This window comes from Daphnia carinata, chromosome 7 (assembly GCF_022539665.2).
Source record: "Daphnia carinata strain CSIRO-1 chromosome 7, CSIRO_AGI_Dcar_HiC_V3, whole genome shotgun sequence".
In the NCBI taxonomy this organism is placed as follows: domain Eukaryota; kingdom Metazoa; phylum Arthropoda; class Branchiopoda; order Diplostraca; family Daphniidae; genus Daphnia; species Daphnia carinata.
This window is the reverse complement of record NC_081337.1, coordinates 10,517,533-11,060,572: the sequence shown is the minus strand read 5'-3', so window position 1 is coordinate 11,060,572 and position 543,040 is coordinate 10,517,533. Positions and strand designations below refer to the sequence as shown.

General features: G+C 40.9%; 66 protein-coding genes and 10 long non-coding RNA genes across 105 annotated transcripts in view; 33 read left to right on the top strand and 43 right to left on the bottom strand.

Moving 5' to 3' along the window:
* Positions 1-40,838: 40,838 nt before the first annotated feature.
* LOC130687375 (uncharacterized) lies at positions 40,839-42,843 on the bottom strand. 2 transcript variants are annotated; one of them, XR_009000133.2, is made up of 5 exons: positions 42,717-42,843; positions 42,397-42,612; positions 42,154-42,338; positions 41,883-42,101; positions 40,839-41,026 (listed from the first exon to the last, which is right to left on the bottom strand). It is a non-coding gene; the product is annotated as an uncharacterized LOC130687375 (long non-coding RNA). The 2 variants fall into 2 exon arrangements; XR_009421409.1 differs by having other exon boundaries at positions 40,840-41,026; positions 41,883-42,338.
* A 70-nt stretch (positions 42,844-42,913) lies between these two features.
* Positions 42,914-45,167, top strand: LOC130687366 (uncharacterized). Of its 4 annotated transcripts, none has more exons than XR_009421387.1 (6): positions 42,914-43,156; positions 43,261-43,405; positions 43,464-43,918; positions 43,988-44,190; positions 44,249-44,713; positions 44,783-45,167. It is a non-coding gene; the product is annotated as an uncharacterized LOC130687366 (long non-coding RNA). The 4 variants fall into 4 exon arrangements; XR_009000132.2 differs by having other exon boundaries at positions 42,916-43,405; positions 43,464-43,648; positions 43,706-43,918; positions 44,783-45,166; XR_009000128.2 differs by having other exon boundaries at positions 42,917-43,405; positions 43,464-43,648; positions 43,701-43,918; positions 44,783-45,165.
* A 24,211-nt stretch (positions 45,168-69,378) lies between these two features.
* On the top strand, positions 69,379-72,374 carry LOC130704433 (insulin-like growth factor-binding protein complex acid labile subunit). The gene has a single exon (XM_057525859.2). It carries the CDS (start codon positions 69,999-70,001, stop codon positions 71,775-71,777), a length of 1,779 nt encoding a protein of 592 aa, XP_057381842.1. The 5' UTR covers positions 69,379-69,998; the 3' UTR covers positions 71,778-72,374.
* A 55,944-nt stretch (positions 72,375-128,318) lies between these two features.
* Positions 128,319-132,386, bottom strand: LOC130704422 (insulin-like growth factor-binding protein complex acid labile subunit). The gene is made up of 2 exons (XM_057525848.2): positions 132,024-132,386; positions 128,319-130,451 (listed from the first exon to the last, which is right to left on the bottom strand). The coding sequence occupies exon 2, from the start codon at positions 130,164-130,166 to the stop codon at positions 128,331-128,333; it is 1,836 nt and encodes a 611-aa protein (XP_057381831.1). The 5' UTR covers positions 130,167-130,451; positions 132,024-132,386; the 3' UTR covers positions 128,319-128,330.
* A 14,625-nt stretch (positions 132,387-147,011) lies between these two features.
* LOC130704494 (apolipoprotein D-like) lies at positions 147,012-150,263 on the top strand. Of its 2 annotated transcripts, none has more exons than XM_057525925.2 (5): positions 147,012-147,224; positions 147,299-147,454; positions 147,620-147,750; positions 149,287-149,486; positions 149,587-150,263. In XM_057525925.2, exons 2-5 carry the CDS (start codon positions 147,326-147,328, stop codon positions 149,787-149,789), a joined length of 663 nt encoding a protein of 220 aa, XP_057381908.1. In that variant the 5' UTR covers positions 147,012-147,224; positions 147,299-147,325; the 3' UTR covers positions 149,790-150,263. The 2 variants fall into 2 exon arrangements, with proteins under 2 accessions (XP_057381908.1, XP_057364420.1); XM_057508437.2 differs by having other exon boundaries at positions 147,055-147,145; positions 147,325-147,454.
* Positions 150,177-152,276, bottom strand: LOC130704442 (mannose-6-phosphate isomerase-like). The gene is made up of 6 exons (XM_057525870.2): positions 152,131-152,276; positions 151,706-152,031; positions 151,499-151,643; positions 151,235-151,411; positions 150,992-151,159; positions 150,177-150,798 (listed from the first exon to the last, which is right to left on the bottom strand). The coding sequence occupies exons 1-6, from the start codon at positions 152,180-152,182 to the stop codon at positions 150,380-150,382; spliced, it is 1,287 nt and encodes a 428-aa protein (XP_057381853.1). The 5' UTR covers positions 152,183-152,276; the 3' UTR covers positions 150,177-150,379.
* Positions 152,277-154,999: 2,723 nt separating this feature from the next.
* Positions 155,000-159,077, bottom strand: LOC130704366 (aminopeptidase N-like). Its single transcript, XM_057525821.2, has 17 exons — positions 158,737-159,077; positions 158,319-158,674; positions 158,074-158,241; positions 157,849-157,992; positions 157,697-157,789; positions 157,549-157,639; positions 157,336-157,492; positions 157,169-157,250; positions 156,985-157,105; positions 156,859-156,918; positions 156,611-156,803; positions 156,266-156,540; positions 156,011-156,201; positions 155,759-155,929; positions 155,556-155,699; positions 155,417-155,495; positions 155,000-155,320 (listed from the first exon to the last, which is right to left on the bottom strand). The coding sequence occupies exons 1-17, from the start codon at positions 159,013-159,015 to the stop codon at positions 155,174-155,176; spliced, it is 2,751 nt and encodes a 916-aa protein (XP_057381804.1). The 5' UTR covers positions 159,016-159,077; the 3' UTR covers positions 155,000-155,173.
* A 1,309-nt stretch (positions 159,078-160,386) lies between these two features.
* On the top strand, positions 160,387-161,646 carry LOC130704473 (protein SET-like). 2 transcript variants are annotated; one of them, XM_057525904.1, is made up of 4 exons: positions 160,387-160,480; positions 160,540-160,819; positions 160,937-161,290; positions 161,350-161,646. In XM_057525904.1, the coding sequence occupies exons 2-4, from the start codon at positions 160,556-160,558 to the stop codon at positions 161,518-161,520; spliced, it is 789 nt and encodes a 262-aa protein (XP_057381887.1). In that variant the 5' UTR covers positions 160,387-160,480; positions 160,540-160,555; the 3' UTR covers positions 161,521-161,646. The 2 variants fall into 2 exon arrangements, with proteins under 2 accessions (XP_057381887.1, XP_057381882.1); XM_057525899.1 differs by having other exon boundaries at positions 160,389-160,480; positions 160,537-160,819.
* LOC130685222 (histone deacetylase 3-like) lies at positions 161,646-163,822 on the bottom strand. Its single transcript, XM_057508482.2, has 11 exons — positions 163,634-163,822; positions 163,444-163,567; positions 163,202-163,303; positions 162,948-163,142; positions 162,754-162,887; positions 162,571-162,683; positions 162,397-162,503; positions 162,192-162,340; positions 161,986-162,127; positions 161,830-161,928; positions 161,646-161,771 (listed from the first exon to the last, which is right to left on the bottom strand). Exons 1-11 carry the CDS (start codon positions 163,698-163,700, stop codon positions 161,699-161,701), a joined length of 1,305 nt encoding a protein of 434 aa, XP_057364465.1. The 5' UTR covers positions 163,701-163,822; the 3' UTR covers positions 161,646-161,698.
* A 209-nt stretch (positions 163,823-164,031) lies between these two features.
* LOC130685207 (small ribosomal subunit protein uS8A) lies at positions 164,032-164,932 on the top strand. The gene is made up of 4 exons (XM_057508457.1): positions 164,032-164,129; positions 164,351-164,501; positions 164,562-164,727; positions 164,788-164,932. Exons 2-4 carry the CDS (start codon positions 164,369-164,371, stop codon positions 164,879-164,881), a joined length of 393 nt encoding a protein of 130 aa, XP_057364440.1. The 5' UTR covers positions 164,032-164,129; positions 164,351-164,368; the 3' UTR covers positions 164,882-164,932.
* A 1,738-nt stretch (positions 164,933-166,670) lies between these two features.
* LOC130704413 (gephyrin-like) lies at positions 166,671-168,788 on the top strand. The gene is made up of 2 exons (XM_057525836.2): positions 166,671-166,831; positions 166,897-168,788. The coding sequence occupies exons 1-2, from the start codon at positions 166,789-166,791 to the stop codon at positions 168,738-168,740; spliced, it is 1,887 nt and encodes a 628-aa protein (XP_057381819.1). The 5' UTR covers positions 166,671-166,788; the 3' UTR covers positions 168,741-168,788.
* On the bottom strand, positions 168,756-170,181 carry LOC130704456 (sister chromatid cohesion protein DCC1-like). The gene is made up of 4 exons (XM_057525875.2): positions 169,967-170,181; positions 169,736-169,901; positions 168,974-169,677; positions 168,756-168,911 (listed from the first exon to the last, which is right to left on the bottom strand). The coding sequence occupies exons 1-4, from the start codon at positions 170,140-170,142 to the stop codon at positions 168,812-168,814; spliced, it is 1,146 nt and encodes a 381-aa protein (XP_057381858.1). The 5' UTR covers positions 170,143-170,181; the 3' UTR covers positions 168,756-168,811.
* Positions 170,182-170,402: 221 nt separating this feature from the next.
* On the top strand, positions 170,403-173,937 carry LOC130704391 (carnitine O-acetyltransferase-like). The gene is made up of 15 exons (XM_057525826.2): positions 170,403-170,554; positions 170,650-170,750; positions 170,816-170,928; positions 170,985-171,120; positions 171,190-171,362; positions 171,432-171,486; positions 171,540-171,638; positions 171,700-171,871; positions 171,929-172,107; positions 172,173-172,273; positions 172,356-172,598; positions 172,666-172,861; positions 172,923-173,060; positions 173,116-173,170; positions 173,235-173,937. Exons 2-15 carry the CDS (start codon positions 170,667-170,669, stop codon positions 173,393-173,395), a joined length of 1,905 nt encoding a protein of 634 aa, XP_057381809.1. The 5' UTR covers positions 170,403-170,554; positions 170,650-170,666; the 3' UTR covers positions 173,396-173,937.
* LOC130704375 (heat shock 70 kDa protein cognate 4-like) lies at positions 173,868-176,167 on the bottom strand. Its single transcript, XM_057525825.2, has 3 exons — positions 175,945-176,167; positions 175,540-175,884; positions 173,868-175,474 (listed from the first exon to the last, which is right to left on the bottom strand). Exons 1-3 carry the CDS (start codon positions 176,150-176,152, stop codon positions 174,084-174,086), a joined length of 1,944 nt encoding a protein of 647 aa, XP_057381808.1. The 5' UTR covers positions 176,153-176,167; the 3' UTR covers positions 173,868-174,083.
* A 934-nt stretch (positions 176,168-177,101) lies between these two features.
* LOC130685215 (oxysterol-binding protein-related protein 9-like) lies at positions 177,102-183,343 on the bottom strand. Its single transcript, XM_057508469.2, has 21 exons — positions 182,970-183,343; positions 182,773-182,904; positions 182,523-182,708; positions 182,288-182,468; positions 182,142-182,225; positions 181,838-182,043; positions 181,374-181,713; positions 180,246-180,452; positions 180,092-180,190; positions 179,962-180,039; positions 179,849-179,899; positions 179,392-179,777; positions 179,233-179,306; positions 179,138-179,167; positions 178,908-179,070; positions 178,592-178,848; positions 178,352-178,526; positions 178,072-178,288; positions 177,762-177,883; positions 177,588-177,693; positions 177,102-177,415 (listed from the first exon to the last, which is right to left on the bottom strand). Exons 1-21 carry the CDS (start codon positions 183,191-183,193, stop codon positions 177,335-177,337), a joined length of 3,399 nt encoding a protein of 1,132 aa, XP_057364452.1. The 5' UTR covers positions 183,194-183,343; the 3' UTR covers positions 177,102-177,334.
* A 97-nt stretch (positions 183,344-183,440) lies between these two features.
* On the top strand, positions 183,441-185,133 carry LOC130704462 (solute carrier family 35 member E3-like). The gene is made up of 5 exons (XM_057525887.2): positions 183,441-184,153; positions 184,223-184,333; positions 184,426-184,578; positions 184,641-184,723; positions 184,805-185,133. The coding sequence occupies exons 1-5, from the start codon at positions 183,707-183,709 to the stop codon at positions 184,947-184,949; spliced, it is 939 nt and encodes a 312-aa protein (XP_057381870.1). The 5' UTR covers positions 183,441-183,706; the 3' UTR covers positions 184,950-185,133.
* A 1,329-nt stretch (positions 185,134-186,462) lies between these two features.
* On the bottom strand, positions 186,463-188,843 carry LOC130685231 (uncharacterized). The gene is made up of 4 exons (XR_008999560.2): positions 188,709-188,843; positions 188,377-188,641; positions 188,058-188,203; positions 186,463-187,982 (listed from the first exon to the last, which is right to left on the bottom strand). It is a non-coding gene; the product is annotated as an uncharacterized LOC130685231 (long non-coding RNA).
* LOC130704360 (fibulin-2-like) lies at positions 186,474-196,430 on the top strand. The gene is given in 29 exon segments (XM_059496088.1): positions 186,474-186,593; positions 187,503-187,591; positions 187,673-187,746; positions 188,088-188,175; positions 188,318-188,449; positions 188,515-188,647; positions 188,713-188,866; positions 188,926-189,035; positions 189,104-189,226; positions 189,305-189,388; positions 189,450-189,599; positions 189,664-189,834; positions 190,180-190,398; positions 191,027-191,228; positions 191,297-191,685; positions 191,754-191,897; positions 192,007-192,150; positions 192,485-192,625; positions 193,461-193,697; positions 193,767-193,895; positions 194,033-194,173; positions 194,246-194,292; positions 194,294-194,459; positions 194,646-194,783; positions 194,875-195,032; positions 195,104-195,203; positions 195,276-195,530; positions 195,597-195,723; positions 195,984-196,430. Coding segments are annotated over 29 exon segments (4,542 nt in total). The 5' UTR covers positions 186,474-186,526; the 3' UTR covers positions 196,414-196,430.
* LOC130685244 (uncharacterized) lies at positions 192,086-194,769 on the bottom strand. The gene is made up of 3 exons (XR_008999564.1): positions 194,640-194,769; positions 192,466-192,596; positions 192,086-192,219 (listed from the first exon to the last, which is right to left on the bottom strand). It is a non-coding gene; the product is annotated as an uncharacterized LOC130685244 (long non-coding RNA).
* A 2,724-nt stretch (positions 196,431-199,154) lies between the features above and the next one.
* LOC130689136 (homeobox ARX homolog alr-1-like) lies at positions 199,155-201,812 on the bottom strand. The gene is made up of 3 exons (XM_057512164.2): positions 200,393-201,812; positions 199,828-200,322; positions 199,155-199,765 (listed from the first exon to the last, which is right to left on the bottom strand). Exons 1-3 carry the CDS (start codon positions 200,834-200,836, stop codon positions 199,286-199,288), a joined length of 1,419 nt encoding a protein of 472 aa, XP_057368147.1. The 5' UTR covers positions 200,837-201,812; the 3' UTR covers positions 199,155-199,285.
* Positions 201,813-206,525: 4,713 nt separating this feature from the next.
* Positions 206,526-222,439, bottom strand: LOC130689079 (polypyrimidine tract-binding protein 3-like). Of its 4 annotated transcripts, none has more exons than XM_057512099.2 (17): positions 222,252-222,439; positions 214,756-214,842; positions 214,157-214,306; positions 213,801-213,950; positions 213,556-213,693; positions 213,391-213,442; positions 212,444-212,502; positions 212,197-212,359; positions 211,279-211,395; positions 210,699-210,725; positions 210,445-210,563; positions 209,581-209,614; positions 209,179-209,271; positions 208,842-209,058; positions 208,664-208,741; positions 208,502-208,565; positions 206,526-208,356 (listed from the first exon to the last, which is right to left on the bottom strand). In XM_057512099.2, the coding sequence occupies exons 1-17, from the start codon at positions 222,327-222,329 to the stop codon at positions 208,288-208,290; spliced, it is 1,695 nt and encodes a 564-aa protein (XP_057368082.1). In that variant the 5' UTR covers positions 222,330-222,439; the 3' UTR covers positions 206,526-208,287. The 4 variants fall into 4 exon arrangements, with proteins under 4 accessions (XP_057368082.1, XP_057368085.1, XP_057368093.1 ...); XM_057512102.2 differs by having other exon boundaries at positions 211,279-211,368; positions 222,252-222,428; XM_057512110.2 differs by lacking the exon at positions 222,252-222,439 and adding an exon at positions 218,463-218,857.
* Positions 222,440-229,880: 7,441 nt separating this feature from the next.
* Positions 229,881-231,826, bottom strand: LOC130689189 (holocytochrome c-type synthase-like). Of its 4 annotated transcripts, none has more exons than XM_059496086.1 (9): positions 231,660-231,826; positions 231,364-231,451; positions 231,191-231,301; positions 231,045-231,122; positions 230,882-230,983; positions 230,698-230,820; positions 230,502-230,621; positions 230,322-230,434; positions 229,881-230,254 (listed from the first exon to the last, which is right to left on the bottom strand). In XM_059496086.1, the coding sequence occupies exons 1-9, from the start codon at positions 231,809-231,811 to the stop codon at positions 229,984-229,986; spliced, it is 1,158 nt and encodes a 385-aa protein (XP_059352069.1). In that variant the 5' UTR covers positions 231,812-231,826; the 3' UTR covers positions 229,881-229,983. The 4 variants fall into 4 exon arrangements, with proteins under 4 accessions (XP_059352069.1, XP_059352070.1, XP_057368196.1 ...); XM_059496087.1 differs by having other exon boundaries at positions 231,191-231,298; XM_057512213.2 differs by having other exon boundaries at positions 231,670-231,779.
* Positions 231,827-234,369: 2,543 nt separating this feature from the next.
* LOC130688985 (transcription factor cwo-like) lies at positions 234,370-239,484 on the top strand. The gene is made up of 6 exons (XM_057512011.2): positions 234,370-234,701; positions 236,102-236,370; positions 236,434-236,643; positions 237,221-237,418; positions 237,486-238,100; positions 238,173-239,484. Exons 1-6 carry the CDS (start codon positions 234,628-234,630, stop codon positions 239,054-239,056), a joined length of 2,250 nt encoding a protein of 749 aa, XP_057367994.1. The 5' UTR covers positions 234,370-234,627; the 3' UTR covers positions 239,057-239,484.
* A 68-nt stretch (positions 239,485-239,552) lies between these two features.
* LOC130689129 (mitochondrial-processing peptidase subunit beta-like) lies at positions 239,553-241,594 on the bottom strand. The gene is made up of 6 exons (XM_057512151.2): positions 241,433-241,594; positions 241,066-241,290; positions 240,677-241,005; positions 240,428-240,612; positions 240,081-240,364; positions 239,553-240,014 (listed from the first exon to the last, which is right to left on the bottom strand). The coding sequence occupies exons 1-6, from the start codon at positions 241,499-241,501 to the stop codon at positions 239,670-239,672; spliced, it is 1,437 nt and encodes a 478-aa protein (XP_057368134.1). The 5' UTR covers positions 241,502-241,594; the 3' UTR covers positions 239,553-239,669.
* A 62-nt stretch (positions 241,595-241,656) lies between these two features.
* On the top strand, positions 241,657-243,184 carry LOC130689179 (uncharacterized). The gene is made up of 4 exons (XM_057512203.2): positions 241,657-242,179; positions 242,245-242,447; positions 242,513-242,696; positions 242,762-243,184. Exons 1-4 carry the CDS (start codon positions 241,765-241,767, stop codon positions 243,103-243,105), a joined length of 1,146 nt encoding a protein of 381 aa, XP_057368186.1. The 5' UTR covers positions 241,657-241,764; the 3' UTR covers positions 243,106-243,184.
* A 124-nt stretch (positions 243,185-243,308) lies between these two features.
* Positions 243,309-257,293, bottom strand: LOC130688910 (uncharacterized). Of its 3 annotated transcripts, XM_057511931.2 has the most exons (14): positions 257,039-257,293; positions 254,076-254,157; positions 250,708-250,838; positions 250,031-250,210; positions 248,959-249,250; positions 247,668-247,827; positions 247,153-247,378; positions 246,817-246,947; positions 246,595-246,751; positions 246,453-246,513; positions 246,245-246,343; positions 245,985-246,149; positions 245,494-245,916; positions 243,309-244,923 (listed from the first exon to the last, which is right to left on the bottom strand). In XM_057511931.2, exons 1-14 carry the CDS (start codon positions 257,090-257,092, stop codon positions 243,953-243,955), a joined length of 3,132 nt encoding a protein of 1,043 aa, XP_057367914.1. In that variant the 5' UTR covers positions 257,093-257,293; the 3' UTR covers positions 243,309-243,952. The 3 variants fall into 3 exon arrangements, with proteins under 3 accessions (XP_057367914.1, XP_057367916.1, XP_057367924.1); XM_057511933.2 differs by lacking the exon at positions 250,031-250,210 and having other exon boundaries at positions 257,039-257,292; XM_057511941.2 differs by lacking the exons at positions 254,076-254,157; positions 257,039-257,293 and adding an exon at positions 252,970-253,113.
* A 327-nt stretch (positions 257,294-257,620) lies between these two features.
* LOC130689522 (uncharacterized) lies at positions 257,621-258,368 on the bottom strand. Its single transcript, XR_009000754.2, has 3 exons — positions 258,320-258,368; positions 257,756-257,822; positions 257,621-257,680 (listed from the first exon to the last, which is right to left on the bottom strand). It is a non-coding gene; the product is annotated as an uncharacterized LOC130689522 (long non-coding RNA).
* Positions 258,369-258,457: 89 nt separating this feature from the next.
* LOC130689315 (uncharacterized) lies at positions 258,458-259,876 on the top strand. 2 transcript variants are annotated; one of them, XM_059496381.1, is made up of 4 exons: positions 258,458-258,639; positions 259,038-259,203; positions 259,322-259,497; positions 259,613-259,876. In XM_059496381.1, exons 1-4 carry the CDS (start codon positions 258,476-258,478, stop codon positions 259,716-259,718), a joined length of 612 nt encoding a protein of 203 aa, XP_059352364.1. In that variant the 5' UTR covers positions 258,458-258,475; the 3' UTR covers positions 259,719-259,876. The 2 variants fall into 2 exon arrangements, with proteins under 2 accessions (XP_059352364.1, XP_057368303.2); XM_057512320.2 differs by having other exon boundaries at positions 258,461-258,639; positions 259,316-259,497.
* A 168-nt stretch (positions 259,877-260,044) lies between these two features.
* LOC130688953 (exportin-T-like) lies at positions 260,045-264,829 on the bottom strand. 2 transcript variants are annotated; one of them, XM_057511964.2, is made up of 17 exons: positions 264,662-264,829; positions 264,442-264,567; positions 264,166-264,384; positions 263,732-264,034; positions 263,403-263,672; positions 263,265-263,344; positions 263,049-263,193; positions 262,814-262,959; positions 262,531-262,732; positions 262,213-262,463; positions 261,983-262,151; positions 261,631-261,912; positions 261,382-261,567; positions 261,057-261,317; positions 260,785-260,997; positions 260,578-260,706; positions 260,045-260,511 (listed from the first exon to the last, which is right to left on the bottom strand). In XM_057511964.2, exons 2-17 carry the CDS (start codon positions 264,499-264,501, stop codon positions 260,482-260,484), a joined length of 2,946 nt encoding a protein of 981 aa, XP_057367947.1. In that variant the 5' UTR covers positions 264,502-264,567; positions 264,662-264,829; the 3' UTR covers positions 260,045-260,481. The 2 variants fall into 2 exon arrangements, with proteins under 2 accessions (XP_057367947.1, XP_059352363.1); XM_059496380.1 differs by having other exon boundaries at positions 264,442-264,564.
* Positions 264,830-265,233: 404 nt separating this feature from the next.
* On the top strand, positions 265,234-266,490 carry LOC130689278 (large ribosomal subunit protein eL20-like). The gene is made up of 4 exons (XM_057512290.2): positions 265,234-265,357; positions 265,726-265,905; positions 265,966-266,142; positions 266,250-266,490. The coding sequence occupies exons 1-4, from the start codon at positions 265,340-265,342 to the stop codon at positions 266,403-266,405; spliced, it is 531 nt and encodes a 176-aa protein (XP_057368273.1). The 5' UTR covers positions 265,234-265,339; the 3' UTR covers positions 266,406-266,490.
* A 212-nt stretch (positions 266,491-266,702) lies between these two features.
* On the bottom strand, positions 266,703-269,618 carry LOC130689026 (complex I assembly factor ACAD9, mitochondrial-like). The gene is made up of 12 exons (XM_057512045.2): positions 269,348-269,618; positions 268,886-269,290; positions 268,699-268,824; positions 268,516-268,626; positions 268,316-268,441; positions 268,132-268,252; positions 267,868-268,023; positions 267,750-267,805; positions 267,496-267,664; positions 267,267-267,433; positions 267,005-267,211; positions 266,703-266,945 (listed from the first exon to the last, which is right to left on the bottom strand). The coding sequence occupies exons 1-12, from the start codon at positions 269,462-269,464 to the stop codon at positions 266,775-266,777; spliced, it is 1,932 nt and encodes a 643-aa protein (XP_057368028.1). The 5' UTR covers positions 269,465-269,618; the 3' UTR covers positions 266,703-266,774.
* A 2,011-nt stretch (positions 269,619-271,629) lies between these two features.
* Positions 271,630-273,078, bottom strand: LOC130686637 (dnaJ homolog subfamily C member 3-like). Its single transcript, XM_057509774.1, has one exon. It carries the CDS (start codon positions 273,076-273,078, stop codon positions 271,630-271,632), a length of 1,449 nt encoding a protein of 482 aa, XP_057365757.1.
* A 599-nt stretch (positions 273,079-273,677) lies between these two features.
* LOC130689461 (sorting nexin-17-like) lies at positions 273,678-276,315 on the bottom strand. Its single transcript, XM_059496163.1, has 11 exons — positions 276,294-276,315; positions 276,116-276,228; positions 275,798-275,990; positions 275,549-275,730; positions 275,290-275,380; positions 275,143-275,227; positions 274,890-275,052; positions 274,634-274,831; positions 274,392-274,574; positions 274,241-274,336; positions 273,678-274,189 (listed from the first exon to the last, which is right to left on the bottom strand). The coding sequence occupies exons 2-11, from the start codon at positions 276,173-276,175 to the stop codon at positions 274,058-274,060; spliced, it is 1,383 nt and encodes a 460-aa protein (XP_059352146.1). The 5' UTR covers positions 276,176-276,228; positions 276,294-276,315; the 3' UTR covers positions 273,678-274,057.
* A 401-nt stretch (positions 276,316-276,716) lies between these two features.
* Positions 276,717-278,232, bottom strand: LOC130689239 (ubiquitin-conjugating enzyme E2 J2-like). Its single transcript, XM_057512279.2, has 7 exons — positions 277,824-278,232; positions 277,738-277,765; positions 277,623-277,640; positions 277,358-277,403; positions 277,254-277,298; positions 277,037-277,165; positions 276,717-276,976 (listed from the first exon to the last, which is right to left on the bottom strand). The coding sequence occupies exons 1-7, from the start codon at positions 278,035-278,037 to the stop codon at positions 276,743-276,745; spliced, it is 714 nt and encodes a 237-aa protein (XP_057368262.1). The 5' UTR covers positions 278,038-278,232; the 3' UTR covers positions 276,717-276,742.
* A 1,225-nt stretch (positions 278,233-279,457) lies between these two features.
* On the top strand, positions 279,458-285,424 carry LOC130688964 (serine/threonine-protein kinase ULK2-like). Its single transcript, XM_057511989.2, has 17 exons — positions 279,458-279,902; positions 280,097-280,189; positions 280,318-280,368; positions 281,626-281,695; positions 281,759-281,809; positions 281,897-282,019; positions 282,127-282,200; positions 282,318-282,478; positions 282,782-283,187; positions 283,280-283,468; positions 283,541-283,904; positions 284,015-284,283; positions 284,356-284,509; positions 284,592-284,749; positions 284,853-284,999; positions 285,070-285,205; positions 285,275-285,424. Exons 1-17 carry the CDS (start codon positions 279,813-279,815, stop codon positions 285,346-285,348), a joined length of 2,610 nt encoding a protein of 869 aa, XP_057367972.1. The 5' UTR covers positions 279,458-279,812; the 3' UTR covers positions 285,349-285,424.
* A 1,343-nt stretch (positions 285,425-286,767) lies between these two features.
* Positions 286,768-292,527, top strand: LOC130688868 (proline-rich protein 36-like). Its single transcript, XM_057511886.2, has 9 exons — positions 286,768-287,336; positions 287,467-287,766; positions 287,845-288,168; positions 288,234-288,521; positions 288,590-289,592; positions 289,677-289,816; positions 289,889-290,287; positions 290,361-290,758; positions 290,834-292,527. Exons 1-9 carry the CDS (start codon positions 287,238-287,240, stop codon positions 292,203-292,205), a joined length of 4,323 nt encoding a protein of 1,440 aa, XP_057367869.1. The 5' UTR covers positions 286,768-287,237; the 3' UTR covers positions 292,206-292,527.
* Positions 292,528-293,129: 602 nt separating this feature from the next.
* On the top strand, positions 293,130-295,423 carry LOC130689472 (E3 ubiquitin-protein ligase rnf146-like). The gene is made up of 3 exons (XM_057512424.2): positions 293,130-293,286; positions 293,548-293,998; positions 294,488-295,423. Exons 2-3 carry the CDS (start codon positions 293,554-293,556, stop codon positions 295,162-295,164), a joined length of 1,122 nt encoding a protein of 373 aa, XP_057368407.1. The 5' UTR covers positions 293,130-293,286; positions 293,548-293,553; the 3' UTR covers positions 295,165-295,423.
* Positions 295,424-295,709: 286 nt separating this feature from the next.
* Positions 295,710-298,236, top strand: LOC130689106 (kelch domain-containing protein 4-like). The gene is made up of 11 exons (XM_057512119.2): positions 295,710-295,949; positions 296,024-296,197; positions 296,269-296,504; positions 296,578-296,744; positions 296,807-296,956; positions 297,019-297,120; positions 297,181-297,300; positions 297,359-297,441; positions 297,515-297,646; positions 297,711-297,834; positions 297,893-298,236. Exons 1-11 carry the CDS (start codon positions 295,839-295,841, stop codon positions 298,051-298,053), a joined length of 1,560 nt encoding a protein of 519 aa, XP_057368102.1. The 5' UTR covers positions 295,710-295,838; the 3' UTR covers positions 298,054-298,236.
* Positions 298,237-298,241: 5 nt separating this feature from the next.
* Positions 298,242-300,081, bottom strand: LOC130689147 (small ribosomal subunit protein mS27-like). The gene is made up of 5 exons (XM_057512175.2): positions 299,959-300,081; positions 299,800-299,889; positions 299,671-299,741; positions 299,357-299,609; positions 298,242-299,274 (listed from the first exon to the last, which is right to left on the bottom strand). Exons 1-5 carry the CDS (start codon positions 300,023-300,025, stop codon positions 298,361-298,363), a joined length of 1,395 nt encoding a protein of 464 aa, XP_057368158.1. The 5' UTR covers positions 300,026-300,081; the 3' UTR covers positions 298,242-298,360.
* A 68-nt stretch (positions 300,082-300,149) lies between these two features.
* LOC130689344 (large ribosomal subunit protein mL54-like) lies at positions 300,150-300,783 on the top strand. The gene is made up of 3 exons (XM_057512324.1): positions 300,150-300,284; positions 300,348-300,545; positions 300,611-300,783. Exons 1-3 carry the CDS (start codon positions 300,176-300,178, stop codon positions 300,721-300,723), a joined length of 420 nt encoding a protein of 139 aa, XP_057368307.1. The 5' UTR covers positions 300,150-300,175; the 3' UTR covers positions 300,724-300,783.
* A 1,778-nt stretch (positions 300,784-302,561) lies between these two features.
* LOC130688878 (serine/arginine repetitive matrix protein 1-like) lies at positions 302,562-341,687 on the top strand. The gene is made up of 21 exons (XM_057511896.2): positions 302,562-302,889; positions 303,357-303,527; positions 319,255-319,365; positions 319,640-319,682; positions 320,168-320,246; positions 324,137-324,234; positions 325,486-325,606; positions 325,872-325,959; positions 330,173-330,261; positions 331,605-331,668; positions 333,872-334,205; positions 335,981-336,074; positions 336,168-336,347; positions 336,780-336,953; positions 337,067-337,396; positions 337,573-337,833; positions 338,877-339,104; positions 339,436-339,894; positions 339,973-340,570; positions 340,967-341,094; positions 341,367-341,687. The coding sequence occupies exons 2-21, from the start codon at positions 303,414-303,416 to the stop codon at positions 341,380-341,382; spliced, it is 3,609 nt and encodes a 1,202-aa protein (XP_057367879.1). The 5' UTR covers positions 302,562-302,889; positions 303,357-303,413; the 3' UTR covers positions 341,383-341,687.
* A 10,452-nt stretch (positions 341,688-352,139) lies between these two features.
* On the top strand, positions 352,140-353,909 carry LOC130689167 (cleavage stimulation factor subunit 2-like). Of its 2 annotated transcripts, none has more exons than XM_059495993.1 (7): positions 352,140-352,292; positions 352,361-352,439; positions 352,496-352,676; positions 352,731-353,058; positions 353,185-353,353; positions 353,414-353,633; positions 353,708-353,909. In XM_059495993.1, exons 1-7 carry the CDS (start codon positions 352,241-352,243, stop codon positions 353,822-353,824), a joined length of 1,146 nt encoding a protein of 381 aa, XP_059351976.1. In that variant the 5' UTR covers positions 352,140-352,240; the 3' UTR covers positions 353,825-353,909. The 2 variants fall into 2 exon arrangements, with proteins under 2 accessions (XP_059351976.1, XP_057368181.1); XM_057512198.2 differs by having other exon boundaries at positions 352,731-353,124.
* An 80-nt stretch (positions 353,910-353,989) lies between these two features.
* Positions 353,990-357,231, bottom strand: LOC130689449 (WD and tetratricopeptide repeats protein 1-like). Its single transcript, XM_057512407.2, has 11 exons — positions 357,008-357,231; positions 356,603-356,845; positions 356,310-356,518; positions 356,164-356,254; positions 355,979-356,089; positions 355,804-355,915; positions 355,431-355,729; positions 355,260-355,330; positions 354,766-355,185; positions 354,490-354,682; positions 353,990-354,426 (listed from the first exon to the last, which is right to left on the bottom strand). The coding sequence occupies exons 1-11, from the start codon at positions 357,071-357,073 to the stop codon at positions 354,193-354,195; spliced, it is 2,049 nt and encodes a 682-aa protein (XP_057368390.1). The 5' UTR covers positions 357,074-357,231; the 3' UTR covers positions 353,990-354,192.
* Positions 357,232-357,674: 443 nt separating this feature from the next.
* Positions 357,675-358,976, bottom strand: LOC130689216 (uncharacterized). Of its 2 annotated transcripts, none has more exons than XM_057512254.2 (4): positions 358,575-358,976; positions 358,393-358,507; positions 358,108-358,337; positions 357,675-358,031 (listed from the first exon to the last, which is right to left on the bottom strand). In XM_057512254.2, the coding sequence occupies exons 1-4, from the start codon at positions 358,960-358,962 to the stop codon at positions 357,916-357,918; spliced, it is 849 nt and encodes a 282-aa protein (XP_057368237.1). In that variant the 5' UTR covers positions 358,963-358,976; the 3' UTR covers positions 357,675-357,915. The 2 variants fall into 2 exon arrangements, with proteins under 2 accessions (XP_057368237.1, XP_057368253.1); XM_057512270.2 differs by having other exon boundaries at positions 358,108-358,319.
* On the bottom strand, positions 358,690-363,757 carry LOC130689115 (uncharacterized). Of its 2 annotated transcripts, XM_059496377.1 has the most exons (8): positions 363,647-363,757; positions 363,375-363,574; positions 363,195-363,315; positions 363,021-363,124; positions 362,152-362,962; positions 362,013-362,085; positions 361,704-361,920; positions 358,690-358,817 (listed from the first exon to the last, which is right to left on the bottom strand). In XM_059496377.1, exons 2-7 carry the CDS (start codon positions 363,499-363,501, stop codon positions 361,711-361,713), a joined length of 1,446 nt encoding a protein of 481 aa, XP_059352360.1. In that variant the 5' UTR covers positions 363,502-363,574; positions 363,647-363,757; the 3' UTR covers positions 358,690-358,817; positions 361,704-361,710. The 2 variants fall into 2 exon arrangements, with proteins under 2 accessions (XP_059352360.1, XP_057368113.1); XM_057512130.2 differs by lacking the exon at positions 358,690-358,817 and having other exon boundaries at positions 361,561-361,920; positions 363,647-363,756.
* Positions 363,758-364,980: 1,223 nt separating this feature from the next.
* On the top strand, positions 364,981-366,577 carry LOC130689202 (iodotyrosine deiodinase-like). 2 transcript variants are annotated; one of them, XM_057512243.2, is made up of 4 exons: positions 364,981-365,791; positions 365,850-365,975; positions 366,044-366,234; positions 366,300-366,577. In XM_057512243.2, exons 1-4 carry the CDS (start codon positions 365,392-365,394, stop codon positions 366,483-366,485), a joined length of 903 nt encoding a protein of 300 aa, XP_057368226.1. In that variant the 5' UTR covers positions 364,981-365,391; the 3' UTR covers positions 366,486-366,577. The 2 variants fall into 2 exon arrangements, with proteins under 2 accessions (XP_057368226.1, XP_057368217.1); XM_057512234.2 differs by having other exon boundaries at positions 365,030-365,794.
* Positions 366,578-367,011: 434 nt separating this feature from the next.
* LOC130689292 (protein phosphatase 1 regulatory subunit 14C-like) lies at positions 367,012-368,517 on the bottom strand. The gene is made up of 6 exons (XM_057512296.1): positions 368,356-368,517; positions 367,923-368,139; positions 367,773-367,856; positions 367,572-367,658; positions 367,472-367,513; positions 367,012-367,138 (listed from the first exon to the last, which is right to left on the bottom strand). The coding sequence occupies exons 2-6, from the start codon at positions 368,130-368,132 to the stop codon at positions 367,097-367,099; spliced, it is 465 nt and encodes a 154-aa protein (XP_057368279.1). The 5' UTR covers positions 368,133-368,139; positions 368,356-368,517; the 3' UTR covers positions 367,012-367,096.
* Positions 368,518-369,084: 567 nt separating this feature from the next.
* Positions 369,085-371,870, top strand: LOC130689036 (uncharacterized). 3 transcript variants are annotated; one of them, XM_057512072.1, is made up of 11 exons: positions 369,085-369,145; positions 369,218-369,651; positions 369,739-369,878; positions 369,964-370,058; positions 370,141-370,275; positions 370,354-370,590; positions 370,646-370,757; positions 370,825-371,015; positions 371,077-371,217; positions 371,290-371,532; positions 371,602-371,870. In XM_057512072.1, exons 2-11 carry the CDS (start codon positions 369,241-369,243, stop codon positions 371,730-371,732), a joined length of 1,836 nt encoding a protein of 611 aa, XP_057368055.1. In that variant the 5' UTR covers positions 369,085-369,145; positions 369,218-369,240; the 3' UTR covers positions 371,733-371,870. The 3 variants fall into 3 exon arrangements, with proteins under 3 accessions (XP_057368055.1, XP_057368047.1, XP_057368040.1); XM_057512064.1 differs by having other exon boundaries at positions 369,085-369,651; positions 371,293-371,532; XM_057512057.1 differs by having other exon boundaries at positions 369,085-369,651.
* Positions 371,871-372,056: 186 nt separating this feature from the next.
* Positions 372,057-373,050, bottom strand: LOC130689262 (uncharacterized protein C1orf50 homolog). The gene is made up of 4 exons (XM_057512289.2): positions 372,891-373,050; positions 372,572-372,821; positions 372,428-372,512; positions 372,057-372,367 (listed from the first exon to the last, which is right to left on the bottom strand). Exons 1-4 carry the CDS (start codon positions 372,910-372,912, stop codon positions 372,167-372,169), a joined length of 558 nt encoding a protein of 185 aa, XP_057368272.1. The 5' UTR covers positions 372,913-373,050; the 3' UTR covers positions 372,057-372,166.
* A 177-nt stretch (positions 373,051-373,227) lies between these two features.
* On the top strand, positions 373,228-374,117 carry LOC130689372 (uncharacterized). Of its 2 annotated transcripts, none has more exons than XM_057512336.2 (5): positions 373,228-373,404; positions 373,473-373,555; positions 373,621-373,804; positions 373,860-373,918; positions 373,984-374,117. In XM_057512336.2, the coding sequence occupies exons 1-4, from the start codon at positions 373,365-373,367 to the stop codon at positions 373,913-373,915; spliced, it is 363 nt and encodes a 120-aa protein (XP_057368319.1). In that variant the 5' UTR covers positions 373,228-373,364; the 3' UTR covers positions 373,916-373,918; positions 373,984-374,117. The 2 variants fall into 2 exon arrangements, with proteins under 2 accessions (XP_057368319.1, XP_057368327.1); XM_057512344.2 differs by having other exon boundaries at positions 373,860-373,942; positions 374,003-374,095.
* Positions 374,002-377,991, bottom strand: LOC130688955 (uncharacterized). Its single transcript, XM_057511978.2, has 15 exons — positions 377,624-377,991; positions 377,110-377,563; positions 376,907-377,041; positions 376,640-376,785; positions 376,333-376,570; positions 376,130-376,249; positions 375,873-376,064; positions 375,613-375,799; positions 375,385-375,539; positions 375,156-375,289; positions 374,872-375,054; positions 374,501-374,811; positions 374,311-374,434; positions 374,175-374,251; positions 374,002-374,120 (listed from the first exon to the last, which is right to left on the bottom strand). The coding sequence occupies exons 1-15, from the start codon at positions 377,906-377,908 to the stop codon at positions 374,012-374,014; spliced, it is 2,850 nt and encodes a 949-aa protein (XP_057367961.1). The 5' UTR covers positions 377,909-377,991; the 3' UTR covers positions 374,002-374,011.
* A 239-nt stretch (positions 377,992-378,230) lies between these two features.
* Positions 378,231-381,136, bottom strand: LOC130689068 (ER degradation-enhancing alpha-mannosidase-like protein 1). The gene is made up of 10 exons (XM_057512094.2): positions 380,634-381,136; positions 380,388-380,564; positions 380,156-380,327; positions 379,898-380,081; positions 379,625-379,799; positions 379,454-379,553; positions 379,190-379,381; positions 378,952-379,122; positions 378,653-378,892; positions 378,231-378,558 (listed from the first exon to the last, which is right to left on the bottom strand). The coding sequence occupies exons 1-10, from the start codon at positions 380,915-380,917 to the stop codon at positions 378,469-378,471; spliced, it is 1,785 nt and encodes a 594-aa protein (XP_057368077.1). The 5' UTR covers positions 380,918-381,136; the 3' UTR covers positions 378,231-378,468.
* A 2,096-nt stretch (positions 381,137-383,232) lies between these two features.
* LOC130689157 (deoxyribonuclease-2-alpha-like) lies at positions 383,233-401,546 on the bottom strand. 2 transcript variants are annotated; one of them, XM_057512187.2, is made up of 9 exons: positions 401,412-401,546; positions 392,348-392,829; positions 391,682-391,865; positions 391,291-391,582; positions 389,861-390,067; positions 389,402-389,513; positions 389,071-389,200; positions 387,763-387,972; positions 383,236-384,272 (listed from the first exon to the last, which is right to left on the bottom strand). In XM_057512187.2, exons 2-8 carry the CDS (start codon positions 392,467-392,469, stop codon positions 387,781-387,783), a joined length of 1,239 nt encoding a protein of 412 aa, XP_057368170.1. In that variant the 5' UTR covers positions 392,470-392,829; positions 401,412-401,546; the 3' UTR covers positions 383,236-384,272; positions 387,763-387,780. The 2 variants fall into 2 exon arrangements, with proteins under 2 accessions (XP_059352361.1, XP_057368170.1); XM_059496378.1 differs by lacking the exon at positions 387,763-387,972 and having other exon boundaries at positions 383,233-384,272.
* LOC130689004 (phosrestin-2-like) lies at positions 395,570-401,865 on the top strand. The gene is made up of 8 exons (XM_057512032.2): positions 395,570-396,081; positions 396,453-396,718; positions 397,311-397,446; positions 398,493-398,645; positions 398,762-398,909; positions 399,738-399,988; positions 400,141-400,331; positions 400,773-401,865. The coding sequence occupies exons 1-8, from the start codon at positions 395,644-395,646 to the stop codon at positions 401,224-401,226; spliced, it is 2,037 nt and encodes a 678-aa protein (XP_057368015.1). The 5' UTR covers positions 395,570-395,643; the 3' UTR covers positions 401,227-401,865.
* A 6,353-nt stretch (positions 401,866-408,218) lies between these two features.
* Positions 408,219-409,946, bottom strand: LOC130689530 (uncharacterized). The gene is made up of 2 exons (XR_009000755.1): positions 409,900-409,946; positions 408,219-408,496 (listed from the first exon to the last, which is right to left on the bottom strand). It is a non-coding gene; the product is annotated as an uncharacterized LOC130689530 (long non-coding RNA).
* A 1,362-nt stretch (positions 409,947-411,308) lies between these two features.
* Positions 411,309-426,070, bottom strand: LOC130688898 (uncharacterized). The gene is made up of 7 exons (XM_057511920.2): positions 425,624-426,070; positions 416,438-416,652; positions 413,739-415,968; positions 412,132-412,860; positions 411,990-412,036; positions 411,630-411,756; positions 411,309-411,517 (listed from the first exon to the last, which is right to left on the bottom strand). Exons 2-7 carry the CDS (start codon positions 416,643-416,645, stop codon positions 411,472-411,474), a joined length of 3,387 nt encoding a protein of 1,128 aa, XP_057367903.1. The 5' UTR covers positions 416,646-416,652; positions 425,624-426,070; the 3' UTR covers positions 411,309-411,471.
* Positions 426,071-427,885: 1,815 nt separating this feature from the next.
* LOC130689414 (uncharacterized) lies at positions 427,886-429,694 on the top strand. Its single transcript, XR_009421488.1, has 5 exons — positions 427,886-427,975; positions 428,196-428,383; positions 428,453-428,820; positions 428,922-429,031; positions 429,531-429,694. It is a non-coding gene; the product is annotated as an uncharacterized LOC130689414 (long non-coding RNA).
* Positions 429,695-429,775: 81 nt separating this feature from the next.
* LOC130688889 (uncharacterized) lies at positions 429,776-452,183 on the bottom strand. Of its 3 annotated transcripts, none has more exons than XM_059496374.1 (7): positions 451,885-452,183; positions 436,923-437,430; positions 432,780-434,496; positions 431,854-432,690; positions 431,590-431,636; positions 430,601-430,733; positions 429,776-430,507 (listed from the first exon to the last, which is right to left on the bottom strand). In XM_059496374.1, the coding sequence occupies exons 2-7, from the start codon at positions 437,278-437,280 to the stop codon at positions 430,444-430,446; spliced, it is 3,156 nt and encodes a 1,051-aa protein (XP_059352357.1). In that variant the 5' UTR covers positions 437,281-437,430; positions 451,885-452,183; the 3' UTR covers positions 429,776-430,443. The 3 variants fall into 3 exon arrangements, with proteins under 3 accessions (XP_059352357.1, XP_057367891.1, XP_059352358.1); XM_057511908.2 differs by lacking the exon at positions 451,885-452,183 and adding an exon at positions 447,144-447,379; XM_059496375.1 differs by lacking the exon at positions 451,885-452,183 and adding an exon at positions 445,146-445,293.
* Positions 452,184-455,758: 3,575 nt separating this feature from the next.
* On the bottom strand, positions 455,759-474,631 carry LOC130689429 (unconventional myosin-If-like). Its single transcript, XM_057512386.2, has 27 exons — positions 474,294-474,631; positions 473,816-473,941; positions 473,618-473,707; positions 473,372-473,466; positions 473,092-473,269; positions 472,837-472,999; positions 472,444-472,551; positions 472,169-472,300; positions 471,965-472,083; positions 471,818-471,883; positions 471,593-471,691; positions 471,449-471,517; positions 467,040-467,210; positions 466,305-466,471; positions 465,725-465,865; positions 465,457-465,606; positions 465,002-465,146; positions 464,767-464,887; positions 464,537-464,700; positions 464,296-464,451; positions 464,086-464,225; positions 463,871-464,019; positions 463,323-463,802; positions 458,651-458,801; positions 456,736-456,850; positions 456,423-456,501; positions 455,759-456,299 (listed from the first exon to the last, which is right to left on the bottom strand). The coding sequence occupies exons 1-27, from the start codon at positions 474,588-474,590 to the stop codon at positions 456,223-456,225; spliced, it is 3,948 nt and encodes a 1,315-aa protein (XP_057368369.1). The 5' UTR covers positions 474,591-474,631; the 3' UTR covers positions 455,759-456,222.
* On the top strand, positions 463,921-499,228 carry LOC130689018 (neuronal acetylcholine receptor subunit alpha-10-like). Of its 2 annotated transcripts, none has more exons than XM_059496376.1 (9): positions 463,921-464,053; positions 491,483-491,664; positions 492,306-492,350; positions 493,182-493,291; positions 493,783-493,963; positions 494,047-494,401; positions 495,879-495,996; positions 496,220-496,652; positions 498,413-499,228. In XM_059496376.1, the coding sequence occupies exons 2-9, from the start codon at positions 491,485-491,487 to the stop codon at positions 498,839-498,841; spliced, it is 1,851 nt and encodes a 616-aa protein (XP_059352359.1). In that variant the 5' UTR covers positions 463,921-464,053; positions 491,483-491,484; the 3' UTR covers positions 498,842-499,228. The 2 variants fall into 2 exon arrangements, with proteins under 2 accessions (XP_059352359.1, XP_057368020.1); XM_057512037.2 differs by lacking the exon at positions 463,921-464,053 and adding an exon at positions 485,951-486,353.
* Positions 469,363-472,571, top strand: LOC130689057 (mucin-2-like). Its single transcript, XM_057512083.2, has one exon. The coding sequence runs from the start codon at positions 469,417-469,419 to the stop codon at positions 471,262-471,264; it is 1,848 nt and encodes a 615-aa protein (XP_057368066.1). The 5' UTR covers positions 469,363-469,416; the 3' UTR covers positions 471,265-472,571.
* LOC130688975 (hemocyte protein-glutamine gamma-glutamyltransferase-like) lies at positions 477,045-483,239 on the bottom strand. Its single transcript, XM_057512000.2, has 15 exons — positions 482,893-483,239; positions 482,582-482,809; positions 482,298-482,431; positions 482,051-482,189; positions 481,458-481,708; positions 481,101-481,278; positions 480,188-480,397; positions 480,060-480,110; positions 479,432-479,530; positions 479,268-479,337; positions 479,079-479,176; positions 478,668-478,834; positions 478,446-478,569; positions 477,838-477,998; positions 477,045-477,714 (listed from the first exon to the last, which is right to left on the bottom strand). Exons 1-15 carry the CDS (start codon positions 482,987-482,989, stop codon positions 477,436-477,438), a joined length of 2,286 nt encoding a protein of 761 aa, XP_057367983.1. The 5' UTR covers positions 482,990-483,239; the 3' UTR covers positions 477,045-477,435.
* Positions 499,229-500,127: 899 nt separating the features above from the next.
* On the top strand, positions 500,128-502,247 carry LOC132088147 (uncharacterized). Its single transcript, XR_009421422.1, has 5 exons — positions 500,128-500,260; positions 500,319-500,635; positions 500,700-500,877; positions 500,934-502,090; positions 502,145-502,247. It is a non-coding gene; the product is annotated as an uncharacterized LOC132088147 (long non-coding RNA).
* A 2,068-nt stretch (positions 502,248-504,315) lies between these two features.
* LOC130689500 (uncharacterized) lies at positions 504,316-505,721 on the top strand. 2 transcript variants are annotated; one of them, XR_009000751.2, is made up of 7 exons: positions 504,316-504,448; positions 504,521-504,595; positions 504,656-504,752; positions 504,879-505,027; positions 505,125-505,198; positions 505,257-505,363; positions 505,464-505,721. It is a non-coding gene; the product is annotated as an uncharacterized LOC130689500 (long non-coding RNA). The 2 variants fall into 2 exon arrangements; XR_009000750.2 differs by having other exon boundaries at positions 504,656-505,027.
* Positions 505,722-507,323: 1,602 nt separating this feature from the next.
* Positions 507,324-508,799, bottom strand: LOC130689483 (uncharacterized). 2 transcript variants are annotated; one of them, XR_009000748.1, is made up of 7 exons: positions 508,686-508,799; positions 508,561-508,632; positions 508,398-508,502; positions 508,125-508,308; positions 507,718-508,062; positions 507,462-507,614; positions 507,324-507,405 (listed from the first exon to the last, which is right to left on the bottom strand). It is a non-coding gene; the product is annotated as an uncharacterized LOC130689483 (long non-coding RNA). The 2 variants fall into 2 exon arrangements; XR_009000746.2 differs by having other exon boundaries at positions 507,326-507,614.
* A 743-nt stretch (positions 508,800-509,542) lies between these two features.
* Positions 509,543-510,201, top strand: LOC130689421 (small ribosomal subunit protein eS21-like). Its single transcript, XM_057512375.2, has 5 exons — positions 509,543-509,628; positions 509,697-509,758; positions 509,827-509,962; positions 510,019-510,074; positions 510,136-510,201. The coding sequence occupies exons 2-5, from the start codon at positions 509,709-509,711 to the stop codon at positions 510,143-510,145; spliced, it is 252 nt and encodes an 83-aa protein (XP_057368358.1). The 5' UTR covers positions 509,543-509,628; positions 509,697-509,708; the 3' UTR covers positions 510,146-510,201.
* A 216-nt stretch (positions 510,202-510,417) lies between these two features.
* On the bottom strand, positions 510,418-515,637 carry LOC130688942 (F-box only protein 11-like). The gene is made up of 11 exons (XM_057511952.2): positions 515,321-515,637; positions 514,886-515,239; positions 514,656-514,821; positions 514,386-514,582; positions 513,956-514,318; positions 513,568-513,870; positions 513,082-513,498; positions 512,723-513,018; positions 512,383-512,659; positions 511,942-512,314; positions 510,418-511,867 (listed from the first exon to the last, which is right to left on the bottom strand). The coding sequence occupies exons 1-10, from the start codon at positions 515,424-515,426 to the stop codon at positions 511,977-511,979; spliced, it is 2,817 nt and encodes a 938-aa protein (XP_057367935.2). The 5' UTR covers positions 515,427-515,637; the 3' UTR covers positions 510,418-511,867; positions 511,942-511,976.
* A 1,043-nt stretch (positions 515,638-516,680) lies between these two features.
* Positions 516,681-526,095, bottom strand: LOC130689439 (protein Smaug homolog 1-like). The gene is made up of 11 exons (XM_057512398.2): positions 525,638-526,095; positions 524,040-524,287; positions 520,447-520,570; positions 520,231-520,362; positions 519,772-520,096; positions 519,496-519,691; positions 519,156-519,352; positions 518,551-519,082; positions 517,892-518,449; positions 517,513-517,799; positions 516,681-517,434 (listed from the first exon to the last, which is right to left on the bottom strand). The coding sequence occupies exons 1-11, from the start codon at positions 525,703-525,705 to the stop codon at positions 517,252-517,254; spliced, it is 2,850 nt and encodes a 949-aa protein (XP_057368381.1). The 5' UTR covers positions 525,706-526,095; the 3' UTR covers positions 516,681-517,251.
* A 504-nt stretch (positions 526,096-526,599) lies between these two features.
* On the bottom strand, positions 526,600-530,202 carry LOC130688995 (GRIP and coiled-coil domain-containing protein 1-like). Its single transcript, XM_057512022.2, has 9 exons — positions 530,041-530,202; positions 529,771-529,946; positions 529,549-529,707; positions 529,345-529,490; positions 529,145-529,276; positions 528,897-529,044; positions 528,672-528,836; positions 528,462-528,615; positions 526,600-528,401 (listed from the first exon to the last, which is right to left on the bottom strand). The coding sequence occupies exons 1-9, from the start codon at positions 530,129-530,131 to the stop codon at positions 527,440-527,442; spliced, it is 2,133 nt and encodes a 710-aa protein (XP_057368005.1). The 5' UTR covers positions 530,132-530,202; the 3' UTR covers positions 526,600-527,439.
* A 25-nt stretch (positions 530,203-530,227) lies between these two features.
* Positions 530,228-530,851, top strand: LOC130689403 (signal peptidase complex subunit 1-like). The gene is made up of 3 exons (XM_057512352.1): positions 530,228-530,371; positions 530,433-530,492; positions 530,555-530,851. The coding sequence occupies exons 1-3, from the start codon at positions 530,345-530,347 to the stop codon at positions 530,780-530,782; spliced, it is 315 nt and encodes a 104-aa protein (XP_057368335.1). The 5' UTR covers positions 530,228-530,344; the 3' UTR covers positions 530,783-530,851.
* A 967-nt stretch (positions 530,852-531,818) lies between these two features.
* LOC130689390 (protein YAE1 homolog) lies at positions 531,819-532,339 on the top strand. Its single transcript, XM_057512346.2, has 2 exons — positions 531,819-532,017; positions 532,096-532,339. The coding sequence occupies exons 1-2, from the start codon at positions 531,922-531,924 to the stop codon at positions 532,315-532,317; spliced, it is 318 nt and encodes a 105-aa protein (XP_057368329.1). The 5' UTR covers positions 531,819-531,921; the 3' UTR covers positions 532,318-532,339.
* Positions 532,340-532,594: 255 nt separating this feature from the next.
* LOC130689328 (cofilin/actin-depolymerizing factor homolog) lies at positions 532,595-534,694 on the bottom strand. Its single transcript, XM_057512323.2, has 5 exons — positions 534,449-534,694; positions 533,542-533,665; positions 533,356-533,480; positions 533,174-533,302; positions 532,595-533,112 (listed from the first exon to the last, which is right to left on the bottom strand). Exons 1-5 carry the CDS (start codon positions 534,449-534,451, stop codon positions 533,044-533,046), a joined length of 450 nt encoding a protein of 149 aa, XP_057368306.1. The 5' UTR covers positions 534,452-534,694; the 3' UTR covers positions 532,595-533,043.
* Positions 534,695-536,106: 1,412 nt separating this feature from the next.
* On the top strand, positions 536,107-536,892 carry LOC130689360 (small nuclear ribonucleoprotein Sm D2). Its single transcript, XM_057512325.1, has 3 exons — positions 536,107-536,261; positions 536,412-536,667; positions 536,725-536,892. The coding sequence occupies exons 1-3, from the start codon at positions 536,257-536,259 to the stop codon at positions 536,830-536,832; spliced, it is 369 nt and encodes a 122-aa protein (XP_057368308.1). The 5' UTR covers positions 536,107-536,256; the 3' UTR covers positions 536,833-536,892.
* A 20-nt stretch (positions 536,893-536,912) lies between these two features.
* LOC130689252 (proteasome subunit alpha type-6-like) lies at positions 536,913-538,229 on the bottom strand. Its single transcript, XM_057512285.2, has 7 exons — positions 538,017-538,229; positions 537,835-537,929; positions 537,692-537,773; positions 537,465-537,620; positions 537,335-537,397; positions 537,057-537,267; positions 536,913-537,004 (listed from the first exon to the last, which is right to left on the bottom strand). Exons 1-7 carry the CDS (start codon positions 538,090-538,092, stop codon positions 536,947-536,949), a joined length of 741 nt encoding a protein of 246 aa, XP_057368268.1. The 5' UTR covers positions 538,093-538,229; the 3' UTR covers positions 536,913-536,946.
* Positions 538,230-538,697: 468 nt separating this feature from the next.
* Positions 538,698-540,091, bottom strand: LOC130686448 (centrosomal protein of 41 kDa-like). Its single transcript, XM_057509577.2, has 5 exons — positions 539,916-540,091; positions 539,792-539,837; positions 539,499-539,730; positions 539,281-539,437; positions 538,698-539,222 (listed from the first exon to the last, which is right to left on the bottom strand). The coding sequence occupies exons 1-5, from the start codon at positions 539,982-539,984 to the stop codon at positions 538,980-538,982; spliced, it is 747 nt and encodes a 248-aa protein (XP_057365560.1). The 5' UTR covers positions 539,985-540,091; the 3' UTR covers positions 538,698-538,979.
* Positions 540,092-540,422: 331 nt separating this feature from the next.
* Positions 540,423-543,040, bottom strand: part of LOC130686323 (sulfoquinovosidase-like) — a 2,947-nt gene continuing 329 nt past the window's right edge. The window contains exons 2-11 of the mRNA XM_057509498.2: positions 542,931-543,040; positions 542,674-542,872; positions 542,451-542,595; positions 542,162-542,363; positions 541,945-542,086; positions 541,663-541,881; positions 541,423-541,573; positions 541,201-541,355; positions 540,995-541,144; positions 540,423-540,931 (exon numbers count right to left, since the gene is read on the bottom strand). The exon at positions 542,931-543,040 is cut by the window's right edge and continues 91 nt beyond it. Coding sequence (XP_057365481.1) covers positions 540,492-540,931; positions 540,995-541,144; positions 541,201-541,355; positions 541,423-541,573; positions 541,663-541,881; positions 541,945-542,086; positions 542,162-542,363; positions 542,451-542,595; positions 542,674-542,872; positions 542,931-543,040 — 1,913 coding nt within the window. The 3' untranslated portion in view covers positions 540,423-540,491. The remainder of the gene's footprint in view (positions 540,932-540,994; positions 541,145-541,200; positions 541,356-541,422; positions 541,574-541,662; positions 541,882-541,944; positions 542,087-542,161; positions 542,364-542,450; positions 542,596-542,673; positions 542,873-542,930) is intronic.

Genomic DNA, 543,040 nt, shown 5'->3' with positions numbered 1-543,040 from the left:
GGGACACGTTCACTAGGCGAAGTTAGGTCGACTGAATGCTGTCTGCTAGCATAGTAGGCTAAAAAGTTTCCAGTTTTTTTTGTACTAAACAGTAAGTGACCTGACTTTTGCCCTTTGCCCTAAATTTGAACTTGACTATAGGTGGCGTTGAGCTTAGTGACTTCTCCACCGGTTTGAGTCGCGATTTTCCTACGTTGTTTACATTTGAGTGCTGACATTGTGATTTTACTTGTTACATTTATAGTTTGATTTTTTTGAGGGGAGCTATTAATTATAGCTCCATTACAAGCAGTGTTTACATTTTACAACACTGAGGTTGAACGTTTATGCTGTTGGAGATTCATTTTCTTTCTTCCTTTGCACAAACTTCTTGATTTTCTGCCGTTACCATGATACATAATTTGGTCACAGGACGAATACAGGGTTTTGGGTGGTTACTTTCACTACTCGAACAATATTGTCCGCAGAGCTTGGAATGACTTCGAGCACTTTACCCATCGGCCACTACCCACGCAAGGTATTCGGTTCGATTACAAGCACTAGATCTCCACCGGTGACATTAGGGCTATTTTCTTGCCATTTTCTTCTTTCTGTTAGGTGTGGAACGTATTTACGTAGCCATCTATTCTAAAAATGTTGGAGGATGGCTTAACTTTGCAGGAACTGCTTTTTGGTTACTTTCATATCTTCCACGTCGGCCAACTGTAGGGGCAAGTACGGCCGAGCTCCACCGTATAGAAAGTGATTTGGCGTTAAGGGATCCGGGTCTTCTGGATCCATACTCAGAGGGGTTAACGGCCGGGCGTTTAACAGGGCTGCCACTTCAACAGCGACAGTTCTTAGCACTTGGTCCGTGACTAGGCGATTACCTATGCTGGTTTTTCATTGCCCGTTTGCAGGACTGTACGATCCTTTCCCAAACACCACCGAAGTGGGGTCATGGGGTGGAGAGAAGTGCCACGCTATCTGTTGACAAGCCATTACCGTTTGGAGCTCTTCGTGTTTACTGGTGAGTTCTTCCAAGGCTTGCCGTAACTCCTGCTCGGCGGCGACAAAGTTCGTTCCATTGTCACTGTAGACAACCTTCGGTTTTCCGCGCAGGCCGGCAAAACGAGAAAAGCAGAGTAAAACTCCTCCATACTGAGTCCGTTGGCCACTTCCAGGTGAACTGCTCGTGTCTTCAAGCACGTGAATAGGCTAACCCATCGTTTTTCATGTCTTCTTCCCCTTCCACCAAGTCGTACAGTCAAGGGTCCAAAGTAGTCGATCCCTGTGTACGTGAACGCAGGCAGATGGGGTGTTAAACGATAGACTGGTAGTGAAGCCATCAACGGAAGGCTACGCTTCGCCGACGTGCGCCTGCAAGGCCAGCAGTTGTTGATCACAGATTTTACCACTTTGCGTCCAGAAAGTATCCAAAAGCGTGAACGTAAGTCTGTCAGCAATCTTTCGGTCTTGACGTGCATGTGTCTAACGTGGTGATCCCAAATTATCCTTTTTGTTAAAAGTTGAGATGCTGGTAGGAGGATGGGGTGCTTAGCTGCAGAGTCGATCGGCGCTTGAAGTGTACGTCCGCCAATTCGCATCTCTCCGACTTCATCCAAGAAAGGCTTGAAAGTGCGAAGTTTTGATCTGAGTGGCAATTCCAGATTCTTGCGAAGGGCGTAAAATTTTTCAGCAAAGGCCAATTCCTGCGCGCCTATGATGCATATTGTCAACGATGTTACCATTTCTTCCACCGTTAACTCTCCGACTATGGGTTTTCCTCCACGTAGTTTTGCTCTGGCGTTATTGGCAACTCTTTTACTCCAGGCCAGCATTCGTTGAAATTTCAACAAACTGGAAAAACGTGCGACACATCGATCGATGACATGATTTTCATCTTCCGTTTTGACTGCTAAAACCCGAATCACGTTCACGCCTCGTTCTTCTGGTTCCGTAATTTCTTCCCAAGTGTACCATTCTGCTGGGTCCAAGCTTAGGAACGGAGGTCCCTTATGGAAGTTGATCAACTCGTGGACAGCTTTTAGGTCAATACCCCTACTGCAGAGATCCGCTGGGTTTGAGTCTCCAACAACATGACGCCATGGTCGACGACCCGTGTTCCGGAGTATTTTTCCGATGCAGTTGTTGACGAAGACTTCAAATCGACAGGTTTTGGAATGGATCCTGCATGGAGCTTGCATCCGTGAAGACGTGGAGGTGCTGTTGAGTCGAACGTCCTCGTTTGAAACGGAAGCATCTCGGCACTGACAGAGACTCCAAGTTTTCCAGATGGTCGTACCAGCAGAAGAAACGTTGACTCAATGCTTCCGGTACGACGTCGTCCCAACCAATCCGTTCTTCGCTGGTCGAGATGTCTTGGAGTAGAGACTTCATTACGAAGATACCAGGAGAGACAAGTCCCAGTGGGTCATAGACACTAGAGATGATGCTTAGGAAGGCTCGCTTCGTGAGGGTCTCGTTGGTCGGCGGCTTCCAAATCTTAAACGTTAGCATATCTCGTTCGCTGTCCCACATCACCAGCGTTCTTTCAACTGGGAGTTTCTCCAAGTCCAGATCCAGTGTTGGTGACGCGAGGCCGAATTCTCGTAACGCTGCGATCACCGTTCTCGATGACGACGTCCATTTGGTCAAGTTGAACCCTCCTAGCTGAAGAAGGGACTTCATTTGGCGGGACCGTTTGATGGCCTCGTCTTCGGAGTCGAAGGAGTCGAGATAATTGTCGGCGTAGAAATTTCGTCGAGCACTATCAGCTGCGTCTGGAAACTGGCTGCGGTGGTCATCGGCCGTCCTGTTGAGGGCGAAGATGCAGCTCGTCGGAGAGGATATGGTTCCAAATACGTGAACATTCATCTGGTACGTTAACGGGGCTGAAATACTGCCAGGCGTTCGGTAGAGAAATCGGAAGGCTGCCTGGTCTTCTTCGGGAACTTTCACTTGGTGAAAGATTTTCTAGATGTCTGCTCCGACCGGTATGAGGTTGCGGCGAAAGCGGATGAGCACACCGAGCAAGCTAACGAGTACGTTAGGTCACCGAAGTAAGTTTTGGTTTATCGATGTGCCGCCGAACTCAGCAGATCCATCGAATACAACACGAACGGTGAGTGGAGTGGTCGGTGTGGTCGGTGAGCTGGATGGGCTCACGACCCCGTGGTGTGGTAGATACCACGTCTTGTTCGTCTCCGTCCGGGTTTCTTGAGTCGAGAGGAGTCGGGCATGTTTCAAGCCGATGTACTCCTGGACCACTGCATCGTACCTTTGGGTAAACTCCGCGTCTCGATGGAAACGTCGTTCGAGAGCGTAAAGCCTCTTCAGTGCAGACGTCCGATTGTTTGGGAGATTTACTTCGTCGGCTTTCAACATTAAGCCGACTTGATACTCGTTATTAATACGTTTTACGGAAGATTCGAGGATGCGTTTTCCACGTAGGTCATCCTCAGATAAAAAGGGCGGTTCTATTTCTACTTCGTTGGCCTCAAGTTGCCAAAACTTCTTCACCAGCTCGTTTAGGTCTTCGGGGAGTTCCTCGGTGGCCAGTTGAGCGATGAACGGGCGTCCGTCTTGTGGTGGACCCGTTTGTCCACCCAAACACCAACCAAACGGCGTCTTGAAGGCGATGGGTCCAGTCGTTCCAGCCGGCGGCTTGATGGAAGCTACATGATCATGGGCCTCTGTGACGTCGATTCCTATCAGCACGGTCTCGTCCTCTTTGTGGACGGTCGGGACGGCAATACCACGTAGGTGCGTCCATGACTCCAACTGTCGAGGGTAGATCGGCGAATTCGGCGTCACCTTCAAATTGTCGACGGCGTAAGCGTGATTGATTTCAAACTGGCTTTTACCATCACGAGATGTTAAGGCTAAGTTTACTACGGAAGGCGCAACATTAGACGTGGCTCCGTCAAACGAGACAACGTTGATGCGCTTAGACGGCCCAACGAGTCCCAACTTCTGTGCTAAGTCTAGGAAACCGAAAGTGTCGACCCACGTTTTGCCAGCTCCAACACGAACCGGGACGATCTTGAAACGTACACGTCGTTTTACTGTTTACAAATGGGTCAAGGTCCCAAGGAATGCTGTCGAAGGTGGCGCTGATGAAGCAGTTGGATCCGCCAGCCTCCTCAATGGGATGAATTCAGATCCACGAAGCAAGGTGTGGTGACGGGATCCAGTGCACCCATCAGTAGTACAGCTGACGTCCCTGTGACATTCCTTGCGTTCGTGTTTTCCCGTAAGACATCTTCCGGACTTGAATACTTTCTCAGCTCTTTTCGTGGGCGTGAGAGACATGAAGACGGTGCAGGTTGAGAGATGGTGGATTCTGCTGTTACATACAAAGCATTTCCACCGTTCCGTCTTCTCGGCTTGTATCTTCCCCGATGTTGATCGGTTCCTTGGAGGCATGGTTGCTGAAGATATTGACGCCGCTACTTTCGAGCCTTCCATCGTCGATGCGTGTCCAATGGTTGACGTGTGTGGGATGCTGGGTCTCTTGACGTTCTTCCTCTCGTCGAACTTTGCACCTTTGGACGTCGACATGGGTAAAGACTCGAATACATTTTTTCCATGTTGTTTACTCATGGATTTCAACGTTACCCAGTCGTCTAGGTCTAGAAAATTCAGTTCTACGCCTGTCTTTTTCCGTTTTTCGTTCCACTTTTCCTTGAGGTAAGGCGTTAATTTTGCTTCAAGGGCCATCAAGGTGGTACGGCTGTGTAGCTCATGGGCATACTTCGACTTGGAGAGCGTGGCTACTGCACCATGAAGACGGTTTGCGAAGGTCTTGAGGCTGGCAGGATCTAGGCTCTTCAATAGTGGGACCTGTAGAAGGTTGTCGAGGTATGTCTGGTACATGATTTCAGTGCGACCGTTGACCGCGTCCAAACGTTCCCACACCACAGAGTACATTGTTCCATCGGTCAGAAATTCGCCGATTTCATTTCGTACCTCGTCGGCTAGCAGCTCCTCCACCATAAAAAGAAGTACCGGGGAATCTTCATACTCTTCATACAGGGCCTGGAATTTGCCCTTGAATCGATCGTAGTTCTTCGGGTTACCGTCGAACGGCTGGCTCTTGAAGTTTGGAGGTTGTAGACGACTGCAACAGCTGCTGTGAGGACGATTGGCTTGACTGTGGGTATGTGAACGTTCAGAGCGCTCATCTTCATCATGGTCCGTAGGGTCGCAACTGGGTGTAGTCGTTGCCATCGTCCCTCGCCGCGGGTCTCGTGGAGATGCATCGGCGGCGACCAATCTTCTACGATCTCGAACTGCATCTTCCATCGTACGGAGGGGCGATAGGGTGGAAACGTCTTGACGAGTTGGTAAGACTTGTGATCGCTCGAGAGGTCGTTGATCTTGAATCGGTCGAGGTTGAACTTTATCTCGTCCACTTCCGATCGAAGACCTTCGATTTAGCGTTCAACTCCACCTTGACTGTGTCAATCTTCTGATCTAAGCCGTCCAACGTCCGATGTGCTTCTTTTACTAGTGTGTTGTTGGTCGCGATATCGTTGGACGTGACTCTTGAGCTTTCAATGAGTTTACTTAGTTGTTCACCCATGCTCTTTAACGCCTTATTGAGGGTTTCTGTGACGGAAGTTGTGTTTGCCTCCATCTGAGCCCTTGCCTTTTCCAACTTCAATTCCAACTTCAGCATCTGAGCTTCAGTCTTCAATTCCCCATGACTTGATTGTTGGAGAAGGCTGGTTGGTGTAACGTTGGTATGCCTTTTTTCGGATAACGTGGTACTGCATGTGATATCCGAAGCTGATGTGAGGTCGAGCTGACGGATGGATTCGAGGAAGTGGCGTAGCGACTTGCAAACTTGATAATTTCCCCAAGATTAGTTTCGAAGTCTACTTCCCACTTGTCACATGCTTGACGTTGCTGATCAGTCAGGCCTGATCGAAACCGTTATGGTTTCGATTCGTCTACCTTCGGGTTGTGGCCGTGTCCCCAATGTGGCCAATTTCCATATTTTCGGCTTTGGGTACGGCTTCACTCATGACGCAGAAACGTTATTTTAGGCTAAAAGAGTCACACGTTAACGGATGTCGCTGATTCACGTAGATACACCGATCTTGAAGTCAGATGGCAAACGCGTGGTGGACAGGTGGGTGCCTTCAGGCTGGCGCAGACGTCTGCCAAAGGTTTACAGGGAGAATGCCCGACAATTTACAAATCAAGCGAGGGTTTTACTAAAGAGGACGGGATATGCACGCGTTCGTCAAATCCCAGGTTTCGGCACCATTTGTTACAGACTCTCATGCAGGAGTTTGTAACAGAGAGAGATGAGGATGAGGATCGTGGCCCCTACAGCCCTGCTTGCGAGGGCAGCACCGTAGGTGACATTGGCGGCTGCTGTCGCCACCTATTTGACGGCCGTAGCCGTGATTCTGTGAAGTTTTCACTGTCGGAGACTGCCGACTCAGAAGAGAATTGTTATAGGCCTAGGACCGAGAGGTGCCAGCGTATGTCTTTCGTCAAGGATGGGTATCTTATTCGAAGGGTCCTGATAGAGGGGCCATGATTACGAGAGTACGAGCGTCGAATCGCCGACACACCGGCGACTGACCACTCCGATCTCTGGAAAGGAAAACAGTGAAATAGGAAATACTGAAGTGAATTTACTTACTTGCGAACGAAGATCTGGTGGCCTCAGTGAGGATATGCGGGAAGTTCTGAGATAGGCTGCGATGAGCGGTGGCGGCTCCGGCGGACGGTGGCGAGTAGCAAGGTGAGGGCGGGCGTCGATGGCAGCGGGTTTTCCGGCTCACAAACACAACAACTAAGCTAACTTGAAAATGAAGCAAGACTTTAACAAGATGAGGAGGAACCTTCCAGCTTTCGGTGCAAAAATGGTGTGTGTCTTTCTCAGGCCTAGCCGACCCTTATATACGCATACAAAAAACCCACCGTTGACAAATCAATTAATTTAACTAAACATAATCTTAAATGTTGGCCCAGATGTCACCGCTGATCTTTCTTCTTCTAGTCGCGGATGATCCCTTCCTGCTATATTCCAACCTTTCCTCTTCCGGCGCTGGAAGGGATTTTCCTGTGGCTACCATCCTTCTTCCTCTCGTTGGCTTTTTACATCCAGTTCGGTTTTCAAGCGCTAGAGACCGTTTTATATAAATGTGGAAATCATTGTCATATTACAATATCATTTCCCGGGTTACCTTCCTTTCATTGTTCTGTTCTGCGGTGCAGTCGCTCTTTTCCTCGTCCACGTTTAACCTTATGCCATTATACGGCGTATCTGTCCTACGTCGCTGGACTTGGCTGGGTTTCCCCGCTAAGAGTTTCGGTCTCTTCTCCACAGCCGATAGTCTTGTGCCCACATCGATTTCCAGCCCTTCCAGGCTGTGATTTCTCCGGTAAACGTCGGTAGCGGCAATGCTGTTCTTACTACCGACGATTGAGTCTCGTTCTTCCTGTTTCGCTCACTCAATCCCTTTATTCTTTTTCTCAGCTTGTCCTCTATCTCTGTCTTTTGCTTTATCGGCCGTCGAGGACACTGAGGCCAGCTTCTCATTGATCGCAACTATCGCCGTCCATTTTGCTTCGGCTTTATCCAAATATTTATCCTGTTCTCTGCGTCTGCGTCCACCAAGACTATTCTTTCTTTCAGTTCTCTTTGAATCAACTCCCTATCTTCTAACAACTAGTGTCGCATGCCTATCGAATAATCGGCCCATGACGACGTTCGTAGAGGCTCTGACCGCCTGATCGGGCTATTTTCCAACTGTGGCATATCGTCCACCTTGGCTTCCTCTATGATGGTTTTTACCTGTTCCCTCACGGCGTTGATTATCGACGGAATCTCGTCTTCCCAGGATGCATCCTGTCGGACCTTCTCGATTAGTTCCACCGCTGAGTTCAGCGCTCCATTGCTCCTCTCATCGATTCTTCTTACCATCTCTGATATTGCGACCAGTCTCTCTTCGAGGTCTCCCTGGCTAATAAATCTTCTCTCTAACTCCTTAAGTCTGTCCGCCACATTTGTTATGTGTTCTTCCACTTTATTTTATAATTCGTTAAGACGGTTGGTTAGGCTGCTTAGGCACATCTCGTTTGGTCGAAAGTTTTGATCTACCTTCGCAAATTTTTCATCTATTTCCGCTAAACGGTTTTATAAACCGAATTCACCCGATATATCAAGGCTGGTGATTTCAGGATCTCGTCCTCGTCGATTGACGATACAAGTTCTGTTCTTGCCAGCCGCTTCGACAGCTGTTTACTCAGCCTATCCTATGGCGATATCTTCTTCCACTTGTTAGGCGGGTCCAAAGCTGGTGAGCCCAAAGCTGGTGAGTCCAAAGCTGGAGATATCGGCCAAATGTATGGATTCGGTCTATTCTTCTTCTCCACCAGCGTTGTCGGGCACTGTTCAGGGAAGGGCTCGGGGATGCGCAGCTTCCTCGACACGCCTTTGGGTGTTGTCTTTTCCAACTCCTTCCAGATCTCGTAGGCCCTAGCTTCTGTTTCTACCAGGGATTGGAACCGAGCGAAGACCACCTGCTGTTGTTGGTTCAATATGCTGTCCGACACTGTAAAGATGCACGGATATATTAATTTTTCGTTCGAAGGACCAATTTGGGAAAAGCCTCTTGGTGGCAATTCCAAGTGACAGAGACTGGCGGTTCAGAGTAAAGTAGTGGGCCTAAGACTTGTGTGCCCCGTTATACGTTAACCCGAGCGTATTCTTGGGCTGACGGAAAGATCCTCGTCGATGCGACTAATTTGGAGTGTACGGTCCCTGAATACCTTTATCGGGTTTCAACCGACGTATACTCGTGAGTGTGTTACGGTTATTGCCGCGGACACACTGAGACGCGGGCAACGAACGGACACGAATAATAACACAAAATTACTTGTAACCATGCGATGGTGCCCCCGGAGCGGAACGGCAGCTGAAGCGACTGCGAGTGTGAACAATACTCCTATCAGCGGGCAGGATAGCTCAACAGGGTCCCGTCAAGCCGAGTAGATAAGGCCGACCAAAGAGACGGGCGGTAGCAGCTCAACAGGATGATTCCATCCGAACCGACGGCCAGAAGCGACGGGCAGCAACAGGGCAGACAAGAGATACAAGAGAAATTTGGGATGAGCGAATTACCAGCGAAATGAAGAGCCGACTCCGGGGGCGTCAGTGAAATTTTGTGTGTATTTAAGTCAGCTAAAGCCAACCTGTGTATACCCAATTTTACAAAAAAACCGTTGAATTTATACAAATAGATAAAAATAAATTTAAACGCTGGAACAGATGTCGCCGTTGTTTTTTCTATCTTTCAGCCGCAAGATCCATCTCTCCTTCCAACCTTCATCTCTCCTTGACCGACCCTCTGTCGGTTTCTCCTCCGGCAACATACTCCTTCCTCTGGGCTAAGACTGGCTCCAGTCACGATGGTTTTTATTATTGACTTATGATATTAATCGGCAGAGACCGCTCAACATAAATGTATAACTCCAGAAATAATCAAGAAGTTTCAATATTATAATATCGGTTACCGGCCTTCTAAGCCGAAGATTCGCCGGGCGAGACGTGTCGAGTTCCGCTTCCGTTCTAGTCTATGCCGTCTACCGGTATGCTCCGCTCAATCGCTGGGAACTTCTTGGCTAGTTCTCGCCTTTTTATGGACTTACCCCGGGTACCGATTCCTTGGTCCCGAATGCCCGGGCTTCTATTGCCTCCCTGTCTCTACCTTCACCGTCCCATCAGACTGTTTCGGACCTCGGAATTTCCGACAGCCTAGGTTGCATAGTTATGAAAAAAATCGTAAACAAAGGCTGAAACCTGAAAGTTCCAAAGTATTGTCTGCTATCTCTTTCTGATAATGGCAATCGGTAATAAATAAATAGTTGATCCTTAACAAGCCCCTCCTATTTTCATATTTTTCAAGCTGCTTTGTCCATTTCCCCCCAGTCAATCATTGACGAATTTCGATAAAACTACATTTAGTTTACGGTTCTTAATACACAGGCTACAAAAATAGCTTGATGAAATCCCAACGTCACACTATTTTTTCGAAGCATGTATTTTCAATATCTAAAGTTTTAAAAACCATGGGAAACCGAATGTCCAGTTTCGCTCCCTAATAATTTTCTTTTAATTTTTTCGTTGTTAAAAAATGTATTTACGCCTAAACTACGTTTCATATGATAGGGCACAACATACACTTCGTAGATGTTACGTGAAGCGTTCCACGCGTTGCCAACCGAAAAACACATGAAATTCTTTTGCAACTACGTGACACCCACAAACATTCATCTTGGAATATGCTTCATCAAATGCCTCAAGTAAACCATATTACTCAAAACAATTTAAGCGCTTTTAAGGAATCGAATTCTACCCGAGTCTCAATTGTGAGGGTATCCGAATTTCGGTTCCCGTTTTACTAATCATGCAGTTTAGTTTATTTATAACTTACAGGAAGCCGATGATTTTTCAAGATTTCCAAAGGAAATGCTTTTGAAACGACGAAATCTGCAACAACCTCTAGACGAGCTGGTAAACGAACTGGCCAAGCTGTTTTTTCTCAAGAAACACATAACCACCTTGAGAATTTTGGTAAAAATCCTTGGCGTGGAAGCTAGGATCTTTTCATCAGACATGCTTATTGGAATAAACGTCCCGTACGCTGGAAACGCGAAATTTTTTGGTGGGCTGTACACCAAACAGGAACTGTCAGGTGGGCGTCCTTTAGATCTAGCTTCACCATCCAATCCCCTTTTCTTAACAGAAAACAAGCAAATTCTAGATTTTCCATCTTAAAAGGTTCGTATCGAACAAGTTGCCTTAAGGGCCAGAGTAATGATAGGCCTAAACCCACCCGATTTTTTGGGAATTACGAATAATGAACAGCCCTCATACCCGCTTGTGATTTCTCTGATCGGCCGCTTTCTTACAAGATACTCCATTTCTCTCTCAAACACTGTCTTCATCTATTTTAACATGACAACGTGGATAGGTATTATATCTTGAGTGGGTGAAGTACTGAAATAAAGTTTAACGTTCATGCGCTAGGCTATCCACGATACATTGATCGTACATTACCTCCCTCCAACGATCCGCAAAAGCTAAAAACCTAGTACCCACTTGTTCTTCCGGCAGGGGTTTAAGACAAAGAATAGATCGTCTTTTTCGGATGCAAAACGAAAGGTGCGTCGATGTTGACTAGGATGGTGGATTGACCCACTTCCTCTAGACCTGAAACTCGTTTTGGTCGTTGAGGCTGTAGCCAATTTTGCGTCCTGCAAATGCTTCTTTCAGCATTAAATCTAGGAGCTTTCCCGTAAAAAGGAGCTCTCAAACCTCTTTTCCGGCTGAAAACGCTTCAGGGTAGGCCGTAAGAAAGTCGCAATTGGGCTCCACTAACCCAACCACCAATTGCCTTTTCTGCTGGACAACGTGATGATAAGCTCGAGACCACTGCTGTAATGCAACCTTTACCAAAAGAAAGAGTGCCGTTATAAAAGCTTATAAGTTTTGGGCCTATATCTATGATCTTAAGCTGTTTCATGATCAGCGACTCTTCCGCCGCATTGACTGCTTTTAACTACCTTTTATCTTTCGCCCGTCTATACATATACCCTTCGAGCTTGGGTGGTCTTACCAAAAACTTTTTGTCCACAAAATCCATCGGAGTTGAAATCGCTTTAGATTCGTCTGTTAACACTCGAAAACGTTTTCGTCAACTACCTCGGAAACGCTACGGTAACCTGTTGTGGCACTATCTGTGGTACAGGTTCGTTATTACCACTCGCCCTTTGACTACGGGGCTGTAGAATCTGATCCTTTGATGAACCCGGCCTTAGTGGGCTCAATGGGGCTGGCGACCTGGCCGCAGACTGCCCTGCCAAACTCTCTGATCTTCGATTATTTGGGCGCCATGGCCGATTACAGAACTCCTGCAAACGATCTTGATCGTCGTGGTATTTCTCCTACCTCACCCTCTTCTTGCGTTGGCCCATACTACCCTTACTACTCGCAGGTTCTCTGTTTATTACCTCGATCTAAGCTCTCACGGCATGACTCGTGCTTGCTGTCCTCATCCGTCTACTTCCTATCCTCTATGTGATCTTATTCTTCACGAGAAACTGTTACGACGGTAATTGTAATTTGCTATACCACTTCAAAGGCCTCGACCGGCACCGTGGGCGAAAAAACCGTTCGTCAAAATCGTTACTCGGCCTGGTTCTGCCATAATCTTGTCGGAACGACCGTAGCTTGGGTTGATATAGGGATTCGGAAATTCCGACGTCCGACCCACGTCCAGGGTCTGAAAAAAGAGGGAAAAGACAACACGACAAAGAAACAAGTGGGACCAATAGCGCCAGAGGAACATCGGAAACGGCGGACCACAGAATAGGTGAACCGTCAAAAGGAGATACAGGAGCCCTAGGCGAAAGACTCTAACCAAGCTCGGAGATAGGGTAGACAAGTCATAGAACGACATGAGCTTAAAGGTCAACGGAAAAAAGATGGATTTTAACCGCATTGGCAACAGAAAAAAGGTCGGTAGCCCGGGAGATGCGATTATAATTTATTGATACTTATTTAGGATACAGCCGAAGGGAAAACCCTTCAAGAACCGCAGACGAAATTTGGAGTCATCGGAGAAAGAGGAACACCCTGCGGGTAAGATGCAACGACTACCAGGTCTTAAACAGACTCATTACCATAGAGAATGAGATATGGAAAATTACAGAGGTACTGGTGTCCCATGCCATGACTTCGCGGCCGATAAGCGGAAATCTAGATAAACTAGAAAAAGAAATACGGAAGAAAGCCCTAGAAGAGCATTTAGAAATAGTCGCAGACCGAGTCTCGGATTTAGAGACCAAAATAACAGGCTACAATAACATAGAGCAGAAGCTATCTTCCATGATGGAAATGAAAAAAGAAATCGATGAACGTAGCAACGGCGCCCTAAACTCGGCAGCAGAGCTGATTGAGCAGGCGAGACAGGGTTTATCTTGGAAAGATTACATCCCGACGATAGCAGAGAACGTAAGGGGAGAAATCAAAGCAATTAAAGACAAGGCGAGAGAAGACGCAAGGGAATTACGAGATGACATCATGCCCGGCCTAGAAAGCAGCCCCATAAGGCGACCAGAACCCTTATCACTCGGCTGTTCCAGGGCGGACTTGTTAGAAGATAGAGAGTAGTAGTTGATCCCTAAAGAGTTGCTAGAGAGCATCTACCTGGCAGCCGCCGACGTATGAAGCAAAAAAAAAATACATAGATAAAGCCGACCCAGATAAACGGTAATGATGGCAACAAATGAAAACTAGCGCTGGTGTCAACAGCGGCAGAGAAAGAATAAGACAAGGAAATAGAGGGCGTCTAAAGAGAAAAGATGAAAACGTTATGGGAAAAGAAAAAAAAACGACATACATTGAATGCCAACATTCAACAGGGAGATAACGTCATGGAAATGCTGGAGAACGATGTGGGCAGCCTACGTCCTAGACACAAGTTAACGGAAGTAGAGAAATTCCAATACCTGCATATCAGTCTAAAAGGAAAGGCCGGCGAACTCATCGCACACTTGCACTTTTACGACAATCAATACCAAGCCACCATGGAAAATTTAGAACAACGTTTTGGAGACACAGAAAAACTTAAGGCACATTATATAAACGAGCTTAGCAGCATCGTGGTAGTAGGGTTAAACGACGCAGCAACGAATGAGCAGCTGTAGAAAATATACAAAACTAGCGCTAATAAGCCTCAAAGTAGATATGGGAGGTTACGGGTCGTATTTAGCAGGAGACATTCTAAAAAGCACTACCTAGGCCACTCTCATCGGGATGGTGGAGAGAAAAATGGATCGACGGGTATCAGGCAACACCGGACCAGATTCACAAGGAGTTAAACAAAGAATTCCGGTTCAGGGAAAGGGAAGGCAATGCAACAAGAAGACCTTAGGTGATACAAAACACAAGACAAGAAACGACGAGCAGGCTTGCCCCGTGCTCATGCTGCCAGCAAAATCAAATTAATCACAGATGTACGGCGAATACACCGCAGCTTAGAAGAACGATATATGAGGGAGAGAACCGATGCCTGAAATACCTCGGGAAATCACATCGGACAGAACACTGTATGGCGAGAGTGCCATGCAGGAACTCCGGTAGTTTGGATTACACTCCAGCGCTGTGCCTAGCCCGACAAAGACCGCAGAATGGTACAAACAGAACACAGTCCCCACAAAGGCCCATCAGCAGATCGATAACAATAGACACCAACACGAACCACGCGCAGACATCAAATTGACTACCGACATTCACAACATTTCTTCAAAAAAGAAACAGTGGGAGAAAAGAGTGCTGGGGCTAATTGACTCACAAAGTCAAAGATCCTTCATAGAACAGAGCCTTATTAGAGAATAGAGGCAGAAAATGAGGAGATCGAGGAACTAAGAATAAATACATTTGGGTCAACACAAGCAAGAAAGGAGACAACAAGATTATAAGATATCTGGCTAGTACCAGAAGGAGAGGAGAAAGTAAGATAAGGGCTACGGCAATTACATTCTTAGCAAAAGCTACACCAACGACGCAGTCCGAGTTGGTGAAAACAATGACAGAACAAAAGGAAAAGATCATAGATGACAGACACTACCAACAAGGCGATAAAATGTATGTGACTTGATAATCGGATGCGTAAATTTCTCGCAAATCTTAAAACACCAGACCAGGCAAGGTCTAGGTGAGTACGTCGCTTGCACTAGAAAGTTAGGGTGGATAATTTTGGGGGTGTCCACAGGAAGCGCAAAAGAATCGACACTCACGGCACAGGCAAATAATAGGAGAGCGGTTATAGACTTCAACGAATTTTGGAGCCTAGAACACATGGGAATCACACGCCAGAATTAAAAGTCCCGGGTTCCTAAAGACAAACCAAGAGACAATAAAAAGGGACGCAACGGGAAGATACGTAAGTATTATTTCCGTTCAGAAATAACAGAAGAACAATGGAGACAAATAAAAGTATTGCACTGATACGGTTGTCAGGGCTATTGAAGATGATTGACGTAGAAAGAGTGGCTTATTACGAGGTGTTCCAGCAGTACCTAGACAAAGGGTACATAGAAGAAGCGGATAAGAACTATACGGGGATATATAAATATCTTCCACACCTGCAGTGATAAAAAATGAGGCATCCACCACAAAGATCAGGCCCGTGTTTGACGGGTCGGCCCACCAACAGAACAGGCCCAGCCTGAACGACCTGTTGGAGACAGGGCCAAACCTGAACCCGGAGTTATTAGCAGTGTTGCTGCGATTTCGGCAACCTAAGATAACCTGGATAGCGGATATCACTCAAGCATTCCTTCAGATTGGGATACAAGAAGAACATGCACAAATAGTGAGGTTCATATGGATAAGAAATTCAGACGAAGAACCCGTAAGACTAGTCGAATACAGATGTGCACGAGTTCCATTCGGACTATCGAGTAGTGCATTCATACTCAGGGCTGAAATCTTGAAATGTTTAAAAGACAATGAAAAATATTTCCCGGAGCTCGTCGACTAGCTGAGAACGCAACTATACGTAAAAGACTGGTTGGGGCAGTCAACACATACCCCAGACAGTAAAGCTCATCGAGCAAGCACAACAGCTATTCAGCATAGCAAAAATGGAACTAAGGAAATGGACAACAAACAGTAAAGAGTTACGGGAGAAAATACGAACGATACAGTTAGAACAGAAAAGTGCCCAAATGAATTAATGTGCATTAGCTTTATTGTATTGTTTACCTGAGATGTCTACAGCACAATACTCCTGTCCAATGGGATCCGGCTGCCGCTGTTATTGAACCTCAAGGTTACTACCTGTTTACCATAGAGCCAGCGGTTCTCAGATTCCAACCGAGAGACTCTCCGATATTCATTTTTCATTAACGTTGTGTGTAGCATACGATTTGAATAATTTAGCCCGACACCCGACCAATGGTCTAATTATTTAATTTAGTTAATGTTTCATTGCAGCACTGAAAATATCCAGCACGTCGTGAACAAATACCGCTTTAATTATAGACGTAATTATTAAACTACCTATGATAGTGAATGTCCGCATGGTGAAAAATGTCCGCGAAAAATATTTTCCAACCCAATAATCCATAGAACATATGTAAGGTAATTGTTAAAGGCCACATTAGCAGGTATCAAGGTCTAAATTTGTATGTACCAGTGTTGTCTTTCTGTTGACTGTTTTAGGTGTAAAAATTAATTTATGTAAATTAATTTCATTTTAGTGTTTATTTGAGATGTCCACGGTATAATACTCCTGTAAAATGGAATCCGGCTGCCGCTATTATTTAACCTCATGGTTACTGCCTCATTACCATAGAACCAGCGATTCCCAGATTCCAACCAAGCGACTCCTCGATATTCACCAACATAGGAGTATTCAAGTGAAGGTTTCTTGCGGACCGTACGAATTAATCATGGCAACAGCCCCTCAGCCGATGGCATTAATTCACCAGTGTAACCCAGCAAGAACGTTCAGCAAGCCGGCAGTTGCGGTAGAGGTTTTAAAATCAATCCACTCGAAGAAAATAAAAGAAAGTAAGGCATCGATAAGCATCGATCATCGTGTTCTAGCTTTGCTGCTAATTTTTTGAACAGGAATATTGGGCAAACTGTACTGGGAATGTTACACGAGGTAAACGGCTAAAAAGCCTGTTACCTCGTTGGTAAGCAACATATTCATGATCTCATGTGGAAAGGATACACGGCCACCGAATCCTGTCCCGGGTTAATTATGTGATGTAATTATGGGTTAAGTAAGTTTTAGTGAGAACACATCCAACATGAAGAGACATCCGGAAACGCACCATAATGATATTTATGTCATTGTGCGTTCGAAAATCAATAAGGCTCGTCCCAAAACTGCAGCGAGACCAAAAAGATTGCTTGATACCAAAGCACCGACGAAGATAATTGCTGTAACATTGTCCTGTTACAAACACTAATACTTTAAATATAATTTTGGTAGATGATTCTGGCGTGACAGATAGCATTGCCGATGAAGTTGTTGTGCTGTCTAAGTCTATCTCACACCAAGGTAGTGAAAAAAGCCAATCCGCTTCATCTAGCTAAGCTCCTTCGACATCAACTTCGACTGGTAAGTAATACAGTTTATTATCTCGGTGTGTTTCCAGTTTCATTCATTGTATTTGTAGGAAAGGGTAGAGCATTCCGTATCCCAGAGGGAGTGATACGCTGGCTTACATTGTACACCAGCTATTGCTCTTTATTGTGAGTGGAATGCACTGCCTCTCTATCGTTGATTATGTCCATTTCAACGCTTTTGTTTTGGCCATCGATCCACGAGTGAGAGTACCGTCACGCAGCATCATCACTCACAACTACCTTCCAAAGACGTACAAGGAAGCCGCCGACAAGCTCATCCATGAGTTATCCTTGGTAGTGTAAGTTTCACTCACTACAGATGCATGGACGTGCCGGAATAATGGCCACTACCTCACTGTCACAGCTCATTTCATCAATTCTTCTATGGCAATGGTTTCTCGTGTTTTCGCAACAGAACACATCGAAGAATATTTGCACTTCCCAGAACTTAGCCATCTGATTGAAGAGGATTGCTGTCGATTGGCAAATTATTTGGCAAGGGTAAGCATGGTTCATTTGAAATTCCTTTTGTAGTTTGTGATTCTCTTGTACAGAACGCTTAATATTGTGATTTAACAGCGGTAAAGGTTGCCACTGACAATGCCTACGACATCGTTCGTGTTGTGGAAATAGTCAAAGAGGCTCATCGCGAATGGTGCCACATTTCATGCTTTGCACATTCCTTAAGTCTTGTAATCAAAGGCTCTATTGAAGAAATCAAGAACTTTCTTCAATTTTATCACGGTCAAGAGCCATTGTGACTTTCTTTCATCAAAGTGTTAAAGCCACTTCTAAGTTAGCATCCTTATGCAGAAACCGAACGAGTAAGGGTTTGGCTCAAGACGTGGTCACTAAATGGAATTCGACGCTGACAATGATTAACAGTTTAGTTGAGCTTAAGGAGTATGTTCAAGATTCTCACCACCTGCTATTGATCGTTCAGATCTGGATTTACAGGAATATGAGTCGGAAAATCTTGTCTCAGCCATGGAAATGTTGCACCCTTTTGACGAATTCACCTCTGACCTTTCATCCCAATATTACCCTTCGGATTCGACGATTATTCCTTCGATTCGATTTGTAATGCATTTCTTGAATCGGAGAAAGACAGACATCCACATCACATGTCTTAAACAGCTAAACGAGGTCGTTTCAGTGGGTTAAATACTCGTTTCAGAAATATCGTGAATCAGAATATCGAAATATTCGTGAAATATTCAAACCCAAATCTTATTGCAACTTATTTGGATCCAAGGTAATACTTAAGTGTTTTATAGTAACTAATATCAAAGTGTAAACATTGTAACTTTTCTTTCGATTCAAGAAGCTGACCCTCCACTTCCCCAAAAAAGTTTCGAATGAAGCTGAAGGTGGACGAAGACCCAAATTGATTTAACGTCGAGAAGAAGCATGCCTCCAGTTGAAATACCCGTAGCAGCAAATTCGAAAACAACGAACAACTCGATTTGAAATGATCACGACTACGCCATGACTATTTCAAACGCCAACCGAAAAGGCAAGGGTCAAGTAACGAGGCAAACAAGATCATCGTCATTGCAGATCATCGTATTGCGGAATACAATGACTTGCCTCTACTGCCCCGTTCTGCTGAGCCCTTGGAATTTTGGAATGATAAGAGAAACCGTGGTGAGCTACTTCCTTTTTCCAAAGTTGCAATCAAATTTTAATCAATTCCTGCTACATCTGTCCCATCCAACCAAATTATTTTTGTTCCTTTGTTAATGTGTTGCGTATTGAAGTAAATACAACTGCTGCCATGAACTTCTAAACAATTAATTGTTATTTTGTAGTATCGATACAAATTGCAGACGAAAATCTATCATTGCAAAAATATATGCGAAATATTGCGAAAATATATGTCTCCGTTAATGGTTAAACTCAGTACAATTATATGCTGAATCACATCAGCCATGAGTTTCTTGCAATAAACGTTACCAACAAGGTGGTATTTGTTGTGGGATAATATCGATACAAATTGCTGATGAATATCTAATTTTGTCATTGTCTGCTCAATTTTACGAATCTGCGCAGTGAACTTCTTCATTATTCAGAGGTGTTGCCACCAAATTTATCAGTTCTTTAATTTTCGTACTATATTATTATAAAAAATTAAAAGAAAGGACAAATGCTACCGCTTCTCAAACTCCGTTTTGTAAAAACATTTATGCAATTTTTCTCACACAAACAAAAATTGTGGAAAAATATTGGGCCTGAACATAAACGCTATATGTCAAGAACCTCGCATTATAGTTCTGCGCCATCATACTTGTTAAGTTTTGAATCAGTACCAAAATGCATTGCTGTTGAATAATATCGATACAAATCGACAAGGGAAATCTAATATTTCAGTCGTCAGCTTGCTTCTCGAAGCGAAAAACACATTTTTCTAACACACAAAAATCGAGAAATAATATGCATCCGTATCTAGCTTTGCACGCAGAACTATTTTGCCACAAGCGCTGTCTATAACCACAGCGCTTTGACATATGTTAATGAAGATGATGCTTACCGGCAATTATCCGGTTATTGTTTATAATTATCGATACAAACCCAACAAACTAACCACAATCATTTGTGCAGTGCTATTTTTGCACGGTAGGTGGGTGTTATTAGATATTTTATCGATAATCGTATCGTTATCTAAAAGTGGACGTAGATAATTTGTATCTAGCAGAACTAGATAATCGCCAACATTACATTTTGAGCTTGTAACACTCACCTGCTTGCAGTACAACGTGGTCATATACATCGCAATAGATAAAGCATATAAATCATGCAAAAACATTACGATTTACGAATAGAAATAGAGTTCGATATGGAAATAGTCCCTTCATGATGGAGAAATAGGAACTCCATGCTGGAGAAATCGGACTTGAGGAAAAACGATTTGAAATACGGTTCTATTTCTCTAGGTCATATTCTGAGGTCCTAAAACTCCTGGTCCTATTTCTCCAGGTCCTATTTCTCTGGTAATCCAGGAGGCCAAACATATTTACATGTTGGCCATCTGTCTTTTAGGAATATGTAGCACGATGCAGGTGCCCCTCATGTAAATATAGTTGGGATGCTGTTCTGACGGTATTGTTAAGCCGGCTTTTAATTCCAAGATTTGTCTTTCCGTCAGTTCTGGTGGATTCTCAATTACCAATTTTCGAAGTAGTGTTCTGGTCTTTCATCTTTTTTTCTGGTGGCGACGATGTTCCTGCTGCCGAGTATGTGTTTTTGGCGTTTCTTAATGAATTTATGTAATTTATGCAACAGCATAACTGTGTCACTCAGCGTGTCACTTCTCAGGGCACATTCAAAGAGGGTGAGAAATTTCACAACTTTTTGAAAGTAAGACTCTTTTCCCTGTAATGGAAATTTTCCCTTTTTTGTCAAAAGTAACATGCAACACAAGTTTCCTGTCTTGTCTTGTTGACACAAAACATTTGCATAAAACCATTCCTGATTTTTATCAAATGAAACAGTGATAGAATGTAAAAGACGTTTTTAACGACTAACGAAAACAAGTTTTAGTTTCACCTTTTTGGATAAACTGCATTTCGGCCGTTTTTTCTCAGTTCTGGTGGTTTGGGGTGGTCTGGTCTTCTAGTTTGAATACTCTGGGTAGTCTTATGTTTGGAATTTGCTTCCGTAATTAAATACTTCCGGGAGCGTTGGCACCTGTTGGTTCTCGTTCTTCGCATTTTTCCATGATTTTCAACTCTGCCTTTCTGTATCCATAGCACACTTAATTTTTCCTAGATTGAAATATTGTTGTCGCAAACAGTTTTTCCATTTCCTGTGGTGATTGAAGAATATTTGATATCCTCCATTTTAACGTATGACAGCAAAACTGCCCGCACCACTCTTGTCCTTGCTTCCTTGTTCTTGCTTTTCCTCTTGAACGAAATTATTAGGCTGGTATGAACGTTAATCCCGTAATGATTAGCAATATTTGCGCATGGAAAATTAGTCAGTACCCTATCCTTGGAATTTTTTTCAAGATACATAGTTAATCTCTCGATTACTGTGAGACACAAAAATTAAAACAGCACTAAGCCCAGAGCTGTTGCGAATAGGCCTCAAAACATACCGGGCCATATCGAACAGTATGCAGTGTGCACAAGTATAACCTTTAGTTTCGAGAATTTCAAATAGAGTTTCACATCAAACACTGCTTGATCTTTTTCCTTAAACAGTGCTCTTGTGTTACACTAGCGGGCGCTTGTTGTGTACTGGTTTCACCTTTTGGTGTGGTATCTTCTGTTATGTTTTGTAGATACTCCTTGAAGCCAAAATCGGCTGTTGTTTCATTTTTTGGTTTACCACTTGATTCTCGGATAACAGTGGCCGTTAGAGATACATCACTAAGCTGATTGGTAAGGTTGTCGAAGCCAAAAAGTGTTTTTAAGCGTTCAAACGCCATTTTTGCGATACTAAAATCAGTGTTAAAAAAGAATAAAAAATGCTCATATGGTCGGCTCTACTTAAGCAACAGCACAGAGACTTACTAAAAAGAGCACTTGCTAAAACAAATTTGGTGCTTGGTACCAGTTTATTTGAACTAGAATCATTATTTAAGATATTTTTCATGCGCCTTTGGATTTCATACTATTTTTCGCATGTAACAAACATTGTACTTATACGTAGTTTAACAAATATATTTTTAAATTAATTGATGTTTGTTCATGACGCCCACAATACAAATTGGTCGTATCCGACATTGGATCTAGCAACACCTCTATCGCATCTTATGGTACCAGTAGTGGTGTGTAACTAGACCCTGTTCAGGTGCCTTGACACTACAAGGAAAAGTAAACGGCGAAAAGTCCTATCCTTAGTATTACACGAAATGAAAATAATTATTATCGAGATGAATGAAAGTGAAAAAGGCGTAGTGTTACGGATCTCGAAAGATCAGTATAGGCTTTTAAGACCGACAGTCTTGAAAAACTCTGGTTCCCCTAATTTGTCGAGAGTAAGAAAACTAAAGAAGGTTCGAAGTAATTGTATTGTCCTGAAGGGGTAACACACTTCGTCTGATTCTTAGTCTGACACTTTCTAGAGGGGGGTTTGACAACTATTCTGCGTTGAATTTAGCAGCGTATCTGAGCGTGGATCGACGACCCACTCACAGAAGAAAAAACACACAAAGAAAATAAGCTACTTAGACCCGCCATCGCTTTGGCGACCGATAAGGGAGCCCTCTGGTTTCCAGGTAATTTTACCCTTACCGATCAAATCGGTGACACACAGATTAAGATGAAAATGAAGATGAAATGCTCTTGATGAGAGATATCTATTTTCTAATTTTAAAAATGTGAGCCTTTTCTTAACCAAAAAGATTTTCGAAAACACTTTTTTTTCGTTATGTCTATTACGTCGAGTATCCCACACAACAATTGAAAGCTAAAAGTCATCCTAAGTCCGTCCCACTAGGACAACCAGGACAGACTGATATAGGCGCGAAAATAGATGTACAGTAGCCACGTTTCTTGTCTAGAAAATCACTATATCTGTTCTTGACGTCTTTAGTCCCATATTTGGCCAAATCCTGTGTTGCCAGTTTTGACATACATGTAATTCAAACGTAGAATGTTCAAAGTTTATTCTTTACAACTAAACTGGTAAGTAAATTGATACTGTAAGTTTCACTGAAATGAGGGAGTAAGAAAAACATATCTTATTTTGCATAAAAATATTATCTCAAATAATTCATTTTCTTAAAACATTTACAAATCATACTTAAGTTTCAAAACCTAAAAAAAAAATGCCTAATTTGTTTAATAACTTTTGAAGGATCGATGGTCTAACTTATTTTTGACTTTAATTTTTTGTTTGAAAAATTTTTTTTAGACCTGTTGTCGAAAACAAACTCGAGTATTTTTCTATGTTTCTATTGTATTGTTTGAAAATAATGATGCTTATATGTATAGAATAGTCCAATGGAAAGGGCGTCCGAATATGATGCGGGAGATCCGAGTTCGATACCAGCCACAGCCACATATTTTAAAATTACATTATTAAACGTTACAAAAGTGGTCCAGTTCACCGCCTAAACTGGTTGTGGACGACTGGTTAAAGATGCACACGGGCTCCGTTTCTGCCGGACATCTAGATGTGGAGAAGGCAGCCAAAACACGTCATTTAAGAATTTCGCCACGTCTTATGGACGTCCTAGTGGTCCAGTGAGGACCAAAAATGGTCATCTAAAGGACGTCAGTGTGCTGTTTGGGATATAGGCGGAACGCAAAACTTTTTCTGTATCAGATAACTCTATCGCGCCCACTTTCTTCAATAATAGGCGCTGCTATTTGGTTGCTATTCTCAGCTCCGGCTTTGCTATCTGGGTATACAAGAAAAAACAGAGATGAATGTACGCCTGTCGCGCCTGCACTTTCCGGCGCAATACACGTAAGTAAGCTATGGCCGAGCATAGCAACCAAATAGCAGCGAAAAGTGGGTGTGCCCTAAACTAGAACAAAAACTACACAAAACTTGAGAATGGGGAATCAGAAAGCGTAAATAACTTTGAAACTATAAGTTCCTTTACAAAATTAGTTATTGCGTTATAAAGTGAAAATAATAAGCTTTAAAATAAGACCGAAAAATGATTTGAGGGCAGTTGCTAATGGTTACCGGAATTATTCTAAATTTGTGGTATAAGCCATAAAAGCCGTGTTCTTTCGGCGTAAAAGTTGTTGCTGGCTCAGGGTTTCCTCGTCATTTAAAAATTTGTATGTATAGTAAATAAGCAAAATTTCGAATACATATGCTTCGACAAGTTCTCTATCTGTATTTTTTTAACTTTAAATTAGAAAAAATATGCCTTTTTTGTGCAGTTGAAATTTTTTTATTGCATTGAAAAATATGATTCAATTATTATTTCATCGCAAGGTTTCACACAGTTATTAATCAATGAATCCTTAATAGCAAAAAAAATAATAATTTGTTTGTAGTTATTCTGGGGTTAACCCAAGGTTTTAGCGTAAAATGGTTTATTTAATAAATTACTAATTCATCCGGTTTGAACTGGACGCGACCAACGGAATTTGTCCGAATTGAAGTTTTAATGTTTATGCACTACATTGTTATATAAACGATGCTGTTTGGAAATAGGATATATCGTTTTGATTTTGGGATACACCACTCGACATATTTTTTATAGCCATGATATTGCAATAATCGAGACCCAGTCACGTCTGACGCGACTGGGGGATTAAAGCACACAAATAACACTCAATACTGACGATGGTCAGGTTAGTAACTTAAACTCTAATATTCTGATCACTTGATGGGTGGTGCATAGTTATGGTGGTTATGATCCGGCAGCCAGTCACGTCGGCTGCCCGGATATGAAAAGAACACTAATCAGGAAAGCTAAGAAGAATAAGAGGCGTTGAGGGTACTTACGCGGAAGTCATGGTGGTAGATGTGGAAGGTGGCGTCGGATGGGGCGGTGAGCGGCGTCTCGGCTGAGGACTTGTAGCAGCGACGTGGAAAACACGGGAATTGGCACTTCGTTACTAGTGTATTGGATCTTCGACAGTTCGGAGTTACACAAAGTAAAACAAAGACTTCGCTGCACAACTATGCGGTTGAGGGGCTAAGCTAGAACTGACTCTTAAGCACAGCTCCGGCGAGGGTTTTTATACCACGCTTTAGTTTGATGACGCCAACTCAGCGTGGGAACGCTAAGTTGCGTGGGGGTCATCGAAACGGAACCAGAGTGTTACGTGAGAAGCGAGGTCAGCTGATTTATGCCCTGTCGATGACCCCCATTATGCGTCAAAAGGGTAATTTAAAAACGAAACAAGAGACAAAATAGTCAGTGGGGGAAGGCAGAGGGGGTAGCAGCAACAAAGAGCGATAAATCACATCATCTAACTACTTATTGAACTTAACGTTTATGGGGTCCTTACATTATTGAGCTTAAAGTTTATTGAGAGTCCTTACATGACTCCCCTCCTCGGAAGATTGCGTCTCGCAATCGGATCTGTTCGGTAGTCATCTGGCGCCTAAGGTCGGTTCCACGATTCGCCATCGCTCGTCGGTGTGGATGTTCGCGGTCCCGAGTCCTCCATGCTGTTCCCCGGATCGGTTCTTCAATCCTCACAACTGGTGGTTGCCCAGCCGTTACCGTGCTTTCTTTGGGAGGGGAGCAGGTATTGTCGCTCGACATAACGTGCTGCTGCGAAATCCTCTTCGTCGGAGTCCAGCGAATAATGGCTGCTGATGACGCTAACATCATGTTTCTCGCCACGTATCCTAGCAATACTGTCGTTTAACGCCACAAAGTCCAGACCTCTTTCTTCTACATCGATGGTTGGCGTCAGACTGTACGGCGATTCCTGGCGATTGACGGCTGCACCTTCGGCTAAGTGTAGAATGACGGTCGATGTGCCTGAAGAGAAGGAGTTTTCCGCCCAAAATATATCTTCCGGGGGTAGTGAGGCCTCGTCTGTAGTGTCGGTATCGCACATGATCTCGTCGTCATGAGGATAGTCCGCACAGTAGAGAATTTCCTCTTCGTCTTCGTAGTGAGTCGTGGCGTGCTGCGTGTCGTTGTCGTTGGAAGAATAATCGGCGCAGTAGAGGATGTCTTCGTCGTCTTCGTCAGTGACCCACCAGGCGGCGTGACCGTCCCTGCTGTGGCTTCTTGGGTCCGAGGTTATGGCCGACGGGGTTGGAGTCCTAAGGTAGAGTTAGGTAGGGTTACAGTATGTTGGCGGGGGCTTGGAGACATGGCATCGGGGAAGTATTAAGCCATTCTACAGTATTAAGTCAGGTTTACGATCAACTAGTGCTATTGCCTTAAGGGTCTACGATGCTAACATGATATTGACATTGACATGACATGCTATTCCCTTAAGGGCCTACGATGCTAACATGATATTGACATTGACATGACATTGGCTAGTTTTAGGGGCTGGACAGGAGGGCGGCTGCTTCTCTTCGTTGTGCAAGGCGAAGGGGGTATGCGGTTGGTTGTGCGAAGTATTGTTGATTTGATGTGGGTCTTGGTGCGCCATTCGGTCCCGTCGACGATGTGGGAGGCAGGTTGACGATGGTCACCGGGGCGCTCGGTGGTGGTGCAGAAGCAGCTGGGGGTCCCATCTCAATGTCTCGATGAATGGATTGTGGCGGTGTTAACCAGCTGCAGGGGTTGAAGTACCTACAACATGGGATGTAGAGTCCTAGAAACGAACCCAATCCACAAAACCGGAAGGCTAAGGCAATTGCCATTCCTACTCCTGATAGAATTCCGAAGCTCCGGAGCCAGGATCCGAGTCTTGCCATGAAGGAGATGTCCCCTGCTTGGCTTGGGTGGATGAGTATGGTGTCTGTATGTCGTTCTCCCGACATTTCGGTGACGTATCCGAGCTGGATGTATGCCAAGATGTCGGCCATGATTTTGGAGGTGCTCAATGGGTGCGATGTTATGGTGGGGTGTAACTGCATTATCATGCCTAGGGAATTGTCAATCTCTAGTGGCGTTGCGTCGATTAGGCGTCGGCCGTGCATGGCCAAGCTGGGATTCACGGGTGTCCAAGTGTTATTCCTGAAAGCGTGGGCCTTGCCGTTAAAGTTGACGAAGTTCGCGTACCAGTAGCACTTGGAGTACTTCGTGAGCTCCCATCCTTCTATGCTGATCGTACTGTTACCGGCCCTAGGTTGGGCGCCGCAAGGCGTGAAGACAGTTTCGAAGGTGACGTTTTGCGGGAAGCACTGTAGCACGGACACGGAGGTTCCTATTGTTACCAGTTTGGTGCAGAGTGGGAGATCAAGATGTGTGGCTGCTAGCCAGCTGTCGTATTGGGCTGTTGTTGTGGCGGCATGATAGGCTGCCCTGCGGCTTTCGCATTGCAGGTTACGTATCTCTCGAGCTAGGTGATTGGAGATTTCCATCGCGAAGTCTCTAATATATTGGGTGTGGCTTGCATACTCGATCTCTGCCTGCGCTAATGACGGTACCGCCTCGCTCGATTGGTTGGCTATTATTTCGGTCTTTTCTTCCATCTTGGGGCTCTCTCGTACTGCGATGACGACTTTGTCCATGCCCAGGACAGGGTGAAGCGTAAACAGGGTCTGGTTATCGCAGGCGGAGCGGTTCTCCATTGAGTATATGAAGTCTAGTTGTTTTGCTGGGTCACGTACGCGGAAAATGGTGTCGTTATCCGTTGTGTATTTAACGCCGAGTCCGCGCCCTATCATCTTTAGTTCGCATGGTTTCGCTTCTTTCCATGAGTCTTCCCATACGAGGGTTACCAGGTTGTGCTGGAGGGAGCCGCTGGCTGCTCCAAGAGCATCTCCCGAGTGGGGAACTGATAGTGCAGTTTGGGCACTCCGCTTGTAGGGTTACTTCTTCGAGACGGCAGTTGGTCATTTTTTCTGTAGTGGTCTGTAACCAACTCGTCTCTACGAACGGGTAGCCCTCAAGAGCAAAAGCGTTTGGGCCGACGATGTCCATGGCTTTTCCTTGGCACTGTCGCGAATCTCTCATCCGTCGGCATCTCGCTGCGTCCACTTCGATGGGTTTGCGGCTGTGTGACACTTGGTTCCACTGCAGGAAGTCTTTGTACACCGTTGTGGTCACTTCCCACATGCTGCATGTGTGTCCGGCGAACCGTTTGACTTACGGGAGTGAGGAGTAGATGGCGTACGCCACCGGCGTTGGTGGTGTGGGTGCTGCTTCGTATGCGCACTCGTCCTCTTCCATTTTGAGGAACCCCACATTCACCGCGTTGTCGCAGTTGCATACGGTTACATTGAAAGCAGCCGCGAGGGTAAGGGATGAAAGGGCGAGTAAAGTCATCATAAAAAATCTAAGGGGTACAAGACATGACAGGGTTTTTTTGAGAACAATAATAACGTAAAATTCCTATTCTACACAAAAAAAATGGCAATAAAACAAGGGTACGATTGGCTTTCTGCGCAAAACTAGGGTGCTACGTCTTACTACTCTAATGTTAAAGTAAATTTATTATTCAAAGAGGGGCGGGGGTCTAAGGACGTTTCGGGGTCGGAGACCAGGGTGACGTTCGGGTAAGGGTGGTATGGCGGGGATGAGTGGGGTAGAAGGGTCAAGGTTTGTTGATGGGGGTATAATCTCGTGGACTGGGATTTCTTCTCCGGCTATTTCTATCGGCTGAGACCATCCGTGGAAGTCTATGAGGTCCGTTTCGTCGAGGTCGAGGTGTTCCTCCAGGGTAACTGGGGCTGGAAGTTCCAACTCGCCGGGGAGGTTAGTAGTCCAGGTCTGTCGGCGAGTGTCTGCGTGTTTGACGGTCGGCTCTTCTTTTCAGATCATGGACTCGTACAGCGGCTTGATTCGGTTTTCGTGGACTCGCTGTGTTTGTTTGCCTGGGCACTCTTGGACTTCTACAGTCTGGTTGCTGTGCACCTTGATTACCTGGTATGGTCCCGCAAATCGTGGAATAAGTTTCTTGCTGGTACCGGCCATCGGAGTTCTAACGTCGATGAGGACCTTGTCCCCTACTTTGAAGTCGTATTCCCTAGCACGTTTATCGTACTGGGCTCGCTGCTGTTCCCTGGCTTGGGTTAGATTATCTTTAACTAAAAGGAAGGCTTCATGCAAACGTTGCATGATTTGGCTTTTGTAATCCGAAGGTGTGATTATATTTGTTGTCGGTGCCCGTAGAAATTGGTCGATGGGCATCGTAGGGTCGCGACCATGGTTTAGAAAGTACGGTGTTTCTAAGGTAGAGGAGTGCACCGAATTTCTGTAGGCGAAACCTACTGGTCCCAGCATCTCCTCCCACTTCGGGAACCCTTGGTCCATGTATTTCCGTAGCATTTCCACGACCGTCTTGTTAAACCTTTCCGTGAGTCCGTTGGTCTGGGGATGGTAGGCAGTTGTCTTCAGTTGCTTGATTTGTAGGTTGTTCCACAATGATGAGAAGAGCTCGGATGTGAAATTTGACCCGCGGTCGGTGATTATCGCCCTTGGGGGTCCGTGATATAAAATGACTTTATCCATTAGGGCTTTACACGTTGTCAGGGCAGTTTGGTCTGGGAGCGGAACGACTTCCACCCATTTTGTGAGATAGTCGGTTATGACAAGGATGTGGTTGTTTCCTTGCAGAGAGTGAGGTTGAATGGGTCCTAAGAAGTCCATTCCCAGTACCTCAAATGGTCTTGACGCGAGATCCAACGGGTTCAAAAAGGCTCGTAAATTAGATCGTCGTTGGAGGGCACAGGGTGCACAGGCCAGACAATACTCTTTGACGTCAGAGAGCATCGTCGGCCAGTAATACTTGTCCCGCAGCCGTAGGACGGTCCTTTGATAGGCTAAGTGGCCGGAGATTGGGGAGTCGTGGTACTCTTGTAGCAGGGGTTTTCTTATGTTAAGGGGTACTACTACTTGTTGTTGGGCGAAGGGCCTCCTCTTCTTAGATGTTGGTTCGTTCCGGCGGAACAGCACTCCGTTGGAGATCGAGTATAGGTCGATTTCCTTCACCCAGATCTCCATGTTGTTTTCTTCACTGAGGGTACCATCTTCTAGGTACTTCCTGATATCGTTGAAGAGAGCGTCTTTTCGTTGCTCGTTCAGCATAGTATCGTCGGTTTTCGGGTAGGTCTGAACCGCGTTGACGGGAGTCCGCGATAGGAAGTCGGCATTCTCGTGCACTCTGCCGGGGCGGTACTTAATGGAGTACTTGAGGTTCGCCAGCATGATGGCCCATCGTCCGAGTCGGCCGGTTTCGTCCTTGAACGTTTGCAGCCATTGTAGTGGTCGGTGGTCACTGATAATGACGAATGGCTCATCTTGTAGGTAGTGGCGGAAACGTTTTATCCCAAAAATTACGGCCGCAGCTTCTTTTTCAATTGTCGAGTAGTTCGCTTCGGCTTTGTTCAAGTGTCGACTTGCGTAAGCGATCGGCCGATCCTTTCCTTCATGCATCTGGGACAGGACGGCGCCGAGCCCGTAGTCGCTGGCATCGGTATAGATCATGAATTCTTTCGTAAAGTCTGGGTATGCCAGGATGGGTTCCGATGTCAGACAGTTTTTGAGGAGCTCGAAGGCCTTCTCTTCTTCTGTACCCCACACTATTTTGTCTTGCGGTTTTGCTTTTGTCTGAGATAGCAGTGGGTGGGCTATAGTAGAGAATCCTTTGATGAAACGACGATAATACGAGGCCAGCCCTAAAAATGACTGCAATTCCTTGACGGTCTGTGGTCTGCTGTAAGTGGCTATTGCTTCTACTTTAGCGGGGTCTGGCGCCACTCCGTCTGCTGAAATGACGTGACCCAAGTATTGTACTGACTTCGCCAGGAACTTACACTTCGAAAGTTTTATCCTGAGGTTAGCTTTCTCCAGCAGTGCGAACACCTTGCCCAAGTTCTTCATGTGTTCTTCGTGGGTTTTCGAAAACACGATTATGTCGTCTAGGTAAACGAGGCAGGTCTTTCCGATTTCTTCCTGCAGAACGAAGTTCATTAGCCTTTGGAATGTCCCAGGGGCGTTGGTGAGGCCGAACGCGACGCGGTTCCATTCGTACAGGTTGTTCTCCACGATGAAGGCGGTCTTTTCCTTAGACGCTTCTTCCATCTCGATCTGCCAGTAGCCGGAGGCTAAATCCAGAGTGGAAAAGCATTTCTGGCCGTGTAGAAGGTCTAACACGTCGTCGATTCTTGGCAGGGGAAAGGAATCTTTCTTTGTTACTGCATTCAGTTTTCGGTAGTCTATGCATAGCCGGTCATCCCCTGTTTTCTTCTTCACAAGTACGATTGGGGCGGCCCACGGAGAGAGTGATGGTCGTATGATACCGTTTTCCAGCAATTCCTCGATGATCTTTTTTGAGATTTATTTTTGTCGGGGTGTTGCTCGGTATGGCCTTTGGCGGATGGGCCCTTGTCCTTGTGTGTCGATTACGTGTTTTACTAGCCCTGTATTACCTAGATCGCTAGTTTTGAATGCGAAGATGTGCTGGTTCGCCAAGAGCAGGTTGCGCAGACTGTCCTTGACGTCTTCGGCGACATCTGGTAGGGCGGCTTCTAGTAGAGCAGGCTGGAAGGTAGGGGCTTCGGTGGAACAAGAAGCTATGTAGGTACGTGGTTTAACAGTCACGTGCCCTAAGGTGGTGTAGCGAGGCAGGTTGATGGTGCGGTTGGTCTCGTTGACCAATACGATACGAAACAATCCATTTTTCAGCGGTGTCGAGACGAAAGGATCCAATCGGAGTCCAGGGGGTAGGCGGGAGTTTTAACGAAGAAACAGGCATTGTCGAGAGATAGCTTGAAGTCACTATTCTCGCTCTCCACCACGCATGCGGATGATGGAGGTACTCTAATTCGATGAGCCGCCATCATGGTCGGTTTGTCCTCGGTCTGGAGTTGATCAGACTCCTTCGCACGATAGACGCGCTTCTCACGGCCATCGATCATGAACTCATGTTCATAAAGTGCGTCTAAACCTAGAACGCAATCTTCAATGATTCCGTGAACGATGATGAACTCTTGCCGGAAGGGTTCACGGGGCTTCTCGTCCGCGACGAGAAGGTTTAATACTACTGTTCCCTGGCTTGTCAGGGGCCTGTTGTTTATGTCAAAGAGGTCTACGGCTACCTCCTTTGAATGTTCCAGATTAATTCCTTGCTTGTTGAAAAGTGTGTTGCTGACGAGACTCTTCCCTGCTCCTCTGTCTACTAATGCTCGGAATGAGCAGCCTCCTACGCTTAGATTAAGTCTTGGGGCGGGAGGGGTGTCGGATACAGATTTGACGAATTGTTGGGGCTCAGGGTATCCACCGAGGGGCCCAACAAGCTGGTCGGTGGCGTCTAGTTTCCCGTTTGCGGCCGCAGGGTGCCCGGATGAGCCGAGGGCAATTCTGCCGTGTGTGATGGTGGTGGAGGTGGGGGGTTCTTGATCAGGGGACAAAAGTTGTGGTGATGCCCGATTTCATTGCAGCGATTGCACTTATCGTTCCGTTGTAGATACTTGGCAACGCAATTTTCAGTAGTGTGACCTCCATATGTGTTGTGGAATTCGCACAACACCGCTGTTCTTCTGAGAGCCTCCGGCTGCGACGCGATGGGGTCTCGGGGTTTAGCGGGTTGCTGTTGTTTGGTAAGCTGGCGTTGCAGATCGGCCAACCGGTGTTGTAACTCCAAGTTTTGGTCGGAGGCGTTCTTTTCTATTTTGGAGTTTAGCTTTTCCAAAGCCTCAACTACGCCTGCTAATTCAGCATTTCGGCTGCTGGGGATGTTAGGTGACGTATACGCAGCCTGGATGCGTATCCTCGCCTGGCTTTCTTCGATGGCCATCGCTGCCAACTCGGCTTTGTCGATAAGTGTTTCGAAGGAGTTCCACTCCTTGTATTTCAGCCTAGGTCGAAGTTCGTATTGTAGACCTTCGATGAACCGGTCCATCATCATTTGCTCTCTGGATGCTGCAGTGGCGGCATCTAGGGCACCTTCCATAGGGTAAGCTTTGTAGAATGCCTTCCGTATGCGGTTAGCGTAACGTCGCATATTCTCTTCGGGTTCTCGTCTCATATTGTGAAAATCCACGCTCCTCTGTGATCTCGTCTCGGTCGAGTGGAAGAGCTTGAGGAGCCTTTCTTTAACTCCTGCGTAGTCCTGGGAACGGATCGGGTTGTCTAGTTTGAAGTTATCGAATTCTTCGGCGGCCTCTCCATAGAGTTTGGACCGCATGAGGTGGAGTTTCCTCGCCTCTTCGAAGTTGCCTAAGTCGAGGGTAGCCTCAAGGTGAGCTACCCAATCGTCGAAACGGCCGGACCTTTGCCTATCGCAAAAGATGGCCACCGAGCTGAACGCCTGCATGGCCTGCTCTTGTTGGGCTAACCTGATTTTGTCTTCAATGGTTATGCTGGGAGCGATTGATGACTGGGGGTGGCTCTGGTTCGACGCGTACGTTGGAGGCTCTTGAGCAACTTCCCAAAGCGGGTGGCGTTGCCCGTCTGTCGCCGATTGGGTATTCAGGGGGGTTGACGTTACGATGCCCTGGGTAGTGTACGCTCGTGGGGGTAGTTCTGATGTCATGTGCGATGTCGTGGTTTGGGTTTGTGGAGCACTGTGTTCCATCCGTGGTGTCTGTAGAGTGGTTCCGGACGGTTTTAGATACTCATTCATTGGGGGGGGTGTCCTGGTGCGGTGTAATTACCCTGTGTAAGTCTGGTGCGATACAAAGCGGTGTTGACTGCCGCGTGGATTTCGACACCTGCCTCTAGGAGTCGGGTCAATTCCGTCTCACACGTGTCCACCAAATCTCCCTGAAATTCCGTCGTCTGAGAGTCCATTGTAGGGGTGTATGTGGGAAATATCGGTGTGAACGATACTTTCCGGTTGGACGGCACCTTTGCTGCTACTGGGTCAGACAGGGTGTTAACAGGGGTTGGGTGCATGGCGTGGTGTTGTGGCATTGTGGGGGAGAGGACAGGGATGCTCGTAGACGGGGGATATACGATTTTTTCTTCAACGATACTAGGAGGGATTGGTTTTGTTCTGTGGATCGCTTGTCCACTCGCCAGCGGCTCGAGGTGGTGGTATAACGTACCTGGAGGGTTGGTTCTTGGGAAGTTACCTTCTGAAATATCGACCAATTTGCCTACGGCTACGTTGGGAGGCTGCAGTGGGGTCGTTCTGATGGGTGGCGGAGGGGCGTCGTTTGCGTAGTCCGTGGAGAGGCTGTTGCTGTCGTAAGACCCAGGTACGATGGGGCTGTAGGCCGTCCGCAGGTCTAGGAACTCAAACACTTGGGCGGGTGTGGACAGGTAAGGGTGGAGTTCGAGTAGGGCTATCAATGCAGCTTTTGTCTGCTCGATATCCAGTCGTCTTCGATGGTTGGCTTCCAGATGATGTTGAAGTTCAAAGATGATGTCGGCTTCGGGGATGTCTTCTATTGGAGTGTTCCAATACTGACTGTGAAACGAAGCCCTCGGGGTGTCACTTGGCAATAGAGAAGGGTCTTCCTCTTGGAGGAGGGTGATTGCCTGTTTTAACAGCTCTCTTCGTTCTTCTTCGGTGTCAGATGCGTCCTTTTTTAGGGCTCGGGCGATGTCCAAAAGTCTGTTTTTTCTTAAGATACTTTGGGTTTCTTCTCCGGCGCAGTCTTCGGGGATGCTGAATTGTTGGGGGGCGCGGACGGTTGTGGATGTGGAGTCTTAGGTCGGGCTCCTAGACGCTCCCACTCCGCGTCGTTGGCGTGCTCCTGTAATTCTTGCGGAGTGAAGTGGTCTGCGTCGAATTGTGTGTCCTTGCAACTTGCGACGAATCTCTTTAGTTGGTCTTCGATGTATTGTTGGTCAGCAGCGGGCTGACTCTGTCCGGTTCCCTTCTTAAAGGAAGGGGGGTCTGGCGGAAGGACTTTCCCCAGCGTTTGAAGAGCGGAATCCTTTTTTAGGAATTTGGCCCTCCTTTTGACATATCTTCGGGTGTTTGTAGGGGGTGGTTCGAGCTGCTTGAGGGTCTTCCTTGGTTTTCCTTACGGAAGTCGACGTAAATCCCTTTCCCTTGCGGTTGAAGTCAGCGTGAGTTAGCGTGAATTCTTGGGTCGGCGTGAGTTCCGGGAGTCGGCGTGAATCAGCGGAAGTGTCGGGATCCTGCGTGAGTGAGCGTGAGTCCCGGGAGTCGGTGTGAATCAGCGGAAGTTTCGGGAGCCGGCGTGAGTGAGCGTAATTCCCGGTGTCAGCGTGAGTTTCAGGAGTCGACGTGAGTTGGCGACGTGAATTTTCGGGAGTCGGCGTGAGTGGGCGTGAGTTTCGGAAGTCAGCGTGAGTCCTGGTGTCGGCGTGAGTCCTGGTGTCGGCGTGAGTTTCGGCTGTCAGCGTGAGTGAGCGTGAGTTTCGGAAGTCAGCGTGAGTCCTGGTGTCGGCGTGAGTTTCAGAAGTCAGCGTGAGTTTCGGGAGTCGGCGTGAGTCCCGGGAGTTAACGGAGTTTCGGGAGTCGGTGTGAGGTCCGGGAGTCGCCCGTAGCTTTACGGTCTTACGCAATGCGTCGCAGATGCGTGTTGTTGGATTTCGGCAGTGGGGGCATGGGGAGGGATGGTTATTACAATTTGACGACCTTTCGTTCATTCACGCATAGCTTCTGATACCCACAGCACGTTTCGTCATTTAAGTCACGTGCAATGTGTAACGTTCGCAACACGCTCCAGAAGGACAGCTCGTTGGTAGCGGGCACGTCGGTTCTCGAGCGGCGAGGTCACGGTTGACTTCGCTGCCACCAGATGCAATAATCGAGACCCAGTCACGTCTGACGCGACTGGGGGATTAAGGCACACAAATAACACTCAATACTGACGATGGTCAGGTTAGTAACTTAAACTCTAATATTCTGGTCATTTGATGGGTGGTGCATAGTTATGGTGGTTAGGATCCGGCAGCCAGTCACGTCGGCTGCCCGGATATGAAAAGAACACTAATCAGGAAAGCTAAGAAGAATAAGAGGCGTTGAGGGTACTTACGCGGAAGTCATGGTGCTAGATGTGGAAGGTGGCGTCGGAAGGGGTGGTGAGCGGCTTCTCGGCTGAGGACTTGTAGCAGCGACGTGGAAAACACGGGAATTGGCACTTCGTTACTAGTGTATTGGATCTTCGACAGTTCGGAGTTACACAAAGTACAACAAAGACTTCGCTGCACAACTATGCGGTTGAGGGGCTAAACTAGAACTGACTCTTAAGCACAGCTCCGCGAGGGTTCTTATACCACGCTTTAGCTTGATGACGCCAACTCAGCGTGGGAACGCTAAGTTGCGTGGGGGTCATCGAAACGGAACCAGAGTGTTACGTGAGAAGCGAGGTCAGCTGATTTATGCCCTGTCGATGACCCACCATTATGCGTCAAAAGGGTAATTTAAAAACGAAACAAGAGACAAAATAGTCAGTGGGGGAAGGCAGAGGGGGAAGCAGCAACAAAGAGCGATAAATCACATCATCTAACTACTTACTGAACTTAACGTTTATGGGGGTCCTTACATTATTGAGCTTAAAGTTTACTGAGAGTCCTTACAATATGAACCTTAGAATAATAGCTGACGAGACCTTTTTAGGTTCAAATCCATTATACAACACGTAACCCAAAACATTTTCTTAAAAACAATACCGTATCGGTTACACCAATTCATTGTAACACTTTCTAGGAAAATCAATTCCCCTTTCATTTGATTTATTGTATAATTAATATCTGTAGTGATATACCAGTCAGCAAGCAGAGGTGGCGTGCCAGAAGTTGAAGGTTCAAATCCATTGTGATGCTCTAACGCATAATCGTTTGGTCTTCACAATACATCTCGAATCATTTCACCATCACAATCCAAAAATTTCATATCAGCAACATATATTCATTGTAACACATCTTACTTAAGTAAATGTTTTACCTGTAGTTTTACTTAATAGAAATTCTTATTCAGACGAATCCCTAAAATTATGCACAGCACAGTCTTTGGGTAGCATGAGACGCAGACGGCATACAGTGTTGATGTTTACGTGTGTATGCAGCAACCTTTTTTTCGACCTCACTACTGAACGACGCAATACTGACATAAACGTCACACAATAAACACAAGGCAGGTAGGCCCTTGCCTACCACAGCTTTGCCTGTGAGGGCAGCCACCGTAGGTGACACTATTAGAGATCGTATCAGTGTCACCCAAATGTTTGTGTTAGGATTTATTTCTTTGTATCTTTCCTAGATTGAAAGAATTACTCGTACATACGTTAACAGCTTAAGCTTAGCCAACAAGTCATCTAGCAATCTTCCAGGTGGTGATATCAGGTTCTGGTTTCAACAATACAGGTAATGGAGGCTGAACGATTGTTAGATTTTCTATTGAAATTTTGTAAGACATTTTCGTTTTAGCTAGGGTATAGGTGGTTTAGAATGTTAGCTTGAATATGGGAAGTAAGAGCGGCCTGGCTAGCTATTGGTTGGATGATTCAGTAATAAAACTTTGCTACTTTTCCTCCGGTCCCCCTAATAGTGGAAACCAGCAAGGAGTACGATCGTGTTTAGGTAGTTTCATTTTCGGCCACCAAGTACAAATATTGTTTGTTTCCCTTTATAAGATTTAAGAAAAATCGTTTCAAACCATCTTTAGCTTCAGTCGCGTTCGAACCTCCTTAGACCATAGAAATACCTCTAGGTTAATTTGCGCTGTGTAATGCCTTCTTTGCTGTGAACACAGACATGTTAGATATGGAAGTCCACCATTCGAATCGATGCCACTAAAGCGGCCACGGAATCACTCTTCTTTATTCATCGACATCAACTTTTTTACAGATCAGCATTCATTTCCCTATCCACTCCCTGTCATCATCACTCCAACCGATCAAAAGGCATAAGTGTTAAGAAAAGATAGAGAAACTCTCACCAAAACAGAATCTATTATCCTTATCTTTAAGTGCCCGCCACAAGTAAAGATTCTGATAGCAAATCAATCTTTCGCCACAACGAGCTCAGTCAACGCCCACTACTTTGTAAACAATGTTGGCTTCTACGTCATTCTACTCAACATTGTCAACAGAAATCTTTCTGCAAAAACTGCGCCAAGCCACACGCGACTACCGCGTGCTCAGCCCCACATACATGCGTAATTGTGGTAGCAAATTTCACGATGCAGACGTTAAATACTACCCTGCTTATCGTAAGAAAGCTCGTATCTTAAAATTTGCTCATTCTCAAACTTTGTCGTTTCGCGAAGCTAAAAATAAACTTTCCAGATCTCAAATTGAGACTGAGGTAAAAAAATCCAAATTCCAAGACAACCGCTTTCATATTAAAAACGTTTTCTCGTATCCCACAAGGGAATAATCGTGCATATCTACAAACAAGCCAGGAAAACTACGATGCGATCACCAAAGAACCTCGGAAACATCGTGGATGGCAAACTGTAGCAAAACCGTTGCTAATAGTCGCATGGTGTGCAGGAAATGGTTATCAACACCTACAGCCGCAAACAAACAGAATCTAGACAAGACAAAAACCCATATAAAACACTCTACGTAACGGCAGAAATCAATGATGGGAGAATTAGTGAAAAACAAAAATACGTCGACAAACACGAGAAAATTTGGTGTCTTACAACGTGCAAAGAACAACAACTTCAGGTCGTGGAAGAACATCCCAACCAACCCTCTCCCTCTCAACGACTGGTGCGTTGCCCGAAAAACATAAAGCTCTGACTGACAGGTTCGTAATCCAGTTTACTAACCACGTCTCCAATTCATGGGACCAAAGGGATGCAACATCCGGAGCTCTAATGTAACGAGTCAAACTGGCTATCAACGACTTAAGAAGCACCACATGAAAAAATCACAATAGATGAACTGAGCGCAACCCTCAACATCCCAAAGGGTAATGTAACAGGCTCCGACTTTATCCACAACAAAACGCTCTCCAGCTTAGATGCCTCAAACAGCCACACAAGCGCAAAAAGCCACCTATTACGGCTGTTCAACACTGTTCTTCCCAAAGGTAACTTCCCATAAAAATGAAAAACTTCAAATATAATTCCCGTTTTAAAGAAAGGGAAAGACTGCAAAGATCTGGACTCGTACAGACATTTTTCCACCGCCTGCCTCGGAAAGTGCTTCAAACGAATTATCAAGGACAGACTAGCCTAGTAAACTACAATCTGCTTCCCACAGGTGAAACAGGATTTCATAAGGGTTGTTCCCTCCAGGATAATCTATGGGACCTTAAGAATGTCGTCACATTTAACTTCAGTAAAAAAAGAGACATTGCATATTCCTCGATAGTAAAAAAAGCATACGACTTTGTGTGGGTAGCCGGGTTGGTTTCTAAGATCTGCAAGGTACGGATAACGGGACATATCCTGAAATGACTCAATTTTCTGCTGCAGCGGTAGGTCTTGGTCAAATTAGATGAAACACTACCTACCGACCAAAAAATTTCTGTCGGGGTCCCTCAAGGGGCAGTGATTAAATCTGCCAATACTTATGCATCCACCGTAAAGCTCTGACAAACACACCAGGCTAAAAATACGAACTCTGGTGTTAAAATTCATTTTGAAAACCGCCCTCCACAAACGCTGTTAAACTAACATAAAAAACAATTAACTAAACGCATTTCATCAGTTAAATCACCGGTGATAGTTTTGGTTTCTTTCAATAAACCATTCCCGATACGGCAACGCCATACGAGAGGCACCGAAAACAACTAAATTAATCGGTAAGTCTGACCACAACCTGTTGCCTGAAAGAAACTGCTTACATTAATAACGAAGAACTCTATTTTGCAAATCGAATGTTTTCGATTACTAAAGGTTAGAGTCGTCCTTACAAGCCTAGAGTTCTTGTGATTTTGCACCAAATGCCTGATAGATGGTTGAACTAAATGAACTTTTTGGCGACAATATGCAAGGGGGGTTGGGGAGGTTGAAATAAAAAAGTTGAACTTTTTGCCGTCGAAATTAACTGTGCTCTGTACGATTGGCGGAGAAAAAGGCCCAGACGAAAAAGGCCCAGACGAAAAAGGCCCGCGAAAAAGGCCCATACGAAAAAGGCCCACACGAAAAAGGCCCACCTTTTTCCGAATTGAAAAGTGGGCCTTTTTCTCCATTGGACTGGGCCTTTTTCTCCGTTAAATTTCCAAATTCCTACAATCTTTAACATGTTTCCAAAAAATATTTCCCACCTCCTATTCCGTGGAAGTTGGAATGTACAAAGGTTGCTGAAACCGTGACTTTCAATAAGGTTTGCCGATGAAACAATGTTAGCGTTTGTAAGCTAGGTAATTTATATTTTTTTATTCGGTAGCAATCTGATTTTGAATTATGTTAGTATATATCTATTGCTAATATCCCGTTAAATAAAGTTCATTTTTCACAATTTTTGTTTATTGAACTACTATAGCTGCTTTAAATATAATATAAGAAATACATGTTTTTCGCACTTATCGTGTGAAATTTATATAGTAGTTTTGAAAGTAAAAAAAAAGAATATTATAATTCAATATTGATTCTCATACCATTTATTTCCTTATCACATTTTCAATTCTTCACACAATTACAAAGAGCCAAATTAATGTATTAAAATCATAACCTACTGCTATAACTATGCCAGCTAGGCGGTGACTGCTGACTGGGATTGGAGCGCTTTTCACCCAAGCAATAAATATTTCGAGCAAAACAGGAATATTTGATTTGCCTAGGAACGTCTATGAGTAAAACTTAAATAGTTAATGCATTGCTTTTGTTACAGAGCAACCTTTTGTTAAAGAATAACGTCACCTTTAGTACGAGAGAACCATCTACGTCTCTGGTAAGAACGCGCGCTTTTCCAGCAATTATAAATGTTTTTTTACGTTCTTCGTGTCTTGTTTTCCCTTATGCACATTTTCTAGCATCTATTGGTTACCTTATTACACACACATACTACAGTGAAATATAAGGAAGCTTTGCACTTGACGTTATCAAAGCTACTAACAATTACAAATCCATTGTAATTATTTTATACCATGAAGAACTTTTTTTATGGGAGTCTGTTATTAGTGAAGACACTAAACCTTTTAAAATGAATCTAAGATTTTGTTTCTTTAAATTTTCCACGGTCATGGAAAGCATGCTAGTGTATTGTTATAAAAAACTATCACGACATGGCTTGCACATGAAAGAACACGAGTTTAGCTCGTCCATGAGACAGTATCATTATTTCATACGATAAATTTGCCTGTTTTTCTTTGGTTTATTCACTTAATGTTCTTTCTTTTCAGTTTGATTTTTCTTAATGTTGGTTTGTCTTTTTTTCTGTAGTTATTGTTTTCTCTTTTCCTTTTCTTCGTTTCGTTCAGCGCAATTTATGTTACTTTCTGATTTGATCTCGTTCATTAATTGATTTGGCAAGCAATTCCACATAGTCTTTTACCTATTGCAATACAGAAAGGTTAAAAGTTTTGAAGATCTTACAAATATTTTTGTCAAATTGAAAGTTTACCTGAAAACCTTCAGCTATTTGCAGAGCACCATTTCATGCCTGTTTCTCTTCAATACTTCTTGCATTTGAACTTCAGCTTGGCCTACCAAGATTTTCATTTTTGGTTTAAGTTTTATTTTCTTTCATTTTAATCGTTGCCACTTCTGGATCTGAAGTGGTCTTTTTCAGAATGGGTGAGGAATTAGATAGTTCTCCAAAATCACATTTGCTGGGAACTAGGCAGCCTTCACTGTTAAAAATTGGTGTTGGCAGTGTACTTGCTGGTCTTGGTTTAGGAATTTCTGTTTTAACAAACTCTGAAAGACCAGAGGTTGATGACACAGAAGCTGCCTTGGTGGCTCAAGCATGTTTGGCAATTCAGGACCTCTTCTTCTTACTTTTTCTTTTTAATTTCTTGTTCATTCCCTCTAACTTCCGTTTAAGTTTGACTTTCGTTGTCTTATCAGACAATTCCAGCTTTTTCCCTGAAAATCAATGGAATAAACTGGCTGGTCTTCCTTAAATGTAAATGTTAACACATACCTGTTAAGTGTGAGGTGTTCATTCGGTTTATGTTCTTTCTTTTCAGTTTTCTTTTTCTTAATGTTTGCTTTTCTCGTTTTCTCTTGTTATTCCTTTCTCTTTTCCTATTCTTCGATGCGTTCAGCCAACTTCTTTTTACTATCTGATTTGATTTCATCTTGTTTCATAATAGATTTAGCAAGCAATTCCACATGGTTTTTTACCTATTGCAATACAGAAAGGTTAAAATTATTTAAAATCTTACATTGTCAAATTGAAAGTTTACCTGAAAACCTTCAGCTCTTTGCAGAGCACCTTTTCACGCCTGTTTCTCTTCAATACTTCTCGCATTCAACTTCAGTTTGGCCATCCAAGATTTTCACTTTGGCTTTGAGTTTTTTTTTTTATCGTTGCCACTTTTGAATCTAAAGTGGTCTTGTTCAGAATGGGTGAGGGATAAGATAGTTCTCCTAAATCAAATTAGCTGAATACTAGGCAGCCTTCACTGTTGAAAATTTGTGTTAGCAGTGTACTTGTTGGTCTTGGTTCAGGAATACCTGTTTTGACAAACTCTGTGGGATCAGAGGTTGATGACACTGATGCTGCCTCGGTGGCTTGTGCAAGTTTAGCAATTCAGGACCACTTCTTGTTATTTTTCTTTTTTAATTTCTTCTTCTTCTATTTTTCTAATTTCTTTTAAGTTTGGTTTTCATTGTCCTATTAGACAAATCCAGCCTTTTCCCTGAAAATAGATGGAATAAGCTGGCCAGTCTTCCTTAAACGTAAAGATTAACACATACCTGTTAAGTGTGAGGTGTTAGCTGCTAGACATTCTTCTTGTTCAACACCAACCTTATTGCTATTGAGATCGTCAACTGTAGATACACTTTCAGTTGGAATGTTGATCAATAAGCTAGCAATGAAAAACTCTTCAGGAGAGAGTTGCTTTTTAAGAGCGACGATGTCAATGGACCCTCGCGTTTTATAAGGCTCTTGATTTTTAGGGTCCTCATTTCCTACAAATTTTGTTTAGACGTCACTTTCAAGTTCTTGTTTTCTCTTTTTCTATTTACAAAAACTGCCTCTCATATTATAACCTTTAAACTTTATTATTATTTACCTTGATCTCTCAACATTATCACTGATCACTCCATAGATCAAACTATACGAAACAATAAGTCTATTGTTATTTTCTTTAGGGAACGGCATTTTGAAGCCAAATCTAGCGTCAGGACGCCACAAACAATTGCGGACTGTGGAAAGCTGTTATTAAAACTTTTAGCTAAAGCTTTATTAAATTCAACAAAATTTAGTTCCTTTGTTATTGTTCTATTATTATAATTCATTATTATTGTTATACAAAGGAACTAAATTTTGTTGAATTTGTAATAAAAGAATTAAAAATTTTTAAAATTTTATGTTAAAAACCGTCCGCCATTGTTTGTGGCGTCCTGACGCTAGATTTGACTTGAAAATGCCGTTCCCTGAAGAAAATAACAATAGACTTGTTTCGTATAGTTTGATCTATGGAGTGATCAGTGATAATGTTGAGAAATCAAGGTATATAATAATAAAGTTTAAAGGTTATAATATGAGAGGCAGTTTTTGTAAATGGAAAAAGAGAAAACAAGAACTTGAAAGTGTCGTCTAAACAAAATTTATAGGAAATGAGGACCCAAAAAATCATGATTTCTAGCTTATTGACCAACATTCCAATTGAAAGTGTATCTACAGTTGACGATCTCAATAGCAATAAGGTTGGTGTTGAACAGGAAGAATGTCTAGCAGCTAACACCTCACACTTAACAGGTATGTGTTAATCTTTACGTTTAAGGAAGACTGGCCAGCTTATTCCATCTATTTTCAGGGAAAAGGCTGGATTTGTCTGATAGAACAATGAAAACCAAACTTAAAAGAAGTTAGAAAAATTGAAAAAGAAGAAATTAAAAAAGAAAAATAACAAGAAGTGGTCCTGAATTGCCCAACTTGCACAAGCCACCGAGGCAGCATCAGTGTCATCAACCTCTGATCCCACAGAGTTTGTCAAAACAGGTATTCCTGAACCAAGACCAACAAGTACACCGCTAACACCAATTTTCAACAGCGAAGGCTGCCTAGTATTCAGCAAATTTGATTTAGGAGAACTATCTAATCCCTCACCCATTCTGAACAAGAACACTTTAGATTGAAAAGTAGCAACGATAAAAAAAAACTTAAAGCCAAAGTGAAAATCTTGGATAGCCAAGCTGAAGTTGGAATGTGAGAAGTATTGAAGAGAAACAGGCATGAAAAGGTGCTTTGCAAAGAGCTGAAGGTTTTCAGGTAACCTTTCAATTTGACATACATATTTGTAAGATCTTAAATAATTTTAACCTTTCTGTATTGCAATAGGTAAAAAACAATGTGGAATGGCTTGCTAAATCTATTATGAAACAAGATGAAATCAAATCAGATAGTAAAAAGAAGTTGGCTGAACGCATCGAAGAATAGGAAAAGAGAAAGGAATAACAACAGAAAACGAGAAAAGCCAACATTAAGAAAAAGAAAACTGAGAAGAAAGAACATAAACTGAATGAACGCCTCACACTTAACAGGTATGTGTTAACATTTACATTTAAGGAAGACCGGCCAGTTTATTCCATTGATTTTCAGAGGAAAAGCTGGAATTGTCTGATAAGACAACGAAAATCCAATTTAAACGGAAGTTAGAGGGAATGAAGAAGAAATTAAAAAGAAAAAGTAAGAAGAAGAGGTCCTGAATTGCCAAACATACTCGAGCCACCAAGGCAGTATCTGTGTCATCAACCTCTGGTCTTTCAGAGTTTGTTAAAACAGAAATTCCTGAACCAAGACTAGCAAGTACACTGGCAACACCAATTTTTAACAGTGAAGGCTGCCTAGTTTCCAGCAAATTTGATTTTGGAGAACTATCTAATTCCTCACCCATTCTGAAAAAGACCACTTTATATCCAGAAGTGGCAACGATTAAAATGAAAGAAAATAAAACTTAAACCAAAAATGAATATCTTGGTAGGCCAAGCTGAAGCTGAGAATGCAAGAAGCATTGAAGAGAAACAGGCATGAAATGGTGCTCTGCAAATAGCTGAAGGTTTTCAGGTAAACTTTCAATTTGACAAAAATATTTGTAAGATCTTCAAAACTTTTAACCTTTCTGTATTGCAATAGGTAAAAGACTATGTGGAATTGCTTGCCAAATCAATTAATGAACGAGATCAAATCAGAAAGTAACATAAATTGCGCTGAACGAATCGAAGAAAAGGAAAAGAGAAAGGAATAACAACAGAAAAAGAGAAAAGCCAACATTAAGAAAAATAAAACTGAAAAGAAAGAACATAAAGTGAATAAACTAAAGAAAAAAGGCAAATTTACCGTATGAAAGACTGATACTGACTCATGGATGAGCTAAACTCTTGTTCTTTCATGTGCAGCCATGTCGTGATAGTTTTATAGAAAAATACACTGGCATGCCTTCCATGATCGTGGAAAATTTGAAGAAAAAATATCTTAGATTCATTTAAAAAGGTTTAGTGTCTTCACTAATAACAGACTCTCATTTTAAAAAAAAGTCCGTCATGGTAGAAAATTGATTTGTCATTATTAGTAGCTTTGTTAACGTAAAGTGTAAAGCTTCCTTATATCTCAATGTATTATGTGATGTGTAATTAGGTTATCAATAGCTGCTTGAAAATGTGCAAAAGGTGAAAACAGGACACGAAGAACGAACAGAATCATTTATAGCAGTAGGTTATGATTTTAATATATTTATTGGGCTCTTTGTAATTGTTAAAAGAATTGAAAATGTATAAGGAATAAATGGTATTAGAATCAATATTGAATTACATAATCTTTGTTTTGGTCCTTGCCTCAGACGATAATTTAAGTTTGTAATATTATTCCTATAAACATTATTTATCAAATGTTAATGATAATAAACTAGTCTTCGTGGTAACATATATTTTTGTTCCCAGCAACCACAAAAGCCCCGCGGAACTCATTCAGTTTCCGTATTCCCAACGAATCAGTGGTGTTTACCTATGGCATAAGTATCGACAAAAAGAAGCTATATGGGAGATGGACTGGGGGTTGGGGGAATAATGAAAGAGGGTGGACAGAACAAGGCTAAGTGCGAAAAACATTTATTTTTTGTATTATATTTAAAAAAGCGATGGTAGTTCAATAAACAAAAATTGTGAAAAATGAACTTTATTAAACGGGATATTAGCAATATATCAATACTAATATAATCCGAAATTAGATTGCAACCGAATAAATAATCAAAGATTAACTAGCGTACAAACGCTAACATTGTTTGATCTCTGCAAACCTTAAAGAAAATCACGGTTTCAGCAACCTTTGTACATTCCAAATTCCACGGAATAGGAGGTGGGAAATACAATTTTCGAAACAAACATAAAGTTTGTAAGAACATGGAAATTGAGCGGAGAAAAAGGCCCAGTCCAATGGAGAAAAAGGCCCACTTTTGAATTTGGAAAAAAGTGGGCCTTTTTCGTATGGGCCTTTTTCGTCTGGGCCTTTTTCGCGGGCCTTTTTCGTCTGGGCCTTTTTCGTCTGGGCCTTTTTCTCCGACCTCCCTCTGTACCAAAGTTAACCTGCAGTTCAACTTCAACCTCTGTTTTCCTCCATTATTTTATTGGACTATCATTAAATAACTATTTTATAGTCTACTTTAACTAAAATTTGAAGAAAAAAGGTTAACAAAAGGTTGACTCCCAAATTCACCCTAAGGCCGTTGACGTAGTTAACTGAATAGTTGATCCGACCAAACCATTACAGATCGTTGACTTTTCTTACAGTGTAAGATTTTAAGTATTTTTCAATAATGAGCAAGTGGAAATTTCGGGTGGAATAAACAATACAGAAATGAAGCATAAAAAACTTGTAACACAAATAAGGAGCGGATAATGATTCATAAATGCCTTGGATGGATGGATGGTATCGGAAAGTCCGATGTCCGAACCCGATGACAGATAAGAAGTAGTAAGGGGGACCGGGAAAGACATAGGTGGAAACTGAGTTATTAAGCCAGAGGACCAACAATCGGAAAGCCGAGTTTCTTATAATTCTTTCTTTAATATTTCTTTTGATATTAAAATTAATTTAGTGCTTTTACAACGATTGAAACCGTTAGAATTTTCGTCCTGAATGGATTCTCTTGGATCTTCTTGAATAATCTCAATGGAGTTCAAGCATACAACCTAATTACTCGCAACACTGGCATTCTAGTCACTAGAGAGAGAGACTAAAACTTTGGGCTACAGGTCCATAAACTTTTGGATCGTAGTTCCCGTATTCTTAAAGCGAAGTTGATGCCATGACCAGCGGTCCCCTTGATAAGCCATGATGCGTTCAACCGCTTGCGAATGTAACGGTTTCGGTTTTTCGCAAAATCTTGAAACTTGATTTAGGGCGAATACAATGTCAGGTCTCGTGCATATCATAGCGTACATCAAACATCCGATTGCCTCTCTATACGGTACAGTTTGAAAATCTTCGGTGTCATCATTTGGATTTGCAGTGAGACTTGAGAAAGGATCAGCTAGGGTTGGCGATCGACGATCGACATCACTCATTCCAAAGCCCTTGAGGACTTTTTCAATGTAGTGTTTTTGTGACAAATGGAGGAGCCTTTTCTTTCTCTCTCTAGTTTTCTCAATTCCGATAAAGCACTTGGGTTGACTGTTGGTGATTTCAAAACGTTCGTGTGGTGAAAGACAGGATTTCTCGGATTTTCGCTTCACTCTTTTCAACAAAGTAACCCGTCGTCCACCCATATAGCAGGTATGGCAATGATCTTTCCATCGTTGAGCAAATAGACACAGGTATCGGAAGTGCTTCGAGGGAAGCCAGCACCAACTAAGAGATCGTGGAATTTTTTGTACCCAGCAAATGATGCCTGTTTCAGGCCGTAAAGGCTTCCCCTTAACAGACACACCTTATGTTCTTGACCCCTCTCAACGAAACCTTCTGGTTGCTCCATATAGCTAAATTCTTTGATTTCGCCATGGAGGAACGCCGTCTTGACGTCTAGTTTGCAAAGTAATATTCGGACGCCGATATGGCTCGAACTGACTCATATCTCACCACCGGCCAATAGGTTTCTTCAAAATCCAGGCCTTTGACCTGAGAATATCCCTTCCCCACCAGTCTTGCCTTGTAGCGATAAGTCTTCCCCTTACTATACTTGATCTTGTAGACCCATCGACATTTTATAGTTCTTCGATCGTCAGGTAGTATCCAAGTGAGAATCCAAGTGGAAGTCTTGGTGAGAGAGTCAATCTCCTCTTGCATTGCATCAAGCCGCTTTGCCTTTTCTGGAGAATTAATAGTTTCCGAAAAATTGTTTAGTTCAGACAGTTCTGCTTCCACACAACCAGCAATTTGGGCCCATTGCTCACGTCCTGGGTATCGATCTGGTGAGGACCATATCCTAGCAGAGGTTCTCCTGGCCGGCTGCTCCATATGATGATCCAAGTGTTCGGTCCTCTCTGCATCTTCATCTGCTCCCGATGTAGAATCGCCTGTTTCATTCGCCGTTTCAATGTTGTTGCCTCCCAAGTGGTCAGCTTTAGAAAAAACGTGATAGTTTTGTGTAGCTTGTGTTGAAGTTGGGGCTAGAACATCTGGAACGAGAATACTGCAGCCTTCTATATCGCTGTCGCAATTCTGGTTTGGGAGAACGGAGTTTTCCTGAAACAAGACGTCTCTGTTTATCTTATTCTTCTTTCGGCTGGATGCCAGAGTCTGAAGCCTTTTTGAGTTTCAGCATACCCGACCAATACGGCCTTGATGCTCTTGGCATCTAATTTGGTTCGGACATACTTGGGTACATGCATGTATGCATCGCATCCAAAAACACGCAAGCATCCATACATTGGCTATGCCATGTGTTAAGCATCTTCTTTGTGGGAAGAAGAACTTTACGTTATTAAGACAAATAATAAAAGAATGAACTTGGGAGGCGTTACCACAATGTCGAAAATATTTTATTCTAATAGGCCAAATGAGTAAATAAGAATACACAGTTATAGGGCATAATTGGAAAAGAGAAAAAGAGAAAATAGAGTCATATGAATCATGTGAATATCGGTCTTACCGTCACACGCCATGGCGAAGATAGAATAAAGATGACAAACGTTGTAGGGAAAAACAAAGATAACAGGGCTCGTTGGTCGCACAAGAAGCGATGAGAAAGCACTCACAATAGTTATTTAATTAAGATACAAATTGAACTCACTAGACTTGATGAATTGAACAGCACTGTAGATAAGATAGAACTAGAACCAACTTTGGGGAACAAAAGGGCATTCTTTTATAGGTTTTACATGGTTGAGGGAAACGTAGCGTTTCCGACTGATGAACTCCGGATACAAGTTATTTGAGTGTCGTACGCGTCAAAATTTTAGATTCACGGAAATGTATGGCGCGATGTCCTACGCATGAAACACATCCAATCAGCAACAAGTACGATGTAAAGTACAATATATCAAAATAGAATTCAAGGAAATGTCAATGACACTTGAATTATGATATTTATAATGTATACTTTTAAGATAACGGACAACAAACATTATATATAATTTTAGGATAAGGAAAACAAATAATCAAGGTAAAATATAATTAAAAGGTGTATTTTGATGACTTCGTTACACATGCCTCGTAGAGAGTACCCCCAGGCCCATTCTTGCATTCGACTCTGTTGAGCAACTAGATTGCCGTATTACAAGCTTTAGTACACATCTCCATCGGTAATTTCGAAGATTGCAGCGTACTCCTCGCTAGCTCGAAAATAGTACGATTTTGCCGCTCAGCTACTCCATTCTGTTCTAGTGTTTTCGGTACGGTCGTCTCATGTCGAATTCCTTTGGTACTGAGCCACTCCTTGAACTCATTGCTGGTGAACTCACCTCCGTTGTCGGTTCTCATAGTTTTGATCTTTCTCCCAAGGTGATCTCAACTTCCGGGTCGTAGTTCTTGAAGCAGTCATAGACGTCACACTTTTTCTTAAGGAAGAAGATAGTGCTGAACCCAAGTCGTCCTTGAAGATCAGAAAATAGGATGCTCCACCTGGAGATTGGGTTCTTATAGGGACAGTAACATCGGAATGCACTAGATCACCAGTTCGTCTTGATCTTGGGCTATTTGCAGGGGTGAAGGTCGTGCGGTTTTGCTTTCCAAATACACAACCTTCGCAAAAAGGATTCTTGATTTCATTTGACTTCGGCGTGACTACGGTTGTTAATGACTTTAGCACTTTGTCTACCAGTTCGTAGTTCAGGTGACCGAGACAATGATGCCATGAGGTGCGAGAGGTTGTTGCAGAAAAAACTGTTTCTAGTGATGGATGTTGTCGATTATGGTCTGCTTTTATATTCATTACGTAAAGGTCCTTCTCTACTCTCTTTCCGGTCCCAACGGTTTTACCATTTCTTGTGAGACTGTTTTCTCCACTGAATGTGACTATAGTCCCACGTTTCGTTGCGGTGGGAATTGAGAATAGATAAGCGGCTATCTTCGGAACGTAGATTACACCGTAGAGTGTTCCTTGATGCCATTCTCCATCTACTAGGGTTTGGATGCTTTTATCTCCAACGCCGTTGACATACAATGGGCTGTTGCCAGTTCCAATTCCCCGAACTGGCCATGATCCGTGCGCTACAGGTTTCAGTTTATCGAAGAGTTCTAAGCGGTCTGACATGTGTTGAGTAGCGCCCGAGTTGGCATACCAAGTCTCAGGTTAGCTCTCGATGGGTGCGAAGAGAAAGATGCGAACCCGTAGTCATCATATGCTGAATTTGGTGTCTGGTATGTCTCGGTCAAATTAGCGACGTTTGCTCTTGCATCACGAAGTCCTTCCAGGTAAGCTTGTTTTCACCAACATTTATTTTCCTCGTAGGTGGCACGTAACTTGCGCGCAGAGTAGTACCCGCATGTCCTTTTCTTGAAATCTGTGTTTCAGTTGTAGCACCTTGTTGTTGTTTTTGAGTTTTCCTGCTTTTCCTGGCAAAAAACGCTACATCACTATTGTCGCGAGGGGAAAATCGCGTTGTGGTTGCCATTTCTGGAAAGGGGCGTCAGCCATCGTTTAATTGTTTGCAATACAGCTTCCCTTGAAAAAGACGCTGCGACACGCCGATAATTAGCAAAATGTGGCATTCCCTAGAATTCGTTTAACCCTAGAGATGGGGCGTATATCCTTCACGAGGGTATAAAAGCCCACACATTTTTTACCCTAAGTTAGTTCTTGTCAGTTCTGTAGTTCTTAAGTTCTTCTCAAGTACTCAAGTGAGTTCTCTTCACGTTCTTGTATTTCAGTTAAGTAAAGTGTAGTTATTCTCCCTTTCTGTTATGCATTGTATTTTCCCCTTTTAGTTCAATACAATTCATTAACGAAGTAAAGTCCAGTGTGGCACTATTAATATTCAGCCCTTGCAGTTTGTTCACAGTTTTTTCCTTTAGAAGTCGAGAGGTACAAGAGACATAGTCTTCTTGTTATCATCAAGGTTGTCCCAGGCTGTGGTGACATGACGATAGCTTGGAGTAAGAGTACAAATTACTTAAGTCATTCAAGGTCGTTCACCTGGTTAGCCATTTCTTCAATAACTGTAATGTGTCGCATAACGCTGTGGCCTTCTTGAAACTGGTATTCAAAGAATCTTTGCTGTAGCAGATGCTTGTTTTCAGAGAAGAGTTCTTAGTGTGGAGTAGTAAGTCTTTTCCACATTTCAGTAGAAGAACTGCAGGGGACAAGAGTATGTGCTATGTTCTCTTCGAGAGTGGATACAATTGCAACTCTCGTAGCAGTGTCAAGCTTATTCCATTTTTGACTGCATTTGCTCTTTCTTCGTTATCTGCTTCGGGCTCAGGTCTGGTTGAATCTCCGTTGACAACTTCCCATAAGTCATGCTGCTCAAGAACCATTTTGATTTGAAATTTCCGGAAGGAAAAATTCGAGGCATTAAACTTCGTGACATGTGCTACATCTTTGGATGAAAAGCTTCTAGTAGCCTTCATTGAGTTTTCGGTATTTCCTGGTTAGATCAGATTTTTACTTCAAACTTTTCTGTAAATGAAGCCTCTGGGCCCATACCCTGAAAGATTTACACCTTCAAGTACTCAAATTATTTATTATATGATCACTTGTTGCTCAATGCAAACCTTAGTTGGACAGACAGAGAGAGATTTTATAAGACACAGACACTTTTTAAGTGCCAAGAGGTGAAGCAATCCTGGCACGCAGCATGTAAAGCCCCAACCCACTCCGTTTCACTCAACAATTACGACAGCTGCTTTAAATTTTGTGGTTTTTCAGCAACATGAAAAAATTTTGATGTTACAAACAAATAAAAGAGTCGCTTTTATTTTAATTTTGCCATAACTACACGAAGTTCTTTTATTTCTTTTTATCATTACCCTTCCTAGTTATTGCGGTTATGCAATCTGGTACGTGGTACGTCAGGGACGTCGGTTTGGGTCCCCACTCTAAATTCCCAGCATATGGCGTAGTTGTTCCAGTTCTCTGTGAAGAGGTCGGTTCTTTGATATTTCTGGGTTCTCGATTGCAGTGTGTTTAACGTTCTTTGGTTGACGAAACGACGCAATTACTGTGGATATTCTTCGGGCATGTTTGATCCTCTATTTGGTAGTTAGATCTTACTGCGAAATCTTTCTGATTATGTGATACGGTAGCACATTGTGCATGATTCATTTTTTTCAATTCTGTAGAGATTTCATTTCAGAGTTGATCTCCCGTCGTTTTTCGAAGCTCAGTGGTAACTATTGGAATGGAAAGGAGTTAGACGGTACTTATGCTAGTTTCTTCTCGAGTTAGTTTATCACCGGGGATGGAATTTTTACTGGAATCCAGGACTCCGGGGGGTCCCACTTTTGGACTACTGGTTCCCGACGTTTGGGCACAGCAATGAAATATTGCTGAACCCAACGAACGCTACCCTTTACGACAAGAGGATTCCCGTGCCAGCAACGAGGGGACTCAATTAATTTTCTTCCTAATTATTTTTGAGAAATTTTTATATATAATTTGGTTGTTGTTAATTTTTATGCATTTAATTTTTGACAAAGCTTTAATCAATATAGTGATTTACATTCAAATTCATTTCTGTTTGTTAGTTTGCTGATTCAAATTTAACTTTGAATGCTAAAGACAACCTCACGGGCTATCATTTTTACTAAGTAGATTTTTTTAAAAATTATACAATAATCCATATAAAATAATATTAAATGTATAATAATCAGAGACCATGTTTAAAAATTAATTAATAGTTAATTGCAAGTGACTTTAAATTCACGTAATTATAATTATACTTTTCTTCTACAATAACAATATCTAAGTTTATTACCCGATAAGCCCGAACAAAAATATCTACTACAAATCTACCTATTATCTATCAAATAATCACATTTAATTATTAATACCTATTCATTCAGTAACAACAACAAAAAAAATAGTCCAAACGTCGCTGGCATGGGAGTCCACTTGTCGCGTCGTAAAGGTCTCGCGTGATTCCGCAACAGTTTATTGTTGCGCCCAAACGTCGGGAACCAGTAGTCCAAACGTCGATTGGCAGATGCCCTTTCGTCGTGTACCAGATGTCCCAGTGTCGAGGGGCAAAAGTCCTAGTGTCGGAAAACCTAGAGTCCTTTTGTCAATTAGCCCAAAAGACTCCATCCCTTTCAGGGGTTCGGGGTTCGACGTTTGCTGTCACCTATTTAAGGATGGTAAAAAAATGTTTCGTTTCGCCTTTCTTTCTTTTTAACATTGTACATTGGAGAATAATTATATTATTATAGGAGAATATTTTTTGTCGTGGAGAGTGTTATTGTTGTAGAGTGGTTCCAGTATTTCCAAAGACCGAGTTAACAGTTGACGAAAAGAGCCTCACTGCGGAGAATTAAATGAAAGAAATTAGGGGCAACATTTATACGAAGAAGCAAGGACGTTTATGTTAGGGGTCGCATCACAGTCGCTCCTCGCGACAATAGTAATGTAGCGTTTTTTGCCAGGAAAAGCAGGAAAACTCAAAAACAACAACAAGGTGCTACAACTGAAACACAGATTTCAAGAAAAGGACATGCGGGTACTACTCTGCGCGCAAGTTACGTGCCACCTACGAGGAAAATAAATGTTGGTGAAAACAAGCTTACCTGGAAGGACTTCGTGATGCAAGAGCAAACGTCGCTAATTTGACCGAGACATACCAGACACCAAATTCAGCATATGATGACTACGGGTTCGCATCTTTCTCTTCGCACCCATCGAGAGCTAACCTGAGACTTGGTATGCCAACTCGGGCGCTACTCAACACATGTCAGACCGCTTAGAACTCTTCGATAAACTGAAACCTGTAGCGCACGGATCATGGCCAGTTCGGGGAATTGGAACTGGCAACAGCCCATTGTATGTCAACGGCGTTGGAGATAAAAGCATCCAAACCCTAGTAGATGGAGAATGGCATCAAGGAACACTCTACGGTGCAATCTACGTTCCGAAGATAGCCGCTTATCTATTCTCAATTCCCACCGCAACGAAACGTGGGACTATAGTCACATTCAATGGAGAAAACAGTCTCACAAGAAATGGTAAAACCGTTGGGACCGGAAAGAGAGTAGAGAAGGACCTTTACGTAATGAATATAAAAGCAGACCATAATCGACAACATCCATCACTAGAAACAGTTTTTTCTGCAACAACCTCTCGCACCTCATGGCATCATTGTCTCGGTCACCTGAACTACGAACTGGTAGACAAAGTGCTAAAGTCATTAACAACCGTAGTCACGCCGAAGTCAAATGAAATCAAGAATCCTTTTTGCGAAGGTTGTGTATTTGGAAAGCAAAACCGCACGACCTTCACCCCTGCAAATAGCCCAAGATCAAGACGAACTGGTGATCTAGTGCATTCCGATGTTACTGTCCCTATAAGAACCCAATCTCCAGGTGGAGCATCCTATTTTCTGATCTTCAAGGACGACTTGGGTTCAGCACTATCTTCTTCCTTAAGAAAAAGTGTGACGTCTATGACTGCTTCAAGAACTACGACCCGGAAGTTGAGATCACCTTGGGAGAAAGATCAAAACTATGAGAACCGACAACGGAGGTGAGTTCACCAGCAATGAGTTCAAGGAGTGGCTCAGTACCAAAGGAATTCGACATGAGACGACCGTACCGAAAACACTAGAACAGAATGGAGTAGCTGAGCGGCAAAATCGTACTATTTTCGAGCTAGCGAGGAGTACGCTGCAATCTTCGAAATTACCGATGGAGATGTGTACTAAAGCTTGTAATACGGCAATCTAGTTGCTCAACAGAGTCGAATGCAAGAATGGGCCTGGGGGTACTCTCTACGAGGCATGTGTAACGAAGTCATCAAAATACACCTTTTAATTATATTTTACCTTGATTATTTGTTTTCCTTATCCTAAAATTATATATAATGTTTGTTGTCCGTTATCTTAAAAGTATACATTATAAATATCATAATTCAAGTGTCATTGACATTTCCTTGAATTCTATTTTGATATATTGTACTTTACATCGTACTTGTTGCTGATTGGATGTGTTTCATGCGTAGGACATCGCGCCATACATTTCCGTGAATCTAAAATTTTGACGCGTACGACACTCAAATAACTTGTATCCGGAGTTCATCAGTCGGAAACGCTACGTTTCCCTCAACCATGTAAAACCTATAAAAGAATGCCCTTTTGTTCCCCAAAGTTGGTTCTAGTTCTATCTTATCTACAGTGCTGTTCAATTCATCAAGTCTAGTGAGTTCAATTTGTATCTTAATTAAATAACTATTGTGAGTGCTTTCTCATCGCTTCTTGTGCGACCAACGAGCCCTGTTATCTTTGTTTTTCCCTACAACGTTTGTCATCTTTATTCTATCTTCGCCATGGCGTGTGACGGTAAGACCGATATTCACATGATTCATATGACTCTATTTTCTCTTTTTCTCTTTTCCAATTATGCCCTATAACTGTGTATTCTTATTTACTCATTTGGCCTATTAGAATAAAATATTTTCGACATTGTGGTAACGCCTCCCAAGTTCATTCTTTTATTATTTGTCTTAATAACGTAAAGTTCTTCTTCCCACAAAGAAGATGCTTAACACATGGCATAGCCAATGTATGGATGCTTGCGTGTTTTTGGATGCGATGCATACATGCATGTACCCAAGTATGTCCGAACCAAATTAGATGCCAAGAGCATCAAGGCCGTATTGGTCGGGTATGCTGAAACTCAAAAAGGCTTCAGACTCTGGCATCCAGCCGAAAGAAGAATAAGATAAACAGAGACGTCTTGTTTCAGGAAAACTCCGTTCTCCCAAACCAGAATTGCGACAGCGATATAGAAGGCTGCAGTATTCTCGTTCCAGATGTTCTAGCCCCAACTTCAACACAAGCTACACAAAACTATCACGTTTTTTCTAAAGCTGACCACTTGGGAGGCAACAACATTGAAACGGCGAATGAAACAGGCGATTCTACATCGGGAGCAGATGAAGATGCAGAGAGGACCGAACACTTGGATCATCATATGGAGCAGCCGGCCAGGAGAACCTCTGCTAGGATATGGTCCTCACCAGATCGATACCCAGGACGTGAGCAATGGGCCCAAATTGCTGGTTGTGTGGAAGCAGAACTGTCTGAACTAAACAATTTTTCGGAAACTATTAATTCTCCAGAAAAGGCAAAGCGGCTTGATGCAATGCAAGAGGAGATTGACTCTCTCACCAAGACTTCCACTTGGATTCTCACTTGGATACTACCTGACGATCGAAGAACTATAAAATGTCGATGGGTCTACAAGATCAAGTATAGTAAGGGGAAGACTTATCGCTACAAGGCAAGACTGGTGGGGAAGGGATATTCTCAGGTCAAAGGCCTGGATTTTGAAGAAACCTATTGGCCGGTGGTGAGATATGAGTCAGTTCGAGCCATATCGTCGTCCGAATATTACTTTGCAAACTAGACATCAAGACGGCGTTCCTCCATGGCGAAATCAAAGAATTTAGCTATATGGAGCAACCAGAAGGTTTCGTTGAGAGGGGTCAAGAACATAAGGTGTGTCTGTTAAGGGGAAGCCTTTACGGCCTGAAACAGGCATCATTTGCTGGGTACAAAAAATTCCACGATCTCTTAGTTGGTGCTGGCTTCCCTCGAAGCACTTCCGATACCTGTGTCTATTTGCTCAACGATGGAAAGATCATTGCCATACCTGCTATATGGGTGGACGACGGGTTACTTTGTTGAAAAGAGTGAAGCGAAAATCCGAGAAATCCTGTCTTTCACCATTGAACGTTTTGAAATCACCAACAGTCAACCCAAGTGCTTTATCGGAATTGAGAAAACTAGAGAGAGAAAGAAAAGGCTCCTCCATTTGTCACAAAAACACTACATTGAAAAAGTCCTCAAGGGCTTTGGAATGGGTGATGTCGATCGTCGATCGCCAACCCTAGCTGATCCTTTCTCAAGTCTCACTGCAAATCCAAATGATGACACCGAAGATTTTCAAGCTGTACCGTATAGAGAGGCAATCGGATGTTTGATGTACGCTATGATATGCACGAGACCTGACATTGTATTCGCCCTAAATCAAGTTTCAAGATTTTGCGAAAAACCGAAACCGTTACATTCGCAAGCGGTTGAACGCATCATGGCTTATCAAGGGGACCGCTGGTCATGGCATCAACTTCGCTTTAAGAATACGGGAACTACGATCCAAAAGTTTATGGACCTGTAGCCCAAAGTTTTAGTCTCTCTCTCTAGTGACTAGAATGCCAGTGTTGCGAGTAATTAGGTTGTATGCTTGAACTCCATTGAGATTATTCAAGAAGATCCAAGAGAATCCATTCAGGACGAAAATTCTAACGGTTTCAATCGTTGTAAAAGCACTAAATTAATTTTAATATCAAAAGAAATATTAAAGAAAGAATTATAAGAAACTCGGCTTTCCGATTGTTGGTCCTCTGGCTTAATAACTCAACTCTCACAGATACATTGACATGACGGATAACGAAAACGTTTGAAAAAAGAAAACGTAACATCACGAACAAATTGTCCATGCCTCGAGGACGGGTTTTGTTATATTCGTGTACTCTTTTATGTACTGCTGTTCACTTCGGAAAAAACTGAATTTTAGATTCTTCCAGTAATTTCCTTAAACATTTTGTGTTTTCTGCATTCCCACAAAACAAGCTATTCCAAAATACGAAGAATTCTAGCGGGGGCCTAGTTTCGTTTATTACAACAAACATTTGGCGAAGATGGTGGCGTAATTAAAGTTAGAAAAAAATTCTTTTTATAGTTATTAATAAGTTATTTTATATAGTTATTAATAGACGAGTTCTATTCGAGTGTCTGGAACAACATGGTCTCAACGAGTTAATTCGACCGTTCGGGTTCCCAGCGGCTTACGATTTTTGCATTTTGACTGGCTCTCCAACCAGTACCCACCACCACCGAAGAAGGCAGAAAATCGGCTGTTAATTTGCTATCTGCAACGTGTCGTCTGCAAAGTTTCAAATGTCCACAATTTTTTTGAGCTTAAATTAAGGCTGTTTGAACCAATGAAACACAAAACGTTTGGCCTAATTGTAAGTTTTTGCCATTTTCACATTTTTTTGACGAGCTAATTTGCTTTTTGTAGGTTAAAGGTACCAAAAAAGAAAATGTTATGTGTGTGTTCTAAAAGATGGCAAACACAAACTAACATCACAGCAGAGCCAAAACCGCCTTAAAGACGACATTTTTCGTCGCTGACAAATCTTGGAAGCAAGCTGTAATGCTTCGCTATCTGATTAATAAGAATTTTCGATTTCTGTGAAACTCAAAGCAGGATTTCCATAAACAATCAAATTTTAAAAAACAAATTCATAGTTTTTGCGATACATAGATATATTGGACCCAAATGATAAAACGAAAAAAATTCTTTTGTTCTCAAAATTTTTGTTTATGGCAATCCAGGTTAAAGTTTTAAAGAAATCGAGAAAAGTCGTAAACTTTAGGCCCTTGGTTGGTACATTTTTTTTTGTTTATTTTGTTATAATATTGCAAGTGTAATATTCAAGTTCTTTATAACACCAGGAATGTCATGGTGTGCATAAAGTAGCAAAACTTTTTGATTTAGTTTTTAAATTTCCAAATAATGCAATGACCAATCATAGTCAGGAGAGAAGCCATTCTTTTTACGCGGAATTTTTAATGTTTAATTTTATCTACGTAACTAAAGTTTTAACTATTGATTAAAGTTTTTTTTGCTAGTTTTTGTTATTTGCACATCTATGTTTCGTTTTACAACTGTGAAAGATGGTTCTTACAGATTTTTATATTGGTTTTGAAATCAATCAAGAGATATATTATTATTACAAACAACTCCTAAGGAAGAAGAGAGTTCTTATGCTATTAGTAAACACTAAGAGAAAAGCAACAGTTATTCGGTTATTCAATGTCTAGTTTATTTTGTGAAATTCTTCCCACTGAACAAAGCGTAGGGTATACTCTTTACAAATGAGTAGTCACTGAGTTTCATTTAGAGTTGAAAAGGATCTTGACGAGCTGAAATAAAGATGAACCTTTAAAGGAAATATTATTGAGGGAAAGGATTTATCAGTCGTTTAAGGTCTTACCTTTCTTTGAAGCCCTAGTTTTCAACTCTCAAAAAACCTTTCTCTGTACTCTACAAACATTAATACGTGGCTTAGTGCAACACAGCCATTTGCATTGCAGTAAGTTGTTGTTTCTGTTTTATTAGGAAATGTATCAATACTATAATTTCAGCATTATAGCTTGCTTCCAAGATTTGGCAGGGACGAAAAATGTGTTACTTGTTACAGTTAGAAAAAAGATGTAAGACGCCACTTTGTTTACCTCTATCTGTAGGCAGTTAAAAAATGAGATCCGTTATCTATGGTTGATGCTCTGTTGCAACTGTTGCCCTTGTCTGTTTCAAGTGCTGCCATCTTGTGTTTGACTTCATTACCATGCTTATCTCCCTTACTGTTACCTTTCCCCCCTAGAGGTGAGGTCGAACCTTAGTCGACCTCTGGCCTCTCTTTTATTCAGACTGGGAGTCGGGATTTGGCCCGATATCCGATAGGACACTAAGAGGGGGCTCTGCTGTTTTCTGGCCGCCCTCGCGTGAAGTCCTTAAGAAGGAGCTCTGCGTTACTGGTGGCTTCCCTTCGCGAGTGTATGTAAATAGTATCTGTGTGTATATAGTATTATGTTATGTGTTTTGTATGTCTTTGTAGTACTTGTTGTTTTTTTGTATTGTGCACATTTCAAGATATGCGGTACCAAATTGGAGTTCAAGCTTTACATGCGGTTTGAGTGGGGATGTTGTTTTTTTGTATTGTGTCAAACCGACGTTAATTCTCTCTTCTGATTTAATCCGGCAATGTTGCTCCCTACTCAGTTAAGTCAGTAGTGTAAGCTCAAGTGTGTGCTCAAGTGTGTACTCAAGTGTGTTCTGACTGATTACAATTAAGTAATAAAAGTGAAAACGTTACTCGCTAGTTCGGCTACTTTGTGAAGTTAATTCAACAGTACTGTCCCTGTGCAATTGTTGGTATAAATGGAAGAAACTGTAACAGCTCGAAGCTTACCTTTGATATTAAGCCCACATAAATGTCTTCAATGACAATTGCCCACACGTCACAAGATTGGCTAAGTCTAATTCTTTTGATAACTAAACAAACGTTTTTTCCTATTAATGCTTTATTCATCAAAGCAGCTGGCAGTTTCCCCTAAATAGCTTTTTCGTCGTTACATCCAAGTATCTGTGATTCTGCTTGCATCCGTACACTTATCCAACTCTTCGTACAAAACCTGTCATCAGTGGTTACATCAATACCAGGGAAAACATTGCTGCTCTTTACCATCGATTGATGCCCCATCTTTGAACATGAAATTCTGCAGAGCTCTTCATGGTTTATCTCTTTGGATGGATCACAATCCTCAGAATAATAAGAAAAAACGATGCTTTTCAATTATACTACGCAAAAATGATAAGTCTTATACAGAAACAAAGCTTTGCGTTAGCTCTCATATCATTTTACATAATAAGTGTTTTGGCCTTGTCATATTTGGTTTTATTAACGTTGAAGTTTGGAAATGTACATCTATAATAAGCTACGTTCTTTCTTGGTACATTTCCAAGAAACTCAAAATACTCAGAAGGTAACGCAAGGCTTTTGGGAGCCTGTGTACCACTTTTATGAGGTGTGTTAGAAAAGTTTAAATAAAACAGAATTAAACAGGTTGACAAAAAATGTATTGAAATCTGTATTTTACTTTATAAAATTTAAGGAATCCAAACTATTGCTTTCGCCTTCCGACGTTTCTACAGCAACCATTTCACAAACGTGAACACTTCGAAGACTTGATTGCTGAAAATGCAAAATGAGGTCATGAATATTCATTCAGATTGTCACATATGTGCTTGTTTACTCTTCTAATTAAAACAAGGAACAATACAACAAAAGATGATTTAGCTAAACAATGTCTTTACTAAAACTAAAGGGGATAAAACTTTATCCAGGCTCGGAAAAGATCAGAAGAACTCTAGGGAGCTCATCTAATGGACCTCGATCAACTCCAGGAGCTCGCCCGATGGAGATTCATCTAACGGAGTTTTTACTGTTGCGCGAATTACTCCTCTTCCAGACTGCGTATCTCTGTATCTTTCTTAGGGCGGACTTCTCCTGATAGTTTCTTTACTACTGGCCGCAGCATTGCCAAAGGGTCGGGTGAGTCATCTCTGCGAAGAGATAATCACTCTTCCTTTTTCACCAACGACAATATATATTCATCTTCCGTTCATAGATGGCACTAAATAATCGAAAAATGATTGAAACCGAAAATTATTATTTTTTATTTAATCACCGATTTGATTGTTTTAAAATGATTTAATCGCCGTTTAAAATTTTAATCGAAAGTTCAACCGCGATTACGGCAGGTATGCGTAAGTGCAATTAGTTTTGTGGTAGTGCCAGCCACATGTAAAACTGTCGATCCGTGTTTGAATCTTGGTAGATGGTTTAACGTATAAGAACTTGGGTTCAATGTCAGTGGAAGACAAGATTTTTTCCTTCACTTTCCAACGTTCCAAGGTAACGCAGCCCAGATCAGACCTGCCGTAATCGCGATTGAAAGTTATTTGCGAATGCGATTTCGCTTAAAATTTTAAACGGCGTGAAATTATTTTATATTAACAGAATGGCCGTGTAACCAAAACTTCAATCGCGATTACGGCAGGTTTGACTCAGATATACAGTAAGTTCATGCGTTAATTGTTTCTTCGTAAAGAAACAAATATAAAAACCATTATACATTGTTGTTTCATTCTATGGGTTAATATGAAAATAGATTAAGATTTGTGTTGGAAGTAATGAAGCAAAACAAAATGGCTAGTAACATCAATTAATGCTGCTAAAATGCGCTACTACGAAAGTCGTATGTGAAAAATTTACTTTTCTTATAAATGAGCTGTATGGGTCAATTGAAACCGCACGTATTTATGCAGAAAAAAAACATTCCTCTCCAACGGGTCTCACCCAATTTAGGTGAAAACCCTCAGCCTCAAGGGAAGATCGGGGAAATTAGCGGAGAGTAGGTGGGGTTACCCAGCAAACGCTTATGGCAGGTACCCTAGATTAATAATTTCAAGGTTGGTCTACTATACGAAGACATTATTTACATCCCAATAAAACTAGGTATAGGCAATTCAACTCATTAAGACGTAAATTGCTGTGCTAATTAGAAGTTCCTAGCTGAAAGTCAGATATAGTAGTATACGTATTAAACAACTTCACTTTGCGGTTACCTTCAGAACTAGTCACTAAAAACTAATCAAGCGAATGCTCGCCTAAATCCTGACCGCTGATTCGGCGAAAGCATTTGCTTGAGAAGCTGAGGTCAGGCTGAACGTTAGCCTATCGTGGCAATAGATTCCACCTTCATTTAAAAACCATTTTCTCTTGAATAGTCATCTGGTGAGACTATAAGCAACAAAAGCCCCCCTCCATTCCTCAAACACACAAAGGGAAACCCGTTCACAAACCCTTCGGGTAACTAATAAAACAAACAAAGATTCTTCTAATATTATGCCATCTGGTTTTAGACCTATATATCGAAATTTTTGATATTATCTCTATTGTTATATAGGAGGTAAGTTGATTGCATGTTCTAACGCCAACAAGCGTGACGAGACGCAATTCAGACGTATTCATTGTAATGTCATTGTCGTTGTAGTAAAAAAAATTTTTTAAATCTAAAAATAAGGCATTGACAGAATCGCAGGACAATGGGATAGGGATACCGAGATTCGCGTCTGTTAACATTGTATGAATACGGAATATTTGAATAATACACCACGGCTATATCCCATAACATTCACCTTCCAAAATGACGTCGCGTGTTCGGAGACTATTTACCACTTGTTTGCTGCTTTTGTTTCCTTTTTTCATATCCGAGTGCATTTTTACCATAGGAGGAGACTAGTGCCACACGACCAACAAAAAACTATTACAACAAAGAAATGATCTTTATCACGAGCTAGAGAAGCGCATTAAACATGGAATGGTGCTAGGCGAATTCGTTGGCTACCCAATTATAAAAAAATAACTGATAAGATTTATCGTTTTATTGTTTGTCTCTAACCTGTGTTGTTTGTAAAAGGCGACAATAGCTAAATAGCATGTTTTACTTTGTGAGTCGTTTCTTTTCTACACAGATTCGAATTTAAATTAGCCTTTTGTAAAATTCTGCCTTAATAAGTTCTAATTTTGTTAATTTCTAAGGAAGGCTTGAATCAATTCCTTTTTCATTTATTTTGCTATTTAAATTAGGTCATTCGGTGGATCATAGATGGCGTTAGCATGACAATTCGATCACTTTAATCAATCACAATTCACGTTTCGTTCGTGTTCCATTGTTCTGCCATGCTACTCGAGCCCCCCCCCCATGTGCCCTGTAATTTTGTGGACTGACGAATCGACTTCTGACTTTAACATCGGTAATTTTTTTAAGTAATCGCCTGCAACGCCAATGACGCGTGATGTCTGCCAACCTTGTCGTTCATCAAAACAGTAAGTGGTGCCATTAAACCTTGTCCATTTTTTTTTTCGCATCATGACCAGAGCACGTGCTCGGGCCAATGCTTTCATTGTTCGTATTTTGCTACCGCCCGTTCATTAGGAAGGCTAATCACGTTCCGTTAAAATGAAGACGAAAAGAAATACGAGACTTTAGTTAGGTTTTCTCGGTTACCGCTGCCACAGCAACGTGGAGGAAAAAAGGCGCCTTTGGGCAACACTTTTTTCTTTCTCGTTTGTCGATTCATCATTGAGGGTATGATTAGACAGGCATATAGTTCGACCCCTTCCAAGTTTTGTGATCACAGCACAAGTTGTTTTTTTTTAACCAAAAATTTTGTTGACGATACTGTTTTTGAACCACGTTGTTAACAATTGCACGTCCATAATTTTTCTTTTGCATTTGGGGTAATGTTGCAGCTTTGGTTGTGTCCATTCTGGTTTTAGTTTCATATCTAGAAACGTTTTTTGTTTGAAAGGTTTTTACGTGTTGCCCAATTTTGAAAAGTCTTTTCCATTTTGTTGACTTTCAAATTGAGGGTTTTTTATCCCCGACAATGTTTTTATTTTTCCATTTTCGTTTATTGTTATCGCATCCTGACCTTTACGAATTCTCTTGATGGAACAATAATTATGTGAATCATCGTAGAGGTCGTCGCCTCTACGCGCGCCGCCAGTGATCGACAATGGGGAAACTAATTTTTCATGAAGGTCATTGTCCACGCACTCTGGAGGCCTGCTGGACCAAGAGTTGGCGGGGAGGGCCATCATCGACATATTAGTGAACCGAAAAAAAAGGGAAAACGATTGTCTGTTCAAGTTGTTGGGTTCATTGCTGTTCAATTCCGCTTTTTGATCGTTTTCAATATAAACATAAGAGGGAGTAGAATATTATAGAGATGGCAAAGGAGCGTATGGTTGTCGGCTTGTCACAGAGGGTGGAGGGTTACGTCAGGACCCGTGAGAGTGTGAGACTTTGACACGGAGAAGTCAAGAGACGGGCGAGAGGAATATATTGCCTTTCCAACAGGGGAATTTTCATTCAATTGTTTACTGGACCGCGTGGTGACTCGTTGGGTGGCGTATAGCCCGAACACTCCAGGAACCGTTGGCGCTGTGTCTTGCCCAGCATCTATAAATGATGCCCGCGGACGTCAGGGGGAGGGAGGGAGTAGGAAGTAAGGTCGGACAGTGATTCTTTCTTATTTTTCTTAGTCCTCATAAAGCCGTCCGGAAATCGTGGTAGAAGCGGAATGATTTTTCATGGCTTTTCGCATGATAGGACGGAAATAAAAATGTAGGGGAAAAAAAAAGCCAATAGTCAATGATGGATTTATCAGGCTCTACAACGAAAAGCTTTCTTGCCGGATCTATTGTTCCCAGCTGTCCGTCCGACAGTCATTGTTTCACTTTTTTTTTATTATTATTATTTATTTTTTTTTTTCACTTGTCTTTTGGCGTTTGTTATGAGGAAAATAATCAAGTTGCCTATGGTCTCTCCGTTTTTTTTGTTTGTTTTTTTCCTATTTTTCGTTTATTTTTATTTTCTTCTAAGCTTCAAAACGACCTTTTCTTATTAAGAAAATCCTGGCAGTCATTTTTTTTTCTTTAAATCGGAAACCATTTTCATAGGAGATCCGTTTCTGTGTAATATTGTATTTACTTTAACGACTTGGTAGTTTCAGTGTTTCACGCTCTGGTGGACCCCTCATTTGATTACCTCGCGGGACCAAAAGATCACGTTCTTTCGCCCCGTTTTTTTCCTCTCCTTTATTCCTTTTAATATTTCTTGTTTTTGCCCTTCTGACTCGAAATGAAGGGCGAAAAGTCATTTCAATAATGACCGCAAAGTCCCTGAAATAACATAAAAATAAAGAGCGTATCGGCTCGTCATTCGTAATAGGGTCCACCCCCTTATTCTTTTGTTCTTTTTCTTTTAAAAGAATGATTGTAAGAAAACAGGGAAAAGGACCGCAACGTACTCTCTGCTCCCCTGCTTCCTTTTCCCTTCGTTTGCGTCTGTATAATATTTCACGTCCGGCCAATTTGAAGGACTGTATGTGGTAGCGTGAATAATCGCGTTTTATCCTCGTAACAACAATAAGAGAAACGCACTAAACCGTCGGGAGTCATGAGTCGGGAAGGTGATCGTTATACCAAACAAGAAAAAAGAAAACGTTCGTATTTGTTTGCTATACTGCCGATTTTGGGAAATATAACGAGCTTGTTTGCACGCGTTCGGTCATTTTTTATTTCTGCCGGTTTGCCCCGATGGCTCTTCGTTTTCTCTAACATGTTAACCGAGCAGCAACACATTGAATGCAATTGAACCGACTATTCACGCCGATCGTTCCGGTTACAGAATGTGTGTTTATTTTATATCTTCCTTTCTTCTTATTATCCCGTTTCTTCGTATCTCTTTTGTTGTTACTTGCCCGCCTCTTCTTCTATTTTTCTTCTTATCAGCGTGACTGTAAAAAAAAAAGAGAGGGAAAGCGTGAGTGTAGTCATCCACCCAAGATTGATCAAGTTTCGGTCCAAGTGGGAGGGCTGTTGCTGCTGGAGCGTGCACAGCAGAAGCTACGAACCTTTTGCAGGGGAAAAAAAAATTAGAAACAATAAAGCCAAGAAATAAAACAGGAGAGAGAAAAACAGCTTTTTTTTTTTTCACTGCGTGACTCGTCTTATACATACTCCTTTTTTTTTTATTTGTAAGTTTCCTATACTAGAATCACCTTTTTTTTTTTTTTTGGTGAGAAGGGCGCATGAAAAATATACAAACAAGATTCTTGTGTGTATACAAGAACATCCCGGATGATGAAGGGAGACGTGAGAACGAGGAAGATGAAATAAAAAAAAAAGAGGGGGGAAATAACAGATAGTGTAGATAGAAAGAACGTGGGGGTTTTTTTTTTTCTGTTTTGCTCCACGAGAGTCGTGAATCGTCTTGCGCCACCGGCATGTTGTTTTGTTGTCTTTATTTCCCTTTTCCCCCGTTTTTGAGGGATTTTCCATCCGCCAGCTGCGCGTACATGCGCCCGTCAAAGTTGTCGGAAGCCGCCAGATTTTTTTTTTCTGTTTCTCCCCTCTTTATTTTTGTTTTCGTATCAAAGAGTTTTTTCTTTGTTTCTTGTTTGAGTTAACGTGACGATTTCAGGCGATCCTCAGGTCATGAGATTCACTCACACAAAGACTTCTAGGTTAGACTTGGCGATCAAGGGCTGATAGATGATTTTAGGCCATCCATTGTTTTCGGGTAAGAAATGCATGTAAATGGTTCTCTTTTGGAAATTGTACCCTTACCCAATCGATATGTGCAGGACAAGGCCCCCACCTGAATGGTTTCATGTGTGGGACGGGAGAGAATAAAATGCGAAAGAAAAGGAGAAACAACCCACCGATGATGGATCGATCGATTGGTTGACCTCTCACTGAAAGTCGAATAAATCACACACGTAAAAATCATCTGCTCTTTGCTAGGGTTTTGAACAAGGAGAGGTTAGAAATTTCGAATTTTTCACGCACAAAACTCGTCGTCGCTTTCGCTTGGCATTCCCGAATCTCACAAAGTAAAGTTAAAATAAAATGTTTCCTTTTTCTTTCATATGCCACGGGAATATCCGCCCACACCACTAACAGCCGCCAGCCACATCCATTTTTCCAAATATTTGTTATTATTGGTTTGAAAAAAGAATAGCTCGATGTAACGTCGGTTCATGTCTAAACACGGAAAACTGTGGGTGTGGAGGCGTCGAATTGCATGAAAAGAAACTTTTTTTCTTTTTGTTTGTTGGCGGATTGATGGGAGATTTCCAGAAGAAAATGCAGAAACGAGCCTCTTTTGTGTTGATAGACACTACCAAAAAAGTGTTGGCATCTAAATAGTGACAAGGCTATTTGGATCTCGCGTGAGCTGGGCGGGTTCTGTTTCTTTTCCCAATGTTGCGAAGGAATCCATCGAGGAGACAATGCCTTTTTTTTTCAATTGAAAAAAAAAAAGAAGAACGCATTTTCCAAACAGCTTCTTATCATTCTGCATCATCCAACTTCTTTTTCCTTGTTCACATTCTCTCTTGAAGTTAAATGAATTCTTTTTCCTCAATAGCTTGAAAGGGGGGTGGTCGTGGAATGTCAATCGAAAACGAAAGAAACTTGTTGGGAGGGCGAAAGTCTAGCAGGTGGTGGCAGCAAACAATCGGAAATCGAACTAGAGTGGAGTCCGATGACGCCATCCCAGAAAAAAAAAGAAATGCTTGTGATGGATGGAGCGCTAAGAGAGAGAGAGTAACGCACGCTAAAGTTCTCCACACAGACGTCCGAAAAAAAAAAGAAACGACTTGCAAACACACGAAAGAGTTTAACTTCAGACGTCGATCGCTATATACCTTATCAAAACAACAAAGGGCCCAAGATAAACAAGAGAGGGAGTGACTTCTACTGGGAGAACCGGTTTCACCGATCCCCATCGCTATCGTTGCGTGATGGCGACGGCTCCGTCAAAAATCATGATGGCCGACGTTATGGACCCATACACGTACGCAATAGCGTGTGCCCTTTGCTCTCTCTCGCTCTTCGTGAGCAAGTTTTCTCTCTCCCTTTGACGTGTCTGTTGTGCCCTATTGAAAACTTTACCTCCAGAGGGCAGACAGGCTGCCACACCCACTTCGAGTTAGTGGATGGATGAAGGGAGGGGGGGATACGAAAAAAAAAAATCGACTCGAATAAAATCGAATTTGCGTCGCCTGGTTTTAGTACACACGATCTGCTGCTAGGCTCTTTTGTTTTGTTTTGGTTTTTTCCTCCGATTACGTTGAACTGCCTGTTTGTGCGTGGTTTTGCGGATGAACTACGCACACTAAATCGAAGGGCATCATGTAAAGTTTGGATTGCATCTTTCCCTTTTCCATGGCTGGATCGTTTCCGCTCAACCGACTTTGTTTTATCCGCCCAGCTTCTTGTGCTTACGAATCCCTCCATCGTCTGTATCGTATAGGAAAGATTCTTCAATTGTATATGCCCTCTACTCGCAATCGTACTATAGATACGACGCTGAGAGTAGGGTGAGTGGGTGGGGGTGAAAGCGGATGAAGCGTCGCTGGAGTGGAAATATTATATCACCCTGCTCTCACGACGCCATGCACGCTTTGCTAGCCACGATTGTTTCACATAACTTGGCTGACATTTTCCGTTTTTCCCACAGTAAAGAAAATCGGAAGAGGGGGGGCCGAAAGTAAAAAAAAAAATAAATAAAAACTCTTGACGATGTGTGAGGGCTGTATCGTTGGGTCCTTTATAGTATTCTTGTAACAACAATAGCGTTAGGACGAGAGGGGGGTTAGACATTGAAATATTGATGTGCCAATGAATCCGGCTCGTGTGCGCCCACTCGGGCGAGTTGGCACTCCTGTTGGATGATGTGGGGACACATTAATGGATGCTTGAGCGATTCATTCACACACACACACGATGGATGATTTATACCGTTGGATTATATAAGATTCTCTTCGCTTAGACATTTTTGACTTTTGATAGCGTCCCCCCCCCCCCACTTGGTTTTTTTTTTTTTTTTTGCCTATTGTCGAATTGTTTTTCTATTATTTATAAGGAACGGTACGAATGTACACACATGCGGAAGAGCACTCTACACGGAAAAGGGGGGCTTCGGAAGCGGACTCGAGGAAGGAAATCGTAGCGCGTTTGAATCCGGCGGAAGAGAGCGCTTGCGCGCGCGAAAAAGAAGCTATTGTCAGGGTGTAGTGGGGGGAGAGAGACTTACCACCGTCGACATCCGTCGGCTGGGTGACAGTGCGCACAAGCCGAGAGTTCACGTCGGTCACCAAACGAAACGATCCGCTTCAGTTGATTCCAGTTCACCTTTTTTGAGGCTTTTGACGTCCGTCGTCTGAAGTGTACACATTGTTTTGTGTGTCTTTCTCTTTTCTTGTTCGGTGGCCAAACTTTTTCTTGGTAATTTTCACGTGTGTATGTGTGTGTGTGTGTGTGTGTCTTTGCTCCCGCCCCTCAACCTGTCTCGTTCACTTTGAAGGTCTTTGGTTGTTATGGACAAATGAAAGCCATAAGACATTGGCCGTGATGAAACACGACTGGAATGTTGTGAAGACAGCTGGATCGTTTTATTATTGACACAAGAAAAGACGACAAAGTTTGATCGTTTCCCAGCAGCGGAAACTGTTGAGTTTTGTAAACAACAAAAAATAAAGAAGAAAAAAAAATTAAATAAAAATGGGCTCAGATCAGAGTTGGTTATTTGCCCGTTGGATTTTTGTGGTGGTCATAGTAGCGACTCCAAAGACGGTTGAAACTTTTTGCCCATCCATGTGCCAATGCGACGACAGCCTACTAGAGGCCAGCTGTTCTGGTTCGAGACTCGATTCTGTGCCCATCTTGTTGAACCCTTCGTTGCGCTCGTTACACTTGGCCCACAACCGCATCGCTTCTCTGAGACAATCTGTCAGTTTTTACGGCGAATTGCGCCGTTTGGATCTCAGCCACAATGTTCTCCATTCGTTGGGTTTGCTCCATTTCCAGCCGCTTGGCCAGCTCGAATGTCTCAACGTTTCCAATAATTTGGTCTCCTCCTTGGAAATGGAATCGTTTGCCGGGCTCGCATCGCTCACCGTCCTGGACCTCAGCGCCAATCGGCTGACTCGGCTGACGGACGACCTCTTTGCCGAACTACCCTCGCTTGTCACGCTCATCCTCAGTGGCAATAAAATCCAAACGGTGGCCAGCGGAGCGTTCGAATCGCTCCGCAAACTTCACACACTGCGCCTCGAAGACAATAATTTGGGTCATGTCCCTACGGCCGCTCTAGTCCCACTGGCCGCTGGCTTGCGATCGTTGCATCTCGGCAAAAATTTGATTGAGACGTTGGAAGACGGAGCTTTCCGTCATCTTGCCCGTTTACGGCTGTTGGCCCTTAACGACAACGCCATCGACCGCGTCGATCCTTTGGCCTTTGACTCGCTCGTTTCGCTCGATGCGCTGGATCTCAGTTTCAATCGATTAGATGGACCCATTGAGGCTTTTACGACCGTTTCGCCGTTGACCCATCTGGATTTGTCTGGTAATATGTGGCGCCAATTGCCGGCCAACTTCTTGTCCGGCCTGCCGCGTCTCCAGACGCTCAACATTTCTTATATGGAATACTTGCGGTCGGTTAATCCGGCCGTTTTTCACATGACGCGGCCCGCCATCACCAATGGATCTATCGTTACGATGTCGACCTCACCTAAAGTCTTGCCCATCGTCAATCTGGTCATGACCAATAACGCTCTGTGGAATCATCTACCTACGGGCCTTTTCCACGGGCTGGACGCCCATCTCGTCCGTTTGGATTTGAGTGGCAACGCGTTCGAGGCGCTAGAACTGGGCCAGCAGCACTCTGACTGGCCGCAGCTGAGGTATCTCAACGTGGCCTACAACCCGCTGGAATGCAATTGTTCCCTGCTTTGGTTGTGGAACATGCTCCATCATCGCAATCATTCGCCTACTATCGTGGTAGTTAACGTGACGTGTAGTGGTCCACCTCCTTTCAGTGGACTGCCATTGTCCAGCCTGGAACAATCGGACTTGATGTGTTCCCTAGCGCTGCCCGTTTCCATTATTATCCTGTTGGTGATGTCGTGGATCGTTCTAACGGCCGGCCTGATTGTCCTCGTCATCTACTGGCGGAGACGACAAAATCTGAGAAGAGAAAGTCGATTGATGATTATTAAATCGAACCACCATCATTATCATCATCGCGATCATGCGTTCCAGCACCATAATGGCACCAGTCCCATTTTAGGAGGCGTCGACGGTGTTAAACAGCAACAATATGGGGTGGATAGCAATTGTAGTCCAGCATTGTCGGGCCATCATCACGTCGGGGCGACTATACCGCATTATTACCACCACAATCATCATCTTCAACAAGCCCAATTGGCCGCTACGACTAGAGACGAGTACACGTATCATTGCGCTGGAACGATCAAACGCATTCCCGTGACTGTCGTCTAATTAAATTCGATTTTTTTTTCCTCTTTCCTTTTGTTTTTTATTGAAAAATAAAATACTAGTGACTTTACACTAGACTATCACTTTAAATTGCCGATGCAAATTTGTTTTTTGGGGGTTTTTTTTCCCGGAAGAGAACCACTCCCTCCAATGTAAATGATGTTGTGGATCGGGGTGGGGTCCGATCGATTAGTTTTCTCTCTGGCAATATGTATAGTGGGGTAGGTGACCTTTGCGGAATTGAATAGTTGACAGCGATCTTTTGTTCATGAGTCAAGAGTCGTAATTCGTTCGATTGACGTACTAAAATGCGGCCATTGTAAAACAATAACAATAATAATGTACAGACCGTTTTTTTTTATCCGAGGAATTTTTCAGCGATATTCTTGAAGAGAGGTTAAAGTTTGGGTTTCTTTAGTCGACTTGTATTTGTCTTTGTCAGAAACCAGTACCCAAACAGTGATACCGCGTACAGTTTTTTTATTATTTATTTTTCTTTTCATTTTGAATAATGAATAAGGACCGTGTCTCTTGATTTTGTAATGACCCTTCGTCGATGTCTCTGTAAATAAATATCAAAATAAAATATCGATTACCTTACATGTACGACCGTACCACCTACTGACATTGATCGTTCAATTTCGCCTCTACCCATTTTTTGTTGTTTATAAGAAAATCGTATCGTTTTTGTTTTGTTTTCCTGCCCTACCACCAGTGATGTGATTCGGCTTGCATATAAAAAGAGAAAACATTTTTCTTTATTTATGTACACAGCAGAGAGATGGCTATGTACGATCGACCGCGATGTGGTAGCGAAATCGCTGGGGAACGCGGGCAACGTGTCCAATGTCTAATTAGAAAACCAATCAACAGACACACAGACATCGAAGCCTGCTTTGGGGAGCGCTACCTTTTTTTTTCTTTTCTCTTACATGGATCCTTTCATTTCCCTCGCATAACGCCTCTACATCTTAGTTGTGTATACATGTATATACGTTTTATACTATTAACTGAAACAAGGAAGAAGCGTTGATGGGAAACACGTCCCTTTTTATAATAGCGACAAGCTTTCAATCCGGGGTTTCTCTATTTTCTTTCTTTTTCAAATTCTATCTAACTGTATAGGCTTTCCTGCGGAACCCCGCAAAAAAAAAAAAGAAAGAAAGGAAAACTGGCCAAGTACTTGGTTAACGGACCTGTGTATGCTACCCGAACGCCAAGAGGTCATGTTTAATCCGCGGGAAATCCTATTCTATCTGGTATCTCTCTGAGAGCAGCGACTAGGAAATCTTTTCGGTTTCGTGTTCACAAGGGAGAAAGGAAAAAATGGCAAAAAAAAAAAGTTACATATTGTATTGGGAAAAGGGAGGAAAAAACTGAAATATTTCGTGACTTTTCCGTGTTGAATTTTTTTTTCCCCCTTTTTCTTTGGCGCTCCTGTGTGTGTAATAAAGAGACAGCCATTGACCCAAACTAATCGGATTTCTGTCCGCACATAGACGCGGACGTGTATAATCTCTTTTAGGCTTTTAAATCTTTCTTTTTGCTTATTTTCTTTTTCTTGATCTGTTTGACGATGCCATATCCTCCTGTTCATTTTTTTTTTTTTTTTGGTTTAAATTTCAACTTTTTGTTTCCGTAGCATTCCTCTGCAGCCCGTCTATCCTTTCAAAATTTTATTGATTGCATTTTTGAATGTGTTTCGCCTTTTGCATTCAACATGCCGTCATCTGTTTGTTCTGTTCGCCTATCTTTGTTTTTTCTTGTCCAACTGGCGGTCAATTATCAATGGACAAGGTTTCTTGTTGGGTATCTCGAACCGCGCCCGTAAGCAACTCATACATAGAATATTTGTGTATCCAGTTAAAAGAAGAAGGGAAAAAAAAAGAAAGAAAGAAAAGGGGAGTGAGAGAGAGAGAGACACCGGGAAGGCCATCACGAAATAACGCGCGCGCCTTTTATCGATCCAGCGCACAGGGCCGTCATCCGTCTTCTCACTTTTCTTTCTTTGATCTATGCAAAACTCGCACGCACGCAAGTTCTGTCTACTCGTCTCCTCTCGATCGGCGGGCAAAAAGAACCTCGATCGCGCGGCGTCCCAATTGTGTGTCCGGGAATCCCGGAGATTGCAGCCATAAAACACACCGACTGCCACCACCACCTTTTCCCGTCCTTTCTGCCTCGTTCTTCGGCGCGCACGCTAAAAATAGGAGGAAAAGGAATTTTTCATTCTTTTAGCAAACAATTCCATTTTTTTTTTCATCTTCTCGTTGGCGTAGGCGAGAACTCTAATTTGCATATTCTAGTCATGGTGGGAGTCAATGGGAAATTTAAATGGAGATGTTTTTGTTTTTTTTTCGCTAGGATGCGACGTGTACGTGAAAAATGAAACGGGCGATGTGACTACCGAAAGCTTGACAAGCTCTGTAGAAAAGCATTTGAATGTTTGGTCGTGACATCGACAGTGGCGAATCCAACACCTTCGTATCTCCTATTTTTTTATGTCTAAAAAAAATAGAGACCAAGGCTTATTGATTTACATACAGCTTCTCTTTTCTATCTATACATCTATGATCTTGGCCAGGGATTTTTTTTAATGTAATTTTTTCCACTCTGACAGTTGTGTGCTCGTGCAAGATGCCATAGACATCGTCGATCATCGGCAAGCGAAATGTGTCTTTGGTGAGTGTGTGTATGTGTGTTGAGAGTCGTATAGCACCGCCGATCTGTTGTAGTACCATCTCGACATATACCAGAGAACGAAATGTAATCCGTTTATAGGTTTCCCCATTTTCTTATTCCCACAAAAATTGATGCCCCGCCCCCAGAACTAATCGTTCATCGCTAATTGACGTTTTATATGTTCTCTTAATGTGTGTGTGTGCGTTACTCGTAATGTTTTTAACGCACACGACAATGTAGAACACGGCTATCCGCATGAGTCAGGGATTCTTTTGATCGAGCTTCTTAAACCACTTTTTTTTTTTGGCGGGACGTGTGGACGGATGTTATGGCCGCCATCAGCTACCGGCTACGAATCCCAAGAATTTCTTTTTTCTTTTATTCCCGAAAGACACAGAGATGAAGAAGTCATAAAAAAATACGAATTTTTGTTATTCCCTCTGTCTGCGTGCCGAGACATTTTCCTTTTTTATTTTATTTTATTTTTTTTTTTTGGCCGTAAGGGGTGGAATAAGATGATTTATATGGGCCCCCTGCCTCGCGTTTGTACCTCACTATAGCGGAGCGATTATGAGACAACGGCCGTAATTCAAACGCCGACGCCATCATTCTTCATCTATAGCTATTTTCTTTTTTCCTACTTTCAGAGAGACAACAATTTTCCTATTTTTTGTGTGCGTATATTTAAAAAAAAAAAAAAAAACCAACATATGGGCGGCATCGTTATTCGAAGTCATCCAACAGTAAAAAAATGAAATATCCTAGCACTTTTGGACTTTGGACTTTCAGTTTGCGCTTCTTTGATGTCAAAGATAAGCGAGTCTCTTGTTGAACAAACTCTTGAACTTCATTAAGGAACAGGGACGTGTGTTATCCGTTGAACGACCGATTGTGGACGTGTAATGATGAAGTGACTACAAGACACCGATGGCTGCTGCAGTTCTGCTGTTGACGCTGTCACAAACACAAAATTCTTCATCTTTTTTTTCTTCTCCTTTAGTTGACTACCAAGAACAGCCAAGAATTTTGGAAGAACGTCTTTGTATTCGTGGATGTCGATTTTCATTGTCTTTCCTTCTAAAATCCCTTTCCCATCCCCCTCCCCCCTCCAAAATAAAAATATGGGGGAGAGAAAAAAGACTTTTCGCTTTTGCCGTTGATTGCGTCCTTCATTTGTATCCCAGTCTTCTTTGCCGTCGCTCTACTGACGATGATGAAGAGGACCAGCTCTTGGGAGGCTGTTGGGTGGGGAAAACACAACTTTTGAGTGCGTGTCCCGTTTTCTCCGTGTCCCGTCGGGCGTGTGTATTTAATCCCTCTTAGATATATCCGTGTGTTTCACAGTATAGAGAGCAGATCCCCCCCCCCCCCCCTCCCCTTCCCGTTTGCTATAGAAATGGTCGGGCGAACGCGCAGCTGTTTCGGATGGACGACAGGAGTTGTGTGTGCGTCGTCAGACGAGAAAAACGAAGCAGAGGGAAGGAAGCGGGAGGGGGGGGGGGGTTCTTTTGTGCGTGTCACGACCACTTGAACTGTCTGCTCAGCAGCAAACTGAAGAGAATCCCGCCTCTTCCTCTTCGTCGCCAGCACCTCTGCGTGTGAGGCCAAAACTCTGAGAGTAATTATCTCGGCGTTTGCCGACGTCATCCTCCACCCCCACCCGCCGCTCCCTTTTAAAAGCTGAGATTGGAAGACTTCGCTGATCTTATGGATGGTCTGCAAGTCGATCTGTTTGGGTCTTGAATTCAGCGTATTTGCATTTGTCATCGACCTCTGGGTCGTCAAAAGAAACGATCGTTTTTCATGATGCAATTCCATCTGCACTTTTGCCGAGCACGGTGGATCGATGGCAGAAGGAGCCTCTTTTTTGTTGATGCCCGTTTGTGTCACGTTTTGATGATGTAAAACGTCTCCTTTGGCGAGCGGTAGTCGCCTTGAGCAACAGCGAAGCTTTGCGATGGATGGAAATCCATCTTCATTTCAACGCCTCGTTATTTTCATTAGGTTTTTGCCCTTTAATTCCGGCTGACTTTATTATAAATTTATAGATGGTTGGTTTCGTCGTTGGCCGAACGAGCTAATATTCCTCTAGTCCAGCAAACCGTATCATCTATAAAACACACCGCGAGGGCGGAGTAAAAACCAATTCTCCCCTACGCTCCTGACTTCATTTTCTCGTGTCCCTTTTTTTTTTTTTTTTTTTTTCCGTCTCTCGTTTTACTAATGAAATCCGCGCGTCGTCGTTCGTCCTCCACCCACAGTCTATTGCGTCCGGCCGATTCGCCCTATCCCTCCCAAACCGCCGAGAAGATTGGCCTGAGCTGTTAATTAAAAAAAAAAAAAAAAAAAAAACCTGGAGAGGATAGTGAGAAGGGCGGATTGCGGTTAAAAACTTTTGGGGTGACGGGGCATGAGATAGTTGCCGAATAGCAATGTGATTGGAATGTTTAGGGTAACATCCTTAAAGCCTAAGTGGAGTTGGGGGGGGGGGGGGGGGGAGAAGGTGATTGGAAATCTTCTTTAGCCCAAGAAATGCATTGCCAGCTTGTTCTCAAGTGTCTTATATAGGGACGAACGGGGAACACACACACAAAAAAGTGAGAGGGGAAGCAAACTATGTCGTCGAGTGGGACGTCTTTCTTGTACAGTCGTGGACTTTTGTGTCGTACAATATAGGAGAGAGAAAAAAAAAAATTTAGTTTCGTGTCAATCCCTATGTATAGGCTACTCCCGCAGGGTGGGGAGGGGGGAGCGATGGATGGCACTATAAGGTTTTGTGAAGTATATGTAATAGTAGTGGTATATTACTCCTTTGGATGGAGCCGGACACGTTTGCTTCGTCTATGGAATTCAATTCTCTTTTGCGTCATTGATCCTTCACTTCCTTTTTTTCTGTTGAAGAAGAAGAAGAAAAAAAAATTTCAAGAGTTTTATCGATCGGCATTCTCTTTTCTTTTTTCTAGGGGGGAGAGGGAGGAACGTCTATCTATTTTACATAAAAGTTTCATCTTGACAAAAAAATCTTTCCGGTTTGAGAATGGAAGGAAATTACAGTAGAGTAAATGAGGAAATGGATAAAATAAAGACGATGAGGCTAGGACCAGAAAACTAGTTTAACTGCAAAGGGTGGGTAAGGCGGTGTATGTGCTGTTGGGGGTCATTTAAAATTCAGCTATTAGTGAACTAGTGAGTAGATTGGTTGAAGTGCCTTCCTACATCCAACTTGGATGCTATACCCCTGCAACGATAATGCATCTAGGACAGGCAGAAGAAATGCTTCATTCTTAAATTTTATTGGTCGGCCTCAGTACGGAAATGACTGGAGGACAAGCATACACGAACAAGAAAGAAGTACAACAAAAAAAAAAAAGAAAAGTCGCTTTAGGGAACATTCCCCAGTCAGCCCTCTTTTTTTCACAAACTTTGTGAAATGTTTAATGATCTTTTCTGCCTCTTTGTGTGCATAAGTTGGTACAACAAGCGTTTTTCGCTTTTCTTAATTCATTACCTGAAAGTGAATTCTCACGGGGGAACGTTTTGTTTCTTAAATAATTGGAGATGCCCAACCCCAAATTTGCTAATAGTCGCATTTTGCATATGTTTGCCGGCCGATCGGAACCTACACGCATAATATGATGCGAAAGGATTTTGTTATATAGCCAGTTAAAGTCATAATTCATTTTTTTTTCACGTGGGGGGGTTCGCATATTTTACGAGTGCTCCAACATGTTGACTCGCTTTTTGAGGAACGGCAAGTTTTGAACGTATCACGCACAGCTGACACCTCGCTACATTATTACACGTATACAACAAACATACGCACGCACTCATAGTATACACACACCTTTGAGAAGAAAAAAAAAATATATATATATATATGCGACGCCGGTAGGTTTTCGTTTGATGGGGACCTCTAATGGGATCAAACGATGTGCTTGGTTTAGTGTCGCAGTTCGTCGGGTTTTGTAAACGCGGGAAAGGGGGCGAAGATCAATACTTTTTTTTTTCCAACTCGCGACTCCATCACGATTTGCCAGCTTACCAAGTCCGCCTGTTCTGACCATTTTTTAAAACTGAGAAACGAAAAAAAAAAAAAAAAGAGTAAGCCATCATTTTTGATTGTTTGACAGAGGAACTTGGTTAGAGTAGCAAGTTTATTTGATTGTTATTTGACATCACTTTCACGTTGTCATCATCCCTTTTTTTCTTTCTCTCGTTGATCGGGAGCATCCATTTGTAAAAGTAACAAAAGTTTTTACTCGTCAAGTGTTACCCTTTTTTTCTTGTAGGAAGGGATTTTGACGCGTCAGACACGACTGATCTCGTTTGTCAAAAAAAAAAAAGTTTTAGACGCCTGTTTCTTATTTTTGAGGTGGAAGAGAAAATCCTCCCACCTCATAAAAAGGTCGATCCTTTTTAGGGGCGATGGATTTACGTGTTTCTAATATTTTGAATACAACAACGAACATTCGGTTGTTAGCTCAAGGTGTGTCTATTAATACATCCTTATACAATAAACGTAACATTTCACATATTTTAAGAAATCTTTTTTTTTTGTTGTTGTACAAGTCGCAGTTTTCTGTGCAATTTTGTTGTTCTTTGTTATTCCCTTTTATGATTGGTAGCGTTGAGACCCTTTACCCGCATGATGATGGCACGTGTTGGTTGCCATGACATCAGCGTTATTTCTGCGCGTTAGCTGTTGTTGACTTAAAACGGGGGAAACACATTGAGAAAAAAAAAGACAATTCCTAACCGAACCCTCCCCAACCATAATTTGAGTCGAATGCAGAAGAGTCGTGAAAAAAGAAATAGGGTTTTTTTTTTGTTCCTTTCCTATATTCAGCCTTAAGATAAATGGATGTCGGCGGCAGCCGACGCCTTTTTTTGCCTCTTCTATGTTTGTCATTATTATTCTCTTCTTTCTCAAACGATCGATTTTGTTTTTCACAACAGAGAAAGTCCCCTGATCAAACAGAATCGTTCGTTAAAACAAGATATCCCTTTTTTTATTTTCTATTTTCTTTCTTTCGTTCTTTTTTTTTTTTTCGTTTTATTGGCCTCTTATTTGATACAAATCTGATTAAGTCCCGCTGCTGGCCATTTCACTAGCGACCCGGATATCTATTTACGACCATGTTTTGTTTTGTTTTGTGTTTTTCTTGGTCGTCGTCATTAAAAGAAAACGAAAAAAAGGAGAATAATAGGGCAAACGAATAAATAAAAAAAATAAGAAAAGACGTTCAGCATGACGACGTCCATTTTTCTTACAATATAGCTTAGTACGAACGAGTTATGATGCCAATAAAGATCGACGGGAAAAAAAAAGGGAAAACATAAAAAATGATTGCAAACTACGCGTTATTATTGAGAAGATGGCGAACGAAATTATAAATCCCCTTCTATAATTCCCGCGTGTGACACGGACCAGCTGCTGGTCTGCAAAAGATTGTATGAGAGCTGGCCGAAAGTTTCTTGTTTGTTTTCGGGGCAACAGTTATACAACTTTGGGTGCCATAGGTGTGTTTTCCTCGACCATGTTCCTCTTTTTCGAATTTTTTTTTCTTTTTCTTTTCGTTGTTTTTTGTTTGTGTGTGCGTGTTTAATTTGATTATCTAACGATGTAACAACTTGTGCAAACATGGACCCGCCAATCGCGGTGAAACAAACACGGGCGACTCGTTTGCTTTTGTTTCTTTAGCAAGAGGGGGTGTGTCGTGTTTTAAATTAAACTAGGCAGTCGCGCTACAACAACAACAAAAACGGATTATTATGCAACAAATAAATAAAATGTTGGAGCAAAAAGAAGAAACCACACAACAGGAAGGGATTTTCGTCGAATGGCTTTGGGTCTTAGAGTGCGAATAGGCAATCAGGTAAAGGGCTGAAATGGCACTCACATAAAAATAAATGCAATAAAAAAAACGGCAAAAAAAAAAAATAGAGATACCAAACTAGGCAAATCTTTTACCTTCTTACGGTAATGACGATGTCAGCCACTTGGATCTTGTAACAACTTTATGACTCTTAAAAAAGAGCCCCGCCCGATATAATTCCCCGTGGCTTGGCTTTACTCCTCGCGAATCCCGATGCTATTCTCAATAGATCGTTCTTCTTAATTGCAAGCATTACATTTGTAATTGCAACGTAAGCAGAGGTTCACCATCATTTCTGTTTATTTGGCCTCATCCGTATAAAAAAAAAAGAGACTTTGCATATATCCGATCAGGTTGAACGGCTTCCACAGTTCTTTTTTTTTGCTAGAAAGGAAAAAAAAAAACGTTCGTACGTAACGGTAGAGCCAGCCATTACTCCGATCTTTCCACAGACAGTAGGGAAAGAACTTCCAAGTCCCGATGAATGCCGCACCAGAGGGCCCAAACAGCCATTAGTTTAGTCATCAACTTCTCTCTCAGCTCTTGGTTGGCTGACTTTTCTTTTGTTTTGCGAGATAAACAGAGGCGGACTTTATATTCTTTTTTTCCGTGTGCTTTTCGTGATGTTTTATTGCTCCCAATTGGGTCGTCTTCATCTTTTTGTCGTTTCCTCGGACCCCATGTTTGTACGAGCATCTTTTCTTCTCCGCATTTCATCATGTTGCCACTCGCTAAAAAAAAAGAAAGGGAAATGTTGCATCGCTTATTTACACAAGTTCCATCTCTGTTTTTGGCACGTGTACATTTATTAGCTTGACGACCGTGACTTGACGACCAAATGCTTGCCTGCATGTTGATATTTGATAGTATAAAAAAAATGCCTTTTTCGTTCCCCCTAGTATCTCTTACAGACAAGCTTGGGAGGAGGGAAACGAAAAAAAAAAAGTTTTGCACCACAACCAAGTGATTTGCAATTCCTCACGTTTTCAAACGGAGGCGACACGTTGAGTCAATATAAACAAGACGTTGGCTATATTTGTAGCAAACTCTCTCTCTCTCTCTCTCTCTCTCTCTCTCTAGTTTGAATTCTTTATACGCGCCGTGTTCAGCCACTTTGTAAGACGAGTGTCCGTGGCGATGTGTGTGTGTGTTAACTAGGCCCAGGATCATTTTCTATTTGCGCTTTATCAGAACCAGAGCAGAGATCCTTGCAATAAGTTCCGTTTCTTTCTATGTGTGTGTGTGTGTGGCTTTTTTTTTTTTTTTTTTTATCTTTATTTTTACTGGCTGTCTTTGTATCGATTCAATGTGTCGTCTGCTTCCAGTCATGAACAACTTTTTTCTCTTTTTCCTCTGCGACGAGATAGTGCTGTGTTCCACTTTTTTTTTTCCTCCCTTCTTTTGTTCTGTTTGCTTTTCCAGGGGGTAACGGAAAAAAAGCGAAAGATCACACAAGAGTCAGCACATCCCTCGAATTGTCCCCTCCACCGCGCCCAGTTCTCTTACGTTTACCCTCCAGCTTTTTCGATCTTGTGGATCGATGTTGAGCTCGTATCTCTTTTTTTTTTCTCCTGTTTTTATGGATCGACGCCTCCCTCCTCTCTTTATATAACATACACCAACTGTTCGCTTATCTTTGCCCGTTATCCGTCGTTTCTTGAAGTGGTTAACTGATCACGACGGCTTTTGGCGCGCGCCTATGTCTATTATTCTTTTTTTTTTTTTTTGCTGCTGCTGCTTGTGTTCTATTTCTTTTTTTTTTTTAAAGCCTGGGTGTTTACAGGAAGGATCTTTGTTTTTTTTTTTTTTTTTTTATCGGGTAACAGTGTTGCAACGCACAGCTGTTTCCTACGCGCATGATTGATGACGTTAGATGACTCTTCTTTTCTGACGATTTAGCAAAAAAAAAAAAAAAAAAAAAAAACTTTTTGTCGCATTTTAAAAAACGGCATCGAATTGTGCTGATTTTTGTTTTGTTTTGCGATTAAGGGCTTTTTATGTACGACCGTAGGCGTTTGGACAAATGTTGGGTGTGTGTTATCTTAACTGCTCGTTAAGTTGCTTGGTGATGTTTGAACTGGATTATCCCTTTGCCTCCGGTTTTAACTGCGGCGTCAATCTCTCCGAGTTTTGGAAGTTATGCTTTCACATCTGTTAAGGCTCCTCAAAGTAAAAACAAGGGCCCAACCCCACCATTGAAAATGATGCTAATGATGACTGGGCCTGCTGCTTGACGACTTAAATGGCCCCCACAGCAATTGAGCCTACACCCTAATTGTTGGAAATCTTTTTTTTTTATACATTGGTAACTAGCAAATGAGGATAGGCTTATCGGCGTATTAGTAAACGAGACGTTCATTTGAAAAGATCCAAATCGAAAGATTACCAAATACCTTCTTTCTTTTGCGCGTGGACATTACGTGTGATTGGCCGGATTTTTTTTCTTTTCTCTTGTACGAAGAAGAAGGGAAAAAAGAAGGAAATGAGAGCCGGGGGCAATAATCCTGGAACAGGACAGATAAGAATGAAAAAGAAGTAGCTTCGTATTTCTTTTTCACATGGTGCTGCTGCTATAAGAGAAGAAAGATGACACACATTCTAGCGCTACCCCTCTTGTCTCTTGTGACGAGTTTTGGCCCTCATTTACAAGGAGGTGGGGCTGCAGATGAAAACCTTTTTTTCCGCTATGTGTTGTATATGTGCCATTAATTCGGTTTTAAATCAAAAGCGTGAAGCGCAACGAGCTCTGCTGTTTACATAGCCAGTTTGGTTCTTTGTTTTCCTCTCATTCTGGGAAACTCTCTGCCAAAGTTGCACCGCTAAATCTGTCGATTATAAATGTCAACTATTTCACCGAATCGAATAGGGAAAACTGATCGTTCCAAAAATTGTTTTTTTTTTCTTTTTCGAATAAAATCTGCAGCACTTGCGTGTAATAAATGACCGGAAGTTTTCGTTAGTTTCTCGCAGAGTTTCCCTCACATCTTGATAGCATCCATTCAACAATACATAGCAATTCCACTTTCGTGAATGATGAAAATAGTCGGTTCAATTTTTTTTTTTTTTTTCGTTTACCCCCCCCCCCCCCCCCCATCCTCTATATGGGCGTGGTTTCGATCTCTTTCATCTCAATGATACACAAACAGATACAGCACAGCCGGCGACCTTATAAGAGAGATAAGGACTGGGGGGGGGGGGGGGGGGGGATCAATATCGAAAATAGCGCTGAAATGATTTAAAAGGCTTTATTATTATTATTTTTTTTTACTATTGCCCCCCTTTGACTCTGTCTTACCTTTTGTAAACTTGCTTCCTTACTGACTGCTTATAGCCATGGAGAAAATAAAAATAAATAAAGACCACAGTCAGAGACCTCAGCGGGAATCGTATGTTAACATTTAAAATACCATACGGAACAAATAAACCAAATGCCTTTTTTTTCTTCTTCTTTTAAAGGTATATATTATAAAACGTAGTGCATATCTATGTGGGCTTTTTATTTAAACTTTCCTCTATTCTCGGAGAGACGTGAGCCACGTACAGCTGAGGAATTCCCATCCATCGCGCGAGAAATGAATGCGCACACAGACAGAAAAAGAGGGAAACTGCGGGCGCGGAACTATTCCAACTTTTCCCGTTTAAAAGTTCGAGAAAGAATAAACTTCTCATATTTCAGATTGGCATGACGGGGGAGGCTCTTCGAAGAAAACAAAACTTTGCACGCATGACGGACAAAAGAGAGAGCCCCTCTATTTATACTACTCCATAGTATTTATATTAGATTTTTTTTATTTTTCGGCGGCTTATTTGTATTCAAATGTCTCCGGATTAATTTCTTCCGTTTGATGGGATTCATCTTTGCACCTTGTTTTCGTAAAAGTTCAGTTTTTTTGTTTTTTTTTTGCGGACGGGAAAAAAGGACGACCTTATCTCTTTCTCGACATCTCGTATTGCTATTTGATGATTCCTCTAGCAAAGTCTCTGGCCGTCTCGAGTACCAGCGGCAGTTAAGATGGGACTGATTACTCCTTTCTGGATGGCTTGGCTATTAACCGTTTGACTCTCTCTCGTTTGAAAACCTTTTGAAATTGCCTCGTTCCCTCCTCATGTCCCTACTGTGCGCAATCGAAAATGTTCGTCCCCAGAAGATGCAAATGAGAAGAAGACTTTTTTTTGGCGTTGTATAATATTAGAATGGAATCGTCCTGAGCCAAACGCGAAGGTTCCGTGCGGATGGCGAGGAAGATGACTCGACTTTCAGGCTAGGGGGACACATCACTTGACATTCAAATCCTTTTAATGAGTTTTCCGCCTTCTGCGCCAGGGGTCTAGCCGGCAACTCGGTTTCAGATGTCTTCCGTTCCGTGGATCTAGAAAGAGAGAACCAAGTGAAGGTACATGTTTCTTAACAACAAAAAAAGGGGTGTGTTACTTTTAGAGAGAGAGAGAGAGAGAAAGTGGTGATCGAATCAAATAACAATGGCATCCTTGCTGTTCCGTGACTGGCTTACGCTGGAGGGGGGGGGGGGGGAAACCGTCACATACACGCACGCCGTTGAGTTCAAACGACGTTCTATTTTCGTGAAAGTGGATGTGTACAAGCAGTACAAGAAAAACCCCGCCAAAAAAAAAAAAGAAAAGACATTTTCGGTACGAAAATAAAAGTTTGACTTGAGAGAGGTCGGATAATATTGGGGGCATCTCTTTGGTCTTTGCACGCTTTGATCTCTCGTAGTCGCTTCCATCGCGCGCTGTCGGTTCGATATTTGTCCTTCGCCTGATTGCCACTTGTAGTCGGCCCTGACGCAAGTTTCGCTTTTCGGTCTGTTGGAGTTTCTGAAGGCAAGGCTCTGCATAATCTGATTCACAATCCATTTTCTCGTGTTGCCTCCCGCGTGACACGGCAGACCATCTCCAATCATCTTTTTGTTTGTGTCCTTCACCTTGATCCTAAAGACAAAAGATTTTTCAGCTTCTTATGATTTTTTGTTTCTATCCCGCAAAAGAATTTTTGGGAAAAAAAACACGTGACATCAAAATGAAACGCTTTTGTGTCTCAATCTTGTTTGAAATTGACATCAGATGGCTCTCGGTTGTTATCACCTCATCGGCGCTATTTTATATATCGACCTTTCCTGTTACGCAAACAAAAGGTGATATTTTGTTTATCTGACGAAGAGAAGTGTCTTCTTTTTTTTTTCACGTGTGCGGCAAACGCGTTCGATTTCATCTCTCAAGAGATCAGAGAAGAAAACGATTCCCGCTTCTACCCTAGGGACTCCCGGTGTTCACGCTATAGAATTTCCTTGCCGGTCTCTTCCCTTCAAAAAAAAAAAGAAAAATAAATATAGGAGGGAGCCGACCATAATCGAAATCGACCAATACGTCTAAGATCAAATATGCCACAAGATGGCGCTGTGTGTGAGGCATTTTCCGAATTGCGGTAAGCTTTTGAAAATGGTGACAAACTCCGGCCAGATCCCCCGAGTCTCACGAATTGGATTAAAACGACTTTTTTTCTCCCTTTTTCCTTTACGTTTATTGGCTATTTTTTCTTGAGCTAAGGCAGCCATCACTGACGACACCCTCTACTTAATACACGTCAATAACAAGGCGCACTTTACGTGATTATTGCAGCGTTTATCGACGAGACATTTTCTTCCCTTTTTTCTTTTTTGTTCTGTTATTATAGCAGCGGTTGGCGCTGTTGTCATGACGGCGGGTTTTGGTTCGAGGGTCTTGTTAATATCAATTGGATGTGATACTCTCCCTTGAGATGTACAGTGTGTGTGTACAGTCTGTGCACGAGTTCCGTGCGTATGCTCGATATCTTCAGCTCTCGTCCTAGTGGCTCTTTATCCCCGTTCAACCCCACATTTTCTGTCCAATTCAACCGACCGTGAAGACCATTCCCCCCTTTTTCTTTCTTGTGGGACAAAGCTAAAAAGTTATGTGCGTCTCCAAACAAGGAGGAAGAATTGCAAAACAGGGAGGGAAACTCAAGAAAAATCGAATAGAAACAACTTGACTTGCTTCAGTAGTTTTTGCTCATCAGTCTCGACACCGCCAAAGAACAGCATCTGGCCAACAGACGTGCCAAAAAAGAGAAGAGCGAACAATCTGGTACATTATAACACCATTGCCAAGACTTCTTCTTTTCTCTCTAGTGTTTCAGTTTGTCTGGAGCTCGTTATGAAGTCGCCGACTGATTTGTCATTGATTGAGTCATAAATCTCGCGACAGCATTTCCCATTTTGTTTTTATATTTGGCCCGGTGTGTGTGCGCAATAGGGAAGTAACGAAAAGCGGAACATTTACGGCGGGAGTTATGAAAAAAGATGATGGTAATTAAACTTTGGGAGATGGGGAAAAAAAACGGTAAAAATTGTCGCTACAGTGCCAGTGTGATGTCGGCATGTGCGTCGGATCTGTCCCAGCATCTGGAGAATGTTGATGGAATGCTCAGACGGGCAGAAGGAAACGCTCTATGCTAATATCTCTAAAGCGGCCGCTGGAATGAGATATGTCCCTTAACATTTTGATGGATGATGGAATTGATTCGTTGTCGCTGATTTTGACAAGCAGAACTTTCTTTTTCTGAAAAAAAAAAGAGTTCCTAAAATAGTTCAAATCGAACTGCTAGGAGGACGGAACGAATTGGCTTTTTTAGTTCGTTTCAAATTGGGTATCCTGATGAGTTTGATAAATAGCTAGAATATTATAGCACTAAACTAGACATTGCAGCCCATAAAATTGGTTCAATATTAAATTTTTTTTTCTCTTTTTATCCTAACCCTTTTGCATAGCCATCAGCGCTCTGAAATGAGGGGATGATGTCACATATTCTTAACTTTTAGGCCCACCTAAATTGAAGATGACAATTTAATAATGTGGAACAGTTAAATTTTCTGGTGTCAATTGTCCATTCTTTTCGTTCTTTCTTGGTGCACGTTTTACTTTTTACGGTATTTTTTTTCCATTTGGAAACTTGCCAAATTTTTCGTAGACTTTCGTTCAATGAATTATGTGATGAATTTTAAGGTTACTGAGGATGCTTTAATAATTTTTTGAAGTAGATTGTCTGCTAGGCCTGTCCTCTTTTCTATCAATTTTATAGTTTCCATCCTGGTAAAAATATTGGGAAATGAACGAATTTCCAACATAATTCAATCTCCGACGTAATATTTCATTTTAGCTAAAACGGGCGAGGGAGGACTACCCACGTCACATCATAAATTGTGTTCAGTCAATTAGACGCACTTATAAATTAAGTCTAGCAGATGCATCATTTTTTTTTTTGTTACTTAAAAAAAAAAATGCCTAACTAAACATCGCAAACTACGTGTGTCCGGAATTCTACTTTGCGGTTAAACATTGCCAACTTTGTCATCCGGCAAACTCACGAACCGAAATGTTGGTAAACAAAGTCAGTGTCCAGACTAGATACCTTTGATCCTGGGCTTTAGGGCCAAAATGATCTGCGCCGTATCAACAGTCCCCGCCGTACTTCGGTGCATGGGTACAACAACAACAACAGAGGGCTAACGTCACCCGTTGTTGTGTTATTATATACCGCACCGTCAAATATGTTGCCGTGTTTTGTTATGGACCACTCGCGTTCCGGATCAATATTGAACGCAACCGGGGACATTGGTAGGGGACACACAAAAAAAAAGGGCAGTATCTAAAAGACTTGGACTGCATATATATATATATATATATATAACTCTAAAGATAAGGTAACCATATATTTATAAATGTCGTATCTATAAAGATGTAGACATGGTAAAAAAAAAAAGATCTTTTTTTTTTTATACATCGGCATAGAAGAAGAAAAAAGGGAAATGTGAAAGCTCACCGCCCTCCATCGATGTCCCTCAAATAATAATCATATCGTCATAGAGAGAAGAAGAAGAAGAAAAAAAAAAAAAGAACGACAAAACGGGCTGGAAATAATGGCGTCTCCGATGTCGCCCATCAGTAATGTGTGTGTGCAGAAGGGAAAAGAAATCGTGTTGTTCGTTCCATCTTGGCCAGTTTTCTTCTAGATCCCCTGTCGTTCTTTTTTTTTTCTCTTTTTATCTCATTCCCTCGCATACTACTAGTATCAATAAATAATCATAGATATCTTTTTACAATGCACCATTAAGTATTCAACGATAGATCGGGCACAGCGTGTACGTTTTCAAAAGGGGGAAACACAAAAATCTATTGGCAAGAAAGAAAAGAGAAAAAAACAATTGAATTTCTTTTTGGTTGTAAGAATCTGCAGCTTTCCACTCAGCAGATCTGTAAATCAATGTTTTCTTTTGTTACTATTTCATTCGTTTCGTGAAAATCCGACCGCCGCCGTCGGCCATAAGAAAAAGAGTCCTTTTGTCTTGTACTTTGTTACATAAATCTGCTGAGTGGTCCGCGCTGCCCTCTGTGCACGTTTGGCATCCCCCCCCCCCCTTTTTGAATCAATAAAAATTGAAATAGAAAAATAAAGGAACATCATCACTCATCAACAGCACGAACGAGAGAGAACAATTGGTTTGGCCTCGAGCAGTGAAGCTTAACGTCGGGGAGGTCTGCAACAACTTTGATTATTCATTGAATTTTCATCATGTAGCTGTCGTCTGTATTTGCATGTGATGCGCGTAGGGGGCGGACGATATCGGGTCGGTCGTGCTCTTGGCTTCGACTTCAAGATGCCCCTTCGTTCTTTCAATCTCGCAACTCGTGCGGATCTTTGTTGCTCGGCATTCACATTTTTCTTCTTCCTTTTTTTGCAACAACTTCCCTTGCCCGAATGAAACAACACGACGAGTTGTCAGTCATGCAACGTCGGCGTGCGGCACGCGAATTCCCGCGGGCCAATCTCTCCCAATCATGAGATAGATGGATAAAAAAGAAAAAGGGGGGGAAGAGTCATTTAATCAACCAAGTTCGTTTTACTTTTCCTTTTTTTGTCTGGGGGGGGGGGGGGGCGAATGCGTGCGGGACTGTCAATGTCATCGCCGTGCTCGTTCCATTTGTCACCACGGGTTCGGCACCCAATCGTTGATAGGCTCGTAACGAAGAATATGTTCACCCCTCGCTTTCAATTTCATTAATGGGTTACTAGTGCCATTGCATAAGGTAGGCTATTTCTTTAAAATAATCGAGATTTATTCTTGGAGCGTTTTACCTTCACTTTCGTGTTTGACGTGTCTACCACCCGCCGGAGCTTTTCTTTTCAATCTATAATGACCTGAATCAATTGGCTGACGCTGCCGGCTCTTTTTTTTTTTTTTTAGATTATAAAAAAAAAAAAACTCGTGCCTTTTTTATTCTGAAGGTTCATTTCTCTTTTGTTTGATTTTTTTTTTTTTTTTTTTTTTTTTTTTTTGCGGCGTAGAATCTCATTTTTGTGTTGTGTGTGTGATGGAAAATTGATGTGCATCCCTACAGAGTGTTCTGGCAAATGGTGCGAGAAATTTTTTTTCTCTTTATAGAAGACCTTGTCTGTAGGAACCCCCCTCTGACGACTCATCCTTCATCCTTCTTTCATTTTCACTGCAGGAAAAAACAAAAAAAAATCTTCTTAGTTGTGGGCGTCAGTGAGAGGTCCTTTCACCAACGGGCGCGCATAACGTTCTTTTGTTTTTGGCCATGATTCGTTTTGTCTCTCTTTTTTCTGGGTGCGGCTAACACTTTTCAAAAGGCATGGCTGGCCGACGGCCGATAAGTTGTGTGCATATAGGCACAGCATATATATCTCTTTGCAGCGATGGCTGCTGCTAGAGTTCCCATCATGTTGCGATGCATTTTCTTTTTTGTGGTTTAAGAAAGAAAAAAAAAGAAGAAAGGGGAGAATAGACGTAACGTCAAAAGACGGGGGGAAGAGAACAATTAGCTATTGTTAAGACGAAAACTCGGCACAAGAAAACGCTTTTAAAGTTCACGTACCGCTTTTTCAGAGAGTGTGTACTACTGGGTCCCTTTTTCTTTTTTCCACCACATGTTTGTACAGCACCGCCGCTTATAGACATTCGATAATTGTATGGACAGAAAACATAACTCTGTGTGTGTGTGTGTGTGTGTGTATATATGGTTGATTGGGGATATACCCCGTCTACGATGCGCGGCTATAAGGCTCGTTATTTTGCTGTACAACGTCGATAATAACAGACGCGCAACGTTGGCCTTTAAAAAGGGGGGAGCCGACAAAGGGACTCGATGCGATGGGTTTTCCTTCATTTGGATCATCAGACGACAAGACTTAGAGTTGATGATGAACGATCCAAGTCTAAATGACGATTCTTACTCATTTATTAATCATACGAACAATTGTTAACGGGTACGCGCATCCCACGGCCAACACGGCAACCCCTCCACAAAAGTTCCCAAACCGATTGGGACCCCGTCTTTTGATCTTCTCCCTTTTGTAAAGCTTCGTTTTCGGGACAACGTACGTTCACGTTTTGGCCGCAGAAATTCAAACAAAGCACAACAAGAACAAAAAATTGTGGAAAAACGGCCCGAAAACGGGAAAAGGCGCACATTCTTTCCCGTGCGGTCGGCAATATTGGGCCAATTAGATTTAAAGTCTACGTGAGACCCGAATAGAAGACACAACCGCACGTCTCCCATCTTGAAAAATAATTCCGTGCGAAATCCGTCCGCCTGATGGCACACCTAACAGGGATTCATGTTAAGTTCGACATTCTATAAAAGACAGCGGCTACCAATTAAAAATAGAGACACACCCCGTCAAGGCATAAAGAACGGGTTTTTAATTTTATCATTTTTACTGTTTAACATCATTTCGTGTTTCAGTTTTCTGCTTATTATTCATTTGCTAAAGGGATGGTGCGTAGGTTTTTGTTTTAATTTAGCGTGATTTCATTCATGTTGGCTGTTGGGTCAAGCCGAGCGAAAGACATTGGTCGACATGGTTCTCTCTATAGTTGCTGACGATCAATGTGTGTGTGTATATATCCGTGCGTCTGCTGCTAACGAGAGAACGCGTGACTTGTTCGTCTCCAATTAACAGCCGTCAGTCGGCCAGCAGCAGCCATTGTAAGTGATTTGGTTAATTAGAAGCTTTTCGCTGAGGTCTCTGTTCTTTCTTTTCATGTTCTTTGCCTTCCTTCTTTTCTCTCTTTCTTTTTTTCGGGAGGGGTTTTCTTTCATAAATTCAGACGACTGACTCCGCCCCGGTCGCGTCCATTGACGATCCATCACGATCCGTCGTTCAATCCAATCAACTGGATTTATTGTATTCTCTCGCGAGCTATTCTCTTCAGCTGTTCTCTCCTTTTTTTCTTCTTCTTCTTTAGCACCGTCGTTTTCGACTCGGTGGACTCGATTAATCACCCAACAAGGAAGAGTAAGGGGGAAAAAAGGACAAGATAGAAATAGGCGAGGAATCTTTTTTTTTCCCTCTTATTTCAATGGAGGCTCCCGTCTCTTTTCTCTCGTTTTATTGTTAATTTAGCTCGGGCCTATCCGACAATTGCGTAAGGATGAAACAGCAAAAATAAAAAAACCCCGCAGTGCGTGTGCGCACACAGAGCGATCTAGCGGCTCCCTTTTTTTCATTTTGGTTTGATTTTGGGATCAGACAGTTGGGCGGGCTGATGATTCATTGTTTCGAATTTTTAAATTTACAGTTTGGTAGACTAAATTTTTTTTTTAAATGCCCTTTCTTGTTTTATTTCTGATAAGCGACTGTATGTAGTTCTTCGATGGTATTTTCTAAACTAATTCACTTCCAGTTTTTTTTTCTCTCCTTTTGGCTTGATCTTTCGTTTTTTTTTCCCCCATGTTCGATGGGCAGTTATGATAATTTTGTTCGACTTTCCATAATGAAGTCCTTTTAGGGTAACGCAACAATTTATGTTTTCTCGCTTCGTTTATTTTTTTCTTCTCTTGTTTTTCGACCAGGCAAAGATGGCGACACATTTCGTGAGACCAAGTGAAACCTATAGATTTAAAAAAGCAGGTTTTTTTTCTTCTCTCTCCCCATTCGGGAGCAGAAGAATGACAAGCTTCCCACCGTTTCTATAAGCAGATGACCTTTATTTTTCCCCCCATCGATCTTGTCTCGCTTTCTTATATTGTCCCTTCGATTCTTTTTTTTCTGATGCTATGACGCACTCGCAAATTCGGGAGTTTGACCGTGAAAGGACAAACAGTCCTTTTTTTCGGCCTTGATCCTGACGGGCACCTACTTAGGCACACTACCCGCTAGCGATGTCCTATTGGATTTCACACACACCCCTGAAGCGTGAAAAAAAAAGCGAAACGATCCGTGAAAAGAAGAAAAAAAAAAAACCAACGGGCAAGAGTCCTTCGTTCCTCCCTGGGCGCATCATCAATTCACATTAGGGATGCAATGCCGCCTTCGAGAGAATACACAACGAGTGTCGAAGAAAGAGACAAGTATATGGAGGAAAGAAGAGATCAACTAGCTCATCGGGCACCTCGTATTATATGGATAGTTGCCGACACTGAATGATCGGCTAGCGTGTAAAATTTATTATACTAAACAGGGAGGAAACAAGTAAAAAGGGAAAGAGTTGATGGCCGGACAAAAAAAAAAAAAAATAGGTGGGAAATGCTATTTTTTAGGATGACGTTAGTCAGCCGCGAAAGGCCCCAACACATTTTTATGGGTTTAAAAAAGGCCATTAGTACATCTAGTGGTTTATTTACACACGACTGTCACGAAAAGCATCACCGAACTGCCTCTCTTCAATGTCAAATTAACCTGTAGCAAATGTAAGAATAAAATAAATATACCTGCGATGATGGCGGTACTTTTTTTTTCTTATACAAACGAATATCTAAGGAAAAAAAATAGTTACTACGCTCCCCCTCTTCAAATGTACACATGATAAAAGGCGGCGGGGGAAGAAAAATTAGTTGGGATGATGGACTCTTGTCCTCAAAATTTTTCCTTAGCATCCATCTTGATTTCTTTTTTTTTTTTTTTGGGGGGGGGGGGAGGGGTGGGTGCTCTGCCAGTATAGTGCAGTCGTTATTATGATTTGAGATTGAGGCGGCTTTGTAATCTACCGGCGACCGCCATCATCTTTTTCGGTATAATAATTGAACATTATTGCGCGCGCGGAAGTACTCAATTCATATTTTTCACTCAAAAAAAAAAAAAAAAAAAAAATCAGCTGGAGCAAAATCATTTCATAAAACGCGCTTGTGGAAAACCGACTACGGCTACCGAACTCGTAAAAAAAAAATTGTGTCGAGTAGCTACTGTCTAAATTTAATTTTTTTTTTATTAAAAAAAGTTATGCGGGCTTATTGTGCTCCACCCTGTTGCTACGTGCTGCTGCCACCTATATAAAGTGTATCAATCATCATTTTTCATCAAAACAGAAAAGAGGGGAGTTGTTTTTTTTTCCCCATTGTTTTTAAATTTTTTTTTTTATTGGGTGGGGTAGAAAGCGAACGTGACTTGAAAGAATGGGGAGATGAACGGGCTATTTTCAGGGCGGGATTTGCAGCTACTTATTTATATTACAAAAACGAAAGCTAATATTGATGGTGTTTTGTATTTGTTCTTAATACGAAAACAAATGCTTTGAGAACGTGTGGTTAATAGCGCGCATATTACATACAATATGTATTAAGAACATAGTCTTGTTTAGCTATAATTACCTTGGCATGTTTGTATCGGTAGCGACCAAGAACGTAAGAGGATGAAAGCCATCGACTCACTTTTTTTGGGGGGGGGGAGATATACGGGGAACCTTTTCATCCCTCCATTGGCGGTGTTCTATTAACCAACGACTATCTAATCGTAGATCTGTATTTTTTTTGGAAAAATAAAAGCGGCGTTTGACTTTTCCAGGAAAAGAAAAATGTAATCATATCGAAGCTATATATACAGCATAGAGGGTAGGATAGGTTTTCTTTTATTAGAAAAACATTTTTATTTCTTCCCATTATTTATAATAATATTATCCAAAGAAAAGGAGCGTGACTTTTCAACGGTCAACAACATCCCTTCTGTTTTTCTTATTTTTTTTTTGCGAGTTAAATATGAGGGGAAAAATAAGGATATCTGTGATTGGCTAGAATAACGATGGCATCTCATCGTTATTTTTCTTATTGTGTACAACTCGTTGTTTTTGCTTATTGTTCCATTTTCGATTGCTCGTTGATTCCAAATACAAAGCATCGGATTTCATCCAGAAGTCCGGCTAATAAAAAAACAAAAACAAGTGAAAGCAAAGCATTCGTGATCGTGACTAGAAACATAGACAGAGAAATTGAATCTATTATTAAACAGAGTGGATGACAGTTACTAAGGCTTAGAAATGAATTCATGTTGAATATGACCGCACGTATGTCACGACCGGTTCCCCCTCATTCCACGTCACGCGGTACATATTTCCCTTAGGCCTATCGACATCGTGAAGCTGCGGGAACGACGGCTTCACTGCTGTGACCGTAAATAGGTCATTCTGGGGATAAAGACGCCAATCGATTTGCTTTTCCCAACCGTCTGATTCCAGACGTCTTTTTTTTTTTTTTTTTTTTTATTCAGTCTATCGTAGAGACGACGACTGCGCTGTTATACCATCCGATACGGGATCATTGGTGAAAGGGTTTGATTAAAAAAAAACATCGCAGTTTGTAATCGAACATTCGTTGGATAAGCAAAATAGAAAACCTCGTTTTCTTGAATTTCTGCTTTTTTTCCTATCTCTCGTTGTTGTCAATGGGGAGGCCTGTACAGCAGATACACAAAATTTTGCGGATCAAACGATATCGTCCCTCCTCCAAACTTCCGCTCGCTTTTCATTAAATGGAGAGGCTGATAAGAGAGCGGCTCGTTATGGATCCAAGACGAATCGATACGAGCGGATATATGATTGCCTCTATTACCTACACATGCTGCTGCGTGTCTTATGCTGATATTATGTTGCTTATATTGCTCGCTGCCTTCCAGCAGCACGGACGGTAATTGTATAAATATACGAGCGCTTTTAGCTGTAGCATTAGTGTTGAATTAATGATGTGCCCCTTTTTTTTTGTTTTAGTGCCTGACTAAATTGTTTCAAGACGTGACATCGACAAAAAGTTTGCTTGATTTGCAGCAGTCACAGAAAAGCAAAGTTATTGAAAAATTAATGTTAATTGAATTGTATTGGGATCTTTGAGCTGCCACGTGCTAGTTGTGCGTCTGGACGTAACTTTCGCCGACGTTCAATTTCCGATAGGAAAAAATTTCATTTTGTTGATATGATTTTTCGAAACTAGCTGTTGTGGCTTACGTCAAGGGCGTCGAACTTCAGCCGCAAAATGGAAGACCCTCTTGACCGCACTAGTTCGCCTTTTGCGAAGCCTACACCTTTGAAACATTTCTCACTGGAATCGATAATGATAACTCGAGTGGGTTGTGATCGCGGTATTTCCTATCGACTTCTATAGTCAGAATTTCGGGATGCAAGTTGTTATTACTTCCTTTTTTTTTTCCTCGTCGTTCCAAAGTTGGGTCTTTTCCACGGACCAGCCGTGCGATGATTATCAGAATTTGTGGAAATTGTAGGGTCTTCGTGTAACAAGAGAAAATCCTATCGAAAGTGTAGGAAACCGTCGCTCAATTGCCAATGTCCGGTCGATCCGCCATTATCAGACTTGGCGATAAAGAAGAAAAAAACGACAGAACTTGTATCGACGATAAACCGGCTCTTAGACTTCTTGTTCTCCAGAAATTCTTTAAACTTTCTTTGTTCTAAGCTGACCCGGTTGATATCAGACAAATTTATTAAGGAATGCCCCCATCAATTGTTATCACGTTGTATTTTTTCTTTTCAAACAATATTTTTCCCGGTTTCGTGGGAACAAGGCAACGTCGGGATTTTTCCTTGGATCCTATTGTTTGCAATATTTGTGAAATACAGACGTTTTTTTTTAAATAAACTAAATTGCATAATTATATTTGGTTTTTTTGGTGGCTGATAACAGGAAGTCATCACCTTTTTACGCAATATTTTCCCAACGAATTCCTGACGATCCGTCGGAAGCAATACGCCGTCGGCCACCCAGCACCACATCCGGCGTAGGAATTCTACAGCGCGACGAGCAGAGCGTGTCTCTTGGAAAAGGTATTTTTTTATTTTTTGTGGAATTGACAGACTGCCGTAACCGTCGGCAAAGACTTTATGTAAATGCGAATTGAAATTAAGTCAAAAAAAAAATTACAAACTTGATTTTAAAGTTGAATGATTTGTTGGTTAGTACCAGGTCTTAGAGAAATTATTAAATTACAATTTTTTAAAAATCTTGGTTTAACTTTTCGTCGTCACGAAAATAACCAAATTGAAATTTTAGACAGCAAAATACGAGTGTTTTCAAATTGATTGCTCGGAATTTTAATTTGAAACGTGTGAGATTTGTCTGTCGTAAATATCTCATTTGCTAGGACAAAATGATTTGAAACAATGAGTTATTTTTAAATAACGAAGTTGAAAATGACCTGAAATGTTAGTTTTTCGCATAAATCAAGCACCGGCGTCATGGCGTGCTCGTGACGAAAATCCGGGTGAAGTCATTCAAACAAAGGTCTATTTTAAGTGAAACTGTAACAACTGTGCAAGATTTTAGTATTTTGCCTTTTAAACAGCCTGTGGCCACTAGCATTTTAAAAAACTGATAGATTTGCTGCCATTTCTCAATTGTGTGTGAATTTCTCACATTCGATGGACTGTTTGGCTTCCGTGTCACACAGTGTTTGAATTCTTATTTATATTATCCACTATTTGTAATGTTTAGAATGGTGGGCGAGATAATCATTTAAAAGGTTTGCGCGCCTGGGGACGTCGGTGTATGAAAGTTCCCATTCCAAGTAACGGTGTTTTAGCAGGAATCCATGGATTTTCCTGGTTAAACTGGATAACGTTTTTATTTTACTCGATAAAATGTGAAGAGAACAACTGATAAATCCTTCCGGCAGGAATGTAAATTGCAGCAAACAAACCGTTTTTGCTTCTGGAAGCCGCGTGTAGACTAATCAGCTCTTAATGACGTTTCGCCCATTTTTTCTTTTTTCTTGTTTCCATTGCCAGGCGAACTCGTTAATGATTGAATCGGGGCAGCCAAGATTAATAGTAAAGTTACCGGCTTTTCTCATTGGCCTTCCTTATAGAAATTTCGTAAATTTGCTAAAAAGAAAAACACGTCAACAGATTTAAAACAGTTGGGATTAGAGTTCATTATAATGAGTTATTTAACGCGAAATCGTTGCAGGGCCAGAGACGTTCACCTTGTAGACAAGCCAATCGAATCCGATTCCCCGTTTATTTTTAATGACGTTGTTCTCGTGAAAAATGCAAGACAATCCGGAAGTAATCAATGACCCTATTTGTTTTGGAAAACGCCGCTTCCAAAGCTAAAACCTGTATTTCGCAAACGTTAATTATTTCTATTTTACGAAACGCACGGTTATCATTAAAGGTATGACGTCATTTAGATGTTCAGTGACATTAGTCAGGCGGACGCCGTGTTAGAGAGGCTAAAAAAAATAAAACTCGTCGTCGTGCTTGCAGGATGATGTTTTCAATTATCCATAAATACATCGGGAACGAAAAAAAAATATATACATATTTACTACAAGGACCGATGTTTCACATTTTGCTACGCTTCAAAGGACGCAAATACGATTTCGTTTTGGCTCTGCCCGGTTGACAAGTCAAAGTCGTCCATCGTTTTTCTATTTTTAAGGACATGTTGAATCCAAGGAAAGACGCGCATCACGTTAAACTACAGATATTATGGAGGTAAAAAAAAAACGAAAAAGAGAAATTGATTTATGTGCATACAAGATTTCGGATAGGTCCAGCAAACGTTCCAGAAAGATGTGTGTCTCCTATATGCAGTAGACAAGAGAAAAAGACGCCACAACTCACAAGGAAGAAAGAAAATAATAAAGTAACAAAAGAGATGAGTAGAAGAAGAAAGATATCGTCCGGCAGCATCGATGAAGAATGGTCCGAGATAGAACCCCCCCCCCCCCCCAAAAAAAAAAAAAATCATTTTGCTCTTCGCTATAGATGTAGTTTAAAAAGAGGCTCGAGAGGGCGGTGGATATGGATGATACGGTGTCAAGAATGAGGGGGACTTTTCTTTCACTTTGGGCATTGTTGGTGACGCTCATGCAATTCATGAGGCAAGCGATTCAAGCGCTTCAGTTTCTCTAGGCTGTTGAGAAGCTGCTGGACGTGGCCCAATTTCTTTTTCTTTTTTTTTCACCCCTCTCTACCAGCTCTTTTCAAGCTCTTCTTTTTTGGCCAGTAAGAAAGAAAGAAAAAAAAAAGTCCCTCCTGGGCTCTATGTGCTCATCACGCTCCACTGGAGAGATGGCTTGTGACTGTGGTGGCCTGACACGACAGCAGAAGCTTTTCATGCTCGCACATTCAAACATGTCCAGCAGCAGAAGCTAAAAGAAAAAAAAAAGTCTTTTCTTTTTTTTTTTTTATATTCCTTCACACTGTCGACTTCGTCGTGTGAGAGATGTCTCCGGGTCGTATATATATATATAAAATACCCTTTTTCTTCCGTTGCCTGGACCCCTCATGACCGTCTGTGTGAAACACTTTCGCTCCCTTCTTTTGGCCGGGTCGTTTGTTGACGGCTATAAAAAGGCGGACACGATGGACGATCCTTTTTTCGCCTCATGTTGCTAAAGAAAAAATCCAGTGTCTGACACATTGCTGGAAGGACAAAAAAAAAATAAAATATGAAATGTCCTAACTGCGCATCCGCCGTCTTATGTATTCTGGCCTTAACAACTGTCCATCTCCACATAGGGATACAAAACGTGTAGATATTGGGCCGTCAAGCAAGCGACCGAAAACAACGGGATGAATTCCCGCAGCAACAGTTTTTATATCTTTTGTTTTCTTTTTCTTTTTCCATTTTTATAGACGCACATCATATCTACCTACGCAAACAACAAACTATTCTAGACAGCAAAGGGCTTTATATGTATATTGTATATACATATCTTTGTCGAAAGAGGACGACGGACTTCGAATGTCAAGGGGATGAAGAGGGGCCGGATAAAAGTCCCCTGGAAAAAGTGACATATCACCTCCGTATGGGAGAGAAAGTCAGATACAAGTCACTACAGACACCCCGTCCTCACTGGACCACAAAAGCCTTATAGACATATCAAACTCGATTAACCAAGATGGATTGACCCTGAAGCATCTCTGAAACAAGCCCACTCTTGGGTTAGGGCCTTACATGGATTACGTGGCCTATCTATAAGGCAAGCTGGACATTGCGTTCTCTTCTTTTCCTTCCCCTATCAGTCGCCTTTTTTTTTTTTTTTTTTTTTTTTTTTGATTTCTTGTATTCAATAGCCTGTATATAGCAATTCAATCAAGCCCGCCAATCCCGTCCATCATATCGCTAGCTGACGACTAATCGAAATGTCTTGCCTAATCGCATTGACTGTATACAGTTCTATTATATCTTAGTCCGTTCTTTTTGTAGTGGCCAATAGGGGGGAAGAGCCAAAATGTGATGCGTGCTTTGATGATTCCTATATACGGGCTTAAATAGCTTTGGTCATGTACTAAACGCGCTACAAAGTGACCTCTGAAATGATCCATCAAATATGGCGCAACCATATATGGCAGATAAATTCTCTTTAAAAAAAAAAACTGATACAAGGATTTGTGTTGAGTGACGCGAAAACGATTTTATATATATTATATGTATAGCCATCTGTACGGTTATCTACGTCTTTGATAGCGTGAATGACCGGCGCGACGCTCATCGGAAAAAATCAGAACCATTTCGTTCGGTATTTTTATGTTTTGCTTTTTAAGCGTTAAACCCAAACAAAGTGATTTTGTCATTTGTTTCATTTCACGGCAGATGAACAACACATTAAAAAAAAAAAGAATGTTTATCGTGTGTGTATGTGTGAAAGAGTAATATTTTATCACGTCGTATTTATTGTGGTGTAAAGCTTATTTGTTTTGTTGACACTGTTGTTATTACTTTTTAGCGGTTGGCGTTGAATCCATCGTCCATCAATTTTGTTATTTTTTTTATTTTATTTTAGGGCCTGTCGTGTCCGCCGAGGTGTTGAAAAAAAAAAAAGAAAAAATCCATAACACCAAAAAGTCGACCATTAACGATGAGCCGAATAGGAAAAAAGCAGCGTATATATTTTATGTATAAGGTACTCTGTTACTACAACTATTAAGGGCGGGAAGCAAACCACAGCGATACAGTGAGTGACTCATACGGTTACAATATAAATGATTATAAACTAAGGGGGGTCTGTTGGGCCAGAAAGAAAAAAAAATACGGACGCGTGATGATGTTTTCGTTGATGATGCATCGTTTTCTTCTGCTTTAGCTGCCGATGTCTGGCCAGCGGGTGCACAACAGCAAACATTGGAGCCTGAGAAAGTAAAAAGAATGACCCCTTTTGTCGTTATACACACGCATGTGTGCAGAAGTAAACCATTAGATGGCCGGGCGTCGCTTCAAAGATGATGAAAATTATTTTATTTTTTTCTTTTCTCCCCCCCCCCCCCTTCACATTTTGCTGATACCACCCCATTTTTTTTTGTTAGACCAACCTCGATCGTCTTCAATCTTCTTACGACCTGTTTTGGCACATTGGCCTTTCTTCGCTAGTCTAACCCGACTTGTTTTTTTTTTCTTTCTTTTATAGGCCACCCACTTCCCTTTGCTCTTTTCATGGCTTCCATCATCGTGAATCACACGTCGTCACCTATTCGCTGCAGGCGATGACGAACGCAGCCAAGAATGAAAAAAAAAAAATAAAAAAATATCTCCCCACCTTTTTTATACTTCGATGGCATCAATGGTGGAACTCTGTTCCTCAAGACTTTGTGCTAACTCCCTCTGCCAACGCGTGGAACAAATGCACTGTCACGGCGGAATTGATGGTCTGTGTGTGTGTTCGGGAAGAACGGGGGGAGAAAACAGCTCCTGCTGCTCTATAGCTTCGTCATCGGAGGGCGATCAGCAGTCAGAGGCTATTTGAAAAATATTTATATATTTGAAAAATAAGAATAACTTTTTGTGGGGAGAAAAAAAGAAAACTATTCCAAACTTGTTTCCATGCACACGTTCCAACGTAAAAGGTCGGCTCGAGAAGATTCTTCCATAGGAATCTGTTGCTGGTTCACATTTTGAACGTCTTCCTTCTTACCTCCCGTTATTATGTAGATACACACCACTACTGCATTTGATTTTAATACACACACACATACACACACAGAAAAGTGTGGAGTCAGTTTATTTTTTTTCTTCTCGATTCCCTCGCCTTTCAGATACGGTCGACAGCCACCAGTTCACATCATCAGTCACGACCATAGACTTTTCTATAGCTCTATGATACGCCGTGGTATTTGCCTCCGCGCGTCACGCTTTTCTTTTCTTTTTTTTTAATTCATCTACAAGATCCACACCAAACGATATGTATACATAACAACGTAGCTGCTGTTTATCATTTATTCTGCTGTCCATTCTTACGTAGATGTTGTTTTTCAAGTCACGTTGTTTTCAGATTTTTTTTTCTCTAATTTTTTTTTTTTTTTTTTTTTTTTTTGTTTTGCACTTGTTTTAATTAAACACGAAAAAAGATAAAAGAGATTTACACCTCGTAATCAATCTTTGAATCAAACATTTTTTTTTTGTTCGATTGAGGAATGTTTGATGAAAGCCAGCGCCGGAAAACTATGTCTCGCCGCCATTTGATGGTATTTCCTTTCGTCGGGATCATTCCTTTTTTTTTTTTTTTTTTTTTTTCTTCTTCTTTTCAAATATGGCGCGCCTTTTCAAGCCTTTGAAACTCACGCTGCCACTGGAATTCAATATCGTTGGTTTCGAATATGATTTTTTTTTTTTCGGCCTCATATTTTTTAATTTTGACTGTTCATCATCCAGCAAAAAGCATCGAATAATGGCCTGATTTCTTCTTTCACATCTAAAATTACCGTGAGAGTACTCCAAAATTCTAATAAAATTCAATCATACCCCCTCCCCATCGTTGGATTTCAACTCTATGGCTTTCTGTTTATTTTTTATTATATACAGTATATACGTATATATATTTTTTTCCTAATCTCTTTTTAGTATCTTGTATCAAAAATGCCGTCATGTGGAAACTACTTGACTACACAGCAAAGTTATTGCCATGGAATGTTTCGTAACGCACGATGTAGTACAAAACTTGGGTGTACGTACTGATATTTCATAGACGAAAGATGACGAGCAGATTTCTAGTGTTTCCATGTTTTTACCAGTATCGATGATGAAAGAGATCGATCGAGTCGTTTTCAATACTGTTCCACTTTTCTTCGTTTCGTTTTTTTTTTTTTTTTCGTTTTTCTCTTCTGTAAAGTGAATCTCATTTTCCACTTTGATGGAGTTTACCTCGTCGTCTGTTGCCCCCTTTCAACCCCTATCCCCTTTATTGTACCAAGGCCATCCCATTGCCCTCAGCAAGGGCGCCATGTTTGGCCACAAAAATCAATGGAGTGAATTTTTTTAATTTAGACTGAAACGAGATTAAATGTATTATCTCGAATTTCAATCAAAAAGAAAGAAAGAAAAAAAAAAAAAGGGTGGAAACGAAAATGAATGTGAATTGATTAGCTTCAGAACCAATCTGTGACATCAGCCGAATCAACTGGAAATTTCGCGACGTTGGTAACAACGTGACTCGACTGTCGTTTGTTTCCTAATTCTTTTATGTGAAAAGAAAACCATTTGGCGCCTCATTATTCTGGCGTGTGCTGGACTGACGTGTACTGTCCAATTGAAGATCAGCCGAAGTGATGAGCCATTCAAGCAGAACATAAAACCTCCATCTTGTTTTTCTTTGTCTCCTGAAAATGACGGATAGAAATCTGGAATCTTTCGTCGCGTGTTTGATCCTTTGAAATGTGTTTTTAGTGTAGTGTTGTCATACTGCGAACATTTTTGTTGCATTAAACTGTTGCTGTTGTTGCCACGACCTCGGCCCGACAAGTTGCAGATTGTTGGAAACGCAAAGTAAGTGACATTTTTATGTCTGCTGTAGGTCCGGCAGTCGTGCCGACTTTGTGTGGTAGTGCCCATTTTTTATGAATCTGGTTTTGGTCATCTTTACAATCCCTTTTGGTGGACTTGTCGTGTTGGCGTAACTGGAATTCTGCTATCAAAAACGTTTGGGCGGGACGGGGGACAGTTATGCAAATTCGAGTCTCTCTCTAAGAAAGTACTTTCATTTCTTTGACTAAAAAAGGTTTGCGGCAATTATTATAACGAAATTGTAGCTGAGCTATTGTGAACGCAAACTTGTTTATGCCCTTCTTTTGATTTCTAAGCTCGACTTTGTTGCTAAGATGGCTACTGTTATTGGGTCCGCCATTTTCTACGTGTCCCTTTTTTACGACACCCCAACAATCTTGCGTGGTATTTTTTTTTATTTCAGGATCTCTGTTCAGCAAGCCGCCAATCATGCTAAAGTGAACTAAAAAAAAAAAAGAAGATGCTAGTGTAACGCAATCCTCTTTGTCTTCTTCCTTCTAGCCCATCCGTTTCAAACGAGGAAAAACGATACGGGTTCGGGGCGGTTACATCGCGCGTGTGTTGGGGGGGGGGGGAGCCTTCTCCTCTTTAGAAACACTTTTTAAGTCTGTATTTATTTGTTAACAAGAAGACATGGGAGTTGACGAAAACGACAGGAACGATGTAATTTTCGGCCCTCCCCAATTTTTATTTTTCTTTAAACAAAAAAGAAAAAAAAAAAAAATCGAGCTACCGTGTTGAAAATTAAAAGAAGATGAAAGTAAAAGTTCTTTTATTCAACTGCTGGGAAAAGCACACACACAAAGTAAATTGTAGTGAGAGAAAGAGAGACAGGGCACCTTTAACTAACGGGGACGGGGACGGGGGGACGTTTTCACGCTGGGTGGGCTCTTGTGACGCTATCGTCACAGCAAAGACGCATGGCGCGCCATACGTGTAGGTAAACAGTACAGAGACGAAATGAAACAAAAGCTTTTTCTTTTGTTTTATCTCGTTCTTTTTTTTTTTTTTTCTTCTTTGGTTTCTCTTTTTTTTTTTTTCATTTAGCAAGAGAACACGTCGTGTCTGTCACTACTTTTTTTCCCCCCGTTTCTTCCTGTCTCATTGTGACGGCCAAAGAAGATTCATTTGGCTAATGAACGCGAGACCCCTGGTATTCCCTCGTATCTTTTTTTTTTTTTTTTTTTTTTTTTTTTTTTTTTGGCGTTGCATCACGCACTTGTGTGCAATGCTATTCACGCGTATCGGGGCGGCTTGCGTATCTTTTATTGAAGAAATGATTAAGGCTCTTTTAATATGCGGCTCAGAACTGAATGATTATCGAAGTCTGCCTCCTTTCTTTTTCACGTTCGAGCAAGTTTTTACGAGTTGGTGATTCACTTGCACGCGCACTTGACATCTTTATGTATAACTAATGCGACAACGTCCATTGCTAGACGAGATCAACAACACAAAAGACGTAAATAAATTGTACGTTTGTCCGTGACAAAGGTTACATAGGGTCTTATTTTTTACTGAATCGGTTCGTGATTGAAATCGTTCATCACGCTAGACCCACAGTTCGGATCTCTCCTTTTTTTTTTTTTTGCTTTTCTTTTCAGAAACAGATTTTTTTTCTTTTTTTTTTTTATTCCCATCTCGAGTGTTGGAACGCTGTGCAGATGTCGCCCAAAGAGCCGGTAGAGAAAAGGGGGGAACCAAGTGCCTCGTTTGTCGGCCGTCAATGTTGAGCCAAGAGTCCTGGGCTGCTCATACATAATAGGACTCTTCTTTTTTTTCTTTTTTTTTTTTTTGTTGGGAAATATTTCCGAAAGGAGCCCTAAGAGAAGGAAAAAACAGCTTTTAGTTGTAATGGTAACAGTAGTCGCTGTGTGTGTGGACTAACAAGAGCATAAATCTGTTGCACTTCACTTCGATTGGCTGAACGCGCTAGGATCTTAACCAAGTCCGAAAAAAAGAAAGATGAAGGATAGAAGCAAAAAAATGTGGAGATAACGGGGGGAGGAGGACTTGTCTTTCGTGTTGATAGCTGCCGAGAGAGCTTGTTACACATGGCCGCCAGTTATATTTATATATATACGTATATACTCCATATATCGTATGTTTAATTATGGCTATGCTAAAAGAAGTGTTGGGGCGGCGCTCGACATTTCTTTTTTTTTTTTTCCTCCTGTCGTCTTCTATCGTTGCTCGTGGCCGTTATTCAGTTACAACGTGTCTTGTCTGTTCGCAACTGATACCAGACTTGTCAGGGAATACGGGATACGTGAAAAAAACAAAACAAAAAAAAACGAAGAAATAAGTGAGAGACAGAAAACCCGGGTATTTCTTTTTTTCTTTCTTTCTTGTCTGATATATCAACGACGTCTTTTGTTTCCTTGATGCACGCGCCGTCATCATCGTGACGGCAAAACCGACAGTAGCAATGAGCGAAAAAAAAAAAGAACAGGACAAAAGACACAAGCCAAAAAAAAAAAAAAAAAAAAAAAAAAGGCATATGGGATCGTTAACTTTCTGGGTCTCAGCCCGAAATGCATCGTGACGGCGGATATGTCGGGCTGACGTCGGAGACTATCGGAAGTTGGGGGTGCCATAGCTCCCTTTCTTTTTCTTTTTTTGTCCTTCTCCCGACAGGATCTATGCAACCCCGCTTTTCTCTCCTCCCCCTTAATGCTAGGCCATTACGTGATTACGGATAGAACGGAGATAACGATATATAAAGGGAGAGAGAGAGAGAGAGAGAGAGAGAGAGAGAGAGAAAAAAGAGATGGATTTTTTTTTTGGTTTCGAATTATTTATTTTTCCACCCAATAATTCACGAAGCGCCATATGGTTAGTGGATGTCTATCCGCTTTCCCAGGGATCATTGATAGAAATCGTCTGACAGTTCACCAGGTGAAACTCCAAATGATGTGAAAAATCCTTTTGCTCTTTTCTTTCTTCCTATCTCGATTGCCAGCTGTCAATAATAATCATAATTTTATTCTTTTTTCTTTCTTTCTTTCCTTTTATTCCTTTTTATGTATGTTCGTTTGGGAGGTTAGGTACTGTACACACAGTAGGGAGGGTAGTCATGAAAAACCAGCTGTGTACAATCACATCCATCGTCATCCAAAAAACAAACATACGCAAAGAGATATGGAGCTTTGGTGTGACCTCTTCCTTTTTGGCCTCCTTGCTCCCCATTTCGTGCATGATGATGTACCCTTCAATTTTCTTTTTTTTTTTTTTTTTCCTACTGCGTGTGCGTGCGATCCGCCGTTTGGAAGCCATAAGCCTCACACTTATAACGAATATGTAAATTTTATGTCTAATACGAACGATGACGACAGCTCTTAAAAAAATGAGGACGACCTGGAGGTTAAGCTTCGAACTGCTGTTAGGGCGGGAAAAAAAATGATCCCGTTTGAATTTTTAATAATTTGGTGTACTCTCTTTGTTTGGTGCTGGAACACTTTTTTTTTTCGTATTGTAGTTGCGTCATCACGACAGCAGAGAAAAAAAAAAAGGCCGTGTCCTTCCGTTTTTTTTTTTTTTTTCTTAATCATCTAACGATGACAACGCGGTTATCTTGTCTGTGAAAAATCTGGCCGTTCGACCCAATTGCGGAACTGAAAAAGAAAAAAAAAAATTGTGAATCGTTTTAAATGGGGGAAGGGGGGAGGGAGGAGTAGAATAAAAAAAAAAAATGATTGTTGTATTTTGTGTTGGTAGGACAGCAGTCGTCTATTGTGTGAAGCTGTGTGTATGATAAGCGATGAAAATGACAGAGGTGGGGGAGGGTGTCAAGAGAAATCGTTTGCATTCGAAAAAAAAAAAAATCGAATTTTTTTTTTTTGGACTCCGCTTCATTGTTACCGTTCCAAAAAGGGAAAGATGTAATCTTTTTTTTTTTTTCTTTGTATGTCTCTCCCTTGCGAGCCTTTTTTTTCCCCCCCATGTGTTTGATCCTTTTCGAACGATAAAGAATCCTCATCTGCAAGATAGGCCCTATATAAACTAGTTTTTTTTTTCTTTTTTTTTTTTTTGAATATTTGATGAACTGATTTTCCTTTTCATAGTAAGAGGTGTCGTTGTAGGCATATCTGAAATAATGTTGATAACTATATTGTACATACAAGAAATAGGTATGGGGGGGGGGTTTAGAGGCTCAGCTTATCATTGAGGCCTCGCTGATTGGGTCTGTAAGAGCCTTATGTCTCTCACGGATTATTATTTTATTTTTACTTTCTCTCACTTTTTCTTTCCCCATTTGAAAAAAAAAATAAAAATAAAATAAAATCTGAAACGTTTTCCTTTTCTTTTTGAATGACAATGAGAAGGGCGTGGACGACAATCCGAAATCTTCCTTTTCTTATTTGAAAATAGAAATACTAGAGACGAGAAGGAGGGGGATCTTCGATGGGTGTTGTGCATAATATAGTGGTGCGCGCGCGTTCCACATTGACAAAGATGCGGCTAATCACCAACCGGTGACATTTTCATTTCCATTCCGTGACGCGGCGATAACGACGCCGACATTTCCGATAAAAACAAAACAACAACAAAAAAAAATTAATAAAATAAATCCCATTTAGTGATGCCATTTCCTTTTCTTTTTTTTTTTCCAAATGAAGATTAAAGAATTAAGAAATTATTTTTCTTTCGGGGGAGTGGGGGGGGGGGAGGGAGGGATGGCGTGTCGCTACTCGTTTCATCTACTTTTTTTTAGTTTTAGTTTTTTTTTTTTTTTTTTTTTTTTCTTTGTTGTTTTCTTGCGTGTGTAACGCTGATATCGGATGCCGGCATCTATCATTTGAAAATTAGTTTGCCGTCTTAATTATAGCTGCCATCATTAATGATTATGAACATACACCAGGCAACAAAATAGGGTTGGGGAAAACGGTGTCATAATATAATCTCAACATGCGAAAAACTTGAGACCCCCAGTCACACTTGCGCGTGTGTCTGTGTGCGCTCTCCTAATAATGCGATCTACTTTTTTTTTTTTTTTTTCTTTTTAAATAATAATTATTTTTTATTTTTTATTTAAACGAGTCGGAGTTGATTAGGGGAATGAAGAAGAAAAAAACCACACAGAAAGTTTTTTTTTGTTTTTTTTTGTAAAGGTAGCTCTTTTCATGGGAGAAGAAAGTTCATTGGTGGTACGGTCGGGTTGAAATTAAAATCACCTCCATCACAGATGCGGGACAGGAAGGTAAACAGAGGCAAGCCCAGACATCACAAAACATACACACAAAGAGGATATTTTTTTTTCTTTTTTCTTGCTTTCCAGTTGAGGAAGAGAGAGAGGGAGGGGGGGGGGAGATGTTATGGGCTTTCTCGGTCTCATTTCAACGTCAAATGGAAGGCTCTTTCTCGTTGCGTACGGAGGAGTAGATGGAGGGGCTTTATGGGAGAGTAGTTAAGGATGTAGATTTTTTTTTTTTCAGTGTCACGCAATGCGGTAAAATAAAATTTTAAAACATTTTTTAGATTTTTTTTTTCTTATAGTTTTCTTCAATCTAATTTTCAGTTTTAGTATTGTGGATTTTTTGAGGTCTGTTTCTCTTCGTTGGCCAATGCATTAAAAACAATTTTGGTCGATATCCAATGGATTGAAAAGAAAGGCTGCGTCCAACAATTTTTCATTCGTTTATTTATAATTTTTTTTACGAGCGTTGCTGCGTGTCACGAGTCAATGATGGATGGATTGATTTAATTATTCACAGATTGCTAACGGAATGTGTGTGCGCGTATTGAAGCCTTTGCATATCCACCCTACGGCTGTATTGCACTCGTAACAACCATCAGCTGTTTGATTATATGAAGACGGCCGGCAGTCACGCGTGTAAGAAACGCGTTGCACATGTTAGTACTCCTCTTCTCTCATCCAAGGTCCTTCCTTTTCTTCCTGTTCTTTTTCTTCTCTCCGTCGTGCGGCTGCTTGTCCGAATCCTTGACGATTGATTTATGAGTCGGCCGCACCTCTTTAAAAAAAAAAAAAAAAAAAGCTGGTGGCGCGGGAGGGTCTTTTTATTTTACTTCCCCCCCCCCCACCTGTCTCAATCGTTTTGCGTGACCCTTTCTTGTTTTTTAATGCCCGTGGTTTAAAGAAATGAAAAAAAAAAGAAACAAAAACAGAAATGTGAAGTAAAAAGGGAATAACAGATGACTTGATTATTATTTTTTTTTTTTCTATTTACAAATTTTTGCTGATGTTGGATTCAATGTTTTTGAAAATGATTATTGCGGGATTTGCTTGTTTTTGCATACTCATCGAGGCCGCGATTGTTTTGATCGATATGCAGATAGTCCCTTTGAGACGGCCGTAGCATCCCCGGGTGATCAAAACTAGTCGATAAATCTGAAAACGGTTCCCCTCTTGTGTGTTGCTGCGCATTATTAGAAATATTTTCGACCGCCAAAAGAAAAAGTCTAGTCACTCATCCCTTTTTTAAAAAGCTCTTTAACGCTATTTTTCGTAAACGGGGTTGGATGGGCGTCGATGGTCATTTTTCACTAGGAGGGTAAGAGATACCCCCTGAAAAATCCTAGACCGTCTAATACCCTCCTTACAGAGAGAACAATGATACGTATACGCCGTACGGTCACACTGTGTACACACGTCGATGATGGATGATGAAGGGATGTTAACTCTCTGCATGTCCGCACTAAATTCTCTTTTCGAACGAATCATGTGGATGAACCAGTTGAGAAAAAAAAAAAAAAGGCCATCCATTTTTCGAAGAAAAAAAATGTCATTTTGTTGTATTTATATTTTTCCGAATCTTTTTTTTTTTTTTTTTGAAGGGCCACACAAAAACAGACGAGATTTCTTTATTTGTTTGTGTCTTTTTTTTTTTTTTTGAATAAGAAATTTCAATGGGTAAAAGAAATTTTTTTTTTTTCCCCATCCGGAATGTCTGAGCGCATACACCGGTAGCCTTTTTCTCCGACCGATGTGTACGTGGTCTGCTGTGTAACCATTAATCATCAGCCCCCAAGTTGAGACGTGTCATCAAAGACACGAACTATGCGGCTATCTTAGTAACTAGTGTAAAGGCATTTTTTTTTCTTTCTTTCTTTCTCAGTCACCCCAACGGAGAAAAGAATGTCCGCTTTAACAATATCTCTCTCGAATGATCAAAACGTCAATGTGTCGAAATCAACAAAAGAAAATGGCCGTTGTGTGTGTATGTGTGTGTCATAGAACCAGGATTCTGAATTTTTATTATTAGTATTATTATCATTATTTTTTTTTTTTTTTTTTATTTTTTTTTTGTTTAATTCGCCAAAAATAAGAGAAAAAGAAACGAAGGTGTGGTGGATTTGGAAACTACGCCCTCTGGGAATGTGAACACGAATTTGAGAATGGCCGACAGCCACGTAAACATGATTTTGCGGGCAGGGTTAGACGAAACAAAGCGTAGCAGTTGCAATCGGCTGATTTTGATGTAAATGAAAGTAGCCAGAGAGAGAGAGAGAGAGAGAGAACTCTGAAGAGTTTGATTGCATTCGAGCAATGGCGTGCCTCGGTAAATAATAGTTAAAAAAAAAATAATAAATGTAGCATTTTTTTTTTTTTCTTTTCTTCTTAGTCTATAAAGTTTCAGGGAGTTTGCCTACTGGGTGGTCAGAGTGGCACAGAGGTCGCCCGAAAAGAAAAGCAGCAGCGCACACGTCAGCAGTTCTTCTTCTTGGTGTTTTTTTTTTTTGGTTAACGTCAGCAACAGTACAGAAGAAAAAAGAGAGAAAAATAATTCCTCTATTCTTCGTTTTTTTTTTTTTTTTCTTTCTGTGTGTGGAGCATGGCACACACGAACGCACGCACAATAGCTCATTAAAACGGAACAACTTCTTGTTCCTCCCGACTTGCAGGTGGTCTCGATTCAAGAACTCGCGCAACACACCGACCAAGAAAACACACGCGCTTTATTTTATTTTATCTTATTTTTATATTTGGATTTCACCTTGCATCGAGCATGATTGCGTTATTTTATTCGAATTTCGTATGTTTTGTCGGTCTGTTTTTTTTTTTTCTTTTTTTTTTTTGTTTCGTCCATGACTTTCACTTTTCATTTTTTTTTTTTTCCTCTTGGCAAAGAACAGCTGAGAGAAAAGAGATGGAAGAAGAAGAAGAAGAAGAAGAATGGAAACAAAGAGATGGGAATCGTGCTTAGCGTCGATGGCTCGTTATTGGGGGGGGGGGGGGATGCCCAAATCGCACTGTTGAATAATGACCAATTAAAATCGACGTGTACGCTACGGGTTCCGAACACACACACACACACACACACAATTACATGCGAGTCGAGAAAAAGATTTATTTATTTATCGTTTATATTTTTAAATTGAAGATCGAAACAGCGTTTCTTTTCACCCCGACTTTTTCATGACGGCATCCAACAAGGCTCACGTTGTTTGGTGTGTACATTATTTGAATTTCTGAAGATCGGAAAACGTTATCAGGCACTTTACATAATTCGATGCCATGATTTGATACCTTTAGCCATCCCCCCTCTTTACTCTCGTGTGTTTCTCTCTGGGGTCGTCCTACGTGATCGTTTCTATCATTTTTTTTTTTTTTTTTTTTTTTCCAGTCCCTATTTTGTTTTTTAAAAAGAAAAATTCTTCCCGCCCACCGAGTCTTCAAATGTATTTACATTTGACGACTCCGACCTCTGGTTGACTCGTTGAAAAATGCCTCACAGGGTTACAGATGATATTACACGCACACAAAGAGGGGTCGACAGTCGTCAGGTTCAATTTTTTTTTTGAAATACAATTTTTTTTTTCTGTCTTTTTCTTTTCGTTGCGAGCAGCGCGTGCCTGTTGGACTCGCAGGTGTTGTCCTCGTTCTCTATGCTACCACTTCTTGATTTGCATATAGTCCTAAAATAAGAGGTGCTACGGGGAGAACAAGAGGATGTTTTTCAACAATCATTTCAAAAAGGAAAAAAGAATTGAGCTATCACATGACCGTTGAGAGAGAGACAAGCGGGGGGGCTGACTTTGAAAGGGTCGTTCTGTTTTTGTTTTAAAAAAAAAAGAAATGTGTCAACCACTGCGAAGGGGAAAGAAAAAGGGACAGCCAAAAGTTAAAGGGGGGGGGGGGATCTTCTTATAAATAATAAACCTTTTATTTATTTTTTTTTCTTTCTTGGTGAAGAATAGTAAATGGGCTTACATAAGAGTTCAAGACAAGAGGAAACTGAGAGAGAAAAGGTTCTTGTCTCTTTTCTTTCTCTATCTCACTCTAGCGCCATATTACAGGACCATAAATATGCATTGAAAATGACCGGTTTTTTTTTTTTTTTTTTTTTTTTTTTTCTTTGCCTCTCTGTTGTTTTTTTTTTTTATTTTTACTTCTATTCTTTCTGTGAACTGGCCTCACAACACACCTCTCTGGAAAGAAAAAACGAAGGAAAAAGGATTGTAAATTATACGACCGGTTCTATTGGATTCTAACACCAACACCACCACCACCAGTTGAATTCTTCTTCACACTTTATCTCTATTTATTTTCTCATTTTCTACTATACATATATATAAATATATATTTTTCTTTCCCCTCTTTTCTTTTAAACAGGGCCCCGTAGGATATGACAAGGAAAAGGTTTTTCTTTCCTCTTTCAATGGGGGGGGGGGGGGCTGCTGGACACACGTCAACGGGGCGGCGGCAAATCGTGAGCAACGAAAAAAAAAAAAAAAAAAAAAAAAAAAAGATTTTCGTCTTTTTTATTGAGGATTTTCTTTAGGGGATTCGTCGACAAACATCGACTCGTGCCACGAAGTGACACCGAAAAACACTTTCAAGAGGAACACAAGAACGAAAAAAAAAAAGGTCAGTGTCAAAATGTGTCGTGTACGTTAGAGCCAAGCCCTTGTAATCAAACGAAAAGATATCCTAAATCAAAATGAACATTCCCCCTCACCTTTTGAAATTTCCCTCTTTGATTTTTATCGTCGAGATAAAAAAAAAAAAAAAAAAAAAAAAAAAAAAGGACGTTTCTTTCAGCTTCCCGGAACTTTCCGTGAGTTGCTCGTTTCACGTTTGAAAATGTTGTGGGTGCGCGCTGCGTTTTTTTTTTTTTTTTTTTCGCTGTGTGTATCACAATCTCGTTTTTTTTTTATATATTATTATTATTATTATTGTGAGGCATTGAATTATCATTTTGAGTAGCGCAAGATTTTGTAATCAGGAAGAGGAAAAAAAAAAAAAAAAAAGGGGTATGTGTGATGCTCGGACTGGCGTTAGCTCTCCATAGCACATCTGCTGGCGTTGCGTTTGTGACGTCTGATGCTTTTATAATTGGCTCCTTTTGCCCCTGTGAAAAGCGAGAGAATTTTTCTGGTCGATTCGACCGCTTGTTTTTGTGTGAGAAATGCCACACTGTTGGCCTATTGGATCCCGACGATAATCATCGTGATGCAGCGCCTCGCAAACGAGTTCCCCCCCCCCCCTTCCCTTTGTCGAAATGAAATAGTAGAGTGAGGGGAAAGTCAATATTATTTATGCAAGAGTCAAAGATAATAATAATAACAAAAAAAAAAAAAAGGGGGTTAAGACGCGGGCAAATAAAAAGATGAAGAAAAACGAAAAATCATAAATAATAAAAGAAAAAAAAAAAAAAAAAAAGAAAAAAGTTTTGGTTGATCGATTTTTGTTTGAGAGTTGATGGCGCTTGGGGGAATCTATTCCGTTTGGGTGAATCACGCGAGACTTGTCAAATCAAGTTTGGTTTTCAATTTATTCGTCAATAGGAAGAGACGACGATGCCACCTCTTCCTGGTTGTTATTCCCTCATTTTCTTTTTCTTTTTTTTTATTTTCTACCCTATAAAATTAAAAAAAATATAAAAAGTTTTCACGTTTGCTAAAAAAAAAAAAAAACTTTTTGTGTTCCACATCACACTGACGCTTCCTTTTTTTTTTTTTTTTTTTTGTTCTCCCTTGAGCAACTGATCAGTTTGTGTGGTTTGAAGGGATGAAAATAGGAAATCTCTCCCTCCCGATTCTTACATCCATTTCCGATGAGAAGTCTCGTGTAGTGGGGAGGGGGGGGGGGGGTTGCCATGCCATTCAAAAAAAAAAAAAAAGGGAAGAAGAAAAACGATTTTGTGCCCCAAAATCTAATAACGAAAGTATAACACGACCACCGATATATATATATATAAAATAGTTTCTTTTTTTTTTTTGCCTGTGTTTTGTCGTTCGTTTTGATAGTCGGCAGGGAATACATAACCGACCACCATCGACCTCCCCTTCCCTCCTTCCCCATACTATAACTTTGTCGTCTTGCAACTATCGAAAACGGCGAATAGAGGAGGAGGGTGGCGTCATTTCCTTCCTCTATAATATCCTCATCGTACAAGTCAAAAAAGAGTGGAATAAGAAAACTCGTGTGTTTATATATATATATATAGGTCCTTCTTTTTGTGTGTGTGTGTGTGTGTGTGTTTCCTTTCTCCCTAACTTCTTTTTTATTTGATCATTTCCCCTCTCCGTTCGCCCGCCTAAAGCACCGCCATTTCCATCGAAAATGTCTCACTGGTTTCTTTTTTTTTTTTTCGCCTCTGGTTAGTTAAGTAAAAAAAAAAAAAAAAAAAAAAAAAAGAAAGGGAGGAAAATTATTCCGGTGGTAATCTTCCCCCTTCGCCATTCGCCTCCTTTTGATGTCCCAACAAAACTCCCCGACAATTTACCCCCCGAATGAGGACGATCGGCTATAGATCAGCTGATTGTGACAAGTGAAACAAACCCACTTCTTTTCTTTTTTTTTTTTTTTTTTTTCTAAGTAAACGTTTCTCTATCCTTGGCTATCATCAGGCACTCGAGTCACGACAGTCTAAAAAAAAAAAAAAAAAAAAGAACGAAGAAGATTGCGACTTTATGTGCAGTCAGCACAAAATAATCAAAGAAGATCAACCCCCCCCCCCCCCCCCGACTGGTCATCGAGTTTCAAGATTCTTTCTCTTGTCTCATTGGCCAATAGAAGAGTGTCTCAATCGCTTGTTCTTCGACTTGTTTTTTTTTTTTTCCCATTTCTTCTTGAAATAAAAGCACCGTTTTACATCGTTTTGATGTATATACAACCGGAGCACACACATTTTCTCCTTCTTGGATATGGAGGGTAAGAGGACGAGAAGGAGGGTGAAACGCAGTCGTAACTCAAATGCCAATTTACAAGCGGAAAAAAAAAAAAACGTTCAGTTCAGTTTGTGTGTGCTCCTCTCGGTTTCTATTTTCCATCCATTCTCTCCGCGTATATCACTTGCTAACTGGACGTGTTTATGGTCTCAGCGTCTGCAACAAGAACGTGTTATTTTTCTTATTTTTTTTTTTTTTTTTTTTTTTTTTGCTCTCTCTCTCTTTTGTCTTTAACAATGAAATAAAACAAAATATATATACAATATATATATACCCTCTTCTACGAAAAAAAACAAACAAAAAAACAAAACAAATAGGCGACAGGCTTTGTCTTTCGAACTTGTGTGTGCGCGACCTTTAAAATGCCTTCATTTCGAAACAAACGCTGTTAGACCTATTTAGCGCGCCCACTTTTTACAGACGACAGAAAATAAAATGAGAAACAAAAAAAAAAAACGAAGGCTGGTCATAAAACGATTTTGTTTTTTTCTCCCGTGAAAAATAAAAAAAAGGGACAAGTGCAATCGACTAGCATTACATTCATTTGGTTGTTATGGTCGAAAGGAGAAAGGCTCTCAGTCTCAGGCATTTTGTTTTTTTATTCTTTTATTTCAGGTTCTGGTTGCCTTCACGGTTTGATCATTTTGAGTGCCACACGTTCGCTTGCCTTTTTTTTTTGTTTTTTGTTTTCTCATTCGATTTTCTCCGTTCTCACACTTTTGTTTGTTTTTTTTGTTTTTTTTTTGGTTAGCGGACTATAGCGAAGAAATGAAAATAACGTGATCGTTTTTGAACGTGGACTAGACAAACCGCGACGTCCGCCCTTCCCGAACATGCACACGTTGATGTCTTTTTTTTTGTTTTGTTTTATGTTGTGTGTTTTCCTCTATTTTTAGAGGGAGAAAAAAAAATAAATAAATAAAATGATGACTGGGCAAAGAGTGTTATGGTCCCACCGGTAATAATCGACTGATTGTTTGCTTTCATCACGTGAGTTTTTATTTCTAAAAGAAGAAAAAAACAAATTTATTTTTTTCCCTCGTTTGTTTTGACTTGAGCTCGTGTTTGTTGCTGTTTTGTTTTTTTTTTTCACTCGTTTCGTTCGTTTGAATATTTCTCCCATCTTTTTTTTTTCTATCTGCTCCTTTACTGTTACGGTAGTGCGTATACACTTTCGCTCTCTATGGAGTGAGAGGCGTAGCGGGGCGTGAAGGGAATATTTACCCAGTAGAAACGAGCCGAGTGTATAGTCAACTCTATAACAAACCCGAAGAGCTGATGTGTACGTTATGGACGTGGGCGCCTTCTTCTCTTTTCCCATCCATCCTCTGCCACTTTTTTTTTTTTTTTTTTTTTTTTTTCAAGAGAGTTGGATGTTGTTGCTTTTTAGCTTTTTTTACGGCCTCTTTCGTCTCTCTTCAATTCAAAACTCTTGGGGGTCGTAAAGCAAGCAGCAACGGTAACGGCAGAAGCTTACAGCAGCAGCAACAATAACAGCCAGGCAAAAAAAAAAAAAAAAAAAAAAAAAACGTGGAGGAATAAGAAAAAAAAAACTGGTTTGAAAAAAAAAAAAAAAAGTTGTTTGGACTGTGAACGTACCAGCAATTCTTCCTCCCTTCGTTTTTTTCTTACATTTTTTTTTTTTGCGCCTATTTTAGTGTCTGTGCTTCGTTTTTTTTTTTCTGTCCGTCCTTGTTCTTCGCACGTTACAAGAACTAGTGGGATTTTTATGTCTCTATTGGCCTCGTCTGGAGAGATCCGGTACACACACACACACAGCATCTTCTCCTTCTGAAAAAAAAAAAAAACAGGGTGGGAGGGGAAATGCAGTTGATTGAAAGAGCAACTACAAACGAGGACGAAGTGAACAGGCGAATACACACAGAAAAGAGACGGGGGACGCGAACAAAAAAAGAGAATGGCGTCTTCGTGTGCTGAGTTAGTTAGCTAATATAACAGACTTTATATAGATATATCTACGTGAGCCGCTAGACGTGGAACAGGGACGGTACAAAAAAAAATAAAATAAAATAAAATAAAATACCCCCTTCGTTTTTGTTTTTTTTTATATATCACGGCAGATCTTTACTGACGGAACGTCTTGTTCCGATCTATTTGAGCTGACGCAGCAGCCCGCGTCATGTCCTGTTAGACTTTAGATTTTTTTTTTTTTTTTCCTCCTTTCGTTCTGTTGTAATACGAGCTTTTTTTTTTTTGTTTTTCGTTTTTACTAGTGTTAGAGAACTGCAGTAACAGTTCTTACTGTCGCAACTGATTTCCGGCTTCCGACACTCCCCCCCCTCCTCTTTGTGCTCGCTATTGCATCTGGTTATCTTTTGCAGTCGTTTTTTTTTTTTTTTTTTTTAGATTTGACTCTTTTGATTTTTGACGAACTGTTTCCTCTGCATCCGAAAATTGTTCATCCGGTTGTTTGGGCTTGCAAAGGCGGTTATTCGTGTGTCTTACCGAGAGTCGAATTGAATTGTTTAGTCTATCATTACCGCCATAACAGCTGGATGAGATTATTTATATATATACTGTATATATATATATTTAAAGAAAGGGGGGAGATATTATGACTATAGGATGATTGGGCGGAACAGAAGGCGGAAACTAAGGACATTTTTTTAAACGTGTACAAGAAAATGACTTGCATCCGGACCGGAATTTATTTAAAGAATCAGAAAAAAAAAACCTTGTTTTAAAAAAGATCAAAACAGGTACTATCACCGTGTTTTCCTTTTATTTTCATTCCCCTATTTCCTTTTTTTTTTTAAATTTGTGGGGGTCTGGAACAGTTAAACTCATGTCGAGTTAAGACCTTGTTCAATCTATCTAATAAGATGTGTTTGTCTACCTGCCTCGTTTCTTTTTCAAATGAAATGGTGAAAAGAGAATTTTCAAAGTCAAAGGCGAATGTGCCAACGTGCACAGGAAGAGATGGAAAAAGAGCTGACAAAGAGTGATTAGATTCCCTCCCATACAGTCAAGTTCCAGTCGATGTGTGTGTGTGTCTATGCACATGTTTGGTACTCTTTTTTTTTTTTTACTTTTTAGAAAAATTTTTCAACAGAACGCAGCCACACGCGAGACAGTGAAACGTAACGAATCGTCGTAAGAGGTTCAAAAAAAAGGTAACAAGGACCAAAAACTAATTTGTGGAAAGGACAAGGCGAAGTTTTTTTTTTTCTTTTTTCTAGAAAAGCAAGGAGAGTTGGTATAGCTGTCTAAATTGACAAGTGTAGTCACTAGTCAGTCAGGGTTGACTGGAGTGATTTGTGCAAGCTCAGCTTCACCATAGAGATGCCTCTTTGCATAACTAAACAGTTCATTTTTCTTTCCTTTTTTCTTTTTTTTTTTTTTTTTTTTTTTGTCAGAAATAAAAGGCTGGGAAAGAAACAAAGATGAAACAAGGTTATTTAAAAAAAAAAAAAAAAAAAAAGGTTTGCCTGGATATTTTTCTTTTCGTTTAGGTGATAAGGCCTACAAAACGCTGTCGAGAGAGAGAGAAAGAGAGAGAGAGAAAATCTGAACTATTTCACGGCTGGGGGTTGATTATTCGATTGCGATGATTTGTTTATTCACGTGGAGATAATTATTTCCAATCAAGAGCTGGTAGAGCAACGTCATTAAGATATAGACTCCACCATACCAACGAGTTCCGCCCTTCTCCAACTGCGATTCCTTTTAAACACACACACATATAGACAGACATAACGTTTTGATTGTTTGATCTCTAAGCGCTTTTCATTATTTATTTCTTTCTCATTTTTTTTTTTTTTTCTATGTCGATGAAGAAGTCGTTGTGAAAAAAGAGAAAAAAAAAATCTAAGAAAGGGAAAGAAATCCGGTACACTCTGCACTGCACTAATGAGTCGGCTGGGCAGCACGGACACACCAACCCGCGCCCCCGGTGAGGAAAAAGCCGCCTCGAGCTCATTAAAACCGGACATGATAAATAGCGGACCAAGTGTGTGTGTGTGTTTGTTGTTTGTGTTTGTGCTGGGGCGAGAGAATTTTCTATTTTATTTTTATTTTTTTTTTTTGGGGGGGGGGGGGGGGTAACTGGGAGGATAGTGAGACGGGGGTTAGTTGGAAGACAACAACTATCGCCCTGCATGCAAATGAGTGATGTTGAAATCAAAGGGGGGAAACAGGGAAAAGAGGGGAATGTATGTGCTATTCACATCCATAAGGCAATCCGTATAGCGTAGGAAATTATAATGAGAGAAGGGGAAAAAAAAAAGAAGAAGAGGAAACCCACACAACGGACGTTTTGACCGTGCCAATTTTGGGGATCCGCCCCCAGAATAATCAAAGAGTTAACGAAAAAAAAAAAAAAAAAAAGAGAAAAAAGAATATGAAATAAAATCATGGTCAGGTTCCGGTACACCATTGCCGGGCGCCGGATTAACACGCGTGCGTGTGTGTGCGCGCGTATCTTATCGTGGCTCATTATCGAAATGCCCCCACTTGATCACCGTTGGTCAGTTGCTCTTCACTCGCCTTCTCACGTCACGAAATATCGTTTTTTGTGTGTAAACAAAAAAAAAAAAGAGCGTAGCAGGAAGTCTAAAGCTGCATAACTTGTAGAACTGTGCCCGTCTGGCATTAAAAAAAAAAAAAAAAAAAAAAAAGAACTGGGCGCGCGAAGGAGAAGAAGAAAGAAAGGTAAATACAACAGCCCACTCGAATGGTTGCCTCTTGTTACTGACCCCCCCTCCTCCTGTCAGCACTGCGATAGTGTTGCGACTGGCTTGCTGAAGAGGCTTTGCAACAACCCCACCGTCGATGGCTATCTCCCTTTTATTTTAAATTTTTTTTTTTTTTTTTTTTTTCCCTCTACTTTGAAAAGCGATTTTTGAAGTGAAAAAGAGGGGAGACCTTTCTTCTTCCTGGTTTGAAGGACTATGGCCATCTCTTTTTCACTCTCTACCCTATTTTTTTTTTTTTCCCTGTCTTTAACAGGTCTCTGTCTGTGTGTTTGTGTCCATTAAAAAATAAAATAAAAAAAAAGTAAAGTTTATGATATTCCTAACGTAAAGAGAGTCACAAGGAAATAGATTTATTTTAATTGGGTACACGAAACTGTTTTTCTTTTGCTCTGGTGATTTCCCCAATTTCCCCAATTTTTTTTTTATTCATTTATTAAAAAAAAAAAATTGGGCCTTTTGCTATTGTTTTCCGTTTGCGTTTCGTGTATCGACTTCCGCTGTCCGTCGTGTCCAGGAAATTCACCAAATAGTCTGGCTGATTGCTATGTTGTCTATATTTGTATGTACAAACAGAGATTCGATAAGAGGTATGCAATGATCGGGAAAAAGGCAAAACACAAAATCCCCCGGATGAAAACAAACCAAACAAATGCAGCAAGGAGGAAGGGAGGGAAATGAGAAAATCCAAAACAATCATCGTAATGGCCACGATGCAACGATTGGCTATTTTTTTCGTTTCTTTTTTTTTTTTTAAATCCTACTCCTCCCTAGTTTCCCTGGACACCCCCAACTTATCGGATCACGAAGCCGGTCGGACGGAAAATGTCCGTGTTACGCTTGCGGCAGAGACTGAACAACAACACACACACACACAAAAAAAAAAAGGAATGGTCCAGCTGACCGAAACGAACGATGGGGACGAAGATTGAAACATTTCCTTTTTTTTTTTTTCTCCTATTATATCGTGCAGTCCTTTTTATTTATTTTTTTTTTTTTTTTGTCTTAAAGATTCTTTTTTTTTTTTTCTAACTCAATCCGGTTTTATTCCGCCAGCTGTATTATGTATAAGGCTATTATTATCTTTTCTCGTCCGTTTTTTTTTTTTTTTTTTTTTTTCTTTTTCTTTTCATACAAATTATAAATGGGCGGGTTCGATGAAAATTCAGCGGGAGCAAAAGAGAAAAAGTTTGGGGGCCCCGGTAGAAACGAAGGCGGGGGTGAAGAAGAAGAAGAAGAAGACAAGAATAAAAACATATCAAAAAGATAAACAAAAAAAAAAAACGTACGTATTTTCTAAGCTTGTGTTTAAGTGGGTCTTAAATCTCGTTTTGTTTCCTATGCGTAACTGGCGCTCGCATAAACGCAGTGTGTCTGTCTATTATTGGGCCATACGAAAAAACTAATGACGACATCTTTAGCCTCGAGTGTGTGATGCTCTTGCTCTTTATTTTTATTTTTATTTTTTTTGTGTGTGTGTTTCTTTTTCGTCCACAACAACTAAATATTCAAGGGTGTAATGTACACCGCTATTACCTACCTGTGCGCGCCCCGTTTCGACTGTTGCCTTCACGTCTAATGACATGCGTATAATAACGTCAGGTTGCATCGTAAGAAATTTCTTTTTTTTCTTCTTAGACTTTCCCTTTCTTTTTTTTTTTTTTTTTCTTGCTCGATTGAAGGTGCGCGCACGTGAAACGGGCGGAGTTTTCGACTTGTTGGGGACAGACCGATGACAGCTCAAGCATTTTATTTATTTAACTTGGATTTTTTTTTTTTTTTTTTTTTTTTTTTGTGTTTTGTTTTCCTTTTGGCCGCCGTTGTGTTTGTATCGGCTAATGGATATTCTCACTCTGCTTGGCTTTTTGTTATCTGCGAGTTGTGGCGTGCAACAACACACACACACACACACACAGACAGACATACGTGTACACACAACACGCTGCACGATTGGAGCCACAGAGACGGACAGACAATAAGATGATACCCTCGACGACGCCAGTCAATTTCTCTTCGGACGGAAAACCTCGGCGGCCCAAGTGTTGATAGTTTCTTATCGTCTGTGACTATCACTTCCGCATCTTAACGTCTCTCTTTTTTTGTGTCGCATCTTTTTTGTGTGTATGTGTGTGTGTGTGTTTTGTTCTCAGGGCCAGCTGCCGAGCTCCCTACTGATGTTGCTTTTGCGTCAAATAAATAGAGGCCGGATATACGGCCATTTGTCTGCGCCACAAACACAGAAGCGCTCATTCGTTATTATAAGTCTATAGCACACTACTCACACTCAACCAGTGCGCGTGTATAGCTACTAATTCTCTATTTTTGTGTGTGTGTGTATGTTTTTTGTTTTGTCGGTTGGCTGTGAAATAAAAATAAAAAAGAGAGGGGGGAAATGGATTTCTTGGCTGCATGATGCAGCCGTAACACTCACGCTATTCCTTCTTCCCGCACGCCTGATTATAAAACATCATACAGTCCACCCTTATGATATATATACGTGTATAAATATACTTTTTTTTTTCCCTTCTCTATCTCTCTCTCTCTCTCTTTTGCGCTTGTCGTTGACTTTACAAGCTCTTGTTCGGCAAGATGAAGACGCAACAGCTGCTATGTGTGGTGTTCTTTTTCCCTTTTTTTTTTTATTTCGACAGTACATCCGAGTTTGCGTCTCGCCATTTCGCCTTGAAAGCAAAACGCACCCAAAACTTAGGGTCCCCCCCCCCTTCCCTTCTCCTTGTCTTTGAGAATTGAGAGAAATTTTTTGTTATTTTAGTTTTTTTTTGCTTAAGATATTCGTTCTCAGTAACAGCGAGAGAGATGACGATGACGGATCTTCTTTATATGATACACACATGTACGAATAGAGATGGATATGATTGGAATAGAAAAGATCTATATGAGCGCGCGGACATGTAACGTGTCACCCCCGTCCTTAGCGTCTTATGGGGTACGTGTCTTCTTCTTTTTGCCGTCTATTCACAATGCATCCATCACATTCGTTCTCTTACCGCATTGTCTTTTCCACGCTAAAGCCTCTCATTTTTTTTTTTTTTTTTTTTTTTGTTCGAGTTCGTATTTTTTCTTTCTTTTTTTTTTTTTTTTCGAGCTTTCGGTTGTCATTCGATTTCAAAACGAACGTACGCGTCTGAATTGAACGTCTTCAAGTGTGTCGTTAACCTCCTCTATCTTCCATCACGTTCTGCTTCATGTGAGAAACCTTTTTGATTTCATCCATGGATTTTGTGCTTTGTCTATTGATCGTTATCGACGGCCATTGTCTATGCCACCAACGAAAATTAGTTTTTCTTTTTTTATTTTCTTTTTGCCTTGATTTGTGGTTCACTCTCTGTCGTTGCTTGCATAATGAGGCACCAATTGTCGGAGACTCATTACCCCCCGACAGAAGAATAAATAGAAAAAAGGCCTTTGGTGATGCCAACGAGACCGTGAACGAAATGAGGGGAGGAAGTCATTTTCTGATCCATCAATCCCAGGTGCCCTCCGTGTCTCTCTCTCTCTCTCTCTCTCTCTCTTTCTCTTTCAATTGCCTTCGTATTACTGGGGCACCTCTACATACCCTTTGGTTTTGTTCGTTCCACTCTACAGTAGAGTACGATTTTTTACCCCACATGATTTTTAAGTGGAAACAAAAAGATGGGAAGGAGAACAAAAAAATCTACTTCTTTTGTTTTGTGTCGTTTATTTTTTTTTTTTTTTACCTCCATTACCCTTTGAAAAAAAAAAAAAAAAATCATTTTCTGGGGGGGAAGGGGGGAGAAGAGAGTTGGAAAAAATAAAACGTGGAGGGAGTCATTATAAAGGGAGGACCTACAGACAAGAGTTGCGCTGTTAATAATAAGCAGAGGCAACTTGCACCGTGAACTCGACCTCCTCCGCCCCATTTCAGTGGCACCTCTTTATTCTTCTTTTTTTTTTTTTGCTGCTTCTATGAACAGCTCCTCTATATGCGCGCTGTTATAATGCTTGTGGCGTTGATGAACGACGACCAAACACACGAAGGAAACAAAACACAAAAAAAAATTATTCGGTCGAAAGAAAAAACCCCAACGAGGATGGAACTCTCTTCATTTTGTGCCATGTCTTTTCTATACACACACACACACACACACACACACACACACACAAAGCATCTCACGGCCTGTTGGAGTCACTGAGCAAACAAAGCATTTGAGAAAATGCGAAAAAAAGAAAGAACTTGATGAGCTATCGACCCCTCCTATTGCGCACTGATGGCGTCGCGCTGTTTGTCGTCGAGCGCTTCTGCATCATTTACCGTCCGCATGGCGGGCTAAAGTCGCCACGAAAAAAAATAAAATAAATGAAGAAATTTGTTTGAAACCAGCCAACACATTTGGCCCTGTGTTGTTTGTAAGAGAAGAGACAAATCTCTTATGAGACAGGCTTATTGATCATAATTACCACGAGCAATCCAATAATAATGGGGAGAGGATTTTGTTTTATCTTTATTTTTATTTCTCATGTTTTTCAACCAAAAAAAAAAATATAATAAATACTCGACGAGTTTGAACTGTAATTCTGTGTGGTTTGGAAGGCTCCCTGCTGTGCTCAGAAGATATTCTGAGACGGCCCGTTCTCTCGTTTCTCATCCTTTTCTTTTCTTAAAATCTCCGGATTATTCCCAACTTAAAAAATGTTTTGCTTTTTACAGTAAATAAAAAAAAAAAAAATGTAGGTGAATGGAAACGAATTTAAAGCGAGAGAATAACCAACTTAGTGATCGAATCAAGCAGCTTTTTTCTCGTCCTATTGAATTCGTTTTTATAACATGAGGTACTTGTGTTTATCTATTGTGCAGTTGTTGTACTGCGTAGCGGCCAAAGCTCCCGTCCGTCTGTTTTGCTTTAAAAAAAAAAAAAAAAAAAAAAAAAAAGAAATGCGAGGAAGAAATGAGAGACGGATAGAGTGAGCGGATTACATTTTTTCAACCCGTATTATGGTGGGTGTAGTCGTTTTCAATGGCGGCTCATCTGCTTGTCATCTCCCGCTGTGCGATGCACAAACGAACGTGTCTATTTTTATTTCCTCTTGGACGTTGAACTGGCCTCGTCTTCGCGTTTTCCAACGAAGAAAGTATTTCGTTTCAACTTTGTGCAAAAATTTGTTATTTTTTAACAACTCCTGGAACTGGTTTGTGCGTCGTAGATGCACCACTTCTTTAGTGCTGATTGAGGAAAATTGAGCTGTTTCATACGTTTCCTTGTCTAAAAGAAGAAGAGGAAAAAAAAAAAAGAGATCCTTGTTGAACATTTTTCTAAACTTTTCCCGGAATGTTTTCCCATCCTCTGCCTTTCGGATAGAAGGCACTGAGGTGTGATCAAGTATTTTTTTTTTTTTTCTTTCGAAATGCTACAAGAGCCTGCTACTGAATTCCGAGTTTGAAGGGGACTTGAAACGAGGCTCAAATCAGGCAGAATTCGCGAGGCTGTGATTTTGATAGTCTTTCAAATGGGGAGGAGAAGAGACTGGCCGCCATTTTCTATCTAGTAAAAAAACTGTGCGATAGCAACATTGGAAACTTGAATTTTAGATTGAAAAAAAGGGGGGGGGGAGGGAGGGAGGGAAATTGAATGGTTTGAATATGTAAGAAGGGGACTGATATATACACTGTAGAGGGAGGAGACACTTGAAACTGCATTCAGACTAGCTGAAAAAAATTCTCTCTTTAAATCTAAATCTCTCGTCTTCCAATAGTGGTCGTCTTGTTGAGCATCGCTGATCGTTTTTATTCCAACAAAAGATTCTCCTTTTTTTTCTTCTTCTTCCCCCAACTGAAAAATAAAAAAAGAAAGATGAGGGTGTGCTGGCTCTTCATCTGTTCCTTTCTTTTGCGTCCTTGTCCACTTTAAAAGACATTTCCAAATGTTCCAAACGAGCCCGAAACAGAACAGCAGTCTATCGAACTAGGAAAATGGGGACGCAACAACAAACGAGCGAATCGAACGCGCTCTGTTGTCTTGTTTAAAAGAAAGCTTTGCTTATTGTTATTATTGCGTGCTCTCCTTGAGAGATATTTTCGGCGTTTCTCGTGTCCAGCAAGCCCCAACTGACCCGTCCGAATGAGAAATCGGGGGGCAGTACGCAACGAACTGTCAAAGAGTTGAGAAGAGACTCCACCAATAGCCCGTTGGCTCGGTCGCTTGTAATTGACGTCATTCGTTAATGATGGCTTTAACGCGTTTAGACTGCCCTTAAGTTTCACGCGCGAGAAGAGGAAGAAAAAAAAAAATAATTTGAAATTATTTTTTTTTTTTTGATTGAAAGTCCTGATGAAACGATGTCGAAAACGGTAGAAACGAACAGCGGTTGCTATTGTTATGAAAATGCATGCCATGTAGACGGGTAAAAAAAAAAAAATAAAATAAAAAGATTTAGCTGCGTTGCGGAAGAGGGGACGACGCGACGGGATTGAAAGGTACCGATAATAGATTCCCATTTGGTCAAGGATCGTAAATTGTACCAGCGGGAATAGAATTGGGTGGGCCCGTGAGAGAGAGAGAAAATATACAACAACTTTTGACCTCTTCTCTCTCTTTCTCTCTCTTTTTTTTTTTTTTTTTTTTTTTTATCATCGTCTGCGGTTGACGATAGTTCCATGCAAATAAATTATAGATACGCATTGTGTGTGTGTGTATTCTATTTTTCTCCCCTAACCAATATTCGACAACAAAAGGAAGAAAAAAGACATAAACACTCGTTTTTTTTTTTTTTTACGATACACTCGTCGATGAAGTCCATCGTTTCAACTTCCCACGATGCAATTCGCTATAGGCTTTTCAATAGGCTCTTGGTAACGTATCAATCACGTTGAAGATTGGATTTCATTTTCGAATGCTGTGTCGCATTTTTCTACAAATTCCAATTCGAATTTGTTTATTAAAGAATTTTTCTTTTCAAAATGTTTTTCTCTGAATATATTTGTATAGACGATCTATACAGTTTGATGTAATGCGCATTGTCGTGTGCCGTAGTGGGTAGCGTTTTTTTTTTTTTTTTTTTTTTTTTTTTTTTTTTTTTAGGTTTATGACTTTTTATTTTGAAACGGCCGCGTGCCAAGAAACTTTTCAAACTTGTGACCGTTTGAACAATTTTCTTTTTTGTTGAGGATTTTTTTTGTTGTTGTTATGATCTACCCTCACCCCCTTGGGTGAATGAATAAATCAAAGCTTTAGGGGTCTGTTTGGTGGTCGTGGTGGTATATTAATAGAGCTCAACTCGTCTGCATATGCAGATGATGATAAATCAGAAATCAAGGCATTCAAATAAAAAACGAAGAAAACGACGAAGAAAGAAAAGAAAATCCAGGTCGGAATGTCTCGCAGCTATTGGTAATTCCCTGTTCACAATCGCCTTTTCGTTGTTTTTTTTTGTTTTTTTGTTGCTTTACATTGGGCCGTGTCCTGTCTGCGCACACAACTATCGTGTATAAATACATCGAGATGAGAGTCTAGTTCCTGCTAGATCCACTCATTCACTGCCAGTTGATCTACGCTCTTGTTTTTTTTTTGCTTGAGTTTTAAACCTAAAAAACTCGTAGGTCGTTCAATATCAGATACGTACTATGCAATGTATCGCGTTTCATTTCTCGTTTTTCTCTTTAATTTTTCCATCCTTGGCGAACGACACTTTTTGTTTAAAACCCAAAATAATTTGAAAATTCTGCATTATTTTTTTTCCTAAACGCGTTTTTATTCCTTTGTTTTTTTTTTATTATTTTCATTTTATTACATCGTTTTTTGTTTTTTTGGAGGTGGATAGAATGATAGCAGTTATAATACAAGACAGGATTAAAAGCGGTGGTAGAGAAAAATGGGGCGCAGGGTGGGTTAAGGTGCGGCACCGGGGCTCTATATGTACAGTCTCTACACACACCGACATTTAATGAAAAAGGACGGCTATATATATATATATATTTACTGTATATATATACTTCATATATATGTGCTATACACACATAGAAGAATTAAAACAAAAAAAAACAAAACAAATGAAGTAGGAAGAATGATTTCTTTTGTTGTTGTTGTTGTTGTTGTTGTTGTTACTATTGTTGTTATTTACACTGCGGTGACGGGAATTGGTTTAATATGCCCACCCGGATGGTAGACGTAGTCGTCGTCGTTGAGGAAATAATCGACCGTCTTTGGAAAGGACAACGTCTTGCTCTTCAGCGGAGGGCTGTCCGGCGTCTGGTAGAGATTGTGGTGATGCAGATGCTGTTCCAGGTGATCGAGGTGATTGGCGTGGCCGACGTGATGGTGGTGATGATGGTGGTGATGAAGATGCGGCTGGTGCAGCATGTTGTTTGTCATGTTCTTGACGTGGTGCGGATGCAAGACGGTCGTGGCCGGTAGGTGGTGATGGTGGTGATGGGAGGGGGCCGTCGACGAGCCGGAGGACGACGTCGACGACGACGAGGAAGGCGCGTGCTTCTGGTGAAGGCGTCGATGTCGCCAGCAGCACAGCAGCGCCACGGCCGTCACGACGATGACGACCAGGGCCGAGACGAGAGCGATGACGATGATTTGCGCCGCGTTCCAGCACAACAGATGCGACTCTTCCAGCTGGAAAAAATGGCGGCCGACTAGGGATTCCGGACCTTGGCAGATGATGTCTTTCATCGGCGCCGAAAAGGTGGCCGTCCGGTTCGGCGCTCCCGTCTGCTGTTCCTGCTGCTGGTGCTGCCACAGCCAGTGCATGGAACAGTTGCACTGCAGCGGATTCCCGCTCAGGTCGAAATGCTCCAGAAACGGCGGCCAGTTGTCGATTTTCGCCACCGTTTCCAGTCCGCTGCCGCTGAGGTCGACGTGGCGCAGCCGGCCGAGTTGCGACAGCATTTGCGGATCGAGCGCCTTCCACTGGCGATTGTTGGACAAGACGAGCGTCTGCAGCGTTGCATTGAGGAAGGCCATGGCATCCGGATGGATGGACTGCAAAGTTAAGACGTCGGACATGCGGAGCGTCTCCAATTCGAGGAGCTCGGCGAAGGCACCGGCTCCCACTTGACTCATGTAATTAGCGCTGAGATCGAGGGAGCGCAGACTGGCGCCCAGCGGCGACAGGGCGTCGTTGGGTACATACTCTAGCCGGTTGGCGCTGAGATCGAGCTCGGTGAGCCGGCCGAGCCCGTCAAAGGCAGCGTAGTGGATGTGGTGGAGCGTGTTATTGCTCAAGTTGAGCTGGCGCAGCTCGATCAAGGCACTAAGGCCGCCTTCGCCGCCGTCCAGCTGAGCCAGCAAGTTGTGGCTCAGGTCTAGGGTCAGCAAGGCGGCGCCCAGCGGCGTCCAGCTGGGCGACGGTGCCAACTGTTGCAAACGGTTGGCGCGCAAGTTCAAAGAGCGCAGACGGCCGAGCGAGGCGAAACACTGATCACTGAGCCTCTCGATCCGATTCTCACTCAAATCCAACTCGACCAGCATTTCCAGCTCGGAGAAGGAGCCGTCCTCGATGGCCGTCAGCTCGTTGTGCCGCAAATCCAGCATTTGTAGCTGGCCGAGCCCCTGGAACCCGTGACTGTCGAGGTGTCCGATGGCGTTGTAGCTGAGGTTTAGGGCCCTGAGCACCTTTTGCGAGCCGAGCTGGCGCTGGCCCAGCCCGACGAGGGCGTTGTGCGACAAGTCCAGCAGCTCGAGGTCGGCGTAAAAGTCGAGCGACTGCCGGATGGTGGCGATGCGGTTGTGTGCCAGACGCAGCGAGCGTAGAGCCGGATTGAGCAAGATGGGCACGACGTCGAGCCGCGACCCGGCGCAATCCGCCTCCAAGGCGTGGTCGTTACACTGGCATTGCGACGGGCAAAACGCTTCGGCTCCCATCAGCAGGAGGCCGCAACAGACGAGGCTAACGACAACAAAGGCCATCATCGACTGCCGGCCTTGTCGGTGCAGGACGGACATGTTGGTCGGCCGACGCGCTGCGCCAGACTGGCCAATAACATCATCCGCCGTTCACGTCTAAAGGACAAAACAATGGACTTTCTCACGGTCCAGTTCTTGTTTTTTTTTTTTTTGTTTTCTTTTTTGCTTTGATTGGCTTTCTTGTTTTTTATTTCAGGGGGGAGGGATGTCTGTTTGTGTGTGTGGACTAGTCCAGCAGCAGCAGGTCCATCTCGTTTCTTGTTTGTTGCTGTTGCTGCCGTTGCTCCTGTCGCTGTGTTTTAATGATTTTGAAAAGAGACAAACCTGTTGACGAAAAGGAAGGGAAAAAAAAACAACAAACAAACGAAGAGAGTTAGATTTTTTTTTTTTTTTTTTGGTGAAACATGACATTCCTTAATTGGCAGTATACGAAGAGAATAACGAGATTTCCCAACGGCATCCACCACTGATATCTGCCGTAAGCTATAAAATCTCCCAAATCTTTTTTTTTTTTTTTTTTTATCTCTTTTAATCCACCAAAGAATTTTTGTTTTTGTTTTTATTTATTTTTTTTTTTTTTTTTAGTTTGGATCGGGAAAAAAAAAGTCGATTTGAAAAAACCAAAAGAGGGCCGTCTATAAAAGCAAATGTGTATAAACGCACTGTGTAGGGAAAACTTTGTGTGTGTGTGTGTCGTCAGGTCATCCCATTTCGTTTGAACGCACGTTGACGATATTTTTCCTCCAGCAGAGAAAATGGCTATAACTATCCGTCTCATACGAGAATTTTTTGTGTGTTCTGCTATCACGATCGCCTTTTTCTTTTTTACGTCTATAATACCTCCGCTAGACACGTTGACCCCCTCCTCATCCTTCAGTTCCCTTTTTTTTTTTCTATATAAAAAGAAAAAGCCGTGAATATTCAAATTTCAAACGAAAAAAAAAAAAAAAAATCTTTGGCGTCCGGTTGGACGAAGGCGCCCACCACCCGTCGGGACTTGGACGTCGAAAGAGAAAAAAAAAAAAAAACTATACGGGGGGATTTTTAGTGTGTATACGTGCTCATCTCTTCCTTTCTCCCCCTCTCCTATCTCATTCTCACTCAGTCCAAGCTATTAAAATTTCATCGACACCTCATCTATATTGATAGATTCTTATCTCGATCTCTCGTCGTGTCCTTTTTTTTTTTTCTTCTTCTTCATTTTTTTTTTCTTTCTGGGAAGGCCAACAGCCAAACGGACAGCGTTTTCTAGAAGATGAGATAGGTGGTTAAAGAGCGAAAGAATGGGTTACTCGTGAATTATTCAAATTGTTCGGCCCGATATTTACGCCGGGGCTCCGTTGGAAATCGCGGGGAGGCAAATGTCTACGCGATTTTGGACTGAACGAGCTTTGAAATGGAGAACGGCCGTGATACTTGGGCGCTCCGGCACAGACAGTAGTGAGAGTGATGGGGCTAAACCATGTCGGCGTTAATGATTCATCAAGCCATCAGCCGGCGCAGGTAATGATTGCCAACGAACGAGGGAGAAAGGAGAGTCGGGCACACGCGTTTTCTAGTCACGCGACAGACACGCAAGTCTCCCTTTTTTCTTTTTTTTTTTTTTTACTCGTTGCCCAAAATCGGTGCCATTCAATCAAGTGCACGTCTACACGCGTATGCATACAAAACGATGCGCCCAGTGAAATAGTTAAATGCCATGAGAGGGGCCTTTCGACGAGGCTATAATGTTTAGGCTATAATGTTCGTAACAGAGGAATACAATCAGTTGTGCGCCACGCTCTTTCACCCGTGAATTTGACGACGTCAGAATTTCCTAATCTTTTACGACAAGTCCGTATTCTTCCGTAACTGTTTGTTTTTTGTTTTGTTTTGTTTTGTTTTGTTTTTGTTTACCTCTTTGATTTCAGTCGATGGGAAGGGACGGAGGATGTTTCTCGTCGACCACTTTTTGCGTTTCACAAAATGATTTTGCTTCGGAAAATATCACTCGTTCCAGACGGATCAAAGATTAAAGTCTTAACTTCAAATCCCATCCACGCACACACACGCCAGAAAAATCACAGTGGGTGGAAGAGACACAAATCACGATTTCTACACTGTTCACGAAATAAAAATGTGCGTGTTGTTTTGTTTTGTGTTTTTTTTTTTTTTTTTTTTTTCAAATGAGGCACTCGTGGAAAAAAAAATGTACACACAGAGACGTTGCAAGTGCTGGCATCAGCAGAGGGCACAGTTTTTGTGGTGGTGCGGTGCGCTCGGATCAGAGTCCCAGCCACGAATGACCGATCTGGCTTACTGAGCGCTTGTATTTAGCAGCTGGAGTGTGTGTGTGTGTGTGTGTGTGTGTGTGTGTGTGTGTGTGTGTGTGTGTGTGTGTGTGTGTACTATCCTATCCTTTTTTTTTTTTCTTTTCCCTGCACTAGAGTCTCCTTTCTTTTTTTAAACAAGCTGAGCAAAAGGGGGGGGGGGAGGAGAGCCCCCGGTGTGTGGGTACAACACATTCAGTAAAAGAGGGAGGAATACCAGAACAAGAGAAAAAAAGAAGAAAGAGGAGGAGGAAGGTGGCAAACAGGGAGGAATTGGGAGGGAGTTTTTCAACAAAAAAAAAAAAAAAAAAAAATATGGGCGTCTGGTCTCTGGGCTTTAGAACTTCATAAAAGGTGGTGCTAGTAGTAAGAAGGTAGTGGTGGATGAGGGATATAACGTAACGAAGGCAAAAAAAAAAAAAAAGATGAAAGGGGGAGAGAGAGAAAAACAGTAATAACCAGTGTGTGTGGCTCGAAAAGAATTCTTCCAGGGCTAAAAAGCTATAAGCAACTCGACACTCCTCTCCCTCCTTTTTTTTCTTTCAAAAATTAGTTTTTATTTGATATGGTGGCGAGAGAAAGAAAATTTCTTCACGAAAAATAAAAAAAGGGGGGGGGGATAAAAAAAAAAAAAACCTGAGTGGTGGTTTCAAATATTATATTAACCTATTTGGTGAATTTGATCCCTGCTTGTTGATGTGGGGAGGAAGAAGAAGAAGAAAAAAACGTGTGTTTACTGACACACGCGTAACATGTGGTTTTTGATTGGTGCCAATTAACGTTGACTAGAGAAGAAGAAGAAGAAGAAGAAAAATGAAATAAGGGCGACGACATCCATTACAACACAATCCTACCGGCTTATCATGCATTGCATGTCATCCGGTTGGATGCATTATTCATCCGGATCATATTTTCGATGGCGTGATGTATGTCTTGTCCCTATTCTATTTGCTTCTATCGACTCGTTTCAGATTGAGCGCATTCTCCAGCCATAACGTGAAAGATCAACCCCCCCCCCCAAAAAAAAAAAAAAAAAAAAAGGGAAGAAAGGAATACAAAAAAAAAAAAAAAAAATGTATTTAATCATACCATTGTGATTGACCATCGGCCAATATACCTCCCTTTTTTTTTTTTTTTTTTTTTTTCTTGATCCGCCGGAATGTTGCCGGCGCATTCCAACCCATCACACACATATTACAATTTCTTCTTTTCCCCCCTCTGCAACCAGCTGGACTGACTTGCTCGCCTATATCAGTGCGTGTAAATATACACTCAACTCTATCTATCTCCTTTTTTTTTTCTCTATGGTGTGTGTGTGTGTGTGTGTGTGTATGCATACACTAAAGAGGAATGCTATTGAACGAAACTGAGATCCCAAAACATTTTTCACTCACTTCTACTGGCCAAAAGTCTATTGGCTTGTGTGTCCTGTTGTCTGTAAAACCATTCACATCTATTTTTTTTTTTTTTATTTTGAAAAAAAAAAAAACATGTTATCAGCCATCCTCTCTTCTGAAGCGGCTCTTTGCAATGTCTAGAGTGGAAAGAGAAGAAGAAAAAAATAAAAAAGGATCTCTTTCCTTTGACCTCTCTTTCTCTCTTTTTTTTCTTCTTCTATTCTTTTGATACACGTACTCTTAACGTTATGCCTGTTATTGTTGTCCATTTATAAACACACACTCTGTGGCACTCACTTATGTGTGTGTGTGTGTGTGTGTGTAAAAGCGAGGATATATACACTAGTCTATACGACGGGCCGGCACGAATCGCCACAAGAACCGAAAAGGTGTGTGTTGCCGATGTGCAAACGAGAAGAGAGAGAGAGGGGGGGGGGGGGGGACATGTGGCACATCAAGAGGCCGAAGAGCCCCACAGCCGGCCCGGTCATCTATTTAACGACCGGAGCGGACGGGACGGACAGTTTTCTTTCTAATATACCTGACAATGAACATACCGTGTTGCGCGCCCCTTCTAATATGATACGCATCGAGTGGCGCATTTTTTTTTTTTCTAGCAGAGGGAAAAGAAAAAAAAAATTATTCGAATTTTTTTTTTTCTTTTTCTATAAAAAAAAAATTTAAAGGGGGGGGGGGATCTGTGATGTGTGTGACGGGTGTTTTTTTTTTATCTACCTTTAGAAAGAAAGAAAAAAAAAATGGAAAAGGGAGGAGAGTTTTCCGATTTTCAACGGTTCGTCATCGGATGAGTCGCGCTGGTCGAGTGGTACAAGCGCGGACGTTTGGGAGGGAGTTTTTGCATCCGTTCATGGATGCTCGACTTTATGCCGTTTGATGTTTCAAGTGTGAGAGGGGACCCCACTTTTTTTTTTTTCTTTTATTATTTATTAGAACTGCAGCTCCCCTATTGTGTGCGGAATGGGTTGTGAACACGTGATATGTTTGTGATCGTGTGTGTGTGTGTGTGTGTGTGTGTGTATCTATAAAGATATTGTGCCGTTCTGGTTGTTTCTTTTTTTTTCTTTTTTTTTTTTTCCCTCTTTTGTAACTAACTCTAAACTCTATTTTCGATCGCGTGTTCGTTCAAACACGGAGGCCCTTTTAGCGACTTCCTGCATTTTAGGGGGTCGTCGTTTACAGGCGAAGATTTGATTCCGCTATAACGTCCAATGTTTATTGTTGTTTTCTGTTTGCCGTGCCTTTTTTCTTTGGCCTTTCGATTGTTGACAAACTTGAGACGAAAACAAACAAAAGAGCCAAAGGCATTCTTCTTCGATTTCTCTGAACGTCGGCATGAAAAATTTTCGTCCAATCAAACGAAGGCGCCCGATTTCTTAGATACACACACACAAAAAAAAAATGTTTCGTTTTCTCCTGGTTCAGCTTTTTTTTTTTTTTTTTTTTTTTTTCTTCCTTGAAAACTGCAGCTGGATGTTGTTCTTCTATCGTCGTTATTGGAGCGAACCGAACGTACCCTTACGAGTTTCATATGTCAAATTCAGTTCGCTTGTATAGACGTTCGTCTTCAAAAAGTTCAGATGTCCATCCCTCCTCCGCACATCATCAAATGCGATTTTCTTTTTATTTGCGTTGGGCCTAAACGGACGTGTGGGTTCGTGATGTTAAGAAGATCATCAGAGCTGTGCATTCCTTTTTTTTTTTTTTTTTTTTTTTTTTTTTGCTCCCGAAAGTCCCTCATTTTTAGAAGAAGGAAAGCATTTCGCAGAGCAGTACAACAAAAGGGACACAGGAAACCTTGATGAGAAGCTGGAACATTCAGCGTGTCGTGATGGTCTACATAAAGAAAAAAAAGAAAAAAAAAAAGAAAGAGGAGAGCTACTAAACTCTTGTGATGTTGCTGTTCGCCATTGAAGATTGCATTTGAATAGAGGCGCAATAAGAAGATGAAAATGGATTCAATGGAAGATGACCATACACTCTTGCACCCATTCCTATTTGCTCTTGTGTTGCATACGCATTTCTTATTTTCTTTATGCGTGCACGGCCTCGTCTTTCAAATCTCCTTCTTTTGATGGGGGACATTCGAATAGTTTTTTCATTCATTTCGTAAAGCTCGATCTTTGGTATTTCAGCATTTTCCAAGAGGGTGGGAAATGAAAAAGAGGTTCGTTACACGAACCCAGCATGCAAGTTTCCCTTTTTTTTTATTTTTCTTCCCATTGCTCTGCTACGCGAGCCTGTGGGCGGTGTGGGAGATGCTGGCCCATTTTCTTCTCGCGTCTCTGTGCGTGAACGTTAGAAAATCCCAATCTGATGGCATTTCACGCCCTTGCACTGACTGTTTGACTGGCAAGAGACTACGCCGAATGGCGTCTATCTATGGGACAGTAGAGAGAGACACCGTCCATTTCTGGAAGACGACAAGTCCCCCTTCTCTCGACAAGAAAGAAAAATAAAAAAAAAGAGAGAGAAAGAGTCCAAGTTGATACATAAAGGACGAATGCCAGACATCAGCCGAAGCGTTCCGACTCTTTTCTCTCGTCCCAACTCTCTTAACTCAAGAACACGACAAGGTGTTGATGGAAATCCATTGGCAATAGGACGGAACCGCCGCTGTGGCGCGCATCTAGGAATCACGCGCACGTGTGTGTCCACCCCCTCGGCCTCTATCGCCAAGAACTCCACTCCATCTTGTCTTGTGTCTTCTCAGCTTTTTTTTTTTTTTTTTTTTCTAATTCTTTTCTCTTATTCTTTAAATACCTCTCTTTTACATCTTTTTTTTTTTTTATTATTATTATTATATTATTTCCTTTTATTTGAACTTTTTTTTTCTCCTTCAAAAGAAAAAAAAAAAAAAAAAGGAAATTTTTTTTTTTTAAAGACACACAAGACAAAAACAAAAATGTAAATAACTCTATTGACTAGATGCTTATTTGCTTTTGCCAGACGGGTCGACTCTAAATAAAGCCTCCCTCTGGCACTTGGTACGTTCGTTCCTTATGTCGGCATGGCGGCGGCGGCGGCGTCTTTTCTTTTTTTTTTTTTTTTTTTTTTTTTTTCTCTCTTTTTTTTTTTTTTCTGGGTTCGTCCCAAGACATTTCGACGTCTCATTCTTTTCTCTTCCCCGATTTTTCGAGCATTGCCGGGAAATTATAAGTCACCTCCATTGGTATAAAAACCACCAACGGGATGGTAACACACAGGCGACAATGGGGCAACTATTGCGCATTCGAATGCGCCATTTTTAATCACATATCAACGTCGAAAGCTCCCAAGACTTTTTTTTTACTTTTTCTGGGAACGGCGGTGACCGAGCCGTTTTTTCGAAGGTAATACAGACAGCAAAAAAAAAAAAAGAAAAAAAAAATACGCCCCTTTCTATTGCCGCCGAGTTGCGGAGGAAATTAAAATCAGGCAATTCACGTTACGCGTTCCGCAAAAAAAAAAAAACGAAGGAGACGATGAAGAAATAAATCTACGAAAAAGAAACACGAAAGAAATACGAAAGAACTGGCCAAAGAAATAGAAATTGCTGGCCGTTATTGAGACGGCGCTGTCCGTTTTTTTTTCAACCGTGTGGGAAAATGTAAAAAAAAAAAAAAAAAGAAAAAAAACGAAAACTTATTTCATCTCCTTTGCGCTCCCATCCGCTTGGCCCACCGCTCACACAATTCACCTTCCTCCCCCCCCCCCCCCAATGGTGCGCTTCCTGTTGTCAAATGTCCGGAAAATGCGTGTTTGAGATAGAGAAACTTTGCTCGAGGCAATCATCATCGTAATAGAGCGAGTAATAATCATAACAACATCAACAACAATAACAATAACAGTTATACATATATATATATATATATATATATGTGGAATGAAAAGAAAAGACCAGAAGTCTTGTATGCGCTGTTAGGTTTGCTGGTCGTAAGAGTTTATGTGTATGGGAAACCAGCGCAATCCTGCGCAAGACTTGGATGTATTGTTGCAACCCGTGTTGCTTTCCCTTTCTCTTTCCGGTTTCCGCAGCAACTGTCAACATTATTTTTCTCCGCACACATTTCTTAGTTTTCGAATTGACTTCGGACACAGCACAAAATGTGTACAGCGGCCCAGTGAAACGGCCCTGCGCACGTGTTGTAAAATGAATGAAGTGACAAGACGCCCCTTTTTATTATCCTTTTTTAAAAATATTACCAAGCATCGTATGGGGGGGGGGGGGGGGGGGGGGGGGTTGGAGGAAAGTTGAATTACCCTAAAACGGATGAACGAGGGGGGGCAGGTCGTCGTTACATCAAAGAAAACTCTCGTTTTTTTGTTTTTTTTTTAAATTGGTAAATACAAAATGGAAAGGGGTTTAGAGAAAGGCTTCGTCCTTCCCCCCTTTTTTTTAAGGATTACAAAAGCTTATTATTCTGGTTGCTTTTCGTTTAGGGATGAAAGAAAACAAAAAGTTCTTTTTAATGAACTTTCCCTCTCGCCTAGGAAAATTGAATTGAAAATTCACCGGCCGGCGCTGGCCCTCGCCTTGCCTGAAAAATGAAGTGAAAGAAAAAAAAAAAGGAGAAAACAAAGGGGAATTGGGGGGAGACAAACCAAACAGAGAGCTATAGTTTATGAATAGGGACGAAAATGATTGTTGGATCACGATTTCCTTTTTCTTTTTTTTTTTCTTCTTCTTCTTCTTCTTGACTTTGGCTATTACATATCTGACACTTTAAATCGGGAATCGTTTGGATAGGGTTCGTTACCGCCGACGGCCCGTCGAGAAACGCTGAGCAACAAAGGGGAACTGATGAAGATTATCGCGAATTCACACACACACACACAGGTGCGCGTGTAGATCGATTTAAAACATGAAAAGGCAACTGGTTCTGTATTCCTTTTCAGGGCTTTTTTTTTTTTTTTTTGCGCTCCAATGAGTTGAAATTTGTAATTTTTAAGATGAGAAATCGAAAGGGCGTGTACGCATAACACGTCAGGTGGTTCGTTTTACGTTCGACTAAATCAGTAACTTTTTTTTTTTTGCCCATTTTTGTGTTTTTAATTCTGTTAAAAAAAAAAAAAAAAAAAAAAAAGTGAGTTACCACAACGGGAATTCTTTTGTGTCCGATGTTGAACAAAAAGGGAGCGGCCGGATGCGATTGAACTCGTTAGTTAAGTCCCAATATAACCTATAACGGTCTGCTTTATTTCACATCAATAGGGATACACCTAACTGTGAACGCGTGTTTTGTTACACATCCCACAAGTATCTATTTTTATTTATTTTTTTTTTTTTTGTTGAAATATTAGATACGGTTTTGATTTCTTTCTTTGCCCAGTCATCAGCCGAGATGGGTATCGGCGTTTTTTTTTGTTTTGTTGTGTTTTTTTTTTGTTTTCTTTTCAAACAATTCTCCCCTTTCTATTGTTGCGTTTTTGTCTTTTTTCTTTTCAAAAGCAAAAACCATAGCGAGTCTGTTGTGACGCCATTGTTGGCTCCCACTCGAAGCCAATCGAGTTCTTTATTTTTTTGAACATCATCAATCCGACAATCGAAAGCGAAGGGAAACTCAATGTGAGAGGCTTGGAAAACAAAAGAGAGCTGGAGGGCCAGGTGATTGATATCCAAGTGATCTCCGTCTTTATACCACGTCACACACAACAGCACAAGTTATTCGATTCCAGCTCCTTTTCCCACCTTTCTTCTTCTTCTTCTTCTTCTTCTTCTTCTTTTTTTCTCTTATCCTATGTGAATATCAATCAGCACGCAATGGGATTCTCTTCTATCGGTCAAGTACTTGCGTGCATCTAAACACACCACGGGGCCAGCTGAATGGAAACCCCTCAAAAACATTGCCGTCACGACGTTGGACGACGACACTTTATTTTATTTTATTTTATTTTATTTTGTTTTTTTTTTACTTGGAAAAAAAAAAAATTCTTTTTAAATCGTCACGCATCTGCGAGCAAATCGCCAGTTATTCCATCTTTTTATCAATTGCTGCCTGCGTCTATAGCGAAATATTGTTTTCATGAAATTCGATGTGAAAGCTTTTTTTTTTTTTTTTTTTTTTTCTTTTTTTTTTTTTGTATGGAGACTATTTAAGTGGAAGAACAACCCTCTTTAGTATTGTTAATAATGATGATATATAGGAAACCATCTTTCCTCACAGATGAATGCGTCCATCAAGCCTAATAGGAACAAGCAGATTTAGCTATATTCAAACTTCTAAAAGCAGAAAAGAAAAAGAAGCCTCCCTCCGTGTCTCTTTTTTATTTTTGCTCCTCCTTTAAATATAGTTTTTTTTAACCCTCCGGTTTGTTGTTTACTTACGTGGCCTAAGCTATTTTTTTTTTTTTTTGTCTGTGTGTATGTGTGTGTGTGTGTGAGCGTGCACACTACAAATAGGGGTGAAGACAAGAGGGAGGTGCACACATTTTCTGTACATAGTCCTGAAGGAAATTTCCGTTGAATGACTCGGAACAAAAAAAAAAAAAAAAAAAAAAAATTAAATGAATGCCGCCGTTAACAAACAAGGGCTGTTCTCTCCGGTTCATCTTTTGACTATGTTTCTAATGTTTTATTAGCTCGGTTCTATGTAATTTTTTTTTTTTTTCTTTCGGTTATTTCCTTTGTTGCAGATTGAGAACGGTTGAAATTTTTCGTTAAAGAAAAAAATAACTGGATAATTGATGATCTCTTCCGACTTTTAGCGGCCAATTAAATGTCGGTCTATCGGCCAGTCCCAAGTGGTGGACTGCTACATAGGAAAGAGAAAGAAAAAAAAAAACAAAAAAACCAAATCGACCTTTTTATCTGTTTTTCCTCGTCGATTTTCCCCGGTCAAGGAAACCCCAAACTAAAAGCTTCGCCTACAGGATATCTAATAAACTAAGTTTCTCTTATTTATTTTCATTTTTTTTTTTTTTTTTTTTTTCCTTCTTTCTTTTTCCCTGCACCTGTGGGGGGGTTCTTCCGGCCTTCGTTAAAAGTACTATGAGAATAGGGAGGTTATATACTGTATATATTTTTTTAGCGCGTCCAGATCCCATGGATGCGGTTGTCGGTCTGCTATGAATGCGGATGTATCTAGCTGTGTGCAGCACACAGAAACTTGTACAGCGCCACGGAGATAAATGGCTTATAGCAACCCACACCCCCTCCGTCCGAATTGCGTGCATTTGCGATTCTACTTGTAGCGAAATAAATACGTGTTTACGTTCATATGGGAACTGGCACGCAAACACAAATACCACACCCAGGGCTGACTTGACGGACGGGCCGACGGACGTGGTGGCGAGCGAAGGGAGCAATTTGTTATGCCGCCACGTCAATTACGTAGCGGCGGCGGCGGTAAATCCATTACAGACGGAGGGGGGGGGGGTTAAAGGAAGGTGGGAGGCACACGGTGAAAGAACAGAAGAAAAAAAAAAGGCTAGTAGATATGTGTGTGTGTGTGTGTGTGCCCAGCTATTAAAGTAGGGAGAAAAGACGAGGAAAAATTGACCAATTCGAGGAAATAACAACACACACACGGTCGGAACATGACCAGTGTCCGTTTCGACGCATTTTTGGTTCGTGTGTTTTTTCTTCGTCTCTTTTCACAGTTGGTGAACCGCAAAAAAAAAAAAAATAATAATAATTACAATAGAAAAAATAAAGAACTTTGTGTCGCCGCAAGGTACACACACACACTTGGGGGGTTCATTTTAGAACAAACTTTGGACGGGGTGGCTGAAAGGAAAAGAAGCTTACACATTGGTGTACATATTATCATTATTATGATGATTATTTTTTACCTTTGCCTGTTGAAATGTCCGCAAATGTGTCTCTACCTGCGACTTGTTGTTTTCGTATAGAAAGAGTAGAGGAGGGGGGAGGGGGAGGGAGAAGATGGCCTGTTTTCCTTTTTCCTCGAAACCGCAACAAACATGGAAACGTGTACATTTTTGCGGCTCGCACCTCTCCTCTTCCGCCTTGCGTTGAATGAACTCGTTCGGTTGTACCCCGTAACGTGTAGTTACAGGCAATCGATTAGTACCGCCGCACAGCAATGATTTCCGATTTCTGACTCCCTTGTTCCACCTCTACTTTTTTTTTCTTTTTTTCGATGGTTATTTTCCCGTTCCGGTTTGACCATATTTTTTTTTTTTTTTTTGTTATTCAATAAAAAAAAAAAGGGGGGGGGGGAGAATTTGATAAAAGAAATAGAAAACAGTTCGCCGCAAAGTCCCTTCTCTTTTTGTTTTGTTTGTTGTTTTTGTTGTTGTTTCATTTCCGTTGTTGTAAGGAAGACAATGGCAAGACGCCGTGACGATTGCCTCGCCAGATATACACATTTACCCAAACGTCTAATATTCACGCTGCTGGTCACCGTCGAAAATCCTTCCCTTTTTATCTGATGCCGATCGAAAACTCTTTCACTCTTGCGTAAGGAAATCTTCCTCATCCGACACGAAAACAAAAGCGTATTGTATTCATCAAGATTGTGAGCCTTTCTTTTTTTTTTTTTTTTTTTTTTGTTTCGAGATGACACAAAAAAAAAAAAAAAAAAAAAAAAAAATGGCCATCTGAACAGTCTCATTTCGAAAGTCGATGTCTCCATCGCAAACGCATCCGACATCACTCGTGATACGTTAAGCCAAGAAATACGAATATTTTTTTAAATGCATGCTAAAGCGTAAACAATTCGAGAAGAACGAGAAAATTGTTCCAAACATAATACGCTTTCCATCCACGTTCACCTTCTAAAATGAGGAAATCTGTTGTTTCTCGGAAGGCGACGTTCTATTCATCATTACGTTGTTGTTGTCTTTTTTTTTTTTTTATGACTATTATTTAGTCAGCGAAAAAAAAAAAAAAAAAAAAAAAAGAAAAAAAGAAAATGAATTCAGAGAGTTGACGATAGCCCGACCCGTTATTGCTCGTTGTTGAATTTACAACCAGACGCAGAGAAATAAGGAGAAGCGTGTCCGAATTAGTGGATGAAAATTCTCGCCGTCCGCCGCGCGTTGTGTCCCTTCTGTCGCATACACCGCCTCGGCTGCGGTATTCTTTGACCCTCCAGGTGAGACGGATTAAGAAAAAAAAAAAAAAAAAAAAAAAAAAAAGGAAGAGAAAGGTTTCTTTTTTGATGTAGGGAAAAAAAAAATAAAAATAATAATAATAAAAAAGTTAGGGATACGCGCGCAATTGTGTTCGGACTCTGTGAAAAGAAAAACAAGCGGCCAAGCCGAAACGGAGTTGTCAACAATAGGAAAAACCGCGCAGTCAAAGAAAATAAGAGGGGAGTTTTTTTTTTGAAAAATCATCAGCAAGTGAAGCGGGGGGGGGGAAACCCTCGTCGAAGGTAAAATAACACCAGGGTAAAGATGATGCTTTTTGGCCTCGAGTACTCACTTTTGGCCTTCTTCAGTCCTACTGCTGGGACACACACACTCACACACACAGACACAAAAAAAAAAGAAGAAAATAAAAAGGTGTATTAGAAATACTACACAGGAGGACTCCTAAGTATATTCACTGTGCGTCTGTGTGGCGGTTTTTTCCATCCATTTTTAGTTTAAAGAAAGCAAAAGAGGTCTAGTATATACGCACACATAGTCATTGACTTTTTTTTTTTTTTTTTTTTTTTACCTGTTTCTTTTTCGGCAACGAGAGCGCCAGAGGAGCTTCTTTTGAACCTTCCAAGAACAACATTTACACTAGAACTTAAAACCGCGATGGCCACCATCCTTTTTTTTTTTTTTTTTGCCTTAGCAAGTATTGTTATTTTTTGATTCCCTTCTTTGTGTGTGTGTGTGTGTGTCCTCCGCCTTCTGTCCTTTCTTTCCTTATTGCTAAGGTAAGCGACGCGTATAGACAACACGACACAGGGCGACCCATAACGATAATCTGTTGTCCTTGGCCGCAAAAACAACTCTGCACCATGTGGTTGGCAGAAATTCCTTCTTCCACAGCCAGTCGTTTTCCACTCAGAAATACAATAAACTCCTTTTTTCTTTTCCCTCCCCCATTTTTTTTTTTTTCTTTCTCTCTTTTGGTCGAGCACCATATGTGTGTTTTTCCGGTCTAACTACACCAGACTCTTTCCATTCTCTTGACTGTTCCTGGAAAGAAAATATCCATATTGTTTCTCATTTGTGAAGGGGAGGGAGAGCGACAAACGACGTTAGACGACTCTGTCCAGGAAAAACAGGGATGTCTTGTCTTTGCCGATGATTACTGACAGATGAGGTGACCCCCTTCTTGAAGTCCCTTCTTTCTCCATTTGCCTTGCATCTCTGCGAGCTGAAAATGTGAAACCCGTGTTCGGTTTTTGTTTTGTCAATCTACGGCGAAAGCAAACAAACAAACAGAAACCACAAAATGCGGGGGCTCTGTGATCCTTCGCTTCCTCGTCACACGCTCATTTCAGGCAAACTACAAAGAACAAAAAAAAAAAAAAAAAAAAAAAAGGGAAAACAAAGAAGAAACAGATCTTCATGATCCAGAGCATACGCAAGAGATTTTTTTGTTTTTTAATGCTTTCTAATAAGGGCTCATTTTTCTAGCCTTTTCCAAGAAGAACGACCTCATACTAATTGGATTGTGCATACCGAGAGATACCGTACGCTGGTGTACTACACGAGAGGATGATCCTAATTTTGCCGGCATATAGCCCAACAAAAAAAAAAAAAAAAAGAAAAAGAAAAAGAAAAAAAAAACAACGGTGAGAAAAAACATGACGATGATCCCCGACACCTCAACTCTTTTTTTTTTTTTTTTTTTTTTTTTTACCTCCCAGCCCAATTAGGTAGAAGCTAGACAGAGCATCGAGGTCCCGGTTTTTTGTGGGTGCGTGTAATTACATGGACGGAGGGTATATAGTCTTACGAGTGCAACTATATAGTTATTTGATGCTATTGCTACTACCTTTGCCTGGTGCGGTGCTTGACTCCATCAGCCGTGTTATAAATTCGCCCCGTGGTCATTTCCTCGTTCACGTTGTTTTTTTTTTTGTTTTTTTGTGTGTGTGTTCCAACCAATGGGATGTGCCCCCCTTTGCTTTCCTTTTTTTTTTTTTTTTTTTTTAAATTTAGCCCTTTCTGCTTGTGAACTTGCGGTGATGATCGTGCCCGCGTGTATCTGTGTGAAATCTCTTAGCCCCGGACGAGGGCGACGCAAAGAGGGACTTGCCCTCTTTCTTTTTTTCTTTTTTTTTTATTCTGGTATTATTACCCACCACCCTGATTTTTGTGAAGGCTTTTATCAGGAGATAGTGGGGTTATATATATGTATATATATATACCTACAGTGGGGGTGTACGTGTGTGGGTTGAGAGAACAAGGGACTGATTTTTCTCACGCAAAAGAGTTCCCACACATATACACACAAAACATACAAATAGCTAAGCAAAGAGATACCATACTTTTATTAGGTGTAGCCTAGCCTATATACACGTCATTGCCTCTGTGTGTGTGTGTGTTGTGTGTGCGTATAGGATGTGCATATTCTATCAAAAGAATAGACAAAAGTGGGAAATAAAGAGCCGCCCGGAGTTGTATAAAAATTGGGGTTAGCCCGTCTGAGAAGAAGAAGAAGAAGAAGAAGACTTGATTAATCTAAATGACTTTGTGGTCGATCAACCCCAAAAAAGAAAAGATAAAAATTCCGTGTATGTTCTATTACCGGTATTGTTTTCTTTTGTTTTTTTTTTTTTTTTTTTTTTTTTTTTTTTTTTTTTTTTTTGTATGTCTGTTTTTCCTGCGCGGGGTGTGTGTTTAATATCAGTGAAGAGACTTAATCAGTTGGGCGTGTTTCACGCGGGAGCGATGCCGAAACCGCACCCGCATAAGAAAAAAAAAAAAAAAAAAAAAAAAAAAAAAATCAGTGGAGCCCACGCAAAAAAGAAAAACACACAACAATTGTTTACTGAGCTTCCTCTTTTATTTTCTTACATTTTTTTTTTTTTCCCTCGTCTTATTTTTTTTTTTAAACCATTTTTTTTTTTTTCTATCCTTGTCTTCGAAATTAGGAAGAAGAAAAAAAAAAATACCTATATACCTCCTGACTTTGTGGTGGCTTTGAAAGACGCCCAGTACGGCACACGAAGATGGTGTTGTGAAAGGTTGACTCTTTTTTTTTCGCTTGTATTAGATAACCTCGTTCGCGTTTGCGTGCGTGACAACAACTCAAAAGAAGATGTTGGAGACGGAATTTCTCTTATGGCAATGAAGAAGAATAAAAGACGACGATGGAATGCCTGTTGTCTCTCACGTCGGGTAACAAACACGAAACCAAACAACACAACAACAAGAAAGAAGGAAAAGAAAAAGAAAGAGAGAGAGAAAGAGAGAGAGAGAGAGGCAACATTTTACGGGACATTCGTGAGTCGCATCTACTTTGACGGTAATGTTACGGAAAGCCTCGCAGCACGCTGACGACTCGAATTCACAAAAGAGAACTGAAAAGTTTAAGGGACGAAAAAAAAAAAAAAAAAAAAAAAGAAAAGATGCGTTGCTCCTATAAAAGAATGACTCTTTTCTCTATCCTTTCTCATCTGCTGCTGTTGATGGCGGATACGCATAAAAACTTTTGTTCTTTTTTTTTTTCTTTTCATTTTGATCAAAAAGGAAACCGTGTTATTTACGATATTAATCGCGGCTAGAGAGCGGCGCTGTGGACGGCCTTGGCAAGCGGACGTCGAGACGTTTTTGGCTTGTCGAAGAAGGTGCGCGGTGGACTGGCTGTGAGCAGATAGTTACGACGCGACCATCCGGATTTCCCTCGTAGATACGCGCACACATAGACCATCTCACCGATTGTGAGCTTTTTATATATGCCTGTCCAAAATGAACGGGAAAAACCGTCTCTGACGGACCGAAAAGAAAAGAAAATGTCGGGAGGAGAAATTCTTAGAAATTTCATCATCTTCGTTTTTCTTTTTTTTTCTTTTTTTCATCCACTTTCTTCCTTCCACTTTTCTTTTTTTTTTTCTTCTTTTATTCTTGTTGCACACAGCATATTGTAATGGTTACTGAACCAACCTACAATGCTGTAAAATGTTGTGGACAATCGTTGCATGTTTCGGTTAGCGCTCCGGTTAAGTTTGGGACGTCCGTCCCTCAAGCAAATGAAAAAAAAAAAAAATGTTTGTCTGCTCCGGCGTATAAAACCGAGTGAGACAGGATTCAGTCGGGCACACTTGAAACGAGCTAGAGAAAGAGAGAAAAAAAAAAAAAAAATAGAAGCATCAAGAGTCGGCTAGAGACCAAACACAGAGAGTTTGACGTTGGCCAAACAGGACTGAGAGCTATCACGCTGTGTCGATATCAGTAGGTAACATCACGTTACGTCAATCCAAACGTCCACTTTGCATCTATCGGATCATCATCTTCTGTACACCACCAATATATATGTATGTATTTTCTTTTCCCGTTTTTTTTTTTTTTTATTTTTTATTGTCATGATCTATTGGCATTTCTTTTACAGATTGGCTTAGACCGTATTTTTTAAAGAATGTTATCCGATAGCTTCTACCTCGTCTTCGTAACGGCGATCGTCTTGTCGCGTCGAGTAGAAGCTCAGGTAACGTTCGATGGAGCGTGCCCCAAACTTGACGTCGTTCGCGATTTTGACCTACACAGGGTATGCTCTATAAATAGTCATCTGAATATAAATAACCATCCAGACAGATATTATTTGTCGTACGTGATTTATTTATGTCATTTCTCTAACGTCTGAAATGTAATCAGTTGCAAAAAAACCTCTTTTTTCGTTTCATGTTTTTCTTTTTCTTTTTCATTATTTTAGTATCTTGGCTTGTGGTACGAGATCGAAAGCTATCCAGCCGTCTTCAGCTCGTTCGCTAGTTGCACGACAGCCAACTATTCTTTATTGCCGGACGGCAACGTCCGAGTCATCAACCGCAGTTTCAACACCAGGTAAGGAAAAAAGAATCCAACGCATTCGCATCCTGTTTTATTTTGGGAAATTTGATTTCTCGATTTGAAACTTCCTGGGCACCTCCTTTCCCTAACTTTCAGCTGTTGACGCAAGCATAGATACAAACAGTGTCTTTTTCTCTCCCTGTAGTCCCCCCCCCCTGTAGTTCGTGGTTGTAGAAGTAGCAATATATGTTAAGATATAAACACGTCAGTTGGGCTCCGCGCTTGTAATTATATTCGCGCTCGTCGCTTGGGCGATATCCCAAAAAAAACTTTTTTTTTTTTTCCCCGAAGCCGAAATTCGCCATCAACGCCCAGTAGACGGCGATGTGTATATTGGATCAGGTGTTGACATCATGTATAGTATACATAATGCCCGCTTGTTGGTTGCTCTCTCTCTCTCTCTCTCTCTTTAAAAAATTCTGATTTCATCTTAAACTCCCAATAGCAAATAGAAAAAAGGAAAAGAGCAAATGCTAGCAAAGCGCTCAAGACTTTTATATGCGCGCAGGGCGGGCTCCCATTTCCCAAGCCAAACGAGATGATGGCCGTTTGTCTAGTCCTCTCGCTAGCAAACGACCGGCCCGAATGTTTGTTGATGTTGGCTCTGAGCGACATAGTGTGTGGGTACGTTAAGAAAAGAAGGGAATCTCGGGACACCCAAGTCATCGTTTTTTTTTTTTTTTTACTGGCTTTAAAAAAAAAAAAAAAAAAAAAAAAAAAAGAAAGAAAATGAAGTCCGTGCGCGAGCACTGTTAAAAATAGGTCAGCACACGAGCGGCGTCAGTTGAAAGTTTTTGCCTGTGTATATACTTGCCGGAGTGAAATGTCCTTGCGCACAGCCAACGCGTCCTCCACCTTCGCTCGTTTGGCGCTGGCCCTTTTTTTTTTTTTTTTTTTTTTTTTCCTATTCAATTTTTTTGGCACAAAAGAACAAGCCGCTTTGGTGGTGGGCCACGACCGATATTATGATAATCTTTGACGGGCTATGCAGAGATGTTTCAAGCGATGCGTTCAAGTGATTGAAAAAAGAAGAAGAGAAACGATGTGGTAAGAAGGTGGAAGAAAAAAAAAAAAAAAAAAGATGCCAGCACGTTTGCCTCTTAAAAATCTCCGAGGCGACACGACGAGATTGACGACCATCTCTTTGCGATTCGGCGTGGAGAATTGCGCGTTTCATCGAAAGTCAAACTCTCTCTCTCTTTTCTCGCCCACTTGCCTCACGATGGCCACGAGACGGGCGCATCGTTCGCCTTGATTGAGCCTCGCAGTTTCAGGAGAAGCAAAAAAAAAAAAAAAAGTTTGGGAATTATGATTATCGTGGCGTGGAGAATGCCTCCAAAAAAAACCTATAGGTACGCGACTGATGCGGCGTTGTGGCACGGCGCCATGAAAAAGGGAGAAAAAAAAAAATTCTACCGATTTATTTGAATATTTTTTCTGCCTTTTCTATCACCTTTCTTTCCCCTGCGCACACACATACTCGAACATTTCGACTCGTTTTATATGCCCATTTCTATCCATTCTTGTCAGTTCGAAAGGTTTCGACATGGTCGACGGTACGGCCCGGCTCATCGAACCGCTGAAAAGGGAGGCTAAACTGGGCGTCGTCTTTCCCGGCAATCGGTTCAGCCGGCCCGTACCCGCCGACGGCAACTACTGGGTCCTGTCCACGGATTACGTCAACTATTCAGTCGTCTGGTCATGCGAAACCTTCAACGGGAAAAGCTTTCGTAAATCAACTTTCCATTCGGCAACTTTATTGACACTAATTTCAATCACGCTGATTCTTCTTCTTATTTTTTTTTTTTCCTTGTTTGTTTTTGTTATTAGAATTCCTTTGGCATCTGAATCGTCATAGGCAACCGTCGCAATCCGCATTGGCTTTTGTTGGCCATCGCATCGATTCGTTTGGTTTGGAACGGAAGTTTCTTCAAACAACAGAGCAACGCAACTGCCCCGAATCAAGCGAAACATCCTCAGTCCGACCAGTTCGACAACCGAGTCCCACTCGGTCGAGTTACTACGGGAAATAAAATAAATCTTTCAACTGAAATAGTTTGTTGGGGGAGAGGGAAGAAGGGTGGATTGTGCTCAGCTCTCGTTACTTCCCTGTCTCTCTCTCTCTCTCTCTCTCTCTCGTTTGTCTTCCGCACCTGCCTCTAAAACCAACTTCAAACAAGCGTGTGTTTTCGAAACGGGCACATGCTGCTGATGAGTGACGTGCCGCCTTATCGGATTATCGATTTTCAGGGTGGTTCCCCTTGCTGTTGCTGCCTTGATTCTGCACGTCCGCTTGTGGTTGGCCCACGGTTAGATATCGGTGTTTTGGATCACGCTCTGCCAGACCATTAGTTGACACAGTGCACTCTCTCGGCCTATTGTATTTCCCCGGCCGCCAAACTTTAAGTGATGGATGACTCTTTGTTTTAGCCACACCAACCCATTTTTGTATTCAACCACATCCATGAGAGCTACATAATAAATATCACGAACCGAGTAACAAAAGACGACAGGCGCTCCCAGCTTTCATCACCTTTTCTCTTCATCTTTTTCATTTTTCATTTTCTTTCTTCTGTCTCTCGCGCCATCATTCCGTAATGTCTGTACCCTCTTTTGAGGCGGTTCAAACATTGGCGAAAGCCTGATAAACGATTACATCTTGCTCGCCTTTGACTTGAAGACTCAACTGTTGGCCGGCTTTGAGAAAGAGCACTTGACCAAAGCTCAAGTCTCCTCCAGTCTCGGCGCTGGTGGCCTGGCCCTGCAGGATCAGAAGGATGCTTGCGTTGGATCTGACGGGCAAACTGTATGCTTTGTCGACGGTGGCGCTGGCAGGCAGTCGCAGACGGGCCATGGCAAAGTCCGGTACAGGAGGAGAGCATGTCTGGCAAAACTCATCGACGTTGCTCCACTGCATCCGGAAGCGGTCGACTGGTCCCGGCTGGTAGTCCAGCATCGAGCACAACGTGTCGATATCTTTGAACTTGGGCGTCAGTCCGGCGCGAACCACGTTGTCCGAACATGCCATGCATTCGAGGCAATCTGTCACACACCAAATAGGCTTAATTAAAGCTTAGCTCAGCTGTCATCCGCAGTCGGCTTATATCCTACGCCACGTTTTGCCTACAACCCAACAAACCCCCCCTCCCCCTCTCCCTTTGCTTGCCTTCAGTTCGCATCCATTGCGACCATCAGCGTTCATCACATAAAGGTGCATTATGCATGGTGAACATACCCCCGAAAATGTAAGCGTGAGGAATATTGGGACCGAGGAACATGCTTTCGCCTTCTTGAAGAACCACGTAATTCATGAAATAAACGCTCCAACAGCCGACGTCGCCCGGAAAATCGGTGGCAATCCGCGTGAAAAGGTCACATTGAAGCGCGTCCTTCTTCTCGGCACCTGGATTGTTGGTTTAGTCAGGAAAGTTGAAGCATTGTAATCATTCAAAGGAATAAAATTAGAGCGGAAACGGACTTAGAGAAGGGATGCGCAGTTCAAACTGCTTGAGTGCGGAAGCAATCGATTCCTCACTGCTGTTCATCAAAGCGGAGAAACATCCACGGAGTGCTAGCGCTTCCTCTGACTCCGACTCGGCCTTCACCAGAGCTTCACACGCCGCTTTTCCCACCACGGCGGCCAACTCGTCAATTTCTGAGAGGTCCCTCAGGGCAGAGAAAGGAAGTAAGATAATCGAACACGAGGGTCTCATTCAAAAGAGTCGAATCAATTCTGCCCAACCTTGGAGGAAGAATTTGATATCTGCTGTAGGCCTGAAGCCACACAAGGCTTCAAAAGGCCCCAGCCAAGCAGTCACCATCTCAGGCTTATGGTTGGGATCCTTGTAGAGGTCAGGGCGGGTGGCAAACAACTCTTCTGCATGTTTCTAATTATGAAAATTCCAAACACCTGTCAGCTGTATGGATTGAAGACACATTCAGGCATTACCTTGTTGGGATGTGCTTGGATTGATAGTGCCTTTGCCACTGATAGAGCTTTAAAAAGGAAGGGCAGGTCTGTCCCGAACTTCTTCTTCTCTCCATCTCCCAGTGAGTCAACATTGTTGAGCAGGTGATTCAGCAATGGTTCGTTGGAGGATTTAATCACAGATGGACCAGAAGGGTGTGTCCCCATCCATAGTTCAGCATAGGGATCGTCCTCAACTATGGGAGCAGTTGAATTTCCCTGCGAGAGCTGGGCCACAAGACTAGATTTTCCAGTTTTACCCCAAGCATACTTTTGGACGACGCAGCGAAGTTCCATAATGGCTGTTCCTATTTAAATCCAAACAAAAGAGTCCGATTAAAATGTTTATAAATAGAACGCGAGCTTCCCTTGCCAACAGAGGTGGAGGACAAGGCAAAATTTCTCACTGGGATGACGAGTCTTCTTAGTTTTCACACAAGCCGTGAACAGACAATCCATTTGACAAAGCCAAAAGCGAGATCTTTCTCAAAAGATACGCAACATTGGTCAACCATTCTATTGAGTTTACCTGCTTTCTTTTAGGAGGGGGGCACACGTGTGTTTTGGTCTGGAACGAAGGACACTATCACCTTTTTTCCTTGACAGGTGACAGCTAGCTTCAACGCCACCTGCCGTCTCATGTGTGTAAAGAGTGTTATCGTCCTTAACGAACGAATGAAGAACCCAATAGCAAAATGCGTTTTTTTCCACAAGCTGAAATAAGATCAGACAGGCAGCTGTACAACGTCTTGCTGCATCGTTAGGTTGATCCACCTGTGTGACATATTATGTTATCCACGCGCGAACCTTTTATTCCGGAAACGAACAAGTGCCCACGCGGATGAAATGGCGATGGATTCCGTTATAACTTGGGGCGCGACCCCACGTCTCCTTTTTTTTTCGCTCTCATTCTCTTCTTGTCAAAACGGTTTTTGCTCGATGCTAACCTTCCCCTCTGTGAAAGAAAAAGCTTATTGAATTATGATTTTCAGAAAGGTGGGGCTGTCGGTCTTTCAATCTCACGAGCCACCCCTCGACTTCCGGCCAAAGTGCAAGCTCTCCTCAACCGTAATGACATTTCACAACAACAACAACAGGGTCTGTAGATACTCGTATGAAAAGGATTTGACACACAATAAGGGTGAAAAAAAAAATAGAACGGAAGAAATCCAAGAGTTTTGGGGCTCAAACTGCTTCACCGATCAAAACCAACATCAGCAGGCATTATGGCATTATTATTCATGCGAGCTTACAACACGTCCGATTTTGATGTGTCTGCTCAGAGTTGCTGCAATGCACTGAAGCTCAACAAGGGTTAAGCTGTCTGCCAATACGTTGTCTAATACTCTTCGGGATTTGAGTAGGATTTCGATACACTCTAGGGGATTCTTTAATCTGGTTAATTAAGCCTTATGATAGATAACGAGGGTGACGAGAGTTGATTGTTGTCTTAGTCCTGGACGTTACGAAGGTTTCTACACTAACCCCAAAGTTAAGTGAATATACCTTACTGGTGACCTTGTTATCGTTTTAGAGTTGTTTTTTTCTTTCTTTCTTTCTTTTTCTCCAATTCTGGAGCTGATTGATCTCCGTCTGTCGCACAGACACGTCCAGTCAACACGCAACCGTGATGAGATGACTCTTGTTTACGGTTGCTTCTGAGTTTGTGTGACATTTGCTGCTGAGCAAGATGAAGGACGGTGGATTTTGGCGATATCGTGTATCTCGTTGTGCATTGACCCCCTTCTGACTCCCCTCTCTGTCTTGTATGTCAGTCCAGTCCAGAGTCCAGATAGCAATTACCAAAGCCCGATCGATCATGACCCGACTAAAACACGAGACGAAGGCCGTTATATAGTGTAGTATCATTAGAGCGAATAGAGAGTCTTCTTCGAGAAGAGCCTTGTACATACATGTGCCTTTTAACCGAATCAATATCGCGTCAGACATGTTAGGCAGAATAAGCGAGCGAATAAAGTGTACACATAAACAACCCGAGAAATGCAATAGATTCCGCTGCTTTTATCTGTAATTGACACATCAGCTCGAGTTTGTTTTTTTGTTTGTTTGTGTTTTTTTTTTTTTTTAGTTCTTTTTTTTTTATCTGTTTCGAGATATCATACATCGAATGTGGAGGAGACCGTTCGTCAGCAGAAACGAGAGGGGTGTTTTCGTCGATGTGGAGCACTATAGGAAAGCGAACTCCTATAAACAACGATCCATCAGTCCCGAAGCTCGTTCGTCTTCATCACGCCAACGTTTCCAACTCCCCCCCCCCCATCACTAGCTGGTTCTTCTACTTCTTTTCTTCTGCTGTCTCTGCCACCAGTAGGGAGTGGCGATGAATCAACTTCACTCTCTATAGCTTGCTCTCCTCTCTCTTTCACTCAAACACTATAAGTCTTATCTCGATAATGTTACGAATATCTCTTCCCCCCTTTGAAATATTTCACCCCCCTCTCTGGGTAAGGAGATGAATAGGAACAGACACCGTTGTAGCACGCTTCATCAGCCTATGACAAAAGTTCGGCCTTCGCTGTCTAAAGTTTCGCAAAACTAATCAAACCCCGAAAACGAGAATAACTGGATACTCGATCCACCTCAGTATAATACCACTCGGCCTCCCCTTACCATTCTTTCTGTCTTGTTCTAAGCGTAGATATAAATACTATTCGTTTCAAAACATATCTGTTCTTCTCTTCTTATTTTATTCGACAACTTTTGAAGAGTATTTTTTTTTTTTCATTAGTAAAGAAAAGCTGTAGATGATTAGGGCATTTTTGAAGGACTCTTTCCGCCCTTGCTGCACATGCTCTTCCTGTTTCCTCCAGCCGTTAATTTTCATTTCTTTTGAAATCTGGCGCTTTTCGTCACTCGTTAGGGCACCGCCCCCACCTATGCGATTTTTTTTGTAGCTTATCCTCATTTATAAATGTAATACCCGCGCCATTGCTGAACCATTTTTTAATTGTGCCGCTGATGCCACGACTGTACACAAAACGAGATGGATCGTCTTCCATTATCCCCTTTTTCATTCCGTTAATAGCACACGTGTTCCAGCTCCTGGATCTGCGTTTGTAGTAAGAATGACGTCCACCCCTAACTATTACGTGGCTTTCGTACATATATACAGGACACACACAGACACGGCGGAGGGATATGACATACACAATGCTCGTTGTTATTAGAGCCGACGGCGGCGGCGGTTGCAGCTAGTGCTGTTTACACGAAAAACTAATGAGTAATGACCACCCAGCTCTCTTGTTTGTGTGCGTATCCGTAGACGTGCGCGTTGTACGCGCTTGTATTTCGCCCCTGTACCGTCTCGCTTGATGCACTGTCTCAACTTGTAAACAATAGTACTGATGGATTTACGCATTTTATGTCTTTTCTTCGGTCAACTGTTTATCAATATTGATGGGCTTTTCTTGTTTTCTTGTTTTACATTGTTTACGGATTCTGTTGGATCCAGTCCAGCACTTCCTGGTAGTGTAGTGACATCCATTCCACGTTAGATTCTGATCGTTCAATTGATTGATCAATGGCTCTTGCTGCTGTGCCGAGCTCGTCCGCGTGGTCTGCTTGCAATTGTTTCAACTGTTACGAATTTCCCCCCAACAAACAGCGTACGATGAATGATGTACAATAATGAAATTAGGATTGCGTTATTGGGGAAAGCTAATGTACAATTACCTCTTCTACTTCTGCCGGAGTGTTGAAACCTTCCGATACGGAGTCTACTATCCGGGCTAGATCGTACAAACTAGGGAAACTTGAAGAAATGTGTTAGGAAAAAATTGCTCACAAAGTTAGGAGATGTTGCTGTACTTACTAGGCTACCATATCCGACCAACGGGTTTGGATGAAGTCGAATGTCAGTTCGCGGCCGATGGGGTTTGATCCAACATTAATAAAAACACTACTGGCGTCGTTCCGCCGAATTCCGGAAGTTGGGTCCAAGCTCCATTCGAGCAGCCTAAAAAAAACGGCTGTTTGTAAAATTGCACAATTTCTTACAAGGGTGCTGTGCTTTACTTTTGTAATGTCAAGGGGTCGGTAGAGCAACTCAGTCCGAAAAGTAGTTTTGACGATTCAGCAGCCACGTTTGAATCAAGATATCGTTGGAAGGCAAAATTCCACTCGGGATCTCCGCCATTAGCAATTGCTGTACAGGTAATGGTTGCCTTTTGATTGACAGGAACAATACTAAGGTCGCCAACCCAAAAGGAAAATCTCAATTGAATATTTATCTTAAGCTTTGTGGATTAATGTAGATTATTTTTGTACGTTGGGTTTGTTGGGTCGTTCATCCAAGCTTGGTAAAAGTTGACCGAATTAGTTACGCAATCTCCAATATTTAACTTGCACGCCCAAGTGACAGCTGTAACTCGAGTGTAAATAAGCAGGTGAGAATCTCCGACGGTATCGTTGAATTTGACGTAATCATAAAGTGGCGTTACTAATTTCGTTAGGTAACCCTGCGCAAGAGTCGATTAATCCGAGTTACAATTACACTGAACGGGATGATTTAGCGTTACTGACCTTAAATTCTCCATATCCTGTCGTGCGAATGTACATCAGATCGAGGTAATCTAATCCGTTCAGTGCCGATGTCCAGGGGATATAATCTTGCTCTTTCGTCAAGTATTGGGTCAACTCTAATGGAATGGCGTAAGGCAACGCATTGACACGGGCAATGTTCAAGCTATCGTCAAGCAGCTGGGCTCGGTTAATCAAAGAAATTTGTTGATAATCTAAGAGTAATTGAGCTATGATCATGTTCCAGTTAGCATCGTCGTAATTCACCCGGTAGTAGCCTATCAAGTAGAAAGCGTTGTCAGTTCACATGTTTCCCAAATTACTTAATTTTTTTCTTGCTCGCTTTACCAACTTGGTCGACGTTAAATATGACCCATTGATTGCTTGCTGCGATATTGGATATTTGAATGGCTGGCTGTTCGAAAGCTATCCATGAACTTTTTTGTGGCTGGCTAAAGTCACTTGTGTAGGTCAAGGGAATCCACCAACGGTAGACGGTCTCATCTGTCGAATTGGGATTTGATCTCAGCAGAAATCGCTCCTTTTTACGTTAAAATTGAGAATAAGTTTTCCCAAAAAAGATGTGAAGTTTTTACTTGTGAGACTGTAGTGGCTGATGTAGCGTAATCGCGAGTAACAGTTACGATTGGATAACCCTAACATAAACAAATAAGATGACAAGCTGTTTTAAAATTTGTGCCCGGATATATTGTATACTGTACCATTTTCAAAGTCCATGTGTTCATAATCGTACGAACGTCCACTGGTAAATTAACGTTATCAGCAATGGCCTGAGCTGTCAGAGCTGACCATAAGTCATCTGCAACTGCGTTACTATATTTTCTGCATGAGAAAAAGGTTGCAAGTTTATGCTAAATACGTTTAACTATTTTATTTTGCACTTACCTATCATTGAGGTAGTTAGTCAAACCAGCACGAAATGACTGCTCTCCCAGAAATTTGTTCAACATCCGAATAATTGAAGCGCCTATGTTCCAGTTAATTGTCAGGCAACGTTAATAGTGCAGTCTTTTCCCTTTTGTTCTTTTTCGAAATAGAAAATGCAAATATACCTTTTGCGTAAGAGATATCATCAAATAATTCGTTGATCTCATTAGGGTCGTTCACCTCCACGGAGATAGGATGAGATGACTCGAGCGCATCGACCCCAAAGACGTCCTGGATGTCATTGATGACTATTTGTTCAATGAGACCAAATTCGGGTTCGACCTGACAGAGAAAATTCATTAACCGAAGATCTTAAGTGAACTTCTTTTATGGCATACGTAGTTCGCTCCAATGTATTCCAAATAGCTAGCAAACCCCTCGTTTAACCAGAGCTCGCTCCACCAGTCCATCGTGACAAGGTCTCCAAACCTTGAAGAACGCACATTCGTATACAATTCCACACGTCAATTTACCAATCAAATTTACCACTGATGAGCTAGTTCATGGGCTACCACTGTTACTACTCTTTGCTTGTCCGACTCGGATGACTTAACCGGATCAAACAGGAGTGCCGTTTCTCTATTTATTGAATAGATGAATTTTTTCCTCAGTGGTAAGATCTAATTTCAGCGAAATACCGGTAAGTGATCATTCCCCAGTTTTCCATTCCACCGAATGATAAATCTTTTAGGGCGACCATATCCTGCTTTGGAAGTGGGAAGGCAATTTGAAAATATTCTTCGTAGAACGACAGCACTTGCGGGCCAATTCGACTAGCGTACCTACATTTCTCGAATTATTCAACGAATGCATTGGAAATCTCCCCATACAAGAAAACAATATTAATAATTTATAGTTTGTACTCGGCTTGGCTGACGGCTTCCGGTCGAGTCCAAATTCGGAAGGGCGTCGTGCTCAATCCGGCTGGTGAATCGATGAACGTGAACTCAGAAACCATCATCCCCACCAGGTAAGTCGAAACGGGCAACGATGTTTCGAATAGATCCCAAACGTAGCCCGGTCGATCCGCTCTGCAAAATCAGGTAGGGTTGACCAAAATTCCCTTGAACGTGTCACCGTAATAATGAAAAAGTATATAGCCACTGACATGGGCGTTGTTTCCTTGACGGGCATGTTTGACGCCGACAGCTGCGTCGTCAGACGACCGAGTTTCATTGTGAAATTAGCCTTCATGTTGGGCTCGTCAAAGCAAGGAAATGCTCGTCGGGCATCAGTCGGCTGCATCTGCGAAACAGCCATATATTTAAGAGTTCCGTTTTCGCTGTAGCTGGAACGGTAGAAGCCACGAAGTTCGTTGTTAAGAATAGATGTGAAAGTCATTGATAGACGGTATTGACGCCCAGCTAACAGCTGGACATTTGGTGTCAAAATCAAAAACTGGCGCACCTTATCCTCAACAACGCTGTTGAGGCTTATCAATTGTCCGGTAGTCCCATCGGTTAACTTTTAAGTAATTTTTGTTAAAATTTAACTTTAAGTAGGATATGTTCATGGGTTAAACTTACCGCAATATTCGCTGGATTAAAAATGATATCAGCGATATGTAGTGTTATATTATTAGTGGATTGGATGCAATCTACGGAGATACTGACATAGCCCTCAGTCGTGAAGTTTCCCTCTATCAAAATTGGCAACAAAGTCACCTCGTATGATCGAGGTAAAATATCTCTTGGCAGACGCAAATCTTCTCCGGCTCGGCCTACTCTTTTGGTGACTGGTGTTGCTGCTGATGTCGAAACAGCCACAACTGCCACGAGGAATAACAGGTTGCGTAGCAAAATCATTTTTTCGCTGAGCTCGCAATCACTTTGTAGTACTCACAAAACGCACAAGCTCGAATAGTCTACATAAAGGACGTTCGTCAAGTTTTTAAAAGAAGACTAAACAAACAAGGATGTAGGAATTAGATATTAAAAATTCGATAAGAATATCAAGAGTGCCGTAGCAACGTCATCTTCATGCACATAGCCCCTGGGTTTTCATGATTGTAGTGTATCAGTTAAACTGATAATGATTCTTCAGATCTTAGTTCCAAAGTCTTCACCGTACAGAATAACCGCGCACGTAAAGACGCGTACTGTATTACATAAGTGCAAAGGGATACTTTTTTTTTAAAGATACCTATGACACAACGCGTTTGCTTATTTTCATCATTGTTTGCGTTTTCATCCGCAGAATGCCGTTTAAAGTGCATAGCAGCTATTCCGTCTTCTATGTAGTAACCATAAATGGAAGAGAAGCACGTATTGTTTACTTTAGCAATTTGCCATGCCGCATCAATTTGTATATAGCTGAAAGAATTGGGTTGCACACTATCTGTTACACAGTTAAGTTTAATGTGATGGTCCTTTCCTGAAAAGCTCAACAAGCAAGCAGTGATCGAGTTCGCGTCAGAAGAAGGATACGCTAAGTTTCTTTAATTCCCTATCAAATATATTTGACAACACAATATTTAGCATTTTGTTGCACATAAGCTGCCATTATGAATGTAAAACTGTTTAAGGGATAGCTCTTTATGTTGGGTTTTTGTATTTTAATGGAATAAAAAAGGGGTTTTAATTAGTGGATTTAGGAGGTAGCTAACTTAACTTCCATGGCCCCCCCTTCCTCCCTCCACAAAAAAAAAAAAAATTATGTGCTTTACCTATTGTCCATTTGGTCTATCCGCTTAATGGCTAACGAAAGGCTCGGCCTCGCGTCAGTCGGATAGCGTTTTGGTCGGTTAGGTCGTTTTGGGTTTCGGGATGCATTTTTTCCTCCCCATGGGCGTTTGGGCTGGCTTCCGGGTCTTCGTCGGTCAAACCGGTACAAAGAGGAAAAAGCAAACCGGGTTTTAGAACAAACCCGGTTATATACCCTGATTAAACCGCTTTCTGATCCGATTGTCCGACTTTTTAACCCGATTCCTACTCAGAAATTTGATTAAGGCTCACAGTTCGTGTAAGACGTCGTATTTTTCGTTTATTATTCGGCGTCAATTATGCGATAAATTTCGATATGGCGGTGATTCTGTCGGTTTCCTTGGATATTTTGAACAGGACCAAACAGCTTAAAAAATAAACACTAGGTTGGCAACCGATCGGCGGACCGGCCATTTCTTGAGTAGATCGGTGCGGTTTTCGGAGTTTCAGGTAATCGGGGCCGAGCCCTAGCTTATGTGAAATTTTTAAAACTCAATTTGGCATCGTCTAGCAGAAGACGTGCTTTGCCACGAAGAAGAAGCGTTATATGAATAGAAGGATAGACCCGGTAAGCATTTCTTTTTTATTAAAACAATCATCACTCGCTTGACCAAATGTGATTAGCAGTTCAGAGGAAAAGACCATGTCGAATAACGGGGCGTCTGACGAAAAACGAGCCAAACTAGCTGAGCAGGGAGAATTGTCTCCAGTGGCAACCGAAGATGACGCTGTATACCAAGCGGCCCTCGAGGAAATCGATGATTGTCAGAGCCAGATTGATAGTCTGAATGAACAAGCCTCTGAAGAAATCCTTGCAGTGGAAGTCCGTTTTAATACTCTCAGGAAACCACATTACACCAAACGAGCAGAGATCATAGCAAAAGTTCCCAGGTTCTGGATCACAACGGTAACTACCCGCTTTTAAATATCATAAGTATGCTCATTAATTAGTCAGTTGAATCCATCTTATTAAAATTCTTATTTACTAGTACTATATTATTATTTTTTAAAATTATAATTTCAGTTTATGAATCATCCTCAACTCTCCCTAACGATTCCAGAGGAACAACAACACTGTCTACAAGACCTGCAAAATTTGTTGATAGAAGAATTTGAAGATATTAAAAATGGTTATAAGATAATCTTGAAGTTTAACCCAAATAACCCTTATTTTGAGAATGAAAGCCTCATCAAAGAGTACCGTTTGGAAGGCAATGGGCAGCCAAAAAGTGTAGTTACACCAATCAAATGGAAACCAGGCAAAAATTTCTTAGCTGACAATGCAGACAAAGGGTCCAGAAAAAGAAAGGCATCTGATTCCTCATTCTTTTCTTGGTTTACTGACTCTAATCATTCCAGCCTTGATGAAATAGCCGACGTAATTGAATGTATTCTTATGGATCGTTTCTATATATAACCCTGTTCTTTGTCACTTAGATTTTGAAAGATGAAATTTGGCCCAATCCTCTCCAATTCTTTATGATGCCTGAAGCCCTTTCAGAGGAAGGTGACGATGACGGTGACGTGGAGGATGAAGAGGACGAAGAGGATGAAGAAGGTGATGTGGAAGGAGACGCCGAAGGAGAATCGAATTACGACACTGATTAAACATGCCAATGCCGCTTTTGCGTTGTTTCAAATCCTTGTATTGTATGTCAATGTGCCGAAAAGATGCGAGTCAGAATCCAGAATGAAAGTGAGCAATGCCTTTTTTTAAATAAAAGAAAATCGGTATAATTGATCGCAGCCTTTATTACGAATGAGAGGGGTAACTGGGAATGAGAGTTCAGGAATCTGCCGTGGCACTGTCTTTATCTTGATCCTTTTCTCCATCATAATATTCATTATCTGGTTCGATTCTGCAAATGGTTCAAGTATTAATATTTTAATTCATCCGTGTAAACCACCAACTTCTACCTTTTATCTTCTTCTTCTTGATGCAGGCGAGTATCAGGATCTAGTTCCTCTGTTTCCTCAAAGTTTAACAGGTCCGGAGGAACGTCTTGCATCATAACACTGAAGAAATAAACTTCGTGAAATCAAACAAAGTTTACGAGTGATAAGCATTTATACCTAGGTGCATGTTCAATCATCCGTAAATTTTCATGGATAGTCTTCGTTATGGTTTCCAAGTATTGCTTACTATTAGCATTCTCTTGACGAGTAACAACATCGGGATGCAGAGAAAAATCCGGAGCAAAGTACTCAAAATATTCTTTAAAAAAAAAAAAAAAAAAATTTATCCGGGGGCAAAACATGATTCAAACTGTGTTACTTACCATTATAAGGTAACTCGTTGCTTATAGCTTCGTCTACCAGTAATGAAGTTTCATACGTCCAACATCGAGCAACATTCCTTAATGTATATCCTCCGCCTCCCAGTACCAATAGTGGAACATTGAAATCTTTTACAAATTTGACGCACTCCCTAAAAGATGAGATCAAATTAATTGGTGTTAAAGCTGACAAAGGTACAGATATTACCCGTGTCCTTTTGTGCTGAGGTTGAAGCACCCTAGCCGATCATTGGCTAAAGAATCCGCACCACATTGAAGAACAATGGCAGTCGGTTGATAAAACTCCATCACATACTAAAGTGAGAATTGTAAAAAAAAAAAATATCGCATTTGCCACATACATCAATGTAACTTTCTATACCTGAATGACTGGCTTAAATACTTGCAAATAGCTTTGATCATCAATTCCTTCTTTTAAGGGGATATTCACGGAATAGTAACGACCACATTCAGCTCCGATTTCATACATGTCCCCTAAATAGTGCAAAATTTAAAATGAGGGTTGTTCAGGAAATACATAGACTTTCGGAGTTTGAAAACACACCTGTTCCCGGAAAGAAATAGTTTCCATATTTGTGGAAGGAAACAGTCATCACTCTATCTGTGAGGTAAAAGGCTTCTTGAACGCCGTCGCCATGATGAATGTCGATGTCAATATACAAGACGCGAGGGTGGTATCTTGAGAGAAACAGACATAGTTAACTATACTAAGACTTATCGGTGATTTAAATTCTTTACTTTAAGAGTTCCAATATAGCAATTACTATATCATTTACATAACAAAACCCAGATGCTTCAAATTTCTTGGCATGATGAAGCCCTCCAGACCAGTTGATTGCAATGTCTGTGCTTCCATGATTTAGTTTGGTAGCACCTTCCAGAGAGGCACCAGTGTACATTGAACAAAAGTCAAAGAGACCATCAAACACAGGACTAAGATGGGAGTAAGAATTTGTCTATGATAAAATGATGAATCTTTTCAAAAATATTACCAATCATCACCAACATTGAACTGGCCTAAACATTTACTGAATGCTTGAATATTTTGTGGAGAGACCCGTTGGAGGAATTCAATGTAGTCTTCTGAGTGAAATCTGATTAGAACAGTAATGTTAGCCAATGCATTGCATCTAAGGAGTGTAAGCATAAATTCTAAAAGTGGACATTTACTGTTCTTCATCAGGTAACTTAATCCAAAAATGAGTACTGTTTGTTGTATAAGCTTCCACATTACCTGCACATGTCATGAGCTGATGCTCTGTACGGCCGGTAAACTTGCATTTTCTTGTACATCCCATAGTGGAGGACCAAGCTGTGAGTTACTGATAATCTCTGTGGCTTCATTGGATGAAGTGGTCCTAGACATAGTTAAAATAAATTTGTTGGTTTTTAAATAAGAATTTTGGGGTTTCAAAATATCAGACCGTAATGAAAATTTCCAACATCTTGGTCGTGGAAGTATGAAACCACTTTATTTGCACCGAATCCCATTTGCGTTGTTTTTTATGAAAACCCTACAGTTTATGTGTGTGTTTTCTATTTGTTATTTGTTTGTTTTTTGTTTGTTTCGTTTTATTGTTTTTTCTACTTTGTTTTGTTCAGTTCAACCTCTAGTGGCTACCGTTAACACTCACTTACCTGCACCTACCCCTACAATTTAGAACCTAAAATGGATAAGAAGGTAAAGAATTATTTGAAAAATTAATAAATATTAAAAAGAACGAACAAAATGTAGCAAAAAATATAATTAGTAATGATATTATATAAATAAAAAATTAACAACGACGTGAACGAAATTGGTCACGTCGCTTTTCCAGTCTGGCAACGACGTGCGCTTGATTTCTGCAGTGGAAAAATTCTTTCACTTCCACTTACAGTAGAGCCAGCGCTCCTTGCGGATTTCCTTCCTCTAGAAGCTAGGTAATTTCTTTTTTTAGCGAAAAATATCAAGTCAAGTTTATTTCATCCAACTTTTATTCCGTTGAATATTAAATTGTCACTATTTCTTATAATAAGTCATTTATTCGTATTGATTTTGAACCATTTCATCATACGAAGAAAAGCCTTCTGGTGTCAAGCTGATTCCTGTCTTTTCATCTAACCCGCGTTAACCGGTCCAATTTCTATATTATACGTCTTAGGAGTGATTTCATATCAAAATGGTACGCATGAACGTTTTGGCTGATGCGTTGAAGAGCATCAACAATGCTGAAAAGCGCGGCAAACGTCAAGTTTTGATCCGACCGTGTTCCAAAGTTATTGTCAAATTCTTGACCGTCATGATGAAACATGGTAAGCGTGTATTAGATGCTCAAAGTTTTATGTTATGTTTAATATCTATGTTTCAATTAGGTTACATTGGAGAATTTGAAATTGTCGATGATCACAGAGCCGGCAAGATCGTCGTCAATTTGACAGGACGATTGAACAAGTGTGGAGTCATCTCTCCCCGCTTTGATGTACCCATCAGGGACATTGAAAAATGGTCAAATGATTTGCTACCTTCTCGCCAGTTTGGGTACTTAAAATGAAGAAACACTTACGATATTAGATTAATTTTTTTTAAATTATTACATAGCTATGTGGTTATGACAACATCAGCTGGAATCATGGATCATGAAGAAGCAAAAAGAAAACATGTGGGTGGCAAGATCCTAGGATTTTTCTTCTGAAACTGTTGACATCCTTCTAATAAATGATGGTCAATACACGTTTGGAAGATATTTTGCATACCTTACCACATATCCAAAATCAATTCTCTTTCAAAGAGGACTGTAAAGTGGTGAGAATGCTCCAGATGAGGTTAATTTTGGCTTTGTGGTAGGTATTTTGGTTTTCCCTGATTTACTGTATTTAACAGAGGAATTTGAAGAGGATTGAATGGTTTAATCCCTGTAGGGGGTCAAGAACTCCCTAATTCTACTGCAGGAGCCAAACGTCTGAAAAAAATCTCAAAAGAGACTAAAAAACGGTACTTCAGAAGCAAAAAATAAAATAATCCCTCAGCGTAATCCTGCCCCTACTTGAGATGTGTGAAGGCCTTGATGCGTTCCTTCGCGAACTCAATCTCATCATTATATTATAATCAAGTTGTGGTAAAAAGACCAACCAACAATGTCCATATTAAATGTATGAAATCACTTTGCTAACCCAGCTACTAGTCTTATTACTCTGAATGCTCTTAATAAAGGTCATTGACTTTTTATCAACTGAGTGGTAAGGATGTTTTATAAAATTGGACATTAAACAACTTCCATAGAATATAGGGTTGCTAGACCAGCAAATACTTAACGCTGAATTACAGCAATGGGTTTTAAAAATTAATAAGGTTTGACTAATTAAGAGAACAAAGGAAAGAAGATAAAGGTTGTTGGACCCAACAAAACTAGAAGGTGGCATGCAATTATATTAGTTGCCAAATGTATACGGTAAGAGTACTAGGACGAATTACATTACTAATAATTTAATGTATAAACAAAGGTATTAAAACACCAGGTGTCCATAAAGGAACAAAATGAGCTAGTATATGTAGTGTTTGATCAAATCATCTATAAATCATGAAGATAAATTTAAAGTTATAGCTAGATGCAGTAAATATATAAGTTGCCAACCCCTATAAATAAAGAATAAATAAAAACTGAGATAAAAATTTATGTGGAACATTGAGAAGATGAGGGCTCAATCTGAGTCTTAAATGCTAAACGCAGTTGATTAGTAACTATAGAAAATAACTTACAATAACGATTAGATTGAATTCAATAAGTTCAAGGTAACAAAATTAATCTAATGTAGAAACAGTTCAACTTAAAGGAAAATTGAAAGCAGTGACAGGATCAAAAATAGAGAATAAGTTTACGATCTCTAAAATTTTAAAATTCTTCCCTCGAACCTCTCTTATCTTCTTTTCTTTCATTTTTAGATCGAATTCCTATATTTGTATGAGCGGAAGGAATTACTGCACTTTTTAACTGATCGAAACTTAAATACTGTACCGTAATTTTTTATCCTGCTGGAGGGGGTGATCTACTTCTATATCAGCATCTATTTTGACTTTTCGGTCACCCTGAGGTATATTTTATATATTAGATATATTCTTATTCTTCCAGGATATGGAATAATTTCTCATATTATTAGTCATGAGAGGCAAAATGGAAGCTTTCGGAACAGTAGAATAATGATAGAACTATAGAATCCCCATCGGAAACTCCTGGTATGCCTCAAGCTACAACTATTAAAAAGTGAGTTAAATTTAAAATTTTGCTCCGTGCAAAAACGGCTTAGTTTATCGAAATCTGAGACAGTCCTAATTTTAATGTTCCTGAAAAGTAGCAAGGCTAGACCCAAATTCGTTGCGTGTTGTATAATTAAAAAACAAAAAGTGCTTCTATTTATTTTTTTAAAAAGACAACGTCGTCATTTTCATCGTCACCAGCAGACAGTTTATCTGAGTGAATTTCCCTGTAAGTTCTAATGCCAGTTTCAGAATTATTAGTAGTTCGAGTTATTTTAGTAGTTCAGGAATTTTGCCTTAAAGCTGGTTGATCTTAACTATTTACAGACCCCGAAATTTTGCATTGCGATGACTTGCGAAGACCGGAAGATTTCTGTCGGGCTGTTGACAGGTATGGTAATAGAGTTTGAGGGGAATTCGATTTCCATGTGAATGATTGAATATGATTTGATACAGTCAGTGACCGCTGTTTCCGACAGTTGACGAAGGATATCAGCGGAAGTTGTATGCGTGAATTAGTTGACGGAGGCTCTCATCTGAAAGCTAAAGTTCTGGTGGAGGAATGTGTTCCTGATGAATTAGAAGCCATAACCACTGTTCTTACCAACTGGTGTGATAGTATGAAAGTTAACTTGATCTTTACTCTTGGAGGAACAGGATTCTCTCCAAGAGATGTGACACCAGAAGCAACAAAAGCAGTAATTGAGAAAGAAGCTCCAGGACTGAGCCTGGCCATGATAAAAATGTCACTTGAAATCACCCCTCTTGCTATGCTCTCAAGACCTGTCTGTGGCATTCGAAAGAAAAGTCTTATTGTAAATTTACCTGGAAGTCCGAAGGCTGTTAAAGAGTGCTTTCAAATCATAGCTCCATCCTTGCAACATGCTGTTGATTTAATAACTGGAAGCAACGATGTTGCTGAAACCCATAAAAGAATGCAGTCATCTGCATTACCGGCCATAGAACATCATCATTCCTGCCAGAATGCAAGGCCAGTGGATGCTGGAACAGTTGCATTTCGCCCTAGACATTCAACTTTTCCAATGATAAGTGTAGAGGAAGCGCAACACATTGTTCTTAATCACTGCAATGTCACAGCATACGAAGCTATCGATTATATGAGTTGTGTTGGCCGTGTACTGGCTTCAGACATTTTTTCACGGGATCCCCTTCCCCCCTTTCCAGCTTCAATGAAAGATGGCTATGCTGTCATTGCTGCAGATGGCCTAGGTGTGCGACAAGTAATTGGTGCGTCCATCGCGGGGTCACAACTGGCTGAAATAAAGGTTCACCCCGGATACTGTGCCAGGATCAGCACAGGTGCTCCTTTACCACCAGGTGCTGACTCGGTTATTATGGTGGAAGAGACAAAATTAATTTCTGCGACTGAAGATGGCCAAGAAGAATTACAAATTGAAATAATGGCTCAAGTTCGACGTGGTCAGGAGATCCGGGCAACTGGCTGCGACATCAAAGAAGGAGATCTTGTGCTTGAAAGAGGGACTGTTCTCACTCCTACTGACGTGGGAATTCTCGCCACGGTAGGTCAAACTAAAGTCGAAGTTTACGCATTACCAATCGTAGCCGTGTTGTCTACTGGTAATGAGTTACAAGAAAGCAAAATCGACTTGCAATCCGGACGCATCCGAGATAGTAACCGACCAGCATTACTGACCTTCCTAAAGCAACAGGGCTTTCCCACTTTCGACGCTGGAATAGCCGAAGATCATCCTAAGGCACTGCATCAGCGGATCACTGCAGCTTTCGAAGAAGCGGATGTCCTGGTCTCTACTGGAGGGGTTTCAATGGGAGAAATGGATCTACTTCGCCACATTTTAGTTAGTAGATTCAACGCTGTGATCCACTTCGGTCGCGTTGATATGAAACCTGGAAAGCCGACTACTTTTGCCTCGTGTCAATATGACGGAAAGACAAAATTGATCTTTGCCTTGCCAGGAAACCCTGTCTCCGCTATAGTGACTTGCCATTTGTTCGTTATCCCAGCTTGTAAAAAAATGTCCGATCATGAAAAACATCTTCCCATCAGGATAAAGGCAGAGCTGTCGAATTCCACAGGTCTTTTTCATCTGGATTCTCGCCCAGAATATCATCGTGTAACTCTTCAGTGGCATTCAGGGAAACCCGTTCCAAGTGCGATCTCCACTGGAAACCAAAGGAGTAGCCGCCTTCAAAGTATGAATCGTGCCAATGGGCTCGCTATTTTACCCTCGAAGACACCCGAAATATTGACGATCCCTAACGGAACAATTGTGGATGTATTAGTGATAGATATGTTTTGATAAGTTACAATGCATGGTGAATTAATAAAGAAAAATGAGTTCTCTCTTGGTTCCTTGTGTTTCTGCTTATCTTAGTATTTTGAGCTGTAGTACTTGACTCCATTTATGGTTGAGGATCTCGCATACTTGGTTAGCAAAGCTGCAACATTCAAATTGTTGTCAGTTAGTGGCCTAAACGAAGCCCGGAAGCGGAGTTAAGTAACAGCACTGAAAATAACTGTGTCACTACATACTGAACATAAGGTGTGATGGATTGTAACGTCCATTTCGCTCTGTTGCGAAACAGAATGTCCAGCCTTTCGTTAATCTCCTCTGGTAACTCGAACTCAGGCAAATATTTAACTAATGACGGAGTAGAGTCATAGTCGACAAGAGCCACACCGTTTAGGTATTCTTCGTTGGTCATCACCCCCACGGGCATAGACTGTTGCCAAGCGGTGAAGAAGTCGTTGCTGTCAAATGCTCTTAATTCAGGCAAGAGGTATAGGGCAAATAATTGAGAGACGGCATCTGATTTCCATCTCAAACTGCTTTTATCCACTTCCATGAAAAGTGAAATACATTTTGCATTGACATCTTCAGTATCATACATCCCCATCCAGTTTTCAACCATAGGTTGTGTAACCTCTTCAAGGCTTAATTGTTTTTCTCTTAAGATGGAATCTAGATATGAAACCCAGCCAAACAAAAAACCAACATCAAGTAATCGCCATTTGCCTCTCACTTTTGCAACTGGCATCTCTTGAAGTTGATTTATTATTTCCTCTTCACTTGCTTGAATCATTGTTTTAAGTTCAGTAAATGATAAACCAACAGCTTCTTTTATTACTTCAGAATTTTTCCCTTTATAAGGATATCTGGCCAGTGCATTTCTCAGTGCTTGCATTTTTGGTTTGGTGAGCCTCATCTCATAATATGTGTGGTAGATACCAAAAACCTGAATATTTTGGAAAAACATACTAATTTATTGAACCATAATTATAAAGTCTTGGTACCTCTTGTTTCATCAGAGCTCTGGATTCTGTTTCTTCTATAAGTTTTCCCTGTGAAAGGGATGGCATCAGAAGCATACTATTCGATGTTTCTGCTTCTTTTAGTTCAAATGTATTCGAATTGCTGCATACGATAACATGGCCATCTTCATTACCTTTTACAAAAAGACTGTTCGCACGAAGATATGTATATATATCATCGACACAAATTTACTTGTTAATAAATATTATTACCATTCACCACTGTTGATGTATTCCAAAGTGTCCTTACTGACTTCTAATAGTTTCACTTGCTTTGAATTCAAAATCTGAGGAACAAAATGCAACACATGACTTTCTTTTTTTATGTCAGACTCGGTTAATTTAGCTAAATTTAGAATTGTTTTGACTTGCTGGAGACTCCTGTCCATTTTTTTATTTTACTTTTTTACACAGCAGACGACTTGTCTATTTCCCGCCTTAACAGCGACATCTATCCTTGATTTTTATGAAGGGTTTCAAAGGATAATCAGAACAAAATATAAACAAATAAATAAATAAAACAATAATTATATATTTAGCTTATCCAAATATTATTGCGGGTTTGATGCTTTTTATTTTTGAGTATTTTTTCGTGTTCGATTAAAAGGAAGATCTGTTCTTCATTCTTTATTCCGTCGTCAAAGGAATAATACCATTACCTTTCAGTTGTTACCATACGTCGTAAACAAACGCTCGAAGTTGTTATTGGAAATTTGTATCTTTTTCAGCGTTTAAACCATATAGAGCCAGTAACGATCTTTGCTCCTACATATCGTTTGTACTACAATCAACCTTATCAGTGTGAGTATAACTCAAAGATGGCAAAATAACAATGCTCCACAAATAAATGCAAAGGTTCAAGGTCTGGGTTTAATCTTGTCTGTGAAACTTTCCAGTTATCAACAGTTGTTTAATGGCTAACACCACAGCTGGAGCTGTCCGTGGGTTTCCTCAAAAATTTATGTGTTCCAAGCATGGTTTAAGTGCTTTCCCAGGAGTATACTGCTGACATTCATTTTTGTTGTTGGCCAAATTTTTTTTTCAATAGTTGTTTTTTAACAGGTTGCATTATATTCACCAAAAACAAGATCAATGTCTGCAAAAGCTTTTCAGTATGCAAAACTACCATCATTACCTGTTCCAAAGCTTAGTCAGACTCTGGAACAATACATAAGGCAATAAATATATTATGTTGTGTATAGAAAGTAAATTGTAATTATAGTATTTGCAGGACTGTGAAACCCTTATTGACGAAAGATGAATTTGCCATTACAGAGCAAGTGGCGAAGAATTTTGGTGCCCCAGGTGGGGTAGGTGAAAAGCTCCAACTCATGCTAGAAGAAAAAGGAGCAAATGAACCAAATTGGGTAAACAACCATTTTTGTGTTAAAACATGAGATTACACAAAGAATTGTATGCTACAATTTGTTATGTAGCTCAGTGAATGGTGGCTTGATTCCGCCTATTTGAGTTACAGACTTCCAGTACTGGTTCATTCCAACCCTGCCTTAGTTTTCCCCAAACAGAATTTCTTATCTCAGAGAGAACAGTTAACCTATGCAGCCAAGCTGATCGCCGGAGCGCTCCGCTACAAGGCAATCATAGATAGGTAAGTGTAAAGCTCATCCTCAGCAATATTTGGTACCATTTGTCATCCCAAATTTTTGTCTTCTTTTAGTGGGAAACTGGAACAGGACTATTTGGGGAAAAACCCATTGGACATGTCACAATATGTAATTAATAAATTTCTTTTTCAGAAATTGGTTATTTATAATTGTGTGGTCAGACGAAAGTGTTCAACGGATGTCGAATCCCAGGCTTAAAAACTGATACCATTCGTCATGCTTTGGATTCTAACCATATCATCGTGGTTCATAACAATCAAGTAATTAGTAAACTTTCATGTGTAAGCAAATTTTAATTTTTTGTTTTTGTTTCCTTGTTAGTTCTTTAAATTAGTAGTATATAAGGAAAATGGACAAGTATTGGATGACAGAGATATTCTTGATGGATTGAACTGTGTCACCGACAAGTCTAACGGTCCTTCCGCTGGTGTCGGATTCTTGACTACGGAGTCTCGAAATGTTTGGGGTATAGCCCATGAAGAATTAAATAAAGGTATCATATTTTACTTTTTACTGTCACCTAAAAATCTTTAATTTGGAAATTCAAAAGACCCTGTGAACAGAGCATCACTGAAAGCCATAGAAGATTCCATATTTGTCATGTGTCTTGACAAGCCGAGCAAAATCGAAGACAATGCGACGATATCCACTCGCATGGCTTTGCAACTTCTGCATGGTTACGGATCAGCCAACAATTCAGGAAATCGTTGGTTTGACAAAACTTTGCAGGTAAACTATTTTTGTAAATGTACAGCAACCTTCAACCCAAAGTTCTGATTGTATATGTTTTGCAGCTTATTGTGAGTGAAGATGGAGTGAACGGTCTCTGTTACGAGCATTCACCTACCGAAGGTCCCCCAATTGCTAATCTTGCCGATTTCATCGTCAACTACACGTAACTATGATTCCGAAGGTATCATTAACAATATCCTTTCAAATGGCTTTTTTTGGGGGTGGGCGTTTTCGTAACATTCTAGACAGGAGAAAGCTTTGGACGGTGATGAGCTGCATTTGTCTCCTGATTGCGAGCGTTTAACTTTTAATCTTACGCCTGCGCTTGAGGAGACCGTGAAGTTGGCGAAACGTAACGTGGACCTGTTGGTTCAGGATGTACAGATGAATTCGTTCAGTTTTGACAAATTTGGCAAAGAAGATATTAAAGCCCTCAAATTAAGTCCCGATAGCTTTATACAGATTGCTATTCAAATGGCATTCATCAGGTACGTCATTAGGTTTCCGTTAGTCTACTCACCTGCTTTCTTCTGCAACATGTTTTGTTTGGTTTAGGCTGCATGGACATCCTGCTGCCCATTACGAATCTGCTTCCACCCGAAAATTCCACGGCGGAAGAACGGAGACCATCCGAAGCTGTCTTCCAGAAATTGTCGATTTTGCCAATCTTCACTTGGAAAAAAATCGTCCCCAAGAAAAATATAGAGCTTTACAGGCCGCTGTTAACGCCCATAAAAGATACGTTGGAATGGTAGCCACCTTCATACATCTTGCTGGAGTCATTTATTTAAACGCTTTTTCACATTCGGCAGGCTATAAATGGTCAGGCAATTGACCGCCATCTTTTGGGTTTAAAAAAACTTGCTATCGAGAATGGAATTGATATACCTAGTCTTTTCCTGGATCCTGGTTACCCTATATCAAATAACTGGCGCTTATCCACAAGCCAAGTACGTTATTTTGCTCATTACCAAAAGCAATCGCTTTCATGTGCTTATTTTCCAGGTCGCAGCCGTCAACGATATGGTTATGTGTTATGGACCCGTCACGCCAGACGGATGTAAGCGTAACAATGCCTTTATCTAAGACTACTGTGGCTAACTGTCAACTTCCGTATTTAACAGATGGATGTTGCTACAACCCTCGGCGTGATGCGATAAATTTTGCGGTTTCTGCCTTCAATTCGAATCCCACAACTTGCGCCGAAAAGTTTGGGGATGCACTCAAGAAGTGCCTGGAAGACATGAGGGACGTTGCTGCAAGTTCTGTCCCAAGTAGCCTTTAAACCCAACATCAATCGTCATACGAATACCTTTGTCACTGATGTCATACTGTTGGGCCCTGTAGCTAGCAGTTTGCCCTATACGCGGGAAATAAATGGGGTTGCTCCCTTATGCCACTAAACATGCTCTCTACTCAGCTGGCGAAATCTTACACCATATGGTTGTCTTGTGTTATCGCTTTTGTCTTTACCAATGATGTTACCTGTCTGCATTGTCCGCGTGGTTTCCCTGTAATATGCCACATGGTGGCAAATGATTGGGAATGTAACTGACTGCATTGCCTAGTCGATCTTCCACGTGTCTTCAGATGAATCTGATACGCTTATTTTGTTTCTTACGACTTAGTCATCGACAAAAAAAAAGATACCCGCTCTTCATCACCTGCGCATCCAGATTGCAGCTGTTTACGAATTCTATGTTACGGAAAACACCAGTCGCCATTTTGCTGGCAAAAAAAATCAACACTTGACATCGCATTAATCCGTACAGCTGTATTTTTATTTTGTCGGCGTCTGGATTAGGAATACATAAAGGCAAGCAACAATTTGATGTTACACACAACAACTTGCGACGGACTAGGCAACTCGCATATAACGGTTAAGACACATTAAACATACCATTTTGATCATGTATTGAGTGATAAAGACGGAACAAATATTCTTAGATATGAAATGTTTACTAACCAACTTCTTAGTCAACTTCCTCGATAGTTGGGCCACCAGCACCACCCCGTGAGGCACCTCCAGCTGCGCCAGGCATTCCACCGGGCATTCCTCCTGGAGCAGCGCCACCAGCTGCGTACAGCTTGGTAATAACCGGCTTGCAGACTCCCTCCACTTCCTTCAGCTTATGCTCGAATTCTTCTTTGTCTGCCAGTTGGTTTGCATCCAACCACTTTATGGCTTCACTACATTTGTCCAACACCGTTTGCCTGTCTGATTCCGGAATCTTGTCCTTCACCTTGTCGTCTTCGATGGTCTGTTTCATATTAAAGCAATATGATTCCAGAGCATTCTTTGCCGACACACGTTCTCGCTGCTTTTCATCTTCTTCGCGATACTTGTCAGCGTCGTTCACCATCCGCTCGATCTCTTCCTTCGATAAACGGCCTTTGTCGTTAGTGATTGTGATCTTGTTCTCTCGGCCGGTTGATTTGTCAGCAGCAGTAACATTCAAAATGCCGTTGGCATCAATGTCAAAGGTAACTTCGATTTGTGGTACGCCTCGAGGTGCAGGAGGAATGCCGGTCAACTCGAATTTTCCCAACAAATTGTTGTCTTTAGTCATTGCTCGTTCTCCCTCGTACACCTGGATCAGGACGCCGGGTTGGTTGTCAGCGTACGTAGTAAAAACTTGCGTTTGCTTCGTTGGGATAGTCGTGTTGCGTTTGATAAGGGAAGTCATAACACCACCAGCTGTTTCGATACCAAGCGACAGAGGAGCAACGTCTAGCAACAACAGATCTTGGACCGCCTCTGACTTGTCTCCGTGGAGAATTGCAGCCTGGACGGCGGCACCGTACGCAACGGCTTCGTCCGGATTAATCGACTTGTTCAATTCCTTTCCATTGAAAAAGTCTTGCAACAATTTTTGAACCTTAGGAATACGCGTGGAGCCTCCAACCAAAACGATCTCGTGGATTTGAGCTTTGTCCATTTTAGCGTCTCGCAGAGCCTTCTCCACAGGTTCCAAAGTACCGCGGAAAAGATCGGCGCACAGCTCTTCAAAGCGGGCCCTGGTGATGCTTGTATAGAAATCAATGCCCTCATAGAGAGAATCAATTTCGATAGACGCTTGGCTGGAAGATGACAAGGTTCGCTTGGCTCGCTCGCAAGCAGTGCGTAGGCGACGAAGAGCTCGTGGGTTGGACGACAGATCCTTTTTGTGTTTGCGGTTGAATTCTTGAACAAAGTGATTAACCATTCGGTTGTCAAAATCCTCGCCACCCAAGTGGGTATCACCAGCAGTTGACTTGACTTCGAAGATTCCTTCTTCAATGGTTAGCATCGAGACATCGAAGGTACCGCCACCAAGATCAAAGATCAAGACATGGCGTTCACCGGTCACCTTTTTGTCCAAACCTAAGTTGAGAAACAAACACTATAAGCATTGGTTCCAAACTTTGAGGACGTTTTTACAACCATACCATAAGCAATCGCAGCAGCTGTAGGCTCATTAATAATACGAAGGACGTTCAAACCCGAGATGGTTCCTGCATCCTTTGTCGCCTGGCGTTGGGAATCGTTGAAATATGCAGGTACAGTAATTACGGCATCGGTGACTTTTTGCCCCAGATAAGCTTCAGCTGTTTCCTTCATCTTGACAAGCACCATGGAAGAGATCTCCTCTGGGGAAAACGTTTTCGTTTCGCCTTTGTACTCTACTTGGATTTTCGGTTTTCCTGCATCGCTTACGACTTTGAACGGCCAATGCTTCATATCACTCTGGACGGTGGGATCATCAAATCGACGGCCAATCAAACGTTTCGCGTCTAAAAAAAACACCGAGCGTTATAAGATGAAGATTCACGTGTGAAAATTCAAGCACTTACCAAAGACTGTGTTGACGGGATTCATTGCTACTTGGTTTTTAGCAGCATCACCGATGAGACGTTCAGTGTCGGTAAATGCAACGTAAGAGGGAGTCGTGCGATTTCCCTGATCATTTGCAATGATTTCAACCTTTCCATGCTGGAAAACACCAACGCACGAGTAGGTCGTACCCAAATCGATACCAATGCAAGGAGCTTTCTTGGCCATTTCTGCTGATCAAACAAAATAACAAATACCAACAGTTAGAAAGCTATACTTGAACAATCACCAAGGACCATTGATTCAAAATACTGAAGATCGCATAAAACTACTCAAGTCAAATACCGAAAAACAAAATACTAAAACGAATTGGAATATGTATGCTATTAACCGTACCAACTCCCATCTAACAAAAACACTAAAGATATTAAACTTAACTTACCAATTGATTTCCAAAACGTTGAAAGCACTTGCTAAAAAAAAAGGTGTAAGGTTGAAAAATTGGCCGAATAGGCGCACGTGTATTTTCTCTCTACTGTTCGTTGCTTGCTTTCTGAACTCGAACTGCTTACAACAGTTGGAAACGCGGAGCTATATATTCGCAGGCTACGTTTTCTAGTTCATTCTTGAGGTTTCGAAGGTACTGGAATGACGTATTGGTCAGCGCCATCTAAGCCCCGCCCACTAGTGAACATTCGAGATTGCTCTTAAATGTTTCGAATACGAAATTTCCAGATGGCGATGTTACTCAAACCAAACTAATATGTCATAACACCAAATAACGACAATAGTTTTTTTGTGGTCATAATTGCAACGGCAACGATGATGGGTAATATAACTTGTAAATTTTGCAGAAAAACTGGCTTGCTTTGTTCGAGCTCAGGAATCGCAACAACGTTCTAGTACTACGAATATTCCCCAAGTAATGCTAAATGAAGTTTTCCTAGAAGGACGTCGATCAGTCGTGCCTCTGCTGTTTGTATAAAAATATCAGTTCAAGGCCAAAGGAAACTTGTTCATGGTCACCCCTGTTACTGCTGGAGGAAACATGAATATAGGCTGGGGTGAATAAGGTATGTTTCATCTATGGTTCTGCACGCATGCCCTTTTCCGTATTAATTTATAGATAGTACGAAACGAAAATTTTAAATTTTTAAATGAGTAGAAGACTCCAATATCTTGTGCCAAAACGAGATGTATACACGCTTAGCAATTACGGAATAACACACTACAAGGTTGTTAGGCACAATCGACAAGTACCGGGTGAAACCAAACGAATAACTCGGAACAAAAATCTTTGTTTCAAAAATGGCAAGCTGCTATATGAATACAAACGGGAACGCAATCTCATAAAATTTCAGACACTATGAAAATAACGGGATTAATATTTTTTTTACATGCAAATGAAAGCTAATGTTGCGCCCCAGAAGCTGCAAGACGTTTCACGAGAGGTTTGTCATAAATCCAGTTATCTCCAACTAGTGAAAACAGCTAAATAAAAAAAAAGAAATGAATAAAAAAATAATTAAATTTGTTTCTTTTTTCAAATAATAACAAATAAATAAGTTTTGTCTGCCTGAACCGCTTCAAAATAAACGTCGGTTGCTATTAATAGAACCTCCGACTACCAACGACTGGCTAGCATTAATGCTTTCCCACTCACTTTTGTCTCCCATTTCTCGTTGGCTTCCTTTCGTATCCGGGCTTCTTCCCGTTGTCGATGCTCCAAGCTTGATTTAGATTTGGTAGCCAGATCAATGTCATTAAATCTGAGAAGTGATAAAGAATTCATCAACGCTGACGGAATAAACAAAATGATGAAGTAATGCTTAAATACTTGAGACCGAGTGTGACTTCGCGCCATAAACGTCGAGATTCAAATTCATCTTGTTCAGCAACTGGACGGGCTCGTTTTTGAACGATAGACATGGCATTTACATTAACAAATTCTTCCGTTTTCTGTTTCATGAAGAAAATAGTTAGACCAAATAGCTTTGCAAAGCAAAGAAAAAAAAGAATAATAATAATAATAAAAAAAACTGAGTGACTCATCATAGCCTTAAAGGACAACTATCTAAAATCCACTGGAGGTCATGACACGAATCCTTGTGTTTACCGAATTGGTATTGCCTATGGCCATTACATACCCCGTCAGTCCATTTAGCTATCATGGCACCGTTCCATTCTCCCGATATGGTGACGAAGGGTTTCCTGTCCGGCTGTAAGATTTCCGCGGTGACGCGATTCTTCTTACCACCGTAAAAGGGCTTGGTGAGGAACTCGACCGTAGCACCGTAGCCAGTTTTAGCACAGGTGATACTAACACTTCCGCCCAATTCAACCCAAGGCACGGTCAATATTGATCTTTAGAAGTTGGAATGAAATAAACTGGAAGATAAAAATAACACCTACGGTCCACATTTATACCTGCCATAAGCATTTGGAAATGTGATGATATACTCTTCGTCATAATCTAGCAAAGAGACACATCCTTGACCGATATGATGGACGCCAATTGACAATCCCAGAAATTTAGACTTCGTCCATATATGTGCACAAAAGGATATTCTTTTGCCATAATGTTCAGCATAGAATGCAGACACTGAAAAAGATTTTTTTTTTTTTTAATTCACTAAGTATTGAGAGATTCCAAACATTTCACTGTACCTGGTGGATGATGGGAGACCTGCTCGGCAACGAAAGTCAACTGGTTGATATCACACCATGGCACTGGGCCATCAATGACGATACTTTCTGTTGCCGGTTTTTCTTTGTTCACATCCCACCAGCAACGGAACGTTTCTCCTATTATTGGATTATAAGGTTTCTTTGCCACCTCAGAACGTCTACCAGCGTGAAAGGCGGAAAGAAACCAGCGAACAACTTGCACAATTCGGTCACGTGGTTCGCTGAAATCCGCAATTCTTTAAAAAAGACCGTTCATGAAGGTAATAGGATGACAAAACATCATGCAAAGCATTACCCGACAAAAATATCTGGATGTGCAAAAAAATCAGCATACATTTCTAATAACGAACGTCTCTCCAAAATAAATGTAGGGAGAACCACTTTTGTTAAATCCATGCCAAGCTTGACTTGAGACAGTAGATGCGTTACAACACTTCCGTGCGATTCCATCGAACCCACTAGAAGTAAATAGCATTTTTTTTTTACCATTCCTTCAAAAGAGCGAATTAAATAAGAAAGACTTACGATCATCTTCATCCGAATCCTCATACAACGCTGAAATTAGGAAAGTTCAAACTTACGAAAAACGTAAATTCTATTAAATTGTAAAAAAAAATTACCATCGTAGTCAATGGATTCTGACGACTGATTTCTCTGAGGGCTTTCCAGCTCATCCAAAGTCTTTGCACTCGGTCTAATTAAAAGGACCAACGAATTTTAGCACCAACAGAGTTGGCTGATTTGCTGTCTTTGTTTTGCACTAAGGATAAATTTTTTACGTCGGAAAGGTAGGTGATTGTCCCATATTTTCGGAGGCATCGAAAAAATCCTCGTCATCAGAGCTGGAGTAGGATGTTTCTGGGATTTCTAAGGCGAGGGGTCGCTGGCTGTAAAAGCCAGGTTGCTCCAAGCTGTTGGTCGGGGACTGCCTTACGCTATCAGTGCATTCGGTATTTACGCCGCGCAGTTCGACACATTCTGCTCCTAATTCTATCCCAGTTTGTACAGGTACGTCTTCCATAGAAGCTATTACAGAAACAACTTCGTTTGTCAAGTTGATTTTTGGTTGCTGGTTATTTGCGATTTTCAAGCTCTCTGATGGAGATGACTGGAAAAAGGATATGGGTGCAGCAACTTGAACTCCATTGACTGGATGAGTGGTATTCTGTATGAAAAAGCAACATAAAACAGCTTGAAATTTCAAACACTAATGCACAATATTTTTAAGAATCATACCTTTGCTATTTGTAGCAATACTATTGTATGCTTAATAGATTCTAGCATTTCCTAAATGCAAACATTATTTTTTTAAACAATTAAGCATGAAAATGATTCATAAGATTAAATACATTTGCTCTGTCTCTTATGGAACATAGTCGCATCTTCTCTTGGTCATCATTTCCCTGTGTGATACGTAGCTCTAGTGCCTAGGGAATTATAGTTCAACTAACTTAATCACAGATTTATTGAAGGATTTACCTTAACTTGATCAATTAAGATTTGTAAATATGAATCTGTTTCTGTCAATTTTTTGTCAAAATCTTGCATTGTGGGGGTTGGATGATTTGGATCAAGCCTCTAAAGACAATTAAAATTTTTTATTATGTCTGCATGGAAACAAAAGATGAAGTACCCTTTGAAGCTGTGCATGCCGTAGGATAGTGTCCTCCAGTCCTCTGATCCATTTTTCCCTCTCCTCTGCATCTTTTGCTTGAAGGTGGAATACTTTCATATCAACTGTGACTGTGAACGTAGTATCATCTTCATCATCAATGCCAACAATAGCTCCTTTAAGTCTGATGCACCCCCTTCTTACACCACGAGTCATCTTTTCTTTGGACTAAAACAAACAAGACTTTAATAGCGATATAAGAATGAATAAGATTTTGATTCTTACTGTGTAATAAGAAAAAAGACCGGCATTGTCGTCCAAGACGAACCAACGATACTGCCAGCCTTTCATCACATTGGTCCATTTACTAAGAGGCCCTTCAATAATCCCAGCCATCGTCCTTCTTTACTGCCCAAGTCTTTTGACAAAACTTGCGGAGTCAAGACAACACAGAACTTGAAATTTCGTCTGTTGGGTGTATCACAGCGGGAACGGATAAACAACATCGCTTCTAGCGAACTCTATGGAAAGGGAAGACCGGATCAGAAGATTGAATTTGAACTGTCGGGCGGCCGGGGCAAGAAAAAGGTTTAAATCAATATTTTAATAAATTATAAACATATAAAATCGTACGCTATACATAGCAAACACAGTAAATCATTATTTAAAATGCGTGTGGTTTGAAATTAGTTGTTTTTTGGTTGAAACTTGCGAAAACCTCACCGAACTTTATGAGTGTACTCGACTATTCGATTTTCAACTTCATGATTTTCAACGAAATCGAAAATCTATAGTTATAACATTGCCTCCCAATGTCTGTCATGAAACCATAGAGAAGCGCGAAAGCTATAAAGGCAATAAAAGAAGCTAGAATAACCAGGATTGCTTCATGTACCAGATGATAATCCATTAATTTGGAAGCCATTATCCAAAAACTATCCATATTTTTATCCCCTACTACTACCTTTAGCCGATAAAAATAGAATTCAATGGGGTTATATCAAAACCGTGACATTACATATCAGCACTTTTTATTCACTTATAACTGAAAAATGATTTTTAACACATCACAAGAGGCACAGAATGTTCAGCCGGAATAAATAGCTACATGGAACCACTTTTACTGTGTCGCTTCCAGAACTTCTTTACTTCATCGTGGCCGTTTTTCGTAACAACCATTTTTCGCCCATTAATATTGTGCCATACTAGCACGCCTCTATCTTGAGCGTAATTCTTCAAGATCTCAAAATCCGCTTGTGAGTCAAACTGATTGTATAGGACACCCTCTTTGTAGATGAAACGGTCCCGTTCAATGGCCCAAAGCTTAATTTGATCGGCGATCGTAGACGGGAGCACCGGAGGTTCTTTATAGCATTCCGGGTGAGCGTGTTGTCTTAGAAAAGACACAATTTGATCTGCCGTAATACCGCTCCTTAGCGCTTGCCTAACGCTTTCTCGTGTAATAATACCAACAACCAAATTCGGAAAGCTAAATAAAAATAAAAATAAAAGAAAATTAATAAAAGAAAAAGATAAAAATAAATAAATAAATTGACAAGCAAATAAAATAAAATATGGTTTCGAAACAAGATTATTGGCAAAACTTTTCTCACCGGTACATTAACTCGCAAAATAGCGCAATCAATGCAACTTGTAAGCTTGAATCTGTATATGCATAGACTCTGTAATTTGTCTCGACGACAATGTAACCAGAACTTTGGTTTGACGAAGTTGTTGTCATGCTATTAAGCATGGATTTTTTGGGACCTGAAGCAATATCCAAAGCAAGCCTCGTCGGGTAAAATCTACCATCTTTCCTCTGCCATGAGATGGTAAGACTGTTAGTTATTTTATAATAAAAGAATGGTAGTGCTGTAATTAATCACTGAACTTAAAAGTAATACAGTGTGTAACCACCTTTCTCTGGTATACAAGCCCAAACTCTCTAAGGTGCTGCAAGAATTTTTGGAGACCATCACTCATTGAATCTGTACTATAATCCTAAAAAATGTTTTCGCCTTAAAACCTGAATATCGTAATTTGTTTATGCAAACATAATATACTTGTCCAAGTGTGCTGAAGCTTAGCTGAAACAAAAATCCCAAACAGTCTATCAGGTCCAGACCTCTAGCCGTTGCAGTATCAAGGTATTGTAACAGAAAATACCAAACTTGGGCAGATGTGTCCATTAAGAGAAATTGAAAGCCATCTCTGGTTATTGTCAATTGGTTTTCCCCAGGTTCCCTACAGAAGAAGAAGCTTGTGATCAGAGTTCACCATCTTGAAAATTTTGCATACTTCTTCATAAGACCAGCATGGTGTAGCAACTGCAGGGCATCTGAAGATATGACTTCATGCTGATGTGAACCAACCATGAAATGCAAAACACACTCCCATCTACCCATTGCATATTCATCCAAGATGGCAATGCCTCTTGCTTTTGGATCTGCATCTGTAGGGGGTTTCATGCTCCATTCATTTCCACTATAGTTATACACAACAAAATAGTACTCCACTTTGGTTGCACATTTTTTTTTTTTTTACTAACCCGCCCAACAGGGCTCCTTTCAGATTTCTACGAAAAGTAGGATTTAGTAACCAGCCCTTCAGTCCGCCTTGCATTTCAACTTCCTGCCACAAACGAAGTTCTGTCAGTAGTTTTACAATATCTTCAAGTTCCCTGTAAAGGTAAAACAGATGTAGACAGGATATGATAACCCAATGAGTCTAGAAGGTAATGTATACTTTGCACTGTTTGGTGAAACCCATGAGCCCATGATTGCTTTTGGTACTGCTTGGTCAACAAACAAGATTCTCATAATGTACAGCCTGGATAATTCGGGTAATTCTCTAAAAACGGCTAGACATGTGGCCGGGTGATTGTACAAACGGTCCAATACAGTTGCCGGCAGAGTTTTCAAATATGAATGCAGATCCTTGCAATCTAGCGTCCTTTGCTGGACAGACATTATGATTACACTATGTTAATGCTTATGTGCCACTAGAATCCTTTGTATGATATTTCGTGCCAAAATATCAGAGGAAATTGGCTATAAACACATTCCTCTTTTCCACACGTCTTGCAATCGACACTTTTCAGTCACTTTTATATTTCCGTCTGCTTTGTGTTTTTCTCGGTACGGAGAATTCTTTTTGCTATCAATGCATAATGTCATGTGTTAATCACAGATGGCCGCGTCGTGGTGCTGTCAGAGAAATTGCCGAGAAGAGAAATCAACAGGCGCGACAGGAGAAAAACAAGATTTTGAAAGTCACTGTTCTTACATGAGTTTTCTCCAGGTCTTTTCTATTTTATAGCTATGCAGTATACCCTGCTTTTTATGATTGTGCCCTTTTTGTTCAAGCTGTCCACACTAGCCAGAAGTTTACCAACCTAGTTGAAGATTTATTAGTATCTTGAGAAATACGCCCATTGTTTTTTGTCGTTGGATTCATCATAATCAAAAGTAAAAACGTAAGCAATGTTGACAACAATTGTAGCAGCATCTGGATTTTTGGCTCGGAAGTACGTCAACAAAGATGAGAAATCAAAGAAAAAAATCAAAACAGGTCTTGCAGTTTTACTTAATATATCTGTATCAATTGCAATTGTCCTCACCAACAAATGGCTATACACTGTTGTTGGTTTTCCAAACATGACGCTAACACTCATGCACTTTGTAACAACATTCATTTGCCTTCATGTTTGCCAAGCCTTTGGTGTGTTTTCTGTAAAAAAAGTTCCCATGACATCCATGATCCCCTTAGCACTCTGCTTTTGTGGATTTGTGGTTCTAACCAATCTAAGCCTAGAGAACAATTCTGTGGGCACATACCAAGTGGCGAAAGTAATGACCACACCATGTGTACTGCTGATTCAATATTACTTTTACAATAAATTGGCTAGCAAAGCAACAATTTTAACAGTGGTGAGTTAAGTTAGAACCAGTTCCATGCAATGGAACACTAATTTCAACAAAAATTTGCATTTCATCTAGATACCAATCATAATAGGAGTTGTACTCTATTTCATCTATGATATCAAATTTAATCTAATTGGGACGGCCTATGCCGTAATGGGAGTTGTGGTAACATCATTTTATCAAGTGGTAAAAAGCTTTAAATTTTGTTTTATCTTTATTAAAAATTTTTCCCTTGCCTTTGAATAACCCTAGCTTTAACTAAATATTTCCTTCTTTAGCTGGTTGGAGAGAAACAGAAGGAGCTACAGCTTAATTCCATGCAGCTTCTGTACTACCAGGCACCCATGTCAGCAGTCATTCTCATATTGCCAGTTGCTACATGCGAGCCTGTTCTTCAGTTGGCTTATCGCTCATGGACTTTAATGGAATTAGTAAGTTTACCGGTGATTCATGTGATAATTTTCACTAGGTTTTTTAACTTGAAATTTGTTAGGTTCCAGTTGCATGCTCTTGTTTTATCGCCTTTGCTGTGAATTTGTCCATATACTGGATCATCGGCAGCACGTCTGCGCTGACGTAACTTTCTTTTCGGCATGTTGTTGTTAATGGTCAGACTAAACTAAAGCTTTGTTTTTGTTACATTAATCTATTGAACAGTTACAACATGGCTGGTCATTTGAAATTCTGCTTGACGGTAGCGGCTGGCTACTTCTTGTTCCAGGACCCACTGTCTGCCAACCAAATGTTAGGACTAGTACTCACGTTGGCGGGAGTCATCGCCTACAGTCATGTGCGGTCGTGAAAAGCTCAATCTCACTATTGACTTTAAAGTGTTGAGTATAGACTAGCTTAAGACGAGAGCGAATGCCACTGTACACACGAGAGTTGATCGACTAACCAAGTGTTTTAATAAGTGACAATTCTTCGCACTACTAAAATCATTTGTAAAAGTAAAAAAAAATCAGAAGAAACTATTATAATAAAAATATGGGGAAGGAAACTGTTAGCGCAATTTATTTAAAAATAACTATGTGAAGGGAACAATGTATCTTGTGTTCTTCTGTAAATAATTACTTGTCGATAGGTGGTATGGAATGCGCACCTGCCCGAGCAAATGATACCCTGAACGTGACTTGACTACAGAGATGTTGATTATTTAATCCTTCGTTCAGCAAGACATGCGTTGCAGGGTTGATGTAACCCAATGATAAAAAAAAGAGTGGGAGGTGATGGTGGAATGGAATGTTTGGTTCTATATGCGAAAAACATTTTAGTTGTTGATATGCCACCCAAAGAATGGGATTACATTAATGACATTAACAGTAAAGATATCCCTGTCTTAGCGTAACAACAAAAAAAAGTGTCACTCATCAACACCTCCCACACGCGAGAAACGCACTGCGCTTTTCTCTTTTCTTTTTTTTTTTTTTCGCATTCCAAGCAGTGTCATTAAACAGCCCCACATTACCAAAAGAAAAAAAAACTCACAAGCCTACAAATTTGGTGATAAGAGAAACTAGGAAATCTTCCGCTGCTTTGACTTCATTGGCCGGGTGTGTTCGTGGTCACTGGCTCAGAGCCTCCCGGAATCGGATGTCAGACGCCCGGATGTGGAAGGGAGGCTGACCGGACAAATTTATCGAAATGTGACAAGAAGCAGATGTGCGACTGCTGTTGCCCAGTTTCATCTTGTTTGACAGCGAAAGACAATAGAGAAGGCGACAACGTGTAGAGACCCAATCTCTTCTTATCTTCCCTTTTCTTTTACGTGTTTAAGCCCTTCCCCTTCGGATCTGGTGAGCCGAAAGAGGGCTTGTAAAAAAAAAGCCGCATATAGTTCGTTCTCTTGAACTGGCCCACCCGTCGTCAGTCATCGCTTAGCCGCGCCTCTCGACTGACTTGAACAACTCCGGCAATATTTTCTTCCGCTACTCGACCATCCCCGTTCAGTCCATCGCACTCAATTTCAAGCGTTGATTGGTGTCTTGTTTAGCGCGTAATTCAACACCGTTTCTCCGCCGGGAAATTGCCACTCGTTCCGCAGAAAATTGGTATTGTACCTGGATACGAACTCAGCGAACGACTACCAGATTAACATAAAATTATACGAGATTCTCGTTGAGACGAGAGAAAAAGAAAAAAAAAACGAGATAAAAGGAAAAAGTAAGGACGATAAGACAAATAAAGCCTCTGGACTTGCATTGATTGTTTAGACATCAGTGAGATTTATTGTGTGTGTGCGACTGTGCGCCGTTTCGCGCATCACTGCGTGACAGCTACTGTCAAGCCTTTTCTGGAAAAAAAAAAAGAACAACTAAGCAAAAAAAAAATTTCTTCCCATTACAAAATTCAAAGGAGGCTAAACAAATTGACCAAGGAATGGGGCACTGGACTACAAGATTGCCCTTGATTGGACTTTCTCTTCTTTTTCTCACAGACGTTTACGGTAAGTCTGGCTCAAAGGTCTGCTGGCCGTGCTGTGATTTTCAATAGAGCGTATTTCAGTCTGGAACGCATTGACTCTTGACAAGATAAAAATCCTTCCATTACACTTCAATCGAGGCCGCATATTCTATGTTCATGCTGGATGGGAAAATTCCTAGTTGATTACTTAAAAAAAAATTCACCAATAGCCATAATACACTTGAAGTCAAGTGGCGCCCGTCAGCACTCGGCCCACGGCTTTTGATTTCTTTCACCAGTTCATTAGTCGGGAATCGCTTAACGTTGGTGCTGACACCCGCCGAAAATCGAAATGGTAAAGACATGGCCCACCACCCAAAAAGGCAAAAAAAAAGGAGCCTCTAGTTTTCTCCGTTTGTTGTTATCAGTAGAAACATTTTTGAAAAAGAAAAAAGAAAGAAACGAAGGGAAAAGAGGAGCATGTCAATCTTTCTGCGGGTGATAGGACTATAGAAACTAAATGTTCAGCCGACTGTACACATGGGCAGAGTCCTAAATACATATACAAAGTATTGCTGTATACTGTAGTCGCCCTGTTTGTCGGCATTCATCCGTACAAGCTTCCGCATTTTCAGATGAGTTTTTCAACTTCAAGTAAACAAAAACCAGCTGTGTAGCAATTGCTGCTGATGCCCTAGCGCTCTAAAAACTGTTTTAAAGCCCATTGGTTACATTGAAACAAGAGTCAAACTTGACAAATATCAGCATAGAGTATTCGAAGAAGAAAAATAATTATACATTAAATCAATCTGTTAGCTATAAATGTATATCCCAAAGGAAAAGGCGTTTTTGATCATTTACTCACCGTCCAATAATTTTCTGCTAAGGTTATACGTCGTGTCATTTTTCTCATTGTTTTTACGTGATGGAATGTTTGCCGTACTAGTTGTAGGTGACTTTGAACAACCGCTGTCTCATTGCTGCAATCTCGGTGTCAAATGGGGCGTGGAAAACCTGCAGTGTGCCGCCTTCCCCGCACCGGTCGGTTCATTTTTTATTTTCGATTTGTTGAAGTACCTGAAGCACTAAAAAAAGCTACGTAATTAATTAACATTTTCGTAGGTGGTTGGTATCCGTAACGAGCAACAAGCAATCTGTCTCTCGGCCGTGCACATTTGTTGTCTTCGAAAACACAGGTTTGTAGCAGAAAACGATCCGTACACCTTAGATTTCATGTCTAATACAATACTACATGAGCTCACCGTTGTCTGACCACCAACGTGGCCCTGCCGGCTGGTCAAACTCCAGTCTGCATGGTTTCTCGAATAATTTGACAGCACATGTCCTGACCTACATACAAGTGCATCTTTTTTGTTTGACCGACATGCTTGGTGATAGACGAAGAGGGTGGGGTATACTCGCCCTGCTATGCCTATATTGTTCAATATTGATCTGTGATGTCACTGATAACAAAATTCTTTAAAAATATTATGTTTAATATTTACACTTTTACGGCTCGCCAACTGGCGACTTTTAGGGAGCGACAGTGTGAGCTGGGCAAACAGTCGGCCAGAGCGGATCGGGAATGTTCGGTCAACCGAGATCTTGGCGGCGAAGCCCATAAAGTGAGTAGCTTTATTTTCCCTCCTGTTCCTATCAAGAAACATGCGATTTAATAGAAACTCGTTCAATAAAAACTATATGAAAAATAATTTCACATTATTTTATGAATGGTTTTTTTTTTTTAAATTATTTTTAAAATATCAGGACTGTTGCGAAGGATGCAAATTAGGGCTCGTTGCTGGTTCAATGTCAATGGGATGTACCTTCAGAGCTTTCCAGTTTGGCGCTCCTTGGGACGACGCTTACCGTTCGTGTTGCCAGCAAACTCTGCCTCAGGTCTAATGCTTTGATTTTTTCGTGCACCATTCGTTCTTTGCGACATCGAATCCTATTTCCAACAGGTATTCCCAGATAACTCGTTCCCCAATCCACGCATCCCGAGCACCACGTCCAGAAGTCAAATTCCACCATTTCTTCCACCTCCACCAACTCCAGCGCTACCCAAATTCCCGATCGACGAACCCAACTCTATTGGTGAGCATGCATTTGTAAAAATCAATATTCAGCTGGTGTCATTTTAAACATAATTCATGACGTAGAGGACGACGAAGATCTCTGCGCCCGCTTCCCAGGAGAATTATGCGCTCACGTTTGTGTACCAACTGGAGGTTCGTCTTACCGATGCGAGTGCCGCGAAGGTTTCCAGCTACTTGCCGATGGAAAATCTTGCCAACAAGCCACTCAATATGACCGGTATAAAACACCTAGGTATTCGATTGGAAGCTGTAACTGTACTTACACGCATTCTGCAGCTGTTCGACGGATAACCCTTGTTCGCAAAAGTGTACAGACACGGGATTGGCCGTGGAATGTTCCTGCCATTCGGGATACCAGTTGGCGCCTGACGAGAAGACCTGTACAGGTAAAAAGGAAATGATTAATCCAATCCGAGATTTTGTCTACACTTTTTGCCTTTAACAATAAAACAAGATGTCGACGAATGTTTCATTGGCGCCGACAACTGTGATGTTCTGCTCCAGATTTGTGTTAATCAGCCAGGTGGTTTCGCTTGCATAGAGCGCAAAGATGGTCCCAACACCGGACCGCGACCAGGTAGATCAATATTTATTCTTTTTTTTTTATTTATGATGAATTTACCGTGGTAATGGAACAAATATTTTGCCGTTGTAGCGGGACAACAGCCTGATGGTGGCAGCGATGGAAGGGCCTGTCCAAGAGGTTTCAAATTCAACGCCGAATCAAGAGTTTGTGACGGTTAGTTGAGAACAAAATCTACGATAATAAAAAATAGCAATCTATCTATTAATATCAAAAGATGTGAACGAGTGCGACTCGCAGCCACCAGTTTGCCCGGCTCAAACGTTGTGCCAGAACACAATCGGTTCTTATACCTGCGCCCGGAAGCCCCAGGTGGAGGAATGCCCTCTCGGTTTCCGCTTCAGCAGTCAGATCCAGACATGCATTGGTATTTCAGTCTAAAACTAAATTAACCACACTTTCTAACTGAATCACGTTTTTTTGTCAATCAGATATTGACGAATGTAAAGAAAATCCAGCTACGTGTCCTAAAACTCGACCAGTGTGCGTTAATCTTCAAGGATCGTACAACTGTCAAGCGAGGAATGAGAGCACTCCACTTGGCCCGTCCGTCACTTGCCCGGCAGGATACAAATTCAACACAGCCCAACAGACATGCGAAGGTAATGTGCTAATGTCTTTATATCTACCTTGTATGTTGTCCTTTATTTTTATCGCTTGTTCCAATCGTTTTCATGCCAGCCTAATCTCAGCTATCAGTACTGTAGCTGAATCTTTTTTCGGGTTAGTTAGTGGACAGTTGCATGTTTGCTTTTTCTTTCACATATTCCTTTTTGTTCGCTGATTCGACTTGTGGTGGGTTCTTATTTATAATGAAGAAATCAATTTTGGCTTGGGTTTGACTGTTTACTTGTGTTTTGCGTGTGACGTCCTGTCCAATCGTCTTGTTAATTGGTTGAGGGCATTTCTTGTCGTGGGCGAAACGCCGTTCCTTATTATTGTCGCAGATGTGGACGAGTGCGCCGAGCGTCTCGATTCGTGCGTCCACGGAATGGAAATGTGCATCAATGACCTGGGCCGGTACCACTGTGAACCACTCAGTGCCGACGCCGCTTCCCCTTCAAGCGGCCAGCGTCATCACGACGTCGACGACCATCACCAAACTCCGGGTTTTAGCCAGTGCCCGCCTGGTTACACTTACGATGAGGACGAGCAAGTCTGCATCGGTCAGCTGATATAATAACAATCTTTATTCTAAACAGTTGCATTTTTTTTCTCAAGTCTTTCAAATGATCAAGTTTGATTTCCATTTAGTCGCTTCAATTTTCACCTTAATGCGCTTTGATTTTTGATCGCAGATGTAGCTCGATAGTTTCTTGGTAATGATGCCTGTCTCTTCATAATGTAGCCAGTGGTTCTTGGTAGCGATTACTATTCAGAATTTGATGCAGATTTAAATGAATGAACTCACTAGTTCATTTGGGAATAGTAAGCTGCTGGATGAAGCATCCAAAGAATACTACTTCTTTAGTCTTCCAAGTCTTTAACAGATTGCATGAAACATAACGTTCCAATAAAATTCGACTTGTTTGGACATCTGTCGTTCATTTCAATGAACCACCGCAATTTGATGTTAATAAACAAAGCTTATTCATGGCCGATAAATGGAGTTTAAACAACATCTATTTTCGTCGTTTCTTTTTCTCTGTGGTCGGTCGAATTTTATTGGAACATAAATATAGTGGCCCTGTCCTCCGGCACTACAAATAGACCTCCGATTTTCAATTTAAAAAAAACATACGATCGAGTTCCAGTGTTTTTCTGGGGTGATAATTAAAAAAAAACTCTTTTCAGATTTGGACGAATGTTTAAATGGAGAGCTGGAAGAGTTTAGCTTGTGCGACGAGGACAAGCGTTGCGTAAACACTGAAGGATCGTATGAATGTCTTGAAGCCTGTGCACTGGGATATCAACCCGACGTGGCCGACGGCCTGGGCCCATGCGTCGACATCGATGAGTGCCTCGTTCCTGGTCACAATTGCACATTGGCTGAAAAGTAAATAACTACGTATGATCCGTAATAACTTGAAATCAGTACAAAAACTTGATCGTTTTGTTTGGAAGATGCGTCAACGTACCGGGATCGTACCGATGCGAGCAATTGAGGCCAGTCTTGCAAACAGTGAGTTTCCCAACGACAACAACAACAGGCAACGTTCGACCAATCCTGCGTTTGAGTTCAACCACAACTTCGACTACATCAACGACAACGACTACGACGACAACATCAACCACACCAAAGCCAACTACAACAACCAAAACCACAACGCCGATTCCAACTACTTCAACCACCACAAGAACAACAACAACAACAACTACCCCGGCTCCTACTACCACCACTACTACAACAGCTCCAACAACAACAACGGCCAGGACTTCTCGCCAACATCACAATATTTCGGGCTCGTGCCCGTCAGGATTCCGCAGAGACGTTGGCGGTGGCCGTTGTAAAGGTAATTTTTGAACGCGATATTTCCGTAATTTCAGCGATCAGATTTAGAAATTGAGTCTCTGCATAAAGATATCAACGAATGCGAGGAAGGGACTCACCGGTGTGAACCATCGAAATCCGATTGTGTCAACACTGCCGGATCTTATAGATGCAAACCATTGGCGCCTTGTCTGGCAGGATTCCGCCGTAACACATCCCACGGCCGCTGCGAAGGTTTCTAAATGAAATAACATTAATTTTATTGTAGAAACTAATAATACTTTTGTAATCATCTGCTTGACGCGACACTAACACAATGTAAAACTTACCTCGTTTGCAATAGATATTGACGAATGTGTTGAAGGGTTGCACAACTGCGAGACCCAGACGGCGCTGTGTGTCAACAATTATGGATCGTTTGATTGCCGGCCTTATCCGTTCTGCCCGGCCGGACATCGTTTCAGCGTCCAAGATCGATTCTGCCAAGGTAAGGCGTTTAAGTAGGTCTTGTTCTCCGTGGAAGGCGTAACTATGCAGCGCTTCGTTTTTCTTTCTCCTAAACACAATGTTGACAATTAGTGTCTTCTATATCAGGTAAATGAATCTTGATCCATGCAAACAATTAAAAAGCAATTAAATCTTGGTGGTGGACGCTTTGTGTCGGGGCTGATTTTCGTCTGCATTACGATGTGCTTAGGTTTTCGTTAGTTACTGTCCTGTTTTCCTTTGTTTAAACTGAACTTTGGAGAGTAACCATTTCACTGGACAAATGTTTTCAAAATGATCATTCCAATTAATTTACCTTCGTTTTCACGAGCCAGATATTGACGAATGCGCCGAAGGTAGTCACAACTGCAGCGGAACATGCGTCAACGCCGTCGGAACTTTCCGATGCGTGGATCGAGAGCCGGTCAGCTGCGGACTGGGATTTCGCTACGACGCAGAGAAACGCGAATGCCAAGGTAAGCAAATAATGTGTCGGCCATTTTTTGTGCGTTATCGTTATCGAAATATCGCGTGACTTACGCGCAACAAAAACAAAAAAAAAAAGAACACGGAATGACAAATCAAACATGAACTATCCAATGATCAACGACTCGTGTTCAAAGACGTGGACGAATGTCGGGAGGGAACGAGTCAATGCCGACCGCCAGCCGATCGTTGCGTGAATTTGGCCGGCAGTTACAGATGCGAACCGGTAAGTCTGCCCACGACAACGAGAAGCCCGCCTAAATCGACAACTACACCACGGCCGACAACAACGACCACAACTCGAACGACAACAACTACTACCCCACGCACGACAACAACTACTACCCCACGCACGACAACAAGTACTACCCCGCGCACGACAACAAGTACTACCCCGCGCACGACGACGACAACAACAACAGCGTCTACCACTACAACTGGCAGTACAACGACCACAGCAAGAACACATATTGTTACAGTTCCTACTCGTCCTACTGGTGCTAGCAGTCAGGCAGACAGGTGTCCGGCCGGTTATCGCTATTCAAGACGCAGTCGCACCTGTCTCGGTATTCAAGACCTTCTCCAACCAAAAAAAAAACACCTTCACTTTCAGCATGCGCTCTAATTTTGCTCGCCATCGATCTCTCTATCACTAACTACCATCGGAAATCTTCAGCTATTCTCTATACACAAAGATGAGGCAACACTACGACATGTCTCCAATACGCTTTTCGTACTAAGATTTTGAATGGCTTCCCTTTTCTGTTTTTCTTGAACTACTAAAGAGCCTCGCGTTGTTCGTATTAAAATGATAACTGTAAACAGATATCGACGAGTGCGTGGAAGCGAGAGACTACTGCAACAAGGAGACGGAAACTTGCGTCAACGAGCGCGGAGGTTACCGTTGCGCACCTTACAACGAGCTGCCGCAAAGCTCCAGTTCTGCAGCACCCAATCCATTGACGACTACGACACCAGCTCCTCCTACCAACCGGCCACCGGCCAGAACTCCAAGTTGCCCGAGAGGCTACGTCTTTAGCGACGAAAGTCGTCGTTGCGTCGGTAATGAACAACGTCCCCTTCTAAATCAAAAATCACATCCATTCACTGCTGTTTACCCCCGTGCCGTAGATGTCAACGAATGTACCAGTGAACCGAGTCCTTGCCGTGGTAACCAACAATGCGAAAACACCGTGGGTAGCTACGTCTGTCGATGCGCTATCGGCTACCGCTTCAATACAGCCACTCAATTCTGCGAAGGTACGAACAACTAACGACGAAATAACTTTACCTACTTGCTTTCAATTTTAAAAAAATGCATTTCACTAAATTAAATTGGAATACGTATGCCCGGCGATCTTTGCATCCTGCCCCTTCACTTACAATCCTAAACGTAGATATTAACGAATGCTTGCTGGATTACCACGACTGTTTGAGTTCGCAGAGGTGCGACAACACGGTCGGCAGTTACACCTGCTTCCGCACGACCAGCTGTGGCACTGGCTACACCTTCAACTCTCAAAAGGGCAGCTGTGAAGGTAGGAAACTGAACAATTAACAACCCGCATGGCCAAACGGACAATTAATTGCGTATTTGGGATTATGAAAAGACGACGACGAATGTGAATCAGGGGCGAATGATTGCGCTGTTCTCGGTCACGCTCTATCAGTGCCGTAACACGGAGGGCTCGTTCCGCTGCGAGCGCAAGCGATGCAACGACCGCACGGACGGACTCACGATGTTGGACGAGGAGACGGGACGCTGCGTCCGACCGCCACAGTGTGCGACCGGCTTTGAACCCGCTCCCAGAGGCCGATGCAACGGTTCAGTAGACTTCCATTTTCATTCAAATTTTACGTTTTTCTTTAACAATGACAACTGACTTGGAACACTAACCGCTATCAAATTCTCTTAAAGCTTAACGTTCTATATTATGGAAAACATAAGATGCTTGTCGTGACTGTGAAACTCATTGAAATTTTTAACTAATTGCAAATGAATACCAAAAGATATCGACGAATGCGCAAGAGGTAATCCTTGTCCGCGGGGTCACCAGTGCACCAACACAGTGGGATCCTTCACGTGTGTCAACACGCAGAAATGCGATCCAGGTTACGAGATGAACAGCGCTGGAACTCACTGTCAAGGTGTGCTCTATTGGAATGGAAACATAATAATAATAATAAGAAAAATAATTAGTTTAACACGTTAAAAGCAAATTGTCTACAAATTCTAAAGATATCGACGAATGTGCCAAATCAACGCACGACTGCAAGCGGAATCAACTGTGTCAAAACCGTCCGGGAGGCTACGTCTGTGCTTGTCAGCCAGGCTACACAATCGGGGCGAATCGCGAATGCGAAGATGTAGACGAATGTACACGATTCGCCGGTCAGGTATAGAATATTTCAAAACAAAAAAGAAGCGCATGAAAATAATGACTTGAACTCAACGCTGTTTTCTTAAGATCTGTTCGCCGAATTCGCAATGTGCCAACACGCCCGGCTCTTATCGCTGCGACTGCAAAGAAGGATTCCGTTCAGGATCTGATCCTCGCTCCTGTGTTGGTAGGGTCGTTTAACCTTAACCCCTAGACGTTAACCGTAGATGTGTGTTTACAATGTAAATTATGGATGCAGACATCGACGAATGCGCCGAAACGGCCCGCCTGTGCCAGCAGAATTGTGCCAACACGTGGGGTTCGTACCAGTGCAGCTGTCAGTCTGGGTACACGCTAGCTCCTGATAACAGGTCGTGCCACGATGTCGACGAATGTGAATTGTACAAAGAACGTGGAGGTCTGTGCATCGGCCTTTGCGTCAATGAGCCCGGAAGCTATTCGTGTCAATGTCCCGAAGGCTACCGTCTAGCATCTGACAACCGCACTTGCCAAGGTATGCCTAAGGCAGTCAAAACATAACCACAAAAATGGCAAAGGATCTACATTTTTGCGAATTCAGATATCGACGAGTGCGCTAGACCAGGAGTCTGCCGACCGGAAGAATCGTGTCTCAATACAAAAGGCGGTTATTATTGCAACGCCATCGTCTGCCCGCCCAACTACGTCCGAGACACCGAACATAGAAAGTACGTATAACGTTTCTCATTATTAAACTCAAATTCAATATTTAAATGACCAACAAAACAAATTTAAAACACACACATAAAAAACCAACCAATCGTGGATTTTTAATGGTCATTCTTTTTTTCTTTTTACTTTCGCCTTTCATTGTTTCGCTGCCGCTTGATCCACTTGCTCCCCCCAAAAACATCAAATGAATCACCGATCACAACACCATTATTGAAATGGCTTATAAATTCAAACAATAAAAAATTCTGGTGCACAGCCGTTGCAAGCGAGTGTCACTCGAGTGTCACAGCTGGGACAGCGAATGCCTTCGCAAGCCTGTTTCATATTCGTACAATTTTTTGACGCTTCCATCGAAAATCCCTATCCCAGTCCGTACTGGTCACCTGGACCTGTTTAGCATGCGCGGCCCACTTTGGGCCTCGGCGACAGTTCAATTCAATTTGGAATTGAACGACGTCCGAGCACCGAACGACCTGGTCGAACGCAAACTCAAAGTGGATCGCAACGCTTTCAGCTTACGACGGTCGACATCATCGCAGAATCAAGCCATTTTGGCCCTGACAAAATCTATCGTCGGACCGCAAGAGATTGAATTGTTCCTCAACATGGATATGTACCAGAACGGCGTCTTCAGTGGCGTCGCCGTCGTTAAAATTTTCATCTACGTCACGCAGTATGAATTCTAAAAAAAAAAAATGTAAAAGGGATGTAACCGTTATCTTTTTAAGTTGATCCTTTCCCAATGTAGATTGTATCCAAAGAATCAATTAGCTCTTCGCTTTGGTGTTTGATGTTCTTGCTCTTGTATTGACGGTATACGACACATGATTGAAAGACAAAGAAACGAAGCTCACCAAAGATGAAAAGAAAATGGTAAATTGATAATCATTAAATAGACAAAAAGGATTTCGTTTCTTTGGCGTATTCTTTGCCTCGCTTTAAACACAAACCGCAGCTTTTGAAATGATTATGTTACATACTTCGTTCGTTCTTCTTGAAAAAAAAAAAAATAATAATCCATTCTTTTAAATTTTCCCCCAACTAATGACTCCTCCCCTTATTGTGACAAAAGCAAAAGAACTGTAATGACATCGTTGCCAAAGCATGTGGCCAAATACCCAAACAAAAACCCATCCCCCAAACAAATTAACAATAAAAAAAAATTAAACAATAAACACGAAAGTCAACAAATTGAGAAAAAAAATAGTTTCCCAATTTCTAATTGATTCAAACTTGACAACAACAAAAAATTACACCTCAAGTCAACGCAATCAAGAATCGATTTTGTGCAAGAAACAATGCCAACTGCGAGATACCCGTTGCCTGTCCAATACTACGCAGACCATCACTTACCAGCATATAGCCGGTAATGAGACATAACATTTTTTCAACACGTGATCATTTTTACAACTTGTTTCAAGAGATTATATGAGCTAATTACAGCCTTTCGTTAGTACCCACCATTAAACGTCTGGAGAAACCCATGGTAAATACAGCCATTACTTCTAACGCTCTTTAAAAAAAAAACTAAAAACCCTCGCAATTACCTCAATTATTTATTTACAATCAAAAGGTGTTGAGTCGGATGCAAGCTGTGGCTGTTGGTAGCTGGTCATATCACACTTCCTTTGAAATCCTGGAAGGCAATGAAGCCGGCCTCTTTGGCATAGCACAAAATCAAAATACAGGTAGGGGTCGAGAAAATGTTTTTTGAAATTAAAAAGACTACGTAAATTTGGATTGATAGGAGCTTTACAGCTAGTACGTCCCGTAAGAGGTCCGAATCGTTACACCCTCTACATGGAAATGAGTGTTTTGACTCAATATTCGAACCGTCGACAGATCACACGTCATCTAGCCTTGGTGGTCATCAGCGTTTCTGCTTACGAGTTTTAAACAATTCTTTTAGATTCTAATTACGTTACACTAACTTGATGATCTGATCGAAAGCTTAGTTTTTAAAAACTGTTACGAATTACTTAAGATCACAATATATGGGCTTCGATTCCAAAAGAATACCTATAGGCTACTGATGTGCAGATTTTTAGAAAATTGTGTCACTTACTTTAGACGCAGAAAGCGGATTTGACGAGAGCCTTGATGAAAAACCAGATTAATGACGGAATACCATAGCTAACCCACCATCAGCAACGAAGGCAGAACTTCGAATAATGATGGATGATGAATCAGCAGCGTTGCAAATTCTAGTTAAATACAGGAAACGAAAAAAAAAAAACTGTCAAAGTTTGGACAACTAGATGTCCCAGTCTTGTACAAATAAATGATAAACAACAATAAAGAAAACAGATCGCAGTAATGAAACGATGCAAGCATTTGAGTGCAAAATAAATTTTACACGTAAAACGACTGCAGTATTACACGTATACTGGAAGACATCTTTTGTTACCTCACAACAAGTGCCAAGTAGTTGTTGTTGGGTGGCAATGGCGAATATAAACATGCCATCATTGAAGGGTATGTGCCATCATTCCTGATCATCCAAGAAAAAGAAAAAGAAAATCTGTATCCAATAGATCATTTCGACAGTGTCGATCGAGCCATAAAACATTTGCAGTCCATGTTGATTGTATTTATAGTTCTGGGCTGCTGTATGTCGTAGGATCTACAACAGTCCACCGTCGCCTAACGCTACACACTTTATAGTGAGTAGCTATCCGTATAAACGTATACGCAGTAGCTGATAGTTAATAGCTCCACTAGTGAATAAACGTAGAACTAGCTGACTTGGAAATGGTTATGATACCCTTACATCATCATGAAGAGAGAGGAATGAAGGGTCCACTACATCTTTTGATGATGATAAGAGAGACTAGTCGGAGGTGGTGTAGGGGGGATATGAATTTGGGCCCAGGAGTAAGGAGCCAGCACTGCCGGCATTAACGAGGCCTAATCCAATCAACCGTGTACGACGCTCTCTCAGTGTGTGCGTATAAATGTATCCATACACTGTTATCTGCCAACTCGATAATACCAAAAGCGCTGGATTTACGAGTTGCAGCCGCCCAGTCGAGAAGATCCGCCATTTTGCTAGGCAATCAATATAAAACACGTCTATACACACAATATAGTGAGTTTAGTGTTCCGTCTAGACTGAAGAAGACGTTGCCATAATTCCCAATTTACTGCCGTTTTATTAATAACTGTTACGTGTCAAACGATAACGGCTGATTCCATTTTGGTGGGCCGGAGTGTTTCTGCCAAAAGGACTGCTGCATATCCATCATTCGGCTATTCACATAACTAATTCTAAATCGATGGCTTCATTATCCAATGTAGATCTTCCATTAATTGTTTAACCTTTTCTTCGTTTTTTTTGTTCTTACAATGTTGTTCGAATAATATGGACCAAATCAATTTGAGTAATGACAATTGTGATGTATTATCCAGTCGTTGTTGATTGCTTCGCACACAGGAATGGAGTTTTTCACTAGATGCCAAACTGGCGGAACGTAACAACAGAGATTTAACAAACACACGAATGAAATAAATTGTGCATATCAAATAAACAAAGTTGAATTATTATTATGAAGAATTGAATTAAAGCGGACTATTGGTAGATGGACCTTCGTCTCCGTTATTATTATTATTGTTATTGCCAGATGAGGAGACGTCGACGAGCTCCTCGGCGTGACGTTTGGCTTTCAGTCGTAGATCAGCGATGGAATTGAATGGATCCCGTAGATGGACGGCTGTTGTCAGATCCATAGCAACCGTTGCCGACGATGAAATGGGATTAGCAAAACCATAGCCAGCAGCTGCGGCTGCTGCTGCAGCGGCGTTCATCCAGCTGAGGGTCCATGGATGAGGAGGGGGAGGATAGCCGGCCAAAGAAGCGGCCAGCGAAGCCGGATGGAAGAAGAATGAGGCAAGTGAGGAAGTCGTCGGAACAGGATTGACCAAAGTGTCGGCCGAAATGACCGTCGCTGTTGGAACAATCAAAGAAGACGACGCAGGGCTCGGGGACGACGCTGATCCGCATTCCGGTATCGACTTTGCGTTGTTCAACGAAGAGACGTACTGTGTCAAAACAATCATGAAATGTTGTGCCTTTATACGTTCCATTCAATTCAAATTCTTACCTGTTGAGCTGCTAGAAGTGCGCTAGCATCCATCAAGCGCGGAAATGGATGTAACGGTAAGGAAGGAATGTCCATTCCTCGTGATCCCCTTTCAGCCGCAGATATGGAAGACGCTGGCGTCGTAGCCCCGGCTAGCGACGCCATAAAACTCGTTGATTTCACGTTGGATGTTCCGTGGTGATGATGGTGGAACGAAGATGTTAAACTTGTTGTCGCTCCCGACTGTTGGGTGGACACCCTCGTAACGCTGTTATTGCAAAGACTATTTCCACTGACGGACAATCGGGGATGGTGAACGCCCAATGAATTGTCCGCCATCACGTGCTGCAAAAGAGTGTGATGAACACTAGAAGCTCCTATGGCACGTTCACCAAACGCACGATGACTTCCGACGGATCGTCCGATTGGATCGAACGAGAGGATGGAATTGTCGTGTTTACCGTGTCCCTGGCTTTCGTGTTTGCGGCATTTAGCTCGTCGATTTTGGAACCAAACCTGTTTAAATGGATGTTTAAAAGTAAGAAGAAAAAAAAAAAGGACGAACTTTTATTTCTTGGGGACGGACCTGGACGCGAGCTTCGCTAAGTTCTAGCCGCTGGCTGAGTTCTTCTCGCATGTAAGCATCCGGATAATGAGTTTCTTCGAAGAGCCGTTCAAGCTCTGCGAGTTGTTCCAGCGTGAAGTTAGTCCGACTTCTCCTCGGTTTGATTTTACCCGATTGGAGATCCCGATGCTGGGCATCGGCCGATGGTGACGCTGGCGGCGAATTCGTTTGCTGACATTGACTTTGTTTGCTGTTCTCCTGCACTAGCAGCAATTCGTGATTCACGCAAGACGATGGGTCGTTCTTAAAGATCAACTGGCGACGGGATGGGCGGCGATGAACCGATGGATCCTTCAAATCATTCTCTTCCTCTTCTTCTCTATCGTGGGCCGTACTGTCGGCCGGATAGCCTGTCTTGACGGACAAACAATCTTGACTTTCTTTATCCAACAACAAAACGGCCATTGGATTGAGATGAAAGAACTGAGATGTAAGTCAATTTACTTTTTTTTTTTGCAAGTCTTTACTCGAGTAGAACCACTTGAGCAATGGATGTGTCCTTCCGGCCAGTCGACTGGATATAATAATAGACAAATACAACTTGCAAGAGCTACGGGATCAAATGGATGTCCGTAATACTCTCTGCGCAGGATCGCTTTTCTCCAATTGGTTGGCGAATCCTACCAATGAGAAAATTCCGACTCGACATCCGCTTCGTTCATTCGGGAGTCGTACGGACAGCTCCAAACTGCAGTCCATATATAATAGAATCGTGATAGGGCCATTACACTCCATTTTTGTGTGTGTGTGTGTTTTGCCTTTTCCGGTGCGTTAAATCTTTGCTTTGATTCAATTACACACACACAGATGCAGGGATACATTGGACGAAATTTTCTGTTCAAAATCCAGTAGATTGTTTTCCTACCCCATACCCCCCCCCCCTCTCAGTTCTTTATGTATACGTAAATGTTGTTCTAGAAAAGAAATTCACGGCGAGGTCAGAAAAGAAGGGGGAAAAGCATTAATCGAATTATGTCTTTAGAGCGACTGATGCCGGACTCCCTTTCCACCACCACCCTCACCGCAATAACAACAATTGTGTTGCAGATATAATGACGATGGTTTATCGTCACAGTCTTGGAATAAAAAGAAGGAAAAGTGTCACCGTTTCTGTCCCCCACCCTCCGCCGCGTCTCTCGTTGTCTATTTGTACTTCCTTGATTCCTGCTGCGCTGAACGGATCGTCCGTGCCACTACTGTGTAACACGGACTAATGACCGGATCCATCAAAGTCAGTTGCGTTCCTTGTTTTCATGCCTTATCGCACCATCACTAAGTAAAAAGAAGATAAAAATCTACGTTTTTATTGGAACAAAAAAAAAACAAAAAAAAAAAAACAGGTTTTCATCGAAGTTGTTGTGTGCACATGAACGATGGATCGTGCGTGTTTTATTCGACAGTAATTCGGCCGAAGGAAGAGGCTAACGGAAAAATAGGAATTCTAGTTGATACAGTGGTCTTCGTTAAATATTCACTATAAATTGGGACCGAGCGCTATATGATAATTCATACGGTTTGGGAAAAGTTCCAGAAACGATCTACATATGTCCATAACGCTTCCATTTTTTTTTTTTTTTTTGGAACAGATCCCATATTTTCCAGTTTACTTCGGGTTTTGATCAACTTCCAGGAGCAATTTAAGACAAACCTGATGGCTCTATTACGAGTCCTTATTGTTTATCGTTTTTCCCGATGAAATAAAAAGAAAAATGCTCAACAGCGGGAGCTTATCGCAGCTAAAGGACTAACGGGGAAGCTCAATTCGATTAGTCATGTTACACGGTGACAATTCGTTTGCTCCATCGTTTAAATACACGAATGGTGGAGGATCAAACGGAGCTGGCGAGAAACAAAGAAAGACGTACAGCAAGTGCACACTATAGTGTATACAGCACTGGTTGTATATATTATCAATCCGCATGTACACACTCCCATCACCAACCCCCCCCTCCCCCCTTCCTGGTTCAATCTCGGTAATTGGAAAGTGATGCGCGGCCTTTTTTTTTAATACCATTTCTATACTGTCAAGTCCCTCTACTATATACTATCGTGTGCGCGCATAGACACACTCTGCTACAACTCTTCAAATTAATGAAGCGTGTAGTTGAAGATACTCTTGCAACGACCTTTTTTGTTTTGTTTTTTTTTGCCTGTAAGAAAAAGAAAAAAATATACATGCAAGTACAAGTATCTGGCTAAAAAATAAAAATAAGAGCATCCAGGCGGTCTGTCTCTATCCGCAAACAGCCATCGAAAGAATATAACGGAAGAGGTGCCGAGAGACTGACAAATCGAGCCTTCGTCCCCCCCCCATCGGGACTAGCGCAAAAGGCGGCGCGCGACAATTGCCCCAAACGCATTCACTCGACAAGTCTGGGACTATAATCGCCACTTAATAGAATGAGTTTTGGGACTCCCCTTCTTCTCTTTTTTTTTTCTATGAAGCTATTATGAACGAGCAAATTCTATCCGTGTACGCAACACGATCAAGTAAAACACGGCAAGTCTAAACGATACACATCGAGATAATAGACGAAACCCGTTTCAATTAAATGATTTGCCCAACAAAAGATTCCAATTGCCGAGATGTTTTGTTGGTAGATTTACAAAATCATTAATGAGACTTGAAAGTGTTTTTTTTTTATCACATTGCCATTTCTTAGATTTATGGCGGTTTCCATTGGCGTGGAATGTAATAATTGATGGTGGGGGGCTTCGTTAGTTTTAGTATCCTTAAATGTTGTGGGTGGTGTCCAGACGTAATTTACGAGTATCGTTCATCAATGGCAACCCCCCGTTTCTCTTTTCAAGTCTGTATAATCAATCTAAGAGTGTTAAATGCGTTAAAAAAAAGGGAAGAAACGCGACCTCCAAATAATCGCATCAGATCGAGCAACTAAGACAATAAGTTTGTACTACACACAATTCTCCTTCTAAATTGATGAACCGCTTGGCCAACCGCTGTCGCTTACCCGATTGTCCTAGAGCTCCTTAATTGCTCTAATTGAATAAATAAAACTTAGTTTCTATACCACCCTCGCATGTAATATGCATGTAGATACTTGGGAGCGTCCTCGTTTACCTCTAATAAGACGACACCCGGGTCGAAATTGACTGATGAACCGGGTCACCGCACCGCATTAATGTGGCCCAAGCAGAACCGGTAAATCTAATGAAAAAAAGATCAATTGAAAACTACATATTATGAATATTTATGACATTATTCTTTACTGCTTTAAAAACGAAAAAGAACATTGATTTTAAATGTGCATTAAATCAAATCAAAAACAACCCCCTTCCTGACCAGAAGAAACCCAAATGGGGGAGGCAGTCATTGACAACGATCGGGGCTGGAACATAACCCCATATTTTTTTTTTTTTTTTGTGCATCAAAGAAGAAGGAAGAAACATAAAAACAAATATCTGGATAGTTTTGGTGGGCAGAAATATGTTCTAATACCAACCCTTTCGTAGCATATTTTTACAAGCGATACGCAATTCCATGTGGCCATACATTACGAGTCGATCGATAGTCTCTTCCTTTCTTCCAGAGATGGCTGACTTATGACAGTGTCGTTCTAATGACACGGAAAAAAGAAAAAAAAAAGCTGGGGGGAAAGAGTAGATTAGCAGTCATCATCATCCGCCTTTTTTTTTTCTTTCTGGGAGGGTTTCAGTCGGCAAGAAAAACAAGACGGTTGGCAATGATGATCGTTCCCGACTGGTGGGCGACGACCGCGTCGCAAACAAATGTCACAGTCGGCCGACAAACGATCAGTTTGTGTTTGTCACTGCATTTTTCTGTACCTCTTCCATGAACACACACACACATCCTCTTCTTCATGTCAAATTATCATTCCACCCTCTCTTCCATTCGCTTTCGATGATAGATGTCCGCAGATCGAATTACGATCGTCTCATTTACAATGTCGTCATACAATAATTCAAATTGGCAAGATTATCTTCTTTGTTTTGGAGACAAAAAAAAACCATCTTGTATTTTGTATTTGTTCATATCAATCGATTACAAAATAGGTATGCACACCTCTTCATCATCTTTTCTTTTTGTGTGTAGTAGTTGGTCTTTTCTTCATTTTTTTTTTTGACCAACTCTCGCTCATTCGAGTTGAGTCACGTAGCGGCCACATTTGTAAAAAAAAAAAAAACTCATTAAAAAGATGATATGATAATCATCAACGTCAGCACAAAAAAAAAATTTGAAAGGAGATTGGAGAAAATGAATGAATTTTTTAAAAAGGAAATGTTCTACCCACAAAATATGTGCGAGGCGCGGTTAGGGCCCCCCAGGTCAAAGATTTAAAAAATATACGAACGGTTGGACATTGAATGGTCAAAGAAAAACGAACGGCGATCAAGACATAGTCATTATCAGCAAATCTTTATATCTCTTGTCTGCTGCTCTCTGTGAGTGTTGCGGGGATGGAGGGGGGGGGGGGAATCAGCGTGGAGTGGGGGGGGGGATAAATGGACAACGCACACGCGGAACAGTTTTTTGTGTTTTGTTTTAGTGTAGAAATAAATAAACTAAGAGAAAAAAAAAAAAAAGATACAAGACGATGATCTTATGCTGCTTATACGAATAATAATACTAATAACGTCGCAAAAAAAAAAGGTACAACTGGTGGGCTGTGTGTGTTGTTCTTTTCAAGGCACATCAGGGGTGAGGGGAATTGAAAAATTTGTTTTCATAAATCAACAAAAGAAAAAAGCCTGTTTTTAAAAGAAAATCGCAGACGGTAAGAGGGGAAAAAAAAATGAAATAAAATAAAGAAAACCATTTCCAATGCCGGATTGGTACAAGTCCTCCCGCACGAGCCCACGTACAAAAGACACAAAAGAGAGAATGCGAAAGGAAATTTTGTTTTCCAAAAAAAAAAAAAAAAAAAAAAAACGAGGGTTGAACCAGAATACAATCAAGAGATGGGGTTATCGAAGAAGAGGTGGTTGACCGATGTGGAGTATCGAAAAAAAAAAACATAGAGGGAGCTTAAGCAAAGAAAAAAAAAAGCCAAATATAATTTAAGTTAAAAATGATGGAGTGAGAAAAATCAAAGTGTCCCAAGAATCTTTTTTTTTTTTTTGTTTAAGCCTGCGCCATGTCAATTTAAAGACGGCATCAAAACGTGCACTATATACCGGAGCAAACTCCACTGCCAACCTTCCAGAAAAAAAACAAAACAAACAAAAACAATACTTGTACGCTTTGATAATAGTAGCAGGATATGGAGGAAATCGATCGTCAAATAGAAATCGTAGAAATATAAACTGGATGAGGATGAAGGTGCGGCGTGGAAGGGCGGGGGTTTAATAAAAACGCATCGAATTACACAGCACACACCCCTACCCGCTCTAATACTTGAACGACGTGAAAGCACAACAGCGTCGAGACTCCTTTTTTTTTTCTTCAATTAAATTGTTTAACAAATTTCCCTTTTTTTTCGCGAATAATAAATGTGATACACGAGTTCAATTTGGGTAGGAAAATAAAAAAATACTTCGATTAATGACAAAAATTATGCCCGGCAAATCTGCACATAAACGCGTCTATTTTCGGCATTTTCGATCATTTTTTTTTGCACGCAAATGAAATTCCGATGAGATTCTTCCAACGAGAAAGAAAAACAAACATTTCCTTTCGAATAATTTTTTTTTTGTTTTGCTTTGTTCGTGATAATGTTTTTTTTTTCCCCTAATGCGTTAGGAAAGCATTTAAAAACAAATGCGTTTGTCTTGTGGGTGTGTGTGCTGTCCCAAGAACATTTCAGGGTACTAGCCAATTCAATAAAAAAGCAAAGAGCGCAACGATGGAATGGTCCGAGGACTGAAGGCCTTCCGTCTCTGTCCCCCCCCCCTCTCAATAACGAAAACCGAAATTAAACAAAAAAAAAAGAAAAAAAGAAAAAAAAAAAAAAAATTGGTGTGAAGGTGTGGAGAAGAACTGAACCAGATAAGATCGAAGTGAAGACACACCTAGTACGGTGAAAGCCCTCCCCCTGAAAAATCAAAGTGAAATTAAATGTTTAAAAAAAATAAATAAATAAATTTTAAATAAAAAAAAATCAAGAGAAGAAGATAGCGAGAAGAAGAAGATGTAATAGATAGAAAAAAAAATCAGAACACATACAAGACAACCCCCAACACACATTAAGCTAATTCGCAAGCAAAAGTGAGGGAAATGTTTGATATATAGAAAGAGGATTGGGAAAATAAGTTGGAGACAAAGAGGAAAAAGAGACGAGAAAAATGTTTGTTTTTGTAGGGTGCTTTTTCCAAAGGTCGATCAGAAAATACAAAAGAAAAACGAAAAGAAAAGAAAGAAAAATATTTGAAAGATAGTGAGAGGGGAAAAATGAAGCCACACACACACACACGCGCACACTTTCAAAACGATATGGTGTTTCGAACAAATAGAAAGAAAAAAAATTTATAATTCCCGCTTCCATTCTTGTGTGCAACAAAAGAAAGCCCAACACTTTTTTTTTTTTTTGAAATCTCCTCCCTACCCAAAAACCCAAATGAAATTAACTATCCTCTTCTCAGCAATTTTTATATGGGGCCAAATAGGAAAAAAAAAGTGAATAATAATAATTCAAAAAAAAAAGAGGCGCATAAAACAAGAGATGTACAATTTCACTTGCAAAAATAGATCTTAAATTCCCTTATTCTTTTTTTTTTTTTTTTTTTCTTCATGTTTTTGTTTCTAGGGACGGGGGAGGGAGGGGTAGTTATAAATGAGGGGTAGATAGGAGTGTTGTTTTAGAGGTCTGTCTTTTCACCACATTTTTGGGCTGCCGCAATCAATGATCTAATTCTACATCAGATGTGCCCAAGAACAGTCGATCATCTCGCACAACAAATAAAAATAATAATAAAAATTAAAAAAAAAATGATTACCAACGGTAGCGAAATGATGGGCGAGTCAGGTGTAATGGTGGTGGGTGTGTATAGGGTTAGTCCACAGTTTTTTTTTTTTTTTTTGTTTTTTTTTTTTTGCTTCTGTGATTTGTTCGTTTTTACTTGTCGAGTATGTCGGAAGTGAAAGGAGGACAAAAAAAAATACATTTTTTGGGAGTTCCAAACAATTGAAGACAAACATTTTCTCCTCCTCTTGAGCCCCCAATAAACAGACATCACACACACACACACACACACGAAAGGTGTTACGGGGTGCACACGAGTGGACAGGAGAGGCGATTGCGGTGACATCGAAATGGAACCAAAACAAAAAAAAGGAGAACAAAAAACAAGGACAGAAAAAAAAAGAGTTTGTGGTTGTAGTTTTCTTTGTTGTTTGTTTGTTTTTGTGCGATAGAGGCTCAGCCTCAAAGCAGCAAACGGTAGATCGGTGAAGAACAATCATTTTGCCTCGTTGCCAAGTCAAAACATTTCATCATCCATCTTCGGAAGAAGAAGAAGAAGAAGAGGAAGAAGCAAAAAAAACGCGGAGAAGAGCTAAATTCTAGCAGTTGAAAATGTTTTCCCAACGTGTTGTTGATGGTTCTAAGTGTAAGAGGGCGGTGATAAGGTAAAGAGGGGAGGGAGAGGGGGAGGGCGGGGGACTTGTGCAACGCGCTAGAGACTTCCGGCAGGTGCGCATTTTGAACACTTCTCATCTCGACGGGACACAAACACGCAAAAAATAAAATAAAAATCAAAAAAAAAAAAAAAAAAAATCCAATAATTATTTTATCGAAAGGATGGTTTTTGTTTTTCGAATCCAGATGCACGTGTTTTTGTTTTGTTTGTTCGATTTTCTCGGGACATTTTATGTGTACGTGTGCTTTTGTTGTTTTTTGTTTTTGTTTTGTTTTTTGTGTGTGTTATTATTGTTTTTTTTAAATGGTCGACTTGGAGAAGGAGACTCGCAAGTGGCTCGAGTCGCTGAGCTGATAGTTGTGCATTTTCTATTTCGGAACACAGAAAAAAAGAGAAAAAAAAAAAGAAAGTGAGTTAGGACGAACGAATTGGGTAAACAACTGCTGACGTGCACGCATTTTTGTCTTAGCAGGGAAGGAAAAAAGAAAACAAGAAAACTGGAATTAGACTTACAATGAGAGCAGCCACGGCTTCCTCGACACTACCGAGTTGAATCAACGCCATCTTCCGGTCCTTCCTGACTCACCGGGAAAACAATGAAATAAATCAGTAAAAAAAAAAAAAAAATAATAATAATAAAAGTCTTTTGTAAACATCAGGGCATGGAACACTTACGGGAAGAATTTAAAGGCCTGTGGGGCAAAGTTAGCCGCGGTAAAGGCGTTTTTGATCTCCTCTTCAGTGACATTCGGCCTGTAACGGGGAATGTTTGGAGGAAAAAATAAAAAAAAAATAAATGGAGGTCCAGTGTTAAAAAGGCAATTGCTATGAAAGATATAACAAGAAATCTTACGGAATATTCGACAGGTGAAGAGTGGACGAAGGAGGGTAGATATTCTGATAATTTTTGCTGCCGGGTTTCTTGAAACGATGTAGAGACGAGTTGATAAAGTCCTTGGTCAGACCGGCATCCGGTTGGCCTTCTTTGGGCATCTGAACGCCCTGGTGCTTAGAGGGCATGGCTCGCAACTGTTTGCCATAGAGTTTCAGCTTGTCCAGGTGAGTCATAGCTGAAGCGAAAAAAAAAATAAAAAAAATAAAATAAATTTTTAATACAATGGAATGAATAAATAAAATGAATTCAGAAGTTTCGTCAAGATGGCGCCAAACAACACCAGACGACTAATTACCAAGTTGGGCTTGATGCGGCTCTGCCATTTGAATGAGTGCTGTATCTTTCTTGTTGAACAGGATCTTCACCCGGTGGACATCGCCATAAACACCTGCAAAGAACGAGAAGGAAAATGAACACGCAATGAGTCTCGAACTATTCGACAGCGTTTCGTCATTTCTCGTCTCTCTCTCTCCGATCTTGTCTGGCAACCAGATATTTTCTTATCCAAAAAGCTCAATTGAAATAATAATTTAAAAAAAAAAATAAATAAAAGTGACGGTGCGCGCGCGAGAGAAAGAAATTCAACAAACACAAAACATAAATTAAAGTAGAAATTTAGAAAAAAATGAGAACAATGTCAAACGGAGAATGAAAAAAAAAAAAAAAAATTATCTGAATAAGAAACTGGTAGACATACCGAAGAGAGTGAAGAGAGCATCAGGCGTGACCATCTGCGAGTGTTGGAGAATATTGACGGGATTATATATGAATTTGAAGAGGGTTTGTGAATTTAAAAAAAAAAAAAAAAAAAAAAAAAAAAAAAAAAAAAAATTGTTTTCCCATAGAAAGGAAAGAAAATAAAATAAATTTAAAAAATTAAGGACAATAGGTGGTGTAGTGATTAATGAATAGAAAAAAAAATTCAAGATTAGAATTTTTGGGTTTTAGATTTAAATAGATGGTAAAAAAAAAAAATGAAATTGAATATGACGTGGGCAGCGGCAACAGGCGGGACGAGAACAGCAACAGCGGCAGCGACAGCATCAGAGCGGACCAGCGCAAGAGGTAGTGTGAAGAGTAGAATGTGTTTTTTTTTTGTTTTTGTTTTTGTTTTGTGTGTGTAGTGTTTACGAATATACCACAGAGAGCAGAGAAAAAAAAAATAAAATAAAAAAGCACAAAATAAATAAATGGGAAAAGTTAAAAAAAAAAAATAAAATGACGAAACAAAAAGGTTATTCTTATCCTTTGCAAGTTGAAGGATTCGAATACTTGGGAAAGTTAATTAGAAAAAAAAAAGAGTTAAATTAATTTAAAAAAAAAAACTACGTTTGTCAATGAACCCTCCCCCATTAAAGTCGGGAGTGCCGATTGCCAAATGAAAATCAAAAGAAATGTTTTTAAAAGTGAAACCGACACGTGAACAGAATGAAAAACGAACGAAAAACAAATCGACGAAGTAATAAAAACAAAGGTGTTTAGAAGGGACCACCGTTCGACAACTAAACAGAGTGAGAACAAATCCCAACAACAACAACATCAAGAGAAAAGAAAAATATACCTCCTCGTTGAGATTCGAGACGAGTAGGACGGCTCCAGAAGAACAGGGCTGGCCCGAGAGGCGTAGGGCAGCCGGTCCCAAAGCTGCAGAAGCCGAGCCACCTGGCAAGCTAAAACCACCTTTTCAGAGAGAGAGAGAGAGAGAGAGAGAGAAACAAAAGGAAGGCGAGTTTAGTACCACGTTTCTTTTTGTCTAATCGATCAACATCAGATAAAGAAAAATAAAAAAAATAATAGAGGTTTTTAACTACGTACTTGGTAAGATGAAGTCAGCTCCGCCACCTATTGTGAAGCACACGAAAAAAAAAATGGATAAAAAAAATTAATATTAATTTTAATTTTATAATTTTTGATTCCGATCATGACAGAAAAAAAAAAAAATTTAAAACATTGCTTTATGAAATTAAAATTGGGAGGTGAATGTGATGATTACGACAGTGAAGCAGAAGGCGAGGAAAAAAAAAGAAACTGGTTCCCCAAACCAAACACGTCAAAAACAGAATGAGAACATTCAAAACGCGCTGTTCCATTTTAGCTGTTGGTTTTTTAGTGTTCAAATAAAAATGAGGCAGAAGCTGAAGAGAGAAAACGAGAAGGTATGTTGCATCTTTTTCTTTCTTTTTTTTTTTTTTGCTAGCCGATTTACATTGAGAAGAGAAAAAGAACCAATGGAATTGCGTGATTCAATTTGGGGAATAGATACAAGAATGAAAGCCGAAATTTCGTAAAGATAATATGGAGGGGGGGTGGGTGGGTGGGTGGAGTGTTCTTTTTTTTTTTTTTTTTTTTTGGGGGGGGGGGGGGGGGGGGGGGGGATGGATGGTTGGATGCCTACCTCCGACCGATGCAGAGCCGTAAGCTGCGGTTAAGGGCGATGCGAGGCCATGCATGGCTTGGAAAGGGGAGGCCAGCACTCCGGCGCCACCTAACAGCGACCACGCACATTCATAATCTAAGTAAAATCCACATACAACATGTGGGCCGGGTTGCAAGACCACAGCAAATAACAAGTACACACTAGCCACTACTAGTCTAACACATCACAAATAACAATAATAATAATAATAATAATAACAAAATCATATTGGAAAATGAGGAAGCAATGTTCTACGATCTCTCCCTCCCCCTCAAGAATTAAATGAAAATCGTCTTGACAACCAAAACCCCCAATTAGAACCGACATCCCTCTTTCTTGATCAATGAGTTATAAACGAAACCAACCACACACATACAAAATTATAAGATGAGCGCTGGAGTGCGTTGCCAGTTATTACATAATTTTTTCTTTCTTTTTTAAAATGAAAGTTCAAAAAAAAAAAAAAAAATTCCGAATTCAATGCCACAGTTTGGACAATGTTTGTTGTGCTCCCTTCTTTTTAGTTGAACGTTAATAGTAAAATTAATATTAATATTGAGAGAAATTTTAAAAAGCCCAACACTGCGAATAGTTAAAAAGACATTTAAAAAACAATAAACTTAAAGACAGTTAAAAGCGTTGAAGTGATGGAACGTCACGCTATTGAAAACGAGAACCGAATTCTAATTGAGAAAAGAAAATTCCCTTTAAAAAAAATTTTGAAAATCGATTTTTTTTTCTTTAAAGAGAAAGATCGATTAAGGAAGATTCACGAAAAAAAAAAAAATTAGCAAAAGGGTATTTAAGAAGATGGGCGTTTGGTCAGTATGTGTGTGTGTGTGCGTGTGGCGCAAGAGCCATTTAGAAATGAAAGATTAAACGAGATCGTTAAATTACCTGTCATGGCGAAAGCGTCTAGATTGTGATCGCCGGTAGGCAGCGTCGGATTAGTGTAATCACGGCTCTTGTCGTTGTTGTACTTGACGTTGAGGCTGCTCAATTTAGAGTATTCGATGCGCAGCGTGCAGCAAGAGTTGTAAATGTTCTGTCCGTCCAGCGTCTATCTCGAGAAACATCACAATTGAACTCGCATTGCCAAATAGCGCGTTATTCTTTTTTTTTTTATTTTAAAAACAAAACGTACCAGTTTAGCCGCTTGTGCAGTAACAACATCCGGATATTGGATCAGGGCCTGGAATGTATCTGTATAACAACAAAACGCATCAATTCAATTTTCGCATTCTTTTACAATTCCATGTTCTCATTTTTTTTTTCTTCTTCTTCTTCTTCTTCTTGAAAAGAAGAAAAACGGAGCGAACAAACGAAAGGAAAAGCGATAAACCCCAAAAACAGAGTGGTGTCATGAAACAAAAAACTAAATTTAGCTCAAGAGGGCACCATGAGTCACACGTTCCCCCCCCCTCCGAAAGCCGACGAAGAAGACGAGAAGCAGAGACGGCCAGAAGAAGAGGTTCCGGTCCCGTTTTGTTTTGGCATCTCGTCCATCGGACATCTGGAACACTTTCCCTACCCTCCCCCCACCACCCACCCACACCAGTTGAAAGACTCAAAGAGGCCACAAAAAAAAAAAAAAAAAAAGGGGAGCGATAGTCATAAGAGAGCATCTGTGCCATCGCGTAAATAAACCATGTTCCAAAAAGCCCTATCCCCCCCCCAACATTGCCCGCTAGTGTAAACACAACGAAAAAGGGAACTCATCCACAAGACAGAAAAAGACACGCCACCCGAACCAAACACGACGACGAATCACGTAAACAACATCGTACCCAGTGAAGAAAATTAAAAAGGGGACGATGGCACGTCCATCGTCTTCCAAACTTTAAAAAAACAAACAAAAAAACTGAATAACAACAACAAACGACCGACGAAAACAGCCGTCTTTAAAACGTAAATGAGCGAGTACCGAGCCTGTGTGTTTTGCCCCCCCCCCCCTCCAACTTTGTGTTTCTCAAATCCAGACCCCATTAATAATTGAAGCTCCTGAGCTAATCCCTTTCGTTTCCCAAACTTGGGCACAACATCTGCCCACAGATGAGGAAAAAAAAAATGGAAAAAAAAAAAAGGACGTACTGTTCTTGGTGAAAGTGACGATCTTCAGCACCCGGCCGACTTTGGAAAAGATCTGATGGATTCATTAAAAAAAAAAAAAGAGAAATAAATAATCATTAATTACCGAAATACCGAATGCAAATAAAAAAAAAAAAAAAAAATTAAATTAAAAACTAGTTGCAATACCTGAAAGAGGACATCTAGGGTAACGGGATAGACCATGTGCTCGACGATGACGCGGAGGACGGTGTTGGGTCCGCCTTGAGTCTCCGTCTGGCCGGCAAGGGCTTGAGCAGCTTGCAGAGCAGCTTGAGCAGCAGCACTCTACACGCGCCAGTCAAGTGGGCCATGCGGGAAAAAAAAAAAAATTCATTAAAAGTCAATTTACAAGTGCAACAAGAAAGAAAGAAAGAATGAAAGACGAGACGTACAGCGTTAGAGTGGGACTGGTCCGTCTTGAGTTGGGTATGGTTAGAGTACTGGACGAAGACGTTACGGCCACGCAGCTGGGCCGACGTGCCGTTGCTGAAGTAGTTGACCATCGAAATGGCAGCACCTTCGTCCGCCATCTCCAAGAACGCCTATGAAAACATAATCAAATGAATCTTTTTAGTTTCTGATTTGGATGCACAAGAAAAAAACAAAACAAAACAAATAAACAAAGAAGCGGAATGAATGATGATGACGGTGGGTGGTCCAAGCAAGCAGCAACAGATGGCCTCGAGAGCATCTTCCAGACAAGTGAAATAAAAGAAAGAAAAAAAAAACAAACAAAACACGTACGCACCTGATTCTTGCCCTTGAGGACGAGAACGTTGGTGACGCGTCCAAACGGAATGCCCAGGTGGACGATCTCAGCCTCCGTCACATCGTTGGGGATGTTGCGGATGTGGACGACGCGCGAGGGCTTGGCCGGACTCCTGGGCTCCAGTTTCACCTATCACCACAATCACGACGCGGACACAAACGCATAGAAAAAAAAAAAAAGAAAAGAAAAAAACAACGAAATCGTGAGGTACATTAATTCACAGTTGGTTTCACCCACGGAATACAATCATCTCATTTCCTGGTGGGCACCGGGGGAGGGGAAATAATAAAAACTTAAACCACCCCCGCCTCGTTCTCAAATGAGCGGCCCTCAAGAGTTCTTTCAAACTGCCTGGGGCATTGAGATCAATCACGACTTTCTTCTTCTTTCTTCTTTTTTTTTTTTTTTTTTTGTAAGATAAACTAATGGAGAAAAGTCAAAAGGATTCAAACATCCGGGAAGAAACTCGTTAAATACCCCAACTCTCTCCCTTCTCCCCGTTATATTAAAAAAAAAATAAAATGCTTCCCAGAATTTTCAGTTAAAAGAGAAAATGAAAAAGGTTCGTCTATTTTTACCTTCTTGGCGTCGTTGTTGTTATCGGCGTGATTGGATTGAGGGCTGAGTACAGCGCCGTTGCTCATGGCCAGTTCCTCAGAACCACGCTAAAAGAAAAAGACAAAAACAAAATTCAATGTGAAATCAAATGACAGGCCCAGCCGTACTATTTCTCTTCACCCCATAGAAACAACAAATGGATAGAATTAAGGACGCGGTCGCCTCCTTTCCCACGAACACATCGCCCGCTTTCGAGAAGCGAAGGGTGAACGCACCAAATAAAAAAAAAAACGTGAGCGGCAAAGAAGGCGAACACCGCACACACGCCATCATCAAATTTCCCACCAACCCTCCCCCCCCTCACGCAAAACCCATTCACGCAGACCGCAACAGGCAACCCAACAGGTCAAGGTAAAAAATGAGAAAGAAAAAAAAAATACCAGTCATCAAAAAGCGTTGAATCCTCCCACACCACGCAAAACGAGCAAAACCTTGACTTGATTAGAATACTCGATTTCTTTTTTTTTTTTTCAAAATCATAAATAAAAGCGTGCGTCATTCACGACGTTGCTTTCCCAATAATACCCTTCAAGGCATTAGGGATCATTCACGCAAATCAAACGTCATTCAGCTTTGTCCATTTAAAGAAAACAAAATTGGAGGGGGGCGGGGAGGCAAAAGGATATCCGGTCCATGGCAAAAAGCAAATTACATCCCGCCGTACTTTTTTTTTTAACTGTAGAAAGATTCACGTCTAACTAGAGACAAGATCATCATCTCCTCAAGATTAAAAAAAATAAAATAAAATAAAATAAAAATGTTTAACTTGCGAGTGCGGGGGGGACTATTCGGTAGTCGGAGCACGGAGGCAAGACGGACATACTATCTGCACGTGACCTGGCAACAGTCCCAAACCCGTCGCAGTCACGACGGCGAAAAAAAAAAAAAAAAAAAAGGCCGCGGTTCAACAATCCGCAAAACAAAAAAAAAAGAGCGAATGAGCCAAATAAAGAAAAGAAAAAAAAAAACTTAGATCTCCGCCCGAATGTACGAAGAAGGAAAAAAAAAAGAGTTGCGTGTGTGGCAATGAAAATAAAAAAAAAATTCACAAAACTATAAAAGAAAAGCAAACGGAAATAAAAAAAAAAAAAAAAAAAGAACGAAAAAGAGCGAAGACGAAGGAAAAAGAAGAGAGACGAAATAGGGGGAGGAGTTGGGTTAGGATCGATGACTCTATTTGGTACGTGCCGCAGTGTACGGTCGGATGGTGCCAAACCGGAGATGGGTTTCTTTTTTTCGCCTTTCTAAAAACAAGAAACTCAACCAACCAACCAACCAAACAAGAAAAAAAAAACGAGCCTGTATCTCAAGATGAGGAGGAAAAAAAAAAAAAGAGGAGACGACGGGAAGGAAACGTGAGACGAACGGGTCCAGTCGAACATAGAGTGATGACGTCGAGCAAGTCTGTTTCCAACATGGCGGGCCGTAGTTCCATTTTAAATAGCTCACGCTGATTATTTTTTTGTTTTGTTTTGTCTGTGCCCCCCCCCTCTCCACTCCAATCCCAGGAAATCTAGTTGATGATTATTATACGGTCGTGGCCGTTGGCCCTGTGCTAGTCACGGGGGGCAATGGAATGCGCTAGTCTATTAACTCATCCTCCAGACAGGCACGGCCGATGTCATCATCCATTTCCTGTTGCAAAAAAAAACGAGAGAGAAAGGCCCAAAGGCCACCCCCCCCCCCCCAACTACAAATACTCCAACTCACTCGGTGCGCTGTGACAATCAACGGGTCACGTTGTCCAGACACATCCGGTTCTATATCAAGAGTTTTTCAGGATGGGCAAGGATTTTCACAGACTCAAAAACAAGAGCGGAATGCTGTTGGAATCTCGTTCATGCTACCGGACTTTTTTGTTTGTTTGTTTGTTTGTTTGTTCTCTCTGCTGCGCCAGTTTTTTTTTCTTTATCCCCTTTTCATCTATTTCTTTAGGTCCGCCCTCCCCCCGCTTTTTTTTTCTTATTCATTCATCCATCAACTGTCCCTGTGTGAGCGCTTTTCGGATAAAAAAAAAGGAAGGGATTTCTGGATCAACGTCGCAAAGGAGGCCATTCTTTTCATTTAAAGTACATCTCTTCCAAAAATAAATAAATAAGTTGTCTTTCTTTTGCTTTGCCGAGCGTCGAAATGTTGTTCCGGCAGGGGGGGAACAATGGGGTAAAAAAAAAAAAAAAAAAAGACGAGAATTGCAATCCGGTTTGCCGGCTCCCAAAACCCTACAGACGTGCTCCAATCGGCCGCCCTTCTTGCATGGGGAAAAATAAAAATAAAAAAGATTTCCGTTAGCCATTTTTAAAAATAGCATCTGCTTTTTGCTGGTGCGGCGGTGGCAGCTAAAGCGCAGACACGCCACAAGACATGGGAAAGGACGCTGATGCCAGAAGAGAGGCGGATACGAAAAAAAAAAAAAGAAGAAAAAATAACAACAACTTTCTCGGCAGTGGTTGGTCGGACGGTTATCTTCGTTCACAACCGTCTGGTTTTTTTTTTGATGTTGTTGTTTCGATTGAGACTCCGGTAGCGGTTTTTTTTTTTTTTTTTTTTACTTTGGCGCGACAAACCCGCACGAAAAACTTGGGGCAAACTTTTTACCTCCAAGTTTTACCAACCACCATTACACACACATACACACACACACACACACAAAAAAAATACATTTCTTTTTTAGATCGAACTGACGTGGCCGACGGTATCACCACCACCGGATGTGGGTTTCTCTTCTCTCTGCGTATGTGTGTGTGTGTACGCGTGGGGGGAGTAGTTTCCAGTTCTTTAGCAAGAAAATGAACCAGTTGCTACGCAAGCCCAAAAGGCCACATTTTAAACGAACACACACAAAAAAAAAAAAGAAAATGCCTAATTCTCAACATAAATAATATGTTACACGTGATGGATTGACACGAACATTTCCTACTTGCTTTTCCCTACACTCTTTTCTCAACGGTTGGCGGTGGCTGCAAGCACACCCCTCCCCCCCCCCTCCTCTCTTTTGGGCAACAAACAACATTCCTCAGATACCAAAAGGAAATCCGAGAAGCAAAAGAAAAAAAAAGAAAAACCGCCAAGCGTTAGTGTTGGCTCCGTCTGGGTTTGCTTTCCTCTCTCTTGCGTTAGCCGCTGTGTCCCTCCACAGGTTTCTCGAGTGCAAAGACCCCCCCCCCCCTCCGCTCTTCACCATTCCCCGATTCTCTTCTTCATGTGAAAACCCGCAGGGTATGTCTGTTCTTCCACGCTTCGGTGTACAACCGCATACTATATACTACACACACACACACACAGACACACTGCACAACCATTCAACCGGTTGGCGGGGGGGCTGTGATGGTTGGGGCATGTGTTTGGTGCAGAAGAAGCTCTTGGTACATCCATACATAAAACGAGCTGTTGCTATATAGCAGCCGGTCTTGAGGGAGGGTTTCGATGGGGGGGGGGGGGGGGGGGGGGGAACCTTTTGTATGTGTGTGTGAGTGTGCAACAGTTTTCATGAAAGGGCACACAGAACATATGGACTCTAACAGACACACACACACACACACACATACAAAAGTAGATAACGTTTGATTTTTTTTTTAATAATGCAAACTACTGATAACCGACGTTCCCTAATTTGAAAAAAAAAAAAGTAACACAATTTCCCCTGTTGTTGTGAGGAGTTTGGGCTTACCATCGTCGAAATTTGCATTTGAAGACAATGACGTTGAAGTAGAAATAGAGTAGGAAAAAGCTCGCCGGCAATGACACACGACAACAATGTTAACGAGAGAGAATAATCGAAAAAGATTGAACGACACTCAAGTCAACTCTCGCACAATTTTTTCTTTTCGTTTTTGTGTGTGGGGTTCGTGCTGGTACTGGTGGGAGTGTGTGTAAGTATAGTACGCGGCTATCAACAGCCAATGGGATGGAAGAGAAACGGCGGCGGAGGATACACTAAAACCAAACACACACAACACACACACACACACGTCGAAACTGTTAACACAAAAATGTAATTAGCTTCTTCTTCTCCTTTCCCCGTACTTAGTACAGCGTCGATTTTTACAACTGTCAAGTGTCAGAAAAAGGGGAGAGAGAAATTGGACAACAGGAGGGAAAAAAAACAAAACAAAGGGGTAGTCAGGAGGAAAAGGAAACGAATTAATGAAAATAAAAACAAGTAGGAGAAATAAAAAAAGATAGGAAGAGAAAAACAGAGAGAGATAGAGAGAGAGAAAAGAGAGAGAGAGATTGAAAGGGAAAAAAAAGGGCGGACGAACGCACGGCCACGACCAGACTGAACAGACTGACTGAGCGCAACTGCTCCGCTCCGGGTCTTCGTCTATACTACGCCGGCAAGACGAGCACAAAAAAAGAAGAAGAAGGCCCGACCAGCTCGATTCCGCTTTCCTCCTCCCCTCCATTCGCCGCAAGCCAATCGTAGTGACAAAATTGGCCGCTAGATGGCTCTCGCTAAACCACCAGATACCGTTCGCTAGCGCCATGTTCGACACCGCCCGCCTCCCGTACCCGCGTCGTTCTAATAAACAACCCACCTCCCCTCCCCAAAGAAACCGGGAACTAGACACCCATATTTTGCGCATGAAACGCAAAAAAAAAAAGGCCATAACGCTATTACGAAAATCAAGGATTTTTTTTTTGTGGTTTTCCTTTCTATGGGAAAACTGTGGTGGTTGTTTCAAACGCCAGGACGAGAGAGGATCATTTATCTTTCAATGCCAAACTCCCGAGAAACCATTAGCAACTTGTTCCATCTATCAAGGTTGACAACATATAAATACATACAGGGCCATCACGGTCTGCCTCGCTTTACCCCAAACCCCCTTTTTTTTTCTTACTGGTAATCAATATCAAATGAACACCAGCAAGAAAACCAGCCGAACACACTCCTAATAAAACAAGTGTCAGCCGGCCAATCAGGTTCTTCCGCAGTGTACAAAAAAAAAAAAAAAAAGATGATCAGCAACTAAGAGATCAGAGACTACATCTTGTCTCTGCGACAAGAGATGCGGACGATTAGATCTTAAAAAAAAAAAAAAGAGAGAAAAGGATAAAGAAAATTGCACATTTCTCTCAAAAATAATCCGTGAGATGGCACCATTCACACGCCCTTGAGACATGGACAGAGACCACAGGTGCAGCCCAACCTTCCCGTCTGATGTCTAACGATCCGCTGGTGTACACCACCAACCTGGAAACTTTAATACACACGGCCTTCAAAAACAAGAAGAAAAAGAAACACGATCCCTCATCTACAACGATAGACAACTTACATAGCCTCTCTAGAATATCATTGTCGAAGAAAAAAAAAAAAAAAAGATATATATATATATATATTTACATTCTTTTTTTTTATCTGTTCAGATTTGCATAACAGCTGGTAGGGAAGGTGGGAGAACACACCAGGAGCCGGTCATGCCCCCCGAAACATCTGCCGCAGTTTTGTTGCCGATGGGAGATATTTCCTTCTTTTCGACATTTCTTTTTTTTTTCCTTCGAAGATTCACGAAAGTCTTGGCCAACGGCGTTACCAAGGTGCGGTCGAAAGAAACAAAAAAAAAAAAATAATAATAATAACAGTAAAAAAAAAAAAAAAAAAAAAAAAAAAAGGCTCGTGAAGAGCCAGACAAGAGATCGACTTACAAAGTAAATAACAAGAACTCGACAGCATTACGCCGACCCAAAAGGCGTGGACTTTGCAAGTGCCAACTTGCATTAAGAGATGCCGCCCGCCCTATTGCAATGTGTTCGCATACGAAACGATAACGCCGCTCGAATTGGTGAATGAACAATTGAGGATATTTTTTTTTTGTTTAAAGGCGGCAACATTTCAAAAGAAACGTAATCGTACCACCGCCGCCCCATCAGGTGTGTTAGCTTGATTCAATTAAAAAAACAGCGATAGGTGATACTTCCCATTAAAAAAAAAAACAAGGCATTTCAATGCCTCTTCCGAGTGCGTGCTGTAAAGTGAGGGCCAAATCAATATGTACAGCTTTAGATTCAAAAGTTTTGCAGCAGAAGAGCAAAGTTGGCTGCCAATCAATTATGCACAGAAGGGAAAGTGCCTTTAATGATTAAAAAAAAAAGTCTGCCTTTTTCTCTTCTTTTTTGAAATCTTCTTTGCCCTTCCACTGCGTTTAAAACGAAACAAAAATATATATATATAGATACGTTCCTATCAAATATTACTATTATTTCCGAAATGGGGACAAGAAGGGTGGGAGGATATGCGTTGCCGGTCCGCTGAGAGCTTCGAACGGAGGGGAGAGGGGAAAAAAAAAATTGAGGAAAAGAATTAAATAATAAAAAAGGGTCTGCTGCTTCAAGCTTATGCGGTTGTTCCGCGCGGACGATGAGATTCACCTTGGCTCGTCCTTCAAGGCATTCACCTTTCCCAACTGGAAATAAGAAGAAAAAAAAAAACCTCCTACACAATGGATTTTTCTTGAGGTTTTTTTTTTTTATTTTTGTTCTCCATTCCATTCCCCACCCCTAATTAATCGGGAGCTAAAAAAACCGGGACACACACACACACAAACTGTCTTTTCCTTAAGGACACGATAATTTTATAATCAAGGTGAATTTTTTTTTTCTTTCAAAATCGTGACATTTTTTTTTTTTTAAAGAAAAGAAAAAGGGAGAGAGAGAGAGACGTTTCTTCTTAAACTAAAGTCGCAACGGTCGTCCGGAGGCTCGTGTGTTGTTTTCGTTTCAAGTTTGTAACGGCGGAGGAATGCCGTGACTTGCGGATGTTTTTGTTTGATTCAACACGGATTGATTATATACACCAGAAAGAAAAAAAAAATAAAATAAGAAATAAAGAGACTAGCCAGGGTAGAAGGAAAATCTCTAACAGTGTCTCGAGGGGAGAGAGAAAGAGAAAGGCCTTGAAGCTATTTCGGAAATAAACAGACACGGTCTGGCACTCTGACTTTGTTCCACGAGGGGGGGGGGGGGGGGGTAGAACTCGTCGATTAAACACAAGATTGGGGGAAAAAAAAAAAGAAAAAGCCAAGAAAAGAAAAGGGTCTTCTCTTGCTCCTATCGGTAGGGCAACAAATACCTCAAAAGTTCAAACAACAAGCCGTCGATATAAAACACAGCATCGTTCAATTTTAGAATGTTTGTGTGGGGGGGAAGCCAAATCACCTGGCCGCCAGGTGTCAGCACTCGGAGAACAAAAAAAAAAATAGTACCGAGAATTTCGTACAGACACATACACACAAAAGAAATTCTTTTGTTTCCAACAACTCACCCCATACCCCCTGCCTTTTTTTCCCTCCCTCACTTCACTTCGACCTCCAAAAACCCAGCCCCCCTTTTTTTTCCCTTCTAGAAATGCCCCAGACAACCTTAAACAAAAAAAAAAAGACAAAAAAAAATTTTTTTTTTCACCTTGGAAAAGCATAAACCACAACAATGGCAGTTGAAATGAAAGATGAAGGTTACATACCTGCATGACGTCCATGATGGCGAGAGGCTGCTGCAACAAGGTGTAGGCGTAGAGGACTTCGGAGGCGGGTCTCTTCATGCTACGATGAGAAGAAACTTGCAATTTTTTGGAGGGGGGTCACTCTTTTCCTTCCTCTCGTTTATGGAGATTTTCCTTTCAAATTTTCTCGCCTCCTCGAAGAATGTTGAGAAATCAAAACTCAACAAGTTGAGGTGGAAAAAAAAAGAAAAAAAATGGAGGGGGGCGTCAAACGCCAACACAAAAAAAAAAAATTGGCGAAACGACGACGAAGTGAATTTCAACTGTCGAATTTTGGTATCAAATGAACCTCTTCACTTCAAAAACTGAAACATGAAAAAAAAAAATTAATTATATTCAGAAAAGAAATAAGATCCAAGCAACACAAAAATACAACAAGGAACACGAGTTTGTGATGGGTCAAGAAACATTCAACAGTTGACGAGACGCCATGTTTTTCGAGGCCGACTGACTGACGCCACGCCATCAAACACGCGGATATTCGAAATGACGGCACTACTACGAAATTCTTTTGGCTCTTCTCAAATATCCAACGCGAAAGATAACAACAAAATCTTACGTGAGAGATGCCACACGAATGCGGTCAACGAAAACCGGAATTCAAGATTTTGAAAAATGTTTGAAAAAAACCAAGACCCACCCAATAAATGGAGATCTGATGCAACAACGACCGATCAACGTCACTTTCTTTTGTCCCGTTCTGATTGCACTTAGATTTGTCTTCTTTTGTGTTCACTAGGTAAATAGAATCTTTCTTCTTTCGTGTGACGCAACAGACAGGTATTTAATTCTTTTCTCTTCAAACAGATAGTCACACACGCGACCTTTTAGCTCCTCGTGTGTCACACTCGGAAAAACAAAACACACACGCACCGTACAAACGAATAAATGGCCAACACACAATCACACACACTATTCGCAGTTTCCAATGACACTGGAAGCAAAAAAAAAAAAATAAACAACAAATTTCGTGTTGTATGCAAAACGTTTCTTTCAGAGAGTTTCGACTGCAAGAGAAGAAATGCCCTGGCTGGTGGGAAACATTGAACTGGTGGTTCTCTCTGCCGAGTCGAGTACCGAACTCGCGCGCTTCGCTGTCTGCACTACAACACGAGTCAGGCCCCCCTCTTTTTGGAGTCCTTTTTTTTTGTGTGTTTCCTTCTTCTCCAGGGGAAAAAATAAAAGCACAAAATGAGTCTCTTTTCTTTCTCGAAATATAAGAGAGCAGCAAAAAAGAGTGAAGCAGTAAGACGCCTGTACGTATGTGTGTGCCTTGTGTTTAAAGAAAGAAAGAAAAGGATAAGAAGATAGAGAGAGGGGAGAGGAGAGAAGAGAAGAGGGGAAAATATCAGGGACTCTCCACGCCGGTTGATGGCGCTTTTCTTCCGTCTGCTACAAGGCACGACCAGCAGCAGAGGAAGGGCACAATAATAAAAAGAAAAGCGCGCGCGTCGCTCTTATTCTCATTAGTGCCCCGCCTCCTTTACCTTAAGGGCTGGGGGGGAAAAAAAACCGAAGGGGAGTGTACCGAACCGCGGATTTACAATCCGCTTTTAGTCCTCCCTCCACTAGTTTTTTTTTTTTTTTTTTTTTTTACAAATGGCCGCGAACAGAAAAACAAGTTTTTTTTCACGCCTATCCAACAACGTTCAGATGGCGCTAACTGACATTTCATTCTCTTCTTGAATCGTTTTTTTTCTTTTTACTTTCACGGAATGAGAAGTGAGAGAAACTGTTTTCTGAAACGTTTTGTTGTCTTTCCGCCCTTTTTTGTTTTGATTTGTTATCAGAACCACATCTACAAATTAACAGACGCTTCGTCAACCCCATGTCCAATCACGAAACTCGTGGAACTCGTTTAACCTTTCTGAACGCAATTGGCCCTTTCGCCAATTCTTGTGGCTTTTGAGCTCTCTTTCCATCGTCTGAAAAACCTAAATCCGCTGATTGTTTTCTTTTGCTGTTCTACTTGATTTGATATAGGAGACACAAGAATTAATTTTTCCATAGCGATCCATCAAAATAAAGGGAGAAAACGAACGACAACCCTGCCACGCCCCACTCAGCCACCCAAAAAAACGGGAGAACCAAAACGTTGGGGCGTCGAGACTCGTTTTTGATTATATTCCCTCAAGTGTGAAATGCAATCAAATGACCGACTTGGCTTACCTGATTGAAAAAACTAACGGGACTCGTTATTAAAACACCAATCTTTGGGGCAGCAACGTAGGTAGAAAATGGCAGCTTATTTAGACCCAACCCTATTGTATCTGAAGGTGCCTAATATAGTTCTTCCCTTTTTCTCGCTGGTTGGGCATATCCATTCAGAGAGAAAAAAGAAAATAACACAATGACAGGTCACACACACGCACAAAGGAAAGAATTAACTGCTTCATTTTCTGCTTTCACTAGAGAAATACCAACGTTCCAACAGGTGGCACGTCCTAAAAAAAAAAAAAAAGATGGCGACCAGTATCGATCTCACTCGTCTGCAGTACTAAAACAAAATAGAAGAGAACCATGTGAAAACTCTTTATCAGTAATGGCAAAGACAAATCTAATGCAAGTTGAATGCACTCCGTATTAGGCGACGCAAAAAAAAAAAAAAAAAAAGAGAAATACAAAAACTCGAACTTTTGCACTCACGCGACAAAAGGAACATGTTGCTGTGATAGACAAAAAAAAAAAAAAAAAAAAAAAAAAAAAAAAGGTCAGGAAGACGACAAAGGATATTTTAAAAAGAAAAAAAAAAAAAGGCGATCGGTTGCAATGCCAATGGAAATAACGAGAACAAGCCTGGCGAGAATTCATAGTGAAAAGTTGAGATGACACACACACAAAAGAGAGCAATGGCACTACAGCCAAGGTTTTCCATAATTTATCACGAAAGAGGGACTACCCCCTTTACTTAGTTGAGCGGATAGACACTTTGTCCTCGATCGATGCCTTTTAATTGCCCAGCGTATGTGCCTGCTCGCCTGTCTTTTAAGATTTAAGAAACAATGACCAGAGCTGCATTTTCAGGGAAAACTCTAAAGGCTCCAGTGCGCGCTATAGTAGTAGTAGCGATGCTGTTACTACGGCCGAGAGATTAAATCCTAGATGCACCGCAAGTTATTTATGGCTCACGGGGAAAGCGGAGAGAACAGGCACGGGGGGGTATACACGAAATACAGGGACTACCGGTACGTTGCTCTCGCGAAACAATTAACTTCACATGAAAGCTTTTCCTCCGGTGTTTACCACACGCCCCTTTCTCCTCCTCCTATATACCGACAACCATCACGTTCTTGCGTAGGATTCTCGGAAGAATCCAGAGAACTTCAAACACAACTTTTCAGACCAAACGATGGGAAGTGCTGCCAGAGACCTCATCCACCATTTTTCAATACGGCCGGCCAGTTAGAGGTTTCTACGACCCGTCGTTACGGCATTGGCCAATTAAAAGAGTGGTTGGGAAAAAAAAAACAACATAAAATTGTATATTGGATTCAAGTCAAGCGAAACTTGGAAACAAGTATAAACGGTACACAACAATAATTCAATTCGCTTTGTTGCTTTTCTTTCGAAAAAAAACAAAAAAAAACGAAGTTGCTTTTTACCGTACAATACCCGTGTGTCCAGCAGATATTTCTAAAATTAGAAACAGACGCTGGTCAGAATTACCCTTCCCTCCCGCAAAAAAAAAAAAAAAAGTTTTTGCTATTTTTTTTTTTTTTTCAATAAAACTTTTAAACAAGTGCGCTTTATACTCTACGCACGAACGCCTTTTTTTTACTTAAAAAAAAAAAACACACAACATCAACACTTATAACAGTCGGGGCTTCTTATTATTTCTTTTTAGTTTCTCGTCGGTTGACTTGTTTTTATGAAAAAAAAAAAAATTTTCGCTTTTCTTTTTCTTCCGTCTTTTTCTAAATATATAAGAAGGCCTCTTTGCCGGAAATCGAACGGAAATTGAAACCCACGGGATGGTGGATTCAAGCCACTGCGGTGTAAACACGCACACACAATATCGGTGCAAACAGCCAATGGAGCAACTGTACGCTACGTGCACAGTAGGTCTATTTCGTGCGCGTCAGCATACGCTATGCATGTATGACTATACTTTTATAACAGGAAAGGAGAGAGATAGAAAAAAAAAATGTATGTGACATAAAAGGCGGTGAGCTTCCTCTTATCGATCGACAACATCAAATACACCTGCACGCATACAAAATTCAAAGAGAAATTCTCTGTCAAAAAGACAGCTATTCAAAATCTCCCAAAAAGGGCTATGGGGACCGTTTGCTTGTCATATGCCGATTTCTGATATAATTTTTTTTTTTTAGTTCCTAATTAGTATCTGAAGCCGGGGAAAAAAAGAGGGGGGGGGGATAAAACTCGATCAGGAGTTATGCTAAACAATATGACAGGTTTCTGAAGACCCCCATCCTACAGGTAGTCCAAGGCAAACGTGAAACACGTTTGCATTGTTTAGCATTCATTTTCGAAATTTTGGTCTTTCAAAGAATTCTACGGTTATGGAAATTTGTCCCGATACGTAAAATTCCTTTCCCTTAGATTGACGTGGCCCTAAAGGGACTGTCAATTTTTTTTTTTGTTTTTTTGTTGTTGCTGTTTTGAGCCAATCAAACTGCATTTACCACCTCCAAAAATTAAAAACAGGACACAGATAACTAAATTTTGCGCCCCACTCTTTCAATATGGTTAATATAACGAATTGGGATTTGTGTTCTTATCTAACGGATTTCTGTCGCTTATTTTTTGTCACGTAATAGTGCAGTTCGTGCGTGTTGTGTTAGTGTGGGCGATTAATGGACTGCTGGATCCAATCCAACCCCCCTGACAAATAAGCTCCTTCCCCTCGTTGCCCAGGGTGATATCGATCTCTAGTGGCAGCAGTCAAATCGAAATGAGGCACAAACACAACAAGTTGAGCTTCAAAGGTATAGGCAAACAAAACGACAAAAAAAAACTAAGCATCAAAAAAAAAAAAAAGGAAAAAAAAACAAAAAAAAAACAGAAGGAACAAAATTGTATCGACATCAAAGGAGTCGAAGACAGATCGATGGAGCTGCCGCTTTTTGAACAGGAGTAAAATATTTAAAAAAATATATGAAAATGAGGCGACTAATTAGTCAGCTACCAACCGTGTAACGCTTGCGTGTGTTGAGGACATGGAGCCATCAAGAAACTCTTTACGAACGAAAAAAAAAAAATGAACGCAACATAGGATGGATAGGAGCGTGAGAAGAGGCACTCACCCGTGGGCGTTTTGCTCTCCACACGTTCAGGATTGAGGAGGACACACAACAAGTTGCCGAAGATGTCGATGTCGTGAGTGTGCATAGACTACAAGAAAATCGGTTCTCTTACCAAAATCAAAAAGAAAGGGAAAAAAAGGACTTTTTCTTAACAGTAAAGCGGCCGCTTCCACGCAAAAGAGGTGGCACGTGACGCCCAGCGATAAGCAAAGATAAAAACGGGTAGATCGCCTGGAGGAACGCTACAATAGGCGCCATATCAAATTGGAGCTCGAAAACATCTCGAATGATTAGATTTAAGCTTTCCGTCGTCAAGGGCGAGCAACAATAAAACATAACTAGGTAAAAAAAAAAAAAAAAAAAATACAAATTGTACAAAGGCGCTTTGAATGGGACGTTAATGTGTTGCACGTAATTGTGGGGAGGCACGAAAAATTCTATGAAGTTTGATGACAACTTTATCTAAAAATGGCAACATACGCAACAGTCGTAACCAATTGCATTCGGCACTCACGACGCCCTTTTTAGTAACGCGTTTGAGTTACAAGGAAAAAACCTGTTGCGTTGCCGAGATATGCTTTAATCATTACGAAAACAGATGTTTCCAGATGTCTTTTGCTTTTACAACGGGAAATCTAATATACAGGAGTACACCACGGCTGGTGACTGTTCATTTAGAACAAGAAGGAATTCTTTTGGCTACCAAATATTTGTGTATGTCCCTTTAGAATGTGGGTGGATACGTGGGGGAGAGGGCAGGCCGTTGGTACATCAACAGCTGCGTGCAACACCACCACGTGAGACTCGTGCGGAACTCCCTTATCAAGGGGTAAAACTAATTAGTTAACGAGCTGGAGATGGAGTGAACATGTTCGAGCGCATCATCTCTGTCTATGCATAGTAAAACTGCGAGTGTGTTTTGTACACGAAGCGCGACGTGGATGAAATCAGAATCTTTTGCATGTCGATGCAACTTTTCTCTTTCTAGTTTTGTAAGATTGATGGGCACGAAAAAAAAAAAAAAGGAACTCTACAGAGATGAATAAAAAGAGGACATAGAGCAAAAAAAAAAGGGGGGGGAGGGAGAACAGGAGGAAAGGAGAAACAAGGCCTAAATCCAGGAGGGATGATGTTGCTGACGACCAGAATGGATCAATACTCGCGACTGCTACGGTTTGGTGGGATATGACCTTTATACAAGAAGGCTACAGGTTAGAGAACTCGCACACACTCACCTTCCCACACCCAATACATGTAACGTACGGAGCACATTTATCAATGCGCAGAGGATGATGCGTCTTATGCTACTTCTGAATTGATTGATTGATTTAGTCCCCCCCTGAAAGGTCATTAGTTGATACAGAAATATTACCATCTATATGCTTCACGTATGAAACTTCACCATTGTGGGATCCATTGAAAATATTGCAAAGGACCAAAATTCTCTGATCGAAATGAAAGATGGATCAGAATGAAGTTTACATCCACTGCAGCAAGTAATGCTGAAAGGCACACTGAATACTTTCAATGAGGCATGTTACCACACTAGTACACATGGACAATCTTCAAGGATTCCTGTCATAGTACGCTGCTCATGCTGAGCTTCAACAAGTGCAAAGCGAACAAGAAGAAAGTAGACAAAAGGTTTTCGTAACCTTGGTGGTTGGTAGAAAATAGTATGAAAACAGGATGCAGAAAGATTTCTCACTCGATTGGTCACGATAAGTAACTGCGTTATCTTTGTTAGAAAAATACGTCACAAGGGCATGTCAAGGTCTGAAAAGTCAAACAAGGCTCAAATTGAGCGTTGATTGCTAAACAATTGACGCAGGAACTATTGACTACGTGAGAAGAAAACTGTTATTAATGAGATAACATTCATTCTTACCCTATCATCGTGATCAACGTTGAAAGGAGTCGGGATCGTCTTCTACACGAAACACAAGCGATTGGAAGATTAAAAGAATGAAACAAAAAACAACAACAAGTGGTCTCTGCGACTCAATGTCATGCCGTTTCGAAACAGAGATAAAAGATGGCCGCGCGCTTATGACAGCTACGTTGTTAAAGAGCCCCACCTCCTCAAGCCTACCCAACATTTAATTTTTTTACCAGCGGCTTAAATATTAACATAAATATCGATAACTATTATTTGTGTGACCTTTAATTTATATTAACAACTTTTATGAAATTAATAATAATGCAATTTAAAAAAAATAAAAGCTTATCTATAATGTCTTTTGTTCTCGCTCTTGTAATTTTTTTATTAAAAGGGAAACGAGAGTTGCACTGCCATCTAGGGATCACGAAAAACGACAAGATGTTACGGAGACTGTTGTATTGTTTTTGCAATTGAACGCACTTTAACTTTCAAGGTACTACAAACTGAGACGGAAGCAAAACACAGAAAACATGTTTCATTTCATTTACTCTACGCCACTTTTGACTGGGTTTTCGTTATGATCCTTTTGTTCGAAAACGGGGGTGGTTTCTTCGCGGCTATACCTCCAACGCCACCAGGCCACTTTCATCCGATCCCAGCAATTGTCGAATGAATCCATGGCTGGTCGCACGTCTAGCAATGCAAATTTATAATCCTCGGTCACCTTCCCGCCGTCGTAGTAATCAATGACATAGCGAACGTCACGACCGCAGCGATCAATAATCCAATCATGGCGATCAAACGGCAATTCGTAGCTGCACATTCGACGGCAAAATGAGAAAAAGATCCCAGTGAAGATGATGTACTTTACGGAAATCTTACCCCAGCATTTGCCTAATTCTCGCTCTAGGAGAATAATCTTTGGCTTTTCCTCCAAAACTTTTTAAGCGAGGACTGCCGCATTCAGACGCGTGTAGAGCCTCCCATTTTAAAACCTGATTTGGCCAAGAACAGCCATGAATAAATTAGCTTTGTGGTTTAAAATTAAATTATGCAGTCTACCTCTCTCCAAGCTTGTTCATTATTCGAATTGTGAATCTTGATGATGTCGTCCATATCTTTTGGTTCTAAAGCTGATTCTTCCCATCGCCAACCTTTTCGCAACATCGCATTCCAAAACATCTTTAATTGTACAAAAATAAAAACTCAAATAATTGCTGCCGGTGATGTGCAAATAGAAATTTCTTCAAATGTGAACCTGCTGAGAGGGATACTGCCAGAATTCGTTCTCAGTTCCTGCTTTCGGGATGGACGATACTTGCCTCTGTGTAGGCAAACTGAACGGCTGATCAGGAGCAGGTCTTTGATTCGGTGGGGGCATCTATTTGAATATTCATCCTTTGAACTGGATATTAAGAAATAGAATTTGAACCATATTTTACCATGTTCAGTGGATTTACATCCCCAGATGTATTTAAAAGGAGTGAGCCATTTTCTCCGCTCATTGGGCATTCACTTGGATATTGCATAGTTTGGGTTTGTTTCTATCAAAAAGGTGTGGAAGATTTATAAGCAATACAACAAAAATGTGTGATTTCTACAAACTGATTCTGTTTTGGCTTCTAATTTATGATCATTGCTCATTGGGCATTCACTAGGATATTCCACAGGTTGTGCAGGTGCCTTGATATAAAAGAATGTTTCCAGATTAGAAATACAAGGTATACTGACAACTGTTACAAAAAACCTACTGCTGAGGCTTTTACACCTCCCTGAGCATGCATTGGGCACTCAGTGGGATATGAACCATCATACTTCATGTGCCTTTGATCAGCGTGAGGAGAACTGCTATGGCTATACTGCTATAAAAATAAGTCTTTTATTATTTATTTCTAGTTTTACAGTCTGACTCACTTTCACAAACCTGGGTTTGGTTGGCGCCATATAGTGGTTTGGTTAAAGAATCAGCAGTGGTTTGTGCAATTGATGTTGTGTTACCCATATCTGTAGCACTATTAAAGCAAAAAAAAAGGAAAATGTTACAAAATCTTTTTACACGAAAGCTTAAACTAAACAAAAAACATTCCAAGCATGTATAACTTTAGGACTGGTTGTCTTTATCTTCACGTAACAAGCTAACGTTTAGTTGGTACATTGCCGTTTGTTTTTTTTACTCCATAACGCTCGTTCGCAAAACTTATTTTCCAAAATAAAACGCACCTCCCAGTACCTGAATTAATTAGTAAAAACGGACTTTTTTTTAAACAACCAACTAACAATACTCGGTTGGTTACGTGATTCTTGATCCAACAAAAATAGCCGGGAAGCCAACGTGTGTCTTCTGCAAAAACAGCAGACCATCGTAGAAGCATTCGAGTAAGAACAGAGTAACTAGATGGCAGCACCCTTTTTAGAAATTCATCAGACGCATGATGGCAGATTGCAGTTCACGTGTCTCTCCGACTCCGACGTCCATCGGTTTTCATTTGATTTCATGTTTGCTAGTCGGTAACACAAATGAGTGAAATAAGATATCTAAACCCATGGCCGAACTTATAAAAACGGCACAAGCAGAGCTTTAGAGTAATATAAGAGAGATAACATAAACCATATTTCCCGCGCCAAACTTCCGAATGAAGTGGCAACGTGCCTGGTGCTTTGCGATCTTTCTAGGTACATGACGATCGATTGATTTGCTGGTCACGCGCTCTGGGCACGTGAGCGTCCGTCTGAAGACGTATACCACTACCTTTTCAGCCAGCATCGGTTAATAGCGTTCATTCTGCAATAACATTTAGCACAATTGCCTGAGTGCATTTCATGCAATTTAGGGCGTTTCCTCCCAGCAAACGGGGCAGGCTAATGAATACATCAAGACTCTGCTCACGTGCATTATGCCAGAATTATATTTTGTTGACCGTAACCTATGATTTGCATACAATCCGCCGATAGCACTTGTCGGAAAAATCAAGATCATTAGTGAATTCATAAACAATTCTATTACTCTTATTTTTAATTAATTTTCCTTAACTAAAATGCACTTCTTTTCCATTTGAAAACAGCGTCGAGTAAAGCGGCGTGCTGATTCCTGAATGATTAAAACTTTGTTACCAGTTTGAAATAGTTTCGTTGCGACAAGCATTGGTTGATTATCGATCGCAAAACCCCGTCCGCTATACAGCAGAAACTGTAGGAAAAGACCTGGAGGGACGTAATCCAGTGTGCGCAGCAAGGAGAGGGGCCCACACCCCCAGCTTTTCGGAGAACATCTTGTGTGAGTGAGTGCTGGGGATGACAGAAATCGATCAGTCACATGGCTCTCTGCATGAAACCATAACTTCTAGTCTGACTCCATTCCTCAAAATACTCGTCCTCTACTTAGTCGCTTTAAACAGCCTTTGTTACTGACGTAAAGAAAAACGAAGCAATTTCACGAAAATAGTGTGATGAATAGAACTTCCGAAAGACAGAACAGAAATTCTTCTACGTCCAGGTAGCAGCCTCCGAATCAGGTTCCCAATTAAGGAAACTAGGTGTACGCGTAAGATTAGCCGTTCAGTCTTTGAAGAACATGACGCAAATGGAATATCAGATAACAGTATCTCAATGCATGCCAATCTTATTTGTTATTACAAGAATTGATAAAAAGAATGACCTCCCCTGCAGCGTTCGTGAATATTCACGTGGATTTGGTAGATGACCCACCCAGACGAGAACACGTGCACTCAACAAAAATGTATAACACCGTCCATCTTCTAGCAAAAGGGGATAAAAACATTAGCAAAACCGGTGTATCTTTCAGGTTTTCTTTTTTTTTATCATCAGGTTCTTTTTCTCCAAAAAAGGGAGCGAAGAATTTGAAAACACTGCAAAACTTTGCCAAGTTAAAGAAATGTACCTTCGTGACTTTCTAAGAAAACAAAATTTGGAAAAGAAAAGGTTAAGAAATAATACATTAACGAATGCAGTTGTAAAAGAAAAGTTTTTTTTTACTCAAAATGGGAAGGAAGCCAAAAAAATGGCGTCTGATGTTTTATTAACCCGAGAGCTGCTACGCAACAACCGACCATATGAAATAAGGCGATGTGTTGGAGAAACGTGCTCTTTGCGAAAATGGGGGAGCCGCCAGGCGGCGACACTAGGCAGAGGGTGGGAAGTAAAGTGGATAGACAAGGAAGGATGGGATGTGGTGCCAACGCTACGATCCACGTGACGAACAAGAGTCACGCGGACGACCCGGTGAACATAAAGCCCTTTCCTCTGTGTTGTCATGGGTAGCTATCCTTTCTTTTTCTTTCCTAGTTTTTTTATTTCTTTTTATTTATTCCTCTCCCTTCTTACGGGCTCCGGCATTTTTTTTGTAGTCACGTGAATGGCGAAGAAATATGTTGGAAACAACCGACAGGCCCAAGAAAAAAAAAGATAACTCGTTGTTGTGTTTTCTTCCCTACATGGTCGACATGAAAGGGTTCCTCAGTTTAAAAAAAAAGGGAAAAAAGAATTTGAATCAATCTTTTGGAACACACACGACATTTCTTTGCTTGTCACGTGCGCCGTTAGGTATGTGTTGAAACGCCAAAGAATTCTTTGTTTGGCCTTAAAATAAGGTTGCATGGTCTGCGCACAATTTTCGTCAAATCAGAGATAAAGCAATAGAATATCTAAAATAAACTTTTGAACGTGTCGTTCGTGCACTTTGAGGTCTGGGGTGCAGTCGGGAGAAGACAAATTGAAATATAAAAAAAAAAAGAAGGGACGCATGTGCAGCAATAAGAGAGAGCTGTGTGGCCCGCCTGTCTCAAACACGTGATCAAGCGTCTCTCTCTCTCACGCGTGTATGCGATTGCGCCCTCTTTTATTTTTCTTCGTTCGGGACTGCCCTTCCCCGCACAACCCCCTACCGTCCCCTACCATACCCCACTGCAGCTAGTCGTGATATGCCTCCCGGTTTGCCTTCTCTACCGTCTCAGTCAACTTTGCGTTCCAGGCCAATTCAGACACGCATGCTTTTATTTTTTTAAACTGAAAATATTTTTGAAAAAGGAGATTTTATGGTTAAACAAAAAGAAAATTCTGCCAGTGAATTAGTGAACCATGAAAAAGCAAAACTGATCGTTAAAACATTTGCGTCTTGTTACTCGTTAAACAATTACCTCGTCAAGCATCAAACGGTTTCGACGTTATCACCATGGATGTTGCCAACTCGTCTTCAAAAATGGATAAATACTGGGTTGATTCGCCGAACCAGTGCCATTACGACCGGTAAGTTTTCGTGCAAATTGATTCCGTAGTTGAACTTGCTTTCTGGTCAAGAGTTTTAAAAGTCTAGTGGAAGATTTACAAGCAGTCCTCCACATGACCTTGACTATGTTAAGAAATACCAGAAGAACTTGAGTGTTATAAATTTCGCTCCGAGACATGATCGTTTGCCTCATGTGAAGCAAATGGGCGTAGTTTTACAGATTATTTGGTTCAAGGACGATACAGTTTCAAAGTCACGCTATGAATATGCTAAAAAAAAACACACACACTAAAGATTAGCTCATTGTCAATACTTGAAACTTATCCAGTTAACAATACGCATCAGGCAACGAAAAAGGAAACAAGAATTCAGAATGGCCTTGTCCAGTTTGCAATAGGGAAAGATTCGGTCGGTGTAAATTTGCGATCGTCAGCTGTCACAAAAGCCATCTGGCGATAGGATTGCGGAGGTGAAACATTTTCTCCTCTTTAGGATTGGCACGCCAACTATGAACTTTGGACCACACCTACTCATTATTTTTGGGTAGATCTTTGGACCAAAGAATCAAAATATCCATTTCCAACCGATGCAATTTGCAGGAAATGGAAAATAAAAAAATCTAGAAGTCACGTGGCTATAGCACGTGCACCCGAACGATATTGATGATCCCGATAATCTCCGTTGCTATAGCACGAATAACCTTTCCATTTTCACACACCGATAGGGAAAAAAATTGTAATAAGATACGAAAGTGCAATAAGCAAATTTAATACGTTTTCCCAAATTTTTTGAGGTTGTGCCTAAATGCATACGTATTGGAAATGGAAAGTCACGAGGCCCAACGACACAAGATTAACAGACGGATGTAAGATAAAGGTATTCTACATCCCGTTTTATGCACGTTTACCATTAATGGCCCAGGAGGCGGGGGATTGTTGCCCACGTGGTGTTAGGATCATGCAGTATTATTGAAAAAACAAAAAGAAAATTCTGGGTGCGGTCAAATTCCCCTGCCTTTGGCTCTCCTCCTTTAAAAGTCAACGCCTTCTAACTGTTGAGACATCACGTGCGCGAATAGTATCACGTGCCGTCTCAACCACAAAACCAGACAAGAAAATTATCATTTCCTTTAATGGAATTTTTACGTTTGGATCTAAAATGAAATTTTTCAAAACTGTGTTTTATGTAACACCCTCGTCATGTTATCCAGCGCAAAATGACCAAAGGATGATGACCTTGTCGATCACGTGGCTCTAGCGTGTGACTAACCGTATCCGTTGCAACCGGATTTCAATATATTTTTTCTTTTCTGGGTGAATAAACTGTGAACTCGTCTGGGAGACAAATATGACGCACAACTGAATTAGAAACAAAAAATTAAACTAAAACTAAACAAAAAAAACATTTTTCTTTACTTTAGGAATTTGAATTTTGCTGCCATCGGAAGTGAAGACGAAGAGGCATATTCTAATTTCTCGAAAAAGACCAAATCGGCTCGTGATCCCCAATCGCATCGAATCATCGAGAAACGAAGGCGCGACCGGATGAACAACTGCTTGGCCGACTTATCGCGTCTCCTGCCAGCCGCTTACATGAAGAAGGGACGCGGCAGGATCGAAAAGACGGAAATCATCGAAATGACCATCAAACACATGAAGCATTTACAGGTTCACGCCTGCAAAGAAATGGGTAAGCAAAATTATTACAAAAAGAAAAGATCAAAAGTTAAACTTTGCAATGACACGCCGACAGAAACGTGCGAGATCGCCGTGCAGATGGAACAGCTGCATAGCAACACCAAATCGGATCAATACCGATCGGGTTTCCTTGAATGCATCACTGAGACGGTTCAGTTTATAGGTCATCATCAGGCAGATCATCACGGACCCTTTTATCCTGGAGATGATTTCGGCAGCCGATTGGTTGCCCATCTGCACAACCACTATGAGAAAATCAGTCGTGGTATGTCCAAAATCAATCCCTGTCTCTTTCATTCCGTTTCTTCTGCCGTTCTCATTTCCCTGTGACACCTGCAATGAAGGAAATAACCCTTTAAAATCACCAGGCTAAAGAAAACAAAACTATGTTCAAAATTTATAGAAAATTATTGATTTTCAGAAAAAGAAACTAACAATGGTTCAGTAATTAATAATCAAGAAGTAGTATCTGATAAATTTTTCAAAGTGAATGCATACGCAATGGCTGCAGGTAAAACAAACGAAAGAAAAAAATGTGTGTTGTGTGTTTGTGTCTCTCTACACGCTCTTATATTTCCCTGTTGAAAATGGATACTTCCATCTGACAGACGCCTGGATGACTCGGCAATCTTTTATTTATTTGTTGCTGCTTGTTCCGTGTTTTTGTTTGATTTTTCTATTTGAATGCTCGAATTCTTTTTTAATTTCATCGTCGAAACGCTTGTCTCTTCTTGTAGGTTTTCTTTTTGCGTTCCGACAATGTTTTTTCGTGAAATTTCTTTTAATCACTTCTGTTTCATTGTGTTCTTTGTTGTTTTTCCAACTGAATTTCGGGTTTACAGGGGAAGGAACGAGTTCAGAAACTGGCGAATATTCAAACGGAGTAACCGCTGTGACCTTAGTGGCAAGGACCGGTCACCCGAACGGTGCAGGACCGCCGGTCACCGATGGAGAAGATTTGGTCAACAAATCACCTTTAGTCAGCGGCACGACACCTCAGGGCGTTCAAGATCAATTCAAGTCGTCCAACGACAACACAGGTAATAAAAATTTACCACCAACGAAGTATTCCCTAAACAAAATAAAAAAATTATTTTAAAACAACAGAAACCGACAAGATGAAGGATGATCGAGTTCAAGGCATGTTTAGTTACATGAATAGTGGCAGTGCTTCTACCGAAAATCACCGTCAACAGCATCAACCACCACAACATTCCAACGACAACAGACCGACACGAACATCTTCGGGATCTGGTGGTGATAGCGACGAATCACGGTCAAACAGAGCTACACGTAATTCAGACACACCATCGCCCGTCAATCCAACAACAGATGGATCATCCCCTACCGACATGGACAATTCTAGTCACAGTGGAGGATCTAATCATTCCTCTTCGAGGTCTGGAACATCTTCCCAATTACGTCAAATGCTGTTATCCAGTAACAGCGAATCGAGCCGAACAAAAAGTTGTTCATCATCTAGCCAATGCAGCAGTAGAAGCAACACCACTCAGCATAGTAGCGCTGACGATTCCAACAGCATGTACAAGAAATTCAAAACAAATATTCATCAGAGATTTACCGCCGATCTGGAGCACGTCTTTCCACAATCAAGCTGCGTGATGACACCTTCTTCCGGCTCTTCAGCGAGTAACAGTCTTCCTGAACAACAGACGCAACAACCTAGCCACCATTCTTTAACAGAACGAACCTTTGAACAATGTAAGAATCCACAGTTACCATTTGCTTTAGTAAGAATTTACATAGCATATTTACCTTTTTTGTTCAATTCAGTTAACGGCCTCAAAAGAAAAAAGTCAGACGGAGATATTCACCGGCACGGTAACTCAAGATATGGTTGGAATGGCGACATACCTCCTCCACCTCCACCATCATCTCCGACGACAAGAAATCAAAGGCTTCATTCTGGAGAATTGGACGATACCTACACCATCGATCACACATCAATGCAACAAGAACAACAACAATCGGCGAGTTTACAAATAATCCAACCAGCTGAAAACGTCCCTATTTTTGCACTGCATCCAAAAGGTGCATTTTACGTTCCCATGAGCGTCGAACTGTCACTTGTGAGAGCTCTTTTCAATCCACCATCTTCATCCAACAACGCCCAACCTTTGCTTCATCCAGTTACCATCAGCGTCAATTTCGGCCATCCGTCGAGGGTCTTGACTGCTGCCTCTGTAGCCGACACAGTGGTATCTGTACAACAGCATTCTTCAGTTATCCAGTCACCTGCTAAAATAACAAAACCAGAGCCCACCCTTTTACCCGGATTAGTTCCAGTGCCACAAATCGTCCATCACCAAAGGCATCCAAATCCACATCATCAACAATATGACATGGATCCATTTGGCACCAATTTTAGTCCATTACCTCTCGCAGATGATAGTAGTTTACGCGTCAATAGTAGAGAACATGGCAGCCGTTCGTCATTGGCGAGGCACCATGACGAGCAGCCTAAAATGTTCCGTCCACCACAGCGAGAAGAAAGTAGCGGATACACCCACGGATCCGAAAGCCGTACAACCAGAGAATACCCCATCATCAGGTCGTCACGTGAACACGGTAGCCGCTCGCCAGCAGTAATCACGACCACGGCGACTCATTCCTCCCGTTGGTCCCATCTAATGGCCAAACGCACTCACACCCCGTGAGAGGCTTTCATAAACAGCTTATTGTCAAATGCCCCAACTACCCCAGTTTTTAAGATAATAAAATTGAGAAACATTAAAAAAATCAGATACACCAACAATTACACATGCAAGTAAAGGGAAAGAAAATGTTTAAATAAGGCAAATACCTATATACGTATATGTATAAATATATATATAATATATCAAAACTGGTTTCTTCGTGTATCTCCAAATTGTTTTTGTTGTCCCTATATTTGTTTGAAATTCTGAATACGCAATTCTCATGTTATTTTCTTAAGAAAAAAACAAACACTCGCCATTTCGCAGCCATGTTTTTCATCCAGCGCAATAATTCACATATGTTGCTGTGGAAATGAATTTCGAAACGTTTGCGTCACGATGTGATCAAACGTCAGTCAAATCATTGGAATACATTTTATCGATCCGTATCACCTGTCTTTTGACGAATAATTTTAATATAAAAAAAGTTAACGTGATACCTTGAAGCTTAGAGATCTTTGAATCCCATATATTTACAGCAGCAACAGCACATCTTGATAATTCAAACTGGGGGAAAATTTTCCACTACGACGAAGCTGTATTTTTCTTCTCCTTCTCTCTCTTCGATACTAATTTATACTCGAAGCCAATACATGGACGAGCGGATGCGGTTGTAATCGGGAAGGTTTTCAATGGGACCGACAGCAGCCACGGCTGGGCACTGGTCATAAATGTATTTGTTGCATGCGTCTCCAACGTCAGCCGGGGTGATGGCATCAATACGGGCCTCAAGTTCGTGGAGGGGGAGACGACGGCCGTAGCAGAGCATCTGGCGACCTACGTCTTCGCAGACGGGTGTTGTTCCGTCCAGCTGCAGCAACATCGAAGTCTTGAGGAGGTTCTTGGCACGCTCCACTTCAGTCGGGGTTGGAGCTGTACACAGCCTCATCCACTCGCTTTGAATGTTGAAAAGCATTGACTGCGAAAAGCAGAAATTAAGAGCTTAACGAAAATGCACTATTTTATTCTAAAATGATATTTTTACTTCGCATTTCATGGGTTCGCAAACGTAATAGATGCCCCACAAACCAGTGTCCTTGTAGCAAGTGTTAAAAGACTGGAAAGAGTGGCACAAGTTTGCCTGAGCAGAATAGCTTGCAAGATTGGAGGCCAAATTAGCACCACCACCTTGAGAGCGATCCCACGAGCCGATGATCGTGTTGGCAACCATCAAGGGGAAGTTGTCGGGGTTGGTCCAGCCACAGCCCTCAACGGCGATGGCAATGTGAGCGAATGGCATGTCATCGTCACGAACCCGAATTTCCGATCCTTAAATAAATATAATGGGTTTAACGACGAGGCAAATATCACTTATTCTGATTTTGCTATTACCTGTAAATCGGCAGTGGGTTGGCAGAGCAGCTTTACTATCCAAGGAAGTAGACAAAGAGCCAAGATGTGTTTGGGCTAACTTGACGAGATCATCGTGCTTAACACCACCAGCAGCAGCCAAAACCATACGAGAAGCACCGTAATGAGTCTTGATGTACTCTACCAAGTCATTGCGAGAGAGCGACCTTGACAAAAAAATATAATTTAAAAAATGTTCGATTTATAAGATTTTGAAGCGTATGTTATTACTGAATATTCTTGGTTGGGCCCAAAATTGTGCGACCCAAAGGAGTTCCCTGGTAGGCAGTGGCGTGAAGATGGTCAAAAACCACTTCTTGCAAGTTGGTCTCAACCTCTTGCATCTCCCTCAAGATAACACCGCGTTCACGTTCAATCTCTGGCTCTCCCAACTTGGAGTTCTGGAGAATGTCGGACAGAATTTCGATGGAGCGACCAACATCTTCAGACAGGCATTTAGCATAGAAGACAGTCTGCTCCCGAGAAGTGTAAGCATTCAGGTGTGCTCCCATATTCTCAATCTCAAGCTCCAAGTCTGTTTGAGAGCGTTTGCCAGTGCCCTATTATCAATGTAACTTTATAGCAAAAGCTCTGGGGAATTAAATTATGTTATTCAATACCTTGAATGCCATATGCTCCAGAAAGTGAGCTACCCCATTGTTGGCTTCGGTTTCGTTTCTGGATCCGGCATCAATCCAGATTCCAACGGTGGCAGTAGGGGCACCACTGTCCTCTGAAGCTACTCGTAAACCATTGTCCAGCACAGTTAATTTAGTTGGAGGAACATTAACCAATGTTTGTTCGTAATTAAGGGCAGCCGAAGTAGCCCTAAGCCTCGTGGAATTCTACATGCAAGGAAGTGGTTTTATCAGAGGATTACTTAGTTTTCTTACACTGTGTTAAAAGGTATTCCAACCTCAAACATGCGATTATTGAATGAATAAGAATATAACTTAAAGTGGAAAAAAGATCTATTGGTATTCTTACCTTAACCAAGGATGAACCATTGGCTAATTTCAGCAGCATAGGCGAAACTCGCAAGATTTTGGAGGCCATTTTGCCGGAGATTTTACGATCAGGATATCGTGAAGAGTTTCGTGACGAGCAACGTTGCAACAACTTCCCTTTACGAATTTTTCAGTTTGCTACTATAGAGTTGATGATCAGACCAATAGGTGTCGCTGGCTTTGCATCGTCTGTAAGGAAAACAAAACTGCGGCAAAGAAGAGAGTAAAACAAATTATTCAGCGTTTTTAACACACATTTTTTTTCTGTGTTACGTGTTTTGTCTGTTAAATTTTGATCCAGATCTCCTCGCCATGCCCGTGTTTATAAATAGGAACAGTTTAAGTTTAATTAATCACCTGAAAACGATCTCAAGGCGAAACGCCGTTTTTCATACGAACAAAAATTCATCTGCTTTCAACGTTTTTCGTCATTTACGAACAAGTTGCATACATCAGAAAGACGACATCAAACTCGTTAAAACCGTCGAGAAAACCGTGAATCCATATGGTTACCTCGAGCTTAATAATTTGGATCTTGATGTCTCAATCAAGCCTACATGCCCAAATATGTTTCCTGACATGAATAAAGTCATATGTAGCTTTTATTCAAAAACTGAACAGACAGCCCCAGAGCTACTTTGTCAAGACGAAAAGATTTCTTTACATACCAACAAAGTTTATCATCCAAAAGAAAGTTACTGTTCAATCAGCATCCCCATAAAATATCGTAGGAATTGTGTCTTAATTTTTAAGTTCAACACATTTAGTAATCATCTGCATTTTATGTTTTAGATGTTGATTCTGCAAATATTTTGGGACATAACAATGTTCATGTTGAATCAATGGAATCAGCATCAGTGAGAATCACTACTGGATCTGGAGACATCACCACTAATAGCCTTAAAGGAGATTTTATTAGTTTACTCACCCAAACTGGCAATGTTAAATGCTCAGGCCTTTCTCAGGGAAGAATTACCATCCACAGTGGCAGTGGGGTATTAATGAACCATAGCTTTTGTTTCATAAAAAGGCATCCTAACTAATAGTGATATAATTCCAGGACATTCACGGTCATAAATTTCAAGGACCCGCGCTAATAGTGGCCACAAATTCAGGAAATGTCACGGCAGAATCAGTGTACTCGGACGAATCGCGCTTCGTTTCTGCAACGGGCAACATCACGCTGAAAAATCTGCATCGAAAATGCAATGTGAAAATCACGAGTACTGGAAATCTAACTGCTTGTAAGCATGACAGCCGTCTCATACGTGAACTGTAGTAAATTCTAGTTTGATTTTCTTTTCCCCAGCTGGTATGGATGGCAGTTTGGATGCTCAGCTAGGCCAAGGCCAACATCAAATTCAAATCAGTCAGCTGCAAGAAAATTCCTCGATTCGCGTCATTCACGGCTCGCTGACGTTGAAAGTTCCAGTAGATTGCCCTTTTGGCATTCGTGTCACCGCTCGATCGATCGTAGTCACGCCGGAAAAAATGAAGATGGCGAATGTCGTGACCAACAACGGATGTAGCCTGTTCGAATATCAGACCGATGAAGAAGGTCAGCCGATTATTGAGATCGAAGGCAACAACAGCAGCGTCGTGATTGAAAACCAAGATTGGTACACGTCTTTAGGACTCAAGTTGCAGAAATAGAAAGGAACAAGACGTCTGCGTGGGTTATAGATAGGTGTATTGTATCTAGAGAGTGGACTAATAAACACAGTTCCATCTACCCTGCACTCTCCATGACGTTGTAATAATAAGCAAAAAACAATCAAATTTTGAGATCCTATAAAGTTCACACCCGTTAACCTTTCCAATTTTTTATCGGTTTCGTGGCTTTCATTTTGCGCCTTAATTCTCCAGTCTCCATCACATCGAGCCAAAGGCGGGCCGTTTAACACCTTGATGATATTCTTGAGCTCTCTTCTTGTTCGTGGACAGCCATACCATAAAATTGACACCTTTTTTTTCACAAGCAGCAGGGAGGCGCATCAGCTCTTTAATTCATCAATCCCTATAACGTTTGTCTTCAGAATTATTCGCCTATTGGCGTGGAAGGATCCATCAATCTACTGGTACCAGAACACATACATAAGAGATGTTGAGAAACTTAAAAAAAACGAAACAAATACAGGCAATTATATGTTAATTATCTTCTGGTGTCCTGAAAAAACAAAACAAATAAGCGCTGAGAAGAAGCCGGTTAAGATAGCCATCGTCGTCGTTAAAAATTCATTCGAGAAGAGCTCCGCGTAATTTGCCAGCCAGTTTTTATAAATTTGATAAATAACCTACTATTATATATGGATCAAAGTAAATATGATGTAAAAAGAAAAAGGAAATCGACACCGGGACGCAAAACGGAAATTTCTAGTCGTAGTCGATTTTTCAGATGTTTGAAACGTAATTAAAATTTTTTTTTCTTTCAAATGCTCTCCCGCTTGGCTTTTCATTTAGGATCTACCTTCCCTTTTCAGAACAAACTTCTTTATTTACTTTACTTATCGCTTTCTTTTTTAGTCCAGAATCGATCGAAACGGGTGCGGGCTTTCTCTAGGACGTCAGAGGCCAGTGACCGGCTGGATATCTGAGAATCACTGGGCGATGACGAGACCGCAGAGCTTTTGGGCGGCGACGACGGAGCCTCGAGAACACGTCCTTTATAAGGCGATGACGATGTCATCATCGGAGCTGTGCTGCTCTGCAAAGGATGAGCCATCTGCTCGTATGGCTCATTTTTCGGATTCTGGAACGGTTTCGGCAATTCGTGAACTTTTGGGTGAGCTACAACTGGATCGTTCATCATTCCAGGCGCTTCGAGCACTCGGTAACGAGGTGCTTTAGGCTTTGTATCGGGTAGGGACGTGCCGGCGAAGGATTGACTAGCTGTGAGGCTGCCCAGCGTGCCGGGCCGTGAGAATAGGAAAGGCGTCGGATCCTCCAGACGTCTCAAAGTGGTTCCAGGCACAATACTTGTCACAGGTTCGACGGGAACGACAGCCGGCAGTTCCTCGATCAATGGCGCTTTTCCTAAGACAGCAGCCGTGTCAAGAGGATCACTGACGGGGCCAGTTTGCTCTTTCTCTTTCTCTGGAAGGCTTTCAATCTCTTTGATTTCTTCTGGTACTTTTTCTTCCGTTTCTTTTTCTATCTTTACTTCTTCTTCTCCTTCTTGGGTTTCCTCTTTCTTTTCTTCTTCTTCTTCTTCTTCTTCTTCTTTTTGAGCTTGAATCTCTTCGGCTTTAGAATCTGACTGATCCTCCTCTATCTCTTTGACTGGAACATCTATCATTTTCGTTTCTAATTCAGTCACAGCGGGGACATCATCAGTTGGAGGGACTTCGTCAGCTGGCAGAACCTCATCCATTGGATGATCTTTGGCAGGAAGTTCTTTAACCGCTTCAGCGTCAGCCATTTCGTTTGTGTCCTCTGTTTCATTTGAAGAAGCTGTAACATCAGCATTTTCATCTGATTGTAAAGGGAAACAATGAAGTATTGATTACAAACAATAAATGATCAATTACTGGCAAGCAAAGAAGATGCAACAAACACAAAACAGAAGGCTTGCTGTATGTATTGTAATAGTGAATCGTCGTTTTACAATCCATTGACAAAAGAAGAAACTACACAATGAAAAAGCGAAAAATGTAAAAGAACAGAAGAAATTAATTTGGAAAAAAAATCATAATTAGAAGATCAATAGCCAAATTATAAAAAAATAAAAGCTGATGGGGAAAGGTATAATAAAAACATAATGAAAGAAAAATGGGTGCAATTCGTAACATAAAATCAAATAAAAAACGGATTAAAATTTTGCATGAAAAAAAAAGACGCAAGAAAACTCAAATTGAAATCAATTCTCATTAGTGAACCAATCCCTTTGCCCGAAATCATAAAAAAATGTTGTAAATAAGAACATAAAATTGGAACCGTAGCGTTAACTAATCTACACGTTCGAGATATCAGAAGACGACGAGCCACATTCAACAATGATTTCCGGCTCTGAAAAGTAGCCAAGGGAGTCGTGCGGAGGTGTACCTGGAGCACCGGAGAGTGGAGGCTCTTGCTGCTGTTGGATCGGTTGTTTTGTGATGACCGACACAATCGGAGTCAAGACTGTATGAACTGGAGCGGCAGGAACCGGTAGCGGACGGACTGTCATGGAAACTTTCAGTTCCGAATGGGGCCGAGATCCTTCTCCTCCACGGATGTTCTGCGTGACGGTGAAAGTTTTGCCCGTGTCCAGCGGTACGGTCCAGTTGACCGGATCGGGAGAGCGGACGACCAGCTGTTCGGGCGATTTGACTCGCGTCGGTTCGGGAAGCGCCTTAATTAAGGCCGGCAACGGCTCTTGTTCGATAACGGTCATTGAAGATTCGTCCACGATGATGTTTTCTTTGCCTTCGCCAGCAATAATGGAAACTTTCTGATTCTTTTTTACCACAATGGGTTGCACGCCGTCTGATTTTTATTTCAAAATTGGTGGTATAAAATGAATAGTACTAGAAATGATTGATGTGTGTGTGTACCTTCATTAGTGTGTGCTGGACGGGCTTTAACAGGCGAAGTCTTGGTAGTCGACGATCCGATTGTTCCTCCCGTCGTATTGGAAGAAGCGGATTTAGGCATGCGACGTTCCGGACCGAGTGAAGCAGATCGAGCTGGAGGTCGGCTGATTGGATGGAAAATAGCACCTAAACATAATACACAAAAAATTATAGATTAAAAGGTGGGATTACCCAAAGTGATTGAATTAAGCAATGGAGTTGATTATTCATAATCAATTTACCCAGACTAGGACGAATAGCCAATGTGACATTTCCGTTTCCGCTTTGCTGGGCTGGTGATTTTGCCGGTTTGGCAGATTTGGATCTCGATTTGCTGCCTTCTGCAATTGCAACACAAAAAAAAAAAAATGCGCAAAAATTCACAATTCAATTATTCGTTTACCGCTGACGCAAGTAAAGTCAAACTATTTCCCGTTGCCGGGTTTTTACCAGAAGAAACGGAACGATGCTGACTCATGTCACGCCTAGCTCGTTCAGCCGAATCACTTCCCTGTTTTTTTTTTTCCGCAGAAGAAGAGGAGATGATAATGTGTTCCATTGATTGCCTTTCTAATCCGATTAAGTAGTCTACCTTGTTACGAGCGTTGTTGTCCTTGTTACGAGAAGACGAGACCAACGGTTGGGCGTGTCCCGGACGGTTAGACGAGTTCTGCGGCGATGCCGTCTTGACCGGCGAGCCACGTTTGCTGTTGACTGCGGAAGTCGTTTCCACTTTCTCTGACCCTGGTCTATAAGAAGAAAGAAATCGATTTAAATAAACAGTTTAATTTCTCGTCATCACGATAAAATGTACCTAGGCGTTGTAGCGGCCAGAGCAAGTGCGGATAACGAGCTCCTGCGAGACACTTGCTCCCAAACGTCCATCTGCTTAGCGTACAGATCGGCCATGTGATCCGACATTAATTCTCCGCCCAAACCTCGATACTGTAGGACAGATTCATTTTCTTTTATATTCACGTTTCAATTCATTGCCTACGCATCAATTTAAGTCTCTCTATCGTATTGATCTTTTACGACATTTTCCAGTCTTAACTTTATAAGCCTTCCATTGCAGGGTTATGTTAAAACTTTATCCTGCATCTTCTTACGTATTCTGCACAAACGATCGTGTGTCTCTGCAAAGACTTACTTTGTATTCTCCAGCTTTCTTCCTAAGCTCCAGGACTTCGCCGTACCAAGTATCCTTGTCCAATTTAATGCCATCAGATTGAAGCGGAGGGGCAGTTGCCGGCCCGCCGTCAACGGTGGACGAAGACATGGGAATCTTATCCGAAGATGATTTCTGGAACCTGCCATCGACGTACTGGTAGAGTGAAAATGGTCGAAATTTTTTCTTGTATTCCGTCTTGTAGCGCCTAGTACGAAACGGGACACGGAAATCAGATGCAAGTCCACACATATCGTTGGTAAAACAACAACAGAAGTAACAAAAGTGCAGACGTCAATTTAGAAAATCGTCCAACTCTATACGTTTGCGCTGTTGTTGCCCTTTCAGCGAACGGCACAAAAAAAGGTCAACACGCACGAACGCCATGTTTAGAAAGTCAAGAATAAGACGATCGATCGTACGTACAGGTAGACCCTTGTAAACATATAGTTATACCGTCGAGACGCAATGGTTCGATATCTGTAGAGTTCACTGACCGTCTGCGTGGCTGATCATCGGAAAGTTCATTTTGCTCTTGGTGATTTAGGAGAAGCTCTTCGGCCGCGTGATAGACCATCTCCTGGCTGCGTGTTGTTGTCCCAGTTCCATTGTTGATTCTGCTGTTACTCAAAAGTCCGGCTGCTTCCCTGTCTCCATCTGTCGCAATACCGAAAACAACCAGATTACAATCCAAACTTTTATGGTGCAAAAGAAAAATAAAACAGTTAAACATCATTAGCATGACGTGGCCGGAAAAAGAAGTCACATCCGTGACGTGTACGAGTTATTTATATAATTTAGGTACTACACATGCTGCATATATGGAGCGGACTACAGGACGCATAAAAAATCTGTTTCGAGCGAAAGGATGAATAAGACAGAAACCTATTATTGACTAGGGTGCGGTACTTGCTTCCGTTATTTTGCCCCGACACACAACAAATCCTGCCGGGAGATGCATCAGAACACCATCGTTCGTCTGCTGCGTTTTCCAATAACAAGAAACGAACAAAAAAGGAATAGCTCCAACCAAAACCAAACAACTCCCCCCCCCCCCCTTGCAAAATTCGCTGGCTTTTACTGCGACCTCCTCCCGAAAGAAAATCAATACCGACGGTGCGGTGGCAGCAGCGATCCACAAGAAAGGATAGGTTATCACGCGGGAGAGCCTAGATGCGTTATCTGGTGTACAAAGAGCGCACTGTCTACGTTTTGTATGGCGGCCAATGAAAAAGACCCACCTAAAGAAACGTGAAACTCTTTTGATTCGATTGCTTCGATTGGATTATAAAGCCTATTTCATTTATGAGCATAGGAAAAAAAGACGTCAAAGTTCGGAACTCACAGTAATTTGTGTTTCTTTTTGCCGTACGAAACGCAGTAAAGAGTTGCTAAGCAACGAATGTACTTGTTTTATCTCTGAGCTCACGCCGAAAACTAGGGTTTTCATCTGGATCGTTCGTAAAACGTGACACTACATTATGTACATTACACGACACGCACAGAGTACCCACGTAACGACGCGATATCCCCGACTAGTTCCTACATCATCACACGTTCAACTAAATTTTAGAGACTTAACCAAACGACATTCACTTCAATCAGCTGTTTGCCTAGTTGAAACTTTGAAGAACTTTCGAATGAAAATGTTCAACTTTTCCAGTTTCCTCCCAAAACTCAGCCATGAAAATGGACGACATTTTGTCAGTCAACTGCGTATTGAAACCCAGCAGCCAAATTATAACTTTTAATCTATGAATACATTAAAACAGTTAGGAAATGACTTACCATGAGAGTGATTCAAGAGACTGTCAAGTGATTCTGGCATCCTGCGGGCGTTAGCAAAGGCTGATGAACAATTGCTGTTATAAGCAATGTTTTTGCCTGAAGGTGGTGGCCAGGCGAATTGAAGTTGATACTCAGAAGAGCCGGTTGTAATGGTCCTCTTGTTTGTTGTCGTCTCGCCGGCCACGACGACGACCCGTTTATGATTGTGCTCTTGCTGCTGAAGGAAGGAGCTGGAAGCTCCTGCTCGACTCTCGGCGGCCAGAGCAGATGAAGATCCAGCTGCAGCGGCGCCCTGTGATCATCGACCACACGATAAAACATGGAAGATCATGAAAAAAAAGAAAAAGAAAAAGGAAACATCATCAGTCATGTGTCATCTGCGCAAGAGAGACGGAATCTTTTGTGTACGTGTAGGACTAGCCAAAGATACAAAAAAAGCTCTTTACACAGCCTCTACTACACAATACAAACGGAAGGACCAATCGAAAGCGACAAGTACAAAAAACTAAGAGCTCATACAGGGGGCAAGAAATGAAGAAACATAGGAATATACGGGGAAGCAAAACAGAGCACAACAACAACAAAAAAGAGTTTCTGATTAAGAGGCGATAGTGGTAGAAAATTAGGAAGAGGGGAGAAATGTGCGTCTTGGCCGTCACATTAAAGAAACCCCGCTAACAAGAGCATCTCCCCTCCCTCAGGAAATAAAGCTCCATCATCAATTGCGTACGGAAAACATTGAACTTGTTCCAACCCTTTTCTTCTTCCTCGTTTTCAATAATTTGCTCAGATGAATAGCTACAGTGCTTTACGATGAAACCCTGCTCACCTATTCAAAATGAATTTGTCAATCTCATCTAAAAGGGGAACATACATGCTGAGAAAACAATTTGCATTCTACTAAAATAAAATGAAAGATGCAAACTCTACTGCTGGCTCATTCACTTCTAACGATACTACATTAGAACACACATTTTACACGGCGAATCAAGTTCATTGGAGGATGAAACAAAAACAGTGCTCATGTTTTGTTTTTAAGGGGCGGATGGAGAGGGAGGTGATAATGTCTTACAGCTGGAGCGAGCCAATGTTCGGGTCTTTGCTGCTCGGTGAAATGACGTCGTCTTCCGTGTACCCAGGCGGCCATGGGACCTGGTTCGAACGCTGCTACACCACCACCTCCTCCGAGAGTGCTGCGCTGATGAGGCCCCTCTGACTGACTTCTTCGCAACACTTGCAAATACAGCTGATTCTGCATATTTTGTTTTCGTGTTTTGTTTCAAGGGAATTTCGATTCTTTTTTTTGTACGTGTTTTGCTTCTTAAGTTGGAAAATTCTGAACGTGAGTACTGATTGCAAGTTCTAGAAAGCTATGCAAGTCACGACAAATTGGTCACAATGTGAAGTCATCATAAAAAGAAAGAAACGTGTAACGAAACAGTTGCAAGCCCCATTCACACACAAGGACGCGGAAAAAAAATCGCGTTTAATTGCGTATTACGATTACGGCCAATTATCACGGTAAAAGCAATGCTGGTCAATGAGACAAAGTCAACCAGCATTTCGCTACACACAATAATATGCTGCACAATGAGATCAACATTCAGATTGAATGGGGCTTCAACGTTGGGATAATTTTAGACGTACAGCAGTAACACGAGACGTTCGCGCGTGGGGTTACTTAATAATGAAACGGGATAGTATATAGCACAACGACATAGATTAGGGGGATGGCAATAAAAAACTTACGTCGATTTTCAAGTGAGCAGGTATAGCTAGAGTGGGTTCCATGAAATCATGAACTCCTCCACTCGTCAAATCCTGCTGCAAGTCGTCTCCGTCCTTTCGAACTCTCGTAGAGGATTCTGTGACCGAATGCCCTGTCATCGGACGCGTCGTGAAAGGTGGGAGCATATCGACACAAGAGAACAAAACGTCAAAAATGGGAAATCACTAATAAAAAACAAACACTATAGCTCAGTGGCAACTGGACGAGTTGAACGGACAAATTGTAATGGCGGGATAGAATCATACGACGGAAGAAGGCAAAGGAAAATAGATCCCCTCCCCCTTCTTTTTTCGTTGGGAAGGTGGAGAAAAAAGAAGTTTAATAGAAACCAAACAAAATTAAGAGAAGAAGGGAGAGAAAGAACAAAAAAAGCTTAGGTAGAACTGGCGAGGTAGGGTTTCCAACTCACACACGTGTACCGACTGAATCAGTAGAATACAAAAAAAAAATGTCTTGCGGTTCCCTTTTTTTTCTGATTGTTGTACGACGTCGTCAGGGAGCGAGGGAAGAAGGCGTGTCATTTTTTGGACGGGGGATGGCGCAGCGTGAGAAAACTCGGAAAACCCGACGCTTCTACTACTAATGTATTAAATAGAGCTTTCCTTTGCACGAGAGATAGTAATCGGCTGAGCATATCAGTTGTCGGCATCAACGTACTTAATTTCGAAAGAAAAACTACTCAAACTAGCTTTATTAATGCCTAACTCACGCTCTAAAGAAATGAAAATAGTCGTGCGTTGTTGCGTCATTTCAATATTTTCGTGTACAGAATGCCCTCTCTTGACTGACCGGATGCCGTTACATCCAAGAAACCGTGAACATTGCTCAGGATACACGGACGGGGAAAACTGTCGAACGCTGGGCTGAGCACAGATCACACGATCACGTGTGTGTGAGTAGTAAGAAAAAACAAAAAAACGTAATACAAAAGAAGGTCAACTTTCCATTCCCTTTTTTTTTCAAGTGCACGTCACGTTCGTCGTTCATTTGCGGTCAGTCGTGTGAACAACATCACGGCGTAGACATGGCCTCCTATTTTCTCTCGAATTTTCGTGTCTCTTTTCAGTTCCGCCATCCAAATTTTCCGTTCCATTCGCAAAAAAAGAAAAATGTCCAAGTGAGAAAGTGAGCGTTAGCAAATGATACACATGACTGCCCTTTTTTCGCTCTTTAGACCTTTCCCTGAGGTTATTGTCCTCTAGCTACAACCATAATAAGCCGGAGCGAATTCCAGCGCTTTTCTTTCCATTCCGCCCGTCAGATGGCACGCATCCGATTCCGCTCCGCCCACCTTCTTCTCTATGAAATATTGATTAGCGTTTTCTCCCATGTCTTTCGTCAGAGCTGTAGGAAGTACAACAAACTGTCTTACTTCTAGCTCACAATCCCTTTGAAAAAAAAAATAGATCAGTGAATTATAATATCCTAACCAGTTTCATACGGACGACTGCAGGAGTGCATACCGTAGACCATCGATTATCGATCTCCGTGCATACACCTAGCCGCCATTGCTGGTCGGTATTCTCGTGGCCAAGTCTTTTTCTCTATTTTTGCTATCGCTGGATAACAGCCTTTTGCGAAAGCTCACGCAAAGTGTTGATCCAACAGGGAGCGCTGCAATACATCAAAACGCATCTGATATATTTAGTGGGGGGAAAGCATTGTTGAAAAATGAATCGATGATATATGGTGATGGACGATTAAGAGTTTAGACAACCACCGTCACAAGTTTTTTTCGCCAATCTGTGTACGCGTGAAACTAAATGCTCACGCACGCGACACTTTGCAGACATTCTTATTGATCGACTTGTTTTTCAAAAAAAAAAAAAAGGGAACGAGTTATCGAGCTTTTTGGACGCTAGAAAAGAAAGTTAAAAGATTGACAAAGATAAAATAAAAGGGGAGAGCTTAGTCCTGCTTATGTAAAACATCGTTTCATGCTTGAGCTAATAAAACACGCAGCAGCAATACGTTTAAAAGAAAAGCCGACAAATGGATGTATAGAAGATGGACGACGCCATAGGCCAACCCCATCTACGTACGCCACTCACATTCATCAATCAATAAAAAGTCAGTCAGGCTGTCGACAATGAGTATACGAAACATGACGTATAATAAATGAATAGACGCCATGTTCGTCTATATTGACTCATTCGTGTCTGGTACTAGTAAATACCAACAAGTAGCAGCACTCGATTTATTCAAAATCTAAATCAACTTACCTCGAGCGAATCTGCGGACGCGTTGATTTCAATTACAAAACGTTGGGTTTTTTTTTCACATAGATACACTAACGAGATTGGTAGTTTGGCACTTGGTTTTTAAATTTCAAAATGGCGTAAAAAATATCCCCCCCCAAAAAAAGTAAAAACTCGAAAAAAGCCCACCCACCTCCTAAAAATGAAGCGAGGACACTAGTAAAACACGATGAGCTTTGGAACTGGCCGATCGCCTTCAGTGAATGTTCTATAATAAACTGGTTAAGCGCAAACAAGAATGAAAACAAAAACTTTTTTCTTTTCTACGTCAACTTTTGTTTTGCGTTTCAAGGCAACCCACGCTGCTGCTGTGTGTCTCTGTCGTCCTGTTTGTTACTAACGTTGCGACTCGTTTATTCTGCGTCCACACCGGCGTCGTCGTCGTCGTTTCTCGAGGCGCAGAATCCGAATACCAAATGACTTTCCGGTCGACGCGCACGAATCCCAAACGAGCGCAACTACTGACGCGCCATCGGACGGCTGAATTGTTTACAAAATCATTCACGAATTTTTTATTTGTTTTTTTTATTTTCTCAGGCGGTGGAATATACGAACGTCGAGGAGCGTCGTACTACCGTAGTTGAAAAAAAGCCACGTAGAAAGAAAAGTTTCTCGACCGTGACTTTAGTTGAATAAAACTTATGACTGTTTTTTATCTTTCACTTCGTGTCCTTTTCAGCTAAGCGTCGCGACGCCTCAACAACTTTCTAGCGCAGGTGTTTCGTTTTTAAAGAAAGAGCAAAACATATTTTATTGTTCTTGTTCATTTCCAGTCCACGTGAGACAGGAAAAGCTACGCCTCGGCAGTTTTCGGGGTTCCACGCAAGCTGAACCGACGTCTCTTTCTCGACGCCAACGTCCAGCGATGGGAATATTAAAAAAGGGGATGAGTTAATGGGCGGAGTTAAGCCATTACTTCTTCGTGTGGCCAAGTTTTTATTTTTGAAAAATTACCGCCCCCCTACGAACTCATTTCTTCCTAACCTCCCAGCCCTTTTGTTATCATATTGTCAGTTCAACATTTACGAAACAAATCAAGTCTCACATTTTTCCTCTATGCAACAACTTACCTGAACATTGTGGAGCGTGTTCGATGACTCTGGCGGCGGTCGGCACATCTCGGTATTCAGTCCAACGATACTTGCCATCCAACTGGCGTCACGTGAGTCGTATCCAGGATGGATGGGACGAAGAAACCAGAAAAAGAAAAATGTAAAGGAAGTGGTTAAACATCAAGAGCAGCACCACTATACAAAAACAAAACTAGAATAATAAAACAAAAAGTTGTTGTATAAGAAAAGAACAGCGAAGGGACGCGATCCGTGACATCCGACATGTGCCAAAGCTTCGACGTGTCTGTCTTATCATTTTCTATGATTCTGCTCTATTGTCTAGCCATTCTAACTTTTTCCCGTTTGTCAATAAGTTGGCAGAGAAAAAGTTTTCGTTCCTAAACAAATAATGAGCTCGTAAATGCATCAGCAAATGTCACTTGCAGAACGATCTGATTTGCTACGCTTTCTGCTTGACTTTCCACTATTTCCCAGACATTTCTGTTTCCGTTTGCTTCGCGTTTTTTTCCGATTATCATGTTTTATGTTTCCGCAATCGAGTCAAACAGTAGTCAAACAAATGACCTTGAAAATCTCAAGGAAAGAAGAAGGAAAGACTATTGAAGAAATGCCTCAAAATATTGCGCCAACATGTAGGAAATCTAGTTAGAGTTACCATTCAAGTTACATTTCCAATGTGGCCGCCATATTGTCAAAATAAACTAGCAGGTACAGGCAATAAAGAAGGCAACTTTGTCTGCGGATGGAGCACGAATGAAGGGCGCCCGCCAAAACATTTAGAAAGATCAATTTTAGTCAAACGCCATCTGACGGTCGAATAAGAATACAGTTCTTGAAACGGTAAGAAAAACAAGCAAACAATGTTTAGCCCTTTCCCGACTGCTGGCCTTCTTGTGCCTGAATTTCGTATTCACGATCGAGAGGTCGATGGTCTTAATTGACCGCCCCCATCTGTCTCTTCGTCAAGTCAGTGTGTGCGCATGGGGTTGGCGAATGACCAACTGAAGTGTAGATTGTAAAAAAAAAAAAGCCTGAGGTTGAAGAGTCTTCATTCTCGAAAAAAAGGAGAAAGGGGTCGAGAAAATGGCGTCGATGAAAAAGGGGGCTGCAAGGGCGTGGTTTGACTGTCTACAATCATCATTAAATGTCGGCGAATTAACTGGAGCATGTTATCCAATCTCCTTTGATGGAAGACAAAGATAAAAGAAAAAAAAGGTATAGGAGGCACAAATGATTGCCACCAGGAAAAGTTCACCTGTCCAACAAATCAAGCGGTTGTTAATACACTACACAGACAAAAAAAAACCCTTTCGACTAGAAGAAATCGATCCGTTTTTTTTCTTTCCTCTCTTCTTGCAAAAAAAAAGGACTGTCTGAATTATACGGAAACACCCGCAACGTGCGCCAATAACGTGATGGGAGCCAGTGCTAATTCGATTAGAAAAACGTCACATCCGAGCAGACCAAGTGGACAACGTCTAAATAAGCTTAGTTCTATACTATCGTTAGAAATGCTAATGGAAATAGATTAAATAGAATGAACATTAAAGATTTTCTGCAGCCAGTTGCCATTTGTTCAATCCGTAACGCATCTGTTAAGTACAATAAGCACAAATACACATGTGTACAGGCCGATATCAAAGGGTGTACACTTTTTGCATGAGACCATTCTCAAGAGTGCATCTACGCTACTGTCTACAGAAATAAAGAAAGAAAGAAACATTCGGTATATAAACTCTATGAGTCTAAAGGAGAGAAAATAAATAGAAACTACAGGGAAAGCATTTGGGGACTGCGGCGTTGGGGTCTGCAGTCCCGCCGCTGTGTTGCGAGCAGCCGGTATAAAACTCGATGTGCTCTGCTGTCGGGAAGGTTATGGAAGAGCCCCAGAGAAAGGAGGTTGGGTACGCGGATCGATATTACATGCCATACACCAAGTGTAGACAAAACAAATTTTATTCGCGAAACGTGGAAAAAAAATCGCTGCTTCTCTCCTGCCACGCTTTTCTGGCTTGACTCCCATTATCTCGGCGAATGATTTGAAAATCCTCAAAGAATAGCTATTTCTCTCGCCTCTTGTCGACGAGGCCAATGGATCAAATAATGAGTTCCTGGGATGGTCGTTGCCCACAAAACTCCTCCCTCTAAGCTAAACACGGCTGCCAGAGTTATTCTTCAATCCATTGTACTAATCTATCTCTTTCTATCCCCCTCTTTTGTTTTTTCACTTTTCTTGATAATATCAACGTCATTCATGATGGATCTGTCAATTTCATTTTCTTAGAACGCTACGTACGGGGTGTTGCTGCAGAGTGGCTACGGAATTCGGTCGATAGGGAACAACAATCAAACTTTAGTGCAATTGACCTGTAATCATAAATAAAACTGTTTCACGAAGGTAATTCTACTGGGGCTAGAAAGAGTTGCTTTTTCTCAGTTAAACTTGATCGATCGGTATGATGTAATCAACCTTTATTGCTGCATTTTTTTCTCTTTTCCCTATCAGCTTGAAGAAATCTCTCTTGTCGTCTGATTCGTTTCCCGTGTCGATCGCATCGACGTTAACCGTCAAATGACGGCGAAATCGACTGAAGAAATAAAATGCCGGATCGTCCCTTTTCTTGCTGACGAAGAAAGGGGGCAGCCATCCATGAACTGACGGGGGAACAGAGAGATCGGGGTAGCGGTCACGCCCGTCTTAAAGTGGGTGCACACCGGAATTGAGATTCGACAAAACAAACATAGCTTTTACATCACTTGAGAACACAGTAATCGTTTCCTTATTCTTATCAAAATCTCCTTCATGTCAAGGAGTCAGCAACAGTATCAATGTCATTGGTATTGGCAACAGTCAAGTTTTAATCAATAATCGATATCAGCCAATGTACGATGTTGGTTTGATTCGAGTATTGTTAACTTCTTCATTGTCTACTGCTAGTTAATGTATGTGTAATCGTTACCTTGCCGGTGACGGACGGGCACGTTTGGCACAGTGTCCATAGTGAGCTAATCATCGTTGCTTGTTGTTTTCGTTTCCGACGCACTGTGATGAGGGGGTTTGAAAAAAAGGGGGGGATGAAGAACCCGGAGCGGATAGAGTTGCCTGATGGACTGTATCGATGATCACGGCACGACGACAATAATCAAGTGACAGTAGTTCCTTGTGTCGGAGAGAGTTGGTGAAGACAGGACGATCCACGGTCGAATCGGAAGCGGCTAGTCTGCCACTGCCGGTTTTATTATTTTCATTTTCTTTTTCTTTCGTTCGTCGGGGTTTTCCTATAGGGCACACAGTTAACGGGGTTCCGTCTGCGACGTTTGGCGCAGACGCAAACATCTCGATGGCTCTATACCGTGTCAACCGAGTGAGCCAATCGGTTGGCAGGCTCTGCAGTCAGCTCGTCTCTCACGTCAAACAGATTTCTACGACGTTACACAATTCAATAAACATGGTTGCAGCAAATTGCATAGAATTGTTTATCAAGCTCACCTTAAATTTTACGTAATGAGATTCACAGCTATCCTCGGTTGTTGGGACAGTCTATTGGTTGTTGTTCTTTGTTGTTGACGAGCGGTTCAAAGACCAAACGCTGGAGGGGAAACTAGAGAATGATGGAAAAAAACAGAGGGTGGTTTATTGGGGAAAAGGGCACATAAATTGTATGTCATATACTTACATACACAATAAAGCAAGAGGGGGAAATAAAACGCCGGATCTATTCCTCCAGGATATCCCCAAGGCATCTACTTTTCCCGCAGGAATGCGGGACACACACACACAGACACACTTATTTTAATAAACGAATTCATCCAAAGTAACTATAATATTCAGAGGGTTTCCTCTCTTTCTTCCAAGAAGCGATAATTTCCCATACAACAATAGTTTTTCTATCTCTGTAGTCAGAACGCAGAAGAAAGCCTTACATATTTTTCATTTCGAAAACATCGTCAAATCTGTGGACGGGGCTCTGATTTTCCTTTCTCTGTTGACATGTTAAACTGTGAATCCTCCTACTGTGAGGGTTCTCAAACTTTTGAGCGTAGTCCCCTCCATGGCGACCGTACACAAGGCACAGACACCCTCTCATAAAGAGCAAACGGACAATAAAGAGACAAAAAAAAAAAAATAAGGAAAATCTTTTTTTTCCAAAACTTTCTCCAAACAAACATACCATTCCAGCCCCCTCCCTTCTCTCATATTTAACCCGGCCTTCAGCATAGCACGTGAGCCCGTAGCATACCTAAGTTTGTGTTAGTTCAGATTCATCAAGAGGTCACGGCCATATTCGGTTATCCGAGAAAGTGTCGCCCACGACCTCAACCCAGTTTCCGGGTAGTTGAAGAAGAATCCATTGCTTCTCTCTCTTCCTGTGTATATATTAAAAGATGTCAGATAGATGCTGAGGGAAAAAAAAAACCGAGTGTATATAAGCCATCACCTGAATGAGGGTTCACCTTGTCTCGAGCCGGATTCAACAGCAGACACACCTGCGCAGCAACTGAACAAGGATTTTTCCTCTGTACCTGAAGTTTTAAAGAAAACATTTGTAGATCGCCACAGGTAATTCTCAATAAAATATCTGTTCTTAAAATTCTAGTACGATTGAAGTCGGACACTTTGGAATGTCCGATTGAGGGTGACAGTCCGTCTAGCAGAGCATCCATAAGTTTGGCCAACTTTGTGAACGTGAATAGCGCCTGACTGTCCAGGTTGAATGACGAATTTCTTTTTTTGCCAGTTTCAAACGAGACTATACTTGCATATGGATGCGTGCTCACTGTCCCATTCCATCTGAATTGCTAATTTCTGTCGCTTTGATGCACGTATTACGTGCAAGCATCTCGCGTGTTGGAGCAGATATATATCACCGACGTACTATTCCAAAATCGATAGTGTATCATAGAACGACATTTAAACACTCCGTAGCTCAACCTCACATATTTGCTCTATTATTCAAGAATGCCCAACAGCTGTAGATGCTTGGTTTTGCTACTTGCCTTCACTGCGATCATATTAATGGCCAACGGGCAAAGGCAGCACAACAGCCGATCGACATCGTTGCGATCCATGTCACAAGTCCGTACTGCCACCACTAGCACCACCAGCATGCCGTTTACACTGGAGGTATTTTAAAAGTCTCTTAGCAATTCATATCACTTTTGAGTTTAAGCTTCTGGTTTACGTCTACACAAAGACTTACCCTCATCCATTCTGGTTGACGTCAAATTAAACGTAGGCGGAGGATCGGATTTCAACAGATTTCGAGCCACGGCCGAGTCTTACAATTCAACCGGAGGATCGACTGAAATTGCGCCAGAGCGTCATGGATCTCAACAAGAGGAGGCGAGTGACAGCCATCAAGCCGACCATGTCCCCTGACGTTATATCCACTCCGAACGTATACCACTTTTTTTCCAAGTGAGTGAAAGAGAAACTTTCAAACCCCATGAGTTTAGAGTGGTTGGAAATTTATAGAGAAAATATAGAATATCTAGTAATGTTTTTTTTTTTATCTTTTTACGAAAAAAAAAAGGAAACGTTTTGAGAGAGTACGATCCAACTTGACGGTGACGACGTCGCAACCTCCGACATCTTCGACCGTGGAATCTGCTCCAACATCCGACGTAGTCGCTGCTTGAAGAGTCCACATATTTAAAAAAAATAATATGCGTACCTCTGTACAGATGAATATGATAGACAAATCAAGACATTTCAGAATAACATAATGGTATGGTACGGTCAATAGCCATTTGTTTCGAATATTTTTCCGATCAATAAATTTGCGCTTTTTTCTTAAGTCGAACAATAATTTGTATGTACAAGAAAATTTTATAACAGAAATGAAGCCCGAACCCCATAATGAGAAACTAAACTGAAATTGGGGGGGAAAAGTTTTCAAGCATTCAACGGTGACTTGCTGAACAAATTTCGTAGAATGAGGGGATAAACTAAAATATATAAGCGATACTATATACTCTCCAGATTGTTACTCACAACCTAAGCTATGTGCAAATAGCTTATCCCCTCTTTCCTCGATGTCTATAGTCTTAAGCGTCTTGATATGACAACATGCAAACCAAAGGTAAAATAATAATAGTAAAAAAAATTATAATAATAAGGGAAAGAGGAAACATGACCCTTCGCTGTGGCGGAACAACTGACAAACAAGGCACAATCTTCATCGCTAAGTTCGCAGTCAAACCGTTATGCTGAAAATTTCTTCTTTTCCAAACACCAACATGTTTTTCTACTCGTCATATCTTGGTGAAAAAAAAAGATAACCCATTTAGTCGAATGTAAACAAAAAATGTACAAGTTTCTCCAAAGCTAAACGGATTCTTAAAACGATAATCAAAATTGATGAAGCCATTCCAACATGGGATTTTGTGATGCAGTCAATTGTCATAATCCTCGAGCCTGCTGGAAGAACATCTAAACATGAAAGGATAGGGTTAGTATCAATCAACGCATTTGGTTTGCGGTTGTTTTCTATCTTACCTTGTAGTAGGATTTGAACAGCTTTTGATCAGATCTCAGGGCCATGCAAAATTCTTGCGACTGTTGCAGTGACAATTTCAAAGTTGGCAAGTACTGCGTCTGAAGAAAGGTGACAAGTTCTTCCTCTCCCTATCAGAATACATGAATAAATGAATAACAGACAGGTGAGAAAAGAACGAAGACTTTGCGATTGGAATTTAATCTCACCCTCTTTTCAAGAATTGCTCGGAGGCATAAGGCGCTTTCAGTGAGCGCCAGAGTAGTCTGAGCGTCATTGAGGTCAAATGTATCTCGAAGTGGGGCTAGAAAGCAGGCGGGAACGATTTGTTTGTAAACAAATTCGACAAACTCAGGGGGACCATCTTTGCCACCCCAAATCTCCACCAATCGACGCAGAGTGGAAAAGCAAGTCTTCTGAGCCTAAAAATATACAACGTACATCATTACGTGATGACGGAATTGCAAACTCGGTTACCCACCACTGGATCTGGATATTCCACAGCTCCCTGCACGAGAGAAACGAGAACTTGTTGAAGAGTGGCAGGATCCTGCGAAGCCAACACTTCCATTAAGCCACTGCCCACGATGGCAGCAATAAATGAGAAATAAGATCTCTGCAGTGACTGGCGTTCTAGACGAGCTTCTTCGTCATTGACAGTGGAAGCTGAAGCAGCGAGCGCATTAAAAATGGCTGAGATAATTGGAGCGAACGCCTGCGTCAAGAAGGGCACTACTTGTTTCTGCAGACATCGGAAAGATTAGCAGACTTAGTACACATCACACACACACAAAAATGGCGAATACCTTGAACTTGGCAATGATCTGGTTGATCAGTGGGATGTATTCGGAAAGCGATTGAACGCTACTAGACTTGAGCAAAACCTGTGATGCCGACGGAACGAATGGTAGCAATTCTTCACCAAGACATACGGTCATTCTATGAAGATATTGTCTTAAGCCAGCTTGGATTTCTGAAACAACTTCAGGAAGCTAGTAAAATTTTTTTGCATTAGTAAAAAGGCTTTCAACTGCATTTAAAATCAATAACATTACTTGAATGGCACGAAGAAAGACTTCCAACGCTTTCAGATAAACTGAAAGACATCCAGATGCTTTGATAGTTTGAGTGTTGGTAAAGGCTTTCGAGCTCCAGGCAACAGCCGACATGGCATGAGAAAGACACTGGGCTAATATGGCCCTCCGCTTCTGGTTGGCCGCATCAGCCGGGCCAACGGCGTTCGGGGATTGGGGGGTTAGTCTGATAAGTTCTTCGAGCAACACAGCAAACTTCTCAAGAACTGGTGACACAAGACTGTCCATCAAGTTTCTTTTCGTCTGTGCGAAAGCATGAACCGACAGTAGGTCATTTACCGATATTCTATCTGTTTCTTTTTCCTAAGTTTACCTCGGCATCAAAATTTCCTGATGTGATCAGTAGTCCAGCCGTTTCGAAAATAAAGAGTTGGTCGTCGTGGGTGAGCAATGCCGTCTGAGGTCCACTTTCAGCAGGAATCAATACCAAGAGATCCTGCAATCTACGGAGTACGTCCTCCGTGTAATCCGTCATGTGGGATCTACATAATAAGATCAACATTGAACAGATACTCTTAATAGGAATGCTATAATCATCCTTACTTGACCGCGCGAACGAAGCGTGAGAAGAGGTAAGCCACTCGACTGCGTACTTTTGGGTTGGCGTGCCTCATGCCACCTTGGTCTAAGAAGGCCACCAGTGTAGGGGCTACAAATTGAGGTTGAACCAAGAAGAATTTTTCGTAGCGGACGACTAGTTCGAAGAAGCACAGAGTTACAGCCGGATGTGGGTAGTTGCTAACTCCGCAAGAGAGAAGCGATACCATCATCGGCTGGAGTGCAGATGCCTTGGCCTAATTCAACAAATATTTCGGTTTTTAAAAAACATTACTAAATAGCAGTCCATGCAAAAAAGCTTACAGGGTCACCGGAAAAATGATTCCCGTGTGAAACGGGAAGCGCTTCGCCCAGTTGGTAAAGGAAAGTAAGCGCTGCCTCAACCTCGGCGAAAGACGACGTTTGCCAGCGGGGTAAAGTCATATTAACTAAATCACGTACGCGGTTCAAAACCAAATCACGGTCGAGTACTGCAACATTATCGAACAATGTTCTAAGCTGCTTTCTGCAGAAAACGCCAGAATGTATAAAATAATTTAATAAAAAAAAACACTCCAATGTAGGCATACAAGAATTTTGAACTTACCTGTATTCCAAGAAAATAGCTTCCTCTTCACCATCACGATCAAAATAAAAACCTTCATCATATTTAGTTTTTTCAAATATGATGAAAAGAAGACTTTCCACTTGTTGGCGTTCCGCTTCGTTGATGGCCGCTTTTTGCTTTAACAACTTGAGCAACAGAGGAGATTAGATTTTGGCCGTAAATGCAAGACATAAAGCACATAGCAATACATTGCGCAAGTTATCTGGCTCGTTACCTGAATATATTCTTTCACGAAATCCATCACAGAAGCCGAGACATCATCGTCTGAATGGCCAAGAAACCGGAAACAGAGAGGGATCTTGGATTCAAGAAGTTGCATCACTGCACATGCGCTATCACTATCACCGGCTTTTTTAAGCCTATTAAAATTAGAAATAAAATTATTCAAAATACAGGAAAATAAAATTATTAACAAAAACAAGCCAATTACTTTGTCCAACTGAGCGCCAATTGCAGACCAATGCAATTAATAAGACGAGCTAATTTGCACAAGTAATCGACGTCATCCTCCTGGAAGAAACAAAAACAACTGAGATAGGTACGTTTGAACTGCGATAACGATAATTACCATGTCAACATTCAGAATACCGGCAGAATCCAATACTGAAAACAGTGATTCGACCAGCTTTGTCTTTGCTACGGGATCCATTCCTTTTGCGACAATATCATGAAGACAGTCGGCCGCAGCTTCTCGCAGTGGTTGTTCGCGCAAAAATCGGACAAGAAGATCGACAAATCGCACGTTAGCTATTAGGTCAATGTTGATCCATGCAATATAGGCACCGACAATTTCCAAAGTTTGACACACTAGATCAGTGTTCGACGTTTCATATGCCGACTTTTTAAAAAATACACAAATAAGCTAAGATAAGAGAAAAATCTTTCAAGTTTTGTTACCAAGATATGGTACCAGGAGTCGACCAGGGCTTCTACACACGTTTCTCGCATGTGATCTTTAATTAGGGTATTACGGTCAGCTTCTTCTTTGGAATGAAGAATTTCACGATCCACAACTTCAGAGTCGATGGCAAGTAGAACTCGAAGATACAGATCAATTGCGCGCGGACCCAGGGAAAGGGTTTGCAACAAGTCTGTGAAAAAACTGGGCCATCTTTTTGGATAGTCACACACAAACACCAAAGCAAATATTTGTGCAGCTTTATTCCTGATGAAAGCCTTGTCTTGCATGGGTTGAGAAACCTTCAAGGAGAGACAGGGAAAAACAATAACAAATCATGAAATTGCAATATTTCTGGACAAGGTGAATAATTGACTCATCAGATCGCTGACATAAGATAAACAACATACTACTTAAGGCAATTAATATAGACCTGTAACTGAATCCATTGGCTGAGAAAGTGTTTCATTGCCTGCTGTTGAGATGGTGAACTCTTTTGATAGGACTGCTTGATGAAAATTTCAATGACTTGTAACGCAAAAAACTTGACATGATCATTCAAAGTTGGTCCAGCACTTGTATTGATGAGAGTATTAGTTGCTAGTTGCCATCCAGTGTCAGAAGACTTGAGTTGCTCAAAGTAAGCCAATGCCTGCCGAGCATTATAATGAGATAATAATGCATAATGAAACAGTTACAATTTACATACCCTAGATTGTGCATTGGCATCCAAGGGGTTGGTCAGAAACTGTAGTAATTGAAGGTCCATCTTGTTTTCTTGTTATTGGTTTTTTTGGTTTTGGATATTAAGGTATTACGGAACGTGTTCAATCTGCTAAAAGACATGCACCCAATACGGCCAGCACGTGGGCCAGAGAAAATCGGTAGTTACGACTAATTAAACCGATTACAATCTTTTTCCGATATACCTTTACGGACATTCCAACCACACTGTGAACTATTTCCAAATATCCAATGAAATATGAAGAACGTCGCGATTCGTAAACCACGTTGCTAGTTTCATCAGAGTGTCATGTCAGTTTCTACACAACCCAAAATGTTTGCTTGACTGAAAGTGTGTAAATGTAACCGCCACGGCTGCAAGGGAATGTTTGGTTCAGCAACCACTTGTCCCAGCATGCAATTGACTGGGATCTTGGGGCCGTCGAATGGGCGGTTTCAGAATGCTTTTCAAGCTATTAACTTATCGAAAACCCAATTATGAAAAAAAAGCAGATTTTGTTACAATTAACCTTTACCAATTTGTTTATGTTAAATCATTTACTTTGTTGAGTGGATTCGAAAAATATACTTTCGAATTAGCGACAAGGTTATACACTCTCCATCAATCAAGATTATTAAAAAATATTTCCAACATTATTTTAGAACCTTTCTTCATCACATAAGCATCAATAATTTAACTATCAGAAAATGAAAAACCATTGAAATTATATAAATGACATAAAAATCAACAATGTCTAATTTATTTTTCCACCATATGTGTGTTTAGGGCTGCAACGTTAAGTAGGCTTCGATTTCACAGGAAAAATTACTTTCCTTGTGTCTCTTCAGGAGCAGGTCCTTTCCGGTTTATCACTAGCTGAAAAATGAAGGCCAGCGGTTTGGTAAGTAAATTATTGCAAAAATAAAGGTTTTATTCAAGTTAGTGAAATTTAGTTCTATGAAGTTAAAGTTCATGATGAATAATGAGGGTCTTTCCTTTAAGCAAAACTGCGAATCGTGCAAGTGTTGAGTGTAGCCGGCTGTCAATACATGGTTCTCCACATGGTTTAATTTCACATATTTAAGTAACGAATTCTTAATTGTGCTGTTAGTTTAGCGATAAATTGCACAGTAATTTTAACTTAACGAACGTTGTCGATGAAAATTTCATGTAGTATTCACTTGGAACAACATGTGTGATTCCATAAGTAATGTTTTCTGAATGTGTTCCTTTTGTTATAATAATTTTTTTTGTTTTGTGTCAATACAGTTGAAGGAATACAAAGTTGTGGGGCGCAAGCTCCCATCTGAGAAGGAACCAAATCCTCCCCTCTACAGAATGAGGATTTTTGCCCCTGATCATATTGTGGCTAAATCACGTTTCTGGTACTTCTTACGTCAGCTCCGTAAATTCAAGAAGGCTACTGGTGAAATTGTCAGCTGCCAGATGGTAAATACTGCTACTGTCTAATAGCTTCATTCTTACAATGCCAATTTTAATTTCCAACAGGTTCATGACAAGAGCCCATTGAAAGTCAAGAACTTTGGCATTTGGCTGAGATATGATTCTCGCTCTGGAACTCACAACATGTACCGTGAGTACAGAGACTTGACTGTCTCTGCTGCTGTCACCCAGTGCTATCGCGATATGGGTGCCCGTCATCGCGCTCGCGCTCATGCCATTCAGGTAAATAGGCTTAATCCAATGGCATTTTTAGATCGAATCCATCAATGTGATTAAGAGTTTTAATTGATCACATTACATATGTTATCTTAATACATTTTTGTTGACAGATCATTCGAGTGGAAGAAGTAGCTGCTGACAAATGTCGCCGCCCACACGTTAAGCAGTTCCACGATTCTACTATTAAATTCCCCCTTCCACACAGGGCCAATACCGTCGATATGCCCGAACTGTCCTACCGCAAACCCAAGACCTACTTCGGTTAAAATGGGAAAAATTGTCTTGGATTGTATCTGGAAATCTGGATATCCACTCGGCTATAAATACAAGAAAGAATTTGATAGCCTTGAATCTCCTTTTTAATTTCATTTAATATTTTTTTTTGCCAAGGTATGAAAGGACTTAAAAGACTTCTTTGTAGTCTGTATTTGATATTCAAAACTTAACTGTTAGGGCTCAATAACTAGTTTGCATTGAAGCCTGTGGCACTTTTTTTTTTCAAGATTCAAATGTTAAGTCTGATAAAGGGAATGCAAATAATTATATCATGGTGAAACATCAAATTTGCTCAACACAACTTGCAATATGTATTACATAATTAACAGCTCCATTTAAACTCTTGGCTACATGAACATTTAAATTTGTTTAAGAGGATGTTCTGCGCAATACCCTTTGTTTTGGAAAATAGTTTGGGCAATTTTCTTAATTGCCAAATCTTGGGTGGTCAGCTCACCCCCAAATAATTCTACTAAATGTCGCTCGCAACGTAAATCGGCTTCGATACAGAAAGAATGTGCCAATTGCACCTACAATAGGAAGAAAAATCAGTTTTGTATGAATTCAAAGATGAAAACAACTTATATACTTCATGTTCTGCGTTTCGTAATCCAATGCAGTAGGACCGAGAGGACCTACTAACAACTGCAGTCATAGCAAACAAATCGATCGCGACGTCAGCTACACGTCGAAGATCCATTTGTTTATTGCTCACTTCCTTTCCATGACGAGCTAATAAAGTTTCTACAGCCATCTGAAATTGCAGGACACGTTTCTCCAACAATTCCGACGCAGCCTAAATAATAGTTCAAGTAGATTGTGACAATGATTTCAATTTGCACAACATTTACCCTGAGACTTGGATGAAGGAAATTATTTAATTGAAGAGAGAGTCTGGGATTTTTAGGGTTCCGTCGTAATCTTTCCCAGGTACTTTTGACGACGAACCGGGGATTGGCAGTCGGGTTACGTAATTTCCGAACCATATCTGCAAGATGTTTTCCTGCATGCTGCAGTCCTATAAAGCAAAAATTAAAGCATAAGGTATTCCTTTTACACATGCATTGTACAGTAGTTTACCCAATAGTGATATGAGCATACGGAGAATTTCGTTGGTTCCTTCAAAGATGAGTAAAATGCGAGCGTCTCTTAGATAACGTTCATATGGGTAATCTTTCATATAGCCTAGTCCTCCAAGAATTTGTAAGCATTCACTTGTACAATTCCAAACGCCCTCCGAGCTAAAAACCTAGAAAACAATTACAGTAATACAAAATGAGCAAACGCGATACAGGGAAAAAAATGTCGAGCATGTAGATAGCGTTCAATATTACCTTCACCATTGCTGCCTCCATCGCGCAATCAGGTTCCTCATAAGTATCTAGCATAGCTATATGGTAAGAGTCAACAATTCATGTTACGCGACACTTTGAAATTCTTTTCCAATGGTACCTGAGGTGAGATAAGCCATCGACTCCATGGCGTAGACGGTACAAGCCATTTTTGCAAATTTTTCTTGAATTAATTCAAATTCCATCAACGCTTTGCCAAACTGTTTACGTGTTACTGCATGCTCTGCTGTCCATCCGAGAAGTTTTTTTAACATGCCTTTAAAAAAGAAAAAGAAGATTATTCAAAAGCTAGGTAAGAAATCGTAAAGATGTGTTTTGGGAGTTGTAGCAATTGGATAATATAGCAAAATTAAATAAAGACAACCTGCTCCTGAACTTCCCATACTGAATCTTCCAGAATTCAAAATATTCAATGCAATTTTGAAACCACTTCCAACCTCTCCCAAAACATTCTCTTTCGGAATCGGCACATTTTCAAAATATACCTATTAATTAAAACAAAAATAATATTTGGGTTTAAGTAATTGCTGCATACAACAAGCATTTACCTGACAAGTGTTCGAACCCCGAATGCCAAGCTTATCCTCCGGTTTCCCATGGGTCACTCCACCAAAATTACGTTCCACTAAAAATGCAGTGACTCGATCTTCCATCTCACCCATTTTATTCCTCACCTTTGTGGTTAAAGTTCAAATTATTTTGATATGCCTTAGAAGGGCTAAATACACAATAAAAGAGAAAGCATTACTTGCGTTTTCGCAAACACCGTAAAGAAATCTGCGATACCACCGTTTGATATCCATATTTTGTTGCCATTCATGATCCAATAATCACCATCATCTGATAGGGTCGCTTTGGTCTGTGATATTTGAATAAAATCAACTACTGTTTAATAATACAATAAGAAACCTTATAAAATTTTAAGCCCTACCTGCACAGACGCCGCATCTGAACCGCTACTGGGTTCGGTGAGGCAAAACGCTGCAGTCCACTCACCTGTGGCCAAACGGGGTAAGTATTTAGCTTTTTGATCTTCACTTCCAGCTATTAAAAGACCCTGAAAAAAATTATTATTTTCAATCATTATAAAATTACTTTGACTATGTACAATAACTTGCCTTAAGGCCAATTGACTGGTGGGCTGCAAGTGATACTGCAACAGATGCATCTAAGGCTGTAATTTCAGCAAGTCGTGCAAATTCGGTAGCATTGAATCCCAGCCCACCATAATCTGTAGGTATCTGTTGCCCAAACAAACCCAAAGCTTTCAGTCCATCATAAGTTTCCTTGGGAATTTTCCCTTCTGCATCAATTTTTTTTGAATCAATTGACTCAAAAAATTTTTCTACTGGAGCCACCAGTTCTTCAAGTGTCTGAAGCCTTTCTTTATCAAGAACTTCCGGAAAAGCTAATACTTCAGTGTCAAACTTCCCAAGAAACAAATTTTTCCCAAAGGGAGGGCGCTGAAGCTTTTTAACTTCAGTTGTGGCACTTGTTTGTGGTGCCTTATATTCTTTAATTTCCTAATCAAAGCAATGGACATGTTTAAAGTTATTATCATGGTATACACAACAACCAACCTTATTATACATTGCAGCCGAGGAAGCAAACTGAGCCGTTCGGGCACAGTTGGACTTCAATATACGACTCGCCATTGGAATCAATGATTTCGAAGTTAAAATCTTGTAGGAGGCCATGGTTATACGATTTTGGTCGTTGATGAATACTTCTTTAATTATTCTTTTGATAAGTTTGTAAAAGAACGATATCTGATGTCTCACAATGGCTGAAAAATGGATGAAATCGTTATTAGCTGGTTATCAGTGGGGTGGAAAATTTTCGTATCTTTCTCTTTCTAACCGGTTGCACACGGCAGACGACGCTCATGAAACAGTTAATTAGTTAACCTATTTTGGTGTTGACATCATGTGAGAGACATCTATCAGGATTCTAGAATTCTACATGCAAATTCAGATAAATCGTTGACTCAAGGAGGAGTGCATAATATTACATCTTAATATTTTGCGAAAAGTGACTGTTTCATCATAGATAAAGACCACTATTCGTTATCCCCATAAGAAAACTTACATGTGCTGCCGACCCAATACCCAAGTCAAATACAACGATGCTATTTTTTCAAATATCTGTGCTTTCTACGAAAAACAGCCCTATTATGTATACCGCTTGGAATGAGTTCATTCACGTGAATAACGTTTCAAACAACGCCACGTTGGAGTTGGATAAAAAGGAACGGATTTGAAGTAATAAAAGCCAAAACACAATGATTATATGTTTAAGTAAGAATTTTATTGATCGAAAAGAAGAAAATGTATGGGGAATTTTAAGTAGCAGAAAAATATTTGTTTAGCAAAGACAAACGAAACTTTGATTAGCTCTTCTCGCACACGCACTTCCAGAACCGGTCCGAATCGTTTAAGGATAAAATTCCCCCGTAAAGGTAGCTGATCACTGCCGTGGAGGTGAAAACTACCTGCAACGCCCTGCCATCACAACGAGACAATCAATTCTCGTAGTGGTCTCCTTCCGGCGGGTGCATGCAGGTGGGGAGATGGCAATATTGCTCACCATCCCGCCAATCGCACGCAAACTTGTGCCGTGAAGAAGACAAATGGAACAGAAGCGTTACAGTATTGGTAGTTGCCACGCACTGCAGTGAAGACAACTCCTTTACGGGTTCGTCGGCCAGTTCCTTTGGATTGTGATTGAAAGAAAGCGTCATCAAAGTTTAAAGCATACATAAATCAAGCCGAAATACAAATGTACAAGAATTTTGATTCGTTGTCTTTGCTTTTTAAAAAAAGGGGCAATTAAACTAATTACTCTGAAGAAGATACAATTAAAGCCGGAATAGAATGTACAAGAAGTTTGATTTTCAGTTTTTTTTTAAGGGAAAAAAAACGAAAAGAAAAAAAAACGCTCATTGAGCGGGTTGTTGGGCAAGCGGCCGATTGATCGCCTACTGAGTTGGAAACTTCAACGACACACTCGTGTCGGATGGGAACGGATGAATGTTCGCCAGTGGGCTTAACAATCGGTGTAGGTAAGTTATAAGCCTTGATGGAAGATGTATTCAGGATCCGGAACATCCTTTTTGTTGGATGGTACAAGGGAATCGGAAATTGGCGTCCGCTGCGAAGGTGGTTGTGCAGCGGCCAACGGCAGTGCACGGCTCGGCTCAATGTCCACTTTGCCGTCCGTAGTTTCACATGCCTTGATCTACTCGACCTTGTCGGATTGTACTCCGGCCTTTTGCAGAGCATCTTTCTCTGCCGGCGCCCTCGCCCTCATAGCCATGCGACTTTGGTATTCCACTCGAACGGGCCGAACAGGTGCGTCTGCAGCCGCCACTTCTACAATTGCATCAGTAGCAGCAATTACAGCAACACCTGCTTCGGGAACGACCTCAGCAGCTTGCACAGGTAAATCGCAAACCTCGATGGAAGGTGACCGGGGTAAGATAAAGCCGCTCGATCAGGTTCTTTTATAGCCGGTCGTAGTTAAGGATGGTATGATGGCAATCTTGCACACCTGAATTTTGGTTTCCATCTTCGACGAAGAGGCAAGAGTGGAATTTCAATGCAGTAACGTAAATTCCCGTGCAGACAGAACTACACGGGTGCATGTAATTACCCGATGTCAGAACATCCCAGAGTCGAGGGAAGATGGCAAAACATCGTTCCCAAGACTCACATGGACGTGACTGGGCAGTCACAGGCACGGCGCTTTACGTTACTACTCGTAACTTAAAAGTCAAGCCAAAGGGTTTAAGAAAGGTTGTGAGGTGTTCTTGTGTGTAAGGTGTACCTACACATCTGCTTGTTATCGGCGAGTTGGAAATCCGTTAACAATACTTCTCTTGATGGGCCAGTCGAACCGATGTCATGTCGAGCCATTTATCATATTTGCGCCGCGAATGGCTATTAGATATGACTTCGTAGCCATATTTAATAGTTTTGAAAATGGTTTCATGCTTCTTCTGGTCGGGCGAGTCTCGATGCTTGTCGGGATGATGGATTCGCGATTTTGCGTAATACGCCGACTTAATTTCGCTCGTTCCAGCGTTACGCTCGACTCCCAAGAGTTTGTAGTAATCAGGTCCGACTACTTCTACGTCCTTGTCAGCGCGTTTCTCCAATTCTTCGATTCTTCGTTGCAATTGCTCGATATGCCTATCACGGTTTTCGAGCAATTTTGCGTGAAAGACGCGCATTCGGCCAATGGTTTCGTGGTTGGCGAGAAGTTCATCGAAATTAGCATCTGAGGTCGCTTTTTGTTTGTGCAGCGCCTCTTTCAGAAGACGGTTTGCTGTCTCCATCTCTGAAAATTTCTTCTTACACTCTTCCAGATTCGTGGCTAGTTTTTCAGCCTTCATGCGCGCTGAATCGGCGTTGTTGCGAAAGCCTCGCACTTGCATTTGAAACTTGTAAGAAGCCTCGGAATACTTAGCCGCGTATTGGGCTTTCGCCTCCTGTAATGCCGAATGTAGACGCGCTTGATGTTCCTCCTCAAGTTGGTTGCGCAACTGTGCCATTGCGGATTCGTAATGGACACGTTGTTCGTCCACGTTGAGCTGGTGTTCCTTTACCATCCTTTGTACGAGAACCTTGTTCTCCGACTCAATGTCGTTCAGCTGCTTGGCATGTAGCGCCATCGTATGCTCCATCTTAGCTTGTTGGTGAGCTTGCTCTACCTTTCGTTGATTCTCCTTATCAGCCAATTCTTTGTCCAGGCGAGACATGCGTTCTTCATAACTCATTCGACGAATCTTGAGGTTCCGGATTTCCTTCTGCATTAGACCAACCTTGTTTAGGCCTTGATGCTTAGAAAAGACGATGTCTTTCATTTCTTGCTCAGCCCGCTGTAGATCACAATCCTTCTTCTGTAACTCGTCTTGCAACTCGATGTTTTGCCTGGTGAGTTCTTCACGCGCAGCGCTGGCTTCCGTGGCTTCCAATTTCATCCTGTCGATGATTTCTAACAGCTGTTTGTTAGCCGAAAGAGCCACATCCTTCTCTTCCACCAGGTCAGCAAGCTGAACCTTCAGCGCTCTTTCGTTGCACTTCTTTTCAATTCCGCAATCATCTTCCGACTTTGGCACTGGTTCGACGACGCAGTCCAATGCGTGGTTCTCAGCAGGTAGATCAATCGGGTCTTCAGATTGATCTTGCGAGCCACTCGCTGCATTAGTAATCGCCACAGGGGCCGATTCGGCGACAGCTTTTCCAGAATTGGCTGGAAAAAAGGATTGCCAGTGGTAAATGAGACAGGGTAACACCGTGAAAAAGGGCATTTTCGAAAAGAATCACTTGGAATCTCTTGAAATCACTTGAAATCACTTGAAATCGCTAGGAATTTCTGAAAATGCAGATATTTTTGCGGAATCACACCTGCAGCAAAGTAGTTGCAGCCAGAACGAAAGCCATTTCGAAAGCTTGCATTCTCCATTTTCGAACTTTTCACGCGTGTTTTATTGATTTTAAACTAAACATGCTATCAGTTTTAAAAATTTGGCATTTTAAAAAACATGTTTCACCAAAAACAAAATTGATTGCTTTAATTAAAACGTGCGAAAATAGTAAAAGTAAACTTTGCTTGCTATACCGTCATAAGGCGATTATGCGTCATTGTACGGAATTCGGCGCATTGCAGACGATTGTTCTCGCTGTGTAGGAAGGTGTATCAGTTTACGAAATAAGATATTTTCTTCGTGAAAAACTGAAGATAAAGACCACGGAGGTCTTTATCGATGGTTTCATGATGCAACCGATTACCAAAAGTTTTGAGTTCTGAGTTAGACAAATTAAATTTTCACTACAAAAAAAACTGCTGTGTCTAGTTCATACAATACAGATGTTGGATTGTCAAAACACATTTCAAAATATTCTCAGATGTTTTACACAGTATTGTGTATTTTTAAAAGCTCTGGGATTACAGTAAGAGACAGAATATAAACCTCTTGGTCGAATTTAACATCTTTGATACTGAGCCAAACAGATTGAAAATGGTTATAGATCACTGTTTTGTTCACCTCTGTCTTGTGACACAGTCAAGCACATACAACGATTTAATTAAGAAAACACTTAATTAAAAAAGTCAGTAATATATCAGGATAGTCATATTAACAATTAAGAGACAGTTAACCACAGAATTTCAAGGATAGTCAGTTTTGCTCCAAAAGTGGCATGAAGTTACAGCTTCACCCAAAACAAGAAATCCTGTAACCAGAAATGGAAAGGGAACCTATTATTTAGGATTTGCATTCTCTCCTGTCACAAATCTTCGTCACGAATATCTTCAAAGGCGTGATTCTCAATTCGCGCTTCTTCAAACGAATGATTTCTTCCATTTCGAAAGCGAACACGGATACTTTCTTTTAGTCCAAGTGGATTCTTTATTGGATCCTAGAAACAAAGTGTTAGAATTAGGATGCATAGCAACCGTTCGATTTATACCTTAGAAATTCTAGGTTTCCCAGTTGACTCAGAAATACAAAGTAAAGTTCCATTTTTCCCTAGGAATGTTAGCTTTTGAATCACTTCATCCGTCAGCTAGAAGAAATAAATTGATTAGATAAGTTTTGCGGTTAAACAGTCGTTGAGTTACCTTAGGAAATGTGCTGCAACTACCAGCTTCCTGTTGCTTTCGCATCAGCTCTTCAACCATGCTTTGCAGGCATAAAGAAAGAAAAATGACTTGAGTGCTTTCTACTGTGATCCACTGTAATCGATCTTTAGATAAAAGGTATTCAAACGACAATTCTAGTTTAGGGTGATCGAGACTATGTTCCTGTTACCGAAAAAGTTTCGAATTAATGACAATTCTGAATGTAAGCATCTTCGTTTTACCTGGACAATTGTAGTAATTCTCCAAGTACGCATACGCGTTACCCGAAACAACCTCTCTGACAAATCTGGGTAGCGAAAAACCAGTTCCTTGTTAAGCGCATGAATAGATACGGTAGAGCGCGGGGTAGGAAAGTCCGTTAAACAGGGTAAGAAATTTACGCTTCCGTAAAACCGCATTTGTCGTGCAAGTTTCATTACCTTCATTAAGAAAAATTATGTTACGTTCTGTGCCACAAACATAGCTTTAAACACATACGTCGTGCTGCTTTTCTTGTTCTAACAATCTTTTCAGGGGTATTAGTTGCTGTTCATTTGGTTGTATCCAATATCTTTTATAGTCGTCTCGAAATTGATTGTACACCAATTTAGTTCCAACAGGGTCTTTTAAAAGCTCATCGTCGTATGTAGTATCCCAATAACTGAATTTTAATAAAGCACGATTAATTATGAAATTGCAAGAAAAAGAAATGAAAAACATAAAATAAAATCTATTAGAATAAAATGTGTACCTTTTCCTGATAACGAGACTTGCGCTCTCGCCAGACAGTTTCACAGCTAAGAATGGCGATTCATAATTTAGCAATCTTCTAACCACTAGATCAACAACAAACGGAATTATTTTCGGCATTGCATGATTATAACTTTTGAAGGCATACAACAATATTGATTAAACTCATTAGCATCTTGAACGAAAAGGGCAAAGTAATCCGCCAACTCTTCTGGAAGCCCAATATGTTGAGCAACTCTCTAGAATAATTAAAGAAAAAAAAAACTATAATAAATTTTATAAAAGAATTTTTTGAAAAGTAAAGAAAAAAGAAGAAATAAAATGGAAATAAATAAATAAATAAAAATATAAAAAAGGAAACAATATGCATTTATATTAACCATGCCTGTGAAAAGAAGACTTTTTACCTTTATAACTGAAGCAGTCTCTTGGATTGGAGTGACTGGAATGGATATTACTTCTTCTCCAGGTAAAGTAATCCTAATATGAACATTCTTTTGGTCATCACTGGACAAATGAGTTTCATTTTGAGCCATGCGCAGAAAAGCATGAAAGAAAGTACTATTGCTGATTCTATGGTCAAGAGCAACTTAAAGGGAAAAATTGAGTGATAACTTGGATGGCACACCAAATCATAACAGATAAAAGCAAATTACTTGATTGTAAATATTTTTCAAGATAAAGCCTGCGTTCCTCAAGTTGAGGTGTTGTCAAAGGAAGAAGTTTCTTGGAAGGAAATTCTGGTAAAGTATCATGACTAAATAGTTTCTTCAATTGGTCATGTAGGTGCCTTAGTTGCTTATAACGGAGTGTGCAATGATGGTTTCCATTGATGTGAATATGATATCCCTGGAATAAATTAAAAGATTCACACATTATTGTGTTAAAACCCACATATCATGGGCCTTTGCATGGCGGACTATCAAACGAGATAAAACCAAAAAACAGCGTAAGCGACAAATAACGCTTCATACCTGATAGTAACTTCCATCCTTATCCTGAAGATTTTCTGTCTCTGGAATAGAAAAATGCATGGCTCTATTCCTGCCCCATGCAAACTCAGCAATTCAACAACCGTTTTGAAGACCTACGTGTTAATAACAAGCAATAATGTCTATAACACACCTTGGAATTCGGTACTGTCGGAAGTACCGTTTTTCTTAAACCCTTTTGCGTTTTTGGTTTCAGTTGACGTCTGCTAGGGAACAGCATTGTGAAATGTGAACTATTCATTTACTCATAGATGAAGGTTCTATAATCCCAGGTTCTAGGAGTCTATGAGCTGACGGCTGACTCTGCTTTCCCTAAGTCGATTTTACATAAGCAACTTTAGTATTGTAGAAGTTTAAAACATTTCTACCAGTTCTAATCTAGCAGACATACAGATTCAATAAAGAAATAACTCTGAACTAGCTACGATGCTGATTCCAAGGTCAATGTTTTGTAACTGAACTCTGGAAAACTATTTCGCGCATATCTATGGTTTTTCATGTTTCTTTTCTTTTCAGCCCCCCATCGCGAAATATCATTTAAATATTAATTTTGTAAAGAAGAAGAAACAGTTCCTTGTAATAATAAGAGGATATATATAGATATATTTTTTAGTCTATGCTCAAACTCTTTAGTACATATTTGACAATGAATGCAAATAGAGTGAAGCCTGCGATCACAACAACATTTGCTAGTAGTCCAGGGTAATCCACCCGACCGACCCGTCGATCTCCAAGGAATGGTAGAGGATTGTTTCCACTCTCTGCGCTGCGAATCGTAGGTAGCGAAGAATTTGTTGCCATTTCGGCTGCAGCTTTTCTTAATTCAATCTCTTTTTGAATTTTCTTTGGGGTGACATCAAATTAGTTTAGAAAATTTTGCAAACTAATGTATAATACTCATACAGCTGTAATGTCTGGGAAAAGTTCATTGAAAATTTTATCTCCAAGGTTGAATTTTAGACTTTGCTCAGCAAGACAACGCTTTTCATGGTCTGTAGTTTCAATACTTCCCAGTGTAGGGCTCTTCTCTAACTGTAAGAATAAAAATTTTAAGAATCTTCCCATGTGGAGAAATGCATGTGATGTGATACGTAAAATGAAAATCAGAGCTATTGTTTACCATGAAACTCAGTAATCCAGTAAGAATAGTTGATACACTCCATGCCTGCAAGTGTACACCATTTAAATATGAATCATGACAATAATTTTAAATAAGATGTATACCGGATTCCAAGAATCTGGATGAAAATCGCTGATTGATAGGCATAACCTTTGTTGTTTTTTTAAGTGCCAAGAAAGATAAGGCAAAATGTTTTAGCTTTTCACACGAATATAAGGGCTTTGAGCATATAAGAAATATTTGAAGATAAATTTGTCTCACTTATCTAACATTTAAAAACATCTCTTGAAATAACACTTCTTAATCCACTAATAAATATTTTGTTATAGATGAAAAAGAAATACCGTACTCCAATCTCAAGCTCATTACCTTGTATTCGGTTTGAACCTATACATGCAACAAAATGGTTAGGATGAAAACTAAATGAATATGCAATGTTTCATTTCTAAATAATGAATCATTTTGGTTTGAAATATATGTTTACCTTCCATTGGGTGTAATCATGTAGATACCTACATAATAATAAACACATTTTATACGAGAGTGAATTCACAATTGACTGAAACATACTTGGAGGCTTAAATGGAAATTCTGCAGGGAATAAAAGCTTTCCATGGTAATAACCGCCTTCATAAAGCGAAGTTTCAGGGCCACTGACGACATAATGCCACTCCAAAATGTTTGACGGTAAAGGCTCTGCGACAACATACGGAATCGGGTCCTTTTTCAATCGTAAATAATCCTGCTTTAAACGGGATGTTGCGCTATTGTTATGTTTACTCATTTTTATAATAAGGGCTGGACTCGCGAAAGAGTCGGAAAATTATAGAAACGTGAGATATATGGCAGTCAAAATTGATCCATAGCGATGTCGCAGACGACGGTGGCTTTACTGTAAACAAGGCCAGCAGTGGTGGAAGAATACCGATACCACTACAGGCCTACGCAACCTATCTCAGCCAGCGACGCCACGACCTACTATTCCTTAATTCCTATCAGGTTAAATGGGATATTTCTAATACAACTTTGAAACGAAAACCTAAATAACAAATAAATTTTTATAATTAGTTTGGCTGCGTCTGATCATGAATAGCAGTAGCTGTCATCAAATTAACCTGAGTATGACAACTTGACGAGGAAATGGAGTGGTATTGTGTAATAGAACCTGGTTCGGGTTGCTGAGTTGCAACGTCAGCTTTCGCATCGTTTTTTTACCTCTCGGGCCTTATGGACGGAAAGTAGAAAACAAACATTTGATCAACTTCCAGCGATTACATAAAAAATGTTATAGAAAGTTGTTTTCCAACAACTTGGATTTTATACTAAAATTCTCATTCCTCGATAAACTCTCGTTTATTCGTTAAAATTAATTGAAGGTTTTTTATTTACATCAGTTGATGACCTGCGGGGCACTTATTGGCTGCCCTTCAAGTTGTATTTTAGTTAGACACACCTAATTGTCGCGCGAGCATACCCATTGACATCAATGTTGAATGTTTGTATTTTTTCTATTTTAGAAGAAATAAATTGCCATAACATTTGGGATATTTGTGACTTCCTGAAGGAGTTCTTGACATTGACAAATCGATCGACAAACTTAACCTACCTGCACATTGTGAAAACTTCTCGCACGATTCTGTCGCTCACGAAAACTCATTAAACAAAGAATACAAAAAAGGAACAAAAAAATAAACTTAATTCATTTAGATGATACTAGACTTTAGAAAACCGATACCAAGTCGCGTAGTTCGAACGGAGGGCGCTGGCGGTACACCTACGTTATCATGTTGTACGGTATGCCTTCGGAAAACAACAATTTCTAAACTCATAAATTAAAACTAGGGGTCACTGGGGCCTTCAACTTTAAATTTTATGCAAGGTTTTAGTCGACTTTTAATCAAATAGAATGGTAGCCTAGTATAACACGGCATTGCCGACAATTTCCTATCAGTTATTCAAGAAACAAATAAATATTCTGAAGCTGTTTTAAAAAAATCAGATTCTGGGTTCGATTAGACCAGTTAACTTATTTAGTTAGTTTCAATTCTTATTTTTCATATAGCTCATTGGTGTAATCAGTTGTCAAAAAAACTTTGTGTCATAAAGAGAAACAAAGGTGTTGGACATCTGTTGGCAATATGTAGTACCAACTTGGTTTACGTCGGAAGAAAAAACATCTGTCTCGCATGCAGCCTGGCAAGAGAATTCAGTTCTTTGTTGCTAGGTTCGGAGGATAGACCTTTCCCAAGTATTGGGAGTGGATCGCCATTGTATATGCTATTGTGTACATTGATTAGTTTATTCTTGTTTAGCGCCAGTTAATCTGTCATCAGTCTTAGTTTATTTGTTAGAGTTATCTCTTGTTTTGGATTGAAAACACCAAGGATTGTTTGCGACTGCGCCGTCTCAAACGACAATGGCCGCTACAAAGTGCCAGTGTTATTATTAGTTGAACGGCTCTTGCATCCGTTCTTTGGGCTGTTCGACGTTGTGTCAGCGCTGATGGAGCTCGGCTGGGCTACTTGATTCAATCGAACGATTGACGAAGTAAAAAACACAATGGAAAGTGTAGGCGAGTTCGAGTATAACGCCAAAGACCTGATCGGTCATGGCGCCTTCGCCGTGGTATTCAAGGGCAGACACAAAAAGGTAAAACGATTCCACTTCCACTCTTCAACCCCTCTTCCGTTTGTCTCTCCTCATTTTCCGGTTGCAGTTTACCCCTTCACTATGTTTTGTATACATTTTGCCTTTAAATCCCCTGCACGACGATGGCGTCTGGACGCGTGTTGTGCAATGACATCAGCGATAATCTTGCCTTTGGGCAACACTTATCTGTGCAGAACTCGAGTTCCCCCGTCGCCATAAAGTCTATCACAAAGAAGAACCTTTCCAAATCGCACAATCTTCTGGGAAAAGAGATTAAAATCCTCAAGGTAAGCATACAATAAGGATAACAACATATTGCCCATCTGCTACCGCTTTGTGAAGAAAGCGTTTAGCCATTTACAATCCGTTTCCATAAATAGTAAAAAAAAAAAGCTCATACTTTGTTTCTATGTAGGAGCTCTCCGAAGTACATCATGAGAATATCGTGGCGCTCTTGGATTGCCAGGTAAAACCCTTTTCTCCTTTTTTTTTTTGTTTACCTACAATACTCTAAAGATGTTCAAGGTGTGTTTCACGAGACCATGGCGTAGCACGTGATCAACCAAGGTCGACGACCTTATTTGCAAGAGTTTCCTTTCTGTTTAACTTTAAGGGGATATTCCAATACCTTCACCTCCCCCAGGCTTAATGTAATATGGGAGCATCGTGCTTCGTTGGAGACAACATACACTTGGGAAAGAAACGAGACTCCCCCCTTACCCCCATGGTGTGTGGACGATAAGGAATATGTAGAAGAAGAGCAGGTTTAAAATTAAACCCGAGCTGGGTGTATGCTGAAAACATGACCAGATGCGCATGCCCAGACTCGCATTTCCCTTAGTGGGAGGTGCCCGACATTTAATTCGGGAATTGACGTCATTAGGTAATGAAAATGTACATATGCTACAGTCCATACCAAAGAACTATTGGAGGGAAAACCTGCCTTTGGGAATTTGGCTAGAGATTTTGTTTTCATAATATAGCAAACACGACAGACGCACACTGCGCAGTTTTGTTGTTATTTGGCGTTCCGCGTTTGACCTCGAAAAGACGTTTTAGTTAGTGACGCAATACAGTTTCTCGAAGCAACAGCGAGTTCGCAGAGTCGTTACCTGCGTAGAAATTCTTATCTGACCTACTACTACAACTAGTGAAGAGACGCAGTAGCAATAGAATAATTTGTCGAGACTTGTCACTTTTTTTGTTTGGCATCGTATCGTCTGCCAATTTGACCCACTTTTTCGCACAATGGACTTTGTCTGGATCGGGGAAACAGGCAGTTCTTAAAGAATGAAAAACAACATGTTACTGTGCTTACTTCTTTTTTCTAATCAGGACGTACGTAAGCGAAGGTTCGCCCGTTAACACATAACTTGTTTACTGCTTCAAGCCAATGGCCATGAAGTTGGAATCTTTTTTTTTTTTGTCCTTTTAATGTTTTGCGGAGCGAGTCGGGCACGCGGGCGTTGATTTGTATAGTGTAGAATGTAATAACACAACAAAGGAGAGTGAATATACGCACGAAAGGCCACCCCTCACTTTGCGTCGTAACCTTGATGATTTTTTTATTTTTATAAAATTTTCATTTTATAATAAAAATGCACAACAATGGGTTGGGCCGAAATAGTTATCTCGTGACCATGCAACATGCATCCTTTTCCCGTTCAATCTACCAGTGTGCACTCTTTTAATGGAAATGGATGATATATTTTTTTTTTTTCAGGAAACCCAGCATCATGTGTTTCTCGTCATGGAGTATTGCAACGGCGGAGATTTGGCGGATTATCTTTCAGGTTTGGTTGTCACCATTTCGCTGGATGAGTTCAAAAATTGATCAATATTTGTTTGGCAAACAGTTAAAGGAACCCTAAGTGAGGATACGATTCGCAATTTCCTGAAACAACTTGGTAAGGGATCAGCCAAAACAAATTAGGCAACATTCGTTTATCGCCAAAACAATAGTTACATGTAATTTAATCAAAACTTATTCACAGCTGGAGCGATGAAAGCCTTGCAGCACAAGGGCATAGTCCATCGCGATCTGAAACCGCAGAACATCTTGCTCAGTCACGCTGGAAAACCCAACCCGCAACCAAATGATATACGTTTGAAAATCGGTGAGTGACCTAGGGATAAAGATTCGGCTACAATTTCTGTACCTCCGGGTCAAATTACCCGACTAACCATTTTTTTTTTTTATCCCCCTTTGTCTGGTTTATCGCAGCGGATTTCGGGTTCGCTCGCTTCCTTCAAGACGGTGTCATGGCAGCCACGCTTTGTGGTTCTCCTATGTACATGGTACGATCTCTTGTGTAACCGGAATCGCCGGAGTTCCTCACTTGTTATCTCTTTGTTCCTTTAGTTTCATTATTTTCCGTATGATGACGTATTTCTTTTGCCTTTTTCTTCTTAAAGGCTCCCGAAGTGATCATGTCGCTTCAATACGATGCCAAAGCGGATCTGTGGAGTTTGGGTACGATCGTGTTCCAGTGTCTGACGGGTCGCGCGCCCTTTACAGCCCAGACGCCACAAGCTTTGAAAATGTTCTACGAGCGCAACCATAATCTCAGTCCCAAGTAAGGAGTGCTACCCTTGCTACCCATTTTGTTGTTGTGAAAACGTAAAGAAGGGAAGAAAAAACTGCGTAGAGACCTTGTGTGACGTCATTTTTACATGGGGAATGGTTTGTTTTGGGGCCAAGTGTTCTTTAGTGGTTGTCACGATTCCAAGTCGAAATCGTCTGCTGATGCAAACTGTACTACTTTTTTTTTATCGTTCAGATCGCATGATGCAATGCGTGATTCTGTTTCTAGACCATAGAAGAGATCAAATTTCATCAGCTTTCCATAATACTTGACCGATCAATTTTCTACCTACAGGATTCCCTCTGGCACTTCGCCCGAACTGACAGCATTATTAACTGGCTTGCTGAGACGTAATGCAAAGGATCGCATGGAATTCGATGATTTTTTCAATCATTCATTCATTCGTAAATCTCAGCCGCCTCCAGCCACCCCGCCATTGCCCGTTCCTAATTTAGCGCGCCTTTCAACACCCCCCAAAACACCACCCGTTACCGTCCCGATTCGTCCTGTTACGACGAACACTCCAGCCACCCAAAACAACAATCCAACTACGCCAGAAGAAGCCGATGATTTCGTGTTGGTTCCGAGTCCCAGCCAATTGCGTGATGGATTAAGAGGAGCAGCCGTCGCTGCTGCTAATGAAAATGAAGGCGATACAAAACCATTACCAGTTCCATCACAAAGAGATGCCTTTATCAAGGTCTGCATTACCTTGAATCCTGTTTCGTTTTCTGGGTATAGACAAAAAGAAGAATAATTATAAAACAAAACGATTTGGGTTTCTCCCGACAGATGCAAACTTCGCATCGCAACAGCGATTTTTCGCCCGCAGGCAGTCCGTCTTCCAGTCCGGCGGTCAGAGCTGCTCCATTACCACGATCCGAGCCAATCAGTGTGGCTCAAAAGGCTTCGTCACCAACAAATGATAACAACTCGCGAACCGGAGTCTCTGGAGATATTAATTCACTCTCCCCGCCATCAGTAATTTCAATTAAGCTTTTTAATGAGCAACCGGGATGGGAAGATTAATTGCATTGAACTTTTTTTTTTTAGGTTCAGTTTTGCGTGGGCACTCCACCCGGAATCCCGGGTAGGCGTCGGTCAACATCCGGTAGCAGTTGCGGTACGTCCCCGCCACCGTTTGCCGCACCTTGGCCGCAGCTGATGAACTCTCCCTTGCGCCGAGGCGCTGGGAGTGGAGGAGTCGCTGCCCCTACAGGTCCTCTGGCTCCCATAAAGGGATCACCGGTCAGGATGTCGGTCCTGCCGAATGTATCAGAAACTGCTACCACGCCCTCGAGCGGCGGAATGGTGCAGTGGCGGAATGTCGGAGGATCTGGGACGGCCATGGAGTGGAATCCTCTGGCGGGCCATCATCACCATCCAACTCGTACTATGACCCTGCCCGAGTTCACTGGTAATAAGTCGCAGCCTTGAAATCTTGTTTCTAGCACAAAATCTTATCGTTAAGCATATTTTTGTTTTGTTTGGTGTTTTCCCTTTTTTGTTTTGGCTGATTCCATTTAGCCTCGCCCTCGGTTACCATGTGCGGAACGAACCCTAATCACGGATTTCACCGTAGTCAGACCGAGTTCATGCCGAGCTCTCCGAGTTATGGTGGAAATAGAAGCCCCATGCAATGCTTCCCGGGATTGCAGAACAGCAACGGCAGCAATTGGAGTCTGCAGCGCAAGCCGAGTTTCGAACAGGGAGCGTACGGTTACGGTACGTCGCCACCGATGGAAGGGCCCATTGTTTTCGTTGCTCCTGAGCTGACGCAGGAAACTCTTTTAGAGGTGCGTATTTTAGAGTGTGACGCATGTACCACAATCATCTCACAGCATGTCAAAATAATGTTTTATTTATAGAAGGAGCACAACGACACTTTGGCCAAACTCAACTTTGTCTTGGCCCTCGTCGAATGCATTATTGATGTGGCCCGTAATCGAGCTTCTCCACTTGCCGCAGCCCTCAGCGAGTCTATACACGCTCGCAAAAATCCAATGGCATCTTCACCGCCTGGTAGAAAATTTAATTTTAAATACCTTAAAGAATTAATTTCGGGTTTTTCAGATGAAAATAACAATGGCTTTGAATATATCAGGAGACGGCGCCATTAGTCCGGCTCTCTCCGATGCCCAACGAAGAGCCGAGCAATTGGTATTGTACATCCGTGCTCTCCAATTGCTCTCGTCTGCTCTCAATTTATCCAAAGAGGAATTACAAGCCGAAAGACTTCATCCTTCTCAGTCCGTGAAACAGGTAATGAAGAAAAGGGGCAGGATGAACACCTTTTATGGCTATTATTCTCGTTTAGATGGTTGATCATTTATTTTTATTTTTTTAAATACCTGTTTTTCGGTAGGTTGTGGCTGTTTTGAACCAAAGGTTCCACCATTGCTTGTCGCAGTGTAAGCAGCTAAACTGTCAATCGCTGGCCAATCAGCTAGGAGATTCGAATACCGCCCAGCTGACGGCTGATAAATTGCTGTATAACCACGCCATTGATTTGGTAAAAATCCGAATCTGGAATTTTGTTTTTGTTCATAAGCCTTTCATTCTCGTTTAATCCACCTTTTTAGTGCCAGTCGGCTGCGTTGGATGAACTCTTTGGCAACCCGGCGAGCTGTTGCCGACGTTATCAAACAGCTCATATATTGTTTCACAGTCTGGCGCAGCAAGTGACGCAGCAAGCCGATAAATCCATCCTTAACAAATGTACGTAAACGAAAAAAAAAAAATGTTCATCACGTGGTTGGGTTTTAAAATATGTTTGGGGTTGTACAGATCGCGAAGCCGTGGAGAAGCGTTTGTTTGTGCTCCAGCAACAGGGCTTCATCTACGCCTATGATACTTCGTGACCTGCCAAAGGTTTTATAAAAAAATTTTGATCTCTCATCTTTCCCAACTCGGACGTCGTGGCGTGAAGAAGAAAAACTATCCCAAAAAAATAAAGGAGAAAACGATTGATTTTCTATCTTATGAAAAGTAATCCGTACTGTCGATATGCATCCTGGTCATTTAAAGATCCAATTACTACAAAAAGTTTAAAGATAGAAGCAAAAAAAAAAAAAAAAAAAAGGCTATTATAAAAATTAAGTACTTTGGTCTGCTGCTTACGCAGAACCAGATTTTAGCTGGGATTACTACTACAGTCCATAAAACTGTAGAGAGAAGCAGACTGTAATCAACATGTGTTAATGATAAACAAATATTTTCTCTTATCGTATTGACGGTGGTTGGGTACGTTGGTTTCAACATCAGTGCAGTGGGTTTTTGAAATCTTCTTTTCTCGCTCCATTTTTCATTGCTCGTGATTTGTAAAACATTACCTCGCTATGGAAGTGCTGGAATATTCTGGTTGTGTGTTTATCTGTTTTTCTCTCTCTCTTTTTTGTCATTCTTCTTTTTGTTTGGCTTATTTGAATTGTCCTTTGGACATCAGCGCGAATCTAGATTGTACACGTAAAATACAAATCGTTTTTGTACTATAAATATTTTCTTTTAACTTCCTTTTTGTTTGTTCTCAGCAAGCCATAAATCCAATTTCAGTACAAACAAGCTGTTAAGCTGCAACGTAATAATGAAATACGACCAGAAATACGATCAGAAAAGCAAAAAAGAATAAAACGTAAAAAAAAAGTGGGACGGGCGACGGGAAAAAGATGCGCTGGTACAAGTTAAAAGCAAAGGACGACAACGTTGCTCTTCCATTCTTCCTCGCCATAGCTTACTTGATATTAAAAGCCTGGACGTTGGACGTTCAAAAGTGTATAACTGTAGTGGCAATCTGCTTTGGGATGACGGCCAGCGCCACTATCAACTGAAATTGGAACTTCATAGTGGAACTACAAGTATCTGACCTTCATGGTTGTCCGATTCCATCAACGTTTTACATTTTATTTACGTGGCAGCTATTTCAATGCAATGTTGTGATTCAAAAATTTCTCACCTTACTCAAATTGGGAGAGTACGTTTTGTTGTCTATCCCGATGTATCTATCAAAATATTTTCCTAAAAGAGGATCATCGCTTTTAAGCCACGATTTAGATGGAAATTCGTAAAGCCGTGGGATCTAATTTCAAGTTTTGCTTACCCAAATTCGAGGTATCTCGTTAGTTCTATACAACATGTGCTTCACCACTAATGAAACCTAGTGGCAGTACATTAAATGGCGGCGACTAAGTTTAAAAGAAATTACATGCTTTTAAAATTGGCAGAGCTTTCAGTTTCTTATCGCTAGATGACGCTGATATCATAAAAAAAGATGCAGGGGTTGCTTCGTTTTTGAAGAACAGGGAAAAGTGGGAACGTTCAGGCTTTAGATATCAAGTGGGGTATGTTCCTCACTCATTCCGTTTTTCGTGTTTTACTTGGGCTTTGTGTTGCTCGCGACTCCAAAGAATTCCTCGCTCACCCAAGAAACACAGGACGAGCGTTTTTCCTTTATATTGGGATTGAAAAGTGTTTTCATGGTTACGAAATTGATTGCGTTTCTTTCTTACGTGTACCTCATTACTATCTGAAGAATTCTTCATGTTTGGGCATTCGTCGAGGCGTGGGGTCTTGTAAGGTTTAGTGTGACAGTGACAATCCCCATCGTGTGTCTTGGTTACGTGTGTGCTTTAACAAGGAACCGAGCATTATGAAATGAACTACAGCGTTAACTCGTACAGTGCAACTCATTTCATGCAATGCTCTTTGATTTTAAAGAAGATTATAGAAGAGACCATGTGCTATCTTGATTGGAATGGCCAGCAACGACCAACAATGGGCCATCACTAGTCGGGCAAAACAACAAATCAAACAAAATAAGAGAAGGGAGAGAGCCCAGCTCATGCACATGCAGGTGATGATTAGTGAAGCCCATTTTTAAATAAGTCACATACAGTACACATCAAATCAGACAATTGATGTCTAGTACTGGACATAAGTGGTGGCATAGTTTTAATTTTGAGATTGTTTTGAATTTAATACAGGCCCAGCAGAAGGAATGTGTTGATTCATCTCAAGGATCACACGTTGGCATTCATTCCAATTCACACAGTGTTGGTGGTTTCTCATCACGGGTCCCAGCCTTTTCTAGCCCGTTGTGCCATGAGAGCAATGATGATGAGGATAGCGAAACATCCCACAGTGAGGACAATCAAAAGCCTTTAAAGCCATCCAAAAGCAAGAGCAGCAGTGGTTCTGTTACTAAGCTTGCTGAACCCTTGTATGAAGAAGATGTGATTGATGGGTTTGCTATTATTAGCTTCTCAACATACGAGGACTTGGAGGTTTGCTTGTCTTGTTTAAATACCCATTATATTATCAAAGCTAATATTTTTTGTTTTGTTTTTCTTTTTGATCCTTAGGATGCAGTGAGGATTACAGAGAAAACGTCATGCCTGCCCGATCCTTTGGTACCTTTGGATACCAAAGATAGAAGCCGTTCCAGCCCGGGACAACGTAGTAAAAAATCTACCATTAGAAGTAATGGAGCCATTAAAGCCCGTTGCGTTCTTGACATCACTTCGCAGCCCTCCGTCAGTCACACGAACGGTCCTCCATCTGAAACCAATAGTGTTGGTGTTAAACCGGAAGCGGCTATCGACTCGGGATCTCGTGATTCCCGGGCGACTTCCATCGATAGGTTCAGCGATGTCAGTCGACATAGCAACTCTTCAAGAGGCTACCTTGTGGGTCTACTTCTGTTTATTTCTACGTGCCTTATCTTACTGTTTGTTTTTCTCGTTTTTTTTAGTGTGATAGTGAAAGTGAGGAACTCGAGAAAGCCAACAATCACCAGGAATTGAGAGGCCACAGTCCAACTGGTGGTAGCCGGGCAACCGAATTTGTGGCACCTGTTAAGCAACGTTCTTTCAGTCCGGGCCATGCCGGTGTCGCCAACAATAGCCACAGCACCAGCAGTAACGCGAGTAGTAGCAATTCTAGTACTCCAGCAGGAGAAAACTGCAACAATTTACGTTGGGTTGGTCTTTCTGGAAGTCCCCGTCCAGCCACTGCCGTTGCTCCTCTTGGCCATCTTCAGGTATTTGTCCATTGATACTTTGGCTGTTCACCACCTTATCGGTAAACATGAATCTATACATAATATAGAATGGACCACGATTATCTGACTGCCAACCAACGGAAGGAGGTGCCGGGCCAAGTCCTGACGGACCTCCAGCAGCACCTTCCCCTCGGTTACCGCTACATCCTCCGGTTGCTGGATCTCCACTAAACACATTTCAACACACCTCCAGCCCATCGACAAATCCGCTTCCTGTTTTAAGAAGCGGCTTTAATTCTCATCCCATCCCACAATTTACAGCTCCTTCAACCTGTCCTCCTCTTTCCTACGTTGCTCCGCCGTTCTACACTTCGGCTCAGTCGATAACCGACCCCAAGCCACCATCACCTGTTCTCCGTACCTCTATCGCGGATAGCAGTAGAATAGGCGAGAGCCAAAGACAACAGCAGCCACAGCAGCAGCAGCTACCACCGACTGCTCCGCCAGTGTTGTCTCAAAAGTTACCGCAGTTACCACCACCTCCCATCCCTTATGTGAAGCCGCCCAGTCCTTTCCATCCCAACAACTCTACAGGCATCCGGCCGGTCTTTTCCTCAGCGCCTTCCGTTGTCCCGCCAACGTCTAGCCTGCCCTCTTCTGCACCTCCTTCTGTGTTCAGCACCAGCTCGTCTTATCCCTTCTTCCCTCCGATGTCGATGGTTCGGACGACATCAAATCACAGCAGCCATTCAACAACTTCAAGCGGATTTCCAGCTCCTTTCCTGGCTCCGTCTCCGCCTACTGTCGCCGCCCCGCTAACTCAGCCAAAGCACACTTCTCTAGGTGCTCCCACTGTGGCGTTGAGTGATCCATCGTTTTCGATGGCAAGACTTCCGTTTTCTACGGCTTCTTTCGCGCCCATCAGTTCAGCTAAACCAGTAACGTCAGCCGCTGAAACCGCGCCCATTACATCACGACCTAGCAGCCGGACATCGTCGTTCAATAATGACTCAAATAGACCGGGCAGCTTACCCTTTCCTGGCCACTCTTCGTCGACGAGGTCACCTAGTCTACCTCCACCACTTGCAACCTCGACTTTCCCAACTCCAGGTAAGCACAGTTTTCATTTTATGTTTACTTTTTTATATTCATTATTGAAATTGATACATGATGTCATTAAATCTTTGCTCACAGTATCTTCAACGTGGCCTCGTCCGCCACATCCTGACTCATCAAGGCAATACAGCCCTAGCCCCAGTCCGGGGTCAAAACGTACTTCACCTACAGTTCGCTCTTCCGGCAGGCAGAGCCCAGGAAAGGAAGCCTTGCCTCTGGTAAATACAAAAGCAGATTTTTTTTTTACCATCATACAAACGTGTCTGATAATTGTGTATGTTGTGATGCAGGTGGTTGGAAGAGCTCCAGGTCCTTCTTCCATTTCGCAAATGAGCACCGAATCATACATGATTCGACGTGAACTGGACTCGAGATTCCTCAATTCAACACCCAACTTGGGACCGCTTCTTCCACCTCCGCCTCTTTCTGCCACATCAGGTCCGAACAAACTAATGGATCCTTCATCGTTGTATAGCCCGATGATGACCCCCATGGTTCATGGCCTACCGGGTTTAAACCCATCCCCGTATCCTCCTCATTCTGTTGGATATGGTGTGAATTCGGTTCCGTCATCTGTCATGAGCGTCAGCTCCGCAATGGGGCAACAACAAAACGCTGGAGGAATTCTCAGCAATCTTGGGGGCATGTCACTTCCAACCGCTCCCCCTAGCTTGTCGCTTCCATCAAAGGTATGTCACAAGTTGAGTGCTAACTCTTGTTATTACTCGTGCGACATTATGTTTTTCCTATTTTCGTTAAAAGAAACCTGGAAAGTGGAATGCTATGCATGTACGAATAGCTTGGGAGATACACCAAAATCAGCAAAGACAGCCACGTGACCCGCATTCAGATCCCAAGAAAATGATGAACTTAAACCTGGCGCCTAAGCTGAACCTGGGCATATCAGCAGTTCCACCTCCAGGACCAGCGTCTCATTCTCTTCCTCCACCTCCTCATCCAACCCATGCCAAGTCTGCGGGCGGCTTTGATACCTTGTCTAGCTCGCTCAATTCGCACAATTCACCCTTTAGTTATGCCCACCACAACATAGCCGGTTTCCTTCCTCGTATACCTTCCGTCCCTACACCGCCACCCTCTCATCACTCGATGCAGGCACCAGGTGGGGTGAGACACAGCCCAGCACCCGACCAGTGGAATAGGTAAGAATATCTTTATGCAAAATTAAATTTTAAATTGCCAATTAATGTTTTCTGTTTGTAATGCTTTGTCACTAGAATGCCACATTCTTCTTCCACTTCTTCAATGGCGGCCCCTTGGCTGGCTCCGTTGATGAGTGGCGTATCGATCTCATCGATGAAATCCGACTCGTCACCAGCAGCACCTCATCACAGTGCGTCTTCTATATCCAACCATCAGCTGGCCAAAGAGAGGGAGCGACAGAAGAAGGAAGAACGAGAGCGTGAAAGAGAGCGAGAACGTGAACGCGAACGGGAACGAGAGCGCGAAAGAGAGCGTGAACGAGAGCGTGAGCGGGAACGCGAAAGAGAACGGGAGCGTGAACGGGAGAAGGAGAGAGAAAAAGAGAGGGAAAGGGCGGAGAGGCAGGAACGTGAAAAGAAACGGGAAGAGGAAAGAGAACGAGAAAGAAGAAGACACGCCTCGAGATCTCCCCTTCATCAACATTCACGGCATCCCTCCAATGGCGGACCGTCCAAATCCGACCAGTCGTCCAAATCCAACGCCTCGTCCATGTCCAGCAACTTACCTCCGCTATCGTTTCATACCGGGATGCAGATGTCGGCCAATATGCTAGACCGATCGCGTATGGGACTACACGCGCCAATTCACGGATACAACCCCGGTTCATTTGATCCTTTCAGAGACGTTCTGCGAGGAATGGATCCCTTACGAGAGAGCATGGATCGTGAATTGCAATTTCATAGAAACCTTGGTGCCGCGAATCATTTAGGGTTAGCTGGACCAGGATTGCATGGATATGGGACACCCCCTTCCTACGGATTGCCTGGACTTCCTCCCGACCGATATAGAGATGGATTATCTATGCCACCTCACCTTGGCCATCCTATGGCTGCATCCTATTCCTTAGCTGGGCAACCGAGTGGAGCATACGGACAGCAGAGTGATCGCTTTGGACCCCTTCCAGGGATGGGTGGAGGACCGCCTCTCTATCCACCCACTTCAACATCGTATCCGTTTCCACCTCTTGGTCCTGGCGCGTTGTTAGGTCCTGGACTAGGCGGTGGCATGGGACCATTGTCGATGTTGCCTCAGTCGTTGTTACCTCCCGGCGGTAAACGGACGCCTCCGCCACCAGGACAACCACCGACATCACTGCCGGGCTCGTCGGCGCTGGCTTCGCTCGGTCGGACTCACATGGGCCTAATGCCGTCCGGTCTTGGTCTACCGTATTCGATGTCGTCGCCATCCCCGATGATGAATCCGCATCACCTGCTCCCACCACTCGGTTCGTCGATGGCTGGCGCCCGACCGCCCTCCAACAATACGCCTCCTTCGGGAGTGGGACGTCCACTGATGGATTTGACGTCGCCGCACCCTCCTCCTGGCCTGGCGCCCTATAATCCGCTGGATGCGTATCCTCGCAAAGACGATCCCCAGTCGCGGTAGCAATAGCACAAGTGCAGTGAATCCTATATACATCATCATAATATCTCTTTCAAAAAAAAAAAAAAAAAAAAAAAAAACTCAAAAACGCTCTCCTTGCGTCTTGCCATCGCTTCTCTTGTCTCTCCTCTATTTCTTTTGTGTGAAGGAATTCCAGTGTTTGATTCGACGAACGAGTGGCGTTATGAACCTCATTTTTTCGGTGCAAACGATTTTTCGCTCACTCTTCGTCACACATGCCAATCTTCCTGCCCTATTTCCTCTCATGTGCGTTAGATCTGACTATATAAAAAGTTCGACTTGTGTAGACATGTATTTTTTTTTTTTTTTTAGTTTTCTTCCGTTTCTTTCCCTTTAGATAATTTTGGAAAATTCTTTTCGAAAAAAAAAACGAAGGAGCATCTGTCTATTTTGTATTGAGATATTACGGCACATTAGTGGACCTTTGCTGTACATTTTCGTCCTCTGCCTTGAATGTATTTTTCTTTTGTTTTCCTCATAAGGTTCTATTTATTTCAGTTCTCCCCCTCTTCGATTTCTCTCTATGCGGCGCGCGTCTCTGTTGTGTCTCGTGTCTCGTAAAAAAATTCGATGTATTGTTGAATCTTTCGACCCCTAACCCTCCCACGAATGATTTATGTGACGTGTCGAGCAATTTTGTCTTTATATTATACAAACTATTAAAGCGATATTCAGCACATATTCTGTGTTTTGTCCTTTTAAAAATCGTCGCTTGCAAAGGATTCGCTGGATGGGCGATTAGCCGCTGTCTGAATACCTTTTCGATTTCACGTGAAAGAGTTTATCTGGGACATCCGGCATTCCGGACATGCTGATCCGAAAGTCTTATTCTGAAACTTGGCAACATTGCGCGGTAGCAAGTGCGTATTCAGCTGTTTATTACTGTTTACACATAGTACATAAAGCTTGAGATGACAAGATGGCTGCACGAATTTCCACGTCGTGTGCAATTTAATCGGGGAATTAAAAATATTCCTGAACCCCGTAGTCTTACAGCTTCTATGAGTGTCACTTTTATTCGCAGTCGAACCAAATATTTCCAATAAACACTAGTTTCAAGAAGGTAAAATGTCTTTTAGTAGCTCGCATTAATTAGCGTTCCGTTCATTTCACTTTCACTCCTCATCCCGTAAATAGCTAGATTCAAGAATGTTCTTTACGTATTCAACGTTGTTTCTATGTAAGCAACAACGTTATAAAGGCTTATTTAAAAACCACGTAACTTATGTTCAACTAGAATAGTACAATGAAATTTATGTATAGTCAAGAGCTGGCACACATTGTTATTATAGCCAACATTTATATCTTTACTGTTTTTTATTAGAACAACATGTCCGAAACAGACACTGCTTCTGGAGACCGATACACAAGAATACACAGAATAAGCCCAAGAGCAACTAGCGAAAATGCATCATTACAAAATAGCCAAGAAGATTTGTCAAACAATCCTACTGCCACATCACTGAAACTGACTGAATGCAGTGCAAGTGGCAAAACAGAAGATTTCTCCATTGACAAGGGAGACAATAGCAGTACCGTGATAGAATGTGCTGTCTGCCTTCAAACCTGCATTCATCCTGTGAAGCTGCCTTGTACACATATCTTCTGCTATCTCTGTGTGAAAGGTGTGGCTTTCCAGTCGAAAAGATGCGCCATGTGTCGCCAAGAGATTCCCGCTGATTTTCTCCTCCACCCGCAATTACTTGATCGAACTCAATTGGAAAAAGAGTCAACCTTAGAAGATGGATACCAGTGGTTTTATGAAGGAAGAAACGGTAATTGACTTGATTATTTTTCTAGCAATTTTTTAGCTAAAATGAATTAGTATTAAAATGGACACCTCGACATACCTTTTAATTCCAACGGACCTCTAAGGCTGGTGGCAATACGACGACCGCACCGCTGCCGATCTTGAACAGATGTACAAACATGGGGAGAAAACAGTTGAATTGGTCATTGCCGGAGCCAGTTATGTTATTGATTTCCTGCAACTGATTCAATACCCAAAGCATAGAGCGGGAAGAACGCGCAAAATAAAAAGAGGCGACGCTTCTATTCCGAAACTTGGCGTTGCAGGGATTCGCTTGTGAAATTTCTTGTATAAAATTTAACTAAGAAAATATTTAAAATTTTTAATATTGTCGTATTCGATCAAAGTGCTCTCCATATACAAAATCTTTAACTAATACAGAACTCGGTACGGCTTTATAGTAAACAAGAATATCCGAGAAACTTTTAGTTATTAGCTTTTCTCGCACTTTTAGGTTGGTGGCAATATGACGAACGAACCAGCTTCGAGTTGGAATGTGCCTACAAGCGGTCACAACGCATTTGCGAGTTGTTGATTGCAGGATTTCTCTATATGATCGATTTTGACCAGATGTTCCAATCCAGAAAAACGGAACCTTCGCGACGTAGGCGAATTAAACGGGATCTAGCTTCAATACCGAAGAAAGGAGTTGCTGGATTACGACTGGAACCGAATGACGAGTCTGAAAACGGACCTACGGCGTCGTTAGATCTTCTTTCAGTTGCTGCCAGTCGAGCAGCTCTCGTTTCTAACTGTTTATCTCCTAGCCAAACGCCTCAAGCTCCATCCAACACTCCTCAAACTCCACAGACCCCTCAAACACCACGTAGCCCTCCATCACCAGCACCGGAATCAATTTCTGATCAAGAGGCGATTACTGAAACGCTGTCAAATTATTCTCGATGGCAAGAACGGGAGAGGCGACGTCTTCGACGAGCTGTTGAAGAAATTGAACGTTTGAGACTGCATGATGGGGATCGATTTACCCCGCCGCTTTCCAGATTGGACAACATGGTCATCTATTACAATATGGATGAAGAAAGAAATGGTTTACATGACCATACGCAAGACGACTTGTGGCCAAGTGAAGATAGCTCTTCAGATGATGAAGAAGAAGTAATCATCAGTTAATCGCGCAGTCTTATCCTACTCCTTTTTTGCGTTCTTTGACGCTAGTTGACGATTCTCCCTGCCTTACTCAATCATGCGTCCTGGAAAATACTGATGGAGACCTATTTTTAAAAATCTCCACAACCTTTTAACTCTGTGCTGTATCTAAAATTTGCAATATCCAGCAAAAGGGCTATCTCTCGTTCTCTGTGCAGTTCGTTTCTCGTTCGACAAATTCTTGTAGGATGAGTGAATTTCTTAAATAAAGGCTTCTGCGTTTTATACTGTTTTATATAAATTTGTATGATTTCAATTTGTATTCGGTTTTGTTCGCGCAAATAGTTTGGTCCCGTACCGTTCTTGTAAGGACAGCTACTTTGCAAGTAAATACCGATATAGTTCCATGCTTTAATTTTAATCATGCTATATAAGAGCCTCCTTAATTCGGGCGCAGTTTTCACGTTTTTTCTGAAACCGTGAAACGGCATCCGTGCGTGTTCCTGACAACTGAAACCGTTGGCAACGTCGTGTTTAAATTCTGACATATGAGAGCAGACGACGAACGGAAAACGTGGTTGACTGTTTCACTTTGTGAGCTCCCAAATTCATCTGTTGACGTTCGTCGGTCCGTTTCATGATTGTACTTGTCAGAAGCTAAAGAAAACCTACTAACAGTGATATTATAAGTGGCGATCATGGGTAAAAAGGATAAAGCAAAGAAAGGAAAGGGAGCTGAGAAAACAATAGCGAAAACTTTGAAGAAACAAACTAACAAATTAAAAAAGGAATTGGCCGCCAAAGGAGAGGTAATTAGTTCAGTGGATTAGTAGTATAATAATTGTTGGCGCTCTGTTTTTCTATGATACTGTTTTAAAACCAGGAAGATTTAGAGCAAGTTATCAAAGAACTTGAGGAAGCAGATAGAAAGAAAAATTCTATTGTTGAAGATTTACTAAAAGATGGTCCTAGCCGCAGGGCAAATTTCTCTTTTAATGCTCATGTGGATAAAGATGAAATCATTATGTTTGGAGGAGAGTACTTCAATGGCCAAAAGGTAGTAACTTTCATGTCCTATTTCAATTTTTAATGCATCATTAATATTTGTTTTTGCTTCTCATCTGCCAGACATATGTTTATGGAGACCTTGTTATTTATAATTTAAAAAAGAAAACTTGGCTAAGAATTCAATCCCCCGGAGCTGCTCCTCCACGTTGTGCCCATCAGGCAGTCTTGACTGCAGGAGAAGGAGGGCAGCTTTGGATCTTTGGAGGAGAATATGCATCACCTTCTCAATCCCAATTTTACCATTACAAAGATTTGTGGGTCTTCTATCTAAAAACCAAGAAATGGGAGAAAATTAAGTATTGATGTTATTCACAATTGATGGTGAATTTCTTCACATAATTTGAACATGTTGTCAATTGTTTTTTTTAGTGCTACACTTGGCCCGTCGTCGCGTAGCGGCCATCGGATGGTTTTATGTAAAAAACAATTAGTAGTGTTTGGAGGCTATCATGACAATGGAATGGATTACAAATACTATAACGATCTTCATACGTTCGATCTAGAAACTAGAACGTGGCGTAAAATTGATCCAGCTGGTAAGAAGTCCGTTATCTGTAACGTTCATCAGCTAAAAATTTAGAATTTTTTTCCCTGAAAGGTATTGCGCCGTCACCCAGATCGGGTTGCCAGATGGTTGCCTTGCCCGACGGCCGTATTCTTATAACAGGGGGTTACAGCAAAAACAAAGTGAAAAAAGACATTGACAAGGGCATTGTACACAGCGATGCATTCCTTCTAGTTCCCGATAGTACTCTCGTTTTTCATTGTATGTTATTACCTAGCCAAAAAACTTATTTTTATTTTTGGTAGAGCATGACACTAATGGTACCAAATGGAAATGGCAATCGGTTAAACTCAGTGGAACAAAGCCTTCTCCACGTACTGGAATGAGTGTGGTTGCAAATACCATAGGTGCACATTGTTTTCATGCCAAACAATTAGCTTACGTAACTTTTTTGGTCATTTTTTTAGGCAACCGTGCGTATTTCTTCGGTGGTGTCCAAGATGAAGAGGAAGACGAAGAAAACATTTCCGGCACGTTTTTCAATGACTTATATTGTCTTGATCTAGAAAAACTTAATTTCAGCCGAAGTATTTTAACTTTAGAAAAAAGCAGCAAGAAATTTATTTATCAAGGTTCTTTTTCTAGTTACCCTTGATGGCGTAAAATGTAAAAAAGAAGCAGTTGATGCTGAAGGGGTTTCGTCCGATATGGTTGAAGACGTGGAACAAGTACACACCCTGTAATATTGTTATCACTAGGAATGGTTAATGTTATACCTTCTATCTTAACGCGCATTTAAAGCCTGAAACGTCAGTCAACACTGAACAATCAATAGTTGTTGATGACGGTGTGTTTACTCTGACCATCGGACCTTCGTCTAGTGGTAATGCTGAGAACGCCAGTGCTGGAGCAACTGGAGCCGTTGCTGTTCAAGTACATTTTTCATTTGGCTTCGTTCGCCATACTAGAGTAAAAACTCGTGTTACTATCTTATCAGGTGACAACACCGTCTCCTCGCATGGGTTCCGGACTCTGTGTCAAGCATGGCGTTTTATATCTCTATGGCGGAATTGTCGAGGATGGTGACAAACAATACACGTTGAATGACATGTTTGCCCTGGGTAAGTTGTGGAGGAATCAACAAAGTAACATTTTAATTGTTAAGTTTTTTTTCCCCAGATCTGCACAAAGGAGTCGAATGGGACGAACTCATTCACGATGAGCAGGCCAAGTGTGAATGGATTGATTCGGATTCAGAGTCATCGGGAATGGAGGGTGACGATTCGTCTGACGATGATGATGACGATGAAGAGTCAGACGAAGTGATGGAAGAAAATTAAAAGTAAGATTGTTTTTATACTTTTGTTACAGTCTTGCTACCCACACGTTTGTAAAACTATCTGAATGAATGGCTAATTGATGGAAAAGATGAACTACACTTTTCGAAAATGAAAAGAGTTACGGTACTACAACGGAAAACTTAGGTGTGGAGAAGTACGGTAATAGACAGGGTAAATGAAATACCAGATTGACTTATACAAATCAAAGACATGAATCTTTATTTATCAGACTGAGTTGTTATTACAGTCAATGACTATTATTTCGAATAACGACTTGAGGTGAGATTAAGACATGTGAACTTATTTCCTATTTTTGCTTTCTAACTGCTGTTATTTCTGGTGGGTAGTATGCATCTTCTTCTGCTTGACGCTGCAATTTGGCACTGACTTTCCTGCCTCGACTCTCTTCTTCCTTTAGAAGCATTTCTTTCTGTAACAGTTTTTCCTCGTGTCGCAACTCCCATTCATCGAGATTGTCGAAGAAATAAAGCTGCTCTTCTTTTTCTTTTAAATCCTTTTTCTTAGCTTCCAGAATAGCCAGGCGTTTTCGGCGTTCAATAGCCTGGGCTTGTCTTTGGATTTCTTCTTCCCTTTGCCGCTCCCACAACCTATAACGTTCTTTTTGATGCTGAATATCGTCGTTCTCATGTTTGCTGACAGCTTCGTTGATCCGCTGCCTCAATATGTCACTAACATTATCATGAACGACGAAACCCCCGACTTCTAGCTGATGGATGCGGGAATTGTAGTTATCCAGAAATCCCTCTGGTGGGTTTGACCACTCGTGAACTGTCTTCTTACATCGATCCAATCCTTCTTTAAATAAATAAGGCTTCGATGATGATCCCAGAATAGTATCAAGTGTCTCGATGACCTTGTCATGTTTTTCAAAGAGTGTCCATCCCAACAAAAGAGACGTATAAGCAACTGAATCTGGCGATTGTCGTAACAAGTGCTTTCCGAATCCAACTAATGTTTTGCCGATGAGGTGGTGAGGCTGCGTAAGATCAAAATGGTCGTCGAAGAAAGGTTCACGGATGTAGTCCACTCGAACTTTGACTTGTTCTACAGGTTCTGCTGGTTTAGGTTTAGGTTGTGGATCCCAAGGTTCTGGTTGCTGTTTGTTAAGATATCCATAACAAGAGTACAAGGCAAGGTGGCTTGCAATAGGGTGGTCAAATTCTTCCTGCAGCATCAGCTGAATTGCAATTTTGGCAGCATCTGAAACAATAGTACATAGTATAAGAAGATAATAATAAACAAATAAAGTAACAATAAAAATAACAAAGGATGGGCCAAGTACCACGGAAATTATCTTCCTTGAGGAATGAATCCATCAGCAAATTGCTCAGATAGTAATCTAGAAATAACCCATAATTCAGACGATCATCAACCATCCTCATCAAGGTGTCTGTGTTCTTGAATTCGAAATATGTTCTGATCACTGAATGGCTGGTGGATGGCAGGGCATGAACAGTGTTGGGACACCTTCTGAATTTTTTGGTTACAGTTTCTAAATCTTCAAGATGAAGTTCATTCAAGACAAAAGTGGAGAACTGAATGAAAGAGGTTGTCTAAAGCATGAGTAATAATGAAATTTTATATGTTTTTGCAAACCAAATCAACATCAATGGGACTGGCTTTGCCATCATTCTGGAATTTTTTTAACAACTCCCCATAGAAATTTTCTAAACATAAGTAAAACGAATTAACATAATTTAAAAGAAACATCTGATGAAGGCTTACCACTTTTTAATTTTTCAAGCAATGGATTGTTTAGTCTACCCTTCCATTCAGCATCACATTTGTAGGCATCGGTAAGAAATGTACGGAGACCTAGGGCAACATAGCAAAACACGAGTTTCTATTAAAGCTAGAATTGAGGCAATCGTAAACTCCTTTTACATATTCTTTGGAAGTTTTGTGAGCGGGTGCGCAACAAGGACTTCAAAATGAATCCTTTTCCAGCCATGGAAAGTGATTGAAAACAACGTGGAAATGTCTTTTTTTTTCGACAACTAACTGTAATAAAAGAAGACGTCTGCTAGAATTTTCAAACGCCATCTAACGACGGATATTTTTCAAACGGAGGTTCGCATATTATTATTCACCCGCCGACATCATGGCGGCAATAACGTGGGTAAGAAGTGCATCTGCGAAACTATTCTATCGTAATTTAGCACCATGCATGTGGAATATTCAAAAAGCTGATTTTGCGAAACCATCTGGAGGTAGTATAGAATTTTACATATTAATATCATCATGGGAGACATTAATTTAAAACTGTCTTACAGTGGCTGGATTGGGATCTAAAAAGGCCGGCAAACTCGGAAAATTGGGCCCCGTTGCAGAAAAGATAGTGTTACCGGTTGAAACAGATCCAGAAAAACTTGTCAAATATGTATGTGGTAGCAATATCTTAAAACAGGGTCAAGATGTTGAGTTGAAGCCAGACAGTGAATATCCCGACTGGCTGTGGTCACTAAGACTAAGTATGCTGAATTTGTCATGATGCTTATAATTTACATGTTTGCTCATAGATGAAATTTTCTTAAAGCTAAACCTCCTCCATTGGAAGAAATGGACCAAAACAGTATCCAGTATTGGAGACGGCTCAGGAAACTTAATATTCAGAGACAATCCCGTTTAATGAAGCTGAGGAAATACTGAAAATAGCCCCAAGTATTTTAGACTTTCATGTTGATTTTCAAATAAAAACTTAAATGCCCCGTTTTATTTCAGTAAGGTTCTCCAGTTTCTTTGGATCATTTTTTCTTTCACTTCCATTAAAGAATAATTTCCTTTTGCTCCAAGATGTTGCATATACTTTCAGAAAATCAAGCCCAGTTAGTTACTGATAAGTTAAAAAGGCTCGAGAAAAAAAGAAAACTTTCACTTGATCGCGCTAGGCGCTATCAATTTCTTACAATTAACGGGGTGAGTCAAGGCTAATAAATGATTATTAGTTTTCCCTAAATGGAAGAACGTCGTAATCCCTGGAGCTGATGCGTCGGTGCGGGGAGATTACGTCGACGATCATTGTAAAACCCAGGTGAGAACTACGCCGTACAGTCAAAAATCGAATGGTAGATTCATAGCAAGTTCCTTTTCTTTTTACGACAGTCGATGAAAAGCCGGGCGTCATTAAAAGAAGAAGAGAATGGAGTGTATGATCAAAGGTAATAATGTACCAATGGAAAGTCTGAGGCTTTTATAGCCGTGTATACATATGGAAGTGATCAAAATCGTGTATGGGGTGCCCAACTATTACCTGTCCGTATAAAATGGAATTTCCACATGCTTGTCGTATATCATCAGTAGATGGCACTGATGAGTTTTTTCCGAGGGCGAAGCGATCGTGAGGGTATGTTAAATGGCTTTCATAGCGTACCATTTAACGAGCCTATTATGACGGTCACAATTATTTTCGTCTCTCTCGTTCGCCTGCAAAAGAATCTAGCGTAGGTTTCTTTCTGATTAATTTCGTTGTCACAGCACGAGGTCGTGCCGATTCGTCAGCGATACATCTTTTCACTAGACGTCCTCTTCATTTGTATTGCGTTTTCATACTTTCATCTATCCGTTTGAGGGACGAGGCCATGGTAAAGCCAGGCAAAAAGGATGTCGTTAGTAATCTCCCGATCTCGAGCGCGTCTTGCGTGAATGTCCCTACCCGCCATCAAAGCAGAAAAAGAAATGCCTCCTCTGAGAAATGGCATCATTCCTTTTTCAAAAAACAAAACAAAACAAATCCACTTTTTACTCACTCGCTCGAGACTTGCGTCCACCAACATTTTTCTCCGTCTTTAAAAAAATGAAAGATCAACGCCCTGATTTTTCTTTCGACTAATTTTTCATATCAACCCTATAATTTAAAAAGACATGTAGCATCGTCCAAATGACGGACGCCAAAACCGGTGGCGACAGCTGAAACGTTTATTCCGGATCAGGAAATCACGTTGTGAGGTGCATCGCTTTGTCTCGGTTAACTTAAGTTGTTCCTTCAACGTCACGCTCTCCGCTCTTCTTGTCTCGATGATTTAACACCTGGACGGAACTGAGTTGCCAACAATGAATCGTGTATTGTCTCTATCTCTCTTTCCCTTTTTTCTTTTCTTTTTTTTTTTTTTTTTTTTTTTGGCTTCGTTGAAGTTCGCGGTTCATTTGTCCGTCTCATGGACTGAAATGGGATTTAACACAACAACCTTGACTTTCGATATATTTCAGTTTCATTTCGCCCAAGTACTTTTTAAAAGAGCTCTAAAGAGACGACGGAAGAAAATAAAAATAAATAAATACTGACGGCAACCCTAATAGTACCCACACCTTGAGGGCTTTCCGCTGACGGAACCTCTTTCTATGAAACCTGCTGGCGTCTGGTGAAGGGGGAGGGGAACTTAGGTGCTCCAGCCTTCTCCATTTTTTTTTTTTTTTTTTTTTATTCTTCCTTGTGGTCTGTAACACAACCAGTGCCCTCCTTCAGTTGCTCAGGTGCTTGCCTGAAGTACGGACGTCTTTTTATTTTCGTGCTCCACGCTCTGTCGACTCCCATTCCATCGAATCTCAAACGAAAGCAAACCTCCGCGCGCGTATTTCTGTTCTTCCTTCCAGTGCCTTTTTTTTTAAGTTTTTTTTTTTTTTAAAATTCAAACACCCCTATCTTCGACACTCAAAAGGATTCCTCCTATAGCCGCTCTTTCCCATCGCTTTCCCGATCGACCGGGAACGTCGATGTGATGCCTTGTTGAACCTGATTTGGATTTTTTTTTTGTTTGTTTGTTTACTTTTGGTTTTTGTTCCAGCATCTTATTGACAAAATCATCTAAGGGTTTCAAGGTACGAAACAGCGACTAGCCTATTTTTTTTTTTTTTTCTTATTTCTATTGTATTCCTCTTTTCGTGTCCATTATCTGCCCGTCTGATGCACTTTGCAAATGAAAAGAAAGTCAACGGACGAACGGGTTGTGTGCGATAATAGAGTCGGTGCTAACCGACGCTGATGCGCTTTTTTCGTGTTTTCATTTTTTTTTTTTTTTTTTTGTATCGAATCGTCAGCGTGGAACCGGGATGACGAAAAGCGACATAGACTTACCTTATTTTTATTTTATTTTGTTTTTCTCGGGAAATGCTTTTTAACTCTTTTTGATACTCCCTATTCTTTCATCGACCGACGACGACATTCTTCCGTACTTTTATGTTTTTTTTTTTGTACTAGCGCATTCTTCGTGATTCTTCACGCTCTCATTTTTGTATCTCTTAACATTCTTTGTTTTATTTCTTGGGATTTTTTTTTTTTTTTCTAGAGCGTGCGCTGATATATATTCAAACACACACACACACACACACAAAAGGAATTTTTCATGGAAAATCTTCTGGGCCTGAATATGAGAATCAATTGTTTCGGTGACAAAGTGTCCAGTCTTCACTGCAAGATCGTCCTCCTCGACGAGCAACAACTTGTCCACGAAGTCTTGGTGAGTCCACTCCACTCTACTTTTCGTTATGAAGCGCCTCCGCTCTTCCATTTCGCCGCACGGCCCGCGTTCTTTATTTTTTGTGTGTGTGTGTGTCTTCGCATTCGAAATTCGCTACGGTGCCGCTCTTATGGCACGGTCACGATACAGTGGACCAAGCGTTCTCTTCTTCCCTCTATTGTTCGTCCATTTTCTTTTTTTCAAAAGATGTTTTGAATGAAGGAATGGGTGCTGACGTTCCCCGCTGCGTGTTATCGGGAGAAATCGATCGGAACAACGACGTCTTCACAAAGCGAATACAGAGCCGACTAGGGTTTTTTTTCTTTTTTTTTTTTTTTTTTTGCTTGAACACAAGAAAAGTTTGTTTTCTTGCGCAGTATCTTTCGTTGTGATCCATATGGAACATATGGCCGGGGCTCCATCGGCGTGATTCATATTTCCGATAAATTTAAATTATGATAGCGCGCTCCTTTTGTTTCCCCCCTCGGAGGTTTTCTTCTTCACTTTGACTTTCAAAAACGCGGGGAGAAAATGATTTTTCTCGATTTTTTTCGAAGTTTTTAGTCCGTCCGCTTCTCTGTTGATGCGCTTTGTCCAATTACAAAGCCCAGGGGTTCTTCTTCTGCCTATTTATGGAGTCAACTATGAGATGAGGCCTCGTTAGTTCGTTGAGACTCTCCTATTTTCTCTTCTCTCCAAGATGAAAGGGAGAACTTATTATCCTATCGCTTCGCATCATATTCATTTTTTTTTTTTTTTTTGAGGCCAGTACCGTCCACCGAAAGCTGTTCATTGTTATAACTAAGCGCAGTGAAAGTGGTCCGCCAGTCTGTTGGTCATTCGAGGGCACCATGAGATCTAATGGACTCAACACATACGCACAAGAGAGAACCTTTGTTGTTGTTGTGGTCATGGCTTGCACGATAAATCCACCATTTTTTTTTTTTTGTTTTGTTTGGTACGAGTTCTTTTTGGAACAAATCTCGCCATTCTCCTCATTGGAAAAAAAAAATGGGGTATTTATGTATTGTAATGTAAAATCGATTATTTATGGAGAGTCACCTCTAACCTCGCCTCCCATCATCTGACCTTAACCACCGTCCTGTTTTTTTTTTTTTGTTTCAAAGGATAAAAAAAACGAAGAACCTTTTAGTTTGAATTTGTGCATTGCATAACGTGCAGAGGTTAAAAGGAAATACCCGCGCGTTCGTCGTCTCGTTTTTTCTTTTTTTTTATAGACGATGATGATCGCGTTCGTGTCTTCCTTTTCAGATAGTTGTCTCGTAATCGACTGAACTTTTTGAACTCCGACTGTTCTGTTAGACGAACATCAGACGAACTTGGGGGGAGCAAAAAAAAAAAAAAAATGTACGGTCCATTTCCAAAAAGTCCTGTTTTTTTTTTCTCTTTTTCCAACGAATAGCATTTGCATGGACAACAACATTTTTTGATTATAGAACGAAAAAAAGAACAAAAGAGTCGATGATGGGGGGAAAACAAGCCACCATCAAACAAATAACATACCGGTCTGCTTATTTATTTATTTTTTTTTTTTTATGTGTCACTAATGGATATTCTATCACGAGCGGATTTTTACACGCAATCCTTTTTTTTTTTTTTTTTTTTTTTGGTTCTCCTGCCAATCCATTCATCTTTTTTTTTTTTATCACGAAATTGAATGGTGAAATCTTTTTAGTCAGAAGTCCGAGTAAAGACAAAAAGAAAAGAAAAATAGGCGATGATTAGGGGGTTGGTTAGTGTCTAGTGCGTGTTTTTATCAAGCGAATCAAAGAGAGAGAGAGAAAAAAAAAAAGAGTTTGAAGTGAGAGAAAAAAAAACAAGGGAATTTAGCTAAACGAATGCGCTACCCGCAATTAACTTTCGGACTCTACTTTTTTTTTGTGTGTGTGTGTGTGTCTTGTGAGATTGTGAAAATGCTGGCGGGAGTGATACGAAATCAACGGCGACGACAGCCAACTCCAACTATACCACCTATATATCTTACGTGTATGTTTAACGTTCTCACGTAAACACACACGTACAAAAATGGGTGAAACCAAAATTTTTTTTTTTTTTCCTGAAATGAACTAATGCGAAGCAGAACGTGTTTAAGCCCGCCTTGATGTAGCACGGAATAAAACTCTTTCATTTTTTTTTTTAAATTTTTTTAATGAAGAAAAGGTTACGAATAAAAAAAAAAAAGGATTACGAGAGGAAAAGAGAGAGAGAGAAAAAGAAAGAAAGAAAAAGGAATAAAAGTGGATCATTAAATCACAGGTCGTCGTGTGTAGGAGGAAGAAGAGTCTTGCGAGTGGTTAAGTTGATATAAATGACCTCATTGCTCCCAAACGACCGGCAGTAAAGAAACAAAAAATTACTTCTTTCAAATTGAGCCAAGTTGAAACAAAACCAAAACCCAAAAGAAAAAAAAAAATTTTTACATTTTTTTTTTCCCTCCTCCTTTTCATTTTTCTTTTTGCCAAAAAAAAAAAAAAAAAGGTAACTAGAAACAACGCTGAACATTTAGCTGAGCTTGGAACAAAAGAGGCGGAGCTTAAAACGGTCCAAATTGTAAAATAATCATAATAATAAAAATATAAAAAAAAAAAGGATAGAACGTTTTTTTTTTTATAATGTGCTGCAATACGTACGCGTATATATATATATATACGTCATGCGAGGAAGGAAAAGAGAGCACACACACGGGTAACGTTTAAATGTGTGTGCTGTGTGGCCAGAGGTGAAAAGCAAAGGTCTTGGGAACGTCCTGCGGCCATGCCAACATGACACGAGGAAAAAAAAAGGTTGTCTTGTATATTTTTTCTGCTCTATAGTACCGACTCCGAAACGAAAATGCATCACACAACTAGAGGGGTTGTAGATGTGCCTTTTAACAGTCAGGTGAGGTTAGGGTTCCTTTTTTTTTTTTTCAAGAAAGGAGGGGGAGGAAGGGCTGAACTTTCATGAGGAAAACGTGCCGGTAAAAATATTTTATTTTATTTTTTTTTTTTTTTAAAGAACGAAATGGAGAATAAGAGCTCGTGAAAAGTCGTGGAAACTGTCGGCACACGAATTTCGTGGACAGTTTATATAATAAGGGGTTGGGGAGGAAGGATATATACATCGATAGGCAACCCCCCTGATGAAGATTGTCTTTGTCACTTAGGTGCTGCCCTTCGTGTTGTATTTCGTGTGTCTCGTGACGTCCTTTGAATTAAACATTTTTCTTTTTGAGAGAGAGAGAGAGAGAGAGAGAGAGGAAACGTGAAATAGCAAGGTCAGAAAGTACACATATAAGAAGAAAAAAAAAAAAAAAGCTTTTCTCGTTTCGAAAATGGTGAGGCGCAATAATAATAATAATTGGCCTCTCCATTTCGGACGGGAAACTATTTAGCATTAAATTATTTTTGCAAATAGAGACCGTCAGTGTATCTTTAGTTTATTTTTTCCCTTGTACTTCTCAAATTGGTAATCCCGATGGCGTAAAACGGGAATATCAACATGTACGCTAACCCCTCATGTGCGTACATCCCTCAAGGTCTTTGCCGCGCTTCATCTACGTCGGTATTGTTTTCGCAATTTTCTTTTTTTTTTTTTTTTTTTATTGTGCGGCACTTGCCGCCATGACGTTGCCCCTTTCAAAAAAAAAAAAAAAAATATCCATTTGTATTTGTGTGGCTTGTCAAATATGACTTCCTGGATATGACGATGCTATTAAAAAAAACAAAACAAAAAATGAAATGCAGTAGGAGAAGGTTCAATATCCATGGCAGAAGATGCGAAAAAAAAAATTCTATAATTCTTTTTTTTTTTTTTTTGTTTTTTTGAAACGGCGTGTTGTGTTAGAGAAGTGTAGGTGAGGCCGACAAGATCCGGGCCTTCAGGTTACGATCAAATAACGTGTGTCGGATCAGGAATAAAACAAAAAAAAACAACTCTCTTCTATCATCTTTTTTTTTCTTCTCTCGTGTGTCTGTACTAAAAGTGCAGGACTCTGTTACCTGTACAGACAAGATCCTATGTGCGTCCTCTCGTTATCATTTCCCCACCTCTAGCTGCGCCCGCTATCTCACGCCGACGTCCATTTAACACACACACACACACAAGAAAAGGTTAGATACAAACAAAAGAAAAAAGATTTTTTTTTTTTTTTTTTTTTTTGAGGATGGTTGGGTTACATCAAAGAGGAGGTGCTGATCGTTGGGAATCCAACAGCCCGAGGTGCGCGCATCATACGCAACCGAAAACCTTTATACGTTTGGTGTAACTCGCATCTCGTATACAAACCGTAATGGTAGAACAGAATTTTTCTCTCTCTCTTTCTCGCTCACTGACACCTAGAGAGAAAAAAAGAAAAAAAAAAAATGAAAATGACAAAGCGATATTACCCATCGGGCAGTAGTGTGAGGCATTCGGTACGAATGTTATTCTTGACCAACACACACATTTTCTTTTTCTTTTCTTTTAATGAATTGTATGTGTGCAAACAGCCTGGGAGTAAGGCGTCGTACTTCCCCGATCCAATTTGCCCCTCGTATGTTACATGCGGTGATGGTTCTGTGTGAAATGGATATTTTTTTTTTTTTTTTTCGAGAAACCCAGCTCAAATAACTCATCATTAGCGCATTGTCCGGCAAAAAATAATGATAATGTTTTATTGATTCCTTCCGGTTGATGATTCGGAACTCTACCGTATCACTCCAATTCCACAGTGAATTTTTTCGTCGAGAGAACAGAAAACATTAGCATCTGCCAAATATTCATAATTCGCCCTTGATCATTTGAGGACAACACCAAAAAACCTTGATCTTGATGTGGGGCGTATTCATTCAATTGTTCTCGTTTTTTTTTTTTTACGCTTGGAACGAAGCGCACGCCAATCACCTGCAAAAAGTGAATGGCAATCTGTTCGTGTTTCTCATTCAACACTTTTCGAGTTCGATCGTTGCGTGTGCGATGTATAAAAGACACTCGATCTGCCTCTCCCCTTTTTTTTTTCTTTCCTTTTCAATTGCGCGCACACACACAGACACACACATCTGAATGGGTGGGGATGGCAATGACTTTCTGACAAGCGTGAGACACTCAAAAAGAGAGAGAGAGAGGCTTTTCTTTCTGTTTTTGATTAATATTATTCCCCCCCCCCCCTCCTACTTGTCTCACTACTCCCATCCGGATGGATGTCGATGTCATTCCCATCGCCTCGAAAATTATTATTTTTCTTTTTTTTTTTTTTTCGTTAGTTTGGCCAAGGTGGATTGTCTTTTTCTTTGACTGAAAGAGGAGGAAACATTGGTCACCTTTTTTTTTTTTCTTTACCTTTCGGCAAAGCCTATTCTTCCTACCCCAACGTCTTTGTTGTCCCCTCTTTCTTTCTTTTTTCTCAATCTTCTTCGGGGAGGACAGAAGAGCCTTCAAAATACCTTTGACGAATACGTAAACAGACGGGCGGGATACGACAACGACCATCTATTACGTAGACGGTCGTTGCATAGACGTTGCTAGACAAAACAAACAAGCCAAACAATTCCACACACGAAAGGAACAAACTGATGGCATTTGTGTAAAAAAAAAAAAAAAAGGGCTGAAACGTCCATCAACTTGGCCGGATCAGCTGAACTTGTCCCAGGCCATTTCCAACCGGATGGATCGCCCCTAACGCATCAGAGTTGCCTTTTAAATTTAAAATAGAAAAAAAATAAGAGAAAAAGAAAAGTACAATAGAAAAAAAAATGAGATAAGAAAAAAAAAAAAGAAAGAAAATAAGATGGGATTATGCCTTTAAGTCATAGCGGCACTTTCGTTCACGGATCTGGAAAAGACGGATAGCATCTGGCGTGTCGGTCGCTGGATGAAGAAGCACACGCCTTTCTCCGTTATTCTTCCTCTCTCTTCTTTCGCCTTTGGTCTTGAAATGGCTAGTTCGAAAATGACGTTACGTTTCGTCGTGTTTGTTTTTATTTTTCAGTTTTCTCTGTCAGTTTTTTTTCTTGAAGGGAGGAGGAGATTTTTTTTTTTTTTTTTTTTTTCCAGTCGGTTGCGGATGAAAAAAAAAAAAACCAAAAGTGTCGCCGTTGATGATCAGTTGGAATAAGAATAAAAAAAAAAAAAGAGCCCAAAAGTCCGTTGTTTGGCGGTGTAACGAATCCATCCGTGTTGCGGCGGTTTGCGGCTAAATGCAGCAGCACGGGCTCCTTGGCATCGTAATAACAATAAAAATATATCGAGATATTTTTTTTGTTGTTGTTGTTATTGTTTGGTTGGCTATTGACTCGTATCACTGAGCTCTGCGTCCATTCTTTTCTTCTTTCTTTTTTTTTTTCCATCTTAAACAAAATTTTCTTTTTTAAGTATCGGTCGCGCAGAGATGCGATCGCGCGAATAATCAGATAACATCATCGTGTAATAGTCGTAACGTTTTCTTAGTGTCGAAGGGGAACGGTGACGCGATGTGTTTCGGCCACACGGAATTCGGTAGAGTAGAAAAAGAAACGAAACAAACCAAAGAAAATGGGAAAAAAAAAAAAAAAAATCAAATAAAAATAAAGAAACTTGATCGATGTGTAGAAATGAAAGAAGCGGGTCAAGAGAGCAATCGCCTGTTAGCACCACTGGCCAAAACGAGAGCGCGCGTTAGCGACGGTGAATAACAATATCGCCCTTTAAAAGGAGATGTAGTGCCCTGAAACTTGGCGACTCTTCCCATTCTGTTACGGTACTATTTGCTTTTTTGCTTCTTGTTTGCCTTTTGTTGAATGATGTCAACTTGGATCTGGTTTGTCTCTTGACTTCTTTCTCTTTTCAATTTTTTTTTATTTTGCTTTTTTTTTTCGAAAACATTTTCTACCAAACAAATGTCGACCCGTTTTTTTCAACGTTATTTGTCCCCCTTTTTTCTTTTTTTTTTTTTTTTTTTTTGTCTCTCTCCACTCTCTCGAATTGTTTTGCGCGTGGACTCGAAACGAGATTTCGTTTTTTGAATTTGGGAATCAGCTAAAAAAAAAGGAGAAAAATTCCGGTCAAGCAAAGTGCAGTTGTATAGACAATGTGTCCAACGTGTACTCCACACACATACACACACACACACACACACACACACACAAAAAAAAAAAAGGTCGTAACTGTTTTGGCTTTGAATAAAAAAGAAAATGAGAAGTAAAAAAAAAAAAAAATAATAAAAGAACTGCCAAAGCAAAAGCTCGTCTGACCAGTTAAGCGCTTGTTGATTAGTCGGGGGGGGGGGGGGCATGTTCATAGTCTTTTCTTGTGTTCCCGTTCATCTGGTTTTTCGGTTCCCTGATGGACGCCAATTATTACGGATGATGACAGTCATCTGCTTCCTTATTTATTTTTTTTTTACGTAACATAGCCGCCGTTAAGTGCGCGCCAATAAAAAAAAAAAAAAAAAAAAGAGAAAACGCAAACGGCAAGGATAAGAACGAAGAAGGAGAAGAAGAAGAAAAATGAAAATGAAGAGATTCTGTATCCAAATAAAGAGGGAAAAAAACAAAAACAAAACAAAACAAAAAAGCGGCTTGAAATTGCATAAACAGCTGACTGCGTTCTTGGTGGGGGCGCGCTTCTTGTGCACGTCAATCAACATCGCCGGTGGGGTCGTTTCATGTTTGTGGGAAAAGATAGAGACACTTGACGATGTTTTATGGCTAGTTGGATCGCTAATCCAGCTGAGCTTTTCCCGGCACAATCAGGAGGGGGTTGAGAGAGTCAGGAACCAGAAACAGGAAAAAGCACAACGTTAAGGGCCAAGTCATCTAATTATGACATTATGTGGCAAGGGCGGACGCACTCTTGTGAGATTTCTTTCTTTTTTTTTTTTTTTTTTTTTTTTTTGAAGAAACGATGGGTTCGTCGCTCCTCTTATTTTTTGTTTCTGGGGTGGGGGGGGAAGGCCTCCTCGTTCGTTGCAATTTGCACGAACTTGCGTTACCTTAACACGCGTCTCTCTAGTAGGGCAATGTCGATGTACCGTTGAAAAAAAAAAAATAATAATAATAATAATAAAATCCGTCAGTATTGTGAGGGCCCGGGCTGAAAAGAAAAACCTTTCGAGGGGAGGGGGGCATAGGGAAACACCAGTCATGCGAAACTGGGCCCAGTTCAACTGGAACACATTTTTTAAACGTATAAATCGTTTCTCTCTCTCTCTCTCTCTCTCACGCCGGAGCAACAATTAACTCGAGTTGGCATATATGCGATCGTATCGTCCTTATTTTCGTGTGCGTGTGTGTGTTTCTTTTTTTTTTTTTTTTTTTTCACGACGAAGAAATAATGTCAGTTGAACGACTATTCAAACTATTCATGCGATCCGGTCAATAGACCACGGCCGCTCTGTCCCTCATAACCGCATAAGTATACCAATGACGCGCGACACCCATAACAACGAAAAAAGAAAAAAAAAAAAAAAAATGAGTTTGTTTTTTATTTTATTTTCTATTGGATCGATTGTTATACGCTCATTAAAAAAGAAAAAAAAAGAAAACGATGTTGCTTTAAAGGGGAAAAAAAAAAGGGTAGGGACGTGACCGCGCAAGTCAACGAGTGGAAAGCTCCATTGGCCCGCGCGCGGCGTTAACTGACGGATCGAGAGCACAGGTGCCTGACAAAATTTGTTTTTCCTCGTTCGGGTTATGCGACAGTAGAACGAATGGATCAAAAAAAAAAAAAAAAAAAAAAAAAAAAAAAACCTTTTTTTTTTTTTTGGGGGGGTGTAAAATAGAACGAAACCCGTTTCTTTTTTTTTCTTTTTTTTAATTCTTAATATATTGTTATGCGTGTCCGGCCGTTTGCTTTTGAATATCGTCGCCCCAACGTCACCGCCGCGCGCGGTTGACAAAATAGAAGAAAAACGTGAAATTCTTGTCTCCTCCATTCCAAATATGTCGAAACCGTTTGCGACCTCTTTGTTTTTTTTTTTTATTTCTTTATTTTTTTATTTTTTTTTGATTATTATTTTTATTTTTTTTAACTATTATTATTTGTATTTCGTTATCTAATAACTCCTCGGTTATTTGCTTTGGCTTCTCGTCTTTAATCTTCTTTTTTTTTCGATTTCCTCGTTTTTATTTTGGCTTTCTCTTCCGCATTTATTTTATTTTTTTTTTTTTCTTGACGAAACATTTTCTCTTCCCCATTTGCAAGTTTCCATCATTAATCAACGAGTCACGTGAGAGGTCGTTGAGCGACCGGATCCTTTTTCCTACAGTTTCAACATACCTCTCCCCTATCATCGCTTCTCCTTTTCATACCAAATCCAAAAAGAATAAATAAAATTTAAGAAAAAATAAAAACAAAACATGTCGGCTAACAGTACTGTGTTCGATGGTGGGGGCACACTGGGGGCCATGTTGCATCTCTTCGTCACTCGGAAGAGATGGATGTATAATAACTATTGTGTGTGGTGTTGTGAACGAAAGATGTGTTCCCGGTTTGAAAGCAAAAAATAACGCGCCCTTTTTTTTCTTCTTCTTCTTCTTCTTCTTCTTTCAGAATAACGAGACAGTTGCTGAAGGGGATAGTTGGGAAGGGGGGGGGGGCAAAGAATGAAGATGCGATAAATAATTTAGTTTTTTTTTTTTTTTTAAAGCGAAGAATAAAAGAATTGCCGTTGGATGTTGTAGCGCGAGATGAAGAAAGTCCAACAGATGAGAGGCCGTTGTCCTCCCCGATAGCGCCGGCCATTTTTATTTCTATTTTATTTTATTTTTTTTTTTCTTGTATATCAAGTTCACGGTCGGGAAAACTCTCTCTCTATATATACAGATAGCATGACGCTATATCACGATGATGAATAGAAGAAGACCGACGTACCGAGACTGATGAAAGGTCCAATCCAATGTCGCTACGTTTTTATTTTTATTATTTTTTTTTTTTCTTTTTTCAAATAAAAATAATAAAAAAAAAAGGGGATGACCAGATGACCGTCGCGCAGTTAACATTTATTATTTTTTTTTTTTTTTGCAGCCACTGTGACCGCTAATTGAATTCGAGCGACACAAAGTAGGAGGAAACTGATGGACCGTTTCGTTCATTTCTTTTTCACGCTTCCCTTCCCATGTTTACTTCAATTCGAGTTTATTGGACACGTTTCACGGCTGAATGTAGGTGGCTAAGGCGTACGATGAACGATACGTTGGTTATCGTTGTCCCTTCGCTGTGTTTTTATTTCTTTTCTTGGTAGCCGGTTCGGAACACGCCATCTGTTCCATCGGCACCGGGAATGCATCGAATAACTTGGAAGACGTGCACGCACCGGATTTCGTAGCATTCGTTCTACGAAGGTGTATTTAAATGCATAAATATGCCTGCAAGAAAACGGACAAGTTGGCCTCTTCCTTCTTCGTTCGTGTTTAGGTCTTTGAAAATATGTTTTGATTCCGAATTGTTACACAAAAAAAAAGAGAACTGAAGCGCTAGGTGGAAAGGTTGGGCGCACAGTCCCGGTCATTGCCTTCCATTCTCTGCGGGTCTGTTCTCTGCGCGCGCGTGTGTGTGTGTGTGTGTGTGTGTGTGTCTCTTTATATTTATACCCATGTTGGAGGGAAGATGTCCCCGCCAGCTGCCGCTGTTCACTCGGCATGTCAGCCATCGGTGTTCCACTCGATTCGTTTTTAACTCTTCTTTTTAGTGGCGCTCTTGTGTTCCATACGAAAAAAAAAAAAAAAAAACTGTTGAAACACAGTTTTCCGTAGACTTAAAAAAAAAAAAAATAAGACTATTCATTTTGGAAATGATTAGACATGGCGTACGCCTTTTAAGGTTAACTCATTCGAATGGGCAAGACAAAAAAAAAAGAAAGAGAGAGATTCAAAACAAAAAAACAAAACAAATGGAAAACAGAACTGTTTAATAGCTATTGTAGGTGTGAAAAGAGACAGAGAAAAGATCAGTCACGAACGAACCTGTTTCACGCCACACACAGCGCTCGACAACGATCAACGAAAAACAAAACTTTCTCTTTTTTTTTTTTTAATCAAAAAAAAAATTCAAAAATCTTTTTTTTTTTTTTTATTTATCCCACCTTCCATCACTTTCGATTTGTATCGGGTGGGGTGGGGGAGGGATGTGTCTGTTACGAGCGTTCACGCTACCGACTCCCTATGCCACTATTGTACCACACGCAGTTCGAATCTCTTCTCAGCCTTTTCTTTTTTTTTTTTTTTCTCTTCCATATTCATCATCAGTTTTTTTTTTTTCTTTTTTTTTTGTAAATTTCCATCAAAGATAGAGAAGCCTGGACACTCCTATCCAATCAGTTTCCGTGTCAATCGAATTTAGAAGTTTTGCTCCAGAACTTCCAACTCATTCCATCTCTTCTCTTTTGCATACGGAAGGAATTTCTTTTATTTTTTATTTTAAGTCTTTGATTACCAATTAAACGGCAAAACAACAGCCGGGCGTGATCAGGTGAAACAACAGCTGTACCTCACGGCCATTTGAATAGTTTTTTTGTTTTTTTTGTTTCGTATCTGAATGTTTTTATTATAGATTGCCCAAATGATCAACTAATCGGCCTGGAGCAAAGGCTCCACTAAAACCTTTTTTTTTTTTTTTTTTTTTTTATTTTTAAATATGTATATTCTTAATGCTGCGAGGGACTACTTGAAATTGTTGCGTGTTTCGTTGGGCCTTTTTATTTCCCTCTGCATCCAGAGTTGCTGCTGTGCAACGCAAACTTGTTGAGTTTGATTGAAAGATTTGACGTCATATACAAAAGGCCTATGACGCCCTTATATAGGCGCTGCTGGTATTGACCCATTCTGCTTTTTCCCAGGAAAAACATTGTTTTGTTTTTTTCTATTTTTTTTTGTTTTTTTTTATGTTATGATCAAGGGCCGTGGCTGACGATGACTTTGCCAGTTCGATAGCGTCAGTACATCATGTAATACTATTCACATCTTGTTGCTTATCTTCCGGCTATTTTGGCGGTGATACCCTACGCGTGTTTTGTCTGTGAAAGGGAGCGGTCAATCAATTTTTAGTGCGGATCGATCGCTTGAAAAAAAAACTGGACAGTTAGACATGCACGAAGATGCTGATGTTTGAAAAATGATGGCCATTCCGTATAATTAGCATCTGAGGAAATGTGCGCGTGTGATGTAAAAAAAAAAAATGAAATAAAAGACCATCGAATTTTTTTTTTTTTTTTTTTTTTGGTTTTCCGTACAAGAAGATCGAGGACATTCTATTTAAAAAAAAAACGCCAGGCGCTGTCCCGAATCCCCAGCGTGCGTGATGATAGGCAAGGCAGCGTACAGCGGATAAGCTGCTGATAGTCTGGCTCATGTGCGTATTACGAGAGGCCAATTCAATTTGAATAAGAAGCCGAGAGATGTGCAAGGGCGCAGTACAGTCACGATAACTTTCGACCGTAACGTCTACACACCTCTCATCTATTGCCTGTTCCATTTCTCGGGCCTTAAAGAACGTGATGTATTATGCACGTTAGATGGCCAGTATTCTTCTTCTTTTTTTTTTCTTGTTTTCCAAACAGATGAAACATGACTTTCGATACGCTCACCCCACCCCTTGAGTAGCTGACCTTCTTGTCGTAACGCGTTGTTTTTTTGTTTTTGTTTTTCAAGAAAACAAATCGAGTTTTTTTTTCCCGCTTTTTTTGAATTCTCGTTTCACGATCTTCTCTGCGTGAAGAATGAACGAGAAAGAAAAAAAAAATGTATATCCACTCTCATCCGCGCCCAACCGCAACCGCCAACGAGGGAAATCCGTTTCTGCCGCAGCAGCAGCAACGGCCATCGAATTGTTTGACCAAACCAACACTCATCATCATAACGCACAGTTATGTTAATGATGATTCAATAGTTGGATGGTGGGAGGGCGTGTTTTATTTGCATACGCATTTGATATGCAAAGAACCATAGTCGCCTGATGTACGGCCAAGGCGTACCGTATACTCCGGCCGCAGCTATAGATGTACTGTACGTACTAACAGTACACGTTAGGGTGTAGTAGGATCAGGGGATAGGATGAAGAGGAAATTTTGTTTATACGGTAATTCATTGTTTGTTTTTTTGTTTTTTTTATTCGTCCTGTTTTTTTTTTTTTGTTTTTTTTTTTTTGCGGCGTGTTCCGCATTTCTGTCATCGACGTTGTTGCATCGGTCCTTTCCGCTCAAAGGAATACGACAAATCCTTGCTGATACGATTGGAATTTTTGGTTGCTTAATTTCATTTCGTTAGTAGTCCTTAACAAACAAACAGGAATGAAATTTCTCGTTTCTTTTATTTCTTGAATTTTTTTTTTTTTTTTTTTAAGAAATAGATATATGTATATAACCTTGCTCGCTTACAAGCTGCTGCTATTTGACTTCCCGCTGACTGACGTCGTACGTACATACCGCCAAAACCAGATTGAGAAAAAGCAAAAAAAAAAAAAAAAAAAAAAAAAAAGAAAATGTCGAGGGAAAAAGAAACGAAAACTCACTGATTTTCCCGTTTGTTTGTATGTTTTTCTTTGGCTCGGGGGAAACGTCCACTCTCGGATTGCATCGAAGAAAGACATACCATCTGCTGCAGTTGGCTCGTCAACTGTTTCATTCCTTCGCACACACACACACACACACACACACACTTCGAAAGCAAAAAATATCTCGCGTCACTTTAAAATTACTACACCAACAACAACAATGCCTAATAATAATAATATGGTATACACCCAAAGGAAAAAAAAAAAAAAAGAAGTTAGGAGAATGTCTTGTAAATATCCAACAGTTGCTTCTTCTTTTTTTTTTTTTCTTGATAACGCTTCGTTAGCTGATTGAATCAGTGTTACTGTCGCTCGCCATGCTACTACCCCCCCGACTCTTTTGATTGTCCGGTGAATGGCCAGCGGCTTTTGTTTGTCGGTTCACGTCAAGTTTTTTTTTTTTTTTTTCTTTTCCTACAAACAAAAAAAAAAAAAAAAAAAAGAGAACTAATTTTTTCTTTTCTTGTTGAATCGGGAGCGTAGTGTAGAAGCAGCACGCGGCCTGGGAATGTATATTTATATATAGGATATTGTTGTATACTGCGGATATTATTATAGGGACATAAATATAAGAAATGAAGGAGTGGGGGGGGGGGTTCTTAGTACGTACACCCACTTTAGCGCTGCGGTTTTGTTTCATTTTTTTTATTTTATTTTTTTTTTTCTTCTCGTTTGTCTTTTGTATATTTAAAATAAAAAGAAGGCGACCGACTGGCCGGTGTTGCGCGTTAGCGCGCGTGACATAAATCAAAGTCGATTGACTTCGATTGTTCATTCGACTACTATCGCACGCTCCATTTATGTAACACACAGGGAGGCAGACAGCGAGAATGACGTTTGTGAGTGAACGATTTTGTGACACCGAAGTTGTCCCGATTTTTTTTTTTGTCCCCCCCCCTCCCCTCTCTCTCTCTCTGTCCATCCCATTTACTATTTTATTATTATTATTATTTTTTTTTTTTTGTTTGGGAACTGTCACCTGGTTTTCGGATTTCATTGGTACGTTAGGTTTTTCTATGCGCGTGTCAGATAAGTTACATCGCAGGGGTGGGACACCTGCCATTCGAAATTTTGAATTCCTCTTGATTTATCTCTTCCTTTTTTGAGTGCTCGATTGTCCCGCGTGTGCTCACGCAACATTTTTTTTTTTTTTTTTTTTTTTTTTTTTTTCAAATTCAATATCTCATCAACAGCCGTTGAAGAGGAATATACCCGGAACTCTTCCATCTCTCACATTTTTTTTTTTTTTTTTAAATACTTCGCTCAAGGCTTTTGAATCTTCCATTTCATCCGCTTTACACAAAAAGAAAAAGGATGGAAGAAAAAAAAAAAAAAAAAAAGACATTGATCATTGTTCCTTTGATTCTCATTTTCCTTCCCCTTTTTTTTTTTATTCTGAAACCGATCAAACCGACGACATTACAATTTTTTTTTTTTTTTTTTTTTTTTTTTCGTTATGATGTGAGGAGGAGAAGCTCCGGCTGGAAAAAAAAACAAAACATTTTGCCGTTAGGCTGTGTGGCATGTGGGACTTGAAGTTAGTGTGTGTGTGTGTGTGTTAGTGTGCTGCTTGATGGATCGAATAATTTTTTTTTTTTTTCCACTTCTTGTCCGTCTGTCGGCTGCCGGTTGTTGGTACGTTCGAGCTCCACCGAAATCATTCCTCCTCTTCATTTTGATTTTTCTCGTGTGTGCATGTGGTGCATAATCCATCTGTCAATAGATCTCGCCGGGGCATCGAGAAGAAGAGCCGCGCGTTCAGACGATGCATTTTTAATCACATCCTTCTCGTTCGTCATGTTTTTTTTTTTTTGTTTTTTTTTTTTTTTTTTGTTACTCAATTGCCGCAGGATTTATTTCTATGTAAGTCCAGCGAGATGAAGAAGAGAGAGAGAGAGAGAGATGAGGGGGGGGGGTGCTTATTTCTTTTTGATTTATAAACGGCCAAAGGAACGAAAGAAAATCGACTGCATGTGTTTTTTTTTTCCGTTAGATTTCTTTCCCCTAACGAAATGAGAAAAAAATACAATGGGCAAACGCGTTCGTTTCCTTTCAGAGGGTCAGTGTTATGCGTATGGTAATCATACGTGATGATGATGATGATAGGCTATCGAATGATTAGAGATTTATTTCTTTTGATTTACCGTAAAGAGATGAAGAAAAACTCATTTTCTATTTTATTCTTTTTTATTTTATTTTATTTTATTTATTTTTTATTTTAAAGGCTGATACGACGGGGCAGGACGTGCTAAATGTCGTCTACCAACACCTGGGATCGACCTTGCTGGAGACGGCCTATTTCGGACTGCGCTTCGTCGACGCCTCTCACCAACCGGTACGTTACCCCCTCTTTAAAGCAAAAAAAAAAAAAAAAGAAAATAATAAATCTATAATAGAAACGGTAAGAAATGCATTGCATTTGTTTCGTCTCGGTCGTTGTATATATATATATATATATATATATATCTAAGCTCTAGCTATAGATGTAATATGGACATGATATCCATTTCAGTTCGTATCGTGACTTGTTGAAATTCTCGTTTCTTGATCTCAATGATTCACGTCATGCATTTTGATTTGATTTCTCTCTCTTTTCCTTTACTTTGCAGCAATGGCTGGACCCCAATAAAAGAGTTCTACAACAGTTGAAAGGTACTATTTTAGCATTCGACATTTCGTCTCTCTTTTTCTTATTTTTTTTTTTTTTTTTTTTTTTTTTTATTCGTGGTTGTTATGATTATTGTTGGCTCCTTTTCAACGTGTCGTGATGTCCGAATAAGAAAATCTAAAAGGAGGGGGGGGGGAATTGAAAAAAAAGAAAAAAAAAGATGGTTTTTAAAGGATAAGAGAAATGTCGCGCTACGATGCCAACTACTTTCCCTCCTCATTGCCACATCAAACTGGAAGGAGGGGGGGGGGGGGAAACAAGAGAATAGCGATAATATTGTTTTTGTTTTTTGTTTTTGTTTTCACGCGACTGGTCATTTATCACGAAACCTTTTACATTTACTTGAATTTATTTTTTTTCAACCCTCATTTTGTTTTTATTTTTGTTGTTTTTTTTTAAAGCTGTACATTAGTCTTGGTATTTAATTTTGAATTGTTTTGGGGTTTTTTTTTTTGTTTTGTTTGTTTAGGAACTGGATCGCAGACTTTGTATTTCGCTGTGAAATTCTACGCAGTCGACCCTTGCAAACTCGTCGAGGAACTGACCAGGTACCGTCTCTCTTTCTTTTTTTTTTTTGTTTTGTTTTTAATATTTGGGCCCCCCCCCCCCGTCTACTTTCTACAAAATTTGTGTTTGTTGTTGTTGTTTCGGACCTTTTGTCTCATATATTTATAGCATCCATCCATAGCGGAGGGTGTAGGAAGTGGGGGGAGGGAAATGTTGACCGGATGAAGAAGGCAAGGAAAAAAGGGAATAGGCAACTAAAAAAAAAAAAAATAAAATAAACATTTGACGTTTCCGGTCTCGATTCGTTTGTCTGTTTCCGTAGGAAATGCTAACCTTCTTAGTCATTTTTTTTTTCCCCCTTTGAAATTCGACCTAACAAAAAATTCGTATTTAAATGACAAAAAAAAATCAACTTTGATTAACTGAATAAAAAAAAAAGAAATATTTGAAAAACAAGGAGGCGAAAAAGAGAGAGAGAGAGAGAGAGAGAGGTGTTCAAAAAAAAAAAAAAAAAAATAGAAGAAGAAGAAGTAGAAGATGGAAACATAACAATTTTGTTATTGTTTGTTTCTTCCCACGCTCAAAGAGCGCAGCACGATGATGGTCGTTTCGGACCGTTTTGCCTAACAATTATTTTTATTCATGTAATATGGGGCGGGCATTTTCTGTTTTGTTTTTGTTTCGTTCTCGTCTCATGAATTCTGATAAACGTTCATCTCTTTATACGCCTGGATGAGATCTGCCGCCCCCTCATCTTCTTTTTCTTCTTTCCACCCAATTTTTTTTGTTTTTTTGTTTCTTCTTTTCCGAATTTTTTTCAAATTGGAACTTGGAAACGGATGGATGCGGAGGGAGCGAAAAGAAGAAATTACCTGTCCCCCTCTTTTTCGTTTTTTTTTTTTTTTTTTCTTTGGCTGTTTCAATTCCATTTAAAAAGCCTGTCGGAAAGCGTGGCGGGGGAGGCCCTCCCCCCCTTTTTTCACGTGATCAATTGGCTTTTTTTTTTTTTCTACTTTTTCTCTTTTTTTTTTTTTTTTTTTTTTTGTGAAAACCAATTGGGCGGTGTGAAAACAAAAGAAAATTAGGTTTTTTTTTTTTTTTTTTTTTTTTTTTTTTTTTTTAATCGTTAACAATAGTTTTAGTGGAATTTCAATTTCATAGGTGAAGGCTAAGTTTCGCCTTTTTCCGCCGTTATGTTTTTTTTTTTTTTTTTGCTTACGGTTTTTCCCTTCACCTTTAGGGCAATATATGTAGAGTCACGTTGTTTCTACGGGCAGCTAGTAACACGGCAAAAAAAACAAAAAAACAATCATTTTCAAATGTTGCTTGATCAACTTTTGACCTTAACGACTTCACTGATGCGTGTAAAAATGGTACATACCCTGTCTGTTTTTTTTTTTTTTTTTTTTAAAGGCGAACTTAATGCTCATACGACGGCCTTGTAATGTAGGATGCATGGGGGGGGGGGGGGGAGGGGGATAATGTGAGCCGTCACCTGATTTACTTAGTGATAGAAAGGGCGTGGATGTTTCTATTTTTATTTCCTTGTGTGTGTGTTGGTTTTTGTGTTTGTAATTTGTGCATCGATTTGGAAGAACCAGACGCCTTGGCCCGTGCGATTACAATCTCGCATGGAAAACCCTGAAGAAAAAAACAAACAAAAACAACGATGACAAGAAAATGAAACTATCGATGCGAGATTATCTAAAGTGAAAAAAACAAACAAAAAAACAAAAATGGTAGAAATAAAACTTGAAATAACGAAAGTGAAGGAGCTAAAAAAAAAAAAAAAGAAAATAAAAACAAAAGGTGTGTTCTCCTTACATGTGAGGCTTTCGGTCTTTAAATCAAGAGATAAGAGGATTCAAAACTTAGCTTTTTTTAGAATGGGAAATAAGAAAAGAAAGAAAAAAGAAGAATAGATAGGCGCAGATATGTAAACCAGGTGCGCTTCTTATCGCCTTATTATTTTCGTCTTCTTTAGCATCGTGAAAAGCACAACAAATATGCACGGGTGGTCACGCTGGAGGGGCTGCATCGGTCCCGATTTTTCTTTTTCTTTTTTTTTTTTTCCCCGTCTGTTAGTTGTTTTCTTCTTGTCTACACGTTCATATTCATCTGCTATTCTTTATTTTTTATTTTTATTTTTTTTTGGAATTGCTGACTCTCCTTTTTGCGTGATCCCGAACGGTTTCAACTCAAGAAAAAAAAAGAAAAAAAAATGGCCTCCGACAATTGTGAACAGCAGCTGGGGTGCGCTCTTTTGTCTTGTTATCGAATAGAAAATCTGCTTTTTTTCTTTTTTTTTTTTTTGCTAGAGAGTTGAATATCGGCGTGATGGAAAATGGAGGAGTTTGACTCGTTGCGTGTCTCGGTGAATTGCCCGGGCTCCATCATCTTCAACCAGCAATTTTTATTTTTTATTTTTATTTTTTTTTTAAATTATTCTATTTTTTTTTTTTTTTTTTTTTTTGTTTCGTTTGTTCCAGCCTTTCTTCTCTTATCTGAAGCTATCCATTCTCTCTCTCTCTTTTATGTGTGTGGTACGGGCTCTATTTTCGTGTACAGATCAACTGCCCGCCCTCTTTATCGCCTCTTCATTACCAGTCATCTTATGAAGGAGCCTGGTGCGAATCGAGGTTAATATTACAATAGGCTCCTCGTATGGGGTCCTAGTAGAGAAAGTGTAAACCTTTCTCTCTCTCTCTCTCATTTTTTTTTTTTTTTTAATGAGACGAAACAGAGCAGAACACGCAAAATCGAAATACCGTTTCGGATTGAGATTGAAAGTAAAAATTTTTTTTTTTTTTTTTTTTTAAGTTAAAAATTTTCTCCGACTCCGGAGCAAAAAGAATTCGAGAGGATTCAAAAAAAAAAAAGAAAAAAGAAAAATGTATTTCCTATTCACAATCGATTTATGCGTTGAAATCTACGTCAGGAATGTTCTTCCATCATCTTTTCCAATTCCCCTTCCCACCCACCCCCCCACCCCCTTTTTTTTTTTTACGAGCCTGATCCCGTCATATAAAAAATATTATTTGACCTTTTCTAAATGCTCGGCTCTGTTGCCGATGGTTTGTAATATCCTTTCGAAATCCTTCTTCCCTCTATACTTTTCTTTTTTATTTAAGTCCCCCCTCTCTCTTTTTCATGTAGAGGGGGGAAAAACCACAATTTAAAAGAAAGAAAAGAAAAGAAAAAAAAAAAAAAAAGGTGAAGATGAGTACGGGGCGGAGAGGTGAATAATTGTACTGGTGGAAGGGGGGGGGGGTGTTTCTAAATGTTTTTCGCGTCCAAATTAACAAGAAAAAAAAAAAAAAAAAAAAAGAGTTTCGTGACTGCGAGTCGTTATTCCAGTAAAGGCTGCGCGCCGTGTACGATATACTCTTCAGACGTATGTAAATTGCTTGTAACATAATGTACGCATGTTTTCTTTTTAAATTTTTTTTTTTTCTTTTTATTTGCCTCTCCCCCCCCCCCCCCTCGACTCATTTGAGCAAGAGAATGAAATCACAATCAAATGAAAATTCATTTCTCCGACTGGCCTTTATTCTTAATTTTTTTTTTTTTTCGAAAGGCGGGGGACGAAGGTTACTGGACGATACCTGGAACGCATTGCGTGTCGGAGTTAGGATAAAATATAAAAAAAAAAGAAGTGAAGAGGGGGGGGGGGAGGTTAACGAGGGGTTCTTTCCCGAGTTTCAAATGAATTTCAGGTTGAGAGAGAAAAAAAAAAAAAAAAAAAAATAAGAGAGAGAAATCTGAGAATTCTCAATTTCGTTGCGTGAAATGTTTCGTGTTTCTAGTTTAGTTTTCGTTTTTACAGCGTTTTCCATAACCTCGGATTCGATTTCACGGTTTATTATTATTTTTTTTTTCTTTTTTTCTAATCTAGCTCTGCCTTTTTTTTTTTTTTTTTTTTTATTTCCAGGTATCAGTTCTTTTTGCAAGTCAAGAAAGATATACTGCAAGGACGGCTGCCCGTGACGACGGAACTGGCCGCCGAATTGGCCGCCCTGGCCCTTCAATGTAAGTTGTGCCCTTTCGTGTTTTCTTTTCTCTCCCCCCCACCCTTGAAGTTTGCCTTTTCTTTTCATTTTTTTTTTTTTTTTTTTTTTTCCCATCGATAATCAAAACGGGAAATGGCGGAATGCCAACTACTCAAATCAACATTCACATCGTTCGTCAAAAACACGCATCACGTTTGTACGGAACACTCGTTAGAAACTCGTTCAACTCGCATTAGCCCACACACACTAGCCGCAGGGTGGGGCTATTGAATGTTTCATCCCTCCCCCTCCCCCCAAAAAAAAATACATCTGATTTATTTCTTCTATTTTTATTTTATTTTATTTTTTATTTTTGTTCTGTTCTGTTCCCACAGCTTTTCCCAATATTTAAATGAACCCCGATCAACGGAATCAATCGGTGTAAATAGGGTGGAGATTTTTTGTTTTATTTTCTCAAAAGACATTTGCTTTCTTCATCTTTCCCCTGTTTCACCCCCCCCCCCCCCGTGGTTATGAACGACAGCCTCTGTATACCTTGCCGAAAAAAAAAAAAAAAAAAAAAAAATCAAAACTCACAGGGGCTAAGGGAGGTCTTGCTCTTCTCCATCGGTTCTACATAATGTTTATGGAAGGAAAAAAAAAAAAAAAAAAGATGGAAGGAAAATAAGAAACACGTGTCATACAGGGTCAGCGGCGAGAGGGCGGAATGAACTTTTTCAAACTTAAGAAGAAAAAAGAAGAAAGAGGGAGATGTGCTGTATCCGTTAGAGGGGTAGACATACTGTATACATTTCCCACCTGTGGATCCTGACCATTTTTCTGGTTGTAACAGTAAAAATAATTTAAAAAAAAAAGAAATCTTTTTGGTGTTAACCCCCCCCCCCCCCCCCCCCAGTTTCTGTTTTGTGTGTGAAAAAGAAAAACTCCAACGTCTTTGGCGTAGGGGGGAAAACAAGGAGGAGGAGAGTTTGAGGTTACATATTGAAAGAGCGACGAAAGCTATTGCGTTCCATCCATTGATCTTTGCCTCTTTTTCTTTCCTTTTTTTTTTTCCGGCCGCAGTTTAAAAAAAAAATACAAAAAAAAAACGGCATGACGTCCGCTGTTGAACGGGCGCACGCGCGCTCCTTTTTGCCCGTCCGACCGACTTTTTTTTTTTTTTTTTGTTTTTCCGTGTTCCACGGCTGGAACCGTGTCGAATGCATAATTCACCCATCATATGTGTATAATATATTTATTCTTTCTCTCTTCTTGTTTTGTTGTTGTATAGCTGAACTGGGAGATTACGATCCTCACCGCTACAAGCCGGGCTACGTCAGCGAGTTCCGATTCCTGGCCCACCAGAGTCCCGATCTCGAAACCAAAATAGCTGAACTCCACAAAACCATGAGGTACACAGTTTTTCCATTTGCTTGTTGCTCTTCTATACACACACACACACACACACACCATGAAACGTAAATGACATAAGCACAAACAAAAAACAAAAACCAAAAAACAAAACAGAAAACAACAACCTTGGATTCCATTGCTGTGATGTATCTGGTGCATACGAGAAACGATTCGTTTTTTGTTTGTTTTTTTTCTCTTTTGTTTGATGATCGATTGATTTGTTTGTTTTTTTTTCTGTTTGAAACGAAAATCGTATGAAAACAGGGGACTTGTTCCAGCCGTTGCCGAGATGCGTTATCTGGATCGAGTCAAATGGCTCGACTTGTACGGCGTCGATCTTCATCCGGTCTTGGTAAGTTTCTCAACTTTTTCTGCTAACACCCACCTACCCCCCCCCCCCTCCTACTCCTCCCCCGAAAAAAAAAAAAAAAAAAAAAAAAAAGAAAAAATTGACTTTCGAAAAGTTTTGAAGTTGTCGCGCGATTTTCTTTCGATTGTTGCTCCGGAGTTGACAAAACACAATACCCAGCAGCTGATTTCTCTCATCGATTTTTGTTTTCAATCCCGCGAAAAAGCTTGAACGTCAACCCGAAATCGTTTCTCTTTTTTTTTTTTTTTTTCTCTATCGAGTTTTTTTTTTCTTCGTTTCTTTTTGTGTGTGTGTGTGTGTGTTCAAAGTAAATTGATTTCTACCCGCCGTGAGCTGTTGACGTTCGCGTTGCATCGGTCACAACACACAATGTCGACAAAGTTGGGAGAAAATAAGTTTGTTTTTTTTTGAAAATCCTGGCGTGTGTGTGGCCATTCCAATTTTGGGGTTCCCTTTTTTTTGTTCGTTTTTTTTTGGGGACCTTCGGCTATTTTAGAAAGCGGCTCTCCATCGCTCTCTCACCACTTGAAAACTATCGGCTGTTTTACACCATTTCAATAGGGCAGGGTCTAGCAATTTTCTAACTCAATCCCCACTGTTTTTGTTTGTTTGTTTTTTTTTTGCACGCCATGCAATTTGAGTTTTGTTTGTTTTACCTTTAAAAATCCCCTCCTCCTCCTTTTCTTTTGAAGTGGGGGGGGGGGGGGGGGGTAGCGTTTTACATCACAACTTTCGCTCTGAATATGTCTTCCCCCCCCCTCTCCGTAGTCCGTGAAGCAATCATTGCGTTTGAATTTGTTCCCCAACGTTCCCGTTTCCGCGGGCCTTGGAATTTCCCTACGCTGAATTTTACCTTTAAGCTTTTTGAATGGGCCAATTGATTGTGAAGCGAAGTTTAAACAGCAGAGAGTCACCATAAAGTTTTTTTTTTTTTTTTTCTTGGTAGCTTATCCCATTCCAGCATCTTTCTTTCGTTTTATTTTGTGTGGAGAACTCTATGGATATGGCCAAAATAACATAGGGTCACATAAGTAGGGGCTTCGTACAGAGATATATGGGGGGGGAGGATACAACTACAGCCTTTTTTTTTTTTTTTTTTTTTTTTTTTTTTTTACTTGGGGGGTTATAAAAATCAAATGGGAAGCCAAAAGAGTAAAATTGAAATAGGATTGGTCCCATTAAGAAGCACGAGCAACTCATTGCTATTTTCCCGTCTGGGTTGTCCACCTTTAAGAGTCGTATGCAGCCATGCACACAAGAAATTTATAGAAGGCTTTTTATAGTCGCCTGTATGTCCATGAAATAAAAAGTCCTGGACTTTATGACACTGTTTGCGGACTAGGGCCAGCATATGGTAGACATCCTATACTGGAACTGGTGATGAATGAGCCATATCTCTCTCGTTGGGGGACAAGTGCGTTAAGAGTAAAGGACAACCCCAAACGAAAAAAAAAAAAAAAAAAAAAGAAGACAACTGTTGGGTGTTTTTTTTTTTTTTTTTTTTTTTGGGGGGGGGGGGGGGGATTACATACGTGTCTCATTCCTGACTGGCCAAAATAGCCGGGCCAACATAATAGATGCGTACACGACACACACAAAGGCGACATTGTGTTGGTTAGTTAGCCGTGATTTAGGTAGCACTGGTATAGGTAGCACACCTAAAAAAACAAAAAAAAAAACAACAATAGACAATTGGCATTTCAAATGAAAGTGGCCGCGTGAGAAAACAACATTTTCTGTGAACGTATACGTGAAAAATCTTTGCGAAAAAAAAAAAAAAAAATAGTAATAATAATAAATACAAAAACGGAATGAAAGAAGTCAAAGAATGAATTCAACGTGAGACGACGCTCACTGACGTCCCTCAGGCAGTGAAATCAGATCTGCCAAGGTTTTTCGTATTGTTTTCTTCGTTTTTTTTTTTTTTTTTTTTGTTTTGTTTGTTATGTATGTGTGTTTGTTCTCCTATATACACGCGTTATAGATGACACACACACACACACATAAACCCACCTGTCGGACGTAGGAGGGAGGCCGTGAGCTCGTTTTTCTTTTCTAAGAAATTGTGACTCTTTTTTTTTTTCCTTTTTGAAAATTTCTCAACGAAGTAGGGGAGCAAACAAAACAACAAAAAAAAAAACAAACATGAAATGTACACAAATGAAAATTCAATTGTCTGGCTGTCTGACTTGGCTGCACTACCATTTTATGTTCTGTGCCTTTTCTCTTCTAGAAAACAAAACAAAACGAAAAGAGAGAGAGAGAGAGAGAGACAACGTTCGGGTAGCATTTCTCTTTGAATGCTGCACTCACAGTCGTCAAAAAAAAAAAAAAAGTGGCATATTATGTAGACAGTCGTAGACAACCGTGCACGCACAGGTCCCTCTAGTTCATTGTTGTTTCGCCCTCTTTTTTTTTTTTTCTCGTTGTTTTCTCCTGAAAACGACACAAAAATATTTGCTGTTTTTATTATCCATAGAACCCCAAACGAAAAAAAAAAAAAAAACGTCCAGCATTCCAGAAAAAGAAAGAACAATATTTATTTATTTTTTTTTTTTTCTAAATGGAAAAAAGTCGAACACAATTTACTCTCAACAGTCGTCATTTTATATATTGCCTCCCCCCCTTCATCCGGGGGGGGGGAGAGTTTGGAAATGTTGTAGAACTACATAGCCTAGTATTTATAGAGGGGTATATACCACTTTGATACTAATGCTACCCTCTCTTCTGCGTGTCTAATGCCGATGAAAGTCAAGAATTTTTTTTTTTTTTGAAAGAACAAGTTTTCCCTACGTGTAGCAATGAAGGTGTCTAGAGGGGGGGGGGAGGCTAAGGTAAAGCGATAATTTACAGCGTGTCGAATGAGTCGCCCTGAAATATATATATATATAAAAAAAAGAGAGGGAATTTTTTTTTTTTTTTACTATGGCGAGGGGGGCCATTCTTACCTGTTGAGAACCTCTAAATAAAAAGATAGGAAACATCAACTGAGCAGAGAGGGTTGGAATAGTTTTTACTGTTTGCACCCCCTCTCTACCTTATTTTATTTTATTTTATTTTTTTTTTAAAGAAAAACTGTTGGCGCCTTTTTTTATTATTTGATTTTGAATTTGTATTTTTTTTTTTTTTTTTTGTTGTTGTCTTCTTTTGTTCACGACGAGGTGAAACAAGTTGCGAGTTAGTTATGCACGTAGATCGTGAACACGGCCATTTTTTATTTTTTTTTTTTTTTTTTTTAGTTTTCAATGTGTTAAAAGGTGCTCCGAAGTGGATGGCCACGTCCACTTTCGTTGGGCCGGTTGATGTTTTTTTTTTTTTTTTTTCGCCCGTCCGCCCGACAAACATGGCGCCTCCCTCCCATGAGCCGCCGCTAGTTACGTTTTCTTTTTTTTTTTTTTTCTTTTTTTTTTTTGTGCGTGATTTCGTGTAGTATTCATGCGAGTACATGATGGATTCGACATCAACAGTTGCAAACGACGGTCATTATTTATTCAGCATTTTTCTTTTCTTTTCTTTTCCGTTCGGGAACAGAAGGTGGATGAGGAAAAAAAAAAATAGAGATTGGCGGGGCAATTCGCATTCATTAAAAAGAAAAAAATGTACAACTTTTTCCGTACACAAATGCACGAAGAAAAAAAAAAAAAAAAAAAAAAAAGACTCAAAGTAAATAAATAAACCGACAGTGTCCGCCCAGCCAATCAAAGTCTCCCCTTTCGTCTGATGCCGCAACCCGCCATTAATATTCAAAAAAAAAAAAAAAAAAAAAAAAAAAAAAAAGAGTCGTCGGTGTTTGTGTGACGGACGTCCTTCTTCTTTTTTTTTTTTTTTTTTTTTTTTTTCACTTCTTACGTCCACGTAAAAATGAAAAATACGTAACCATTTATAATTTTTCCATCTCGACATTTAATAAAACACATTTTCGAAAAAAAAAAAAAAAAAAATGTCGTATGGAAAATGACATTTTCAGAATCTGCCCCTTTTTTTCATGTGTTTGTTTAATTTCTTTTTTTTTTTTTTTTTTTTTTTGCCAAACAAACTTTTCCTTTTTTTTTTTTTTTTTTTTTTTCCTTCTTCTTCTTAACTTCTGACTTTTAGCAGGTGGTCAATAACCATCATTTCTTTTCCTTTTTTTTTTTTTTTCTCAACGTGTATAATTCTTTTCTCTCTCTCTCTCTCTCTCTCTTCGTGTTTTTAGGGAGAAGATACGGTTGAATATTTCCTCGGCCTCACACCAAGCGGTATCATCGTTCTACGCAACAAGACTAAAGTGGGCAATTATTTCTGGTGAGTCCCTGTCCTTCTCCCGTTTTTTTTTTTTTTTTTTTTTTTATAGATATTTCCGTGTTGGTCGGCAATGAAGATACGCAAAAAAAAAAAAAAAAAAAAGAAAGAAAAGAAAATGTTTGGTCCCTTTTTTTTTTTTTTTGTAACAAATTTGTGTCGAAAGAAGAAAATTTCGTCTTTTTCCTCGGGCTACTTTTCCCGATAGTTAAACGCCAAACAATGGCTACGAAACGACGATGCCAAACGAGCCCATTTTGGATTTCATTAGACGACGGAGAACGTTGTTAAAAGTTACGCACCTTTTTTCCGTTTCGTTCTTTTGTATCTCTTTGGAAAAAAAAAAAAAAAAAATGGGGGTGGCCTTTTGCGTCTCGCACGTCCATCGCGATCTATTGAAAGTTTCTTAAAAAAGAACCGCGACGTTTATCTCGACAAAAACGTTGCAAATCTACGATTTTTTAAAAGAAATAGACGTTCGTTTTTTGAGAGTCAATTTGAAACTATCGCAAGCCCAAAAGTTTGAATTTTTAAACTAGAAGAGAACGAAGTTAAATTAATTTTCAACAATGATAGGTGATGTTAATGGGCATTGAGCGTGCCTGTCCTCCATTTTTTTTTTTTTTTTTTTTTTTTTTTATTCAAGAATTTTACTCAGACGAAAGAGACTCGCTTGAGCGCCACCCGTCGCCGTCATTGCTTGCTCCAGTAGCTCGGCGTTCAAGCAATCACGAGCGCCAGTTTCTCAAGCTGATTGTTGATGAACGGCATCATGTAAATTCGTCTAGAAAGTTGTTAGCTTGATAAAGAAAAGAAGAAGAAGAAAAAAAAAACAAAATTCCAAGTAAATGAGTATGACGAAACGTGCCCTATTGAGATTCGCAAGCGATTGCATCACAACGAGAAGATGAATGGCGGCGAGGTGAACTCCCTAACATTAAGATATGCAAATTTTGCTATGTAATTTTCCAATAACGACAGGGGCCAACAACAACAAAAAATTACCTCTTTTTTTGTGTGTGTGTGTGTTGTTGTTGTTGCCACTATGTGGCAGTTATGGCACTCCTCGCTCATGGTCATACATCTTGTTGTGTCTTGTCTTCTCCGCAAAAACGGAATAATCAAAGAGACTTTTTAATTTGTTTGTGTTAATTCATCTTTTTTTTTTTTTTGTTCATTGTTTTTAAATGCATGATTCGTAGATATCCGACAGCAAACGCAATTCAAATGTATTTGTTTATTTTTTGTCCCTCGCTTTATCGTGCAAATTGAGTTGATTCGCGGTGATGATGATGTTTGACAAGCTCATTTGTTTATCTTGTTTCGTTTTTACTCAATTTGCACAGGCCGCGAATCAGCAAGATCCAGTTCAAGGGCCGCTACTTCATGCTGCGCGTCCGCGACAAGAGCGTGAGTCACTTTTACACACACATTCCCCATATTTATTGGCCATTTTCATCCTTTCTTTTTTCTTTTCTTTTCTTTTTTTTCTTTTTTTTTTTTTTCGCGCTCTGACGTTTGTGCTACGCGTGAATGCGTATAATGTTGCAACATCTTTTTATAGTCAGAAGACTAATATTTGGTTATATTGGCAGATTGGGCTCTTTATAATGGCTATTGGCTCCAGCTATGTTAGTCGATTTATTCGATTTCTTTTCAAATGGGACAGACAGTTATGACTGGGCTCGCCGTACCTGTGTGGGCATTCGATTCGGGCATTAACTCAACAAGGATTCTTTCTTTTTCCTTTCCCATTTCTCTTTACCTCCCAAGTAAAAAAAAAAAAAACAACAAAATTTTGAAAATACCTTCAGTATAAAAATGTCGTTTGTTAGCTCTGTCTCTTACCTTTAAGTTGACCAGTAGAAAGAAGCTTGATGCGGACTTGGGTAATAAAATACGTGTGGGTCTACGGGTACACACGTCTGTACACAATATATTATTTTCGTACACAAAAAACGGAAAATTAAGTGTTGCCTTATAGTAATAGTTATGCAGTGTTGTACCACTTGGCCCCGTACGACCCTGTCCAGCTCATAAATTCCGCGTACATATTGGCTACGGCGCCGATGAGACATTCAAACTCCGTAGTCTAAAACAAATTGCATTTTCTCGTCGCATTTTCTGTGAACTTTTAGCGTAGGCCGACATCGAAAACGTTGCACTTTTTAAGAGAAATCGTATTGGGGTTGGAAGGGAAAAAAAAAAAAAAGACAGAATCTTAAGAAGAAGATAAAATGTGCCACACACAAAGAGCGGAGGAATTGAATGCGAGACGAGGATCGATTAGCATCTCCCTGTTGGAAAAAGGGGGGGGGGGGACAAAAAAAAAAAAAATTAGAAAAACTGTACACAAGGAAAAGATGGAGAGCGATTTGCAACAGGCAACTAACAACAATTTGAAACGTTAAAAAAAAAAAGTCATTTTTAACGTTTAATGTTTTCGTTGTTAAAAATTAAAAAAAAAAGGGACAAGAAAATAAGGGAAAACTGGAGAAGGTGTCCACTGGAATTACTGGACGTGTTTTGTTTTCTCTTCTCCCTTTTTTTTTTTTTTTTTTTTTTCAATTTTGAATTTGAAGCAGCGCACAATGACGCAGATGTCCGACCTGGTCGTTTATAAAATAGTTTTTTTTTGTTTAACGATTTTTCTCTTTTTCTGGAACATTTTTTTTTTTTTCTTTCTCGGGACAAGAGTGTTACAGTGTTGATAATGATGATGACGATAATGACGCTGGGGTAATTGAAGTCATTAAAGAGGGGAGGAACGTTCCGATTGCAGCGGTAGATTGTCATTCCAGGCAACGGACCCCTTTCTCCCCCCCCCCCGTCATTTCTCTTTTGCTCTGGTGCCTTTGCTCTTGTTCATTTTTTTTTTTTTTTTTCGTCCCTCTTCTTCAGCCCTCATCATCGCTTTCTTTCTTTCTTTTTTTTTTTTCTTTTTTCATTCATTCCCTCTCTCCTTGGAGCGTCCAGGTCTGCGGTCGGTTGGTCGCATCGTCTAATGGCCCACTCACGGAGCATTTTCTAGTAACAACACGCGGAAACCCCATTTTCTTCGCCGTTCATTCTCCATTCTCTCTCTCTCTCATCTTTTTTCTTTCATTTCTTTTTTTCTTTTTTTTCCTTACCGTTTTCTCGGTCGGTGATTTAATTACCCCGTGACACGCAGCGGGAGAGAAGGCGGGTTTCAGGACTGTACATAAACCTTAGAAGTTAACTTGTAAACGCTCGCAGCAGCGTCAGCGTGCAACAGTGTACAGCAAACGAAGAAGAAGAAGAAGAAGAAGGAAAAAATGTGTTTCTATATGCGTAGTTGCATCTATTTTTTTTTATTTTTTTTTTCGTCCAAATAAAGCATAGCTTAACGGCTGGAAATTAGCACCGTGGATGTAGAAAGTTGTTGGCGTTTGGATGATGAGAGCCGTTATTAATGGCGAATGGAACCTTGTATTGTTGGTTCCTTTTTTTTTTTCTTTTTTTTCTACGCCTCTCAATCTTTACTGCGTTTCATTTCTACTTATCATTGTGATTACGTTTTTCTTTTGCTCATGTTGTTTGCAATATTGATTTATTTAATAATTTTTTTTTTTTTTTTTTTTTTTTTGAATAGAATGACGAGAATACGTTCGGCTTCGAGACGCCGTCAAAGAGCGCCTGCAAATCGCTGTACAAATGTTGTTCGCAACACTTGGCCTTCTTCCGTCTTGTCCAAATGTCGGGACCGCTACTGACGTCCGCGTCGACCTCCACCATCGGCGGGACTAGCACCAACGGCAATCAAAATAGCCTTAACAGCATCGGTAGCAAATTTCTGAAACTGAGCGGAGCCGCTGCGCCGACGTCGTTCAACGGCCAACAGGAATCTCAAAACAATTCCCCCCCGCAGTTCCGGCGGATGCCATCGCGGCGCCACCAACGAAGAATCGTCGACGGAGCCAGTCACCGTAAGTTTTTGTTCCCATATCCATTTTATTTATTTTTTTTTTTTTTTAAGGTTCCCTTTCGCTCTTTCTCTCTTGAAAATTCCTTTTCAAATTTTTTTTTTTTTTTTTTTTTTCGGTCGACCTCTCCTTCATCCATTATTCATTTCTCTTCCCTCCCCCCCCCCTCCCCCTTTCAATCTTTCAGAAGGCTATACCTATAAACACATATAATCATGCACCTTTTTCTTTTTCTTTCTTTTTTTTTTTTTTTTTTTTTGCATCTTGGTCTTTGGGTTCTTTTGTTTTTTTTTTTTTTTTCGGTTTGGAGGCTTGCCTTTCTGTTCATTTGGCCAAAACTGATGATATCTATTTTGTTTTCGTTTTGTTTCTTGTTCCATGTTTTTTTTTTTTTTTTTTTGTTTTTTTGGCCCCCTTGTTGTTGTCTATTAAGTTGGTTGTTTGTTTTCCGCTGTCTTTGCTTGTTACACTGGCGGAGGTGGTCGGCCGAAGCTGGAAACTAGCGGCTCCTTATCTCCTATCCTACATGTTCTCCTTGGGATTCGGGACCTGGAGTAGAGAAAGAGAATTGAAAAACTCTGGGATGTCAGTTCCGTAATAGGATTAGCATAGGAGAGTCGGTAAATGAAAACAAGACAATAGGAACAACAACAACAACCGACACACACACACACAACAAAAAAAATGATAATGTCGGAGCATCTCGGGAGGGGAGCCTCGTAGAGAGGTAAAAATAATGCCGAGGTCAGGCAGTGAGCATATCATCATCATCATTCGCCGGCAGCGCAGCCTTCCTATAAGTTTGTCTGGTACATATACTCCAACTAGACGTCGGACTGACTGAAGAAAAAAAAAAAACATGACACATTTTGTTTTTTTGTTTTTTTTTTTCTTTACAACATATACAAAACACAAACGCATAACGAATGGTGAGAACAAGAGATCGAACGCCTTATAGTCCCTTCTCTCCAATTATCAATGCGACCGAACGGCCGGCCCCGACCCGGCAATTAGTCGGCCCAACGGAAGAAAAGTCCGCCTTATTTGGAAATTCGCTGACAATGCAGAACGCAACGACTAAATAAGAAGGAAAAAAGTTCAAGGAAAAGACAGACATATACACGCAAAAAAAAAAAAAAAAAGAAGAAGAAGAAGAACGTGTGTTATGCATACGCCAATGTACGTTGACACGACGAGATAACCTCTACGGAGCAACAATGAAAAGCGTAGTGAAGTGGAGGATACAATAAGAAATTGCCAAAATAAGTTAACTTTTTTTTTTTTTCTTTTGCGTTTTGACGAGGGGGAGTGTGTAAAAGGGATGGGAACCTGATTTGTTTTCACCGAAAAAGAAAATGTTGAAGCCACCGACAAGCGATAACCATATGGGGAAATGTTGACGAATGTACTGGGTGTCCTTGTTGCTGCGAAAAAGAAGGTGACTCAAGCCGGCGCAATTGCCTACCGTGAATCGGCTCTTTTCTCTACAACACTTTGTGATCGCCTTCTTCATTTTTTTTTTTTTTTTTTTTTTTTTTTATTTTTAAGTCAAACCTTCGTGATTTATTTAAATTTCTTTTTTTTTTTCAGCCCAATGCGTGCTAACTCGGCATGTCATTTGTTATCTAAAAATTTTGTTTAAAATGTGAATGGCTATCGCGCGAAATTTTCTGTGCAAACTTGAGAAAGGCTCGAGACTGAAAAGAGGCGCCGTTGTTTAATCAAGAGAGAACTTGCTTTGTTAAATATTTGGATTTGTTCGTTTGTCTTCTTTTTAGCGGCGCCCCCTCCGATGGACGAGTGCAGTACGAGCGATAGCGACAAGACCTTGGACGTCGCATCAACGGCTAACTTACTTTCACCCTATCATTCGTAAGTTTGAACTGTTATTAGTCGGGGAGATGGTCTAATCCATTTATTGATTTGTTTATTTATTTATTTTTCAAACAAATTTTGGACAATCAGGAAAATTGGCGAAGCGAAGCAACCCGTGCTGGCTGGCGGGGGAAATGGGGTAGACAACTGGACGGAAGCGTCCTCGGTGCGCTCGCGTCGTAGCCGCAGCCGAAGCCACAGCCGCAATCGCAAAGAGAATAGACGTCCGAGCAGCGCTGATAGTAGCGTCGAATCACGATCGCACCGCAGGTATGCACTGTTTTCGCAACGCTTTATTATTATTTTTTTCATTCCTCGCCGCAAGACTTGTTTTGCCTATTTGCATAATTGGCTGCCGTGACTCTAAAAACCGAACGATAAAACAAAACAACAACAACAACAAAAAAAATGATGCGTGTTTTGTCTATGTTCCCTCTTCATAAATTCGATCTCAATATTGAAATTCGACCTGAAAAAAGGGGCGTTACCCGATAGCCGCTATTGTTTTATTTCGTTTTTCCTTTTTATGGCTAGAGCAAGTCAGTCGGAATCAATTTTTGACATTGCAGGAGCCTTGGTCTTATCTCTTTTGGCGTAGCATTTCTCAAGAAAAGTGATCCATTTTTTTTTTTTTTTTTCATTATTATTGAATTCGTCTTCTTTGGCTCCGTTTTTTTTCTTTTTTTTTTTCGCCGTAAACAGAAAGAATCATCGAAGTCGAAGTCGACATAATTCAGACAATGAAAGTGAAGGATCACGTGTTTCAGAGTCGGACCGCAGCAATAGTCGGAGACGGAGACATCGCTCCTCCCGCGACTCGTCTGGTAGCGAGTCGGATCATCAGAGCTCGAATCGCCGTTCTCACAGGAGAAACAGGTAAATTTATTGAAATGTTTATTTTTCCTATTGGCACAGGTTTTTTTTTTTTTTTTTTTTTTTGTTTATTGAAAAATAAAATAAACTCATTTTGTGATTGAAATATCCTAAAGGCGGAGGAGTAGCCAAGGATCGACTTATGAACTCGTAGACTCGGAAGCCCAATGGCGTGAAATTCAAGAACGCCAGGGTTTAAAACAAAGCCAAACGGCCACTGTCCGTCCGGCGGCTTCCAGCACTCCTGTGCAGCAAGCACCCATTCAACAGGCGACCGTGCGCAAATCATCGACGAACGCGGCCAACGTGTCGACATCGAGCGTCAACGATTCTCTACTGGACCAATCGCACAGCGATTTGACCGCAGTGGAAACGAATTCCCAGGCCTCATCTCGTCATCGTCACCATCGTAAACATAATAATCACAGGCATCATCACAAGCACAGGTACGAGTTTTTCGGGGTGAAACCGGCTTTGAAACTCTGTCCGCTTGGTCGCGTTTATTTAACTTGAACCTTTTTCTTCTCTTCTCTTCTCTTCTCTCCTTTTTTTTTTTTATCTTTACAAATCTGTGAATATTTTTATTATTATTATTATTGTTATTATTCGTATTATGATTTAGGTCGCACTCTCGCCATTCAGAGAAGAGTGTCAAGCCCTCGTTGCCCAGTGAGATCATGCCCCATCTTCAGTTCCAACTGGTAGATCCTCCAGCCGGATCCACTTCGGACCAGCTACGAGAGATTCCCTACCAGGTTGTAACCAGTCCGCAGCCCGTTTCGTCTTCTGCCCTCCACCACACGGTGGACGACAGCAATGACCACCAGAGTAAATTGGCTGACAATCTCAATCGAAAACGACATCGTGATTTACATCCCACGACGTTAGTATTATTATTTTTAATTTTTATCTGCCATTTTTTAAAAAAATGCCCACTAGGTGGCAGTCGTCTACAGTTGTACGCCATAACTGATATGATTCCGTTAATGCAGTTGACTTGACTAACTTGAAAAACAAAAACAAAAAAACTGGGATTAAGTGGTGGGACCATTTGTTAAACCGTACAACGTCCTTAATGAGATGACGTGATTATATAGCTGATTGTCTTGTTATGGTACAATGTCGTTGACCTTGTGGCCGTTTTTGCTGCCTGTGTGAGAGGCGAGCGTATTGTCCGAAAATCGACACACGGAAAAAATTGGCAATAATTCACTGGCGATTGGCTCTCGGGTGTTGCGATTTCCGACGATGCCCATTCCATATGTGGCCTCTTTGATGATGGAAAAGTTGGGAGGAGGTCAATCCTTGAAAACGGTCTGATGGAAAAGAAATATTCGCCAGGACCCCCATTTTTAGAGCTCCCCCGCCGATAGACAAACGTCTTGAAAGATAATGATAATATAACAACGCAAGGAATAGCCTCAATATATACAAGGAAAAGTCGTTGTTTCCATTCGGAATGGCCAACAGGTTTTCTCGACGGGTGAGTGATGGAGGAAAAGGAGATGTTGTGCCAATCTAAAGCCAAGGCCTCAGCCTATTGCAAGAATCGGATATAGTCTTAAACATTTTCTTTCTTCTGGCCGTGACGAGTTGAATTGGGACTTCCAAAAATAATATTTCACCTGTCCGTTTCTCAGATTGTCTGTTGATTCCCACCTCTGTAGAAAGTAGAAAGTAGATGGCAGCTTTGATGCTGCAAAACAACTGAATAACAAACGAATGGTAATGTTTTATTGAATAAGAAACGTGGGAAGTCCTTCATCTACGGATGATTCAATCGAAAAGAAACTTTCCTATCTAGCTTTATCAATTATTCATCGAATAATCTTCTATCGCCTGATGTTTTCAACTCTCATTTTAAATCACGAAAGGAACACTCCCCCCTGACATTGTACTTTTGTTTTTGTTTTTTTTCCCCATTAGGTATCCGGAGGAGAGGAAGATTATATCCGTAGACAACGACAGCCCGCCGCCGCCTTATTCACCGCCGCAAAATGTCGAAGCGCTGGCGCAGTCCCTGGCCTCGTTGAGCATCCCGCCTGTCAGTCGCTCACGCGGACGGCCGGACAGTAACACCAATAACTCATCTATTACTCACTCACGAACAGCTCGAACGGCGCCCAATGCGAATCCTCCTCCCATTGCAGCAAGGTAAAAAGGCGCACTGTCAGCATGAGTTTTCTTTATATGGTTCCATCACTTCCCTAACCGAAAATAGAAATCTGAAAAAAAAAACATGGCATTCTTGAGCCCCATCAAAGATGCAAGATTACGATCGACATTCCGTCTCGATGGGCATTATTTGATTGCATTGCCATTTTGGCGTGCTCTTTTTGTTTTTCTTCGAATGGAGTTAATGCCGTTCTGTTTTTTTTTTGTTTTTTTTTTCCCATTTTACGGCATGCAAAAGCCGGTTGATGAGACGGTGATAAATATTTGCAATCATCCAATTAATTTTTAAATGCCTTATTTTACCGTCCAGGCCGCCTCCAGCACCGATACCGGGACCGAAGCCCAATAAAACAACGAGGCCGCAAGGGGATTTCTCGGCTGGCCAGAAAAAATCTTCGTCTTATTCGCCTCAATACTCCGTGGCCAATAACACTTCGGCGCATCATACGGGAAACAGCGCCGTTCCCAACGGCTGCCACTATACACAGCCTGGCATTGCGCCAGGTCCCGTTGCGGCACAGCAGTACGGCAACAACACTAGCAGCATCAACCACCATAATATGCAGTATCATCATCAGGACAATCGACGAACCACATCTGGGCCGCCAGCCGTGCCACCTTCGCCAGCAAGCAATTCTTCGACGTCGTCATCGGTGTTTAACGGATTTCACTACTCGTACTCATCGCAGGCTAACGCGTCGGCCCCCATCAGCCCCCATCATGTTGGCCTGCCTTTAACTGCATTTTCGGCTAACCATTCCATGCCATCGTAAGCGAATTTTGCTTGCTATAACAGCTAACAGTCTTCATGGGATTGTAGTGTAACATGTTGGTTGGTTTGCAATAGTCCTCAGGTTCCAGCCGGTTCAATTCAACAAGCTACCAAGACTTCTGGCGCAGCCCCGATGGCCCTGCCGCGCATGAACGTACCCAGCACGCCGACTCCATCTATCCACAGCGGCAGCGGTGGTAGTAGCAACGGTTCCGTTCATTCAGCGGAGAAGAACAAAGTGTCGATGCCGCTCTCTCCTCTTGCCAACGGTGTTACGGTAACCAACCAGTTACAGCCGAATAATCTCGGTGACATGCTCTCGCGTCAGACAATGCAAACGAAATATGTCACTCGACCACAGACACCAGTCAAACCCAAGACTTTTGCCATGAACCTTACCATTACTACTACTACTACTACTACTACTACTCACCCTCATTATCCTGGTCAACCTGGGCAGTACCAACGCTTTCCTCAGCCTCAATGTCAGACTCTACCAGGCCGGGGCTACCGGTCTGGCAACACACGAATTAATAGCCAGAACTATGTGATGGACGGCAAATTTGCTATTCAACCTTCGCCGACGTTTGTTTACCCTGACCATAATCCTCCTGCCAATTGGCATGCGAGCCTACCTCGTCTGGTCCGACATCTTCCCGCAGTAGCGCAACAGGTAAGATGACTTTTAGAATTCCGTTTTGGCATTGGCACGGGTCGCTTCAGTAATCTTGAATTTTATCCAATCGTCCCCATTGCTATTTACTGCAAAAACAAGTTATGAAAATCACTTTTGCATACATTACAATAGGCAAAATACTTGTTAGAAGCGTTACATTACATTCGTGAATATGGACGATTGGGTATAGTTTTTAATGGTATGCTTGGTTGATCGTGTAATTCTATACAGTGCTTGGTGTGGCGTGTGTCAATTGGTTCCTGTTAAGCGTGTTGATTTCTTGCAATTGCTTTCGCATATCGTATTTATAGTTTTTTTTTTTTTGTTTTTGTTTTGTGTGTATCCGTGTTGGGTTGCGTTGCTTTGGCCTTGGTGTGTGGGATGCTAAATCAGAATGACAACTTGGCCGTTGGTTATCAAACGAGTTCACTACATCCGGAGAATGCGATGAATAAAAATCGACGAGCCTCCAGCCTGGAAATGATCCTCTCACCAATGGTAGAGAGCACACTACAACGAAAGTAAGTACCATCAACTATGTGGTTTGCGGAATTTGTGGCAAGTTTCCTTTTGTTTCTGGTTTCGACTACTTATCGGCATGCAATACCGCATGAAACTTCAGACATCTGTAAATTGCTTCATCTGATTAAAAACAATTAGTAGAAAATTAAATGTGAACGGAAGACGAATTTAAAATATATTGCGCTCGAGAGCATGATCGAGGCCCTGAAAATATGGATGATCTCACCGACTATATTGGAATAGCATTCATGTGTTCAATTTGTTTCTATAGGAAACGTGCGACGTGAATTTCAACACAGCGATTTTCGACGAGCTGCGAACGTTCTTGTAAACGACCATTCATCACACACTTCTTAAATGACAGTATTACTAAAAGTTAACATACGCTGTACATGTTTTCGGAATCCATTGTGAGATTTTACCATATTCAAATCTTTCGTTAGTGATACATGAACTTAGTTTCTTTTTTTTTTTTTTCATTATGCCTTTTAAGAAGATATCGTCATGTAATTTACATTTTGTTTATGTTGCTGAACTGATTGAAACGATTTCAATACACAACATGACAAGCATTTTGACTGAGATAAGCAAACGTATTGAACACTTAATCGTTTCAACTGTGTTATGGCGAGCCCAGTTTATTCGAAACAGCTGAAAAAAAGGAAAAAGAAATTGAAAACGCGTATTTATTGTGTTACCCTCTTCTTTCTCGTTCTTGTGTAGTACCTCCCGGTAGTAATCCGAGTAATGATTAACTCATAAGATATCAGTCCTACGTCAAAACGAACTTGATTTTCGACATTCTGGTTAAATTTTGAATCAAAATCATATATTCTTATAGCAATATTCAGGTTTTTGAAAAAAAAAATTTAGAAAAAGTCGGGCCTAATCTGTCGGGCTTATTTTTTGGCCCAGTTCCTCCAATATTTTTTGATAGTTCTAAAGGCAAATGAATCGATAACAAATTTTGTTGCTGGTTTTTCAAAAACGGTTGAAAAGTGGGAAGGGTATAGCCATCCCACTGACCTTACAGTTTTTGAACTAAACGTAAAAAACAAAAATTGGTGGAAAAGTCGGGCTTATTTTGTTGGGCTTATTTCTTAAACCCGCGGTATAGCGTACTGGCGCGCAAGCATTTGCTACCGTTTTTTGTGGAAAAGTCGGGCTTTATCTATCTGTCGGGCTTATTTATTTGTCGGGCTTATTTTCAGGCCCAATAGTTTGCGGAAAAAAGTAAACCACTTGGAATTATACAATAAATAACACTTTTACACGCGAAATTTAACGTTGATTTCAGAAAAGATATTGGTGTTCTTGTCAAAGCAGCTGATTTTTAAATACATTGAATATTGTGCTGCAGCTGGAATGCGCTGTACCCTACTAGCCCGCCAGCATCTGAACCGTTTTGTAATGTTTATTTTATAAATTTGTAATCGCATGAAAAGTAGAAAGTAAATTTTCGAATCTAAAGCACATATTGTCATTGTTAAATTGAAGGTTTTGGAAAAAAAAAACAAATTATGGAAAAGTCATACCTTACTGTTTGATAATGCAATCTTTTTGCTTTATTCTGCAAGAATTACGATCGAATCTGGCGACCAGAAATATACATTTTCTGATTGTTCCACTTAAGTTGTAATATCTCGGGCATTGTATTCGATGTCAATGGCAGCTAAACTGCCTAAATAACAAGGTTGTGTTATGTAATATTTCTCTCAGTTCCTATGTTTTCTTTCTAATGGAGTAAAAAAAAAACTACTAGTCTCACATCAAAACGATGCCGATTTTCGTGATCCTCGTTCAATTTTGAGTAGGAATCAAGTGTTTTTAGCCAATATTCGGATTTGACCAAAAATCGCAAAAGTGGGAAGGCTATAGCCTTTGGTGTTTTTCAATTTTTGAGAATTTGGGACGTGTCTCAGAATTGAATGAAAGTAAGCCATTTTGATCGAAATTCAACGAGGAGTTCAAATATTAAGTCATATTGGGCGAAAGCCAATCGGTTATCAAGTTATTAAAAAAACTATGGTCTCAATGAATATGACTTTTTCCATTTCTATGGTCCTATCTCAAAAACTACTAGTCTCACATCAAAACGATGCCGATTTTCGTGATCCTCGTTCAATTTTGAGTAGGAATCAAGTGTTTTTAACCAATATCCGGATTTGACCAAAAATCGCAAAAGTGGGAAGGCTTATAGCCTTTGGTGTTTTTCAATTTTTGAGAATTTGGGACGTGTCTCAGAATTGAATGAAAGTAAGCCATTTTGATCGAAATTCAACGAGGAGTTCAAATATTAAGTCATATTCGGCGAAAGCCAATCGGTTATCAAGTTATTAAAAAAACTATGGTCTCAATGAATATGACTTTTTCCATTTCTAAGGTCCTATCTCAAAAACTACTAGTCTCACATCAAAACGATGCCGATTTTCGTGATCCTCGTTCAATTTTGAGTAGGAATCAAGTGTTTTTAACCAATATCCGGATTTGACCAAAAATCGCAAAAGTGGGAAGGCTTATAGCCTTTGGTGTTTTTCAATTTTTGAGAATTTGGGACGTGTCTCAGAATTGAATGAAAGTAAGCCATTTTGATCGAAATTCAACGAGGAGTTCAAATATTAAGTCATATTTGGCGAAAGCCAATCGGTTATCAAGTTATTAAAAAAACTATGGTCTCAATGAATATGACTTTTTCCATTTCTAAGGTCCTATCTCAAAAACTACTAGTCTCACATCAAAACGATGCCGATTTTCGTGATCCTCGTTCAATTTTGAGTAGGAATCAAGTGTTTTTAACCAATATCCGGATTTGACCAAAAATCGCAAAAGTGGGAAGGCTATAGCCTTTGGTGTTTTTCAATTTTTGAGAATTTGGGACGTGTCTCAGAATTGAATGAAAGTAAGCCATTTTGATCGAAATTCAACGAGGAGTTCAAATATTAAGTCATATTTGGCGAAAGCCTATCGGTTATCAAGTTATTAAAAAAACTATGGTCTCAATGAATATGACTTTTTCCATTTCTAAGGTCCTATCTCAAAAACTACTAGTCTCACATCAAAACGATGCTGATTTTCGTGATCCTCGTTCAATTTTGAGTAGGAATCAAGTGTTTTTAACCAATATCCGGATTTGACCAAAAATCGCAAAAGTGGGAAGGCTATAGCCTTTGGTGTTTTTCAATTTTTGAGAATTTGGGACGTGTCTCAGAATTGAATGAAAGTAAGCCATTTTGATCGAAATTCAACGAGGAGTTCAAATATTAAGTCATATTTGGCGAAAGCCTATCGGTTATCAAGTTATTAAAAAAACTATGGTCTCAATGAATATGACTTTTTCCATTTCTAAGGTCCTATCTCAAAAACTACTAGTCTCACATCAAAACGATGCTGATTTTCGTGATCCTCGTTCAATTTTGAGTAGGAATCAAGTGTTTTTAACCAATATCCGGATTTGACCAAAAATCGCAAAAGTGGGAAGGCTATAGCCTTTGGTGTTTTTCAATTTTTGAGAATTTGGGACGTGTCTCAGAATTGAATGAAAGTAAGCCATTTTGATCGAAATTCAACGAGGAGTTCAAATATTAAGTCAGATTTGGCGAAAGCCTATCGGTTATCAAGTTATTAAAAAAACTATGGTCTCAATGAATATGACTTTTTCCATTTCTAAGGTCCTATCTCAAAAACTACTAGTCTCACATCAAAACGATGCTGATTTTCGTGATCCTCGTTCAATTTTGAGTAGGAATCAAGTGTTTTTAACCAATATCCGGATTTGACCAAAAATCGCAAAAGTGGGAAGGCTATAGCCTTTGGTGTTTTTCAATTTTTGAGAATTTGGGACGTGTCTCAGAATTGAATGAAAGTAAGCCATTTTGATCGAAATTCAACGAGGAGTTCAAATATTAAGTCAGATTTGGCGAAAGCCTATCGGTTATCAAGTTATTAAAAAAACTATGGTCTCAATGAATATGACTTTTTCCATTTCTAAGGTCCTATCTCAAAAACTACTAGTCTCACATCAAAACGATGCTGATTTTCGTGATCCTCGTTCAATTTTGAGTAGGAATCAAGTGTTTTTAACCAATATCCGGATTTGACCAAAAATCGCAAAAGTGGGAAGGCTATAGCCTTTGGTGTTTTTCAATTTTTGAGAATTTGGGACGTGTCTCAGAATTGAATGAAAGTAAGCCATTTTGATCGAAATTCAACGAGGAGTTCAAATATTAAGTCATATTTGGCGAAAGCCTATCGGTTATCAAGTTATTAAAAAAACTATGGTCTCAATGAATATGACTTTTTCCATTTCTAAGGTCCTATCTCAAAAACTACTAGTCTCACATCAAAACGATGCTGATTTTCGTGATCCTCGTTCAATTTTGAGTAGGAATCAAGTGTTTTTAACCAATATCCGGATTTGACCAAAAATCGCAAAAGTGGGAAGGCTTATAGCCTTTGGTGTTTTTCAATTTTTGAGAATTTGGGACGTGTCTCAGAATTGAATGAAAGTAAGCCATTTTGATCGAAATTCAACGAGGAGTTCAAATATTAAGTCATATTTGGCGAAAGCCTATCGGTTATCAAGTTATTAAAAAAACTATGGTCTCAATGAATATGACTTTTTCCATTTCTAAGGTCCTATCTCAAAAACTACTAGTCTCACATCAAAACGATGCTGATTTTCGTGATCCTCGTTCAATTTTGAGTAGGAATCAAGTGTTTTTAACCAATATCCGGATTTGACCAAAAATCGCAAAAGTGGGAAGGCTATAGCCTTTGGTGTTTTTCAATTTTTGAGAATTTGGGACGTGTCTCAGAATTGAATGAAAGTAAGCCATTTTGATCGAAATTCAACGAGGAGTTCAAATATTAAGTCAGATTTGGCGAAAGCCTATCGGTTATCAAGTTATTAAAAAAACTATGGTCTCAATGAATATGACTTTTTCCATTTCTAAGGTCCTATCTCAAAAACTACTAGTCTCACATCAAAACGATGCTGATTTTCGTGATCCTCGTTCAATTTTGAGTAGGAATCAAGTGTTTTTAACCAATATCCGGATTTGACCAAAAATCGCAAAAGTGGGAAGGCTTATAGCCTTTGGTGTTTTTCAATTTTTGAGAATTTGGGACGTGTCTCAGAATTGAATGAAAGTAAGCCATTTTGATCGAAATTCAACGAGGAGTTCAAATATTAAGTCAGATTTGGCGAAAGCCTATCGGTTATCAAGTTATTAAAAAAACTATGGTCTCAATGAATATGACTTTTTCCATTTCTAAGGTCCTATCTCAAAAACTACTAGTCTCACATCAAAACGATGCTGATTTTCGTGATCCTCGTTCAATTTTGAGTAGGAATCAAGTGTTTTTAACCAATATCCGGATTTGACCAAAAATCGCAAAAGTGGGAAGGCTATAGCCTTTGGTGTTTTTCAATTTTTGAGAATTTGGGACGTGTCTCAGAATTGAATGAAAGTAAGCCATTTTGATCGAAATTCAACGAGGAGTTCAAATATTAAGTCAGATTTGGCGAAAGCCTATCGGTTATCAAGTTATTAAAAAAACTATGGTCTCAATGAATATGACTTTTTCCATTTCTAAGGTCCTATCTCAAAAACTACTAGTCTCACATCAAAACGATGCTGATTTTCGTGATCCTCGTTCAATTTTGAGTAGGAATCAAGTGTTTTTAACCAATATCCGGATTTGACCAAAAATCGCAAAAGTGGGAAGGCTTATAGCCTTTGGTGTTTTTCAATTTTTGAGAATTTGGGACGTGTCTCAGAATTGAATGAAAGTAAGCCATTTTGATCGAAATTCAACGAGGAGTTCAAATATTAAGTCAGATTTGGCGAAAGCCTATCGGTTATCAAGTTATTAAAAAAACTATGGTCTCAATGAATATGACTTTTTCCATTTCTAAGGTCCTATCTCAAAAACTACTAGTCTCACATCAAAACGATGCCGATTTTCGTGATCCTCGTTCAATTTTGAGTAGGAATCAAGTGTTTTTAACCAATATCCGGATTTGACCAAAAATCGCAAAAGTGGGAAGGCTTATAGCCTTTGGTGTTTTTCAATTTTTGAGAATTTGGGACGTGTCTCAGAATTGAATGAAAGTAAGCCATTTTGATCGAAATTCAACGAGGAGTTCAAATATTAAGTCATATTTGGCGAAAGCCAATCGGTTATCAAGTTATTAAAAAAACTATGGTCTCAATGAATATGACTTTTTCCATTTCTAAGGTCCTATCTCAAAAACTACTAGTCTCACATCAAAACGATGCCGATTTTCGTGATCCTCGTTCAATTTTGAGTAGGAATCAAGTGTTTTTAACCAATATCCGGATTTGACCAAAAATCGCAAAAGTGGGAAGGCTATAGCCTTTGGTGTTTTTCAATTTTTGAGAATTTGGGACGTGTCTCAGAATTGAATGAAAGTAAGCCATTTTGATCGAAATTCAACGAGGAGTTCAAATATTAAGTCATATTTGGCGAAAGCCTATCGGTTATCAAGTTATTAAAAAAACTATGGTCTCAATGAATATGACTTTTTCCATTTCTAAGGTCCTATCTCAAAAACTACTAGTCTCACATCAAAACGATGCTGATTTTCGTGATCCTCGTTCAATTTTGAGTAGGAATCAAGTGTTTTTAACCAATATCCGGATTTGACCAAAAATCGCAAAAGTGGGAAGGCTATAGCCTTTGGTGTTTTTCAATTTTTGAGAATTTGGGACGTGTCTCAGAATTGAATGAAAGTAAGCCATTTTGATCGAAATTCAACGAGGAGTTCAAATATTAAGTCAGATTTGGCGAAAGCCTATCGGTTATCAAGTTATTAAAAAAACTATGGTCTCAATGAATATGACTTTTTCCATTTCTAAGGTCCTATCTCAAAAACTACTAGTCTCACATCAAAACGATGCCGATTTTCGTGATCCTCGTTCAATTTTGAGTAGGAATCAAGTGTTTTTAACCAATATCCGGATTTGACCAAAAATCGCAAAAGTGGGAAGGCTTATAGCCTTTGGTGTTTTTCAATTTTTGAGAATTTGGGACGTGTCTCAGAATTGAATGAAAGTAAGCCATTTTGATCGAAATTCAACGAGGAGTTCAAATATTAAGTCAGATTTGGCGAAAGCCTATCGGTTATCAAGTTATTAAAAAAACTATGGTCTCAATGAATATGACTTTTTCCATTTCTAAGGTCCTATCTCAAAAACTACTAGTCTCACATCAAAACGATGCTGATTTTCGTGATCCTCGTTCAATTTTGAGTAGGAATCAAGTGTTTTTAACCAATATCCGGATTTGACCAAAAATCGCAAAAGTGGGAAGGCTATAGCCTTTGGTGTTTTTCAATTTTTGAGAATTTGGGACGTGTCTCAGAATTGAATGAAAGTAAGCCATTTTGATCGAAATTCAACGAGGAGTTCAAATATTAAGTCAGATTTGGCGAAAGCCTATCGGTTATCAAGTTATTAAAAAAACTATGGTCTCAATGAATATGACTTTTTCCATTTCTAAGGTCCTATCTCAAAAACTACTAGTCTCACATCAAAACGATGCCGATTTTCGTGATCCTCGTTCAATTTTGAGTAGGAATCAAGTGTTTTTAACCAATATCCGGATTTGACCAAAAATCGCAAAAGTGGGAAGGCTATAGCCTTTGGTGTTTTTCAATTTTTGAGAATTTGGGACGTGTCTCAGAATTGAATGAAAGTAAGCCATTTTGATCGAAATTCAACGAGGAGTTCAAATATTAAGTCAGATTTGGCGAAAGCCTATCGGTTATCAAGTTATTAAAAAAACTATGGTCTCAATGAATATGACTTTTTCCATTTCTAAGGTCCTATCTCAAAAACTACTAGTCTCACATCAAAACGATGCCGATTTTCGTGATCCTCGTTCAATTTTGAGTAGGAATCAAGTGTTTTTAACCAATATCCGGATTTGACCAAAAATCGCAAAAGTGGGAAGGCTATGCCTTTGGTGTTTTTCAATTTTTGAGAATTTGGGACGTGTCTCAGAATTGAATGAAAGTAAGCCATTTTGATCGAAATTCAACGAGGAGTTCAAATATTAAGTCATATTTGGCGAAAGCCAATCGGTTATCAAGTTATTAAAAAAACTATGGTCTCAATGAATATGACTTTTTCCATTTCTAAGGTCCTATCTCAAAAACTACTAGTCTCACATCAAAACGATGCCGATTTTCGTGATCCTCGTTCAATTTTGAGTAGGAATCAAGTGTTTTTAGCCAATATCCGGATTTGACCAAAAATCGCAAAAGTGGGAAGGCTATAGCCTTTGGTGTTTTTCAATTTTTGAGAATTTGGGACGTGTCTCAGAATTGAATGAAAGTAAGCCATTTTGATCGAAATTCAACGAGGAGTTCAAATATTAAGTCAGATTTGGCGAAAGCCTATCGGTTATCAAGTTATTAAAAAAACTATGGTCTCAATGAATATGACTTTTTCCATTTCTAAGGTCCTATCTCAAAAACTACTAGTCTCACATCAAAACGATGCCGATTTTCGTGATCCTCGTTCAATTTTGAGTAGGAATCAAGTGTTTTTAGCCAATATCCGGATTTGACCAAAAATCGCAAAAGTGGGAAGGCTATAGCCTTTGGTGTTTTTCAATTTTTGAGAATTTGGGACGTGTCTCAGAATTGAATGAAAGTAAGCCATTTTGATCGAAATTCAACGAGGAGTTCAAATATTAAGTCATATTGGGCGAAAGCCAATCGGTTATCAAGTTATTAAAAAAACTATGGTCTCAATGAATATGACTTTTTCCATTTCTAAGGTCCTATCTCAAAAACTACTAGTCTCACATCAAAACGATGCTGATTTTCGTGATCCTCGTTCAATTTTGAGTAGGAATCAAGTGTTTTTAACCAATATCCGGATTTGACCAAAAATCGCAAAAGTGGGAAGGCTATAGCCTTTGGTGTTTTTCAATTTTTGAGAATTTGGGACGTGTCTCAGAATTGAATGAAAGTAAGCCATTTTGATCGAAATTCAACGAGGAGTTCAAATATTAAGTCAGATTTGGCGAAAGCCTATCGGTTATCAAGTTATTAAAAAAACTATGGTCTCAATGAATATGACTTTTTCCATTTCTAAGGTCCTATCTCAAAAACTAATAGTCTCACATCAAAACGATGCCGATTTTCGTGATCCTCGTTCAATTTTGAGTAGGAATCAAGTGTTTTTAGCCAATATCCGGATTTGACCAAAAATCGCAAAAGTGGGAAGGCTTATAGCCTTTGGTGTTTTTCAATTTTTGAGAATTTGGGACGTGTCTCAGAATTGAATGAAAGTAAGCCATTTTGATCGAAATTCAACGAGGAGTTCAAATATTAAGTCATATTTGGCGAAAGCCAATCGGTTATCAAGTTATTAAAAAAACTATGGTCTCAATGAATATGACTTTTTCCATTTCTAAGGTCCTATCTCAAAAACTACTAGTCTCACATCAAAACGATGCCGATTTTCGTGATCCTCGTTCAATTTTGAGTAGGAATCAAGTGTTTTTAGCCAATATCCGGATTTGACCAAAAATCGCAAAAGTGGGAAGGCTATAGCCTTTGGTGTTTTTCAATTTTTGAGAATTTGGGACGTGTCTCAGAATTGAATGAAAGTAAGCCATTTTGATCGAAATTCAACGAGGAGTTCAAATATTAAGTCAGATTTGGCGAAAGCCTATCGGTTATCAAGTTATTAAAAAAACTATGGTCTCAATGAATATGACTTTTTCCATTTCTAAGGTCCTATCTCAAAAACTACTAGTCTCACATCAAAACGATGCCGATTTTCGTGATCCTCGTTCAATTTTGAGTAGGAATCAAGTGTTTTTAGCCAATATCCGGATTTGACCAAAAATCGCAAAAGTGGGAAGGCTATAGCCTTTGGTGTTTTTCAATTTTTGAGAATTTGGGACGTGTCTCAGAATTGAATGAAAGTAAGGCATTTTGATCGAAATTCAACGAGGAGTTCAAATATTAAGTCATATTTGGCGAAAGCCAATCGGTTATCAAGTTATTAAAAAAACTATGGTCTCAATGAATATGACTTTTTCCATTTCTAAGGTCCTATCTCAAAAACTACTAGTCTCACATCAAAACGATGCCGATTTTCGTGATCCTCGTTCAATTTTGAGTAGGAATCAAGTGTTTTTAGCCAATATCCGGATTTGACCAAAAATCGCAAAAGTGGGAAGGCTATAGCCTTTGGTGTTTTTCAATTTTTGAGAATTTGGGACGTGTGGGAAGGCTATAGCCTTTGGTGTTTTTCAATTTTTGAGAATTTGGGACGTGTCTCAGAATTGAATGAAAGTAAGGCATTTTGATCGAAATTCAACGAGGAGTTCAAATATTAAGTCATATTTGGCGAAAGCCAATCGGTTATCAAGTTATTAAAAAAACTATGGTCTCAATGAATATGACTTTTTCCATTTCTAAGGTCCTATCTCAAAAACTACTAGTCTCACATCAAAACGATGCCGATTTTCGTGATCCTCGTTCAATTTTGAGTAGGAATCAAGTGTTTTTAGCCAATATCCGGATTTGACCAAAAATCGCAAAAGTGGGAAGGCTATAGCCTTTGGTGTTTTTCAATTTTTGAGAATTTGGGACGTGTCTCAGAATTGAATGAAAGTAAGGCATTTTGATCGAAATTCAACGAGGAGTTCAAATATTAAGTTTATTTTATAAATATGTAATCTCATGAAAAGTAGAAAGTAAATTTTCGAATCTAAAGCACATATTTTCATTGTGGAATTGAAGGTTTTGGAAAAAAAACAGAATTTGTGGAAAATTCGGGTTGTTCTGTCGAGCTTATTTTCAAGCCCAACAACTTGACGCAAATTGTATACCACTTGGAATTATATAAAAATTCCACGTTATCCTCCTAAATAACACAAAATTAAACACTACAGCACTTTGTCTAAATTCCTTCCATCACTCTGGTCTTAGATATTGGAAGTTTAGAGTTTGGAACTTCGTTTTTTCTAATTTCTTTCATTGGCAATGTTGCACGCATAACGGTGTTCGGTTTTTCTTCTGTAGCTATTGTGAATTTGATGATTTTCGCTTCTAAAAGTTTCCTTATATTTTTCTGCTGGTACTAACATTTTCTCAGAATGGCTACTGATCCCCAGATTGTGATTGACAAATCATTGAGATCCGTGTTCGGTAATTGCCACATACATAACTGTTGTTTGGTGCACATTTTGTTAACCATACCTATCCCATATTTACAGTCGGGAACATTCCTTATGATGTCACAGAAGAGAAATTGAAAGATATTTTTAGCGAAGCAGGGCCAGTTGTCTCTTTCAAGTAATTTTTCTCTTGCAAAACACATTTGTTTTATTCTCTGATATATTTGTGTTTAGGATTGTTTATGATCGGGAAACTGGTAAGCCAAAAGGTTATGGATTTTGTGAGTACCGGGATCAAGAGACAGCTCTCTGTGCAATGAGAAACCTTAATGGCTATGAAATTGCTGGCAGGACGTTAAGGGTGGATAATGCATGCACAGAAAAGTCAAGACTTGAAATGCAAAGTTTGATGCAGGTGAAATCTTTCCAATATCATGTACCGGAATTTTACAGAGAATTGCAATTTTAGGAAAAAACTACTGAAAGTCCTTATGGAGATGTAGTTGACCCAACACAAGCTCCTGAAATGATTTCCAAGGCTGTTTCATCTCTTCCACCAGAACAAATGTTTGAATTGATGCAGCAAATGAAACAGTGCATTCAGAACAATCCGAATGAAGCACGCCAGATGCTTCTCCAAAACCCGCAACTTGCTTACGCCCTGCTCCAGGCATTGGTTGTTATGCGTGTAGTTGACCCCAACAACGCGCTCAGTATGCTGCAAAAGGGTCCCGGCCAGACCGACGTGGGAATGGGAGCACAACACTTCGCAAAAACACCCAACTTTCCAATACCAAGTAATGAACCTTGGGTAGCAGGCTCGGGTTCTAGACAAGCACTTCTTGGAGATCGCCCTTTTGCTGGTACCTCGTTAACCCAGCATCACTGGCGATATATGAATAATTTTTCGTTTTAATATTTAGGTCAAGATTTGGATTTGCGTCATGCTGATCCTCGAATGGGTCGAGGTGACCATGATCTGCGTGTCCCACCAGCTGCTCCCATGCCCGCAGGAGGAATAGGAATGCAACCAACTATGCAGCAACAGCAGCAACCCATACGTCCACCACAAACGATGCCCGAAATGGATTCGTAAGAACTGAATTAATTCACAGATTCTAGTACGAATTTTACCTCACAATCGCACTTAAGGAGGCGTGACCCCCGTTCAAGTGGTCCAACAGGTCCACGTGATCCGCGTGCAGGCATGAGCAGGCAGGGTCCAGGTCCTGGAGTGCCTCCTGTCCCTGTTCCTCAGCCAAACGTTCCCTCGGCTTTAGCTGGTGCTGCACTGAATGCCCAGACAGCAGCTGCACCTACAGCTGGAGCTATTGGTCGAGCACTGGGTCCAGGGACGTCAGATCAAGAGAAGGTATTTATAAAGATGATATGGCATTTTAACGAATGCGATATAAATTTTTATTATTCAAATTTTTTTTTTCATAGGCGGCTCTTATCATGCAAGTCCTCCAATTATCTGACGAGCAAATTGCGTTACTTCCACCAGACCAGCGCCAGAGCATCATGGTGCTCAAGGAACAAATTGCTAGAAGCTCACGTTAATTCGTCCGATCTGCTTTTTAACGAGATAATCGAAAGATTTAATAAATGCAAGCAATGAATTACCAATAGCAAAATGAAATCTTCTCATCCGCATTTAGGCTTAAATCTTCGGCCAAAATTAACAGAGAGGAAACCACAGGAGAAAGGAAGACTACTAAAACAACCTGTTGATGTATCTTGCATTTAACCGGGGCTTCGTTATGTTTGCCGATGTGGGTTCAACATGTTGTACAGCGAATTACGATGTTGCTAATGGATTATGTAGCATCATCAAGACCAGAGAAGAATCTTAAAATTTCCAACAGTTATAGGGGGGAAAAAACGAAGCAACAAACTTACCATTGATTAAACAAAAATATAAGTACATGTTAACTTTGCCGACACTGAATGGCTGCGCGAGAATCTTCATCTTGGTCGTCGCCCGGTGATGAGGCTGGACGGCGAGGGCGAACTGTAATATCCGGCATGGCGTCTTCAGCCGTGGCACCCATATTCATGAGGAAAAGCTCGAAAGGGTCGGCGTTCATGCGTCGTTGGTTGGCCATGGCTGCCGATTCCGCATCGTGCACAACGCTGCCCAATCGATCTTGGACGGCTCTTTCCTGAAATAATGCTCAACGTTATCCAGAAACATGTTTGGCTAAAGACAACGAGAGAGGTAAAACCTGTGGTAAGGGCGACCAAATTCGAACCACGGAATCAATGCCCGACGTCGCTAACATGCAGGTGAACGGATGGGGCTGGAGGCAGTTGACGATCGATTCGTCACCACGTAGAACTCTTTCAACTATTCCAGTGTGGCGATCCCAGATAAAAAAACAACCATCGTCCGATCCAGCTAGAATATACTGTCCGTCACTAATGAAAATAATAGTCAATATCGAATAAATATATGGTTAAAACAGAATGACTAGGAAAATTACGTGTTGACCAAGACTCACTCTCCGAAAAAATTTGCTTCTTTAATGTCAGTTGTGGTATTGCAGTGACCGCAATAACGACTGGTGTAGTCCCAGTAACGTGTTCGCCAGATTTTTTCATTTTCCGTAATGCTAGATGAAGTGTCACCGTCTTCCAACAAATCTGATTCATCATCCATTTGCCTGCGAGCAGTCTCTCTTTCTGTGCGCTGCTCCTGTAGTTCAAGTTTTTTCTGGACTTCGAGATGTAGTTTGTTGTGCATGGAGCTGTTTGCTTGTTGAGGAAATTTTTCCTTGAATAATTGGAATGCCTGGTCTGCCAACCGCGGTTGGCCAAGATCTAGGAGACATCGCGCTAATCGATGAAATGGTTTTATTTGATTAGGATCGATCTTTAAAGCAGTGACGCAGTCTCTCAGAGCAGCATAAGTATCCCCATCCCTGTAATAAGAAAAACATTAGGTTAAAAATCGACTCCGTTTAAAAAAAAAAAAAAAAGGCTTAAATTTATGTACCAATTACGTTTCATGCAAGCTGCAGCGCGATTGCTGTACAGCACCGGTGAATTCGGTGCCCTCATCAGCGCCTGAATATTTTATTAGATTTATTTTATTTTATTTTTGTTTCTTGTTTTTTTTTTGTAAAATCAAAAGAGTATGCAATCAATATCTATATTGTCAGATTACCTTGCTGTACAGCCCGATGGCTGTGGTGTACTGCCGTTGCTGGAAGGCGGCATTGGCCTGTATTTTTATTTGTTCTATTTCCGGTGGTAAAGTGACGATGTCAGTTCCATTGAAAGGTTCTTTGTCCAAAAGAGGCACTTGAGTTATCGGAAGTTTGGGGGTTAAACAATCATACAAATAAATCTGTTCGCCTCCCAGATTTGCCAAAATATATCGACCTGACGCGTCGAAAGTCACGTACGTGGACGCCAGTGAGCGAAAGCGGCGTCTATAGTCATCCAACTTTTGTGGTAGATGACCTGGTATTTAAAAACAAATTATAAAGAACGTTTCGAATGAAAAATATTATGCATCAGACGCTAGTTCCACTTACCTGGAGCAAAATATTGAGCACACCCAAGAGGAATCGCAGAGCGGCTTTCCTCACTTTGTGAACTAGTTACGAGAGAGTACTGTCTACCCCGGTTCGCTCTCTCGGAGCAAAACTAGAGGAAAAATGCCAACTCAATTGGGAATCATAAAAGATTCTAACAAGAACCCTTAGTTACCGGGACTGATGTGATTTTAATCATCCGTCGATCATATAGACGAATAAACGGATCATTAGCCCCAACAACCAATTGCTCAGTTCGAACAGGGTTAATAGCAATAGATTTCACCTGTGAAAGTTGAGATTGAAAGTGATAAATACGTTGCAAGAAAAAACTGATCGAAAATAGGAATAAAATCATACTTCGGCTTGCTTCCCTGTATGGCTTAGTAAATTAATCAAAATGTTGGACGGGCCGTTTGTGCAGGCGTGAGGCATTCTCAAATCGAATTGCCTATAGAACTGAACTCTGTTATTTATCCTTCTTTAACATTAGTGTATGGTCTCACATCACTGTTCCATCTTCGGCCCCACTCCAAAGTAGGTATGGAACATCAGGAGCTGTGGCCAAACGCTTGACGCGACCAACGTGACAGTTGCATTGCAGGCTAGTCTGAGGAGTGGAATTTATTGCTGAAGCATGTTCAACCCAATGAATTTTGACTCTTCCATCCCCAGCTGCACTAGCCACTAGACCATCTTTCGTTTGGGGCATGAACTAATGACATCAAAGAAAAATAACTTTAACATGACTGCCTCAGTAAAATCAACACAAACACAATCATTTTTCCAGCTTACATACCTTTACTGAGAAGATATTGCCTTGATGGCCTGTATCAATAGAAGCAATTTTTCTCTTCAGAAATGGATTCCAAAGAATGATGTGAAGATCATCTGAACCAGATGCTAGAACCGAACCATCTTTGTTCCACTCGAGGCAGTTAACACAGCCACTGTGACCACTAAGTTCATAATCCAATCCAAGCCTATCTATCAAGCTTTTCATAGACGACAATTTTGGCTGGTATATTGGTATCAGGGAGTCCTGTGTTGACAATGTGATTTATGAAATTTTTGCATGGTTTGCAAGATGTGTGTTTGCAAGCAGTTCCATTTTTGAATTCTAGGGTCATACTCTAGAATTCTTAATTGCTCTGGTCTTACACTGCAATGACAGAATTATTTAAATGGTTTTTAAATAACTTACATTTATTTCTTTGGATTTCAGATAATGTATCACTAAGGGATTACTGAGCCTTTTATATTGCTCCATGTTTAGGCTTAGTTACCAACTCAAACCTTACGTATAACCTGACAATTTTAGGACATTTTCTGACGAAGAAAGCAAAGAAACTTTAGAACGACCAGCAGTCGTCTTGAATTGTTGTTGTGTGTGCAGGCTGTTGGAATTCTTCCAGCTGTGTCACGAAACAGTAAACTATGCGGACCATGCGGACGAAACATTGCGCGACGATCAGTCGCAAGTGGGATAAAGGTAAAGAATGAACCCTGCGGACTACGATATCACACCCTCAGTATGCATTAACAAAAACAAAATGAATGATAACTAACGAGTTAACTGTGCCCTAGAGCCATAAAAACCCTTAAAAGTAAAAAAAAACTATTCTTTTACACGTGCGATCTTCATAGACAATGTTTTGAGTTTTAATAAGGAACGATTATTCGTTAAAGGGGCGCAAGCGCCATTTGTTACGCATGGGTTTGACATTTAAGCGAAATTGAATTATAACAAGCCTCTTGAAATAGGCGCAAGTAAGACCTTTCAATGAAATCAATATTTAAAAATCACGTCGAATAAGCTACAAGGTACCGTGAAGTTAAATTTGCAAGCAGGAACTTTTGCTTTACTTACATTGAAACATACGGAAAACTTTTATTTGAATTGGATATCCATTAAGTTTATACATCAAGTACGCGGTAACAAGTAAATAACAGCGTATCGGTTACATCTGTATGATACAAGAGAGATCAACGATTTCCGGCAGAAAATGCTGAAATGGAGAACTTTCTTTGTTCACAAGTGACTAGGGAGACTGACGTAGTAATTGATTGAAGTATAGTGTAAAACATTTCTAAATGATGGTGACATTCAGATTAATAAGGATTATCTTGGGCGACCGAAACCGTCGCTAACGCAGCTAGAGCAATCCTGCGTCCTGGACGAACACCTAAATTCTCCCATTTGATCCAAGACAGTCTTGCAGTCAAATCTAGTTTTTTTAAATGTAGTTTTGTAACAAACCCAGGTTGTAACAACACGGTTTCACTGTGTGAAAGAGAACTTACCGCTAGTATTCCACTCGGCTCCTCTTTCGGGTTTGATCTCTCCCCGCATACACTTTTCAACAAAAGTGAGTGGATCCTGGTCCGACTTGATGACATCCTTGAGCAGAGCGATGTAGGCTATGGCCAGCCGTAGAGTGTCGATTTTCGAAAGCCGTTTTTCGTAAGGAAACGTTGGGACGTGGATGCGAAGCTCGTCGAAGGCCGAGTTGATGCTGTCACATCGAAAGAACCTTCAATTCAACAATGATTTCCATCGTACGGAATCCGGGCCTAAATGTCAATTACCTGAGCATACGCTTCCGTTCGCGGATGTTGGCCGCAAAACGCTGAACACGATACGGGCTGTTGGCGTAGTACCCTTCTTCGTTACCGGAATCACCTGCCTCGTCACCTTGGTAACCTGAAATGCATACAGCTCACAATATTTCAAAAGAAAAAGTAACAAGTTTTTGTTTCCCCAAAAATACCGTAATAATATTGTTCAGATCCATCCATTCCAACAGCGGGAATCAACGTGTTATCCTGATGTTGCTCTGCGGCTGACGCGGATGCAGTGATGGGATTCATGGCTCCGTAGTGATAAAAAGAAGAAGACGATCCCACAACCGGGTCAAAATTGACTGGATGATCCAGTAAACGGTAGTCGTGATGGTGCTGATGTTGAAACGATGGTGTCGACAAAGCGGACTGAACCGGTGCTGAGGAAGCTTCTGAAAATAAGTGGACTTGATCGTCAGCTGCTCTTGAAGAGTTGCCGGCCATGGCTGCTGCTGCTTTCTTTAGAACTTTGATTTCTTGATTCAATCGTTCCTCCGGTGATGGATCAGCCACTAGACTCGGTACTTGAACTAGCATATATGTTCTTACTTCTCTATCTTCGATTTTTTTTTCTCTGTGTATGTGATTTCGAACAGGCGGGAATGAGTTATCAGGAGCAGCAAGAGGTGCTACAAAACAACTTGGGTGGGGAAGTAAAGCTCGACTGACAGAAGAAGATGTCGACCAGCTGTAGTGCTCAGATCATCTGGCTGCTGGATGTGATGGAAGCAGTGCGTATTATATAAGGGGATTTCAGCGCTCGTCTTCGGCAGCTGGACCAATCACAGGAGTTTGGCCCTCAATGCCTCTTTTTCTTTTTTTTTCCTTTTCGCTGTTCCCTACCCTAGTCTGCATCTGACACGTTTCTTATTGCCATCGTTCTCACGATTCACGAACGACGCTCCACAAATAAGAAAGGAAAGAAGGAGGGTGCGCTCCACGTCGGGAACATATGACCTATTCCATCCATGAGTTCTCTTCCACCAATCCTCTTCCAGTTCCACGATCCGGTCTCGTTCTCACAGGACACCAACCTAAACTCCGCCCTCTACACGCAGTTTATCATGGACCTTGTAGGCCCCTTCCTATCAATGTTATGGATTGACTGTCAACCTTTTTAGCGTAATTTTAGGTCTCATACGATAAATCAGTTCTAATTTGCCCATAATATACGTATTTAATTTGGTATGGATTTAAATTCGACGCTATAATCGCAAACTTGATGTTTAAATTCAATAGGGTTTCTATGGATTTGAATCTAACGTTCGTTTTGTAAAATGCAAAATTAGCGGACTCTTACAAGCGAAATTCCAATCTTGTAAAGAATTCAAATATTTTAGTTAGAATTTGGAAATCATATTTAACTAGAGAAACATCTTGTTTAAAGCTACTGCCAATACTGTACGGCACAGGATCTGTTGCATCACACAAATAACATGTAAAACAAGCAAATGAAGCCGATTGCATTTTTGCAGAAAAGCAGTTTCTCTTGGCATTTCAAACGGAAAGCCAAACTTATCAAATATTTACAGCAATTGCTTGGACGCAAATATTTAGTTAAACAAAATTTTAGTACCTTTTTGTCGATGCATAAAATTCATTTCGCAAGAATAGCAATACTATTTGCATAGAAGATTGCATTAACAGTACGGCGGAAAGGCATTGCTTTTGTCCAACATCGGTAAATTTACAAGAAAAAAAAGTTAATCGTAATGTTTTTCGGCTGATCCATTTGTTTGACAGTGGGAAAATTGCGGGTTACATGACGTGCTAAATGCGCGTACGGCGTGTGAAGGGGCGGTAGCTCCGGGCGCCGTCCGATCAAGGCGACGCCCACTACCACTCCGGAACAGTCAGTTTGTTTCCTAACTGTGTATACACACATCCGCGCGAATAAGCTTATTCACTAGGGTGATAAGAGGAGGATACTGGAAGGGGGGTGGGGATGGAGAGGGGGACGTCTATCAATTCAGATGTTTTTACGGTTCATTCGACACGGACTCATCATTCTGCCTTTACGTGCAAATTGTTGTAGAATCTCACCGTCATCAAAATTTACGTCATGACAGATCCGATAATACAGAAAACAATAACAAACTTATATAGCACATTCGCAGTTGACACACACGAATGTTTTGCCACGAATTAATTGTCAGTATACTAGTGACAAAAGAGTAGATTCGAACAGTCGATGGCCCTAACAGTACCGTTAAAACGAAGAAGGTTAAGAAGAGCATCTATAGGGTTACGAAAAAGTTTTGAAAATTTTTTTTCAAAGCTAAATTTTATAAGTTGCAGATCATTCACTAATATTCAATCGCATTACGAAAAGTAACGATCGCGAGTCATTGGTGACTATACCATCGTTCCAAACATCATCAACAGATTTAACTACTGTTTCCCATACCAAAGGCGAATATTTTCTGTGTTGACAACGCAACCGGAACTAATTCGACGGACGACCGATGCCAACAATTTGGATACAGTACGCGAGATGGGAACCGCGAAACCAGTATTTACAAACACTACACCACCGTGAAATCTCAATTGGGTGTGTCTGCGCTTTGATAGTAGGCTCAGTGGATTCCAGAAAAAAAAATCCCACTCCGCTCGTTCACGAAACTGTCAACTGCAAGCGGTCGGAACGCCCTTTCCCAACCCCTTAACGTTCATCGCGGTCGCGTGCCACTAGTGAACGAGTCGCGTGTTGTAAAGGACTCGGCGACAAATTGTTTCCCCTTCCTAGTTTCCGTCGTTCTCCCACCCTTCCCCCTTTGGCGACATCTTTTATATTCAACTAGGGAAGGGGATCCCTAGTATTGGGTACGTTTTAGGCCAACCTCCCTTGTTATGTTTTGTTAACTCCTCGCCATTCAACCACTCCTCTGTTCGTGGCAACTTGCATTTTCAAATCTCCCCATGTTGTGGACAAACATTGACGTTGCTAAAGGATTTCGTAGCCGTACAAACAGATTAATTATTCATGTCAAACACTGTTTGTATAGCACCAAATTAATTCGCTTGAATTAGACATATTCTCACGATCAGGATTTTAAATTTTTCCTAATTGAAACGCAAAATTTACTATAAATACCCGATTTTCAAGGCTAGCGTTACAACGATTTTGAATTCTAATGAGCAGAAAATAGAAAATTTTATTTCTAACGAATGATCACGGAGGATGCTTTGGCTCGCGGTGAAAGAAAGAAAAATATCCGTACGTGCGAACCAAAAGCGAAAAAAAAAATAGGTATAAAGTAAAAATCACAAAAAGTTACGTCATCATCACATGAAGTCGTCGTCGTCCTCTGCCGCAGAAGCATCCAATGGATGAAGATGGCCGTTGCGCGGAGGCTTGCCGATACCGCAATCCCAAAAATTTGGAGGTGTATTGAGGTAATAACTATAGCGGTTGAAATGGGCGTCACAGAAGTTCATCGCAACCGGCATTTTACGCACATCGATCTTCTTTGCTGCCACAGCTTTTTGAAACAACTTCAATTTAGAAAAAAAAAAAAAAAAAAATGGTTACGATTAAAGGAGATGCTTTGATACACAAACAGGATACGTTGGGTATAGTAACATACCTTATAACACTCCTTGCAATCCCAGTTTTCTGGGTCTTTTCCTGCACGCCTTCGCTTATTTTCAGTATTTGCTCTAAATCAATTAAACAGAAATTATAAACGAAATAACAATAAAATGTAAGTGAAAGATAAATCTTACGGTGGACTGACTCTGATGGTTTTGGTAGGCATCCGAGTTTTGACAGTAGCAGCAATAGCTAGTTCTGGAGATACATCATTGGCCAACCTACCCAAAGTTAGCTTTGTCTGCTTTAGCGATTTATGTCTCTGGCTAGTTGGAGTTCGTTGCTGCTGTTCTGTCACAGGAGGCTGAACACATTTCTTCGATTCAGTCGCTAATCGACGAGAACTTTTTGTTTTTTTACATGTTTCTTCAACACGTTGGTTGGTGGGGTTGAGAAAAGCAGAGGGACGAGAAGGTAAGCCAAAGTCCGTTAAAATCGGTGGACTGTAGATTGAGTCATCTAGAGATGCTTCTCCATTGATTTTCGGTTGTTTTTTGGGAGTAATTGCTTGGACATTGATCGGTGAAACTGCCCTACTAACACCCAGTTTTGAAGAAGATTTTTTGTACATTATTGGGCTTAGCGCATAGTCTTTGCCCTTAAAGAACTTTTGCGTAGTGGTTCCTTGTTTAGGATGGTCGAAGGGTACCGTTTCGGGGATGCAAACGACAACATCTTCTCCAGGACCACCAAAACGCTGCGTTTCCACGTCATTCCCCTCGGGAGACGAAGGAGCAAGAATGCTAGTATCATCGTCATCCAAAGACCACACAGGTTTCATATCCACAGGGTAATCACAAGTAGAAAGTCTTTCTTGCGTCCGTGAGATAACACCATTGTCGTAATCTTGGGGATTGTTGTTTTCTACAACAGATTGTGAGACAATATCACGGACGCGACCAAGGACTTTGCCATCTCCATCCAGAGAAGAATTTATAATAAATGCTGTGTTGGCAAAAAATTACAATGTGGCCAAGAAAGAAAGTTACATTTACAAGCATACCACATTTTTTTAACTGCTTTTCCAGTTTGGTATACTTTTGTTCAAATTCACGGCGATCTTTTTCTTGTGTAACACATCTCTGACATTTCTCAGGTTTTTCCTGTCTATAAAATAAAAAAATTGCAAGTAAAATCAATTAACCGAACTGATGTGATTCGTTCATGTGCTATTTACTTATTTCTTGTCAAATCTGTTAGTTCTTTCTTAAGCTTTTTGTATTCTTCTTCTTCTTGCTTCTTCTCCTTGATAAGAATCAGGTTCTCCTGTTTTGTTTGAAAATTTTGTTTCAGGAGATCTATTGTGTTAATTACTCAATAAAATTAATGCATTATGCAGCAACAATATTTTATTTACCGTTAAACGCTGAGCAAGCAAGTTTTATGAAAGTAGTGAAAAAGTATTCTTCCTTGCTTTGGTAATCCTGCAACAAAATTTCTTTAATACTTGCATCAGCGGTTATGTAGCCAACAATGAGGTCCATTGTTGTTTTTCAAAAGAAAACGACAACCCACGTTAGTATGGTTCTACTCACAACAATAACTTTGGGCGGGAAACTATCAATTGGATTAAATAGTGATAAGACATTTAAAAAGTATCACGATACAATACTGTAACTGTTTCATTACCTTTAATACTATTTAAATCTAACACGAAAGAATGGTGGTCGGAAAGACGATAGATATATCTTGCCTTCTTATCTGGTACGTTTGAGGACGAGAAAAACCTGAAAATCCCAAATTTGAAGTTTGAAGAACGTAGAGGGTTTTCGTAAACAGCATCCAAAACTAAGCACACTGCAGAGAGTAAGGAACCAACAAAAATACGTATGTGTAAACGCAAAAAACTTTTATTGGTGAGACAAGTTTGTCGGAAATAACCGAGAAACTCTCGTACAGGTGATTTACTTATTGTTCTAGAGGTTGTTACACATTTTTGCACATTCCTGCCATTAGTCCCATCTTTCATGTCGATTATGCGACAGTCGACGGCGTGATTACCATTTCGGGGAGACCTAATATATTTCTAAAAAAATATATCGTATCGAAGGCAAGGAAAGGTAAGGAAGGTAAAGTGACATGTTAAGTGCCACTATTGACTACCCTTTCTCAGTTGATTGGTACCACACTTTTTAATTTTCGTCTGTTGGTAAATTATAGTTACCCATTACTTTATAGTTAAGTTCTTCAAGTTTGGATATTTCGAAAAGAAACTTAATAGGTTAGAACAAGTGTTCGAAACTTATAATTACGCATTGCAGACACATACCGAGGTCATATACTTTTTTGTTTTACTTGTCAACTGGTTTTCTAGATGCAATTCTTCCTTTTTCAGTTTTAATCAGGTGAATCACTAAGTCGCCCAAGACATAGACAAATAGTGAACACGATTCAACAAACGTATAGGAAAATCTATACAGGTTGCTTAATTTTTCTGAATTTTGTGTACTTTCTTTCTGTACAAGATACCATATCTGGTCTATATGATATCACGAAAGATTCAATCGTTTCTTCGATTAGGATCTTATAAAGTGTTTTCTAGAAAAGATCAATCCATTATCGTATGTCATCCTGTTTTTAGCTGTTTTGCCGTAGGGTACTTTACAAGTTTTTGTGTTATGAAAAGCTCAGGACCTGCCCTCAACATGTTTGTACAATGAACTTTGTTCTAAAGAAATATGGAAATCCAGCCAAGTCACCGTCAAGCACTGTAATCAATTTTCTCCATCGGGAACATGCTCTTTAAAACGTAAAAACAGGAAAAACGTGTGAATGAGTTAAAGAAGTTTGAAATGCTTTCGAGAACGCTCCGACTAGTGTCAAGAGAACAAAGTAGAAACCTGAAATACATACGTTCCCCAGAAGAAAACGAACAAAAAAGCAAAAAGTAAAATAAAAAATAAAACAGTACGTCTTTCCTTTCCCACCATCGCATAACGCCTTAACCTTGGACATGAGGGTCGATGACCGCGGCAGTCTTCTGATGAGGATGACTAAAGAAGGAACACACAAACAGTTTACGTTACACTCCAAAACCGTAAACAGTAGATCTGGCAGACCCGCTTGTTTCCATCCTTCCCGGAGTGTTCTTTCCTCAAACATACTTGCTTTTACTCTGACATTGCTGCATGGAGTTATCTTTCCACTTTGCTCAGCTCATCACCAAGGTCAAACGGGTCTTCCGAGCGTGTGGTGTGCGCGCACGAAACAACTTCTGCGCAGCACTCACCATCATTAACGTTTTTTTTTTCCTTTTGTTTTTTTGTTTTTTTACTTTTTCACGGTGTTAAAGCTCAAAAAGTGGTTGCTTCCTGGTTACATCTTAAGCCAACAAACTGTTCAACGTAGAGGAAACATAGCCACGCAACATTATCATGGAGAATTATTTACCGTTTCTTGTTAACAACTGGCGAACTGTCGGGTTGATTGGTGTCAGTTTAGCGGCAGGAGTTGCGTTGGGACAACTTCATCAAACCAGCAAGCAGACGGCAAACAAAAACCAAAACTCCTGGAGGAAATCAACTGCAGAAAAGATTAAGCAGGCAAAAGGACAATTATCAATTGAAAATGAAAACGAACAAATGGACGAAGATCATCAGACTGCCGACATCGAAGACGTCAAACAAATTTTGTTCACGTATAAGAAACCAAGTGAAGTTGATTCTGTTAAACAATCTGAAGCATTCTACTGTCGAATGAATCAGCGTCGATCCGTCCGCTACATTAGCTCAGACCCGGTTGCTTTGGAAGTAATTGAGAACATCATCAAAACTGGTGGTATATAAATTGTTTGATTGACATATAAACCACATGATTTGAATACGTTCCACAGGCACATCACCAAGTGGGGCTCACACAGAACCATGGACTTTCGTTGTGGTCGGCAACCCAGAAATAAAACAACAAATTAGGCAAATCATTGAGACTGAGGAGGAGATTAATTACCAGCAGCGGATGGGTATGCTTCGATTGCATACAATTATGGCAGATTCGCTTGCAAGGTCTAAGATTGGATTTCAAACACAGGCGATGTCTGGGTGCAGGATTTGCAACCGGTTGGAACAACCTGGGTGAAAGAATATCTGACCGAGGCTCCATGGTTGATATTAATCTTTAAACAGGTTCACGGTTACAAACCAAACGGACAAAAGAAAGTTCATTACTACAATGAAATCAGCGTTTCAATAGCTACCGGTTTTTTATTGGCTGCTATTCAGGTATTTGGGTACTTAGTGAATGCACAGGTACAAAAAAAAGGAATAGTTGTGGATCTCCATTACAGGAAGCAGGATTGGTGACAGTTACGACAACACCGCTCAATTGTGGACCAGGTATTCGGGTCCTACTGAATCGTCCCGTGAACGAGAAACTGCTTTTATTGCTTCCTGTTGGATATCCAAAAGTTGAAGCTACAGTGCCCGATTTCAAGCGAAAACCACTTCACGAGATTATGGTCCTCTGCCAGTGATTCGATGTATCCTTTCGTTGAAGATCAGCAAATATGTATTACTTCTCCACAAACACTTTATCATTTCGAGAAATACACTAGCTCGTTAAGGAGTTTGCGGCCTGGATGATCGTAGACTAAAAAATAATAGTAATAAAAATAGCTACGCTCAAACTGGTCAGCTCAGAGAGGCTTTAGCTACCCGTACAGAAATCTCGAGGAGCTACGCGGAAGAGGGTAACGGATCAGAAATTACATATTGATGCATAAAAAAAGTGGAAACAATAGATGGAGAAGAAAAAAATAAAAAATAAAATAAAACTACATCCGACGGAAGGGAAAGGGAGATCTCGTACCGATACAGCTAATCCACAGGATGTGCGCATTCAAATTGCTGAATATTTGGGGTTTCTTTTTTCTCGATTATTTGGAAGTTCCTTTACATAAAAAAGTTGTATTACGAGCTTCATGATGTCTATGTGGAGAAACGATGTGTGAATATTTCAAATAATATTCATTTGCATAATAGGTCTATGAGAATGACGCATGTCATTTCGTTGGTCGTTGCTATTTTTTTATTATTATTATTTTTAATTTTCACCACAATGGGGCGTTTTTTTCCTTCCTCGTCGTCACAAAACTTTAGTCCGGTTCAGCAACTCGCTGACAAATGTCTACAATAAAGAGAATAGAAATCGAATGATAAGTTGAAAAACGCATTTGAACGGATTCGCTTATCTTCTACAATCCCCTGAGCAATCAATAATACGGATAAGATTCGTAATGTTAGCAGCTCGAAAAACGTAAGACTCTAGTCACAGAAAATTGAGATAAGGATTCGACGTTTGACAAGGTCGTACAAAATACTACAAGGAAGGCTGGCGCAAAGCAAATAACAGTTTAAAATACCGGTCTATAATTATGCTCACGTAACACATGTCGCAGACGACAGTGCATTAAATCGAGAAGTTTGAAGGGGAACCTGATTTTAATTAAAAGGTACTTACATCGACAGCTTCGGGTGGGCTTTTGGCGTTGGACAATAGCTTCTATATAAAGAAAATGTGTATTATTACCTAATAAATATGGTATATCGTATCACGAAACCTGCAAGTACGTGCGACGTTCACTGTCATCTTCCATATCAAGCAAATCGTCTAAATCAAGATCGACATCGTGGCTTTGAGAGTCATCCTACCATACAAATAAATAATAATTAGACTAAGCTAATAACAAAATATGTAGCAGCTTATAACATAGATAATCACGGTCACCCATTCAAATTTGTAAGTAAAAAATTGAGCTTACAGTGCACCCATGCAGTTCATTCAATTGCTCATAAATCCACATTTCCACTGCCAATCGTTTTCTTATGAGAGCCATCTGATGTGCCTAAACAAAAGGAAAGGAATGATAAATTGATTTTTTTGTGATTCAAAAAAAGATGGTGACATATACTCCATATTTGGCAGTTAGGAAACGTTCCCTTTTTTCTTTTACTTCTCCCTTTTCTTCAGAAAATCCTACATGAAGACTACCTCTGTTTGGACTATTTTTATCTGAATTGTTTGGTGAACTCTGAGATGCTGCAGCAATTACACGTGTACTCAAAGGATTATCCATGCGTGGTACAGGAGAATATCCGTTGGATGATAACCCATGATCCATTACCACACTGGAATGGAAGAAGATTAAGAAACTAGTTGTTAATTTTTAGTTATCCAAAGAAATTATAACGGCTAACTTCATCACTAATTACACTTTTTCAAGGCCAACAATTATTCGTAATCCTCTATTCACAGCTAACACCCAAAACTGCCATACAATACTTTCAGCGACGAATATAATAGACGATTTTGAACAGGAAATATGAAGTACTGAAATAGAATACCTAGACCGGTTGAAACAGGAGACGCACGCTTGTCTTTGCACAGACCGAGTTCGTGAGTTCTAAAATTTTAAGCACTGTTGTGTCAGCTACAGAGCTTGGCCAAACAAGAAGTGAACAGAATGCTCTTTTTTACGTAGACGTCGGAACGAAGTTTTAGAGATCACACGGTAGGAGGCGCTAAAAACACCAAAACCCACTAACATGTGAAGGTGTTGGCTTCATGCATGCTTGAGAAGTTGAGAATTGAGATAAAGAGGAAATAAAAATATTTAGCATCATTATCATTCCACTTTTCGTCAATACTTGACGATCAGAGAAACTTAGTAATTTTTGGAGTTGAGGAATAAAAGCAAACAGGTATTTATTTAAGAAATCATACCTGGTGAGACCGAATGGCTATAAATCCTTTGTTGGTTGCACAATGAGAAAAATGGGTTGTGGTGAACTGATGTGTCAGCTCGAAAATATACAATTCACTTATAATACAGTATTTACAGGTGAAAGGGTGAGATTGTACTAATGCTTCTACGATTCGTGATGTTTCTACAACAATTGACGGTGACCGTAACCTCAGAATACGAAAAAAAATTAATAACATGGATTGAAACATTCGAAAGGAAGTCGCGGTGCGGCTGCGTGAACTGGTGGGAAATGCGCATGACAGCCGCAGATATGCTCGGTAATGGTTTGGACAGGAAAGAGCAGAATGCAGTCAGAAGGTTCTTGCGACCGTACCCCGTTTCGGCAGAAAGAGCTCAGCTGAGAACCGATCACCGGTACTGCACAGAAAGTGATAATTTTCCCTCTTGTAAGCCTATGGTTTTCAGGTCGTTTAGTAACGGTAATTTTACGAAAACGCTAGGACTCTCATTGACCAATGTGAAAATGGCACCCATCATTCTCGGCTTTACTGTGGTGTTTTTGGGTTGCCTCGTACAAAGTGGTGAAGCAAAAGCTGTTGTGGATGTGATCCACTCACTTACTCATCAGTTCGCCCCCGTCAGTGCTGTGCATTGGCCTGCCATTTTGGGCGACGATCGATCGGACCGAATAGGAAACATTGACGGCCGCTTGGAGCGCTCTCTTTTTGGTAGCAGCAGCAGCAGCAGTGCAAGCAGCGGGGTTTGTTCCGACCAGAGTGAAATCAGCGAGAATACCATTATCCGCACTAAAGATTCAAGAGCTCTTGGTGCTCGATTTCTGAATGAAACTAGCTTGGGTGCCGATGCCAGAGACCGGTGTCTTAATCTCTGCTGTTCCTTTCATGGCTGCAACGTGGCCGTCTACGAAGAAAAGGTCAGAAAAATTTTAGGACAGTTAGAAGAAACTATTTAAATCTACCGCCTACGTTTTCAATCAACTGATTTGTTTGCATTTGATTAGGACGGAGGGAACTGCTATCTTTTCGACTGCGGACCGGCTGAGGATTTCCGATGCAAGTTCACTTCCCACAGTCATTATACTAGCGGCGTGATCCGCCGGCGTGAGAACGCTCACGAGGAAGAGCTTACTCAACTCAAAAAGTAACACACTGATTGAAAAAAAAATAGTCTCTGAATTCAGAAAGAAAATAACTCAATAACCAAAACTGGCCTTACAAACATACAGGATCTCAATAGCTGATGTCACAACAATCAAGCCTATTGTCACCATTGTAGTTACTAATCCCCCTACAACTACAGTCCCACCAACAGCTAAGCCAGGTATAAATTGCCTCGGACCTATTATAACACACGGTACAGTAGTGTTGAAAGACAATCGTTACATTATATGCTATTGGCGCAGTGCGAACGTGTAGTCGATACCAATTCGAGTGCCACACAACGGGAGAGTGCATCGCCATCTACAATGCCTGCGACGGTATTATTCAGTGCTCGGACGGAAGTGACGAAGCCCCAGAACTTGGCTGTCCGGCCACAAGTATGTAGCATGCCTCCTTTCCTCTCTTGACATTGCATTATCTTTGAAATTCGCATATTATTTTAAATTTTTAAATAGCAACGGAGACCTCAACTGCCAGGACGTTAGTAACGAAGCAGCCCGTTATCGACGCCAAAATTCCTCCGGTCGATATACAGCAGAATTCAGTTATTGCCCAACATCCGCCTTTAGATTGGAGAGGTAGTCGAGGTCGCGATCGATACACCGACCGAGATCAAGTTGCATCAGTCGACTTGCCCCCTAATACGGATGTCAATCACTGGAGAGCAGGACCTGATAATACGAGAAACTTCGGTACATAAAAAATGTTAACCAATTTCTTTGCTCATTCTGAAGACAAATTTTATAGAGCGATCGCGCAGCCCATATCAAACGGGTACTAATGGAGAAGCATTGCCATATGCAGTTGAACCGGATCGACCTGTCAATCCCTACTACAGTCCTGACATTCGTCATTACGGGTATACATAATCTGCAGTATGCTTCAAACTGATTAAGTTCTCACTACACTCAAATCAATAATGACAGATCGACGTGGACGGAACGGCAAGAGCGTCCGATAAATAATGTGAACGATTATCGTGCAGCTGATAATACATACTACTATGACAAGGATACCCGATCTCAATACGATGCCAGCGGTAACGTCTATCCAAGTGTTCGCAAGCACGATTGGGGACGGAACAACGCCGTCATTGTAGATAGCAGCCCGCCCCAGCGTAAATATATAACTGAAATAAAGATAATCTATTCATATCCTATTAAAACTTTACGTACCAGATGCCTTGTTAGCCCTACCAGTCGAAACTCGTCCTAGTCAAATTCAACCGGTACCTCCTATTCTGTTGGAAAACCCTCACCCATTAGTAAACGTTGCTGGTCCTGTTGCGGAAAAAGTTCCTGCAGTTCCAGAACAGAAAGGTGATAAATTGTTTATTTTGAATATGAGAAAAGAAACCATTCACCTCTTTACGTTTGTTGTTTTTCCATTAGTAGTAAAACTGTCAGAACTCACGACTGTAGCACCGACGGTTGTAGTACCAACCACAACCACTATTACTCAGCCGAAAAGCACGATTTCAGCCAAGATCAAATCCCCCTCTTTGATCACTAAACCGGAAATCGTCGCTAATCACGCTCACATTCATCATTTCATTGTAAGCCAAGCTGACTTCCAAGAAGAGAAGGCAGAACGATCTCGCCAAACGGTCGGCGCAGCTTGGGCACTGACCTTAGGTAATGAATATGTACACACTCACCGTTCTACTGACCTAATGGGTTATCTTTTTTCAATTTTCTCCGTAGGTTTGTCAGTAACAGCAGTACTAGTTCTTCTCGTTGGCTGCCGCCTCAGATCACTAAAGCGTCACTTACGCCGCGGGCGCGGTGGACACACGCGTGACGCTGACTATCTAGTCAATGGCATGTACTTGTAATGAAGAAAAGTGATGTAGGAAAGATTTCGTGTTTCGTAAGATAACAATCCCCCATCCATTTTAGTCTTAAAAAGTTTTGTTGCTGTCTTGCAAATAATATTGAGGACTTTCAATACACCTAAATATGTTAAATTAGAATATTAATAGTAAATATATCCTTATTCAATACGGACTTTCAGTGGTAGAGCGCTACATAATCAAATACCAAGATTTATCGAACTCCTGGAAGTTCGTTAGCCATACAATGAGCTAAACAAGGAATTGAGAAAATTTAACAAATGCTATCAACATTTCCTTTTAAGGAAATTCAACATTAATAAAAAATTTCTTTAAAAATTGTATATCAGCACGTAATAGAGTTGTATGCAATTAAAACTGAGCATACCAAATTCAAATAGCAACGGTCGATAAAGGACGATTTTCATCTTGGAGATTTAGTTGAAGGTTATTTGGCCTTGAGGTAACTTTCGATCCATGTCAATCGCCGCTGATAAAGTTTTGTTACCATCTAATATCTGATCGATTAAACGTAACTCATTATCCTTTTTCTCAACTTTCGCAGCTGGAGTCCAGGACATATCAGCTTCCAGTCTATAGCCTCCCAAGAAAGTGTGGGGGCAGCTTGCACCCCATTCCTAAATTTTACAAAATCAAAGTTAAATTTGCCTTTATAATTGTAGCACTTGAAAAGATACCTCTGGGGATAGCATGGAGAAATATTTCTGGCCTGAAGTTCTTTGATAAAGATAGTATGTTTTTCCAGGGATTTTTTTGAAATTACTTAAAAAAAAAGACTGTTAGAAAGGTAACTGGTGTTATGTCATAACCATTTGAGTTACCATGCAAGATGATGCAAGCTCTCAGCTTCTTTAGTTTCTTCAAGGATTCTTCTGGCTTGTTCATGGAGAAATCTTACTTGTTCTGCAATTACTTGAAGCTTATTGCAGACATTGGACCGAGTAAAGTTATCAGCATGCTGGATTTGAGTAGCCAATTCTACCAAGTCGCTCTGAGATCTCCTTCCAGACCTTTCTGAGTCAACCAGTTGAACGCCTAGGTCGTCTGGCGATGGCCGCTCCACCAATGCAACTACAAAAGGAATCAACAGAGCTATTTAAAATATGAATCGTCCACGCCGTTTCATATAATACTATATACCGGAGTGACGTAAATTTTCCATTTTAAAACGAATTAAATCACAGGAAACGCAATGTGATTAAAATTTAAGGATATCTGACTTCGCCAGTTAGACGAAAGGCTTATAAAGAGACAGTATGTCAATGTGCGTTCTTATGTAACCAATGTAAACAGATGTTTTTCTTAATACCAATTTTGCAGAAGAAACTTCCGCACAACGTAGCTTTCCAGGCTTTAACTTGACGCTTTTGATAACATGTACACAAAGCTAACATGCGCGGATTTTGCGTGGAAGAACAGCTGTCGTAGCAAGTAACAACTACACATGTTTAAGTTTTTCTCCGCCAGAAGACTTTGTTTTCGTCTCGTAGCAGGCGGTACACTCGAATGCGAATGCAAATCATATGACGTATTGCAGTGGAGCAAATTCACCAACGGATTCGTCGTTATCAAAACTATCATTATTGGTTCGTCGAATCTAAGCTTTTTACACAAATGTCGACAAAAGAAAGGCAACAGCTTGCTGCGAAAGAAGGTAAGAAGCAAATGATACCATGTCTTATTATTTGTTGGATGAAAATCATTCATTTTTTGCGTTCCAAGCCGCGTTGGCCGCCTTTAAACGTGAGGCTCTTTCCATTGAAAAAATATATCGGGATGTAAAGGACCAGCTTAACAGATTGAAAGTCAGTAAATTCTTCTTTTGGATCACATGAGATGAAGTGAAAATAATCAATTGTCTGAATCTAAGGTTGAAGAACTAGATATCATGAATAGGCAGAGGGAACAAGAAGTCAGGAATGCCCTTAATTCAGCATCTGTGAACTGGGCTACATCTCATTCTGCCACATTGACTGAATTTCCTTCTGGAACTGAACTTCAAGCTGATCAAGTTAACAAAACACATCTTGATCTCAGCATGGCCCCCACGTTAGGTAGAGAATGTTGTGGATCATATTTCTACCTGAAATTTACATTATTTGTTATTAGCACCAATGAACAACTCTACCCATGGAGATAGCTCAGATGATGACCATTTATTCTGATTGGTATTTTGTTGTAATAAAGCAGATGTAAGGAGTAACTTACTTATAAAGCATTTGCTTTTCAAAAGGCTATATATATATATATAGATGGGGCAACTAAATCCAAATATCACTGCACTTGTAATGTAAATCTTTCAGAAGAGACCGACTCAGCTTTTGTAGTTCCACTGAGAACAAGCTCACATCTTTAAGTAACTCCAACCATCTTAAGGAAAATTAACATGTAGGAAACATTTTACATGAAATACCCTTGTTGTACCTTTGTGCCGCCTTTTCTCCTTTAAAAATTCTGGTCTCAACAGTCACATTCCAAACATAGTTAAAAAAGAAAGAAATCTGAAGAAAAAAATATGGTATTACAGGAATCGTCCTTCTTCTTTTGAAACTGAACTTACTTCTGACGAATTAACATGTTGGTGGTTGTTAGATATAAAAACTCGATATTCTTCACATGAAATCAAATGGTCTTTCTCATTTTTTTCTTGGAAATGAACATTATTAGAAGAGAATTCGATGATCCTAAACGAAGCAGGAAATAAAAATTAATTACCGACCGTTACAATAACGCGTAGCTAACTGATTTACTTTTTCCAGAGTTGTACCATTCCCTGAATGGGCAAGGGTTGAACTGATTTAGCCAAAATGTGGTTTGACAGTTTTAGGCAATGAATAGCAATGCAAGTGAGTTGCGCTTGCAAATTAAATTCGCGGTGAAGTACCTCCGATGGAAGCTGGTGGCATTCAATGGGCGGCAGAACTTGGCGCAGGAAGTGATATCTAGTATTCGAAGCTAGCGCTGCTAATCCTGTGAAAAAGTTAGAATCGCCTTTCATTTTTTCGTTTGATTCGTGTTGCCGCAAAATTTCCCACATCCTATTGATTTCTTCAAGTTCACACTGAAAAGAATGGAGGGATTTAGCATTTTTTGTCTTGTATAAATGGATGGAACTCATTACTAGAATATAGAACTCGTAAAAGTGAAGTTGAATGGGTTTTGGAGCGCCGTTTTTTGGGAATTCTCCAATAACGTCAAGACAGATTTTCAGAATCTTTCGATAGTGCTGATGAGCCATGCAGTTGATCCCAGCAGCAACTGCCAAGGTAATTGACATAACAATTCTTTCCTTGATCTCCTCATCCTAGAATTAAATGACGTTATTCGGCAAAATTGGCGTATATTTAATGGGACTAACTAAGTGTTATCTAAATGACCGGAATTGACTATTATAAAAAAAAGTACCTTTTCAGGAGTCAAACTGAGCATTTTGTAAGAAAGTTTAAAAAACTGGTGCCGTGAAAACGCTGGGACATGACCAAGTTTCCGTCCTAGAGACCATGCTAAGTTGCCAAACCATAGCTCTAGCCCGTTACCATCTTTTCCAATTTCACCCCAATAGTACATTACCCGTTCGCAAATTATGAATAACTATGAAAACAAAATGAAAACAAGTTATTTGAAGCTAAACTACCATGTGGTCCTTCAGGCGATTCTATACTGTCCCGTAGTTCGCGATAGGCATTTATAAGGGTAGAGATCAAATTATCAATGCACTTGTGTTGAAGTCTTAGGTCATTTTTCGCCAAATTGCTAATGGTAGGGCAGAATAGGATCTTCAGATGGAAACTAATAGCACCGATACGAATTTTGTTGATTGACAAGAAAACCTAAGTTTTAAAAGGGCATATTAATTATTTACCGAATGACGCGAACCAGCAGCCTGATCTCCCCTTTCCGTATCTCGTGCATTATGGCATCAAGAACGTGTAAAACAATTTCAATCAGACCGACGTCCTTTAAAGCAACAAGGGCGCACATCTCTAGGGTATCCAAGCCTTCTTCCGAAAACTCAGATTCCAGATCCTCTTCCTTCTTGTAACAAACATCTACAATATACAAAATAAACTTTCTTAAATTTTACAATTGATTATTTGCTGATTCATCTAGCCAAATTCCTACCAAGTTCCAAACAAGTTTTGATAGCGTTACCAGAATCGCCACTTAAAACCGCAACTAACAGCTTAAAGCGGAGAATTTGGATATCGAAATTTGGTACTTCGCGGCATATCTCTGTAAGAGTGAATAACCCTTGCGAAGAGTTTTGCGAGAGTGCATAGCGGATAGCGTTGACAACGACAGAAGATGGACCACCTTAAACAAATTGAGAATATTATTAAAACATTTTTGCTAGCATTAAATGTACTTTGAAAGTGTACCATGAATGCAAGTGATTTTGACAAGGATACGAAACCATTTTAGAGCAAGGTAATGACAATTCAGCTTCATGGCTTCCGTCTGTCCGAGGGTCAGAATGCACGTAAGAGATTCCAAATTCACTATAACGAAATTAAAATGTGCGGTATTTGTGTAACAATAGTAGTAATATTGATATGCTTGAACGTTTAGTAACCAATATCACCATGTTCAGATGGATTCCAATATGTTAGTTCTTCTAACCACTGATAGCAGCCACTTTGAAAATGATTTTGGATACAGAAGCGAAGAGCAATTTCGGCACAGATCCATTTAATGTGTGGCAATAGATTTTGTGCTATCTTCACTTCTAACGTTGATCTACTGCTGGTGTGCCAAGGGATGGCATTGAGCAAATCTACCATCGCTTGAGAATGCCCATTGCGCTCTAGTTCATTGAACACCTAAGAGAATTTACTTTGTCAATGCCGTCCTTGTAATACACGGTAAACAACAACATTGTGGAAACATACCTTAAAGACGTTTACTCGTAACTGCGAGAGTTCTTGGCTGATGTAAATAGAAAACATTTTCAAGGAACAACGAATTACATGTGGCAGAGGAGGTTTGCCTTGCATAAAGGTCCGAAATCGAAGCTCGGCAAAGGCTAAGCTATCACCTTTAACATTAGTTAAATCAGTTAAGCAGCTTTTACAACAAAACACACGTTATTTATGTACTGTAATCGATTTTCAGGGGATTAAACGTAAATCCTTAGAGGAGCTTTTAGCTTAAATTACCTGTGGAGTCTAATGTATGAATAATTTTTTCACGATAATGCAGCGGGTCTGTTTTGTAGAGGCATATAGCAAATAAGAGCAAGGATTTGCTAGAAGATATTCGACCACGTCCGCTCCTTGGTAATTTGCTGGTCGCTAACGAAGTTAACACGTCAGATGTAGGCTTTAGCTAGTAATGTTCGAATAAAAGACAACACACTTACCGAAGCAATAGGAAGTTTTCATCCAGACAGCTGCGATTTCGTACTCTTCTCGATTGAAGCGGTCAAGTCCAATGTTAAAACATATTTTGGTGACGAGGGCCGCTTGTTGGATGGTTAGCTCCATTGAGTCAAGAGGTATAATAAAGCGGTTTAAGGCTTCATCACTACCGATATTGCAGTCATGAATCCATAGTAGCCAAAGTACTGGTAGCAAATAGCTATTCAAAAGGAATGGTGCTCGAAGCTCTATTGGAATCTCTGCCAACAGCGGAAACCGTTGCTGATGAAAACCAACTTCATTCAAACACCATTCCATTTCTAGCCAAAGCTTAGTGTCACGGCAACAGATGGCAGTTTCCAGCGCCAATTTCACCACGTTACAAGTCCAATGATGGTCACGCGGAAATTTACTTGTTTTCACCAAAATATAACGAGCTATGTGCAAAATGCTGATCTACAGGAAGATAGCTCCATAAACGCAAAACACAAAAAGAATTTCTGGATTGCAACTTACCTGCAATTTAGCATTGATTTGCATATTACATTTGGGGATACTTTCTTTGCCATTTTGAAACCAATCACACAGGGCTGCAAATTCCCTTTCCAGTTCCAAATTTTCGGTTGCTGTTAACTCAGACTGGTAAACAGGATCAAGAGCTCGTTCGTAAAAGCGTCCAGACAATCGACCGAGATTACCCAATACGAAAGTCAAATCATTCGTCTTTACCAACTGGCAGATAGCAATTAATGATCGAACACACTGCTTCTCATCCCACGACGTGAAAGTAGTCTTTCTCATCTTGTAAGATATCGTTTAAGAGAAAAAGCTAACTTAACTGAGCAGAAATTAACATCACATAACTGACGACTGTACTCGACATCAATGAAGCCCAGAGTCTCCGTAGCAGACGATTTCAGCGCCATTTGCTCTTGGAGTGCTGTTGCAGAGTTCAAAACGCGAAATTTCTAGATAATTGTGTTTGCTATATTTCTTTGTAGTGCTTCGTAATGTAACACAAAGAGACTTAGGGCCTTGAAAAAAAAATTAATTTAAGTAAAAGTTACATTTAGTTTCGACGCAAAACTATTTTTTATGGCAATACCTGAAATCAATCGTTATCTTGTCATTTTGCCTAACAATAAATTTATATGTATTTTTCATCTGTGTAAAGGCTTTTTATACAGGTTCATAAAAAGTGGTAACATTTTGTAAAAGACCATATTTTCTATAAGCTATCGCACGACAAAACAACGTTATAGTTGGCCCTCTGCTGGATCTCAAGAGAAAAAATGGTAACCAAAAGCCTAAACCTAATACCACTTTTCTTTAAAACAGAAAAAATTTAATCAGTTCATGACCTATAATTCAGCTCCGATTGTATCGAATAACTGAACGAGGTAGCGTTGTTTCAGAGGAAGGGAATCACGCTCCAACGAAACCGAAGAGCACTGCAGAAAAAAGAACGAGTGGATTAGATAAATGTTGATGCTTACAAGAAGATACTTCAGCTATCCGATATGATGGTAAATCAGTTATACTTACGACACTGTGGGTACTGTTTTTCGGCACGCCAACCGCGTCTGAGTCGGAAGATCGAGAAACATGATGACCATGACTATTCCGTGGCCGGAAAGAAGGCAATAATCTTCTGGTGAGGCTATCGTCCTCTTCATCGTTCCAGTCGAAAGGTCTAAGAGAGGCAGTGATAGGTATGACATGTCCTTCTGTGGTGAACAGGTATCTTTCGGCGTTGATATTGATAGGATGATGAATGTCGAAAAGCTGTGTAAAAAGAGGACTATGAGACTGCAACGACACATCTACAAGCTACAATGAGTTACTAGATATAGATATTTGCAGGTTTCACTAAGAAAAAAACTCTCCATTCGATCTTCCTGTGACTTGTCGATGACGCTGTGTAGTGTTGCGTATCCGCAAGGAGCTCGAGCGTACAAGTTAAGACTTTCAAGAATTGCTTGACCTACTCTCAAGTAAAAGGGGTTCTTCGTGGCCTAATTCATTTGACAAAAGCAGGTTAACTACAGCGCTCTTCGAACATGATTCAAACAGCCTTTGTACCTGGTACAATAAATAAGTTGATTCGGCAAACTCTGGCCTCAACGGGTAAAAGGAAACATCGGGTTCTTTCAGCTGCCAGTTGAATCGTTCGGGTATTGCATCCCATTTTTTCCATACGGCGTAATACAAAGCGTGGCTACAAATAGCTTCTTCCACATCTCCGTACAACACCTGTAGCCCAGCGAAGGAGGCCTGTAAGTTGCAAAATTAGCTTCCACCTTCGTCCTTTTTTGAAAAATATACAGCAAAAGGACAACACTTTACCTGAAGCGCATCAATCCAAGTGGTAGAAGTCGCCCCGCTTTTCATATCGACATTGACATAGATAGGGTGTTCGCCGTCACCTTCATTACACTTCGATCGACTTGAAGTACCCAAAGGAACATTGAATCAGTTAATAAAATTATAGTAATGCATTATTATAGAAACGAATACCCTTTTCTCAAGTAGGATTTGATGGTTGCATAACTACGTTGGAATGTTTCTAGATCTTCTGGTTCGTTAAAAAGAATGAAAGACTTCAAGAGATACTCGTAGAAGGAATCCATGCCAGCTCCGATGCCACTTAATTGTCCTGTCCATTTCCCTGTTTGAATGTCTAGGGTGTTACCTTGTGTTCGGTAAGAAAAAGAAAGAAAAAATTATAAAACTAAAAAATTAATGAAAATTTTTAAAATCTGCTTGATTAAATAATAGACATGCTTTTACCCAGAAGACCAGTATCCTTGTTTTTCAAATCCCACAGGGACTTGACTGCTCTTCGAGCATAATTTTCATAAACGGGATCTTTAATCAGGCGGCTCAATATTCCAAATTCAACTAGGAGTGTTCCTGCTCCGGCTGTGCAGGTTTCAGTGATTCCTTCTAGTGGAACACCATTGATCAAATGAACCTACATTATTAAATCATACAAATTCTTATTTCAAAACATTTCCAGTAATTAAAATTTTAATTATCCATTCTTACTCTGGGGTGAGGAATTCCTGTTTTGGTGTTGTCAAAGGCGGGAAGCAGCCTGGCTGCGAGATCATGAGCCATGTCCAGCAATTCATTGTCATAATCATCAAGTTGCAAATCACCAAGATATTTGTATTTATCTACAATCAACAAATGAGCTGACAACAAACCACCCAATAGTCTATCACAAAAAAAAAAGTTAATAAATATCAAATAATATAGAATATCAGCTTCATATTACCGAATACTAGCTTCAAAGACTTGTATGGTTGAATCTTGTTCAAAAGAAACATTTTCAATGACGAGCTTGACTGCCTTTTTGAATTCTGAGATATTCCCCATTATCAAAAGGGTGTCTAATGAATCAATCAAAGTAAGAGAGTAATTTCCAAGGACATCATTAATGTTGATATTAGATCTGTATAACATTGTAATTTCAAAACACAGTCATTTGATAAAGACTTAAAAAGATAATTCTGTTGCTTACGGATTAGCATAGTCTGGTCCTCTTCCATTGCAGAGAATAGGGTTGAGTTCATCCAAAGGAAAGGCAAGATTCATGTAGTTGTCATAACCAAAGTAGAACATTTTTTTGGTTTCATTGACCATCTCTAGCCGTAAGCTTTCTGGAAAATGTGAATATTTGAGCTGAAAATCTTCGTTCCAATTCGCCAATGACGTCAAGCAAGGTTGGACTAAAGGCGATAAAATCATTGGTAGGATAAGACACCGACAAACGAAGGCACACGATTTTCCTGTAACTCCAATCATTTCTTGTTTGCAGAATTGTTGACATGGCTACAACAAGCTGCACTACGCTACTCCATGCCACGCATCCATTTGGTATACTGGAAGGATTAAAAGCGAATATACGGCAAAAGAAATCGAAATGAAAAGTAAGCGAACGCCAGGCGGAGTTAAGTTGACACTGTTCAAGATCTTATTGGTCAACCAACTTCTCTGTCAGTTCGTCAACATGAAAGTGTAAATACCAAATTCGTCTGCTGAAGGAATTTGAAGTGGCGCCAAGTTCCCAATTACACCGATGGAATGCTTTATCATTGCCATTAGGGCTCGGCCCCGCGACGATCGGGCACGATTTTGGCCGACCCGCGCGGTTTTTTTTTTTTTAAAGGACAAACCGGTGCGGTTCGGTTTGCCAATTTTTCCAAACCGATTGAACCGCGGTTTGACACGAAATTTGTATCCCTTTACGGTTTTGCAGGGTTTGCACTATGAATTTCCAGTTTGCATAGGACAATACATCAGTAACAGAGTTTGCCGCTAGATGGCGGAAAGATCGAACCAATTTTCGATCGCGATACTTACAAGTCTGATCGGAAATTTTATTTCAAACAAGTTTCAGACCGCCATTACGTTCATAGCAATTAGTGATAATTACTTGATTTGTAATTTTAGCAAAATTTCAAAAAAAATTTTTTAATAGCGGTTCAAACCGGTTTGGCCCAGTTGCAAACCGAAAACCGAACCGCAGTCAAAAATGGCTAAACCGAACCGACGGTTTGACGATTTTTAAATGAAAAACCGCGGTTTGCCCCGATCAACGACGATCGGGGCCGAGCCCTAATTGCCATGGTGTACTACTAGGGCTCGGCCCCGCGACGATCGGGCACGATTTTGGCCGACCCGCGCGGTTTTTTTTTTTAAAAAGGACAAACCGGTGCGGTTCAGTTTGCCGTTTTTTTAAAACAGATTGCACCGCGGTTTGACGGTTTGTACCCGCAGTTTGTACCTGCGGTGTAAACTGCGGTTCACACCGCGGTTTAACACGGTTTGCAACGCGGTTTTACGGTTTGCACCGCCGATTTACGGTTTGCATTGAACAAAAAATCAGTAACAGATTTTGTCGCTAGATGGCGGAAAGACCAATTTTCGATCGCGATGCCTTCAAGTGTGATCGGAAATTTGATTCATAACAAGTTGCTGACCGCCATTACGCTTACAACAATTAGTGATAATTACTTGATTTGGAATTTCAGCAAAATTTCAAAGAAAAATATTTAATGGCGGTTCAAACCGGTTTTGCCCAGTTGCAAACCGAAAACCAAACCGCTGTCAAAAATGGCCAAACCGAACCGACGGTTTGACGATTTTTAAATGAAAAACCGCGGTTTGCACCGATCATAGACGATCGGGGCCGAGCCCTATGTACTACCATGCCATTGCCCGAAAGTCCTCTAGTTCAACCGCCCAACGCCTCAAATCAGCTGACTATTTTGTTAATCTTATTTTGTTGTTGTTGTTATAATTAATTAATTTGTTTAATATTACCTATTTGAGCTGAAAAAAGAGCAATTGATGAGCAAACCAAAAATCCCGCATGAATTAAAAGAAATTAATATAAGAAGTGAAATTTGGAAGTAACCATACGTTGAACAAAATTACATTGATTCGGACATTACAATAAAGCACTTTTACTCTACTTTATCCAGAAGATCCAATTTTTCTAACATTTGCCGAACGTCTTTTTGCTGCAAAATCAGATTTCCCGTTTCCTGTCGCCCATATTAACCAAAAAACAGGGAGAACAAGGAGTAGACCCTAATGGAAGAGACATTAAAAAATTTTTTTTAGCATTACTATACAAAAACGGCATTATTTTTTTAGTACAAAAAATCGCGCAACATATACCTAAGCTTTAGGCAGTTATTGCTGCGATCAGGGCCGATCGGGGCCGAGCCCTACCCGAAACGGCCGGTTGCTAGAACCTAGAAGACATGGTTTAAATAACAATCATGAAATTTATTTTCCCGCACAGTGAAGGGATAGAATAAGGTCATCGAAAATAGCACGCACGGTTTTCATTTTGTTGCCCATGCAACTGCAATCTATTCACAATTACTGGAAAGTAAAACCAGAGCTGTAGAAAAAAGATTCAATAACTCTGGTACAATGTACGGAACTCAGAAAGTTGAATTCTCAGAGTTTGAGTATTTTAAACATCAGTTAGTGGTTTCCCGTTTAATAGTATCACATGGAAATGTTTTTCAATGTTTACGGTTAACACCTTTTTAGTCCGCACAGAAAAACGTAGTTTCAAAATACAACTTAAAATCTGTGTCATTTGTAGAGTATATTGCAGAAAAATGGTGCGCTTTTCCCTCTGCCTTGCTTGCCATACCTGATACATTTCACTGCAACCTCCTGTAGAATGTCAGGAATTGAGCAATTAACGTACATTAATAAATTTCACTGACAACCAGGTATTAAATTTTTCATAACGGATACGACACATTGCATTACATTGGCTGTACGCTTACAGTGACGAAAGGTTTCTGAAGAAGTTTTTGTGAAAAAACAAAAAATAAAACAAAAACAAAGTACAAATCGCACACATGAAAGAAAAAAAAGTGCACCAGAATTTCGCACCCAACTGAATTTATTACCAGGGGAAAAAATGGAATCCGTCTTACCTTAAGGTTAGCGTCCAAATTTGGGCCCTAATATTACATATCGGTTAATCTATCCAAGTAATGAAAATAGTAATCATGTTATTGATCCAAGCTTTGATGGGGCGCATAATAAGCTGTATAAAAGGCATGCCATCACGGCCTCTACGGCAAACAATGATCAGAAAGGCCGATGGTCTTATTGGCTTCAGAGTGCGTTGGACTTTGGAGTACGCAAAGATGCATTTCACCAATCCCAACCTTTGAAAACCAATTTCCCCGGCTACTACAAAAATGTACAAACGACTGTTTGCTACCTACACTGGCTTTTTCGTGAAACAATGAATAACCTGTTGGCGGCCATTGGCTTTCATACATTGTAAACAGAAGCCCTATTTATTGAAAAGCAAAGTTTGAAAGCACTTCCCCAGCACTTTTTCACCCACTAAAATAATAGTACGCATTCGAGAACATGAGAATTGGGATTGCGTAGACTAGCAACTACAACATTTGTAGGTAAATTATGCAAATCGGGTGCTATTATATCACTAAGTAAACTAAAAAAAGGTAAGGAAGGTGAAGAATTGCCGTCATGAGCTTCCTTCTAGATGATTGCATGATGATACACTTCTATCCAAACATTGGTATGGCTTCGAAGCATAGAAGCAGGCTGGATATGCCAAATCCAAATATCTAAGATGCCCAGCAATCGATCACTGAAAATGGGAAGGAAAAACATTTATTAAGTGCTGTTCATAGAAGCAGAATCATATTTTCTGACGTCAAAGGTTTCAAGTGCAACAAGTACTTAGAAAAGTTAAAAACATTTATAATAACGAGAGGTTTGACCCTTCTAACGCACTATGCATCAATACCGGAAGCGACATCATTATCATTATGTAACAGGCTTAGCAACCGAACTCCAAGGATAGTTATATGATTTGAGTAGCAATGGCTGTTATGAATTCGAATAAGAGGTTCAAGAGGTTAGGGAGAATGTTAGCACAAAGAAATTTATTTCCAGAATACGCCTAATGCTGACGAACAACGACAATACCGAACGAACTACACGCCTCCTCCAGGAATCGCTTCCGTCAATATGCATCATCAACGGGTGACAGCGTTACCAGAAGCAAAGGCAAACGAAACTCTTCGATTGCGCGAAGACTATCAGTATCGTTTCGTTACACGTTACAGCGACATACTGTATATATCATAATTTTTCGCATGTATCCACTTCCTGCACTCGATGAAACTATTTGTGACCTGTATGATTACAAGCTACGGTTATAACCAACGACGAGCAACACTTCTAAAAGGCGTGCCTCATTAGCAGCTGGAGTGGGATTTTCTTCTTCGAATCCCCGTCCTTCATAACTTCACTTATAAATGACTCACGTCCTTAGAAACTTGAATGGGAAAACCGTTATAACTATCGGAAAACTTGGATAAAAGTAACGGGCTGATAACGAATGACGTTGGTTCACCTCTGCATCCGGTGCTTCGATCCTACGGGGCGTCCTATTCGGGCTGAAGGCCGCGGTAAATCAAGTGAAGAGCACAATTTGCAAGTTTTCTTGTCTTTTGCGCCCTTTTCTTTGTCACAGACTGCACTTTTTCGCTCTCTTCTTTGCTAATAATAATCTAACAAAAGCAATGGGATTACGCAACAATTTTACACAACTAAGCGGCTTTCACTAATCATAATTAAGCGTTAAATTTGCATTACTGATGTTACCAGCGCAACTAACAGCACTAGGGCTCGATATAACTAGAAAAATTACAAAAATTTACTGCAAGGAGGAAACAAAAACTATAACGACTATCCAAGTTGCCGGTGTATGGGTAAAGCTGAAATTGCTCTTTCATTACATCAGAACTAACAACCATTTTCTAGGAGACCAAAAAAAAAAAAAAAAAAACATGATCATAGCCACGAGTCTCTGCCTGGAGTGAAAGATCACTAAATCGACATAAGCGGTATCTGATCGTTTTGTTACCCAATTATCTAGATGAAACTACAAGCTCAAATTCTTTTTGCTACTTGAATGGCGTAATACAATGCGTGTACGTTACGCGTGCTCGAGTCCTCTGTGAAATAAAAAAACAACCAATTCAACTTGAAACTGAAGATAAGGTCTCTAGAAGGACCACGATTCAATCTATACATACCACGCTAGCCAAGTAAACTAGCATCGTCTGATAGTTACGATCCCAAGTATTGTACGAGTGATACTGTATACTTTAATTAGATATCCGAAAAACGCGAGGGTGGAAGAGCACATACAAAAGAATATGTAATACAATCTAATCACAGAAACTGAAATCTCCTAATGTAGCAAATCGTTGATTCCGAGAAAGGCTATACATTTGCGGAATACGAAGAAATGGGCGTATCATATAGAAGTATACGAGAACTCTCAAGTAGGCGACTTTATCTCATCGATTGGAAGACTTGTTTCATAAAGAGACGAAAGCAAGAGGAAAAACCAATGAGCTGAAGCATCGGCAAAGAGGGCCAAAGGGCGTTCCGACTGCAGATAAAAAGATAACTGAGTACAAAAAAAAGAAGTGGTATAAGAGTAACTGTAGCGGTATACTAGTTTGTTCGACTTCTGCTATTTGCAGGATGTACGTGCTCAAGAAACTGAAATGAAAAGGAAAAAAAAAAGACCGATCGATCAGCTCGTAGCTTCACCGCTTGCCGACAATGCCAGTGAACAGCACGAGATGGCACGAAATTTCATGCAGCTCTGCTTTTTGCGTGTGTAAACGAGACGGCCTCGTGTTGAATAGCGAAACGCAACCGGGGGATAGCTGTATCACTCACGGTTTTTTGCTCAAGAAAAAGAACAAGACAGAATAGCCAACGCAAATAACACCCTTGAACGATATAAGTGAGGCGATGATGTAGATATACGATGATGGAATAGTAATGAAAGTGTTGCCTGTAAAAAAAAAAAAAATAATAAATAAATAACAAGGGCCCTGGGCGAGGCTTATTCGCCAATCAAAATACGCATGTGTGTACCGGATCTAAAATATTTGAGCCTGTACATAAAAACAAGGCCGGAAGAATAATTGCGCTATAAAAAAAAATATATAAACAAATAAAAATGGATAAGGAATAAAGAGCTTAAAAGAATAAGGGCAATACCACATAAAAAATGGATAATACCAAGTGGCCTGCTCCTATAAAACAGCGAAACCTTTTCCCACTCGTCGACTGTGCGATGAAGTGGAAAATGCCAAGGACGGACGGCGACGTCTTTTTTGGCATCAAGGAAAAGGGAAGAAGAACATTTGTCCTTCAAAACTATGTCATAGCGCACATCACATCGAAACCAATTACAGAGAAAAGATCTAAAAGATTTTTTTACCTCCTATTTTGTTTGTTCATCATCACATGGGTGCGTATCCGGCTCCAAAGTTAAAACTGACAGGTCACTTTGTGCTTAGCTTTGAACAGTGCATGCAGGACACGACGGAACGGATGGTTTAGGGGGCCTTTTCGTATTTATAGTATAGAGTATACAAAATTCCCTATTTTTAGAGGAAAGCATTAGTTAATGCATCTTGTTTTTTATGGTCGCCCGAGAAACGAGTAGGATGCAAAAAGAAGAACGAGACCAAGGAGTACTACTGGCCACGATCGAACACACAGGGAAATGGAGCCTACGCTTGCGAGAACGCACCTGGGATCGTTCACAATTGATTTCTACAAAACATACACCGTATTCTATTACCCACACAAAACGTTAACCTTTCTCCAATTGCACAGTGAAATACATTCTCTATACCTGGCGGACAAACCCATAATAGGCATCAAAGCTTCTGTCGTCTGATGTAACGCACGTCTAGCGATCAATACAAGCTGTTTACGCCGCAGGAGAGTGAGCGGTAGGTGGAAAAAAGGAATTCCTAGTACAACTACAACATGTCGAGGGACTGAATTTGCTTTCTAGCCGCATCAACATCAAGAGTAGCGGAAGATCTTATTGTTCTAGAAATCCGTTACGAGCGGTAATAATAAGCCTATCTTAAAAGAGAAAAGCTCAAATCTGCTAGAGCAACTTTGAAGAAGAGGGGATTCGGCTCTACAAAGGACGGGTTAGATGAGGGCATCAAGGATTCATAAAAAAAAAGAACAAGCCGGCAGGCAAGTTCAAACAGTCGAAAGATTTTATGGAAAAAAGAAGAACGTACCGCAAGTGGATCTCAGGTTTAGTCAACGTCGTTGTGTAACTGAATCTGCTTCTTCATATTTATCTTCTTGAATTTGCGCAGTTTCCTGTTGACAGTTTGATCAAATGAAAGTGGGCAAGCTTCCAGCTGACTAACTGCGCGATTGAAACCTCGCCAAAGTTTCGCATGTCGGAAGCAGAGCGATCCGCCACCTCTGTGTCGTTGAGAATCCTTTATGTAAAAAAAAAACAACAACATGAATTAGAAGTGCCAGAGATAAATTTGCCAACACATTCCATAGCCAAAGCTTTTGAAGTTGCTCAAGGGGAAACAATTGGAAAGCAAAGAAAATAGTTTTCCACAGGTAGGATTACATTCATTTTGGTTTCCATGGTGATTTTATTGAACGAGTCGTTGTATGCTAGTTAAACCGTCACGCAAGGGCTGTTGACTGGAATACAAGCTCTCTCTTTCATTTATCTATGTTGTATCCGTTATTCATTCTGATTTCTACCGAAATGTTACAGCTCAGCTACATGCCAAGCTCAAGGGGGGAACAAAAATTGGGGTTGTGCGTCATTCTCGCCAGGTATTTTGCCTTGATATGTATCATTTCCGCATTAATACTGTACACAAAATTGTGTTGACGTGATGGTTGGTATGACAACCAAGCTGCTCTCCGAGTTATCCCATCTTTGTTTTTTTTTATTTTCTTTCGTTTTTCGTCTACTGCGTCGGCACTTTTGTACCGACGTGCATAGGAATAGGGTGAGACACCGAGAAAATCAGATAAATAAAGAGGAGTAGATGGAATTTAATCAAATAGTTCTTTCGTTCACTTTTTTTTTCACAACCTGCTTTTCTTCCATGCTTACAAAACTCGCTCGTTACCCAGCAACGGCAAGAGCTCTATACTCATCCCAGTGTATAAACACGTTTGAATATAGAGTGAACAGCGAGTTCGCCCAATGGTAAACAAATTGTGTTTAACAAGTTTTTTTGCCTTCACTTAAAACGAAACAAAAATAGGAAAAAATTGTTTAAATGCAAGAATGAAATGAGCCAACCAATCCCCTGCCTTCTTCCTTTTCAAAGAATCTAAAAAAAAAAAAAATTTAGGAAAAGATAGGAGGGGGCCTAGACGATATTAAACGAGAATATCGTGCATTTTAGTTATTCCCCGTTGGCAAAGTCAGTTATATGATAAAAGAGTAGCGGCAAACGCGCGCGTGCATATAGCCGACACACAATATTTAAATGGCAAAGAAAATGGAACGAACAAAAAAAGAAGAAGAAATTTAACGACGCGTACGTCTAAAATACACGCACCATACGATTGATGTCGGCGAGGCAAACCCACGGATCTTCTTGGCGACTGGAAATGGCCCATTTGCTGTGATCGCTATGCGACGCGAAAACTTGCCCGTCGCTCAGATGCACCTGCTTAACGTTCTCTACTCTGCCGTCGTGCATGGTGCAAGGTTCAAAGAGAAAAATGAAACATGATTATACAATTCCCCAACTGATGCTCGTAGTTTTGTCTACGCTTAGATTTTCGATCAATATCACTAAGTAATTCTGGTGTTGCAGTCCACAATGTCACAGTGAATTATTTAGGCCGTTAACGTTGCCAACGTAACCGTGGGTGCCCCGTACGTACGTTAGAGTGCGGTTGATGCACAAAGAAGGCATGGGATGTCCCTGTCCATTTGTCCATGTTTCAACGTAGAGGGAGTTTTTCAACGCATCTGTCATCCAGTCACCGTACAAATCTAAACGACAAGATCGATAATTCAATCATCACAAAAAGCATGATGGTATAGCACGTACGGAAAAGAGAAAATTCTACAAGCTATTGTAAGGATCTACTGAATATTTTAGACACATAAAGGGTAACAAGATATGCTTTTTTTCCCCTACACAATTCTATGTCTTTTATTCCTACACGATTGTGATGATTGCATTTGCATGTAAAAATCCCGTCGCCATGATCTAAACAAACCGGCGAAACGCAAAATTTCTTTTTTTTTTTTTTTTTTCCGGCTGATTAAACCGGATTTTGCTTCGCACCAAGTTTCGGTTTCATATCTAATCCAACGTGAATATTTAAGCCAAATACCTAAGCCGAATTGGCGGGCTTTGGCGAAACTGACAATGCTCAGTCGGTCCGACGAGAACAGCTGAACCGAGCGTGACCACGGGGGTTTAGTGACGTGATGTCCTTTGGCGACATGCACCAGATTAGGTACCATCTGGATCCATTCTTTGCTGGACGACGAGACGGACCAGTGATAGATGTAGGGATGGTAATACTGCAGCTGTTCCCCTGCACGAACCAAAGGGAAAAGAAAAGTAATAACGGGCAACAACTTCACATGCCAATGCAAGAGCAAATGGAAAGAGAGCGATGCATGCAAAGACGGGCAAGATGCAAGATGGTGTTTCGAAAAAGATGAGTTGCAAAGCCCAGCTTCGGTTTTTTAAGGGCGAATCAAAACATCATGAATAGGAAATTCTTCTCAAAAAAGTTTCGGTGTCTTATAGAGAGGGGGCGAATTCGTACGGGAGAGAGTCGTAGCGTCTCGATAAAGAGCCGTGCGTGTAATCTGATTGATCGGTCGTCGATTGCAGACGGGCCAATCGGACCATAAATTTTGGTTTTACTTTTGCCTTCCTTTTTCTTTATTCTAACCATTTCCTATTTCCTTTTCTTAAACTTTTCAATATGGAAAATATTTGTAAAAAAAAAAAAAGAAAATTGGGAACAACTGTCGATGGCACAGCGGGATGAAAAAAGAAATGCAATTAATGAAAATTCAGTTTTCCTGGTAGACATACTTCCCGATACAGCGAATATATTGTGTCATTTTCATCTTCTCATTACTTTAATGAAGAAGAAACCTAATAACGCCGTGGATGCGTCTCGCTCTATTAATCGATATCATCCGCCAACAATGTCAAAAAGTCACAGCCTGTAGACATTTTAATGATATAGTAGTAACCACTACATCATTACGGCTTCCCTCGTCGATTGGTTAGATCACAAACTTTGGACCTTTCGCCTTGCAACTTTCATCTTTTGGGCTGTTTCATGCTTTCAAGAAATTCCTTCAGTCGAATAAGAGAGAAACCATCTCCAACTTTACAAAGGAGAAGACTAAAATTCTGAAATGCCAATCTCTGTTTTGCGTTCCCCCTTAGTTGTCTTATTATTATTCCAACATTTTAAATTTGAAAACATGAAACTAAAAGGATTGGACCACTTCAAACTTTGGTCTCCCATTACACGATGGAAAAACCCAATCTCCACGGATAGCCAAAATTAGAAAAAGAAACGGGGTAGGGATTTGCCAATTCATCAGTCGAATGACAAAACCAATAGCTTAGGGCAATCACGCGTTTGAACGTATATCCAGCAGGATATGCTGTTCGTGGAAACCAAGTCATCGGCCTCATTATACAGCCAAGATAGTCTTCGATGATGTGTGAAATACGATACAACATAGCCGAATAAAAAAGAAGGTATACATCACTGATGACGCCACTCACCAATGAGATCAGCTTGATTGAATGGTAAACTGACGCACAACATTGTCTGGCCGTAGCGCAGTCCATTGGCAGGGTAAGAGTAATTGGTTCTAGTCTCTGGCGACCTGTCACCGCCGGGTGCTGAAGGGAAACGCGGTACACTATGGACCAACCAAAAGCCGGATTGCCCGTCGAAAGCCACAACACCTTTAGCGTGGGCGGCCAACTCGCTGCTCGTTCCATTAGGGAATTCGTCGTTGTACATAAGCAGCAACCGCTCATCAACATCATTGTGTTCGCTTACGACGTGTTCCTGCCCGCCAAAATAAATACACAAGCTATAGACAATTGGCTAACACGCACTACAGCGGTGAGTTCACGGGCCCTCATTCAAACGAAAAAAGAACATTACCGGAACATTGTAGATGGGCTCGAGTGTTTGGCCAGGCAAAGAGCCAGCAGAATCGATCGATTGCTGGGAGAAAATCCATGTGCTGCCATCATCGCCTTCAGTGCTGGCTGATGTCCTGTAAACGTAGGCTCGTCCGTCAGTTGCCTTGGCTGTAGTAGTGGCTGGCAACTTGTACAATACAAACCTTGAAAAACACATTGAAAAGTTAGATAAAATGCGAATGGCCAAGGGTTGTCGAGTCCATTGTTTACACTAACTTGCAACTGTTTGCTATGCATGAAAAAAGTGGAAACAACATAAAACATAAATAATGAGAACTCTGCCATTAAATGAATTCTTAATGGGTTGACAGTAGCGGCCGGCCGCTATCCATCCTCATTCATCCGGGACGCTGTTTACTTTGGACAACGTAACATCGTAAATATCCCCAGTCCTTCTCTAGGTACTTGTCAATGTCCTCCATCGAACGGAAGTAAAATCGATGGGGTATGCGTGGAAGAAAAACTGAAGCAAAAGGAGGTGGTGGGTATAATCCTTGAAGCGTGACACATTCCATCACGAGCAGTTGCAGAGATCCCCAGGCATGTCCCAAAATACGAGGTGCTCGTCGATCACGGGATCCTTGGCCGGATCTAAAACTAAGATAAGAAAAATGGATCTTTTTACCAGTCGACAGGTTGTCCATCCTCGGTCCGGCAGGACAATGATGCGGTTGCCGGCTGAGTAACGACGAACCACAAGATGAAGAAGACGGTAATGCCGTCCATTGTTCCGGATCTCGAACACATGTGGCACTTTTTTTTCCCAAATAGATTCAACAGCGTCGAATGACGTCAAACAGATGACGTGCAAGCGTAACCAACAGTTAATGAAACCAAAGAGGCTTTCAACTTTTTCACGTCCTTTTAAAGTTGTTTGTTTCTTTTCTAAAAGTTTTTGTATTTCTCAATTATTCGTTTTGCTTCTTCTTTTTTTCAACCGCCAACAATAAAGCGAATGTTGCCCCTTCTTCTACACTGGGACACGAGCAAAGCTGGAGAAGGGACAGGGGCTTAGTAACCTTCATTAGTCCAAGTGATGGACTCGTAGTCTGGATAGCGAGCTTTGAGGAGCTCAGTCGTCACTGCGTGATCCGCCAAACCGAATCCCTATACACAGAGAAAAACACAAGGATATGAGGATAGGATAATGAAGCACAGGGAAAATATTGCGATAAGATTTTCCAGGGAAGGACAAAAGAATGCTGGAGGCGGAGGCTGGAATACGAAGACAAATCCACTGTAACACACATATGGGAACCGGAGCGGAAGAAAATATCTCATCTTCGCAGTTTTGTCGGCTGCTGCGACTGTCGTTGTGTGGGCGTTGGTTCCCCTTGGTAAATATTTAGCAGCAGCGCATTCCCATTCCTTGTTTGTACGGCCTTTCCATATAGTGGCTGCCCGTGTCTATTGCAGTTCAGACGCATTGAAAGCGGGCACGTTCCGATTGTTTCCAATAAACGTCACTTAAAGTGGATTCCTTTCTTCTTTTTTTTTTTTTTTTTTTTTTTGCTTTAGGGATAAGACACGTATTCATTTTGGGGTTATGTGACTGCGACCTTAAAAAACTTCTTTTGTCTTCCCATCACTGTGCCAATGCAAGTGGTATGGAAATAATTCATAGATCGATAGCTTGGTAGAACGAACCCAAAGACCAAATCTCTCATAAAACTTCAATATAAATTTATCACTCCGCAAAAGTTGGGTAGATTGAAATGAATAGTCGGCAGGGTACACGTCCATCGGAAACGGATACCCTACACTAATTTCGCGTTGACATCAATTTGCCTACTCTAATTTTTTTTTCTCTCCGCCAATTTTCGTCTTTCCGTCATAAAACCAATGGTTGAAGAATTAGCCGCTCTTACGAAACATCTGTTGATGAGGACGACTCATCACGGTCGCTTCGTACGGATATGCTAAAGATGGTAAAGAGGCAGTTGAAATGACAGGAGCCAAATAACTAGTCTTTGTTAGTCAGTAATGAAGCTTATGGGGAAGTGGCTGAAAAAGACACGGGAATCACTAGTCCCCCCCCCACTGATTTTCCTGCTTTCCGAGAAGTGGAATAATTTGCTTAGGAACAGTTACATTGCGCAAAATCCCAATTTAAAAAAAAATAATAATAATAATAAAATAAAAAAGAGAGAATTCGGGTCATTGAAAAGGATGAAAGCGAGCTGATAACAAACCTGCGAGTAGCCATAGACTTGGATGGTACGTTTGTCGGAATCGTGGAAGATGCGTCCGCCACCCAGGCACTCGGTGTCGAAACCGGCCGCTTCCAACTCTTCTTGCACCTTGTCGTAAATGTCAGCTGTCAAAATGAAAAACGGAGAGAGTGAGCAACATGGACCATAAGTTAAACATGAAAATGGACGAGAGAGAGCTTTCCTCTATTCTTGTCCTGTTTCATATGCATGGATATTCTATGACCATCCCTTTTTGCTCAGCAAACAATTTCGCGAAGGAGTCTGTTTCAAATGTCGGTCCCGACCGAAATGATCGAAACGATGATCAAATGGCTGCGGCCATCGGAAAGGAATCGGATAATGAGAAAGGGCTAGATACAAAAGACGAAACGTATAAATAAATGAGGCGCGCTGAAGATGGGGAACAAGACGAGATCCTTAATGTCGAAAATGGAGGCGACATCATCCAATCAGCAAGGCCATCAAAGGCATCACCTAGGCAATGACCGCATCGGGGGAAAAACTGATCCCGCATCATCTTTCATTTTATTCTTCTTGGAAAGAAAAAAAAGAAAACCGATAACACTTTTATTTTATATCGATCAAAATATGTTTTTCTTGATTAACCAACAAGTACTTTATCCTCCAATAAGCGCCACACACCACTTGCTTCCCCTCGCCCTCGTCTTTTATTGTTTCCAATCAACCGATAGCTAAGCGACTTACGCAGTCGAATAAAAGCGAGTCGTAAGACAAAGTGAAAGACGACAACACGTTTTAATTAGAGCTGTAGACAAGGTCCGTTTACTTGGCGCCGCATTCAATACGAGAGTTTACGCAGGTGTTAAATGTAAACCGCCAGACCGAGATGAATTTGTCATGATATCGAGGAAAGGATAACGCTTGTGGCCCCCTTGTGGCAACGTAACACGAGTTCGAAGAGAGGCACTTAAAAGACGATTCCCGCAGGACGAAGCAAAAAGGTCACATTGAGAGCTTTTAAAGACAAGAAATACTAAATAAAATAGGCATTGCAATCGCTTTTCCCAGTAAGAAAAGGGAATGAAAAGAAGCCTAAATGCTTAAGAGGCTTAACTTATGATTTTTCGAAAAAGAATAGCGAACGCAGACGAGCTATTCTTTCCTTTACGATTGTGAAAAATGCAAAACGAATTTTTTTGGGAATTGGTTTTAGTTCCTTCGCTGGAAGTCGCACTACCCTAAAAATGAAATGCGCACGATGTAAAAGGAAATGATGACCCCAATTGAATTACTAACCACTATAGTGTCTCTCAAGTGTGGAGATGTTACAAAGAACTAGACAATTAAATCAGTGGAGATACTCGATTTTCAACCTTTCGAGTTATTTGCTGTTCTCCAAACGTTTCCTCGCATTCCAGTCCACGTGTTTGCATATTGTTAACAACCGAATACGATTCACAGCGAGACAAAGTCTGGAAGATCAAGATTTACAAACGGGAGGAAGGGGACAAACGGGTTAGCTGGAGGAAAAAAAAAAGGAAAGTTTCGTGGTTTTTTACTTTAGCGCAACGTGGATTGGAGGTGCGCAGGCGCTGTGAGACAAACTGAACGGGTGGCGCTCCTACCTAAAAAAAAAAAAAAATTGTACGTACGACGTCGAAAGTTTCGAGATGTAGGGAGAACCATTCGGTTTAGTGTCCGTCAGTCAGCGGCCGCCGTCGACGATGGTGAAAGTGCGTCTCTTGGAATGCAGTTGGAGCCAATCGTGAAATCTTTGCCAGTTCATCATCGACATCGAACACAACACAGTCATTCCAATTCGATCAGTTTTAATCTATTTCACTCAGCCGTCAGTAACGTGGCGTCCCACCATTCCCATCAGTTAGTTCCACCTAATAAGGCGGGCAAATCGGACGAATTTTCCATGTCCGGTCATCAGCATCAAATGGGACGCTTACGCAAGTTCACTGGAGCCAGTCTGCTCAGTCGGTTTCGTTCCGGATCCAAGACAACAAGCGAAGAAGACGAAACTCCAGCGGCCCGTGCCGCAGTGACTAACGTCGACAGTGGCCATTCTCAACAGACTTTACACTCAGCTAATGTGTCGGATCCAGTTACGGGCTGTACCATTTCGTCCAGTGATGACGTTGCAGACCATTCTTGTGCCTCAGCTAGGCGTGAAGAGGTAATAACCCTTTTCCAGTCTTTTTTTTTCCCCCCATCATGTTAGATGATAGTGCTCAACACGATGTGACTGCAGACCATGAACGATTGCGCGTCGCTATTTGATCAAGTTACCCGAAAGGATTTCGCCAGCCGTTAAGTTTGTTTTCCTCTCCCCTTTTCGCCCACGTCTTTTGGATACCTTTTCATCAACCTACCTAGACTATCTCGTAAAAACCTGCTGGTGACAGCCACCAGAAGTCCACCATTTTAGTTTCCCCTCGTGCTCCACTATAGTCAAACAGAGGGGACCATGCATCTTAGTTAACACGTCAATGAACTAGTTATGGCCTAATCCGATCCACGAAAATCTCGTTTGCTTGTTATTTACAGAGTAACTGCAACGACGCCGCAGCGTGTGTCAAGATGGAAAAATTGATTAATGGTATCGACGCAGAAAGAGAGTCCAAACGCTTGTCCGCAAACGCCACTGACTGTGATGAACGACAAAATTCGCAAGAGGCGGCCCACCAGTCGGACGAGATTGTAAGAGGTACCATATCGGACCAAATCAGCCCACACCAAGCATCAGCCCCATCGCCCAAACGCCCGTCATCTCTGCCTCCGTGTAATGACGATTCGGATACGGACGGGGTCAGGTACTCACTTGGCTATGAAATTGCCATTCTCTCTTATGTTATATTTTAAATGTGGGGATAGTCGACAGGGGATGAAATGGCTCTAATTAGCGCACACAAGGCGATGTGCAAAAAGAGTAATGGGGAAAATAGGTCAAAGCAAAAGTGGATGACAAGTAAAATTTAACGAAGCCTCCTTGAAGAAAGAAAAATGAGTAGAACGAGCAAAAAAAAAACTAGTTTCTGTCACGTTTTTCACATTACGTTTCAGTTCACCAATTGAATCCAATTATTTCTACAAATTCATCTAAATAACGAACGGAAAAATGTGTTGCGCAATTCAGTAAATTTTTAAGGTGTTTTACTTCGACGCACCGAAAATTGTAACTACAAATGCAAAAATATTTCGTATGGAAGCTCATCCGCCTACCGGATTCGCTCTCATTTCCCTCCCTATTGAATCTTTCGAAATTGGCTACTTCGATTTCAAAAAGAGGACGACTATTCGGTCCCCAAAACTTAGATGAGTTTTATTATTTTTTTTTTCGTTTGTTGTTATTCTCAGAAAGAGACAAACGTTCATTTTCATTTTGGTTCCGCCTCGCTTTTTCAGAGTATACAAGAAGGTTTCCACCAATGGAAAGTTGGTACTCTACCTTCTCAATCGTGATTTGATTATTACAAAAGACACCATCACGCCCCTTCACGCCGTCATCACCGTCGACGCCGAGGAAGTACGCAACAAAAAGGTAAAAAAAAAAAAAAAAGATTTAAAAGCTAAATAGGTCGATGAATATGGAAATGCAGAGTCAGCTTTTTAGTACGTCAATTGACGAGCAAATGCGTATGTAAAATAGTTTAATGAAGATTGGCCCTTTCCGTAGAGTAAACAACGACGCTTTTTTTTTTTACTCATCGCAATATCTTAGAATTGATTACGTCTCGTTTGTCCTAAAGCTGCCAATTTCGTCATTGTGAAAAGTTGATAGAAAAGGGGAAGAATGAAACGGAGATTTCGAAACCTTTCCACCCAACTCCACTTCTTTTGTAAAGTTTTTCATTCCCTAAGCTAAAAGAGAAAGAATGATGGAAAGGTCAATTGGATACCTATTCCGGTCCGAAACGAGAACTCTCTAGAAATATCCGGTATCTTAGTGCCTTTGAAAGCCTTAATGCAACGTCCACTACGGATATTATCTCTTGCTTCATTTCCCCAACATCTTGCTAAGCAACCTAAATGAAGAAGTCACTAGTTGGATGCATGGCTCATCCCCCTGTCTGATAACAAAAATGAGCATCAGCCCCATTCCTATATTAAGGTGTGCAATCGTACGATCCATTCCCATTACACCGCTGACTAGACAGAGCTTTGTGAAGAGATTTAAGTACTCGTGATTCCACTTTCCCAACTGGCATCAAGCGACATACACAAGCGAGCTATCACATCCATCTAACGTTGCGAATAAAAAGTGGCAGCTTTTAATACGCCCACCCTCGCCAGACCCCAGGGTTCAATGGTCACTCCACCTTTGTCTACTAATGGACCTGGCTTTTCCCTTTTATATCTACAACAACACGGGGATTAATGGCGGCCATTGATCCAGAAGAAGCAAAGGCAACTCATAAAAGATGTATGCGATGGTAGTACAATCAAAGGTTTTTCCATGAAAGGCTAGCGGAATTTCCAATGCGACTACTTCATCACGATTTTTTTTTGTTCGTAGTACGATCCCTTGTCTCGACAATTGTCCCGGCCCAATACTCATATAATCTATTGTTTGCTGGTGGGGATCAGATATTTGCTCAAATCCTGTTGACATTTCGCTACGGTCGCGACGACGAGGAAGTGATGGGACTGAAACTCAGCAACGAATCCGTGCTGTGCGTCGAGCAAGTCTACCCGCTCCTGCCCGGAGTTCCGGCTCCGCAACCGCTCACCAAATGCCAGGTATTCAAAAAATCAAATTAAACCGCCAAACGGGAAAAGAAAGAACGATCGCATTTTTACGATGCCTAGTAAAGAAAAACAACAAAATGCCTACACAATGTATGCTATTGGTGCAGGAAGTGCTGATGAAGCGACTTGGACCAAATGCTCACCTCGTTAACTTAAAACTCAATCACACAGTTCCGGCCTCAGTTCGTCTTCTTCCGGCAAAAGAATACCGGGGAGCAGCAATTGGCATCAACTACGATCTCAGAATCTACACGGGTAATGTATGAATTTTTATCCGCTAATCGCAGGCTGAAAGAAGGAATTTCCGGAAGGTTACAGAGCAAGGTCACGTGTTATCCATGATCAGTTAAACAAGAAAGCGCAATCTCGTCGAAGGGACCTTGTAACGGTTGACCTAATCGAATGCATCTTCCATCAAGGACCCTGTTTTCTCTAGAGAATTAGGTGGCCGCTGTCTGGGGGTTGTTCTTCAATCACTTAGAGCCATAAACCCCGACCGCAGGAAGCACAGCATCCCAACCTTAGCTGACTAGGAGATTGTCTTCCGCTGCCGGGAAAATTACCGATGTTAGTCATGTGTCCGTAATCACACGAGAGTCTCGGCTTGCTAGTCATGGCCGAGGGACGATTCAACTTGTGGGAAATGATGATCATTCATCTTGTTTCGCTTAGCGAATGTTACAACAACCTCAAGCAACTTATCTGCCAAAATCCCAATTCTTCTAGTTTTTTTTCCATCAACGTAAATGCGCGCCGTGAAGGGAAACTGATTTTTGTTCAACTTTGATTGAGCTCCCCTCGACCACGCCCAAATCATTTGACGGATCACGTCTTTTCTTTTCTCCAGTAAAGCCAATCTAACTTTCTCATTGAGTAGGATAGCACTTTCGTTGCCGCATTCGATCAACAGAGGCGTTGCTGCCTCACGATCGATAAGCCTGATTTGAAATTCCCGCTCACTTATTTTCCTTCTTGTCTTCTGATCCACAAATTCTTCCCTTTGCTATCGCTAACGCCCTTATTTTATTGACCCGTTTCGGTGAACGGGACGCCATACAACACCGGCAAACCGAATAAAAACAGCCGAAAGCATCGAGGAAAAGCCGCAGCGACGCAGCCAAATACGCATGGCCATCCGGCTGGTGCAGTACGCTCCGTTGGACCTGCAGCAAACGGAGGCGCCTTTACTGCGGCTCGACAAGCACTTTCTATTGCGCGAGGGTGCTCTTAAAGTTGAAGTTGGACTCGATCGTCAATGGTACACTCAAGGATCTCCCATCAACGTCTGCGTTCGCATTCATAATCGATCGTCTCGCATTGTCAAGAAAATCCAGGTATTACAGATTTCACATTTGAAAAAGAATATTCGTAATCATTACAAAGTGCTCACGAAAAGTCGATTGAATTAGTCGTTATGAATGGAATGCAAGTCTATTCACTCAAAGGGCAATGAGGTAATTGAACGTTTCCTTTATATCAACTGAAGATAAAGGCTGTTCAGCACGTCGACGTCACCATGTTCTCCAACGGGAAATTCAAAAACACCATCGCCGTCTCAGAGGAAACGGACGGGCTGCCATTGACGACGGGCAACACGCTGGATCGGCAGTACGGTCTCGCTCTCATGGAAAACGGAGGCGGTAGACACTGGGTGGCACTCGAGGACCGCTACGGGAGGTACGTGATCATTTGATACAAGCAAATGACCATTTCACTGCTGTTTAGTTTTCTCCCTTACACGTACCCTAACACGTCCGTCTGCGAACTCGCAGAACGTCCCAATGGAATTTACCGAAGCGTGTTTCGTAAAGCAAAATCAAGTTGGATTTCCCTTGCTACTGTTACATTTGTCCCTTTTCCATTGTGTTTCTATTATTGAACACGTCGAGCGCAAGTCAATTACGGAAAACTGATCAGCCTGTTACTTGGGCCGACAAGGTCCCGTACGATTTGAATTATTCACGTCCCCTTCTTCACTTGGCAAAATAAAACACGTAGGTTGTTCAGCTAAATTTAGGCAAACGAACTCTGAAACATCACACAGCAAGTGTTTTTGTTTACGCACCATAATTTTAGAGTCTACACCAACTGTTTTTTTTTTTCTGACGCCCCCACTAGGCTGACAGCAACGCTGGCATCAACAACGTTGAAAAGCGAGCCCAACGAACGTCATTTTTTCGCTATTTACATTTCTTATTATGTCAAAGTACGATTGATCGTCAGCGGCGTTGGTGGTGATGTTTCCACCAAGATTCCCTTCGTACTGATGCGAGATGGGCCGGAAATCATGCCAGTCGAAACAGAAAATACGAATGACGATGCCATTCAATCTGCTCAGAGTCCTCAACGTCAATCAAGTCTCCCAACGTATTGTAACAACGCCTCAACTTTAGATGACGTCAATCACACAAAATGTGTGGTAGAGAACGCGCCGCTATTGAAAGAAAAGGAACTTGTCGATACCGAACTCCATTCAGAGCCAAAATTACTCATTTCTAACCAAGAAACTTCGTTAAACGAGATTCAACAAAACCCCGATCGTTCCAGTTCTCCAATCGAAGGAGTGGAATAAATTGGGTAACTGTATGGGCCTCTTTCCCGCCCCATCCTTTAAAAGAAACCTCTGACGCAGTACGGAACGCACAGATGCAGCTACAAGTGGACAGAGGAAACGGTCGTCGCCATTCGGATTCAATTGGGATTTCGTTTTCCCTACCATGTATGAATAACCGTTTATATTATTTTGTTGACACTTACCATGAAAGGCTGCCCATTTGTAACCACGCACGATGACTTTGCTATGTTCTTGTTTTGCCTCTGCGTCGTCCTGCATATCCACTCGGATCAGAACGTATTTAAACCGACCAGAATCAATATCGACAGCCGGGATGGCATCTAATTTGGCAGGCAATGTTGTCATACTTTTAAAGAATTGAAGAGTTTGATTACCTGTTTAAAAAAAGAGGAACAACTTTATTGATTTCATTTTAATATAGTGCTCGGTTCTCTCAATTACATTAGAAAAAGGAGCACAAATCTTTTATTTCCATGTTTCCAAAAAACCGTTAAAAATACTTATGGTCAGGCAACAGAACTCAAGTGGTGAGCTTGACTAGACATGAAGCCTGCCAGATTTGTACAACTATATTACATATATGGCTGTTGAATATTGTAACGTGAAAGCAAAAGCAAAAGATGTTTTCTCCAACTATGTGTTTCGAAGTACTTCACTTTATAATTAAGAAGTAGTACTATTATATTATTCCCTGAAATAGCAATAAGGCAATTGATTAAGGAGAATTAAACTCAAAGTTCAAAACATAAGAGCTTTTATCATTTGAAGATAGAAACAAAAACTTCCTTGACAGCTGCTTCGGAAGATGTACACATGCCTACTCACAGACAAAGAGACCAAGAGACATGCATTTTTACATAGCCTCGCTTCCCTTGCATTATTGCTGAATCAAGTCTTACAATAACTAAACCTAGCATTTTCACGTGGACGAAGTATAGTTTCTACACGATGACATGGAGGCATAACTTATCTTTACAAAAAAAGTTTGAAAGAAATGCATTTATACTTGCTAAAGTAAAACCTCTGGTTACGCCACGGAGAACTGCGTGCATCAAAGTATGACCACGATCTAATTAACTTCAAATCGAAGGTGTTTCAGTTCTTCAGTAGAACTTGTCGACTGGTAATTCTGTAGCAGACGACAAAACTGGTATCCCGTAGCAACGTCCATTTTCGAGATGATACCCGCCTCCATTAACATCTGATCCTCCCGACTCTGGCGGGAAAATTTTAGTGCTGAATTTGTTTTTGCAATGGGTTGTTTTCTGCCTCACTCTCTTTGCAAAAAAAAAAAAAAAAGCCCATCTGCCTGCCGTTGCAGTAGTACTAACCACGAACAAAAATAGCTGCGGTAGTTAAAAAAAAAAAAAATTCCCGCCACTCAAATGAGGGAGGATAGCGGCGAGTGTGCAACGTTGCATGTGAAATCATGGAACCGATAAGAAAGTTCTAGTTCCGTAAAATAAAACAAACTTTGGCCTCCTCGTTTTAGTGGTATTACACAGTAACAATTAATATTTGCTCATCTATGTATCCGTACCTCTACAAAAAAAAACCATCATTTCTCATTTCGACACGGCCTTTTACACAAACACTCCCACCGAACAATATGCTAAAAACATTGGGGCTGGTACAACGTAACTTTTTGTTAAAAATTTTGTTATTTTGCTTGTTGCAAAAAGTCGATCAACACTTATTCCTTGCTTTCTCCTCTTACATATGTAATAATAAAGACGCACAATCAGAATGGGCCCTTAGTGTGTCAAGATGAGGGTAAGATATCGAAAAAGCCAAAAAGAAATACTACTATAGCTTTTCAAATATCGATCTACAGTGACGCGTCAACAAGTCTAAGTCTTGAAAGTTGTTTCACCTCTCGTCCATAAGTTCTTGACAGCTTCGATGCATTAGATCAATATCACCTAACGCAAGCTTTTCACGATGTCATCCGCTTTTTTGTCGGCAGGATTCAGCCGCTTCAAAAATGTATGCACAAAAGCAAAGTGGGGAAACGGCCTTCGATTTACGCTAGCATACCCAGTGAAAATTGTCAGGTCGTTGAGACATCGCTAGATTTTTGGTACTTTCTTTGTATGATGTACCCCGACGTGGTATTTTAACTCAAACGTCAGTACTGTACACTTGTAAGTATTGTATCCAGCTTTTACACCAAGGAATCATGGCTCTGATCCATCAAGCTTCTTATACAGAGCTATAAAGCTTACGGAAAAGACGGGTTTACCAAGTTTGTCACGTTCACGGAGGCGGTCGTCGAAATATGGCATCACGTAAGCAGAACGGCGTATAAGTAGACAATATCAGTTCCACATATCGTGTCTGCGTCGAAACGATATTACAGAACCCATACTGTCGGCTTTGGCGTTGAAATATACAATCCAAAAGACAAAGTGCCATTCTGAGCCAGCCTACAGATTCTCTAAGAGACAAAAGATTCTGGTTATTGTCACATTTTTGATAAAACAAAAAAAAAAGAGGAGAAAGAAAAAAGCGAAGAATTGAAAGGGAAAATCACACAAAGACAACTTGAATGAAAAGGAAAATGTCAGATGTTTCTTAAAGGGATTCACGATCGCCGGAGCTTGACGTTTTACTAGTAGACACTACACATTATTGCCAATATCCAATACCAGGGAAAAAAGACGGGAGGAGGACTAATTTTCGTGACAGAAACCTTTCTCTTTCAAATAACAAATATTTCCACAGGAAGTATAGGAGATGTTCTGCAAGAGAAAACGTGCAGAGCAGAAATATACTGTATATGACACGAACAGTCTTTTTGAAGGAAAAAAAAACGGGAAAGGAGAGAGAGAGAGACGCGGGAATACAAAGATCGATAGCGAACGAGGCACGTCTCTAAAATTTACACATTTTAGAGGGTAGGACGAGTTATCCGTTGTGTCCACACATCGTTCTGTCGGCTATATTTACTCCTTGTTTCCAGCGGATTACTTCTACTGTGCGTTCGAGTTTATAGGAGAAAGAAGAGAAAGAGCATCAATTCAAAGGCGTACGTATTTTGTTTTTGTTTTTTCATTTCTTCCTTATATTCTTTCAACAGCACTTTAAAAAAAAGCTGGGAGATCTCTAAGATGGGAAGAAACCCAGCCGACAGACAATGAACTTTGCTTCTGTCTTAGCCGCTTGTAAACACACCCCTGAAATGTCGCGCGTCAATAGTTAGTCGGAGCAGGATTGAATAAACGAAAAAGGCTGAAACATCAAATGGTATGATTTGCTGTTCCATTTAAACATTCACTTTGCCTTCAAAGAATTTTAATTTCTAAAATTTAGGTTTTTTCCCTGTCATTCTGAACAGAATACCTAACCAGTAGCAAGTTGCGGCAATGGATTCAGAAAAAGGTGCCCAACTAGAGCCGTTATGTCATACATCACATAGCTGAAACTCCTTGTGCAGCAAGAAATCCATATTTTGCAGAGAGGGCGTGCCTCTTATAACCCCTATTCCCTTCTGAGGACCGACTTTTTCACTGGACTAATTTCAAAAGCCTTTTTCCGAGAAAGAGCAAGAGATAGAAAATAAAAGACGAAACATAGGTGATGGCGTTCAATATAAGTGAAAGGGTAGCAGCGAGGGACTTTCTGCAGTTCATTTTTCGTCCTGAGCTGTCTCGTTTCTTATTTGATATTGAACTGAAACCAAATGGGAAAAAAAGCTCTTTTTTGTGTTCCACTTTAATCAATGAGATCCTCTTTTCTTGACTCTTCTTCCAAGTCTCACGGTCATCATTGGCAAGCTTTAGTGGTAATTAACACCCCTAGACGACTTTTATACTATTTTGATGTAGAAAGAAAGAAAAATTATAAATAAGAAACCAAACTACTACGAGAAATTATCGATCATCTTTCTTCCTATCTGTTAATTTCAGCTTCACGTAAACGAGGAACTATATGAAATTCAAAGAACGTCTAGTATCGTGGATTCGATTAGATTGCGCAACGGGGTTAGTTTACCGGAACGTAACAGTCAATCGATTTTGCAAGTTGGACAGACGTGATTTCTTCCCCTCCCCTCCCCGCTTTCTTGGCAAGTCAATGCACACGCAGATTTCAAGATAGAATCTGCCCCTTCCCTTGTAATCTATTGATTGAAAACATCGTTCTGTCAGCGTCGGCATTACGTCTTCATTAGTTATAGGAATCTTTTAAGTTTCTCTCTCATTTTTTTTACTTCATTGCAAATGGAAATAAGACAGAGGAGAGGAGATTTGATGATTGCTCCAATAATTTTATATGAGATTAATCTGCCTCAAAGGACAATCCTACGTCCCCACATGATCCTATTATAGGTTATTCTTGATATTAACCAGACCACCACTAACTAGAAGAAGAATTTGCTGCAATAATGAATACCTTTTTTTAAAACGAAAGTTGGAGATGGAAAATAGGCTCCAGAAGAGACGGAAAATAAGGTTGTAATGATACTATTAAGGTAGATTTCAATGTTCCAGACTACTTGATGGCTTAACAGATAAGTAAACGGTATACCTGAAATGTTACCTCAACATCCTGAGCAATGAAAACGGATAACAACTTTGAAACAAACAATAACTAGTATAGAATTACGTACGACTTGTTTTTGTTGACTACCACGACATCTAGGAGGCTAAAAACGAGTTCTTTTGAAAAAGTCAGCAGATGACTCGTAGATCGAGCGATACACTTGAAAGAAGAAATATGGAAAAATAAAGAAAAAAAACGATTTGTTTGTAACTGAATTACCAAACGGAAAAAGAATGCCTTTGTTTGTAAGCGCAACACAGAAAAATAGCTGGTTTTTGGCTTGTCTTACGATTTACTTAAAATATTTCCCCTTACGTTTCTTTTTTTTTTTTTATTGGGGAGAGGGATTTCTAAATCACGAAAAAGTCTAGCCCAAATTGAATGGCTTTCTCGACGAAACAAAAAATAAATAAATAAAAGATAAAACTTTTTTTTTCTTGGAATAAGAGGCGAGTCACCAGCCCTGCGGGCAGAGGCTTATATCGACCACTACCACCATTATGGAAGACGGAAAAAACCAAAAACAATCTGCACCAAGAACTGGGAATTCAATGAATTACGTATACAACCAGATCGAAAAATAGATGCCGTTCCTTAAATAACCTAGTCCCGATATCCAACCTGGTGGTAGCAATTCTCGAACCATGGCGATGTAGATCATGATAGTTGACAGTTCAAAAAATTTCTAATTTCGATTTCCGATTTTCCGGAAAAGATTAACACTTTCAATCTCTTTCAATCTCAACGTCAATTTTGTTCAAAATTTCACACGATCGTCGTGACGTGTGTCAACTTTTTATCATTCATGTCAACGCCTTGCGCGCTGGTTTGTATGCATGCTCTTTACGTTCAATTTGTGTCTGTGTTTGATGAGTGTGAAATGAGGAATACGCTGGCAGACACGCTACACTTCTATCTAAGGGCGAGTATATATATCATCGGCTAACATCATTAGCGTCAACGTGATGATTTTTTTTCTCTCCACCGTGACGAAATTCCCATGCGTGAGCGAACCTTCTTCTCTCTTTTCCCGATAAGAAAGAGGCGTCCATCATTTTGAAGGAATAACGAATGAGTGAGAGAGATGGCGTTGTTGCATGATAGACTCGTGTCGGAGAATTTCCGTTTTCGACATCCGAAGTGGGGAAAAAAAATCTATTGATCATATTTTGCCTCAATTGTTGTTGTTCAAATAACCTGTTGGCGCAATAAAGTAAGAGTATAATCAGCAATGACTGTAAGTTTTTTTGTTTTTTTTTTATTGTTGTCGTTAATGGGGGCGCGTTCCGGCCACGTGAATCAAATGAAAAGAGAAAAGGGAAAATTTTGTTTTATTCGTTATAAAGGGGAAAAAAAAGGAAAAGTTTCTCACACCCCTTTTTTTTAAACTAAAAAAGCAATGAAGAGATCGATCAATCTATTCAAAAAGATCAATGGGCATAGAAACATTAAGAAAGAAACATGAAAAGCTGAGAAATCCTTATCGCGCACACTATGACTGGTCATATTAAACAAAAAAAAACTCTCACTCTCTTCACGCCATTAGCTAGTCTCCGAGAAAATATACTGGCGTGTCGTTGATTATTATCGTCAAATTCTATAGCCTCACATAATATTCATTATTTCATATTAGAATAAAGTCCATTGACATACATTTGTAGGCGAGGGAAAGCTGTGCGCATCTGTTACCATCTGTCTTGGACTTTGCTGGGTTAACCGTCTGGTGTTTACGTATGGGTCAGCATCACATAGAGGGTCCAGTTTGTGTAGCCATACAAGTTGCAACTAAAGCGACTCTCGTGTTTCTTTCATTAAAATGTTGTGCGCTCTCGTTTGAAGAGCGAGTGGGGAGCGAATACGAGTCTTTTCCCCCCTTGGCTTGGCGTTCCATGTTATAACAAGAGTTTACAAAAGCAAGGGAGAAAACTTCTCTGATAGTTAATGCGCAGCCTAGTCCAGAGATAAACAGAGATCAGTTAGTCGACTAGCACAAGTTTGTTAAACTACACGAAAACATGTGTCGGGCAAGTACGTAGTTTTTACACGAAATACGTGTTATTATTGTTTTATGCAAAGACCAGAAGTCTGCAGAGAAAATCAAACAATGCAAGTGAAACAGAAAGTAATATTTGAGAATAGCGTAAGAAAAACACGAGCATTTGAAAGGGAAATTTTTTTAAAGGTAGCAACTGGATGGCTCGCCCTTGAACGGTCGAGTCGTAACGTAAACTGCCAATGTTCAGTTCAGGAGTTGCACGCGCATGTGCATAGAAACAAACACGATGTATACTTATTAGATAAGAAATAAAAAAAAAGCTCTTTGGTCGTTTTTTTTTTTTTTTGGTATCCAAATTTGGGCAATGGCTTGCATATAGGTGGGGGGGTTTTCGCTATTTCATTTTCGTTCGTTATGCAGTTGGGTCGTTTTACATCTAAACGAAATTTCGTTTATTTTTTTCTTTTTTGCATTCGACTCGGGCCAGAAACGAGCGGAAAGGAAAAAAATAGTGAAGAAACATCGGTAGAAACTCATTTGAATAGGTGAATATAAGGAGTTGTGTTTGAGAAACCTTATGAAGAATTTCGCTGAGCACTGCCGAACCCCTGCGCGCTATTTCGTTTGTGGCTCCGTCTTCTGTGTCCAGTCGCCGTGTTTGATGTTGGAGAACGTGTGACGGTCTTTTTCGCAGAGTCATGAATCAAAACGTTTCAGAAAGCCGAGACGCTGCAGAAATATTTCTATTATTATTATTTTTTTATTATTGTTATTAGATTTTGTATCTGTTTGTGCCTCTTTCTTTATTTTTTCGGAATGAAAAAGCCTGAAAAGGTTTAGCGATTTGTGCCGAAAATGGAAAGAGTTCCGGAGAGAGAGAGGCCAAAATAAAATTCTTTTTTTCTTTTCATGTCTTTTAAATATTTTTAGAATAAAAACATGGGGTTTTGAATGTTCAGCACGCGCTCAAATAGCAGCTGTAGGGGAAGATATGTTCAGGACTGTTTTGGGATCCCGATATGGACATCGGGGCCCCCCCAAAAAATAGAAGAAACAAGTTACGCTACTCAGTTATGTGGTCCTAGTTTTTTTTCTTCTTTTCTTGTTGATCCCGACGTACTCTGTGGACTCGCAATTTTGGTTTTTCCTTCGACAGATAGACCAAAACGAGAAGATGCAATCAAATCTACAGACGTAGAGAAGAAGACATAGAAAAACAAAGAAGTTGATGCCTTAACTCTCAGTAGGGAAAAAGAAAAAGGTCGAATGGCCAAACAACTTGTTTTTCTTCTTGTGTTTCAGATTGGAATACCAAATGAGATTTTTTCCTTCCTGCGTTCCATAAACGTGCGCATGCAATTACCTTACCACATGGAATACATTTATAAATATAAGCGTATAATAAAGAGCGCGTGTGTGTGTGTGTGTGTGTGTGTGTGTGGGGTGTGTGCATGTTGCATGAGGCTTCCTCTAGGGCATAATCCTACTATTTATATATATATCCAGTTATAAAAAGAAATAGCTGTGCTGTTAATGTGATGGAATGAAAATAGGGCGAAAAGGTGTCTACTGCAACTATTGAAAACAGCGTGCTGTATAAGTTCCCGGATCTCGATCGCGAAATCCTAATAGGAAACGCAAAAAGAACAACTATTGATTATAAAAACATATTTTCAAGACAGTCAGCAGCACCTCCCACAAGAAACGGTAAGAAAGAAAAAGTGAAAGGCATCGAATAAAATTATACCCTTCAGTTACAAGCAAGTCTACATCACACAGCGCTGGAAAAAAAAATAATAATCCAATAATAAATATTTGAGTCTACATACTCGAAGGGGGACCCCACTTCTAAAATAAAAAGCGATGAAAAACATAATGATATACGCAAGCTTGTATAAACGAAGGCAATCACGACGCCCCGCAAGTGCTCCGGGTAGCAAACTATCGCATTAAACATCTAACACAATACGTCTATACATAATCCCTTGTGTCAAGGCGAGAAAAAGAAAAAAAGAACAAAGGCCACGTCATTGCTGTCGAGGCAGCAAGTGCGTTGATTACATTACGGAAAATATCAAACAGCCGATTGAGAATAATAATTCGGTTAAAGTGAAAGGAAACACGAAACTCACCGAGTAACCCCAGGGCAAGCTCCTGGTCTATCGACATGAGTAGCTCAGCACCTGCAATTGGAACAACTAAAAAAATTGAATGTGCTTTAGGAAAATTGTCAACGTTACGAGCTGCGATGACGTGAACTCATTTTTGAAATAAGTAGCACCTCATTATGTGTTCTTCACTCTCGCAAAGGTCGCAACACCTTGAACTCGTTGGCAAACTCTCTCCGGTCTGTGGCGGGGAAGTCATTTTCAGTGACAGTCTTCACCTTTTGAATGCATTCGTAACACGCCGCTTTGAAAAGGAAAGGACGTGTAGAAGGTCGGTGTAACCGTGAGAATTGTTCCAGCTTTTTAATCACGCTAGTTCCTTCGTTGTTATAGAGCGAAGGGGGGAAATAGTTTTAGACACCGTAGGTGAACCTTTTTCTTTTTCCCATATGTTTTATCACAGTGACAGTGCGATGAAACAGTAGAAAGTACAACAATGATTACAACAAGTACCATTTTTGTTCTTTTTCGCGGCGGATGCAGTCATTTTGAAATCAGAACCCCAAAGAAAAATCTAGAAGGGAGAATTCCTTAATATTAAAAAAAAAAAAAATAGATTAACAGTGAAGGCTACGTGGGTGAAAATGTCCGAACGAAAAAGAAAAGTAGATAAGATACAAAAACTTCATAGGCATTTTGTACTCACGCCCCCATGATGAGCGTTTCCTTTCCTCTTCCTGAAAAGACCCTGAGACTTTGAGGTACACAACATGCACACACTTGAAACACCTTTTTTTTTCTAGTCCAAAACTCACAAAGCGCTTTTTTTTCTCAACTAGGACAACTTTTTTTTTTTAGGTTTCCGGACCCTATTGTGCAACGACACAGACACAATAATTTTGTGGGCCATGACTCGCCCCCCTAACAGAAAGAAGGAAGAAGAAGCAAAGAATAATGATTAATAAATCCACAAGAAAAAAAAAGAGAAGAAGGACGATGACGATGGAAGTCAATTACGTTTCTTGTGTACCATACAAAGCCAGTTGAAAATTGAGAGAGTGGGCGGAAGGAGATAGCAACTTCTACACACACTCAAAACGTATGTTGCCTTCGGGGGCCGGCTAAAAAAGCAACTTGCCTAGCCTTTGATACATTGCTGGATTTGGTTGGATATACACACGACGCAATAAGTGGAGCTTTTCTTTTCCGAGCCTGATGGCGTTACTAGGAAACGAGTCATTTATTCAAGAGCCAAAGTTGTTACACGCAACATCGCTGATGATACATATATGTACTACGAAAATTGTTTTTGAACGCAAAAAAAAAAAAAAAAAACAGAACAAAAAAAAAAACAAAAAACAAGTGTTCCATATATATTTATAACCCTTCCGGAAGTTAAAGAATTTGTTTCGAAATATTATTACCAACAGAAAAAGGAAAAATGTACATTTACATTTCACAAAAAAAGCTTCATTTCACTTTTGTTGTTTAAAGCTGAGTGTTTGTATACATAATATATTAATATATATTGATATGGGGAATATAATTTCAAAGTGGAATTATACAAGCAAGTTACGTCGTTTAAAACAAAATGTTTCACGGAAGTTTGTCCAACGTGTCGATCGACTTGAGTTTTCCGTATCTACCGATTTTCAAGTAGAAAGAAAAAGAAAACTTAAGCAAATGCAAACAGGAACTCAAAAAAAAAAAAAAAAAAAATCAAGGACATTGCCATAAAACAAAACAACACTTACTTGTTACCACCCCTACGGACGACGGTGAGGACGACATCGCCGGACTTGATACGCTTGAAGACGGCGATGGCTTCGGCGTGCGAGAGGCCGACGAGCGATTCGTCGTTGACGGATAGAATTTCATCACCTGATTGAATTTTCAAGGACAAGAAAATGCCAAAAAAGGTTACATCATAAATCAAAGGCAACTCATTGAAATGATTAAAAAAAAAAAAAGAATAGAAACAGGACATGTGGAAGAACTGGTAGTAGTTAAGGGAGGAGTCGAGCTACTCCCTCAAAGACGGGGAAGCAGATTATTGAAAAAAAAGGGGGAAGGGGAGACGGAACATCAAATTACTAGGTGGGATTTTTACATACCTTCAAGCAATTTAGCTTCTTCGGCAGCTTGGCCACTAGGGAAGATCCTAATTGTTTTTGAACAAAAAAAAAAGAATAATCGAAAATCATCGTATTAAATCCCAAGGTTGATGGGTAATTTTCAGAGTAATAAAATAATTACGTTTTGACGAAGATGCCCATTGATCCTTTGGGCGAATCACGACCGCCAACGATACTGAATCCGAGGCTCTTCTTGCGCGAACCTTTCGAAAACGTCACTTCACAAATGGCCGTGGAAAGGGAGCGGGAACGACGCAACTGCGAACCACCGCCATCCGCACGCTCTGCTCCGCTGGACGAGGACGAAGACGACATGACCATGGCCGAAATGGAAGCGTCGCTTTCACGACGACTGATTGGCAATTGTTTCTTGGGTCTCATTTGCAGCGGAGGTGACGACAGGCTAGAATCGATGGAATGATGCGGAAGCCGGACGTAATCGGGTTCGTCGTAATCCTCACTTCCCGTGATGGACAGCGACGGGTAATTGAGACATTCCCTCAAGGCAGACAGTTCCGTGTAAGTGCTGTAATCGCCGCACAGCCGAGTGCTGGCCTGTAAATGCTGCGGAGGAAGATGGGCACCGATGCTGGACCGATCGTAGGGCGGCGGAAGGGACGGCGAAGGCAGCGACGAAGGTGAAGGAAGCGATCGCTGAGTCGGCGATTTAGTCGTCGTCATCGCCGACGTGTAGGACGCACCTGACGATGGCCGATCGTCCCTCGCAATGACAATGTCCGTTTCTCGCGGTGAACTGCGGAGCAAGTGTCGGGCCTCTTCCACGTCGATGCCTCGCAATCGTTTACCGTTGACGTTGACGATTTCGTCGCCGACTTGTAATTTGCCATCTCTGTCGAGTCACCCAGAAAAAGAGGAGAGAAATGAATACCAAGAGTGTTATTAACATGTTCCGTCATTGCGTTGTGCGGCTGTGTTCAACAATCGACCCCACACACATAGACAGTACAAAAGAAGAGAGAGAGAAAGAGAGATGGTTTGGCTAGTTTTTGTTTAGTCTGTCATTAAACAGGCGGTCCAGCTCGAGTATTATTATACGATTTTCCAAGGCACATACATTACTTGTAGAGTAGTATAACTACATTCACGACCTATACTCTCAACAACGAAGTTTTTGTATATTGTTTTTTTTTTGAAAGGAAAAAAAAAACTAGCGGCGGTGTTTTTTGTTTTGTTTTCGACAATTATGACCACACACGCAAAATGAAAGAAAAGGAGTAATACTATTTTGTTTTTAAGGGCTTTGTTGTGTTGTTCAGCTCGTTATCCTTATTACTTTAAAAAATGTAGTTTTACTGATTGAGTTAAAGCGTGAAATTGAAAAACAGACGGCCAAATGATAATCATAAGGAAATGAGAAAAAAAGAAGAGGGGAATAATGACAAAAGAGGCGCAAAACAGTTACAGTAACCGAAGAAACCTTTCTCGAAAAAAGAATGAAGTCTGATGGCTTTTAAGCAGAGCCTAATATGATTGCAACCACAAGAACGTAGTTGGGGCTTTCTCTGTCTGCATTCCAATGTGAGACGTCATTAAAGCATTTTTTTTTTCGAAAATTCCCGCTCAACTACGGTGGATGGCGACAGTAGCTAAAACCCTTTGCGTGTGTTACGATTCGTTGCGTGTACACTCGAATGCGTCCAATAAAAACTGGCCCTACCTTATTTTAATTTAAAAAAAAATACATTATCACAAATAAATGAACTGTACCTGTCTGCCACGCCTCCGGGCTCCACATGGCCGATGACGTAGCCCTGCATCGAACCGTCAGCTCCGCGTTTCAACGTTATCAAAATGCCCAGCTCGCCGCTCTCGTCCTTGATGAGCCGCAAGAGGCGGTACTGTTTCGTTAAAGGCGGAGGTTGTTGTTGTTGTTGTTGCTGGATGCCGTTGGGCGGAAGCGATGACGGTGATCTGCTGCCATTGTTCTCTTTCGACTGGGAATCCTGTTCGTCTTTCGGCCGGCCCGGAATGTAGCGTGTCGAATGTCCGATCTGAAAGTGGACGGAAGGTGGCGCCGCCGTTGCTGCTGCGGTAGTTGGATTGGAATCTGATTTGACTTTAGAAGCGGATGATTTGCGTCCGGGTAAGGTCAACGCCCCGCGTCCAAAAGAAACGGATCGAACGTGACCTCTGAGGAAAGAGGCTAATTTCTTGTCGGCCCCTTTGAAAGATGAACAGGGAGGAGTAACCGGATCGGCCGCCAGAGGAGCGGATGTCTGACGGTTCTTCGCTTCGACGCAGTCAGATGATGGAGTCGACGATTTCCGGTGCGATGACTGCTGATCCGAGCCGAGCTGGCCAGAACCGGCAGAGGGTAGCGACCATTTCCTCGACTCGCCCAGCTTGACGCTGTCGAGTGACGAAGCCCTGGATCGCATGCGATGCTTGACTTCGCGGTAGTCCCATTTACTGCCGCTGCCGCTGCTGCTGTTATTATTGCTGCTGCTGCCATGATTGCTGCCAATGATTTGGCTAGTGGCTTTCGCTTCCGGCAGGCCGCGATGAGTTGACGCTGCTGGTGCCGGAGGCGTTTGATGCGACGGGGGTGCATCGTTGTGATTGCTGTACAACTGCTGCATCTCCTTGCCACAGGGATAGTGAGACGTTAATGGATTCCGGCTGCCAGTTTCCGCCGAATGATCGTCCCCGCCATTTCTGCCCAACAATTCCCAACTGTTGCCTCCGCCGCTGCTGACGTCCGAGCCGTAAAGGGAACTCGAGTCGGACGAGGCCTCTTTCTCGATGCCGCTGTCTGCGTCCGCGTCGCTCACCACGCTCGATTGTCGCGTCAACGTCGGCAGGAGGACGCTGCTGCCGTAATGCGACGGCGGATGCTGATACGCCGGAGCGACGCCCATGCCGAGAGACTCGCGAAAGACGCACGACGTCGAGGAGCTGTGCCGCAGCTTTGACGGTCCGTTATCCGCGCAGCCGTTCGTCACAGCGTCCGTGTACATTTGATGCATTTTCGCTTTGATCTGATTGACGTCATACTGGGCGGACGTCGGCGTCGTGGAGAACGCAGACGACTGTTGTTGTTGTTGTTGCTGTTCTTCCGGCAGAGAAGTTAAACGAGAACGTAAGAAAGCGTAAGGAAATCTATTAGATTGCACTCCGTTAGGACTGGGCTGATTGTTTGTGGTAAACACGTCCGGCGGTTCGGATTGAGGATGCGTCACACGCGAATCGGAAGTTGCGGCCGAATCGGTCGCATGTTCGCCGCCCGTTAATTTAGCTTTTTGCAGAGCCGCTTGCAAACTGGCCGCTGTGACGCTTGGAATGTTCTCGCAACTGACCGTCTTGGTGGGCAAATAATTCACGCCGCCACTATTCACGTTGTTGTTATTGTTGTTGGCGTAGGCTCGGTGAGTGCTGGACGGAGTGGAACAAGCCGAAGCGGCCGGAGGCATCGGTACTGGTCTTGACGATTTTGGAGATTTCGAATGTCGCGCCGTTTGCATTTCGCTGGTATTTAAATCTTCACTGGGATCGTCGCAACGGTAGTACGAAGACAATTGCGACGTTGACGAACTTCGAAAAAGAAATTTCGACGACAACGACGTGCCCGTCGAAGACCTCCTTTGTTGATTGTGATAACCGGATGGAGCGCCTCCAGCGGCTGGAGGTCGCCGCGGCACTTTACTCCGGCGGGTGATCGTCTGCTGCATCGCAGAATTACTGACGCACGTTTCCACGTTCAACGTCGACGAATCGAACGAAGGTTTCCGACTGACGGCCAAAGCGAACGGTGATGACGTCATAGATGTCAACGCGTTGAGCGAGCAAGTGGAATTGGACAGCGATTGATCCAGTAAATTGCAACCGGACGAACTGGCAGCACTGGACGAAGGTGCCAACCGCTCTCTCGAGTGTCCGCGTTTCAGCTGCTCCAACTTGTTGCCCATCCGTTTGCCCCACGTCAGGAAACCTGCTGCTGCTACGAAAGAATGAGGGGGAGAAATCGTGATCATTGTGTTCTATAACGCATTTGTTTTGTTTTTTTGTTTCAAGTGTTTGGAAGGAGAAATCACGAGAATGGTCTGCTAGAAAAACGAGACCGATCGAAGCAGCAAATGAAATAAGGGCGATGACGAGATATGGGGCATACTTTTCTGATTAATAAATTATACAAAAAAAAAAAGAAAAAAGGAAAACATAGGCGACTTGATTACCTCAATCGTGAAAGAAAAAAAAAAGGTGAAAGGCGACCAAAATACAAAAACGAATCTGCCAGACAGGATTAAGTGTAACGAAATAGAAACAAGCGGGTTGTTTATTAGGGACACAATACTAGAATGACGTACCACGTCCAAACAATTTTTTATTGCAAAATGAAGCAGAAGAAAACTCGTTGAGTCGTGTCGATAGTTAAAATGGAAAATAAAAAATAAATAAAAATGACTCACGTTTCCTTGGGGCATCGTCGACGACAACCATCGCCGGCATGGCTGTCACAGTTTGGTAATCAGCGTAATCTTCGTTGCCATTGGTCGTGCTGGTAGTGTAAGTATTGGAGAGCCTGGACGATGCCGGTTGATCCATCTCTGAATTGATGGCGGCCAAACTGACCAATTGAGGTGCCGGATCCGAAACTCGTCTCTTGAACAATCGCATGGTGGCCCTTTGTTTAGAGGGAAAAAGAAAACAAAAGAACAAGATGAGATCAACTATCACTTTCTCTGCATTGGCAAAATCAGAAATGCAGCATCTCTCGTTTAGCTTTTAACAAAAGAATCAGACAGAGAAAGAAACGAATAAATAAACGACCATCATTGACTAAAAGAATGGACCGAGACGCAGCAGGAGGACGTATAGATGACGGCAAACGAGATGGGCAGACTTAAAAGGCACGTAAAAAGCGAGTGAGAAAAAAGAAAATTTCTTGAATACATTAAAGACACACATGGATAGGCTAAAGTTTGCTGCGTGTGGCAAAAGAGCCATTCATGGATTTTGCCCTGGGTGTGTAAGTTAACACGTCCAAGCAACACACGGCTTACCGTACGCACGCAAGAAAACGCGTCTTCTGCTTGACTGTTTTCACTGCTGTCCTTGTAAATTAAAAAAAAAAAAATATATTCAAAAGGCAGTTGACGGCACACACCAGGTGCACACGTCTGGCCGTCTGGAAAAACAGTTTTGCAGCCAGCAGCATTTTTTTTTCTTCTTCTTCTTCGTGAAGTCTTTTTTCTTTTCTTATCAAAATGATGTTAGGTTGAAAAGGGACACACGATCACTGATAAAAAGGAGACAAAAACTGCTGCCATCAGCTTGTGCCGTGAATGGTTGGAACGGCATGCCTATTGTTACGCCTCCTTCACGTAACCGACAGCTGTTTCTTTTTCATCTATTCTTCATCGAAAGCTGTTACTTGCCCTCTTCTTTTCGTTCTTGTTCTCGACATCTTATTGCACACACACACACACACATTTCTCCCAATAGGTCCAGACGGCCAGCAACAAAAGGGTAAGTGGACATAACGGTAACTGGCCCTTCTCTCTATATATGGGTAAACGTACCGTACGCTCTCCTTAAATGTTATAGTCATCGAGAGAAAAGTCCAAAAGGTACTGGCCATGGTAAAAAAGAAGGAAGTCGAGCTAATATTGCGATGGTATATCACAGTCTCAAGTTGTGTGTAATGATGATCTTCTCTTCTCTTTGTGTTCATGTTACAAAGCGATACAGCGGCGACAGCATTTCTTTTTTGTAGCCCCACCTCCATCTGGCTCGGTAACTATTTACAACCTAAAAATAATACGGTATACAGACTTTAAGATCCTTAACCGCTACTTGATTTTTCCTTTTTTTTTTTAAATTGGGAAACCAACTGGCGATTTCGATTACTGGACAAGCGCGTCGAGATGGAAAGTCGTTACATCGCACGTCGTTATCCACTTCTTTGTGGAACATGGGGGAAAAAAAATGAAACAGATGCCGAATGTTTAAAGACCACCCAAGTCAAAAACTTTTTGTTTTCTTGACATCGCGTTGTTAATGACAACATTAAGATGCGTTATACTCCAAGACACACGCTGTCATCTTAATTTATCATTCAATCATTTTTTTTTTCAAAAGTTATTCTTTTGTTAATGTGATCACATCCGTCTGCAAAATCTTTGAAAAATAACAAGGCAATCCTTGAACGGTAATTGCTGGAACTTTCGTTCTTTATGGAAACATTTGTCTTGGCTATTTTGTGTGTACAAATTGTTGCGTGTTTTCCCATACAGTTTTGTGTCTACCTTGTTCTTCTTCCTTTGTCGTCACGGAATTGAATGGTACTACATAGCTTTCCGTTCGTGAAACGACTGAGAGCTTCTCGGGAATGTGGGCCAAAAGAAGATTTCCATTTCGTTGATCCGTGCGGAACGAATAGGCACACACAATAAATGAAAAGAAGAGAGAAATACTTTCGGTATCATCTGGATCGGATTTCCTCTTGATTTACGGGAGAAAACATCACCACAAAAAGCAACGTCTACCTACCAGCATATTCATACTTTCTACATAAGTAAAGACACTCGATTTCGTACCAATTTATTATGCTGATGAAATTTTAGCTGTCCGTCAAAATTCAGTAAGACGTGCCCCTCCAAAATCATCTTATTCTCAAACGTCTTTTTGAAAGAAAAAATGTTTTCATTTTCTTTCCTTGAAAAGAAATTGGAAAGCAGATCAAATATTTATATTTAAGGACTCCTCATATTAGTGAGCGCCGCTTTTCTCGTCACAGCCATGAAATAATATAGGGGGGGGGGGATCTCCCCCCCCCCCCCCCCGGTCGTAAAAAATGGACTATAACGAGCTGATTGTCTGTGACGGATAGACGCAATACACGGAAGACTTATCCAACAATTATGTTTAAAAAAAAAATAAATAAAAGCTTTGTTTAAGTTTGCATACCGCCCCATCTCAAACGGTCCCTTTTTTTTTAATGATGGGTTTTTGATTTGTTGAAGCGAAATGACGATGTGCGGGTTCTTTGGTTTCCTTCGAAGTAGGGGCTCTGAAGGTACGTTTATAATGGCGCGAGTGAGGGGAAAACTTGCCCTATGGTAACGTGATGGCAGCGATTATCTTTCTTTTGATTACGGTTCCTCAAGTCATTTTTCACGAACAAACGAGTATTGATGCAATATACTATTCGTTTGAAGGGGACTGACTGCGGGAGGGGGATTGTTATTTTTTTCCTTTGAATAATTTAATGTGGTCATTTGTGGCGATGTTGTTCAATTTGACCTTCCTAAAAATAGAAATATGCGTACCGAGATTTCAAGTACAAACGTATTTACTCTAATCATTTCCTATTCATTTCAAAAGAGGCGATCATGACATTTAGCCCTGGGGTGCTTTTGTTTTCGATTGACATCGATATCCTTTCAGAAAAACGGTATGGAACATGTTAAAAACAAAGAGCCGGATCGATTTCCTTGAAAACGGGCAGCTGACGACATGCGAGTCCTCACTTTTTCTCATGACTCGTTTCACTTAACCGACCGCATGAAGACCGTGAGATTTTTTCTCTCCTTCTCTAATAAACTGTCCTACTAAACAGAAACCTCGAGATCTTTGTGCGGTTCCAGGCGATAGCGATGGGGGTAGGAAAGGTGTTTGTCGTTGACCACGAATACGTTTGCCTGACGCAGAAACGCAAAAAAAAACAAAACAATATTACAAAATTATATCACGCCATTGACTTGATACGCATGTAGGGCGAACCACGCGTTTTTTCTTGTTTCTTTCCCATGGCCCAAACGTAGCAGACTTGATAATTGGTATGCGTCCTCGTATCCGCTGGATCCCCCTATTTTCGAGCCCATCCGTTTTTTTTTACCCTCTGCAACCCCACCACACAATAGAAAAGGTTCACTACCTTAGCTTCCGTTTCTCTCTTTATTATTGTCCATTTTTTTTTTTTCTTCTACTGGAACAACATTTTCATTGTAGATTTTTTTACGACCCTTTTGCGTGAACAGAGGCGTACCAAAAAAAAAAAAGAAGACGTGAGAGGGGAGGTAGACGGGCATACACAGGGTTGTTCCCGGCGACGGAACCACAAGCTCGTAGTTCAAAAAAGTAAAATACAACCGGATATGGGAGAGAGAGCTGGGGCAAACGAAGAGTGAAAAAAAGGGATGTTTAGGTGGGTTATATGGTAGAACGGAAAAAGAAATAAATCGAAAGGAAATCATAACTCAGTTCGTGTAGTTTCATTTTTTTGAGGTTTTTTTTTTATCCTCGCCGCGTTTTGGTCTACCGCCTTTCGGGAGCGGGTCAAATTCAATTCCAATTCGCTAAGGAAAAATGTAAAAAGAATGAAAGAAAAATCATGGGAATCGTCCTTGGCATATCTGTCCTGTAGACCTGCACTTTCTGTCCACTATTCAACTGGATGGGTGGTCTCTAGTCGAGTGGGGGGGGGGGGAGGATTGAAATGATGAGGACATCTCGACTGTCATTAAAGTCGTGACAAAATTAAACAAAAATGCACAGAAAAAATGAGGTACTTAGAGAGGCACGAACATTTTCGAAACGATGTGGAATAACAGGGGCAAAACTCCTATTGTGTGGAATGCGACTCATCGACATGCCATCGATCTCGAGAGGAAATAACAAGGAGGGAAAACGTAAGCGCGGAACGGATCTAAAAAGTGGAACAAAAACACGGCGGCAGTAGATTGAACAGAAAGTTTTTTTTTTCGATCAACAAAAGCGCACCCCCCAAAATAAAAAAAAACTTTCGTTCTTCTCCTTCCCTACACAAAACGCTTTCAATCTCCCGTGAAAAAGAAAAACCTCTTTATTTTCTTCGCGAAATGCGCTCCGCTCCGTTGCATGTTAACAATGCGCATACAACAACAACACGCAACAGCAGTTCGATTTTTTTTTTTTTGAACGGGAGAAAATGGTGAACATCATCTCTCGCTGAAGCAAAGGAAAATAAGAGTTTTCTCCTGATATTTGTGTACCATCCATCGATTATTTATTTTCCTTTCTCGTGCAAAGCAGCGTGTCTTCGCGCAATGGGAACGCCACGTCATTCAGGACGGACTAAACAAACCGTTCTTCTAAAGAATGGCCCAGCCGATCGGCCCTTTTTCGCGGCTGAAAAACTTGAATTGCGAGAACAACATGTGTATGCAGACACAGCGACAAGTATATGGCGTGGCATAGAAAAAAAAAAGCGAACCGACAGAAGTGTCTATTGATTGATGATGACCAACGTACATGAAAAGAACCGGCGGGCACGTGAGAAGTGAGAAAAGAATTTTTATAAGGTTTCCCATTTTAGGTGGGGGCAGAATTTCGACCGAGAAAAGAAAAGAACTCGTCAATTGTTCCCAATTGATTTTTCTTCTTGTCCTCAATTTCTTTTGGTTTTTTTTTCCGGTAACTAATAAACGAGAGAATTATTTATTTTTTTTTTTTTTTTGAGAAACGGACGGCTATTAACTACCCACCCAGTAGAAGCAAATATCCCCGAAAAAAAAAAAAAATTTTAGGAACAGTGGACACTTGATTAATGTCTCTGCATTATTACAAAATGTACAGGCAGCTTGGACGTGAATCCCGCGTTCACATCATTAACGTAAACCAATCGAACAGACCTTTTTTTTCCACGGAAAAAAAAATGACAAGAGAAATGGACTGGGATAACATAAACGGTTTGTCGGAACTCTTTTTTACGCTAAAAAGATTGGTAAAACCACAATCGGCCTCGATGATTTACACCTAACGACAAGGCCGCCATTTTTTTCTTAAAAAAAAAATTTTCTCTCGGATGTCGACTTTCTACAAGTTTCTAAACATTAAATTAAAAAAAAAAAGAACGAGAAATTGAACAGCAGAAATCAATTGGATAACAAGTGCCTTCTTTCTTCGGCATGACACACCATGGACGACAGTGTCCTCTAGCAGCACCGGTCAACGATAACGGATCGCTCGGTCGTGACTTTTTAATCAAACAAATAATTTTCTTTTTCTGAAAAAAACTCCCGTAATACGAAAATAGACGTGACGCTCCGTTTATTATAACGAGCGGAAAATAAAAACGACCAAACAAAAAAAATGTCCGGCTCGCCTTTTCCTTGAAACACTTTTTCCACACATTTCGTGGATAACAAATCTCATAATTTTTTTTTTGTTCTCAGAAAATCGTGAACGCGGCTCACCTAAAAGAAAAGGTGTTTCGTTTCGCAGATCGAAGGAGATATAGGATATTTAAGAGCCCCCCCCCCCCTCAAAAAAAAACAGTGGGAATGTTACGGGACGGGACAAGTACATCCATTCAACTACTTAAAAGCATTTTTTTTTTCGTTTGCAGCGGCAGGTTGAGCAATAAAAGAAACGCCATCAGTTTTTTCGTGAGTTGGTTCTCGACTTCTTCACGTCCATTTGCAACTTTTATTTACTACTCCAACAGCGGACAAAAGAAAAAGAAAAAAAAAGAGAGACCTCTTTCTTTACGTGTGTTGCGTGCTGCTTTCCTACCAGCATTCATCAAGATCTTAAGTCTTTCTTTTCGTGCTCAGGTGAAGTATATTAGGTTCCGGGACGGCCTTGTTCGCTGATGGTTAAAACTCTGAATCTACAAGATATCAGTAAAAAAAAGCTCTCTTTTTCATCGTCCTATACGGTTGCATGTTGAACGTTTTTAAACGATTTCTTTGTATCTAAATTTTTTTTTTTTACTCTCTCTGTTGGCGTATACGGTCAGTTGCAATTTTCGGTTTCTTTTTCTTTAAAAAAAATCCCGGTCAAGACCCAAAGAAAAGCCTCTCAACGGCAATTTTTACGAGTCACTAATGCAGGATGAAATACAGCTTCTTTCTTATCTTTTTATTTTTATGGAAATGAGAGAGAGAGAGAGAGAGAGAGAGAGAGGCGTGTGCGCATCCAATTCCAAACAGCTCTTCTACTAGCGAAGGCGACATTTTAACGGAACACCGGCCCGTTGTTGTTTGCCCGTAAACGGAGTGCAAAACTAATTCCGGGTGATGGCGACGCGGAGTTGTTCAACAACTTTGAAAAAAAAATTTCAAAAAAGAAAGATATACACTACTAGAACTCCCTTCTCTTTTTTTTTGTGTGTTATTCTGTCTGCATAACTGGCAGATAAACTTGTTCGGGTCAAACACAAACAGCTGATGATATAAAGAAGAAGATTCAGGAATCAAAAAGTAGAGCAACTCAAACCAGGAACAGTTTTCGTTTTAAATTTTTTGTTTTCTCCCATTTGGCGCGATGTCTTTAATCTCCTGCAAAGCAATTCAGGTTTGTCGACTCGCGCTATTGAATCCCGCTCGTTTCTTAATTACAGTTAGTCCAAATAGATTTTTTTTGTTTTCTTGCACGGCTGAGGTGCTGATTAGCAACGAGAGCCACGAAATTCATTGGTGACATACAACACGAAAAACTCGTTATCTGATCATCCGCAATTCCCGTTTACGCTACACGCACACCCAAATTTGGGGTAGTAGTCGAGAAAAAGATTCGGTTATGGACACTTGATGATGCATACACATTTTTTTTTCATGTGTTTCTTGTTAAGCGATCGTTTGCCGTTGAGCAGGGCACAAGGGCATTGGGAATATAAGGTACCTTTTCTGTCTCGTTTCCAACTGACCAAAAAAGCAAAGTATCAACGGGACAATAAAAAAGAAGAAATGAAAACTGGTCGTGAGGCCTGTCGCGCACTTTGCATACGTTTGAATAGGGACAACTCCCATCTATTAAAGGACAGCGTCCCCGTTGGTTGAACTTGAGCGTATAAGGTGTACCACCTCGACTTGAAGAGATCTCTTCCTTTTTCTTTCTCTTTAAATCTGTTCGATTCGAATGCTGTTCTTCCGTCTCGCTTCTTTTTCGTGACAGGCTGAGAGCTCTACGCTTGTATAAACAGAATCGACCAAGAGGAACGAAATAAGAAGATGGCAGAGTTGTGTGGTAGCTTTAAAGAGAAGATGAAGAAAAGTGCTTTTTTTTTTAAAGAAGAAAACAATAAGTGGATTTATGGTGAGTGGTAAAGGCGTGTCGACCAACCAAGGCCATCATCAAAAAAGATCTTCTTTTCCCCAATTGAAATTGAAAATAAAAAGCGCTTTTTCATGCAGAGTGTTTGAAGAAAACGTTGGTTTCATTTCATTGTTTCTATCCCGTCGACTCGCTCTCGACAAACGTGATAATAAAACCCCTACCGTGAAAATTAAAAATTAAGTCGATGCAGAGCATGAGAATTAAGTGACTCTTCTGCTAGAGACAAGATGAAAATTTCAAACCGAGCCTGGAACAACGAAGAAAAAGAAATATAATAACACGAAAGAGCGCGCGAGAGGGGGGTAGTAGAGATACTAGTCGGGTTCTCTAATTACATGTGGGTTCTATGTCCACGTTTCTCTCCCCCCCCCCATCAAAAGAAAATAAAAATCAAGAGTTACAGAAGAAGAAAAAACGAGAAGGTAGCTTCTTTGCCTTCTGGTTTTCATTCGATTTAACCAGTGTCAGATGGTTAAGTTCAGGTTCGTTATCTATTTGTTTTCCTACTCATTTTTTTTCTTCTTCTTGTAAGCGTACTCTTCTTCACAAGTTTCCCACACGTAAACTGGTGTTAGCATCGAATCGCTTTGCTTATCCCATCGCCTCGTTTTCGTTAAAATTCAATTTCATTAATTTCTCTTCATTTGTTTTTTTTATCATAAACATTTACACACTGATTCCCGCGTGAATTCCTCGTTACTCTCAATACACGACGAGGAAAAAAAAAAGCTTTTAATAAACGATTTTTTTCCCCCTCATCGTCAAATGGGAAAAAGATTAAGTATCAAGTTGTTCCCACCTCCGGGAATCCTTTCGCCATTTTTTATTTGTTAAAAAAAAAAAATTTTGGCGCCATTCCTCTACGACCATTTTTAATACACCATTCCTCCCCAAATTGTTAAGTAAACATTTTTCCAAATAAAAAAATATGTAAATTTAGAATCGAAACAAATGCAAATTTTTGTTCGGGGAAAGGGGTAAACGCGCCAAAAAAAGAAAAGGCACCACAATTAAAACAAAAAAATGGCGCCAACATTACCTCCTCCAGCCTCCTCCAGAAAAGCTCTGCAAAATTTGCTTACCCGCCAAAATGATCTGGGATTCGTTTTATAAAAAAATTTGCATAATTTTTGTTTTCCGGGTTTCTCCTTAACGACAGTAATTCTTCCTAACAACTCGCTAAATGGCCAAGAAAACACCAAGAGAGACGTGCAATACAAGTCGACGTCGGTTAACTATCGTCAGCTTTCACATTTTGTGTACCTCGACAGACATATTTGCGGCGATGACGGATGGTCGTCGATCTAATGGCAACGTCCAACTAGGTCGAGACGTTTGTATAATCAAACAAACGAGCAAAAGAAAGAAAACGACATGGAAAAGTCTGGCTAATCGCAACATAACTAAAAAAAAAAACATGCCGACAAAAGCACGCATTTCAACGAAAAATAACGCGTTATAATACTTTTTAGTAGGTTAACTGAATCTGTTTAAAACTAGGCATACGAGAACTAGCTTAGCATTTGTGCTTGATTGCAGATTTCATTACTCACCTCTATCGTCTCTGCTCTCTCAACAGTTTCGACTGGACACGCGCTGGCCAAAGAGCCAACGAACACTGGCCAACATGCAAAACACTTCCACCGTAGTTCACCTACACGCGAGAGAAAAAACTAGAGTGACTTGTTTTGTTGTTTTTTCCTTTCGTGTCGTGTATACGTGTGTAGATCCTTGTTCCACGAGTTTGACGACCACTACCCACGTCAATGCAGACGAAAAAAAAACTCGGTCACAACAGCTGTGTTCTCGGTTTTAGAATGGCGTCAAGGTTTTCACACACCGGCTCGTCTGAAGTTGTAACAAGGGAGGGGGGAATATCAAACCACGTTTTGAGATTTGTTTCACTTTTTTTTTTTACTAGATCAAAAGTAGGGGAATGGTAAACGGGGGAATGAAAAGAAAAAAGCTCAGATCGAAAACGCTGCGTCTGCTCGCCACGCGGTCGCAACTGCTACTGACTACTGGTGGCTGCTGTCGGTGTGGATGGACTCTGGTTGTTGGCTCCCTCCGCCATGCGTGTCCAAAGTGTGTAGTACTAACACACACTGAGAAAGACCTAGCACCCCCTCGGGGTGGATGGAAATACTGTGGGGAGGCGAGTCCAAATAGAAGAAGAATCGTACATTACTTTATCGGCAGAAACAAAAGCTAGTTGAAATTAAGTCCGCACCACCCCCTCTTTTCGTTTGCTGGAATAAGTCGAGAACCTGCGGCTTTGTCCTGTGGGAAGGGGGATATATTCTTACACATTGGTTGGTGGTTAAAAAAAAAATAATAACCTCGGATAGAGCACGTACCTATGCCGCACAGCTGACAGGTGGATGACCAGTAACAACTTGGCAATGTAAACTTGAAAAAGAAAGAAAAAAAAAAGTTCGGAACGGATTCCAGTGTTGCACTGCTAGGTTGTCCTGTTTGATTACCCCAACTCTTCACTTAGCCGTTTAACGACAATTCCTCTAGCATGGCCTGCAGTGATTCGCTCAGCGGTCAAGTGAGAGCAATCACAGTCTTTTTTCGGTTTGAAAAAGGAAATGAAATACACACTGGGCACAATCAGTTATTTCTTCTTCTTTGTTTCTATATTATTTTTTGAAAAAAGGAAAAAAAAGGAGACAATTTAAAAACGAGAAAAAAACAAAAGTGCATCGTCCGTTTTTGTAGCTTCGATTCTCACATGGCTGCGAATCAATGACTTTCATTTGTTTTCATTTGGCGATATGTGTGACTCGATATGGCTAGCAGAACGTCCTTAAGAAAACGTACTTGGTTTTTAAAACACACAAGACGAGGTGAAAGTCCTCGAGAATCCCTTTTTTTCTTGTTTGAAATTCTAAAATGTTTCGAATCGACAGAGCGTGACAATAATGGCGACGTCTATCCACACAACTCTAAAATTGGAATTGTTGGCAGCGTTGCGGTAGAAGGATGGGGTGATTGTCATGTTGCACGACCAAGTCCAGCTATTCCATCGAAATTCCAAAATAAGAAGGCAGAAACCCGACAACAATGAAAACTAGACGATGATTTACAAAAAAAAATAAGAATTTTACTCAATGAACGGAATAATATAAATAATCACGTTCTACATGTATTTTTGGTTTGTTTTTTTCTTGTCCACCTGTGCACGTTTTTTCTGCTTCACTGCAGACATTTTGCCAAACCGCAACATGGCGGCCCCGGGAACGTTTCTCCTGTCATTTCAGTTGTTTTGTTTCCAGCAGGAGGTACCTTGTGCAGTGGTTTTTTTTTCTAAATAATATATAGTGAAGCTCGAATCACATCGAAGTATAACAGAATGCAGCAGTGTGTGTTTTCACGTCGTCAATCAATTGAGCTCATATGTCAGTTGCACAATTTTTAATTGTAGTCAAGTCATAAAGTGTGAGAAATTTTCTGATTTTTTACCCTTCAATAACAAAGGAGCTACTACATCCAGCTCGTATTCACAATCATTAGACGGCCAAAAGGTATTATGCATATCGCTGTACATAATAACAAGAAGCCTGTTATTGTGTTTGGGTCAAATGTATAATAAACTGTGTCAATGGTTTTTCCAGTTCTAAACAACACACCGACAATGGACGTTGGTTTGACATCTTTACCTCTCCGAAAGAAAAATGACCACACAAAAGAAAAACAAAACACACACGTCATTTGCATTTTTTTTTCTTCGAGGGCTTGATTTTTTTTTTTGTTTGGAAATGTCTGGTCCGTTTTCCATCTGCTGTCTTCAAAGGAAGGGAGAGGTAAGAAAAAAGGTGAGAGAGGGACAACTCTCTATATTTCTCCAGTTGTTTCGACATGGAAAACTTTGGAAACAATCTCAACAAGAAAATGAGAAGGTAGGCTCGTAAAATAGTGATTAGAAGGGGGACGGTTATGACGTAACTATCCCCCTTAGTGGGGGGTACTGTTAACACAAGACGAAAAGACAAAGACCCCCTCCTGACCATCCAGTTCAGAGGGGTTTCTCTTGATTCTAGTTATTCGGTGTAATTCTTTTTTTTTTTTTTGCCTGGACAAGAAGGGCTGTTGACTCTTTTTCTCTCTCTCTTTGAATAGATATTCTATTAACACAAACGCTGTTGGCTGTCCACGAAAACGCGTTGAAGAGAAAAAAAAGATTTTTAGGATTTCTCAGGACAACCTGCTGTGAACCCATCAGCGCCAAAAATCTTTTTGTTTCATTTCTACAACAGCTTTTGTATGAATTGCTGGACATTGTGTGGACTGCACATTGGCCTCAACAGGTACACACGTATGTTTTCGTCAGGTGATTGTTCCCTTTTTTTCTTTTCTTTCATTTTTCATCGGCTTAGGAACGAATCAGAGCTGCCGTAGAAAGCCGAGATTGTCATGGGAAGGACGCCTTTTTCTCTCCAGTTCTACAGTTGGACTCTCTTCATTACTAAAGCGGCTTAATGAGAAGAGTCTACGACTTTTAGGTTGTTGAGGAAAACAAAAAACAAAACAAAAAAGAATTCCTGTGTCCGTCTCTGATCAAGCCGTGAAGATGAGCAACTGCCAACAGGCAAAGAGAGAACAATGTGGCGCATTAGCTCTAATTGGACTGGACATGGCAGCTTGTCTGTCGACTTACAAGAATCGGGTCGATGCTTTCACACCAGATATTCGTGTATACGAGAAAGAGTCGAAAAACGCGATCAAAAAGTGTGAAAATCTAGAGGTTTGTGTAGAAATTATAATTGAGCCTGCTCGAGGCATCTTTTTTTTTCATGTGTTTTTTGTTTTGTTTTTTTTACAATCATCTTTTTTGTTGTTTCCTAGTGTCTCTACACGGATTCCCCGCTTGATGGATGCCGTGCGAGATATGATGAAGCGATCAAATCCATTGTTGGTCATCCGTGTTTGCGGCTTTGTATTCGATATCGAAATAGGTAACGCAGTGGGGTATCCTCTTTCATATCTATGCATATATACACATGTACTAAACAAAAAGTATATATATATATACCTATCTAGAAGCAAAAAAAAAAAGTTTGTGTAATGTGCGAGCGCTCAATGTCGAATGAGTCAACGAGTTTTTTTTTTTACGGGAGAAGTCGTAAATCTGTCGCCCTCTTCTTCCGTTTTTTTTTTTTTTACGGTCATAAAGCAAATCTAAAGATCTTTGCGGAAAGACGCACGAAAGAATTTGATCGTTAGTCATCGGATAACACAGCCAGATTTATCCGAGCTATTCGGCAAACTTTTCTTTGTGTGTGTACCCGGCAGCAAATGCGTTTGCGACGCGAGTCACGTACAGTGCACTACCATAATTGTACACTACGACATGATAAAATCTGATTTTAGGCAGTTTTGTAATTACAAAATCGTTGGATTCAGACTAACGAAAAAAAATAAATAAAATAAAAACTTTTTCCTTCTATTTTGCAGAGTTACGGAGGCGCGGTTTGGTATGTAGAGATTCGTGCGTCTACATGCGAGCAGCTTCGTCACACAGTCACGTACAATCAAAGCCCGGGACAAGGAGATGAAAAGATAAGAGAAACGAGTCATCCAGGAATCTGTTCACGCTCCCAGCAGGGAAGCAAGACATGATGTATACAGCAAGATAAGCTAGAAGAAAAAAAAAAAAATAAATAAATAGGGAAAAAAAGGGGGTCAAAAACGTTTGAATATTTGCTGTTTTGAATAGTTCATTACACATAACGCGACAGCCAATTTATACACAGGTGGAACGCGTTCAAAAGAAACGCACACACGAATACGATACACAGAACAAATCACGACGGATGAAAAGAAACTTGCGTATGCACGCAATGACTAAACGCCGATACACTTACATATATATATATCAAATATCGTGCGACATGTACGTCCTCCCCTTTTCACGAAAAGGAAAAGGAAAAAAAAAAAATAAACGTACAATTTAAACACTTGGCATAAATTTCGAAAAAAAAAAGAGGATGCCTTAGAGAAATCCTATCTGACAAGAGGGAAAGTGGGGAGATATACATATGTATAATATGCAGAAATCGATAGATGTACTTTGTAGATTAAAGTTGTGTTTTCTTTTTTTTTTTTTTTACCGAGTAGATATTAAATAGAATATCCCCCGCGTCGTCAAATGACAGTGAGAGCACACGAAGGAGATGATGGACGTTGTCTGTAACATATCGGATTGTAAAATACGAGAAGAGGAAAGAAAAAAAAAAGGTTCGAATCCATGCCAACGGTTTGTAGAAAAAATTGTCTGGTGCTTTCGAATGAGGATAAGTCACTGACGAGACGGTCCTTGACATCACGGAGTTTTCGAAAAAGGAAAAAAAAAAGTAGTTTCTACTTTTCAGCTGTCATTGTCGCCAGTCTCCTGTAGTAGATCGTTGCATGACCGTGATTTATCGGGATTTCTATCGGAATAGAAAAGAGAAATGGATGTGAGTTTATGTGCGCTAGGTGCAGGTCACGGTGAAATTGTTAATAGAAATTTTAAATGTTTTTACATTTGGCTGCGTCTGAGGCGGCGGCAAACTTGCAGGGCCACATTGCCCGATTTGATGGCTTTGAAAAAACCGATGGCTTGAGCGTGTCTCAATCCTTCCAGACCGGTTCCATTGATGGCCAGAATTTCGTCACCTTTTCAATCGAAATCAGATTCGTTAGTTGCGCACGCTTACAGAACATTCCCAAAAAATCAGCTGAAATTCAATTCGTTCCATTGCAAAATTGCAGAGAAATGACCGAGCAATAATTGAATTTCAACACTTTCAACAGCGGAAAGCTAAAACAAGCTACGCATTGCAAAATGGTAAGTCAAAAAAAAAAAAAAAAAGAAAGAAAGAAATAAAAGAAAACTAGGACAAAAAAAAATCAAATTGTTTGTTGCCCGCAATTGACGAACGTAATCTTGGCCATCAACTGGCCAACCTGTTTTATCTTTTTAGCGTACCCGTACGTCCTCCCCCCCCCCCCCCCCCAACGTTGAGTGTTTGTACCACATCTCTGTAAGATACCGTCTAATCTGTTGTACCCGATGGAGATTAGGGACAAAACTTTTCCCTACTACACCCCTATTATGGCGGAGGATTCGTTTGGAACAAATGCCGCTCTGTCCGTTGTTATGTTGCGGTGGGTTATCGTTGTTTTGTTTTTGTTTTGTTTTTTTTGCGTGCGTACGACCGGTTTCTCGGAGGAAAGAAGACAACAGCGACAATTCGAAATATGGCGCGTGGTCAACCAAAAAAACAATTTCAGATTAAATAATAAAAAATAAAAATAAAGACAAGTCAGGCGACTTCACTTCCCCCCTTTTGTTTGGCGACGTCAGCGCGTTAGAAAGTTGTCTTCTTCCTTGTTTTTTTTTTTTTTTTTTTTTTTTTCGTTCCTATTTTATGTGTTTTCAACTTTCGTAAACGACCGGTAGTGAGGCTCATTTGTCTCTTATCCATATCTTTTAAATTGTTCTTCCTTTCTCCTTGAAAAGTTTTCTTACCTTCAATTAGTCGGCCGTCGTCGGCTGCCTGGCCGTTAGGGAAGATTCTAAAATAAAAAATAAAAACAACAAATTAGAGGAAAAAAACAAAACAAAAGAGAAAGACAATAAGCAATTTATGTTTCCATTGAAACCAATTCCCCCGCCAGAAAAACGTGCACTCAATTTATGATCGAAAAGGAAAGGAAAGCAAAAAAAAAAAAAGGAAAAATAATTTTAAAAATATATATATATATATGTCGCCTGTGTAGGCACACAACGTACGTTTTGACGAAGAAGCTCATGGGCCCTTTGGGCGAATCGATGCCGCCGACGATGGTGAAGCCCAGACTCTTTTTGCCCGGCCCTTTCTCGTAGACGATCGTGTAGAAAGAGTGCGAGATCTGGGTCCGCGGTCGGCGCGGCAACGTACAAAAGTCGGAGCCTTTTTTCCCTTTGGCCGGCTGGTTGTTGGCGCCAGCCGTCGAGCCTGTGCTAACAGCCAGGTCATCACCGCCATTGACGCTGTAGCTCCGGCTCGTAGCGCTCGAGGTCGAGACGCTAACGCTGTCGCCATTGGACGACGGCGGTTCGTCATCCGGCGACGAGTTCAACGCATTTCTGACCTGCGACACAGGGCAGCGAAAGGAACCGCCGCTGCCGCTTTCATTGGATGACGGTGCCAAATCGAGCAATCCATCCGCTTCCAGGTGAGAGCCCGAGCTGCAGCTACCGCTCTCGCTAATCTCGACGCCAGAGTCATCTAAGTGTTGCGGTGGCAACTTTTGTTGTTGGTGATGATGGCGAACGATCGTGTCGCCATCTGGCGGTAAAACAACGTTCTCGTAGCAAGGATCCTCGTCCATCTGTGGGCGGGAATTGACGGGCATCGAATCGCCGTTGACGAGGATAATAGTCGCCGCGTTCTCTTGCAGCATGTCGTCAACGGAACGGCGTTTCGCACGCAAATCTGCAGCCGGACCGCTCCCTCCGCGGCAAATGACCATCTCGACGACGGGCACCGGCAAACGAAGGACGGCGCTGGCCTGGACCATCGACAAATTGCGCAATCGGCGCCCGTTAACGTTGACAATCTCGTCTTCCAGTTGAAGTCGGCCGTCACTATAAATTCAACAGAAAAATAGAATAAATTTTGTTTTTTTTTCAACACACTTATTTAATTCAAATTTTGTATGTGACGTGTTATATACCGATCGACTAGCCCTCCAGGTACGATGTGAGCTACTAAATAGCCAATGCTGCCTCGAGTCAGCTTCTTTTTGGCAATAAAAATGCCCAGCTCGGCTTTCAAATTGTCCGACTGACGTTCGATTTTGATGAGGTGGACCGAAGTGCCGCCGCACGTATCGCGATGGCTGGCAAACGTTGATTTGCCTCTGGCTACGGCTCTCCTGTCCAGCGAAGCCGTCAGGTAATGCGGCGAAGATGATTCCGACGTCTTGGTTGGAATCGAAGATTCGGACGCAGGTACCGGCGGAGGTGGATACTCAATATGGATGCGAGTCGTGTGAATAACCCGATGATCATCTTCGCAATCGGGAGACGCCTCCTCATCCGCTGGAGGTGTTGGTGAAGACGCCAGCGCCGGTGTGACGTTACATTCGTGCGACTCTTCCGCAGACCCATGAGCAGCTGAGGTTGAATCAGCTGAAGACAGGACGGAGTGATGTTCTGGAACGGTTGGTTCGCATTCCTCATCCGGCCAGAGGTTCTCGTAAGCTCCCGAAGTGGACAGCAGCGTAGTCGAAGCGACGGCCGATGAATCCACCGAATCCACCGTCGTGTTAAGCGCCCGGTACTGGAAAATGGGCGACAAAGAGCGACGGACTTTGGGCTGAGGTTTCCTCCAGGAAGAGAGGAGCTGACAGGGCTGGAAGTGTCGGATGTAAGACGATTCCGAGATGGAACTGGTGTCGGACCATTCGGGGACGATGCCGCTGTCGCTGTCGCCTTCGCCGCGGAGCACGATCGGACTGCCGGGCGAATCGAGCTCGTCCTGCAGTTCGGACGAGCTCGACAAGTTAGCAGAAGCTCCGGCAGAGCTGGAAGCGGCCAGCAGCCTCTTGCGGTGGAAATCGTCAAGCGACGGAAGCGTACTGCAAGAGAAACTGCGGAAGCTGCTCCGGTTGGCTTTATCAGGCTGTTCGGAATCTTTCATCGGATGATGTTGTCTGTTGCGAATGCGATTCAGCAGACTGCCCGTTAAAGTGTCTCTTCCGTTTGTAACTATTCCGGCCACCGGATTCTTCAGGTACTTATCCGAGATGGATTTTAATTTGGTTTTGAACATTCCCGAGCTGGCCGATAATCCGTTGGATCCATCATCCAAAGGTTTAAGGGCCAACAGCTTATCATCCACTGAACTCTTCGGCGATGACATTGAATCCTTATTGATGCTCATGAATCGCTGAGGGCTCCAGCGCGGAGGCTGCGAACGATTCTCAACGGCCACGGAAGGTTGGTACTCGGCCGGCAGTGGACGCATGCGATTTCGACGGCTAGATGTCATCACCGGCGTCGAAGCGTCGTCCATACAGCCGTCGATAATGTTATCCAAGCTGGCAGTCCTCCTGTGGTTCTGACCGAAGGCCCGGATGGGCGAGAGGCGGCGTCCGGTGGCTGCCGAGACGGTGCCGCCATCTGTGGAACAAATTCCGTACAATCTGGTCCAGTCTTCGTCCTCGTCCTCTTCATCATTGGCTTCGTCGTACTGGAGCGGCACACGGTTGGCGTATCGGACGCGAGGCGTCGGCTGCGGCCGGACGAACGACCCTTCGGTTGTCGTGAAATTACGAGCCGCGGTTGCCGGCACCTTGGGCACAGCCGGCGGGAAGGCCAGAGTAGCGCTGGAGAGACACCTAGATGACGCTGAGGCCGATGACATGGACGATCGCCATCCGCACGAACCTGAATGCACGGAACCGAACCGGTGTAAGGTAAAGAAAGAGAAAAACAAAAGACAAAAAACAATGATTAGTTTAATAAATTTAAATCAATCAATTGAAACATCGAGATAATAAATCGCGGGAAGAGACGGATGAATCCGAGTTTGGTCACAGTCACAACATAACATCTTCGCCTTGAAAAAAAAAAATCGAGGTATTCATTAAGATTCCTCGAAGGTTGAAGAAAAAAAACACACACACATAGGGATTCTCTTCGATTATGTATGCTGGTATCTTGACATCTTGTCTCACAGAAATCCCTTTACGCGACACTGGCCGTCTTCCCCTATTCTTTATTCCTTCTCCACGAGCGCACAGGGGAGACCAGCAACCCAAAAAAAAAAAAAAAAAAATCGGGGAAAAAATATAAGAATTGACGTTCCATTCTCGGAAAAAAAAAGGAACTGAAACAAAGAAACATCTTTTCAAAATTTTTTTAAAAAATGAAAAAAAGAAGGAAAAAAAGAGGGGGGGGGGGAGATTCGTCCGCAATTCGAAATTCGCCGCAAGTGTGCATTTTTTTTTCAAAAAAAAAAAAAAAAAAAAAAAAAAATGCGCATTATTATATGCGTGTGTACTGTATAAACACAGACGGGGTCACCTTCGCAACTGGCATAATTCCCGTTGTATAATTTCAAACATTCCGAGATGATAATGAGTTTACCTTGTTCGTTTCCCCGTTTGTTTGTTTTTTTTCTCTCTCTCTTTTCTTTTACATAACTCAAATTTGAACTCCGACCGGGCGAACGGAGCAACGGAGGGACATTGACACACGAAAGAATAACGTCCGTATCGTGCACGAAAAAAACAAAAAAAAAAAAATTGCACGTTTAGGTATATGTATGTGATAACAAAGCAACGGCATCTGACATGTTAAGGATACTGACAAGAACGAAGCGAAGTGAAATAAGGAAAAAAGCTATTAACTGATTATACCCAAACTAGCAATTAAAAGATATATGGAAGGCGGCAATCCAACGCATTTTCTTTATTATTATTCTGTTTTATAAGGAAACCATACATCTATAAAAGCGCGTGTGTCGCCAGGGCCAAAAAGGCTATACAGCTGCACTTAGTGAGTGCCTTAATGGTATTCTATTCTTTTCTTTTCTTTTCTTTTTTTTTTTTTTAAGTACAAATAGAAAGATTAGAGCCTCAGGGGTCGAAGTGCGGGATACGGATGATAACGTTAGCCTTGGCTTTGTACCTCAACCAGGGTTAAATTCCTAATTTCCAACAATCACTCGCTTTTCTCGTTAATGGCAGATTGCATGCGCAGAAATCGCATCCGGGAAAAAGAAAAAAAATAAATAAATAAAGAGTTGCGCAAAATTGGCTGTTTTGCGTTTGAACTGAACGTGAGTCAGCCGACATCAGGTATGGCCACATTCTGCGCGTCTAGTCAATTTCAGTCGCTAAATACGCAACGACTGGTAATGGAGAAAACCATCGTCGTTTCCTGGAAGCGCTAGAACGCAACAGCCAACACATTTTTACGGAAATTCCTCAATCAAAGTCGGGCGAAAGAAAAAGAGCCAGCCAGAGACAAAGAGAGAGAGAGAGAATGAGCAGACGAAATAAGAGATACGGACGACTCTGGGTTTGGAAATGGGTAATTTGGCGGTAAATTAGAATGGGCAAGGTCATTTCAAAAAATTCGAAAGAAGGAAGAATAAGAATGTTTTCTCCCTTCTCTTTTCATTCTTCGTGCTACCTGGCCTGCTTTCTGATCTTTATCAGTTACACAATTCTTGAAAAAAAAAAAAAAAAAAAAAAAAGTTCGACTCATCTATTTTCGAAAAATACAAAAGAACATTTTTTTTTTCTTTGTCTAAAATAAGAGAAGAGAAAAATATCAAATGATTCCTCTTGTCGTCCATTTCGAAAAGCCTTCGATTCGATTAACCAGTCAATAAATTGTCGACAAGTTCGGACAACATCTTTGTCCAACGACGATGACCCTCCGAAAAATTATGTATAACACTCAGTTTAACCAGGTAAAGAAAAAAAACAAAAAACAAAGTTAAAACGTTAAAAATCCAATCAAAATCCTACAATAAAAAAATAAACAAGAGCCTAAAGAAAAAGAAAAATGGTCAGCTAACGAGTTTTGTGCTTTTCTTCTTTTTAAAAAGAAAACAAAAAAAAAAAAACATCACGGCTTTTGTCCGAGGGGTGAATACGTAATGAGTCAAAGAATGCGGAACGTTAACAGGTCCTTGCCAGAAATAGGCCTGCAATTATGTTTGATATTTCTTACTATTTTTTTTTAATTCTTTTTTTTTTTTTCTTTGTTTATGTTCTCTTATTCCAGCAGCAGTTTAAAAAATAGCGGTAGCACAGTTAAGTTTTCTCATTTTCGTTCAAAAAAGGTCAAATCGGGCATACCTTTGCCTCCGCTGCGTCTCCTGACGGCCGGCTTCCTCTTGAGTGTGCACGGCAGGTGATGATGATGGTCAGCATAAGAGGAGGACCTATCGGCGGCCATGTTATCCGACAAGGCTGACCTGGAACGCCTGTGCTGGATGTTGTGAGGCGAAGGCAGCGGGAGATCCAAAGTGGACGACGTGTCTTCCGCGTCCACTTGGCCGCTTCGGGGATACATCCCGGCGCTGTGGTAGGACGCCCATCGTCCGACGCTAGCGACCTCCGCGTCGGCCGCTGCAGTCGAGTCCAGCTGCCGGAGCGGCGATAAGCTGATCAATCGCGGGGCGTTGTCTTCCGTTCCTTTTCGGAACCAGCGCATCGTGATTTGGACGGTGGTAGTCGGGTGCACAAATACGCCAGGGATCGGCTTCGTGTTCTGATGATTGGCGCTTCGATTCGTCCGGCAGTCGGTCCAGCTGTCGCAGTGACGACTAGCGCAACAGCAACAACAGGAGATTTGTCCACCGTCCTGATGAGAAACGAGGAAACATTGAAGCCATAGAATAAAGAGACATAAAAGCAGCCAAGAGAAAATTGATTGTGGTGCGTTATTATTATCACGAAGCGGCGTGAATATAGCGTGACTACGTAAGTCTGCCCAGTAAGAACTTCAAGGTTATCTACTAACTCTCCCCATCGACCGTCTGTTCTCTCTCTTCTGTTTTGTCAACATGAATTTCGGATGAAAGAAAATGAATACCGAGATAGAAGAAGAAGAAAAAGAAAGGGAATCTTTTTGAATTGCCCAGGTGTGTTACCTGGTCAAACGATACGGCTGGCCGTAACGTGAACGCTCGCTAAGGAATCTCACCGCAGACGATTCGTGAATTATATTCATTCGCTTCACTGATGTTTTACATGTCTGGTCACTTTCAAAATGGCCTTAAAAAAAATTCAACATCGCCCTTTTAAAAAATGCAAAACTCTCGTGTGCCTCATTGTCTGATGATTGTCTTCTTTTCATTCGTCACAACCTTGTTCCTCTTTTTCCAGCGGATTGCACTTACGTCCATTTCTCTTTTCTTTTGAGCATCAACGATATAGTCCTCTAAAAAAAACAAAAAAAACCGTATAAATAAAAACCAGTTTGCATTTCAAGTCCATCCGTCACGCGATCAAGCCGAAACACAATTCGGGACAGAAAAACGGGCGTGCACGAGCCGCCGCGGTCGGCTTCGATTTCTATAACTCACGACGTGAAGGACTGCGTGTAATCATAAAAAAAAAAGGCGCAATACGAAAGAAAAAAAAAAGTGAAACGACACTCCAAGATGAAAATGTGCAAGACGGATACTAAAAACAAAAATAAGATGTAGATCACAAAAGGCAATAAGTCTGAAAGCAACGTTGCCAATGCTGCGCATTGACTTGTCTGGAATACACAATAGACTGCCAATCCAAGGGCGTGCCCTTTTCTTAACAACATCTTTTGAAGAAAAAAAAAAAAAAAAAGAAAATGTCTTTTCTCTTTCATTTTCGCGCGTCTATTTCCTATTGTTACACGTTGCTTGCCTTAAAACAGTTGCCCGTAGATCACACGAAACGTAGAGAGGAATACGCAACACTATTTACATCCTCGCTCCTTTACATCTCCACAAGAAAAATCACATGTTCTTGGTAGGATCACGACGACTAAACATGCACGTTCGGAAACGACCGAAACAACCTTGCCCAGGCAAAAAAAAAAAAACAAGTTCATTCTTCTCCATTAGACAGTAACGAAAAACAAGTAGACGTGTAAAAGTCAAAACTCGCTGGTGAATGTGAGAATTTGACTGAGAACGTTCTCATCATCAACACGCTTGCGAAAACGTGAAGATTCTCCTCTCTCTCTCGCAACGTTTTTGTTTTTATTATTATTATTGGCCATTCTCGTTTCCGCGCTGTGTGCAGAAAAAACAAAAATCGAGAGTGAAAGCTGCAGGAAAACAAAAGTCGTGGGAATCGAGTTTAAGAAACCCGAGTAGGAATCACGCAGACAGACACGAGGGCACGTCAAAGCAAAAAAAAAAAACAAAAAACAAAAGGGAGAAAAAGCAAAAGTCCATTTCGATTGTTACACGCGCTAGTGACTTGGGGTTCCACCTCCGCACTAACCTACACACGCCCACTTCATCAATGGCTTTTTCTATGGGAGTACAACAGGTTGTCGTCTAGTGGCGTCGCCTCCCCCTTGCACACCCAACGACGCCGACAAACGTGAAAGAAAAAGAAAAGGGAAAACGAAGGAATGTAAACAAGCGGACGGTTTCGTTCTAGCAAAAGATGGGGCAAAAACTGATGAGAATCTCGTGAGCATCATCAACTCCCACAACGTTAATGTGTAACCTAGCTCTGAATTGGGCAATTTTTTCGTTCGCTTTTTCGTTATTCACGACCGACGACGTCCCATCAAAAATGTCGTGCAATTTTTCTTTTTTCCGAGGAGTGGGAACTCGAATTTTTACGAGCTCTCTATATTAACTATAAATTTTTTTTTTTCCCGAATTGGTGAAAGTTTTTTTGTTTTTTTTCTTTCGTAGTTTTGACCGACATATGCCGCTCGTGATTAGACATCACCCGGTTCGAAAACATTTTTGACACACTCCCCGCGTGTGTATCTTCTATTTTCATTTGTTTTCCCTCTCGTGATTGACGAACTCGTGTGCCATCTCCTACACCCATTTCCTCTGCCTCACTGTTTTCACTCTCATCATTTTTTTTTTTTTTTCTTTTCCCCCCAGTACTTTTTTTGTGTTTTAGAAAATGCATAGCAATCGAGAGCCATTCGCTTATAAAGCAACTCCCGTAGCTCACGGAATGCGAGGAGAGAAACAAGTTGTAGTAACTGCCAAGACGAGGGGGCAAAGAAATACCATCACAGCTGCAGGTTGTTGTTTCATAAAAAGAAGAAACGCGCATCTTTTTTCTTATTTCTAGCGGGCGTGATTTTCATCCCAAAAAAAAAAAAAAAAAAAAAAAACAGCAGAAAAGACAACGCCCATCTCTTCTCTAAATATTGGCCTCCTCGTTTCGAAAGAACTTACAGTCGGGCTATTTAGTTATTCCCCCGGTTTCTTCCATGTGCCACGCTGCTGCGTGTGGACCCGAAGGGGTTTGAAAGAATAAATAAAAATAAAAGAAAAAAAAAAAAAAAGAGATGCGAGGATGTTTTACATGTCAGTCTCCGGCTAGATGATTATACAGGCGAGGTATTCTTCTTGCCCAGCTGACGATTCTGTCGTCGTTTATCGCTTCCAATTTTCGGGACCCAAAGAAAAAATAATAATAAAAAGCGAAAGGTAAAGGGGATGAGATAACAAGAACACGATGATGAGAGGGAACAAAAAAAAAAAAAGGGTTTTCAAATGAAACTTGGTTGGCAGTTGGCATTTGAAACGTTACAGGTGTCTCTCCAGAGATGGATACAACAGTTAAACGCGCTTACTCCAAAAGGAAGAGACATATAAATTTCAAACAAATAAAAAAAAAAGGTGTACGTCGCTCGTCAGGCATCACCTTTCGATGACTCGAGCGTCGTCTATCTATCGTTTGTGTGGATAAACATCGGTCGACGTTTTTCGCTATTAATGAATCATTTCAGTTGAAAAACGTAATAAAAAAAAACCCAAATAAGTTGAGTCATTTTCGCACGAATTCAGGTAAGTCTTCTTTCACAATGGGTTCTCGGGAAAAAAAAAAAGAATGTTTATCTTGCTTTAAAAATTGGGACTGACAATTTGAAAATCAAAGAAATCATGATTATTTCGTGATTACGTTGCGCCACTCTGCAATATAAAACCCCGTTTCGGAGCCTGGCTTCTTTGCCTTGCCTTTTTTTTTTCTTTATCACAAATGGGCTGAAACCGGAAGGAATTAATGACTTCAAATTTCACTTATTATTTTGTTCCCCCCCCCCATCATGTCTTTCTGATTTCTTGACTGGTTTGCGAGGGGATTTAGATTGCCTTTGCATCCTGCCATTTGTACTCCCTCCCCGTTTACCAAAGCCTCTCTCAAACAACAACAAACGAGAAAAATAGGATGAAACTAATCGAACTGCAATACTTGCAATAGCACGACTTACAAAAAAAAAAAAAAAAAAAAAAAAATTTCCACGAAGAGGCAAAAAGAAAACAAGCTTTCAAAAAATAAGAAGAAAAAGGGACTTCTTTTTAGTTAATGTCTTTCCACGTACGTGGTGTGTGCCTATCATCCCACCCCTACCGTCTGTTCTTCAAGAGCAAGAAGTGGGGGGATCTTCTAAGAAAAATAGAAAAGGTGTACTGGCTTATTTCAGAAAACGCCAGTTCAAAAAAAAAAAAAAATAAATAAAAAAATACTAAGGACAAAACTCTTCTTGACGGTCTCTGGCCTCCCCCTTTTTTTTTTCTCTTCTCCGTATATACAAGGAACGATAAAGAATAAAAAAAAAAAGAAGTCAATCTGTGGGCGAGAAATGACGAAGAGGGAGGGAAAAAAAAAAGGTCAGCCGATAGGCAGAGAAAGGTGTGTAAGAGGGGGAAGCAAAATAAAGGTAGGAAAAGAGAGAGAGAGAGAGAGAGAGAGAGAGAGGTGAAAAACTCCAAGGGTATAGACAAAAATACCGTTCCACCTCTATGGACGATTTTTGTGTGTGACAAGAACTGGGCAAAAAAAAAAAAAAAAAAAAAAAGAAGGAAGATTTAGATTTCCCATCAGAGCGGAGAGAAAAGACGTGGGTCCAGATAGGGGTGGAGTTGGCAATCGACCACTAGTGTCTGTCTTCCTTTTGCTTCGTTTTTATTTTTGAGAACGACCAAGACTTCGATACGGAGAGGAACGATGGGTTCCTTTTTTTTTTTTTTGGTTCCGACGATTTCCACGAGTTGCTGGCCATTTTTCATGGGAAACAAGCCCAAAAAGTAAAGGAAGGTCATCAACGATATCGACCTTTTTTTTTTTTTTTTATGTAGGCCATGCGTATGCCATCATCGACATTTAGGTTGCCATCGGGCCACACCGCAAATTGTAATTTCAATCAGTGAATCAAAAATAGGGTCAAGGAACTTCTTGTCCGTTTGCGGAGAGTGCGACGGCCTATGTTATTAAAGAGTACAGTAGCGTGAATGCCACATCAAAGAAAGAAAAAAAATGGCCAGCCGGTTGTCAAGTATACCATCAACATGTGTGTAAAACCGCCAAGCAAAAGGGTATCACATGTGGTTACATGTAACACATCAGAAAAAAAAAAAAGAAAGAAAGATAGGAGAACAACATATAAGACAGTCGGTATACAGAGAAAAGAATTTTTGAGTGACTCGGCCAAAAAAAAAAAAAAAAAAAAAGAAAATGCGTGACGGTCATTTCCACCTGACAGGTTTTTCTAGCAGGTGTTGGAAAGAGCCCCGTCAATTGGAAATCTCGTCGTTCAACAAGCTAAAAAAAAAAAAAAAAAAAAAAAAAAAAAAAAAAACTTGAACAAGAAAAGAAGACTGGAAATATCCTGCCTGTCGGAGTTTGTTTTGATATGGCGCCAAATGTTTCCGAAGTTCACGTTTCCTCTCTACTGGAACCAATTAGGCAAGCCAATTTTTTTTTTTTTTTTCCGTTGCGCACAAAGTGGCTGTGTGCGCTTTAACATTCACACAACAAAAGACGGAAGGAAAAAAAAAAAACCATATCATCCAAGCAAATGACTTCAAACTAAAAATGGCGCATCTATTTTCTTTTTGAGCTTCAGTTTTTTGAATGTTGTGCCGACTTGCCGACCGAGCGAGCAACAAGAATAAACACTCTGCATCGGATGAAGAAACACGGTAGCTAAACGAAGGAAAGAGAAAAATGGGAAGCTCTTTTTGTGTGTGTGTGTGTGTGTGTGTAATGCACGGTCAACGACGTGGAAGGAACTTCTTTAGAATTTTAGCAAAGGCGGTGGATTCATAAGAAAAAAACCTGAGTTTAAATTTAAAAAAAAAAAAAAAAAAAGGGGGGGGGGGGAGATGCAGATGACTTGACTGGCAACGCTGCGTAACATGCGCGTGTACACATTGTTTGCTTATTACGAAGCTCGGTTCCAAAAAAAAAAACAAAAAAAAATATTGTTCTGAATTGGCACGACAATAGGATCGTACAAGGTTGTTTCGCATCAGCAACGGCCTGGACACGGGTCGTTGGTCAACATTTTTCATCGTTAGAAAAGGGAACTGCACAATTATGCCTCGTGAAACCAAAAAAAAAAAAAAGAAAAAGGGAAATTCTCTTGTTTCCGGAAAATTCAACACAGTTCGGCGGGTCCAGCAAAGAGGAAAATAAGCGATCGATTGGACACGATATCAGCACAGAGGGAGGTCAACAATGTGAAAGAAGAGCTCATCTGGAATGTGTGGGGAAGTCTGTTGCAACGGACGTCTAAAACTGCCCCTCTGGTTGCTCCTTTCTCCCGATATTTGATTCACCTTAGACATTTTGTGTGTGTGTGTGCGTTTGATGGGCCAGTTGTGTGTGTGGCCCATCACTCTGCATTGCTCTTCACATTTTCTCCTATCGACTTCATCAGCATTTTGGGTACATGCGCGCCTCACGTCATTCCTATACTTTCCACATTTTGATTTAAGGAGCAAAAAAAGAAAAAAATTCAATAGTAAAACTCGTTCTTGTTCCTCGGCCACATCACTTCATCATCAGCCCCTTTGGCGGATGTTTCGTTGCCATATAAAGTTTGAAGGTAGTCATTTTGAAATTCTCTTTCTTTTTTTTTTTTTTTACGTCTAGCCAATGCGACCGACTTCGTCTCTTCCGCCGCCGCATGTTTGAATTCTATAAGAAGCTGACACAGTGAGTCCAGCAATGCGGAGTCTATTACTGAACGTCATAGAGTGGGCAAACGGAGGGGAGATTAAGAGAGTGTCTGAATGTTTCAGAAGATGACAAAAGAGAAAAGAATGAAAGAGAAAGAATCTACGAGAAAACAAGAGAAGAGAGAGTAGCAAAAAAAAAAAAAAAAAGAAGTTTGACAAATGATCAACGCGGATCATCGCCGCCGGATTCGCTTCCTTGTCTTTCGATGCTGGCGAAATGAAAAAATACCAGACGGGCGGAGTCGTTCGGCCAGAGGGGGGGGGTCTCATATGCGCAGAGAAAAGTTCTTTGCCATTCGATTCTTCTCTGTCTGTCCAGTTTTATATAGCATTTTCGATACAATAAAAAGAAAGACAACGAATAAAGAAACGATCATTTAGAAAAAAAAAAAAAAGTAGGTACTTTTGCTTGCAGCTCCCGTCTGTACCTCACAACTCCATCATTTTTCTGGCGTTCGTCTTTTTTTTTTTTTTTTTTTCTCTTTTCAAATGCAATTCGAAAATGGATGGATTATTTCACCTTTCTACTTCCCCTCCTTTCCCCCTACCTCATTCACTTGCGGTATGCCGATCACGCAGTGTCCAATTAGTTTCACAGACGGTCCAGGCAATGAGCCAAAAAAAAAAAAAAAAAACATAGAGAAAAAAAAAACGAGGCCAATTCACCCATTAGACGCTTCCTTAGTCGTCATTTGCAAACCGACCTAAATGCCACGTACAACCTGCTACCGACAGACCATCTTGTTTTCTCCTACACCGCCCCGTCTCTTTGAAATACAAAAGAAAAGAAACAACCCACACTGACCGGCAGAGAGAAAATGAACAGCAAGCGCCTTGTTCCATAATCAACAGGGTGCCCGATTCAAATTCTCTCCCCCTCCCCATTAGATAAGAAACAACACACACACGCACACAAGAAGGCGGACAAATAATAAGGGCAATGGTCCGGGCGTTTTCAAAGTGACGGTGGTCCCGAAACATTGGGGGCTATGGTCAAGAATATACCAGCAGTCCAGTTTGAGTTGGTACAAATGAGAAACTTAACAATACCTTCACAATTAATTATTATTATTTAAAAAAAAAAAAAAAAACCCTAAACCAACGACTGAGATATCGTTATCCAGGAAAAAAAAATAGTTTCACTTTCGACTTCTTTTTCAATTTTTATTTCTCTCTTTCGCGTTCGACGTCTTCCTGCTTTCCCCTTTTGCCGCTCATTTCGAATGCCGGTCGTGTCCGACATGTCCGTGTATAGACACACTTGCTCCTTATTTTTGGCTTCCACCCTCACAGACAATTTCGAAAGAGTGTGCCCCCCCCCCCTTTCTCACGAAAAAAAAATAAATAAATACGTAGTAACACTTACTTTTGGAGCCACTACTCACACATAGGGGAAAACAGCAACCAATGAGCTACTTAAAAAACAAAAACTGTTTTCACTCACACACATACACACACTTTCCACCTGTTGCAAAAAAAAAAAACACTTGGCGTGTGTGTTCAAAAGTTCACTTTTTCCCTACACCGATGAGCAGAGAAAGGTGGAGGAGGATGATGCGAGGAGGCTACCGTTCGGAGCGCCAGGCACTAACTGACTGACGGAGCCAAGTGCTTCACCGTCTCAGGTAACCCAGAAGGTGTATCCTTACTATAGAAGATGCGTGTGTGTGTGTGTGTATGCGTACACACACACACACCCCTGCAGTCGTCTGTTTATATGCATCGACCACCAGAGCAAGTGGAGGAGTGCTGGCCCATTGAACTTCTTTTTTTTTTTTTTTTTTTTTCTCCTCGCTGTCGGCATGTCTTATGCTGTACAGCAGATGGCTCATGTACGTAAGAAATATATACCCACATAAGACAACACCAGAAAGACAACGAGCTAACGCCCGCAGGTATTTTTTTTTTTCTCTCTATTTCTTTCTTAAAAGAGAGATAAAGGATGCGGATACTTTCTCGTATCAGCATCCGTGCGGTTGGACACATTTCGGATGCCAAAGAAGAAGAAGAAGAAGAAGAAGAAAAAAAAGGGAAAGAATTAAGAAATAATAAAAAAAAGAAAAAAAGAAACACAAGATGGTAGAGAAAAAACGTGACACCGTTGTTTATGTTCGTTTGCTTTTAGCCTGCGTCGTATTTTTTTTTTTGGTAAAAGAATACTTTTGAAAAAAAAAAAAAAAAAAAATTTTCACATTCTTCATTTCATTTGGACTCGTCTTTCTATATCTAGAATGCCCTTTTTTTTTTTCTCCCCAACTGTCTGACCGACTCAAAGAATTTCACCGAGATTAGGTTTGATGTGTACACAGTATCCATATCGACAGATGGAAAAGAAAAGAAAAAAAAAAAAAAAAAAGAGTAAATTAACGTTATGGGAAGAAAGAGATAAACAAACACAAGCACCTTCTCTGTTCCTTTTACAAACAACAAGGGGATTCGTTTTCATTTTTTGTTCTAAATGGTTTGTTGTTGTTTAGGGAAAGAATAGACGAGCAGATAAGATACACACGTACGTTACACACAAGAAACCAATAAGACGGTACGGTTTCAAAAGGAGCGCTAGTAATTATCTCATTCCATTATAAATTCTTATTTCTCTCTTACACGGAGAAAAAACGCAGCCTCTTTTTTTTTTTTTTTTTTTTTTGGTCAAGGAAAATAACCAAACCAGAAGGCCGCCGCACCAACCCCATCAAGACACGCACGGAGTAAGATAGGAAACAAACAAAAAAAATGGCCAATCCTACTCGTATGCCTTCTTTTACATCCATTTCATTTCTTTGCCTTTAAGGTATAATAAGTTATACACACAAAATCTTATGCGTGTGTGTAGACTTAAATTCTCCCTTCCGGCATATCCATCTTCCTTCGCCCAGAAGGGAGGAATAAAAAAAGGTGTTTTGATAACATATTTCCCCCCCTTCTTAGAGTTCAAAAGGTCGCACTTGAAGTATCGCTCCCCCTTTTTTCGCTTCTCATTTTCCCTTTTTTTTTTTCTTCTCAAGAGAAAAGAAAAACTCAAATGATTACGGGCCCCCGTCTGAATAAGATTGACGGAACTTGCTTGATGAGCGCAACTTGGCAACAGCGGGCCAAAATCAAAGGTCTCTTCTTTTTTTTTCACAGACAATCAGTCAAGTGCAAATCAAACAAGAGATTAACTCGGTCCAAAACGGTTTCGATGTTTAAAATAAAAGGCCAAAAAACTTGAGAATCAATTCGTGCGTAACGCGGGCAAAACAGTCAGGTTAATGACGTTCCCCTCTCCCAAAGACAAAGAAGGAAAATGAGGGAAATTGTAAATGAACTAGACTTAATAAAAAAAAAAAAAAATGACTATCATTAAGTCTAATTGATGTTGTACTGGTATGGGTTTGATGCGAAGGACGGAGCCACGGTTGATTGGGAAATGAGCCGCGGTCGAGTTAGCGGTGACGCAACATCCATCGCCAGCGCGGCTTCCAGGAGCCGGATGCTGTTGGTTGTGACGCACCGGAGCGCGTCGGCGACTTGTCGTTTCGTTGGTAAACATTTCGCGATTTCACCAGAACGTGTTAACAGAATTTTTTTTAAATTTTTTCCGTCTCAAATAAAAGAAGGAAAAATAAAAGAGAAAATGACACAATAACCGTTTTCTTCTTGACGGACTTGGGTTTTTTTTTGGAATGTTTCTCTAAATGGCGATGCAAATGATTACAATGGCGAAACACGCGAGATTTTCCTAAGATTTCATCAATGTTGACGCCACACTTTAAAATCCGCTGTCCACTTGTCCAACGCACCCACAGAGGAACGGCCAAAAAAACGAACTGAACAAAAAATTTATGCCCAGCGTGTGCAGAGTGCCAGAGCTTTTTTACTCTCACGTTTCACGTCTAGAGAGAAAATTCTTGTTTGAAAAAACAAGAATGTCCGCTAAAAAAAAAAAAAAAAAGAGAAAACGATCCGACGCTGATGACGGAATCTGAATTACTGACGGAATGACGATGAAGGCTCGTAAATATGAATCTTTTATATATATATATATATATATTAAAAGAAAAAAAAAACAAGGGGGGGGGAGGAGTATAGCTACGTGCAGTGGTTTGTTTCCCGTCCTGGAACGAGGGAGGAGTGCGGAGGGAGGATTGAAAAACGTAACGCACCACAAACTTAAAAAGATATACAAGAAAAAGAAAAAGGGAGGCAAACCCCTTTTGGAAGGGGGGGGGGGAGGGGAGTTAACAAAATTTCGTGTGCTTTTTCAAATGCTCCTGAACTTTAGCAACAAAAGCCTATTGTTCACGCTCCAGTTAAGTTCCAACCCTCCTCCATTCGAATTTGTGTGTGTGTCTCCTTGTAGACGATTACGGATTTTGAAAAATAACAATTGAAATGATGATCAGTGGTCTTTAGTTCAGTTTGAAATAGTAGACCTATATAGCAGTCCAATTAGTGGCCGAGCACTTTCTTGTATTGTTATTTTAAAAAGAAAAAAAAAAATGGAAAGACGAGGTTCAAGGATGATTTCTCAATTGATTCAAAGACTACACGCATTCCGGCGTGTGTGAATGTCCAGTTAGAATCGGGTAGCCATATCTACCTATATAAACACTGTGACTACACGACATTGCACGAATGGAACCAGCTCTCTCTCGTTTGATTGTCTTCACGAAAATATAGAACGATAAAAAAATGTAGGTGTCCAGTATTAAAAAAAAAATAATAATAAGAATGCCTCTACACCTGTGTGCGGTTCGCACGCTCTCAAGTCCGTATAGCGCCTCATCAATGCGGTTTGCCTTTTTTTTTGAAGGGCGTCTGTAATTGGCCACCCGCTTTTAACACGACGCAGGCCGCACTGCGGGCCATTTTGTTTTTTGCTCAGACAAAAATGAAAATGTGGGAGGGAAAAAAAAAAAAAATTCTATAATGGCAAAAAATTAAAAAAATGTCGGAGTCGTGTGTGCCCATAGATTTCGTGACTCGTATTTTTTTTATTATTATTATCAAAGCGACCCTCTCGCATACGTTCGGCTCGTTGTGAATTTTAAAATCCCCAGTTTTCAAATAGGATTTGTTTTTTTTTTCTTGTTGAAAGTTGAGAAAAAAAAAGCAACGGCTTTTCAATGACATCGTGAACACGTAACAATCACAACAAGAAAGAAAAAAAAAATGGAACTGGGCAACTCACGTCCTTCGTGAGTAACTCGAGAAAACTTTTGTTCGAAAGCAAACTGTAAACACAAGAAAACAACAAATGGAAAGGAGCGGACCGTGGAAAAAAAAAGCGGACATTTCAATACAAAAACCCGTGACGCCCCCCCCCCTCTTTTTTCCCCGAAAACACAAAAGGACAGAACCAATTGGCAATGGGCCGATAGCTCATTTGTCTAGGGAAAAACAAAAGCTAATTGGTCGCAATTTGAAGTTAAGTGAGAAATATTTCCGCAAATAGCTTGGGATGTTTATTAATTAAAAAGAAATGAAAGGAAGGACTTAAAAAATTTTTAATTACTGCCATTGACGATTCACGTACCGGATACTCCTACCCATCCCCTATTTTTTTTTTTCTAACCTCTCCTTTCGTTTCTTAAACAAAAAACCACCTCCGGCGATGACGTCATTCACACATTACGAATGTTGTGTTTTTTTTTTCTCTCTCTCACTGTGCACAATCGATTCTCTTTGAAAGTTTTTTTTCTTTTTCTTCTTCTAACTTTCATTCAAAATCTAATATCAAGGACAGGTGCCAAAACCGTTGCTTTCACGGTAAGCACCAAAAGCTCCCTCTAGAAAATAAAAATGAAGATAAGAAGATAAAAGATGCCATTCGTCTTTCACACGTCACTTTGGCTAAATTCCTCCTACGTGCATCCGGATGAAACATTTGCTTTTATCTTCTTAACATGCTGTCCGCGTTTGCATGATTAACCAGTGCCATCTAACACATCATCAGCGGGGCTCTTTATTTTGTCGACTTACGGCCATGAAAAAAAAAAAAAAAAAAAAACGTCGAAAACAAAAATCCTTCACAAAAATTTCGTGAAAGATTTGCATTCATCCACGGGAAGTAAAAACAGAAAGCAAAAAAAAAAAAAAAATGTGTTGCCGACACGATAGGCAGCGCGAAAAGGCTAGAACCCATCGGTTGCCAACGATGAGGGCTAGTCACGCTGGGGCTTCTCGTATTTATCAGCTTATCTTATTCACTCTTCTTCCCTTTGACATGTACCTTTTTCTTTTTTAAGTTTTATCTTCTAGTCAGTTTTTGAACTTGCGCGTCAAAAAAAAAAAAGAAAAAGAAAGAGGAGACCCTGAACTTGTTAAAGAATTGTTATCCCCTGTTTGCCTTTTTTGCGCGGGGTGCCATGTCGTAAGCATCTTATTTAAAAAACAAAAAAAAAAACAAAAAAAACGCTTGATTATTCAACAAGCAGGAGAAGATGCGATGCGGAACCGGTTGAGGTCACCTTCGCTTTTGCTCACATTTGTTGTTGTTTTGTTTTGTTCCCTCGATGCCATTGACGAACGACGCCCTCGAACGAGTCGCGCATCGGCCAAAAAACAAAAAACAAAAAACATGTTCAAGTTTTGCTCGACACGCGCTAACAAAACAAAAATTCTTTCCCTTTTTCAATCCACAAATGGCCATCAAAGTTAGAAGCGATACAATTGTGTTTTGGTCAGTCAACTCGCTGCACGTGTTTTCCATTCTTTTTTTTTTTCGGGTAAAGAAAAAAAAACGAACAGTTTAATGAAGCAGCAGGGGATTAGATATAAAAAGATGCTCATTTACCAGTGTGGGACTATCACGAATAGCTTTTTAATGGAGGAAAAAAAAAAAAGAAAAAAAAAAAAAAGGGAACGTGCTTAAAGGCTAGACGGACTTCAATAATACAGGGTCCCCATGTCGCAGACGAGCTTTTACATAACTCGACCGACCGCAAAAGTCATCCACCAACAAGCTAATCTTGAAATGAAAGTTTAAGAACATCTTTCTACCATAAAAAGAGAAAAAACAAAAAAACAACACAAGAGAAGAACGTACGGATTAGTGACGTTGCTCACCTAACAAGATGAGATGATTTCAATGTTTCGACCCCACCCGGAAAAGTGGGCGGGATTCGAAGAAAGACGTTCAGAGTCGTTCAGTACGGGGGCCCTTACTACTTAAGTAGTTCCCTTTTTTTCCCTTCTTGATTTTCAGACTATTTTTTCCCTTTACGTGATACGTGAATGTCTAGAAGACTGTTGCTACGCTTCAAGTCTAACCCAGAAGACCTTTTCATCCGGTTTTTGTGTGTCGCCTAGATGCATTACACGCACAGCATAGAAGTGAGGGGGAAGGAAACAACCGGCTCAATGCATGTCGTCTTTGAACGAAAAAAAAAAACAACTCACGCGGTCAAGCTCACGCAGCTGAGTCGCCTGCACTTTGAGTTCTCTGGGACTTGTTCATTTTTCCAGCAGGGCTCAACAGCCTCAAATGCGATAAACAGGCTGCCCAGCCATGCGAGCAGACGTCAAACGCATTGGCCCTATTTTACGCAACCTTTTATAGGTTTTTATTTTTATCTTTAACAAATTAAAAAAAAAAAACAACATAAAAATAGGCAACCAAAAAGCGTTTCCTAACCAAAAAAAAAATGGCAAGTAATATTTTTCCCGTTCGTTCAATTCATTCTTTTTTTTTTCGAGTTAAATGTACGTATAGGGGTCACCACCTCCACCTTGTCTGATTTGTTCCGGCTTCGCTTGGACCAAAGAGCCCGACGAAATTCGATGCGTTTCCACGACAAATACAAAATCCCTTCAGACACATTTGTTTACTTTGCTGTTTCTTTCTTTTTCTTAAAAAAAAAAAAAAAAAAGAGGCAAAACCAATTTCTATGGCCTCGTTGCACAAGAGGATGAGAGAGAGAGAGAGAAAAAGACAAATAAAATTCGCGCGAAATGCCACGTGACCAAAGACAACGATTGTCACCTTGAAAACCAAAAAGAAAAAAATTTGTTTGCCCATCCTTTGCAGTCTCAGAAGCGACAGGTGAATATTTAATGAGTATGATAATCACTAGGAGGTAGGGGGACGAAAAAAGAAAAACGCGCCAAGTATTATGACTCACCTGTCGAGAAATGCGGTGAAAACGCAGCTGACGTAAATGGCCTCCTTCAAATAATCAAACACCACACCACCATTTTGAATGAATTTTCTTTGGAAAATCAGGAAACGACACGAACTCCGAATTGTTGTCCTTTTTCTTTTCCCCCTCCAACTAAAATCGAAGTTTGTACGAATCAATGTACAGTTGTTTCCTATCACACACACACACACGAAGCAAAATGACTGTCAGTACTAAACAAAATAATCCACACAGCATTGGGTTTTATGGAAATGCTTTGCATACTCAACAATGTCTTCGTTGTCAATACAGTCACACTTTTTTCGATAACACATGAGCCCTTGGAAACAAATAACAACCAGGAAGGACGGCAGTTCAATCTCGACTGGCCTGTCTTCCTTCCTTTGGGCTCCACGAGTGTGTTGCACTCCCTTCCCCCCCGGCCTCTTGCAAATGGAGTCCGGCTTCATGTGTGGTGGTGGTGCCCTCTGCTCCCCCTCACGAGGACGAGTCAACAACACAGAGAAGAATAAAGACTCATCATCTATCCGGTCCCTTTTTTTTTTTTCTCGTTTTACCATATTTCATATATTCAACGTGTCGTTTTTTTTTTCTTTGAAACATTAAAGATTTGAGAAAATGAAATCAAGAAATATGCACGTGACACCATGACGGAGCTCCTTCATGAAGGGAATGTCTCTGACTTTCAAAAACATGCACAGACATGGCGGAAGAAACAAGCATTTAAAGGTAGACGTATGTGTGTTTTGACGTGCTTATTTTTTGGTTGGGGATTTTTCAAACTTTTTATTCGGTGTCGTGTGTGGCCGAAAGTATTTGAAAGAAGACGAATCTTCTCAACACAGACGCGGAAATTCAATCTGAAGGATGTGTCGTGAACGAATCATCACTTACCGCGAAAGAAAAATGATGAATGCGTCGTGGTGACGTCACTTTTACTGTGTTCACTTGTGTCAATGGCCGCGTATAAATCACTGGCCGTCACCAATGGAATTTAAACAAGCAAAGAGAAACGATTCGATTGAAGCCAGTGGATTTAGAAACGTGTACAACCCACACGACTGGCTCGAAGCGTTTCTTCTTCCTTTCGATTTTCATTTGTTTTTTTTGTTTTTTTTTCCCACTAATCTTCGCGCCCAGGCCGAAAAAAGAAAGACAATGGCAAGGTGTTGTCATTATTATTTCTATTTTTTTTCAAGGGCTGACCAATCAAAGGCGTAACGCGAAATCAAGAAACTCGTTCTTTCCGAAAAGTAAAGATATAAACACGTGAAAACACAATGAAAGATTCTACGATTATGATTTGTATTAGTCTATCGATAAAACGTGGCCCTGTGCGTTTTTATCCTTTGTTCGCCATGACAGTTATGCAGACGAGTTTTTGCTTCTCTGATTTTTTTCATTCTTATCAGACTCCATCGCTCTTTGCATATGGTGGTGCAATATAAAGCGAAAAAAAAAAAAATTTTCTGTCTCTCGATTTTTGTGTTGCCCTTATGTTAGCTGACTCTATCTGGTCGTCTTTTCGGTGTTATCGATTTTTACAACAGTCGTTGGCCAGAGAAGAAGAAGAAAAAAAAAGGGAGGACCACTCGTAATAACAATATTCTCTCGTCTTCTCTGTTTGACGATTGGGAACGAGATTTGGGGAGCGGTTTTATTTCTCTTTTTATTTTGTTTCTTTAGCTTTTTGTTTTGTTTGGTGTCTCTCGTGTCCTTTTATAGCGAATCATTCGATTGATGGGATTCTTTGTGGCTGTCTTTCGTACATTATAAACTGCGATTTATTATTTTGTAGGATAGTGCTGGCAAAAATGATTGGGCATTCTTCTTGACTTGTTTTCAATTTGCGTTCCGATGGTGCCATATTGGCGGAAACGAATTTCAATGCACACCAAAATGGCGATAGCATATGGTTGACCAGGTAATTCCACACAAATGGCGTTATGGCGTTAAAAAAAATTTCCCGCATCAAAAGTAATTTTCTATAATAGGACTGTTAAATGAATAAGTGTTTATAATACATTGAAAACGGCACTTTGTTGTTGTTCACCCAAAAAGAAAATGACAACAACAACACAGGCAAGCCAGCTGACATTTGAACGGAGCCATTTCTGAACCACAAAGACACAATACGCTATAATATAGACACGTATATACGACATATCGTGTCTTCTAATGTCAAGTAACGCTGATGTCCATGGCGGACGGGAAAATGCAAACCGGATGAAAACCAGGAAAAATTAAATAACTGGGTGCAGAAGTAAGAGAAAGACCCGTAACAAATTTTGTTTCTGTATCTTGGCCGTGTGTACCGGATATTGTCACGAAGGCGATAAGCGAAGGAAACACATCGCCCGTCTGCTGTGTGGACCTGTTTTCAAACAGGGCCGTCTCCTTTTTCGCCACGAAAAGGTTTCTTTTCATTCTTGCTGCAACGTTATGTTACGCAACAATGGGGGCAACGTATAACTACATCGTTCACCAATCTACATAGCCTCTTTTGAGAATAAAAGGTGAAATTTGTTCATGTGGGTTCATTGCAAAATGGCAGTACAATGTATTTTACAATATCAGATAAGCTGGTTTGGGGGGAAGAGGAGGGATGGAAGCTACTGTTCATTCCGGAAGAGTAATGGACTCCTATCGTTTTACCCCTCTATGTGACAGGTTGTTAGCGAACCCTGCTAGCAATCAGTTCACCTTTTTTTTTACAGGCGATCGTTAAGGGCTTCTTCTTTCTTCATAGGTATAGAAAGGAAAGGGACCATCATCGTTGTTTAACAGACATATGGCGACGGGAAGGAACAGGTTTCCAACAATATTCGTACAGCCTCCATTGTCGTAACAGTCACCTATTTATAGTTGGGAAATTTCAGGTGTGCATTTGGAGAGACTGTACTCTGTTTTGGAACACCTGAGCGAGTTAGGTCTCTTCTCTTGTTCGGTTATGGGCAAAAAAAAAAAGGTTTTCTAAAGACGTGAAAAGAAAAAAAAAATCTATACCTGAAAAGAGTGAAAGAACCTTTTATTCTTGTGAAGAGGCAACGGGTCGTGAAGGAGTATACCACTCTTTAGTATGTATTATTAGAAAGAAAAAAAAAAAAGAAGAGGCCCAGGTTAAAAAAAAAATTTTTTTATTTCATTCGGAAGCCACTTACGGGTAGACTTATGTTGTACGTATACACACCACTGGAAGAAAATAAAAGCATAATGTGGAAGAAAGAGAGCGAAGAGTTGAACATCTTTTCCCCTCCGACGTCGTAATAGAAAATAGTAGACAAGGGCAAAAGGTGACTCGGCCAAGCTTTAAATCGTGGAACACCAACTGTCCTCATCTATTCACCACGGCATCTTCTTCTAATTTTTTTTTTATTATTTATTTATTTTTTTTTTTTTTTTTTTTTTTTTTGCTATAAAATATTGTTCTAATGACTGTGTAACTCACCCCCTAACTCGTCGGTTGTCTCGCTTCGTTTCCCGTGTCTCTGAGTTCGTCCTTTTTTTTTTTAAACGTCAAAATGTACAGAAGAAATGTTTTTTATTATTATTTTCCCTTGTTTCTTGTTTGTTATTTATTACTGCTGTTGCTGGTGTATATATCGGGCGTGATTTTTCGGTGTACACGGGTTGAATAGATGGGAATTTTCTATTAACGATGTCTCATTTTTAACGCCACCGTGAGAGACACATTTGTATCTCTCTCTTTACCTCGAAAACTAACAAGCGAAAGTGTAAATTGCACAATTTTTCTTTCTTTTGAGATTATTTGTCTGTGTCGCTAAACAATTTGGAAAAAATTCTCTCAGCAGGAGAGCCGATAACAAACGGACAAACGTATGTCCCATATGAGGCGTTTTACTCCAATCAAGTCGTAGTTTATTATCAGAATGTATAACCAACAAAAAAGTTAACGAGTCGAAATTGCAACAATAAAAAACAATAGACGAAAAAAGAAAATTGACAAATAAACATAAGAGTCGTTTAGAATGTTATCCGCTTCGACCGGCTATTTTGACTCGACTTGGCGCTCGTGTAAATTCAAATAGATTTTCATTATATACTAAAGAATCAGCGTTCAATCAAGAAAAAGGTACAACGATATTTTTATTTATTTTTTATGGGATGTATAGAAAAATCGGTAAAGGAGCTATGTATGTGAATCGGAGTTTGGAACAACCTTGCTTTAAAATTTCATTGCTCTCGCGGGGAATATTAGAAATAGAAAAAAAAAAGGGCATGCAAATTTTTTTTTTCTTTTTTTTTGGGCTTCATTTGGTTTGTGTGTGTGTGTGTCTTTTTGTTATCTGTTGGCCCACATCACAATTTTTGGACGTAGTTTCCAGGTAAAAGTCCTTGCTTGCCCCTCAGTCGACCCTGCCACCATCCCGAAGGATCTGCATTTAAAATTGGATAGGCAATCATACATTATTTACGTGCAATTACAATTACAAAATTCATGACTTCCAGGGTTATTGAATTCAAAAATTGGCAGAATGAGTAAATCAAATCAATTTTACCTTCTGATATGATTTCGATGATATCACCGACGTCCATACTTAACTCGTCCGTGTCTTGAGCCTGGTAGACGTACAAGGCCTGAAGCGATCGAAAGGAAATGAAATTTGTCAATTTTCATTTTTCCAAAATATATGTTGCTGTTTTTTTTTTTTATAGACCATCTACGTTTTGATGCGCGTCATAAACGATGATTGCACAGTATTAAAAAAAGAAACGATTCTATACGGTAAATGTACAATATAATTTGCAGCGTACACACATATACTGGGTTTATAGATTATTATCTACTTTACATAAATGTATAGATCGTACCCGAGCTTTGGCTAGTGCTGGAGGTTTCGGTTCAATTCGAGGCTTGGCCGGTGCTCGAGGTGCGGGTTGAATCTGCTTCAGCTCTTGCGATTTGTGTAGGCTTGCCCTTTTCACCCTTCAAATTGGACACACCACAAAAATTATTTGAAATAATAATAATAAAAAAAAAAATACCAAAGCTTACGGAACGAAAGAACTAAGGTAAGGCTTGCTTCACATTTTATTATGGAACATACGCACGAAAAAAAATCGACCTCCTACAATGCGCTAACAGCTATTGTCCGTTATTGTTTCCGTCTTAATGGGAACGTTACAGTCTAGCTCGGCTGCAGGGTCATTCGATTGTTTCTTGCGCTTCCAGCGGTTCCAGCCCAAAAAAAAAAAAATTATAACGGTCGTCTTACGATTTATCCAGTAGAGCAAGCACATTTTTAGGTGCTGCTTTCTTTAAAATAAACCAGGTAAGCGAAGATGGTGCTCGCCCCGTCAAGTGTGCATAATCAATTAGACACTAGCGACTGGTTGCAACAGTCTTTTCTCTAGGTTAAGGTTATCCAGCGGTATATGGAATTCAAGACCATCTTTTTTCTTTTTTTTAACGAAAGAAAAATAAAAAAAAAGAATTTTGTTTTAAAGGTTGCTACGTCAGATGCTATTAAATATGTAAAAAAAAAGAAAGGCTGGAACGCTGGATGAACAAATCACGATTGGGAATGACATTCAGAGCACCTTGTACGGCGTTCCATTGGTGGGGAAAAATCAAACAGTCATCTCACAATTCTCATTCTTCTGCGCTGCTTTTCCTAAAACGCAATCTCAATGTTCTTATTGAAAAAAAAAAGCAGGCTTCTAAGACTGAGAAATTTCTTTAATTGGATGTTGACTAGACATAAAAAAATATTTCCCTCCCATTACCAACGACAAATGGATGCAAAATAGTTGAGATCATTTAATGACGGCGGGCACGAATGTAATAAAAACGACCGCCGTGATCGACTGATGGAGAGTAATGATTACGATACAAAAATCATAACGTCAAGACTTCCCGCTGATTATTTTTATTTTTTTTACCTATTGCTACAGTTCTCTGTGCCTTTATTTGGAAAACTCCCGTTCGCGCTCCTGTCTTTCATGAAAACGGACGAAAATACAAAGAGAGAATTCAATGAAGCATGAACGATGCTTAGCATAGCAATTACATTCTCGTGCAACCGAACAGAAAACTTTGAAAACGGTTGAACTCGGCACACTGTTCCAAGTCATCCGACCATATTTCTTGTTTTTTCTCTTTGTTTTCCATTTATCCGGATGGATAAGTACGCGTTGCTTTATGTAGCGCAAACGAAACGATATTTGCTTGTGTTTGTCTAATAGGCAAATACTCTAAATGGGAGAGGAGCGAAACGTTTAACGACCGCAAATCGGAATAACAATTTTTGGCAAACCCCAAGTCTAAGAGAAAAAAAAAAAAAAAAATGTTTGACGGGTTGGCGGACGCGGAAGAATTTTTCTTCCATGATGGGCGCGCATCTTATTATTACATAAATCCTTTTGTGTGTACGTCTGAGCTTTCGTCGCTATGTATATAAGCCGTATTCAAATATGGGCATCGGGTATTGTTTTCCTTTCTTTCTTCCCGAAAAAGGTTCTTTCACGCTGCTACGTGCTGCGTTTGCATCGTGAGTTAACGGGATACCCAGGGCCAGCTCTCACATCGAGTTCCGTGAGCCGCGCTCTCTGATGTATACGTGGTCGGCGGGTTCAAGCTCAACTTTTCTTTACGATATATTTACAATCTTTTCTTTTTTCTTTTTTTTTTCTCCGCTGAGAAAATATTCCGGTGACCGGCATTGTAAATGTTTTAAAAATAAACAACCACGCGAAAAAAAAAAAAAGAAGAGGAGGAATCAGTTACCCGCTGACACCCGGGTCCGGCGTTCGCATAAAATCTTGTTGCCGTTGTGGATCGGTGTAGCCTCCGCCGCTGGCTTGTGACGTCACCGTGGATGATGCACCGCTGTTGCGTGGATGCCCCGTCTGCGGATGCTGTTGCCTTTGTTGTTGACCTGAATCGTCACACAAGAAGAACATCGAAAAATTGAAGAAGAAGAAGAATAAAAATTAGAGTTAAAGATGTTTTTTTTTTTTTTTACAGTTATGTGTGTACGCTCGAGTATTTTTTCGAGAACAATTTGTTATTACTAGTTGGGTCTTTTCAAGTTTTTCCAGCTGATTATATTGTTGTCTGCTAGTGTACAGTCACCTACACTCAGCTAGTTAGCAGATCATAAAAAACAAATGTACTTTAGCCAGAAATAAAGAACAAAAAATAAAAAGATGGGCTACGATTATTAGAGCGAGGTAGTCGACAGTCATCCAATCTAATCTTGTAAAAAAAAAAATTGGATCCCGTTAGGAAGCACTGTGTCATTGTACACAAATCATGACTTCTTTTTTTTTTTTTTTCGTTATTGGGGTTGGTTGTCACGTATTTTATACACAATTTTTTCTCGTTGATTTGTGCATGTCATGAGTTTCAAATCAAGTTATTCAATAACTCATCTGGCTTCCATTTTTTTGTTGTTGTTCTAGCTGGTAAAACCGCACGGCCGCTATAAACCTACTTTCCACACAGGCCAATAAGAAATGGACGCTGAAATCAAGAAATAAATCAACTAGTGTGTCCACCCCTTAGCAATGAGGATTGAGAAATAAATATTTAAAACAAAGACTGGAATGAGGTCGACGCTAACTTTGCCATTGCGTTTTTCTTTTGTTGCGTCATTCTTTTTTTAAGAAATGCAAAAAAATGCATGGGCTGTGAAAAAAACAAAACATCCGGACCTGAATTGATTATCTCGTTTCCCACAGCCATCATCTTCTCTGTCCCCCACTCCGGTATCCAGTCCATAACTCGCCCCCTTCAAACTGCTCGAATGACAAGTCGTATCCCTTTTGGAGTTTGATGGCGATCTCAAAAGATTCCATTTCTTACATAGTTTCGGTTTTGAGACTCGACTTTCAACCGGTGTGCAAGGAGGGGGTTCATCGTCTCGGTTTGAATTTCAATTCTTTAAGGACATAAAGGCTAAGCGGTGTGGTCTATTTATAAATGGTGGCCATCATTTTGTGGCGTGACATCCTTTGCTTTTAAATACCCCTTTTTACTACGCGGTCCTAACGGACGACAATGATTAGGGAGAAACTCAAAACCTCAATTCTTAAAATGGAGCTAGGTGACCCCGAGTGTCAAATGACTCGAATGTCCAAATAAACGACCACACGGGCATGACCTCATGACTCCGTGATACGTAAGACTCTCCTTTAAAAAATAAAAAATCAAATAAAAACAGGATGAAGTGAAATCATTCGGGAAATTTTAGACGCATATTAAAGCCACCCAACAAAAATGAGCATTATCTCTTGCAAGGAAATGGGTGTGGACCACCCTTCGTCTAAAAACTTGGATGACTTCATCAGCGCCTCCGTTTTTAGTAATAAAATTGTAAAAACCTCAAAAAAAAACAAAAAACAGATTGGATTTTAAACTGTTGAAATATGTACACCTCAAAGAGGAAATATTATCACCTAACGCGCTAACAAAGTGGACATCCTTTCGGTATGTAAAATGACCCTATTTAAAGGTAAGATTCACTTTAGATTTTATTTTGGGATTTGTATCTTTTTGCCAATTTTTCAATCATTCCAAAAAAGAAATTTTTTTCTTTTGTTTCTTTTACTTTGCTGCAATTTCTTGCCCACCCATTCAATTGCAAGTTTTTTCTGCTCTCGGCACACCTTGCCGCGTTGGGGCATCAATTTGGGTCGTCTATACGTGGCGTTGCTTGTTTCTAATAGCTACCGCAATTGCTAGTCGACGAATAATCACATGAAAATTGTGAGTATTACAAGCGAAGAGGGGATAACATACGTATACGTAAGTGATTACAGTGAGGGAAAAAAAAAAATCTAAAAATTTCGGGCGATGCCGCCAATTTACCGATGCTACGGGGCGTGTTGAAAAGCCCACATGAGACGCCCTTAGACAGAGAAACAGCAGAAAAAAAAAAGAAAAGGGTAGGTGGGCACAAGGGAAGAAATGGCCAACCGTGATGGATTGGCCCGTCAAAAGCAACGGGCCCTAGTTCTTGTTTTTCTTTCTAATTTTCCGGTCATCCATCTCCCGTTCAACACGAAATAATAAGACCTGGCTAAGCTCTAGCTTTGCCTCCGCTTGTTTTTCAATCGATCGGCAGCTACACACAACCGACCGATTGAAAAAAAAAAAAAACGGGAGATGACGGTTAGACAGACAAAAAAAATCGTGCATTGCACTTTGTACGTTGACCGGCTGCGAACAATGACACAAGGGTGGAATAAATTAAAATCCGAATTGAAATCAATGATTTCAGACATTCTTGTTGAGTCATTGTTTACACACTCTTTGGCCACTTGTCATGGCCACGCAATTGCTTTCTGCGGTGGATTCGTTTTTTCTCGAAATTCATTTAATCGTCTGAAAATGTTCCTATTGCTCCGTACTGGTTCGTAATCATCCCCACAAAATCAATCACAAATGGGACACAATAAAAACGTGACAATGGTGTGCAGATAACCCTTACAGCAACAGTTTCACGATTTGTTATTGTAGATTGGCTGAGTGTGTGACACAATCTGTAAATCGGCTTATTCCAACCTCCTGTACTTTTTCTTGGGAATTTTGACAAGATCATCAGAGCTGCAGCTTTTCTTTCTCTTTTCTTTTTTGTCCACGGCCATCCTCCAGGTGTGTGAGAGCTCAACAATGTCTTCGATATTCGCGGAATGCGTTTTCTTCCCTCTTCGCCCCTATACACTACAGACGTTTTGGATCATAATCACCGATCGATTGTGTAAAATAAAAATCCGCCTATTCGTAATCCAGCCGGGCTTCTTCCCACCGATACACAGGTCATCTACCCTCCCTTTTTCGACACACACACACGCACACGCACTTCCCTTCTTTTCCCCTAGTGGTACATCCCATCCGGAGCTAATGGTTCCGTCTGTGGTATGCGGCCAATCTGATGGGCGTCTTCGATCTATACGCGGATCGGATGCACTTTTCTCTCGGATGACTCCATTCCGCAGTACACACCGGAATCCAACCAACCGATTTATTTATATTGTTATCCAAAATCCGTGTGAGCGTCGTTTCCACCATATCAAACTAGCCCTATCTAATCATCTATTCCCCTTCCTTTTTTTTTCTTAAATCATGCATCATCATCGGTGCCGTCTTGGTCGCCGATAGATCCTCCCTCCTCGTCTACTTGACGGCTATTGTGTACGTAAGTCCAGCACCCTCTTCTCCGTTTGTTCAGTACATCTTCCGATATAAGTATTAAAAAGAAAAAAGAAAAGCCTTGGGCCCTAACTTGGAATGCGGTGGAGTTCTATCCGACTCTCAGATATTTACATTTTTTTTTTTAAGACCAAAGCGCCCGGCCTTGGTCATCTTATACGCAATTCTAAACCGAATAATCCAATAACAATACCAGCAGCTGACGACGATTAACGCAGCAGCTGTGTGACGACCGTGTGGCTTCTGTTTCCTTGTTTGTGATTGGCAGAGAGAGAGGCAGATTGATTGATATCCGTAACGATACGGATGAGAACTGGGCAAGATTGAGGATATGTTTCGCTACACGAAATCACAGCCTTCTTGCCAACCGAGAAACCGCCAACGTGATGATTGAGGAGCAAAAGACATATTTTAGTGGGCACTGCTGGTAAGTTCCGCAACTGAAAGATTTTCAGACGACCATGGGCGTAATAACATGCCACTGAATGATTTTCTTTAAGAAGTTAGTTAATTAAAAAACGGGTGGCCCTGTCCGCGCTTGGTTGACGATTCCGATTGCACCATATTAGGTTTCATCAGCTGGGAATGTGCAATTATTTATTGGTTAGTCGATACTCAAGAATTCGACGTGACTCATTTCCCGGATATATCGAATAGGAATTCAGTTTGAAGAAGGGATTTGATGGAGCTAGCACAGCCTGACATCTCAAACAATTTGGCTCCATTATTTTGTTATTCTACTACTACTATTCGGAAAATGCAACGGCTTTCTGCTGTGCTGATTTCTGCCATCATATCGTCCTTAAAAGAAAATGGAACCCCTATCTCAAGTTGCGTGCCAATATACAAGTCGGCCTTTGTTACTTTGCTGAGATATTTACATTGCACGCCATTGGGGATTTTCGCTTCTCATTTCGAAGGGAATTATTATTTTTGTTTCTTTTTATGTCCCAGTAAAAATGGCCACATATTGCGATCGGTTATCGACGTGATATACGACAGCTAATATATAACCAAGGGACGATTGGAAAGCTCATTATCATCTGATTTCTCACGAACTGATTGAAAATTCCCATTCCTCGAAACCGCATTAGCATAACGTTTTTCTCCCGACCTCCACCTCATTTGCATATTTTTGTTGTTGTTTCTAGATTGTTAGCAAATGGACAGTTTGATCGAGTCCTTGTCCTTGATCATTTTGGCTCAATTTATGGATGAGAGTAAATTGAAAAAGAATTCTTACCTGGATTGGTAGTCGGTAATCGAAATGCTCCTGGATTGGTAGTCGGTAATCGAAATGCTCCTGGATTGGGAAGTCGGAATCCTCCTTGACTGTTAGGTACAGCTGGGCGTACGACCGGCTGATTTGCCGGAGGAGGATGAGACGGCGGCGGTGGAGCGCGGGAAGCACGATTGAAGGAAGGGTTCTTTTTAAGACCGCCAGGTGGCTCCACGTAGCAGTTAGTGTTTCTTGCAGCCGGATTGGGATTTCCTTGTGCAATACTTGGAGCGCGATTTGAAGGTGCAGCTGGTGCGTTTCTCGTGGGTCTGATTTGATTGACTGAATTTGGCGCCCTTCCTTGTGCATGAATCCTTTTTGATTGCTGACTTTGAGGTATATGATTGTTGTTGTTGATTCCCTTTGTCTTGGAATTCACGACTGTGACCACACGACGAGCCACCTCCAGTGTCTCGTTATCAGGTTCCAATCGAAGAGATGGTCCTGTTCGACATATGAATAAAGAGATTAAGTTTTAACTCCCTAATTGCCTTTGTTCATGATAGCCTTACTCATTGTGTTTGGTAATCCAGGTCCAATTGAGACGAGCAAGGTTTTTCCAGACATCTTCAAGATTGGTTCTTCGCCATTTCCTGCAATCACTTTTACCATCCTGAATCCACCACCAGACCATCCTTCCTTCTTGATGGAAACCTCCATGCTAGAGGGATAATAAAAATGCTGGTCATCTCAAGGTAGGAAAAAACAAAACTGCTTGCCATTTTACTTGTCGGTGAAGTTCATGGTGAGAACTCTGTTGAAGTTCTCTTTCAGTTTTCGATTAAGGGTAGACAACAGCTCTGTCTTGAAGATGGACCTGATGAGTGTATCATACTCATTGTTCACATGCAAAACGAGGAAATCGTCCTGATCGAATTAGGGAATAGGGAATATTATTGCAGCAGATGAACTTGTCACGCAGCATATTTTTACGCACCTGCTTTGTACTTGTTGAAATTTGTCTGATTGTATCGATTGGTATCCTTCGTTTGACCACTTCGAAAATCTGCCCTTTCTTTGGTCCTTTTTTGACCTTGTCACGACCGATGAGGAAGACGGTTTTCCCAGTCAAAATGAGATCACGTTTGGTAGCCTACATGGGAACACGAAATGAGCATAACAGTTCAAGGGGCCACGTTCAGACATTTTGTTTTTCAAAGATAAAAAAAATCAAGTACCTGGAATCGTCGGTCGTATTTGAGGACGGTCTCGGCGAATTCAATTTTTTCTCGTTTACCCACCAGAGCGCGCAGAGCAGGTTGATTGTCCAAACCAATATAATCGCCGACGAAACCGCGGTTAAGCGAAAACCTACGGCGCTCCTTTTTCCCGAACACGATTTCTACCCACATTGAGACCGATAGTTAACTTAATAATAGATGACAATAGAGAGGGTCAGTGATTATACCGGCTGCTTGTTCGCGTTGTTTCTGGCGCTGTCGACGTGCAAAATAACGGCAAAACGCTTTTTGAATGACTCTCGCGTAATGATCGTATCGGCGTTCTCTCATTTCTTCCAGCAGGAACAGCTGTTTGTTTTTTTTGCGTATGATATAAATCATGTTGTCTTTACTTTTGAAATTTACATTGCTAACAACTATTATCGAGCTCTTGACGGAACGTTAATCTTAAAAACGTCGTACCGATTCAGGCGTCTTGATGAAAACTTTGCTTTTGCCCAGCTGATATTCGGCTGGATCCATGTTGACGGCTTCCATGACGATTTTGATTCCAGCCCGTGGGTCTCCTCTCCACGCTGGCCACGTTTGTTTGCTGATAATGGCATACCTATTTTATTTTTTTTTTTCGTTAAAAATAGAAATGGTGGGATTGAGTTCACTTGATTCTTCCTGCTTCTCCGTTTGTTTTCAATTCATCTTTCAAGATAAATTGGAAACTAACGGGAAAAATATCTTGAACATTCATCATTCATTTAATGCGCCATTTTTTGGCCCGTTGTTTTGATCTGTTAACCTAAGGCGGTTTTTGCCCGTACAATTTGAATAGCAAAAGATCGTGAGATAAAATTTTCGGGTCAGTAGGTCTATAGAGTAAAGAGTACTCGATGACGAGTCTTATTTTTTTCATTTAGCGTTACCTTTTGAGGAATTTTTCAAACGGTCGTCTGTAGGCGAATCCGGCGCGCCTGACACGAATGTTTTCCTTCAGGCCGAGATATTCCACTTGATGTTTGACTCTCGCCTCTTCCCAGTCGTGCGGCCTTTTGGTCTCGTTTGGTTTAATGCACCTTTGCAGTTGTTTTTTTTTTTTTTTCAACAGTGAGAAATGTAAAGATAATGTTAGTTTTTATAGTTCTTGGTCTGTGGCTGGGAAAAACGAAGGAACAATGACCTTGGTCGTCCTACCGAATATAGTGAGGTGTACATTTCATGAGAGCCTCAACGAGCTGATTGGCCTGCGACTTGATCTTGGAACCGGCCGTTGTGGGACGCGTTTTCGTCGAGTTAGGGGCCAGCACTTCGGGAAACAGACCGCGTATGAACGAGCTGCAATTCGGTCCGAGTGCGAACCACAGCATAGGAAAAAGAAAAAAAAAAAAAGACCAAATTTTTTGTGAGAAAAGCTATTAGTTTCAATTCTGAAGTGTTTGGTAGACCCTCTTCCCTCTCGAAAAAATAAAGGTAAATAAATAATCAACATTAGATTTGCTCGGTTGGTTTCGTCGTTCAACTCGGCCACGGTATGGCGAATAAACACACAGAACTCGAAAAGCGATTTTTTTGGGGGGAATAGAAAAAGCGAACCCGCTTGGGCGGGAGTCTCATCATATCGAAGGCAACGGTAAATAAGCGTATCGGTTCTGGTTATTTGCGCTCATCATCCGATTCGTTTGTGCTGAACCGCTTCCGTGATTTCGAAAGCGAAAACACACAGAAGACAGTCGGACGAATAAGTTAGGTAAATGTCGTTTTTGAATAGACTTACTTTTTGGAATTTTGCATCAATTCGATCAGATCGTTGAAGAAAATGTCGCGGTTGCGGTCGCAGAAGCCCTCGACTTCGTAGCTGACTTTGCCGGCGTAGTGGTGGATCGTGAAGCCGGACTTCCACGACTCGAAATGCTGATGGCTGCCGACACTGGAGCATAATTTCTGTGGGGGTATAAAAGAAAATAAATAATTTTTATTATTTTTTTTTTTTTGGCGGTTGCATCATAGAATTTTGGGTTTTTGACGTTCGATCAAACGGCTACCTGTGCAATAATCATGAAAAAAAAAAGAGAGAGAAAAGGTTGTAAAATTGGAATTTCCTGGATCCCCACTTTTCCCTTCTGGCTGTAAATCAATCCCTGCATCATTGATTTGTCTGGCTGTTTTTCCTACGTCTCTTGTTTATCTTTTTGAAAAAAAAAAAATTTTATTCTACTGAAATAGTTTCTTGTTGCCTGCTGGTTTACATCAAGTTATATTCTTTCTTTTTTTGACGTTTTTTAAGCTTTTTTTTGAAAATTGTATGCCCTTTGGGTACAACATATTAGAGGTTGTGTGCTTCGTAGTCGAGACGTTCTAGAATTGTGCAAGACAAGCACCCGGGGTCTTTAACACTTTAATGATGGCCAAACAAAGACGTGGTTAGAAAAAAAAAACCACTGCAGAAATGGGGTCGTTTTTCATGATGACGGCTGACATTTTCATATGTTTATTTTTTTCTGTAACTCACCTGTTTGAGGTCATTGTCGGCACCTTCGCTGACTGCGTGGAGCGTAGCACACACGTCGTCTAGGATGGCCAGCACGCCAGGAGGTCGACGGCCTTCGATCAGCTCGCAGACGATTTGGTTGTTGAAATAGTCGATTGCAGTCCATTTGATGCCTTCTTGCACGTATTCCTCCTATTGTGTTGCATTGCAACCCAAGAAAATGAAAAAAAAAAAAAACATAACAATAAGATCGTCATCATCAGCAGGCGCCAGGCATTTTTTGGGGCGTCGTCCCAAAAAATGACCTTGTCTCGTCCTAATCAAGACCCCAATTCTTTTCCACGATCATCTCTCTTGATTATGCATTCATTTTTTTTGGCTGAGACTCAACATTTTTTGTTGAATCACTTTAAAAAAATGATTTCTTGTTCTGAAATCGTTGAGAAGAATAGCCAAACGTTGGGTAAAGACAGAAACTTCACTAACGAATCTGCCGAAATTGATAACTTTGGCGGGTGGGATCGTACTCTTTTTTTGTCGCTCATTTGAACGTGCCATTCCTTTGCCTGATACGAAATCTAATTCACGACAAAAGGACGATGATTCGGTGCCGCAAGAAGACGAAATTAGGGCTGTTGGCGAAGCTTGCTTAAACTAACGGTAAAGTCGGGAAGGGGAAGAATTGATGAAAAAAGGCTATTTGCTTTAATATACGCGGGACAACCTTTGATTACCGCTGCTCTCATTTAGAAGAATTCTGGATAGGTATTTTTTAAAAGTAAGGTTAAAAGAAGGACATTGCTTTTTTTTCTTCATTCTTTTTCTTGTGAACATTTTGCGCAACATGTGCTGCTTGTATCGTTTGAGGATGCGAGGAGGACGTTCATAATTTCGTGCTCTGTAAGGTCGTCAACAGCAATTGCTGCTGCGGTGTGAACGCCTTCATCAAAAGACGCACGACGTGCATAGGAAGACGTTGCTAGGTGGTGGGTTCCCACACCAGACACACGTAATGGATCAACTTAAAGAGCGAGATGAAAAAAACCGTTAGAATTTCGTCGTTTTTTTTTTTTTTTTTTTTTTTTTTTTCATCTTCTACGAAAATTACTGGCGCCTGTGATTTGATCGTTTTCGCCATAAGGGATCTTGCTACGGATGACTTGTAAAAAAAAAAAAAATTATTGAATTTTTTTTCTTTCTATTTTGGGATAAATGAATTCCTTTATTTTTTTTTGTGCCTCTGCGTGGGCTGAGCGAACGAAATTTATCGTCTGCGACAGCGTTCCTCACGCAATTCGAAGCAAGATGTTGTTAGGCCAAGTTGACTTCCTCGAAAATAGCACGACCTGATGACATGCGTGTAGGCCCGTGAAAACCACAAAGATTCGAAGAAACGGGCACACCGGTTCGACCTGCCTGTCCGTAATTTTTTTTTTTTTTTAACAGCTTGGAGGCCTTGTTTGTTCGATTTTTTTTTTCTTTTTTGCTGCAATGATTTCAACAGCATTATTTTCACTACGGTTATACTTCTTTTCTATTTATTTTTAAATTCCCGTTTGATGTTATCAGCCAATCTCGTGAAACGAAATGAGCAAAGGTGACTGGCTATCACCGTGAAAGGATTGCCAGTTCTCGGTAACTGTCATAATTATTATCTTGTCGTCATCAATTTTTATATTTTCAATTTTTGCTGTTTTAAATTATTTTTTTTTGATGCCTGGAATTGATGGACTCTATAAAAAGTTGGCCAGCGGTTGGTGGGTCACGTCATTTTTATTGACCCGCATGTAACACACATCGATTGCAAAGGGGGGAAAATGGGTGGGGGGGGGAGCGGGAAGCCTTCATATGAAGAGGATGGGAAGGGTTGTGATGGAAATCGGGACTTTTTGGATACCTGGCGGAAACCACACGAACGAAGTGGGGTGGTGGGAGAGAATGCGAGCTACGAGGGGTTGGTTGGATTTGCGTCGGTTGCACGGCAACAACACCAAACGGCGGAGGAGGGAAGAGCACCGCCAACCTCCCCCGGCTGGGCCACCAACCCGTTGGCTCTTTTTTTTTTCTTCTTCATTTGAAAACTCATTCAACACGCGAGCTGCGCTTCTCTTTCTTGCCCCGTTCGCTCTCTTCTGTCTGTTGTTTCCCTTCATATAAAAAGGTGCTCTTCCGTGTGGCCTCCAGTTAGTGCAAGACTGCGGTCACAGCCGCTACCAAATCTCTCGCCGAATAACATTTTCGAGCAAACAAAACAAACACTACCGTGTTCTTCCATTTTAACAATCGCAACTTCTCTTCCGCCATCCCAATTTTTTTTGTTCGAGAAATTCCCATTTCACGCTATCCCTTAAACAATTTGTACAACGACGTTTATCCAATAATATCAAGAAGAAACGACATGGCATCTTCTGCACGGATTAACAGCTCAACTGCCAAGACATTGATGGTCGTTTGGCTGATGGCGGTCGTGGTGCCCAGTCAACAGAGACCGAGTGAAGAAGCCAGTTCTGTCAAACCCAATTCTTGGATCATCCAGTCACCCGTGAAAAGGCCTTTGCCCGGTCTGATAGGTATTGGTCTTCCACCTGGTGGCATACTCCTCATGACGATGGAACCCAACGCCACTATGGACGAGACGCAACCTCAACAACAGAAGCAATCGTCGACGGCCCTTCCGTCCGTTCCAGCCACCGAGGTCACGAGCGAGTCTGCACTAGTAACCGAAGTTTCGTTCGTTAGTCAAAGTCCAATGACTTCGACGGACGTGGAAGAGGTGGCCGTCACCGACACACTGTCCACTTCATCGATAGGCACGGAAGCCATCAGTGAGGCGTCGAACAGTCCCACGCTGGAACTCGAAACGGTTACGCAAGAAATCTTGTCGGAAGAAACGGAATCGCCATCAGATGAGACGCCAACGACCGAGCCAGTCACGGACGCTGCCGACGTAGTCGTAAAACAAGACGGCGACGCAGGCCCCGTCATGGAAGCATTAAAGGTAGCTAGTGAAATCAGTCAAACGACTGTGCAATCTATTGAACTGACGACAATTAAAGAAGATGAAATCACCACTGGTTCGCCAGTAAAGCTTTCCGAAGAAGCCTCTCTTCCGGCAGAGCCTAGCTACGACCCTCATTTGATTGTAGAAGATGAACAGCAAACTGATGAGAGCGATTCGAATTTAATAACGACGACGACAGAGATGGCCACCGGTGATGTAGTCAGCGACGAAGACATAACAACGGAAGCTGACTCGACTACGGCAAGCGCAACAGAGGATTCCGTTCCGCATTCTTCAGAGCCCACCACCCCGTATCGTGTAATTGGAGATAGCTATTCGGACATTTATGGAGATGGCGAGAAAGATGAGACGCCAACAGCCGAACCTAAAGATTCGACGACGTCTTCAACGACTACGGAACCTCCCACAACAATTAGTGAGAAATTGAGCGATGAAGATGTTACGAGCGAAGAAGAGTCGGCCGTAACGAGCGGCCCTTCTGAATTGTTGGATTCATCCACGGAATCCGGATCGGGCGCGGGATCGGATGAAACTTCTACCGATGCCGGATCAGGTGTAATTTTATCAACAGAAGTTAGCGATGAATCAAACGCTCATTCGGGATACGGTGCCAGTTCAGATGCTCCACTAGACGTGGCGGCCGATGATTCCGTCCCACTTGATTCGGAGGTCACGACAGATTCATCTCGTTCAGAGGCAGAGAGTCCAGCTGTGACTGAAGTCGCAGAAACGGAAGCTCATGAATTCCTCGTCGTCACAACGGAACCCATCCCGGAAGACCCGGGGCTCGGTGATGCGGTAACAGAGATTGAGAATATTGACCTAGGCCTCGAGAGCAACACGGAAGGCAGCAGCAGCAGTTTGATCGCATCGCCACCAGCTGTCGCCAAGAATGCTGGAAACAGCCGTAGCCTCCTCTCGAAAGAAGAAGAAGTCGATGTCAAAGCAGTCGAAGACGTGACCGAAGTCGCTGAAAAAATTGCAGATGATTTGAAGAAATCTGGCGACGAAGAGGCTAGACAATATCATCGTCCGTATCCAATTCGATACGGAATGCGACCCGGAGGAAGGCCTGCGTTCCGACCATCCATCGATCGCCACGATCAAAACTTTCGACCGGAGTACGAGGCCAACGATTTCAACGTTATTTCCCGAACCTACGACTATTGCTACACGATGTGGTGCAAGTTTAAGACGACACTGTCGCGCATCGGACTTTTGTAGTACACTTCCCAGGGATCAATAATTTTTTACTTCGCCCTCCTATTATTTAAAACTTCCTTATTATTATAATTTTTTTTTTTCTCGCGTCTTCTTTATTTTTCTTTCACCCCTTCTTCATTTTTATATGACGATGTGTTTCTATACGATTTTTTTTTATTTTTAAAGGAAACAAAGTTTGTCCTACCTGTTCGGCTTTGAGAGTCAGTTCGATGAAGATCTGCTGCAATTTCTCGTTGACAAAGTTGATGCAGAACTGTACAACGCAATTAGGCGATTACTCCTGATGCTCTTTCAATTGATTCCAATCCAATTCGTTTTTTTCACTTGCCTGTTCGAATCCGTTTTTCTCGAAAATTTCAAAGCCGTAAATATCCAAAATGCCAGTGCTGTAGCCCTGCGTCGTCGTTACCATGGCAGTGTTTACTTTCTAAAAAAAAAAAACACGCACACACACACAAGTTACTTTGTTATTCGGTTTGATTCAAGTCTCTGATTGCGTTTGGCCTAGTTTTTTTTTTTGTCTTTCCCGTTTGAAATAGCACGTGACGATTACCTGAACGAGGAAATCGAACATTCGACTGTACAATCCCTTGGCCAAGGCGTCCCGGCTATAGCAGGCCTAATGTATTCATTCGTTAAAAAACAATTAGCTTCAAATTGAATTGCTTTTTGACAGTAAAAAAAAAAAAAAAAATATCACCTGTTCGACGTTGAGGGTCATGTTGACTTTTTCGCGATGGCTTTCAAATATGCGACCGGTCAGCTTTGATTTTAATGCCACTGCATCGATTTCTAACAAGAAAGCCGGGAAATCCAAATCTAATTTTTTTCCCCCAATAAAAAAGAATTAGGCCCTTTGAAATGAGATTGGCAATATTTTGAATTATTCTTTTTTTTTTTTTACATCGGTCATCATGGACGCTGGCGAAATTGCTACGGTCCTCGGTGAATGAAATGTTGCCCAGGTGTAGAATGGCGGCTACCAATTGCAGAACGTTTTGTTGTTCTTGAGCGCTTAGACCCACGACGGACATGGCTGCGTATTTCCGGTTGAATTATTCATTGAAACACAATCACCCGCACACATCGTCGAATTTTGAAACAAACAAAAAATTAATTGATATTCCTTTTTTTTTCATCCTTTCCTATTTTTAATTGTTGAATTGTTTTGTATCAAACCTTTAATGGTTTCTTGAAACTCTTGAACGTCGTTAGTGCCTTCGACTGTGTAAGTGCCGCTCTGGTTGAGGTAGGCGTAATTCTCCGGAGTGGCCAGCCCCAATTGCTCTGCAAACATTTGAACAAAATATCTCACCATGAGTTTCAATTGTTTGTTACTTGAACTTAATTTATTTATTTGTTTTTTTAATTTATTTGGGGGAAAATTTGAGGACAATGCGAAATATACTTGAAAAATTTGAGGACTTTTGAATTAAAACAAATTTTAATTTTTTAAAATTTGGCAAGTCATTGTGAATCGGCTGTTATTTTGTATGGCCACGGGAATCTGTCGTTCCCTATCACCGTTTCCCTGTAGTTTTTCCTAGAAAAAATTTGGGTTCAACGCCTTACCTTCCATACGAGAGTCGGCTCCAGCGCATAATTGGTAGAAAATATGGAAGCTCCTTTCTTGGCGACTGCGCATGACGACGCGGGATTTTTCCAGTAAAAAATTTGAGATCTTGCCTCCGACCGGCTGGCCTCCCGTTGAGAATTGAATTTCCACGTATTTTCCCTTTGATTTTTTTTTTTTTTAAGGAAAAATGGTATAAAAATCAATTCTCTTTTCTTTTTAAAAGATGATTAGAATTTGTATTAGAAACTTACGAAGCGGCTGGAGTTATTGTTGCGAACCGATTTTGCGTTGCCGAAGGCTTCCAGGAGTGGATTGGACTCGAGTATGACGTCTTTTAAGTGGCGTACGCGGTCGCCACCCCCCGATACCCGAGCGATGTAATTCATTATGTATTTAGCCGCAACTGTTTTACCCGCACCAGATTCGCCACTAATTTCATTTAAAAGCAAACGAAAGAAGAAGAAGAAAAAGAGGGATTTTTCTTTTCCTTAAAATGATTAAAACTCGTGAAATTAGGGGGAAATTTAATACCTGATGATAACGCATTGATTCTCAGCGTCGATTAACATGTTGCGGTACATGTTATCTGCCAAAGCATAAACGTGTGGTTGGTTTTCATACGAAGCCTGTCGTGCATGTAGAAAAATAGAAAACAAACAGGAAATCAGATAAATTGAACTACCGTTGTTTCGTCGCAGTTGGGGTGAGGTGAATGGCTTTAATAAACATGATGTATGCAATAAAAATAAGCCAACAACAAAAAAATATATTTCTTACAGCGCCCTGGTAAAGCTCAATTTCCTTGTCGGTGAAGTAAGGCATGTTTTTGAATGGGTTGACTGAGACGAGGACTGGGCCGATGTACGTCTGTGTTTTTTTTTGTTCAAGTAGTAAAAAATTATTTATTATTGGAGAGTTGGCACAATTTCATGCTCTTTTTTTCCCCTCGTTTTGCGAGAAAGTTGACCAACTTACAAATATTTGATCGTCCAAATAGCGTTTACGTAAATTGGAGACGATTTCATCTTCTGTAACTCGCGAGAGCAACACCATGTCGTCCACGCCGGACGTCCTGACATTGTGCGATTGCCAGTGGTAAACCTTTTGGAGAGACAAACGTTTTAATTTTTCATGCCTTACATCATTCAAACGCCACTTAAGGGACCGCTAGGAAATCCAGGTTAAATTCCCCCCCCCCCCCTCATTAACTAAACACGGTAACCAGAATGGACATATAGGGACTCGATTCTTGAATGGGCCATGGTTTACGAACCGGACGATCGATCGAGAGAAAACGCAAAAAAAAAATCAAATAGACAGGTTTTTTGTATTTAGGGGAAACCTAAATCCATTTTTTGTTGGTTGTTGTTATCGAGTTTTCCCTTTTGCGTTCAAAGAAATCGTCTGGCAGAAAACAAACATACGAGAAGACCCTCTTTCCTACATGTAGTACCTCGTCTTCGCCTGTCGGCAGGATGAGCCTGCCTTTACAAGGCATGTGGAACTTTCTCCGCGGATGATGGAGATGGAACGTCGCCATTCCGGTCGTTATCGCCGAACGACCCACTTTCGCCAATCCATAGTTGTGTTCGGGTGGCGGTATCGCTGGAGCGCGGCATTTTCTGCCTCTCGTCCGCGGAAGCGTGGCCGGTCTCGTCGGAGACAAAGGCATTGGCTGATGATGAACACCCCAACTTGGCCCCGATTCCAATTCACTCGCCGGTTTCGATTTGCCCGTCCTGCGTAACATCCTCCACACAAACTCGTTGACCAACTCGTACTAATGTCTAACAACTGCTTGGGTTGGCGACAACGATCTACACACCTGGCCTTTTTTTTTTGTTTTGTTTTTTTGTCATTTTTGAAAGGGGAAAAAGAAAAAGGTCCCTTATTGTTTTTTTTTTTCTATCTCTTCGGCTTTTCCTACCTTGTAATTGGATTAAAATCCTGCACTGCGTCGACGCTCTAAGCATTTCCCTACTTTGTGTGTGTGTGTGTGTGTGCGCGCCTCTGCGTGTGTGTGTGTAAGCTGAGAAGGATAGGGTATGTTCCCGTTCTAACCCTCAGTTGCTGCCTTTGCCAGCTCGACTTAATTGGATGACGAATAATCAATTATTCATTTTCTAATGCACATTTTTTTTTATTTACGAAGGATACGTTCGTGGTTATTTTATTATTATCATTTTTTTTTTGCGCCGGCTTTTCTTGTTTTGATTCATTTACGCCTTCACTTTTACGGAAACTAGAAAATTGATTGTTGCTAAATTTGCTTTTGGTCGTATTTGTTTTTTTGTTTTTTTAATTTTATTTGTTGACCCTTGGCAATCAGGAAAATTTTTGATTCTGGCACACGATTTGTGTCTTGTGTTGATTATGCGACGTCACACGCGTCACGTTCGATTGCGACAGGCCCACGGAAGGGAAAACTATTTGATCTTACGGTGCTTTAATTTAATCTGCCATTTCTTATCGCGTTTTCTTCGGAACTTAATAAAAAAACAACAGCTGACTGATAACAATTCCGATGAAAGTCCTTAATAGAGAAGATTATTCTAATTTTCGAACATGGCAAATAGAAGAATATTATCGATTTTGGAAGACAGGCTGAAGGACGATAGTGTGGGAGGTCACAAAGTGTTGTGTGTATGCGATAACCCAACCACCGCGAGCGCCAACGCCCTAGCGTTTTTGAGTTGTTTCCGTCCGGTAGATCCACTTTCTGGTACGTACTCCCGAGAGAGGGGGGGGGGAGACAAAAAAAAACAGCTGAATACGCCCGACTGCTTGCTTGCCCGTTATTAATCGACAAGCCCTCCCCCTCGCCCACCTTAAAAAAAAAAAAAAAAAAAAAAACATCCCCCAAAATACCCCGTAAATAACCGTAACGATTGGCATGAATTCCCCTGATGAGTCATCGTAATTTCATTTTTTGGCTTGGGTCTCATTTCGAAAACTGGACTTACCATTTTTGCTTAGGATCTTTTACGTAACTATTCCTTTGGAAGAACGCCAACGGTAATAGTCGATGATTGCAACATCGACGCGATCACTCAATTGCTATCCTGTATCACTGTAACTGCTCGTTGCCGTGTGTCAGTGTTGTCAACTGACTCCTTGTCAATATTATCTGTTTTTCTCAATCTGGCGCGGTTAGCAGCACTGTCTCGTATCGCTCACTTTGCCATGCGTCCTTATCTCAGTAGTATCTAAAAATTAAACGTTTTGGTGAAAATACGCACAGTGTCGCCCACTTGTTCCACGTTAACTGTTTTAGATTGTTATCACTGAAGCGATTTCTTCAAGTCACACACTCAAAACTTTGCTTTAACACAAAAAAATTATTTTTTCCGCTCTTTTGCCGGACCAGCCGCGCGAGAATACGGTGCGAACTGTTCGCAGTCTCGGTCGTCTTTCAACTGGAAGAAGAAAGAAACTGAACAAAAAAAAACAACAACATAAAATAAAACGAGCTGACAACAAGAGAAATAGAAAGACGGTGGAATGTATAGAGAGCGGTTGCTGGTTTTGTTGGAACACACGCACTGGCGCAGCGTTAAGAGAGAGAATAAGAAAAAGACTGAGAGAGAGAGATTTTGAGCAACTTTCCCTCGCGTCAACTAGGCAGCCTAGTTGCTGTGGTGGAAAGAGAAAAAAAAAAGAAAAAAAAAAAAAACGTGTATAGGTTTTTTCATACCGGTAGACTTTCCGTTGCGTTATATACATCGTTTCCCTATGTGGTGTGCCGTTGGAGATAGTAGCGGGAGATACGGGAAGCTTGATACGGTTCAAAACAAATAGAAATGTGAGAGAACCCGCCTTCATCCGGGTTTTAGATTATTTTATTTTATATTTTTTTTTATCTCTTTGACTCTTTCTTTTTTGTTATTCGTGCGATTTATTCACTTGCGACCTTAAGGCAGAAAATTACAATATTTCTCAATAGATGGCACTGTTTTTTTTGTTTTTTTTTGGTGACTCACGACTGCCGGTTGAGTAACATACGCAACCAGTACAACCAAAAAAAAAAAAGACCCACTTTCTTTTCCGTCTTGGTTTTGTCGACGCAATCGATGCATTTAAAAAGTCTTTAAAAGGATATGTTTGGCGGTGGAGCCATCGGTCGAAATTTTGATCAGCACCGGCTTACCCTAGAGCGCGAATCTTTTAGCATACATCAGAGAGCCAGCGCAGTGGGGAGCTCCGATTTACAGTTGATATACATTGTGTATTTCAAGTGCAGCACGTAACGAAAAGAAAAAAGAAATTTGAACTCAATGAGAAAAAAAAATGAATTAAGCATTTCTTCTTGTTTAAATATTTACTAGCTAGAATGTTCCAGGGGTTTAGCGCGAAAACAAATCTCTGGCAGAACTTGGTAGGTGCGGCGTGATTGATTCCATTATTACAAGCGACTACACGCACGGAGGCTCGGCCGATCGGATGCGTTGAAATATGCGGCCAGTTAGGGTGGGCGTGAGTGAGAAGAGTAAGCATGTTTAGATTGCATAATAGGCATTTTGAATTTATCTGGGAAAGTTGCATTAAAGCGAAGCGTGTAGGGACTTGCACTCGACAACATGTGACAACTCGTTTTTTTATTTGGTAATGACAACTTTGACCGAGCCCGTGATTTCAGTGAATTCCTTGGAATCGAAACAGGCGATCAGGCTGTGCTCTCCGGCGAATTTCGGTATCAGTTTGGTCGAAATAGTTAGCTTTTCTCCCGGCGCCAAATCGGGGTAGTCTCTGAAATCGGACCGCGTTAACCCCGGCCCTTCGAATGCCATTTTACATTGCGTCAACTGCATCTTGAGACCGTTGACGAAAGTGAAGGTGACATCTAGCGGCTGACCCACTTTTTTCGCCCCGTCCACCTATATCGAGTATGTTCACGAATCACTTTTTTTTTTTTTTTTTTTAGGTTTTCCGATAAATCAATCATAATGTGTGTGGGTCACGAGCGGTGCTAAACGAGATCGTTCAAAGCGAATCACTACCTTAATGTCTACGGTGGGCATAATGACTTGGAAATCGTCCTCCTCGATCCAAGTTTGATTGGTTTCCTTGACGGTGGCCGCTGCGTGCAGCTTCATTATGCCGTACTCGACCAATTTACTCAAGTAGTCTTGGCTCGAAACGGGCAGCCTGAGTTCTTCGCCTACACACAGGGAAAGAAAAAAAAAGAGGGCGTGCAGCATATAACAAGATTAAATAAGAGTCCAATGCAAGAGATTGGTACTCATAAAAAGGGACGTAATAGTAGCCCCCTGAACTTGGATAAAGAATCGACTGGTTCCCATTTGTCAAGAGTTGCAAAGCTGACGGATGATGGTGCGGGTGGGGGGGAACATGCGGAACAAGGATTGGATCGTATACAAGTATAAACAGAAATATAGGAAAAAGGATCATAGATGGAAGCTTCGGGATAAGATGGGTCGGAAGGATGTCCGTAGCCAAAGCACTCTCTCTCTCTCTCTCTCTCTCTCTCTCTCTCTCTCTCTCTCTCTCTCTCTCTCTCTCTCTCTCTCTCTCTCTCTCTCTCTCTCTCTCTCTCTCTCTCTCTCTCTTGCTCTTCTTTGGCTGGTATGTATAGAGTATGTCTTACGGGCCATCGGCTGCAAGATGTAAGTTGCCGAAGCGTGACGGACTAAGTGCGCCTTCACTCCGTTGTAAAAATTGGTGGTTGCCGACAGTGTAGCGTTGATGGTACGCGCTTGTCTCGAACGGTTCTGTTTCACCAGCCGGCGGAGGGGGGGAGGTGAAGAAAGTTAAATGATTCACATTCAGTGAGGTATTACGTGTGTCGACGCGTCTTGATCAGACATACCTGCAGAGTGACAACGACGCTGAAAGATTCTCCGATAGGGACGCGTTCCAGCTCGATCAAGTCGAAAACAACATCCTCGGCCGATTTCTCGGGGTAGCGGAAAAACCGTTTGGCTCGAACAGACGATCCGACGGCAGTTAATAGGCTGATGCGCTCCTCATTCGAACCTGATAGTCAATAAAGACCGAGAGGGAAAAAAAAAGGGAGAGAGGGAAAGAACGATTAAGTGTAGATGGAAAATGACTGACTGACTTTGCTCTTGCTGCGTCAATGATTTCCGAAGAATATATATGTATATATAGTCGCCGAAAATTGTGTCGTTTCCGTTTTCGCGGCTGGTTGGACCGTGCCCTACTGCGCTACCTCCCTAGCCCAAAGATGGAGTTGCTTGTTTGCCAAAAACTCACTCACCCTCTGATGATTTGTACGTGTCGATGATGTTTTCCGTGTCTGATTGGCCAAACGTGTCAAAGACAAAAGGTTTCTTTGTCAGAATCTGCTTGCCGATTCTTGTTCGCCAACGATAAAGAGTGAAAAAAAAAGAGTGAGTGATTAAAAATGCACGTTTTCGTTTCCGCTTTGTTTGGCCGTAGTTCTTACTTGTAACGATCGCAGCTTGCCTGAACGAAACCGATTTCAGAGTTTTTGTCCGCCCGCCAAGATATGCAATCTGCGCGTTCAAAGATTATTAGACACTTGTGTTTTGCGATCCTCGTTACGTGGATCGTAATCAATTTTTTTGTTTTTTTTTTCTTTGTTTTTACCTGCATTTACGGACGCCAAAACGAATGCGACATCGTGAACTAGTCCAACTTGTCCTTTGCGGACGGCCTCTACCGACGCCGGACCGCACTGATAGAACCCTGTTTGGGATGGGGGGGGGGGCGGGGTTCGTGATAGAAATCGTAAATAATAGAAATACCAAAAATGTACGCAATTGCTATAAAAGGCCTGATGCTGGCCAACGCTTGTAATATTAAAAGATTCCTTTTACTCCATTTGTCAATGGCTATACGTATACACGTATACAATGCAATATCATCAGAGCTGCTATAGAGCTATACTTGTCCTCTATCCTTTTGTTTTGACTGTCTTGGGAGAGATACATAAACTCCAATGACAACGCATTTTGAGTCTGCTATCGTTGCCATGTCCATCTAGCTCTTGCTATCAAATCTAGCGGAGAAGGTCTGGAGATCCTTTGCCGCCATCATCTTGATCAGACTAATGGTTATTTTTATCTTACAAATTGACTATGTGTTTCAGACATTTTCGGGAATACGACATTAGTTTATGTCATGCCTGAGGTCAAATTGACGTGCTAGATGTTGCGCTAGAAGAGACTAATAGTTTCTTTTTTTCTTCTTTTTTTTTATTGACGAAAAGACTTACCGGCCGAACGTTCTTGGGGCGTAGCATCAATGGCCTGCCAGCCACCGTAACCTAAACGAATTGACACGTAAAAAAAAATACTGAGTTTTAATATTTTTTTTTGGGAAACAACGTCGGTTAAGAATTACCTTTAGGTAAGTCCGGTCTGGCCATCCACGCCTCTACCCAAACGTGGAAATTCCAGATGGAATCAGTTTCACCGCCGGGGTTGAAGGGATCAATGTCCATGGGGTTGCCCTTCTCGTCGAAGAAGCGATCAATCGTGAATGTTCCGTTCGTGTCGTGAGCCGAGACGAGATTAGAAACGGGGCGGGCGGGTAGACCAAGAGCGCGGCAAACTATTTTCGTTTTTTTGTTTTTTTAGTAAAAAAAAAAAAAAAGTAAAGACGAACAAACATTCAATATAATTTTGCTTCGCGTTTCATTGCGATGGAAATGTTTGATTATTTAGCAGGGGTATTATGTGTACGCACAGCTTTCAAAAAAAAAAAAAAAATGTGAATTATGGAAACGCCAAACATATTCGCTCTTTTTGCTTTGTAGTGCGCTTCCTAGCCCTTTCGCGTTTTAATGGATGTAAGCCGAACGGCCGCTTCGTCTGTTTTCTTTTTTTGCGTTGCAAACTGACTTGTTACAATATGCCCTACATTTCTCATCAAAATTTTGAAGCAGTAAACCAAGAGTCGTCGTGCTCTCTTTCACCCGCATTCAAGTTTGTTTCCCTCTTCATTTCAATCTCCGGTCGTTCGCCCTAATTTCACCTCCAGTAGAAACTCCATGTTTGCGTTTTGCATTCCTTGTTTGTTTGTTTTTTTTTTTTTTTTTTTAAACCATCTATTTTCATTCATTTCCGTATGAATGCTGGCTAGCGATCTTTAATCTGCGAGCTTCATCCGGAACGAATGAAGCTACTCAACAAAGTTATTTAGCTACATCGATCTTGGATTGATCCCCATCGGAACTCGTTTCAAAATTTTTAGATTTCAACGAATGGCGATCTTCGTTTTATTATGAAGTAGTTTTTTTTTTTAATGTCCTTACCTGTGGTAAGAACACCGGCAAACACCCAGCATTGGCCGTATTTGACAGGCATCTTGGTCATCAAATAATCTTCGATGATTTTGACACTGCCCGTCCAGGCAGATGGAGCTGTGCCGTCTTCGTATTTGCCGTCCCATCTGCCATGCAAGATGCCATTATCACCATCCGCTTGATTGACCTGCATTGATGAAAGACTCGTGCTTTAGATCCAACTGTTTAGCATTCAACAGAGGCATTGAAATTGTTCGCGTTTCTCCTCTATCTTGCGGAAGCTATCTCTTAAAGACCGTTCTTTATGGGCTTATTCAAAACGTTCTTCGCGTACGAAAAGATTGCTGTTACGTCATGTGAACGAACCATTTTGGTGAGGGCGCGCGAAACGACGACTGGATTGGCTCGTTCGAAATGAGGAATTTTGCATGCTTCCAGCAAGTAGATACAGACGGGCAGGGTGGCGTCGTCGTATTGACCGAAGACCCACTGACGTCCTCTTGCCGTGCCGTACGAGCCCATCCAAATCTTGCCGACGTCGGCCAACACGTATTCGTCCAGCAGAATGCTCGCCTTACTGTGACCGTCTTGTTCGCTCTCCATGTAAACGGTGTCATCTGATGACCGTGCAGTTTTGTAATCAGTAGCAGCAGCGTAGCGGGTGTATCGTATACAATATGGAGGGGGTAAAAAAAAAAAAAAAGAAACTTTTTAGTCAGTGCCCCATGTTTGTTTGCTTTTTTTTTCGAAAAAGCAGATCAGGATGGCAGCGAATTGCCGATTGGTGAGCACGAAGTTCAGAGGAGATATATACACATAGGGGATGCCGTTGATGACACAGCGCTTTGCGTCATCTCCCCATTCACAATCCGGCGGGGAAAGTTTACTTGCTTTCGTCTTTAATAATAATCATAAAAAAAAAAGGGAAGCCAATCCTTATGGACAAGCTGTGTACAGACCTTCACACCAAGGATTGAAAAGGACGTAGATATCGTTGGGGCAGTTGTAACGTCGGAGTCTCTCGGCTGCGTCGCCAGTCTCTCCGGTGTAGACCTCCAATTTCCATATGCCGATTGGGGCGTCCACTGGAATTTGGACCTGCACTCGTTTCAACCCCATCAGCGGTTTTTTTTTTTTTTGGTTTTTTTTTTTCAATGACTTTCTGTCTCATTAAATTCCATGTACGATGGCAACAGCTCAACCGACCTGCATAGTAATGGTGTCTGCGTCTTTGCCGACGACGCGAATGTCCCACTGGTCACTTTCTTTACTGAATTCCTCTTCATCGCCTTGGACGTTGAGGATACCCTGCGTGTGTTTGATAATGCTGGGATTCGGACCTGATAGTAGGGTGATAAGAATCGATCAATCCTTTTTTTTTCAAGAAAGTGGGGGAGGGAAAAAAAAGAGAGAAAGATAGGGAGAGAGAGAGCTGAGCAGCTATAGATCCGAAGTCGAGATCTATGACGGAAATGGAGGGAAGAGCTCACCCAAATTGAAGTGAAGACGGAGGAGATCTTTTTCGGGGTTGAAAGACTTGCCGTCGGCGAAGCGGATGATGAAAGTGAATGGCTGTCCACGACGCAAGATGGCCGTCTCGGGTTGTCGGTGCACCAGCTCGTAACGAACGGTCCGATGCTCGGTCGCGTTGTTCTTGGCGTAGAAGTAGACTTTGTCGATGACCAGAATATTTTTACTCGGTTTCGGAGCCGACAATACTACACGCGCCCACGACAAACGGGAGATTATTAGTAAGGGCCGGTTGGAAGGGCAATGAATAGTATTTTTTTATCAACAATACCGCTAAAGCTGTTTAAAGCCCGGTCTTCTCGTCGCCGTCCTTCGACGTCCAATTGAATTCGCCTGAAAAATCCACTGAGCTCATCAAAAAAGTCCATTTTTCGACGACGTGATTTTGTTCTTTCGAAAGATGTATATCGAATAAGGCGGACACAGTGGTGGGATGCTAATGGCTGTTTGATGTTTTATCGTGAGAAGTTGTCAAGCAGAAAGAGCTTTGCGACAAGCGATCAAACGGCGACTAGCAGCAAAGAGTTGTCATTAGCTTTAAGACTCTGAATGGAACGGCTGTCTCGATGATGTTCGGCATCCAGCTTTCGACTTGGCAAGGCAGTCACACGTTGACTGAGAGCTACGCGATAAAGTACTGCAGTTGTGTATCGATGGGAGTAAAAAAAAACAAAACAAATCAAAATAACGGAAATCAAAACATTAAGTCATCCCGACTGTGACAAGGCTCGCACGGAGACGTTGTGAGAGAAACAGGTGCCGGACGTTGATTGCGGTCGAAAGATATCTAATAACGAGAAACGAGTTGACGATTCCAGCCGTCTGGAATTGGCTCAAATCTGTTTCGACCCCAAACGTCCGGTCCGGATGTCCGATAAGACCCAACGAGACTTGAATAATAATAATTGTAATAACAATAATAATAAAAAAAAAACAGACGCTGATTTTCTGTGCTGTCAGTGTGGTTTCCCTTTTACTCTTTCTTTTTGTGTGTGTGTGTGTGTGTGTGTGTGTGTCTGTGTTTTTTTTTTTTTTTTGGTGCCATTCGGCAACATCTGTCAACGACATATGAGCGATCGACATATCAAGCGCATTCTTTACCGGCGGTTAGCTTATTGCCGCTACACGGGTCGCTAAACCTCAATCCTGTTCGCGGAAGGGGAATATCTTGCTTTTAGGGAAATGTACATACAGAAGATGTTCTAAATAGCTGAAAATCGTTTTCATGAAGCGGCTCGGATTGCGCCCGCACGAAAACGTCTGACACCAGTGATGAATTATATATTGGGATTTCGCATTCTTTTCCATAGTCGCCCTTCAAACTTTAGCGGATCGATGTGGAAGAAAAAGCAATAAGGGATTCTTTGAAATGAAATGCCATTGGTATTTTTATTAAAAACCTTTAGCATTTTCCAATGAGATTTTTTTTTTTGTGAGTCCGCTGGAGATTTTTGGGGGAAAATTAACTTTGCATCAACTTACCGTAGGCATGTTGAATCCCTTTGAATATGGACGGTGCTGCGACGTGTTAATTGAAACTATGGCTCTCATGTCACTCTGGCGGAACGCTATAATTGAGAGCCTAGTTATCGATGATTCAATTGAACTGAATGAACCCCCATTATGTACAAGCTACGAGCTACCAAGTTTTAAATCATTCCCCCGCCCCCTTCCGCTATTGTTTTCAATTCGAAGATGACAAATCTAGTTGGCATTCTGCCTACTGTAAGAATTAGCAATAAGCTAATGTTGATGATAAAAATGACTGAGACGACTCGTACTGATGTTGATTCATTTCTTCGCCGCTTGGCTTCTATTTTCCTGTTTCTTTTTTCGATCAAAGGATGAAAGAAGTGGGGGGTCGATAACGAAGACAAATTGTCTAAAGGAAGCGAAAAGAGTGGTGCAAACTCGTGCTGCGACTATCAAAGCGATTGCACGTGATGCGTGAACAGGGCGAAAAGCCTCTTGACTTTTTTAAATGTGCATAATGCGGTGGCGCTCTGTTTGTATTTCGGAACTAAAAATGCACTCTGTTTGTACATTTCTTTTTAAACGTATACTGATATGCCTGGTGTGCGTAAAAGAAATAAAAAAAAATGGAAGAAAAAAAAAAGAGAGAGATTGGCCGTGGCCTTCTGCGACCGAATGCGCGCGCCCAATTCGCAATTCCCGCCATTGGCAGCTCATAGGAGATTTCCGGATCAGTGACGACGGAAGACAAAACGACACAAAAAGCGAGATGAAAAAAAAAAAAAGTCCAGCCACGTCTGTCGCAGTGTGTGTCTACTCACTGTATCAGTGAACGCATCAGTGGTATACATAGTAATAACAGTCGAGTGGGTGCTTATGAGCTTCCTGGCTTGACAAAGAGTTCGTCATTTTGGCTTGTGACTTACGACTCTATTAGATTCAGTCTAGACCCTACACGGTGCTGTATTGAATACGACGCACAGTTTATGATATGCGTACGTGGCGGTCATTCGAAATCAGTGCGCTTAATAGCGCACATTCGACCGCCGATCACGGTTCCGTGCTGCTGCTAGTCATCCGTCGCATTCCACGCTGAATCCACTTCATTTTCCGGGCATTTTCGCGTTTCTTCTATTTTTTTTTTTCACACGGCGATGAAATTAGTCCTTCGTTACGCTTGTCGAAATATGCGACGTGCTGTTTCCTCGAGTAATCCGTTAATTTCCTGGGTAGGAAAATATAACACTTAAAATTGAATTTAGAAATACATTTTGGAATAGCACTAGACTTCGCATTACCGACAGAAAAATGTTATATGAAAAAAAAAGGGCGAATTGTTACCGCACGGTGTTGGTTTGAAGCGTGTCACGTTCAACGACGCCTATCGCCTCGTTGTTATCGACACGTTGCCTTCTTTTGTTCAAACTTGATTGCGCTTGTTATCAACAGTAATCGTCACGTATCCAAAAGCTGCGGTTTAAAAACAAACGAAACAAAAATATGAAGACGCAATGAAGAGAAATATGGTCATGGCTTCTAGCACTAGGATCATTCCCTAAATCTTTCCTCCTACGTAAAGGACCCAAAAACACGTATTAGCCGATATTGCTGTTGTTCGGGATGATGGTGGCGGTTCGCGGCAGCAGCACGCCTGCGCCCGCGTCAATATTTTCATCGAACGACAAACGAACAACCGGTTACAGAGTCGATCTGGTACGGAGTGAAGCTAGTAGCTAGTCAAGGTGGACACGGAAAAGAAGGCAAGCAGCTTTGTCCCAATTGTTTTATCAGCCATTTCCAATTGCGTTCTTTTATTATTATAATTTTTTTTTCTTTTTCTCCGCTGAATGAGGAAAGGGAACAAACGAATGAAAATCATATCAACGCTTGGCAGTCAGTGGTCTTTGAGAGCGAATGCGTGAACGAAGCGCGCATTGTGCGCGCTCGATGACATTGAATTCTCCGCGTATTTCTTTTCTTTTTCCCCTCCAACTGTTTGTGTGTTTAGCTGATTGAATGTTACGACGAGTGCTCTCCAGTGACCGAAATTCAAATTAAACGTTACATATTTTTTGGGGTTTGTTGCTGCGACATCTGTCCCGGAATCGATTGTTTGCCTCATCTTTCTTCGTCGTTCTGTACCGAAAAAGATGAAGCTTCGCGGCCCAGTGACGGCACCGTTAGGCATCTTGGGTCTTGTTCTGCTCTTCACATTCTGGATGTCGCGGATTGTCTCGGCTTGCTACGTGGAATCTAACGGTGAGACTCGGGGTGTTAATATCGCACAACGAACGTTGCCGTAGCACAATCGCTGGGTCCTCCTTTTCCTTTGTCTCGTTCCATCTTTCCATTTCTCTATGAATAAGACATGTTGATCATGGCTTTTCCTCCTTTTCGTTTGCATTTTTAAGGGTCGTCTCTATTCTCTGAGCGTTATGCTCGAGATGAAAGACGAAAAGACAGTCACACTAGGTCGAGCGAGATAAAGAAAATAGCAAGAAATGAGATACACAACGTACGCAACACATCGTACTTTACAGATGTGAAAAAGAGAGAGAGAGAGAGAGAGAAAAAAAAAAACATGGTTACAGGAACAACTAAAGAAAATACGAAACGAGAAAGAAGAAGATTGGATTGAGACGTTCCTGTAGGAATCCAGAAGCAGGAGATAGATAGAGATGGGCAGAGGGATCCGAGATTTTGTATCGTTGCGTCGTGCTCCCGTGTTGCGTTCTGATGATACTCTTGGGGGCCAAAAATGATTCTCTTCCTTGTGTTGAAATGTATCACCACAGCTAAGGTATCATTTTCCAACATCCCAAACTATTTCTTGTTCTCTTAAATTCTATCACGCCACTTTCATTTCGACTTTATTTGTTCTCTTGTCAACTTGATTTACGTTGCTCTTTACCTGCGCTGAACAGCCACCGACAGTGTGGCTGACTTTTGAATGGCCTTTATCATTATTATTATTGTAAAAAAAAAAACAATCCGGAATTCGTTCGCGATCTGTGTAATCAAACTAACTCGTTTTACAATATTATTTTGAATGGCGGACAGGCGGTTGGCTTGATTGATTTCCACCGCGAAGCGCACCTGGCCACAACTCTTCCTCCTATCTCGTTTAGATTTGAATCGTTCTATGAGGTTTAATAAGGTTTTAGCCGTGTGGCCTAAGCTATCGCGGGAGTCAAAGCATCCCCAGTGGCACATAGAAACTAACGCTGCCATAAAAAGGCAATAAAAAAAAAGGTAGATGGGCGGTCTGTCTTTTGCAAATAAAACGCGAAAACAAGAAGGACACGGTTGGGAATTCATCAAATTCAAATCAAACTTGGTGCTATGCAATGCCCTAGAAATGAAGCACCGTTAATTAAGCATTATATAAGGGACAGAAATCACGTTGGTGGTATTTTTTTTTATAGCGAAAACCCAACCAAACGATTGCGTATTCATCAGAGAAAGGCGGCGGCAATTGTCCTGCGCTAGTTAGCCTGATGTCACTTTCTGCGCTACGGATATCGCCTTCCCGTGTATTTATTTATTTGTTGAGGTAAACGAATCACGGGCAACGTGAATTTCGTTCCCAATATACCCCCAGATCCGAAGATACGCGACCGCAATTCAATTGCAATTAGGATTAGATAGCGTGTAGGTTTTTGTTAGTGCTGGCTGACGACAGTGACATGTAACGTAAACAAAGAAAAATGAGAACTACCGTACGTTGCCGTGAAGAATACAGATAACAAAAGAAAATACAATTTGAACGGACAGTGACTCCCGGCTGGCTACCATAAGGGCAGGGAGGGAAAAATGATCTAATACCTGACACGCTCAGCTGTTGGGTCGTATGCATTGCGGACACCATAGACGGAGGGAAAGCTGTGAAACACGGTCTCGAATTTAATGTTTACACCGTAAAAGAAAAGGCAAAAAAAAAAAAAAAAACATGAAGAGGACGACATCCTGGTAGAATTGGAGAACGAAAGCCTAGCCATAATCGATGAGCCAAAACTACTTAGTATAATATTCTCATTTTTCGATGAACGGTATTACGTTACTAGGTTGAAAGGGACCAGAAAAGGCGGCTTTCAAATTGATGCTGATGGGGGCACTGGCTTGCCTGGCTGTTAGAGACATTTTTCTTTTTACCTTATTTATGGTTACTAGAATCCTCGAGTAGCGAACTGAAAATCGGACACACCCAGAATTTTTTTTTTTTCTTTTACCTCTTGTAAGATTGGATTCCTTATGGAAACGATTGCGTCAGGAAGCCTTCGTCGCCCGAATTATCAGAATCGGCCTCGCTGACATGTCCCCCCTTTTTTTTCTTTCACGTATTTCGGTGAAATTACATCTGAATCATTGAATGATATCGAAATTGCATATGAGGAAATAGTGCTAGGGTACTATTTAGAAAATGATGTCTTTTGAAAATAAAGATGTGTTCCTTTCCTTTTGCCCGTTTTATGGTGCGTGTCAGCTAACATGATGAAATTTGCGGTTCAGCTGACGACACATTTTCTTTGATGATGACTCAAGAACCGTAGGGTTTCCAGTTCCACCTTTCTGATTTCTGCATGACTCGTGTCCATTTGTAATTTACCTCTTAGTAAATTAAATGACAGTTAATTAGGATAGGCCAATTTGGAGGGACGGTAATAATCAAAGGATTTTGTTTGACACCTTGCAATCGTCGAATTTCTTTCTTAATCTGTATAAGTAGCTCTTGTTTTAATTTCTTTCATTTTCCAAGTGCATATCAAGTGTCTCCCGCGAGACTCCCGCAAACTGAAGAAATGCGACCCTTGGCGGATATTGGAGAAGACTACCAAATTAGCGCAAAGCACTCCCTCGAATGCTATTACATTTCTTCGATAGTTTTTCCTTTTTTTTTTTTTTATTGCACCGGAGAACCAGAAGAGAAGTTGGGAAAGAACAAAAGAAAAAAGGGAAGAAGCTTCTAGTTTTGAAAGATGTGGCGTCTTTGAAAATTTGACGTCTGAAGGGATGCAACGAGATATGACCCAATTGGTTTGCGACAATCACATTCATAAATAGCTGTTGGGGAATGGGGATGTCCATGAATAAGCGGGTGGATGTAATGGGAAAAAAACTGTTAACAGACAAATACACACGCACGCTGAGTTCAGAAAAAAAAAACCAAAACAAATAACGGGAGATACAACCGGAACTAAACATGAAGCCAAGACATCAACGAGGGGAATAGGAGTGAAGAGATTTAGGCATTATTTTTTTTTGTTACTCCAGTCGTAAATAAAACAAAACAAAACAAAAAAGTTTCGCAGACACCCTGCCGTTTTTTCTATTTTTTTTTTTCATTTTTCACTTTTTCTTTCGTTTTTGTTTTAAAATTCAGTTGCAACTTTTCTCTCTGTTGATCCTTTCCAAAGAGCTCGTTATTCCGCACACTTGACAAATGGTGGATAGATCGAACGAAAAATAAAAGAACATTTTTTTTTTTTTTTTTAAGATTTAGTGATGCAAAAAATAAAGGGAGATATAAGCGTGGGTTTGCCTTCGCAACTGCTCGTCTATCTCTTATCTCTGACTAAGTTTCTATCATCATAGGGCGGATGGTGTACTATGAAACTTTTATACGGTATCGCATCATCCGGCAGGGAGTTTTCACACCGAAGGCATATTTCATGGGGTAGCGGCAGCAGAAAAGAATCGACCCGCTTTCAACGCATAGTCAGGCCTCCTTCCATGTCTTTACCGTTTCATGCGGTCGCTTACACCCCCGATCGCTTGACTGGAATCGATATGCAACGGTATGGAAAAGAGCACTGAGCAAAACTGCAATTAAACCCTTATACTATCGTATCTGTTCGTACGCTGTGCTATGCAGAATGATCACTCTTGTTCGAGGATAAATGGGCGGACGTTAAAGGAGGACAACGGAATCAGTGAAAATGAATACGCAAAGAAAAGAAAGCTAACACACTGGCGTAGCAGCCGCAGTTAGTTTTGGGTACGTTCGTTTTAGCATCTTGGCTTTTATAGTGAACTAAGATCCTCCTCCGAATGACAGAGGCCGGCTTTTATGTTTCGAAACTGGCTGAGGCAATTGTTTCTTTTTCGCGTTTGAGATAGCAGCAAGCTCGATCGTTATAAAACTTGGTAGACTATGGCGCGCCTGTTCGGTGCATTCGACCGGTTTTTTTTTTCGTGTATAGCGTAGTTTATTTCACGTTCCGCCTCTTTGAGCATATATTTACTCCCGGTGTTGAAAGTTCTTTGCACGAGAGGGGGGGGGGGAAGAAAAAAGGGGATGTTGGAAAGACATCACCTTGGCAGACGCTACACGCTCCCATCATCTCGACGCGGATAAGCGAACCAAGTCCACGATCATTGCAAAAAGAAAAAAGAATGTTGTGACAGCGCTTGTATTAGTCTATCCATATCGCAAGCCTATTGAAATTCATCATCTGTCCTTTGTTTGCAATGTGCATTCTGTTGATATCTCCCTTACCATCGGATGGCAGGATATAGTCTACAACATTATTGATAGTGCGCAGCTGAGACTGATTTACCACTCACTCTTGGTATTACATTATCACGGCGATATGGCCTGAGAATAGCCGCGTATCGTGTAGGCGGTCTGCCTCGAAAATAGCGTGGGCAGGATCTAATGGCAAATCCGAGGCGAATCCGGCAGCAATGCAATTCGAGCAAGACGTTATGTGTTCTACATTCTATACCTTCTCATTCCCTTGTTTTGAAACTACAATAACTTAGATTTCCAATCATCAGTAATACGTTAGTCCGTTCGTTCGGCTTTCGTCTTGGTTCCCGTTCACGTTCGTTGTGCAGAATATGAATAATTGTCATCGCGGCTATTTATTATTCGCGTTGCGGCATGCGCGAGCTTACCTACTTTTGGAACCAGTAATGTGTATGGCATACATTGAGACAATCCCGTTATCGATTTTTTTTTTGTTTCCTTGCATTTTTGTTTTTGTATTTTTTTTTACGAGGTTGATGTCGTTTACGTAACCTAACCTCCCTCGCTCTGACCGTTAATTTGCATACTGTACTAATAATGAAATTATACCAATATGGTTTCCTCTTCTAGAGATAAGAAGCTCGATGATGGATGACGAGTTGTCTGCAGGTTTTATGCATATCCCGAAATATGTGGGGGGGGGGGGGGGGGGCAACATTTCATTGCGTCGCCTTTGCCCGGATGTAGCTCCACCCCTCCATCATCTTTTTGCCCTTTGCTTTAAGCTCTTAATGTAATACGAGGCAGTTGTCTACTAATTTCTTGATTAATTATTTCGCGACTTCGGTAGTCACTTTTTTTCACTGCAGGATGTCGAATTTATTTAATTGTATTAAATGTTTTGTTTTGTTCCCTTTAGGGATGCGGTACTCGAGAGGTCCGATGTCGGTGGCGGAAGAAGTGGAGGGCCGGGAGAACGACGAGAAGCGACTGTTGCGGCACTTGATGCGCGGCTACGAGCGCGATGTCCGTCCAGTCAAGAACGCTTCGACGCCCGTCGTCATCCAGTTGAGCATCACTCTGACTCAAATCTTCGACATGGTACGCAAAAAAACAAACACCCAATTACATCACTTCCCGTACGTTCCCTTCCCGCAATACCATGTAAAGACATATACATGCCCATTACTCCAAGTGTTTATGTCCATTATTTTTTTTTATTTTTTTTTATTTTTTTTTTGCTTACGTCGTTTTCAACGTCGAGTGCCTCCGGTTCCGTCTAATCTCTGTTGGCTTTTTGCTAGTTTTGAGACGAGGACACTTGTGTATTCGGTCAAGCCTTTTTACACCAACGTACACTAACAATGGCATACGTCTTATATGTCTTTTAGCGATACGAATCGCAACACCCTACTCGGCTGCGATTGCTGGCAACAACGACCCAAACTCTCTCATCAACCATTCCCAGCCGAGCCCTAACCAACCCGACTGCCGAGATCCTCGAATTGATAGCTTCATTCAACACGCAAACACACACACACACACCCCTTCTCACCCTCCACTCTCCCATACACACACACACACGTACCCCTGTTTGTTTTGTTTTTTTATTCCTGGCGTTTCCACAATGGAGGATATATCCATATCTATGCGTGCGTGAATGTGTATTCACTAAGGATCTTTCCTGTAAATTTATTACTCTTTTTTTTCTTTTCTTTCTTTCTTTTTTTTTTTGTACGCAGGACGAGAAGAATCAAGTCCTCACATCGATCGTCTGGCTGGATCAAGTAAACAACGCCTCTAATGCTTACTTGTGTATTCTGGTTTCTCCGGGTCTCTCCGCCGGCCTCACCCATTTCCTCTTTGTCCTGGTTTTTATTTATCTCGCTCATTTATTTCGTCTGCCTGAAAATAATCAGAATGAGACTGTAGGAAGGGGAATATTACAGCCACGCCCTTGTCTGTTTGATCTCTTTCAACGCGGTGACCAAAGGCGAACGAACTGAATGGCATCCCTGGAGATGATAGTATCCCCGTGTTAGTTGCAAGAAAAGCCGGATAATTGGCCCAAACACGACCCAGCCGGTGCAGTGGAAAACGAATTAGCGAGGCAGATGGTGTTTTTGTTTGTGTGTTTTGGCTGTTGCTGTTATTTACATTCACAGCTCGCGCACAGCCACCGCTCCTGCAATCTCTGCCTAACAAGCCGAAACTGCGTTGCTGGCAAAATATAGAGATAAAAAAAGATGCGAACTCGATGTCGGCCTCGCAGATTGATATTCTTAGAAATTGCCTCATATGAACCTATTAGTCACGATCGATTACCTTCGATTCGGGTGCCAATCCTTTCAACTAGCATGCAGTAGCGATAACGAGGAACTAATAACCGACTATTTTTAAGTTCCAAGATCAGTCCATGTGTTACTGTTATTATTTTTAATTTTGCTTTCTTCTTTACATGGTGAATCCATTCGTCAGACGGAAGAAAACTTTTAGAATAACCCCTAGAAGCGAGAGATTTTTCCGGAGAGACAGAGATACTCTAAATGAAAAATCGACTGATATATTTTCTTTCTTGGTTTGTTTTCAACATTTCACCTTCCCATCTTTATTTTCAGGAATGGAAAGACGAACTGTTGACGTGGGATCCCAACGACTTTGGCGGTTTGAAGATTATGCGGATGCCTTGCGAGAGGATCTGGCTGCCCGACATAGTCCTCTACAACAAGTAAGTTCAGACGTCGCATAAACTTCTATTGATCCCTCCGTCGTTACCTAGTAGTACTTTTTTTTTTTAAAGCATTGTGAAGACGCATTGGTTGATTAGCTACTGCCAATGTCACCCTCAGTACATGCGTAGGTCAAATAATTTTAAGGTGAATGAAGCGAGACTTTCTATGTCAACCCTTCATTAGCGCGGCAACAAAGACGTGCTAGTTTGTCTAGTGATAATCGTGAGCCGAGAAAGTACGGACATTTGGCCCGATGTAAACTTGCCCAAGTTTCCGTACTTCTTCTCGACTGGCTTTGCCTTGTCGCTATAGAACAGCTGTCGATGATTGACGGCGAATCACTTGCGCACGTGCTCGTGTATAGCGCCAGACTTCAACCCTGACGTTCAGTACGACCAATCCACGACGTTCTATTACATGCGCTGTACCATAAGACGATTTCTACTAACTTTTGATTTCCTTTTTCTTTTCTTCCACCAAATAACAGCGCCGATGACTACACGCGCGGCTACATGAACAGTAAAGCCATGGTGAGCTACGACGGCAACGTCTTCTGGCCGCCGCCGACCAAGTTTCGCAGCACTTGCCCCGTCGACGTCACCTACTTCCCCTTCGACGACCAGACGTGCGTCATGAAACTTGGCTCGTGGACGTACGACGGATTCCAGGTGACTTCGAAACATGAATCGCAGAATGTTTGACTTTTGAATTCCAAATTTCTTCCTTTCGTTTGACCCCGGCTGTTGTCAAGGTCGACGTGACCAACCGGACTTCCGAAGTGGATCTCACTAACTACGTGCCCAATGGCGAGTGGGAGCTGCTGGAAGCGCGACTGATCCGCAACGTCGTCTTCTACAGCTGCTGTCCGGAGCCGTTCCCCGACTTGACGGTGACGCTCAAGATCCGGCGCAAGATCCTTTATTACATGGTCAATGTCGTCTTGCCCTGCGTGATGATGTCCGTCCTGACCCTGCTCGTCTTCTGCTTGCCTCCGGAATCGGGAGAGAAGATCGCACTTGGCATCACCGTCCTACTGGCCTTCTCCGTCTTCATGCTGGCCATCGCCGAGAAGATGCCAGAAACTTCCGAGTCAATACCTCTTATTGGTGAGATACGTTTATTGGAACAATTCAGTTGACAATGAAACGAAATTGAAGGAAGAGACAGGCGGTGTAGCGCAGAAAAACAATAAAGTGATAATAAATAATAAATAGCGTGGGTGGGAAGAGTGCGAGACGTGGGATCATGCAAGGATTTTTTTTTTTTTTTTAATATCGTCGATTTTGTTTGGAAAATCAAAAAACATGGGCTGCGCACCGAAACAAAATAACAAAAGAGAAAAACTTGAGCCTCTTATACAGAAATGATATCTTTTGACAGGATTTCTTTTTGACCGATCTGTCCGTTTTCCGCAGGGATCCTACAACAGAGGCAAATTGTTTCCTGTCTTTGTTTCTCCTCCTCCTCCCCCCCTATGTGTCACATTCACTCTATCTCCGTCATTCTCATCTTTTCTATGCCCCCAAACAAGCTGATTTCGTCCTACCCTTTTTTCCCTCCCTCTTCCTCGTCTGTAATCGCATTGGTTATTACGTACGTTGACTGTTTGATCGTCGTCAGTGTCAGATTGCAGCAATCTGATTAACTCGTTATAATAGCTAGTCATCACACTATTTTTTTTGTGTTTGTGTGTCTTCCATTGCTTAGCTTTGCTTCTCTTACTTCTTCGCTTAGGCGTAGTTCCTCGAGCCATACAAATAAGGTGAGGCTTATGTCATTCGTCATTATATATTCATCCGCCGATGCCGCCCCCACCTTCGTACAACTTTGTACGCTTCTTCTAGATTAGTTGTTAAAATGTATCCTATTTGTTCACTCTACGTTGATTGAGCGTGCATGTTATGCGTGTCGGTTTGAATTCCCGCTCCATCAACTTCTTTTCCGGGAAAGAAAGACTGGGTGACGAACAACGTTCAGATTGAAACGATGGCGAATCGCTGTGTCGAAACAACGTCCCATGAATCTCCGCCTCTGCTCTTCGCCTTAGTAATCCTTTTTTGCTATCTAATATGGAGACGGGGAAAGAAAATACAAAATGATGGCAAGAAAAAGAAGTAGAAGTCACCGGGCGTGGAATGAGAAAGATAGAAGAGGACGGAATATCAAGGGCCAAATGGCTGTATAGTGGAGAGCCGGAAAAAAAATGTCGCTCAGGGACTTGATTTCTATATGGCCGACTGGTTTTCTTGTCAGCCGGAAAGAGAAAGTTTCATACAACGGGAAATATCAGGCTCTTCGTTTTTTCTGCAAAAAATCATCTGCAAGAAATGTAGAGTGAGAGGCGGAAAAGGATAGAGAACCGCATCCTGGGATACGACAAGCAACAGCAAGGACTAATTAATGTAACTCGTTTCAGACCTTCTGTCTGAGTAATCATATTGTCTGTCATCATCGTTGACATGTATTTACAGTTGAAAAGAAAAAATTATCTGCTTACCAGTTGGTGTAATCTTGCAATAGAGCCATGTTAGTTACTTTGATATACTTAATTTTTGATGCTCTTTTCGCCAATTACGTGAATAGGGATTTATCTGACGGCCGTGATGGCGATTACTTCGATCTCGGTGGTTATGACGGTGATCGTTCTCAACTGCCATTACAAGGGTCCGACCGCCAAGCAAGTTCCTCGCTGGATGAGAAGGTACGTCATCAACAGTCCCTCACCCACCCGTTACAGTTGCCGTTCGTCGTCTGGGCGTGTTGTGAACGTCTGTAGTGCTCATTGAAGCCGCAATCAAATGGGAAAGCGGGTGGCAAGATACTTCGGGCGGAACGGAGAATGACGAATTATCAGCCTCTGCTTGATTATCCGGTGTACTAAATCTACCCATTTTTTTTTCTTCGCCTTTCATTTTGCTATATAGATATATGCTGAAATCAAATGCTGGCAGATTTAACGAGCATCATCAGAAACGGCCGACGGCGCATTATCAGGCGTTTGAAGAGGCGGCGGCAACAGCCGGTGCCAATGCGCCCGTTGTCGTTCAGACCGGCAATTGTTTGGGTAACGGATGCCGTCACAAGAGCGTCATGTCTAGCAGCTCCGCCAGCCGAGAAAATATCCCATCCGCCGAATTTATGCACAGCGGTGGCGTTGTTGGTGATGGCATCGCTGATAACTATCGAGGTCTGCCCAATACGGCCTCATCTGTTTCCACAATCCCGATGACCCTCAACACTTCCGCCCCGCCCCAGTCGTTTCGATTCCGCGTCGCAGAGTACTCTGAAGAGCGAAAACGCAGTTTTGTCCGACTCAGCCGAAAGTATCGCCAAGCCCAGCAGAGCCAAGGCGCACAGGTCCGTAAACATATTTACCATAGAGCCATAGTGGGATACGTACATAACTTGAAATAGCAATCTCATCATGATAAGGATACGCTGGTTCTGGTTTGTTTTTGTTTTCGCAATGCTATTTTTCTTTCATTTCAGCCAGAAAAAGTCCGCTTTTTTGCACCCTAGTTGCGATTCATTTGCATAGAATGAATGTACAATGGTCATCCCCAGGAACCCGACTTAACATTACAAGACGTTTCGTCAGACAGGCCTAGTTTCGGAAGGCTTGTCTTTTTTGATAATGTTGGATTATATATATATTTATGTTTACATAGGACAAAAAGTTACATTTGTAGGGGGAAATCCCTAATTTCCACGCGACCTTAATCATACGGGATCTTTTGTCCCTGCGCTCACGTTCATTCTTTATGAACTGCAGATGTCCGAGAGAGGTCTACATGTAATATGATCACGAACTTCCCGGACAAAGAGCCTGATCTTTGTTGGTTTGACAAACGCATGCAGTTGACCGAGAGTATTTGCCCGTTGTACTGAAAATAAGCCCAATTGCATCACTGCTGGCCAAGAAGTTAACCAGCTGTTACTGAACTAACTGCTACTAAGTAAATCACGTCTTCATTGGACTTGCGAGTTAATGACATGAGCTACAATACTGCGAATAATCAATCGGAGAGTCGCGTTACAACGTGTTACGAAGAGTACAGTGAAGGAGCTGTAAAAATGATTCTAGAAACTACGGACCATTTTCTGTATGATGCTTCGAATGCGTGTGACAAACTGGAATCACAAATCGATGGGAATCAAAAGAATAGTCGACTTCTATTGCCACTAAAATAGAAGCTATAAAAACTGGGAAAATGAGAGTAAATGGATGTGTGATATTATCGGATCTTTTGGGCACTTGGACCACTTTAATGTTGGATTTTTTTTTTCTGGCCGAATCGTTATTCCTTTCCCGTTTTTACATCGCGTATGAATGGCACCCTATAAGGCTATTGCTTACAGATTTTTTTTTTTTGTTTTCTTCTCGCGGCCAAGTGTTTTCTTTTTACAAATCGCATTTTGTTCATCTGGTATGCGAGTCGGAGTCAAACCAAATACCGCAGCGTCCTGCACAGATTTGTGACGCGTCAAGTATGGACATAGAAGGGGTATTGTCGCCGCTTTGTTTGACGACGCAATGCAGCATTTTGATAGGCACGAAGAAAAATCACAACAAAAAATGGTGGCCGAAATAATTATCAGAATAACTCGAGCGATGGAAGTACAGCACGTAAATTGCCCGGGTATCTAATAAATTGTTGTCGAATGGAATTTTCTGCCTAGTGCTGATAGCCAATCCCTTTTTCTTTGTCATAATGTTTGTGCATCTACCTAGCGTCTAGAAGAACACAAATCAATGGAACACCCTCTTCTATACCAGCGCTGTATTCGCCTACTCTCAGTTCTTGATTTATGGGACGATCCACTCTATCTGGATCCTCACAATGGTCTACGTTATAGCGATGAGTTCCCACAAATATAAATGTATTTCCGTTTTATGGTATATCATCCTAATCTTGTGTTGACAAAGGCTTATTAGAACGTAATATTTACCACATTTTGTTTTATAACGCAGTGGTATGGGAACTGGAATGAACGAAAAATCCTTGTCGATATCTCATTACCAAATGTTGATGTTTATGTGTGTTTTGTTTATTTGTGCCATGTTTCATTTTCATTTCATTTTATTTATTTATTTTTTTGTTTTGCTTTCCTTGCAGACGGAAAGTGAAGATGATTACGGAGAGGCAAGGCTATCCATTAGCGTGCCTACATCCAGCCTACCTCATCCTCCATTATCGATACCCGGTGTAGGAGATACTGCGTTGGAATCGGGCGGCCTTTGCCAGTCTTGTCGGCGAACTGGCGGAGTGAGTGGCCCTGGATGCGCTAAGAATAGTCATCCGCCGTATGCTTTCAGCATGTCAACATCAAACAATGATCCAGATAATATGATGCGCTACTTCCTCGACCGGCAAAAGTTCACCGAAGAAGGACAAGCCGTCGTTATCGAGTGGCGCCAACTGGCCGCCGTTGTGGATCGTATCCTCTTCTGGGTGTTTTGTATCATGACCTCCGTCTCATCCGCTCTCTTCCTCATTATCATACCGGGATACAATCGTGGATGGTTCAATCCAAAACCCCTTTAAGTAAATAACTTTATCAATAGTTGAATGTAAATGCGCCTTCATCCATCCTGAATTCGGCGTCCTTATGGAGAACGTTGGCGACTTATTTTATGGCGCAACTACGATGTGAGCGAAGCTTATCAGTTTATCCAACCCAAACCAGGGTGATGTTCTGTATACAGAGTGTGTGGGTGTATATCTGTGCGTGAGTGTGCATTCTATTTGATTTTAACTTATGGCTGAAGGCCTCGTTTGAGCACAAGAGGACTTTGCCTCTTTGCAATACTTAAAGGAGCGCGCCACAAGAGTACAGTCAACGCAGTAGCGATTGATAGAACTGAAAAATGTAAATGTATTTACGTAGCTTAATCGCAAATAATAATAAAAATAAAGTTGGCTGACTCACGATTTTTCTCTACCTTGGAAATTTTTTTGGAACTACCACGTTAATGCCGAGTGCCAACTTCACTAATACGGTTGGTTGCTCGTCACATGATTGTGAATAATTAGTACACGTTATCGTATATAAAAAAACAACGTTTACGATTTGTAGCGTCGATCAAGATTGTGGGTTTGTGTGAAATGAACGGCTTTCGATATTGTGAGTTTCCGAGTTTGCAACATTTAGATTTCGGCAAAAACCAAGATTAAGTTTCGAACAAGCACTTTATTTTATTTTATTTTCAAAACGGCTGGCTTAAGGAGAAAACCAATAGCTAAATCGACATGGCATATGGCAATCCGTTTTACCCCAAAAAAAAAAAAAAAATTTCGGCCTTTTTTTTTCTTTTTTACAGCTATGGCCATCTATCGGCCAGATTCCTATTTAATTTTCTAAATACAACTTTACGCATTCTAGCCATATAAATATATAATTTTTTTAATTAATAACTTTATTTTATTAAAATATAACTATACAATAATTATTTTATTATATTCTACTTACTTAACTTCATTATTATTACTATTAACTATTAACTTTCCATTTTGTGCTGCAGCAATTATAATGAATGTAATTCTAATAGCAATGAGAATAATTCCTTGTTTTTGGTATAAATAATATGTTTGAGTAATATAAAGTCATTATTGGTTGTTGCGCTGTGAAAATAATACACAATAACGACTTTATATTACTCAAACATATTAATTTTCTTAAGTTAAATTTTCATTTGGATAAGTACTTTAAATGTTTAAAACCATTTAATTTGTGGCGGATAAAATTTCTCCGTAATGACTTGCGTCCACAAGAGGCGCCTTAAACCGTGGCTCATCGGACAGTTTTTTTTTCAGGCATATTTTTAGATTGGCTTAACGCGTGTAGTCTGCTGTCTACCTTTACTCGCTAGATAGACCGTCCTCGCTAGATTTTACTTCTTGACCTCTCTATATAATCTAATTTGTTTCATTCTGATCTACATTTTTTCTGTCCAGGGTCACAAGGTAAGTGTTTTCTTGTATTCCTAGTGTGATTATTTTAAACTATGGTTTTGTTTAACAGTGTGAAGTACATTTTGCCAGAGTGTCCACAAGCTGGTGGGGGCGGCGGTAGTGGTCCGTTGACGTCACAAAGTAAGATGAAAATATCGAAACATGTGTTCGAACTTCTTGGTGCTTTTTATAGTGTGGGGAAGGGGGACATTTCTCGAAGGATTGTCCACAATAGGGTCGCGGCGGTGGTGGAAGTTGTACCTGCCATGAGATAAACAAAAAACAAAAAAAACATCATTTTTAGTGCTCATTTTTAACGAAGAAGAGGGCAATGTAGCAAGGGATTTTCCTCAAGGAGGAAGCATTGGTAGTAGCAACTGTTACAAAGTAAACATCAATTATATCTTCACAAAAGTATTTTATGTTCCAGTGTTCATTGTTTTACTCCTAGTGTAATGAAGCTGACCACACCTCGAAAGGCTGCCCAAATCTCTTCAGTGAATTGACGGAAGATGGAAAGCCACATGAGCAATACATTCCAGAAGCTGTGACATGCGATGAAAAGGAACTGTTTAAGGGCATCGTCTGTGTGGGAACGCTTTAACAATTTTGATAAAGTCGTCCTCCATGTAAGCCATTTCTCGGAACTATATTTTTTTAAACTTATCTATTGGGTTTGCTTTAGGCTACAGAAAAAGATGTACTTCAATACAGAACATCATTCGAAGAAGCCGGCCTGGGCCAACTACTACTTTAAAACATTAAGAATTCTGGCTACATAAAACCAACACCTGTTCAGAAAGCTTCAGTTGTAGTTATTCTTGCCAAAAGAGGTTTCATTGCTTGTGCTGTCACGGGCTCCGGCAGAACGGCAATCCAATTAATTAACGCTGTGTAATTTTGAAACCTCGATGCCCTCGTACTGACTTGATTCGAATGGGTCGGTATGAACTGGGTAAGTTGAAGTAAAAGTAATTTTGAGTGGGCACGCCGGTGATTGCGACTACTAAAAGGTCCAATTGCATCTAAGATGCTCAACAAACCCTTCGTGATATTCGTTGATTAAGTCATCTAAAATTTTACATTTTTTCATGCAGGCGGCGTAATTGGTACCGGTTATGAACATATTGTTAGAACAAGGCGTTGATGGTGCGTCTCATGCCATGCGGCAAAAGCCAGAAGTTGTAATTGTCGCACCCACTCGTGAGTTGGCCATTCAAATTCACCGCGAGGCGTGTAAATTGTCCTACAGTTCGGTTTTAAAGTCTGTGATTATATATGGAGGAACTCTCACGAGCCATCAGCGGTCAAATCTTCAAGCTGGGTGCAATATTTTTGTCGCGACTGCGGGGCGATTCAAGGATTTTCTCGACCGTGAAGTATTTGACTTCTCGGGAGTCAGGTTTTAAATTTTGGACGAAGCTGATCGAATGCTTGATATGGGTTTCGGTCCCAATGTTGAAAAAATTGTCAATCATTCAACGATGCATCCGAAAATATGTCCTTGATGGCTTTTGAGTATGAGATTTCACTGATGTAATACTATTTGTTTCTCTGTAGGGAATCCGTCGTGTTTGTATGTTTTCGGCTACATTCCCAGATGACGTACAAGCGCTGGCTGCGACGTACATGGAAGACTACATATTCGTCACAACAGGCATTGTCGGTGACACCAATCCGGATGTTGAACAGCTGTTTTTTTTTCAGTGCTCGAAAAGAGACAAGAGACCTAAGCTGATCGAAGTTTTACAAGATGTCGGTGATGCCAAGACTATCGTTTTCGTCGACAGCAAAAAGACGGCGAATTTCGTCGCTGCATTCTCGTGCAATAACAACTTACAAGTAAGAATCAAAACTGTTGGAATTGGGCAAAGTGTCTTAACTTTAAATGTCTAGTCTACCAGCATCCATGGTGAGCGTAAACGAAAATCGTAAATGTCTCTTCCGAAGCTTCTGTCAGAAGAATATGCTAGCAATCAACTCACGAATCATGTAAGGTATGAAATATATATATGAATTAAGAGTTTTTATGCCTAATGGTGTTTTACTGTCTTATAGATAAACAATAAAAGCCGATGTCGAGGTGACGAAGAAAACAACACGTCGAGGTGCTGTCAAACGTGTCTCCGTTCCGGAGAAGGAAGCGCCGGAAGGCAAAAGGCGTCGTGGTGAAACAAAAGCCAATAAATACGTTGCTGGATTGGATGATGAAGAAATGTTATACGAAGGCAAAGGACACGCTGCCGACATCCACGCCAATCACGTGCCAGATGAGCCGGAGGCGAACAATGGATCGCCAGTCACATCCGTCAAAAGTGGACGATCTACTCGCGCAAAGGGCGCACTCAAAGTTCATTTTGACGTGGCCGAAACGGCGCATTCGCTAGTCAGATCCACCCGTTCGGCGCGGAAGACGGCTTCACCGGCCGAGAAGAAAGTCTCTCTCCAGCTGGAACGCGACCCCGACATTGAGACTTTGGCCGCTACAGCCAAAGAAGAGGAAGAGAAAGCACCGGCCGCCAAACGTTCACGACAAAAGGGCCCGACAGTATCTGCCGCAACAATGGCGGATGAATCTCCGGTCGTGCCGGCCACGAAACGGACACGTGGTGGCAAGAAAACAACTAGCGAACCTGAGCTTGTTAAGGAGGATACCTCATCGCCACCACCTCCACCTCGACGTACTAGAAACATCTAACAGCAAGACCCATCAATGAATTACCTATTTTATTTTTCTTTTGTTTTACCCATAATTTTTTACCCATTGAATAATTTGTTCACATATCGGATTCTATTCTGCTTTTGGGTTCACTTCTGTACCTCTTTCCCCAAGTTAACCTCATTACGTGTTCCTATCCATGCGTTGAGGCTCACTTGATTATAATTTTTGTTCTTTAAATTTTGTGTCCAATTTTCATTCTGAGCGACGCCCAAATAATTTTGAAGAAATACAGATTTTGGTACGGTTGGTTAAGTATTACACAATTGGCACGGATTTGTGTGTGTGTGCTACTGATGTTGGTGGACCTACTGCACGAGAGCCGCAACATGAATTTATCTTTCCCAACAATACAAAACTTACCATTGTAAACCCGAAAGACAACCAGCCATCTCCTTGTTTTAATTTGGTTTTTGCATAGTATCTTCCTGTGCGAGAGAAAACTAAAAAGTTGTGTCTTAAATTGAATTCGCCGCCCATTTTGAAATATATGGCAACGTTGCTTCAATTTTGTGAACCGCCATCAGTCGCCATTTGCTAGGTCGTTGTCGTGTGTGAAAAATGTGGTGTGCGGCTGACGGGTGAAATATTGGACACATCAGGCAGCAATGGTAAAGTAATACTTGAGTGAATGTTTCGTCAAGAAAACATTGTCAACCAAAGACATTGATTCTAATTCTAACAAAAACATTGTTCCACAAGGAACTTTAATTTGAGAATACCTAACGATATTTGAAACTCCTTTTCAAATTACAAAATGAATGGCACATTATTAAGAAGAAACTATAAGAAGTAATTCTTTTCATGCTGAGTCATTGTTTGTTTCTTTCTAAATTTTAGGGAATTTCACAAGTTGTGAACAAGATGTGGTGCCTTGGCCCTCGTTCTCTCATCTCCATGCCAGATGGCCATTAAGAAGGATCATAAATGTGTGGCAATATCATTCTTCCATATTCCACTATTGTATTATTCTTTGCCATTATTTTCATCTCATACCATGAATGCAAGAAGAATTTATTTGCTTGCTATCATGGACGGTAACTCGTCTCCTTAAAAGTAAGCACGACAGGCACATAGAGATAATGGTTATTGCTACCTTCTTGCTTTTTAAAAAAGGCATCAAGCCAAACTGCTCAACCATGCAGTTAGGCTTTGTACTTTTTTTAAAATTAGAATTAATGAAATAAAACAAAGCTTGTCATTTCAATCATTTCAGGATTGTGGAGACAAACATTGTGGTTCCAGCGGTTTCCTTAGTTAGGCAAGTTGTTTAATAATGCCTTGGTGTTACAACTATTTTTTTTATTATTTTTAATTAAAATTTTTCATTCACGACATTTGCAGGTTCTGAGCAGTGAGAAACGATTGTTGCTGATGTAGAGTTTTGTAACGGTGGACCCCACAGTCTATGACAGAAACAAGTAGGACAGAAAATTCCATCTTCATCACTAATAAAGAAAAAGGGAGGTTTGCATTTGAAGGTTAGGTTAGAAACAAAACAACAATAAAACCATTTGCTGATACTATTTTTCATACATTGTTATCACAAATAGGAGCAGTACATATTGGCAGCCATGTATCTTTGTAGTTGCTTCGAACAATTTTTTTCCTTGTCTGGTGATTGGTTGGTAATGTTGCCCATTCTATTGTTAACTTTTTTCTGTAGGTTAATGCTATAAAACATTTAGTTTAGGACTTTAATACCTCCTATCCTTATAGCCATGGAACACTCGACATTGACTCCATTTACACTTGCAGAAACAAGAACGAACATATTTGCAACAAGTATTTTTTGTGACCATGAAACAAAAAATTGTGAATTTTTTTAAGTGCCTATATTTAGAAGACATCTAGCGGAGGAATTGCTTGTGACTGAGTACTCTACTGAACTGTCAATTTGTTCGTTGTCAGGGGGCTATATCGAGTTTGGTTGCCATAATAATGGTTGCCTCGCCAATTGGAAATGCTTTGCCGAATCCCAGGATATCGCCAAGTGTGCCATATTGTCATAATCGTTTTTCTCCTTAAGATGGTTACCAATGTGCAGTTGAATTCTAAAGGTAAAAGCACAAGTTCTTGGTGAAAACTTGTTGTGCAGCATACCACGCCATTAATAGCTTATTGAAAAGTTCTGGTTACTTTCTGCTTTGTTTCCAGGATTTGTTTGATACGCTATATTTAAAGAACCGACGTTGGCACCAGCGTGATGGGAAAAAGTCATTTCCAATGTGGTAGGAGATTTATCTAGAATTGCATTAACATTCTAATTAAACACGAGAAATTTTCTAGGGCACAGGGAAACTTGGATTTATTTGGTGATAGTCAGATGGTTTTCCTGAAGTTGCAGTTTGAAATAACCTTTCAAAGCCTAAACTCATCTTCGTAGAAAGGGACTTGTAAGTAAACAAGAAGCATTTTCTGCTTTTTTGCTAACTATATCTAACCTACATAATTTTCTATTCAATAGTTAATGTTGTTTTTATTTTTTTAATAAAGGTGAAAAGTAACACTGGCTCTGTAAATGTTCTTGGTTTGGGGCAAGACGTTGAATAAATTGTGATGATTGGATGGACAACATGGAATTCCTACACTTTATTCATATTCCCCAAACGGTATTTAAAATTCAAAAATTGAAGTGCATATCTGGGCTCCCTTCCTTTCCGTAGCCCCGTTTCCCCTTGACTCGTAATAAGCCCGTAGGGGGTCATGCCCCTACTGTACGGTATATATAAAAACAACATATACCGAGGTTTGGAGGGCTCTGGCCGGAAAGGGGACGTGGGGTGCCGCTTCGTCCGATGATGTGTTCACGGAGGGTGACGTGGCTGCCCACAAATCCGAACTAAAGGTTAATCGCTCCTGTAAAAATGTTCCAAATCTTCAGCTCTTCTTCCGGCTTCTCTTAGCCAATCACCGGGTAATCTCCCCGGTGGGTCAACAAGGCAGTGTCTCCCCCTGCCTGGGTTGACGGCAACTTTTGAAAGGGCTATTGTGCCTTTTTAAAGTTGCAAAAATAATTGTAATGTGCAGAGAATTGTCAATAAAATTTTTTTTATAAACTATTTTTTGCAAAATTCGTTTCTTTCATTGTCTGTATTCACACGTTACACTTTTTATATTTAGCTTGCTTAATTCACCTTTATTGTTTCTGTCACCTTTGATGGTAAGCATTGTTTCCATTGGTTTATCGTTTATCTGTAAGTATTATTTATTACACTCTTTGAATTCTTCAACTTAGATTCAAGGAACAATCTGGATATTTTATGCAGTAATTTTGTATTTTGTTTTACTCGTATGGGAACCGATCCCCAGACATTCAGCGTGCAACGCCGATGCTCTAACATTGAGCCACGAGATATATTCAAATTTTTTATTATCGCATATCATATGTTATCGTCTAGGATGTTTATGCAGTCTTTCACAACTATATGTTTATCTTTCTATTGCTTCCATAAGGTTCTTAGCTCTGTGGTAGAGCTTTTATCTGCGATACCTGTTATCCTGGGTTCAAACCTGAGTAGATATGTAAAAATGTAGTAGAATAATGTAGAAGAGTATATTGCAGAATTGCACTTCAGTTTTATTCTAAGTGTAAATGCAAGTCCACAAGTGACTAGAAAAAAAAGCCAACTTAAAATCATATGATTCGTGGCTCATTGGTAGAGCATCGGCGAGGTATGCCGAACATCCAGGGTTCGATCCCTGGATAATAATAGAATGCTTACAGATAAACGATAAACCAATGCCCGTCACCTTACCATCAAATGTGACAAAAACAAATAAATCAAAGCCAAAAAAAAAAATTGATAAATGCAATGTGTGAACAAAGCTAACACACACAATGAAAGAAACGAATTTTGCAAAAAATATTTTATAAAAAAAATTTTATTGACAATTCTCTGCACATTACAATTATTTTTGCAACTTTAAAAAGGCACAATAGCCCTTTCAAAAGTTGCCGTCAACCCAGGCAGGGGGAGACACTGCCTTGTTGACCCACCGGGGAGATTACCCGGTGATTGGCTAAGAGAAGCCGGAAGAAGAGCTGAAGATTTGGAACATTTTTACAGGAGCGATTAACCTTTAGTTCGGATTTGTGGGCAGCCACGTCACCCTCCGTGAACACATCATCGGACGAAGCGGCACCCCACGTCCCCTTTCCGGCCAGAGCCCTCCAAACCTCGGTATATGTTGTTTTTATATATACCGTACAGTAGGGGCATGACCCCCTACGGGCTTATTACGAGTCAAGGGGAAACGGGGCTACGGAAAGGAAGGGAGCCCAGATATGCACTTCAATTTTTTAAATATCAAATACCGTCTCGGGAATCCGAATGAAGTATAGAAATATCATGTCATCCATCCAATCATTACAATTTATTCAGTGTCTTGCCCCAACCAAGAATTTTTTCAGATCCAATGTTACTATTAACCTACACTGAGAAAAGAAAAACAACACCATTAAGCATCTCAATTGTTGCTCATGTGACTTACATGACTCATAGATTCAACTTCTGGCAGAAGCTCGGGAAAGGCCATACAAATTGTAGATGAAAATCATTGTATAAGGCTCTTGAAGGATAAAATAACACCCCTAGAATGTTGCATTGTTGATAGTTGTGTTCCCAGTATGCTGAAAATCCTTTCCTATTGGATAATTTTTTTTTTGTAGATTAGACATGGTTGGCAAAAAGGAGGAGAAAAGCTTCATCATAAATTCAAAAATTTTTCAAGAAAATTCCTTTCATACCTAAAGAGTCCATGTATGATGTTCATCGCTGCAATGCCAGTGAAGTGAAACATCTTTAGGGCCATTTAAGTACCCAGCTTCACCAACACTCTGAGTGTAAAGGACAAGTTGTTCTTTAGCAAGAGAAGCAGAATTATTTGAGGCTTCTAGCTATAACAGAACTATAAAGGATTGTTGTTACACAGGATTCATTCACACAAGATGGTACTTCTCATTAGACAATTTGCATACTCTATTACTTTACCTCATACCTTAATGGTAATGCACTTTCAGTGTTTTTCAACTGTAGGCTCACTCTTCCATCCTGTTACACTTCGAGACTTGACTTGATCCCCCACTAAAATTCTGTGAATGCAAAATAATAGCATTAAAAATACTCTTTTGATAGACAAAAAACCGAAAAGTACCTAATTCATGTTTTATGTTGAACTCGTGCTATTTCTGGGTTTCCGTACCACACCCATTTTCAGCCCAAATACGGTCCCACAATTGTTCACTTCCTTCGCTGCATGGACTTATTACTAACAATTCTTTTAGTGCACCACTAACAGAATTTAACTTTAACACACTGTCAGGTGGTAGACTGAATAACTAAACAATAAATAATTGTTTGTTAAAATTCTATACTTATTTTGAATTCTTATTTGAAAAGTTTAGGCCTAATGCCAATTCATCCTCACGTTCAGTTAGGTTTGAGTTTGGAAAAACCTCCTTCACTGTTTGGAAACTGTTCCGTTCCAATTTGTTCTTTTCCCCTAGCTGAGCTTGTAGACTCAAAATTTGAGCTACAAAACACAAATGAATAAAAGCAAATAAATAGAATCATTACGTATTAGGCCTTACCATCCTTAGCATTGCTGTTATCCAATATTTTGTGTTGTTCCAATAATTGGGCCTGCAGCTTCATAATTTGATCTAATAAACAATAATTAATAATTGAAAACCAATATAATAATCTTTATACTTACCATCCTTTTGTTGTATTATCTTATCCATTTTTCAATTGTTCCTCCAGCCACGAGTTTTTCTCCAGCCACGCTACTCAATTAACTGCTAATGGGATACAATTAACTCAAATTGCTTACATGCCTATAATAACGAAACCGACTGGTAGATGGCTACGGGTAGAAAAAAGAGAAAAAAGTGTGATTTTTTTTTTTTTTTTTTTGGTTTTTTTTTTTTTTTTTTATGTAAAACGGATTGCCATAGTAGATGGCTAAGGAGGAAAAAAAGAAAAAAAAGTGCGATTTTTTTTGGGGTAAAACGGATTGCCATATTGCCATATAAAAATTCGCAGAAACGACATCTGTTGGAATGCTATGAAAATTACACCGTTTATTAAAAATTGAACGCTAGTTTTGAAAAATGTATTAGTTTTTTAGCCAGACCAGCCATTTACATGTTGGTCAATAACACTGTCTGTTTCCGGATCATTTTCCAGCTTTCCATATTCCTTAAGACCTCTCTAGAAGAAAAGAAATTATTGGAAGAATTTGATATAATGGGGTGATACAAAAATATGAAAATAATTGAACTATCAGAAACTTCCATTCTGATAATTTGGATTTTCTCGATAGAATAAGAAAACTTTGGAACACTTGCTTTGGAATTACAGCCAAACAATCTGGCTAAGAAATTGAGGCAAAAATTGCCTAACTGTCCATTGTTAACGCTTTTAGGATGTTGCCATGTGTAGAATATACTAACAAACTTTTTAAAAAATCTAACAATTGATGGCGATCAAAAAAAATTTAATATGATTTAAACCTTTAAAACTGAAGTAATTTTATATTTTAACTTCAGAACTTCAGAAATTTTACAGTTTGTATGGCATCGTCTTTCGAAACGCCGTCCTTTTCTGTCCGCCATTACTCTCAACGTGTTTCTTTTCGCTGATCGCCGTTTGAAGAGGTATACATTTCTGGTGATCCCCTGGCTTTTACAAGTTCTTCATTTTGTTGTGTTAATTCTATATTTAGCCATCAATCAACATGCAGAACGACGCCGGTGAAAACGTTGACTTGTACATCCCCCGTAAATGGTAAGCGTGATTCTAAAGCATATGAATTTTCTACGTTATCGTTTGTTCAATTGAATCCCCTTTAATAGCTCTGCAAGCAACAGAATCATCCACGCCAAGGATCATGCTTCTATTCAGATCAATGTAGCTGATGTTGATGAGAAGACAGGCATTGCTCTGCCCACCTTCAAGACTTATGCCATCTGTGGTTCCATTCGTCGCATGGTAATAGATGGAAGAAGTTTTTATTGAATGAACTTAAGCATTATCTTACTTTACAGGGAGAATCAGATGATTGCATTAACCGACTAGCCAAGAAAGATGGAGTCCTTGCCAAGTATGTACATCTGTCATATTTGTTGTAGAAATACTTTACTGACTCCTTGTCTGTATTTCAGGAATTTTTAATTTTTCTTGTTGGGCAAGAAGGGTTGAATGAAAAATAAAAGTTTTCTTACCCAAAATTCTTTCTTTGTCACTTTTCTTCGGAAATTGTTACCCATATTGCCAGGTGAAAATAGCTGTAGTATGCAATCTGTATATATTCTCATCTGCAAGTCTACTATTGCATACAGTCATCGTGAAACAGATGGGGTCATACAAAAACTGAAAAAAAATCACCTCAAAGGTAATCAGTGAAACAGAAATGGCAAAGGATAGGGTAATCTAGTTTAGGAAGCTGTAAGAAAAACGTCTTGTACTTCGTAAACATATACCAGGCAAGAAAGGTAATGGGGAAAAAGGAATCAACAAGATGCTTATAAAGCTAAACCAAACACGTAATATTGCAAAACTGTACAAAAACATTTCGAGGATACAAGTCTACACGATGTATAATCGGATTCAAGGATGACGGTGCAAAATAGTTCGGAGACAACGTAAGATTTTCAAATGTTCACATGGATATTCTGTCGAGTAACTTGGAAGTAAAATTTGTGAAACTTTCTTTCAATTACCGACTTGCCTCGCATAATTTGCTCTTTAAGACAAAAAAAAACTAATGGTAAAAAAAAAAAAATGGTATGAGAAATTAAGCGACAATCGCGATTTGAACATCGGGAGAAAAATATAACTTTTCACTTTCTTTCACGAAATACGGGGAAACATTGATCAATCGACAGTTTGGCCTGAACTAATTCATACTACTTTTTGGCTCTTCTTCTGTTTCCAAGGCGAAGAGAGACAACTTCAAATAGAATCGAGTGCAATAGGGTAGAACAGCATTACGGACATGTGAATATAACGAGACGTTTGGTTGAGACTAAACCAGTTTACAGGCCAACGGTTGATGAACAGGTGGCATTCAGCACAAGACGAACGCGAATAGCCTTTGCATGTCACAGTAGAAAAAAAATGCTATTTACAGAAAGACTCAGCAGATTCTGTCCCTCTCTAGAAACCAACGAGAACTGTCGTCTGCTGACGAACATGGCTGGCAAAAGAGGTGGAACAAAACTCGAAGGACATGGCACTAGGTGTAGTTTCTGGATTCAACGCTTTACACACGCCTTAACCACAAAACGTACACGCGGACATCAGAGCACTTATTGGAGTCGCTCAATACATTTCCCTATTCCTTGTCCAAAAACGTCATCACTTTCGCCTTGTTGTGGCTTACAAACAAGACATGCGTACAAATTAGCTGCTCAAGGCAAACAAGTTTTCCCCCTTCCTGTAACAGAACGTGCTGTAAACTATACGAACGCAAAAGACACAGACGTACACTATCGGCATTGAATTTAAATGAAAAACTATGAAAACTCGGTTAGAAAAAACTAAAGAAAATACAATTAACGAGAGAAAGAAAATTATAAAAAAAAACGCTTTCAACTTGTTGTGTCGACTTTCTCATACCGTTATAGCGTCTATAACGGACTATATCTTTTACAATTGATCGAATGCGAATATTCGACGGTGCCTTAATTCGCTCAACCATTTTGATTCTGTACTTTTTGCTTTTGTTTACAAACCGGTAAACGCGTTGCATTCGAAGATGTTGTGGGTGGATGTCCGGAAGGAAAACTGAGTAACGGGGCAAAAGCTCTAGCTCAAATCCAGTGATTCAAACAAAAGAAAGTATAAAGGTAGACGCCTCCGTTCAACTTCATGTCTGCTCGCGCTGTCACCAACCTGAATCATAAAAAATTGAAAATACATCTGAATAAGTTCAAATGTCTGTCACATTTACAACAGGAAACACTTACCACTTAGACACATGTAAGGCGTTGAAAAACATGAATCAGTTGACCATCACTGTATGAGACTCCACCGGCGCTGCCGAGTCGTAAAGTGTATCGGTATCTTGCGTGGACTCTCCCTGGAGCTGGCACTGATTGGTCAATGTGCCTGCACCACAGTCGCAGAAAAAGCGATCGTGGCGGATGAATTCGACGTCGTGCCCGGAATGACACGTCTTAATACAGTTGACGCATATGGCGTTGCGGTCCGTTGTGTTGCAGGTGCGGCAGCGGTAAAAATCATGCATCGGGAAGGACGTGTAGGACGAGATCTTGTAGAGACACTGACCACCATTAACGGCCTTTTCTACCGCGTCTTGGTTGTTAAAGATCTTGTTCCCTGAAAATGTATACGAAAATGGCTTTTAAAATGTAATTGATTTAATATATGAAAAAAGTAGGACGAACCTTTACAAATGGGCGTGACGCCCGATGCCAAGCACAATCCTCCAAAACGATTGTTGAATATTTGATTGAACTCCAATGTTGCTGTGGCATTGTTAGTTATCTCGATGCCAGCGGCTAGCCCGTCGAAAATACGGTTTCGCCGAAGGATCGGGTGCGACTGGGTTGAGATCAAAACTCCGGCCTGCGCGTTACGGAAGATGTCGTTTTCTTCTAAAATACCTTTTCCTCCGTTGAAAATGCATATTCCGCCGTCTCTTCCGTCGTAAATTTTATTCCGCTGTTGAAATAACAAAGCAAAGCGTTACGCCATTTCTCACCGAACCATTGACAGTTAGCTTACCTTCAATGTTGGATTAGAATCGGTTTTTATCCAGACACCAGCCATTGCGTTATCGAAGATTTCGTTTTGTTCCAGAAGGCCGAGGCCTCCATTATAAACAAGAACTCCACCATTTTGCCCACCCCAAATCTTGTTTCGGCGGATGATCGGGTTACTTCCCGTTCTTATCTGTACGCCACTGTACAGGTGATTGAAGATGTCGTTGTCTTCGAGACGACCGTGGCCGTTATCGTAAAAATAGACGCCCACTTGTTTGCCAGAGTGAATTCTGTTTCGCCTCAACACCGGAGTCGAACCTGATTCGACAATTGTATGTTAATCGAATTTTGAAAAAGAAATAAAACTGTGTCCGAAGGTACCTGTTGTTATCCAAACTCCTGCCAGTGTGTTGGCGTAAACTTCATTCTCCTCAATCAGGCCTTGGCCCTTTTCATGGACGTAAATGCCACCGTGTTGGCCGTGGTGGATTTTGTTGTGTCGCACGATGGGATCACTATTGGTGCGGATCTGGATGCCTGCCAAGGCGTTGCCGTATATGTTATTGTGCTCGATCAGACCACGGCCTTCACCAAAAATATAAACGCCGCCTTGATGGCCATTGTAAATCTCATTTCGGCGGATAGTCGGATTCGAATTGGAGGTGATCCATACGCCCGCAAAGTTGTTTGAGTGAATCCGATTTTCAATGAACTGGCCCTGACCAGATTCATGCACGTAAATGCCCCCCGTTTGTCCGTGGTGAATTTCACAGCGTACCACCGTCGGGTTTGCTCCAGCTATTAATATGAAAAGACACAATTAGATGCAAAAACAATTAACCTGAAAACAACAGATGGGTAACCAACCTTTCACTTCGAAGCCAGCAATCCTGTTATTGTGGATATTGTTACTTTCGAAATAGCCTAGTCCATTGTCGAAAGTGAAGATGCCGACGTCTCGGCCGTGGTGGATATGATTGCGACGCATGACGGGGTTTGCGTGATTCTTCACCCAGATACCTGCCAGCGCGTTGCGGCTGATTTCGTTGTCCTCATAAAGACCCTGAGCATGGTCGGTGATGTAAAGGCCAACATTTTCGCAGTCAGATATGTCACAACGACGAATTATGGGTTCCGCACCAGCACCAGTGACACACACGGCTGCCCCGACTGTAAAATCGTAATAAACCGATGAGTCAACAATTGAAAAATCGATATTGCATGGAAACAATTAGTAATAGTGCAATAAACATACCGACGGAGCTGCTGCGGATGATGCAATGGTCGATAACGGGTGAGCAATTCTCTCCAATTTCAAGGCAGTAGTGTTTGTGATGCGGAACGGACGATGAGATATCTGGGCTGAACTTGAGCGTGACGTAGCCCAGGTAGGAAGATCTGGCACCTTCCATGAACGTCACCGTAGATTCCGTGTCTCGTTCGATTGTAACGTTTTCGGCCACGTTCCCCGACGAACAGCCAAGAATGTTGACGTTGTTCTCCACTACCAGGTATTCCCTCTGGTAGGATCCTTTGTGCACGAATACCAAAGGACTTTCGGCATCGTCGAAAAATTCCAGCGCCGATTGGATTGTGTCGAAATAGGCAATTGAACGACCTAAGAAGTAAATGGGAAAAGAGTTACACCAACTTTCGGACGATCCATATTGGTATTCAAGACATACCGTTATAGCGTGACGGGTGTTTGAGTGCCTTTTCTTGAAATCCCGGTCTAACGTGGACGCCGTGATGAAGCTGCTTGAAGCTCTCTTTCCAAGGGTTATCATATTCAGACTCTTCTATCGTTATAAACTCGTATTTGCAGACGCCCGTGTGAAACAATGGTGTGTCGTACTCAAAAACGCGCTGGTATAGCGTTTTCCTGAAAACAAAATTTAAAAATCATTACAAATATCAATACAAAACGGGTGAAAACTATAAGCCACGAAACGTACCAAAGCTCGGTGTCGTTAGCTATGCTCTGGAAACGCTTACAGACTTGACTGACCCGACACAAATCTTTCTCAAAGAGATAACTGAATATGCATATGAGAACTTCATCAGGTAATTCATACTGGAGGTAGTGAGCTGCACTTCTTTGCTCGTCTACTGAGCTGCCATCTAAAGTAAACAACACATCACTATATAGCTGCAAACAGGAAAAACCTAAGCAACAAGAGTATACTCTCTGATGATGTGTAACAAGTTCGCCTAGGCCTCTTTCTTGCAGGTAGCATGCATGCTGCATAGCCACTGGGACCAGCAGCACAAGCTGAATTGGATGAAAGGCTACCACTTGCAGGATTACAGCCTGAAGGGTAGTTGGGTGCAACAGCTGCAGCGGCAGGATCATGATGTGGTGACTTCCTCCTCAAATCATAAGGGGGTTGGTGGCCAGCAGCAGAGGCCCCTCCGGTGACTAAACCAACAGCAGACGGGACAACAGGTTGAGGAGCAACAGATCCAGAGACTGGATTCTCGTTGTTTGCTGACGATCCATTGTTTTGAACATTTCCTTCACCTGCTCCTTCCTCCCCATCTAAGAAGTGATTGTTATTGTTTGCCATTTCCTAGCTACATATTGAGAGATAATCAGTAACGAAGTTTTTAAAACACTTACCAGAGTTGACGCGAGAGTTATTGCTAGCAGCAGCACCTCTCTTGGTGCCTTTCCGTTTCGACCTTCTCAGGGAATATAGGGGTGAACGCAGCGAGGGACTGGGCATTTTCTTAGTCGTTTTCGCACTTTTCGTTAGGTGAGCACAACACAACAACAGACTATGTTCAGATATTAGAGTAAACTTGCGAATAACAATCACTACGGAAGGATCATATTGTTTTTTTTCTCCGCAAATCTCACTTTTTTAGTGTCAACACAACTGGCCACTATGAGCATATTTCCGCCATCTTGTCGCTCTGTGATACCACCGCCATCTACAGGCAATTGAGTTAGTAGGTTTGTAGGAATTTTTTCTTTCGTGGTTAGCCTAATGTCTGGAGGCGATGTCTTTTTTCTTTCTCATGCTTTTATATTCATTAAATTTATTTAGCCTAACGCTGTTACGCATATTTCTTTCGGCTTCCTTTTTAAGAAAGGCAGAAAAAAAGAAGAAAAAAAAATTTATAAATAAATAAAAAAAAGAGCAGCGTTTTGTACTGCACGGTTTCCAGTGGCGGCAACGCGGGTAGAATGTTTCTTTGTCCTAACAGCTGTTTTAGGTCATTTCTTTCGTCTCTCGTATTTGATAAATGCCGATGTTTATGTTCTTTCAATTTACTTCAGGCGCGTTGTAATCGGCCACGCGACGAATAACAAACAAACCAGAAGAATAGGTAATCAAAAGTCTTGTATTTTTCTTTAATTCAAAATTAACCTAATCGTTTGATTTCATCATTAAAATAGAGCGCTTGGCCATTATTAGCCTATGCTTACGAAAGGGGCAATATAAGACGACGAAAAGATTTAGTCCATCAAACATAGAGCTTTCAAGCGTTATTATTACAACCCCATAGAAAAAGAGAGAAATAGAGTGACATACACACAAAACAAAAAAAAAAGGTGTTGAATAACTTGGGGGAACAAAATCCAAATTCTAAATTTGCATCTTCTTTCCTTTTTTCCAATAAACGATATTTCTTCGCTACGGTATCTTTCTTAGATTTATTATAATAAAGTTTAACAATCGAACACTATCGAGAGACGAACACGGCGCGTGTAAAATGTGTGTGGGCCGATCTGCTGCGCTGCAACGAACGGACTTTTTTGTTTTTCTTGATTTTTGTTTGAAGACGAAAAAAAAAAATTGCAAAATGCGGCACGTACTACGTCAGCTTTGAAAGAGAAAAAGAGAACACATTTCGGAAAGAGAGATTGAAGAAAACGGAAAGGAAAAGAGAAACGAACACACGCAATAATACAAAAAGACTTCGGTTGGTTCTTTTTTTTGTGTTTTTCCCATTTTCTTTCTTTTTAAAAAATTTTAAATGGTGGTTCAAGATGATGGAGAAAGTGTACTAGAAAAGAAAAGAAAAAAAACAAATAAATTGAGCTCTATTGGATGTATATATATCGACCTTCTTTTTCTCTTTGCGCCCTCCTACCTAGATCCATTTTTAATCTACCTCACATCATTTTTCTGTACATCTAATATTAGAATTCTTTAACGTCATTTTCAAATATAGCCTCCATATCAACGCACTTTAAAAAAAAAAAATTATCAATCCGCCACCACATCACGCGAAATGTTTTGACTGTCGAAAAAACAAAATAACCGGAACGGAGCAAAAAGGGGAAAAAAAAAAGTAGAAACTAGAGAAGAGTGGAAAGAGAAAGGGTTCTGTGTGTGTATGTGTACGTGTGTGTATACATATATACGTGGTGTGTGTGTGTGTGTGTGTGTAAAAAAAACCGGGAGAGAAGGGGCGAGGATAGAGTTGATTGAGCAGATTGTACAAATGTGACCAAAGAGTTAATATAATTATTCTTTTTTTTTTTAGTTTTTTCTTTCTTTTTTTTTTTTTAAACTGTCTGGAGAAAGCAAAAGGGCGTCTCTAAATGTCGTTGGCTCCTTCCAGAGCGTGCTCCGTCATGCTGAGACAGAGCGACTCGAGGCGGTGATTCAAATCCATTTCGGAAGCATCTCGCTCTTGGCTGAACAGACTGTTGTTGGCGACGCCATTAGCCATCGGCGCTGACCTGGCTCGCTGGATCCCCAACCGGCTGGCAAATGGCGACTGGAAATGCGAAAAACAAAACAAAAGAACGAGTTGATACACCCCGAAATTTATTTGATAGCCAAAATAAATACAGACCTCTGACGGAAGTTCATCAAAGTGCATCCGGTGTGGATGAGAGAAAGTAAACGGGTCGGGTGCAACGCCGCAGGACAGAGAAGAAAAACCCTGCGCTGTTTGCGATGACGCCGAAGACGATGATGAAGGCGACGAGTAGAGCGACGACTGGTGCGACAACGCGCTGACGCAGAAACTATTGCGGTGCTGTAGCGGCAAGTGCGATCCCACTTGAAGCGAGTGCGAATTGTGCGGCAGCGGAGTCGTCGACGCCAGGCCGGGCCGCATTAGCGTCGCGCTCAAACCTCCTAGAATTTTAACATTTTTTTTTTTTATACAACACAACTATTTTTAAGAAAGAAAAAAGAACAAAAGCAAAGAAACAAAAGAGCGAATTTACCAGCAACTGCGTGGTGTGTATGTTGGCCATAAGAATTATGGGTGGGGCTCTGTCCAGCGAATAAAGGACGGGCTAGACTGGGACTCGGGCACGGGCTCGGATGGAGACCTTGTCCCCTTTGCTGTTGTTGTCTCGGCGGGAATAGGCTGTAGGCATTCGGTGGAGCGCATCCGAAAGAAGTCTGGGCAGCGCTACTGCCGGCATCGGCGCTGTAGAATCCCGGATAATGAGCCACATTGCTCCATCGGCGGGCGAAGCGCGTTTCAGAGCTCTTCTGCGGCCCACCGCCGCCGACGCTGCCGATACCGCCGTTGTTTGTAGTATTAACTATAGTGTTGTTACTACTACCGCAGCCATTGCGGCCGATGCTGGTGCTGCCACCATTACCCGAAGGCGGAAGGTTGTTCCAAATGCGATGAGCCTGCTCTTTCCACGAGGCGATGCGACGTCGTTGACGCTGGGTGAAAGCTTCGTGACTCAAACAGCGGTCCAGCAAGCCCACAAACTGGCTAACGTTTTCTTCTGCCGGAGAGGAAGACACCAAGAGCTGCGTGCAAACTAATTAAAGTAAAAACAAAAAAAAAAAAAGAAAAAGGAAAACGATATTATTATAAAGACGGGTATTTAATGAAGAGAAAGTTTCTTTTGGGGTTCCGTACTTTTGCCCAGAAGGCGAGTGATTTGGCCCGGCAGGTCGTCAAGCGACAGGTGAGTCGGCCCGCCAAGCAACTCCAACTCGCTCCCGAAGGCTGAGCGAAAGTTGCCCGAAAGATTGTCGCCAATTCCGCCGAGTCCATCGTCCGCCGACGTGTCGCTTCCTTCCTCGGCACTGTCCACATCAGGAGCTGCGGAAACGATAACGGTAGGCATGTCAGACGTAGCCAGGGACGACCGGCTCTGACGAACGGCAGCCGATGATGACGGCGGTGGTTTTGACAAATCGCTCGTCTCCATGGTAGTCGGCGATCCGCTGGACGCACCACGAGCGGCCGCCAAATTGTCCGTCGATCCATCGAGCGACGAATATCCCGAAGTGTCATCTCTCGCCATCAACGGCGATGGAGAGGGACTCAAACTGCCAACGTAAAGTTGGTCGTCGGCCGGTGGGCCGCGATACGGTTTAATTGGCGTTGACAGCAAGTTTTTCAGCTCACTTAACGCGTTATGCAAACTGCCCGTGTCGACCACCTCCTGAACGATTTCAGAAAAAAACAAAAGGAAATTATTGTTGTTTGGCATGGCGACAAAAGTAAAAGGACCAAACCTTTTCCAACTGGGCCAGAAGCGTGGGCCGCTCACGTAGGCGAAGGATGCTGAGTGCGATCTTGTGCCGGGCTCCTTTAGTCACACCCTGCAGTTCCAGCTGCTCCTCAGTCAACGCCAACATCTCGTCGTAAGTGAGCAGCGAGAATAAATGGGCGTACTTGTGCAGTCGCAAACCCTTCAGCCACGACGGCACATCTGCGTACGGGAAAAACAAAACACTTTAGCTTATGTGTCTTTTGCATTCCAAAAAAAAAAAAAAAAAAAAGAAAGTGTTCCGTCTCAGCGCGACCTGCTCTTTTGTCGTCTAAAAATTTGAAATAAATAAAAGAATTAAATACCCCTCATGCCGCTCCCGGGGGTATGGAAAGATGAAGTTCGATGACTATCATCGCTGTAAATCGAATCGGATCCACTGCCACTGCCGGAAGAAGCCAGCGAATTTTGCGGCGATAGAGGGCAGTGAGAGAGTGCGCTGGCCGTTTCCCCCGGTGAAGACAAAGACAATGATCTGGGCTTGAGGCGGCCATTATCGTTCTATAAATCATCGTTAAAAGAAATAAGCGAAAAAAAAAAAAACTGGCTCAAAGTGAAAGGAACATCTTTCGAAAACTGACCTGGTTGCTTCCCCAAGGATCTTGCGGATAGACCATGGAATTGGACGGTGGAGTCAAACTATTACTACGCCGAATGCGCTGGATCGTGCAAGTGGACGGTGGAGGCTGTTTGCTGCTCGGTGGACCCAGTCCTGGACTTGGCGAGCTCCAGGGATCCCACTGGCCACCATTGTGCCTCTGTCTGGGCGAATGGAAGGTATCGGGAGACTGTGGATCCGACGGTGGAAACATATCCAAACCGCCCTGATGATTGCTCTCCAATAAAGACAGCGCCATCTCCTGGTTTCCTTCTTCGTCCAGCTGCCGGATCAACTCAGCCAGTGACCTAAACGATGTGAGACGAAATGTAGGTCAAGATTATGTCACGTTACGAAACACGTCACTGTCCAGTTATTTGAATCCAACGGAAAACGAAATTCAAAACCATAACAGACGGTTGAATTTTTCTTTTTAAATTACCGTTTACTTTCAAGTGAAAGAGCAGGATGAATAAGAGCGTACGTAAGAAGTTGCTGAATTTCGGTCGAATGGTGTTGAGCACTGGCTGAAGGTCCCTGGTTAGGATCGTCCTCCAGGAATGAGGCCAGCAAACTGAACAAAAGACAAACAATTGCTCGGTTATTCACGCACCGAAATGCGCATTAAAAATTAATTCAAAAGGGAACTATTTCTAACCCGGGAAGGAGGTGAATATATCCTCGGACTCCATCAGAGTTGGCCGGTCGGAGCAATGGCAGGTAGTGCAACAGTTGAGAGACGGCTACATCGCGTGACTCGTTGCGTAATCCGTTCAAAAAGGCTAAAGAAAATGGGGAAAAAAAAATCAAGAAAAAACACAACATGAGAATTTTTCTTTTCTTTTCCCCTGTATACCCCAACATGTTTTTATTAGAATTCTCTTTGTGGCATTGACACACTTTGCGCGTATACACACGAGGCAGCACAAAAAAAAAAACGTCGAGAAATCAACAAAATACATAATCATTCGACGACGACGGTCGTGTCTTGCAATCGTCAAGTTTGGGTCATACGACCAAACTGGCCAAGGCCAGAGATACTGTAATAACAACAAGTGAAACCTCCCCCAGGTGTTGCTCTCGCGAAGGAGCTGAGCTATTATTTATGGCGTAATCGAGAAAACATTCTGGTTACTCTACTAACTCATAACTAAGAGAAATTGAGAGATCTTTCAAATGAGAAGAAAACAAAAAAAAAAGGGAAAATAAAAGGAGTTGAATCATCATCAACGAGATGAAAGTGCCGGTGGGCTCTTCGTGAATGGAAATTGCGGTTTAATCACGAGGTATTTTCCCGATCACTATTGAGAAAGCGTCGGCAACGGGTGGCCATTATTTACGAGAACGCACTCAAAGTGAAAGAAAAAAAAATAATAAAATACCACACGCAGTTAAAAGTTATTCTTACCCGTCATGTCTTCATGGATGGCAACAATGACCCAATCCGATTTTTCCTTTTGCAACACAAAAAAACAATCCACTCACGCACACAGTTACAACACGTTCCGATTCACTTGTCGATAGGAGAACCGAAACAATTCTTCTGCTTCTTCTTACAACACCAAAAACGTACACTTCATCCAACACGTCAAAGTGAAAGTGCCGAGATATTTCTCTCCGGACGGATTTTTTGGGGGGAAATTAAATTATATTCAAAAATGATAAGAAAATTCCATTGCCTTCCGAAATTATTATTTTTTTCACTAAACGAATAAGTTAGAATCCAAAATACTTTTGATTTTTGCCGGAATAGATCCAAACAAAAACAAAGTGGTTATTCGACGGGAAGGTAAAAAAAAACAACAACAACAAAAGAGCGAAACGGGAGCGGAGGTTAAAGGAGGGACGTCCGGACTGGAGCAGCGAGGCCAGCCGACTGGATAGACTCAACAAGTCGAGAAAAGAGAGAGAGACACACACACACACTAATAACGTGTTGTGCGAGGCCATAGAGAGAGAGAACGGACCAAAAACACGTTGGAAAGAAAGAAAGAAAAAAAAAGAGCTTTCACCCTGGGTTGTGTGGTCCTAGCGGTTGGCCTCGAAGCTAACCCAGGCCCCTCCCGTTTCTCTCTTCGTCTCTTGTATACAGCCAATCTCCCCCCCCCTCCCCTTTCCCTTTCTCTTCGACCGTAGAGTAGAAACCAAATAGAATATGGAAGACGTTCTCTCTTTAAACACACCTCTCTACACCTTTCTCTTCCACTGCTGGTGCTTCCCGTGTACGGGCAAAACTCGTCATGTCTGCTAGTAGGAGCCCGTGCAGCTTTCCTCTTCTTTAAGAAAAAAAAAAATAAATAAATAAACCGAAAACGAATCGACTCCAATAAAACAAAACGCACGAAAACAGACAAAATAAGAAGAATCTCTGGGCTACTCTCGCTGATCCGTCTCTTTCTCTCTTTGTATAGGCCTGTCCAAATACGGTCGACTGATGCTGAAAGAGAAAGCGGGCAACCGGCCAACAGTTATAATAGTTCTTTATATACTATTTCCTCCCATATTATGTTTTTTTTCTTTTGGTCTTAAGACATACATTCTTTTCCAAAGCACCTGCACTACCTGTAGAGAATTGGTTGCTTTTTTTTTTCGACATACCTTCTCTTTTCTCTTTGTCTGACCACAAACGGTTAGTTGCGCACACGATGTAGAGTATAAGCCACACCCTACTTCAGATCATTAGTTCAATATCATTTCGGCAGTGCCCCATAAACTAAATCGTGTTCAAATTTCTAGGTCCGATAAGAGCTTTAAAAATAAACAAAATAAAAATAACCCATTGAAATTCTACGAAAAAAAAAAGACGTGTGTGTTGTAAGAGATATGATATCACGATTATTGTTAAGATGATGTCACGATAGTCTGCGCATGCGAGATTGATTACCAGATGATGCGGCACACATGAACCTGTCGTTTGTTCGGACAAACAATAAGAAAGAGAAGGGGATCGGAAGGAAGAATAAAAAAAAAAAACTTTCTCAAATTTTCCCGCGGATGACGGCAAATAGTCGCTTGTTGTGAAGGAGAATGGCAACATCTTATCTGTTGAGCTATCAGCAATTGTTATTTATTTATTCCCGCAAAACTGAACCCGCGACCCACGACCTGCCTTGATCCATCAATAAAAAGAAAGAAGGCCCTTACTAAGAGAACACACCTGAAACGTGTCTACTGGGATCCTTCTGGCTGCTGTTCATATTGCGTGAAACACGTCTAGACCGTTCCCGTCGAGTTCGGTAGGGAGGGATGATGGGGAAAGTACCTGCCAGCTCCTAACTATACATACGCATACACAACATACACACACTCTCTCTTTTTCATTTTCCCTATCACCGACGTTGTCGTCATCTACGCAGAGTGAAAGCCAAACCGGCACACTCACTAGTATGTCCTCGTCGTCCTCTAGATCAAAATCCCCAATAGTAAAATTAGAAGAAGATTCCCGCGACACAGAACGCAGACTGCCAAAGCGAACTGGATTCTTATTCCATCGCATAAAAATGTGCTGAATTGCGCAAGCAAAGTGAAAAAAAAAAAAAAAAAAAAAAAAAGACACCGACCTGGCCCAAAACAACAAAACCATAGATACAATAAAACGGGGCCGGCGCACGAGTTTTGGCGAGACATTCATAAATGTCTGACACACGTTAGACGATTCGGTGTGTGTGGAGCGAGGGAAGAGCTACTACAGAAGGCAGAGGCGGTGCACGAGGCGGTGACCTAGTTCTTTCACTTTTCCAAAAAATCTCTAAGTGTCTCGGGAACGTTGCCAACAACAGCAAAAATACAAGAAAATTAAAAAAAAAAAGGAAAAGCAATCGAGAACTTGTGCGCAACGCATTTTCACGTTTTCCAGTCTAGTCTGTTATCTGGCAAAAAAAAAAAAATAGAAAAAACGAGAACCTAGTCGTAACGGCATCGCAATTAAAAATTGTCGACATTGTTGCCGCCTTATCATCTAGAACGAGTACTAGTTGAGGTAGCAATAAGAAGTAGTGAAAGCCTTCGCTTCCCCACTCCCTTTCGGTGGCGGTAGACATAAAATAATTTTTATATAGGACGATATGATTGCATATGGCAAACACCTAAAAAAAAAAACGAGTATAATTGTAGCCAATCCGGTTTCAAAAGTGAAAGAGGGCGAATTACGGCATAGTTAAATATTGCGTTAAAATCTAATTAGTTACTTTGTTAACGGAAAGGGAAGCTGATGGGTTAGATTCCATAATACAAGTCTGTATTTTATTTTACCAGGATCGTTTGCCCGTTGAATCTCCTGACGCCAGATGGCGTTAGCGACGAGGAGCCGCTGCTGGAGAAAGGAGTGTATCAGGTGAGCGGCTTTAGGATTGGCCCGGCTCAGCAACTTGACGGCGACGGTGGCCTGCTGGGCGCCGTTGCAACTCTCGAACCAATGCTCCAACGGCTCCAATTCCTCGACGGTGAATTCGCGCGGAGGCTGCGGCGCCATCACCATGGCATCAGTACCAATGAGGACTCTGACAATAACATCCAAAAAAACAAATAAGAAACAAAGAACAGCACATCCATCACATCACCATGTCTTGGTCCTACTCAAACCTATCTCTCCCTTTATTCTTTACGTCTGTCTTATGTTTTATTGAATTTGTGTGTGTGTGTCTGTGAATGTATGTTGCGCACAAAAGCAATGTGCACTGGTTCATTCCGGCGGGATTATTTGGCCTCGGGTCAGCTGAGCCATCGTTTGGCATTCTGACAAAGTGCATTTTCCACAAACACCCACCCACAAAAGTGTGCGTACGTGTACGAGACGATCACGGCCCAAGACAAACAAAAACACGCACACACACACGACACCCTACGACTTATACGAGGAAGAACCGATCCGTTTGTTATTGTGAAACAACTACCAAGTGTGAACGATGATATAAGGTGACAGATACGATGTTTCTCCCGCGATTGCTCGCTAGCCCAAATATACAGGCAATCGTAAATTAATCACGCAAAAATAACAAGGCTCTGCTGTTGCTCACGCAAGCGCGTAGGCAATGAAAACACAAGGGCTAAACTTGTGCAAAATGTTTGTTCGATTGAAAGTATGGGGCCAGACAGACTAGATTCTCTTCGTTTTCTAAAGTGCAGACGCACCTGAGACTTGTGTGTCCCACTAAAGAGAAGAAAAGCAAAACGTTTCACCTTTCACCTGACAAGGCGACTACTACTACCTTTATTATTCATCAGACTCTTTTTTTTCTATGCTCCAGTAAAATGCGAGGGCAGCATATCGATTGGCATAACCTGTTGTTGCATTCCTCCACCCCCTACCCTACCATTTGATGATATCATGGCCAAAGAGAGCTACCCCTCTCTTGGAGAATATATCGACCAGTTGGATCGAATCAAGGTTGCCAAGAGAATTATTAGATGACATGGAAAGCTGACCAAGGCCATCTATTGTACGCAAATTTTTTTGTACTTGTGTCCGTTAGAGCGAGAGAGGGAGGGGAGGGGAATATCGGGCACACCAGCTGTTGCCAATCAGCCGCCGAATATTTTCTGATTATTTTCAACAACAGACAAACAGACTGATGTATTGTGCCAGTGAAAGTTTTGAAGCTGAAAAGAGCTGGGGGGCAAGATGGAGTCGTTGTGGGTACGGTTGAAAGGGGACAGAATGGATGGGGAAAATGTCGGTCAGTGGGTCGGTGCAGCTGAAAGTGAAAACTAGGTCAAGTTGTCCGAAAACGGACGTGAGCGACAGTCATTTGCACACGAGTGTCGGTATCGAATTCATGCATACACACTACACAGTGATGGGTCCATGCATCTAGCAGTCGATCACGCAGGCATCAGACACAACAACTTACCCAGCACAATTGGCGTCCGATCGACTATGGCGGGCTGGCCGAGACCGATGATCCAACACATTTCTCATACACACACACAACGATCAAAGTGGGCAAATCACACAAAAGCAGTTTGATTGATGTCGTGGGAATTACAGTTCAACGCCAAACCACTAACAAACGATTATGTCCGTACGTGTAAGCCCAGATTGAGCCAACCAGCAGCTTCGAAGTCGTCGTCGGCCTTCGCTACGCCGAAAGTTGTGGGAAAGGAAATATACTCCTCTCCTTTTTTCTCTCGCCCTCTCTAACCCCCTCTATGTTTAGCAACCCGAATCGTGACGTCACAAAGGGATGTGGCTAAAGAGCAATCCTTTTAGCCTACGGCATTTTCAGGATCTTTTTCTAGTTTCATCAGACACGAAACATTGCCAAGGTCTTGATCTCGAGCCAATGCAAGCGTGAATTTGAATTATTGTTGTATGAAAATACGCAAGTATTGCTCACCCTCACAGAGATCATGTGACAATCCAGAAGAACAATGACAAACATTTTGGCGAGACAAGACCACGTCAGGCTGATAGCCACCAAACGAAAACAGATCGTCTGCTATTTTATTTGGCTGCGCTCTGCATGGGTAACATTCACTAGAAAATGCGTTTGGTAATAATCCCTCCGTACGTTCGTAATGCTTTAACACTCTTGGTTGTTTTATCATGTGCGTAGAAAAATGGGGGAGGAGGGGAGAAACAAGTCCCAACAATTCTGAGGAAATCGAAAGTTTTGTATCCCTCAGGGTTAAACACATGTAATGTTTTGAAGCAGCGGAAATGGGGAACCAACCAACCGTAATATTACTTTTTCTCCTTTTATTCTTATCTCGTTCCTTTTTTTTCCCTCTCTTTCTCTCCCTCTTGATCTAGCAGTCAGTTAAATCATGTAAAACCTAACTTGCGTTCAATGCGACCGGTTTTTGTTTACTCCCCCCTCCCCCCCAAAAAATAAGAGAAAAACACGAAACAAAAGAGAAACTCGAATGTGCCAGCAACTCGACTGCTGTATTTATTCTGGTTGATAATGTGACGTGTTACATTCATTCACGTCATTTTCATTAGAAAATCGCCCACAGAGTTATATTGCATAAACGTATGGACTCGTTGGGAACTGGACCCAGACGAACCGTAACGTTTTATTTTGTTTTTCTTTCGCTTTCGAGAAAAAAAAATCCAAGTGTTTTCTTGTGCGTTTTCACTTTCTCTATTCGGCAATTTTTTTTTCTTTTTTTACTGAGTTTCCCTTTTTGATTTCCTCCTTTTATGATTGTGTGAATAGAGCAATTTGATTGTACCACATTCACCAGAGCTAGAAGAGCGACGAAAAAAATAAACGTAATATAAACCGTTTCAAGGTCTTTGATTGTTGTTGTTCACGAAAATGTACTCATTCTCTGTAAAAGGAATTATTCACGAACATAAGAAGGTCAAAATCAAATTAGCCTACTTTGAAATACGCGTACTAAATCGAAAAATGACGTATCATTATGAGGCGTTATCTCTATCTCAAAGTGGCGATTACCAATACATAATAACATTCATTACTTATTTCTGCCATTTTCCCGTTAGATCAGTAGATACATGGTTAAAAGCTCTTGACCAATGCCACATTATCAGACAATTTCGATTAAATCATGTGTCAACATAATTGGGCATAATTGTTTGATTTTTTTAAAGGAAAAATTGATTTAAACGATATAATAATTACATGCAAGGACACTTGGAATTTCGTCGAGCATTCACTGCTTCAGAAACTATTTTCAGTTCGGCTTAGTAGGAATTTGTTGGATTGAATGGTGCTGCTGGATTCGTTTGCCCCACATTCAGTTTCCATTTAGGGTGCTGTGATCGCACTCGCTGGATCTCTTTCGGTGAAAAGTGGAGGCAGGCAGCTATTGCGTTAAACATGTGGGACTGAGAGGACGGATCGGAATGAAGAAAAAACTCCAAAAGTACGTTTTTAAGGTACTCCAAATTGGCACTTTCACGCGATTGATTCCGTTCCAAACGGGCAAGTTCTTCATGAAGATGTTGCTTTTGCTCGGCCATTTTATGCTCCATAGTGACAAATGCCATTTGCATTTCTCGTAGAGAGGCTTCCAGCTGGTTCTTGGATTTACGAAGACCCTGAATCTCTCCCTCCTTCCGGGCTAATTCTTCGACGTAATGCAACATTTGCCCTCCACTAGCAGAGGCCCCTAGCCTCAATGAAGCGAGAGGAGCCAAGGATTCCGGCCATTCTTCATTCGAGTCGGTAACTTCGGAGGTAACGGTGGCTGGAGGTAGAGACAATGTGGATAGGTTCTTCATGTTTAGTAACTCACGGAGGCTAACAAGCTCTTCGTCCTTTTCTTGAAGCAGCGTAAGAGACCTCTCTCTTTGCTTTTGAAGCTGTTGCTCCATATCGGCTATACGAGTTCGACAGGAACGTTCCATTTGGGTCAATTCATCTTTCCATTCGGTACGTTCTTTTAAACAGGATTCTTGCATTGATCTTAAAGAATGTTTATGCTCTTGTTCATTGTGTTCCATTTCATTGCGGAGGAACTGAATCTGAACGCGCATTTGGTTGACCTCTTCTTCTGCAGGGGCTGACAAACTAACAGATTTTGGATTGCTTTGGTTTTCTTCACGCTTGTACCATTCTAATTCTTTCCGAAGCTGTTGCAATTCCAACTGACAAGCTTCATCATGTTCCGAATTTGAGTCGATGTTATCCAATTCAAAAATGGCTATATATAAAATCGTACGTAAAGTTTCACAATGGACATAGATGCATTTGCCTAACTTACCTGTAAGATTAACTGTTGCATTCGATCGGCGACTTACGTCCAGGAGTCTATTCTTTAATGATTTTATTTTACCAATGAGTTTTTCGATGTCGTAGTCTTCTTCGCTGGGATGGGAAAGTGGACTAGACATATTTTGCATCGTATTTAATTGCTCCTGAACATCAAGAGATTTTAAGTTTGCCCGAAAAAAAAAAAAACATATATTCTCACCTTTAATTTGGTAACAGTGGCTAAGTCCTGTTGTCGCAAACGATCGTAGGATCCGATTCGTTCAGAAAATTCGGCTAACCTTGTTTCTAAAGTCGCAACTCTCTTTTCGTGAGCTTCGGCTAGTTGTCGCGCATCTTCTTTGGCCTCAATCGCATTACGCTGCTCCTGTTTCATAAAATTCATACAAAAGTTGCTTCAGAATAACCAGAACATTAAAAATTTAACCTGTTGAATGGCAAGGCGATGTTGGATCTTCAGGTCAGCCATTTCGTTTTGGAGCTGCACTAGATGAGAAGATGGTTCCTGGAGTTTCTGTTCGGCAGTAAACAGCTTCATTTTTGTAGATTCAAGTTCGTTGCTCAGATCCCGTAGTCTTGCATAAAGCAATGCATTGAAAAAAATTAATAAATAAAAATGAAATTAACAAATTAACATGTAGCTGATAAGGAAGATAGTAATAAATTTCCCGTTACTTTCTTTCCGCCACTTCTAGTTGGTTTGAGGACAGGTTGTTTGCTTGGTGAGACAACCGTGATTTGCTATTTAATTCTAATTCAAGGCTTTCTCTTTTCTGCCTCTCTTCTGCAATCGTTTTTTGTAGTTCTCTTTGCAAGTCGTAATACATTGTAGTTTAGCAATGTGGAAAATTAAATGGTTGAAAGAAATCTATCACCTTAGAATTACTTGATTATTTATGGACTCTCGACTTCTTTCTGATTTTTCTACACTAAGATTAGATTTTAGCTCCAACAGTTGCTGCTTGAATGAGTGTGAGGTCATTTCTGCCTGGCTATAGGCAGCTGCAACTGATTTTTCAAGCTAAAAAGAAAACATGGAAGCTTTTTTTTTTATAGATATGATTCTAGTGGTAACTTACAACTTCTTTTTCAAGTAAGATTCGCTTTCGATCTTGCTGAAAATTAGCTTCACATCTTGATTTTTCAGCAGTTATAGTTGCTAAGGAATCAGATAAAGTACCCAACTGAGCTTTAAGCCTTTTAATGATATCCTTTTCTTTGCTTGAAATTTCAGCAAGCTTATTGTTAAGGCAGGATTAATTACACACCCTCAGTAAATTTTAAAATGATATACATCAAACCTCCAATTCATTCCTAGTTTCTTGAAGAACAGCACCCTGGTCAGCATTATGTTCTAGTTCATCATCTCTTGTCGCTTCACCTTCAGCCGATGAACTCTTTGCTTCTGCTAATGCTTTCAAACTTGATTCCAAAGCTTCTTTTTCTTTTTGAATCCCTTTATAAGCTTGAACAACATCTAAAATCACCCCATTCATATACAAGTTTGTTTAAAATTAAACTTCATGCATGAATAATTAAGCTGGATAAAATGAAGAGAATTTGCAACTTACCCCTCAATTTCTTTTCATAACGACTAATCTGATCTTTTTGCTGTTCAATAACCTCTTTATATTCTTTCTCGCGTTTTGTTAATCTATCCATTTTTGCACAATCAGCTCATTCACTCCTTTTACTGAGCTTTTACCTACATTGTTTTTCTTCTTTGCTTTCCAACAGCTGTTGACTTCACCTAGCGAAACTAATGTCAACTATTTAAGTTAGCGGCTGCTATTGCTACACGTCACCTCTCTTCCTAGCTGTCAAACACAATTTTCAAACAGCCGTAGCTGAAAGCAAATCATTGTTAATTCCAGAATGGTACTCAACATCGCCACACACATGGTTAGTTTTTTTATTATTATTTATAAAATTTTTCGTAACGAAAATTTTTTTTCGGTTTTAGGACTATGAAGGACAACATTTGGCCGAAAAATTATCGCACATCATTGTTGTCGTTTTCGGGGTAAATGGGTTTTCCAGCATTATTACAAATTGAATGATTATCTTACTTCCATTTCTCTTTAGGTTATTGGATGGATTATTGGCTATGTAAACCAACAGTTTTCACAAACAATTATGATTCTTGGTGTAGGAGTCCTTATTGCAGCAATAGTTACACTACCTCCTTGGCCCATGTACCGCAGAAAACCCCTTAGCTGGAGGAAACCCCGTAAAGAAGTAACCTCAGATGTCAGCAAACCAGAGAAGGAAGTTGTTGTTGCAGCCCCCAAACCAAAGAAGAAGAATAAGTAAATGTCAGTCTGAAAATTGGTTTTTTTGCCAATGAAGAATAAAGCTTCTATAAACAAAGTTAACAATCAATATGAAGTTCTTGTTTGCCAATTTCAAGTTGCATACACAAATTTTTCGGCAACATAAATTTCTATTTATAAGTGTGATGCCTGGTCAGTGAAATTGGAAGCTTAACATTGCATTTTAGCACATAAGAATAGCATTAGATACTGAAAAATGACCTTTTCTTTTTCTTTTCATTTTTCTCCAGTATTTGTGGTGTTCTTTACTTCTAATAGGCTCACAAACATGCATTTTTTTAAATTACATCCAACTTCAAATGAAATTTCATTTTGGATTGATGGCATGTTAGGCAAGCAGCCATCAAAATAATATGGGGTATTTCTGAAAGATGGTAGCTGTAAGTGAGCCATATTACTTATCTAGTTAACAAAATCATGAATACTCCAACTACAAGTCTGTATACCATAAAAAAAAATCTGAAAACGAAATACTGAAACAGACGTCATCAGAACATGTTAACATGTTGCTTTCTTTCCTCTTTCCTTTGACCGTTTGTTTCAGATTGCATGCGGTTATCAACCACATCATATTGAGAAACGATGCTGAATATTTTTACATTTCGGTAAAACTCTGTTCTTGCCATCTGTCTCTCACCATTGGCCCATTTTTACGGAACGCTAAATGATCCTCTATTTTTTGTTTTCAGGATTTCGAGTAGTACCATTAATTTTTCTTCACGCGTTGTTGTTGGTGATTATTAAAAGCAGAAAAAATCAATGTTACTACTCCAGGTGCTGAAAAATAACAGGGCATTTGGAGTTCTATGCAACCGGACATCCAAAAGCGTGTATGCAGTTTTGAGATTCACGGATTTTTTTTGGCACGTTTCTTGTGACTTCCACGTTACCTACTGTGGTTTTCCTTCAAAGTACTAATTCAACTGGCCCAGAGCAGCAATGCCAGGTTGTCAGCCACCTATCCAAGGATAGCACAGCCGCCCAGCCGGCCCAAGCCCCTTTCCAATCCTTTTGCTTTTTAGACCATGGCAACACCGGTGGAGGAGATATATATTAATAGACGTTTGATGTTTGACAAATGACAAAACGTCAAGATCGGAAACGGTTTAGCGAAATTAAATGGAGAAAATCGCACTAGACAATGTTGAATCTGATTCCGATGATGGAAGCGTTTCAAAGCTCACGTGGAATAAGCTCCAAAATGCCTGTCATTCGGTAAACAGATATATATTTATTTATTTTTATTTTTTATTTTTTGCTAGATGAGGACCCTCTTGTTGTATTTTTTTACAGCAAGGTTATCGAGAAGGGCTGATCGAAGGAAAAGAGCGAAAATTACAAGAAGGCTTTGATCAGGGCTACCTGTCAGGTTTCAAACAGAGTCAGAATTCAGCAGAGATGGAAGGATTCCTAAGTGCTGTCATGCTCCACAATAGTCATAGTTTGCAGATAAATGAAAAGTTGAAGACAGTTCTCGCAGGCATGCAGGCTAATCTAGGACAAATAAAGAAATAAACCCAAGTGATCATGAAACTGAATACCTAGGCAGTATCATGTTCAAGCATTCGTTGACTGGCACACACTAGCAACTGAATACAATCTGTTAAAATAATAAGATATATTTTTCCTTTTGCACCTTAACCTCAAATACAACATACATTGTTACCTCATTTGTTCATTCAGAATTTGGTATTAAGTTTTATAGATTTCACGCTCAGCAATTTTTTACTGGTGAAATTTAAGAACTGGAATTTACAGGCAATTTTCAAAAATGAAACATTCATAATCTAGCTTTTTTTTTATGAAGCTGGCATTTTATTTTGTTCAATTAAGAAGGGAGGGAAAGGATTAATTGGACAGAACACCTTTTCGTTTGGAAAACATTCGCCCTATTAGTTGGCAATCATAGGGCCCATATCGCTTGTTGTTTGTTCACAAAAAATAAGTAATCACTGAGCGAGGAAACAACCAAAAAAAAAAAAAAAAAAAAAACGGAGCTGTAGGTGAGACTAGGGAGGAAGACAAAAACCGAAGTATTACAACAAAAAAATATCAGCCAAGAGTGTTCCAAGTAGAATTTTTCAATGTTTTCTTTTCGTATTGACCTGGATTACAAGTTGGAAGGAAGAAAAAAACGAACAAACAAAATTATCCAATTTCATCGCACAGGACCAGGAAGGAATTTTCTTATTTTAAAAAATTGTGAAACTGTAATTTTTCATGGAGTTGGCTCATGATGGTTTACATGCGATCGGTAGACCTCAACTTTTCCTCCACTGCTTCCGGTGAAGCTTCTGAGTGATCAGTTGCCTAAGCCAAAGGGATTGTAAACAATTGTATAAATCACAGTAGCATATTTTTGACAACTTACCTGAATGTACTTGGCGACACCAACAAGAGCTTTCTTCAAGGCATCAAAAGAAGAAGAGTACAACATCTTCTTCTTCACTTTGGCATCATCAGGGCACCAAGACATTAAAAACAATTTCTCTTTTTTGCCCTATAAAAATGAGTTAGTCATGAGCCTCTTTTCCTCTGCAGCTTAATTCCTACCTCTTGGGTTCCTTGACACTGGTGAGTGTACTCAAAGTCAAAGAGACCATAGCGGCATTCCTTCTCAGCTCCATTGACAATCTTCAACTTCTCCAAGAAGGATTCATAGCTTGATTCACGATCACCTAATACAACAAATCAAATTAAAATAAGACATGCCATTCACACAATTAAATGATTCCATACCTGTTGATTCAACATCAATGAACTTCTCATCCTTGATGTAGAAGACAACATAGCGATAGTCTTTCTTGGTTTTGATCTTCTCAAAGACTTGCTTGCAAGCGTCAGTGACTGTTACTCCAGATGCCTGAAAAAGCAAAATAAAAACTGTTATAGCTCTGAACTTTAGAAATCAGAACTAAGAATTTACTGACAGTTACATTCAACCAACTGCATACAATTCTATGTTCTACAAAATAGGCCCAACCGATGACTAGACGATACTTTAAAACAAAATTACTCGATAACTGACAGCAAACGATGCGCAACTAGCTAATGAAATAGGGAATTTCTTTGACTGCAGTCACAGGACCGGAAGTGGCAGAAAAATGATCCGGCTCTCTGGCGTTTCTTTTCTCAGTTTCAAGGTCTTCGTCAATGAAAAAAGGTGACGTTATCTTAGTGGATTCCATCGTCTACGCAAGCCTACACACCTCGCAGTAGGAAATTGCATCAAATGGTAGAAAGATTACAATACTTAAGGTATACATTGGTGTATGGACGAATGAAACTAGCTGAACGGAGTGTCCAAACAGTACAATCAGCCTTTCGGTGAACATGTCACCATTTTCGATAATTACATTTGATAGATATCAAGACATTAAAGATAAAAATTCAGATGGTTCAGATAACACAAGGAAATTTTGCAACCTATGCATAGACGTGAGGCTAGACGAGATTTTCAACCGTGAGCTAAATTCAGAATGGGGAGCCGGCCCCCCGCCAAGCCGTGCCGCGTTCGTCAGTCAAGCACACAGAAGGAAGGACTTTTTCCTTGAATTCAAAGACTTCAAAGCAGGTTTAAGGAAAAATTTCACGCAAATGCTATGGTTACTACTTAAACAAAATAAATTAACCAAATGATGCTCACCATTTTAGACTAAAATTTGGATGACGGATACAGTACAAAAAGTGTCGAGAATCCACGCAAAGCTCAGACGCCTAAACTCAAAGATCAACCCGAAATGACTGCGGGAAGAGACGGCACTGGGGGGAGTGAGAGAGAGAAAATGCCCTCGATAAGATTTACGCGTGGCGCGGCGAAAGAAGAGGGGAAACTCAGAGTAGACTTCTCTACACCGGCCGGGACCTCGCACTGCAAAATGGCGGCTATCCCCTGGTGCTTAGCGGTACTCAGTCCACACCCAAAATAACGCGCGTTGTTAGCGTCATCTGTCGTCTGAATTCAGCGCCCTCAGACGGTTTTGCGACGTGTTGTATTTTAAAGGGAAATATTTATCAGTTAAAAATGGCCACCACCGATCCCATTTCTTTTTTACATAAATAATTAGCCTTTGAGAGGTACTCATCATGCTTTTTAAGTAATTTAAAAACATGAAATATTATGAAATAACATTTATTCCTCGGTAGGGGTCTCTATAGTTTTTACAAGAATATGGGGCCGATCATGTAGAATTTCATGTGTACCAGTTGAACATTCTCTGATTGGTTGTCCATATCGGGCGCTTGTTAACCCACCGAAAAAGGGAGCCCGACCACAAACTTGGAGAGAGTTACAAAAAGTAATTTTTCGTTGTTATGGTAAAAATCCTCTGCTGGCAAATTTCTCCTGCATTGTCTTAGTAACTACGAATAGTTGTCGAATCCAGTACGTTAATTTCAATTTTAAAATAAACGCCAAGCATCTCGAATGGCCTTTTGACAAAATGATGTAGCCAGTTACACACTTATTCTTTCATTCAGTTTCTCGGGTAGGATGACCTTTTATGGGCAGACATCGATGACTCACATTTTTACTTCCCTCCCTCTCATCCGCCTCTCCCCTCCCCTATATTAAAAATCTGTACTCTCGGGACCGGTGCGCCGGCAACTCTCTCTGTTTCTATCTTTCATACCAAAAGTTTCAATTGGCATAGATCGCCTGCGCACAATGAACAACCAATATCAGCTTGATTCGAAAGTTCTTCCGTTTCGGGATGAGTTATCAAGAACGGTGGAAAGCGTTCCCCATTGGGTAGTAAGAAAGAGCAGTCTCAACTGAGGGTTTCCATACAGTGGGGAATATGTCCATATATGGCATCAGACAAGCTACATAACATCTGTCGGGCTGACGGCTGATAATTGTCAACCGCTTCGGTTTTCTCTTGACTCAACTTTTTCGAGGTTTCGTTTCTTTTACGCGACGCGACTACTCGTCTCTTTCTCTTGGCTCGACTGCAAAAACGAATTCCAGACGTCTCTGGTGTAGGATATTGGAAATCAAATTTCTTTCTTTCTCTGTCTGCATATGCTCGATTCACAATTAAATGATATGACAACGTGAAATGATAAAACCATAGGCTAAAAACAAATAACACTTGAGCTCTTTTTCATAAATCTGACTTTACATCACTGATTTTACTACAATAATCTAACTCGTGTTGTCTTATTGGGGAATGAACATTGAAGACTCATCGAGTCATCGCCTATATTTTTTGCGAGCCAAAGTAAAGTGCGGTTGCAGACTGCGGATTAGGCAAACTTTGCCTAGTCCTTTGTCTAGTCCGCAGTCCGCGTCCGCACTTTACTTTGCTTCATTTTAAGCACCATAGGTAAAATCTGGCAACATTGCATGTCGTTTGTTTGTGATTTGAAAAAACAAATGAAGAGCGCTTAAAGTGACGCCGGCTCAAAAGTTTCAGGAATTTCTTTTATCCATTTTCATCGCACTTATTTATCATGGCGTAAGTAAAATATCAGCAAATGTTTCACAATAAATTTAGTGTTATTTCAATGAAAATACTTGGTTGAATGGTGCTCATTTCTGGATCTTGTCTTTTCTGACAGTTTTTTGGGGTCCCACTTTAAAATGTATTTGTTGAAATTGTTGACAGGGCTGTTGCGAACAAACCCAAATCGGAAATGACTCCGGAAGAGCTGGCCAAAAGAGAGGAAGAAGAATTCAACACTGGACCTCTCTCAGTTCTGACCCAGAGTGTTAAAAACAACACTCAAGTCTTGATAAACTGCCGTAACAACAAAAAGTTGCTGGGACGTGTCAAAGCATTTGACCGTCATTGTAATATGGTGTTGGAAAGTGTTAAAGAGATGTGGACTGAAGTGCCCAGAACAGGAAAAGGAAAAAAAAAGGTAGTGAATGTGGTAAAAATTATGTTAAACAGCAGTGAAAGATTTATTTGAATTTAGAGCAAGCCAGTAAACAAAGATCGCTTTATCTCCAAGATGTTTCTTCGTGGAGACTCAGTAATTTTAGTTTTGAGAAATCCTTTAGCTGGAACACCTGGAGCTAAATGAATTAACTGTATTCCTATGTATTCTCATCTTTTTGTATGAATAAACAAAATTGTAAGAACATGATTTTGTTAAACTTTTTATTTCAGAGTTGAAATGACAGTCACAAAATTGTGTTCAGTCCTTTTCAGCAATAGCAGTAAGATGCTTATCAATTTCAGTCTCCGACAGAATGCTACAAAAGAAATATTAAGAATCTTAACATTCATCATACAAGAAACAAATACCTGAATGTTGGTTTATCCTTAGAAACTACTCCAATCTCAATATCAGAGGGTTTGAAGTCAGCAGTTAGAATATGTGAAAGTGTGGTGATAGCCAGCTGGATAACCTCATCATGTGTGTAGTTTTGTTTCTTCTTGTATTTCTTCTCTAGATATGAAGAAGCTTCGGTTTGTTTCACACCGACCGAAGTAGCACGATATCCACAGTAGTATCCTAAACATGAAAAAATATAAATTTAAAGACCAGTACAGTCTTTTCATGAATTTTAACATCAACATACCTGCTGGATCAGCTTTGTATACAGCAGGTCCCATTTCTTCGTCATAGGCAATTACAATCATACCTAAACAAAAAAGGTTTTGGAAAGATACAAAGAAATTCTAGATGAAGAACAGGGAAAAAGTACTAACTGCAGCCCAGAGGACGCATTTCCGCATTCTGGGTATAAACCTGGCAAATGTCTGCAATTCGTTTGCACAAAACATCTACTGGAATCTCATAGCCATATTTGTATTTCCAATTAGCAGCTTCATAGCGAGCTCGCTGGACTTGGGAGCGGGCATCAGCTGTGCAGTACAAGTTGAAATGTTTAGATTTTTTAAAGAACTGAATGTTGATTAATGAACAACCAATATACCTGTCATCCCTGTCATAACACATCCAATGTTTGTGGTTATCTTAAAAATATGAGAAACAGTTGATGGATCAATCAACTTGTCCTATAAATCAATAAAAAGTTTATAAGGAATTTCAACACACACACAATTAAGAACAGCTTACAGGCACTTTCTTTTGGGTGACAACAACTGCAGTGTCTACACCCTTCAAGGCAACCGAGGTAAGACCCCCTTGATTAATTGCTTTGAAAGCATATTCTAGCAATTTGGAAACAAAAAAAAAAACAAAAAACAATAAGATAAACCATACCTTAGGTATAAAATTCTAAAGCTACCCTGACATACCAACTTGATACAGGCGCCCTTCCGGTGAAAAGATAGTTATATGCCTGTCAAATCCTGCACTGCTACCTCGAGACATGGCGAAAAATACTTATGGGATGTTTTTGGGAGCTGGAACCTCTGCTTCGAATAGCCCAACGAATATGAGAATCAAATGCCAGCAATTTTGGTCGTTGCCGAAGCCTGAATGACTTGAAGAAATTTGTGCTTGAGCTGTTCTGCTTGAAAGATAAGTTAACTATTTGCGACACCAGGTGCCAGTAGCGTACAAACACGTTTACATTTTGATGATTCAAACGTATCAGCTTAAGAGCGAGTCAGTTTATTTTTAAGGGGTATTCAAAAACACAAACGCGTGAACATAAATCCAACTCAAACTATTTGGAAACCCTATCCACTGGAGGAAGAGTTGAATTACTACTGATTTTCATTTGAATGCCAATTTGATCGCTATCATTCAGTGTACTGGATTGTCACATTTCTGCTGGACTGGTGCTGGTCGAGAAGCCATCTAGCGAGAAAATCTGCGGGAAAAGGGTGACGGTCACAAGGGGTACTCATAAGACAACTTGTGTAGAATCCCCAATGGGAAATTTGATTGAAACAATAAGCGATCAACTAGCGAACAAGGTTTGTCTGTAAAAAAAATTGGTTCAGACGGTGTTCCCTAGAATTTACCTTGCATTAATCTGATGCTTTGCGTTTATTTAAACATGGGTTTCAGTTAAGATATGCCAACAGAACGAAATGGTAACAGAAAGGAAAAGAAAATGAACACTTCATCATACACGTGTAAGCATGAAATTGTGCGATTTGGTGTCGCAAGGAGATACGGGACAAGTAATTTAGATAACTACTCTTTAAACGCTTGTAATTTCAAATTTCCAAATTTTTTTAGTGTTTTTATAATCATAATAAATCCGAACATGCTAGGTGCAAAACCACGATCACGAGTTCTAAAATAAGTCATTTGCGATAGCGGAAACTCATCTGCTGGAGCTGTGTTTCTAGTATCTGACTTTTTTCCACAGTCATAGTTACTTCTGGGATTACTACCAAAGAATGTGGAAAGCAATGTTTGGCTACTTTCAATCCGCCACTTAGCATAAAAACATTATCGTAGCCTCGTTCCATTAGAGTTGTAGCAACCTGCGGTGCAAGTATTTCATCTTCATCATAAACGACTATTACGTGTTCCGGATGGTTTTTCTGTTCAAAATATATCTATTAATGGATGTTTAGTTTAAGATGTAATTTTTAGACTGACATATTTGAGAAGGGAGGGTATTTCAAAATTAGCCCGTGATAGCAGACTTTTAGGGTAGTTTTCTGCAGTGATTATGTGACCCTTGTTATATTCATCCAAATCCCTCACATCTAGGAGAAGATATGGTATGTCAGTGTTGCCCTTCTTTTCTTGTTCACTATGTCAATAGAACCATTGGAGGCGAAAATCTATTCAGGTTTTAATATTTACTTGCTTACTTATCCAGATGGGTACTATATGAAGAAAGTGTAGTCTTTGCAGTAGTTGTGGCAGCAGCATCTCCCGTTGCTTCATTCTTTGCTAGGTGAGATTCAGCCTCGAGATATATACTCTCACAGATCAGAGACACCAGCAATGATAATTTAATGCGTGGAAAAATTTCATCAGGTTTAAAGCGAAAATTTCTTTGAATAATATCAAAATCCTCCATCATTTTTCCAACATGATATCCTGTAAGAAAAAATAAACAAACAATACATGCAAAGAACTGGGAAAAACAATTAACATTTACCAGAATTGGTTTTAGGGCTCACATTTTCGTATCGGGTTTTGGATTTCTAGCCATTGATTGTTAAATTACATTACTTGCTTTATGATATATGGTGTAGGGAAGAAACAATGATTAATGACCTTACCGATTGTTGAGATGCTGACGGTAACTTTCTAATGGATGACTGTTCAACCATTTTTCGGAACTGCGACATTACCAATATCTTTTATTCGACCAATTTGTTTTGTCGAAGCAAAAAAAAAAAAAAAAAAACGTTTGAAATTTGACTATCTATTTGTCGCTGAAGAGCCGATGCTATGGCAACCAAACAACTCACAATCTAATCACTAGGTGGTGCTTGAGCTTGAAATTTCAATTTTATCCGGGAAAACCTTGTTTCTTCCATTAATGACAGTTATTTTGAGGAGTTAATTTTGACACTCATAACATTTTCTTCTTAATCAAACAAAAGAAATATAATTTACTCAAACCTATACAGATTCACATCACTATTTAGTTTTGGTATCGAACATCAGATCATCGTGACTTTTTGAGGGGATGGTTTTTGCATACAGCAAAACGGGGAAAAAGCAGATGACTCGAAGCAATAAAAAAATGTCTAACGAGGGATAAAATGCTTTTATTTTTAAGTACGTCTAGGAACTAAGAAACAAATGCAATGACAGACTTGAATAAAACCCTTATCAACCCAAGCAAACCACTAGAGATTGAAACGGTTGCGGATATCATGGAACAACGATATCCATTTGCTATTATCACGGAAAAAAACTGGCGTTTTACCCATAGTGGCGTTAACGTTAACTGAAACAGGGCCCTGAAAGACTTTCTGGTCGTTATCCCACAAATGAATCCAGCGTCCTGGTGGTAAGTAAACTTCTTGATTAGTTTTTGATGGCTGCAGTACAGGAGCTACTAATAAATCTGATCCATACAAGTATTGATATTGAATATCAAAAGAATCTACATCGTCAGCATGATAGAGGAATAAAGGAGCCATTGCTGGAATCCCAATAGTCGCCACTTGCGACACTACCTCTTTATGATAGGGGGTAAGCGATGTGTAGATTGCTGATAAACGGGCAAAACTTTTTAGGGTTTCGTTCGTTGAATAGATTTGATGATTTAGTTCAGGTTTATTTCCTAAATGTTAAGGTATAAAAAATGTTCAAATGTACATTAGCCAATCTTTTAGGTATATACTACCTTCATGAGTTCTCATTAGAGGTGTAAAAACACTGTATTCGGCCCAGCGCAAAAGCAATTCCTCACTACGGGTTAAAATTCCATTAAGGGTGGTATACCCTCCAATATCACTATGGCTGAGACCGTAGCCGGATAAGCCCAAGGAAAGAGCTGCGACACAAAAAAGTTTGCTCAAACGAAATCTGATTTTTCTAACATGGAAATACCTGCTACAATACTAGACGGTAACCCATCAGACATCGACCAGTCAACGTTTTGGTCACCAGCCCACATCATTGAATGAAAGCTTTGCGCACCCGAAAATCCTGATCTCGCCCACGGCAAGACAGAACTTAACGTGTCAGACTGCTCTAAGGCAAGTCTAAAGAAAACGTTAATTAGTATAAATATACAATTACATTTTTCTGTTGAAGGACTGTGATGTTCACCGAACTGTGCTGGCCCATAAAACAGGGAGAACATTATGGAACTGATAGGGATCAGGGCTGTTGGCTGCAACGGCGTCTACCGGTGTGTATTCCCCAAAGTCAGCCATGAACCCTTTGAAGCCAAAACCGATGATGTTTTCTTTAATAAGATCTATAATTAAAAACAAAAAATAATACAGTTTGAAAAGACTTCCATCCACCCGTTTCAAATGACGCTTCAAAAAAGTTATAGGTATATACCAGCATACCACTGTTTTGCCAGTGGATTAGAAAAGTCAAGCGTTCCAGCCAAAAATCCACCAAAATCTTGTCTATAGGTTCCACCTTTGTCATTTTTGAGTAAATAACCAAGACTGTCTGCCTCGACGAACAAGTCGCCTTCAACATTCAAATGCGGATTGATATATGCCGCAACTTGAATGCCTTGCTGTGCCAAGTTGATTATGACGGAATCAAGTCCTGTTGTTACAGAAAATTAAAACAAAAAAACGTTTTTTGAGGTGATAAATTTATGAAAGTCACCTGGATAAAGCTCTTCATTCCAACGCCAATTCCAAAAAACACGATAGCCAAATGGTGTTTCGATTTTACCCGCCCAATCTTGAATCCATATGGCACTGACATTTACACCGTTGTCTAAGCATTGCTGAAGCTTGTCAAGCATCTGTTTTTAATATTTAACGATGTAAGAAGTACGTTTAAAGAAGGCGATTCCTACAAACGTCAAACTTGAGCTTACATTCTGGGTTCCGCCTTGAACAGCAACAATCGCTCCGTTATAAATCCATTCAGGAAGAGTTGGCGGAATCACGGACATCTCACGGTTAATTGCACCAACTAGCTCCATTAAGCTAGCAGCTGTTCCAACATTAAGCTTTAGTTGTTCATCATGGACATAGATTTCTTTCCTCGTCGACGAAGTGAAATTCAAGATGGAGTACCTTTACACGTAAAAATACAAAAGAAATACGTCAACAGACCTCAATGCATCTCGTTTTAAAAACATAATAATGATATAAATAAGAAACCTCTCTTGTTTGCCTAAAATGGCATAGTTCCACGTGGATAAGAAAATAGGGGCGGGGTAATATGTGGTATGGTAATCCCCTCCTGCGCCTGGTGACCCTGTCTCCACTATCTCTGTTAGAGGGCTTGATAGGTTTCTTCCAACACCTATGTTGTGCAAAAAAATATTACAAACGAACAGCAACCAAATAGGAAAACTTGTGCTTCGATGAAGGGCTTGTTTACCTTGTTCGCGAATCCACATGGGAAATTCACGACCTTTCAAATTCAAGTACGTAAACTGTTCTCCGCCACCATAGATTTTTTCAGAAGAGTTTGATGCTAACCGGAACCACAGACGATCCCGGCCGAACACCGTGATATTAACTGAAGCGGTTTTACGAAAAAATCCCGAATCTGCCTTTTCCTCGACAGCAAAATCTACCTGTTTAATAGACAGTAGCTTGTATCATGTTCTTAAGCATGTACTTGTACCAAATTACCGAAACTTCTGGAAAGTATTCAATGTTGTAGCATGTAGCTTTGAAGAGATCTGGCATGCCGCTTTCATCAATATCACAAGTGGATAATTCTATTTTCTCGTAAACATCTT

Excerpts from the sequence above, each read along its gene's own strand:
- LOC130704433 (XM_057525859.2), top strand. The coding sequence starts at position 69,999 with ATGGGCTCAGATCAGAGTTGGTTATTTGCCCGTTGGATTTTTGTGGTG.
- LOC130704422 (XM_057525848.2), bottom strand. The coding sequence starts at position 130,166 with ATGTCCGTCCTGCACCGACAAGGCCGGCAGTCGATGATGGCCTTTGTT.
- LOC130704494 (XM_057525925.2), top strand. The coding sequence starts at position 147,326 with ATGTTATCCGATAGCTTCTACCTCGTCTTCGTAACGGCGATCGTCTTG. Across the intron at positions 147,455-147,619 it reads GCGATTTTGACCTACACAGG|TATCTTGGCTTGTGGTACGA; the intron begins GTATGCTCTATA and ends TCATTATTTTAG. Across the intron at positions 149,487-149,586 it reads CTTCAACGGGAAAAGCTTTC|AATTCCTTTGGCATCTGAAT; the intron begins GTAAATCAACTT and ends TTTTGTTATTAG.
- LOC130704442 (XM_057525870.2), bottom strand. The coding sequence starts at position 152,182 with ATGGATTGTCTGTTCACGGCTTGTGTGAAAACTAAGAAGACTCGTCAT. Across the intron at positions 152,032-152,130 it reads TAAGAAGACTCGTCATCCCA|GAACAGCCATTATGGAACTT; the intron begins GTGAGAAATTTT and ends GGATTTAAATAG. Across the intron at positions 151,160-151,234 it reads ACTGCGCATCCCTTCTCTAA|GTGCCGAGAAGAAGGACGCG; the intron begins GTCCGTTTCCGC and ends CCAACAATCCAG.
- LOC130704366 (XM_057525821.2), bottom strand. The coding sequence starts at position 159,015 with ATGATTTTGCTACGCAACCTGTTATTCCTCGTGGCAGTTGTGGCTGTT. Across the intron at positions 157,493-157,548 it reads AATACATTGGAGCGAACTAC|GTCGAACCCGAATTTGGTCT; the intron begins GTATGCCATAAA and ends TTTCTCTGTCAG. Across the intron at positions 156,202-156,265 it reads CAGGATATGGAGAATTTAAG|GGTTACCTAACGAAATTAGT; the intron begins GTCAGTAACGCT and ends ACTCTTGCGCAG.
- LOC130704473 (XM_057525904.1), top strand. The coding sequence starts at position 160,556 with ATGTCGAATAACGGGGCGTCTGACGAAAAACGAGCCAAACTAGCTGAG. Across the intron at positions 160,820-160,936 it reads CCAGGTTCTGGATCACAACG|TTTATGAATCATCCTCAACT; the intron begins GTAACTACCCGC and ends TTATAATTTCAG. Across the intron at positions 161,291-161,349 it reads GCCTTGATGAAATAGCCGAC|ATTTTGAAAGATGAAATTTG; the intron begins GTAATTGAATGT and ends TTTGTCACTTAG.
- LOC130685222 (XM_057508482.2), bottom strand. The coding sequence starts at position 163,700 with ATGGGATTCGGTGCAAATAAAGTGGTTTCATACTTCCACGACCAAGAT. Across the intron at positions 163,304-163,443 it reads TCAGCTCATGACATGTGCAG|ATTTCACTCAGAAGACTACA; the intron begins GTAATGTGGAAG and ends TGTTCTAATCAG. Across the intron at positions 163,143-163,201 it reads TTCAATGTTGGTGATGATTG|TCCTGTGTTTGATGGTCTCT; the intron begins GTAATATTTTTG and ends CTCCCATCTTAG.
- LOC130685207 (XM_057508457.1), top strand. The coding sequence starts at position 164,369 with ATGGTACGCATGAACGTTTTGGCTGATGCGTTGAAGAGCATCAACAAT. Across the intron at positions 164,502-164,561 it reads GACCGTCATGATGAAACATG|GTTACATTGGAGAATTTGAA; the intron begins GTAAGCGTGTAT and ends TGTTTCAATTAG. Across the intron at positions 164,728-164,787 it reads CTACCTTCTCGCCAGTTTGG|CTATGTGGTTATGACAACAT; the intron begins GTACTTAAAATG and ends ATTATTACATAG.
- LOC130704413 (XM_057525836.2), top strand. The coding sequence starts at position 166,789 with ATGACTTGCGAAGACCGGAAGATTTCTGTCGGGCTGTTGACAG. Across the intron at positions 166,832-166,896 it reads TTCTGTCGGGCTGTTGACAG|TCAGTGACCGCTGTTTCCGA; the intron begins GTATGGTAATAG and ends GATTTGATACAG.
- LOC130704456 (XM_057525875.2), bottom strand. The coding sequence starts at position 170,142 with ATGGACAGGAGTCTCCAGCAAGTCAAAACAATTCTAAATTTAGCTAAA. Across the intron at positions 169,902-169,966 it reads TACATCAACAGTGGTGAATG|TCTTTTTGTAAAAGGTAATG; the intron begins GTAATAATATTT and ends TCGTGCGAACAG. Across the intron at positions 169,678-169,735 it reads GAGCTCTGATGAAACAAGAG|GTTTTTGGTATCTACCACAC; the intron begins GTACCAAGACTT and ends CAAAATATTCAG.
- LOC130704391 (XM_057525826.2), top strand. The coding sequence starts at position 170,667 with ATGGCTAACACCACAGCTGGAGCTGTCCGTGGGTTTCCTCAAAAATTT. Across the intron at positions 171,872-171,928 it reads CCATGAAGAATTAAATAAAG|ACCCTGTGAACAGAGCATCA; the intron begins GTATCATATTTT and ends GAAATTCAAAAG. Across the intron at positions 173,171-173,234 it reads ACCCGTCACGCCAGACGGAT|ATGGATGTTGCTACAACCCT; the intron begins GTAAGCGTAACA and ends CGTATTTAACAG.
- LOC130704375 (XM_057525825.2), bottom strand. The coding sequence starts at position 176,152 with ATGGCCAAGAAAGCTCCTTGCATTGGTATCGATTTGGGTACGACCTAC. Across the intron at positions 175,885-175,944 it reads TCCCGTCAACACAGTCTTTG|ACGCGAAACGTTTGATTGGC; the intron begins GTAAGTGCTTGA and ends TGTTTTTTTTAG. Across the intron at positions 175,475-175,539 it reads AGCTGCTGCGATTGCTTATG|GTTTGGACAAAAAGGTGACC; the intron begins GTATGGTTGTAA and ends TTCTCAACTTAG.
- LOC130685215 (XM_057508469.2), bottom strand. The coding sequence starts at position 183,193 with ATGTCTGTCCAGCAAAGGACGCTAGATTGCAAGGATCTGCATTCATAT. Across the intron at positions 182,044-182,141 it reads GGCTTGTATACCAGAGAAAG|AGGAAAGATGGTAGATTTTA; the intron begins GTGGTTACACAC and ends ATCTCATGGCAG. Across the intron at positions 181,714-181,837 it reads TTTTGCGAGTTAATGTACCG|CTTTCCGAATTTGGTTGTTG; the intron begins GTGAGAAAAGTT and ends ATTTTTATTTAG.
- LOC130704462 (XM_057525887.2), top strand. The coding sequence starts at position 183,707 with ATGTTGACAACAATTGTAGCAGCATCTGGATTTTTGGCTCGGAAGTAC. Across the intron at positions 184,154-184,222 it reads AAGCAACAATTTTAACAGTG|ATACCAATCATAATAGGAGT; the intron begins GTGAGTTAAGTT and ends CATTTCATCTAG. Across the intron at positions 184,334-184,425 it reads TAACATCATTTTATCAAGTG|CTGGTTGGAGAGAAACAGAA; the intron begins GTAAAAAGCTTT and ends TTCCTTCTTTAG.
- LOC130689136 (XM_057512164.2), bottom strand. The coding sequence starts at position 200,836 with ATGGCCGTTTTGTTGTTGGATAAAGAAAGTCAAGATTGTTTGTCCGTC. Across the intron at positions 200,323-200,392 it reads TTAGCGAAGCTCGCGTCCAG|GTTTGGTTCCAAAATCGACG; the intron begins GTCCGTCCCCAA and ends CCATTTAAACAG. Across the intron at positions 199,766-199,827 it reads CACTTCTAGCAGCTCAACAG|TACGTCTCTTCGTTGAACAA; the intron begins GTAAGAATTTGA and ends GTTTTGACACAG.
- LOC130689079 (XM_057512099.2), bottom strand. The coding sequence starts at position 222,329 with ATGAAGAGACCCGCCTCCGAAGTCCTCTACGCCTACACCTTGTTGCAG. Across the intron at positions 213,951-214,156 it reads TCCTCAAGGGCAAGAATCAG|GCGTTCTTGGAGATGGCGGA; the intron begins GTGCGTACGTGT and ends ATGTTTTCATAG. Across the intron at positions 213,443-213,555 it reads CCCTAGATGTCCTCTTTCAG|ATCTTTTCCAAAGTCGGCCG; the intron begins GTATTGCAACTA and ends TGAATCCATCAG.
- LOC130689189 (XM_059496086.1), bottom strand. The coding sequence starts at position 231,811 with ATGCTTCTACGATGGTCTGCTGTTTTTGCAGAAGACACACGTTGGCTT. Across the intron at positions 231,302-231,363 it reads ATGGCGCCAACCAAACCCAG|CAGTATAGCCATAGCAGTTC; the intron begins GTTTGTGAAAGT and ends TTATTTTTATAG. Across the intron at positions 230,622-230,697 it reads GGCAGTATCCCTCTCAGCAG|ATGTTTTGGAATGCGATGTT; the intron begins GTTCACATTTGA and ends GTACAATTAAAG.
- LOC130688985 (XM_057512011.2), top strand. The coding sequence starts at position 234,628 with ATGGATGTTGCCAACTCGTCTTCAAAAATGGATAAATACTGGGTTGAT. Across the intron at positions 236,371-236,433 it reads TCACGCCTGCAAAGAAATGG|AAACGTGCGAGATCGCCGTG; the intron begins GTAAGCAAAATT and ends ACACGCCGACAG. Across the intron at positions 237,419-237,485 it reads GTCGTCCAACGACAACACAG|AAACCGACAAGATGAAGGAT; the intron begins GTAATAAAAATT and ends TTAAAACAACAG.
- LOC130689129 (XM_057512151.2), bottom strand. The coding sequence starts at position 241,501 with ATGGCCTCCAAAATCTTGCGAGTTTCGCCTATGCTGCTGAAATTAGCC. Across the intron at positions 241,006-241,065 it reads TGGAGCATATGGCATTCAAG|GGCACTGGCAAACGCTCTCA; the intron begins GTATTGAATAAC and ends CATTGATAATAG. Across the intron at positions 240,613-240,676 it reads GGCCCAACCAAGAATATTCA|GTCGCTCTCTCGCAATGACT; the intron begins GTAATAACATAC and ends TTTTTTGTCAAG.
- LOC130689179 (XM_057512203.2), top strand. The coding sequence starts at position 241,765 with ATGCCCGTGTTTATAAATAGGAACAGTTTAAGTTTAATTAATCACCTG. Across the intron at positions 242,180-242,244 it reads CAGCATCCCCATAAAATATC|ATGTTGATTCTGCAAATATT; the intron begins GTAGGAATTGTG and ends TTTATGTTTTAG. Across the intron at positions 242,697-242,761 it reads TACTGGAAATCTAACTGCTT|CTGGTATGGATGGCAGTTTG; the intron begins GTAAGCATGACA and ends TCTTTTCCCCAG.
- LOC130688910 (XM_057511931.2), bottom strand. The coding sequence starts at position 257,092 with ATGATTAGCTCACTATGGACACTGTGCCAAACGTGCCCGTCCGTCACC. Across the intron at positions 250,839-254,075 it reads ACACGCTCCACAATGTTCAG|GGCATTCGGTCACAGAATCC; the intron begins GTAAGTTGTTGC and ends GTCCGATGACAG. Across the intron at positions 244,924-245,493 it reads TCCACTCTCCGGTGCTCCAG|ATGAAAATGCTGATGTTACA; the intron begins GTACACCTCCGC and ends CTTTACAATCAG.
- LOC130689315 (XM_057512320.2), top strand. The coding sequence starts at position 258,476 with ATGCTGAGGGAAAAAAAAAACCGAGTGTATATAAGCCATCACCTGAAT. Across the intron at positions 258,640-259,037 it reads ACATTTGTAGATCGCCACAG|AATGCCCAACAGCTGTAGAT; the intron begins GTAATTCTCAAT and ends CTATTATTCAAG. Across the intron at positions 259,204-259,315 it reads GCATGCCGTTTACACTGGAG|GCGGAGGATCGGATTTCAAC; the intron begins GTATTTTAAAAG and ends AATTAAACGTAG.
- LOC130688953 (XM_057511964.2), bottom strand. The coding sequence starts at position 264,501 with ATGGACCTTCAATTACTACAGTTTCTGACCAACCCCTTGGATGCCAAT. Across the intron at positions 263,673-263,731 it reads ACTCCTGGTACCATATCTTG|TCGGCATATGAAACGTCGAA; the intron begins GTAACAAAACTT and ends TTTTTTAAAAAG. Across the intron at positions 261,318-261,381 it reads AGATCATTGCCAAGTTCAAG|AAACAAGTAGTGCCCTTCTT; the intron begins GTATTCGCCATT and ends CGATGTCTGCAG.
- LOC130689278 (XM_057512290.2), top strand. Across the intron at positions 265,906-265,965 it reads AAATTGTCAGCTGCCAGATG|GTTCATGACAAGAGCCCATT; the intron begins GTAAATACTGCT and ends AATTTCCAACAG. Across the intron at positions 266,143-266,249 it reads CTCGCGCTCATGCCATTCAG|ATCATTCGAGTGGAAGAAGT; the intron begins GTAAATAGGCTT and ends TTTTGTTGACAG.
- LOC130689026 (XM_057512045.2), bottom strand. The coding sequence starts at position 269,464 with ATGGCCTCCTACAAGATTTTAACTTCGAAATCATTGATTCCAATGGCG. Across the intron at positions 267,806-267,867 it reads GATGGCTTATCTCACCTCAG|CTATGCTAGATACTTATGAG; the intron begins GTACCATTGGAA and ends CTTACCATATAG. Across the intron at positions 267,665-267,749 it reads TGGAGGCAGCAATGGTGAAG|GTTTTTAGCTCGGAGGGCGT; the intron begins GTAATATTGAAC and ends ATTGTTTTCTAG.
- LOC130686637 (XM_057509774.1), bottom strand. The coding sequence starts at position 273,078 with ATGCCCTTTTTCACGGTGTTACCCTGTCTCATTTACCACTGGCAATCC.
- LOC130689461 (XM_059496163.1), bottom strand. The coding sequence starts at position 276,175 with ATGCATTTTTCTATTCCAGAGACAGAAAATCTTCAGGATAAGGATGGA. Across the intron at positions 274,337-274,391 it reads GTTGCAGCACATTTCCTAAG|CTGACGGATGAAGTGATTCA; the intron begins GTAACTCAACGA and ends TATTTCTTCTAG. Across the intron at positions 274,190-274,240 it reads GGAAACCTAGAATTTCTAAG|GATCCAATAAAGAATCCACT; the intron begins GTATAAATCGAA and ends CTTTGTTTCTAG.
- LOC130689239 (XM_057512279.2), bottom strand. The coding sequence starts at position 278,037 with ATGAGTAAACATAACAATAGCGCAACATCCCGTTTAAAGCAGGATTAT. Across the intron at positions 277,166-277,253 it reads CTGGATTACTGAGTTTCATG|TTAGAGAAGAGCCCTACACT; the intron begins GTAAACAATAGC and ends TTATTCTTACAG. Across the intron at positions 276,977-277,036 it reads TTTTCCCAGACATTACAGCT|AAAATTCAAAAAGAGATTGA; the intron begins GTATGAGTATTA and ends GTCACCCCAAAG.
- LOC130688964 (XM_057511989.2), top strand. The coding sequence starts at position 279,813 with ATGGAAAGTGTAGGCGAGTTCGAGTATAACGCCAAAGACCTGATCGGT. Across the intron at positions 282,201-282,317 it reads GTGGTTCTCCTATGTACATG|GCTCCCGAAGTGATCATGTC; the intron begins GTACGATCTCTT and ends TTCTTCTTAAAG. Across the intron at positions 284,284-284,355 it reads CGCAGGAAACTCTTTTAGAG|AAGGAGCACAACGACACTTT; the intron begins GTGCGTATTTTA and ends TTTTATTTATAG.
- LOC130688868 (XM_057511886.2), top strand. The coding sequence starts at position 287,238 with ATGGCCAGCAACGACCAACAATGGGCCATCACTAGTCGGGCAAAACAA. Across the intron at positions 288,169-288,233 it reads ACTCTTCAAGAGGCTACCTT|TGTGATAGTGAAAGTGAGGA; the intron begins GTGGGTCTACTT and ends CGTTTTTTTTAG. Across the intron at positions 290,288-290,360 it reads GCTTGTCGCTTCCATCAAAG|AAACCTGGAAAGTGGAATGC; the intron begins GTATGTCACAAG and ends TTTCGTTAAAAG.
- LOC130689472 (XM_057512424.2), top strand. The coding sequence starts at position 293,554 with ATGTCCGAAACAGACACTGCTTCTGGAGACCGATACACAAGAATACAC. Across the intron at positions 293,999-294,487 it reads GTTTTATGAAGGAAGAAACG|GTTGGTGGCAATATGACGAA; the intron begins GTAATTGACTTG and ends TCGCACTTTTAG.
- LOC130689106 (XM_057512119.2), top strand. The coding sequence starts at position 295,839 with ATGGGTAAAAAGGATAAAGCAAAGAAAGGAAAGGGAGCTGAGAAAACA. Across the intron at positions 297,121-297,180 it reads TGTGGTTGCAAATACCATAG|GCAACCGTGCGTATTTCTTC; the intron begins GTGCACATTGTT and ends TCATTTTTTTAG. Across the intron at positions 297,647-297,710 it reads CTGGAGCCGTTGCTGTTCAA|GTGACAACACCGTCTCCTCG; the intron begins GTACATTTTTCA and ends CTATCTTATCAG.
- LOC130689147 (XM_057512175.2), bottom strand. The coding sequence starts at position 300,025 with ATGGCTGGAAAAGGATTCATTTTGAAGTCCTTGTTGCGCACCCGCTCA. Across the intron at positions 299,742-299,799 it reads GCTTGAAAAATTAAAAAGTG|AAAATTTCTATGGGGAGTTG; the intron begins GTAAGCCTTCAT and ends ACTTATGTTTAG. Across the intron at positions 299,610-299,670 it reads GTCCCATTGATGTTGATTTG|TTCTCCACTTTTGTCTTGAA; the intron begins GTTTGCAAAAAC and ends TCTTTCATTCAG.
- LOC130689344 (XM_057512324.1), top strand. The coding sequence starts at position 300,176 with ATGGCGGCAATAACGTGGGTAAGAAGTGCATCTGCGAAACTATTCTAT. Across the intron at positions 300,285-300,347 it reads TTTTGCGAAACCATCTGGAG|TGGCTGGATTGGGATCTAAA; the intron begins GTAGTATAGAAT and ends ACTGTCTTACAG. Across the intron at positions 300,546-300,610 it reads GCTGTGGTCACTAAGACTAA|CTAAACCTCCTCCATTGGAA; the intron begins GTATGCTGAATT and ends ATTTTCTTAAAG.
- LOC130688878 (XM_057511896.2), top strand. The coding sequence starts at position 303,414 with ATGGAAAATCTTCTGGGCCTGAATATGAGAATCAATTGTTTCGGTGAC. Across the intron at positions 331,669-333,871 it reads TGCGCGTCCGCGACAAGAGC|AATGACGAGAATACGTTCGG; the intron begins GTGAGTCACTTT and ends TTTTTTGAATAG. Across the intron at positions 336,348-336,779 it reads GAATCACGATCGCACCGCAG|AAAGAATCATCGAAGTCGAA; the intron begins GTATGCACTGTT and ends CGCCGTAAACAG.
- LOC130689167 (XM_057512198.2), top strand. The coding sequence starts at position 352,241 with ATGGCTACTGATCCCCAGATTGTGATTGACAAATCATTGAGATCCGTG. Across the intron at positions 353,125-353,184 it reads TGGAGATCGCCCTTTTGCTG|GTCAAGATTTGGATTTGCGT; the intron begins GTACCTCGTTAA and ends TTTAATATTTAG. Across the intron at positions 353,354-353,413 it reads ACGATGCCCGAAATGGATTC|GAGGCGTGACCCCCGTTCAA; the intron begins GTAAGAACTGAA and ends ATCGCACTTAAG.
- LOC130689449 (XM_057512407.2), bottom strand. The coding sequence starts at position 357,073 with ATGGAGCAATATAAAAGGCTCAGTAATCCCTTAGTGATACATTATCTG. Across the intron at positions 356,519-356,602 it reads GCAATATCTTCTCAGTAAAG|TTCATGCCCCAAACGAAAGA; the intron begins GTATGTAAGCTG and ends TGATGTCATTAG. Across the intron at positions 355,331-355,430 it reads CCATCGGGCTGTACAGCAAG|GCGCTGATGAGGGCACCGAA; the intron begins GTAATCTGACAA and ends TAAAATATTCAG.
- LOC130689216 (XM_057512254.2), bottom strand. The coding sequence starts at position 358,962 with ATGCTAGTTCAAGTACCGAGTCTAGTGGCTGATCCATCACCGGAGGAA. Across the intron at positions 358,508-358,574 it reads ATCTGAACAATATTATTACG|GTTACCAAGGTGACGAGGCA; the intron begins GTATTTTTGGGG and ends TATGCATTTCAG. Across the intron at positions 358,032-358,107 it reads AGCCGAGTGGAATACTAGCG|ATTTGACTGCAAGACTGTCT; the intron begins GTAAGTTCTCTT and ends TAAAAAAACTAG.
- LOC130689115 (XM_059496377.1), bottom strand. The coding sequence starts at position 363,501 with ATGGACCTCATTGTTGGCTACATAACCGCTGATGCAAGTATTAAAGAA. Across the intron at positions 362,086-362,151 it reads ACCATCAGAGTCAGTCCACC|AGCAAATACTGAAAATAAGC; the intron begins GTAAGATTTATC and ends TAATTGATTTAG. Across the intron at positions 361,921-362,012 it reads ATTGCAAGGAGTGTTATAAG|TTGTTTCAAAAAGCTGTGGC; the intron begins GTATGTTACTAT and ends TCTAAATTGAAG.
- LOC130689202 (XM_057512234.2), top strand. The coding sequence starts at position 365,392 with ATGGAGAATTATTTACCGTTTCTTGTTAACAACTGGCGAACTGTCGGG. Across the intron at positions 365,795-365,849 it reads GAACATCATCAAAACTGGTG|GCACATCACCAAGTGGGGCT; the intron begins GTATATAAATTG and ends TACGTTCCACAG. Across the intron at positions 365,976-366,043 it reads TAATTACCAGCAGCGGATGG|GCGATGTCTGGGTGCAGGAT; the intron begins GTATGCTTCGAT and ends TTTCAAACACAG.
- LOC130689292 (XM_057512296.1), bottom strand. The coding sequence starts at position 368,132 with ATGGATCATGGGTTATCATCCAACGGATATTCTCCTGTACCACGCATG. Across the intron at positions 367,857-367,922 it reads TCCTAACTGCCAAATATGGA|GCACATCAGATGGCTCTCAT; the intron begins GTATATGTCACC and ends CCTTTTGTTTAG. Across the intron at positions 367,139-367,471 it reads GCCCACCCGAAGCTGTCGAT|ACATTTGTCAGCGAGTTGCT; the intron begins GTAAGTACCTTT and ends TCTTTATTGTAG.
- LOC130689036 (XM_057512057.1), top strand. The coding sequence starts at position 369,172 with ATGGTTTTCAGGTCGTTTAGTAACGGTAATTTTACGAAAACGCTAGGA. Across the intron at positions 370,276-370,353 it reads ACTTGGCTGTCCGGCCACAA|CAACGGAGACCTCAACTGCC; the intron begins GTATGTAGCATG and ends ATTTTTAAATAG. Across the intron at positions 371,218-371,289 it reads TGCAGTTCCAGAACAGAAAG|TAGTAAAACTGTCAGAACTC; the intron begins GTGATAAATTGT and ends TTTTTCCATTAG.
- LOC130689262 (XM_057512289.2), bottom strand. The coding sequence starts at position 372,912 with ATGGAAAATTTACGTCACTCCG. Across the intron at positions 372,822-372,890 it reads GGAAAATTTACGTCACTCCG|TTGCATTGGTGGAGCGGCCA; the intron begins GTATATAGTATT and ends TTCCTTTTGTAG. Across the intron at positions 372,513-372,571 it reads AGCTTGCATCATCTTGCATG|TAATTTCAAAAAAATCCCTG; the intron begins GTAACTCAAATG and ends TTTTTTTTTAAG.
- LOC130689372 (XM_057512336.2), top strand. The coding sequence starts at position 373,365 with ATGTCGACAAAAGAAAGGCAACAGCTTGCTGCGAAAGAAG. Across the intron at positions 373,556-373,620 it reads ACCAGCTTAACAGATTGAAA|GTTGAAGAACTAGATATCAT; the intron begins GTCAGTAAATTC and ends TCTGAATCTAAG. Across the intron at positions 373,805-373,859 it reads CAGCATGGCCCCCACGTTAG|CACCAATGAACAACTCTACC; the intron begins GTAGAGAATGTT and ends ATTTGTTATTAG.
- LOC130688955 (XM_057511978.2), bottom strand. The coding sequence starts at position 377,908 with ATGAGAAAGACTACTTTCACGTCGTGGGATGAGAAGCAGTGTGTTCGA. Across the intron at positions 375,800-375,872 it reads CAAAACTTGTTTGGAACTTG|ATGTTTGTTACAAGAAGGAA; the intron begins GTAGGAATTTGG and ends TGTATATTGTAG. Across the intron at positions 374,812-374,871 it reads TTTACGAGTTCTATATTCTA|TGTGAACTTGAAGAAATCAA; the intron begins GTAATGAGTTCC and ends CATTCTTTTCAG.
- LOC130689068 (XM_057512094.2), bottom strand. The coding sequence starts at position 380,917 with ATGATTGGAGTTACAGGAAAATCGTGTGCCTTCGTTTGTCGGTGTCTT. Across the intron at positions 379,382-379,453 it reads CTTGGATTGATGCGCTTCAG|GCCTCCTTCGCTGGGCTACA; the intron begins GTAAAGTGTTGT and ends TGCAACTTACAG. Across the intron at positions 379,123-379,189 it reads CAACTTATTTATTGTACCAG|GCCACGAAGAACCCCTTTTA; the intron begins GTACAAAGGCTG and ends CAAATGAATTAG.
- LOC130689157 (XM_057512187.2), bottom strand. The coding sequence starts at position 392,469 with ATGTGTTCGAGATCCGGAACAATGGACGGCATTACCGTCTTCTTCATC. Across the intron at positions 389,514-389,860 it reads AGCCCGCCAATTCGGCTTAG|ATTTGTACGGTGACTGGATG; the intron begins GTATTTGGCTTA and ends CTTGTCGTTTAG. Across the intron at positions 389,201-389,401 it reads TGCATCAACCGCACTCTAAC|AGTAGAGAACGTTAAGCAGG; the intron begins GTACGTACGGGG and ends GCACGACGGCAG.
- LOC130689004 (XM_057512032.2), top strand. The coding sequence starts at position 395,644 with ATGCAGTTGGAGCCAATCGTGAAATCTTTGCCAGTTCATCATCGACAT. Across the intron at positions 399,989-400,140 it reads GCATTGTCAAGAAAATCCAG|ATAAAGGCTGTTCAGCACGT; the intron begins GTATTACAGATT and ends TATCAACTGAAG. Across the intron at positions 400,332-400,772 it reads CTCGAGGACCGCTACGGGAG|GCTGACAGCAACGCTGGCAT; the intron begins GTACGTGATCAT and ends CGCCCCCACTAG.
- LOC130688898 (XM_057511920.2), bottom strand. The coding sequence starts at position 416,645 with ATGCGATTGTTCAAGAGACGAGTTTCGGATCCGGCACCTCAATTGGTC. Across the intron at positions 411,757-411,989 it reads AGAAGCTAAATTGCTTGAAG|GTGATGAAATTCTATCCGTC; the intron begins GTATGTAAAAAT and ends AAATTCAATCAG. Across the intron at positions 411,518-411,629 it reads GTCCGTAGGGGTGGTAACAA|ATACGGAAAACTCAAGTCGA; the intron begins GTAAGTGTTGTT and ends GAAAATCGGTAG.
- LOC130688889 (XM_057511908.2), bottom strand. The coding sequence starts at position 447,311 with ATGTTTACCAACGAAACGACAAGTCGCCGACGCGCTCCGGTGCGTCAC. Across the intron at positions 437,431-447,143 it reads TTCGCATCAAACCCATACCA|GACGGTGGACAAATCTCCTG; the intron begins GTACAACATCAA and ends GTTTCTCATCAG. Across the intron at positions 432,691-432,779 it reads CCTGGAGGGCTAGTCGATCG|TGACGGCCGACTTCAACTGG; the intron begins GTATATAACACG and ends TTGAATTTATAG.
- LOC130689057 (XM_057512083.2), top strand. The coding sequence starts at position 469,417 with ATGGCATCTTCTGCACGGATTAACAGCTCAACTGCCAAGACATTGATG.
- LOC130689429 (XM_057512386.2), bottom strand. The coding sequence starts at position 474,590 with ATGTTACGCAGGACGGGCAAATCGAAACCGGCGAGTGAATTGGAATCG. Across the intron at positions 472,552-472,836 it reads AGCCGACTCTCGTATGGAAG|AGCAATTGGGGCTGGCCACT; the intron begins GTAAGGCGTTGA and ends AAATGTTTGCAG. Across the intron at positions 464,888-465,001 it reads TCATCAAGACGCCTGAATCG|CTGTTCCTGCTGGAAGAAAT; the intron begins GTACGACGTTTT and ends AAAAACAAACAG.
- LOC130688975 (XM_057512000.2), bottom strand. The coding sequence starts at position 482,989 with ATGGACTTTTTTGATGAGCTCAGTGGATTTTTCAGGCGAATTCAATTG. Across the intron at positions 482,810-482,892 it reads GGCTTTAAACAGCTTTAGCG|TATTGTCGGCTCCGAAACCG; the intron begins GTATTGTTGATA and ends GGGCGCGTGTAG. Across the intron at positions 477,999-478,445 it reads CATCTTGCAGCCGATGGCCC|GCGAAGAACTCAGGCTGCCC; the intron begins GTAAGACATACT and ends CCCTGTGTGTAG.
- LOC130689018 (XM_057512037.2), top strand. The coding sequence starts at position 486,245 with ATGAAGCTTCGCGGCCCAGTGACGGCACCGTTAGGCATCTTGGGTCTT. Across the intron at positions 486,354-491,482 it reads TTGCTACGTGGAATCTAACG|GGATGCGGTACTCGAGAGGT; the intron begins GTGAGACTCGGG and ends TGTTCCCTTTAG. Across the intron at positions 496,653-498,412 it reads AGCAGAGCCAAGGCGCACAG|ACGGAAAGTGAAGATGATTA; the intron begins GTCCGTAAACAT and ends CTTTCCTTGCAG.
- LOC130689421 (XM_057512375.2), top strand. The coding sequence starts at position 509,709 with ATGCAGAACGACGCCGGTGAAAACGTTGACTTGTACATCCCCCGTAAA. Across the intron at positions 509,759-509,826 it reads TTGTACATCCCCCGTAAATG|CTCTGCAAGCAACAGAATCA; the intron begins GTAAGCGTGATT and ends CCCCTTTAATAG. Across the intron at positions 509,963-510,018 it reads GTGGTTCCATTCGTCGCATG|GGAGAATCAGATGATTGCAT; the intron begins GTAATAGATGGA and ends CTTACTTTACAG.
- LOC130688942 (XM_057511952.2), bottom strand. The coding sequence starts at position 515,426 with ATGCCCAGTCCCTCGCTGCGTTCACCCCTATATTCCCTGAGAAGGTCG. Across the intron at positions 514,583-514,655 it reads GCTAACGACACCGAGCTTTG|GAAAACGCTATACCAGCGCG; the intron begins GTACGTTTCGTG and ends TTTTGTTTTCAG. Across the intron at positions 513,871-513,955 it reads CATCCGCAGCAGCTCCGTCG|TCGGGGCAGCCGTGTGTGTC; the intron begins GTATGTTTATTG and ends ACGATTTTACAG.
- LOC130689439 (XM_057512398.2), bottom strand. The coding sequence starts at position 525,705 with ATGAGAAATGTGTTGGATCATCGGTCTCGGCCAGCCCGCCATAGTCGA. Across the intron at positions 520,571-524,039 it reads TCAACGGGCAAACGATCCTG|CCTTTTTGAACGGATTACGC; the intron begins GTAAAATAAAAT and ends CATTTTCTTTAG. Across the intron at positions 518,450-518,550 it reads CACTCGCCTTCTGGGCAAAA|TTTGCACGCAGCTCTTGGTG; the intron begins GTACGGAACCCC and ends TACTTTAATTAG.
- LOC130688995 (XM_057512022.2), bottom strand. The coding sequence starts at position 530,131 with ATGGATAGATTAACAAAACGCGAGAAAGAATATAAAGAGGTTATTGAA. Across the intron at positions 529,491-529,548 it reads TCTTACTTGAAAAAGAAGTT|CTTGAAAAATCAGTTGCAGC; the intron begins GTAAGTTACCAC and ends TTTTCTTTTTAG. Across the intron at positions 529,045-529,144 it reads CTAGAAGTGGCGGAAAGAAA|ACTACGGGATCTGAGCAACG; the intron begins GTAACGGGAAAT and ends GCTTTATGCAAG.
- LOC130689403 (XM_057512352.1), top strand. The coding sequence starts at position 530,345 with ATGGTACTCAACATCGCCACACACATG. Across the intron at positions 530,372-530,432 it reads TCAACATCGCCACACACATG|GACTATGAAGGACAACATTT; the intron begins GTTAGTTTTTTT and ends TTTCGGTTTTAG. Across the intron at positions 530,493-530,554 it reads TCATTGTTGTCGTTTTCGGG|GTTATTGGATGGATTATTGG; the intron begins GTAAATGGGTTT and ends ATTTCTCTTTAG.
- LOC130689390 (XM_057512346.2), top strand. The coding sequence starts at position 531,922 with ATGGAGAAAATCGCACTAGACAATGTTGAATCTGATTCCGATGATGGA. Across the intron at positions 532,018-532,095 it reads TCCAAAATGCCTGTCATTCG|CAAGGTTATCGAGAAGGGCT; the intron begins GTAAACAGATAT and ends ATTTTTTTACAG.
- LOC130689328 (XM_057512323.2), bottom strand. Across the intron at positions 533,481-533,541 it reads CATTGATGTTGAATCAACAG|GTGATCGTGAATCAAGCTAT; the intron begins GTATGGAATCAT and ends TTGTTGTATTAG. Across the intron at positions 533,303-533,355 it reads AGTGTCAAGGAACCCAAGAG|GGCAAAAAAGAGAAATTGTT; the intron begins GTAGGAATTAAG and ends TCATTTTTATAG.
- LOC130689360 (XM_057512325.1), top strand. Across the intron at positions 536,668-536,724 it reads CAGGAAAAGGAAAAAAAAAG|AGCAAGCCAGTAAACAAAGA; the intron begins GTAGTGAATGTG and ends ATTTGAATTTAG.
- LOC130689252 (XM_057512285.2), bottom strand. The coding sequence starts at position 538,092 with ATGTCTCGAGGTAGCAGTGCAGGATTTGACAGGCATATAACTATCTTT. Across the intron at positions 537,930-538,016 it reads AGGGCGCCTGTATCAAGTTG|AATATGCTTTCAAAGCAATT; the intron begins GTATGTCAGGGT and ends CCAAATTGCTAG. Across the intron at positions 537,268-537,334 it reads ATACAAAGCTGATCCAGCAG|GATACTACTGTGGATATCGT; the intron begins GTATGTTGATGT and ends TTTCATGTTTAG.
- LOC130686448 (XM_057509577.2), bottom strand. The coding sequence starts at position 539,984 with ATGTCGCAGTTCCGAAAAATGGTTGAACAGTCATCCATTAGAAAGTTA. Across the intron at positions 539,731-539,791 it reads GAGCCCTAAAACCAATTCTG|GATATCATGTTGGAAAAATG; the intron begins GTAAATGTTAAT and ends TTTTTCTTACAG. Across the intron at positions 539,438-539,498 it reads TATAGTACCCATCTGGATAA|TGAACAAGAAAAGAAGGGCA; the intron begins GTAAGCAAGTAA and ends CTATTGACATAG.